The sequence below is a fragment of the Pan troglodytes genome, chromosome 17 (assembly GCF_028858775.2).
Source record: "Pan troglodytes isolate AG18354 chromosome 17, NHGRI_mPanTro3-v2.0_pri, whole genome shotgun sequence".
NCBI lineage: Eukaryota > Metazoa > Chordata > Mammalia > Primates > Hominidae > Pan > Pan troglodytes.
This window is the reverse complement of record NC_072415.2, coordinates 81,836,636-82,413,351: the sequence shown is the minus strand read 5'-3', so window position 1 is coordinate 82,413,351 and position 576,716 is coordinate 81,836,636. Positions and strand designations below refer to the sequence as shown.

General features: G+C 35.2%; 1 protein-coding gene across 1 annotated transcript; it reads left to right on the top strand.

The window, feature by feature from the left end:
* The first annotated feature begins 163,091 nt into the window (after positions 1–163,091).
* On the top strand, positions 163,092–430,219 carry LOC134808641 (uncharacterized). The gene is made up of 5 exons (XM_063795891.1): positions 163,092–163,166; positions 163,678–163,909; positions 164,050–164,373; positions 421,204–421,327; positions 427,551–430,219. The coding sequence occupies exons 1-4, from the start codon at positions 163,092–163,094 to the stop codon at positions 421,269–421,271; spliced, it is 699 nt and encodes a 232-aa protein (XP_063651961.1). The 3' UTR covers positions 421,272–421,327; positions 427,551–430,219.
* The last annotated feature ends 146,497 nt before the right edge of the window (positions 430,220–576,716 follow it).

Below are 576,716 nucleotides of genomic sequence, written 5' to 3'. Positions count from 1 at the left end.
TATGAAAACCTAGATTTTATACAATTCTGGATTTCAGATATAAATGAGAAGTCAGAAGAAGTAAAATTATGGAAATGACAGATATAGATATAGTCTCATTCACTTAACATCTTCAGTGATTTCTTTGAATAAAATGATTCTAGATTCTGGGGAATAAAAACAAATGGAAGACAGTCTTTCTTTAATTTCAAGATATATCTACTAGAAAGAAAAACAAAAGCAAAAACCTTTACCATATATGAAACCATGCACAACACTTGGGGGCTATGCATTGTAATTGCATGTTAAGGAACATGACAATAACTTTGTCACTAACCACAGAGTTTAATCTATCTGCGGGTTAGTTTATGAGTGTCAAACTTTGTAAGTTAGCACTGACATAATGCTTGATATGTTCCAGACACTCCTCTGAATTCTTTGGATGCAGTAACTAACTTATTCTTTCCAGTAGCCTGATGAGGTATTATTCCACTATCCACATTTCACAGAAGAGAAACTTAAGCCACAGGCAGGACCTTGTCCAAGCCCATGGAGTTAGTATCAGAGCTGGAGTCCACACCCAGACAGCCTAGCTCTAGAATTTATGTTCTGGACCACTTCAAAATAATGACTCTGAACTTATTCTTCACATATACCAAAATAAAATCAGAAGAGCAAAACAATTGTAATGTTACAGATTTGTAAGGGCTTTCTTAATGTTCATTTTTTTTAGGCACTTCCATTTTTAGGGATTATTATTATTATTATTAATGTAGGAAGAATGCATTGCAAGATGTCCAGCTGGGCTAAGCATGCTGGGCTTCCCTGTGAGTGCACCTTCCCTTGAGAGGAGCTGTCATTCTGCATCTGGGCTGTGTTTCTGCATCTGGGCTGTGTTTCTCAGGGGCTTCTGACTTGTGTGGAGAATCACACACTGGGGAGCAATGTTAGAGGACAGAGAGCAAACAAGATGTGGGCAGGATAGAAAGGAAAGGAGTAATGTGTTTGTTCCTATGGGATAAGCCCTCCTACTGTCACAGAAGTTGCTACTGTACAAAATGCTCAGTGGTTTGAATTTCCTGAAAAATACAGGGAAGACATGGTTATAAATACAGGGAAGACATGGTTATAAATTCAGGATTTTGTTTAGGGGAAACAGTCCAAAAGGATTTCAAAACATGAAGTCAGAGAAATGCAAGGACTCCACAAAATTTGCAAGAAACTTGTAACAATCCATGCCGTGAGAGACTTGATTTGACCCTGAAAAAATACATATCACATATGGATAAGGAATATATTAGTCTATTTTCATACTGCTATGAAGAAATACCTGAGACTGGGTAATTTATAAAGAAAAGAGATTTAACCAACTCACCATTCCACATGGCTAAAGAGGCCTCACAGTCATGGTGGAAGGTGAAGGAGGAGCAAAGGCATGTCCTACATGATGGCAGGCAAGGGTGCCTGTGCAGGGGAACTGCTCTTTATAAAACTATCAGTCCTTGTGAGACTTATTCACTATCATGGGAACATCACAGGAAAATCTGCCCTCATGATTCAATTAACTCCCACCAGGTCCCTCACACGACATATGGGGAATACGGAAAGTACAATTCAAGATGAAATTTGGGTAGGGACACAGTCAAACTGTATCCTTCTGCCCCTGACCCCTGACAAATTTCATGTCCTCACATTTCAAAACCAATTATGACTCCCCAACAGTCCCCCAAAGTATTAACTCATTTCAGCATTAACTCAAAAGTCCACAGTCCAAAGTCTCATCTGAGACAAGGCAAGTCCCTTCAGCTTATGAACCTGTAAAATCACAAGCAACTTAGCTCCTTTCTAGATACAGTGGAGGTACAGGAATTGTGTAAATACACCCCTTCCAAATGGAAGAAATTGGCCAAAACAAAGGGGCTACAGACCCCATGAAAGTATGAAATCCAATAGGGACTCATTAAACCTTAAAGTTCCAAAATGATCTCCTTTGACTCTATGTCTCACATTCAGGGCATGCTGATGCAAGAAGTGGTCTCCCATGGCCTTGGGCAGCTATGCCTCTGTGGCCTTGCAGGGTACAGCTTCTCTCCCAGCTGCTTTCACAGGCTGGCATTGACTGCGTGCAGCTTTTCCAGGTGCACAGTGCAAGGTGTCAGTGGATCTACCATTCTGGGGACCGAAGGGCAGTGGCCCTCTTCTCACAGCTCCACTAGGCATTGCCCCAGTTGGGACTCTGTGTGGGGGCTTGCACTCCACATTTCCCTTCTGCACTGCCCTAACAGAGGTTCTCTATGAGGGCCCCACCCTTGCAGCAAACTTGTACTTGGACATCCAGGCATTTCTATACATCCTCTAACATCTAGACAGAGGTTCCCAAAGTCCAATTCTTGATTTCTGTGCACCTGCAAGCTCAACACCACATGAAACCTGCTAAGGCTAGAGGCTTGCACCCTCTGAAGAAATGGGCTTAGCAGTACCTTAACCCCTTCCCATGCCTGGAGCAGGTGAGATGCAGTCCCAAGGCTGCACACAGCTGGGAGCCCTGGACCTGGCCCAGGAAACCATTTTTCTCTCCTTGACCTCTGGGCCTGTGATGGGAGGGGCTGCCATGAAAGTCTCTGACATGTCCTGGAGACATGTTCACCATTGTCTTAATGGAAAACATTTGGCTCCTTATTTCTTATGCAAATTTCTGCAGAAGGCTTGAATTTCTCCACAGAAAATGGGTTTTTGTTTTCTATCACATTCTCATGCTGCAAGTTTTCCAAACTTGTATGCTCTGCCTTCTCTTGAATGCTTTGCTGCTTAGAAATTTCATCCCTCCATATACCCTAAATCATGTCTCTCAAGTTCAAAGTTTCACAGATCTCTAGGGCAGGGGAAAAATGCCACCAGTCTCTTTGCATAACAAGAGTGACCTTTACTCTAGTTCTCAACAAGTTTCTCATCTCCATCTGAGACCACCTTAGCCTGGATCTTATTGTCCATTTCACTATGAGCATTTTGGTCAAAGCCATTCAACAAGTCTCTAGGGAAGTTTCAAACTTTCTCATATTTTCTTGTCTTCTTCTGAGCCCTCCAAACTGTTCCAACCTCTGCCTGTTACCCAGTTCCAAAGTCACTTCCACATTTCCGGGTATCTTCATAGCGGTACCCCACTCTATCAGTACCATTTTCCTCTATTAGTCCATTTTCATACTACTATGAAGAAATACCTGAGACTGGGTAATTTATAAACAAAAAATGTTTAATGAACTCACAGTTCCACATGACTGGAGAGGCCTCACAATTGTGGTGTAAGGCAAAGGAGGAGCAAAGGCACATCTTACACGGCAGCAGGCAAGTGTGCATGTGCAGGGGAAGTGCCCTTTATAAAACCATCACATCTTGTGAGACTTATTCACTATCATGAGAACAGCATGAGAAAGACCCACTCCCATGATTCAATTACCTCCCACTGGGTCCTTCCTAAAACACATGGGGATTATGGGAGCTACAAATTCAAGGTGAGATTTGGGTGGGGACACAGCCAAACCACATCAAGGAAACAGCAACAAACTGATTTAAAATTTTGGCCAAGTCAAATAAGAATTTAATGTCTTGGCTGAATCGAGAATACCATGTTCCTGAAAAATAGTACACAATTAGTTATATTACATTATGTTGCTGTTCAGGCACTATTTTAAATATTATTTTAATATTATTTTAAATATGATTATTTTAAATGCCATTTAAAATAAGGACTTTTGCTATGAAGTGCAATAATTAGACATCTACTATCCTTTAAAAATTTTGTCATGAAATTAAAGAAATATTTAATATCTTCTTGAATTTTTTGATAAAATAATAGAAATTGCAACATTCACTTTTGATTGCTTCAAGACAGGTTTTACAAAGTAAAATTTCAAAGATGCATCACATTTTTTTCTTTTTGTCTGAGACAGAGTCTCGCTGTGTTGCCGAGGCTGGAGTATAGTGGCACAATCTTGGCTCACTGCAACCTCCGTCTCTCGGGTTCAAGTGATTCTCATGTCTCAGCCTTCCAAGTAGCTGGAATTACAGGCACACACCCACGCCCGCCTAATTTTTGTATTAATATTTTGAGTAGATATGGAGTTTCACCATGTTGGCTATACTGGTCTTGAACTTCTGACCTCAAGTGATCCACCCACCCCAGACTCCCAAAGTTCTGGGATTACAGGAGTGAGCTACTGTGCCCCGCCTCAAATATTTTATTGCATTATTTTTCAAGATAAGATAAATAAGAAGTACCCAAGGAAGTTAAAATGTTTCCAGAGGTTATCTTACATAGGACATGAAAGAGAGCAGGAAAGAGGGCAATTCGATTCAGGAGTGTGAGAAAGTGCATAATTGTGTTCTACATATGCACACAGTGCTGGGGTTAGGTTTTGAATGTATGTGAACTGATTTACATCTCTAAAAAAAATCACAACTTACTTAAGGTCTTCCTAAAATACCATTTACATTTGCTGGACTTGCCTGCTGCATTTTAAACCACCACTGAATGCCCAGTTCATCGTCTCCTGTGGGTGCCAAAAGGACAAGAAAGCCACACTTCTTTCAGCTCACTTCAACACCATTTTCTTGGCATCTCTTGATTACTCATTGTGTGGCAGTCAGACCTGCTGTGAGAGTGATTCCAGCATTAAAAGCTGTTGTCACCACATTTTATTAATGTTCCCCAAGATTTTCAGTGATCCTACACTTTTCTGAAATTGTAAAAATCAGCTACCTAAACCAACATACTTCTCTGGGAAAAACTATCAAGACATTTATTAGCTCTACAAATTAAAAAAAAAAATACCTTGTCCCTCACAACCTATAATTTCTTAGTTTAGGGCTGAAGTTAATATTTTTGTGGAAGGATATTCATTGTGAAATACTTTTCTCATAGGTTAAACTATTATGAGATATTTTAATTTCGTTAAGAGTAGTAAATCAATCCATATTTTATTAACATCTTAAGTTCACATTACGCATGCTCTATTGGTATAATTGTTAAAATCAAAAGACTTGGCATTAGATACAAAATGCTTAAGTATTTAGAAAATTTCTTCTTTAATTTTTTGATAGGCTGTGGGTTTACATATTTAAAATAACATATCGCTATATCTGTCTATCTATCTATGAATCTATCATCTATCTATCTCTGTCTTCTATCTACCTAATTTGCCCATTTTCCCCTGGTCCTGAGATGCTATGCTGAATGTTGATTAATACATATCATCATCCCTAAATCCTAGTCATCCTAGTTGGAACATTTTTTTCAACATTGATGGGTGTGTGTGTGTGTGTGTGTGTGTGTGTGTGTGTGTGTGTTTTAATTTTGACAAGTATCATAAGCTCCCACAATCTCAATTTCCCAGAGAGAAATTTCAAATGTAAAGAAATGTTGAAAGAAAAATACCAGCTAGATAAATTTGGCAAAGACTGCCATATTTGTCCTCTCTCTCCTCTTTTTCTCTGTCTCCCACCACACCTCTCACCTTCCACTTTCTCCTTCTCTCTCTCTCTCTCTTTCATACACACACACACACACACACAAACACACACAAGCACATACACACATGGTATATAATTTGAAATTACACCTGCTTTACATCCAAATACAATGGCATTCACCTTGGGAATAATGAGGACAATTATCATCTTTTAACAATGTATTTGCCTGAAGCAATAGTTAATATTATACACAGAGCTGCAAAATGCAGGGTCCCTTTTTACCATCCCTTCTATGTTTATTAGTTAGCAGTTTTCTAAAAAAAAAAAAAAAAAAAAAAAAAAAAAAGGTCTTCCCTTTTTTCCTATTTAATCACTATTTTTGTGCAGCACTATTTATGGTCTTAGATGTTTTATTACATAAAGCAAAACAATCAATACCAATGCATTGACCAATCTTAAAAAACATTAAATAATTTTAATGTCATATAGTACACATACATATTCACCCAACTGTTACAAGAGTCTATGTTATTCTTTACATTTTTTAAATCCAGAGCACCATTCAATCCAGTTCAAACTTTGCAATGGGTTGTTATGTCTGCTAAGAGGCTCTCGTTCATGACATTGGGTTTTTGAAGACCCATGAAGAGTGAGTTTCCTCATAGACTAGTTTTTACTCTGAATTTGTCTGTTTGATTCCACACGTTGTTTTATTCGATTCTCTATTGCTGCATTTCCTACAAACAGGAAAAATGTCTGGAAGCTTGATTGCATTTCTGTTAAAGTGTTGGGGATTTTAGAGGTGATTTTGTGTATAATCTATTGCATCCTATTGGGGGCTATACCATCTGATGTCCCACTATTAATGATGTTTTGTTTGATCAATTTGCTAAGGCGGTATTGGCCAGATCTCTCCATGGAATCTTAAGAAGAGTGTTTCATATCTATGTTTTCAGTTGTTCTTATCTTCTTTGCTTCAACAGCTCTCTGATGCATTTACACAGATACGTTTTTTTTTTGTATGTCTTTTACTTGGCTTTCTTCTTGTTCTTATTAGGACCTTGGGTTTGACACAAGCTATTCTTCTCATCTAGATCAGAGGTCTTCTCTTTTATAATGTGTCCTTTATTGTGAGCACTTCTGTGATTTCTGGTATAACTAGATATCTCATTTTCTACTATTCCTTTCCTGAACTTTTGATCAGACATTTCTCTAAGAATTTCTGCCTCCTTTTCATGGGGACTGGTACGTATGAAAATGTGCAGCATAGCCACCACGCTGCACATTTTCTGTTTCCTGCCTACATCTCAACTCTTATCTTGTATCATCTTTTCCTAGTTTCTGAGATTCTGACCTGATACTCATTTATTCTCATGCGCTGTGTTGTCATTACCAAAAAAACTTGTCTAAAGTTGTTCTTTCAGATTGTAATGTTTCTCTCTCCTTCTCTCCCCACCTTTTATTTCTGAGCATAGGACATATATATAACCAATATAACACTCTTCATAATTTGAAGAGTAATTAAAAGTGCTTACTCACGATCCGTGCTGTAACTTCAGATAGGGAACATCGAGCATCCTACAGGATACCTCTAAACTCCCAGAACAACCAGCAAGCTAAATGTTATACTAAATATATCCTTTTTCTATTTTATTTTTTATCATAAATGTAATTAATGCTATACATATAGTATGTATGTATACATATTTGGATTATATAACTGAAATTTTTCGGTTGTATGTATTTTTCTGCAACCTGTCTTTTCACTGAATATTTCATTTTTAACATTGTGTGATTTTATTGGTGCAAGTAATTTTCATTGTTGTGTACTGCTCTACTTTATAAATCTATTATTATACATTTATGTATTCTCTTGTCAATGAAATTGTGATTTCCTGACATTTTCTTCTTTTTTCTTTTTAAACACACATAGCTCCAAGGGCAGATGAACTTGTTTCTGTAAGGCATATTTCTGTGTATCAAATTATTGGTTTATGGAGTGCGGAGATATTCCACTTTGTTTCAAAATACAAACGTTTAAATATTTATATCATTTATATTCACTAGAGCAGGCTGTGATGATTTCTGTTTTTCCATATTCTTAGGAATATATGGTAATGCCTGAAATTAAGTTTTGAAAGTCTAGTGATTTTAAAATCATATTTTATATGTTTGATATACATTTTCCTGATTGCTAATAATATTAACATTTCATATTTTTATCTGCCACTTATGTATTTTTTCTTGTGAAATACCTATTCATGTTTTTCCCCTTTATTCAAATGAGTCATTTGTCATTCTTTTTTAGTTATCTGTCTGAATATTGATACTTTATCCGCAATATTACAAGTATTTTCTCTCTGTTTGTAATTGTTTTTCCATTTTACCTATCATGTCTTATGATGAACCAAGGTTTTACATTTCCAAGTAGTCTAATTTATACATCTTTTCCTTATGGGTTGCATTTTTATGTATTTTAAAAAGGATTCCTCCATATTCTGAGGTTATACATATATTTCTAAAATTATTTAGTTTTTCCTTATATATTGATGTCTTTAATCTTTCTGTAATTTATTTTTGGGCATGATATAAAGCAGAGATCCAATTTATCTACTTCTTTGTAATTTGTGATTATGCAATTATGCCACTACCATTTATTAAACAGTCCATCTTCTCACCCACTACTCTGTACTGCATCCTACATTCTACATGACCTTCCCATATATGTCTGGGTGCTCTGTTCTGTGCTATTGATATATTTGACTACACACAAACACACACACGCAATTTAATTATTCTAAAGACTTAATTAATATTGGTGTACTAAAAGTCTGATACTTAGGAGGCTAAATTCCAACTGACTAGGATTTTTTCTTTTTCAGAATTTTCATAACTATTCTTAGACTTTTGTTTTCACAAATAAATTTTAGAAGAAAATCTCATAAACTTCTCTGGTAAAAAAAAAAGACCTATTGGACTATGAATGGGATTTTGTTGACTCTATAGTTCATTTGTGGTGAACTGACGTACGTACATGATTTAATTATCTAACCATGATTGTTATATTTAATTTATTTTAATAAAGACTTATAATGAAGCTCGTAAAGGCCATATCCAACTTTTCTTAGATTAAGTCCTTCGTTCCTTAAATATATGTTTTTTATTTTATTCCTTGATAAAACTGGATAACATTTTCTACCTGCTCAATACTATTGGGTAGAAATGCAATTACTTTGTATATTGATATGACCACTATTAAACATATACAGCTCTATTTTGTCTGAAGATTATTTGTGTTGTTTTTACTTTGACAATCATATCTGAACATTTTATACATAATAGATATCTATATGATATGTATATACATATTATATACATAATAGATATAGTATCTTCACAGACACAATCATTAGCTATGTGTGCATGTATATATATAAACATATATGTGTGTGTATATATACTAGTTATGTGTATACATAGCTAGTGTGTATATAGCTAGTATATACACACATACACATATATATACACATATTTGTGTTATTTACACATACAGTGATTGTACCTGTGAAGATACTATATATTTATAATACACGCTAGTTATGTGTATATATAGCTAGTGATTGTGTGTATATATGTACATACACACACATAGCTAGTGTGTATATACATGCATAATATAGAAATATATATACTCTCTTGTATCTTGTATCTATATACTATCTTGACAGATACAATATATCTTTCAGTATACAGATACAGTGATTATATATGGACATAAACATAGCTGGTGTATATATGCTGTATCTTGACAGATACAATCACTAGCTGTGTGTATAAAGATATGCGTTTACAGCTGGAGACTCGATGTGTCAAGGTGTATGATACGAATCCTCACAGTCATTAGCTGGCAGAGAAATATTGTTAAGAAGCAGGCTTTTGATCAACTAACACTATTGGAAAATAACTTGAATTCATAAAATATAAAGAATATCGCCTTTCAAGAAGTAAGTAACAAAATGAGAAACTGAGAACAGAAAACAGACAAGGAACATTTTTTAAAATTTACTTTAGGCCTATTTACTGACAGGTAAAACGTGATTCACCCTGAGCCTGAAACACGACAATCGCTTCTGCTTCAGCTATTAATCTCCTACTGCATGACCTCTGTACATATACTCCACGACCAAAGCACTGAATAGTAAGTTGTTCTAAAAACACAAAACAAATAAAAAGAAAGCTAGGTTAAAAACTTTTTATTTTATATGATTTTTAAATAGTTTATTTACAAATCCATCAGTCCTTACAGAAAATGGAGAAGGAAACTTAGGTGGCCTCTTTGAGGCTCATTATGGAAAGTGCATGCTGTTTACGTAATAATTACGATTAACCCACATATGTCTTAACAAACAACCTAAGAACAGAATGACAAAAAGTAAAGGATATGATGTAGATTTATAAGTGAAATCAGAAAGAGTCATGATGTTTACTTTAGATAAAGAGAAGACAACCAGTACATATAATGAAGCAAATAATTTTAAACTACTATAAAGGCAATTATAAAAGACATTGCTTTTAAAAGCACCATTAACTTTTCTCCTTTAAATTGAGTCCTGGTTAGTAAGTACTATTCCTGTGAAAAAGAATGTAAGAATTCACAAAATTCAGTAAATAAATCTAATTTACCACATTTTAATTTTTTAAATAATTTTCTCAACTGTGGAAAATCGACCTAACTGACTTTGACATGTGGAAAATGTGCTTTGATGTATAAAAATTAAAGTATAATAGAAAAGAATCCTCTTGCCTACTCCTACTTATCCTGTCTCATAAAGAAATTATAAAGCAATGAATTTAAAATGGGTCAGATGAAAACCATTTAAACTGTAATACATATAATCAATTCAAGTAAGTTAGTGCTACAGGCTTATTGAGACAAATTCTTTATCAAGATATAATGCACTAATAAGAATAGAATGTGCCGTTACTGTGGATAATGCCTTGAAGACAATGTAATTTTACTTTATAACATTATAATCATCAACCCTTTTCCTGATGCCTACTGGGCACACACCACTGCTGTTAAAAAAAAAAAGTGGCAGGAAAAGGGGAGTCTAACTATGGATAGAACTTCCAAGAATTTACAATCTAGGGACATGTAAATCATTTCTTTAAAATTATAAATGTATTCTCATATGAATTAGGCTTCTAAAATATCTCAGTCTTCTTGAGATTTTTCCTTTGCAATATAAGACAATAGTTTTGGAGAGGAGTTTCTGGTCTGATTATGTGGCTTTTTCCCCCAAGCACAGCTAATAAAAATGCAAAATTCTGACACATTGTCTGTTATATTCCTTAATGTCATGAAATAAAATTGTATTGAGGATCTTAGGTAAAGCCATATGCAGAAAAGCATTATTCAACAGTTTTCTAAAGCTGGTGAGAATTTTGAACAATTCATGACAAGTTTAAGAAATCAAGCTCTATAAAACACGAAGGATGACGTTATGTAACAATGCAGTGTTATATGATCTGAGAGTGCTTATTCTTTATAGAAGTGTAAATTAATTCTTGGTAATTTGAAAACATGGTCTGTTTTGGACGTGTAAGATATATGATGCTTTCTAGCAGGGAACATAATACCTGTGTGAATTAGTTAGATATCTTTTCTGTGATAAGAAAAATAATCTACCCCTGGGAATACTTCCAGTTGTTCAGAGTGAAACATACTAGGAGTGGCATTTTCCTCTTTGCGTCAATTCAACAGGTTAAATTTTGTCTCAACCTATGAAATGTGATATATTAGTTCAAAATATTTACTGAGCACTATAATGAGACCAGCACTTTTCAGATCTTAGGGTGTATTGGTAAATAAAATGAGTAAAGATTCTTGCTTTTAGAAGTAATATTCTAGCATTGAGAAACCGATCAATTAAAATATGCCTAAAACAAATATATTTTACAGTTTGCTGGCCTGTGATATGTACTATGGAATAAAGAACAAGCAGAGTGGGGTAAGGAGGATCAGGAACACCAAAGGAGAGAAGGAGGAGGTCATTGTAGTATCTAGGATGCTTAGAATGAGCTCATGCAGAAAGTATCATTTGACCAAAAAATAAATAAACAAATAAAAAGGAAGGGGAGGATATCTAGGGAGAGGTTGTTCCAGGCAGAGAAGTAAGCCGGTACAGCCCATCTGAAAAAGAGAACAGTCTGTGATTGAGGAATGACCAGAATACTGGTGAAGGTGAGGTCAATGTGAGCCAGTGATCATGAGAAGGAGGAGGTGAGGTGAGAGGTGTTTGAGAGGCCGGATCCTGTTGGGCTTCACGGGCCATAGTGAGGACCTTGGTTCTACTGTGAATTAAAGGGGAGGCACAGAAGACTTTGGAGCAGAGGAGTGACCTAATCTGAGTTACACTTTAGAAGGTGATATGGTTTGGCTGTGTCCCCACTCAAATGTCATCTTGAATTGTAGTTCTCAAAATCTCCACTCGTTGTAGGAGGGACCCTGTGGGAAGTAACTGAATCATGGGGGCAGTTACCCCATGCTGCTGATTGGCAGCTAGTGAGGGACTTCTCGCGAGATTTGAAGGTTTTATAAGAGGCTTTTCCCCGTTTTACTCGGCACTTCTTGTTGTCATTACGTGAAGAAGGACGTGATTGCTTCCCCTTCCACCATGATTGTAAGTTTCCTGAGGCCTCCTCAGTCATGGTGAACTGTGAGTCACTTAAACCTGTTTTATTTATAAATTACCGAGTCTCGGTGTGTGTTTATTAGCAGCTTGAGAACGGACTAATACAGGAAGCTCACTTGGTTCTCTGTGAGAAATAGCAAGCAGAGTAGTAGTGAGAAGGTGATGTTGTAACCTGGGCTATTTAGGATGGTGACTCATGTCAGAGAGGTGCAGATCAGATGGTGAGGAGTGCTTCAGTTTTGTATGTATTTTGAAGATTGTTCTGAATATTTTTTATGTTTTACTTTGATTGGTTGGGGGTATCATAAGAGAAAAAAGAATTAAGGGTGTCTGTAATGTTTTAGGTGAACAATTTTAATTACTTAATTATTTTGATTTCCTCATCTGAATTGTAGAAGCCTGTGGTGAAAAATTCAAGGAAGAACGGGCATCAGTTGGGGTTGTGTGGAATTTGAGATATCTCTTTGGAAATGTCAAGCAGTGGGTTGGATATATGAGTTTGCAGAGGCTTAGACACTTAGGCAGGATGTACAATTTTGAGAGACATCAGCACAGAGATGATTCATAAAGTCATGGAACTGGATGAGACATAGAATAATACATAGAAGATAAAGGACATAAGACTAAACAGTGGGGCACTGCAATATTAGGAAGTCAAGTATAAAAGAAGAACCCATTAAATAAACTGAGGGAGAGTGACTCAAGTGAAGTAGAAATAAAACCAAGAAATGTTGTGTCCTGGAAGCCCAGTGAAGAGAGTTTCTTGAAGGAGAAGAAGTGCCAATTTCAACTGTGCCAATTTCTGTCTTTAGGCCAAATAAATAAGGACTGAGAACTGGCCATTGGTTTTAGCAACATTAAGATCATTGATGATCTTGTTAAAAGCAGGATTTTTTTTTCATGGAGAGATGGGTTTAAGGGACTGGATGGGGTAATTAGAAACATATAATATTAAAAACTTTTTCAAAAATATTTGCAGCAAGGGGAACAGGGAATGGAGTGGTAGATGGCAAGGAAGTGGGATAAAGAAAAGGTTCTAGGGTTTTTGTTTCTTTATAAAGGAGAAAATAAAGTTGATCATTTATATTAATGGAGACAATCCAATAGAGAGGCAATATTTGATGCCGTAAAAGAGAGAACTGAGAATTGCTCGGAGCTATGTATCTGAGAAAAGATTCAAATTTAGTAAGCAGTAGAAGAGTGGTCTTTAGAAAATAACAGACGTATCTCATCAACTGTTGGAGGTGTGTACAAAATATGGAGTCAGGTGTTGGTAGGTAGGTGCAATGGTATGGAATGGAAGCTACGGAGTTTCTCTTTTAACTGCTTTGATTTTCTCAGTTAAGAACAACGCAGCATTTTCAGCTGAATGAAGTGGGTGGGAAGATGTTGAGATTCAAGAAGAGGTGAGGTTATTTAAACAGCAATGAAGAAGGAGAATGAATACACTTGAAACCTTTAGTGTAACTTTCAGATAGCATTATAAGACCATGTAAGTCCATAATCATGATTTTTTTTTAAGGTGAGATGAATCAGACTGATTCTGTGTCTTCCTCCAGCCACCTTCAGTGGCAGTGATATAGGTGTGGTCTGAATAGACTTAGATTTTTGCCCATGTCAAGAAAGATGGGGGCAAGGAAAGGAGTATAAAAGTTGACCTGAAATTTAAGCTAGATTTCTCACCGTCAAGGGGATAAGAAACAATGAAAGAATGGGATAATTAATTAATTACATGTTTTGTTGGGTAAAAGGATTGTTAGAAGCAAGATACAATCAGAAGTTAGCTGAAAATATAGGTGGTTGGCAAGCATTTAGAGATGCTTTGCAGTTTATATTATAGATAACAGCAAATTTTTTCAACACAGTCCTAGAAGTGCGAGGGGAAAGGCAAGATTTACAGAGGAGAGGAGTGCAATGAGTGAGAGGGTCAGAGTACAGGAAATCCCATCTACACATAGATTGAAATCACCAAGACTTAAGGCAGAGGTAATTTTTGATAAAATTATATTAGCCTGGAGCTAAAATGTCCATAAATATAGAAATATGACCCAAGCATTAACAGTTGACAACAGTAATGTAACTAGTTGGTGACATAATAATATTATCATTATTTTAAACTAAGGAGAATGAATATTCTGAAAGTTGTCATGAGAAGCTAGGAATCCCCTAACTCACCTCCTTGCCCAGAGAGACATAAGATGATTCAGAAGAAAATCAGCCACCCTGAGAAGGCTTCAGGGGAAGCAGCATCATTAGAGCACATCTAGGTTAAGGAGGCATTCAGGGAGTGGAATTAGGATATAGGGGTGTTGCTGACAATGGTCCCCAAATTTCAGAGCACACAGATATTTTAGAGGTTGGAGAGAAATATAAAAAAAAATAGAGAATAAATTTATGAAGCGACGTGAAGAGGCTTACAACTCAGATAATTAAAGACCTGGAGGTCTTAGGTGCCTTCATGACTGCCCTCAACTGGCATAAAAAGTCATTATGAATTCAAGACAGCGGTGATGTGGCTATAGGTCTTAGAGGGCAGGAATTGGTGAGTGTCTGGGCCTTGTTGATGATTATGATGATGGTGGTAAATTGTTTGTTTCATAATGATGAAGGTAGATTGTCCCATGTGATGGTGGAGATGGGGATTCCATGATAATAAAAGCAGTTGGTCCCATTATGGCAGAGGTAGTTGGTCCCATGATGATGAAGGTAGTTAGTCTTATGATGATGAAGATAGATGGTTCCAGGATGATGGAGGTAGTTGGTTCTATGATGGTGGAGGTATTTGGTCCTATGATGATGGAGGTAGATGGTCTCATGATGATGGAGGGAGATGGTCCAAAGACGATGGAAGTAGTTGATCCCATGATGTTGAAGGTAGTCTCATGATGATCGAGGTAGATGGTCCCAGGGTGAAGGAGGCAGTTGGTCCTATGATATTGAAGGTAGATGGTTTCATGATAATTGAGGTAGATGGTTCCGTGATAATAGAGGTGGATGGTCCCATGATAACAGAGATGGGTGTTCCTATGATAATGCAGGTGGATAGTCCCATGACAATGGATGTATGTGGTTGCCAGAAGGCATAGCCTTAGTCCCAGTGTAGATTCACTCTCTGACCTCTTTATGGAAGGAACATTATCTTTCTGAGTAAGTGTTGTTCAAATTGATTCTTATGGATAAACTTGAGGGAATTTTAGACAGTTGACTAACACCACGTATTTAAGTCCCCTGTTCATCATAGTTGATAGGAATAAATGCTTCACTGGTGTTATCTGAAGTAATATTAGTGTGAAGTGATTCCTCAAGGGACTTTCAATTTCAAAGTTTAGGTGGGAAAAATGGAATAATATAGAAATTATCAGAATTTTTGTGTAACTAAAATTTTATTTCTGAGATTTAAATGATAATTCTGTTAAGTCACAGAGGATGTTTTAATGAAACATTTTATTAGATTCTAATCAGTTTTCAAACTTTCTCAGTTTTTAGTCAATTTATGTTGTAAGCTGTTAAAATAAACATTTATTAATTTTACAGGATATTGAAATTTTCATATAATTTCAGAGATACCAGAGATGTATGTGTGAAGCATATATTTGAAAATCAGAAATACCTCATTTAATATATACTGTGCAAAAATCCATTTTGTAATAATTAATTCAGCTCAATTCAGATAAAATATTTTAAATTAATTTAGTATTAACAATGTTCTGTAAAAGAAGGATATGAATAATACATGTGGATTCTTGTGTAATAAGAAAAATTGATAAAAGTGTAACTTTTTGTATGCCCAGTCACCATATCTTATTCTTACATTTGGTTGGGGCAGAAACTTATTTCTAAAAATGAATGCTGAAAAAGTTCCTAAATTGCATTTCTTAGTACTTAAAATTAGGTCAAAATAGTGTGACCCAAAACTTGAATCAGATGTATATCCTACTCTGGAAAAGAATGTGGAAAAAATAATAATGCAAAAGAGACATACAAACACACACACACACCGAGAGAGAGAGAGGAAGAGAGAGATAGAGAGAGAGAAAGAGAGAGATGTAGGTGGTTGACTGCATTTGAAAAATAAACACAAGAGATCTCAAACTCAATACTAATATCAAGTAGCAGTTGTCCAAGTTTCAAAGTTGGAATCTAATATCCAACCAGTAATGCCAGGAGTGATATCCCAGGACCAGCACCAGAACTGGCCATGGTTACAGGGTACACATCACACGTGTAGCAGTGGTGATGGTATTCTAACAAGTCCTTTAAGTGGTATGATTTTTACAGTGATTATAATCACTGAATCACATTTGTGTTTGTCAATTTCCTTAACCAGATTTTTCTGCCTTGCCCAGAATTCAGGTACTAGACATCCTGGTATAATACACAGTGGAGAAATAGCTGTTTAACACATGACATAAAGTGTGCATTGAAAAACAGGGCTTTGGCGGATGTGCAGAGAGCTCTCCTGGCCTCTCCAGACATACTCTCCATCTTTCCTCACACTGCTTTTTGCCTGAAAGGCTGATCTCTAAGAACTATGTCTACAGGTTCTCTCAAGCTTTTGGTTACGTTACACCCAAAGTAGGCACTGATGGAAGACTGGACCACAGAAAAGTGAGGTGTGTTCCCTGGGTCCATCCCTGCCAGGCTACAGAATTGCAATGATGGTATTTCCCTACCAAGGGCCACAGTTTCTGTAAAGGGGGCCTCTTCTTCATAGCCAGTTCCTTCCGTGGCCCTGTGGGTGATGTCGTAGTTTCCAGTGGCTGCTGTAATAAAGCCCGCAAACTGGGTGGCTTAAATCAACAGATAATATAAGGAACTTAAACAATTCATCAAGCAAAAAGGAAATAACCCCATTAAAAAGTGGGCATAAGACATGAACAAACACTTCTTGAAAGAAGACATACAAGCAGCCAACAGATATGAAAGTGCTCAACATCACTAATGATCAGAGAACTGTCAATCAAAACTACAATAAGATACCGTCTCACACCTCAATCAGAATGGCTATGAATAAAAAGTCAGAAAACAACAGATGTTGGCATGGCTGTGGAGAAAATGGAATACTTGTACACTATTGGTGGGAATGTAAATTAGTTTAGCCTCTGTGGAAAGCAGTTTGGAGATTTCTCAAAGAGCTTAAAACAGAGCTACTAGTTACCCCAGCAATCCCATTGCTGTGTATATGTTCAAAAGAAAACAAGTTATTCTACCGAAAAGACACATGCACTTGGATGTTCATCATAGCATTATTCACAATAGCGAAGACATGGAATCAACCTAGATGTCCATCAAATATGGATTGGATAAAGAAAATTTGGTACATATACCCCATGGAATACTATGAGTCCATAAAAAAGAATAAAATCATGTCCTTTGCAGCAACATAGATGCATCTGGAGGCCATTATTCTAAGCAATTAACCCAGGAACACAAAACCAAATACTGCATGTTCTCACTTATAACTGGGCGCTAAACATTGGGTACTCATGGACATAAAGATGTCAACAATAGACACTGATAACTACTAGGGAGGAAGGGAGGGAGGGAGGGTAAATGTTGAAAAACTAACTATTGGATACTGTATGTCCAGTACATGAGTGACAGGATCAATCATCCCAAACCTCAACATCACAGGATATATTCATGTAACGAACTTGAACGTGTATCCCTGATTCTAAAATAAAAGTGGAAATTATTTTAAACACAGGATATTTATTCTCCCAGAGTTCTGTGGAAATTACGAAAATCAGTTCACAGCGAAGTATTTTCCTTCTGAAGAGCTGAGTCTTTTATATGTTTTTGTTTAACTTCTCCTGTTGCTGGGAATCCTTGGTGTGTCTTGCCTTGTAGAGTCATCACTGCAGTCTCTGCCTCTGTCATCACATGGTGTGATGACTCTGTGCCTGTCTCTGTGACTCTTCTGCTCTTCACATAAGGACACTAGTCACATTGGATTAAGGGCCTACCTACTCAGGGTATGACCTCACGTTAACTAATTTCTTGTGCAATGTGTGGAATTGCAATGACCCTTAGGAAATCTGAAAGCACCAAGTAAAAGCACATCCTGAGATTTTTTAAAGGACACTAATTTGGTGAGGGGGTGGGGAGGTGCTATCTAGCCCAGGACAGGTGGTAATGGCTTCCCTGCTCTTGTTAGTCCCAACATGGGATGTTTAGTTATCTCCTATTGGTTTCACTCAATCATTCTCACAGCTTTAAAAATATTTCCTTAATCAACTTTTCTCATTTTCCCTATTTGAATGTTCTGTTTCCTGGTGGGACCCTGACTGATACAGGGGTCCAGTGATAAGAGCTGAAATAATTCAGGACTTAGGGTGGGGATTCTGTATGTAAGAGTATAGATGTTATATTTAGGCAGAACTGGACAGAGAAAGAAAAAGAAGGAAAGAAAGAAAGAGAGAGAAAGAAAGAAAGAAAGAAAGAAAGAGAGAGAGAGAAAGAGAGAAAAGAAGGAAAGAGACTTTCAAAATCTTAAATCTGTAGCTTATGCAATAGGCCAAAACCAATGGCTTTTCTACAACCATGGAGACAATTTCTCATCACTTCCAGCCCCATGGCTAAGATACTTAAGAAACAAACTCAACTATTGATCTTGCAGGTGGCTGAGATACAATATCAGTTTCATTCACAGCCTTGTGAGGTCTCATAAAAAGTTAGTGCATGGATGATGAACGAGTCAGAGCCTGAAGACTGAAAATAGTGAAATATAGAAAGATGAGAAGACACAGAGAAATGAAACTCAGCACTTTACTTGGCCTTCTATGCCAACCCAAGCATCAGAGGCATTTTAAAGGAGTTACATCAATGATAGGAGAATATAGTCATAGGAAGATCTTAATTTATTGGTGCAAGTACATTTACTGGAGATTCTAGATTCAAGGTACTAAATTAAACTATTGGGAGAGTTCTAATTATTCCCATAAAACCCCAAATTCTTGCTATTATGAAAAAACCCAAGGACTAGAGCACGGGAATCCTGGAACAGATTTATTATGTGCAATAAAAACTTCACCTCCTAACTATGTTTCCTGAGATGGCCTAGAAGTCGATCCTATTACCATAGTTTTTACAAACACATTGGTACAGAATTGTAGGTTCTTAGGAAAGCAGCACTATGTGAAATTTTATGATCTGGTGATGCTGGTACACATGCTGCCCATTCTAATGGGCTACCTGAATTCTCTGGGTATGGATGGGTTTTACTTTTGGCCACCAGAAACAAGGCACATGCATTTTTATACTAAGCAATACTGCTTCAGTAGTAAACAGAATGTTTGACTCCCAAGCATCTTAGGTAATGGTTAATGATTTATTTACTGGGATAGTAATTGTTGGGTAGCCCACTAAAGTTCTATCATGCTTATATAATTTACCCCAAACTCTAGGTTTAGGAAATAGATTATATCCACCAAAATAAAGATCCTGTGTTCTGATTATTTTAGTTATGAGGCATTTATTTATTTATTTATTTATTTATTTATAAAAAGCAGCCCTCCCTGAATGAACAGTAGAGCTTATTAACCCTCAGACTGAGTCTGGCAATGACATTGCTGAGAATATTAAGGGAAGACCTAATAAGTAACATCCAGTTTTTGCCAGAATTCTGATTGAATTGGATAACAGACATGGAGAATACAGGTTGGGCAAAAGAAAATATCACTTTTACTGCTGATAAAAGTGTGGATTGTGTCTGTGGACAATTGTGCTTTCCAATGTTGACCTTTGGAATTAGAGACTTCTTTCAAAACACAGAAAATGCTCAACCATTTATGCATGTATCTCAATGGAAACAGTCTTCATGTGCAAATTTATGACACGGAGGAGCAGAGAGGAAATGTATGCTTTCTATTCCTTGTTGGTAGTTCAATCACTGAAAGAACTAAGGAGCTGAACCTAGCATCCTGAATTTATTCTTCCTGATTTATTAATTAGATAATTTTTTCTTCTTTCCAGGGAAAAAATGGATGAGGGGTGGCAAGAGAGATCAGTAAAGCTATTTTCTTGGAGCGCTATTTTCATAGAAAAGTCCAGAATGGATAAAAAGCTTTTGCCTGATTCCAAAAGACACTGCATCATTTAAAAAGGAGCAGTAGCTAATGTATTGTGCCCTGTTGCTTATCATATTCTTTTCATCAGCCAAGACCACAGATCGGACTCTTGGGGACAAGTCCTAGTTTTTTTTAAGTTTAAAACTTGCCTTAAGTTCCTTAAGCTGCAAAACTGAGGAAACAGCAAACCTCTTCTGACATATACAGTGATGAGACTCAATCTGGTAGCTAGAACTGTAATGGCATGGTGTGACCTTGGTCCCTAATTCTGTTCCAAACTCCATTTATATTGATTAGGCGAACCCAGCTTTTTCCTCACCACAGTCAGGCAGGTGTAGAGCCTTGCAGATAAAGCTAAAGGATGCAGAGGAAGCTTTGCTATCATATTTGTTTCTCCACTAAAAGACTGAGACAGAACATGCCTGCCTCATAGTATAGACTGGGAACTGGGACCTAAGCCTTGTGGTTAAAGTGTTACCATGCTAAGGCTCAGTCATGCCCACTCTTCAATCTGCTTCCTTGTCACTCTGCTGCAGGGGTCAGAAAACTACAGCCCATAGGTCAACTCTGGCCTCCCCTTGCTTTTGCAAATAAAATTTCATTGAGCCACCTACTTGTTTACATATCATCCATGATATGTATCTTGCTTTTATGACACAGTAGCAGAATTGGATAGTTGCAATGGAGACTGTCAAAAATTACCATTTATAATATTTACTATCTGTCCCTTTACAGAAAAAGATTGCCAATCACTGCTCTACTAGGATGCATTGTCTTAATTAAACATTCAGCTATATCCAGTTTCCATGGTGCTCTGCAGGAGGGTAGTTTTGTTTATGTAAAGTCAGCTTGAACAAAACTTGCCTTAGACTTAAGTTTATCCCTACTTTTCAGTCTATACTTGGTTTCAAAGTATGTCACCTGTGCCTCACACTCCACTGTCAGCAACCAATACTCCTTCAACCCACAAATGTTGTGCAAGTTGTCACTGGCATTGTTTTTGAGATGCTGGAAGAAGCCAGGACAATAAATAGGAAATGAAAACTCATGCATAATGTTGTAATCCATCCCCTACATCAGCAGCAGCTGGTGAAATGAGGACAAGACAAGAGAATGGATCTCAGAATACCGAATGCAGCACCATGGACACTGCTGCTTTGATCCATTTGCAATAGACAGCGTTAGCCAGGGTGCAGAAACCACCTTTAAAGAGAGCTTTTTTGTCTTCCAGTGGTAACCTGGCCAGGATAATATGGTCTGCCTCTGCCTCTGCCTCTGGTGCATTCGGTGACAGATGGTAGATGTAGAATTACAATAGACTAAGGGAGGAGAGCACACATTGTGAGAAGTACATCTGTAGGCTGGTGATGCGTCTCCTGGGGGCACCCAAGTACAAGACAGTTAACAAGAACACGCTATCTCCATCTTTTATGTTTCCAGGTATTTCCTTCTTGCCAGGTGAAGAGTTTTACTAGTTCAGACAACCTGCAGGTGAGTGGTGAGCGCCAGGTTAGGAGAATTTAAAATAAATTTATAGCAGTCTAAAATGACTGCTTGGGCAATCTAGTGCCCAACGCTCCAAGTGTCAGGGGCATGGTGTACATGGGATTGCATGCTTGGTCACCAGCCTTCATCGCCTGAGTGGTCAAATTTTCAAGCATCTGGATATTATGCCTAGACATCCCAAATGTAAACAGTGTCCCCTTTCAGTGCTTGATTGAAAGCAGAGGGAAATGACAGCTATTGTACAGACGTTGCTTCTGCCTCATGAGTGAGCCTGTGAGGTCCAGGGGCAGGCTGGCTGGTGAATTCTTGGTGCCTCTACACACATTAATCATTTTATTATCCTAATCTCATAGGGGGCTACAGTTTTAGAATCATCTAATTCTTTTTTTCCACGTGGCCTCCACATCCTGGAATTGTCCTGGCTACAGAGTTACTGTCACCCTATGTCTTTTATTAACTAGATGGGGTATAGCTTCTCCTGCAAGCACTCTCACCAGTTGAAAATATTACATCATATAGTACTCATTACAATGGGGTAAGAATATTTCTAAAGGAGTTATAACATAAATAAAGCAGTTATTACCTTAATGGTATATGTTCCCCAACTGAAAGTTGGTGAAGGAAATGGCAGTATGAGATGGAGAAGGAAGTAGTAGATTAATAAAGAATAGATGTAGCCTAATGACCATTTGTAAAGATTCATTTATTCATTTGTTTATATATTTTAATTTACTTAAAACCATCCTTTTTCTTTCTCCCCTCTTTATGCCCATTGAATATGGAGCATATAAGTAATAAGTTAATGTTGCCATTAGTGTCATAGGTCGCTGAAAATTAAGTCTTAAATGATGACAGAGCTAGCGAATGAAAGACTACTACCCAGAAATCTTAGACTTGGAACTAATAAACTAATAGATAACTGATCACACTTAGAAGATTTTGGTTAGAAAAAGAAGGTACATATGTTTTCAGGTTTTTTAAGCATAAATGCATTACTTAATGCAAGATAGTTTTTAAATTTTAAAATAAAAATATAGTCAATGGGCATACTTAAATGCTAGAAAGCCATGCAGTGTGATGTAATATATGATTATCATCTAGACATGCTTGATTTATTTAAAGTCTGTCTATATAGGAGGTTTTAGGAGCAATAGACACTAAGAGATCTTAATATTCTTGTTCTTTCAGGATGCTGAAGGTTGGAGTGTTGCCATGTAAGCCAAGATTGGCCAATTTTGTTTTCTTAACTAATACTTGAAATTGGAACATAACTTAGGACAAAAGTACACAATATGCATTTAGAATTGATTCTTTTAGTTATAAGGAAGAAAACATGACATTCATTATCCAGTAGAAAACTGTGTTAGTGTAGGTACTCTGAGAAGAAGATTGTAACATGGAATTAAGCATGCAAGGATTTTATTAGAGCAAACATTCCAGAGGGAAAATGGGAATGGAGAATTCAGAAATGGGAGGTTCACTGGATGAATTGCAACCTCCATTGCCAGGACCACAGCTAATATTCCTTCTTTCCCTCTTTCTCATCATCCTCTTTCCTTGACGGGTCCTGGTGGCTTATGTAGCATTGAGACTCATACCTTCATCATCCTAGAGTGGTCTGAAATGTGATAATCAGAACTGCCTCTGTCTATGGCTACTATAGCTGTCCATTCTATCATGATAGGGCAAAGGATTAGTAAAAAGCACCCTAGTCAATCACTCCAAGGTTCACACATATTCCTTTGTTGTGTAGAGGTAACTTTACCTTTTCCTGCTGATCAAGGTCAATAAGCCAGGCCAGTATTGTGACTCCTTTTCTTTTTGATGGCATATTTAATTTAACCAACTGGACTGCATAAAAGATAGACATATCCTGAAATGTGATAGTAGACCACCACACAACCAACCAAGTAGTATCCTTGATTGCAGCTGCTGTGCCAGGTGTGGAATATTTGCTAGAGCAGATTAACCCAGCCCTAGTGTATGATATGTTTCCTTTAATCTGGAAACTGAATTATTTTTCAACATTGTGAGAAAAGAGAATCAGTAACAGTTGACATTCACTTGTAATGAATGGAGCACAGCATATATTTATAATCCTGCTGCAAGGCTAATTAACTGTCCTGCCTTCGTCATTATGAGGTCTCTATGAGTTTGATATTACCACCCTAAAATGATTATAAACTTAATGAAATAATTGACACAACTTTATTATATTATAGTTCTGTAGATCAGAAATACAACTCGAGTTTTACTGAGCTAAAATCAAGGGGCTGGCAGGACTGCTGTCCTTTCTGGAGGCTCTAGAGAAGGATCTGTTTCCTTGTTCATTTGGCTCATTGGTAGAATTCAGTTATATGTGGTTAAAGGCCTGAAATCCCCATGGCATGGCGGGATGTTGGCTGACAGTCATTCACAGCTTCTAAATGTCAGCCACATTCCTGGTTTGTGACCCTGTCATCCATTTTCAAAACCAGTGAAGCTGAGTTCTGTCCTTCTGTCCCTCACATTTTGAATTTCATTTTTCTCCTTTACATTTCATTTTTTAACTCATTTCTCCAATTTTTTTAACGGACTCATGTAATTGAGCCCACTGGATATTCCAGGATAATCTCACCATCTTAATGTCCACACCTTAATTACATAGTCAAATTGTCTTTTGCCAGATAAAGTAACTTATTCATGGGTATTGGAGATTACAGTGTGGAGATCATTGGGGGGCTGTTATTCTGCTTGCCACAGTCAACTTGCTAGCCCTCAAATATTGATGTCAGCCCTTTATACAAAAACATTTACCTTATCCCAAATTCTCAAAAGATCTCCACCCATTACAACATCAATTCAAATTCCAAAATTTTATCCAAAAGTTATCAATTCAAAAAGTTCAAAATCTCATCAGTTGAATCGCCTAAATTAAGTATGTATCTGTGGACCCATGAGACTAAAAAAACAAGTTATCTGCTCCCAAATACTATAGTGAGGTTGGCATAGGATAAGAGTTACAGACATTCTAGTTCAAATGCGGGGGAAAATGAAAGGAGTAAAGAACCTACCTCTTACAACACAGTCTCAGAATTCAACCAGGGAAACGCATCGTGGTTTTGAAGTGTGGTGCTAATCCTCAGTGTTTCACGGCTGTGCCCTAGAGGTTCACAGCTCTGCCCCCTGTCCTTCCAGGGTCAGCACAGTAAAGGAAAAGAAGCTGGGGACCAAGCACTGGCACTCCCGTGTTTCTGCCTGGCAATGACATGTGACGTCCATCAGCCAGAAGTGTGACCTTGTGTGGTGGACAGAATAATGCTCCCACCTCCAGTCATGTCAATGCTTTAACCCCAGGACTCTATAAATAAGTTACATCCTATGGCAAAGGGGAGTTTTCAGATTGTAATTAAGGTTATAAACTGGACCTTAAAATAGGAAAATTATTCTGGATTATGCAGGTGGGTCCAACTTAATCATATGAGTCCTTAAAAGCAGGAAACTGTTTCTATGGTGGTGGTGGGAGAACAGGAAGTTAGAATTAGTGTGAGAAAGATTCAATGCACATTTCACAGCTCTGAGGTGTAGGTTTCCTCCTGCAGAGAAAGGAGAGAAGCCTCTAGCCTCTACGGATGTTCCCCAACTAACTGCCAGCAAGAAAATGGAGGCCATAATCCTGTAATTCAAAGGAATTGGATTCTGCCAACCACCAGAATGAACCTGGCTGCAGATTCTTCCCAGAGCCTTCTGTGACTAGCCCAGCTTTGTGAAACCCAGAGCAGAGGAATCTGTCCAGCCAATCTGGACTTCTGGCATCCATAACTGTAAGGAAATACGTTAGTATGGTTTAAAGCCACTAAATTTGTGGTAGCTTCTTATGGCCACAATAGGAAACAAATGCATCATCAATTTTGCAGGGCTCAGAAATGCAGTTGACCAAGTGTTGTGCAAAGACGAGTTACCGAAAATATTGGTGAGGATTGGCAATACCCTCATAGGTAGCTGAGGAATCTTAGCAGTAATCATAATGGCATAAGGACTGCCCTTTTATTAGTCATCAAAAAGTAAGAACTTCGTCTTGGGGAGAAAACAAGCAACTGAAGGAAATCTGAAATAATCATTTTAAAAGATACAAAATGGAGACTATCAGCTCTAAATTAAAAGTAGTGATGTTTTATGCATCTTTATCATCACAGTATTCAGTAATATATGTTCAGTCAGTTCAAGGATATTTGTGGTAAAGTCATGATTAAAAGTGTTAATAGCTTTTATGAAATAATCCAGTAGGAAAGGTATTAAAAGAGGGATAGATGCTCATCTGTGTTTATTTTTTCCCTTAGGGAATATGGTTACATCAGAGAACAAATCAAATCCTTAAACACAGAGAAAAACAACAACAAACATTCACTAGGAAATGATGAAAATTAATAGACACACGCATTTGTTAGAGAAACTGTCTGCTTATGCCAGGTTTGTTTCTTTAAATATTTGATAATTTAGACTCTGAGTGTTAGAAAAAAATATAGAATTTAAATACTTTCTGAATACTATCACTGTCTCTTAAAAAGTAAACAGAATATATTAAAAATTCAGAAAAGAATGATATCATTTCAAATTTGAGAAATAAATTATAGATTTTTTAATCTGTAATTGTTACCTGTCTTTTTGGTTTCCGCTTTTGGGTTTTTCTTTTTTGAGACAGTGAGATAACATTAAAAAACATTAATGTGATTATTATATGTTTAGAAATGTGATAAGTTTGAAACCCCCTTGTATTTATTACTGATCTGTCAAAATTGAGATGTTTATTCAGGATGATCATCTCTTTGTGTCTGTAACTTTAAAAAAGATTGTATACAAAATGTTATTGCAATATGTGAGATTTACAGCCACAACTGTAAATGTGGTAGCACCATGTAGAACCTCATAATTTACAAATCACTTTCCTATCAATATTATATGATTCTCATAAGCCCATGAGCCAGGCAGAAATGATTATGTTTATGAGAATATTGGGGCTCAGAAAAGTTTGTTATTTTGCCTCATGTTAGAAAGGATTCTTGTCTGTTTTTCTGTTTTGTTACTACATGATTATTTTTAATATATCATGATTCCTTAATAGATTTACCATAAATATTATTTTTTAAACTTTCCATAATTTAAATACAATTTGAGTCTCAAAATTCAGATTAAGAAAGCAATATTTTAATTTTCTTCTTCCAAATAATGAGGTCTTATTTTATCGTTTTTTACTTCTTCTTTAAATATACCAATCATGAGTTTGTTTCTGGTCTGTCTGCTATTAAGTTATAACCTTCTATGAAAAACTGATCATTAGAACCCTTAGTTTCATAAATTTTGTAAAGAAAAATGATTTTCTGGCACACTCCTCCTTCAAGAAAGAAGTTGGAAGACCAAAGTTTAACTCTACCAACATATACACACTTGATAAACAAAGATTTTCAGTGGACAATACTTTTGTTTGTAGTTTCAATTTCCATGAGTGATGTAAATGTGTCTTTTAACTTATCTTCCCTAATATTTACTATCCAAATGTGTCTATGTGTTAAACCCATAATCTCAGGCACAAGTTGTTCTTTTTTGTACACATCAATTTAGTTTTTATCCAGGCATCTGAGTTAAAAGATTGTGCTGTTTATCTCTTAAAATCATAACTCAGAAAAATGTATAAAAACCCCACAGCACAGAGATAAAAAATAACTTCATGAAATAACTACCAGAGCTCATTATGTTAAAGCTTAGTACAGGGCATCATTCCAATTGTTCTATATTTTATTTACATGTTCTTAAAAGTGTTTAATTTCTACCAAAAAATACTACACAGTAGAAAAGTTTGTTACAATACTTTTGGAAATTTTTAAAGGTGGGATTGTGAAACATTTTATTTACTGCTTTGTATGAATATTGGCATTTAAGCCTGATTTTAGTGTCCATATTTGATAATGCTGTCTGCTCAAATTGGATTTCAAAGGGCATATTTTGAATTCAGAAGACCAGGTGTAATACACAAATACAACGCAGAACAAGTGGAATCACGTATGCAGAATCTCCTCACTCTGCCCAGCATAAAGTAAATTCCTTTTCCACCTCCCTTTCCTTCCTCATTCTGCCATTTATTACCATGAACTGGGCACATTTCGTACGTATTTAAACACTACATTAACCTCGTATGAGATATGCTACGCATGTATGTTTTGCAAATAAGGAAGTTAAGATTTTTGAGGAGTTAAGAAACATGTCCGTGGCTAAGTGAGCAGTAGAAGAAGCGATGTTTAGCTTCACCAGAGGGGCCCTAACACACAGCGCTCAATCATCGCATTATAATGTCCCTTGTGGCATAGGTGTCTGCTACCTTGAGGATGGAAGTAATAAAGAAGTAAAGGTAGATCACAAAAAAAAGGAAACGGTTAAACTGAGGGGAGGGAGGCTGAATATATGGAGCAGAGGGGAGTTTTAGGGCAGTGGAAGTATTTTGTATGATACCGTAATGTTGGATACATGTCATTTTACATTTGTCAAAATTCATAGAACTAGAGCACTCAACCTGAGCCGTAATGTAAATATGGACTCTGAGTGATAACGTTGTGACAAAATTGGTTCATCAACTGTAACCACTGTACCCCTGTGCTGGGGGTGGGGAGGAGGCTGTGCATGTGTGGGAGGGAGGGAGAGAAGAGGTAATTGGGCGATGAACTCTGTATTTTCTGTTTAACTTTGCTGTGGATATAAAACTGTTCCGAAGATACAGTGTGTAAAGCATGCAAGCAAACAGTGCAAGCCTCCTGGTGCACCAAAGTTATTTCTGATGCAGCTCTCCTGCCATCGTTCGCAGCCTGAGAAACACCAATACTGTCTCAGGAGTTCTCAGACAAGCCATGCACTGTGTTGATGATGTCCAAACTACCGACTTCTTTCTCATAGCAAGAAATCAATAATAATTTCTAAGATTTTTTTCTGATATTTCAGTTATTTTATTAATACAGGTATATATTGACTGCGTTTTCTTTGGACCAAAATACAAATTGAATTTTATACATGTACATTATAGGTCTAGGTAAATAACTTTTCTACTTTCTATTAAAATGTGTCAGAAAGCCTATTTAAAAATTAAAGTCTATAAAAAGCATATCTAGTCATTAAAGATTAAAAATATGACAGATTTGAACACAAAAGTTTGAAACTCTGAAAATTTTTGAGAACATCAAACAATCTAAAGTTGTATCAATGTGTTGTATAATTAGCAGCTACTTTTGTTCTGAGTTATGATTCAAAGATTTTTGCCAAACCAAACATCTGTAAATAAATGTGAGATTAAAATAAATACATCAAAGCTTTCAATTTATCCAAGTGATTTAAAAAAATTCTACTATTTTAAATTGTTAAAATATTTTTATTTGTACAAATTTATGAGATTCATGTGAAATTTTGTTACTTGTAGGCCAAGTGTAGTGATGAAGTCAGGGTAATTAAAGTGTTCGACTCCTGAGTACAGTACATTTTTTTTAAACTATAGTCACTATACTCTGCTATCAAACATTGTATTTATTCCATCTATCTTACTGTATGTTTGTACCCTTTAGCCTGCTTCCCTCCATCCTTCCCCCTACCCCTCCATTCACACTTCCCAGTCTCTGAAACCTATTTTTTCACTCTTTCCCTCCATGTGCTCAATTCTTTTAGCTCCCTTAGGTAAATGAGAACATACGATATTTGTCTTTTTGTCTTTGGCTTACTTCACTTAATATAATGACTTCCAGTTCCATCCATGTTGCTGCAAATAATATGATATCATCCATTTTATGGCTGAATAGTATTCCATTGTGTATATATCCCACATTTTTTTTTATCCACTCATCTGTTGATGGGTGCTTAGGTTGACTCCATATCTTTGTTATTGTGAATAATGCTGCAATATACATAAAAGTGTAGGTATCTTTTTTATATAATGATTTCTTTTCCTTTGGGTAGATATCCAGTAGTGGGATTGCTGGATCAAATATAATTCTATTTTTAGTTTTTTGGAGAAGTCTCCATTCTGTTTTTCATAGTAGCTATACTAGTTTACATTCCCACCAACGGTGAATAAACATTCCCTTTTCTCCACATCCTGGCCAACATCTGTTATTTATCATAGCCATTCTGACTGGGGTAAGATGAGATCTCATTGTGGTTTTGATATTATACATGTTTCTGCAATTTCTGTGTATCCTACTCATAAATTTTATGCATCACTTGTTCTTAGATATATTTTTAAAAATATAACTAACATAGCTGCAACTTATAACTTACAAAGTTTCATTTTAAGAAATAGGGCTTTGGACTGCCCTTACTAAAAGTCTTTAATAATTGAAACTTACTCTTGAAAGTGAGGGAGTCACTTTTGATTGGTTATCTTAATTTCATAATTTATTTCTCCTCTAAGAGCTAAATTATTCGTTTACCAATTTGTTTTCAGATTTTTAACTTTGACTATTATTTTAGATTCAGGAGGGGATGTATTCAGCTTAGGTTTACTTGAGCCTTGTGTATTTTGAATGCCAACTGTATTTTTAAAATTATAATCATGACTTTAATATTAAAATAAATGTGGTTCTCTTTTTCAAAGGACAATCTTTCCTCAGCAACTTTTATCAGAAAAACCCAGCCACCTTATCATATCCTGTCCAATTTAAAGTTTATTTATATAAAGTTAGTAAAATATAACTTTGTAATTCCAAGGAGAGTTTAAACCCTTATAGTTAATAATTCAAGTTATTGAAAATTAAATAAAACTTCTCCCCAATTTTTTTTGCGAGTGAAGTAGAAACCAAAAAGGATAACATAGTTTTAATTCCATCAAAGTTAGGGATACATCATAACAAATAAATAGAAATGTAGTTTCTGAAGAATTGTGTCTTTAAAAAAGGTAGTTATATTTTCAAATAAGGTTGCTTTTAGCCACATGTAGCTATGCTAATTTAAATTTAAAAGAATTAACACGAAATAAAATAAAGTAGATTACTTTCTTTGCCTCACTGTCTCCATTTCACTTGCTCATTAGCTACATGTGAATAGTGGTTGCATAATGTACAATGCAGATATAAAACATCGCATCACCCTTGAAATTGCTATTGTGTAACAATAATCTGAAATATGATTCATTTGAATTTTTATGACAATAGTTATCAGAAGGCATTCAGACTGTACTTTTTAAAATCATACTATATATTGCCATAATGTCAGTAACATTTTCTTGATGATTGTATGTGAAAACGCAAGAGAAAAACTCAATTAGAGCCGTCTGAAAGCGCTCAGTGCGCATTTTCAAAAGAAACACATAAAAGCCATATATGAAAATGAAAATTTTGTTTATTCCAGTGAGTAACAACAGCGCAATGTGTAAATTCATCAGTTATTTGGGTAACTAGTACTGCCCTTCGCAGTGCATGAATCCCTCCAATGCCTTCAACCTGAGGTTTCAATCATTTACGTACCTTTGGGTGTTGCAGTAGTTTTCTCAGACCCTCTATTTGCTCTTATAAGGTAATCATTTACCTTAGTAGCTTTCAACACACATTGCACATTTGAATCATCTTTAAAATTCATCTCCTATACAGGGGTCACCCAAGAAATTCTTACTTAGTGCATTTGTGTGGAATTAGGTAGTTTAGATTTCAAAATATTTCAGTTCAGTTACTATGTTCCCATCTAGGTTGGGAAATACTGACTTAAATGATCTTTTAAAAATTTTATCATCAGATAGAATTATCATACATTTACCTGTAACTTGTTTCACTCTCTTGACATTATATTGGATAGTAGACGCTTGCTTTTACATAATTTACATAACTAAGTATAAATTGACATTATATATTATAAAATATCTAAAATATTATAATAGATTAATTATACCAAATAAAATATATAATATAAAATAAAATAAAATAGCTAGATAAAAAGCTGTCAGAGGTTTTTATTAACAGTCTCACTCTGTTGCCCAGGCTGGAGTGTAGTGGCACAATCTTGGCTCACTGCAACCTCGCCCTCCTGGATTCAAACGATTCTCCTGCCTCAGCCTCCCGAGTAGCTGGGATCCCCCGGCCTCAGCCTCCCAAAGTGCTGGGATTACAGGTGTGAACCAGTGCACCCAGCTTATTAACTGTATTTTTAAATCCTCTTCCAAAAGGATTAAGTCAAAATCTGAGCTCAAGGTCACTTAAGTTTTCAGTGTTAGAATCCTAAATGCAGAATGGGTGAAGATCTAGCTACTCTACTTCTTGGGCAAAATACCATTCAGTTAATTGGTAATCACAAATTAGAATGGATCTTCTAATAACTAAATTTTATCTGGTTAGATTACTTATTAAATTTAGGTACTAGCATTTGGGAGTACTGAAGACTCCTCATCCCAGCATACAGGCAATGTGAGAAATTAAAAAGCCAAGAATTTGGAGTGGGGGTTCTACATTACATGGAGGCAGCCTCTAAGGTGCTCTCCAAAAGTCTCTGCCCTGGTGTTTATACCCTTGTGTAATTCCTTCCCCCGGAATATTCCTGGCCAATTGTTTCTGACCAACAGAATATGGCAGAAGTGAAGGGATGTCACTTCTAAGAATAGGTATTACAAAGAATACAGTTTCTGATGTTAGGTTATACAAAGACTGTGGCTTCTATACTGGGCTCCTCTGTCTCCTCTCTTGCTCTTTGATATGCTTACTCCTCGGAAGACAGTCTTTTTTAGTGTAAAGACAGCCCTGTGCAGAAGCCTATGTTGTAAGGGATGAGATCTGCCAATAACCTAGTGAAAGAACTTAGGTGAGCATCCTCTCCCCACCAGTCAAGACTCCAGGTGAAATTGCAGCCCCCGCCAACAACTTGTCTGCACACTTGTGAGGGACCTTTATACAAAGGCAAAGCTGCCATTGGATTCCTGAGGCTCAAAAACTGTGAGATTACAGTATTTGTTGTTTTAAACTATACTAACTCTGGGGGTAATTTTTTCATGTGGCAAATAAGATCTAGTCTTTCAAATAAGTTACCATTGAATATTAAAGATTGCATACTGGAAATGATCTACTTTTAAAACTTTGCCAAGGATATGTTTTTAAATATTGTGCCCTGGCAAAGAGCAAATTTGGAATCCGCAAAATAAGTATTGGCAGCATTTACACAGATTGAACAAGATGGTATAATATGCTCTTTTTTTTTTTTTTGGCTGTTCATGGGGGAAATATTTTGGCAAAAGGTTTGTATGTGAAATTCAAATTAGAGATATATAAGAAATTTCTTATTCAGATAACTACTTTTAAGAAATGGTTGTGTATCTCTCCATCTAATATATTTATTGCATATATTTATCTAATTAGATGTACATCCAATTATTCTTTTCTCTATGTGTACATTGTGGGGATAGAGTTAACACAGCAGATCTGTTTTACTCAGTTATTGCTAATCTCTGTGGCCACAAAAATAATCATGCTCAAACACTTGAAAATTAAATTACAGGAATGTTCACATGGTTACTGATTAGGGATGTTATTCTGTAGGTCCAATGCAGTGGATCAAGGTGTGCCAGGCTGTCAACATTGTTAAAGTAAACATGAAACTTCATGATGTGCATCTGGTGCCTGGTTTAGGATCTGCACCATGGTTGGTCATGTAAATTGATCCATTTGAGAACATATATCCCAAGACTTAAGTTGCTTCCCTTGGTGGAGATGTCTTGCATGTGTCTTCACTGTTCCTGACTGGAGAGAAAAGCAAGTTTCTCTGCCTTTACAGAGATCAGGAGACCTTCAAATCCTGTTAATAACCATTCTATCATTTTCTATGTATATTTTCCCTGCTGTTTCCACACTGTGTGCTTCTTTGTAATAAAATCTTATCCATGAGTTTGTGTTAAATCATGTAAGTTCTTCCAGCTGATCACCAAATTATTGGATGGTAATGGGACTCTTGAAATATAACAAATATCCTATTACAAATAATTTGCTGTGACTGATGAGAACCCTTAAGCTTGAAATTAGCTAACTAAATTTTAAGATATTGTATGTATCTTTAATAACATTGCATTTTCCTTGTCTCTAAGAAAGTTTGTGTAACATTTTGTTTAAATGGTAATTATATACATTTTAGGATATTTTTTAATGAAAAAGAAAAAAATAACAAATGGTAAGGTTATGGAGAACTTAGAATTCTTGCGCATTGCTGGTAGCAATATAAAATAGGGTAGTACCTATGAGGAACAGTACGGCAATTCTTCAAAAACAACAACATAGAATTACCATATGATCTAGCAATTTTACTTCTAGGTATATACCTAAAATAACTGAAAGTAGGGTCTTAAACATATATTTGTATGTCCATATTCATGACAGCTCTCTTCACACACCCAAAAGGTGTAAGCAATTCAAGTGTCCATTGACAGATGATCTGATAAATTGTGCTATATATGTACAATGGATTATTATTCGGATTGAAAAAGGAAGGATATTTCGATACATGCTACAACATGGAATGACTTTGAGGACATTATGCTAAATGAAATAAGCCAGTCACAAAAGGGAAAATATTGTATGATTCCACTTATATAAGTGGCCTAGACTAGTCAAATTTATGCAGACCGACAGTAGAATAGGGAGAGAGAAATAGGAAGTTACTGTTTAGTGGGTACAGAACTCTAGTAGGGAAAAATGAAAAAGTTCTGGGGATGGATGGTGCTGATGGTTGCACAACAGTTTGAATGAATGTAATGCTACTGAATTCCACACTCAAAAATGGTTAAAATGTTTATTTTATTTTACACATATTTTACTAGAATAAAATTTTAAAGGAAATTTTTTCTATCTTTAAAATATATGAATGGAATCATGATAATATGCCTATTATATACCTTATTAGAGATAGAATTTATAACTTATAAATACTATACTAATGGGCCAGGGAATAAAAAAATTAGGTTTTAAGGTTGTCACCTTACTGTCATTCTTTGATTTTTTAAAATTGATGCAATGCATTCCAAATTAATATTGCAGAGACTCACATTCTTGTTGCTACAGGCACCCAACTGAAGGAGAAGGAGTAGCTTCCAGCTGTCTAAATTCCTGGTGTAGTAAGAAGCCAACATCAGAATGCAGGAGTGTATGATTGGAAAAATGCAAAATTACTGCATTTTAGAGAGAGGCACAAATGTGGAAAATAGGTATTCAGGGATTGAAACTTACATTTACTATCAAAGATGAATATAGAGTCCTTCTCTAATTACTTAAATCTGTTACTTAAACCTCAAAACAAAACATGAATATCAGGGCAATCAGTTCTCAACATTCTTGAGTCTCAAGAGTAAGAGCTGAATGAATATTCAAGGTTTTAATTTTTGTAGTATTGACAAAAAAAATACTTGCTATTCACCTTGAATACATATGGTCAGGCTTCATAAAGTGTGTAATTGTAATGACTAATTGGATTATCTTAATTCTTCTTAATATTTTTTTGATACTCGTTTTTTAAATTAAACAATAGAATACCTAGATATATGTTGCCCTCTGTGGTGTTCATCACTTCCATTCATCCACATCCAAATGCTTTTAACGTTATATCAACATGTCCTCAAATTGCTTTTTAATGAATCATTTCTCTCTGTTTTACAAATGCTTTTAATTGAGACCATTATAATTCCTTATCTGGAATATAGAAAGACAGCTAAAAAAATTGTGTTGTGTCTCCAGTTCACATCCACCTTCTTCATTGCAACTAAAGTTGTCATTTTAGGAAGAGAGATCATAGCAAGTCTTATTAAAACTCTCAATAGCTCTTCGTAATTATTGGGCAAAACCAAACTACTTTAACTGTTGAAAATATGCTTACTTTATGATCTCACTTATTGACACTTCCTTAATTTTACCCTAGGCTCTGGCTACACCGAGCTACTTGAGCTTCTCTGAGATTATCATGCTTTTTATGTCATTATGATTTTGACTTGTTATTTCCTTGCCCTTTTTTTCTTGTCTGCTTAACAATTTTCTATCAAATATCTGCTCCTGTGTTAGTACTGTGACATCTTCTCCCACTACTACTTCTTCCCCATCTCCCACAAGCACAGTATGTTCAGGCTTACACTAAATTTTTGTCATTTCTCTTAATATCCATCTCAATATAACTTAATTATGTAAAAATGTATTGTCTTCATCATTAGCTATGATGCACTGTGCAATGAGTCTATGAGTCTTTGTCTCCCATTGTCTAGCATTATATCTAAATTATGGAAGGTAATAAGTATTCTTTAATGCATTACTTCATGCCCAGTTTAATTATAGAGTTGACTCATTCATAATGGAACTGAATTATCATGATTGCTCAGTTGAATATAGCCCAGTCATTAGTCAGCAGACCTAATTTACAGAGAGTTTTGGAGAAGTCCCAAGATACAGCTTCAGAGTGTATAATCATCACCATGCTCCTCAATTCCTGTTCTTCCCAGCTTACTGAAAACAAGCTGGAGCTTATCTGTTGATTGATTCATTTAAGAAATATTTGCTAATTAATTACTAGATATTAAGTACATTTTGAAGATATAGAGTTAACAACAGAGGTGGTCAATGACCTCATGGAGCTTATATTCCAGTAGCAAATACACAAACATATAATGTAAAGTGCTGTAAACCAAATATGTGGAGTAATAAAGTTTGTGGGAGTGGAGAAACAGGTATATTTAAACAAAGTCATAATAAATGCATCTCTTAGGAGGTGACATTTGAGTAAACTTGAATGAAGAGGAGAAAAGTGTGTGACAATATTTGGAAAAAGTATCCCTGGCATACGAAAGAGCTAGTGACAAAAATTTAATAAGGTGGCTTAATATTCTTGTTCAAGTGAGGGAAACAAGATAAAGCAAGGGAAGAAAGCCAAGAGAAAACAGTCTTAGCTGGAAACTTTGTCTAACTCCATGAAAAAAGTCAATAACAGAAATTTCTCCATAGCATTACTCCCATCTTGAAGCAATAGCCTGGCTTTGGTACCTCTCTGTGTCAGACAGTCCTTAATTAAGAATGAGCTCCCAAATTGGACACAGTTAGCATCTGAAAGAGGCCACCCCAGTTTAGCTGTAAAGGGGAGGGGAAGCTATGAGTTGTTATCAGTCAATTGGGGGTTGGGTGAGCCTGTCCTAAAGGTGGAGACCAGCTTGGCTTCTTCAATTGAAAGCAAAAAGGATAATTTGGCTAGAGCAGTGATTCTCAAACTTTGCTGATTATTTCAATTATTTGGAAAACTTTTAAAACTCTTAATTGCCCTGACTACACCACAGATCAATTAAACTAGACTAACTGAGGGCATTACCATGGACTCAGTAGTTGTAAAGTTTTCTGTGTAATTCCAATGTGCAACCGAGTATAAGAACCACTGGGCTGGAGTAGTGTGATAGAACAAGAAAGCGGAACACTGTGCATACTGGGAGGTTGGGTGTTCTACCTCATTGGAATATTTGATTATTTTAACCACAAAAATTATAAAATATGATTAAGATTTTTAAATTATTTATTTCACTGTTATGTAAATTCATTAGAAATACCAGGGAAAACAGTTAAAAAGCCACTGCAGCAATAGAGGTAAGAAATGATAGTGGTCTGGATTGGTTGGTGGTAATTGAATTGGTGAGATGTGGACAAATTCATGATGTGCTTTGAATTTAAGTCAATAAGCTGAGGATTGGGTGTTCATTATGAGGGAAAAAGGGAGTCATGGATTTACTCTTGTTGGTGCTATCTATTGAGATGGGAAAAATAGGAACTGTGGAGAGAAATGATGCCAGTGATAGAGTTCAGATTTGTAAATGTTAATTTGAAAACACTTATTAGAATTCTAAGATGATATACCCAGTAGGCAATCAAATACAAGATTCTGAAACACAGAGGAGAAGTAGAATTTACAAATAAAGACACGGTAATCCTAGTATTTAAATGATATCCATAGATGGAGATGATATCACCTACGGCGTGAGCAATTATTTCTAAAGGGAGTAGGAATCAAAAAGTAAATTCAGAGGCATCCCAGATTTTGGAGTTTCTGAAAGTGAATGGAGTCAATCTGGAAATTGAAAATGACACTCCCGTGGTTTCTGTAGAAAACTAGCAAAGTGTGGGACCCTAGAAACTAGGAGAAAAGAATAATTAATCATGACAAATGATGCTGACAATCAAAGACAGAGATTAAAGATAGAGAAATGAATTTGACAAAAAAAGACATTACTTGTGACTTTGATAAGAGCAGTTTCAGTGGAAAGTAGAAATAAAAGCCTGTTTTGAGTGAAATGAGAAAATGTGAAAAGGAATAAATGGTAGTGGGGAACCAGTGAGTTTGGAACACCCTGGAGGTATTTCACAATGAAATGTAGCAGAGAAATGTGACAATGACTGAGAACTACGGTATCTGTGGTCTTTTTGTTTATTTAAAATGTGAGATATTAGAATATTCTTTAGGAACGATGAATTTTTAAAAGAAAATATTGATGATAGATGAGAAATAAGCTATTTATGATCAAAAGCAAAGTCCAGACTTCAGGTCTAAACAAGACGTGTACACGTATTTTTCTGTGCTCCACCCCACTAAATACAACTGTAAATTCTGAAATGATGAAAGAAGTAACTAATTATCAGAGTGAAGATAATGTGAACTTAAAAGACAAGATGCTGTTTAGAAAATGGGATACTTGAAATTAAAATGTTGAGGTACCTGGTTATTGGTAATAACTAAAGTTTCACATGACGAAGGAGGTGTTCGAGAGTAGAAAAGATGGTTGAAAGTAGATTAAAAAAAAAAACTAGAAGGCCAGAATTTTTATCTTTAATGTATATGGATTCTAAATGATTATAAGTGTAGTTCTAGAAAATAAAAAGCTAAACATAATTAGGGCCAAGATGATTTAGTGGCATAATTATTATTATGTTCTAGAAGAGTCACCTTCATTTCTGTTCTGAATAATGAGTGAAATCGAGAGATCATACTTATTAGAGTAACGTAATTAATACCGCATGTGAGGTTTCCAGTTTTAAAGAATGTAGATTTTATGTGAAATTCCAAAACTGATCTAATTATGAGTCTTATTTGGAAAAAATTTTAAAATCCAAATTTCTATTCAACACAGAAAAACAAATGTTTAATCAAGAAATTCAGAGCTTTAATCATGACTTTACAATTCATCACAGCTGAAAAATGGATGGATGTCCCATTCATTTCCACTACTTGCCTATCTCTTATTGCAGAATATAAATGTATGTAACACATTGTCATATCAAGGGCTCAAGCAGAAATTAGATCTGCACAACTGGAACACATACTTCTAAAGTGATAATGAACTACAACTTTAGAATAGTCACATTTTCCACCAGTGCTGACCATATCTTCACATTTCTCTAGCCTCCGTTTTGTTCTTCGGGTTCATCTGCTGCTCTCTACTTCTCTGCCCTGTATAAAAAGTGTCCCAAATTGCCTGCCATCCCTTGTACTTCATATTTTTTTTGTCTTCACACACTGTTCTCTATTACTCTCCTTATCTATTTTGCAAACTCGTCCTTCAAGATACAGCAGCACATGAAGCTTTCTCAAAAATTAGTTAACCAATGTCTCCTTTGCTTTTCCTATACCATTTTATCACACCAAAGTGTTATTTTTTTAAATTAGCACTTGTTTGTTTTTCTTGTTAGACTCTGACATCTTTAAGACAAAGATCATGGCTCACTTGCCTTGTGTCCTAGGAACTAGCATGGTACTTGACAAGTAGCCCTATTCATGAATGGGAAAACGAGTGAATAAATGAATGATACTATTTATTATCAGAATTTTTTTGATACTAAAGCATATCATTCAAATGTTTGAAGTTCAGTTAGGAGGCATTTGGAATTTATAATGACCAAAATTAAGGACAGCAGAAAAAGACACGAGTAGTATAACACAAGAGTAGGTGGAAAAGTTAAAAATAAGACCACAGGTGTCATTGCTGAGGAATAATTTTACTTTTTAAAAGTAGGCTCTCTAAGAAATATCTTTAAAGTAATGGAAAGAGAGTCTATAATTCAACTGTTTTTTTTTAAACTAGTGACCTTTTTATGGTCACTAGATGGAGAAATGTGAATAGAATCTACAAGATATCATTCATGTAGCATAAGCAGTTTACATATCTGGTATCATAAAAAATTACAGTAGGATAATATTGGTGTTCAGAAGAGACAGAGTTTGTGATTTTTAAGAGTTCAAGCTTGAAAACTCATATTTGATCTATCCCACCCCCCAAAAAGGGCATAATAAGTTAAAAAAAACTCCAAATCCTTTATTTCAAATTTACACTCACCCCTTTTATTTTCCTAGCAACATTGGCCCCTTGCTTATTTTTTTTCCAGGTTGCCAATACTTGTATCAATAACACATCTGTTCAATGACACATCTGTAATGGGCTTCCTTTTTTGTCTCACTTGTGCATTCCCTTTTCAGTGGTTTTGGATATTACCTTCCAAGGAAATTACTTGAACTTACCCTTTTCTCAGAGTCTACTTCTGGGAAAGGCTAAACCAAAAGAACTAGCACTGCTGAAGGTAGTGATATTGAAACTGAGTTTTGTATATAAGAATGAGATGAAAACATGGCTATCAAAGAAGAATAAACAGATTGCAAAGTAGAATGAGGGTCATATGCAGGATTCTATGATTAATTTTTCACTGAAAGCAAGGTTGAAGTTGCATAACATAAAGCTGTAGATATAAATATGAAATAGCATACAAAAAAGTCTTGTATACCTTTATAAGGATGGTAGGTTTTAAATCATGTGCAGTAGAAAATTATGTAAAGAAGACTTAGTGAACCAGAATACTTGTATTTTTGTTGTGTGGGCAGATGATGGAGAAAAACTATGAGACTTTTGAAATAATGCACCCACAAGATGATGTGAAATTGATTTCAGCTGTGCCAAGGATGGCAAAGAGGTACAGAGAAATTGAAGAAAACTTTGGAATTTATAATCAATAGAACTAAAAGAATAGATATGTCAGAATGGAGACTCAAGTTGTTCTGCTTGATTCGATGGCAGTAACATTTGGTAACATTTAATTGGTAACGTTTAGTAAAGTAGTGGTTATAGGTGGAGAAATAAACTGAAAAGTAAAGTGGAGTTTAAACAGTAATGGCAATAAATTTGGTGTTTGTGAGATTGAATTTGAGCTGCTTGTCTATTATCCTGTGGAAGTTTGGAGAAATATGTTTCTGTAGCTCAATGAGGAGGCCATAACTGTGATATTTTTAAGTATTGATAAGGACTCTTGGTGAAACACAGTAGTTTGTATCTTAGTGCATACATTTAGGAAAGGGCTGAAAGGAGTTTACAGACTCAAGAGTATGCAACAAGGAAGTGAGAGATCATTGATTCTACATCTAGAAGTAGTAGATATAAGTTCCAAAATCTCACCAATTTTCAACTATGATGGTGTTTAAAACTATATTCTGTGGTACCTTGATGTTCAATAGTGGTACTTCTATGGCCAACACCCCTGCTTCAAAAAGAGTAACTCTGCTCTTGTCTGACTCTTCTGATTTACTATGGAAATTCAATTAAAATTATTCCAGAGGGAAGGGGAGCTCTCATGTTAATAAAATAAAATAAATTGAAACCTAACTGTACCAATTAGGGAAGCATAGATAATAGATAAGCATGGATTGAAGTCTCAAAAATAGTGTTGTTTAAAGGACAATTTGAGAAGAATGGTTTCAGGTAGTGATAATGAAGTCATTTGTATGAACATTTCTGTGATAATAGAACTATTTGACAATTAGTTATGTATAAACACATAAAAGATCACCTGTATTCATATGTATAAAAATACAAAGAGAGAAAGAGTATGCTAAAAGCTAAAATACAACCATAAGATTTTAATTAGACCAAATGCATTAATCAACAATACTAAATTTGATTGTGCTTCAATAAAATAATAACAATTTTTTTAAATGTTTATAGTACTAGTCTTGATAAGGATAGTAGTGAAGAGAATAAATTTGTTTCTTAGTAAGTGATTTTGTTATGATTCTTGATTGTGATTAAATAATTTCTAGTTCCAAAGAAAGATATGAGGACTTCACTATTCACAGAAAACAGACTGCTCATTCAAATTGGATGTTACAGCACTTTATTGCAACTGCTGATTATCTTTCATCTCATTAAAAGCTGTTGAAAAATAATTTATTATTTAGTTGCTAAGAGATTATAAAAAATTCATTTTTGCTAATGGCACAATCAGATTATATTTTATTGCTCAATTTTTATTGGTCTTGATAAGAGGGCTGTAGATTAATTGTATATTTCACCATCTCAGAAACATCAAAAATTATGTGTGCTGAACTAGGACTTACTTAGACCAAATAGATTTTGCTTTATTTTAATTAAATTATTTATAAGGCTAAAGTAGATATAGCAAATTTATTATTTATATTTCTTCTTGTATATTGTATTCTACTAGGCAATTCATATAGAAAATCAAATTAAATTATTCCTAATATGCACAAAATTAGAGTAAAATATTTTTACATTTACAGTATTCAACAAACCAGATATAACTTGCAAAAAACTGACCTGTTGATTGCCCTAATATAATATAAGCAGAATCTTCGAAGGGCTGAAGCTGAAGAAAATGGAGAAAAGGAAATAGAAACAGAGCATCTGCTTGTGTTTTCTAAGATTTGTTTTCCTGGAATCCTGTACTTATTTTCCTCACCAGTACTATAATGCACTCAAGGAAGACACTGGTATGAAACTGTTAGAGCAAACTCATGGGCACACTAAACTCCTTTTAATTCCCCTTGGTATAAAAGAGACCAAGCTGAAATGTATACAGACATATTTACTCAATAGAAGTAATGAAGAAAGCTAATTGTAACTAGTTCATGTCCATATATTTTGCTGGACTTTCAGTCTTCCTATGTCTCAGAAATCTTTTGGGTAGCCAGAATCACTTGTGCTAGGGAGAAAAATTACCTCAACAAATTCCCATTTCCTAATCACTGGTATTACTCCTGTGGATACATGTCAAGGGTACATTTCATTCCTCCAAAAGATGTTAAAGTCCTAATTCCAAATATCTATGAATGTTGCATTTTATGGAAATGTGGTCTTTGCAGACGATCAAGTTAAGATGGGGTCATTAGGTAGACTCTAATACAATGTGACAGGTGTTCTTTATAAAAAGGGGAAAACTTTGGCACATAGATATGTCTTCTGGCCTCCAGTCTTTATTTCAATTTACATTTATTAGAATGTAAATTTATTTGAGCTTGTGAGATGAAGCATGTATGTTGTTTATACCGCCAAGTTTGTAGTACTTCTTTTGGCAACCCTAACAAACTAAAACAATACCCTACTGTTACATGACAAAGAGAATTAATCAAAGATACTCTTGCAGATAACAGTTAAATTTGCTAATGAGCAGACCTTCAAATAGGGAGATTTATCCTGAATTATTCAGGAAGGCCCAACCTAATCACATGAGTTATTAAAAATGTAAGTGAGTGGCAGAAGAGTAGTTCACAGAGATGTGATGTGAGAAATATTTGGTATCTGGCAAGGCTACAGAGTCTCCCCTGAGAGCGACCTGAAAAAAAAAAAATACATTCCTTCCCACGCCTTTATCTTAACCAGGTGAGACCAGCACTGGCCTCTTGACCTACAGAAATTAAAGATAATAAATTTGTTTAAAGCCACTAAGTTTGTGGTAATTAGTTACAGAGGACGTAGAAAGCTGATGTATCTCTAACCCACTGTGGTAGAGTACTCAAAGGAAGGTTTAGGGAGATCAATGTCATATAAAATGACCCTTCCTGCCTTCATGGGCTTTACTCGTTCTCTGGCATATGATCTTTATATGGGATTTCTACTTTGTAATAAGAATTGATGTGAAATTTGCATAAGATTTATTCAAGATTTGTAAAAGGAAGTGTGATTTTGTTCTACACAGCTGTGTAGCCCAGAATATAATTTTCTAAAAGTAAGTAGGACTATTGTGTTCAATATTGAATGATTTAACATGATTACTTTAAAGCAAAAGAGAAATGAATTTGGTAAACAACAATAACAACACAAATTTTAAAGTAAAAATATGCTTAAGAAACTTATTTCATGTATGCATGTGTTAATGTTTCTATGTAGAAATGTTTATAGCAGCATATCTAATATCTTAAAAAGTCTTATTTCAACTATTACAGATGAAAAACTTATTCCTCTGATGCTTAGAATTTTGATAAAACTCAAACATGACGTGTACTCTTATTCTTAAGGGTTACCATTTTCCTTTTATGAATTCATTCCATATTTCTCTTTATCTCTCAGCAGTAATGACAATTTGTTCATTTTTGATAGTTCTAATCTTTATTCTCAACCACAAACAAGGTAGCTGAGGGGTGATAGTTCAGAGAACTACTCATTAATCAACACTCTCCTACTTCCTTTTTTCCATTTACATAATCTGAAAATAAATTACAGTTGACCCTTGAACAATAACGGTTTGAACTGCATAGGTCCACTTATACCCAGGTTTTCCTCCACCTCTGTCACCTCTGAGACAGCAAGGCCAACCCCTCTTCTTCCTCCTCCTCAGCCTACTCAACGTGAAGATGAGGAAGATGATGACCTTAATGATGATCCTCTTTCACTTAATAAAATGTAAAGGTATTTTATCTTCCTTATAATTTTCTTGATAACATTTTCTTTTCTCTAGCTTACTTCATTGTAAAAATACAGTATATAGGATCTGATCACAGTGGCTCACACCCACAATCTCAGGACTTTGGGAGGCCAAAGTAGGCAGATGGCTTGAGCTCAGGAGTTTGAGTTTAACCTGGGCAACATGGCATGGCCTCATCTCTATAAAAAATAAAAATAAAAAACAGGCAGGCCTCTGTGGTCCCAGCCACTAGGGAGGCTGAGGTGGGAGGATCACCTGAGCCTGGGGAGCTCGAGGCCGCAGTCAGCCGTGATTGTGCCACTGAACTCCAGCCTTGGCAACACAGAGAGACACCATCTCAAAAAAACAAAAGAATATAGTATATAATGCATATAATATACAAAATATGAGTTAATTGACTGCTAATATTATTGATAAGGCTTCCGGCCATAGTCTGTCGGTAGTTACTTTTTTGGGGAGTTAAAAGTTATATGTGAATTTCCAACTGCACAGGGGTTGGCACCCCTAACCCCTACATTGTTAAAGGGTCAACTGTATTCCATAATTAAGTCATTTAACATTTATCTTTCACCACTGTCTTGTTATATCACTTGCTTCTGGCTTTCATAGTCATTCAGTATAGTATTTCAAATATTATTTTTGGTGTAATTTTTTTTTTTACCAGGATATACAACATATCCAAACATACATTTATTTCCTACCTCTTCTTCTACCTTAACATAATTTATTTCTTATTTTTCATTATATTTAGAATATTTTAAAAAATTAGATCCATTTAATGGCCTACATTTTGCAATGGTATTTTATGAAACAATAGGTAATATTATGTCTTTGTTATATCCTTAAGAGTAAGTGAAGAAAATGCTTCACAGCATGGGGAATAATCAGAAATATTTAACCTGCTTGAAAAAGAAGTTAAAAGTTAGCATAACTTTTAGACATTACCTAAGACCTAATGATGTTACGAGAAAAGTAGCTTAAGTGGTAGAATATTGTTAGAAAATAACCCCATGTAGCTGTCGGGGCTTTCAATCTGTGCTCCCACATGTAAAGAGGTAGAACGTATTGCTTCTCCTTTTAACAATAAGAAAAACCTACAGAAATGGAAAAATTAATAACTTTTTTTTTTTTCTGAGATGGAGTCTTGCTGTGTCACCAGGCTGGAGTGCAGTGGCGTGATCTCAACTCACTGCAACCTCCGACTCCCTGGTTCAAGCAATTCTCCTGCCTCAGCCTCCCAAATAGCCGGGATCACAGGCACGTGCCACCACGACCAGCTAATTTTTGTATTTTTAGTAGAGACGGGGTTTCACCACGTTGGCCAGGATGGTCTCAGCCTACTGACCTCGTGATCTGCCCTCCTCGGCCTCCCACAGTGCTGGGATTACAGCCGTGAGCCACTGCACCCAGCCAATCAGTGATTTTTATTGAACCCATTAGAATGGTCTATTGCCGTCCCAAAATCTGGAGATGCATGAACATCCAGCAAGATTTGCTTACACAACCAACTGACGCATTGATTTCGGCCTTAGGAGACCAAAGGGTAGACCCACCAACAGTGTGCTGGACTCCTGATCCACACAAAGCATAGGATCACAAATTTGGTTTGTTTTGAGCCACTAAGATTGTGATGGCAGTAGACTATGGATACAGAAATACACAGAGTAGATATTATTCTTCATACCATTTTATAAACAAACTATATGATGAAATTGGTTTATACAATCTCTATAGAAGAAAAATATATTAAATGTATTCTAATTGAGCTGGTGGCATTTCTTATCCGTCATTATTGCTCCGTTTTATGTAACATTGTTTATAGTTGAAAAAATAAATCATTTATCTATTGATCTTATTATGTTCACACATAATGATTATGATTGTATCAATGTAGGGCTTTGAAATAAGACTAAAATAAAATGCTTTAATGCTAGATCTTTGAAAGAAAACATTCTGTAAAATATTAATAGGTAAAAAAAAATCTTAAAAATCAAATGATTGGACTTCCATAAGAGTAGTCAATACTCTGATTGGGGCATTGATTTGCACAGTATTGCTATCTCAATAGCATTCAGTAGATGTGAGCACTTTAAATAGAAGTTTCCTTGGGCATCATCACCACTTTGTTCAACACTTCTACAGAAAAATAAAAGAATAGCAGTCATTCTTCCCAAGATGCACACACATGAGAATAGAGAGAGTTGTTATGAGAAAGGCAAAATGAGTCTTGCTGATAGTAGTCTGTTTGGCAGAAGGCAGAGCCTTTTGCCCAAGAAAAACAAATACCTAAATATGACTACCCCTGGAAAAAGGGGCAATCCAGTTTTTACAGAACTGCTGAGTAGATTGCCAAGAACAAGTCATCCCCACTCAAAATTATGTAGTATATTAGATTCTTTAGAGCAAGGCGCAAAACGGCACCTTGGACTGCTTTATGAACATTAAATAAGCCATGTACTCTTTTTCACTATGAAGACACAGCCATGAAAATCAGGCTTTATGAAAGACTCATCATCTCTCCAAGAAGACTAGCGACAACATAAAAAACTTTGGATAGATGTCAGTTACTTTGGATAAATTCAGTCATTGAAGAATTACAATGACGATAAAGCCTGTTTAGAGGAAAGGTGGGAGCTCATTGGTAATCTACATAACCTCTCATAATTAAACAGATAAAAATTTGAGGAAAGAGTATTTTGTCGTAGAAACAAGCGAGAATAAGAATATCTGAGGGATAAACTGGCACTATAGGATCATTGTGTTCAGTGTCCTAACATTCAAGAATCGTCTACATTACATTGTTTAAGGAAAACAAATTATCAGAAATGGTGTGAATATGTGGCCTCGAGAAAGGTAGGAAAATTAGTCAAGTCTCTACTTCCATCATTAACCCAATGACCTACTGCACTGAATATACAAGATCACACAATTGAATGGAATCACAAGGTCCCACAATGTGAACCATGTAAGGCTTTAAGGTAAAGGATGCTGCAAGCTGGAGGTAGAATGACTGAGCAAGCTTAGGGAACACAGAGGCTTCCAGGTGAAGTCCCTCGGGATCCGTTCTCAGCCACAGAGGACACACTTGTTCTTCAGATTATGAACCATCAAGACCTGTGTGAGGGATTGTGGTTTCAGACAAGTCTGAGCAACAGTTTCACATGGGTTTCTTTAATATCTCACTGGTCACTTAGCCAAGCTAGTCAAACCAGGTATAATTTATCAGTCTCTATGTTTCTAAGCAGTGCACACAGGCCAGCCCCAGGTGTCCCAAGGGAGTTTTGAACTTTCAACAGCACATTAAAAGTAACTGGTTAGATTATTATTATCCTTTATCTTGCCTTTGGGAGAATAGTAGACTTAGACATCCCTGGAAAGAAACACATATCTGTCTTGTTCAAGTGTAAGAAAACCTTACCTTACACTCTGACAAGGGGACACCTCTAGGTCGACTCACCCTGAGGCTAGGACATTCAGTCTCTGCCATAACTCTCCTTCCAACTCCTAATTTTCATCTAAGCCCCAGATATATTTTTGATAAAATGTTGGTTATGCACACTCTTGTACATTGCCTATGCATTTTATTATTGTTAACATGTACACACATATTGTTCATTGTATAAAGGCATTTCAAATTTGATTTTCTCAACTATGATATCTGTCACTCAAAATTACTTCTCTTATCTTTTGTAGCTTCGATATGCGGTAAAATAAGAATTGTCTTAGTCAGCTTGGGCTGCCATAACGAAAAATGACACGAACTGGGTGGCTTAAATAAGAGAAATGGATTTTCTTACCGTTGTAGAGGCTGGAAGTCTGAGAGCAGTGTGAGAAAGGCACCAGCTTGGCTAGGTTCTGGTGAGGACCCTCTTCCTGGTCTGCACACAGCTGCCTTTTTCTGTGTCCTCCCAGGGTTTTTCTTTGGTGTCTGAGCAGAAAGGGGGCAGGAGGAAGCTTTGGAGTGTCTGTTTTTCTAAGGCCACTCTTCCTGTAGGATCAGGACCCTGCCTCTAGGACCTCATTTATCCTTAATTACTTCCCTAAAGACCCTCTCTCCAACTCTAATCACATTGGAGGTGAAGCCTTTAACAGATGAATTTAGCGGGAAGACACATTCAGTCCATAGCAAGTATCACGTATTCGAGAGTCACTAATTAATGCAGTATTAAATAATTCCACATAATACATAAGCAAAAACGAAGGGAGGAAGAAGAAAGGAAGAAGGGAGAGGAATCCCAAGTATTTCATATATTAATAGTAATTGTTTTATTTTAATGCCACTTATTTTATTCTATATTGCCTAAATGAATGCATTTTACCCATTTTCACCACTTTGCTTTCATATCAAGGCCTGATTTTTAGTTCTAAGAGCAGCCAGCCCCTGGCAGAACACTACTTGGTTTTTCTGGGTAGGTGTCCTTGTCCTCTGGCTCTTCTCTAGGTTTTCTGTTTGAGACATATGGCTTCTCCAGGTAGAGTTCTTCGTCATTAACCCCTCAAGTTCTCTCTAATTAAAACTCACCATGATTCAGTAACCTGACGTTTCAAAATAGTCTTATGGTTTTTCCAATGAAGCTGACATAATTTTTATTTTAGGACATCTGCTTTTCCCAAAATAGTATACTGATTATAAATGATGGTAAAATCATCACATGATGTATTATTTACATTATGTAATTTTACATGCTATTTTTACAATATGACATTGTGTTATATTTAAAAATGTAAGAAATACACTTTTACGGTGTTTATTTGCTAGGTAACTGAATCATATTTAAACTGTAACACTGAAATAAAATGTTTATAGACATCTCAAGGACTTAACACTTATTGAGAAATTAATGGATTTTATATGAAATGCTTATTTTTTCAGAGAAAAACAAGTTCGGTTGAAAAGGTATGAGTGCCTGTCACATCTGTGCACTAAGAAGGGAGAGATTTGGGAGACTCTGACTCAACTTCTAGGGATAACAGCAGCATCTGAGTTCGATTTGACAAATAACAATTCACAAGTCACGCAGTTTTATTCCAATTCCCTTGAGGCTGAGCTGTTACTGGGAGATCATGAATAACAAAACTACTGGCTTTGTGGGCAAGTGAAAGATTTAGTTCTATATAGAGAAGAACTTTCAACTGGACCAAAATAATCAATGTGCATTCCAACGTATTCCACAGAATGTGGGACTGATTAAATGACATACAACTTCAGGCAATCATTGATTCTGAGAATGAGGGGCAGGACTTAACCCAAAGTGGGGAGAAATCAATAATCTCAAAATAGGACGAGGGAAAACGCAAAAGCTTAAATCCAAGTTTGCTGTTGAGTACTTTCTTTCTTAAACAACAAAATGGATTAACATTGTCTTCTTCTATACATTATATTTTATCATTTTAAATTTTATAGAAACTCGTGAGCATGCTATATAAAAGCTGAATCTAGATTTTTTTTTTTTTCTGAGACAGTTTCCAGTTTCTCTCTTGTTGCCCAAGCTGGAGTGCAGTGGCATGATCTCAGCTCACCACAACCTCCACCTCCCGGGTTCAAGCGATTCTCCTGCCTCAGCCTCCCAAGTAGCTGGGATTACAGACATGTGCCACCACACCTAGCTAATTTTGTATTTTTAGTAGAGACGGGGTTTCTCCATGTTGGTCAGGCTGGTCTCGAACTCCCGACCTCAGGTGATCCACCTGCCTCAGCCTCCCTAAGTGCTGGGATTACAGGCATGAGCCACCATGCCCAGCCTAGAAGTTTTTAATATTCATAGAAATGGATGATAAATAGGCATCCAATATTTTTTCTTGAGGGAGACAGAAAATAATTTTCTCAGCATTATTTTTCCGTTCATTTTGTATGATTAGATGATGATCCAATAGCGATGCTACGCACTACTGGAAGTGTGCACCATTGCCCAGTAAATGAACCAGGACCAGTTTCTATCAAGGACAAGATGAGCAGAAGTGCAATTTATTAGAAAACCATGGAAAATATGCTAGCATTCCCAACCACTTTCCTTCTGGATATTAGATACAAGAGCAGTAGAAGGTATTAATACTTTGCGGTTCATGATAAGGATAAACTAAGTAAGCCCATCAGGCATTTTTAACTTCCCTATGATGGTTAGAGCTGCACGTCTGCAATTCCTTTCAGACGCTCTAACAGGAGTGATTGCCCTTAGAATATCACCATTATTAAAAGCAGCAGTGGTAACAGGATTCCCCTCTTAGAAGGATTAAATTGATAAAGCAACCACAAAAAAAACACTTAAAATAACTTTAGATAGCTGAGTAACAAAAGGGTTGGATACCATTATCTTATTTTTCTAAAGATTAGAACGCAGTCTGTTTAAATTAAATTATTTATTTTGACATAATTGTAGCCTTATACATAGTTATAAGAAATATTAACAAGCGATCCCATGTGCCCTTTACCTAGGTTTTTTTTTTTATAGAAACACCTTGAAAATTACAGCACAGTATTATAATTGGGGTGTTGACATTGATATAGTCAAAACAGAACATTTCATCACGACAAGGTTCCCTTTTCTGCCCTTTTATAACTACACTCACTCTCCCCCATTGTCCTGCTCTTTAACCTCTGGCAATCACTGATATGTTTCCCATTTCTATAATTTTATCCTTTCAAGAATGTATTATAAAGGGAATCATCTCCTGTGTAAATTTCAGGATTGGCTTTTTTCAGCCAGGATATTTCTCTGCAGATTCATCTAGGTTGTTGCATCTATCTGTGGTTTATTCCCTTTTATTGCTGAAGAGTAATCCATGATATGGACACAACACAATTTGTTTAACCACTCACCTGTTGAGGGAATTATGAGTTGTTTCCTATTTGGGGCTATTATGAATAAAGTTGCTATGAACATTCACAGGCAAGTTGCAATGTGAGCACAAGCTTTGTTTTCTCTGCAATAAATGCATAAGAGTACAATTGCTGTTTGGTGTGATAATTGCATATTCAGTTTTGTAAGAAACTACCAAACTGTTTTGTATAGTGGCTGTACTTACATTCCCACTGGCAATATACCAATGTTTTCATTTCTCTAGTTTCTCGTCAACATTTGGTAGTGTCTCTATTTTTGGTGGGGGGTCAGATATATGGTTTACAAATATTTTCCCCTAGTTTGTAGCTTCTCTTTTTATCCTTTCAACAGGATCTTTCCCAAAGCAAAGGTTTTATTAAAATTTGTTTAAATTCCAGTTTATCGATTTTTTCTTCATAGATCGTGTTTTTGGTGTCATGTCTAGGAAGACTTTGCCATACCCTATATCCTGAAGAATTTCTCCTATTTCTTTTTCTAAAAGAATAGTAGTTTTGCATATTCTAAGTGTATGATCCATTTGGCTTAACCTTTGTATGAGATGTGAGATTTATGTCAAGGTTTGTTACCTTTGGTGTCCGTTACTCTGGCACCACTATTCTTCCTCCAGTGAATCGCCTTATTTGTTGAAAACCAGTCAGACATATTTGTGTGAGTACACAGTCTGTCTTATGGTTCTCTGCTTCACTGATCTATATATCTATCTCTTTACCAATGCAGTACTATTTTCATTACTGTAGTTACACAAAGGCCTTAATTTCTAATGAGTGATTTCTCCCACTTCTCTTTTATTTCTCAGGGTTGATTTTAGCTAGGGTCTGTGCCTGTCCACATACATTTTAGAATAAGCTTCTCTACGTTTTTTTTTTTAAAACCCTACTGGGTTTTTTGATAGGAATTGAATTATACCTATATGTCAATTTGAGGAGAATTGACATTTCTTAGTGTGTTGAATCTTGAAGTCCGTGAACACAGTATGTCTCCATTTATTTAGGTGTTCTTGAATTTCCTTTGGCAGTTTGTAATCTTCAGCATATACATCTTGTAACACATTTTGTTAAATATATTTCTATGTATAGTTTTTTTTCTGAGTGACTGCAAATGGTATTGAATTTTTATTTTCACTTTCTACAAGTTCATTGTTAGCATATGAGAACGTGTTTCATGTTTATATGTTGATCTTGTATTCTACCATTTGTTGAACTCACTTAGCAGTTCTAAGACCTTTTTTTTTTTTTTTCTTTTTGTATATTCAGTACTTCCTATGTAGACAACCAGGTCACCTGCATTAGGGATGGTTTTATTATTTATTTTGCAATATGTGTGTCTTGTATCATCTCTTTTGCAAGCCTTATTGGAGCTTTTCCTATTTGTACTTCAATCAGCTTTTTGAATCTGTGGGTTTATGTCTTTTGACAAATTTGGGAACTTTTCGCTTACTATTTCTTAGAACACCCTTTCACTTCACTCTTTCTGCTTCTGTGATTCTGGAAATGCGGAGTTGGATCTTTTGTTATTGCTGCAACAAGTTCCTGAGGCTCTACTCGTTTTTTATTTTTATTTTTTTCAGTCTATTTTTATCTTTATTCAGGTTGGGTAAATTATTTTAATCTCTTTTTAAGTTTACTCTCTTATCCATTGTCATCTCATTCTACCATTGAGCCTATTCAGAGAACTGGGTTTTAAAGATTTTTATCATAGCATTTTTCAGTTCTATCAATTCTATAATTTTTATTTGGTTCTTTTTCACCATTTCAATTTTTATTTTTTGCTGACATTTTCTCTTTTTTCATCTGTTTTCAGATAATTTGTCACTGTTAAAACATTTTATGATGGTTGCTTTAATGTCATTGTCTGATAATTCCAACTTCTGATTCATCTCAGTGTGGGCAACTGTTGATTGTGGGTTTTTTGTTTTGTTTTGTTTTTTGTTTTTTGTTTTAACAGAGTCTCACTCCATCACCCAGGCTGGAGTGCAATGGTGTGATCTTGGCTAACTGCAGCCTCCACCTGCCAGGTTCAAGCAAATCTCTTGCCTCAGCCTCCCGAGTACAGGTGTGCATCACCACACCCAGCTAATTTTTAAATTTTTAGTAGAGACGGGGTTTCACCGCATTGGCCAGGCTAGTCTCAACCTCCTGACCTCAAGTGATCCTCCTGCCTCGGCCTCCCAAAGTGCTGGGATTACAGGCATGAGCCACCACACCCAACCTGATTGTGTTTTTTCATTCAACCTGTGACATTCTCCTTATGATGGGTGATTTTTTTTTTTTTTGTAACCAGAATTTTTAGCTATGTTTGTCAGGAGGCTCTTAGCTATGTTTGTCAGGAGGCTCTTAGCTATGTTTGTCAGGAGGCTCTTGGTTCCGTTGACATTGTTATTTTAGCACAGCGCCATCCGGTGGAGGTTTAGCACACAGGCCCTGGCCCATTGCTGTGGGTCTAATGACGACTGAATTATCAGAGACTTTGAGGGGCAATTTTGGACAGCTTGATTTATCTCCTATCGTGTTGCTGGGCTTCTCACTGAACCCTCCTGGTGTTGCTTGAGGAGATAAAAGGAGCTTCCTCCTTTTAAGCTGCCTGTTGTCTTAAGCTGGGGAAAGAGAGTCTATTGCCCAGGAAACTAAGAGTGCTTCTTGGGAAGGTGCTTGTGGAGGTGACATCCTCCTTGCTGATGAATTGTCTCTAGGAAGGAAAGAGAGTCTCAAGTCCAGTAGCCTGGTGTGAAAGGAGCTTTTTCTGTCTTCTTATTGTCAGTGGGGCATCTGGTCAGCCCAGTACTACCAGGCTGCCCCGGTTTTGTTGATGGTACTCCTGAGGAGAAATAAGCCTACCTGAGCCATCATCCATTACTTGTTTGGAGGGGAGGGAGAGGTCAAAAAATGCTGGCTCTGAAAAGGAATGAGATCATGTTTTTTTGCAGGGACACAGGTGAAGCTGGAAGCCATTAACCTAAGCAAACTAATGCAGGAACAGAAAACAAATCACTGCATGTTGTCACTTACAAGAGGGAGCTGAACAATGAGGACACATGGACACAGAGAGGGGAACAACACACATTGGGGCCTATTAGGGGAGCGTGGGGGTGGGAAGAGAGCATTAAGAAAACAGCTAATGCATGCTGGAGCTAATGCAACCTAGGAGATGGGTTGAGAGGTGCAGCAAACCACCATGGCACATGTTTACCTATGCAACAAACCTGCACATCTTGCACATGTACCCAAGAACTTAGAAAAATAAAATAAAATAATAATAATAATAAAGGCCAGGCACGGTGGCTCGAACCTGTAATCCCAAAACTTTGGGAGGCAGAGGCAGTCAGATCATCTGAGGTCAGGAGTTCAAGACCAGACTGACCAACATCATGAAACCCCGTCTCTACTAAGAATACAAAAGTTAGCTGGGCGTGTTGCACCTGCCTGTAATCCCAGCTACTCAAGAGGCTGAGGCCACAGAATCGCTTGAACCCGGGAGGAGAAGGCTGCAATGAGCTGAGTCGTGACATTGCACTCCAGCCTCAGTGACAGAGGGAAACGCCATCTCAAAAAAAAAGAAAAAGAAAAGAAAAAAAGAAAATTCTGGCTCTCAGTCATCTTTCTCTGTTGGGCAGTGGCTCTAAGATGCCTTGTTTCTATGACATTCCTCCAGTCCTGATGTCCCTTCTTAGCGTGCTTTCCTCTTTTGACATTTCAGAGTTATGCTTTGGTTGTCCCTTCCATCATTTACTGGGTTTATGTTGACACTTAGCAGGTAGTATCGGGGGAAAGGAGTCCACGTGATTTTTTTCTGGACTGGGAGTCCAGTGTAATTTTATAAGGTACTTACATTAGATCTTGCTGTAACATAATCTCACATTGTACAATTAACTGTCAGTCTTATGTCCTAAAAAGGGATTTGTTTCTCTTTGAAATACCACATGGAAATCATCATGAGCCTAAATTATGGTCATGTACTAGACACTTTGGAGTAAATGCTATAGAAGTTTTTAGAGTATATGCAAATGTTCATTTTGCACTTGTGAAAATTATGTTTTATTAATACAAGTTTTTATATAACTGTCCTTTAGATTTTACCATGCTTGATGATTCATCATTGTGACATATCACAGCACAGCTGTTTGCCAGGAGTGACATTATAGTGAAGATTTATATAAAATATCTAAAAGTTATGCAGCTCTAATGCTTCCACTCCACGGGTAGTGCCATCAATATCCACATTTAGGATAATAGCTCTGAAAAAAAAAAGTAGTTTCACAAAGAAAAGCTATAGTAATGAAACTGTTTCTCTAACATTCCAGCAAAAGAAACATGGCTGTAAAATTTGTGTCTAAAAATATCCGGCATCTTCAAGGAGTCAACATTTGAAAGCGGAGATTGAGTGGTCAATTTAAAGTAGGTCTTGTTTGGAAGGACACAGTGTCTACATTTATCGGTAATTTTGTAAATAAACTTTTGTATTTTAAAGTTCTTTTAGACTTCCAGAAAAACTGAAAGATGGTGTTAGTAATTTTATAAATCATTAGGTTGTTGCAGTTTATTGTGATAAAAATTATCATTTGGTTTGAATTGTGTTTACAATTTGGTTGATGATTAGAAATTATTAAGTTCATGCACAAATAATCCTGCATTTAACTATTATTGTAGAAAGGAGTCAACATGGATTTTGCTTTTCATTACCTCCAAGTAAAATTTTGATCAGATTTTTTAAAAAGAAGGATTATATATATGGTACTGTTATTTGATTGTGTGTTAGAAGCCTACATAATATACAAGGAAGACTCAGATCTTAATACACTTCTAGCTTTTTTTTTTTTTTTTTTTTTTAGATGGAGTGTTGCTCTGTTGCCCAGGCTGGAGTGCAGTGGCGTGATCTCCGCTCACTGCAAGCTCCACCTCCCAGGTTCACTCGATTCTACTGCATCAGCCTCCTGAGTAGCTGGAGCTACAGGCGCCCACCACCATGCCCAGCTAATTTTTTGTTTGTATTTTTACTAGAGATGGGGTTTCACCGTGTTAGCCAGGATGGTCTTGATCTCCTGACCTCATGATCCACCTGCCTTGGCCTCCCAAAGCACTTCTAGCTTTTAAGTCTTTTCCCTTAATGCCTCCATAATGAATAATATATAACATTTATCAGAAAGAATTTTAGTCCAGAAATTTCACAAAAGGTCTAAAGAAACCCCACCTTTTAAAATTTCTTACATCAAAATAATGATTGAAGAAACAATTGAGATAGTAAGACTAAGCCATATATTATTTAGACAAGGAAAGAAAAAAATAGTTATGATTTATTTACATTGTTTATTTACTCTTATGATTGCCGTTATTTAACCTTTATTCTAAAGTGGATTTAAAATTAACTCTTATTATATTGCTTTGGTGTAGAATAATTTTGCAGTTATAATTAATGATATGTCTGTTTAGTTTTCATTAGTAATCTCTGTCTTCATTTTGCTGTCAATTTATTGCCTATGTCAGCATGTCTGTTTTTGTATGAGAGTAGAGAAATATGTAATAGCAACACTCCTATGAGAACCATTTCATTCTCTAAACCAATCTCCAGTTTAAAAAGAATAGCATGTATTATATCTGTTAAAGTTTACAAAGGATAGTCACGTTATCTAACTTAATTTCTCAATCTCTCTACATTTACTTATGAGAAAGCTAAAAGGTAGTGACATAGAATGATTTTTTTAAGATTACCCAGATAAAAAATGAATTTAAGACAAACTTTACAGTGTCAGAATCCAAATTCTAACAAAATTAATAGTAATACAATGAAAGGGAAGATATTTTATACTATCACAGCAGTTTAGAGGCTTTGAATATTAAGGCCATCACTTGCAAAATTACTCCTGCAGATATTATTGGAGAAAAGTTTAAGTGAGGAAGAAGGAAAAAGTGTGTAATGGAAAGAGCCCAAGATTTTGGTTTCATCTTCTATTTCTGTGACCCTCATCAAAACAAGGCACCTACTTTATCCTCAGCTTTCATATAAGTAAAAATGATATAACAATTCTGTAATGGACTGAATGTGTTTCCCTCAAATTCATATGTTGAAATCCTAAACCCCAAGCTGATGATATTAAGATGTAGGGCCTTTAGGCAGTGATTAGTGACCTTATGAAAGAGACCCCAGAGAGATCTCTTGCCCCTTGTACCAAGTGAGGATGAAGCAGGAAGCCAGCCCTCTATGAAGAGAGTCCTCCCCAGTATTAAATCTGCCCATCCTTTGATCTTGGGCTTCCCAGGTTCCAAAATTATGAGAAATCATTCCTGTCATCAATAAGCCACTCAGTCTATGGTATTCTGTTATAGCAGCCTGAACAGACTTAATACAAAAATTCTTAATCTTCCAAACTCCATAATGCCATTGGAAAAATCACCCAGAAAAAGGTAAAAGGTATGCATAAACATTAGGTTATGGATTATTATAATAAAGGTAATATACAGTGTGAGGTCTACAATTATTTTATATGTGATTGACACCAATTTAACCAAATTTATACAACCAGTTCACTCTAGTTTTATTTTTTATTTATTTATTTATATATATATATATATATATTTTTTTTTTTTTTTTTGAGACGGAGTCTCGCTCTGTCGCCCAGGCTGGAGTGCAGTGGTGTGATCTCGGCTCACTGCAAGCTCTGCCTCCTGGGTTCACACCATTCTCCTGCCTCAGCCTCCCGAGTAGCTGGGACTACAGGTGCCCACCACCACGCCTGGCTTATTTTTTGTATTTTTAGTAGAGATGGGGTTTCACCATGTTAGCCAGGATGGTCTTGATCTCCTGACCTCGTGATCCGCCCACCTCGGCCTCCCAAAGTGCTGGGATTACAGGCGTGAGCCACCGCGCCCAGCCTAACTCTAGTTTTAGAGTCATGAGTTTTCTCCAAGATAGAATTAATGAATCTAATAACTAACATTGTTAGTCCAGCTTTTGATGTCAAATATGCAACTCTGAAATGCTTTTAGTTGAATTATTAGTTTTTGTTTCATTTCACTAAATGTGATTACCTTAATTGAGAAAACTAGACACAGTACAAAATATTTCAATAAAAGCTGTGAAACAAATTTTCAATATGTGTTATAAAAACAGTTAATACAAATGTGACACTGTATTAGTCTACTCTTGCATTGCTATAAAGAACTACCTGAGATTGGGTAATTTATAAAGAACAGAGACTGGATCGACTCACAGTTCCACAGCTGTACAGGGAGCATGACTGCTGAGGCCTCAGGAAACTTACAATCATGGCAGAAGGCATAGAGGAAGAAGGCACATCTTACATGTCTGGAGTAGGAGAAAGCGGGAAAGAAGGGGGAATTGCTACTTACTTTTAAACAACCAGATTTCATGGGAATGCACTCACTGTCATGAGAACAGCAAGGGGGAAGTGCACCCCATCAACCAATCACCTCCCACCTGGCCCCTCCTCCAACAATGAGGATTACAATTCTACATAAGATTTGGGAGGGGACACAGAGCCAAACAATATCAGAAATCTGTTACTGCAATGGCACACGACATAAAGGCAATCACGAATTGTGACATTTTTCAAGTTTTTAAAGAAAAATGCTTTCTAATTTATGGAAGTAATATTTTCTTAAATTCCCATAGTATTATGAGCTGTTAAAAATTATGTAAAATGGGCCAGGTGCGGTGGCTCACATCTGTAATCCCAGCACTTTGGAAGGCTGAGGCATGCTGATCACCTGAGGTCAGGAGTTTGAGACCAGCCTGGCCAACATGGTGAAACTCCTTCTCTACTAAAAATACAAAAGTTACCTGGGCATGGTGGCATGCGCCTGTAATCCCAGGTACTTGGGAGGCCGAGGCAGGAGAATCCCTTGAACCCAGGAGGTGGAGCTTGCAGTAAGCAGAGATCTCGCCACTGTACTCCAGCCTGGACAACAAGAGTGAGACTCCACCTCAAAAAAAAAAATGTAAAATGATAGATTTTCACACGAGTTGTTTTACTTTTATGATATTGAATCAGAGTGTTCAAAGGTTATGTTCTTTAGAAAGAATGAAGCTTAATTTATTTCTGAAGTTATCACATTTAAAATTTAATTAAAGCAATTTGAAGCTTCTCGATAAAATGTCTCCCAAGATGAGCTTTAAAATTTTATAATACCACTTTTTCTTCCATCTCTTTCCCTTCCTCTGTTAAATTGTCTCTTCAAACTGTCAACTAAAGCCCAATATCAGCTTTTATAATACCTTTAGTTTCTTTTAGTAGATACAAGCAAATATGAACACACACACGAATGTATATATAATTACCAATATATCTATATATGTGATCCACTTTTACAAAACTATTGCTATGTATATACATTTTTTGTGACTCATGCTATTTCTTAAATTATATGAGTGTGGTTTTTTTATGTATTTGAAATCTAATTAATTATTTTCCTTGCATTTTTTACATCTTATTTTTATTTTTTATTATAATCTTTATTTTAGGTTAAAAAGTACATGTGTAGGTCGGTTATATAGGTAAACCGCATGTCATAGTGGTATAGTGTACCGATTATTTTGTCACACAGGTAATAAGCATGGTACCCAATAGGTATTTTTACTTCTCCCTCTTCCCACCCTCCACCTTCAAGTATGTCCCAGGGTCTGTTGTTTCCCTCTTTGTGTCCATATGTTATCATTGTTCGGCTCCCACTTACAAGTGAGAACATGCGGTAGTTGGTTTTCTGTTCCTGCATTAATTTGCTTAGAATAATGGTCTCCAGCTCCATCCATGCTGCTGTGAAGGACATGATCTCATTCTTTTTTATGGCTATGTAGTGTTCCATAGAGTATACGTACCGCATTTTCCTTATCCTGTCTACCACTGATGGGCATTTAGGGTTGATTCCATGTCTTTGCTATTGTGAATAGTGTTGTGATGAACATGTGTGCATGTGTCTTTATGGTAGAGCAATTTACATTCCTTTGCATATGTACCCAATCCTGGGATTCCTAGGTCGAATGGTAATTCTCTTTCAGGTTCTTTGAGGAGCATCCACACTGCTTTCTCCAGTTGCTAAACTAATTTACACAGCTGGAGGCATTGCGTTACAGGACTTCACACTATATTACAATGCTGCAATAACTAAAACATCATGTTATTGGTACAAAACACCAGATACATTGACAAATGAAACAGTGTAGGGAGCGTATATTAATACCACAGATGTACATACAGTGGAGAAAGGACCCATTATTCAATAATGGGTGCTGGGATAACTGGCTTGCCACATGCAGAAGAATGAAACCAGACTTCTTCCTTGCACCATACACAGAAATCACTCAAGATGAGTTAAAGAGTTAAATGTAAAATGTAAAACCTAAAACTGTAAAAACCCTGGAAGCTAACCTAGGAAATACCATTCTGGACATAGGACCTGGCAAAGATTTCATGACGAAGATGCCAAAACATCTTGTTGACGAATATGCAACAAAAACGAAAATTGACAAATGGGACCTAATTAAACTAAAGAGCTTCTGTACAGCGAAAGAAACAATCAACAGAGTAATCAGAAAACCTACAGAATGGGAGAAAATATTTACAGACTATGCATTCAACAAAGGTCTAATATCCAGAACCTATCAGGTTCTTAAACAAATTTACAAACAGAAACCAAACAACCCCATTAAAAAGTAGGCAAAGGACATGGTCATAGACTTTTCAAAAGAAGACTTATAAAAATAGTAGTTTTAGGATAATTTTTTAATGTTAAAAATGAACATAAAGTACATAAAATTCCCATGTATTCCCTGCCCCCTCTCCCCCATATAGTTTTTCCTATGCATTAGTGTGCACATTTGTTACAGTTAATAATCCATACTGACACATTATTATTAACTCAAGTATATATTTTACATTATGGTTCAGTCTTTGTGTTGTACCAATCTATGGGTTTTGATAAGTGCATAATGTCATGTATCTACCATTAGAGTATCATGCAGAACAGTTTTGCTGACCTAAAAATTGCATGTGCTTCAATTCATTTTGCCTTCTTCCCCCATTGAACCATCAGCCACTGATCTTTGTACTGTCTTTATGTGTTTTTCAAGATGTCATAGACATGCAGATGGCCCTCCTTATCAGTGGGTTCTGCATTCTCCAATTCAACCAACCACGAAGCAAAAATACTTTTTAAAAAATAATATAGTAACAAACAATGAATATGACTATTTGCATAGTGTTTGCACTTTATTAGGTATTATAAGTAATCTAAACATTATTTAAATACATGGAAGGATATGGTTAGGCTATATGCAAATACTACACCATTTTATATAAGGGACTTGAGCATCCTTTGACTTTGGTATTCACACAGTGAGGGTAAAGGGAGCTCATCCAGGAACCAATACCCCTGTGGATACCAAGGGACCACTGTAGTTAGAATCATACCATATATAACCTTGTCACATAGGATTCTTTCCCATCTGAAAAGGACACTAACACACCATGCATTTACTATTCCTCAGTGTTTTTTGTAGTTTGATAACAGATGTATCACAGTTAGTTTATCCATCCACCTATTGAAGGACATATTGGTGCCTCCCAATTTTTGTCAATTATGAATAAAGTTGCTGCAAACATTGATGAGCAAGTTTTTGTGACCATAACTTTTCAACTTCTTTGGGTAAATAACTAGCAGTGGGGTTGCTGGATTGTATAGCAAGACCATGTTTAATTTTTTTTAAAAAGCTGCCAACCGTCCTCCAAAGTGATTATACTATTTTGCATTTCTGTCAGCAATCAATGGAAGTTCTGTTGCCCCACATCTTCCCCAGCAGTTGGTGATGGCAGCATTTCTGATTTGAGCAGTTCTAATAAATATGTGGTCATATCTTATTGTTGTGTTAAGTTGCAATTCCCTAAAGAGAAAGCATCTTTTTTATATACAGTTTACCCTTAAACAACATGGGTTTCAATTATACGTGCCCACCTATTCACAGATATTCCTTCCACCTCCATCACCCAGAGGCAGCTTGACCACCTGCTCCTTTTCCTCCTCCTCCTAAGTCCACTCAGTATGAAGACAATGAAGATAAAGACCTTTATAATGATTCACTTACACTTACACATCATAAAAAGTAAATATATTTTCTCTTCCTTATGATTTTCTTAATACTGTTTTCTTTTTTCTAGCTTACTTTATTTTAAGAATACAGTACGTAATGCACATAACATACAAAATACATGTTAATCAACCATTTATTTCTTGGTAAGCCTTCCGGTTAACAGTCGGGTATTAGGAGTTAAGTTTTTGGAGAATCAAAAGTTATACCTGAATTTTCAGTTGTGCAGGGTGTCAGGCTCCCTAACCCCTGTGTTGCTCAAGAGTTGACTGTACTTACTTGTCATCTGTTTATCTTCTTCATGAGGTGTCTGTCCCCATCTTTAGTCTACTTTTAATCATTTATTTTCTTATTCTTTTTTTAATAGTTCTTGGTATATTTTGCCAGTCCTCCATCAAATATGTGTTTTAAAAATACATTTTCCCACTCTGTACCTTGTTTTTTCATTTTCTTTTACAGGGAAGAAAAGAGATATTACTTTCTTTCACTGAAAAAAATCCAACTTATTTTCCTGCAAGAATCATGTTTTTGGTGTTGCAACGAAAAACTAAAAATTGACAAATCCAAAATAACCTAGGTTTTTTCCTATTTTATTTTCTAGAAGTTTTATAGTTTTGTATTTTATATTTAGTTCTATAATCCATTTTGCATTTGTCTTAATCTGATATCATTAATTTTTTCTTTTATTTGTTTAATCTTCTTAAAAGTTATTTCCATTTTTTCTTGATTTAAGATTAAGTATTTAAAGCTGACTTTTTCTCTAAATTTTGTATTGCTTCATCACAAAAATTATGATCTAGGAATTTCACACCATTTATTTAATCATGTGCAAATTTATTTGCATTTCATCTTCATGCCAGTGTTGTCTAAGAAGGAAGTTTTTGCCAGTTTAAATAACACAGGGGATTTTTATTCCTTGATGTTACTTTTATTGATCGTATTGCCATCAAAAAGCATTGTCTTTACTCTTCTTAATTTTCTAAGTTTTCCTGTATGACTTAATATAATGGTAATTACATAATGGTAACTTTTTTTACTCAACGTAATGATACTCTATGTCCAGGGTAACATGAATAATATTTATCAATTATATATCCTCTACATTTTGTAAGGTTTTATGTCTTATAAGATATTTTTTAAAAACTTATTTGATTTTGTTCAGAGCGAATTACATTCTTCAACTATAGAATGGGCTTCCATCTATTTGTCCTCATACAGCATGTAGCTATAGCTATGCTCTTCAGTTAGAGACATGCATGACTTTCAGCTTAACTGAGGAAGGCAAACTTTAACACAGTAAAGTCTCTTTCTGTTAATGGATTTCTTTTGCAATTGCTTAATATGGCTTTGTGCTGGCTCTTTTCATTTTCAACATTCTAAATAATTTAGTTTACATGTTTTAAAAATATATATTACATATCTGGCTGGCTTTTGATTTTTGATACAATAGAAAATCAGCTTTTATTTTTTAATCAGGTGAGATTGGTTTATTTTTGATACTGTTGTGTAACATGTATGGATTGACTTTTTATATGTTTTATGTAGTTCCCTGCATTTAATATATTTTCCTTTAATAGTCTTCCCTTAGTTTTCAAAATTTATTTATTGCCTGCAGTCTTGTATTTAAAATAGATTGTATTTTTGTTCAAAAGTTTATTAAATATTTCTAGCATTTTTAATCTTTGTGGAATATCTGTAAATACCCTATTATGAATAATAACATTATGAAGATCTATGATTCCTCTTTTTACCCTCCTTTTCTAAATCATCAGATTTTCATCAATAAAAGCCGAATTGCCAGCTTTAAACTACATTTATGACTCCCTGATATAATAAATGGGGCAATCAATAGCTTATTCTGCATCATATGTTTATTTCCCTCTTTCACTTCCAACTTTTAAAATTTATATTATTTTATATTTTAGGAGTATATTCCATTTTTATTGTTCTATATCCCAAATGTCAATATTTGTTTTAGGATGTCCTTGTAGAAGTAAATAAATTCGTTGCTCACCATCACTCCTTTAGCCATGGCTTTCTCAATTGTATCTTATTGGATGCTATTTATCTTCCAGAAATTAGAAAAAGATAATCTCACCACAATAATGTCTTAAGTGATTGCAAGTTTAAAATGTTAATACCTTGTATGATTAAAAAGAAGCCTGTCAGATTATACAGTTTGCAAGCTTGACTCTATTTTTTTTCTCTGATTATTTTCAGGGTATTATTTCACTATCGTTTATGTTGAATATGGCAAAAAATAAATTTGAGCCTGCATTCTTCTCCCTTATCAGGGATTCAGTTCTCAGCCTGTTTTCCAAAATATCCATTCTTAATCATTAAGCTCTAATAATTCTATTTTGCTCATGTATAAATGTAGACTACTCTGGGATAATTTGTGATTTTTAAAATATAGATTCAAGTAAGTATTTTTTATTTTAAAAAGTTTGCTTAAATTACAATTTAATTCGTGTCTATAAATTTATTGGTGTGACTTTTATAAACTGATTCTATGTATGTCGTGTCTTTGTCATTGCGTCTCTATATATTTGGTTTTCTTTTATTCTGATTGAATTAATTTACACTTTTTCATTTCTATCTTTAATGTATCTTCATGCCTTTTTTTATTCTCCGCGTCTACTCTCATTTAAAGTTGTGTTTTCATATTTGTGTTTTGCTTTTCCTTCTTTTTCTTTCTGAAATTCTGCCAGTGCAACCATCATTTTTTCATATTGCCATCTTTTCCTGTATGTTTTCCTTTTGTGGTAACTTTTTCTTATTATCGTAGATTTTCTCAATGGCCTACCAGTTTTTTAATTTATTCATTATGGGATTACTCATGGTTCTTAAGGTGAGTGTGCCAGTTATTAAATTAATGTTACTATATTTTACATTATAAGGTAGGGAACGTAGCCAATGACATTTCTGCTTTTCCAGACGTCTCTGTGTTAACTTCTACCAATAGGGAAAACTACAAGAAAACTATGTGGCTGAAAGAGAAAGAAAGGGATTTGCTTTTTCATTTGCTTCCCTGGGGCTTCCTGTTCACTTTCAGTTCCTTGAAGGCAATATCCTAGCAAAATTTCCCTCTGCAGCCACAGCGGGGCCCCATAGCAGCAGCTGAATTCAATTTCATTACTTTTAGAGGTTTGCAGAACCAGCTCCATGACCCACCCTCCACATACACATAGCCCACCGTCAACACCAACACCACCCAGTCAATCACTGCTTTTCCAACGTCTGACCTTCAGACCTATGGGGCTCCTCATCAAAACATCCCAGTTTTGACGTTTTCAGAATTTTCCTTTTGCTCCCTCAGCCTGAGGAAATAATAAAAGAAAATGAAAATATTAAAATTATGCTATTTACAATACCAAAAAACAGTGGTATTCTGCTTAGTACGTAGAAAGCTATATATGAGAGCATTTTCCCAGCATAATTATACGAAAAAAATCTGATAACTGCCAAAATAATTACTTTTTCTTGAGTTCATCAGAAACCTCAGTCATAAGGCAAACAAGTGCGCTGAATTTTAAAATGCAACAAACCCCCCTTCAAGGGAACACTGGTGATGCTTCATTTTAAGAAGAACACAAGAAGTAGAGGTGACTCCCATAAAAGTGTCTATGAAGACAGCTAAATTTTTAATTAATTTTTACCAGGTATATTGGTGATCATGAGGAATTGGAATCTCTGGGAGATACAGTTATAAAGTTTGCAATGAACTGCAAGCTCTTTTTCCAAGAGCATGTACTCGGTGTTCTTCAGAAACTCTGAGTGGGAGCGGTGCAGACTTGAAATTGTCCACCTTGGTGGTGCATAGGCATGAAATTCCACCCCGCTCCTGGGTCTTTCAGATGAAGCAAAGCCTCAAGCTTCTTTGGCGTTGGGGAGGGAGGAATTATGTCATAGCTCAGGGTCCAGGCAAATATCTCAGGCTTCCTGGGGGGTCAAGCGGAAGGAAGCATTTTTTGACTGTGAGGGAAGGCCAGAAGTCACCTGGACTCACCACATGTCTCTTACCGTGTTAAAAAGCAACAGTAATCTACTTTTACAGAGTGGTCAGAAACGCTTCTGCTACCATTTCTAGCAATCATACCCTGCCACTGTAGGAAGAGTAAAAGCAAACGCTTCTTAAGCCACCTGAACTGCAATAAAGTTGCTCAGGCCTAAGATTCTACCCTGATAAATAACAAAGTTCTGAAATACATGTATATATACATACATCTATTCAGAGACTGCCATCCCCTACCATAGCCAGACATGACGTAGTATCAGTGGTGTAAAATGGTGTATCCGTTGTGTATCAGTGGTGTAAAATGAACAAGTTGAGAACATTTCTGGAGATAAATAATAATTCCTTTTTATTTTATAAAAGAAAATATGATACCTACTGAAAACATACAACAATTAAAATTTTCAATATATATACATTTGCAATACATATCAATGATATAATTTTAGCACTTTTAATTAATTAGAAGTTTATTGGGTGAAAAACTAGTTTTCAAAATCCTAAGTACACTTAGTGACCTGCTACACGTAATAAGGTTATGTCCCTGAGTTCAGTTCCCCTCATTGCTTTTTACTGCTATAACTGTCCGCTTCAAATGTGTCCATTGCAAAGTAGCTAGGACTAATAATGGTGCTGCTTTCTGATGTAGTGGGATGTGTTTTGCGTGTCTGAAAGATCAATGTGACCCTGGAATAGAGGTTGTCATGATCTACCTTTCCCAAGTTTCATATCATTTGGGAAGAAATGGAAGAGAGTTTTGCTTTCTGGATGCAGGTAATAAGACCAAATAGAATCAAATGGAATTCTAGGACAGAAGTCAACTATGGAACAAACTTGACAGCTGTTATCATGACATAAAGTTTTATAAGAACTGACATTATGATTCTACAGGTTATTCATTCTACATGATTTACTCCAAAATTTAGTTTTTCAAAAAACTGGATTCTTTTCGGTCTTAATTTTATCAAATCATGTATCTATGAAAATAATTTATGTATATAAAATTCTATATTTCATTTATACAGGGATTTATAAATTGCAGCATTTTCAGAGATATCATACAATGTCATTGTACATCCATGACAGTGCTGTGAGGCTATTCTTACTCACAGTGTGAAATGCATTAGAGCTATTAAATGATTTGTTATCAGTTCACATAATTTGTAAATGGTGAAGGTAGAATGAGTGGCCACTCTTCTGTCTCCTAACAAGTTACCCAAAGAAAATGCAGCACTCCCTGATACAGTGTCGAATGCTTCTGGAGTTTGAACAAGCATGCAATTGAGGAAGATTGGACAGCCATGCAATTGGAGAAGATTTATATCAATTATGTCAATACCAGTAAGCCTCCCTGCCTTTCTGTCTTACTAAATCTGATTTACCAAAATAATTACTTTGCCTTCTGGTGGACTTTGGCTTTAATTACTTAAGACTAAATATTTGCATTTGTATTAATGAAGACATATATGTATAGGCCTTTGCCAGAAATTTGGCTCTCAAGACCAATCAGTTTAGGCCAACAGGCCAAGAACTTTTCATGCACTATTACCTACTCATATATTGTTTGTATTCTTTATTTTATTGGACATTATTGACATCCTCAGTAATTCACTATCAAACATGAAAAAAATTCTAAACATTAGCAAATATTTTAGTCCCTATTCTTTATAGAATCAAATATAAATTAATTATATACCAATAAGTATGTTCTCATTGAGGGTCGGAAAGTCTCTCATTTATAAAAAAAAAAAAAAAAGAACGTTATGCTTGTAATTTGTGACTTTTTTTTTTTTTAGGTTAAAAATATTTTACTGGCCAGACGTGGTGACTCACGCCTGTAAATCCCAGCACTTTGGGAGGCCGAGGCAGGCGGATCACTTGAGGTCAGGAGTTCGAGACCAGTCTGGCCAACATGGTGAAACCCCATCTCTACTAAAAATACAAAACTTAGCTGGGTGTGTTGGTGTGTGCCTGTAATCCCAGCTACTTGGGCAGCTAAGGCAGGAGAATCACTTGAACTCAGGAAATGAAGGTTTCAGTGAGCCAAGGTCATGCAACTGCACTCCAACCTGGGCAACACAGCGAGACCCTGTCTCAAAAAAATAAAATAAAATAAATAAATAAATAAAAATATTTTACTATAATATTTGCAGTTATATTCTGAATAGGTTCAGTATATCAAGATGTCACATTCTTTCAGGGAAAAATGAAAAAAATGTTGTTAGTTTCTGATATTGTTTGGCTCTGTGTTTCCACCCAATTCCCACTTTGAATTGTACTCCCATAATTCCTTACATGTGTGGGAGGGACCAGGTGGGAGATAATTAAATCTTGGGGGGCAGTTTCCCACATACTGTTCTCATGGTAGTGAATACATCTTATGAAATCTGATGCTTTTAAAAACAGAAGTTTCTCGCACAAACTCTTTTTTTTTTCCTGCCATCCACGTAAGATATGACTTGTACCACTTTGCCTTCCGCCATGAGTCTGAGGCCTCCCCAGACACATGGAACTGTGAGTCCAATTGATATGGTTTGGCTCAGTATCCCCACCCAAATCTCATCTTGAATTGTACTCTCATAATTCCCACATGTTGTGGGAGAAACCCAGCAGGAGAAAATTGAATCATGGGGTAGTTTCCCTCATACTGTTTTCACGGTAGTAAATAAGTCTCACGAGATCTGATGGTTTTATCAGGGATTTCTGCTTTTGCATCTTCCTCATTCCCTCTTGGTCTGCTGCCACCCATGTAAGCTGGGACTTGATTCTCCTTGGCCTCCACCATGATTGTGAGGCTTCCCCAGCCACGTGGAACTGTGAGTCAAATTAAACCTCTTTATTTTGTAAATTGCCCAGTCTCAGGTACGTCTTTATCAGCAACCAGCTTGAAGATGAACTAATACATCAATTAAACCTCTTTCCTTTGTAAATTGCCTAGTCTCAGGTATGTCTTTATGAACAGTATGAAAAGGGACGAATACAGTAAATTGGTACTAGTAGAGCGGGGTGTTGCTGAAAAGATACCAGAAAATGTGGAAGCACCTTTGGTACTGGCTAACAGGCAGAGGTTGCAACAGTTTGGAGGACTCAGAAGAAGACAGTTTGGAACTTCCTAGAGACCTGTCGAGTGGCTTTGACCAAAAGCCTGATAGAGATATGAACAACAAGGTCCAGGTTGAGGTGGTCTCATACGGAGATGAGGAACTTACTGAGAATTGAAGCAAAGGTGACTCTTTTCATGTTTTAGCAAAGAGACTGGCAGCATTTTTCCCCTGTCCTGGAGATGTGTGGAACTCTGAACTTGAGAGAGATCATTTAGAGTATCTGGCGGAAGAAATTTCTAAGCAGCAAAGCATTCAAGATGTGACTTGGGTGCTGTTAAAGGCATTCAGTTTTATAAGAGAAGCAGAGCATAAAAGTTCAGAAAATTTGCAGCCTGGCAGTGTGATAGAAAAGAAAAACTCATTTTCTAGGGAGAAATTCAAGCCCTCTGCAGAAATTTGTATAAGTAACAAGGAGCCAAATGTTAATCCCCAAGACAGTGGGGAAAATGTCTCCATGGCATCAGAAGTCTTCCCCAAAGCCCTTCTCATCAAAGGTCCCGAGCCCTAGAAAAAAACTGTTTCCTGAGTCAGGCCCAGGGTCCCCCTTCTGTGTGCAGCCTAGGGACTTGATGCCCTGTGTCTCAGCCCCTTCAGCTGTGGATGAAAACCATGGCTTCAGAGGGTGCAAGCCCCAAGCCTTGGCAGCTTCTATTTGGTGTTCAGCCTGTAGGTACACAGAAGTCAATAACTAGGGTTTGAGAACTTCTGCCTAGATTTCAGATGTATGGAAATGCCTGGATGCCCAGTCAGAAGTTTGCTGCAGCAGTGGGGTGGTCATGGAGAACCTCTTTGCTGGGGCAGTGCAGAAGGGAAATGTGGGGTTGGAGTTCCCACACAGAGTCCCTACTGGGAAATCACCTACTGGAGCTGTGAGAAGAGGGCCACTGTCCTCCAGCCCCCAGAACACTAGATCCACTGACAGCTTGCACCATGCACCTGGGAAAGCCACTGACACTCAGTGTCAGCTCATGAAAGCAGCCGGGAGGGAGGCTGTACCCTGCAAGGCCACAGGGGCGGAGCTTCGCAAGACCATGGGAGCCCACCTCTTGCATCAGCGTGATCTGGATGTGAGACATGGAGTAAAAGGAGATCATTCTGGATCTTTAAGATTTGAGTGCCCCGCTGGATTTTGGACTTTCATGTGGCCTGTAGCCCCTGTGTTTCAGCCAATTTCTCCCATTTGGAATGGCTACATTTATCCAATGCCTGTACCCACATTGTGTCTAGGAAGTAACTAACTTGGTTTTGATTTTACAGGCTCGTAGGTGGAAAGGACTTACCTTGTCTCAGATGAGACTTTGGACTATGGACTTTTGAGTTAATGCTGAAATGAGTTAAGACTTTGAAGGACTGTTGGGAAGGCATGATTGTGTTTTGAAATATGAGGACATGAGATTTGGGAGGGGTCAAGTTGGAATGATATGGTTTGGCTCTGTGGCCCCGCCTAATTCTCATCTTAAATTGTACTCCCATAATTCCCACATGTTGTGGGAGGGACTTGGTGGGAGATAATTAAATCATGCGGTAGTTTCCCCCATACTGTTTTCATGGTAGTGAAACAGTTACAGTGTAACAGAGTTACACTGAAAATCTAAGGACATTAGCATTGACTGTTCCAATGCACTAGGGGATGGATTAGCATCGCTGTTGATGTGTACAATTATGAAATTGTCTCAGTGAGAATGAGATCTGGAGACGTAATTTAAGAAATAATTTTAAGTCTCACGATATCTGATGGTTTAAGGGGAAACCCATTTTGCTTGGGTCTCATTCTCCCTCTTGCTGCCACCATGTGAGATGTGCCTTTTACCATCCACCATGATCGTGAGGCCTCCTCAGCCACGTGGAACTGTGAGTCCAATAAACCTCTTTGTTATGTAAATTGCCCAGACTTGGATATGCCTTTATCAGCAATGCGAAAACGAGCTAATATAGTTTCATATTTTAGCAACATTCTATACCTACAACTAAGTCTTTCTGTGAAAGTCAAATATTCCTATAGAGAAGGTGGCTAAATCAATGCTATTTAGAAATCCTAAACAAATCACTGTCAGGGGAAATTACTTTTTAGGCTAAGTGATTTTCAAATAATGAGTTCTTTATAATGAAAACTAATAAGCATTTTACCGCAGAGTATGATTGCTTCTAAATTGCTGAATGGATAATAAGCATTTTCATTTGTTTTTTAAAAATATATCTGTAAGTTCATATTTCTTTGAAAACATGTGTGGAAGTCCCAATTCCCTTCAACATAACCCCAAATGACATCACAGGTACTGATGACACTGTTCTTCTTTGGCTAGATCACTTCATGCCCTTGCAGACTGATAACAATCACCATAGGGAATAGAATTCTGTTGTTCAAACTGAAAAGCAAAATGTAGAAAGTAAAAATAAATAAGGAAAACAGCCCCAGCAGTAATGATTAAGTTTGGCAATGGAAATGTGCTGTCCTCAGACTCTAAATACATGTTATATAAGTATATTACACTGCCAAAAGATTGCTACAAGGCACATGGAGTTACACTGAAAATCTAAGGACATTAGCATTGACTGTTCCAATGCACTAGGGGATGGATTAGCATCGCTGTTGATGTGTACAATTATGAAATTGTCTCAGAGAGAATGAGATCTGGAGACGTAATTTAAGAAATAATTTTAACTGTTTTCAATGAGTAGTTTATCATTATTATTGTTACTGTTACGAAAATATTCAGTTGTTACTGACAGTTTTTTTTTCTCTTAGAAATAGGTGTATATTGATATAGATGGCTATGTCCTAACTGTGCTGGTAAGTATCAGGGCCACATTTTGCCAGAATGCAAATCTTGCTTGGTTTTTGGTTCCCTGACTATGAAAAGGAAGTAGATTGGATCTACAGCTATAAGTGCAGATGGAACATATTAACTACTAGAAATGTCTACTTCTGTATTCCATGTATTTCTGAGACTTTTTATTCATCTCAAGACATATTTGTGCTGCCACTTGATTTGTTTTTACCCTAGTGTTGCTGAATTCTTGAATTTCTAGTCTTTGAATACGCATAGAAAAAACTACTGCTCTGGTGGGCTCAGATCATTTGTTCTCTTACAAATGGAGCATGGCTATGCAGAAAGTACAGTCCATGGATTCTACGTATTGAAGCATCCAGTGGGAAAGATAGAGTGTTTTACTTCTCTTTGTGGGTACACATCTTGCTCTTTTCACCTCCAAATATCTTGATAAAATAATATATTAGAACATACTGTAGAACTGCTGATTTCCTAATCTGCAATATATAAATTTAACATTTTTTAAAAAAACAGTTAATTTATGACTTATTTATAGTTATCCAAGATTGATGTTCAGTGATTCTTTTTTCAGATTTTTAATGCTTTGAAGTCAGTTATTTCAAGACTATTCTAGAATAATTAGAATGGAAATGAATTTGATGGTTCTGTGTCAATTTCAAGTTTAATATTCAATATATTCCAAGATGATTCCTTGTGCATTTTTGAAATCTGATAAAAACGTTTCTATTCTTAGTCCTTTGGCACCACTTTTTTTCAGTACATTTTTAGTTTGTTTTTAAGTTGATGGTTAGCATGAGTAACAGAGGAACAGCATTCCTCCTTAGAGCCTGGGTCACCTTAGGAAAAATCATGGGTAAGTTTGGAAGTCGTAAATCATCACCCTTACTTTCACATTACAAAAGCATATCTCTTTACTATGTAAATTTTCACTTTTTGACACCAAGACCAGTCCAATGGTTATATACATATAAATATATAAACACATAACTGTGTTTTACTTAATCCAGAAATTTCCATAAGCAAACATGTTCCACAGAAATATTTTTTGAGGGAAAGGAAACATTTCAAGTTATCTAAAAATAATTTACCCCCTGCATTTTTCTAGACAGAAATTAATGATAGTAATGCCTATTACCATCTGCTTTATAGATCCTTCAGTGATCTAATTTTAAAGAAAAATAAATACACTTACCACTGAAAAAATCATATTTTTAACACACATTTTTCTTTCTATCCATTAGGAAGTTAAAAATTTCTAAGATAAAATAAGAAGCTCATTTTTCTTAACCAGGTCATTAAGAAAATATGAAGAAAAACAAGACAAGACGCAAATATTGTTTCATTATATGAACCTATCACAATAATTTGTTTTAGCATTTTTTACATATACTTATTAATATTCAACTATGGTTAAGACATGAATCGTGTACTTCGATGAATCAAAGATGACTGATTGATTTCCTTACTTAGATGAATCCTAGTTATTTTGAAACTTGTTTAGATAAAAATAATTTTCCAGTGAGACGATTTTATAAGTATCGCACAAGTTGGTTGAACCTCAGTTAACTACTCTTTTGACTTTAATTTTAGAAAATGGACAGTAGTTGATGCCAAAAATGATTCTGTTCATGATTATCTGGTATGAACCTCAACAAATTAAAATTGATGAGATTTATAGAATGTAACTAAGTCGAGATTCTAGAGGGGGAATCAAACTCCTCTTGATTGCATATGATTCTGTATGTCCTTAATTAACGTGATTAGCAACACTGGTTTGAATAGAATCTCCCCGTACCTCCTCTTTGAGCTCTTCCAGCCACATCATCCACACTGTGCTCTGTGTATCCAATCACCTGTCAGACTGTATCCACTCTTCCCTCTCTGTGCACCTTCACTTTCTGCACATAATAAACCCTCTTTCTGGAATGTGCGTTTTCTGTTTTCATCTCTTCACTGTAAAACTACTATCTCCATTAAGTCTTTGCTTATTTATTTTAATTTAGTTCTGTTTAATCCAGTATTCCATGTCTTGCACAAAATCTTGCACAAAACTGATTGGCTTTTCCCAATCAGTTGGGATTTCTCTCTCCATAGACTTCCTGTATCAGTTGATTCATTTTGATTTATATTTATAATATAATGGACCGTGTTTTAGTTGTTTGTACACACAAAAGAAATGTGTTTAGTCCATCTTTATATTTTCTATAATGGTTACTGTATCTTGCTGACTTTTTAGCAATATGTCCTTAGTTTCTAAGTACATTCCACACATAGCTTTCATTTATAGATATTTAAATTGCTGATTGGAGCATATGTTGCCTCAGATAAATTATTGTTTGTTAAATGGATATAATAAAAGTCCCAACAGTCAGTGACAATCCTACCTTTTGTTGTCATGCTTACAGGATGTTACTGTCAACTTCAAAGAATATCTGGAACGCCTTATTTACATTTCCCACATTCTATCAGTTGACTGAAAGATTTTTGTATTTCACCAGGTCTCATGATATGTTTTACAAACTCCTTTTCTAAAAGCCATCTGTCTTACAATTTAGTATTTCTAAATTCTTGCAATGGTCACCTAAGGATCACTATAATTATATATAAAAATTTAGAAATGCAATTTTAGAAATAAACTAAATATAAAATATAACTAAGGATCGCTATAATTATATAGTTATATAACTAAGGATCACTATATATAATCTAAGGATCACTATAATTATATATGAGAATTTAGAAATATAATTTTAGAAATATAACTAAATATAATTTTAGAAATATAACTAAATATAAAAATTTAGAAATATAACTTTAATGCCGTGTATATTTAGAAGTATAGTTATGCTTCTAAATTCTCACAGTGGTAATCTAAGGATCACTCTATATATGTATAGTTGATATATACACTATCAATATCTATATTATATACACACCATGTACATACACTATACATACTGTATAACTATATACTCTATAATTATGTAATTATAGTCTATAATTTTGTTCATCTGCTAGTACTTTTCATCTTCCTTGTTATGATTCCATAACAACAAAAACCATGAGACTTCCCAAACTCACTACGCTCTTCCAAGCTTCATCATCTAGAAACATGTTATTCTCTGCCTCTGGATATTCCCTCCCCCACTTAGTCATCTGGCAATTTTCCATTATTTTTGTTTGTTTGTTTAGTGTTATCTCAAATGTTACCCCTGTGTAGAGATTTACTCAACTCTCTCATTAGGACAAGAGTGTTTTCCTCTGCTTAACTACACATTGTAGGATATTATTACTGTATTTTTCAATTGTTGGGTTGCAGTTGTTGAAATTGTTTGCCCTTCTATAAGCTCCCCTTTTGCATCACATCTTCAAATTTTGGAAAATACATATATATATGTACATATATATAAAATATTTGAATAAATTTATAAATAGATCATTGTATTACACAGAATGCTGGATTACATATTTTTTTCTTTCTGAAGAAAGTATTTAAATTTTTATGATATTAAATTTCAGAATTTATTGATTATATTTTAAAAAATATCCTTTCATTTGAGATCATAGAGAAAATACAAAAGTCATTCAACTCCCAAAATAGTGTCTAACCCAAGTTATTCATGAACATTTTAACTTTATCTCATAATCAAAAAGAGGAGAATTTGCTTCCAGTCTCCCGTTGAAATGGCAGTGCTCTGTGGAAGTCACAGATTATGGTTTTTCATGTCATGTGTACATCTAGCTGCAAAGAAGCCTACAAAATGTAGTCTCTAACTTTATTGAGATTTTATTACAAATATTAAGAAAAGGAAAAATGGACATTGGAGAAAATTAGCAATAACTGCCACAGGGAGTAAATATTAGCATTTTCACTTTTTGTTTTTAGAGTGGTTGCATACTTAATCTCTGATAATTCTCATTCTGAAAAAGGATCAGCTTAAATTTGGTGTATATTTTATCAATTCTTTATTCATAAGACTAAAACATCCTAACATTCCAAACACTTACCTAATATAACTCTAAAATGCTTTAAATTATTACGTTAACTTTAACATTGATTTTTAATTCCAACTTAATTTCTTTGATTTTTTTTCTTTCTTTGGAAATTTCTATACTCCTAGCTAATGCTTTGATTTTACTCACCATCTTGTATGATGGGTTGTATAGAAGGCTACAATTCCTGAAGGGAAAAAGACTAATTGTGCATTATTGATATTAGTTGTATAAATAATAAAATCCAAGCTTATCAGATGGGTCAAAAGTTTGGGGAAAAAAGCTAATTAAATATACAAATAACGTATCCTCCAATTTACCGTTGTTAGATATACTCAGTTGGTCTAAACCCCTGCTCATCTCTTCTTGACACATAGTTACAGCGATGATATTTCAGCATCTGCTGTAACAAATGATGCCATAAATCTGGAGTCAAGTTGCCTGCATTCAAATCCTGACACTGTTAAAAGCTTTGTGACATTCAGAAACTTACTCAACTTCTTTCTCGTGTTTATGTGTGTGTGTGTATGTTTTGACCTGTCAAATGGAACTAAAACCAATAATTCTATGGTCCCATTCATATGAAACGTCCAGCATAGGCAAATCTATAAAGACAGGAAGTAGATTTGTGGTTGCTTAGGGATGGATGCCTTGGTGAGCTGGGGTTAGGGGTGGGAAGAGGGGTTGATACATATAAGTTACATAGTTTTTTTTGTTGTTGTTGTTGCAGGTGGAAATCCTATTCTAGCATTAATTTTGATGATAATACACCTACCTGTGAATTTACTAAAAACATTGCATTGAACACTTCAAATGGTTGAATTGTATGGTATGTGCACTATTTCTCAATATATAGCTGTTAAAAAATAAATATGTTTGCTTCTCATCTTATTATGCCTCTTATATCCGTTTCATTGCAGGAGCAACATTTATTCTTGATGAACAGTCTCACTGCTCCTCCTGGACGTGATCTGTTGACTCCCGCAGCTGTCCCCATTGGTGCTTTCTGTCTTACATTTATTGCGGATACTCACTTTGTAAATCTTCGCGTCCAATTTCTAAGATGTTATTTCTGTTCTGTTTTGTTCCAACTCAACTATATTTTCATTTCTTGGTAACGTGCCAATCATATAGTTACTTGATTAAGGTACCGGATCAATTTGTTCAATATCTCAGTCCTCATGTACAGCTTACTGAAGAGTGTGAGGGACAGAATTGGAGTTCCCTTGTAACGTGAGGGTGGTCGGGGAATAGGAGGTCCATAGATTCTAATACATACATATCAAGTGTTATCTCTACCCATTAAACTAGGAATTTCATGCGCATTTACTTTTATTGATATTCTTAGGCACTATTGAAAGAGCTTATATAATGTTTTTAAGGTATTGTAAAGTATAAAGAATATATTGTCAAATCATATTTGTTATTTTCCAAATCTTCAACTTTAGGTTTTAAGCTAAAAATAAATTATAAAATTGGTTAGGAGAAAAAAAATTCTAATTTGTTTGTTCCAACATTGGAAAGTTACTAAAAATTATTAAATAGTTCCTTACCTGGCTGCATAAAATAAGATTTTCTTGCTAGTTCAGGAAATGATCATGAATGTATAATACTTTAATTGGTTTGAACCCATACATATCATTGCGTAGTTATTTTCTCTTTGGCTAAATTTACTCAATCTTATTCATTCATTTAGTTATTCATTTATTCAATTAGTCAGTTCATAAATGACTATTAAGTTTTGAATATGTGCAAAGCACTCTGATACGTGTGAATAGATCAAGGCCGCTGTGCTTGAGCTTGAGGGATGAATAATTAGTGAAAGCAATGTGGTAAATTCTATAGATAGAATTTTGCATTAAGTAAAAGAAAGAAGGACCTGTCATTTTCTCAGGCATCCAGTAAGATTCCACAGTGCAATTTCCAAAAATGCAAGTTAGTTCAGTGTGGTGGTTGATTCTGATGTCAACTCGACTGGATTAAGGGATACACAGATAACTGGTAAAATATCATTTATTCTCAATTATGGCAATAGTTATTCTAAATGTTTCAGCAGGCAGTGAGCCTGTTCATCATTTGATGAAAGGGAAACTTTGCTGGTTTGGCATTTGATTAGAATGATTAAACTGCCCTGGGCGTGTCTGTGAAAATATTTCTGGAGGTGATCTCAGTGGGGAAGCTAGTAGTCTGAGTGGAGAAGAACTGCTCTCAATGTGGGCTGGTGCCATGTGATTGGATGGGAACCTGGATGGAACAAAAAAAAAAAAAAAAGAAGGAAGAGTGAATTCTTTTTTACTGATACACTGATAAATAACAGTTGTACATATTTATGGAGTACACGTAATATTTTAATACAAGCATACAATGTGTAATGATCAAATCAGGGTAATTGGGGTATCCATCACCTCAAGCATTTATCATTTCTTTGAATTTGGAACATTCTAATTCCATTCCTCTACTTATTTTGAAATATATAATAAATCATTGATGACTGTAGTCACTCTGTTGTGCTACTAACTGTATTTTCATGCCTGTTAACAATCGCTCTATATTGTCTCCACCTCCTCACTACCCTTCCCAGGCTCTTGTAACCATCACTCTAAGCTCTGTCTCCATGAGATAAAGTTATTTAGCTCCCACAAGTGAACGAAAACATGTGACATTTGTCTTTCTGTGCCTGGCTTATTTCACTTAACGTAATGTCCTCCAGTTCCTCAATGTTGTTGCAAATGACAGATTTTCTTAATTTTTATGGCTGAATATTATTCCTTTGTGTATATATACCACATTCTCTTTATCCATTCATCTGTTGATGGACGCTTAAGTTGATCCCATATCTTGGCTATTGTGAATAGTGCTGAAATAAACAGAGGAGGGCACTTTTTTTTGATATACCAATTTTCTTTGTTTTGGGTATATGCCCAGCAGTGGGATTGCTGGATTATATACTAGTTCTAATTTTAGTTTTTTGAGGAACTTCCATACTGTCCTTCATCGTGGCTGTACTACTGTGGTGGTACACCAACTATTTTGTGTTTACGTTCCCACCAACAGTGTCTGAAGTCTCCTCTTCCTCCACATTCTCACCAGCATCCATTATTGCCTGTCTTTTTGATAAAAGACATTTTAAACTGGGGCGAGATGACAAAAGTTTCTTGAGTAAAACCTCAGAAGCACCAGGCACCCAAAGCAAAAATGGACAAATGGGATCCCATCAAGCTGAAAAGCTTCTGTACAGCAAATAATCAACAAAGTGAAGAGACAACCCACAGCATGGGAGAAGATATTTGCAAACTACTCACTTGACAAGGGAATAATAGCCAAAATATATAAAGAACATAATCACCTTTATAGCAAGAAAACATAATAATTTAATTAAAAATGGCAAAAGATATGAATAGACTTTTCTAAAAAGAAGACATACAAATGGCCAACAGGTATATAAAAAATGCTAAACATCTCTAATCATCGAAGAAATCAAAACCACAGTGAGATATCACCTCACTCCAGGAAAGTGAACTCTTGTTCTCTTTCTTCTGGAGCCAGAACACCCTTCTTCTCCTAGCCCTTGGATATCAGAACCACAGGTTCTCCAGATTTTGGATTCCAGGGCTCTCTCCAGGGACCAACTGCTCCCAACCCAGCTCCACTCTCTCAAGCCCTCAGCCTTTAATTCCATCTGCTCCCTTAGTTCTGAAGCCTTTGGAGTTGGACTCAGCCACACTCCTGGCTTCTTTGTCTCCAGTTTGTAGACGACCTAATGTGGGACTTCTCAGCTTCCATCATGCTACGGGGCAGTTCCCCTAATAAATCCCCTCCTATATATGTCTCTATGTATATATCCTGTCAACTCTCTTTCTCTGGAGAACCCTGACTACACCATTCAGTGTAATCCCATCTATATTGAGTGCATACCGTTTCTGTCAGACCATGTTAGGTCTTAAAGACAACACAGGCTCACTCCCTTCCGGGAGCTCACAGATTAATAGGGAAACAAATCTTTGGCCTTCCCTGCGGTACCATAACTGTGGGAATGTTAACAAGGCCTAAGCGGAATACGAAGAAGAAATAAATAAATTGATAGTTGTCTTCTTGATGACAGAAATGTTTTATTGGACTTTGAGGATTGAGTGGTTTTCTAAAGTGTCATGGCAATTTTGTAGCATAATCCAGTCAAAGGGAATAACATGCATGAAGGCATATCCACAAAGAGGAATTGACAAACCTTCTATTTAACATGATAGCCATAGAAAGTGAACAAGAAGATTCACAAAGGAGGGGACTAGGGAATTGCACAAGGGATATGTATTAGTCCTTTCTCACGCTGTTAATAAAGATGTACCCGAGACTGGGTAATTTAAAAGGAAATAGGTTTAATGGACTCACAGTTCCACATGGCTGGGGAGGCCTCACAGTCATGGTGGAAGGTGAACGAGGAGCAGAGTCACATCTTACGTGGCGGCAGGCAAGAGAGCTTGTGTAGGGGAACTCCCCTTTATAAAACCATCAGATCTCATGAGACTTACTCACTATCATAAGAACAGCACATGAAAGACCCACCCCCATGATTCAGTTACCTCCCACCAGGTCCCTGCCACAACAAGATGAGACTTGGGCAGGGACACAGCCAAACCATATCAGGATAGAAAAAAAGATATATTTAAAATGTAATTAGTGTATTTGACCAAATCTAGGAAAGACTTGAGAATCATTAAAATGTTTTAGAAAATTTATACCATGTAATGTGATTCAGTTTAATTGCTAATATTATAAAAATGAGAGAATGAATTGAATTTGTAATTTTTCAGATAAAATATTTTGAGATTATGTATTACTATAGTTACATGAGGGCATGGAGAAGAAAATGCAGAGTTTGAAAAATTGCTTTTAAAAAATAGAATGGGTACAATGTGATGACTAGTTGAACTTTGCGAATGAGATATTTATGTTACTTGTTTACCTTGGTAAACTGAGTTAGTGATTACTTTTATCAGAACTGTACTAAATGGTGAGTAGTGTGTGAAATTTTGCATTTACAGAACTGTATAAAATAGATTCTCATTCAATTCTAATGGAAAAAGAAACATGAACTAACTTTCTGAAAAAACTAAAACTGTAAAAGCATAGAGCCTTTGAAATGCAGACGGAACCTGGAGAAGGAGAGAAACCTGGGCAGACTTCCTGGAGAACACTCACATTCATTTTATAGAGTAATAGGAAACCTCAAGATGAATATGAGAGAAGAGTGGATAGGATGGTCATCCTAGCAACAAACACACCAACTGTTGTGAGGTGTCTGGACTACAACTAGAAGATGTACAAACTGCAGGCAGAAAATGGCTAGAGTTGATTCCGGGGAAGTATGTAGGGGTCCAAAGGGATTCATATAACATGTTGAGTAGTTTGCCATTTATCCTGTACAAGACAGTGACGAGTTAGAGGTGTGTGTGTGTGTGTGTTTGTGTGTGTTTGTGTGTGTTTAAGGAAAATGGCATGGTTAGCTTCGTGTTTTAGATTACTTGGCTGGTTCTATTAAGAACTGATTTTCAGGACTACAAGAATGAAAACATGCACTTCAAGGGAAAAGATTTTCAGAAATGTTATATAACAGGCCCTGAAACAAGATTCCTGTTTTCTTGGAGGTTTAGCTGACGGGGCAGTGCCATTAAGTGAGAGAGACAACATATAATGATTCATTATCATATATTGAACCAGCTTATGGTTCAATCTACTTAGATTATAGATTTAAAGATTGCAGGTGGGTCTGGCTCTTTGCTGAGTGGTTGCTGCAGAAGAAAAGCATTTAAATATTTTGCTAATTTTCTTCCTTTTTTCTAGATCAAAGGCTGAATTCTGAAGGAAATGAGATTAGGAAGAAACATAAATTTTTAAAAACAGAGAAATACAGAAGTGAAAGGTGTCTATGAAGGTTCAAAGATCTGGCATGTGTATCAGGCATTGCTTGAGAAAATAACCTGGCAAGAAATGGTGCCAGAAAGCTAAATGAAAGAAACAAACAAATAACATTTTGGTGTATAAGGTTGAGCAGTTTGAAATGACAGTAGGCTATGTATGACCCTAAAAGAGAAGCAGAAGTCTTGATCACATATTAATTGATTAATTGACAACATTTTACTATGTGCTTACTTTACACCCACTATTTGGCAGGGAATGTTTTCAGAACCAGAAAGTCCTCGATGAGCAAAGACCAAATGTTCTTAGATTCAGTATTCTAAGTGTGTGTGCCACATCAGTGATGAAATCTTTCAGGATGATGACAGATATTTTTCAAAGGTCTTCAATCCATATGTTTGAGTGATATGATAATTGAGATGAATATAATAGAGATGAGAAAGAGTGGTAGTATACATAGACTGCATGAGACTCAAAGGAACACAAGTTTTCAAAGTCACTGGATGCGTATTGATTTGGTGGTTTCAGCTGGTGTGCCGTCCTAGTCCTGAATTGTCTGGTGTGGAAGCAGGCTATGGAGTCAACGGGGTGTCTCCTCCCTCCTCCAGAGACGATGACTGCTATGTGTCTGCTATGCATCTAGTCACTCAGATATTCAATTACAGATTACTTTAAATTCCGTGTACTGGAAAGACTTGAAATTCATGAAAGGATTCCTAAACATTTTAATTTTTCGTTGATTTTCTGAATTTTTTTAATAAGGAAAGCTCAAAAATACTTTTTGACTACTAAAAAATGTCCCCAGACATGATGATCCGACCTTTGTTTTTAATTATTTGTGATTTGAAATTGATTGTAGCAATGCTATAGCATAATAGCTGAAACTGTACCCTGACAGCTTCTTCTATGCCACAAGCAGATTTAATATCTTCTTCCTTGGGTTTCTAATAAGATATCATCACTTTTGAGTCTCAGGATACTCTGCATTTAGCATACTCTGCTTTTAACAGAGTAATTTGTGTTTCCCTTTTCTCCATGATCACTCTTCCAGCTCACTCATCACATAGGATAACTCTAAACTTCTTGATGGCAAGGACTGTATTTGCCTTGATGGCAAGGCTGAGATCTTTGAATCTCTGCCTACAGTAACTCAAAGAAACATCTGTTATATAGATCTTTATTTTAAATTAAAAAAAGAAAAAGAAAAGAAACTCACATTTCGGCAATATCGTATGTTTTTTCTAATCATTCTTAAAATTAGGTGGTATACTATTTAATAATTTCATTAAACTCTTGATTTGATAACAGGTTACCAGAGTAATTCCTTTAGAAAATCAGATGCCAGTAGAGTTTTTGGAAGATTATTTAACAGAAATATCTTAAAGCTATCTTCTTCAAAATTGTCACCTGCTATTACAAACTTCCTGTTGAGGTATCTGTATCAAACCATGCTTGCTAGCTCCTAGAGTACTATCTAAAATTATAAATTTAAACTATACATGTATTATGTATTATGCATTCAAACATCCATGTCTTTGAAATCTAAATCTGCCACTGAGACATGTTTCCAGCTTTTTAAAAGAAATTAAGCAAATCTGAATTTTTTTTTCACCTGTGTAACACAGCTGCCCTTCACATGTAAAGTAAGTATATAACACCAGTAATCTGTCTTAGGAAGGACCATTATTTCCTTTTATATTCAAGAAACAATAATGCCAGCTCATAGTCTGTATATCTGAGAGGAGTTCAATCCTCTCCCACATCTACATGAACATCTCATTGACTTCTCCATTTGGCTGAAGGTCTCAACTTCTCTGTCATTCTTGTGGTTCTTTTGTCCCTAATTCTTTATGCTATTCTCACTGCTTCTTTTCTACTTTAAAGAAGCCAACATTTGCTTCTGAACCCCCAAAATACTTTACAAAAGGGTGTGTTGATTTAACAGGCTTTGCTGTAGCGTGAGGTTGATGTAAGATAATTTTATCAAGTGAAAGGGTAGTAAATATAAGTACCAGATAGCAGCTATGCACTTCCTGAGAGCTCCTTAGGGATGAGCCCCCGCTCAGTAACTCAGCCCACCATGTTTCTGAGGACCTCTGCTCCTTCACACTGAAATCCATGTCTGTATTTTGATAACCAAATAGAGCATGTAGAGTTGTTTGGGGGCATCTGTTTCTCCAAACAAGAAGATATCATCATCTAAAATTGAATTTTGGTATGCACTTTTAGCAACACAAAAACTTAGAGAAATCTTTGAAATTCCAGTTTTGCTTTGAGGATGTCAACGATGCAGAATGAAATTCTTAAGCAGAAGTGATGAACTGAGAGGTCTTTGCAAGTGGGGAGCATTTCCTAAGCAGGCTCTGAGCTCTAAAACAGTGGCAGAAAGGCCTAGGCCACTCCATGCCTCCTCAACAAGGGTGGTACAAATCTCTCCTCTGCACACATGGTTATTAACATTGCTTGTTTCTGTATGTGTCTGAGATTATGCCACAAACAGAAAAATGACAGCAATGGGCCAAAGCATGTACTTTTTCACTTATAATAAATTAAGTGATTATTTTGAAATGCTAATGAATTTTAAATGTCTTCTTTAATGTTGTATTTCCCTTGGTACAAATAAACATTGCTCATCAAAAAATAGTCAGTCATATAAGGTGTGAATTTAGAAATAAGATCTTATTTTGTCCATTTGTCTGTCAGTTTTTCTGTTATTTATCTAGCTCTTATCACCATGGTAACTGTGCATCTCTGGAGTGCATATCCAATCTAAAGCTTCTATTCAAGCCTCTTCCTCATTGCTTTACTTCTGCTGATTTACATAGAGTTGGGTATTTTTAATGTATGCTTCTTACATCTCCTGTCTGGATCCACAGAAGAAGAGTTTAAAAAATCTAAGCTGCACCAAAGCAGCCGGTTAGCTCAGTGTTAGAGCGTGGTGCTAATAAAAAATCTAAGCTGCAATGTGAATATAAACTTAGAGATTAATAAAGCTAGACAAATATAAGTGTGTGTGAGCAGGATATTGACTTACTTTTTAAATGGTGCCAGAGCTTGAAAATCATATGTTTAGGAACTTGTCATTTCCTAAACACGCACTGTTTCTTAAAATGAAAGGGCACTTCATGTTTTATCCAAAGTCTTCTCAAAGGATAGACAGAAAAACTTGTTTAATTTCTCAGAAAATGAATCAATAGTTTTCTTTTAAACATCAAGGCTCTTGTTATAGAGGAATTTAATATCAGCACTTACAGATGTGAAGAGGTATCCTCTATGGCCTTAGAAAAGAGGGTGATGGGATTGCAGTTTGAGATAGAAAGTATAAATTTAGAAAAATGTAATTTCAAAGTAATATGCAACATCACCTTAATGGAATAAACAACAACAACAACAACAACATAAGCAAATAAATCTGCTTGAGTTTGCCAGGAAGGTGTGACAGTTGCCTCATAGATTCTAATTAACATCTAAATATGAATATATCAGTCAGTGATGGTGCTTGCAATCTATGAAAATATCTAAAAAGTTGAGTGAGAGAAGCAAAATACTAACAATGCCCATCCACAGAGGTTCAGGATAAAATATCTGCCCTTCTGTGTTTGTGAGTTTTAATCTTTTATGTAAGAAGAATGAATAAACACATTATCTCTTTTAATCTTGATGACATTAAACATCTATTTTTCACAACTAACTTTTATTGTTCTTAATCTTTCCTCCCTGAAATGAGGCCACATGATTTCCATACATGATTTTTATAGCTTGTAGATGAGGAATGAATTCAGCAGCATAACCGGTTCACTTCTCACTGCAAATTCATGTACCGATTCTCTGGTTTTATGAAGCATTTCCCTGCGAAGTTGTAGTTTTACCTGCGTCATGGATAAGGATCACTCCCAGGCAAAGAATTTTTAGCAGAGGAATGTTAAACCTGAATATAGGCAAATTTGGCAAGAAAGTTAAAGGCTGAGGGGACCAAATAGCCTTTCTAAGTTTTCCCTTCTGATTTTTATATAATTATTTGTAAAGTTCTGCAGGCTTGTAGAAATGTAAAGCTAAAGAAAGGGGCTAAAACGTTTATACTGATTTGATTTAAAAGTGGAATGCATTTGCTTAAAGTCTTTGAGCTCAGGTGGGTGAAAAGCTCCCCCATGCACAGATGTGACTTGGTTCCCTCACTTCCACCCTGGCAAGATCACCTCTTTCTTTTCTTTTTTTTTTTTTTTTTTTGAGACGGAGTCTCGCTCTGTCGCCCAGGCTGGAGTGCAGTGGCACATTCTAGGCTCACTGCAAGCTCCGCCTCCCGGGTTCACGCCATTCTCCTGCCTCAGCCTCCTGAGTAGCTGGGACTACAGGCGCCCGCTACCACGCCCGGCTAATTTTTCGTATTTTTAGTAGAGACAGTGTTTCACCATGTTAGCCAGGGTGGTCTCGATCTCCTGACCTCGTGATCCACCCGCCTCGGCCTCCCAAAGTGCTGGGATTACAGGTGTGAGCCACCGCGCCTGGCCAAGATCACTTCTTTTTTATTTCTTATTCAGAGCAACCCAGTGACATATGTATTTGTTTATTGTTAATATTGTGTTCCCTTTCTGCCTTCGACTCTTGTGTTTATGTGAGAATTACCTAGCCAGATAGGAAACAGACCCTCCCTCAGGAGATAACTTATCTCCCCTGTAGCTAAGAGAATTTCTACTAGGATAAGCTACAAATGATATATGGGAGATTCCTTAGTTTTATCTTCATCTGGTAAGTGATATATCTATATCTATATCTATATCTATATCTATCTATATATATACACACACACATATATACACATATACATACATATATTCATATATATACATGTGTGTATATATATATGTATACACACACATATATATCGGGGCATCATTGCATTATTTCATGTGATTTTTAGCAAGTAATCTTTCTCATATCTGCATGAAGCAAGGTACTCCCCCTGAAGTTAGGTTCCTACCATCCCAAAGAGATTGGGAGATAGGGCAATCCTATCCTTTATTCCTTGATTACATTTCAAAGGGATGGTTCCCAAGTCCTTGAGAAAAATATTTCGGTTTGTGAAACAGTCAAGAAGCTTTTAAAAGTATTTACATCTCAGAGGGGCAGATAAAAAATTTAGAATTACAAGTTTTTGGAAATAAATGCTCTAAGAAAAGAAAACAGAAAGAAAAGGCCTGTAGGGGTTCACCTGGATTCTGTAAGGGCTGGTGAGCGGGAGATCAGAGGCGCAGAGGCAGGAAAATGTGTCTATGTTTAATGAAGCTGAGGGAAAATTTAGGGCCACGTTGGACAAGAGAAAAATGTGAATAGTCTTTCTTTAAAAGTCATTGCGAAAATCCTGCTTCCCTCAACCTTCGCAGACCCCAGAGAGACTTTTTCAGTCGACAGTCTCTAGAAATATGTGGGCAGTTCCTGATATTTATGGAGGTGTGCTTTGTGTATTAAAGACATGCCTGTTTGTCCAGATGAACTGCTTTTTTGCCTCAATCAGAAAAAGGATCTTGGAGTTTTCATGGTCATAGCTAAAATACACCCCCAGATTCACCATCAACTTTGTGCCTACCACCTGGACTGAAGCTTAGTGTGCCCTGATCAAGAAGGTGAAATCTTTAACTTCTAGGTATTTACACTTTACTGGGGAAGACAAATGAAGAAACAGGTAATTACCATATAAGGATTAACTAGTCTATAATGCAGTAAATTACTAGTTTATTATTAGTAGGTGCGATGGAAGAACATGGGAGGGCCACTTAACCCAAATTTGGTATCAAGAACAATTTACTAGAGGTATTAATATTTGAGAGACAAGTTTATATGAATGATAGCAGGAACAACGGAAAATACACCAGGACAAAGGAACAGCAAGTCCCACTACATGAAATAATTATGATTAAATAGTGAAACTCAAATATGAAATGGAAACAGTAGGAGAAGACCTTTAAAATCATGCTAAGAAATTTGTATTAAATGCAACAGTGATCCATGGATGAGTTTTAAGAAAAGAAATGATACAAATGATCTGATTTACACTGTAGAATTATCACTCTGGCAGTAGAAAGGGAAAATAAATCTGAGGGGGCCAATTCTAGACACATGGATAACCATTTAATGACTTTTGCAGTAAATCAGGCAAGAGGTAAAAGGTAATTTGTTATGCAAATTTTGGATTTCTGGTCAATCAAGTGCTTAAAATTCAGGACTGCCAAGGGTGACTACAATTTCGAATCCATTGCTCTTCTATCAGCTAAATATCCACGGGGACCTCTCTTTTCCCTTCCCTTCACTATTCTTCCTCTATTCTGAACAATGCAGTCATAAAGGCATTTGGAGGCAAAAAGTACATTCCGCTGTTGTTGGACTGAGTGTTTCATCATGCCAATTAAGCCCTGTTGGTTGGTTGTTATTTTTGTACAAGCCTTGCGTATCGTTAACTGATTTACTGCTTACTATTTCTATAGAACATGGAGGGAAGGGTGTGGAAATCATCAATAATAACTGAGGATGTGTCTATTACTCTTCACACTTCTGCAAGTGTTTGCTTCCTGTATATTAAACCTCTTTTTTAGGGGTGCATAAACCTTTAGGATTTTTTCTGACCTTCCCTCCAATTTTGTTTCTCTTTTAGGGATTCCAGTTACATGCATATCGGGATACTCAAGCCTGACGCTATGTTCCTTAGCACCTTTTGAGGATTTTATTATCTCTTTTCATGGTAGAATTTTTAAATCTTTTTCTGAGTTTTGTTTTGTTTTTTTACAATTTTTTTCTTGTTTTGAGTTCACAAATGTTTTCTGTTATAACATCTAATCAGCTGTTAATTCTGCCCAGTGCAGTTTTCATTTATGTCCTGTGTTTTATCATTTTTTTAATCTCTAGTATTTTGATTGGGCATTTTTGTTTGTTTGTTTGTTTTTTATCTTTCATGTCTCTACATGCTCAACTTTTCTTTTCACTTCTTAGCCTAAGGAATAGGGTATGAACACTATTATAATGCCTTTATTATTCTATCATTCATATCATAGTTCAGTGATTGATTTTTCCCTCTATGTATAAATCATGTTTTTGTTGTTGGTTTTTGTTTGTTTGTTTGTTTCTTCGCATGCCTAGTAATTTTCATTAGATTACAACTATGGTGAATTTTTTCCTTGCTTGGTTGTTGGGTACTGTTAAATAAATAATCTTGAACTTTGTTCTGGAATTCAACTTACTTAAAAACAGTTTGATTTTTTTTGAGGCTTGCTTTTAAGCTTTGTTTTGTAGGATTTTATCAACCTCCAACCTAGGACTGATATGGTTTGGCTGTGTCCCCACCCACGTCTCATCTTGAATTCCCACGTGTTTGTGGGAGGGACCCGGTGGGTGCTAATTGAGTCATGGGGGAAAGTCTTTCCCATGCCACTTTTGTGATAGTGAATAAGTCTCATGAGATCTGATGGTTTTAAAAAGAGAAGTTCTCTTGCACAAGCTCTCTCCCCTTTTGCCTGCAGCCATCCATGTAAGCTATGACTTGCTCCTCTTTGCCTTCCACCATGATTATGAGGCTTCACAAGCCACATGGAGTTATGAAACCTCTTTCTTTTGTAAATTGCCCTGTCTAGGGTATGTATTTATCAGCAGCATGAAAATGGACTAATACAGAAAGGAAATTGCCTTTCCACTGCCTCTTTGTTCTATCAGGGCCCCTGACCAAATGGACAGGGTCCAGCAACATCAATGTTGGATTTTCCCCACTCGGTTCACCAACTCACAGCAGTTTTCTCTGGAAACACCCTCACAGACACCCCCAGAAACAATGCTTCACCAGTTCTCTAGGCATTACTTAACCTGGTCAGTTTGACACCTAAAACTAACCACCAGTGGTGTACTCTATAAATCTCTAGACCTCTCTGTTTCATTGGGAAACTCCCTTCTCCCTGGTACCCTACCCTAAGAAGTCCAGGCACCTTATCTGCTCTGTGCTCCCAACTCCATCTCTTCCATTTAGGAAGGTGGCCAGGCTTCCTCTACATTATCCTCCTGGTGAACAGGAAACCTCCTGCAGTAACCTGAAAAATTGTAGGACTTGTCTCATTTGTTGATCTTCTTTCAAGGATCGCTGTCTTGCATTGACTGATTTCCAACTATGTTGTTTATGTAGTTCCTTCAGGTAAGAGAGTAATTCTGGTCCATATTATTTCATGCTGGTCAGAAGCAGAATTCTTCACATCCACACTGAAATGATTGATTTTGTGTTTAACGCCCAGCTATGACTTTGTTTTACTTTGCCTCTATCATGATTTTTTCTTTCCTGTCATTCCCTGTAATCTTCTCTTACTGTATTATATATTTTATTCAGCATTATGCTTTTATTCAAAACAGGCTCTGTTTCTTTAAGTGTTAACTAAGAATTATTGTATAAGTTATATTCCAGAGATATTTATTGCATTCAATTCATATAAATAAAAAAGTTCTTCTTCTTTATATCTCCTGTAAAGAAAATAAATATGTTAATGTAGACTAAAATTTGCTTCATAAATATTAGGATGTGATAATTATTAGATCATAATTATAAGTAGGAACTTCTCTCCAAACCAAATTAGGAGAACCATTTAGATAGTGACACATGACTATTTAAGTTCTATCAAAACATTTATTGAGTTCTTACTTTTGTCAGACGTTGTTTAAAATCTTTATTATGTATTGGCTTATTTATTTCTAACTAAAAACACCTGAGGGAGGTAGGTAGTTGTATGAGTCATGGTTCTCCAAAGTAGCAAACCAATAGGGTGAGTATATGTGTGTATGTGATCTATTATAAAGAATTGATCCATGCAATTATGGAGCCAGGTATATCCCAAAATATAGGGGTGAGCCAGCCAGTTGGAGACCCAAAAGACCTGGTGGTTTATTTCCAGTCCTAATCTGAAGGCCTGTGATCCAAGAAAGCCAGTGGTATAGTTTCTTTCAGTAGCCTGGCAGGCTTTAGACTAGGAAGAGCTGATGGCTCAGTCTGCATCTGAAAGCAGGAACTTCAACTGATGTCCTAATTTGAAGGCAATCAGGAGGAATTCTCTCTTACTTGGAGAAGGGTCACCACTTTTGTTTCATTCAGGCTTTCGATTGATTGGGTGAGGCCAACCCACATTAGGGAGAGAACTAGCTTTATTCCTTCTATTTATTTAAATGATCATCTCGTCTTTAAAAAATAACCTCACAGAAACACCCAGCTAATGTTTGGGCAGATATCTGGGCTCCCAGTGACCTAGTCAAGGTGACAAATAAAATTAACTATTAGAGTGGCATCATCCCTATTTTATTCCTATTTTTTAGCTGAAGAAACTGAGTCATAGGAAGGAAAATTAATTGACTCAAGGTCACTTAGAACATTAGCAGTTGAGTCAGAAATTCAACCCAGTAGATCTGTCCCCAGTGTACAGATGCTCATAGACTTGGAATGGGGTTACATCCTTCTTGTATGACAGATTTATCTGGACATAACCCAACTGTAAGTAATGGCCATCAATACATAGCTCTTCCACAATGTTGTGAAGTAGAAATATATTCTTTTGGCAATTTTGAGATACACCATATGTTATTATTAACTGTAGTCAGCATGTTGTGCAATAGATCAATAGAACATATTCCTCCTGTCTAACTGAAACTTTGTACATTTTGGTTAACATCTCTCCTATTTTCATCCACCTATTCTGCTCTAGCTTCTGATAACCACCATTCCATTACTTTTATGAATGTGACTTTTTTAGATTCCACATATAAGTGAGATCACATGGTATTAGTCTTTCTGTGCCCGGCTCCTTTCACTCAGCATAATGTCCTCTAGATTCATGTATGTTGTCCCAAGTGAGAGGCTTTTCTTTTTTGAGAAAAAATAGTATTCCAGTGTGCATTATACCGCATTTTGTTTATCCATTTATCAGTTGATAAACATTTAGGTTGTTTCTATAACTTGGCTTTTGTGACTACTGCTGCAATGAACATGGAAATACAGATATGTCTTTGACATCCTAATTTTTTGTGTGTGTGTGTGATGGAGTCTCACTCTGTTGCCCAGGCTGGAGTGCGGTGGTGTCAGCTCAGCTCACTGCAACCTCTGCCTCCCGGGTTCAAGTGATTCTCCTGCCTCAGCCTCCCAAGTAGCTAGGACTACAGGCGCACACCACCGTGCCCGGCTAATTTTTGTATTTTTGGTAGAGACAGGGTTTCACCATATGGGCCAGGTTGTTCTTGAACTCCTGACCTTGTGATCCGCCTGCCTCAGCCTCCCACAGTGTTGGGATTAGAGGTGTGAGCCACTGTACTCAGCCCTGAGTTTAAGTCTTTTGCATAAATACCCAGAACTGGGATTGGTGGATGATATGGCAATTCAATGTTTAGTGTTTTTGTGGAACCTCCATACTGTTTTCCATAAAATAGCTGTAGTAATGTTCATTCTCACTAAGTGTGTGAGGATTCCTTTTTCTCCACATCCTCCATGACACCTGTTATCTCTGATCATTTTTATTGTAACTATTCTAGCAGCTTGAGGTGATATCATGGTTTTAATTTGTATTTTCCTAATGATTAGTGATGCTGAGCATAGTTTTATATATCTGGTGGCTATTTATTTGTATGTCTTGTTTTGTTTATTCAGGTGATTTGCCCAGTTTCTTTTTTTCGTTTTCGTTTTCTTTTTTTTCTGAGGAAAATGTCAGAGTTCTAAAGTTGGTTTTTTTTTTTTCTGTTTTTTAAGACAAGGTCTCCCTCTGTCACCCAGGCTGGAGTGCAGTAGTGCAATCATAGCTCACTGCAGTCTCAAACTCCTGGGCTCAAGCGATCCTTCTGCCTCAGCCTACAAAGCAATTGGGACTACAGATGTATGCCACAATTGCTGGTTCATGTGTACAGTTTCTAACTACTGATATAAACAGTTAAGTTTCCTTTATTTTCTTTTTTATACTTTAAGTTCTGGGGTACCTGTGCAGAATGTGCAGGTTTGTTACATAGGTATACACATCCTATGGGGGTTTGCTGCACTCATCAACCCGTCATCTACATTAGGTTTTTCTCCTAATGCTATCCCTCCCCTAGCACCCCACCCCACAACAGGCCCCAGTGTGTGATGTCCCTCTCCCTGTGTCCATGTGCTGTCATTGTTCAACTCCAGCTTATGAGTGAGAACATACAGTGTTTGGTTTTCTGTTCTTGTGTTAGTTTGCTGAGAATGATGTTTTCCAGCTTCATCCATGTCCCTGCAAAGGACATGAACTCATCATTTTTTATGGCTGCATGGTATTCCATGGTGTTTATGTGCCACATTTTCTTTATCCAGTATGTCACTGATGAGCATTTGGGTTGGTTCCAAGTCTTTGCTATTGTGAACAGTGCCACAATAAACATACGTGTGCATCTGTCTATTTACAGTAGAATGATTTATAATCCTTTGGGTATATACCCAATAATGGGATTGCTGGGTCAAACTGTATTTCTGGTTCTAGATCCTTGGGGAATCACCACACTGTCTTCCACAATGATTGAACTAATTTACACTCCCACCAACAGTGTAAAAGTGTTCCTATTTCTCCACATCCTCTCCAGCATCTGTTGTTTCCTGACTTTTTAATGATCGTCATTCTAATTGGCATGAGATGGTATCTCATTGTGCTTTTAATTTGCATTTCTCTAATGACCAGTGATGATGAGGTTTTTTCCATATATTTGTTGGCTGCATAAATGTCTTCTTTTGAGAAGTGTCTGTTCGTATACTTTGCCAACATTTTGGTCAGGTTGTTTGTTTTTTTCTTGTAAATTTGTTTAAATACTTTGTGTGTTCTGGATATTACCCTTTTGTCAGATGGATAGATTGTAAAATTTTTCTGCCATTCTGTGGGTTGCCTGTTCACTCTGATGATGGTTTCTTTTGCTGTGCAGAAGCTCTTTAGTTTAATTCGATGCCATTTGTCAATTCTGGCTTTTGTTGTCATTGCTTTTGGTGTTTTAGTCATGAAGTCTCTGCCCATGCCTATGCTGTGAATGGTATTGCCTAGGTTTTCGTCTAGGATTTTTATGGTTTTTGGTCTTAGGTTTAAGTCTTTAATCCATCTTGAGCTAGTTTTTTTTCAATATTTTTTTTTCATTATACTTTAAGTTCTAGGGTACATGTGCACAACCTGCAGGTTTGCTACATATGTATACATGTGCCATGTTGGTGTGCTGCACCCATTAACTCGTCATTTACATTAGGTATATCTCCTAATGCTATCCCTCCCCACTCCCCCCACCCCACAACAGTCCTCAGTGTGTGATGTTCCCCTTCCTGTGTCTAAGTGTTCTCATTATTCAATTCCCACTTATAAGTGAGAACATGCGGTGTTTGCTTTTTTGTCCTTGTGATAGTTTGCTGAGAATGATGGTTTCCAGCTTCATCCATGTCCCTACAAAAGACATGAACTCATCAATTTTTATGGCTGCATAGTATTCCATGGTGTATATGTGCCACATTTTCTTAATCAAATCTATCATTGTTGGTCATTTGGGTTGGTTCCAAGTCTTTGCTATTGTGAATAGTGCCACAATAAACATACGTGTGCATGTGTCTTTATAACAGCATGATTTATAATCCTTTGGGTATATACCCAGTAATGGGATGGCTGGGTTAAATGATATTTCTAGTTCTAGATCCCTGAGGAATTGCCACACTGACTTCCACAATGGTTGAACTAGTTTACAGTCCCACCAACAGTGTAAAGGTGTTCCTATTTCTCCACATCCTCTCCAGCACCTGTTGTTTCCTGACTTTTTAATGATATAGGCATGGGCAAGGACTCCATGTCTAAAACACCAAAAGCAATGGCAACAAAAGCCAAAATTGACAAATGGGATCTAATTAAACTAAACAGCTTCTGCACAGCAAAAGAAACTACCATCAGAGTGAACAGGCAACCTACAGAAAGGGAGAAAATTTTTGCAATTTACTTATCTGACAAAGGGATAATATCCAGAATCTACAAAGAACTCAGACAAATTTACAAGAAAAAAACAAACAACCGCATCAACAAGTGGGCAAAGTATATGAACAGACACTTCTCAAAAGAACACATTTATGCAGCCAACAGACACATGAAAAAATGCTCATCATCACTGGCCATCAGAGAAATGCAAATCAAAACCACAATGAGATACCGTCTCACACCAGTTAGAATTAGTATTTTTATAAGGTATGAGGAAGGGATCCAGTTTCAGCTTTCTCCATATGGCTAGCCAGTTTTCCCAACACCATTTATTAAATAGGGAATCCTTTCCCCATTGCTTGTTTTTGTCAGATTTATCAAAGATCAGATGGTTGTAGATGTGTGGCGCTGTTTCTGAGGCCTCTGTTCTGTTCCATTGGTCTATATATCTGTTTTAGTACCAGTACCATGCTGTTTTTACTACTGTAGCCTTGCAGTTTAGTTTGAAGTCAGGTAGCATGATGCCTACAGCTTTGTTCTTTTTGCTTAGGATTGTTTCGGCTATGCAGGTTCTTTTTTAGTTCCATACGAAATTTAAAGTAGTTTTTTCAATTCTGTGAAGAGAGTCAATGGTAGCTTGATGGGGATAGCATTGAATCTATAAATTACTTCGAGCAGTATGACCATTTTCACAATATTGTTTCTTCCCATCCATGAGCATGGAATGTTTTTCCCTTTGTCTGTGTCCTCTTTTATCTCCTTGAGCAGTGGTTTGTAGTTCTTCTTTAAGAGGTCCTTCACATCCCTTGTAAGTCGTATTCCTAGGTATTTTATTTTCTTTGTAGCAATTGTGAATGGGAGTTCACTCATGATTTGTCTCTGTTTGTCTGTTATTGGTGTATAGGAATGCTTGTGATTTTTGCACATTGATTTTCTGTCCTGAGACTGCTTAAATTGCTTATCAGCTTAAGGATATTTTGGGCTAACACAATGGGGTTTTCTAAATATACAATTATGTCATCTGCAAACAGAGACAATTTGACTTCCTCTTTTCTTAATTGAATACCCTTTATTTCTTTCTCTTGCCTGATTGCCCTGGCCAGAACTTCCAATACTATGTTTAATAAGAGTAGTGAGGGAGGGCATCCTTGTCTTGTGCCAGTTTTTAAAAGGAATGCCTCCAGATTTTGCCCATTCAGTATGATATTGGCTGTGTGTTTGTCATAAATAGCTCTTATTGTTTTGAGATACGTTCCATCAATAGCTAGTTTACTGAGAGTTTTTAGCAGGAAGGGCTGTTGAATTTTGTTGAAGGCCTTTTCTGCATCTATTGAGATAATCTTGTGGTTTTTGTCATTGGTTCTGTTTATGTGATGGATTACATTTATTGATTTTTGTATGTTGATCCAGCCTTGCATCCCCGGGATGTAGCCGACTTGATCATGGTGGATAACCTTTCTGATGTGCTGCTGGATTCAGTTTGCCAGTATTTTATTGAGGATTTTTGCATCGTTGTTCATCAGGGATGTTGGCCTGAAATTTTCTTTTTTTGTCATGTCTCTGCCAGGTTTTGGTGTAAGAAAGATGCTGGCCTCATAAAATGAGTTAGAGAGGATTCTGACTTTTTCTATTGTTTGGGATAGTTTCAGAAGGAATAGTACCAGCTCCTCTTTGTACCTCTGGTAGAATTCGGCTGTGAATCTATGTGGTCCTGGACTTTTTTTGGTTGGTAGGCTATTAATTGCTGCCTCAATTTCTGAATTTGTTATTGGTCTATTCAGGGATTCGACTTCTTCCTGGTTCAGTTTTGGGAGAGTGTATGTGTCCACGAATTTAATCATTTCTTCTAGATTTTCTAGTTTATTTGCATAGAGGTGTTTATAGTTTTCTCGGATGGTAGTTTGTATTTCTGTGGGATCAGTGGATCAGTGGTCTTATATTTAAGTCTTTGATCTGTTTGACTCATATATTTGAAATGAGATATGGATTTATTCTTCTCCTTATAAATAGCCAATTTTCCCTACAGCATTTATTGAAGATGCAGTGCTTTCCCTACTGTATGCTTATGGCACCTTTGCTTTTGCTGAATATCACTCGATCAAATGCATGAGTTTATTTCTGGGCTCTCTATCTTATTCTGTTGGTCAATGTGTCTGATTTTATGCCAGCACCATCAAGTTTTGATTACTATGACTTTGTAATATATTTTGAAATCAGATAGTGTGATGCCTATAGCTTTGTTCCTTTTGCACAAGATTGTTTTGTCCATTTGAGGTCTTTTATGGTTCTATAATAATTTCTTAATAATACTGAGCCTTTTAATCTATGAGCATGATTTTTTTTATTGAGTTCTTCTTTTCTTTAGGCATTTTTGAGTCTGTGTACTGGCCATGCACATATTTTCTTAAACTAATCTCTAAATATTTAATAATTAACTTGCTATTCAAATATAAATTTTAAAATCTTGCACTTCAATTTTTCATTGCTTGTGTTTGTGTATATTTGCCTCGTTTCCCAAGGCCTTGCTAAATTCACTTGTTACTTTTATACTTCTTCATTTTCATTTATTCATTAAGATGTTCTATGTATATAATCAAGTAATTTGCAAATAAAACACTTATAGTTTCTTCTTTTTATGTGTGCACTTTATGTTCTTTCTCCAACCTGTTGCACTAGCTAGGACCTCCATCACAATATTGAATAGCAGTAATGAGAGTGAACCTCACTTTCCCGTCACTGCTTAGAAAAATGTGTTCATTCTTTGACCAATAAATGAGATGTTAGACGTAGGTTCATTTGAATAATTTAATTATTAACTTAATGACAATCCTTCTATTCTTTTTTAGTAAGAGACTTTTATTTTTTGTTTTTGTTTTCATCAAAATGGTAGTTGAAACTTCTCAATGCCTTATGTATTGAGATGATCAGGCACTGTTGTCCTTTACCAAGTTAAGATGCTAAATTGCTTTATTTGATTTTCAAATATTTTTAGTTTTTCATTTGATTATAATGGAATTAAATTAAAAATTAGTAAGAAAAAGATATCAAAAATATCCCTCAAGTACTTGAACCTTAAGCAGCATATGTTTACATTTCATCCATCAAATAAGAAACAAAAGATATTAGAAAATATTTTAACCTTACAATAAAACACAACATTTCAAAATATGTAGGATGCAGCTAAAGCAGTGTTTAGAGATAAATTTATAGCTTTAAGTGCTTAATTTAAAAATCATGAAAGCTGTAAATCAATTATCTAAATTTAAATCAATGAGAGTACTAGAAACAAGGAAAAATCATTGAAATAAAAATCTAGCTCTTTGAAGCTGTAGGCATTCATATTTCATCTTTTATATTTAAAATTTATTTTGTATTTTAACCTAAAAAATTCTGAGGAGAACTTCAGTTCCTATGTATATTATTTTCAAATAGACAATCTGGTTAAAAGTTATGTATTTCAAAATCTGCCTATTTCTATGGTGCAGATTTTCTGATTGTGATTAAGTATGTATTGGTATATATGCAACATTATTACAATGTGAGCTGTTATGACTTCTATGAATCAGGATCTTGTTATGAAAACAGAAATCATTTTTAGGATTGCAGGTGGATTTTTTAGAAGAAATAGGTTACAAAAAGTTAGTAGAGTCAGAAAAGCAAAAAGGAACCATTTGTGACTCTCAGGGATCTGATTCCATTTTAGCTCCTTAGCTAAGGAAGGAACTTTCTTTCAGATGTCAGTAAGTCCGTCTTTATGAACCTACCTTTGCTGCAAATGCAATAGACACACACATATACACACACACATGAACTGACACTATTGGTTCTCAGTGAACGCCAGGGCTCCTGATGCCTGATGTTATTAATTAATGCTGCAGGAACTATGGAGTCAGCACGTCTCCTGATAGGACCACCACCTTCATGATGAAACACAAGCTCAGCTGCAACTGGAGAAGATGCTAAAGCCGTCTGTGGAATTAGAGTGGCCTCGACCTTCTTCTCACCTCAAATTTCATGTGCAGATCTTCAGTGAGAGCTTAACCATCACTCAGTTGTCAAGGAAACCTGGAAATGTAATTTGTAAGTGTCTTAGTCAGTTTTCATGCTGCTGACAAAGACATACCTGAAACTGGGAAGAAAAAGAGGTTTAATTGGCTTATAGTTCCACATGTCTGGGGAGGCCTCAGAATCATGGCAGAATGCAAAAGTCACTTCTTACATGGTGGCAGCAAGATAAAAATGAGGAAGAAGCAAAAGTGGAAACCCCTGATAAACCCATCAGATCTCATGAGACTTACTCACTATCACAAGAATAGCATGGGAAAGACCGGCCCGCATGATTCAATTACCTCTCCCTGGGTCCCTCCCACAGCACGTGGGAATTCTGGGAGATACAATTCAAGTTGAGATTTGGGGGTGTGGCGGGGGTGGGCTACAGCCATACTATGCATACAGCCATACTATACATACAGCCATACTATATGAGTAAGTGTATATGAGTAAGTGTGCAGACCCAGGAAGTTTATAGAAGTGTATACATGAGCTGAATATCAAGGGACAGTAATGGACCATGTGCTGTCTGCATACTTTGCACAAAATGCCTATCTGGGCAACTTAATTATGCTGCTTTTACTACTTTGTTTTGCTGATATTTTCAGCAAATCTTAAGGTTACATAACAGCAATCAATTATCTCTAATAGCACTTCCAAATTTGATGGGCAACAGTATTAGTGCTTTGTAATGTATTTTTGATTTGACTTCAATATAACATTTGGAAAAGTCGCTGGAAAAAATTAATTATTATTTGAATACTAAGCATATGTAAAATATGTAACATAAGATTTGACTCTAATCTCATCAACAATCTAGTTTCTACCAATAAAAATCATATATTATTTTCCTCTTTCAAGTGCCCCACTGATGCCTATTACTATGAGGATAAAATCCAAAGTTCCTATCATGGCATGCAAGAAACCACAATGCCTGAGTCAGCAGAAATCTCTAATCCCATATGGTACCCTAACCATCTCATTTACCATGCCCTCTTTCAGCTCCCACATGGTAAACCAATTTGTAGGGGCTTTTTCCTCCAGAGTTCTGCTCAATACTCATATGATTTTTTCCTGATTTTTGGCGTTTCTGGGTCCTACTCATATATTAAGGGTTGGTCATATACACTCTTTCAGAGAGGTCTTCCAACCAATCTCATTTAAATGAAAGCCCAATTCCACCTCCAGAGTTTCTCTAGTTTATCATTCAGCCTTTTTTTTTCTTGTAGCACTCATCATTATCTGATTTACATTACACATTTTTGCCTACATTTTTGCTGTCTCTTTCCTTACTGTAATGTAAGTACCACAATGGAATGTTTCATTTCTCTTGATAATTGCAGTTTCAAGTACATACAAAACATTCTTGTTGCAGGAAATCCATACATAGGTATGAACAATGATTTAAAGAGTCAATGAATATTTTATCCTCACCATACCTACACATACCCAAATGTAGATGTGATAGAAACAGCAAGCTGAATACTCACAATCCATTTTCTCCTCCTTCCTTTCTTGAAATAATTGGTTACCGTGGTAATGATTTTAGCAAAATAAGACTTAATTTCCCAGTTATCTTTGCAGTTCTGGTTATGTTCCACAATTCAGACCAGTGAGGTGTGAGTGGAAACCTGTATCTGTTTTCTCAATTTCTTATCATGTGCAGTGAAAATGGGAACGTTTCATTTCCTTACGAAGTGGTACCTATTCCTCTTTGTTTCTTCCTTTGATATCCTCCTATCTGATCTATAAATGGCAGGTTGGATGATATGATATAAATAGCAATATGTCTAAGGTCAGTCACCTTCGCAATAGCTGAGTGACAACTTAAATCTATGTTTTCCTGCTCCAATTTTATAACAAGCATAAACATATACATCAAGATTCATCCTCACTACTGGAAACGTTCTCTGTCAATTGCATTGAATAACAAGAATCTGAAGAACAGAGTAGCATATCCTGCAGACTAGATCACAGAACCCATTCAAAGCCCCTTCCCCTTGCCTTCACTTATCATAGAAATTATAAAACTAAATCAAACAGCTTTTTAGACTCCTTTTCCAAACAGAAGTGGTTATGTGAAACGTACCTGGCTGAACCGCTTTAAGGGGAGGTTTCTGGGGTTGGCTACCTTTCCTGTCAAAGATACAAAGACTCACAGCAAAAGGTATTAAGCATTTTCAAAAAATTTTTTCTGTTTGAAGTGGGTGAATAACTTCTAAAGGTGTAGCATTCATTATGTGACTAGGACGATGCCCTAGATTGAATGTGTGCATCCTCCCACAATTCCTATGTGAAGACATAAAACCCCAAAGATGATAGCATTCGAAGGTACAATCTTTGGAAAGTGATTAGTGCTCTTATAATAGAGATCTTCAAGAGTTCCCTTGTTCGTCCACCACATGAGGACATGGTAAGAAACCAGCTGTCTCTAAGCCAGACTTCCCAGCCTCCAGAACTGTGAGAAATAAATTCCTGTTGTTTATAAGCCAGTCAGTCTATGGCATTCTCTTACAGTAGCTTAAACAGACTAAGACAGAGGACGAGGGCCACAAGCTCAGGAGGAAAGGGCAAAAAGAGAGATTCCAGGTCCCTGGTAGCATTGTTACTTTGCTGAGCCCTGACCTGCAAACCTACAAAACTTTTTGTTAGTTTTATAGAAGAAAATGGGTCCTTTAATTGTTTCAGCCATTCTTGGTTGAGTTTTCTGTTATTCACAGCTGAACTAAATCTTAACTGAACCAGAGTTCATACTGAATATGACGTAAAACAGAGGTCAGCTACCTCTGGCCTGAGCACTCTATCGAGCTCATTGTCTGTACTGTTAAAGAAAGTTTTCCTGGAATACAGAACACATTTACATGAAATCTTGGGCATTTTGAAAATTTCTGAGATCTCTTAAATGATTATGAAAGAAAAGTGTGAAGTACTCGACAATATGAGCACTTTTAGTCACATAACCTTGAACTTCTCATTATATCACCAATAGAACTGGGTAACCCTGCATGTCTAGGTTTCTTAGTGTCTTGATCTGTGTTAACAAAAATGCACTAAAGCACTAAAATAGCTTTTTCAGTTATCTAGGAAAAGTCAGATCATCTTGGTGAGCAGGAGGTATATGGCGGTTTATGCATTTCTCCTGTTAATACTTGTAAAACAGTTTGAGAGTGCTGAGTGCTTCCAAAGCCTAATGCTGGGCTTTTCATTTTCAGCCATTTATGCCAATCCAGGTACATGTTTGGAAAGTGAAAAGAAGTAAATAAGTAAATTATAGTACATAAATATATAGGAAATTGGAAATGAGACTCTAAATTCATACAAACACTAAAAACTGATCAATAGATGATATGCAGCATTTGTTCTGAAGCTGGAATTCAATTGCTAAAGCAGTATCTACATGTATTACATGTGTCTGCTAGACAGTCTCCAAAGATGGCCATTTTCCCCTTCTTCCCTCCCCACATGTGGAGTTTGTGTATTCCCCTTAACCTTAGTCTGCCCTTTGACTTGCCTCTACTAATGCAAAGCATTAGAAATTATAATCTTGTAGTTCTAGGCTTACCCTTTAAGAAGCCTGTCTGCTTTCTTCTGAGGAGACGTCTTCTACAATGTAAGAAATCCAAATCCCTAGAGACCCCCATATTGTAAGGAAGACCACGTTCACCCTGTGGAAAGATCACAAATGGAGAAGAATTAAGAAATGCAAAGATCGTGTGTGAAGAAGAATTGAGAAATGCAAAGATCATATGTGGAGAATAACTGAGAAATCTAAGATGTGAGACAGCCAGAATCAAGTTCCTGGAAATATGACCCCAGTCGAAACCTCCATTTAGCTTCCAGGCATTTGAACCATCCAGCTGAGGTCTGAAGTCATATAGCTGAGAGAGTGACCTTCTTTGCCCTGTTCGAAGTCCTCACCCAAACAAAGACTCATGAGAAAATCAACGGATGTTCTTTTTTTTTTATATTTTGAGTTTTAGGGTACATGTGCACAACGTGCAGGTTAGTTACATATGTATACATGTGCCATGTTGGTGTGCTGCACCCATTAACTCCTCATTTACATTAGGTATATCTCCTATTGCTATCCCTCCCCCCTCTCCCACCCCATAACAGGCACTGTGTGTGATGTTCCCCTTCCTGTGTCCATGTGTTCTCATTGTTCAGTTCCCACCTATGAGTGAGAACATGCGATGTTTGGTTTTTTGTCCTTGCGATAGTTTGCTGAGAATGATGGCTTCCAGCTTCATCCATGTCCCTCCAAAGGACATGAACTCATTATTTTTTATGGCTGCATAGTATTCCATGGTGTATATGTGCCACATTTTCTTAATCCAGTCTATCATTGATGGACATTTGGGTTGGTTCCAAGTCTTTGCTATTGTGAATAGTGCCACAATAAACATTTGTGTGCATGTGTCTTTATAGCAGCATGATTTATAATCCTTTGGGTATATACCCAGTAATGGGATGGCTGGGTCTAATGGTATCTCTAGTTCTAGATCCCTGAGGAATCGCGACACTGACTTCCACAATGGTTGAACTAGTTTACAGTCCCACCAACAGTGTAAAAGTGTTCCTATTTCTCCACATCCTCTCCAGCACCTGTTGTTTCCTGACTTTTTAATGATCACCATTCTAACTGGTGTGAGATGGTATCTTATTGTGGTTTTGATTTGCATTTCTATGACGGCCAGTGATGATGAACATTTTTTCATGTGTCCTTTGGCTGCACAAATGTCTTCTTTTGAGAAGTGTCTGTTCATATCCTTCACCCAGTTTTTGATGGGGTTGTTTGCTTTTTTCCTGTAAATGTGTTGGAGTTCATTGTAGATTCTGGATATTAGCCCTTTGTCAGATGAGTACATTGCAAAAGTTTTCTCCCATTCTATAGGTTTCCTGTTCACTCTGACGGTAGTTTCTTTTGCTGTGCAGAAGCTCTTTAGTTTAATTAGCTCTTTTATGTCTCTAAGTTTGGGGTAGTTTGCTAATGCAACGATAGATAACTAAAACATCTAGTTGTTATTTGTGTGTTAATATATCTTTTTTAAAGTAAAAACGCAGTCCAAGTGGTTACTTAAGCTTTTAAATTTCACAAGTCGGTATCTAGTTAAAGCTTTTCTGATAGCCTCCCATAGTGTATCCAAGCCATAGTGCATTATTTTTCAATTCAAATATTTAAATACAAGTCAAAGTCACAAATCACCTTTGCAAAACATGTCCAATAAGTTCTCATGATGCTACATCAGATGGCATAATCTTAAGGGCAACACATTGCATTCATTCCAAACACACTTCTAGATAATTTACTACAAGCTTGCTCTGGGCAAAAAAAAAAGAAAAAGAAAAAAGAAACTATAATCCATACTTTTACATACCCCACAGTTTGTAGGGGAAGTTACCTTATTTAAATATAATGCATTAAGAGCCATAATAGTAATAGTTAGAAAGTAAGTATATTGGAAATTTTCAATGCACTTTTCCCAGGAATGCTTTTTCAAAAGTTCAGCTTAACAGATCTGGTTAAATGTATGCTGAGATACAAACCAAATAGCCAGAGTAGACACCTGACCCAAGCCAAATTGATTGGATTATCAATCTTCTGGAGTTTTTATGAGGACTCAGGGACTTTGTAGGTCTAGTATGAGCTCATAAATTAGAAGGTTGTCAGTATCTGTGCAGAAGGTGTTTGGCCATGTGCTCAGAGACCTGGAGAAAATTGGTGTTCAGAAAGAGGGAATACAGGAAAAAAATGGTGAAGAAAAATTTATAGACAAAATACCATATGGTTCCTGAGAGAGGAGAGAGAGAGAGAGAACAAGAAAGCGAAAGATATCTGCTGCCATCCCTTGTTTAGGTCCCTCTTGACACTAATGATAAACCCAGTTGTGAGTTATTCAGTTAGTGTCCTTCTAGTTCATTTCCCCTTTTTACTTTAACCAGCTTGAAGAAGTTCTCTTTTTGCATCCAAAATTTTATGCAGAAAATAGACACACGGGTAACAGAGAAAAAGTCTGTTTCTCTTGAATAGCAAGAATTAGGACAAACTTGAAAAAATCATGGAAGGTGACTTAGGCGGTCTAAGAAGATGGAGAAATAACTGGAGGACGAGAGAAAAGTAGGATTAGAGGCAAGAAGGTGAGCAAAACCATGGGTAGTTTGAGAAATGCAACGGCTTCTGCATGACTGCCTGCGTCTCTAGGGGCAGAGGGCCCAGAGGTAAGGCTGAAAGAATGGCTATGATAAATTCGAAATGAATTATAAACAGCATGCTAATGAAGTCAACAAATTCTTTTTGGATTTGACTAGCCATAGAAGACATGGAAGGTGATTGTATGACAATGCAACTTCTATTTTCTTGTGAATATAAATGAAAGGCAACTTATGAGGTTTTATAACTTGAATTGGCCGATTTAACAAAAGCACATGCTTTATGGTATGATTGTGGTTATACATGGCTTCTTGGCTTTTGCATTCTGGGAACAGACTGGCCAGTTAAGATAGAAATATTATGCATTTTTCATGCAATATGTACACACCAGTAATTTGCATTTTCTGCTCAAAGAGGGTAGTTGAGGGTTTTATTTTTTAAGTCAGTAAATGAAATAAAGACCAATTGCATCTCTAATAAAATAACTTATGTGTATCAATATGCTAACCTTCTTAAGAAATGGCTACCACTCCTAACTGGAGTTATATTTTTTATGTCTGTGATTATTTTTCCTTTTAGTATAGGAGAAAGAGATAAAAAGCATATACTTTCAAGGACACACACACATACACTCACACACATCCTGCATAAATAACCGTGTGATTTCACTAAAGCACCTATTACCTGATATGGTAAAAGTTATTTATCATGTACTAAAACAAGGTCCTGCATTGCATTTGCATATGATTCAGTACCTATGAGTGATAACCTCCATTGTAAACAGCAAACTGGCCTAAAAGCACCATTTGTCAAATTCATCATACTTTACATTATCTCCTTTTCTTCTTCAAGTTACTAACTTTGCAGAAGGAATAACAACAATTTTTTATAAATCTCAACATTAACCTCAATATAAATGTCCTCATTAGGTGAAGAAGCAAAAAGCACTGCGGAGTACTTGAGTCAAATTATGATCTCGTAATGTTGGCAATATTATTTATATTATTGGCAAAGGCTCTAATCTTTTGCTGACTTTAGTGTAAAGTATACTTTATAAAGTCAGCAAAAGAACAGCAAAAGTAGACAACTTAAAGATTCAGAGTCCACTTAGCCTAACACTACAGTGTTTGATTAAGAGCTGTTATACATAGCGATAAATGTATGCCCTGGACACCACAAAACTGTATTTGGTTCACAGCAACTCTTTAAAAGAGAAACACAGTCTAACTTAATTACCTTACTCTGTTATACTTTATGTCATTTTCTCCCTTGATTTTCCTATTGTTTACTTCACCCAGACTTGAAAACGTAATGGTTTTTTTGTTTGTTTTTTTGTAGCAGACTTTTCCTATAGTACCTTACACTTTTCCTTTTCAACAAAAATGTGAAATGGTTGAGGCTTCACTTGATTATCTTCACTTTTAAGTTGTTAGGTTTATTTAAGTAATATGTATTTAAAATTTATGCAAATGACTATTTTCATTTACATTTAGGCATTCAAACATTTTGTTTCTTCTCATTTTGCCATGTTAACAGGCCCATATTTCTCATAGAGAAATTATAGTCTTTATACACTTATATACCACAATTCTTATGAGGCAGATTGTTTTGCTACACTTTTAATAATTTTAGAGTATTTAAATGATATTTACTATGCCGTATGACTCTAAATTATAGGAAAAATAGTGTTAATACCAAAATTCAAAATAGCATGCATTTATAAAGCTATGTGAACAGATATTTTTATGATGTTGTATTTCATGATTACTCCAATCTTTTTTTTTTTTTTTTTACCAAATTGATGAATTCAAGAGATTATCAATCCCTATCAGATCTCTGGCTGATTAGAGAAAATTAGAAACTGTCTACAAAAAGATTTAGATAATATTAATGTAAAACTACTGCACATAAAAACAGGAATAATGAATCAAATTCACAATATGCCTCAAACTCTGAAGGGCACTTGATAAGAACCTATCCACATATTTTCTTTCAAGACCTCTCATGGGGCACACTAAATACCTAGAAAAGCAAATCTAACACAATACTTAGGACTTATTAAAATTCTCATTGAAATTCACTGATTTTCCACAAAAGAATATATACTATAAGAAAAGACAGTATGATGTAGTTAGACATTATTTGTAAAATAATGAAAAAAATAAACAGCTTCTAATTTTAGCATTGATGGCTAAGAAGTTCTGGATATTTTAATTTCAGTGAAAAGGAAATATGTTAATACTAGAGATATTTGAAACTAGTTATGTAAGATTATTGCTTTGCTTTATATAACAATAATACTGTGGCTGACACTGAAAAATGTTATAATAATAAAAGAGGTTATTATAATATCACATTAATAAATGATAGTAATGTGTTGGACACTGCACAAAATAAAACCATAAGCATTCTTTCTGCTGAAGAAATTTTTATTCTAAGAAAATAATAGCTACATTTTTATTTGCTTTGTAGGCTTAACCTCATTTCTTTGCCACAACAACTCATTTTACATATGAAGAATCCAAAGTGCAGATAAGTGGTTGCCTTGCACTACACATCAAGTAAGCGGCCAATAGGAGAGGCAAGCTCAGGGCAGTCTGGGTTGATCATAATTAGACACAGAAAATGGTTCTGCAGACAATCAAAGAAGAAAAGACAAAAGAGTGTGAGACTAATAAGAATTTTATTTGATATTCAGTTTCTTTATCAATTATATTGGGAGATTTTAAGTTTCTTAATCAAATATTCTCTTTGTGAAGAAATGAAGGCAAGAACTCATTAGATGACAAACTTACTGTATTACATATTTATATAATACAGGATATATACATAATATATGTTATATATAGTATATATGTGTTTGCATATATACACACACACACACGCACACACACACATTGCCTGTATGTGTGTGTATATATATATATATATGTGTGTGTATGTGTGTGTGTGTGTAATACAGGAACTTCCATGAAAACATAGGCTGGAACATAAATACATAGAGATTTACATCAGATAGGGCATTGAGATCTAAGAATAATTTTTTAAAAATTGTATAGTTGTATTGAATATTATAGATGTCTAATCGACCAGAAAATTGACATTCTATTTAATATATGTGAGGAAGTCACTGACTTGTCCTGGGAAATATCTCTTGGTCCCAGGAGAGGAACCCACTCATGTCCGAATGTGACACCAATACTGGTAGTGCTGCCTTGAGGACAGAAAGAATCCAAGCGCTTCAGTCTCTGAGTCAAGCATCTCTAAAAGTCTCTCCCACTGAATCTATGCTTCCAGCAATTCTTTTTTCTGTAGCTATGAAATGACAGTATTTGTAAATCACACTGAAATCGGTGACCAGCTCAGTAGAACCAGCTGCCCATAGCTGGCTCAGCTGCCCCAAGGCTGACAAGACCGTCCCCTCAGCACATTCTATTTGTGTCACAACCATGGGTCCCGAGGTACTGTTGTGCCATTGCCCCATTTGGAAGCTCTTCTCTGGACTACATAACACAGGGATAAAAAACTAACTTATTGTGCAACAGTTTTAGTGATGGTTTCTCTTATTTGTAGCCATAACACTTCTGCTGACAGAAAAACCCCATAGGATTTTGTATCAGTTTAGTACGCTTTTATCTGTAAGTAACTGAAAATCTGGCATGAGTTGCTTGAACAAACAAGGGTTTGTTTATTTTCTCATATATAGAGAAATTAGGGGTAAGGCGATCTAAATCGGACAGCGCCTCACCTGCACCACCAGGGTCCCAGGCTTCTTCTCAGTCCTTTTTTTGTCCCACTTGGGCTTATCGCTTCATGGTTTAAGAATCTTGGCTTCTGCCAGTTCAGACACCGTGCCCATGTTTGTAACGAAAAGGAGGAGATAAATCAAAACAATTTTTCTTCTGGAGGCTTTTGGCTTTTTCTTTTCATTTTGGAATAAAACCATCCCCATAAGATTCCCATTCTATTTATTTATTTTTATTTATTTATTTATTTATCTTGAGATGGAGTCTCGCTCTGTGGCCCAGGCTAGAATGCGGTGGCACAATCTGGACTCACTGCAAGCTCTGCCTCCAAGGTTCATGCCATTCTCCTGCCTCAGCCTCTCGAGTATCTGGGACTACAGGCGCCCGCCACCACACCTGGCTAATTTTTTGTATTTTTAGTAGAGACGGTGTTTCACCGTCTTAGCCAGGATGGTCTCGATCTCCTGACCTGGGATTACGGCATGAGCCACCGCCCCCGGCCTCTATTTCTTTCAGTGGAAGTTAGTCACACGCTCATCCCTTAGAGCTGTCAATGGGAGCAAGTTATCATACTGAGTTCAGCCTAATCATGCTAGATTAGACACTCCTCCTGGAACCAAAGAATCTCCTTTTGCTACCTGAACAAATTTGGCTTTTCTTACAGGGGGAGCAGATTTCCTCACAAGAGACAATGATCTGTGCGTGCCGTGGGGCTGTTGTGAGACTTCAGTGCATAAAGCCCGTAGCATGTGCTTATTATATGATAGCCATTCAATATGTGTTAGCTGTTCTGATTATCATTGCTACCATTAACATTATTAATAAGCTCTAACCCCTACATTCCTCTCGGTCTTATAAAGACCAGAATATTATCTTTCATTTTAAAAAGTAGAGATGATACTCACTTTTCCAAGTACACTCACTTGTCCCACATTTTTACCTGGACATTAAAATAGTATATTTTGACTATTTGAGTTCCACAGAAACTTATGGAAACGTAATTCTCCATTTCCTGCAGCTGCTCCCTATCTGGGGCTAACTATGTTGAAAAATCATACTGCCCGCTCTGTCTCTAGAGTGTTATTCTGTAAGTGCCACACAACGAAACTCCAGAAAGCCCCTCTCTTCATGCCAGTTTCTTTATATTCATGTCAGTCTTCAGCATGCCATTACTCACATTTAGACAGGGCAACTTAACTGTAGCTTGCTTGAACTTATTAAAAAGCCCCATTATCAGTCGTATATTAGCAAAGACGGCAAACACTTTCTTGATTAGCCTGACATATTCCATTATTTGACATGCATTGTTTCACATCGAGGTGTCTGCACTGTTAAACGTGAATATGTACATAAAAGGTACTATTATTAATGAATACTGTAGTGTAGTTTAGTTAATTGAATTTTTAGTGGTTACCCTGTCTGCCATAATAGAGACATTTGATGCAGAGGCAGGACTGACATGAAAATCTCACGACCACTAAATAGAATGCGAGTCAGCTCAGGCTTCTCTGCTGGACAGCCTTCCATAGCCAAAGTGCAAATTCACAGGACTCAGTGCAAATTCACAGGATTTGGTCCTGCGCATAGGAGGGATCATGACACTTAAGTTGTCTTTTTTAAAAAATAATAAATTTTGGAAAAAAACAGTCACAGGTTTTCCTCTGAAATGCTTTTTTTTTTTCACTTCATGTTGGTTGATAACTCTCCAATTCATTCCATTTTACTTTGAATAATGGTATTCAAAGATCCTTACGATTCTAAAATGAAACACATCTGAGGCTGCCTGCCATGGGGATGAAACATGAAAAGGCATCTGAAACTTTTGAAATGGAAAATGGGGGGAAAAAACAGTGCAGATCAAAATGTTTTTCATGTTCAAAATTTTCCAAAGACACAGACTTCCTGAAACTAGTTTTCATAAGTTAGTTTTTGGTTTCAATTTGTCAGTATCAGGTAATAGAATCAAACATTGCAATGTTTATTGCAGCTTCCAAAAAAATGCACTTTTCTAAATACTTTTACAGACTAAAATTACCATCAGGACTGTGTTATCATATATTCCATTTAAAATGCATTTTTTTATTCAGTGACTGAAAGTTAGATATCATTGCTTTGCTTTTGAGCACTTATGAACATAAAAATGACTTCTAATGCAAACAGTCCATTAAGTTTAGATATTGACTCACTAATATTATATTGTTGGGATGGTTAATTTTATGTGTCAACTTGGCTGGGACATGGTGTCAGGATATGTGGCCAGACAATATTTTGAATGTCTCTGGGAGGGTGTTTTTTGATGTGATTAACGTTTACATAGGTGGATTTAGAGTAGCTTGCTCTCCATAATGTGTGTGGGCCCCATCCAATCAGTTGAAGGCCCGAATAAAACAAAAGCCTGCCATTCCCTGAGCAAGAGAGAACTCTGCTAGCAGGCTGCTTTCAAACTTGAATTACATCATCTGCTCTGTCTTGGATGACCTTTGGACTTGAACTACATATTTCAGATTTGCCAGACTCCTTAATTGCATTCACCATTTCCTTAAAAAATAAATCTCTATTGATATGTACACAGCCTGTTGGCTCTGATTCTCTGGAAAACACTGATTAACACAATTATACATGTCGCTTCAGTCTGTATGAGAAAAACAAGTGATAATGTTTAGAAACTGACATTATTTCCCATATAAAATCAGAACTTATTCAACCTTATCAGTATTCCTAAGATACTTAAACTAATATAAATTTCTTTATTTGTACATATTGAATTGCTGTGTTTCATGGATCTATAGACCAGGCAAATATCTGGAGTGAATATATTCTGATAAACTTTCCTCGTAGGTCTCTTGGTAATCTATATCAACATACTGTAATTTAAAATATTTATAATTTTTAAGAGGAATTTATATCTAATAATTAACCCAGAGAAATATTTAAAATTAAGGCAAAAATATGCATTACACACTTTTCATTATAATTTATTTATTAAGATAAGATATGGTGATTTAATTTACTGATTGTACGTTCTAGAATTGGGATATCTACACAATTAATAATTGCTGTTCACTTTGCTAAAGATGAACATGTATAAATAAAGTGATAAAATTATTGTAAAACAAAATGATGCATATTTCTGAGGAAAACATCACACAGAGTAACACGCATAGTTGTGACAATTTTAAGAGTGTTGTTTTTCAAAACACGGTAGTTTCTTCAGTCTAGAATGTAAGTCAAATGTCTTTTGGGGGAAAAACACTGTGTATATTTAGGAGAATTAACCATTCATTGGTTTGGAATTTTAAATCATGCAGATATAAATTAACTGCCAGTCATTTTTGCAAAATCTTGGACTACTGGAATAATCCTAATGCAGCATCTTGTTTAATAATATAAAAGTCTTCTTATTTGGAAATAAAATTCAATTCAACTAAATCAAAAATATTTCTGTAGAGTACCTCGTATCAAGTAAATGTCAAGCTAGGTCCTGGGGATGCTGAAATAATCCCAGACAATCTTTAATGAGTTTACATTATTGTGGGGATAACAGGTATTCAACAATTAATATACCTAACACCTACATTCTAATTTGGGCAAGTATATGAATGGAAAATTTAGAGAGCTATGAGAATATGTAAATTGGGGTCAGAGTGGGGGAAATTCAGGGAATTGTTGATCTACTGGGCATTGAAATCTCATGAAGCATGAAGTGAAAGAGGAGCTGGAATGTAGAATAGGGGAGGTCCTGAAAGAGTCAGAGTCTCCTGAGTGCAAGAAAAGAGGAAAATGAGAAGAAGCTCAAAAGTTCATCACCGGCAAATCATCTAGCTCTGTACCAGTTTTATAACTTGGGCGAATGGTTCAAGTTCTCTAAATCTTACTCTTCTGATTGTTCAGTAAGAATAAAGATAAATTGATCTTGTTCTGATGCCCCCAATGCAATCTGAACAGTGAGTTTATCACGCATTAAGGATTTTCATTGTATTTATTTATTTTTTAATCATGGTAAAAACACTAAACATGAGATCTGCCCTCTTAACACTGTGCTGTATCCATACAGTGGAATGCTGCTGCTTAGCAATACATAAGCACGGGTATTAGATACACATGCAACCTAGATGAGTCTCCTAGATTAACAGCACACTGTTGTGTTGTACCCCTGTTAAGTATACAAAACAGTATCATTAACTGTAGACACGATATTATACAGAAGATCTCCAGAAATCATGTATCTTGCAGAACTGAAACTTCCTACCTGCTGAATAGCAAGCGGCTAATGCAGAAATCTCCTCACCTTCTTGGAACCACCATTCTACACTCCAAATGAATGAATAAAGCAAATATGGCATTTATTTACTAACCAAATGAATGGATAAAGAAAATATGGCATTTATATGCAATAGAATATCATTCAACTTTAAACAATAAGGAAATCCTGACACATGTAACAACCTGCAGTAACTCTGAGGACAATATGCTAAGTAAAATAAACTAGCCACAGAACAAACACTGCATGATTCCACTTATAAAAAGTACTTCATTTTACTTTTTAAAAGTAACATAGAGTAAAATTGACCCCTTATGTGTCCAGTTTTGTCAATATTAAAACAAGTATAGATTCTTGCAACTATCCCCAGAATGAGGATTCGGAACAGCTCTAGTACTCCTTTGAATTTGTTGTCACAATCCTAGCCTCTTGGCAACCTCTCGTTTGTTTTCCGTTCCTATAGTTTTGTTTTTTGAGAATGTCGTCCACATGGAAGCATGAAATATGCAACCTTTTATAATTGGATTCATTCACTCATCATAATCTCTATGAGATGCATCCGTGCTGCATGGATCCATGAACCGTTCTCATGGATTGCTAAGTAGTATTCCACTCTATGAATGGGATACCTGTATTCCACTAGATGGATGCAGCACATGTTGAAGGGCGTTTGGGTTGTTTTCAGATTTGGTGAATATGAATGGAGCTGTTGTAAACAAGTTTTTGTGTGAATATGTTTTAAATTTATTTGGAAATATGCCTGGGAGTTGTATCGCTGACTTACATGGTAATACAGTATATGTCTGTTATCAGAACCTGCACAACAACGGTTTTCCACAGTGACTGCAATACTCTTCATTCTGACAAATACTACCTGAAAATTCCTTTTGTGCTACATTTTTGTTGGCATTTCAAATTTGTTGTTATTTTGGGCGTTTAGTGGGCTTGGAGTGGTATCCCATCATGATTTTAATTTGCATTTTCTTATTTGTCATCTATATCCTCTTTGTTGAAAGGTCTGTTTGTCTTTTGGCCATATTTTAATACTGCTTTTTTCACACCACTGATTTTTGAGTGCATATTTTCATACAAATACTCTTTAGGATACGTGATGTGCAAACACTTTCTCTCAATCTGCAGCTCATGTTTTCAGTTTCATAATAATGTCTTTTATAGACCAAAGGTTTTTAATTTTGATGAAGTCCCATTAATATTTTTTCCTTTTTTAGATCACACATTTGGTGTCACATTTAAAAACATTTTGGCTAATTTAAGGCCACAGTGTTTTTTTATATGCTTTCTTTTTCTAAAAGTTATATGATTTTCCTTTTAGATTATTAGTCCATTTTGAGGTATTTTTTGTATAAGTTATGACATTAAGCTTGAAGTTATCATTATTATTTTTTGTAGATAAAGGTCCAATTTTTTTCTAACCCATAGGCTGAAAAGTCAATCTATTCTCCACTGAAATGTCTTTGTAAATTTGCCAAAAAGCTATGTGCTATATTTGTGTGAGTCTATTTTTGGACCCTATTCTGTTCTATTGAATAGAATCTATTCAATTCTGCCTTCACCAATATCACACTGTCTTGATTACAATAGCTTCATAGTATGTCTTGATATTGGGTGATGTGACTCCTCAAATTAATTCTTATTTTAAAATTATTTTGGGTATCCTAATTTCTTTGCCTGCCCATTACAATTTAGAAATTGCTTCTGTACAGTTAAAAAAAATCTGCTGGAATTATGTTTGGAATTGAATTAAATGTATCACCTTGAAAAGTATCTGTATAGTTTCTATGTTGAATCTTTCAATTCGTGAACACTTCAGTTCTCTCCAATTACATGTACATTTTTTGATTTCTTTCCTGAGTGTTTTGTACTTTTTTTGGAATACAGATCCTGTACATGTTTCATTGGATATATGGAAAATTATTCCTTCTTTTTGGAGTAACTGTAAGTGATATTGCCTTTAAAAATCATGTTTTAATGGCTTATTTCTAATATATGAATGTAGAATTGATTTTTGTGCACTGACCTTGTATTCTGTAACCTTGCTAAATTCACATTAGTTCTAGCAGAATTTTTATACATTTCTTGGGATTTTTTTACATAAAAATAGTCATGTCTGCTGTGAATAGGGACAGTTTTAATTCTTTCTTTATAATGAATACATCTTTTATTTTTTATGGCTTACTGCACTACCTCAGAATTCTGTACTGACTTGAATAGGAGTGATGAGAGTGAATAATCTTATCTTCGTCTTATACTTTGGGAAAAGCAATTCAGTCATTGTTATTAAATTAGATTAGCTATAGTTTTTTTGGGGTGATTCCCTTTATTAGATTGAGGAATTTCTCTTTTATTCTTATCTGCTGGGAAATTTTATAACTAATAGATGTTGAATATTTTAAATGTCATTTTTGGATCAATTAATAAGATCATGTGGACTTTATTGGTAGGATGGATTAAATTTATTAATTTTTTAGTATTAAATAAATCTGCATTTCTGAGGGGAAACTTCATTGATTGTAATATAATATTTTCTTAAATATTGATGGATTTGATTTGCTATTATTTCATTGAGCTTTTTCTGTGTTGATGAAGGATATTAAGCCATGGTTTTTCTTTTTTCTTTTTTTCTTCTGATTTTAGAATCAGAATGTGATAAGTAATTATATATGTCAATTTGAGAGGGCTAAAGGATGCTCAGAGAGCTGGTAAACATGATTTCTGGGTATGTCTGTGAGGGTGTTTCTGGAAAAATTTAGTATTTGAATTGGGAGACCAAGTAAAGAAGTTTGACTTTCACCAATGTGGAAGAGCATAATACAATCCACAGAGGGCCAAATAAAAAAAAAGATGCAGAAAAGGCAAATCCTCTCTGTCTTCTTGAGCTGGCACATCCTTCTTTTCCTACACTTAAGTGTCAGAACTCCTGGGTCCCAGGCTTTCCATCTTTGACTGAAATACACTGCTGGCTTCCTGGTTCTCCCCCTTGTAGTGGGCATAGCATGGAGCATCTCAGCCTTCACAGCATATAAGACAACTCCTATAATAAATCCCTTCTATGTATCTTTATATATCCTCCTGATTCTGTTTTTCTAGAGAAGTCTGCCTAATAGACAGAATAATTCCGACTTCGTTAAATGAGTTGGGAAGTATTCAGTTTCCAACTGCTTGGAAGAGGTTATGTAAAATTCATTGGGATTTGCGAGTGAAATCTTGCAGGCCTGGAGATTCAGTTTTTGGAAGACTTTATCTGATGAATTCAATACTATTACTAGTTCTAAGACTATTCAACTTATATATTTCATCTTAGACAAGTTTTGGTAATTTGTAGATTTTGATAAATTGACCCACTTTGTGGCCATATAAATGTTCAAATTTTTGTGCCTAGAATTATTCATAATATTTCTTTATTCACCTTTGAGTGTTGGTAAAATCTAGAGTGAGATTTCCTTTTGCATTTCTGATATTTGTAAATGTTGTCTTCTCTCTGTTTTTCTAAAAAGGCTCTTGCTAAAAGTTTGTCAAAGTATTAAAATATATTTTCTAACAACCAACTTTTGTATTTATTTACTTTTATCATATATTTGTTATCAATGTTATTGATTTCAGCTTCTACCTTCATTGCTTTCTTACATATGCTGTTTGTATTTAATTTGCTCTTCAAATTCTATTATCTGAAGAGGGAAGCTTGCAACACTGATGTGAGATCTTTCCTATTGTCTAATATAAGCATATGGTTCTATACATTTCCCTATAGGCGCTATTTTAGCTGCGTAAACATTTTCGATGTGCTGTGTTTTTAATTTAACCAATTGAAACTACCTTAAAGTTCCTCTTGTGATTTCTCCTTTGACTCATGAGTTATTTTAAAGTCTGTTGTTTCATTTACACATTTGGAGATCATTCTTGATCTCTTAATGTAACAAATTTCCAATTTATGTCCTTTGTCACCTGCTGCTTTGGGCCTCACTGAAACCTGGCTTTCTTTCACAAAACTTGGCATTTAGGCTGTCAAAGTATTCCTAGATGTGTTATATCTTATCCCCAAAGCACGAAGAAATATTTCTTTTTCTTGTGGTGGGAGAAGTAAAGCGCAGTAGTTTTTATTTTACTTTGGAACTACATTCCAGCAAATGCCTGATCACCAGAGCCCCCCAAATTTTATGGATGTGTTCAGCCTTTGAATCTTTGTACAGTTTAATTTCCACCATGTAGAACACACGTCTCTCACCAACAGCTCTAGCATGCCAGCTGTGTCTTGTTTTCCTAATTCGCTCCACATATTAGAATCAACTTACTGCCTCACTGTTTTGTTGTTGTTGCTCTGTCTTCATCTGGAAAGTGGGTCAGAAGGCGTTTTCATAGATAGGGAATGGACAAAAAACTACACAAGAGACTTTCTTTCTTAGCTATGGTGACAGGATATCATGTGGGCACAACTGTAAATGTGTATGATTGTCCATTCCATAGCTATAAAAACTATTTATTTATTTATTTATTTATTTTTGTGGGTGGTGAGAAGGGGTCTCAATCTGTCATCCAAGTGGGAGTGCAGTGGCCCGATCTCGGCTCACTAAAACCTCCGCCTCCTAGGCTCAAGCAATCCTCCCACTTCAGCCTCCCGAGTAGCTGGAACCATAAGGTACATGCCACCATGCCCAGCTAATTTTTTTCTGTACAGATGAGGTTTTGCCATGTTGCCCAGGCTGGTCTTGAATTCCTGAGCTCAAGTGATCTGCCTGCCTTGGCCTCCCAAAATATTGGGATACAGGCATGAGCCACCACACCCAGCCTATGCAAACTATTTCTAACTCACTTTTCAGAATGAAGTAAACAGAATATATTTATTATCTCAATGACTACATATTCTGTACCTGAGGTCATATTATTTCTGCTGTAGCCAAGGTGTCAGATCTGAATGTCAGCAGCAACTGGTGTGTGAGTTTGCTTGAATTTGACCTCGGATCTGTCTGTATTTATACCAGTGTTCAAATGGCTTTTACAGAAACCAGAATGGTGACTTTTTAGAGAAGTGTGGACCATTTTTGTAGTCTGAAAACATTCAGGGGCCATCTGCCCAGATAATTGGGGGCATCTGCCCAGATATCTCCATCTCCTATGTCTTCATCCCAGATTTTTACAACCAGAGCCCTAGATTTGCTATAAAAATTGCTTTGGCAAGGATTTCACTGTTCTTTGTGTTCAGTCACTAGGATTATTAAATACTGGAATTTACGCTTGGCTTTCTTTGCGGTGCCCTCGCAGGAGATGAGCACTCTTTGCAACAAAACATCCCTCTGGTTTTCAAAACTGCTTTTCTATTTCTGTAATTTACCTTCAGCCTTTCTTCATCTTTACGAAGAACATCAGTGATGATTAGTAAAGACACCAAATCCCATTATCTTATACCTACTATTTCCTTCTTCAATTTAAAAATCCTGCTAGTGCATTCATTTCTACAGAAAGGTTCTCCCAATTCACCATTGGTAAGGTTTTAACAACGGGACCACCCCTTCATTCCAGGGTAAGGTTTTAACAATGGGACCACCCCTTCATTCCAGGGTAAGGTTTTAACAATGGGGCCACTCCTTCATTCCAGGGTAAGGTTTTAACAATGGGACCACCCCTTCATTCCAGGGTAAGGTTTTAACAATGGGACCACTCCTTCATTCCAGGGTAAGGTTTTAACAATGGGGCCACTCCTTCATTCCAGGGTAAGGTTTTAACAATGGGACCACCCCTTCATTCCAGGGTAAGGTTTTAACAATGGGACCACCCCTTCATTCCAGGGTAAGGTTTTAACAATGGGACCACCCCTTCATTCCAGGGTAAGCTTTTAACAATGAGACCACCCCTTCATTCCAGGGTAAGGTTTTAACAATGGGACCACTCCTTCATTCCAGGGTAAGGTTTTAACAATGGGGCCACTCCTTCATTCCAGGGTAAGGTTTTAACAATGGGGCCACTCCTTCATTCCAGGGTAAGGTTTTAACAATGGGACCACCCCTTCATTCCAGGGTAAGGTTTTAACAATGGGGCCACTCCTTCATTCCAGGGTAAGGTTTTAACAATGAGACCACCCCTTCATTCCAGCGTAGTTATGTGTCCCATCTACTTGCAGTGATGGAGCTCCTCATTACAAACTGGCCACTCATGATCTAGCTCCAAAGCCTCTTCTTCTATCCTGTTTCTCAGACCCTGTCAGGTACCAACGGCTGCAGTGTGAGCTCTCCTCTCCTTTGAAGAAAAGGAGGAAGTCTGTTATGCAGACCCCACCATCCTCAGCCAATCTGACAGGCATCTCTGGAGACAAGCAAAATGGCTGAGCTTTTCCACATTTGTCTCTCACAGACATCAGATGTGGGCAGCCCAAGAAACGTGTTGCTTTGGGCTGGTAGCACTCTGTAGTTGATGCCAGGCACGAATAAACTGAAAGCTAGTGGGTACTGTGTCTGTTTACCACACTCCTCACAGCTGGGCAGCAAGTCTTTCTTTGCAGGGGAGCTAGGTGGTACATTTTGTGTCTCTTATGATTGTGATGGTTTGTGTTAATTCCTAAGGCATTATTTATGATTCTTATCTATCATAATTTTCCTTCTTTCCTTTGCATTTTTTGTATTAGTTGATCTTTTGCTTTGTTAGTTTTCTCCACTATTTTTTTTATCTACAATTTCAGATTTGTGAAAGCTATACTTTTTCTTTTAGTGGTTATTCATGAAATATTGCCATATATATTTGACATTGTTTAACTTTAATGAATATCTCATTTCCTCCCCAGAATAACATAAATCCCTGAAACACTAATTCCTATCATATTTTGCAAGTATACATGTTATTTTTTTCTAACAGTTTATATATGTCCTTTTTCATTTTATATATGTCCTTTTTCATCACAAAAAGTAGAGCAACAGTATTGTCTATTATTATTATGGTAAACGTGTATTTATATTTACTATGTGATGCATCATATTTTTCAGCATTCTTGCATCTCAGGCATTTGTTCTGGTGATATGTTCATTCATGGCAAAGTATATCTTACTTAAATTCCTTTGGTGAAAATAGTACAATGTTAAATTCTTCCAGTTTTTGATCTTTGGGATTGTCTTTATTTCATCTTCCATTTTTAAAAGACAATTTCTCTGGATGAGCAATTCTAAATCAACAGTTGCTTATCTCCAAGACGTGGAAAATATTATTACTCTGTGTTTTGGATCTTACTGTTGCCACCAAGAAGTGTACTAGAAACCACTTTTTAGACGATATTTTTCTCTTATTACTTTTAAGGCCTTCTTTATATCTTTGGCCATTCCAGACTTTTAATACAAGCTTTCTTGCATATGACTTTTTTAAAGTCTATTCTACTTGAAATCCATTATACTTCCTCACTGATAGTCTTGTTTTTCATTGGTTCTAAAAAATTTTTAGTCATTATGTCTTCAAACAGTGCCTCTCTTCCAATCTATATTATTGATTAGCACTCTATGTTAAGCCTCTGAATTCTAACCATTTTATCCATAATCTTACTTTAATGCTTTACTCATTCTGCAATATTCTGAGAGTTTCTTCAAATCAAATTATCAGTCTCCTAATCATTATTTTCATTTTTTAAATTACTATTTTTTGTGTTCATATAAACCTGATACTTTTCAAAATCTCATTTCTCTTCTTTTGTGATTTTCAATTTTTTATTAATATTTTTAATTAAAAAATTGATCTTTTTAAATTTTATTTTACTGAGATAATACTTTACATATTTATAGGGTACATGTGAGTATTTGTTACATGCATAAAATGTGTATAAAATAAGTTTTTAAGCTCTCACATGTGAGTGAGAACATGAAGTATTTGTATTTCAGTCCCTGGGCTATTTCACCTAACGTAATGACCTCCAGTTCTATCCATGTTGCTCGCAGTGGCATAATGACATTTCTATAGCCAAATAGTATTCCGTTGTGTGTGTATACCACATTGTCTTTATTCATTTGTTTGTTGATGAACACTTAGGTTGATTTCACATCTTTGTTATCATGAATAGTGCTGAAATAAACATGCAAGTACAGGTGCCACTTTGATATACTGACTTCTTTTATTTTGGATAAATACCTAGTAGTGGGATTGCTAGATTATATGGCAGATCTATTTTTAGTTTTTTGAGAAATCTTCACACTGCTTTCCATAGTGATTATACTTATTTACATTCCCACCAACAGTGTATATGAGTTCCCTTTTCTCCATATCCTCAACAGCATCTATTATTTTGTCTCTTTATTAAAAGCCAAACTTACTGGGGTAAAATAATATTTCTTTGTGGTTTTGATTTGCATTTCCCTGATAATTAGTGATGTTGAACATTTTCTTATACATCTGTTGGCCATTTTTATGTCTTCTTTAAGAAATGTCTGTTCATGTCCTTTCCCCACTTTTTAATAGGATTATTTATTTATTTTTTAGTGTAGTTACTTGTGTGTTCTGGATATTAGTCCCTTGTCATATGAATAGTTTGCAAATATTTTCTCACATTCAACAGGTTGTCTCTTCACTTTCTTGATTGTTTCCTTTGTTATATGGAAGCTTTTTAGTTTACTATAGTCCCATTTGTCTATTTTTGTTACAGTTGTCTATGCTTTTGAGATCTTACCCATAAAATCTTCACCGATACCAATGCCTTGAAGTGTTTTCTGTAAGTTTTCTTCTAGTAGTTTTATAGTTTTGGATACTACAGGTAAGTCTTTCATCCATTTGGAGTTGACTTTTGTACGTGATGTGAGACTGATTCAGTTTTATTTTTCTGCATATAAATATCCAATTTTCCCAGTACAATTTATTAAAGAGGGGGTTCTTTCCCCAGTGTATGTTCTTGGTACTCAAACCAAGAAGTCAATTCCATTTAAAATAGCTACAAAAACAAAATACCTAGGAATACATCTAAAAAATAATGTGAAAGATCTCTACCAAGAAAACTTCAAAATACTGAGGAAAGACACTGAAGAGGACACACAGAAATGGAAAGACATCCTGTACTTATGGAACGGGTCAGTTTATATCATTAAAATCACCATACTGCCCAAAGAAATATACAGATTCAGTGCAATTCCTATCAAAATACCTATGCTATTCTTCATAGAAATGGAAAAAAAATTCTAAAATTTGTATGGAACCAACAAGAGCAAAAATAGCCAAAATAATCTTGAGCAAAAAAACAAAGTTGCAGGTGTCACACTAGCAGATTTCAAATTATATTTCAAGGCTATACTAACCAAAACAACATGGTATTGGTATAAAAATAGAAACATAGACCAATGGGACAGAAGAGAGAACACAGAAATAAATCCTCATATTTACAGCCAACTGATTTTCTGTATGTTAATTTTTAAATATTGGATATATAATTATTTATTAAAAATGTATAACAAATTCCATTTCTGTACTTCTTGGTATGTTCTATAGTGAGAATATATTGTTTGTTCTTTCCACTGACTTCTATACATTACAGACTTTTTTCTTTTGTGTTTCATGATTATAAATTAGAAATTTGTATTTACCGTCTTGTAATTTGTAGAAATCCTGCAGGAAGAAATACAGGAGGCTTGTATTTAGCATGGATTTATGATTGCCCATACCCTAAGCAAGAAGATGCCACCCACTTGGGTACACTCATACTTCATAATGAGTAGAAACCTCTGTTTCATTCATCATCAAACCTACAAATGCACTTTCACCATCAAACATCTTTTCCCTCCTGTTACAATAGGAGATTTTTTCTCAAGATCATGTCCTTCCAGTCTGAACTGGTCTCAAACAGAATACTTCAAGTGCTCTAGGAATTCATAGATTGTTACTATATATATATTCTGTAACAGCAAAGTTTTTCTCTCTTTTGAACATTTCTATCTGCAACAACCCATTAGGTCATAATCTTTTTATAGTCTCCTAGTTTTCAAAAATCTATCTCAATAATAAAATTGCTTGGAGACCACATTGCTCCAATCATGTCTGGTTTTTGTCATTGCTGACCAAAATGTTTCATGCCAAAGTTATTAACAATTTCTATTGTTATTCCATTTTCAAATGCAACACATACTTATTTTTTTTTCTGTGGAATGAGTCTTATATTTACTTAGGCCCTCAACAATACTTCACAAGGCCTACCACTCTATTTTACAAAACTCTCATTTTATTTGTTTGTTTGATTACTTTGGAGGCCACAGTTTCTTGGATATTGTTTCAATGCTCGGAACTTTCTCTACTTTAATTTTCTCTAAAGACTATAAATGCTAACAATTCTAAGGGCTCCATTACAGACATCTCCTCTTTTTCTTCTGACTTTGTCTTATGTGATCACATCCATTCTTACATTTAAAACATGTTGTCCATGTTCTAGAAAGTTCTCCAGGACCAATTTCTTCTCTGAGATTCCGACTAGCATTTTCCACTGTCTTTTCAAAATTTACCTTCTATATTTGATAAGCATTGCCAATATAACTTACTTTAAGTACATCTCCTTATACCTCTTTTCCCCCATTGTGCTCCAACTCAATAAAAGGCACTACGTCTTCTTTTCAATTTTTTTTCAAATTCATTAAATAAACAAAAACCTAGGAGGTGATTCTTAATTTTTTTTCTCTAAACATTATATTCAAATCTATTGCTAAATCTTGTCGTTTTCCTTATAAATATTTATAACAATTTCCACTTTGTTTCATCGCTACACCACTGCTGTATGTCAAGATACCTACATGAATCACATAGTTTATTATTAGGATAAGCTCTGGCTTTGTTTTAGCTCTTGTTACATTACAACCATAGTCCATATTGCAAGACTTTAAAAATGTAAACTTAATCATATTACTTCACGCTTTAAAACCCTTCAAGGATTTCCAATTCCCATTAGATTTAAATGAGAATGTTCAGCATAGCTGAGGCCCTGGATGATCTTATCTTTTAGACATCCAAGTTCATTTCATGCTATTATTGCTATTCATCTTTTGCATTTATCACGTCCTCAGAGAGGTCTTCTTCTATGTTGTCTAAAGTAGCCTGCCTTCCCTTATTTGCATTAGTATAACTTAACCTCAACACTATTGTTAGCTTGGACTGGGTAATTCTTTCATGTGAGGGACTTTGCTGTGTGTTTTAAGATGTTTAACTGCATCCCTGGGCCCTATCCACTAGATGTAAGCAGCGTACGACCACCTCCCATCCCCAGTGTGACAGCCAGACTCTCCAGACATTACCAATATCTTTGGGAAGCTAAATCACTTTTGCTTTAGAAGCACTGATCTAGATTTTAGCAGCATGTGGATTTTCTTCATCAAAATTGACATATGTATTTGGTAGTTTACTTTTTAAAATTATAAATGAATAAAGGGAGATACGATTATTCCCTGAGAATTAAACTGGAAGATTAAAAATATTACCAAGCAGATATGTTGCAAAGCTGACTAAAAGAGACACATTCTACTCCTAGCAAGCAAAAATGATGATAGCATTATTAATTAAATTAACATATTTATAAGAAAGCTGTACCAATAAGACTAAGAGGTGGTTAGCTAAGAAAAAAATTAGTGCTGAAGCTTTTTTTTCCAGAATTGAAGGTGCTCTTTTCAAAAGACTTAATGTAAAATTAAAACAATTATTTTCTGTTTACAGCAAGAATTATATTTCAAACTAATAAAGATTAATTTCACCTATCACTTCTAAATTTAAAATGTGACTGAACAATGAAGATCCGCTTCACTTGCTAGTACTATACACTAATTTGTGTTAAATACTTTCAATGTACCCAAATAAATATAATTATCCACAGAAAAGCAAATATGTCCAACCCTTCAACCCCAAATAAAGCATATATGCTTCTACTATGGATAATTTTTTAGATTACTGAATAATTAGAACTAGTATTATCAAGAAGCCTGAAAGAATATTGCAACCTGGCATCCTGGAACATGGCAGAGTAAACAAACAGACAAAAAAAAGTCAAGTCAATGGTATCTGAAAAAACATCACCTGAACATATCTATATAGAGTGGATAACACTAACATATCAACTTTTTAGTACACCTTTGATTAATATTTCAACTCTGCTTAATTTAATTTTCCCTTTTTTTGCAACTAATTAACTCAATCACCTTCTACATGGATGACATCTGTAGGAAGTTGTCAAGTGTCAAGAGCCGAGGTTAACACACAAGGAATGTTTTCCTTGCCAAATATAAGGAGACCTTAGTTTGGTTTTTCTGTTACAGATGAAATACTGTTCTTTCATGTATTTTAGTAGAAATGTTGTTTATTGTGTGAAGAGGAAGGACTTGTGGATAATTTCCTGTATTTGCTGCAATAGAAACATACAAAGTCTCAAATAGCCACATTTATGTATTAACCATAAGATTTTCTGCTACATGTAGAGTATTATTTTAGCTAAATATTTCTTACCATTTTTTTCTTTCTTTTTTTTTAAATGGCTGAGTTAGAAATCCAAATTTCATAGAGAAAATTTTTATGAATCACATTTGGACTTTGATTATTCCTGTGATTATATGTCCAACCACTCAACCTTAAAATAAATAACATGGTAAGTTGTAAATTTGCTTTAGATTTAATATAAAACCTCATTGTTGCGATAAGTTTGTGACACTAATTTACCTTGAAATATGGGAAGGGAAGGGTTGGCAGTGGGTCTGTAAAATACCAGTTCAGATATGCCTGTGCTCTTTTATAACCTGTGAATCTGAAAGAATCAACCCTTCAAGATGAATACTGAGTGACCACTCAGAGCCCAGTGGCCATTATAGAGCCAAGTGACCATTTGCTGACTAGAGGGTCACGCATGTACTCTGAGGTCCCTGAAAACCCATACCTTTTAATCTTTGGAACTTTCATAGCTCTCCTGAACCAACCAATCATAGCTCACCTGCCTCAGCCCATCAGAGATCAGCTGTATTGACCAATCAGAACTCATCTGTGTAAACCAATCAGATCTAAGCAAGTTTCCATCCTCCATTTGCATAAACAGACCTGACTGGGAACCCGGAAGGAAATGTTTGCTGTAAAATTTGTCTTCATTTTGTTCTCCAGACGGCATCTTTGTTTTACACCAGAGCCTGCATCTCCCTGGTTTGCAAACTGCTCACTGGAGTAATGTCTTTCTTCCACACTGGAGTAAAGTCTTTCCTCCAAATTCCTTTTAAGAGAACTTGCGTTCACAGACCCTAACCAGATCTCCTGGAAACATGCCGTTGGAATTCACTGGCCGGAATATAACTGTGAGGAGTTTATGTGCTGGTCTGTACTCATTTAAAAATGCTTTAGGAAAGTCATTCCTGTTCAATCTAGATTGATTATTATAAATAAATTTGAAATTTCTGGATTTATGAGGTACAATTGTCAGAAGAAAGAACATATTATATGGAATTTATAGCAATATGGCTGTCAAGTTACAAAAAAAGGACCCCAAAACTAAGTGGCTTCCTAGTATCCATGTCTGCATTATGTGATTTATCTTCTCACTCAGAAAAAGAGACTTCAGAAAGCTACAGCCAGTGAACTCAGCGTTTATTGCTTCACTGTCTTAACCTTCATGAGTAAATTTTGTTATCTAATAAGACTAGTTTTATGTGAGTCTGACAGCGAAGCCCTTTGTGGTAGTACAAAAAAAAAATTTTATGTTAATCTAAAAGCATCACCTAAGAAAGAATACAGACACGCACACAACACACACAAACACACACAAACATACACACATGTAAATAAGTAAGTGTGTATATCACCATAGAATTTGATCTCTATTAGCAAGGAGCTTTCATTTTTTAATCTGCTATAATTTTATGATGTGAATAGTCAATAATATGGCCTTTTATTTTTCATCAATACTCTTTTTAGAAATTGAGAAAAGTAATTATCTTGTTATTTTTCATTTTTATTTATTCCTTTTTAGTATGTCCTCGTGTTCCTGATTGTTTCTAGCTTTGAGTCCATTGTTAAGTACGTGGTTTCATAGTAACAATTTCAACCCATATTTAGCCTAGTACAAGGCTTACATTTTCCTATGATGTGTTATTAAATAGTTGGTTAGCATTACAGATGCAACAATCATAGCATATCCACAGGAAATATGAAAAGGCTGTTTTGCAAAGGAGAATAACGATGACATTTTCCAGCTGTGCTAGTACTTTCCGGTATGTTATTGTTTTATTTTACTTTTTAATATTCCCAAATTAGACATTGTCATTTGAACAAATAGCACTTAATGTTTGGTAATAATAAAGAAAAAAGAGTTTTTCAAAGTATCTGGAAAGAAAATGTAAGTGCTTCTTTTGATGTATTTAAATATTTCTTTATATTTAAGGGTATGTATTAGATTTAAAAATTGTTTTCTTCTCTATCAGCCTTCTTTAGTTCTTTTTGATAAATAAAAATAGTAAAGCAGGTTTCAGTCAAAGTATGTACAATTTACTATAAAATACTAAAATAAAATTTCTTTTTCAGAGAAAATGAAAATACATTTGATTACAATTAGATATAGAGTACAATAATACAATGTAAATGTGTACTGATTATTATTATGTGAACAGAGAAATACTTTTATACATATTACCAAACTTTGACTTCCCATGTAAGAAAAAGTAGTTAAGCCAATAAGAATTAGGTTTTAACATGATGACTGGCTCTTAGGCAGGAATAAGCCTGTGATAGAAAGGTTCTTTTGGTGTAACAACTTCAGGAGCAATGGAACTGTCAAGAAGTAATTGGTTTTTTGAACACAGGAGTTTGATGGTGGTCCTAGGAGTGGGAGAAAGCTGAGTTTGTTTTTAGAGAAGCCCTATGTGTTGCACAAAGTGGGTTAAGCTTTTATTGTTCTGATGATGTTTGAGTTGAAATCAGCTTTATTCCACTTCCCCTTAACCCCTGGCTTTTTTTTTCAACTATTGCAGAAAATGCATGCCAAGCACAGACAAGTAATAGCAGAAGATAAGTCATTAACACCATAATCCATCACTCTCTACATTCAGTCTCAAAGAGCACCAGGATCATATGAGTATCCTATTTTGTAGCCAGGAGTAAAACTCTAGATAAATGAGTAACCCATTTCCACATGCTTCTATTTTATCCATGCCCTCTCACTCAATAAAAATACGTCTTTTCTAGTTTGTTTGAAATATAGAGGTAAACTTGAAAAGAGTCAGGTAAACTAGCTTCAGGTATCTCAAGTTTATTCAAAAGCCATCATACCACAATATGAATACATTTATATGAATATTTTTGTACATTAATTACAGTAATTTCAGTGGACTTAAGGTTGTAAGATCATAATAGAACTTGTGCAATTGATTATCTGAGGTCAAGAGTTATCCCATATCATATAATTACTAATACCTGGTTTTATGCCAAAAATAAATTTTTGACATAACCTCTTGAAAGCATACTTTTTCTGTGAAAAATTATAGAAGGATAGCTCGATATCAGGCACTATAGTCTAGAAACATCTTGAGATGACAAGAGCTTAAGATATACTAATTAGACAAAAAATATACTAGACAACTAAACCAAGATTATTTCATAACTTCTAACAATCACTGTCTCAATAATGTTAATTTTTAAATGCTCATACCTTATTTTTCTACACCCAGTAGTTTAGTGTCTTTATTTACATGCTCCATTATGAGTTATAGCACTTATTTATTCATTTTCTTCCTCCCATTTATATGTGGTGTTCATTTTTTCCATTTTGTTCTTTTTTTAATTCAGAAGATTTGATTATTGTTATCTTTATTAACCTAGAGAGTTTTATAAAGATTCTTATTGCTAGCATTAACAGAGGATAAAAGGGGAAAAAGGGCTCATTACACATTCAAAAATATTTTACCTAAGGCTGAGAAAGAGAAAGAAAGAAAGTAACACATATGTAGTAAATTTTTATTTTAGGGATGGAAAGAAATGAAACTAGATTCATGTACATTCAGAGAAAAAAAAAACAATCTTCTGTAGTTCGCTGTCAAGGATACCACAGAGACTCAATACCAAATAAAAATCTAGTTAATTGGGTCTTCCAGAAATAAAATAGAAGAGAACAGAGAAAGAGCATCAATAATTGTGGGGATCATTAGTGAATGTGAAATATACAACACCATTTTCATAATCTCTTTTTTATTTGTAATTTAAGCTTTTAAATATTGCATAGGTAGTTATTCCATAGTCTATCTCTAACAAAGCCCATTTGTATTGTCCTTGATATGTTCTATAATTAAAATATATTGTTTGTTTTTTCTACTGACTCTCACCCAATGTAAGCTTGTTTCATACTTGATTTATAATAAATTAGAAATTTGTATTGATTTTCTCTTAATTTGTGAAAATCTTGGATAAATAAGTAGAAGACGTTTCTATCCAGCAACGATTTGTGACTTCTGGTACCCCAAGCTAGTGGACAGGACCATCTTAGGTTTAATCACATTCCCCTGAGCTATATTAACTTCTATGCACTCAGTTTTAATATAATTTTAAAAATTCTGGATTCCCCATGCATCTAATGGAATACATATTAATTTTCCATAATAAAAATACTTGGGTTTGGAAGCCAAGACCCGTGGAACCCAAGGAACCAAGGTGTGGGGTGTGGGAGCTCACTCACCATCACTTCCACGCCTTGTGCTTCCTGTCCATCTAACTCTGGACTCTACAGGGTTAAGAATTGTGGTTCCCCATGAGGGACCACATGAGGGTACTTCCTCGTCAGTGGACAGGCAAGTGGTCTACTCAAGGACAGCTCTGGTTGCCTCCTGGACACTCGGACTCCAAGGGCGTGAGGCATGCAGTTGGAACTCTAAGTAGCTGGTTCACTTAGTTCAGTTTCTCCCTAACCAATTTTAACTCAATTAACATGTGCAGAAAGCCCAAGTTTGGGCCACTCTACCTGGGAAGTCACCAAGAGCTAATAGCAAGGGTGAAAGGAGTTAAAAATATGTCATGGAGGAGGGAGATGTTGAATATGGTTTGCAACACTGAGGGAAACTGAATTTTGTCCCAATAGTCTCTCTCTTCTTTATTTTACGCTATGAAGAGACCCATAGGAACTATGAAGAGGGACCCACAGGAACTATGAAGGGTGTGTTCTTTTGCAAGTGGGTGGGGCATCAGGTCTGGTGGGGAGGGGTGGATGGGAGCAGCTGTAGAGATCCAGCACTCAGATCTCTTCAGAACAATCTATGGCGAACAGTGTGGGTGCCCACCTTCTGCTGAGGCACCTTTGGGATTTGGCACAGCCTTTATGCCAAGGCCATGACAGAACGTGGCGAAGTCACTGGAGCTGGGCCGGGCTGCCCATGGGAGTCACTCTTACAGCAATCTTTGGTTTGGGATTTCTTGTTGGCCTGCCTGGGCCCAGGTTTTGTCAAAGCTGCCCTGATCCTGAGTCTTTGTTTTCTGCTCTCTCCTTCCTTTGCTTTCTCCTCCCACAGGCATCACAAGAGCACCTTGGCATAGAGACTTTCCCCGCCTGTGGCCACCCCCATTTTTCTTCACCCTGAGGAGCCCTCTTACATCTAATTCCAATTCAGGCTCAGCTTCTGCTTTGTGGAAGATCTGAGCTGACCCAGTTAGGAACAAAGACCAAGAGGCAGGAAATTTTAGGACATTAATAGGAGATAATTGAATAAAAAACCATGAATCATTCCAGAAAGGAAAGAAGGTAGATGTTATGGTTTGGCTGAGTCTCCACCCAAATCTCACCCTGAATTGTAATAATCCCTACATGTAAAGGGTGGGGCCAGGTGGAGATAATTGAATCATGGGGGCGGTTTCCCCCATACTGTTCTCATGGTAGTGAATAAGTCTAGTGAGATTTGATGGTTTTATAAATGGGAGTTCCCCTGCACAAGCTCTCTTGCCTGCCGCCATGTAAGATGTGATTTTGCTCCTCATTTGCCTTCCACCATAATTGTGAGGCCTTCCCAGTCATGTGGAACTGTGAGTCCATTAAACCTCTTTCCTTTATAAATTACCCAGTCCTGCGTAATGTCTTTATTAGCAGTGTGAGAACAAACTAATACAATAAAGAAAGGAGAATATTAATGACTAAAAATTATTTCAGGAGACAAATCAATAGACTGGAAGTTGAAGTAAGGTCAAAGTACTTTATGTAGTAGACATGGAAAATGTAAGTGTATAGATAATTTTATAAATGAGAATTTTTATTTCAAATTTTATATATGCGAATTTTTATTTCAATTTAATGATCTGCATGGTCCAGAAGCCACACAAGTAACAAAATACCTAGTGTCCTCATACCTTTTACTACTTTGTAGTGATAAGTAATATGTTTGTTTTGGTTAAAAAAAAAGATGCTGATCATATGTACACTTTTATCAAACTGCTTAGAGTCTAGAGCTAGATGGCAATGTAGAAGTGTATAATTTAAAAGTGCAGCACACTAGAATCTCAAATGTACTTAGAGTTTAGCAGGAACCCTTCCCAAAGATTCAATGTGGGCCTTAAAGAGTAATTATAAGTTCACTCACTAAACATGAGGTGTAGGTGAGATTCCTAGAGATAATCGGTGGATGATATTTTGAACTTACAAATGGATTCTGGGGGTAAACCATTTTTGGAGTTACTATTTTAGTTTTGTGACAAGGCCACAAACACATTTGAGTACAAAAAAAAGAGTAATATACTTTATGAACACAAAACTTTGTAAGATTTCTGTGTTCTACTCTTTGTTTTAAGACTTTTGTATACATGATATCTCTTAAGCATACTTCTTTTTCAACAGTTGTTGTTTGTTCTTGCTGAAGGGCATTGATGAAAAGTGCTATTTATGTACAAAGGAAAGAGCCAGCATCCTATGAAATATATTTTTCATGAACTACAAAAGGTATACCAGAGAAAGTAGTTTAACCATTTAAAAACAGAGTAGTCCTTTCTGCCATTGAATTCTAAGAGAAACCACTATACTAGGGAAGTTCTGTGTACAACGTGGAGAAATAGTATAACTGTAGTGTTGTTAATTCATCTTCACATTCTCTGTTCTGCAAATGTTCATCTACTCAAATAATCTAAGTAAAGTTGGGGCTCATTGTATTTTTTTCCATGATAATGCCTCAATACATTTCCAAAGATTTTTTTAAATTATAAATTTGAATTCTAGCTGTAATAAAACATTCATCTCCACTAACTGAAAATATTGCAAATGATCTTGCTCTTACACTCTTCTTTTGAGGAATATAATGGAGTTTGCATGTACTTATGTCATGTGCTCCAGTTCTATTAGAGAATCACTTGAAACAAAAGTAAAGCAAACTATATGAAAGAGTAACTGTTATTATTATTTTTTTTAATTTAAGTTTCGGGGTACTTGTGCAGAATGTACAGGTTTGTTACATAGGTAAATGTATGCCATGGAATTTTGCTGCACCTATCAACCCATCACCTAGGTATTAAGCCCAGCGTGCATGAGCTATTTTTCCTAATGCTCTCCCTCCCCCACTCCACCCCCCTACAGGCCCCAGTGTATGTTGTTCCCATTCCCGTGTCCATGTGTTCTCATTGAGTAACTATTATTTTTAACATGAAGAGCAAATTGATGCACAATATAAGATTTCACTGAACCAAAATGTGATAACATTTTAATTGATATTTTGATTTAAATTTCTATTTTTATTCTATCTTTGCACATTTATGTTTATCCAGGTTCTAGTTTTAGTTACAATTTATATTTTACCTACTACTAATAGGCCTGCAATATATACGAATATATACCTGTAATTCTGTATGCAGGTTTGAGTGTTAAAATAAAAAGCAAATTAACAATTATACAAAAATAATAAATGACATTTATTTCTAAATATGATTAATTTATTTGCTTCCTTGATGCCAATATTAAAAAGGAGTTAACTTATCCTGCATAGCTTTTATTGAAAGACATTCCATGTCCTGAAAAGAAGCAAAATTTTACTTTTGGCAATGAGCTCTGGAAAGGATTCATCACACATCCTTATAAAAAGGATACTATGATACAACCCATTACAAATCCTGGTAAACAAAACAAAAGCCAGGATTTTTTACTATTGGCAACCTGATTAAAAACTGTATGTTGAAAGTCAAAAAACCTGGAACAACCAATGCAATATTGAAGAAGATGAATGAAGTTGGAGGACTTGAACTACCTAATTTTAAGACTTGGTATAAAGGTTACAGTAATCACACAAGACGATATTGTCAAAATGATAGCACATAGATTGATGGAACAGAACATGCAGCCCATAAATACACCTTCACAAATGTAATCAACTGATTTTTGACAAAGGCACATAGGCAAGGCAATAGAGGGTAGTCCTTTCAAAAAATGGTGCTGGAACAATTGGATGCTCATATGCAAAACAATTTACCTGGACACAGAACTCACACATTATACAAAAAAAGTAACTCAAAATAGAACTATATCTAAGTGTAGTATGCATTTAGAAATGATAAAACTTCTAGAAGAAAACAGAAGAAAATCTATGTGAACTTGACGTGGGCTGTGTTTCTCATTTCTTCTGCAAGTATCATTGTAGCACACCCTCATCATTCTGAGTTCTCTGGACACATCTCTTTTTTTAAAATCTGAAATATTCCCACCAAATAGTCAGCCAACATGAAACAAATAGGAGCAAATGAAGAAAAAATGATACCACAAAATGGAGCATCCACCAAACCCAAATTGCAGGTTTTTGTATTTCTATGAATGTTTTGCTCTTGTGTTTATGTTCTAATAATAACTGAGCTATAGCATTTTCTCAATTCTCAGTTTAAATTGAAGTATAGAAACTTTGCTTCATGTCTTGAGATACTGGATTTTTACCTTGAACACATCAAAAGCCAACCTGAGTGTTTCCTCCCTAGTAGATAACCCCTTTTTCTGCTTGAGTAACTGAATGCTATGAGCTGAATTGTGTCCTTCTGTTCTCCCGTCCCCACCCAAAATTCATATGTTGAAGCCCTAATTCACAATGTGATGGGGCCTTTGGGACTTAATTAGGGATAGATGAGGTTACCTGGGTAAGGGCTTCCAAATAGGATTTATGTCTTGGTAAGAAGAGGAAGAGGCTCTCTCTGCTTCCATGTATTGCTTCAAGGAGGCTGTTTGAAAGCCAGGAAGAAAATCTTCACTAGAAACAAAATCTGTCAGCACCTTGATCTTGAACTTCTCAGCCTTCAAAGATATAAGAAATAAATCAATTTTGTTTAACCCACCCAGTCTATGGCATTTTGCCATGACAACTTGAGCTGATAAAGACACTAAGGAGCTATGTTTTTATTCTACAGTTTTCATACTTTAACCAGAATATGTTTAAGTGTTGAGTACTTAACTACTCTTGTTTCTTTTTTGATATGTGGCATTCCTATTAAATCTATATAGACATATTCTTTATTTCCATTCCAGACACTTTTATTTGCTTTATATGTAAATCTTTTTCTTCTTCATTTTTTGTCTGTTACATAAAAAACAGGACCTGTGCCCTGATTCACTTTTCTTTGTCTTCCATTAACTATTATCTTTTCCACAATGTCATTAATTGTTTTGTCTTTTCTCTACCTTCACTGAGATTATATTGAAAATTTGCTCTACTTCAGTAATTAAAACTTAGCTATGTCTATTTGGCAGTTATCATTTCTATTAATTTTTATTTGTAAAATGTTTTTTGGACGTTTGTTAATTTCATTAGCTCTAAAATTATCTTTTTATTATATTTATTACAATACAGCTATGAGATAATATTTATTTAATTCTTGATATTATTTATTTTCACAACATTAAACACTTGAAAATTTAATTTATTTTAGGTTCATATTCATCCTGAATGGATTCTTCATCGTATTTTCCTACCTCCCTTATCTTTTTCACTTGTCTGTTTTCTTCTTTTTTTTATTTCTTACTTATTTTTACTTTTTATTTTGCCATGTTTACCATGACATATTTGCATACATTTTATATTTTTCCTATATATTTCTACATTTTTATTAATGAAGTGAATAACTCTGTCAGACTCCTCTATTAATTCACATATATGGTCAAATAATATTTATTGACTCTCCTGAAGACTTACCTAAAAATTATTTCTATCTTTCCTTCTGAACTACAATTTGGTAATCTCTTTTTCTGTGTCTTGAAAGTATGCAATATCAGTGAGAGAGATAACTCAGTTGGACACAGTTATAATCTTGTTTATTTCTTTTGAAATTATATGTAAAAACAAAAATTAATACTTCTGCTATTGGAATAAGTCTGTACAATTTAAAATAAATTGCATTTCATTCAATAATTTAATGTGGATTCCTGATACTTATGCTTTCATTAGGGATAGATAATGAATATAAATTTATTAATATCCCATATTTAATTCATATCATCCTAGTAGGCATGTCTAAATCCTTTAGGCAAGGTAGGACATAAGGTCAAAGTATATTTCTGTCTGAAATTCCAAATTTAGAAACACTAATGAGCATTTTTGGGATATTAGCTCATCAAAAGTGTTTCCAGGGAGTCAAAGAGAGACAAAAAATGTTGCCTTGTCTCTCCTTGAAGGATATTTCTGGATTTTTTTTGTTTTGCCAAAAGCTTTAATGGTTTACTGCACATATTTTATCCCTTTATTTTATATATTTAATGTTGGGTTTTATCATGACTTATTGTTTGTTGTCTTGTTTTTCTTGCTGTCGGGTATTAGAAATAGAGTATTTTATTAATAGGTTTTAATCAGTATTTTGAGAGAAATGCTACTGATGATTTTTGTTTTATAATCCGGGGATAAGGAAATAATCCTCTTAGTTGTCAAACATAAAAAGAACAGATTGAAAAAGGAAGCTCACCTAAGATTTCTCTAAGATATTAAATATAGTTTAAGGTTGAAGGAAAACATTTGTCATTAAATCATTCGTTGTTCATTAAAATGATCATATACAGAATAAAGTTCTGAGGTATCATTGCATACATTAGGATTAGAAATATTTACCTACCCCAAATTATGATCATATTTTCTTATGTTTTCTCCCCCAATTTTTTTGTTTTACATTTCACATTTATATCAAAGCCTATTGATTGTCCTAGACATTTAAAATGTAAGTTTCTGTTAACCATGTGAAAAGATAAATTTTTTTTTTTGCATGTGGATATTCACTTAACCCATTACCCAGTATTGTTTATTAAAAATGCCATCTTTTCCCCACCGGGCTATCATGCAATCTTTGGCAAAAATCAGATGTCTATTTCTGGACTCCCTATTGGGTTCCTTTGGTCCTCCTGGCTGTCTTCAAACTATTACCTTATATTCATGAATACCATGGCTTTATCACAAGTGTTAAAATATTGTAAGTTTTCTAGATTTTATTTCAAGATTACCTTTTATTTTCATTTCATACATCCTGTTAGTATTAGAATGAGATTGTTAACTTCCAAAAACCATCGTGAGATTTGGGTTCGAATTACATCGTCTATAAATCAAATTGGAAAAACTTTTACTTAAACTACATAGCTGTAAGAATGAAACAATGGTAAAGCAACACATGGGTGAACCCTGTAAACTCATCATGGAATAAAATCAGCCAGATATGAAAGAGTACATTCTCTCCACTTCAGTGAAGCTCAGTAATAAACAAAAGTTCATCTTCTGTTTCAGATTTCAGTAGTGTGATTATTTTGGAAGGAGGTAAGGATGTTAAATGGATGAGTTTATTTAATTTGGTGGCACACCTATGTTTAGGGATTTTCTGTGTGCATACTAACTTTTCAAATCTTTGCACTGGCCAGGCACGGTGGCTCACGCCTGTAACCCCACACTTTGGGAGGCCAAGGTGGGCGAATCATGAGGTCAGGAGTTTGAGACCATTCTGGCCAAGATGGTGAAACCCTGTCTCTACTAAAAATACAAAAAATTAGCTGGACATGGTGACAGGCAACTGTAATCCCAGTTACTAGGGAGGCCGAGGCAGGATAATCTCTTGAACCTGGGAGGCAGAGGTTGCAGTGAGCTGAGATCACACCACTGCACTCCAGCCCAGACGACAGTGAGACTCCGTCTCAAAAAAAGAAAAAAAAAAAAAAGAAAAAACACTTTACGTTAAAAGTATTTGTTTTTAGAATATGAAAGTTTAAAAAATTTTCTTATTAATGGAAAACCTCATAATTCAAGGAAATCTTCCAGGTAACCAAATTGTACATGACATTAAAGATTTCAACAGCAAAAAAATTGTGGCATAGATTAATTGGTGATGGACACGACTTAATAGGAAATAAAAGAAACAAAGTAATTATTGAAAAAGGTAAAATGTAAAATGAAAATAGCATAAATACTGGTTAATGTAAAGACTAAGATTATAAGTATGGAACAATAATTAAGTACATCTATAACATTTAATAAAAAGCAGTCTTTAAAATAATTTGAAGATTAAAACATTAAGCATGCACATTTCCTCATTTTTATTACAAATAAAATCAATGTTATTTATAAAGTTTTTTTATAATATCCATAATTTGAAAACATATATTGATCAACTAAAAAGGAGAATATAAAAGTAAAACAAATAAAACGTATATTTTTAAAATAACTAGCGCCTGGGTCATGGAATAAGAGGTGACACACACAGCCTCAGACAGCCTTGATGCCAAACAATTGCTACTGATTATTTTCTCCAAAGCCCCTGGGTAAAGGCTCTTCACAAACAATGGCTAAGCTCTGAGTCAAGTCAAATAAAGAGAAGCCTGTGAGTAGGATTTTCTAGGAAGCTGCCCTCAGGTCATATTATGACAATTAACTGGGAATGGGGCTTTGAAGGACTCCAACCCTGTTCTGTCCCCTTCAGGTGGCTGCAAGGCTGATGATTTCACTGTGATTATGGAGGCTGATGGTTTTCAATGCTACCACTAAGTTGGGGAGTCTGTGATGGAGACAGGGCAAACCAAACTGCCAGCAAAGCTCTCTCTCTCAGTAAGACTCAGTCGTCTTTTCTTTAATAAATGATCCCCAGATTTTTGTGAGCTTTTGGTTAATATTTTGCAATACTTTGGTTAGTTTTAAAAATTCTGGAAGCATTGATCTTGGCAATATTTGCCAGTGACTTTGCTTTTATGTAGAGAAGTATTTTTGCAGATAGTACCTCTCTAGTCCTGTGGACAACACAAATAGTATTTATCTTAAGACTTATTTGTTTGTGAAGATTTAATGAAATGTGTAATTTAATGAATGTGTAAATTTATTTTTGAAAATAATCATAATTTTAAATATTAATAAACACTGGATGACATAGAAAATGCTATTGTTAACACATTGCGAGGTTTTTTTGTGTAAAAATTTAGAGGAATAACCTTAGGTTTTCTTTTAGTAGAGTTTTAAAATAGATTTAACAAAGAAAATCATTAAAAAAATGACATGTATTCTGAGGTACTGAAAATTATCTAAGGCTGTGGGACAGATATGACTAATACAATGGGAAGGAATAAAATATTAAGATACTTCTCTGTTCCTGGCAATCATCTTGTTTTGGAGCCTCTTGGACATCCCAGAACTATAGAGAAAATGATTTTTGCATGTTTCAAACACGCTTGAGTAATGTAGATTCCAAACCTAGAAATGAGATCAAACTCCCAGGGGTTTGAGTTCCATTTACAGTTGGCAAAAATGTACATTTAAAAAAAAAAAGGTACTGTGAGAAAAGCAAATTCATACTACCTGAGCTGTTGAAAAATGTGATAACTGCTCTTTTGAAAAGTCTTGAGCCTACATAAACCACCTGCTATGCAGCTTGGCATCACCATGAGAAACAGGGATAAAAGAACACAGAGGATCGGAGGAAAGCTGAAAGCTTAACACTCTCTGCAAATTGGAATCCAGATGAGAAGGAAGGAAGATGGTATCCCAGATAAGACATTTTGCTTCTATAAGGGATAATCCCCAGCTCCAATTTACCATATGATTTATTTAAAAGATCAAAATTATCCTTTCTGCCCTGTTTATTAGCAAATTTAAGTAAGAGAGACAATTTCCAAGTCAAATAACAGACATACAAAAGTATATTTTAAAACCTTGAAAAGTGAAAAAATGAATTTATTCTTCCACTTTCAGGAATGACCACTTATTCTGGAGCAAGTCCAGGAGGTAATACTAAAGATACAAGAACGGCCATATCATAATAGCCTGGAACTCACAAGACTATCTTCAGACGGCGTAGCATTTCCTTGTTGTTAATCAGCTAAAAGCACTGACTCACACTATCCTGAGCTATATCAATTAAAGCAATGAAATACATATGTTATAATCTCTCTGCAAGTACCCTTAGACAAAGCATATATTTATACTAACCCCAGATTATAAATTCCTTGATTGACAAAGCTTTGCTTAAGAATGTCAGAATTGGCCAGGCATTGTGGCTCACGCCTGTAATCCCAGCACTTTGGGAGGCAAAGGTGGGCGGATCATGAGGTCAGGAGATCAAGACCATCCTGGGCAACATGGTGAAACCCCCATCTCTACTAAAAATTAAAAAAAAATTAGCTGAGCATGGTGGCGCATGCCTGTAATCCCAGCTAATCGGGAGGCTGAGGCAGGAGAATCGCTCAAACCAGGGAGTAGGAGGTTGCAGTGAGCTGAGATCACGCCACTGCACTCCAGCCTGGTGATAAAGCGAGACTCGGTCTCAAAAGAAAAACAAAACAAAACAAAAAAAACAACGTAAGAATTATAACCATTAGAATTCCTGTAATACTTTGAGATGATTCTTAAATAAATTTAAATTTTAAGAAATTTAAAAGTAATTGATGAATTGCTTCTAACTGAAAAAACAAACCAAAGCTCACGTATAAAACTAGGTACAAACTGCTTGTTCTTAAAACTTCTACTCCAATATTGCCAAATTAATATTTGACATAAATTTCTACAGTTTTTTTTTCTTTCTTTTTATTTGTCTTCTGTTCTCTTCAAACTGGTAGCCTCGTCTGTAGTCCTCACCCACAGGTGACGCTTTTGTTTTGTTTTGTTTTGTTTCCCAAAGCCTCTCTTTGAGAAAGACAGGCGTCGCATAGAAACAGAGTAGCTTGGAAGATTTGTTTGCCTGTTTTCCATCAGAATACAGAGTTTCCTAGATCTGGGAATGAAAAGAAAATGGGCAATAGGCTTGTCTCTAGAGCTTTGTACACTCGTGTTCAACATTTTGAAATGTCTCCAAGAGGAGAAAATGACACCATTGAAGAATGACTTTATCTAGGAAAATGAGACTGAAAGCACAGAGCATCATATGGGGGAAAAAAAGGCGTTTCCCCAAGCTTACTGTAAAGGCAATCAGTAAGATCTGAACAAAGCATCATTTCCACACCAAGACTCGTATATTAATGTTCATAGTAGCTTTGTTTGTAATAATTCTAAACTTTAAACAATCCAAATGCCCACCATTAAATGAATGAATAAACAAAGTAGTATATTCGGTACAGTAGGCAGCTAGTCAGGCATGAGCAGGGCAGGAGAGGGCCACACCTCACCACAGCAGGAATGTCAGCTGACCATCAGGCGATGGTCAGCCAGTTGTTACACTGTCTCTCTAGAATAATAATTGTTTGCAGCCCGTGCCAGGGAAAGGCAGTTTCCCAAGAGATTAGAAACACCTGAAGCTGGTGATCAGCAGCTTCCTGATAAGATCTCTGTATTTGGGTGAGTGGGCTCCAGCAAGTGTATTAAGAGGCAAAATGGCAGAGATCAACTGGTGTATGACCTCCCAGGGACATTCTGCGGGTAAAGGGAAGAAGACCTCAAGTGAGCTCCACTAAACACTCTGTGCATGCTCACCTCCTAAGTGCTAGCAGGCCACTGTGCATGTGAGCAGCTGGCCCCATGGGAAGAATCAGGGAAGAAGGGAGGCAAGACACCAGAAGTATACCAACTCATAAAACCCCAAGTCAAAAGGTCAAGCCATGCATTTAATTTTCAACTTGACCACTTGGCCCTCTTCCAAGTGTATGTGCTTTCTTTACATTCTAAAGCTTTTTTTTTTTTTAGACAGAGATTTGCTCTGTTGCCTAGGCTGAAGTGCAGTGGTGCGACCTCAACTCACTGCAACTTCTGCTTCCCAGGTTCAAGCGATTCTCCTGCCTCAGCCTTCCAAGTAGCTGAGATTTCAGGTGTGAGCCACCATGTCCAGCTAATGTTGTTTTTTTGTTTGTTTGTTTGTTTGTTTGTTTGTTTTAGTAGAAACAGGGTTTCATCACGTTGTCCAGGCTGGTCTCAAAGTCCTGACTTCAAATGATCCACCCGCCTCACCCTCCCAAAGTGCTGGGATTACAGGTGTGAGGAGCCACCGCGCCTTGCTAAAGTTTTTAACTAAACGCTCTCTCCAGCTCTAAAACTTGCTGCGGTCTGTCTCTTTTTCTGCCATATGCCCCTCAGTCGAATTCTTTCTTTTGAGGAGGTAAGAATTGAAGTTGTTGCAGACCCCTACAGATTCGCCACCACCAACATATTCATACAATGAAATACAAATCAGCAATAAAAAAAGAATTAACTATTCATACACAGCATGGATGAATTTCATAATAATAATAAATTCCTCTATCAAACGTGAAAATTGCTGTCATCATTCTTGTAGTTCTGTTTCTTATGATGAACAGGTGTCTTTCTTCTCCTGCAAATTTAACATTACTCACTTAATGTTTTCCTGATGTGAAATGATCACTTGACCACTAAATGCTGTTAGGTTATTTTCAGTTTAGCTAAGATACGTGATCTAGAATCAGCTGCCTCACTGTGATCATGAACACAGGTGCAAACACAAGGACTAGATTAATGTATCAGGACTAAGGTATTTGGTGGTCATTTCCATGATTCAGAATATGCTTAAAGAGTTTTATATTATATAAAGCATAAAATTAAAAAAATTCTCAGAACTCTTAGAAGAACAATAGTATGTCATTAGAATGCAATTTTAGAATCAGTGTTAAATTGGGACAAATATGTATATAGTCAGAAATGTATGCGTTTAAATCTAAACTCCACAAGAAAGGAACTGCATGAACTTGACCAAGGTATTTAAATTCTTTGAGAACTGTTTTCTTTATCTGTTAATGAATACGATATTATCTATCTCATAGGACATTTGTGTGAATTAAGCTAAATAACCTATAGCCACACTTCAGTGTGTGATACCCAGTAAATGCTCAATAACCCATATGTTCCTTTGTTTTCTATTAAATAAAAAATTAGGAAGGAGCTTATTAGGGAAAAGTTAGGCAAAATTATTAGGAAAATATTAGATGGATATGTGTTTTCAATTTAGTGCAAAGTTATGCATTTAGTATTATTTACAGCCATTTCTAGGTTCAAACTTACTAACCTGCATATTAGCCCTAAGAACTATAATTTCTTTTTATAATTATGTATTTATTTAAAGTATTATAGTTTGGCAGGATGTATACTATGTTTCATGTAATATTATGGCTCCTTTCAGTGGTTCCTTATTTTTCCATTTTATATCTAAGAAATGATTGGCAATTAAGTTAAACTTCAAAAAAAGAAGTTAGTTTTTGCAGGATAAAATTTAGTCCTCTTATTATAAGCAAACTTACCTATTATTATGGGACATTAGTGATATTCTTTGACACATATCATATATATATATATATTCTAATTTTATTTTACACAATATATGGTTCTTATCCAGAAAGCATGGATATTTTAATTAAATGGATTTTTTTTGCAATTCTCATGAATAAAACTGAGTGAAGGGCTTTGTAAAACACATAAAAATGTGTTCCTCTGAAGACTGTTGAAAATAAGACAGCGTATATAATAGAGAAAAGTAGCTAGTTTCCAGAAAACTAAGTTATTTCTGTCTTTGTTCTGTTGAGTTTTGTCTCTGAAAGGAGGATTAGACTTTAAAATGAATATTGAACACCAGAGGGAAAAACAGTTAAGGTGAAGTCAGCTTCTTATTTTTTTGTTGGAGTCAAGGAGGAAATAGTGAATGAATGTCGATATAGGCAGGTTTGTAGTGGTGTAATTGTTTTTAGAAGTCTAATGTTGGCTTTATTACAATATTTATTTATGGGAAGTAATAAAAGTATTCATTTGAAAACTGCCTTTATGAGTAAATGTTACATTTAATGATTGTATTTAAATGAGTGTGTTGAAGTAAAACAGTTCTTGTGACGAATACATTCAGGGTGTTAAGACAAAATAAGGTTCCATTATTTAGGATCTAAGTGAGAAGGAATAGAGTCCCTAAGAAAAGTCTCCATGGAGTTTCTTCATGAAGTCCTTTGGGCAATGACATCTTAGTAACCTGGTTACAGGAATGCTTAAAGCAATCCCTAATGCTATAATAATGACAGTGGGTTTTCTTTCCAGAGATGACATGGACATCACTCTTAGCTTTAGGACACAATTTATCTTTCCCTTCCAGTAGTAGGTTGTTACCAGATTTGAAATAAAATAAACAGTCGATTAGTACAGTTAGTCCTGGATTTTCTCAATAACTATACGCACTTGGAAAATTTATTCACCCTCTCCAGGCTTCTTTTTTTCTCCTTACCTGTGTAAAATGGAATAATCTCTAAAAAGATTTGTAGGTCTAAGATTCTAAGTTACAAAAATGTTCACGATGCTATTCTAAATCACAAGTGCAACATCAGTACAGGTCCTTCGAGAAGCATACACCAAGATGGAATTAAACTTGCAAGAAATATATTGGGGTATTGCCCTAGGAAATGAAACAAGGAGGGAAGTAGAGTAGGCTACATTAGCTGTCAGACCACGATGCTGGTCAGACTTCTATGCAGGAAAGTGGGATTGTAGGTTGTAGGATACTTCTAGTAAAATATTGGCAAGGCTATGGAGAGTCCTTGAGCCAAAGTTCCATGTTCGAGGAATCTTGTATTTTACAGGAAAGGGTTTGCCTTCCTTACCTGGTCTGCTCAATCACTGGTTAGAGAACAGTTCATGCAAAGCATGACCTTGATGTGAAGGCAGCGATGGATTTGAGCACAGTAGCTAGGCCATTAATTATGCTCCTTGTATAAGAAAATATGAGAGGAACATTTTCAAATTTGACACAATTGCTATGGGTAGAATGTATGGTTTTTACAAATAAAGTTATAGCCCAAATATACTAATGAGCTAATAAACACAGTATAGGTGTGAACCCAAAATTTTCAGAGACAGGTCTCAATCAATTTAGAAAATTTATTTGCCAAAGTTAAGGATGGCTTTGTGCTATAGCCTCAGGAGGTCCAGATGACATGTGTCCAAGGTGGTCAGGATACAGCTTTTGCTTTTACACACAATGCATCAATCAATACATGTAAGATTTGCATTGGTTTTATCTGGAAGGTCAGGACAACTCAAAAGTGAGGGCTTCTGGGTCATAGGTAGATTTAAATTTTTCTGATTGGCGATTGATTATTATCAATAGAATGGAATGTCTGGGTTATGATAAGGGGTTGTGGAGACCAAGGTTTTATCGTGCAGATGAAGCCTCCAAGTAACAGGCTTCAGGGAGAATGAATTGTAGATGTTTATCAGACTTGAGACCTTTGTTGATGTTAATGCTGGTCGACTTTTCCTGAATTCCCAAAGGGAAGCGGTTATAGTGAAGCATGTCCAATATCTGCTTCCCTCATGGCCTGAATTCGTTTCTTCTTTTTCTTTTTTTAAATTTTATTTTAGGTTTAGGGGTACATGTGAAGGTTTGTTACTTAGATAAACATGTGTCACAGAAGTTTGTTGTACATATTATTTCATCACCCAGGTAGTAAGCCCAGTATCCAACAGTTATATTTTTCAAATTAACTTTGGAATTTTCTTGGGCAAGAGAAGGAGTCCATTCAGATGGCTGGTGGGGCGGTTAGAATTTTACTTTTGGTTTATGTAGGTATTGATTTATATTTATTGTAAATTAGAGTCTTTGGTCAATGAGTGAGAGGTTATTAGTTTAAATAATTTTGGATACTAAAAGGCTCCTCTTTGCACTAATGCTTATGCAAGATGTTATGGGAGACAGACAAGGTTTAACCTGGTAAAAACCGTAGGTAAAGTCATATGCTAATTGCATCTAAAGAATTCTAAACTCTTTTGATTCACACAGTAAACATTGAGTGGAGAGACAGAAAGTTTATAATACAAGTTTTCAGATGATAAATTCCTCGTTAGATGTTTTATGTTGTATTTAAAATATAATGGCTTTGATAGACAAGGTTTCACCTCAATTTTCCTCTTTGGTTTCATTGCCTGATTGGGAAGGAGTACTTAGACACTCGTCTTTTAAACTGTCATAGTTACTATTAGCAAGTATGTGATGTTTCATTGCTCAAAATAACTTGTTTGAATGATTTGGGTAAAAATAACTTTGATTATAAGGATTAAATTTTTATCAAGCAAAATCATAACTGGAACAAGGCAATGCCTTTTATATTAATTTTGACAGGTTTTCTAAATGCCATTTCATTTCAGTGAAATGTAATGAAGTGCAAGTATTTCATTTACTACAACGACTGATTCCCAAATCTTACAAGACATTTTGTATTATTTTACTCATTAAGTAGCTATTAAAATATGTGATTAGACATTGACCAGGCACCAGTTGAAAGTGGTATCTTTATTAGAACAGACCTGTCTTTTAAACAGCTAGTTCTGAGGTCTATTAATATGAAGGTTCTTAACCATATTCTTCTCTAAAACTATTGTCCTTTCGGATACTCTAACCATAAGTCTTCTAACATATAATTAATTTTATTTTTAAATATATTAGGCTTTTGTAACTTTGCTAAAAGATTTGTCTGATATGCATTGTATAGTGGGATTATACAATATGAATGATGTACCTTTTCTATCTTTTTTGGACAGGGTGGCTATTATTGACAACTATACAAAAATATTTCATGGATTTAAAAATTTTATATATTAGGTTACAACTTCAATTTATCTTTTCCATGATGTCTAGCAATATTTTTGTTAACATTGAATTATTAGTATAATATTTGTTAGTTTTTTAAAGGCATTTTTGTAAATACTATAACCAACTTTTTCTAAAGACTTTTCTATAATGTCTGTTTTTCCTCATTTTTCACATATTCTTCCACACACTCAAAGTGATCACCATCTCTTTAACAAAACTGCTTTCACTAGGCTGATTTTAGACATATATATGTGTGTGTACATATATATATGTATATACGTGCATACATATATACATACATATATACGTATGCACACATATATACCTACATATATATGTACACACATATATATGTCTAAAATCAGCCTAGTGAAAGCAGTTTTGTATGTATGTATTCATATACATACATACATATATACATACGTATATATGTACACACATATGTCTACGTGTTTATATATATGTCTACGTGTGTGTATATATATATAAAACATGTCATTTTTAGTGCACTTCTTAATTAATAGTAGAATAGTAAGCTCTGAGGTTAACTACATTCTCTTTCCATTTTTATTAAATAAAATAAACTTGGGGAAATGCTGGAAGAATGAAAGCACAGACACCCCTATATCCTTCATCTAAATTTCACAATTGTTAATTCTTTACTTTGACACCACTTCTTTATCTTTATTTATTTGATTTCACTTTAATTATTTAATGGATCTAGTTATCTTTTTCTTTTGGTGCTGAACAATGTGCAGCAGCATCAGGCTTTATTCAGTCAGTGCAAGTTGGAACACCTTGCTGACTGCTTTGGGATATTTTCCTGCGTCATCCTAAGCAGGGACACCAGGCACGAGGGCTGCATTCAGTGAATAAATGCAGGTGCACACTTCTGTGTCTCCTGCCACAGCCAATCTGCCAGACTCCAAATACATGTTTCCATCCCACTCAATTCAGCATGTCCAAGACATTACTCATACTACGTTCCACAAGCCAGTCCTGCCCAGCATTATCTCTGTCTGTTATGTCATGTTTGTCCTCCCCGTCACTTAAGCTTTCTCTCTGTTGATTTCCATATGCAATTTATCTTGAGTGTTGTTGATTTCAGTTTATAAAAACATTTATAACTTTCATCTTTTCTGGAAGGCAGAGTTTGTCTCAAGGATGAAATCATACTTCATTTTGGGGATGCAAAACAAATATGAAGATGAGAGGGAAGGAGGTGAGTTAGGGAGTGCTGGGAAGCCATGTGAGCCTGATATTGCTGTGATAAGCTTGGCTCCTAAACAAGCCCACAGAAGGACAGGTCACTTGACAGAGATTTACCTGCTAGTGGTTGCTGCACAGGCTTGAAATAGTACCTGTGAGTAGCACATGAAAGAGAGAAAACAGGGAATTGGTGACTTCAGCTGCCTTCTGTTCCTACTTTCCCTTGACCAAATTTTTCTCCATGTGGATTTAAATCCCCTGTAATTCCAAAATGCATCATGGGTCACTTTTTGAAGCAGTGTGGGAAATCAGACTTCCTGGACAACTTTTAGTCCAAGTTGGGAAGTCGCAGAGACTGGATGTGTCACCTGTTGGCCTGAATGACTGCCCATCGAGGAAGCCGTAGCACTATGGGGCAGATGACTGATACCTATTATTTTCTGCATGGCCATAGTGATGCCTTTTTCAAAATGCAGGTCTGATTATGTCAAAAACTTTCTTGTAATTACTATTGCTCTGGACTAAGGATCAAAATATTATTGTGGCTGGTGTTGGCTTACTGGTTCTAGGGACTCTTCAGTGTTTTCTCACACCATAGCCAAACCTACCCTCTTTATGCTCACTGGCCCTTCTTTAGCAACGGTGTGCACTATACTCTGTATTCCTGAAGCAGATAACATACTACTTGCTTCGTTACCTCCTGCTTTTTGTCCAACAGTCAGCACCCTCATCATCACTTTCTCAGAGAAATTTCCTCCCAGTCTTTCTAATCTTCAGTCCAAATAGTCTCATTGTATGGCCTTATAGCACAGCATAACTTTCTGTGATATTATTCTCAGAGTTTCCATCTTATATTTATTTGTAAAATTGTTTAATTGGCTGCTTTACAATGATGAAATTATAAATTTCATAATTATATGAATTATAAGTTTTATAACTAAAGATGCCAAATCTATTTGTTTAACTGTTCTGTAATTCAACATGGTTTCACCATTGCCCAGAACAGCACCAGAATCCAATATATATTTTTGAATTAATAATGAAAATTATCACTTTAGAGGTTAAAAACTGAGATGATGTATTGAGTCTGCCTGAGAATTAAAAAGAAAACTCTGAGCAAATATATTTCTCAACACAATTTATTTAAATCACTAAATAAATAAACAAAATATGTTTTATTTATTTTTTTCCAAATTTTGCATATGCATGAATGACAATAATAACAGAATATAAATGTGTCAGCTATTAAGGTACCAAAGTAATTCCAGTAGCTCCAGCTATTGCTTTAGAGTAGGATAAGTAATATCTTATTTTGATTTCCTTGACCTTAGAGTGAGTGTTTCCAGCTAAGAATTTTAATTGAAGCTGGTAGTTGGTCAAACAATATAAACAAAATACAAGTGTTCTTTTCCTTTAACTTTAGAAAAAGAAAATTTCAGACCAAGAGGTAATATTCAATGAAACTATTGTAAAGAATTGGTTGCTGCCATTGATTTTTCCTAGCAAAATACCATTGTACAAGTAGGTATAATTTAAAGCAATTTTGCTGTATTGTATTCTCCATAAGAACTTTTTCTCTGTCTAAATAGAAATTGGGTTTCAACAAGAAAATAATCTTTGAACAAATCATATTTGGAAACATATTCAAAAGAATAAAATTGATAATATTTTGGACTTAATATAGTTTGTCTGGCTTTTGAGTATGGCTTTATATGCCTTTTTGTATTTATAGCTATATTTTCTCAACCAAAATTGGCATTTAACTCACTTGAAATAACAATGGCTTGAAAAATAAACCTTTTTAAAGTGTGTGTTTCCTTCAGACAACTCTAAACATTTAGAAAAATTCATGACTACCTTCTGAAATAAATGCAATAAAGAAAAAACGTGTTAGCTGTATTTTATATGGTTAAACATTATGTGTTTGGAATTTATAAGAAGGCTTAGCTTGACTCAGAATCATATCCTGACTAGTTAGGATAGCTAGTCATCTTGACATCTTCCATTCATTCTCTTACAAGTTGAAATTTAAACCATGAATATATGAGCATTTAAAAGATTCTATACCATAGGAACTGTTTTTATATAACTCAATGTTTATTATTAAACTTTAAAAACAATTTTAAAATTTAGTTATTTTGCAGAAATAACTTGTGGAGTAAGGCATTAACAGTATGGATAGTATTTGCATTGCAAATAAATGCAAGTACCTTTAATACTTTTAAAATTTAAAATCAGGGTTATAGAAGATATTCTTTCTTGTCCTTATACATTTTATTTTAATCAGAAGCACAGAAATGTACTGCATTTGTCCTCCTATTATTTCTTAAAAATGTTGATTTTGAAAATGATGGAAAATCAGAATTAAAATACAATTTACTTTTTTCTGCATATGAATATGACGCACATAAGATATAAACACACACATATAGTACTGTTAGAAAAGAATGCATGGAGCCGTTCTGCTCACCTGATTATTCATACCATGGAATTCACAGTCATCATTACTGTTAGTAGGACCCAAATGTTAGCAAACTGATGTTGAATACCACCTTGAGCTGTTCTTTGAGGATGTTTTAAAAAGAAAGCAAGATGATTTGGGCATGGTTAATGGGAACAAAAAAAGTTGGAAAGAATGAATAAGACCTAGTATTTGATAGCACAATAGGGTGACTATAGTCCATAATAATTTGATTGTACCTGTAAAAATAACTAAGAGAGTGTAATTGAATTGTTTGAAACACAAAGGGTAAAGGCGTGAGGGGATGAGTACCCCATTCCCCATGATGGGATTATTACACATTCCATGCCTGTATCAGAACATTTCATGTACTTCATAAATATCTGCACCTACTATGTGCCCATAAAAATTAAAAATTTAAATGTTTTAAAAGTGCAGGGTTTCCTCCTGAAGAATCTGATGAAAACACAGAATTGTTATTTTCAGATTCCACATAGATCCTTATTTCCTTGTCTTTCCCAGTAGTCACAGTTTGTTAAGTGTGTATTCTAATTTTGTGCCATTCTGATCTGGACTTTTTGTGAGTTTTTGATTTCAACTCCTTAAAGGTTGATGCTTATTTAAACAATAATATTTGTTTACTTTAAGTGTACTGAGGGTTTACTGGATGGCCAATGGGTTCTACCACACACTGCCTCTTGTTAACCTGGAAAGGACTGAGTTTCCCTTTGGCTCTGCAGACATCTGTTTAATCTTACTATTCTTTGTCATGTGAATTTTTCCGGTCTTGAATTTTGTTTTATTTATTTATTCTCTCCCCGCCCCCCAACCTGTGACATTAGAGGCAAAAATATATATCAAAGTCTAAGCAGAAAACAGTAACCCATTGGAAAATGCCAAGATACCGTAGCTGTGCTATGGCATTTTCCATTGGCCAAGATGCAGTGTTTCAGGAACGTCTTCCTGTGGATTACATAAGCAAATTGGATAATAAATTGATTATACTTATCCTTTTAATTTCCATTTGTGGAAATTATTTTTTGAAGTCTTTTGGTCAGCGATTCCCAAATACTCGAATTTCCTTATTTTATTGCATACATCTTTCAGTTGCTATGATATAGCAATGCAATAAATTGATGGGGTGAGGTGAGCTTCTTTTGAATTCATGGGCCCGGCCATCTAGTATGTATTGGTTTAGAGAAAGAAAACAGAAAGAATAATCCTAAAGTAAACTAATTGATAAACATAAATAAGAATAAACTAAGATTTTTTTTAAGAGAGAGTAGGATAATAAGAGAAATCAAAACAGTGAAATGAAAACATAATAAAATAAAAGATTAAAATGTCTTTTATATTTGGGCATCATTTGTTTTTCTAGTGTAAATTACTGATAGCAAATCAGGATTTAGAGAATATAGCTACCTCCAGTTAATTTTGGTATGTTTCTTAATGATTAGAGAGAAACGATGCTTAAAGAAAATGACCAGGTACTCTTCTTTCAATGCTATTGCATAATTCTGAGTTTTACTTTTTCTACGTTCCTTTCATGAATTTCTTTTATTTTGTATATATATGTATATAAATATATAAATATGTATCATGTGCTTCTAGGAAAAGCCCAGAAAATGTAACACCTCATCTTGCCCACATTTTTAAACTTTTCCTTCATAATGTATGCTGTGTTTTGACATACGGCAGTACTGGATTGCACAGAGTTAACACTGTTGCTGTTAGGTTATTCTGTCTTTACCATTATACACATTAACATTCTTTAACCAAAGATTACATACATATCTACTTGTATCTATTTCTAATTAATATTGGGCTTATCTATCTTTATTTTTAAAAAGTCTTTATGGGATATGTTATTGTATTAGTCTGTTCTCATGCTGCCAATAAAGACATACCTGAGACTGGGTAATTTACAAAGGAAAGAAGTTTAATGGACTGACAGGTCGGCATGGCTGAGGAGGCCTCACAATCATGGTGGAAGGCAAAGAAGAAGCAAAGGCACATCTTACATGGTGGCAGGCAAGAGAGTTTGTGTAGGGAATTCCCCTTCATAAAACCATCACTATCATAAGAACAGCACAGGAAAGACCTGCTCCCCTGATTCAGTGACTTCCCACTGAGTCCCTTCCACGACATGTGCAGATTATGGGAACTACAATTCAAGTTGAGATTTGGGTGGGGACACAGCCAAACCATATCAGTTATGTTCAATATTTTGAAAGAGATAATATTTTCTAGTAGAATTTTATAATAAAAAATGACGAGTTGTCTAATCACTCTGTATAGAATAAAAAATAGAGAACAATATTAAAATTATAAAATAGCAAGGTCAAATAGAGCTATTCTGTAAGCACAACTAATTATTAAAAATATATTGATAAATGATACTAATATATTGAAACTTGAAAAATATATTTATATATGGAATATTTTGAAAAGTGTCTTCAGATAGATAATAAAATATAAGTTAAAATGTTTATTGCAATCATCTAGGAAAAATATGAATCAGACCTAAATTAGGGCACCTTTAGTAATAATAGAAATACAGACACCAGAATCATTGTTGGGGAGAGGGAAGCATTGTGTACGCATGCACTGCTCAGATTCTCGGACACTTGTACATTTCTAACACTCAAAAATTTCTCGATTCTTAAACCAGAAGCAAAATGTGAGAGATGAGGAAAAAGGGACAGTGTTGTACTCATAAGGAAGGTATTGACTCTGCTGCTTCTGAAGGCAATTTTGAGGGCAATTGCAGCCAAACAAGTCAGTAACACTGGTATTCAGGACAAGCCACACCAGATATCATGTCCTCTCTACAGCGTCACAATTCATTAAGTGGCTCACAGGTCAGTGTCATCAATAAAACTCACCATCTGCATTTCCATCCTAACTGGATTTTTTTTGTGCTAACTGGGTGTCAAACGCATTTGCCTGAGTGCTGCTGAAGGAATGTATTCATCCAGCAGCCATTTATCTATCACCGGCTAGGTGTCAGTCACCGATTCAGGTGTTGGGGGAACAGCAGGAAACAAAATGAACAAAAACCCCAGCCTTTATCTTATTATGGGTGAAAGGAAACAAACAATAATAAAAAAGAAAATTAGTGGCCTATATTGTACCCTGGATAGTGATAATCATATATCTATCTTGCAAAATAGAACAGGAAAATACAATACTTTTAATCTGGGAAAGTCTTATGATACGCAAATAAATTGACGTTTTAAACAATATGAAAGTGGAAGAAATTAAAAATTCCCATGTTGAAAATTTTAAGCAATTTTTTGTTCAGATTAGCCCTTAATTTTGATAAGAACAGAGCAGTGGATGGGTCCCTGGCCAGCTAGAAATAGCGGAGCCACTACGTCAGGTTAAAAGTGTGTTACTGACAAACCAGATGAGGGATCAAGGAAAATGGTGCAGATCACTACCACTACTAGTAAAACCACTATATACATGATTTTAGTACTAAGAAAAATTTTTATCAATTAAATTACAATTGGAACTATACACACTAATATATCAATCATTTTGTGTGACTTGGTTTTGCATTTTTTATGTATAGTAAGAAAAATTATTTACATGTATATAAACAGGAGTCATGATATAATAAAGTGTTCTCTCATTACTCTTTGGCAAGCTTTTATTTTAGTTATGGATAGCCTGAATTTAAATATACAGAGAAATGTTAAAAATATAAGTCAGTTTTATATGTTTAAATCTATTTCCAAACCTCTCAGAAGAAAAGAATTGAATTTTGGTGTTATCTTAAGTATTATTTGAACTTAGATCTGCAGTGTTGATAGACTGGAGCTAACCTACCCTCCTACCACTGTTTCCTGTTGCTCTCTCACTTTGTATGTCTAGCATTCTATTTGATTTTCCTGTAGCTTATGGTTGTTTTCTGAAGAAAGATTCTCACAATTCCCAGTTCTGTCATTTCTGTTTTTGCAATGTTCTCACTTAAAAATGATCTTATCAAAACCGCAGAAGTTTAACAAAAAATTCATTTTCAAGTACAACATAGAAAACCTGAGAATTCCCTCCCGATGCAGATTGCTGAGCTATTACACCTCAATATTTGAGTTAATAGTGACCACACTGAAAGACTAGGCAATGGTAAGACTTACGAGGTATCTTGATGGAGCAAAATAATTTTAGCTTTATTATAATTTTCTATAATCTGAAGTTTTTCTGCACTAAAATCTTTTATTATAAGTAATAAAGAGAGATGATCCAGCGAATATTTTAATGTACTGATTCTGCATAATTGTATCCACATTTCCAATGAGATGATATTTCCTTGCAAGACAGCATTCAGTTTTACATGCATTGACTATCACTTCAAGTACTTTGCTACAGAATAGTCTAATTGTATAAATTAGTATGGTGACATTATTGCTTAAAATATTTTAGCATTTTTAAATTATTCAATTAAAATTTAAAGGGATTACTTGGAGTAATCCTTTTTTCTGTCTAATGTAAATTTTGGCAATGATGTTAATAATATTAGTAGCATCTACCAGTTATTAAACATTTCCTAGTTTTCAGCTTGGAGTCACTATATTATTCCCTAGGGAGATTACTGTCCAGCAACCCTTTTATCCTCATTTTTGAAATTAAAAAAAAAAAGTTATACAAAGAAAAGTTACATTTACAGACATTCAGATAGTGATCTAGAAAATATAAACCTGACAGCGTGAACTTTCAGTCTGACTTCAAAGTCTGTGTCCCAACAATGGCCTCTCCAAATTCCTCCACTAGCTTTCACACTTTCTCCATTTATATATATCCAACTTGGAAGTTACAGACTATTAGATCAAAGATAGCAAATGACATACTCTTGCTTGACTCTTCTTTTTCCTTGTTCCAAGCTTTTCTTTAGGGCCATGTTGGATTGCTTTCCAGCTCTGAGTTTTTATTAGAGGGGCAATTTGTACTTTCCTGTGGACTCAGCATTTTTCACAGATACAATTCAACCCACAGAAGCGAGTAATAAAATGAGGAAAAAAAATTCCATCTTGAGTCTTTTCCTTTGTTATAGATAAATAGGTAATGCTGTCCCACAGTTATGAAAAAGATTTCTTGAACTCAGTTTCGAAATGTTTTCTTTTCTTTTGAAAGCAACTGATAAGCAACAATACATATTTCCACTCGAGGGAATGACGGGTGATGCACACTGTAATCTTTCCCTTCTTTGAGAACAGCACTTTTTGGGAGGGGAAGAGTATTTTCCCCTGACAATCTTACAAATTATGATTGTTTCTTTTTATGTCAGTACTCAAAAGAAACCCTGGAAATGATAGCTTTACAGATTTAGAAAATAATGAATAGAGCCTCCAAGAGAGGAATCCCAAGGGTAATGTTAGCTCACTTTAATGATGACATTTGACAGCAGTTTTTGTTTAGTGTGAGGTTCCCCTGGCAACTCTTTTATTGGAAAACTGGAAATGGTACAAAAGCACAGAAATATGCATTTTTATTTAAGGCATATGGGTAATTTTTAAATTATTTTCTTGCTCCTTTTCAATGTAGCCTAGTCATTTAAGGGAATTAATCATTAACATTAATTTGTGCAAAGCATAGCTGTATTTTCAAGGAATTTAGTGATTCAGGAAGTGATCTGGCTTTCAAAAATTTATTTTAATGTACATGGTTCTTCCTTATGATTTGAAATATGTTAAAAATAGAGTGTTGTACTGCCCTCATTTCCAATTCCATGTGTGATATTACAGGTTTTTAAAAATGGACTGAATATGGGTTCTAAATAATAACTGCGGAATGCATACGTATTAGAGAGAACCTAGCATTTTCTTTGAACACTGGATGACTGTGATGAATTAGTTTTCATAATTTAAAAAAAGGTGAAAATGATTAATGAGCAATAGGAGCAAGTGTTGCCTCATAAAAGCTAAGTCAATGTTTTAATGAAAATATTGTCTATATTTAATTAGACTATGAACCATAGTATAATAGAACATTTCCCAATTACATTCCATTCAAATTTCTTGCTGGTCTGTCATCAATCTGCATGTAAAATATGCTTACTGATGCCTAAGAAAGGCTGACTTCTTATAGCATGTAGATGACTCTCTAGAATGTGTATATATTATTAAACATAACAGTTGAGTTATATGCTTAGGAAGGTTCAGTTGCGTTTATTCAAAACCTGATTCTGTTGGCTGACTTTGTTGCTATTTTGAAGTTGAGCTGAATATTTCATAAGTTTATTAACTATGAATGCAAGAAGAGATAATTGTTTCCATGAAAATTAAGTAGAATGTATCAGAAAAATCAGTTAATATGAATCTCTCAAAAAGACATCTTTTGAATTAGGTATTGAAGAGACAAGTGTAAACTTTTTGCTGAAAAATATAGGACGATTCATCCAGATAGTGTTTTTTTGGCTTCTGATATTTTAAGTTTTAAACAAATGTATGGAGATACCAATGACATTACACACACACACAAACACACACAAACATACACACACACACACCCCAGTGAAAGCATCATTGTAATTAAGCAAATGGAAATATTCATCACGCAAATTTGTTTTCTTCTGTTCTTGTATATAGTCCATCCTTTTCCCTTTCTTCAATTCACTTTTGGAAATAAACATATGCCACTACAGATTAATTTCCATCTTAACAGTTTTCTTTAAATGGAATCATACAACTTATATATTTTTGTTTTGCATCTTTTATGGAGCATATTATTTTGAGATTCTTTCACGTTTTGTGTAACAGTAATTTAATTCAATCATTTTTATTGCTCCATAGTATTCTATTGTCTAGGTGTATCATAATCTGTTTATCCACTCGCTTTTTGTTTGTTATTTATTGTTTACAGGTTATTACAAATAAAGATGCATTGAACATTTCTGCACAGGTCTTTGTGTGCCATGTCCTGTCACTATTCTTAGACTCATGTTCCTGGAGTGGCTCTTTCATGACAGTCACGTGTTTAGTTTTATTTATTATTTATTTATGTATTTATTTATTGTAAAAGAAATTGTCCACGTGTTTTCTGTAGTTCATGACATTTTACATTCTCACCAGCAGGGTATGGCTTTCAGTTCTTCCATATCCTCACTAATATTTGGTATGGTCTGTTTTTTTAATTATAGATATTCTAATGCAGATTTACTGACATCTCATTGTGGTTTTTATTTTCCTTCCTGTAATTACTAATGAAGTCAAGACATATGCTATCTTTATATATTTGGAAAAATATCTATTCAAATCTCTTTCCTGTTTGATAATTGGGTTGTTTGCTTGCTTATGATGGAATTTTACACATTATGGGTTCAACTTTGTCACATATAAGTATTGCAAATATTTCTGCCAGTCTCTGGCAGGATTTTTTATTTTATTTTGAAGAGCCAAAGTTTTTAGTTTTGATGAAGTCTAATTTGCTACATCTTTTCTGTTAAGAACCATGCTTTTGGTGTTATACTTACAACATATTTGTCTAACCCAAGGCCACAGGTTTTTTTTTTTAAATCATTGTTCTAAATTTTAAATTTAGGTTTATGATCTTCTTTGAGTTTATGTAGGTATGATGTATGGATCAAAATTCATGTTATGCACATAAATGTCCAGTTTTTATGCAACATGCACTTAATGTCGTATTATTTCTCTAACATATTGCTTTGCAGTTTGTCTAAAACTCATTGTTTACATACGTATAAATACGTGCGGAAACTGTATTCAGTTTTGTTTATCTATGAACTAACTTTATTTCAATACCACAAGCTCTTGATGAGTGTTGTTTGATTGCATCTTGAAATAAGATCATTTTAACTATCCTTTTTTTTTTTGAATTTTACAGTTGTTTTGGTTATTAGTTATTTTAGGTCATTTCCATACAAATATTAGGATTATTTTGTAAATTTCTACCAAAAACAGATATCTACCCATCTATCTATCTATAGATATATTTGAGTAGAACTGACATTTTATCAATATTGAGTCTTTCATTATATAATCCTAAATTAGATACATCTTTTCCTTTATTCAGTTATACTTTAGTTTCTCTCAGTAAAGTTTTATAGTTTTCCATGTATATATCTTGACATCTCATGTTTGAATTACCTTTAGCATTAAGATTTGAGAAGGTACAATTCTCAAATCCAGAAAATTCCTATGTCTAGATAAGGATCCTGGGTTGGGAAGGAGTAACACATAGATAGTTTTAAGAATATCTGAGTTGATACATTCTAAAACATTGAAACCACAGATTTCCCAGAATCTGTCGGGCCTATACAAAAGCTCATCCCTCCTTAAATGCTCATGACCTCCCATCTCTATGCCAGCCCTGCTTGAAGACAATCAAACTGTCTCTGCCTTGAAAGACCATCTGTGTCCCACTCAGGACCTACCGAGAACTTTCTTCATGGCCAACAGACCAATAAAGCGTTGGGAAGAAATTAATTATATACTGAGGAAGCTTCAGGACCTAGCCAACAGGTACCAGTAAGAGCCAGGAGATGATATCAAAATGAATTATGTGGATGGTGAATGAAGGTGGCAGAAAATGATGTTGGACAATGGAGAGATGATCTGTATGGGGGAGTCCACCAGAAGATCTCACAATGATCCACTCTGTCAAAGACACCAAGCAAATAAGAGCCCAAGATCAAGAAGTGACACAAATGTGTTGATGGCTTTGAAACAACAAACGAGCTCCAGAGAGTGGGAGAAAAACCTTACGGAGTTCATGGGGCCTGTTGTATTCATGAATTTATTAGTAGTAGTTCAGGAGTCTGGTGCATGTAAAAACCTTCTGTCTAAATAAAGGACAAGTAACTTCATCTGATTATTAAGAAAGAACAATTCTTGATAAGCCAATTTAAGTTATGGGACAACATATTCTACACTTGCCAATATTTTTTGACCCATTTATGAGGTTACAGACAAAGTTACCGCTTTTGTGAGAGGACAAAAAAGGAAAAATGTCTGCAACAAGTTCAAGTTGCAGTAGAAAATCAGCTCAGCCATGTAGACCATATAACCAGATAGATCTTACGGTACACTAAAGATACATCTGGTTGGAAAAGATTCCAGGTGGAGTTGATGGCAAGTCTAATTAGGAGAATTTCCAAGTAAACAGGGTTCTGGATTAAGTTTACTGCATTAAAACAAACAAGCAAGCAAACAAACAAACAACAGCTTTTGGACTATTACTATTGCATGTGACTGAGAAACCTTGATGACAGCAAAAAAAAAAAAAAAAAAAAAAAGTGGCACAGGTGCTTTCGGATAACACACCACCTGGAGATGACCAAGATGTTATAGGAAAAGCATAGCATTTTTGAGCTGCAGTGGAGGCATCAGCTTGGAGATAAACACCCGCAACAAAAAATGTCCTGCACCAGGAGGTTGCGGGTACACTGAAACTATGACCTTTATGCCAACTCTTTGGACCAGCTAAAAAAATATTGGCATGTGACCCTAGTGAATTTCCATATCAAACAGAAGATTTGTCCAGCTGAGACCTGCTCAAAACCTGCCTCATAAATGCATGAGATATAATAAGTCAGCTATTTTGAGCTGGTTAATTTTGTGATGGTTTGTTATCAATAAATATCTAGAACAGAATATGATACCCAGAAGTGGAATACAGCAACGATAAAAATAACACAACATCATTGACATTGGGATCAAGAGGCAAACAGAAGCTGAAAGACGCTCAACAGGGCTCATGGTGGAATCTGGATGGACTTAATGGGACTGTTGGGGACGAAATAAAGGAGACTGTGCAAATGTTATTGAAGGCTGGAGAAAAATGGAACCTATTTTATACTGTTGGGAAGTTTGGCCAATGACCACCATCAGCGGTAGGGTAAATAGAAAAGGTGTCTTATGATTTGGCTGGGAATATTTCCAAGAAAGAGGCAGACAGTGTCAAATGGTTTCTTTTAGCTGTCTGTCATAAAATATGAGGGCACAGAGATCAGCCTGAGAAAGAATTGTACAGGTTTTATGGAGAATTTAGAGGAAATATAAAGAAGTGAAGACATGCTAGGTTTGAAAATAAAACTGTTTCTCATCCTCATTTTCTTTCTGAAAAAAAAAAAACAAAACCTTTCTCAAAGTCATAAATGGCCTCAGATACAGATCCCAAGGATCTATTTCTAAGACCCTTTGTTGATACCTCAGAAAGACCTAATAGGGCTTCTAAGAGTCTTAAGCCCATGCATGCCTCATAAAATTTTAAAAATAGACCAAACGGATTCTAGTAATCCTAAAGGTATTTTCTCACTGTTCCTATTCTCTCACCTAAAAGCAGTTTAGGTTTTAAAGGTATTCACTACCTTTAGTTAAATAGAAACAAATGTATCAATGAAGCACACAGTTTCAGCATTAATAACAGGTTGGTCTGAAAAGGGCAGATGGAGTTCAAAAGAAACAGCCATTTGTACCCCAAAATTTCCATAGGAAGGAAGCCAACTGAAGAGCCTGATCAATTAAGAACACTGTTGTTTTGTTTGTCTTATTGAAAAGGAAGGATGACAGCAGCAAGAACCAAATGCAGCAATGAATTATTCCCAAGGACAGGGCTGAGCCCTAATGCAGGAACTACTGACCCCCATAGGTAACTGGTGGCTATATCCCTTGTGATTTTTCCCTTTTTGATAGAGGATATTTGTTACAATGATCCTATACCCATCTGTGCATTGGATTTTGGACATGTGTGGGGAATATAACTTGTCAATTCACAGGTTTCCAAATAGACAGAAACTAGACTATGCTTGTGGAGTTGTTTGTGAAGGACTACATGGATCTTATTTACACACCACAGTCCCAGACTTGAAATCTATATTCTGGGCTGAGACTTTTGAGGGATGTGGAGAAGATGAGGGTAGTTTGCTGGTAGGGGAAATGTAAATCATCTATGGCCAGACTGTGGTATATTAAATATGGCCACACACTCTTTGTTATTCTTCCCATTGAACGGTCAACCTTCATTTTCCTCCCCCTTGAATCTGAGATGGACTTAGCCTGTTGCTTGACCAATAGAATGTGGCAGAATTGACATTCTGGAACTTCTGAAGTTAGATCATAAGGAGGTTGAAGTTTCCACCTGGGTTTCTTAGAACACTCCTTCTGTGATACTGGGACCCACCATACCGGAGAAGCCACAGATTTGCATCCTGTGTGAGAGCATCCTCACACCCCATCTTTCCAGACATTTCTGCCAAAGTGTCCAACACATGAGTGAAGCCAGCGTGGACCTCCATAGCAGCCCTCCATCCAGCCCACCGATTCACCTAAGTTGTTATTTGGAGTACGTGGGCTGTATGTTTTCTCTCTAACCTTTCTGTTGTAAATTTCTCCAAGAAAGGAAACCAAATAGAATCTTGGAGAAGATGTTCCCAGTTGGGATGTCTTACTAACGGAAGTTGATCCAAAATGCACAGGGGATGGACTGTGCTGGGTGCTGTGTCTCACCAACCAGATTTTTACTTCTCTTGGAAATATGAGTGTTGAGAAGTCACGCGTGAGCCGTTTTCTGGGAATTTCCCTGAGATAAAAAGTACCGCCTCCTTCAAGTTTCAGACGCCTGCTCAGTGGTCACATATCTAATGATGGTGGACGCAGGAGTGTGAAGGTCAGCTCCATTTTCTCCGTCTGCCTTTGTCATACAAATATGAAAGCTGCCCTTGAGGCTAAGTATCATTTTCATGAAATGGTTTGTTAGTAGGCACTTAGTGATTGCTGTTTAACTCTAATTTGTTTTTAAAATGTTTAATAATAACTATTGGATAAACCATATTGAACCTATATACACACATCTTAGTTTGCTCATTGTGGTTTATTTTAGATCATTTAAAGAAAATAAATTGAAAGTGTCCCTGAAACTTTTATTTAAGTCAGTGTCTAAAACACACTGGTATATTTTTACTTATACAGAGTACATGTTTATAATAATTTCTCATTTATCTAAAACACTTCAGTTTTGTGATTTTCTTCTCTCTCCCAAAATAATTTTGAATCACCTTCTACTTTAATTAGGAGCATTGTTTCTCATTAACTTCTATTTAAGACATTATTATTTAAGAACACAATCACTTTTTCTCTTCAGAGATCATGAATGAGCTACAATACGAATATTTTAACTTTCTCATAGTCATCTAGGAATTAAGTGCAGGATAAATAAAAAAAATGTGGATTACCAAAATACTTCAGAGGCCTTCCTGCTTCTCCTCTTGCCTCTCTACCTTCTGCCGTCAGTCCAGTAGACTGAGGCTCAAAACGTATAACAGATCAGACTCCTCCTCTGTGTAAAATCCTCTGGTGGCTCTCTGTTCCAATTCAGGAGCAGTCAAAGTTGTAACCATGCTTTGCTAGGCTCCTTGCAACTGCAGCCAAGTCACCTCTGTCCTCAACCCCTGCTTCTCCTTTCCGCCAACTGTTCTGCATCTTCACTGACTTCACATCGTTCCTGGGCCAGGACCAACCTTGCCGTAGGGCTTTGTTCCAGGTGTTTCCCTGCCTACAGTGCCGGCCTCCCAGCTATTCGTTGCATAAATTCCCTCACCACCTTCAAGTATTTTGTTCAAATATCTCCTCAGTGACTGCTTTCCTGATGGTATTTCCTGCCTACCTAACACCCACAATCACAATCTTTCTTTCCTTTGCCTACTTTCTCACACATGGATCACACTCTAGCGTCATGCATCGTTTGTGCATGTATTCTGGATGTTGATTATTGTCCCCTTGTCCTGCCATAATGTACGAGCGCCATGGTCAGTGGTCTCCGTCTTATTTATTGACATCGCTAGCACCTAGTAGCTATTCAACCAGTATCTATTTACTGAACGGCTCAACATTGGTATATATAATACTAACATTTTGCACATGTTCAGAATTCCCCAGATTGTAAGCAGTGGGGGTACAGGGGAAAGGTCTCTTGTTGTTAAAAGTCGTAGATTAAGACACACATAACACACGTAATTATCAAGAAAGAGTCTGTCATTATTCCCCATGCAGACACAGGTAAAGAAACAGATTTAAAAGGGCTAAAAGGCTTTTCAGATCCATATAGCTAATCATGGTGTGTCTGGAATTGGTGGGTTCTTGGTCTCACTGACTTCAGGAATTAAGCTGGGGACCCTTGTGGTGAGTGTTACAGTTCTTAAATGCGGCGTGTCAGGAGTTTGTTCCTTCTGAGGTTCGGATGTGTTCACAGTTTCTTCCTTCTGGTGGGTTCCTGGTCTCACTGGCTTCAGGAGTGAAGCTGCAGCCCTTCACCGTGAGTGTTACAACTCACAGAGGAAGTGTGGACCTAGAGTGAACAGCAGCAAGATGTACTGCAAACAGTCAAAGCACAAAGCTTCCACCAACTGGAAGCACACCCCAGCGAGTTGCCGCTGCTGGCTGAGACAGCCCACTTTTATTCCCTTATCTGGCCCCACCCACATCCTGCTGATTGGTCCATTTTACAGAGAGCCGATTGGTCTGTTTTACAGAGAGCTGATTGGCCCTTTTTGACAGTGTGCTGATTGATGCGTTTCCAATCCCTGAGCTAGACACAAAAGTTCTCCACCTCCCCACTAGATTAGCTAGATACAGAGTGCTGATTGGTGTATGTACAAACCCTGAGCTAGACAGAGAGTGCTGATTGGTGCATTTACAAACCTTGAGCTAGATATAGAGTGCCGATTGGTGTATTCATAATTCCTTAGCTAGACAGAAAGGTTCTCCACTTCCCCACTAGATTAGCTAGATACAGAGTGCTGATTGGTGTATTTACAAACCGTTAGCTAGACATAAAGGTTCTCCAAGTCCCCACTAGACTCAGGAGCCCAGCTGGCTTCACCCAGTGGATCCGGCACCGAGGCCGCAGGTGGAGCTGCTTGCCGGTCCCGCGCCCTGCGCCTGCACTCCTCAGCCCTTGGGCGGTTGATGGGACCCGGCGCCGCGGAGAAGGGGGCGGCGCTCGTCGGGTAGGCTCCGGCGCGCAGGAGCCCACGGCGAGGCGGGGGAGGGACTCAGGTACGGCGGGCTGCAGGTCCCGAGCCCTGCGCCCGCCGGAAGGCAGCTAAGGCCCGGCGAGAAATCGATTGCAGCGCCGGTGGGCCGGCACTGCTGGGGGACACGACGCACCCTCCGCAGCTGCTGGCCTGCGTGCTAAGCCCCTCACTGCCTGGGGCCGGCGGGCTGGCGGTCCGCTCAGAGTGCGGGGCCCGGCAAGCCCACGCCCATCCGGAACTCTAGCTGGCCCGCAAGCGCCGCGCGCAGCCCGTGTTCCCGCCCGCGCCTCTCCCTCCACACCTCCCGGCAAGCTGAGGGAGCTGGCTCCGGCCTCAACCAGCCCAGAGAGGGGCCCCCACAGCGCAGTGGCGGGCTGAAGGGCTCCCTGAGCATGGCCAGAGCGGATGCCGAGGCCGAGGAGGCGCCAAGAGCGAGCGAGGGCTGCGAGGACTGCCAGCAAGCTGTCACCTCTCAATGGGGAAAAGGTAAGAAGTTAAATATATTTTTAAATATAAATATCTAATTATTGCCATAAGTCTTTGGTGTTAAATTAATTAGAAAATAATCCAAATATTAAAAAATATGATGGGCAATACGTAATTTTACCAATGACAGAGATTGCTTCACATGTTTGGTGGCAATAAAATACTAATGTTGATGCTTTTCAATATTAATAACCACTTGAGAAAAGCAAGAAAATCTTCTAATTGATGCATATTGTATATGCATCAATTTAATATTGTGGGTCACATAATTTGCAAAGCACTCTTTCAGGTCTCTCAATGAGAGGCATACTTTTTTACTTTTACATTCTTTTCCTGGAAAAATGCTAACATTGCTCTAATGCACATATGCACTAATAATTCATTATGAAATACTGAAAGCACTGACTAACTAATATCATGTTTGGAGCTGAAGGAGCCAGGAGCAAAAGAATGCAAATTAAAACCATTTTTTCATCCTTATTCTGTATCAACAGGAGAAGACAAGTTAAGGCACTGCCATTTGCAGACAAAGGTTACTGTACTTTTTGTGGGCAAAATTCAGTTGTGATTTTTAACAACATGATTAAATGATATAGATTCAGCAAGAAATCATATTCTGGGTAATTATTTGAAATTTAAATACTAAATTTATTAAAAATTGTAGTTGTAATTTATAATAACAGTGCAACCCAGGTCAGTTGAAGTTTTTGGTTCAAAGCTTCAATATTTTGCTGAAGCTAGATTTTGTTGTATCCATCGTTGTTTGGGAAAATATAACTAATTGGAAATAATCCTCAACTAGTTATTGTTCAAAAGAAACAAGTTGATGAAATAAAAGATGAAATGTAGGACAGTTATTTAATTTCTAGTTATTTTTATTTCGTGCTAGGAAATGTTACCATTCTGATTTCTTCCAATGAAATCCTTTTTTAATTTTGAATGATAGGTCACTGCAAAAGGAAACATAGTTGATTTGTGCAGCATTTTTCTTTACATGAAATGATCTAACTTAGGACTTTGTGAACTGTGGAATACAGAAATGCATATCCTAACTGGAATATTTTATGATAAAATAGAATCCATAGAATTAACAATTGAAAGTGTTTCTGATAAGAACATACTATCTTGGTATTCCATGTTGCTAATTAACACAGATTTTCATGCCTTGGAAAATCAAACAAGCAGGAGGTGGGACTGATAGAATATTGTGAGAAGTATGATGATTTCTTCTAAAATGAAAAGATTGCCCATTTCCACTAGCTGGCCACAGGAGCTCTAGGGACAGCACGGTGAGGGGTCTACTCCGGAGCAGTGCGAGCTGTATCCGCTCCTGTACAAACCCTGATTGCATCCCCAGAGTTCACGCAATACAGCAGACTAGGGAGGATGTAGGCCTTTGCTAACAAAAATGTTAGCAGTAACACACCACAGTCCTGTACAAGCACAGCTCTGCTCCTGCAGGCGGTGTGATCCTGAGCAATGTGGCTTCTGGCCTGTCTGCTAAGGGAAGTAGCTGGACAAGGTATCACAACCTAAGCAAAGGCACTGATTAGGTGCAACAAGTCTTCATTGGTTGGGTGAATTCTGCACTAAGTATATAAAATGTGATAGTTTTATTTTATATTCTGCATTTTTCATGCTTGTAAATACTGAAAATGACATTTTTGCTGCAATTTTGGCTTTGCGTTAATAAATTGATCACAGTCATTTAAAGGAGGTTATTTATATCTCTTTTGTTGAAGGAAATTTACTCAACTCATCTAGAGTGTTTTAAAATCTTTATCACATTAAATTAAGGCAGGATATAAGCTGTCTTAAAATATAATCCTATTTTATCTGTTGATATCTCTGTGTAGGCAAGAGAACAGACCTGCTTTCATTGACTCTGGATAGCAGTAAAAGCTAAAATTTCCAAGAGCGTGACTAATTGAGACTCTAAGTACTATTCACATACTTGGCTCATACTCAAAATCTGTCCAGAATCAAAGGGCATTTAAAGATAGCTGAGAGAAACACTTCTTGCTAGGTTATTTTCATCAAATTTCTTCAAGCAGTGGTTGAAAATAAAATTGTGATCAATATGACAGCGAGCCCACTGAAGCCTATTAGTTTCTAAGGTAAAGCATCTGGGTAAACATTTTAGTTGTGTCGTTGAAGGAAGAAAATAATTTTGTATTACTTCCTTCCCCTTGTCCACTCCCCAGTTCAGAGGCATAAAATTTTGTGCAATTTTACTCTTTTAGTTGACTCACAGGTGGCTGCGTCTGAGAAACAGACCGAAATAAATACATCCATAAAGATCAGAAAAACACTTTGATCAGTCTTAAAGCACCAGTTCATATGATTATCTCACCAATTAGCAATTGCACTGAGCATTAAGCAAAAGAAAGCAGGATGAATTCCCTATGAGAATGGTGTTTTCCCAGGAGAAGGACCAGGATACTGTGACAAAAGCTGCAGAACCTTAAGGTGCTTGAGCTCCTGAAAACAACTCCAGAACCAAACTTATTGGCAGTAACGGAGGATTTTATTGTTGTGGTGCAAAGAAATGTACACAGATGTGATGGGGTTAAAATAAAGTACTCCGGCATATTGGCTATTTAAGTTAAAGGCACCTGGAAAACAGCAGGTGCAAAATGATCACTTTTATCTTGTGCTGTTTTTAAGAGAAAGAGGATGAAATTCCCACACGAAAGATGCCCTCCAGTACTACATAAATCCAACATCATTATTTTCAAAGATGAGAAATTGAAACTGAGAGAATACTATATAGACTTTGTTTGAATAACTCTTATTTGTAAAGCCTCCCTGCATAATTTAGTTGCTTCTTTGCAACTTGCTACTCCTTGTCCAATTCACTATATGAGTAACTGACTCTAACTACTTCTGTGGGTCGTTTCTTTATGAGGGCTCTCATGCCACATAAAACTTATGCTTTTCTCCTATTAATCTATTTTTTGTCGTTTAATCTTCAGACCCAGCTGGGACCCTAAGAGGGTAAAAGTGGAGTTTTTCTGCCCCTACCCATGCCAGGAAATGCATTGTCCCAATGTTTTGGAGTTTGACCATATTTGACCCATTTTTGACCATGACTATTATTGACCACAAAATACCAAAATGTATACCACACAGTTACATAATCTATTTCTAAATGCCACCCCTAACACCACACTAGTTCTGCCTACATCTGGGCATTTTACGTATGTGTATGTTTCTGTATTTGTGTGTGTGTGTGTGTGTTGAGCCATGTCTTTGGAGCAAAATAAGTCCACTTGCGCCTTTAAACTTTATATTTTGTCTGGGGTTAGAAAGTTTGTGTCAGTTAATCTTCCTGACTGCTAACTTTTGATATTAAAGACTCTGCTGAATAATCTAGCTTTTTTTTTTTTTAACCTGTATTTCAGACAGTAGATGGTTGGAAAGAATCCATAGTGAAATAGGTGATAAAATAGAAATAATGTTTTTGAATTAGTCTGTATAAATTTTAGAAGGATTGCCATGGGCCTCTTTGAAGCATAATGAAGTACAGGCTGGAGTGTTGTGATCTTTTTTCATCTTGAGTCTCCTAAGGGAGAAGATGTCAAAGACCCTTGCGATTGATTTCACCCAAACTGATTTCATGTAAACCTTAGAAATCTTTGGTCTATTTCCTCCAAGAAGTATCTGAAGCCATGAGTTGGTAGAAAGCAAAAGTGGGGACAATTTTCAGTAACATTCATCTCAGTAGATCCTGGCTTGAAAGTTGCCTAGTTTACACAAAACTTTGAACAAGTCAGAGTACCTTAAAACTGGGAGAAAAAGGTGAACTCTCTCACATTCTGCTTTATAATCATTTTATATTTCTTCATTTAGTCAGTAATTTATTTGTTATATGAATTTTTAAAAATGGCAAGAATAAGCCCCTCTGTAGAATCCTGTGACATGATGAGTGAGGGATTATTCGGCTTCTGTAGCCTCTTGCACTTGATTATAGGCTGAAAGTGACCACATAGAGGGTGTGCTGGAGGTTAGTTTGTCAATAACATTTCTTAATAGTGGTAATAAATCAATTACCTTGGCATAGTAATATTTAAAATAAAGATTTAACTGTAAAGATACTTAGCAATATTTCATGTGAAAGAGAATTTAAACAGGTGCTATTGCTTATGACGTAGCAAGGTGTACTGGATACATGTACAAGAATCTTGAGGATTGGGCTAATTATTCCTGATATGATGAGGAAACACATATCATATGTAAAATGATGTGCCTACTGTGTATGTCTATTAAATTTTAAGGAGTTCTTTATAGAGTGCTAACTTATTCCAAAGCTTATAGACTTACCTTTTCAATTTCTGCATTGCCTCTCAAGAGAAATAGCTGGATTCCAAATTATTTTTAAAAAAAGGGATTCAAGATTTCTTTTTAACAAGTATAAATATTTATAAATTATATATTTTATTATTTATATATAAATATGTATTTATATATTATCTTTATATATAAAAATTATATATAAATATTTATAACATATATATTATAAATTATAAAAATTTAACAAGTATAAATATTTTCTGAAAAAGGAGGAAAAATAACTTCAGTTTTGGCTGTTTGTATAAACACAATTATTAAAATTTTGTTTGCTTTAAGCCTAGCCATGTTCAGTCTTCTTGGAAGAAATAGAGTTTAGAATTATAGAGAATAAGGCATTTTCTTGTGCCCTCCTAGGTTTTTAGCATTCCTGAAATAATTCTTCATTGTTAAAAATAATTCATGGAGTTTTTGTAGCCTTAAAAGTATAAGTAAAGACTTTGATAATATTTGAAAAAGGTTCATAAAAACTTTAATAAAAAATTATCTGACAGTTATTTCTAAATTTGTTGGCTCTCAGCTGGTTGAAAAGCACATGACAATGAAAATGAAGACACTTGCTCTCAAGGATCAGGAATGTACTGTATCTGTAGGATAATCATTGATCTCAGAGCCTCTAAAAACAGTTCTAAAATGAGAGAAGCCTTCTTACATTTACTATATTCTTGGAAAATGGTTCTGCCACTTCTGTTTTCTCCTAACTAATGTGAAATTACATTACTTTATTTATTTTTCATACCAGTTTCTATGTTTTTTTGTTCAAACATCTTTCTTATTTCTTTCTTCCTATGACTCTTTTTTCTTTTTCTTAAACCAAAGCAAGCATAAAGAGAGGGATAAAGAAGCCAGGTGATTGAGGGGCAGGTAAAAGGGTTGTTTAATACAATGTATGAAAAAGTATACAAATTAAATATGATAACATTTTCTTTCCCTTTATCTTATTGAATATTATAGTTTTGCTGTCAAGACCTCTGCAAATCATTACAAGCTGATGTCAGTATGCTTAGAGTGGTCAGAAGAAAATTGAGTTTTAGTATCTGTAGTGGGTATGCATAAAGTACAGTATTTGTGCATTTGTGTGTTTGATGTAGGTCAGCTATTACCTGAATCTTTTAGCATGTTATCTTAATCTGACCATCTGGTTTCCAAACTTATCTATGACTGTAAGTGGTGACAGTGAACTGGAGAGTACAAGATTTCTACCAAATATTCTGAAAGCTGAACTTCATTGATTAGGACGTGTCAAGACAGATTTTATACTCAGGGATTCTATGGTATTTTAATTGTTTGTTCAAATGTACTTTACTTTTGAATGCTGCAAATTCAGCATGTTTAACAGTGCCCAATTAAGAGAAAGCCTAAGAAAGCCCTAAGGAAAATCAAAAAATTACATAGAAAAAAATATTTTTAACAAGTTTCAAAGTTGATCGTATTTTAAGTTTTGATGGAATCTTTACAAAGGACAAAATTTAGTAATAAATATGTCAGTAAAATCTATTTAACAAATTATTAGAGAAAATTTTGAAACATGAGTTCAGAGGGAACATTTGATATCTGTCATCATTCTGCAAAACCAAACTGCAAAACTAAAACTGGTTCAATTAGGAACAGGCTGTCAGTGGTACGAGAATGTGAAAAATGTGTGTGTATTTTATAAAATTTGAGAAAAAAAATGTATTCTGTTTATGTAAGGAAAAAAGGCCTCAGAGTCTCTTCTTCCATGAAGATAAACATAGCTTAAGGTCAATCAAATTCTTGAAAATTTAAAGGTTATTTAACATCTCTTCCCTGTCTGCTTTGTACAGTAGATTCCAGATAGAGCAGTAATACATGAGAGGGTAGGAGGTGGTTGTTTTAACAGGGGAAAAAAACTCCAAAAACAAAAACCAAGTTTTCCTCTGTTTGATATTATATTAAAAGCATATCTTACCGTGATTGAGAAAAATGTAGACAGAGACGTTTGGGGGGTTAACTCTTATGACTTAAAGCATTTATATAAATGCAGAATATAACAGTCTAAATTTTGGCCCGAATACCAGTTTATTGGCTCTGTAAATTTGTATTTGTTCAATTTTTTTAAATACTTGATTACAACTTTAATTTGCTTCTTCTGGTTTATACATAATAAGACTTCTGACTTCGTACTAAATGACATTTTCTTCTACCTTACCATGTTTCTACTGTATGTATGTATACATACACGCACATATATCTCACACACACACACACACACATATATACACGCACACATATTTCAAACCAATGTTAAAGTATGCTTTCAAGACTCACACATTCAATATTCCCCAATAAACCTTGGATGTATTCTCAAGATTTCTCCCTACCTGAAAACAGAAACTATATTCAATTTGTACACTGAATCTCAAATGTACTGTCTGTCAAAATGTGTGGCTTTTTAAATTGTTGTTCAAGTATTTCAAAGTCCAGCCATTCTTTTTTAAATAAGGTTATATTTATAGAAACATTCCAAAGATAGTTCACAGAGTTTCTAGAGACCCTACATCCAGATTTCACTAATGTTAACGTTTTGCATAACCGGGGTGTACTTATCAAAATTAAGAAATCAACATTACTGTAATATTACAATGAAACTAAGGGCTTTGTTCTGATTTCACAAGTTTTTAACTGATGTCATTTCTCTTCCCGCATCCAATCCTGGAATTCACATTGCATCTATTTGCCTTCTTCTATATGCCTACGTGTCTTCTTAGTCTTCTCTAATTTGTGGCAGTTTCTCAGTTTTTCCTTGTCTTCCATGACATTGGCAGTCTTGACAACTTGGGGTCTGTGAGTTTTGTAAGATATTTCTCAATATGAGTGTATCTAGTGTTGTCTCATGATTACCCTGGAGTTAGGGGTTTTGGTGATAAATACCTTAGAGATGAAGTACTCTTCTTACCATGTCAGATCAGGAGGTGCATGATATCACCAAGACTTTTACAGCCAATGTTCACCTTAATCATCTGGCTAAGTGCTGTCGGGTTTCTGTACAGTAAAGTCACTCTTTGCCAGCATTTTGAATAGTATATGCCTGTGTGGATGTTTGTTCGTATATGTGTGTTTCATTTTTGCATTTTTTGTTTTTGGTATTTACCCTGCTTGGTTTCCTTTAGGCTGCTTGGATATGTGTTTTGGGGTCTGTTATAATTTAAAAAATTCTCAACTATTATTTCTTCAAATATGTTTTCTGTCTCATTCCCTCTCCTCACTCTTCCTTCTGTGATGTTTTGCACAGGTTACACAGCACTTTTACCCTACACTTCTTAAATTCCTCTAATTTCTCTACCCACCTTCTTTCCTTTCAGTTTCAGTTGGGGTGATTTCTACCGACTTACTTTCAAATTCACTGAGTCTTTTATGTTGTCAAACTTACTAAATAATCCCTCAAAGGAACACTTCATTTCCATTACTCTATACTTTCTAGCATTTCCATTTGATGCTTTCTTAAAGTTTCTTTATCTCTGCTGAAATCACCTATCTAATCAGTGATGATGTCTTGCTTGTCCATTAGAATTTCTAATGTTTAATTATAAATATTTAAAATTTCCTACCTGATAGTTTCAACATCTGTGTCACATCTGAGTCTGATTCTGATCATTGCGTTGTCTCTTTAGATTGTTTTTGCCTTTTGGTAGGCCCTTTTTTTTTTTTTTTTTTTTTTTTTTGGTAGTTATTGAAAGCCAGAAAAGTAGCGCAGGAGAGCAGGTAGTGAAGTGAATATATTTTCTTATTGGGTATCACTTTAGTGTAGGGGTTTGTGTTAATGTAGTCAGAAGTTGTGCTGGGAATGAAGTTATCATTAGATTGGCCACAGGCATTGAATGTCATGTTTTTCCAATGATGCATTGTTTTTAAGTGGTACTGTCTGTCCTGGTTTTTCCGCAGAGTTTCTTTCTTTCAATTTCTTCTCCCCACTTGGCTCTTCCTCCCACCCCTGTCAGCCTGTGCACTACTGTCTAGAGAGAATGTGTCTCTTCAAAATCTTCTGACTGTGGTGATGTGGGCTGGGGACAGAGGTCATCCTCTGATTTTCTAATTAAGGCTCAGTCTTAGGCAGCCATTGCATACCTGGGTCTCGGGGGTGTGTGTGTGTGTGTGTGTGTGTGTGTGTGTGTCTGTCTACCTGGGTTCTCAAGTGTGTGTATTGGTTCTCAGGTGTGTCAGCTTCCCAAATGCTCGTCTTTGTACTCCAGCTTCAGTGTTGGGCCTAGCACGTATTCCTGCCCATCTTCTGGGTGTGAAGTTTTGATCTTCCTATCCCCTTCCAGCAGCCCCAGTGAGTTTCTGCTCATGCCTAAAGGCAGCAGTTTTTAATGTTACAAATTTTCTCTTTTTTGTGAATGGAAAAGAGCACATCGATCTTGGGAGAAGTTTCAGCAGGGGCTGCTTTTCTCCCCCTCTCACCCTGCCCAACACTCAGAGAAGTTTTCCACAGTGTCCTCCCCTCAAGCACTTTTGTCGAGAACCTTCTTAGTGAGCTGCTGTTTGTACTCATGGTGGAAAGGGCTGCATGATCACGAGAACACTTCGGTACCCACGAATCCCAGGAGGTTCACACTCTCACACTACCCCATATTCGGCTTACAGCAATTTGTCCATTTGCTCTGCTATAACAAAATACCTGAGGCTAAACAATTTTTAAAGATCAGAAATTTATTTCTCAAGGTTCTGAAGGCTGGGAAGTCCCAGGCCAAGGCATGGCATGCCTGTGGTCTGGTGAGAACCTGCTCCATCAATGCTGTCTTCTTCCGGTGGAAGGGAGAGGGGCCAATGGAACAAGTGCTTTAACCTCACATGGCAGAAGATGCGAAGGACAAAAGGGACAAAAGGTGCTAAAGTGAGTTCCCTTCAGTGCTTGTATATGGTACAGACCCTTTCATAAAGCAGAGGCTAATGACTTAATCACGTCCCCGAAGACTCCACCTGTTAATACCACTACAGCAAATATTAAGTTTCAACACATGACTTTGGGGAGCATTCAGACCATAGCATATAGTGTACTAGTTTACCTCAGCAGGAAAAAAACAAAAGGACAAAAAACAAAACAAAACTCACAAACCGGGTCATTATAGCAGCAGACATTTATTTTCTTACAGTTCTGCAGGCCAAAAGTCTGACAGCAAGGTGTCTTTGGAATTGTTTTTATCTGAGGATCTCCAGGAAATGTGTGTTCCATACTCTTCTCTGAGATTCTGGTGGTTTGCTGGAAATCTTTGGAAGTCTTTAGCTTGTGACAGCATACCCCTCAATCTTCACCTGGTGTTCTCCTGTGTGTGCGCTCAAATTAGTTTTATTTTTATAAGAACACAATTCATACAGATTAGGGGTCCACCTTACTCCATTATGACCTCATCTTAAATAATCATATATATGGCCAGGCGCGGTGGCTCACGCCTGTAATCTCAACACTTTGGGAGGCCGAGGTGGGCAGATCACGAGGTCAGGAGATTGAGACCATCCTGCCTAACACAGTGAAACCCCGTCTCTACTAAAAAATACAAAAAATTAGCCGGGTGTGGTGGCGGGCGCCTGTAGTCCCAGCTACTCAGGAGACTGAGGCAGGAGAATGGCGTGAACCCGGGAGGCGAAGCTTGCAGTGAGCCGAGATCACGCCACTGCACTCCAGCCTGGGTGACAGAGCAAGACTCCATCTCAAAAAAAAAAAAAAAAATTACTCTTTTTCCAAATAAGTTTATATTCTGAGTTGCTGGGACTTGTGGCTTCAATATATGGATTTCTTGGGTACAAAATTCAATCTATAACATACAAGGTCTGTCAAGATTTGTCCCAAGTAACCAAATTTATACTTACTTTTCTCTGTAACTACCTATCTTTCTCCAAAAATTACCCTAGTAATTTGTCTTGAGACATTAGCACTCCAATAGGCTCAGAGAAGTTATAAGATTATAGTTTGGCCAGCATTTTTCTTGCCATAAGTGTGAATACAATGCTCTTTCTAGCTCTGCATCTCTGACATGAAATGAGAACTAAATCATGTTATTTCCATTTCTAAAAATGGACTTTGAGATCTAAGAATGTTTATAAAAATTTTATTTTACTCTTGATAATTTCTTATTTGTACTAAGTTATTCATGCCGTGAGTTAACATTATGTACCTAATTTTAATGCTTACAATTTATGATGTTTGAAGAAGGAAACTTTACATAGCGTTATCTTGAAAATTTCCTGGATCAATTAACATTTAATAGATGCTCAATAAATATGCAATGGATAATATAAATGCTATCGGACATAGAAACAAACAACCACCATAAAAAATCAGATATATTCTGCGTGAATATGCATATACCTAGATTATATATTGCCATGATTATTTTTGAGGTATGGTTGACTTTTTTTTGTCTGCACTGATATCGATTAACATAACAAAATAGCAAAATAGAGAAGATAGGCTAGTTTGTAGAAATTTTGTAGTTGTCATAACCAGCAAAGCCCCGGAATGTTTATTCCTTTGTAAAGGAAACATTTTAAACCTTTGGGATAAGTCTGCCTCATTTTGTAAACACAGGACCTGTGGACTCTCTAAACAGATGATTGGCTGATATTTTATATAAAAATGTGTGTGTGTATGTATACCTGATTTTTAGTGCTCTCATTACTGTAATGCGACAAAGATTTCAGAGAAGCACCTGACACAGTTCAAAATATTTCCAAAGATTTACTTCTCTGGGCAGGCATCATGATTTACTACTGCTGTCGGCTGGAGAAAGCTTCTGTGCCCACCAACACAATGCAATTTGATATCATGCCCAGAAATGCCAGCACTGGCAAATGTCTCTCTTCAAGCACTAGAACATTATTGTGTAAGTTCCCCATAGAGCTATTTTCTAAATGGTCTGAGAAAGTATAGTGGGAATGGCTGAAAAGAGTAAATGTTTCTCTTACTCTTGTGGTTGGCAAGAAGAAAGACTGGCTTATTAAAAGATGGGTCTAAGAGAGTCAAAAGGAAATCATCTTCCGTCGCCATTTGCATTTTTCTAGATACTCTCAGCAGGATTTACTTTGCACGTGTGTCTGTTTGAACTATGTAAGCCCCTCATTTCTTCATTATCAACACACTTGGACATCTTGCAAGAGCAGGAATTATTATTTTTTAAAGATTAAATGCATTTGTTTTATAAGCTTTGTGCATGGAAAGCTTGATATCTTATGTAAAGGAGATCTTAGGTGTTTTTGATCACTGTCAATTAGAATACTCCTTTAATGCTGAAGTCAAAGAGCTTGTAAAATGACTTAAAATATGTATACTTAAATGTGGATTATATAATATATATAAATATATGAGATGAGAAAAAATTGAATACAGGTGTTCTTTGCCATTACGAATGGCTCCGCTTTGCCATGCTCGTATTCTATATCATGTATTATGGTTGCTGTTTCATGAAGAGATGTGCAAAGGGTTAGGTAGAAGCCACAGCCAAATATCAGGAGGAAATGAGCTCATTGAATTAAAGGCCTTGCAATGTTCAAATTGCCTTCATCCCCGCTTTTCTGCATCTCTCCTTAAGATAGCCCAGAAAAAAGGTACATTCATATAATAAAATCCAGGCTAGTCCAGTTCAATTTTAAATTTAAATATTACCTTTCATCGAAGTGTTTTCTGCTTTCCATCACAGGAAGAATAATTAGGAAAACCAGAGTACACTATTGTCAAATTTGAAAATATTTACAGAATTAATGGACATTCTGTCATGTTTAGTTCTACACACTTGGACAGATGTGGTTAAAATAAAATGCCCAAGCTTAGATTCTTACAGCAAAACAAGACCTGAATTGTCTTCCAGTTCATATTCCTCAATGTGCAAATGGGGAAAACGAAGTCCAGATAAATAAAGTGTGTTCCTTATGACATACTTGGCATTAGAGGCAACTTTGGGAATACTGTGTGATCTCTAGTATAAAGGCATTTGACTCGAGTCTCCGCTCTTCACAATCTTCTGGACCATGTTTTAGATCCATTCTCTTTTCAGCTTCATCTATTCTACGTTTTCTAGTCTCTTTCACATTACCCTCCCCCTTTTCCTTATTCAGGGCCAAGTTTTAGATTGGCACAGCTGGAAGTTTAGTTAAATTCAGAGGAGGTGGAAAACACAAGTAAATGCATTTGAGAATAATTCATGCCAGTCTTCTCACAGTTGGAAAAAACAGGTATAAATATGAAAATGAGAAGGGCTCATTTTCTGTAGCGTTGTGTCGGATTTTAGTTGGAGGTATTAGTCCACACTCACGGTGTTTAAACTAGATTTGGATTATATCTAGTCTATATATATACAATTACCTAGATGCATTTTTCTGTTTGTATGTATATGTATTTGTATATTTATATTTATGGTTGTTAACAAAGGCAGCGTAGGGCAGCTAGAAACAATAAAACCCTAGAAGTAATGGGTATAATTACCATCCAAATCTTGGTTTATAAGTATCATTCCCTACAAAAAGAACCAGATCTATTTGAAGAAATGGCTTATCCTTAGGCTTGGGTTGGAAAAACGCAAAATACGTCTAGAACACCTGGTACTAGAAAGTAAAGCAGTTATGAGAAATTGATGATAAATAAAAATCTCTCACTCCTAATAATCTAAGTAAAATGATTTAGATAGGCATCCTCCATGTCCCTTGAATTCAGATTTCTGTCAATAAAGATGATCCTTCGGTATTAAAAATCAGGCCTTACAGAATCAAGGTAAATAGCACATATTAAAAATGTATGTATTTTCCACATTATCTCACAGCTCCAGGATTCCTAGTTAAATCAAAATCCAACTTTGAGTATTCTAGAGGTTATATCAGCAAATGTATACTAAAATGTGGCATTTTGTTATCAATATATTTAATTAGCAACACGGGGAGATTACAGGTGTTAACTGAACTCTACAGAGGTCCACAAGTGCTGACTGAATGAAAAATACTCTAGATGGTTATTATTAGAGAAAAACAAAGTCCACAAAAATTAACACATATATATCCAGAGTTTCTCCATCTCTGTGCCAACAATCTTCTAGCCAGAAGTATTATTTCTTTTTTTGATAAGGTTTTAATTTTTAACCACTTTTAAATATGTAGAAAAGTTGCAGAAATAGCACACGTAGCTACTTTATAACTTGCATGTAACTTGCTGATGAGTTACCCCTTTTCTCTCAATACATTAGTGTGTATAAGAACAAGGACATTCTGTTTCTATTCAGAGGTCAACTTTAACTTCAGTAAAGGAATATTACTGCCCTATTACCATTTAATACACAGAACCAAACTTATTTCACCAGTTTACTCAAAAATATCATTTTTAGGTCCAAGATACATTGCAGGGTTATGGTGATAATTCATGACTTATGCACTTAAGCCATAAAACCACAAACATAATAATGCAGTCCTCTCAGTGCATGGTATTGGGAGGCATACAATATGGATTTATCCCAGGGAGTTAGAAAAATGTCATTTAAGATGGTGTCTGATATTTTTTCACTGTAAAGAATATATTAACAATAATGTTGAAAGTATTACATAATAATGATGTGCCTGTAGTATGTATTTTGTGTGGAGATATTTTTAAAATATGAAATTGTTCTGAATCTAATCAAACTCTCAATCATCACTTTTAGCATCATTGATGATTCTTGTCTCAATCTGTGATTACAAGGGTTATTGTTAAATGGTGATTTTCTGATTTATCTCCCTATCTTCATATTTCATTAGGCAATTAGTGGAAGCCACATGGTGCTTTCTGGAATTTCCCTAGTGGGGCCCATGAATTCATTGGGTGCACTTTGTATTTTTCACATTATGTAGGGTGAATTTTTGCTAATTATTCTGTCAGTGCAAAACTAGGTTGTCCTTATCTGTAGCCTAAAATAATTGTTATTCACAGACAGTTTTCTTGTATCCTTTTAACTTCTGTTTTCCAATCCAAATGCCAAAGCTGCATGTCTTACATCAGCATCTAAATTCTAAGCACCAAATTATATTCTAGTTATCTACTGTTGTATTACAAACTACTTTGAATGTTAGTGACTTAAAACAAACAAAGCTGATTCTATTTCACTAATATGTAGCCCAGGAATGTGGCCAGGGACCAGGTGAGCAATTCTTCTGCCCCATGTTTTGTCACCACAAAGTGGTGCATACTTGATGGTATGCAGCTTGAGGCTCCAAGATGGCTTCGTTCACAAGCCTAGTGCCTGTTTAGAAATGTCAGTTGGCTGGGCTCAGATGGGCCACTCTCCCTTCCCACATGGTTGGTCACCAAAGTTCCTGGGCTGCTTCTGTGACAGCTCAGGGTTCTGAGAGTGAGTATTCTAAAGAAGAGAAACAGGAAGTTGCTAATATGTTAGCAACGTGGCCGAGAAAGTGGAATCGTGGCACTTCTGCTATGCCTCTTCCACGTGTATCAGTTAATTAATTTTTGAAGATGAGGAAATGTAATTGGAAACATAATGCTGCAACTGAATATATGTATAAAAATAAACCTCAAACATAACTTCATATAATATAAAAAATTACTGTGGATAATAGACCTATACAGAAATCCCAAACTATTACATTTCTAGGAAGCATAGAAAAATATGTATTTATGATTTGGGGGTAGGAAAAGACTTCTTTACATGCCATGAAAAAATATCATAAAAAACGATAACTTGGAATTGATCCAAATTTATAATCTTTATTCTTCAATATACATAAATAGGAAAATTAACAGCCAAACTAGAGATTCTAAGTAAATTTCACCAAACATATCTTAAAGATAATGCATCTAGGATATATGAATAACTGCTACAAATTAACAACAAAAATGTAAACAATCTGCCACCAAAAAACAAAAATATTTAAAGAGACACATCACAAATGAGAATGTATATATTAAAAGAAGGTTAAACCCCATTCGTTATGAGGGAAATAAAGATTAAAATCATTGTGAGATACCACTTCATATCAACTAGAATAGCAAGAATTAAAAACACTTTCAAGAAGAGCAAATTAAGTCCAATGTAAGCAGAAAACAAGAATTAGAGCAGAGATCAGTAAAACTGAAAATAGGACATCAGTAGAGAAAATCAGCATAACTAAAAGCTAATTTTCCTAAAAATATATAAAATTTATAAACATCTAGCCATGCTAGCTAAGACAAGAGAGAAGATACAAATTCCTAATATCAGAAATGAAAGAAGGGTCTCTCTATGCATCCCATGGACATGAAGAGGATAATAAATAAATATTGGGAACAACTTTACACTCACAATTTTTTTTAAGTTTCTTTTTTTTTAATTATTATACTTTAAGTTTTGGGATACATGTGCACAATGTGCAGGTTAGTTACATATGTATACATGTGCCATGCTGGTGTGCTGCACCCATTAACTCGTCATTTAGCATTAGGTATATCTCCTAATGCTATCCCTCCCCCCTATCCCCACCCCACAACAGTCCCTAGAGTGTGATGTTCCCCTTCCTGTGTCCATGTGTTCTCATTGTTCAATTCCCATCTATGAGTGAGAACATGGGGTGTTTGGTTTTTTGTCCTTGGCGATAGTTTACGGAGAATGATGATTTCCAATTTCATCCATGTCCCTACAAAGGACATGAACTCATCATTTTTTATGGCTGCACAGTATTCCATGGTGTATATGTGCCACATTTTCTTAATCCAGTCTGTCATTGTTGGACATTTGGGTTGGTTCCAAGTCTTTGCTATTGTCAATAGTGCCACAATAAACATACGTGTGCATGTGTCTTTATAGCAGCATGATTTATAATCCTTTGGGTATATACCCAGTAATGGGATGGCTGGGTCAAATGGTATTTCTAGTTCTAGATCCCTGAGGAATCGCAACACTGACTTCCACAATGGTTGAACTAGTTTACAGTCCTACCAACAGTGTAAAAGTGTTCCTATTTCTCCACATCCTCTCCAGCACCTGTTGTTTCCTCATTTTTAATGATTGCCATGCTAACTGGTGTGAAATGGTATCTCATTGTAGTTTTGATTTGCATTTCTCTGATGGCCAGTGATGATGAGCATTTTTTCATGTGTCTTTTGGCTGCATAAATGTCTTCTTTTGAGAAGTGTCTGTTCATATCCTTTGCCCACTTTTTGATGGGGTTGTTTAATGAAATAAAAGAGGATACAAACAAATGGAAGAACATTCCATGCTCATGGGTAGGAAGAATCAATATCGTGAAAATGGCCATACTGCCCAAGGTAATTTATAGATTCAGTGCCATCCCCATCAAGCTACCAATGACTTTCTTCACAGAATTGGAAAAAAACTACTTTAAAGTTCATATGGAACCAAAAAAGAGCCCGCATTGCCAAGTCAATCCTAAGAACAAAGCTGGAGGCATCACGCTACCTGACTTCAAACTATACGACAAGGCTACAGTAACCAAAACAGCATGGTACTGGTACCAAAACAGAGATATAGATCAATGGAACAGAACAGAGCCCTCAGAAATAATGCCATATATCTACAGCTATCTGATCTTTGACAAACCTGAGAAAAACAAGCAATGGGGAAAGGATTCCCTATTTAATAAATGGTGCTGGGAAAACTGGCTAGCCATATGTAGAAAGCTGAAACTGGATCCCTTCCTTACACCTTATACAAAAATTAATTCAAGGTGGATTAAAGACTTAAATGTTAGACCTAAAACCATAAAAACCCTAGAAGAAAACCTAGGCATTACCATTCAGGACATAGGCATGGGCAAGGACTTCATGTCTAAAACACCAAAAGCAATGGCAACAAAAGCCAAAATTGACAAATGGGATCTAATTAAACTAAAGAGCTTCTGCACAGCCAAAGAAACTACCATCAGAGTGAACAGGCAACCTACAATTGGGAGAAAATTTTTGCAACCTACTCATCTGACAAAGGGCTAATATCCAGAATCTACAATGAACTCAAACAAATTTACGAGAAAAAAACATACACTCACAAATTTTATAACCTAGATGAAATGGACTCATTCCTTTAAAGACACAATCTACCTAAACTCATATAAGAAGAAAAAGATACTATGAAGAGACCAATTTATAAAAGAATTTGAATCAATTGTTAGTCACCTTCCAAAACATAAAACACAATGCCCAGATCAGTTCATCAGTGAATTTTCCCAAATGTTTAAAGAAGAAATTATACCTTTTTTTTTTTTTACAATCTTTTATAGAAGACAGAAACAGAGGAAATACTTTCTAACTCATTTTACGAGGCCAGCATTACCCCAATACCAAAATCAAAGTCATTACAAGAAAATAAAATTACAGATCAATATATATCATAAATATAAATGTAAAACTATCAATAAGATATTAGCAAGTTGAATCCAACAATATATTAAAATAACTATACACCACAGCCAATGGGACTTATCCCAGGTATTCAAAGCTTTTTCAACATTCAAAAGTCAATTAGCTTAAGCCTTTACATCAACAGTTTGAAGAACAACCATAAGATCATGTCATTACATGCAGAAAAACATTTGACAAAATTCAACACTCATTTACATACACAAGCATACAAAGTTTAAGCAAACTTGGAATGGCGGGAAATAATCCCTAGATAATGCAGTAAGAAGAGACAAGGAAATTAATGATATACAGATAGGAAAGGAAGAAATAAAACTGTCTTTGTTCTCAGATAAAAATATTCCCTACATAGAAAATCCAAAAGAATTGGCCAAAGAGAAACTCCTGGAACTATTAAACAATTATAGAAATGTTGTAGCAGTTATACAAAGATTAATATGTGAAAGTCAATCACTTTCCTATACACCAAAAATGAAGAAGTAAAATTTAAAACTAAAAAGGCATTAACATTGATATTCCACCTAATAAAATGAAACCCCTTTGTGTAGATCTAACAAAATATATACAAGATGTATCTGAGGGAAATTACAAAATCTGATTGAATGGAGCAAATAAATAAATAAAATACTCAATTTTCATAGACAGACTCAATAAGGTCAAGAGGTCAGTTTTTCCCAACTGTATCTATACATTAAACACAATCCCAATTAAACACCAGTAGGTTATTATTATTATTATTATTATTTTGTATATCAACAAACTGATTCTAATGTTTGTATGGAAAGATAAAAGACCCAGAATGGGCCAGGCGCGGTGGCTCACTCCTGTAATCCCAGCACTTTGGGAGGCCGAGGCAGGCGGATCACGAGGTCAGGAGAGCGAGACCATCCTGGCTAACATGGTGAAACCCCGTCTCTACCAAAAATAGAAACAATTAGCCGGGCGTGGTGGTGGGCGCCTGTAGTCTCAGCTACTCGGGAGGCTGAGGCAGGATAATGTTGTGAACCTGGGAGGTGGAGCTTGCAGTGAGCCGAGATCGTGCCACTGTACTCCAGCCTGGGCGACAGAGCGAGACTCCGTCTCAAAAAAAAAAAAAGAAAAAAGACCCAGAATAGCCAATTCAATATTGAAGAAGAAAAGAAGAAAAACAAAGTCAGAGGCCTGAAACAACGTGACCTGAAGACCTACCAGAAAGCTTAAATAATCAAGACAGTATGGTGTTGGCAAAACAACAGACAAATAGATCAATGAAACAGAATAGGGAGCCCAGACATAGACCTGCATAAATATAGTCAACTGACTGACAAATAAGCAAAGGAAATACGTAGAGCAAAAGAAGACTTTTTGCCAAATGGTGCTGGAACAACTGAATATCCACAAGGAAAAAAATGAATCTGGACACAGAACTTACACCTTTCACAAAAATTAACTCAAAATAAATCATAAACAGAAATACAGTATGCAGAACTCTAAAACTTGTGAAGATAACATAAGAAAACCTGGGTATTTTATGTATGATTTTGGCTTTTTAGATACAACACAAAGTGTATGGTCTATGAAAGAAACAATTGATAAGTGGGACTTTATTAAAATTAAAAACTTCTGCCCTGTGAAAGTGAATTAGAAGATGAGCCACAGATTGAGAGAATATCATTGCAAAAGACACATCTAAGAAAGCACTGTCATCCAAAACATACAAAGATCACTTAAAACTAAACAAGAAGAAGACAAGCAACACAGTTAAATGGCAAAAGACCTGGATAGACACCTCACCAATGAAGATATATAGATAGTAAGTAAGCATATGAAAATATGTTCAACATCATATGTCATTAAGGAATTGCAAATTAAAATGACAGTGGGATATGATTACTCACCTATTAGAATGGCCAAAATCCAAAACACTGACACCACCATATGCTGGCAAGGATATGGAGCAACAGGACTCTCATTGATTGTCAGACTACAAAATAGCACAACCACCTTGGAGGACACAACTAAACATACCCTTATGATATGACCAGAATTCACACTCTTTTCTATATTCCTAAATAAACTGAAAACGTATGTCCAGGCAAAAATCTATATATGGATATTTATATCAGCTTTATTCATAACTGCCTAAATGTGGTAACAATCAAGATGTCCTTGAAAAAGTGAATGGAAAACCAAACTGCGGTACATTCATGCAATCAAATATTAGTGATAGAAAGAAATTAGCTACCAGCTACAAAAACACATAGAAGAACGTCAAGCGCATGTTCCTGGGTAAAATAAGCCAATCTGAAAATCTACTGAATGATTTTAGTTATATGATATTCTGGAAAAGATAAAACTATGGAGACAGTAGAAGGATCAGTGGTTGCAAGGAATTAATGGGGAGGGAGAGATGAACAGGTGAAGCACAAAGGATTTTAGGGCAGTGAAACTATTCTGTTTGTAACTACAGTGGTTGATACATGTCATTATACCTTTGCCAAAACGCATAGAATGTAGATCACGAAGAGCAAACTCTAACGTACATTAAGGACTTTGGGTGATAATGATGTGTCAATGTTGTTTCATGAGTTGCCACAAATGTGCCATCAAGGTTCAGGATATGGATAGTGGGGCAGATTGTGTGTGTTTTGGGGGACGGGTGTGTATGGGAAATTGCTATTATTTCCACTTAGTTTTGCTGTGAACCTAAACATACTTTAAAAAAGTGTTTGTTAATTTAAACACAGTGTGTATGTAGTATACACACACACATACACATATATGGGGACTGACAACATCAAATGTTGGTGAAGATGTGGAGCTATGTATAAATTGTTTCTGGGAGTATAAAATCATGCATCCACTTTTGAAACCCATCTGTCATTTTGTTATAAAATTAAACATGTGTCTTCCTTATGACCTAGCAGTTCGGCCATTGTGTATATGAGCAACAAAAACAAATGTCCACAAAACATCTGTATAGTTATGCAGCTTCATGTCATACTTGTGCAAACATTTCTTTCATAGCAGCTTTGTGTTCTTTTTTGTATAACCCTCAATTTAAGAAGGAATAACTTGCTGTAGAGTCATTCAATTAAATATCACTCAACACCCCAAAACATGAAAAATATATATGAATCATTGTAACATTATCATAGTGCAGAAGGTAGGCACAAAAGAAAATGTGCCACGTTATCCCATTTATATGAAATTGAAGAACAAATAGAACTTGGCTATGGTCATAGCAATCACAAGATTGATCATCTACAAGAAATGCAAGACTGAGTGAAAGGAGGCCAAAGGGAATTTTTGGTGTCCTTGCATTGGCTATTTCTTTTGCCTGGAATGCTCTTCTCCTGGATTTCTACATTTCTTATTCCTTCAGTTCATTCCAGTGTTTGCCTCAACAAATCCTTCTTAAAAAGGAGAACTCGAACAAACTACTTTAGTGCTGTTTTTTTCATCTCTGTGGCATGCCTTGCCTTCTTTCATAAAACAAAATGTGCTCTTTTTTTATTTTTTATTTTTTTTTGCTTATTGTGTATTCTCCTGAAATCGTTAAGTCCCTTGAATCCAGGGTGCTGATTTCTTTCCAGTGCATCCTTGGGACAGTGTTGGCACATAACTGACACAGGAGGTCATCTCCATAATCTCATTACTGATTCTGATTCAGGGCTACTTTTCTTGCAGAGTCAGTGATCTCTCCCCTGTCCCCGCTTACTCTGTTGTTTATTCCATACTTTATCTAGGCTTTGGTGGCTTTATCCCAACACTCTTATGGCTTCAGATGTCTCTCCTGTCAAAATTTTCCATGTCCTCCTATCTTTGAATTCCCATAAATGACCCTGAGCTCCTGGCTTTCCTGGGACTAGCTCCACGTCTAACTCTTTTAGTTGATTCACAAAATATTTCTGAACTATATGTATGCTAGTGGGGGAGCTAAAAATAAACACAAAATACCTAAGTTAGTAGAATTTTTAACCAGAAAATGTTAATATGTGAGACTGAAATAGTACTTATTCATTCATAATTTAGTATCTTAAACACTATGGAGACTTTTTGATTTACATGTTTCAATTAATATATTACTAATATATGTTAAAACATATTATCTTAAATGATTCTAAACTAAAAATGAGAAATTAATTTGCTGTTTTAACAAAGTCTAGTAATGCATTTGTCATAAATATTATTTCCTTTCCATCTGTATGGACATGGAAACCTTCTTCCACACACACACATTCGATTTTATATTTGTTTGGAAAGAAGTACTGCTACTTTTATGTAAGTTTTGCCACAGATTCAAACTGGTTTAGATGAGATTTACTTAAAAACCAATAGGCAGTATCTATATTACCATTTCCTACTCTTTTTTTCCTTTCCTTTTTTTCAGTTCCATCCCTTTGAGTCGTTGCTCATCAATCATACTGGGAAGCTGACTTTTATTCTGCACACTTCACCACTAACTGCATTACAGATCTGAAAAACTTACTCAAAGTTTAGAATGTGATAAACGTAATCAAATTGCTCTAGTCAAATTCTAACAGTGGTGAATAGATGACACTAATTACCTTTTGTTATTATGCTACAAATGTGGTTTACTCCATCTTTATTCATGAAGAAATATCATACAGCCCACTGAGAGGACTGCAGCAGGATGTAATATTGGTTTATTTGTTTCCTTAGTTTTACTTCTTTCTTTACCAGCATCCAAGAGATGAAATTTTAAGCTGCAATATATTTATATGCGGTAGTTTTTTACCCACTTTGGAAGATAATTGTTACCCACTGCAAAGCCTTACAATTCTGCATAAACAAGTGCTTTCAAAACTCCAGTAAAATGATATCAACTTTTTTTTGTGGGGGTTGCTGGCTTACTTTTGTTTCAGAGTAAGTGACATATTGTTTTTAAATGAGTTAACACAGAAAGAAATGGAGCATGTGCTGAAAAATGCATCGAGATGAGAGAAATTGAACCACTCTTTTCGGAAAAAAAAATGTGGAACTGTGCTACCTTTAAAGTTTTTTCTACATTTTTACATGTGGAAATTTCTCAGTAATTCACCTTGAAACTAGTTTATAGGAAATAATTATTCAAACTTGCTTACATGTTGTCTGGTGGAAATAATTTACATACCTATTTCCAGTGGTCATAGTAGAGCCAAGTTTCAAAAACCTGTCACCAGATGATTACATACGCATTCTATACATCAAATGCTGTACTAGGCACAGTTATCTGTGAATGCTTCTGTTTCCATTTGTCAGATAACCAGAAACTGCTTTTATTTTTTTTTTAATGCTTGCAAGGTTCAGCCAACCTAAATATTTTCTCGTGAGTCCATAAGGCTTACTTAGGATACTAAAGGTTAGGTTATTAAAATAATAAGCAGAAGTATGCCTATAACATCTTAAGTACAGTAGAATATTAATTGATTTTAGAACCATTAAATTCTTAACATACCAATGGAAAATATATCTGAAGTTCAACAAAGAAGATTTAAATGAAATGAAGAGTTTGGAAGTTAGTATACACATTGAATTTAAATAAATTATAGTGTTTTAGGATCCTCCCAGAAATAATCAGTATAGGAATACAAGATGTAAACCATGATTATAACTTATAAAATGACCTGCAGCACAGGAAAAGCATACACCTAACATGCTCAGGAAAATTCACTTTTATGCCTGATGTCCTGGTTTAAATATTGATAACACTTCCTTTCAGTTTTAAAAATGTTCTGGTTAGGATGCTAAGTTGGGCTGACACACTACTTATGGACAGTTATAACGGAATTACATTCCATTCTCAGAGCAAGTGAAGTCTTAGAAAGGATTTAAACAGATAATTCCTTGATATAATTCATATTGCTGTGTGGAGAATAGATTGGAGAGAGCAGGGGACAGAATGAGTACAAGAGTGGCTATGGCACAGCTGGCAAGGAGGAAGGTGGTAAGGAATGAAATTTGAACAACAGAAACAATCCAGATCTTATAATTCTTTAAAGCCACTGTAGGCCGGGTGCGGTGGCTCACGCCTGTAATCCCAGCACTTTCGGAGGCTGAGGAGGGCAGATTATGAGGTCAAGAGATTGAGACCATCCTAGCCAACATGGTGAAACCCCATCTCTACTAAAAATACAAAAATTAGCTGGGCCTGGTGGTGGGCACCTGTAGTCCCAGCTACTCGGGAGGCTGAGGCAGGAGAATCGCTTGAACCCAGGAGGCGGAGGTTGCAGTGAGCCGAGATTGCGCCACGGCACTCCAGTCTGGGCAACAGTGTGAGACTCTGTCTGAAAAAAAAAAAAAAAGTCATGATAAGACGTTTTGGTTTTTTCTCCCTCTTAACCTTGAGATGAAAATTTTGTAAGGCATTAAGTAGTTTAATTCAAATATGAGATTTATATTTCTTCAAATAATTTATTATTTTGCATATTATAGTGGTATGGGGTGGATGGAGGAAGAGCAGTTGGAACCAATTGTGATGCTGCAACCAAGAACAATGAGGGCATAGACTGAGAGGTGACCATGGAAACACATGGAGGGTTTGGCAAGAGTGTTGGAGGCGGAGAAGGTGGATATATTAATGGATTCAGTGCAGCATGTGAAGGACTCATGGATTTACTGCATCCCTCAAAAGGGATGACGCCTGGGTTGCCTGACTGAGCAGTAAGATGGGTGTTATTTATGGAATGGGCTAGGCATGTGTAGGATTTAGAAAGAAAACATCTAGTTCTGTTTGTAAATATTAAGTTTGGGATGTCTTGAAGTACCAAATCCCAATAGCCAATTGGATGTACGAGCCTGGTGATCAGAGAATTCTAATATAAGGATATAAGTGTTGGCATTATTAGAATATGATATTCAAAGTCATGTTGCTATTTACCCTAGCTTATAAGTAACAAATTTTTGAGAAAAAAATACACTGTGGTACACTCTCTGACGGCAAATGGATTTGGTAACCCCAGGACTTTTGCTTTGTGAAGGTGGATTACTCAAAGGGTCTCGATTTCCTGGCCCATTTGCTCCTCCCTCAGAATTGTTTTAGTGGATGCTGCTCCATTATCTGCCAGCAACTCTGTTGCTGAGGTAGGACTGAGGCCAGCCTCCCAGTGACAGGAAAATTCTTTCTCAAAACCAAAATAATTTTTATTTTATTGTCAAAATCCAATTACTTAATCAATGTATGTTTCACAGACTGTTAAATACAAATAACTTCATTGGTATGTATTGTGTATCCTTTTGATCTACAGATTTAGGTCTTCTGTAATCAGACAGACTTTCCTATATTTAAAAATATATTTCCGTTAAACGCACTGTACTCTCTCCTTTAAGAAAATCAGAATTCCACATGCTGGCTCTTTACCATTAATAGTCACACACCCAGCTCCTGTATCTAATCAACTTAACCTCTTGTTCTTCTCCTTTGCATCGTGGAATTTTTTTTTTTCTCAATTCAAATTTGCGTGTCGCTCTCCTGGTTTTTACCAGTGTATTTTTTTCTTTTCATCTTTATTACTTTCAGTCTAATTTTTGGCATTTCTTTGTAATTATGTATGTGAGCACTTATATTTTAAAAATCCATTCCAATTTCCTTTCTCCCATGGAATCACTTTCTTCTTAAAATCTGTGCCTCCATTATTTTCCTTGACAAAAGGATGGATATTTTGACTATTTTCAATTTGATGGAATAAGTATTATTCAAAAAGTATTCATTTATTTATTTATTTTTAGAGACGGAGTTTAGCTCTGTTTCCCAAGCTGGAATGCAGTGGCACAATCTCGGCTCACTGCAACTTCTGCTTCCCAGGTTCAAAAGATTCTCCTGCCTCAGCCTCTTTATTTATTTCTTTTATGGGCTATTTTAAATGACATTTTAAAAGCATTTTATGTCCAATTTTCCCACGATTAACATATTTTTAAAACATTTAATATTCATCCACACTTTGCTTCACAATATTTTGATAGACTTTCCTTAGTTATTTTATCTATATTCTTGTGCATCATATCAGACTTTTTTGGTAGATAGATTATATTATCTAATGTGTTGTTGATATGATTCAGGCAGATGGGGGCATCAAAAAACTTAGTCACTGTGTATCTTTCCTAAATATTTTCAAAACCATGAAGAACTACAATGGTCTGACTTGTAGATATCTCTCACACATTTAAGAAGTGCTCCCTCTGTTTAGATGTTTCCTGTAACTAGGATTAAATTTAAATTTTTCCAAACAGACAAGGGAAAAACAGGTGTCATTATAGTATGTACATGGTAACTTTAACTTATCCACTTACAGAAAAGAGTCTATTACTTAAATATATAACGTTTTCTCTTAGCATTCTTTGAGCCTTCTGTCCAACTTGTATTTCCAAATTAAGAAGGTTTATTTTTACCAAATATTACTATTTTCTAACAAATTTCTCAACTCTCTCAAGAAGAAATGTTATGTGTTAATATTTTTAATGCTTTTGTTTTTAAATTTTATCTGTTTTTTCTAATCTTTCCCAATTTTGTAGTATGATATTGAAGCCATTTATTTTTATTAATACTTATTTTGGTGTATACCTATTAGCTGGGTTTATTTTGGCAAGTTTTATGCAAGCTACAATTTGTAGTTTTGCATTTTTTGCAGTCATTTTTCATGGAAGACTTTTTCTAATATTTTCAGGTATTCATAGCTTAAAAGTCATACCTAGCTAGAAAATTTTAAATAAAGCTAATTTTTATAATGAAAAATAGTTTAATATATTGAGAACATAAATATTTTATCACAAAAAGTAATTGAGGTAAAAGATAGACTTATTCTACAGATGTATAAAATATGAAAGAAACAGACATTTTCTACAATACAAATACATTGTATTATATAGAATTTTTCTATAATGCACACACAAATATTATATAAAACAACAGATAATGGACTGATGTTCTGGTACAAAATAAAAAAATCAGCCCAAGTGTTTCAGATTCAAGTTATATGTGGTTAGAAATGTAAAACTGCTTATTAACATAGTATAGAAAGGTTCCAACTTAGCATGCTGTTATAGTAATGTGATAAGTGCCCAAATATGTTAACATTATATGTAGAATCTTTATAAAATACCCAGATATAGAGAAAGAATAACCATATATCATTATAAACACCGAGCTAAATTCTTAATGTTTTAGGAAAACAAATATTTATTAAAATGTTGTAAGAATTGATAACTACAACAATAAGAAAACTTAAATCAAGCCAAACAAAAACACAAATACATTTAAAAAAATTTTTCCTTCCAGTATAGTTGGAGTTTGGTAACAATGTATTAAGACATTGAGTTAAATCTAAGTGTTGCAGCCTCCTTACTCCTTAGTTGAGTGAAGTCTGAGTTCTTGTCCCACAACCAAGAAGAACAAGGCATGCAGACACCAGAGAGTGAGTAAGGCAAAGTAGGATTTACTAAGTGACAGAAAAGCTCTCAGCAGTGAGAGGGGACCCAAACAGGGTTGCCAAACATGGGGCTGAATTCTGGGTCTTTTATGTGGCAGAAACAAGGAAGTCTTCTGTGGGTTCTGCCTTAATTGGAGGGTAAAATTCCCCCCAGTGGTGTTGTAACTGTGCATGCCTGGGGTTGTCCATAGTGACTCCATCTTGGTTACTCATGAGTGCCTAAGCAAAAACCATGGGGGGTAGCTAAAACCACAATGCTAATGGCATTATAATGAGTTCAGGGTAATTTTAGGACACTCTTCTTCCTTGTCTGCACCTGTGTGGGTGGCTGGAAATTCCCTTTGAAGCAGAGATCTTGGTATAAAAGGAAGTTCTTAGCCATATTTCCTCCTGCTAGCTACAAAACAAGTTATATCTGGTTAGAAATGTAAAACTGCTTATTAACGTTGTATAGAAATGGGTTCCAACTTAGCATTATGGGGCATGCTACATAACGGGCAATGCAGGTGCGGTCTTGCAAGTGTTGTCTCTTCCCAGACCCTCCCTCTCCATCGGCCTAACCAGCCTCTACCTGCCTCCTGTCTCATAAGCCTTGGCAATTCGTGACAGAAAATGACCAATGACAAAAGTTACTGCAAGCTTGAGTAGCAAAATTTGAAATTTCTGAGTTTCCTGAGATTATTTTTCAAAGACAGAACATTCTTGCTGTTGTGAGTGCACTCTTGAGTGTGCTGTTCCTCTAGGAAGCTTACTAAAATCTACAAACTACCTAGAAACATTCTACAATGAAATGTTGGAGGTCCTGAAATCTACACAGAGTTATTTTTTTTAGGACAGCTCCATAGGAGGCTGTCCTTAGCAGCAACAGTGACTGAAATCTTGGGCTAGCTTGCATCTGTCCATCAGGGTCCTACAACCCACAGAAGTAAGTTGTACCTATACTCAGAGCAAGTGTTCAGGTGCAGCAGTGAATTCTTACTAGGTAGTTCTTCAACAGATTCTTGTCTAGATTCCTAAAAACATCCAAGAGAGTTGAGAATTCATTGTTCTTATGCATTGGCTGCCTTTTGCCTTTGCCAGTTTGCTGCAAAGAAGAGACGAGTGTTCCTTACTATTTTCACTGTGTCCTGGTTGTCTGGACAGCTTGTAGATGACTGAGTTTCAGAAAATCTGTGTCTTGAAAAATATCACCCTAAAATGATTATGGAACAGCATTAAAAAAAAACTGTGCCTCACAAAATAAATTTCTCATAAAAATCTGTTTTATGACTTAATCCTAATATGCAGCAAAATGTTATAGAGATTATAGAATAATTTCTAAGAAATTTTTGGCTGCAATTTTCATTAATAATGTATTCTCAGGAGTGTTGTAGATGGAACAAAATCAAATATTTAAAAGGTGAAGAAGTATAATACCATCCACCATGTTTAAAAGTTAATATTTATTTAATATTGTTAAGAAAAATGTGAATTATGTAGAAGAGTTATTTTATATGAACAGTGAGATTTTATATGCATCCTTGACTTTGTCAGGAGAGTATCTTTTAACCCAGTTCTGTAGGTGGAAGAACACAAGATGCTTTTAGCTCACAGAGAGAAGGGGACTGGCATGTACCATGTATTAATCCTGTAACTCCCAAGACAGTCTACCTGCACTTCCTCTTGCCTTTATTCACAAAAGCACTCTGTTAGCGTGTAGACAGAAAAATGGAGAAAGTGGTAACATTACGCATTCCTGTTGTAATCAGCAGTGAAATTGTTCTGTCTTATTTTCTGTAATAAATTTACAAGAGTACCAACAAGTACAGCAAGATGATAAAAAAAGATACATTTCTGATGCTTCTTTCCCTTTTGAGAAAGGAACAGGTTGGCAATTTAAAAAATAGCCAACATTTTTCTGAGACATAATAGAATTAATGGTCAAATATCTGCTCCAGGGCTGCCCCACCTCTTGTTATTGTTGAATAAGAATACATCTGTGAGTGAACATGACTCTAGAGCTTAGAGTCAGCTAAAATCCCCTGGGAAAGATGGGATTAAAAGAAATGAGGACACTGTAGGCTTTCTCCCTCTGTATGGCATGAACTTTTATGTAATTTAGAATTCTGATATGTAGTACAGTGAGAGTGTACCATAGGATGAGCTAGGGCTATCTTCCTGACCACGAGGTGATGAACAGGTATCTCTCTGGTATGTTCAAGATCAAGACTAATATATTCTGTCTCTCCCAATATTACTGTCTTTGCCATTCTCTCTCCTTCATCATGGATTGGAAAGTAATATATTTGACAGAAGGTGGCTGGGGACACCACTCTGTCTGGAAAGGGCCAGTTCTGGGCCATCTTTTGCTTTAGTGGTAAGGTGAAAGCCAAGTAACAGTTATTATGTGATTTCAAAGCATCCAAAGGTGATACGAGCTGTAGCATTCATAAGAGAATAACTGACTAAATATTTCAAATCAACAATGGAAAGGAAAATAAACAGTATATTTGTTATGCCAGCAACATAAAATTAAACAGCTCTGCTGCATGTTAATTTTTACATATTATGTGAACTCACTTTTCGAGAGCGTGTCATGACATTTATGTCTTTCTAGAGCATGACGTGACATTTAAGTCCCGAAAGAAATTTAAAAATTGTAATATTAACAAAAATTACATGGTAACACAAAATAGGGTCTAAGGAATTAAATTTTATAAAAGGATATCTTTATTTCTATAAAAAACATATTTTTCCCTTTAGCTCCTTCCCTTTTGGAAAAAACAACCATTTTCCCCATGAATTCTAGATTTTACTCAAGTTTTAAAATTACATTTTAACTCATAGATATTTTAATGTAACTGAGAAATGTCTACATTTATCTTGCCTTTTTTTTACAAATATAATTAATTGTCAATAATTGATTTAGTTGGTAAAAGAGCAATTTTCAAGGTGATTTCTGGAAATGAGCTGGTAGGTTAGGATTGGGAAGCTTAGGAATAAAATGTAACATATTGTATGTGTGTGCGTGATATGGGTTGGATGTTTGTCCCCTCCAAATCTCATGGCGAAATGTGATCCCCAGTGTTGAAAGGGATCTGGAGGGAGGCGTTTGGCTCATGAAGGGTCTGGTGCCCTCCCCACGGTGATGAGTTAGTTCTTGCTCTGAGTTCACTTGAGAGTTGGTTGTTAAATATAGCTTGGTACCTCCTTCCCTCTCTCACTTGTTCCCTCTCTCGCCACGTGACACACCAGCTCCCCTTCCCTTCTACCATAACTAAAAGCTTCCTGAGGCCCCACCAGAAGCTGAGTAGATGCTGGTACCATGCTTGTACAACTTGGAGAACCTTGAGCCAAATAAAATTATTTTATTTATAAATCACCCAGCCTCTGGCTATTCCTTTATAGCAATGCAAAATAGACTAACCCAGTGGTTTGCATGAGTGTGTGTGTGTGTGTGTGTGTGTGTGTGTGTGTTTCATTTCTTTTATTCTTTGCTCCCGTGACCCACTTTTAGGCTTCTTCACTTAAGCACAGCACAAGGATATTGCTATCTTCTTCCTCTTCCTTTTTGGGCATGTCAATATGAACAGAAACATTTATTGACCTACTACAGTGTACTGTGTTTGAAGTTTTTAAGGTTTTATTTCTTGTAATTTTTACAACTTTGTGATGAGTTTCTTATAATTTCCAAGCTTATGTTGCAGAAGTTAACATTATAGTTTACTGATCTGTGTGAGAAAGGTAATTTAAGCAAGATTCTCCTAATCTAATCCTTGAGGAGCTAGAAAAGAATGCATATTCTGTTTAGCATTATATGAGAAATTTAAATTTCAGTACCAGTTCAGAATTATATTACTTCATAAACATATAAGTCATGTTAGACTTTCAAAATCTATTTTCACAGATTTATGTATATATCTACTAATTGACACTTAAAAAAGACAAAAATAAATTCTATCTGATTTAAATCATTTTCTTGAGCCGTTGAGATATGCTGCATGACAATACATATCAATATTCATGGTATGACACAATACATATCAAATTCATGGTATGACATGTACTTTACTAAAAAAAAATGAAAAAGATTCTGGTATTTCCTAAGAAAAATTAATGTATTGAAAACATTTTAGCACTAGTAGTCATTCACTGTATTTTTAAATAAACTAGTTTTAAATGTATTTATAGTAACTTTTTTGTAAAAGATAAAAATTTTAGTATTTACTTTTAGAATAATTTACCCTTTAAAGTATGACATAAAAACTTAATTTATATCATCTATTCAAGTAATGTTGAGGTATACCATAAACACTAAAAATAGGTTAACAGAGGAAAGTGTAAGTTAATATTTTTATAATGAGGCTGTTCTTCCTCTCCAAGATAAGGAGTAACCTGGGATCCACCAGCACCCCCAGGTAGAACTAGAAAAGCCACACAACAGATCAGACTCATCTCTATAAAAACATCATATAGCTGCTGAGGCCACAAGCATGATAGGCCTTTGTTGAGGGTGAAGTAGAGCCAATTGTCCCATAGAACTGATGTTTATAGTGTCTTTTGAATAAGCATAGAAATTAACCCTTCTAGTTTTAAAAGTTACATTTGTCTTATCTGAGTTACTTTCTCAGGTAAGTTACCAACCAGAAGCCCTCCCAGATAATAGCAAGGAAACTCACCAGATCACTGCCTTTGGACAATGAGATGTCAGAACCCTCACCCATCATGGCTGCCAAAGTGATCATCTGCTTCCTGTTTACCAACTCCTTCTCCTAACCCCTTCCTAATTTCTGTTTTCCTGCATGTAGTTATTTTCTGCTACATAAAGCCCTAATTTTAGTCCATCGGGGAGATGGATTTCAGGATAATCTCCCATCTACTTGGCTACAGCACCTGATTAAAGTCTTCTTCCTTGGCAATAATGGTTGTCTCAGTGATTGGCTTTCTGTGTGGGAAGCAGAAAGGCCTAGAGCAAACCCCTGATGTTTTGGTAACAAGGGATGGACCTCAGAGAAGTGCACTAACTTCTCCCCGTGCTTTGGGTCAGGAATCACTGACCTTAGGAGTCTGAGGCTGACTGCACTGGCTTTGCAGAGAGCCACTGTTTGGGTGACAGCCACTTTGTAGCATGTTTGGCAAAGATGCGGTGGGACTTAGCCCAAAGGCTGTAGTTCTCATGGAAACTCTGAAGAATTCTGAGGTCCCTGCTTGAGACTCCTCATGTGCACGTGCAGATCTGTGGGCACGTGTGTGTCTATATGCTAAAGCCTCTAAAACTCAGTATCTGAAATGCAGAGTTTACAAAGGTTTTGAAAGAAGCACAGGTGTATGGAACCTTACCAGTCTTGCCATAGAGCCTCAAGTTATTGCCCAGTAGACTGGATTAAATAAAGGTGGTGATGAATTAAATGTGACCATTGAGGGAGAGGGAGGTATCAGTAAACATACCTGGATATTTACTTGAAAAAATTGTGCGTGAAAACTGGAAGCATCATTTGGGGTGTATCATCAGGATTTCAGAGTTGGACCTCACAAATCAGGTAAGCGTATAAAACACCTGAATGTTCATATCAGTGAGGTGGTGGAAGTATGACTCATGAAAGTTAGAGGAAGAGGCTTCAAATGAATTAGTATTCTATTAGCATATTCATAGAATTTAATTGTGGGAATGTATTCCTAGGAGATTACCTAGGGAAAAAGATGGGACAGTAATGAACCCCTAAAGAATCTGATATTTTTATGTAAAGAACAAAAGGATACCCTGACCTATAATTTCCTGAACAGATGATAGAGTGGTGAGAGGCAATTTTTAATTGTTTACAGCTCTAGAGAAGCTTTGTGGCTGTGGAGGTGAGTTAAGGTGACTTTAATGTATCGAATTTATTTCAATTTACTTAATTTTTCAAACTTCATTTTTTATATTAATTACATGCAGATGTAGTATGGTTGGAAGCAATTAAATGACTGGGAAAAGCAAATTAGAAATTTGGAAATAAGTGCAAAACTACATAGGTGTGAGAAAGTATAAACTTACAACTCTGATCAATTTGACAATGAATATTTTCTAAGTTTTAAATTAAAGGGGGTTTATCAACTCTTCAGCTTTACAGTGTAAGGGAACAAAATCTCTGTAATTGTAAAAATCTGGAATTGATTTTTTCAGGCTGTTGCATGTTCCATATCCTCCTTTGTATTACTAAACTCTTCTGTTACTGGGAACAGCAAAGTACCAGTTTAAAAAAATCAACCAACCAACAGCAATAGCAGCAACAATAAAACCATTCCTTCCCAATAAGGCATATGGAAATAATTTATTAATGCTTAAGAATTTGGGGAAAATTTATTGACTCAGGGAGAAGCTGACTCAAAGGTCTTGTTCCCATGCACAGAGTGGTGGAGGGGCAGCTGCCATGCTCAAGTCATGAAGGTTTGAGCCCCACCCCAAGGCTGAGAGTGGAAAGCCAAGGGCCATTGTGTTCATGGTCCTGTGTGGATTCATACAGCTGTAGCTGACTTCCAATGGACTTCTCATTATGAGAAAGTTAATAAACTAAAGTCGTCTTAGTTAAGCAACTAATTTTCTGAATTCTGCATTAATCCACAACTGCTTTACTTCCTGCCTCTGTGATCTTGAGCAAATTGTCTAACCACTGGGTGATTCAGAGACTCATCTGAAGATAGGATATGCTCCATGTAGTTTCTACAGTGATAAACAGGGATAATGTGCTTGAAATCCCTAGCACTGTGCCAGCCAAAAGTGAGGTTTCAGATATTGAAATGAGTTATTAAAATTTGAGGAGGGGGTGACAATCATAAAGAGTTTACCATATTACACTTTTAAAAAGATGCTGTACAAAGATACTATAAATTTACAGACCAGAGTGGGGAAAGTTATTTGCAACCAACATGACAAACTATGGGTTAGAATTCAAAATGCATAGAGCACCTACTAATCAAAAATCAAATTTCAAATATAATAGATAAATGAGCCAAAAATATAAATAGGTTGATTCTATTTTCTTGAAAATTATCTTGGGCAAATTTTAATGTCAAACATTAAAATTACTTACAGTAAAAGTAAAAATTACTAGTTGGCAAGAAAAATAAATGTTTTTTCAAATATTAAAAATGTCCATGAATCTGGACTTTGGTGAGTAATGCTCACTCCACGTAAAGCTATCTATGTCCTGGAACCTATGAATATGTTATTTACAGGATAAACGGGACTTTGCAGTTGATGAAATGAATAATTTTGAGGTAGTGTGATTATCCTGGATTATTTGTGTGGGTCTGTTGTTATCATAAGTTTCCTTATGCAAAGAAGGCAGAAGAAGCAGAGTTGGAAAGAGAAGATATTAGGATGAAAACGGAGGTGAGAACAGAGAGTTACGCTATGCATCTGGTTTTGAAGTTGTAGGACGAGACCATGAGCCAAAGAATGTGGGCAACCTCTAGATGCTAGAAAAAGGCAAGGGAATGAATTTTTCCCTAGAGCTTCCAGAGGGAATCAGCCCTGCCAACACCCTGACATTAGTCCAATAAAACTGATTTCACATTTCTGACCTCCAGAATTATAAGATAACAAATTCATTTTGTTCTAGCCACTAAAGTTGTGCTAATTTGTTACAGCAGAAATATGAAATGCAGCCTCCATCTTGAATATCTGTAGCACATGCTTCATTGTCTACAGCTGTATAGTATCATCTGCAAGAAGTAGCTTGTGGTCTCATCCATCCAGTTTTTTTTTAAGTCTTATGAACCCAAATGCAGTTTAAAGTCCTTAAGATAGACAATGTATTCCATATTTCTTGGTATAAAATAAGGATGGTGATTAGATATATTTCATATATATACTTTTATTTTCCCCTGTAAACATGTTCTTCAGCAGCATTTACCTCCAAGAATCTTTTTCTCAGACAATGAGTGGGCGTCCCCTGGAACCCATATAAAATTCAGTGATTAGCTTAAAATTTCACAAATAATTTTCTTGAATTTTAATAAATAATAGTAGTAAAGTTTGAAACATAGGCTTTGTTCTGGAAAAGAAAAGGGACTCTCAAACTCCATCAACTGCTAATTAACATATCCAGCTTGGCACAAGAGGGTAGAAGAAGTTGTGCGGGAGGATGAAAGGGAGGACACTGAGGTCCCTGAACAGAGATAGCACTTGTCACTACACACACGACAAGAGGTCCCCATGGGCACAGATTCTATAGACTAGAAGGTCAGGGACTTGTTGGAGGATGCTGACTAGCCTGCCGTGGGGGACAGGGTGGCAAGGCGACTGTTCTCAATGCCTAGCTCTAGTGCCTACACATGACCCCCAACATCCAGACAGGACATTTCAGAATACAGACCGCACAAGCACCAGCCCTCGCAGCAGAGCTGTGATGCAGCCCCTTGAGAAGAGCAGGGACTTGGAGGACACATGGCTGCCATGCTTTTCTCCTAGGACCATCAGCAGGGGGTCCTGATGACATTTTCAGAGGAGCAGGGGGAGGGAGAAAATCTGAAAAATATCTGATAAAAAAAAACACAACTAGAAAAGTGATATGCAATGTAAATTCCTGCTGGACATCTTTGGTTGTCTTATGATATAGAAAAAATATGTTCCAAAATGAGTCCACTATTTTAAAATTGTCTCATCTTCTCCACACCATCCCTGCAACGGGCATTTCCCTCTTGTCTAACATTTCCTAAGTGTCATTTTTATCCACTCTGTCACCCAACAATGAGATAATAATTATCGTACACCACTTGCTCAGTCTATCAGATCATCTCAACATCCCTTCTCGACTGTCTCTTTTCCACCTTCCCAGAAGCCAAGACCCTGCCTTGAGCTCTCGCCATCTCTTGAGTAAATTATTCCAAGTGAACCTTGTTAAGGCAGTATTTTATATGTGATCATAAAATCCTCTGTTTATGATACAGGTAGATTGTAAAGTAGCTCTGAACCAAAGTTGAGCTACATTCGGTCACTCGAGTATATTCATCATCTCTCTGAATGACAACTTTAGAAATCTTCCTATCTCTATCAAGTTCACCGTCCCTATGTCGAAGAACACAGTGAAAAGTATAAAGAGAAAAGGTGAGAAATAATGGCAAAATGTGAACGTACTTTTCAGTGAGTAATGAAGACTAAAAAATATTTAATTGCCTGAATTCAAATTTATTTTGATAAAAAATAACCATATGTTGGAGAGTTATATATCATATAACTACATTTGTTGTGCGAATATACTTGGCTCCACCTAATAGACTTTTTCCATAGAATGAAATACAAGGTACAAGTGTGATAAGCATATCCTTTTTATGGACAAAGAAGTTAATAGAATAAACCTCAACAGAAATAAAATTAAGTTTTCAAAGAAGATGGCTTTTATTATAAACAAATATATACTTTTATTATAAATACAGTCCTACTTTTAAAAGTACCTATCTGTCTACTTCATAAACACTTTCCTACCTCAGACACAAATATTTTAAAATTCCTCAAACTATAAATGTAACAATGTATCTTTAATTCTGCTTTATTAAAGAAAAAAGCTCTTCTTATTTCTTACGTAAACAGAGAAGATAGATTTTTGATGATTTTGAATCTGGAACACAGCTCCTTATATGTGGCTCTTTTATAATGACATCTGGCTTCAAGCAGGTAGAAAAAAACCACTCTGGAGTAAAGTATATTTTAATTAATTGCAAACAGTTCTCAAGGCCATCTTCAAACACTTGCACTTCATTGCAAGATAGAGAAAAGATAATTAATAAAAGACTTCATTGCAAGACAGAGAAAAGATAATAAAAGAGTCTCTCTAGAAAATAAATTAGTCACAAATAATTCTTTGTTAAAATTTTTGGCACTGATGACATCCAATGTGACAGGAGTTGGCTGCCTCCACCTGCTGTTAGTCTCTGCTCCCAGGACACTGTTCTGAGATTGTCGTGTTCCTTCCATCCAAGCAAGAATGCAATAATCAACAACTCCATCGAGTAAATGGAAGTGTGAATAGCACTGGATATGCATGAGTAACTGGGCAAAACAACTCTTTGCACCTGCTCCTTTTTTGTATTTCATAATTGACATCAAAGGCTTATAAAGGCAGTGCTTTTTCCCAGTGATTGCTACATTGGTTTTCACTTGCTCCTTCTATTTCATTAGAAGTGGAAAAATGTGTTCACATTTAATGACTAGCTACCTGACTCATTAGCATAGTCACCTGTGATGGTAAAATCCTGTTGGGTTTATTAATAAATTATTGCTTATCAGGAGGGATAACATTTACCGTCACACTAAGTATAATTTGCCTTGAGCTGCAAGAACAATATAAAGGATAATGGTTTAGTGTGTCCTAAGTTGGTTGTGAATCTATTTTCTATAGAAAAGAGTTGATGCTTCTAAAAATGGTCTTAAGGCCCTTTTCTCACTGATACTACATTCAATCCACACACACACACACACACACACACACACGCACAGCTCTCTCAACATGTGTCAAATGTAATAGCACTGAAGAAAAAGCAGAAAATTGAACAAACCCATATGAACAAATTCAGTACAGAAAGAGTTTGAAGGATTTCAAATAATGTAAAAGCCTACAGAATCCCTACCATAAAGATCCCCAATGTACATAAATTAATTGTAAGAAGGGAAAAAACATGGCATCTAGAGATGTGTATTTTAAGAAAATGCTTCAATGAAAAAGTAATCTTCTTTGGCAATTTTTACTACTTAAGGCATTGAATTTGATTGATATTGTAGAAATTCACGAGAAAATTAGGTGTTCTAAAAAGAGCCGTGTTTCAATTTTCAATGTCTATTTTGAACTAATTGCCTGGCCAGGTAATGAAGGTAGAATAGCAGCGGGGGCACCGGCGTGATGATGTTAAGCTGTAAGATCATCAATGGAAACATGTATCACTGCATCTAACAGTATATTGCCACTGTAGTATGTTTCCTGAGACTTCATCCTGTCTGCTCATGAGAAATGTAAGTTGAATAAAAAAGTGAGGAAAGTAATGCAATACTTGGTCTGCTATAACCAGTATGGTTTAAAACTTACCATAGTCGGGGTATTCACAGGAGAGCTGAAGGACAGTAAGACGGAGCTAAATGCTTGAATACATACTTTTAACTCTGGAACTGGAGTATGAATGAATCATGTCTTGTTTAAAAGGTGTGATTATGGGACTTGGAGGTTAAGGAAACCTGGAATGTTCAACGTGTAAGAGGTAGTCAAATAACAGAGGCCCTTTATTGATGAGCTGTTCACATTGTCCTTGTCACTCAAGACTATTTATGGATTGATTAGAATTTTCTTCGATTAATAAAAATCTCAACCTTTTTCATTGAAAATGTACATATTATTCCTTTTCCTTTGATGTTTTTCTTCACCTATTCTTAGTGGTTGGGTAAAATATCACCTAATTGGAGAAGTGTCCCTGGCCGTCCTTCCCAATAGAACATTCTGCAATGATTCTCCATCACTGCTGGCTTTCCTTTGCTCTGCATTTGCTTTTTCCCGTTTTTCTTGATGGTCTACAATGTACATGCCACGAAGGCACAGACCTTATTTTCCATAGTCAGCACTCAGTGCTCGGCATTCAGCAGAGTGACTGGCACTTGACTTGTGTTCAATAAATTATTGATTTAAAAAAGCAAAGTAAATACTCTTTAATAAAGAATGGATAGCAACATATTAGCTTCCTAATAAATGCACGAAAAGACATGAATTTTAAGGAAAATGGATCAAAGATATATAGAAAATATAAGTAGATCGAGATCTGTTAAAAATAAAAATAACTCTTTCAAACAGCTTCTCCTCTAAAATTCGCCATAATCAGATGGTTTTATGAGTAAATTCTTGCAAATTAAATGAAATCGATAACTCCCATGGTGTTTGCGTAGTTCAACAGCACACAGGAAAAAGATAGCTTCTCAATATATTTATAAAGCAGTGCTGTGCTGGCAAGGAGAGCACATAGAGAATATTTTACTTATAAATATTGATACAAAGTTGTAAATAAAACATTAACACAGAGAATCAAGTAAAACATCACATGAATAATACACCCAAACAAATAGGACTTATTCTTTTAAGATAAAGAATGATAGAAATGGTTTAGAACTACAAAATTAACTAAATATATCTTATAATGTCAACTGGTCAAAATAAGAAATATATAAAAATTTTTACTGGTGCCTAAAAGGTCTTTCTGACAAAGTAATCCACTAACATGTGAATTGAGGAATACTTTCTTAGCAAGCTGGGAGTGCAGGCCAAAGTGCAGAAGGCTTAATGTTGAGCCGTGAGAAGCATGCAGATACAGGAGCAGGAGGAAGATGGAGGTTTCCTGGTCTTTGTAAAACCTTTAATGGTGTTATGAAATTTCTCACCAATTCAAGTAGACATATGAATGACAAAACATAAATATAACACATACAGGAGTACCTTGGAAATGTTATGGGTTTGAACACAATGAAGCGAATATTGCAGTAAAGAGAGTCACAGGAAGTTGTTGGTTTCTCGGTGCATATAAAAGTCATGTTTACACTACCCTGTAGTCTATTGTGTGCAATAGAATTTGGTTTGAAAACCAATGTATGTACCTTAATTAAAAATACATTACAGTGGCCTGGTGTGGTGGCTCACGCCTGTAATCTCAGCACTTTGGGAGGCTGAGGTGGGCAGATCATCCGATGTCAGGAGTTCAAGATCAGCCTGGCTAACATGATGAAACAATGTCTCTACTGAAAATACAAAAATTAGCCGGGCATGGTGGTGCATGCTTATGGTCCCAACTACTCAGGAGGTTGAGGCAGGAGAATTGCTTGAACCCAGGAGGTGGAGGTTGTAGTGAGCCGAGATCATGCCCCTGTGCTCTAGCCTGGGCAGCAGAGCAAGACTCTGTCAAAACAAACAAACAAACAAACAAAAAAAAACAAACAAACTTTACTGTGAGTTACTTTTTTTTGGTTTTTCTGTTCATACAAAAGTATTGTTTACACTATACTTCTGTCTTTGAAGTGTGCAATGACATTATTTCTAAAAGCAATTTGCATGCCTTAATTAAAAATTGTTTATAGCTAAGTAATGCTGATAATCATCTGAGCCTCCAGAGAGTCGTAATCCTTTTGCTAGCTGAGGGTCTTGCCTCAATGTTGGTGGTTGCTGACCAATCAGGGTGGTAGTTGCTGAAAGCTCGGGTGGCTGTGGCAACATCTTATCATAAGATAACTATGAAGTTTGCTGCATTGTTTGGCTCTTCCTTTCACGAAAGATTCCTCTGTAGCATGTGATGCTGTTTAATAGCATTTTACCCACAAAAGACTTCTTTCAAAATTGTAGTCAATCCTCTGAAACCCTGCTACTGCTTTATCAACTAAGTTTATGTAATAATCATTTTTTGGTTATAATTTCAACAATGTTTACAGTGTCTTCACCAGGGGTAGATTTATTCTCAAGTAATCACTTTCTTTGCTTATCCATACGAAGCGACATTTCATCTATTAAATCTTTATCATAAGACTCAGTAGTTCCATCACATCTTTAGTCTCAACTTCTAATTCCAGTTTTCTTGCTACTTCCACCACACCTGAAGTTACTTCCTCCACTGAAATATTAGACCTCTCAAAGTCATACACGAGGGTTGGAATCAGCTTCTTCCAAACTCCTGTTTATGTTGATATGGCATCTAGAATGGTAAACTCTTTTTTTTAAGGATATATTTTTCCTTTTTAAAAAAAGTTCTACTTTAGTTTAGATTCATGGTGTAGATTTTCATTTTTTTAAAAAATCCAACTTTTAGTCTAGATTTAATGGGTAGATGTGCAGGTTTGTTACATGGGTGTATTGTGTGATGCGAAGTTTAGGGTAAAATTGATCCCATCACCCAGGTAATGGGCATATTACTCAATCAGTAGTTTTTCAAACCTTGGCTCCCTTCCTCTCCCGCACCTCAATAAATTCCTAGTGTTTATTGTCACCATCTTTATGTCCATGTGTACCCAATATTTAGCTCCCATTTATAAGTGAGAACACACAGTATTTGGTTTTCTGTTTATGCATTAATTTGCTTGGGATATGGGTCTGTCACTGCATCCATGTTGCTGTGAAGGACATGATGTCATTCTTTTTTATGGCTGCATAGTGTTCCATAGTGTATATGACCAATCGTAGGTTGAGTTCATGTCTTTGCTATTGTGAATAGTACTGCAGTGAACATATGTATGCATGTGTCTTTTTGGTATAATGATTTGTTTTTCCTTGGGTATATACTCAGCAATGGGATTGCTGGGCAGAATCGTAGCAGTTGAGAAACCTCCAAACTGCTTTCCACAGTGGCTGAACTAATTTACATTCCCATCAACAGTGTATAATCATTCCCTTTTCTCTGCAGCCTTGCCAACATCTGCTATGTTTTGACTTTTTAATAAAAGCCATTCTAACTAGTATGAGATGGTATCTCACCATGGTTTTGATTTGCATTTCTCTGATGATCAGTGATGTTGAGCATTGTTTTCATATGTTTCTTGGCCACTTGTCTGGGTTTTATAGAAGGTTTTCAATTTGTTTTGCCAAGACCCATCAGAGGGATCACTATCAATCGCAGCTATAGCCTTACAAAATGTATTTCATAAATAGTAAGACTTGGAAGATGAAATTTCTCATTGATCCGTGGGCTACAGGATGGTGGTTGTTTTTGCAGGCATTAAGGCAACAGTAATCTTCTTGTATATTTCCATTAGGGCTCTTGGATGACATGATGCATTGTCAATGAGTAGTAATATTTTGTAAATAATCTTTTTTTTTCTCTAAATAGTAGGTCTTAACAATGGCCTTAAAAATATTCAGAAAACCATGCTATAAACAGATGTGGTATCATCCAGCCTTTGTTGTTCCATTTATAGAGCATAGGCAGAGAAGATTTGGGAAATTCTTAAAGGCCTTATGATTTTTAGAATGGTAAATGAGTATTGGCTTCCATTTAAAGTCACCATCTGCATTAGCCCCTAACAAGAGTCAGCCTGGCCTTTGAAGCGTTGAAGCCAGCCATTCACTTCTCCGTTCTATCTATGAAAGTCCTAGTGGTGTCTTTTCCAAGAGAAAGCTGTTTTGTCCACATTGAAAACCTGTTGTTTTATGGAGCCACGCTCATCAATGCTCTTAGCTAGATTTTCTGGATAACTTGCTGCTGCTTCTATATCAACGCTTGTAGCTTCATTTTGCACTTACCCATCCTTTCCTTAAACTGCATGAACCAACCTCTGCTAGCTGCAAACTTTTCTTCTGCAGTTTGCTGACCTTTCTCAGCCTTCATAGACTTCAAAAGAGCCTTGCTCTGGATTAGGCATTGGTTTGAAGGAATGTTATGTCTGGTTTGATTTTTCTAACCAAGCCATTAAAACTTTCAATATCACCAATAAGATGGTTTTTTCTTTGTGTGTTAACTGAAGTAGCACTTTTCATTTTCTTCATGAAGTTTTCCTTTGCATTCACAACTTGGTTAGCTGTTTGGTGCAAGAGGTCTAGCTTACAGCCTATTTTGGCTTTCAAAATGCCTTCCTCCCAAATCATTTCTAGCATTTGATTTAAAGTGAGAGTCCTGCTTCCTTTCATTCGAATACGTAGAGGCCATTGTAGAGTTACTAATTGGCTTAACTAGAATATTGTTGTGTCTTAAGGAATAGGGAGGCTTGAGGTGAGGTAGACAGACCAGAAAATGGTCGGTCTGTGGAGCAGTCAGAACACAAAACAGTTATCATTGAAGTTTGCCATGTTATGTGGGCATGGTTCATTAGGTCCCAAAATAATTACAATAGTAACATCAGTGATCATTGATCACAGATCAGCATAACAGATAAAATAATAGTAAAAATATTAAAATCTTGTGATAATTAGAAAAATGTGATACCGAGATGTGGAGAGAGCACCTGCTGTTGGAAAAATGCTGCCCATAGACATGCTGTATCCAGGGTTGCCATAAACCTTCAATTAGTAAAAAATGCACTTGTCTGCAAAGTGCAATAAAATGAAGCAGAACACAATGAGGCATGGCTGTATTTTAAAATGATGGCAAATCAATAAAATATAAACATGGAAACATGCAGTAATTAGTATTTTTACAAAATATAATGCTCTAAATCTATAACCTTCTCATGTATAATAAACATAGGTTAATAATAAAAATCCCATTCACAATAATAACTACAGTGTAAATAAAAATAAAGTTAGCAAAACAAATGGGCAACATACATAATCATAGGAAAATGTGCACAGGGTGAAAAAAATGCGTAAATAATAATATTTTCATTTCAATGATGAAATATTTTAAGCATTTTTCCTAAATTTAAATAAATTACAATGAAAATTATATAATTAAAAATAGTTGAAAACATCATAAATTTTGAAGACTAATCATTGCCAGGCAATTAGGAAAGATAAAACGTACTATAAGACATATTGCTCTACCAGTATTGAAACATTAAAAAGAAAGCCAATTATAATCCTGAAGGACAAAATCTCAAATGCCATAGTCCCAAATGTTGAAATCCTGAGAGATGAAAATCCCCAAAATATAATTCTGGAAAAAATTATTTAAAAAATTATTCAAAAACATTTACATTTTTAAAGATTTATTTAACAAACATATAAAGACATGGCAGAACACTTCATAATCCCATTTACACAATAAAACAGGCAATAATAACCATACGTATCTCTGCAAGCATAAACACTTAGGTATATTAATGAGTCACACTGGTATAACAGTTATGAGCAGATAACTGTTATTTTGAACTCTATTCATAAAGAAATAGGTCAAAAAGAAAAATGTGTAAATGCATATCACTGTGGTTGATAATTGTGTGCACCCAGCTTTATAACTTTGTCATATCTGAAGTACCATGGTGGACAACCTGTTTTTTGACAAGATTGATCAAAAACTGCAGTGGGTCACCACTGCATATGCAATCATCCAAAGAGTTGAGATCTCAAAAAGTTTATCTGTCACAAATGCGGATGTACAAAGACATTTCTTTATTTATTGAGTAAGTTTCAATGCCTTAATACATACATATACAATGCTCACACACAAAGTCCACATTATGCAAAAAAAATGCATAAAACAAATTAGAACTCTCTAAAAGTCTTTACACAATTTGTGCATCCAGTATAGAAATAAGGCAAAGATGAAATGCATAGCATAGTGAGTTATAAAATATAATATAGCCAATTTAAAATAGTGGGACAAAAAAAAACTAAGAAAAGAAAAATAAAAAAGACAAAAACTAAAAAAAGGCTAAAAAGAAAATTCAACATGTGAAAAAGTATATTATAGGAATAGATTATAAGCAATTGCGTGAAGGTTGTCCATAACAGCTGGCCGACTTTCACGATCATTAATGATTTTTGAAGCCTTGCATCATGATGAATAGCTGCTATTTTTCTTTTGAGGCATGGCTCTCCATGGAGAATATGTTCACATGCATTTTCTATGTGACGCTACTCTTTATGGAATTCCAGGATACACTGACATGGGCATTCCCTATTAAATTTCACCATATTATTTGCCATGCTTCTATGTTGTTTTTGGTGAATAGAAATCCTTCTGCATGCTCTTATCTACAGGCCACAAATTTGGTAGAAACAATATTGGTGCTCAAACAGCAACATCATTGCATAAGTGTCTTCTTAACCTACCTTGCACATAATTATTTTCTAATTAGCCAGTAGCTTCACTGGTTTCTTCGGGCAAATGTAGCTTTAATTCATTAAAAAACTTGGAATTTCATCAACTGAAAGAAATGCCAATGCAGACAACTAATTCATTTTAAAACTGAAATTTTCATTGTGTCGGTGTTGAGTGTCCAGTCCACTCATCTGAGTTTTCCACTAAATGCAAATAAAGATAAGTAATAGTTTCTCCTAACATGATGCAACTATCCTATGTACAACCAAAAATGCACTAACCAAAAAGGACAATTGTATGCTGTTTATCAATGCAATGCAAACATATGGTTTGTACTAAACTTATTTTAAAATTGAAAAAGTTAATCACACACAAGTTACATGTTCTTCTTTATGTTAATGAACTACCTGGTCAAATGCTCAGAAAATTATCTAGTATTTATTGGATATACAATTTCAGGGATTTGTTTCATTTTGATTTTTGTGTTCTAATTACACTAATTGAACATTTTTACCCCAATAGTTTGTTTTTAATAAGACATCATTTTTTCCCCTTTTGTTTAAAAAAGGTGACTAATTTTCATTAAGAGATATAATCGACTCAAATTCTTCTTTCTCGGTTTTGATTTTGAGTCACTTGAGTGTAGTATTTTTAAAATATATATATTTGAAGATTTGGCATAGATGTCCATTAATCAGATGTTGATTGTCTTGTATTTTTCTAAACATGAATATATAATATTCAATATAATCTATATAAATATATACATTTTCACCCTGGAAGGAGTGCTCTTTTTATAGTTTTAGCATTGAATTCTGTATGGGTAGTATTATGATATTCAGCAGCAAAAGTATAAATATAAAATTATATGAGCAAGATAATTTTGAATTTCAGCTTTTATGACTTTCCTAAATGTCAAAGAGAATTTGGGTTTAATATTAAAAATATCAATTAAGTGTGTTTTGTGTCAGCTACTTGGCATAAGAGATCTCATAAACTCTTCACAAAAACAATTTGGAGTAAGCATTAGCATTCTTATTCTGTGCACTTCATAGTATAGAGCTGTTAAGGCATCTGAGCAGTGTAATAAACCATGGACTCTAGATTCATTTGACTCTATTCACAAGGATTGCTAATGCTGCATAATGCCGCTAATATGCAGAAGTGGATGTCATGGCTTATCACTTCACGTTAGGAGATATGTAAGAAAAAAATATAGGTGTAGTCTCTTAACCTCTCAAATAAAAGCTGAATTGACACTTAAGAATTTATAATGGAGTAATTTAAAGCATTTTTTGGGGTGATTTAAGTGTCTTCTCAGTCTCTTACAACCTTGGTATTTGAACTAAAAGGCAAGATGCTAAGGAGTACTAAATATAATCAACACCATACTCTAAAAATGCCTGAATTAAATATAATCAACACCATACTCTAAAAATGCCTGAATTTGTGGAACAGAATGATATGGATTGGGATGTATCTCAACTCCTTAATATTTTTCAATCTTGTGAAACTTACTAATCAAAATTCCCTTAAAAACAAGACGCAAGAATAAAATCACCAGAACTCCTACCACTCCAGATATTCTCATGTGGTAGATGACATGGTTGTTCCTAATTCTTTGCTGTCTCATCATTTAATTTTGGCGTATACCAGGAAAGCAGAGCTTGTATATGCAGTTTTCTCTAACCAATGTATTATTAAGAGACATAACATAAACAAAGTAGTAGATTTAAATATGTTTATGTTACTTTGCTTTCCCTCTTGCACTTCTACTATCTGCTATGAGAAGAACAAGCCCTGGAGAGTCACTGTGTCAAGTACCACGAAGACACAGAGGGAGCAGAACTGGCCCCAACCCACAGTTGGTAAGCAGGCAGAGCTGAGCTCAGACATGATTAGGCAAACTCCAGACAATGGAGACCTGTGAGTAAAACACAAAAGTATTGTCATAAACCACTAAGACTCCAAGGTTGCCACACAGCAATAACTAATACATGGACTCTTGACCTTTTGTTGAATATCCACAATACAAATCCACAATAAAATAGGCAAGTTTATAACAAATCATTATGTACAATTTTCATTATTCCTATATGTGAATATGTATATATATACACACACACATATATATACATATATATACACATATATATGGATAGTGCTTTAAGTTATTCTTTCCTTAAATATCTTTATTGTCTAGTTTATCATCTGTTCTTTTTTTCTAGAAGATTTAATGTAAATGTTCAGGTAGTATTCCTGTGAGTGTTAGGGGGTCATTTCTGCAGGTTTTTCACAAACTAGAGCAATTTGAGATAAACACTATTGCAACACATGTTTTTGTAATTCTACATTAAGAATGCAATTTGCATATTATATGATAAGGCAAATGTGTTTTATACAATGTAAAAGGAAATCAGCAGAGCTTGTAACTAAGAGCCTCTCTACAACATGACCTGAACAAAGTAGGTGAATTTGCTACTGGTTGATAATATTAACTCGTCACTCCACCTTTTAGTGTGTCAGATTTTCCTGTTGCAAAACTGGTTAACATGAGGACTTAGGTAACTCTCAGACTTCACCTGATGAGTGTACAGTCTTTTCTGCAGTTATGATTTTCCAGTAACTCTGAATTGATTTCTGTCATTGGTATAAAAACATGCCAGAAATGTGCACCACTCTAGACAACTTTACAACTGAAAGTTATGTTGGAATATTTGTAAGTCTGCAGTGTCTGTGTCGGGTTTTCAGTTGATGAGTGATCAGCACACATGTGGGAGGAAACTAAGCTGAGTAAACATCACCCAAAGGATTACAGGGGAAAGTACTCTAAGCTCACACCGGTTTGGCAGAGCACGTGTTCCCAAAATCGAAAATGAAATTCTCATAATTCACAAATCTCTTAATTCTGGGGCATCAGTTGCAATTCTGTGTCAGAGAGATACATAGTATGGCAAATTTCTACATTAAGAAGCAGCAAATGTGGGCTTCAAAAGTGAAATTATTACAATTGCATTTGTGTCACAAGGCAGTTCTAGCTGCTGCTGTATCCACACAAGTATTTACTTTCCTGAGCCCTGGCTGTGCAGCTGCTGCATCAGGGCTGTGTTCCTCATTTCTTCCCCAGGTATCATTGCAGCACACCCTCATCCATCAGGGCTCTCTGGACATGCCTCTTTTTAAAAATCTGAAATAGTCTTACTAAATAGTCAGGCAACATGAAACAAGCAGGAGAAAATGAAGAAAAAAGGATGCCACAGAAACAGAGCACCCATCAAACCCAAGTTCCTTTGGCTAGATTTTAGCTCAAATACTGCAATTTAGGAAACAGTGATGTCTTTGTGTATGCTATATTATTGCTGATATATTTTAGCTGCTTTAATTATCAGGCCTTTCATTATCATTAAGAAGGGTGAAACTGTTGATGAAATTTATATATTATGGGTCCACTCACTAGCATTTCCTGAACAGGATATATGAGTATGAATAATATCAAGAAGTAAATATTTCACAAAATATGTCTTTCCAAAAGTATCTCTACTTTATATTATACAGAAAATATCCCAATATATCATATTTAATTAACTAAATGAATCTCATTTTATGGAAGAAAATTTTACCTTTGTGTTGACTGTAATTTGATACTAATGTACTGCAACAGTATACCTCTCTATAAAGAAAATCTTATTTTAACTTTTTACACATAATTTCTTTGAAAAGTACATTAATTGAAACACATGCCAGATTTTGAGTTTTCAAAATGTGTTGAATGAATTCCTAACAGTTGGTGAATGCTTAACATTTCATTCTCCAAAATATTTATGCCAATTTAGATTCCTACTATTTGCCCATTCTTTTAATTCTGATTATTAGTTATTTTTTCCACATATACTTTTTACTTTCTTCATACACAAAATGTCTCGTTAATTTTTACATTTATTTAGCAGTCTTTCCTTTCTAATAAAATTCAAAATTTTGCTTTTTTCTTTTACTTTTAGTTGACATGTAACACCTGTACATATTTATGAGATAGTATTATTTTGATACATGTGTAAAATTATAAAATGTTTAATTTTCAAATCAGAGAAATTAGTACATGCATCACTTCAAACATTGATCATTTCATTGTGTTTGGAACATTCAAAATCCTCTCTTCTAGCTATTTGAAAACATATAATAAAGTATGTTAACTATCAACACCCTACAGTGCTATGCAACACGAGAACTCATTCTTTCCATCTAGCTTTAACTTCGCATCCATTAACCAACTGCTCCCCATCCTCCCCTTCCTGCTATGCTTCCCAGCTTCTAATAACCCACAATTGTACTCCCTACTTCTATGTGCTAATTTTTTTTTTTTAGCTCCCATGTATGAGCGAGAACATGCCGTATTTGTGTTCTTATGCCTGACTTATTTTACTTAATGTCCTCTGGGCTCATCCAAGTTGCTGTGAGTGACATAGCACAATGTGGATTTCATTCTTTTATGGCTAATTATAGTCCATTGTGTATACGTACTACATTTTCTATATCCATTCATCTGTTGATATACACACAGGTTGATTTAATATCATGGCTTTTGTGAATAATGATGTAGTAAATGGGGGGTGTAGATGGCTCCTCAATGTCCTGATTTCCTTTTCTTTGGATAAACAGTAGCAGGATTGCTAGATCATATAGTAGTTCTACTTTCTTTATTTTTGAAACGGAGTCTTGCTCTGTCGCCCGGGCTGGAGTGCAGTGGCGCAATCTCTGCTCACTGCAAGCTCCGCCTCCCGGGTTCACGCCATTCTCCTGCCTCAGCCTCCGGAGTAGCTGGGACTACAGGCATCCGCCATGATGCCCAGCTAATTTTTCTGTTTTTAGTAGAGATGGGGTTTCACCATGTTAGCCAGGAAGGTCTCGATCTCCTGACCTCGTGATCTGCTCGCCTCGGCCTCCCAAAGTGCTGTTTTCAGTTTTTTGAGAAATCTTTATACTGTTTTTCATAATGGCTGTACTAATTTACATTCCCACCAACGGTGTATAAGAGTTTCCTTTTCTTCACATCCTCACCAGTGTTGGTTATTTTTTTTGTGTTATTGATAATAGCCATTCTAACTGGGGGAAGATGCTGTCTCATTATGGTTCTGATTTGCATTTCCTGGATGATTAGTGATGCTCAGCTTTTAAAATATACTTTTTTGGCCGTTCGTATGTGTTTTTTGGAGTAATCCGTTCAGATGCTTTGCCTACTTTTTAGTTGGAACATTTCTTATTTGTGAATGATCATGTCTTCTGCTCATGTTCACATTTTTCTGGGGAGATTTTTATCTTTTCTGATTAACGTTTAAGAGATCTTAAAAAATATATTCAAGACGAAGTTTATCAGTGCTTCTAATCTTCCTTTTATTATTTCTAATGATGTATTTTATTTTTAGTATTCTAATGGGTATTTTTGAGCCACAGAAATGTGTGCATTTAAAGATTTCATGCAGTGAAATCTTACATGTTGTGTGGGGCTATTATTTGTTTTGTTTTGCGTTTGGTGTAATTTTTGCAAAGTCCAACTGTATGGAGACTATATTATCATTCTCATTTTACTATTGACTTCTATGTTTATATGGCAGATTGTATCTGTTTATAAAATATTCCATATGCCTTGATACTTAGCAACACAAGATTTCTTATTCTTTTCATTCTTCGGGGTTCAAATTACCTGTCATTTCTCCTCTATCTCAATATTCTTATGTCAATGATAAAGACACTAATTGGCTTCTCCTGGAATATACGCCCACACATATGACAAGCTATAGTTGCCAAGGGGGTTGATTTCAATGATTCAGCAATATGGGGACTTGGGGCCATCCCTGTACCAAGAAAGGAAAGTTCTTTTATTTGCACAAATAACATATAGTACAGTGAACCAGCAAAGAATGGTGGCCTAGTAAACAAAAGTGACAACAAAAAATAACTTTAAAAATACCTGGCAGAATAAAAGTTCATGTTAACTACATCTAGCCACATTTCTCATTCCTGTTGCTGCTACCATAGTTCAGTCCTTTATGATTTTGTACTTGAATTGCTTGGGCAACTTTCATAATGATATTAGTGCCTTTTGACCTTTCTCATCTGATTTATTTTAACACACTCGGGCCAGTATGACATTCCTAAGAACACAAATCTAATAATGTTGTTTACATGGCTGAAATTATTTAAGGTACTTCCATTGTTTTTAGGAAAACGTGAATTTCATTACTTGAAATAGAAGGCTGATTTTTAATTCAGTTTAATTTATCTCTTCTCTCTCCTGTATTATATCTCAATATCAAACTATACCAAAATTCCTAGAATTATCAGAGTAGGACCAGATGCCTCCCACTAACTAGTACATGAACATGACCCTCCATAGAAAACTACTTTAAATACAATTTATTTTTACTGCTACATTGTCCTAAATTAATCATAGTAATGGCATTTATCACAATCTACAATGTCGGCTTGTTTATATTCCTCTACAGAATTTAAGTTACTTGAGGGCAATGACTATATTACTCATCTTTGTGATGAGTGTCAAGTGGCTATTGTAGAGTAAGGATTCAAAACACGCTAGTTCAGGGAGCACATGTGTGAACTCCACGTGAAGATGCCTATGATTGTGGAGAACACATGTTCATGGTATCGAGTCTCCATGAGGGCACCTCCTTGAAGTCCCACTTCAGTCTCTCCTGCCCATTTTTTCCTCACCACTGAAAAGAACCAGTTGCCTGATACATGAAATTAGAAGAAGAAAATGAACAGGCTAGCATATTCTTTTATCAACACTCCTTTCCCTCTCAGTTCATGATCCAGATGCCTATCTAGAATGCACACTCCCACCTTCTCTCCACCATAGAGCAGGAATTTATCTGCCTCTTCAAAGGAGATATCAGCTAATCTCCCAGGCGGGTTTAAAGGGAATAACCTTGGAATCAAACATCCTGTTCTCGAATTTTACTAAATAGGCTGTTTTTTTTTTCCCACTCCTCTGATTCATTTGCTTGTTTTTCAATCCTTTATGAACTCAATATGGAAAAACAGGCATTATTTTGTTAGAACCCTGAACCCAAACATTTATGTCCAAATTTTCTCTGATTTTGACAAGATCTTATAAAAATTCAAAAATAACTTTCAGATATAAGGTAATCTTGCATGGGACACATTTGCTGGAATCTTTTTATTCCATACCTTTCTTAGTCTTTTATTTTATACATTCTTGAAAGCATTTCTGTTTGTGGATCTAGATTTTGGCAGTCTTACTACCCGCATTCTTTTTCTCTATACCTTATATTCCAATTCAACTGGAGAGTGACCTGGCTAAAAAAGACAGTCATCTCGCTGTTTAGAAGGGCACTTGTACTCTAGTCAAGTCATATATAAGAAAAAAGAATGATGACTTATATACAAGGAGTCACTATTTGGTGTTTTGCTGGGCAAATGTTAACTGATTGGTATGAGGATGAATAATGAGTTTCTTACTAGAGAGGGATGAGATTGATGTCTATAAGAATTATAAACAGCCAAACATATTAATGATTCAAGCTCATATTCAACTTTCTGTTTTGAAGGGTACCATTTCCATAACTTATTGTTGTGTGTTTACTTAAACCTAAAAATATATTTACATTTTTCAGATAAATTTTCTGTTAGAGTCCAAGTTCAATATGGAAGAAAAAAATTGACAAGAGTCCAAGTGATCAAATCCCTCAATTATGGAACAGTTCTTTAGTCAGACAATTGATGAAAATAAACAGGAAAACTTGCTTTTAGGAGACATTTGGTGAAAGTGCCATAATCGGTGTTGAGAGGGGCTCAGAGTAAAAGTAGATGTGGGAGTTGAAACTTAGGAACTAACAGCAAAGCTCTCATCTTATTGTACATCGGGAAGGCACTCATACAGACCTTAAGTGGGATGATAAATAAAATCACCAGCATATTTTTTTAAAAAACGTCCGAAGATGGAATGTGTCATTCAGAAACATTACTGACCAGAATCAGCAGAAGCAAAGAAAAACAGCTGTGGGAGGATGAATGCTTACAATGTCTGCTTAAGCACTGTGGTACTCAGATGTCTAAGGTGGCCTGCATGACCACACATCCTTGTGTGACACCCTTGTGTAACACCTCTTCCCTTCGAATGTGGCAAAAAAATATATACAAAGACCAACCAAATGGGAAAAACAATGGCCGTTTATCCTGTGCTTGCATAGCAAGAGAGTCAGCCAACATTACTTGCATGTTGGCAGGGATTCAAAGGCAGGCAGAGAAGTGCGAGAGCTTTATAGTGAAAAAGAGGACAGCTTCAAGCTTGCCCTGATTGGAGGCAACTGGCATGAAGAAGCTGCAGGCCAGCTACCTGGAAGTGGGACATCCTATGTGATTGGTTACGGGTGTATATTTGTCTTTCTCTGGTTGATCCTAAGTTAGGAAATGGGACAAAAATTGGAGAAACTGAGTTTTTAAAGTTCTGGTCATTTTGAACCAATTGTTAAAAAAGTTATTGTTTAGCTTTCTGAATTGTCACTAAAGACAGCAAACTGGCTTCCCACAAGTCTCATTTATAACAGGCTGGCTTCCTGTTTTGTTTTGTTTTCCGTTGACAAATAAAATTGTATATATTTGTGGTGTCCAACATGTTTTGACACATGTATACATTGTGAAATGGCTAAGACAGCTCATTAACTTATGCATTACCTCAAAGACATTTCTTCCCCCTGCGGTGAGAAAGGGGGCTGTTTTCCTGGTTGCTGCATATTGTGAGTCAGATTCTCTACTTTTGTATATGAACTAGTCATTGTTTGTATATTCAGTCCTTCAATTGGCTTTACTTAGAGACTTTCTTCTTACAAACAGAATAAAGCAAAGTTGGTGGAAGGTAGCAGATGTGATTAGGTTACCTAAGATTGTGATTTCCATCTTGTTCACTGACTCTTTCTCTTGCTGGATTTGATGAACCACATTGTCAAGTTGGAGAGATCCACATAGCAAGAAATTGTGGGTGGGCTCTGGCCTGGAGCCAGTGGGGAGATAAGGTCCTCAGTCCATCAGTCCTTCAGAAATGAGTCTTACCAAAACTGGTGGAAGAGATCTTTTAGTTGAGCCTTCATAAGAGACCCTTACCCTGGAGGATAATCTGATCATAGCCTTTTGAGAGACTCACAAGCAGACAACCTCATTAAGCTATGCCTAGATTCTAGAAAAACTATAAAATAGATGCGTACTGTTTTAAGCTGCTAATTTTAGGGTAATTGGTTACATAGTAACAGGTAACCAATGTGATACATAGAAGCATCACACTTTTGGAGTTTGAGATTCAGGTGCCAACTCAAAATTGCCCCTATTATGAAGTATTAAAGGTAAGTGCATGTGTGTGTGTGTGTGTGTGTCTGTATGTATGTGTCTGGAGTAATAATGGACTTTTTATATCTCAGCCTGATAACAATAAACATTAAATTAAAAAAAAACTAGTTCCTTTTCTTCTCACCATATCCTCATGTGGTGACTTTCCAATTCAAAGGTATGTCAGTCCATGAAGAGAAAATGTGCAAATCATAACAGCAATGAGTCTTTCTAGTCATCCTAGTCAGATATTTCTTAGAGTAAATCAATAAAGAAGTTCTTGCTTTTGACTTCTTTTCAATTGTTTTACCAAAAGATGTGAATGAATTAATTGTTTTTAAAGACTCCCTGCTTATGCAACAGTTTTGCTTTTGTCTTTGTTCGTAACAAGCTGTCACTCTCTTACCAACCCTAGTGGGCATATTTTTTAATTAACTTATATTTGTCCTCTGGCCTCAGTAATCTGTAGGATCTGACAAAGGTAAGTCTCTAAGGGCTTCAAAGCAAAGGGCCATGATATAGAAACTGTGGTTTATTCAAGCTGATCTGAACGCTGGTGACCCCGTGTGTTTTTCTCCACTCTGTTCCTTAATAGCTGATAAGTGTCCAGAACTTTACGGTGAGAGAGGAGGAACAAATAGGAAAACATGCTAAATATTACCTGCTAAATTTTACAGCTCAAATCTTGAGAAACCACATAATTTTTCTGAGATTTTCAAGACATAGACTGTGTTTGTCCTATCAGGCAGAAATCATATTTTAAAAGAGAATATAGCATAAAAGCCTAACAAATGCAAAAGTAATTTCACTCTGAGAAGATTTAAGGATACAATGCAGTTTCCTTTCGACTACGATGAGTTCGGGAATTAGAGTGAGAACCTGAAGAAGGTTGTGTGCTGATGAAAGTTGTTTATAGAATTCTAAACAGATGCCCTTAATTGACAAAGCATTGTGATGGGCATTGTTCAGGAGTTAATTCCATCTGACAGTGGAGCTGGCATGTTTATGTTAATGTTTGCATGAGTAACAATATGATCCTGAGATGTGATCTTAGAAAGAGAAATACATAATCAGGAACCAGCATCTAAAAGAGAAGTATCAGTTAATGAAGAAGAATGATCCCCAAGAGATGGGATACCAACAAGGTGAGCCTTGCGCTGGCCACAGATTACAGTGTGAAGAAAGTGTCCGGCCTCCTTGTGCGGCAGGGAGGGGAACCCAGGCACAGCCTGGCATTTTCCCTGATTTTAGCAGATGGAATGGGGAGTTCAGGGAGGCCAAGGTGAGTTCACAGGGCAAAGTATAGAGTGCTTTCAGTAAATCAGCTGTGTCTGTGTTGGGTTTTCAGTTGAGTACCGATCAGCACACTTTTGGGAGGAAACTATCTGACCTGGGTAAAGCATCACCCAAAGGATTGGAGGGAAAAGTACTCTAGGCTCACACCAGGTTTGGCAGAGCATGTGTTCGCAAAATCCAAAATGAAATTCTCATAATTCACAAACCTCTTAATTCACTGGCAGCAGTTGCAATTCTATGTTAATCTGCATCCACACAAGAGATAGACACCACTAAAAGATTTAAACAGGGGACGTGTAACACATAAAATTATTATTTATTCTGGTAAAAGAGTGACTATAAGGCATATGAAGATTCTACATGATACCATATGGGCTGAGGGAGAGAACACACAAAAAAGAGAATTTTGGAAGTGGGTTCATTTCCTGAGAATGGAGTTCAGGCCTCTTTGCAGAAATTATAGTTGCAGCCCATTGGCTGCTAGAGAAATGTGCAGGTTTGGTAAGGCCAGAGCCAGCCTGAATTCCCTAGGCAAGAAGCAAGTAACCTCCAGAGCACAGGAAGGGTGCAGGTGACTTGCCATGGGTGGCTGGTGAAAGGGGCTCAAATAATCTACACTCTGGCAGTCAGGCTCAAAAGCCTACCAAGGGAGATGACAGAATTGCCCGTAACTTAACTTATGTTTCAGGAATGAGAGAGGTGGCATCAGTACAAAATATACATATGTGTATGGACACAGATAAAGATAAACATATAGAACACACATAGGATAATAAACTTTTATTTAAAAAAAGTTATGCTAGTAAATCTGACAACTTAAAGCAACATTCTCACCCAGGAGTGACTTTCCTCCCCACCCTCTCTTCGCCACTACTGTCCAAAATGGCAATAGTGCTGGCCAAGGTTGAGAAGCTTTGATAATAGATGAAGTTGATAAATTTCTTGAATAATACAAGCTGCCAAAATTACTCAAAAAAATCTGAATTCTTACAATTTATGATATGTGAATTATATCTCAACATAGTTGGCAAAAAAACATCCTATGAAATCTTTAAACCTGTACCTGAACTAAGCAAGTCTAGGAACTTTTTCAGTTACAAGATCAACACACAAATTCAATGCATTTCACTGTATTCACAACAAACATACAATGAAATTAAAGACAAAATCATATATAATAGCACAAAATATAAAATACAGATGAATCTGGAGAAAGATGCACAGGCCTAAATACTGAAATATACATGGTATTGATGAGGAGCACTGAACAAAGTCTTAAATAAAAGAAAGATGTAATGGGTTTATTTATTGCAAGACTCTATTTTGTTAGGATATAAATTCTCTCCAGAATGAAGTATAGGTTTATTGTAACCTCAATAAACACTTTGCAGGATTGTTTTGGGATAAATTGACAAAGTGATTCTACATATTACATGGGAATGCAAAGGTTCTAGCAGCCAAATCAGCTTTGAAAATGAACAAAGTTTAAGGCATTGCAGTACCTGATTCAAGGTTTATTAAGTCAGCCACACATCAAGACAGTGTGGTGGTGGTGTTGAAATATTCTAATATTTTAGTGTTGTCACTCTACCTTGTAGTCTGGTAGTTAAGATTCTGTACTTTCTCCCTCATAGCCTGTATTCAATTCCCAGTCAAACTTACTAGTGGGTCAAAATAGAAAATATAGAATTGGACTCACTTACACATGTTTGATTGATTTTTAATAGAAGTGCGAAGGCAGTTTAGTCAATAAAAATAAACTTTCAACATGTGATGGAACAATTGTGTGTCCACATGCAGAAAAAAATGAAGTGTAATTCATACCTGCACACTATATACAAAATAAGCTAAACCTAGATCACAGACCTTAATGTAAATTTACACATTTCAGTTAGATGGATGAATAAGTTCAAGAGATCCATTATACAATATGGTGACTATAGTTAATAATATATGCTATTCTTAAAAATGCTAAGATAGTGGATGTAAAGTGTGCTCACCACAAAAATGATAACTATGTGAGGTGATGCATATGTTAATTAGCTAGACTTAACATTTCACAATGTATATATATCTTAAAGCATCATGTTGTGCAAAGTAAATACATACAATTTTATTGATTTAAATACATAAATAAATACGATCATAAAACTTGTAGAAAAAGAAAAGAATAAATTTCCAGTGATCTTGGATTAAGCAAACATTTCTTAAATATGACAACAAAAGTATGATCAGCTAAAAAAAGAGAACTTTTACTGCATTTAAATTAAGAACTTCTGCTCTTCGGAAGATGCTGCTAAGAAAATGAATAGGGTTTTAAACAGTTTTATTAAGACATAATTTACACACCATAAAATTCACCAAATTAAATAGTACAATTCATTGGTTCTTATTATATTCACAGAGTTGTACAACCATGATCACAGTAAGATGTTGTTAGAGAATTATAAAAGACTGACGTTCAGAATACATGAAAATCTTTCAAAAGTTAAGAATAAGAAAACAAATAAGAAAACAGTAAAAAGTGGGCAGAAGTTTAAATAGACTCTATGAGAGAAGACATATTGGTGTCAAAAAGTACATGGGCTTGGTTAAGATTTCTTAAGTGGATAATGAGAGGCATTGACTATGTAATAAAAAACTGTGCTTAATAAAAATTAAAACCTTTTTATTTTCAAAGGATACTTTTAAACAATGAAAAGTCCATCCACAAACAGAAATGTATTTCTGACAAAGTATATGAATCTAAACTACATAAAGAACACTCACAAATCAATAACTTGAATACAAACAACGGAGTTAAAGATGGCAAAGTATTTAACAGACTTCTTAAACAAAAAGATATGTATATGGTGAATAAGTTTATCAGTTAATACCCATCTCATTACTCATTAGGAACATATAAGTTAAAATCACTTGGAAAACAGGCAGTTGGTTAATAACTACATGCATATATAGTAAATGTGTGTGTGTGTGTGTGTGTGTGTGTGTGTGTGTATATCTCCTTATGCCCCAGTCATTCCAGTCCTGGGTGTTTACCCAGGAGAAATTAATGCATACGTCCTTGTGAAACATGTATGTGACTATTCAAAGCAGCTTTATTTGCAATAGTCAAAAACTTAATGCAACCCAAATGTCCATCAGTAGGGGAATGGGTAAACAATTATTTGTATATGAAAATATTGAAATACTTCTCAATAATAAAAAGTAACAAACTATGGATAAATACAACAGCAAGTATGAAGCTCAAAGTAATGATACTGAGCATTGATGCCATACCCAAAAAGTAGATATTCTGTATGATTAAATTATGTAAGATACTAGAAAATGCAAAGTTATCCATAATACCAGGAAGCAGATAGTGATTTCCTAGTGTTAAAATAAATACTTTTTGTTTGTCTGTTTTGAGATGGAGTCTTGCTCTGTCGCCCAGGCTGGAGTGCAGTGGCGCGATATCAGCTTACTGCAAGCTCCGCCTCCAGGGTTCAACCGTTCTCCTGCCTCAGCCTCCTGAGTAGTAGCTGGAACTATAGGAACCCACCACCATGCCTGGCTAATTTTTTTTGTATTTTTTTAGTAGAGACGTTTTTCACCGTGTTAGCCAGGATGGTCTGGATATCCTGACCTCGTGATCCCCCTGCCTCGGCCTCCCAAAGTGCTGGGATAACAGGCACGAGCCACCGCGCCTGGCCAAAGAAATACTTTTAACAAATTAAATTTAGCAGAGCTTACCTGAGCAAAGAATGATAAATTGGGTAATTGGGTATCCCTTAGAACCAAGAGAGGTTCAGCTATCTCCACCCAGCAATGTGGACAGGCCATATTTACAGACAGAAGAAAAAAGCGATACCTAGAAACAACTTGGCAGCTCTGCATTTGCCTTATATGGACATGGTCTGATCAGTTGGCAGCATGTGATTGGCTGAGACTCAGATTTTGTTACAAGAATATACTCTTAAATTGGACTGCAGTTTGCTATTTAGGAGCTCAAAGTACAGAGGCAGCATTAGGCCAAATTTAACTTAACACGAAGGAAGGCCGGTCTGGGAGAATGACAAAAAATGATTACAAGGAGGCAAATGAAACTCTTGGGAGTGATCAACATGTTCATCACCTTGGTTTCGATGAGTGTTCCACAGCAGTATTCATGTGTCAACACTTACCAAACTGTACAGTGGAACATATGCCAATTGTATCTCAATAAAGCTTTTTATGTAAAGACCAATAGGAAGCCAGAGTTGTTATTTATAATAAAGAAACTTAAGGAATTTTAAGTTTGATACAATACTATGGATGTATTTTACATAGTATTGTTTCCATTTATATGATATTCAAAAACAGGCAATACTTACATATGGTGAAACAAATCCCAACAATGTTTACCAGTAATGGAATGATCGAGAGGCTGTTGATCAGAAAACGTATGGAACTGTATTTTGGGAAGCTTGAAATATTTTCATCATTTGACTTGTGGTGCCATGGTATATAAATAAGTAAAATGTATTGAATTTTACAATTAAGATCTGTGCCTTATACTGTAAGTAATGTATCTCAATGAAAAAGAAAAAAATCATTACCTTTATTTCCTTGTTCTTTATTACAACTTGATCTCATATCTTTTTGACCAAAGACTTACTGTATAAGAATACATATTTTAATATAGTGCTGATATTAGATATTTTCAAATGTTAAACGTTTTGCATATTTCACAGAACTTGAAAATATATTGAATATTTTCAAAATAGTATAATGTTAATTACACCTGGCTAAAGAAAGGTAAATTAAGAGAGTAAATATTTTTCTCAATATAGTTCTTGGTCTAATATTTTGAAAATTCTAATTCCTCTTAAGTTTTTTGGAGCATATATTTTATTTTATTTCCGAAATCTTCAAGTACAGTATATAATTTATATATGACTAGATTATTCTTGGGTAATACCTAGTTGATTTGGAAATTCTGCAGAACATTTGGTGAAGCTGATTATGGACATAAACTTTCAGTGAAATAAAGAACATATCAAAAAATAGTATCTATAGTAAAATGTGATATATTAAGCAGCGTGCACAGAAAGCAAAACCAAAACTTTTTCTTTATTTCAGTGAGGCTTTGTTCAGCACCATACTTTGTACATTTTCCCGCTTTTATTTAGGGTCAGAGAGTTCACGTGCATTGTTACTTTTATTTTTTAGCATTTGACTTCTATTTTTTTCTTACTCTTTCTCTTCTTTTTGCTGCATTTGGCCAGATTTCCTATTGAAGAGTTTAAATAGAGTTGCAGAGGAATAGCAGGAAAAATGGCTGAGATCTCATCACTTGTCAGATAAATCCCAGGGTGCCTCTGCTATATAACCAAGATATTGATTGATTTCTTTACTCCTAGAAGTCTGTGACATTACTGCACCACTTAACGCTCCAAAATGAAAAGTCTTTGCCTTGAAGGTGAATTGCTGTTTTAGGTACATTTAGTAGTACCTATGAGTGAATATTTCTTTGAAATTTGAAATATCATGCAACAAATAGCAACCCAAAGGGAAATATTGTATAACAAGCTTATGTGTAAAATATAATGTGTATATATCAATTATTTAATACTCTAAATAATCAATTTACCTTTTTCTTATTTCTCCTTCTTCATTCGATATATTTTTATGACATCAGATTAGCTATTGCTTGCACTAAACAAAAGGGAACAGCATTATATTCCATTCAATATTACTATTCTCTTTGAAATTAATTTATTCCTGGCATATTTTAATAAACTAGATCTACTAAATGTTCCTAATTTACTGTGATTTACTTCTATAATGACTGGGCGTGGTGGCTCACGCCTGTAATCCCAGCACTTTGGGAGGCCGAGGCGGGTGGATCAATTGAGGTCAGGAGTTTGAGGCCAGCCTGGTAACATGGTGAAACCCCATCTCTACTAAAAATACAAAATTAGCTGGTCGTAGTGGTGGGCACCTTTAATCCCAGCTACTCAGGAGGCTGAGTTGGGAGAATAGCTTGAACCCAGGAGGCAGAGTTTGCGGTGACCCAAGGTCGCGCCACTGCACTCCAGCCTGGGTGACAGCCAGCCTCTGTTTCAAAATAAATACATAAATAAAAGTAATATTTCATACTCTTCACGGTTTCAAAATAAATAAATATATGTAGTTTAAAAGAAAATTGAAAGAAATTATCTAACCTTGTAATAAGTTTGTACTTAAACACACAGTGAAAGCAATTTATTCAACGGACTTTAAACAGAACATGTTTGATGTAATTCCCTGTGGAATTCTAAGTCTCTCTCTCTCTCTCTCTCTCTCTCTATATATATGTATGTATATACGTACACACACACGCACACACACACACACACAAATTGATGCTTTATCAAAATGTAATTTATCAAAATTATCAAAGTGTAATTGATACATGATTTATCAAAATATAATTGGTACATGAAAAACTGCACATACTTAATGCATGCAATTTGATGAGTTTGAATACATGCATACATACCTTACCATTGCCGCAATCAAGATAATAAACAGAACCATCACCTCTGAAGGTTTTCTGGTTTCCCTTTATTTGTTTGTTGTTTGTTTTCAGTAAGAACACTTAAAATGATAGCTACCTTCTTAATTTTTTAATTTTTTTAAGCACACAAAAATCTTATTTTTAACAATAGGCCTTATGTTGTATAGAAGATCTCTGGAACTTACTTATGTAATGTAACTGTAACTTCATACTCATTGAAGAAAAAATCCCTGTATTCTTTATCAACATCCTCTGGTGACCATCATTCTATTGTCTGCTTCTGCAGAGCGGAGTATTTTGGAATCCGCATATAGCAGGAACCATGCAGTTTGTGTCCTTCTGGGGCTCATTCATTTAACTTAGCAAAATGTTTTTCAGGCTTATTAATGTTGTCAAAATGGTAGGATTTCATTCTTTTTAAAGGCGAAATACTATTTCATTATATGTATATACAACACTGGTTTTTAATACACTCATGTGTTTATGGATATTTAGTGGCTCCCTATCTTGGCTTTTGTAAATAATGCCACAATAAACAGTGGCAGTGTAGATACTCTTCAAGATTCTGATTCCAGTTCTTTTAAGTATATACCATAAAGTGGGATTGCTGGATCATATGTTAATTCCATTTCTACAGTACTGAGGAACATTTGGTAGTGTTTTCCATAGTAGCTGCACTACTTTACATTCCCACCAACAGTATACAAAGTTAAATATCTCCACAACCTTAACAGCACTTCTTATATTTCTTTTAAAATAATTGGCATCATAAAAGAATCTAAGGTGTGAGGTGACAGACATCTCATCATCATTTTGATTTGCATTTCCCTGAGGGTTCACAATGTTGAGCATCTTTTGATATACCTGCTGGAATTCCTAACATATATAAGGAACTCCTAAACTTAATTTAAACAAAATGACCCGATTTAAAAATGGGCAAAGAACTCAGATACAAATATTAAACTTTCAAATATACTCAATAGGTTTATTGTTACTCTGAAATCATTATTATATATATTTTAAAAAGTAAATAACTACAGTGATAATAGTAACATCAAGATTTTCTGTATAAAAATAAAAGATATATGAAATCAAGGAAGCTGAAACAAAAAACCTGTAATCTTAAATTATAAATTTTGAATTGAATTTTTGAACTCATAGAATATCAGTTTTCTAATCCTGTTCACTAAATGCATTTAAAAGCAAATATAAGCAATAGCAATGGGCATCACTAGTGATCAGATTATTAATTCCAGTTTATATTCTACGTAATAAAAGCCAAGGCTCTTTGGAGTAATGTCTGTTTCCAGTTCTCCTATCGGATATTTAGAAAAAGCACTTGGAACATATTTTTATTTACTATGAAATATGTTTTTATTTAAAAATCTTTGAATTTCAGTTTCAAATTTTTTTACAGATCATCTAGAACAACACTTAATGATAAGTGAGTGCTCTCACCAAAATCAATTACATGGTAATATCTTCTGCTGAAATATTTCTGGTATTTGAAAACATACTTTCTCATGAGGAGGCATATAATCCTGGAACATCTTACAGAGCAAAATATTAAGAAAGGGAACATAGATTAATAGGTCATCTTAAAAGCACACAAGAGCCCACCTAAAGGGTTTCCCACCGTCCTATGATGGCAAATTTGAACCTCAGAAAAATGAAGGGAAATGGGTTCACTCAGATATATGTTTATCTAAAGATTATAATGACTTCATGGTGATCAAGTCATGGTATATTAACCTCATTACTTATTTTGAAAGTCATTAAGTTGCCAGCTCATTACTTGATAATTGATAAATAAAATATTAAAGAATCTATCATGTCTTTATGTATATATTGTCTTCTCAATAGCTAGGTATTTGGTTAGGGAAAGATTTCTAGATAGACTATTTCCAAAAAATTTTAAAGGATTAAGAATATTGAAAATTCACCATTTTCCCAATGAATAATGAAACATAAATCTGTATGATGATCCTCAAAGATTAGGTACAAAACATTTAGATATAATTATATGGGGAATTTTCTATTGAGGGAATCAGACTGACATGATCTGAATCCAATAATCATCATAGCATTGGAATCAAATAACAATAGTAAGACATTATTGCACACCTAACTGATGGAATGGAAAATAGTCCACACCAGCTTGAGCTATTCTGTACTGAATTAAACCATTCTGAATCTAAATCAGCCACTAGGATTATGAAAGATAGAAGACTTAAAAGTATAGATAAAGAACTAAATGGATGACCTGAGATAGCAATCAGCCAGGTAAAAATGTGAGACAATGTAATGGAAAAATGTCCCCAACTTATCTAGCAAATCAACTGTGTGTGTCTGTGTGTTTGTGTGTGTGTGTTTGCAGAAAAAAAATAATTTTGAATGAAAGAGGTTTAAGAATTGACTATTCTTTGTATAACCTGCTTGAATCCTAATTTTAATTGAAAAACACATTTTGAGACAATCAACAACAATATAACTATTGTATTCAACCAGCACATTTGAATATGTACCATTTTACTTTATTAAGTAATTTTATTGAATTCTTATTTGGAAATCATTAATGTGTGATTAAACTATGAACACTATTAATTTCAGCAATTCTTTATTAAGTACTTTATTGTAAGGCATACAATTACACAAAATGCACATATACTATTTTTTTCTCAGCACTCTATTACATAAAATATTGAGAACATTACAATTTTTTAGTAAGCTGGGAATTGAAGATATGACTTAGGTAAGTGCATTTTTTATATGTTTATACACTGCCATTCAATGAAGCTACTGAAATGATGCTGTATATTCATATTCATGGATATAAAATATCTATGAGTAAGATAACACTGTAAAAATAAGCATTGTATATTTTTGTAAATATTAACTAATATGTGGATCCACACATATTGTATATGTCTAAAATATTTGTTCCTTCACTCATATTTAGTCACTTATTTAATAAATTTTATAGAGCATTACAATATATTATACAAGCAGTTTAAGATATAGGGAAATCAAAACACAAACATTTTTAAACATTCTTAACAGAAAATACTTTTTAAGTTAGGTTTTCTCTTTTTTTTTAAGCAAAAAAATGTGGAGCAATGTTTCAGGATTCTGTGATACTATTTTTTGGAAAGATTCTTTGAAGAAGTATCATTTAAGCTGTGATGAAGCCAGTTAGAGAAAAAAAGGATGAAAAAATTTCTTAGAGAGGGAATGATATGTAAAAAACCTTGACTTGGTTTGGGGTAATGTGAAAGAATACAAGGAACAAAGACTTGGATGCAAGTTGTCTCTTCAGGCGGCACTTCAAGTCCTAGAAACAAGAGTATAGAGAAATAAGATAGTGGGGCAGAAAAGCCAATCAAAGAGTGTATTACTACCCTGATATCCACCGTGGGCAACTGGAATTCAATCCCATTCGAAAGTCTCTGAGGAACTATGGAAAAATTGTCTCAAAATTGTTCCTCTAGAAAAAGGAGGTGAGTATGTATTCATCATTTTCTGCCTTCCTTGGTTGAGGGGTACCTCCAGCTACCTTTACTGCCGTGAACTTTCATGTTGCAAATGTGCAGCTGAGCAACATTCTGCATCTTCAACAAAATTATAACAGTTAAAAAGCTACAATGCATGCTTGAAGAGAGGACAGAAGTGGAGGGCCTTATCAAGCATAGTTGTGCCAGAATCAGTGGGGTTAAAGGAACGTGGTGTTTGCTGCTGTAAACTCTCCTCTGTACCTCCCACCCTGCACTGTTCGTGTCCGTTTATGCTTTCTAAGTCTACTCTCTCCCTAGCTCTTTGAATCAGTGCTAGTCTCAACAACTGAAAGAAAAAAGGGGGAGAATGGTTGTTGGGACAAACTATAGTCTGCATTGTTGCAATTGGCCCAGAAATTATAACCAATGACCAACATCTAACTCCTTCCTCCACCACCGGCTGACCTGCTGCTGTTCTGGGATGCTTTCCTGTGTGAGTGAACTAGACCTTTCTCCCAAAGATGGCTGAGATTTGTTTATGTAATCGTTGGTCAGCAAATATTGTGATCATCACCAAGCATGGAGACACCAAGACATGTTCTAATATACTCCTCATACCAGATCCTCTCCCTTGCCTCATTTTGAAGCAGAAGCCCTAGTTCCTCATAATGTTCAATACTGATTTCTATACCACCGTGGTACCTTTTTCCTTTGCCTGTTAGTCTGCCAATATGAGTTCCTAGAATCGTCTATGTGGGAATCATAAATTTAGGTACAGCCAAACACTCATTGTGTCCCTTTTTTAGAAGCATTCATACCCAGAGTATACAACTCACCAAAGTCTAGGGTGAAGGGATGAAAACACATTTGCAATAAGTTGATAGGAGCAGTGGTGAAAGGGGTCAATACTTTCCTCCATCTTTGTTTTCTGTTCTGTATAGTTTAGCTAAAATATTAATAAAAATCTTGGGATTATAGCAGCATACTTACCCTTTGGTTCAGCACATACACCACATGCTGGAGGATAGCATGCCAGGACTTCATGATGCTTTCACTCTGGCACATTCAGTACATTGATGTTATATGTACCATGTTTGATGCATTCCAATGCTGTAGTCTCAGCACACAGCCATGTGCCAATTGTGGAATATGTTAACCTAAAATAAGTTTATTTTTCAGTGGAACTATTTGCAGGATCCAAAATATTGGCTACCATTTACTGTAAGTTCCCCCTCTCCATGTGGAAAAAAAAAAGTGTGCTGTGATCAGTCCAGCATTAAGTGGTAAGATGGTCTCCCTCAGGGATGGTGCCCTTTCAGGTCTCAGGGTGATCACTACTGCTATTGGGATATAGCATTCACATTGGTTAGATGGCTCTTCCTGAAAGGACGTCTGTGCTGCTACTCCCTTGAATAACATTCACTGTAGCTACCATGGCCATGTCATGCATGGGCCCTTGACACAGCATTGGAAGCCAAAGAAAGCTCTGAATGACATCCACCATGGACTCACCTAGAAAATCTGGTAACTGAGTGCCTCCTAGGAGACTGGGCATTGATGTGACCTTTCCATTCCCTGTACACTCCCATATGTTTATCCACACACCTCTTTCTCTGACATCAGTGTCCCTCGTTTTTCAAATCTTACTCTTTCAAAGTCACAACAAAATAGTTCTTCATAGGTCACAATCCCAGTTATATTCTTATCTCAGATCATGTCTCTTGATAACAGTGTCGGTAATCATGTTCACAGCTTGGAACATTTCTCAGGAAGAGTTATTTCCCTTTTATTATTTAGAGCCACTCATGAGTTAAGCCGTAGTGCAGAATCGGTTCATGATTTTGCTAACACAAAAAAATGACATCCATGCATCTGTGAATCATACCTGATACAAACTCTCCTCTCTCAGTACACTGTAGGAACTACCATAATGCCACAGATGCCAGCAGGGTTAGAAATATCAATACAAAACTGATAGATGTCATTCTGTATGCTTCCTTTTCATGTAGCTTTCTTGTAACTTCTGGAATTGCCCAGGTTTCACATCAAATATACCTTTCCCCTCATACAGTGTTTAAGTTCCATCTCCTCAAAGCATCTGAGTTGTTGTCTATAACCACATTCAGCAAATGATGGATGAGTGTAGACACTTGGTGACCCATTGTTAGCTGCACAGTTATTACTAATGCCAAGAAGCATGACAGCAACTGTTTTTCATCACAAGTAGTTCTATGCCACAGAAGATATGGTCTTGCTCAGAAACACTGAGGATCTTCACTGTGACTTTCTTACTGGGTCTTGCCTGAGAGCCCCTACAGTATCCAACTGTATTGTGCATTAGTTATAGAATGACAAGGTAATCAAGTTTTTTAAAAAAGAATATATTATTACAGAAAGCATGAGAATTAAAATAACTCAGCAAGGTCACCAATGAGTACAGCTAGGATAACTGTTTCAGCTTGTCCAAGATATTCCTGGTTTTAGGACTGAAAGTTCTATGTCATGGAAACCCTGAGTCCCAGGCAAACAGAGGTGTTTGGATATCCTAGGTAAAACTGTCCATTCCAAGAAAACGAAAATTGATTAAGAACTCTCTTTTTGAGACAGTCATACTGTGTCACCCAGGCTGGAGTGCAGTGGTATGATCTCGGCTCATTGCAACCTCCACCTTCTTGGTTCAAGTGATTCTGTTGTCTCAGTCTCTGGAGTAGCTGTGACTACAAGCACGTATCACCATGCTGGGCTAATTTTTGTCAAGTGTGAGCCACCGTACCCGGCCAATTGAGAACTTCTGATGGGAAAGAAGGCATTTTTCCAGATCAGTAACTACATATCAATTGTCAAATACCAAAACGTAGAGATACTTGACATGACATGCTGTCTGCAATAAGAGCTACCACTTAGTTAAATACGTGGTAGTCCTGTCTTATTTTACAATAACCATCTGGGTTTCGTAGCAGTTATGCAGGCGACTTGAGCAGGGCTAGTAGGAGGATTAGCAAGCTTGCAATCTCTAAGTAATCAATGTTCCACTAATCTCTGCATTTCCACTGGATGTAATACTGATTCTACTGTAGTGTCTTCTCCCTGGAAATTGGGAAAAATTGCATGGGGGAAGGTTGAATTTTGCTCTTCTTACCAAAATGTCATCTACTTTTTGTGAATCAATTGGAGTGTTTAGTCAGCGTCTAGGCATATCTGCCCTAATTATGCTTGAGAATGTGGCAAATAAACATAAATTAGGTCTGAAGACTCATTGAACTTACTTGAAGATGTACTTAGGCCAATAACTTCTTGATCCCTTGGCCTTGAGAAACGTTTACTACAACTGGGGAGCATCACTGATGTTTAAAGTCACCAAGTAACAGTATCAGATCCAATATCAATCCAAATACTCTTTTGATTGCTGGGTATTTCCCTACGCCCATCTAATTTAATAAATGCTGTCTTGAAAAGTAAAAATGATACTATTTCAATATAAGATGAACATTTGAAACAGTGGTAGGAGCTATAAAAATAGCATAAATCAGAATGAAGAAAGCTCAAATATTATATGACCTGAGAAAATAAGGACATAAAAATGAGCTGAAAATGCACATAAAAAACATAAGGTATTTTTAAAGAATCAGTATTTTATGTGAACCTAAAATGAACAAACCATAAATACTGCAGTAAGAGAAAATGAGGTTGAAAGGAGAAAGGTCAAATAAAATGTTTTGAAGTAAAGAAAAATATGTAAAGGACTCAAAAGAAAAAATATATATATATGTAAGATATGATGATCAATGTACAACAAGAAAACAAAAAATATAAAAAGTAGTAAATGATTAAATTTTCTAAAACTAAGGAAGACATAAATGTATTTTTGAAAAGACATACCATAAAACTCTAAAAAAAAACCCCATAAATGGCCAATGTTAAGACAAAAAAGAAAAATATAGTTGATATTGAAGTGCAAAAAATGTGACCATTGAAGACAAAACAAAGTCGCTTCATTTATTTGTTTGTTTATTTATTTTTGAGACGGAGTCTCACTCTGTTGCCCAGGCTGGAGTGCAGTGGCACGATCTTGGCTCACTGCAACCTCCACCTCCCAGGTTCAAGCGATTCTTCTGCCTCAACCTCCTGAGTAGTTGGGACTATGGGCATGCACCACCAAGCCCAGCTAATTTTTTAGTATTTTTGTTGGAGACAAGGTGTTACCATGTTGGCCAGGCTGGTCTTGATATCCTGACCTCAGGTAACGTGCCCGCCTTGGCTTCCCAAAGTGCTTAGATTATAGGCGTGAGTCACCACACCCAGCCCAAAGTCACTTTAAAGAAAAGAACACAAGAGTATATTCCATTGTTTTGTTTTGTTTTTGACGGCTGTTTTTTAGGTCTTTAGATGATTGAGTAATTTAATATTATGAACAAAAAGAAAATATTAATTTGAACTAATTACAAATAAATGACTCCAAAAATTAACAAAATAAACATATTATTTCCTAACGTTTAAAAAATTTTTGAGAAAGGGGCAAAAATCCTGCAAATATACACACACCAAAGAACTGGTAAGGGGGAAATAACCCCCCCCCCCAAAAAAAAAGCAGAGGGGATCATTAGATACTTCGTTGAACAAGGGTATGCAAATTCATGTGAATACATAGGTGAAATAACACTGTGGTATGAATATATTACATTTCAAAATGAATCCCAATAGAATGAGAAAGCTTTAAAAAATAATTTCCATAAAGCAAATTTCATAATAGTCTGCAAATCAAAGCAAACCAAATAAAAGCATCACATCCACATAGTTTACAGGAAGTTTTATGAATTATGTAAAGATCCGTGTAATTTCCAGGAAGTTTTATGAATTATGTAAAGATACACATAATTTTACGAGAAGCATTTATGAATTAGGTTTTAATTCTACTTGTACTCTTTCATAACATAGTGGGTACAAAGAAATGTTTCCAAATACTTGTTTGAAGCTAGCATGCCATTGACGTGAAAAATCAGAAAAGATTGTATAGAAGACACAATTTTACTAATGAATATTTGTAAATATATATATAATAAACATTTTTTGACTTTGTAACTCACGATTACTGCATTTATACTGATTAAGCTTTCAATACTTTTAGTTGTATTTATGTTTTTCCTAATATTTAAACTGTTTTGTCTGATTATAAAGTTTATTTGATATAAATATTTATATCTGAAAATTTTCTCGAGAAGTATTTTAGCTGTGTCTTACATGTTCAGATGAATTAGTTTTTCATTGTTATTAATATTTTCTAGAAATTCCACAAGATATCATATATTTCCTTTTGATCAGATTTCATAAAATCTGTAGGCATATCAAACAAATTTACAAATGTTCATTAATAATGCCCAGCTCAATAAATTATGGTACATTAGTCAGGTAGAATCCTCCAGTGGCATGTAGAAATTATGATGTCTTTTATATACAGTCTGGGACTAATCTTCGAAGCTATATTTCAAAGTAAAAAATAAAAACAATAACAAAAAACAACCACAAAATCCAAGATGTTGAATGGAACATTATATCATCTCTTTGTAGAAAAGCAAGGGAACATGAATTTATGTAAATATTTAATTGCATTATGTAATGGACAAAGTACAAAATATTTTACTAAGCAACAAAAGAATTAGGGGGCAGGGAACAAGTATGCTATCTTGACTTCTTTATCGATTTATTAGTATTTATATAAAAGTATTACATTTATGGTAAAATAAAAACAATCTATAAAACTAAGATACAGCTGAATGAATGATAGCACTTATTTTTTAAATAATGGTGACAAAGAAAAATACAAATTTAACTATAGACAAAGTATTTTTTAAAATTTAAGGTCATAACAAATAGCAAATGAATAGGCAAAATAAAATACCACATCTAGAAGAATTATGACCACTGAAACGATGAAACAGAACATACACATCTCCCAGACATGTTCCTCATGTGCCTTCTAACATGACCCCCACCTCCAACCTTCACTTCCATCATCATGTTACTTTGGCATTTAGTATTCTATATACAGTGTCTGTTATTGTGCTTAGTGTTTCTCCTTAAATGTTATGTTTGAGAATTTCATTTGTGTTGATGTATGTATTCATACTTGATAGAATGTCATTGCTATATTTTAGTCTATTGCAAGAGTATAAAACACTGTCCATCCTGGCATTGGTGAACATCAGGATTGTTTCTGCATATGAATAATGCTGGTGTCAACATCCTAGTACATGTCTTCTCATGCATGTATATTTCTGTTGAATGTGTTCCCAGGAATTCATTCTAGTTCAACAGATAGGTGCTTTGTAAGATAATGTGAAACCATTTTGAAACTCATGTACCAATATATGCTCACACCAATAGAATATAAAAGATTGTGTGGCACCTCATTTTTACTAATGTGGCATTATCAGTCTTCTTAATGTTAGCTATTCTGGTTGGATCTATAGTTGTCTTTCATGTTTTTTGAAAATTTGCATTTCTCTGATGACTAATAATTTTTTTATTCTCATCACAGGCTTATTCACTATACTCATATAAAAATAAATATATATGAATATAAATATATATATAATATGCATTCTTATATTACGTGCTCTTCAAACCCTTCATCCATGTTCTATTTTTTGTCTATATTATTCAGATTGATTTATTGGAATTATGTATACAATCTGGATACAATCCTTTTGACAGTCATATGGATACAATCATTTTGACAACAGGGAATATCTTTTCCTATTGTAAGCCGTGTAATTTCAATCCTTTTATTGTGTCTTTAGATGAAGACAGGTTTGGCATTTTAAAGTAGTCCATTTTCCTTCTCCTGCCTAATTGCCCTGGCCAGAACTTCCAACACTGTGTTCAATAGGAGTGGTGAGAGAAGGCATCCCTGTCTTGTGCCAGTTTTCAAAGGGAATGCTTCCAGTTTTTGCCCATTCAGTATGATATTGACTGTGGGTTTGTCATAGATAGCTCTTATTATTTTGAGATACGTCCCATCAATACCTAATTTATTGAGAGTTTTTAGCATGAAGGGTTGTTGAATTTTGTCAGACGCCTTTTCTGCATCTATTGAGATAATCATGTGGTTTTTGTCTTTGGTTCTGTTTATATGCTGGATTACATTTATTGATTTGTGTATATTGAACTAGCCTTGCATCCCAGGGATGAAGCCCACTTGATCATGGTGAATAAGCTTTTTGATGTGCTGCTGGATTTGGTTTGCCAGTATTTTATTGAGGATTTTTGCATCAATGTTCATCAAGGATATTGGTCTAAAATTCTCTTTTTTGGTTGTGTCTCTGCCCGGCTTTGGTATCAGGATGATGCTGGCCTCATAAAATGAGTTAGGGAGGATCCCCTCTTTTTCTATTGATTGGAATAGTTTCAGAAGGAATGGTACCAGTTCCTCCTTGTGCCTCTGGTAGAATTCCGCTGTGAATCCATCTGGTCCTGGACTCTTTTTGGTTGGTAAGCTATTGATTATTGCCACAATTTCAGAGCCTGTTATTGGTCTATTCAGTATTCAGTTAGGAAAAGAGGAAGTCAAATTGTCCCTGTTTGCAGATGACATGACTGTATATCTAGAAAACCCCATTGTCTCAGCCCAAAATCTCCTTAAGCTGATAAGCAACTTCAGCAAAGTCTCAGGATACTTTAATGTACAAAAATCACAAGCATTCTTATACACCAATAACAGACAAACAGAGAGCCAAATCATGAGTGAACTCCCATTCACAGTTGCTTCAAAGAGAATAAAATACATAGGAATCCAACTTACAAGGGACGTGAAGGACCTCTCCAAGGAGAACTACAAACCACTGCTCAGTGAAATAAAAGAGGATACAAACAAATGGAAGAACATTCCATGCTCATGGGTAGGAAGAATCAATATCGTGAAAATGGCCATACTGCCCGAGGTAATTTATAGATTCAATGCCATCCCCATCAAGCTACCAATGACTTTCTTCACAGAATTGGAAAAAACTACTTTAAACTTCTTATGGCACCAAAAAAGAGCCCGCATCACCAAGTCAATCCTAAGCCAAAAGAACAAAGCTGGAGGCGTCACGCTACCTGACTTCAAACTACACTACAAGGCTACAGTAACCAAAACAGAATGGTATTGGTACCAAAACAGAGATATAGATCAATGGAACAGAACAGAGCCCTCAGAAATAATGCCGCATATCTACAACTATCTGATCTTTGACAAACCTGAGAAAAACAAGCAATGGGGAAAGGATTCCCTATTTAATAAATGGTGCTGGGAAAACTGGCTAGCCATATGGAGAAAGCTGAAACTGAATTCCTTTCTTACACCTTATACAAAAATTAATTCAAGATGGATTAAAGACTTAAACGTTAGACCTAAAACCATAAAAACCCAAGAAGAAAACCTAGGCATTACCATTCAGGACATAGGCATGGGCAAGGACTTCATGTCTAAAACACCAAAAGCAATGGCAACAAAAGCCAAAATTGACAAATGGGATCTAATTAAACTAAAGAGCTTCTGCACAGCAAAAGAAACTACCATCAGAGTGAACAGGCAACCTACAAAATGGGAGAAAATTTTTGCAACCTACTCATCTGACAAAGGGCTAATATCCAGAATCTACAGTGAACTCAAACAAATTTACAAGAAAAAAACAACCCCATCAAAAAGTGGTGAAGGACATGAACAGACACTTCTCAAAAGAAGACATTTATGCAGCCAAAAAACACATGAAAACATGCTACCATCACTGGCTATCAGAGAAATGCAAATCAAAACCACAATGAGATACCATCTCACACCAGTTAGAATAGCAATCATTAAAAAGTCAGGAAACAACAGGTGCTGGAGAGGATGTGGAGAAATAGGAACACTTTTACACTGTTGGTGGGACTGTAAACTAGTTCAACCATTGTGGAAGTCAGTGTGGCGATTCCTCAGGGATCTAGAACTAGAAATACCATTTGACCCAGCCATCCCATTACTGGGTATATACCCAAAGGACTATAAATCATGCTGCTATAAAGACACATGCACACGTATGTTTATTGCGGCATTATGCACAATAGCAAAGACTTGGAACCAACCGAAATGTCCAACAATGATAGACTGGATTAAGAAAATGTGGCACATATACACCATGGAATACTATGCAGCCATAAAAAATGATGAGTTCATGTCTTTTGTAGGGACATGGATGAAACTGGAAATCATCATTCTCAGTAAACTATCGCAAGAACAAAAAACCAAACACCGCATATTCTCACTCATAGGTGGGAATTGAACAATGAGAATACATGAACACAGGAAGGGGAACATCACACTCTGGGGACTGTTGTGGGGTGGGGGGAGGGGGGAGGGATAGCTTTAGGAGATATACCTAATGCTAAATGATGAGTTAATGGGTGCAGCACACCAGCATGGCACATGTATACATATGTAACTAACCTGCACATTGTGCACATGTACCCTAAAACTTAAAGTATAATAATAATAAAATAAAATAAAAAAATAAAGTAGTCTATTCTATAAATCTCATTCTTTAAGCTCTATCCTTCTTGTTCCTCTTTAAGACATGTTCGCCTACCTTAATATCATAAAATATTCTTCTTATTTATCTTCTTGAATCTTTGATGTGAAGCATTTGACTTTAGATCTACATTTTATCTGAAATTCCTATGAGGTAGGAGTCTGGCTGCATTCAGGAACTCCTGGCACCAACGTGTTTGCCTCTAAATATTATTTACCACAAAGAACAAAGCAGCCTCTTGAAAATCAGGGGAAGAAATACGTAAATCTAAAACATATTGTCAGGCCTGCAACAAGGACATGTCAAACACCATAGGTGCCAGAATAAGGAAATAGGAGATAATTTGAAGCACCTCTTGTTGGTGTAAAATAAGGCATTTTGAACAAAAAATTAAAATATTAACTGCAATTTATCAGAAAACACAAAATATATGAGAAACCGTCCGTTTATAATGGTATTAAGATAATTAATTTTTACTTTCGTAGTGGGCTCAGATTTACTATTTTGGAAACTGGTAAATAAAAAGATATTAATAGAATCAAAGGTTTATTCAACCCTTTACTTACACTCTTTATTTTGGGGTTATTAGATAGTGGGTAGGGAAAGCTGGCTTTGTAGAAAAAGTCCAGTTATAAGTGAAGAAATAACAACATGATAGAACTATAATTATAAAATCACTCAATTATAACAAGTGAAATAGTCCATCTAGTCAAGGTCCTAAGTGATTGCTAAATCCATCAGACCAATATACATCAAGCTCACAGTTCCCACATCCATTGACTAATCATACCATCGGTAAGACCGGGACAAGAGACATCTCATGATTTCTGATATGTTGCAGTTTAATATGCTATATTGAAAGGAAAGCAATTCTGAAATCTAACTATCAGTTTATAGCAAATGTAGAAGATAGTGAAATATGTCATTTGTCTTGAATTGGCACTGTGAGAATGCAATAAACCAAACAAAAAATGTGAGAGATTCCATGGGGCATATGACCTAATTTTTCAAGAATACGAAAACCATAAAAAGGGAGAGAAGATTTACGGATTTTTAGGATATATATTGATCAAAGTAGTGGGGATCTTGTTTGAATCCCGATTTAACTAAATCGACTGTACAGAAATCACTTTGAGACAATAAAGAACATTTGAGTAAAAATTGCTTGTTATGTCGATGAATTGCTATTAGCTTTCAGGTGTTCAAATGTTACTTTCATTTTGTTGATAAAATGTCCTTATGTGTTATGAATACATAATGTATGGTTCATGTAGAGAATACTGTTATGTCTCAAACTTGTTTCATAATCTTCAGTAAAAAGCAAAACAAACAAAATAAAAAAAAAAACAGAAAACAAAAGCAAACAAATGAAACGGGGAATCAGCAAATTTTTCACATATTTGAAAGTGGGTGATGAGTTTATAAGTGGATGATGAGTTCATAGCAGTTAATTAAATGATCACTCTATTTTGTGTACCTTTGAAAATATCCGTAGTAAAACTTTTTAAAACATCGGTAAATGGGTGGCTTCTGTACCCTAAATTGTTCTTCTACACCTGACATATTCTCTTCTATTAATTCTTGATAATAAAACCATCTCAAAGAGTTAGAACCCTTTGACACCTAACATGCTGAGAGCTGGGATTTTTAGTGTTGCACTGGAATGCAGGTGGGTGACTGACGTTACTAAGTACTAAATAATGTCTGCTCCCCATTATATTAGTAAATAAATATAAGGCCAGGCATGGTGGATCATGCCTGTAATCCCAGCACTTTGGGAGGCTGAGGAGAGTGGATCACCTGAGGTCAGGATTTCGAGACCAGTCTGGCCAACATAGTGAAACCCGTCCCTACTAAAAATATAAAAATTAGCTGGGCCTAGTGGCACACACCTGTAAGTAATCCCAGCTACTTGGGAGGCTGATGTGTGAGAATTGCTTGAACTCCGGAGGTGGAGTTTGCAGTGAGCCGAGATGATGCCGCTGCACTCCAGCCTGGGCAACAGAGCAAGGCCCTGCCTCAAAAAAATTAAAAAAAGAAAAAAAGAAATATGATCACAAATTTTCTTCCTTCATTGAACCTTCTAACTCTTTGCCTATGTATGTGTTAGGCACTGTGCTAGGCAGCAGGGATAACAGGCTGTATGCTCAAGAACCTGGCTCTCACATGGATCCTTGCATAGGACTGAGGAATGGCATTAATCAGAATGAGTTAAGTGACTTAAGTGAAAATGCCTAACTTTATGTAGATGTGATCTGATAATAGATTCCATCAATCTAGATTAAGGTGAGATTTGAATCTAGAACACAACTTTTTAAAAAAATTCAGAAATACTATATGTTTCCTTATAATCTGATATGATAGATATGAAAGCTTTATTTCTGATACATTTTTTGATAATTCAAATACTAAACATATAAAGTTTATAAAGTCTTATGAAACTCTGTAGCCTTCAATGTATGTCATTTCCTATATTTTAAGTTACTAAATCTATTATTTCAACATATACATAGACTTAGAGATATATTATGAATAGAACTTGAGGTAAAGTTTTGTTTATGATATAACATAATTAAACATAGCATTTATCTTAGAAAACTTACTGCAACATTAAAAATACATTTGGAGTTATAGTGAGCCCAACTCAACTTCTGCCACCAGCTAGGAGTTAAAGCCTCTGAGTAGCACCTATCCAACTATCATCAGAGAATTCTAAAGCAAATGTCAATGTGAATCATAACCCGGAAAAGAGAATCTGCTTAAGAAACTGTGATATTAGCTGATGTAGTTAATTTTAAAGATCATATCTCTTTGTGACCATTGGGATGAAGTGCCTTAATAACATGGTAGAAAAGAGAAATGAAGATTTTTGTTTTAAATCTACTCTGGGGAAATATATGGATTGATCTCTTTGAGGAAATAAAGAAAAATAGTACAGCAACTGAGATCAGAAAATTCTTCCACTAAAAAGATATCTGCCATGAGCCCTAACATCATGGGCATGTCAGAGTAGGAAGCTCCGATAATTTGTTCGTCCATTAAAGCGACCATTAAGTTGACGAAAATGGACAGAGTCAACTTTTGGGAATTCTGGAATCAAAGCAAACACTGACACCCATGAGAGGAATGCTTAATGAAATTAGCTGCTAAACTTTGGTTAGAGAGTTCATTTTTGCTTACAGCCTATTATCCCTCATGTCCCAGCTCAGCAGGGCCTGTGGAAATTGCAGCCCCAGTTCCTAGTGCAGTTTTCTGGTGCCAGGAGAGCAATACATACCTCGTTCTCAAAACAAGAAAAAGTTTGTTTTGACCTGTCTTGTAGTTCCCTAAAGGATGATTGTCCAAATAATCTCCAAATAAGTCTAAAAATAAACAGATGCATAATTCTAACAAAAAAATTAAAGCTAACCAAATTCAACAAGTTACAGAATACAAGATCGACACATAAATAATTATGTTGTTTGAAATACTAGCAGGGAACAATCTGAAAACAAATTAAGAAAACAGTACTGCATTTACAATAGCATTAGAAGGAACAAAATACCTGGGAATAAATTTAACCAAGGAGGTTAAGGACTGGCACACTGAAAGCTAAAAAAATCCTGAAATAAATTAAAGAAGACCTAATTGGATGACTTAATAGTGTTAAAAATGGCAATAGTACCCTAATGATTTACAGATTTAATGCAATCTCTATCGAATTTCTAATGTCTTTTTATTTTTAGAAATGGAAATAGTAATTGCCAAATTTATATGGAACTTCAATGGGCACTGAACCACAAAAATATTATTGAAAAAGAAGAACAAGTTGGAGGAAACACACTTCCTGATTTTGAAACTCATTGCAAAGATAAATTAATCAGATCTGTGTTGTACTGGCACAAGGATAGATTTACAGATCAATAGTATAGAATTGACAGTCCAAAAATAAATCCATACATCTATGACCAATTTATTTTTACAAGGTCCCAAGTGAATTCAGCGAGAAAATAACTGTCTTCAACAGACGTTTGCACACAGGCACCTGAATATCCACATGCAAATGAATGATATTGGACCCCTACCTCTCACAATACACAAAAAATTAACTCAAAATGGATCAACTGCCTACATAAAAGAGCTAAAGCTATAAAACTCTTGGATGAAAACGTTGAAGTATATTTTTGAAATCTTGGATTTGATGATGAATTTTTGGATATTACACCAAAAGCATGAGAAACAAATAAATGAATATGTTGAATTCATCAAAATTTAAAATGTGTATACATCAAATGGCATTATTAAGAAAGAGAATAGATAACATAGAATAATAGAAAACATTTGCAAATCACGTATTTGAAAAGGATCTAGTACCAAAATATATAAATAACTCTTATAACTCATCAACAAAAAGACAAACTTTTCAATAAAAAATGGAAAAAGACTTGAATAAATGTTTCTCTGAGAGATATACAAATGGCAAATAAGCACATGAAAGTATATGCAACATCAGCAGTCATCGGGAAAATTCAAATAAAAGCCAGAATGGGAAACCATTTTATACTCACTAGGACTGTTACAACTTTTTAACAAAGAAAAAAACAATTGTTGGTGAGGATGTGCAGAAATTAGCTCCTCACACATTGCTGGTGGGAATGTCTGATGGTTCAGCCACAGTGGAAAAGGTTTCGATAGCTCCACAAAAGTTAAGCATGCAATTTCCACATGACTCAGCAATTTTGCTCCTAGTTATGTAACTCAAAGAATTTAAAGCAGGGAGTCAAACAAATACTTGTATAGGAATGCTCATAACAGCACCATTCACAATAGTGAAAAGGTAAAAACAGTCCAGACATCCACTAACAGATCAATGGATTAACAAATTGTGTTATAAACATACAAGAGAAAGTTATTCAGTTATAAAATGGAGTGAATTACTCATACATGCTATGATGTGTATGAACCTCAAAAACATAATGCTAAATGAACAAGAACACACATCCAAAAGGTCACATATTGTGTGATTTTATTTATTCAAAATATTCATAATAGATAAATCCATGAGAGAAAGCACACAAATGGTTTCCAGGGACTGAGAGGAGGGAGAAGTGGGGAGAGACAGCTTAATGAAAATATAATTTTATTTTGGGACTATTAAAATAGTTTGGAGCTTGATAGATTTGTTTGTCAAACACATGTCAAATGTACTACATGCCACTGAATTGTAGGCTTTAAAATAAATATTTTTATGTTAAGTGAATCTCATCTGAATACAAATTCTCTTTAAAAAGGTATCTACCATATATATCCACCTCCTGATGTAGCCACGTTGGAAGCCCACAGTGCGGTGGGAAAATTCAGTGGGATTGAGTGTACAAGAAAACTCCCTTTTATAGCTTCTGAAAGGTATGGGGACCAAGATTCATGTCCATTTCCAAAACTTTAGTCAACATGTGTCCCTAGAAATCACACGAGAAATTGAAACTTCATTGTAAAAAGTGAAAAACTTAATGATGTCTTTAAGCAGCTTGTGGAGGCTGTTTATTCCCAGTGTATGTCATTCGGGTGCTGTGCTAGCTGCAATAAAATCACTAGCATACTATAAAAAGTAATATGTATCTACACAGTATTGCTTCGAGAGAGAGAGAAAAAGAGAGCGAGACACAGAGAGAGGAGTGTGTGTGTGTGTGTGTGTAATCACTCACTGAGTAAAACAAGTTCTTCCATTGCTTTAAAGAAATATTTAGTTTATTGTACAAATGCTCAGAATATTGCTCACTTTGTTTCTATGTGGACCAACTTCTCTTGTTCCTTTATGATTATCAATAGCATAATTGCGTAATGCTGTCATGAGAGAGAAAAAAAAGTAAGAAAAGAGAAAAGAAGGGAAACATAGTGACATTTTAAAACTTAAAAATAAGAAAATAAGTGATAGAGAAAAAATGGAGTGAGACAAATGACACCTAAACATTTCATTGGAACTTACTAGATAATCTGCTTTAGGAGAAAAGAATGTTCTAGTAAATAAGTATTTATTTGCTAGATATTTTTCAGTGCACAAATAAATCTTATTACATTGAGCTAAAATAAACATAGTATATTTACCACCTATAAAAATATAAAAGAATATTCATGGTTTGTTGATAAATACAAACTGTATGTTGGACCAAATTAAATTCATGATTTAATAGTATTGTTTCCTACATATTTTCTCTCCTTTTATTTTTACCACCAATTGTGTGATAGTAATTGCATATACGTCACACTGTTTCTTAAACATCACTACTAAACATAGGATTATTTAATATACTAAGTGTATTTTTATATAGGTCATGAGGCAAGCATCTATATTCTTTGCTTTTTCCAAATGTGCATTTTCAATATTATATATTGAATACTTCAGATTTCAATAAATTGACTACATACAAAATGATGCTCATTTGTGACGTCTTCATTGATATTCTTAGATCATTTTTTCTCCTTAACTATGTATACATATGTATATATATAGTCCTGAAGTTGGGAATAGACGATAAGAGAAGACTTTGATGCTTCAAAACGACCATTTTAAAAAATTTTTGCTCAGCTCATGAGGTACTCACTTACTGAGCTTTTCCACCTTTCCAATTTGCTTTAAATGCTGAACGAGCATAGAATGGTCAGTGTTGAATTCTTCGGCAACTTCTCATGTCGTTGTAAGAGGATCAGCTTTGATGATTTCTCTCAGTTGGTCATTGTCAACTTCTGATGGCCAGCCACTATGCTCCTTATCTTCAAGGCTCTTGTCTCCTCTGCAAAACTTCCAGAACAGCCACTGCACTGTACATTCATTAGCAGTTTCTGGGCCACATGTGTTGTTGATATTGCGACTTGTCTCTGCTGCTTTACGACCCATTTTGAACTCTAATAAGAAAATTGTTCAAATTTGGGTTTTGTCTATCATTGTTTCCATAGCCTAAAGTAAATATAAAATAAACAGCAAGTAATAAGTAATTAGCAAAAATATAAAGCGAGAAATGATATCTAACATAACCACATTTGCTTAAGAAGGTATTCCAGTATCAAACAGCAAATTTCAACAACGGAAAAAACGCGAATTACTTTTGCACCAACCTAATAATATGAAATACATAGCATATCTAACAGTACAATACTCAAATATTAAGCTACCATAAAGTAAACTGATAAAACTATTAAATGTAGATATAGATAGATTATATATATTTTCATTTGTGGCAAAATATACATGACCTCAACTTTGCATTTTAATTAGTTTTAAATGTACAGTTCAGTGGCATGAAGTATATTCACTTTGCTGTGCAACCATCATCGCTGTCCACCACTAGAACATTCTTTATCATACAAAACTGAAACTCTGTACCCATTCAACAACTCTCAATTCCACCATATTCCCAGTAACTGGCATCTGGCATTTTACTGTCTGTCTCTATGAATTTGACTCGTCTCATTTCCTCATTTAAGTGGAATCATGCAGCATTTTCCTTTTCTTACTGGCTTATTTCACTTAGCATATTGTCTTCAAGGTGCATCCATGTAGGAAGTGTCAGAATTCTCTCCCTTTTTAGAGCTAAATAATATTCTTGTATTCATAATATTCATTTACATATATTTATAGTATATCCATGCATTTGCTGATGAACATTTGGTTTGCTCCTACCTTTTGGCTATTGTGGATAATGCTGCTATGAACATGGGTGTAAAAAATTTCTGTTCAAGTTCCTGCTTTCAATTCTTTTGGGAAGATATATATTGCTATAATATGTTTTTATTCACCTCTGATCAAAATTTAATAATCCCTAAAATATACAACTAAGCTTCAGAAAATTTATATTGAGTGCATGTACTTTATTTGTGAATAACTCTGGTTACTTGGCAATTCTTCCAAAATGATGACATGTTTTTATAGATTTTCTTAATCTTTTAAATGCATTAGCTCAGACTCATTCCAAGAACATTCTATCAATACTGGCTCCTCCTGCAGTAAGACAATGACATATTCTTCTATAAATATTTTACATTTAAAAATAGCTTTAAACTGCAATCAGGATATTCACATAGGCATGATATGTTATGAGTTCATTTTCCAATTATTTGGAAATCTTACTCTCTCCTTAAAATCTGCAAATATTGAAAGCAGCTTTATAAATATTAGTGTTTTTTTAAGATTTTAGCTGCATAAAATCAAATCTTCCTGATTCGTATTTTTCTATAATTTTGTTATATTATTTTCTCAATGGCTATGTTTATATTTTCCTTTAATAGCAAATTACTTGATATACTTTTCTTAAGTGTAATTGAAATAAGCTTTAAATGTAAAAATTTACTGATACTAATGATCATTTATTCGATTTATTTGTAGGCTTAATACTTCAAACTTGTCAATTGTTATTTTACCAGTTTCTTTAATGTTACCAGTAAATATTAACTGCTTGTGATTTCTCCTCAGACCTGGTATCTTAAAAATAATGTTGCCAAATTGAAACTTAAACTTGAAATAAAAAACAAGTGTGGCTGGTTTATTATTATTATTATTATACTTTAAGTTCTAGGGTACATGTGCACAACGTGCAGATTTGTTACACAGGTGTACATGTGCCATGTTGGTTTGCTGCACTCCTCAACTTGTCATTTACATTAGATATTTCTCCTGATGCTGTCCCTCTGCCAGCCCCCCACCGCCCGGCAGGCCCCGGTGTGTGATGTTCCCCGCCCTGTGTCCATGTGTTCTCCTTGTTCAATTCCCATCTATGAGTGAGAACATGCGGTGTTTGGTTTTCTGTCCTTCTGATAGTTTGCTGAGAATGATGGTTTCCACCTTCATCCATGTCCCTACAAAGGACATGAACTCATCCCTTTTTATGGCTGCATAGAATTTCATGGTGTATATGTGCCACGTTTTCTTAATCCAATCTGTCATTGATGGACATTTGGGTTGGTTTCAAGTCTTTGCTATTGTGAATAGTGCTGCAATAAACATATGTGTGCATGTGTCTTTATAGTAGAATGATTTATAATCCTTTGGGTATATACCCAGCAATGGGATGGCTGGGTCAAATTGTATTTCTAGTTCTAGATCCTTGAGGAATCACCACATTGTCTTCCACAATGGTTGAACTACATTACACTCCCACCAACAGTGTAAAAGCATTCCTATTTCTCCATATCCTCTCCAGCATCTGTTGTTTCCTGACTTTTTAATGATCACCATTCTAACTGGCATAAGATGGTATCTCATTGTGGTTTTGATTTGCATTTCTCTGATGACCAGTGATGATGAGCATTTTTTTTCATGTTTCTGTTGGCTGCCTGAATGTCTTCCTATTCACAATTGCTCCGATGAGAATAAAATACCTAGGAATCCAACTTACGAGGGATGTGAAGGACCTCTTCAAGGAGAGCTACAAACCACTGTTCAACGAAATAATAGTGTGGCTAGTTTTTTTTAAATCTACAAGCACAAATATTTTCAATCAAAGGCATTCTGATACAAATTATATTTTTTCCTCCCATTTTTTCGTTTTAGTGTAATAAAGGAAATTTGACAGCTTTTTCTTGACATGCTGGGACATTTCAGTTTGGAGATGGGGGAAAATTATTAAATAGTGATGCTCAAATTACATCTAATGTATTACAATACATTTTGAATTTGCTGCTTAAATAGGCTGACATGTGGCAAATGAAATTTAATGTTGACAAATGTAGAGTAATGCAAATTAGCCTCAGATATAATAAGTTACAGATAAAAAATTATAGGTAATTGATGTGATGCATGAAGACCTTGAAAAAGACCTTGAAGTGTTTACAAACTTTCAGGAACCTTCTCACCTGAAAACAAACTCTGTGCTGAAGTCGAAATACCTCAAGCTCTATATGAAGTATTGTTTAATTGGGTAACATGGTTCCAAATTGAAAAAAGTTATATTATTTTTGTGGCTAACTCATACATCTTCTACAGAGAAAGTAACTTTATCTCACTGTAATGCTTTTTAAAATATTTAAACATAAAGCAATTTCCCTTATTAACTCTATTAACATCTGAAGTGCAATTGTAAGGGAAAGACCTAAAACTTGTTCGATGTCCTAGCATATAACTCCAATGCATATCTCTATTAGAGAGAGAGAAACTAGCAGATTACACAGTTTTTCATGCTCCACAATCCCTGGGAAGCCATCTAAGACACCTTACCCTTTTAGCCAGGTCGGAAACTTGTGTGTTTTCAGTTCAGTTCACTGTCCTTGGCATGAACGTTAATTAGAATCAGTTACAAGTCTTTTTTTGGCTATAAAATACTTCAAGAAAAAAATTCACCTCTCTTACTCATCATAAAAGAATGAAGCAGATATTGGAAAATCAAATGTTTTCTGTTTTTTCCATGTTATTTAATGCTCACAGACAAAGCCAAAGGTAGATTATTTTCCTTCTTTCAATTGTCTCTAGCTTTTAAGCTCAAAACCTTGGTCTGAAAACGTATTTACAAAATGTGTGCATCATGTTATACATAAATTAGCATTTCCTAATTGGTGATTGTTAAAAACTTAAAATTATTAATATATTTTTAATGGGGAAGTACACATATTTACGTGATCATATACTAAATGTATTTAATTATTTTTACGCATATGCAATTAAAATGGTACACATAACCTTACAGGAGTTCACTTCTTTGCCACACTATTGAATGTCTACAGAAGAGAAGGGGCTAAACAGTGGAGATGAACACTGTCCTGGTTACCTGAGCCACCCATTTACATATGAAATTGTAAATGACTAATGACTTTCAAAATAAATGTAGTTGAGTGATGAGGATACAGTATACTTAATATTCCAAAAACAATTACAATTTTATGTTTCAACATATACCTTTATTCTTGGAATTAAAAGAAGGGGAGCTGTTTATAATTCTTTATGAGTCATACATGTGTAAATATGTATGGGTGTTGAGAAACTATTATAACTGAAAAATAAATATTAAAACAAATATGCATATAAATATCTTTGTAACTATAAATGTTATTAAATTCAGTTATGAGTTGCTCAGTATAACATTATAATTGAAAATTTAATTCTCTTTTATGCACATATTTACAGATGTGAATGGTGATGAATATTACATATTCATTAAATATCCCTGAGAAAGCCAATTCCACATTGTATTCAGAAAGCTTAGTTCAAAGAATATGCTTTTTCTCTTTTTAAACATTCATTTCGTTGAATGGTGTGTCCATTTACAGTAGAATAATATTCTTCCCAACAGAGCTGAACAGAGTAGTGCTAATCTTTATTCATAAGGCCAATAAATTTGTTCAAAGAACACATCTGCTAAAGGGTAAAATGACTATGAGTAAGATGAATGGTGACTTTGTTTAGCTTTCTAGTGACAGCTATTATAAAAGGTTTAGGTTATTTATTTTTGGCTCACTGATAGAGCTCATGGTGTAGCAGGTGAAACACTAGAAAAAATGCTTTCAGAGTTGGCTTTATAATAATTATGTCCCCAAGAGGAAAAAAGTTATACACACACGCACACAAACACACACACAAACACACACACACAATTTCAATTATGCCAGGGAAACATTTAAAAATTTTTGTAAATCCACATGTGATACTGTGATTTCTTTTGGGAAAGTAAACCAACCATTCATAGTTTATATTGCTTTGTTTTATTAGTAGTATACCTAATAATTTTATTACCTTAGTTTTATGATACCTTATTCTGAAATGCATTATTCCATCTATTCAGCAAGAATAGCAAAATTCTCTTTTACTTCTAACAAGACAATTGAGACCTGAAAAGTTATGTAGCATTAAATAAAAAAAACATATTTATAAGTGGATTATGGGAAGGTAGAGTTGTCTTTAGAGAAAAATAATTATTTACTCTTTGTAATACAGTTGGCCCTTCATTTCCACAGATTCCACATCAAAGATTCAACTAATTATGGATAGAAAATGTAGTTAGGCTTATGATGGTCATGTCTATACTGAACATGTAGATACTATTTTTCCTTGCTATTATTCCCTAAATAATACAGTGTACCAACTATTTGCATGGCATTTACATTTTATTACATATTATAGGTAATCTAGAGATGATTTAAAGTATACAGGAGGTTGTACACAGGTTATAGGCAAATACCATGCCGTTTTATAAAAGGACTTGAGTATCATCAGATTATCTGCAGAGGGTCTTAGAAATAAATTCCCATGGATACTGAGAGACAATTGTACTTTGCATAATCATTTATTTTTGGTTTTGGAGTTAACCGTCTGTAATTATTGTAGCTTATATCATAGAAAGACATATATCATTGTAAGTCTTTGTCCAAATATGTCAACACATGCCTCCATCTCCTCCTTTAACTTTTTAAAATCTATTTTTAGTTAGAAAATCTGTTTTTCTTATTTTCTTTGGCTTTAGAAATTGGTAGTCTTCAATTAGCTATTAATTTGTGCCTTATATTCTTAATGATAGACTTATGAAGAATTAAATATAAAATCTAATTTTTCCTTATGTTTTAAATGTAAACACAAAAACGTATTTGAAAGTCAAACTTAATTGTTATATATTTCCTTTGTAACAGTAAATACTAAAATATTCAGTATTTTGGTCACAACATTCAAATTGTGAAAATCATATAAACCAGTTAGTCAGTAGATAGTTTCTTGTCTGCTTTCAGTGAAACTCTTTGGATTACTCTTTCTCCGCAAGCTTAATGTGAATACTTTTTGTCTCTTTAGCTCACATTCACACTGTCAGTTTAAAGGAATACCATCTTTTCTGTATGCCAGCTTAAAACAAGAATACATCATCCTGAATCACAGTGAAGAAATATTCCTCTAGATTCTTTTTAAATCTAATTTAGGCTTTAATTAGTTGTAGATGAAAAATCCAATCTAATCGTTAAGCGCAATAAATTATTTCAACTTTAGCTAAAATATTAAATTGTTGAATATCCCGTTACATCTTGATCAAGAAAAGTATGAGAAGGTTGAAACAATGATTAAATTATATTATTCCTTTTTATGTACTTTTGTAGAAATACTTAGTAGTTTTCAAATGAATATTGTTACATTAGAGAAGGAGAATAAGACAAAAAGAAGGAAGGGAAATACGGAGGGAAGGGAGTGGAAGAAACAGAAATGAAGGAGAAAATAAGGAATGAGGCAATTGACTATGATATCTGTTCAAGAAAGTGGAAAGTTGGAGATGGATTGTGCAACAATGAACAATCTTGGAGCCATCTTGTGTGATTTATAAAGCCTAAAATCTATAATTACTTTAAAAAGTATTTCATGAGTGTGATATACCAAACAATTCATAGGTGATTTGTATACTGACACCGTAAAGTTAATGGCTGAGCAATTTTTCCATTGAAATAAATGAGCCACACGCACATGCACACTTGCACGCACTTTCTCTCACACACACGCAGACACGCACTCACACACGTGTGTGCAGACACACACACAGATGTTATCTAATTTAGGTAATAAACCTCTTTAGAACTTCCCATCCTAAAATGATAATGAGAGGAAAGAGAGAAAGAGAAACTTACACTCTTGCACTTGTAGGAAAGACTTGTCTTATTCAAAAATGCTAACTTCACAGGACACCTTTCCTTTCTTTCTGGACGCTCAAAAGAAGATAATTACTGGAATTTTTATATGTGTCTGTATCCTCTCATCTGCAAATATTTGATAATTATTCACTTAACAACTATTTATTAAGTATCTATCCAGCCACAGTGTATATAGCAGCCAATAAAACAAACAAAGCATCTCTTTTCTTTCTTTTTTTAAAAATTCTAATGACAAGATAGACAATAAACAAATAATTTTAAAACAATCAGATATTGCCAAGTGATATGAGGATAATCAAGTATGAAGGTGATAAATTTCTAATTAGGCTTAAAATTTTAACTGGTTGATCAAGAAGAAGTCATTGAATAGGTAATATTTGGACAAAGGAAAACAAATGTGAGGCACGAAGTCATGGAGAGTACTGACCAGGAAGATTGCAGGAAGAGAAGACAAATGCAAAGATCTTGGAGTAGAAAAATATCTGTTGCAGGTGTAACCAGGATGCATGGAGTGGCCACGACAGTGTGGTAGGACAGTGGAAGGTAGCGACGTAAGGAATTAAGGGCATATCATGGAGGAACACAGGGATAATTGCATGGAGTTGGAGTTTCGCTCTGAGTGAAAATGGGAGGATTTGCAGACATGATTTGATTAGGATGTGGTGTGTGAAAGAATGATGTAAGTCGGATATGATCTAACCTGTAGCTTGAACAATGGCCAGAGGGAACACTCAGAAATGAGATGAGGCATGTGACATTTGTGTCGCCCACTGAACATTCAAGTGAAAAGGTTGAATGCAGAATTGGATACTTTAGTCTAGAGTTCAGGAGAGAAGTTCAAGCTAAAGATAAAATTTGAATGTGTCTGTCATATTGAATTTTCAAAGAAAAATTATGCAATATCCATAAAAACTAGTTAAGTTGGTGTCTTATTTGCAAATGTTGAATTTTTGCTTGATACATCCTAGAATTTTCCATTGAATTTAATGTAACTGCTTCTAAAACCTATAATTTTTAAAATACTTCATTTAAATAATGAAGTGGACTTATTTGTTGCTTGAAGACAACTTTTTATTAGCGCTAGTGAATATTTGCTCTCATATAGTATGTGCCTTGTGAGAGGTGAAGACATAAAATAAAACTTACGAAGTTTGAAACCTCTATCCTTGTCCACTCAAAAAATACACTTGGACTAGTATGACAGTAAGGAAAACATAGTAACTGTTGTTTAACATGATGCCTATGTTAAATCTTCATAATTGCACTTTGATTTTTAGTTGGAATTTAAAATGTTAATGTTTTATGATGAAAGGTTTCAACAATTTTCAGAAATGCCTAGAGAACTCATAGGTAATATTTTTAACAGTAGAAACTTCACTTTCTTAATAAAATAGATATAAAATATGTTTATTTTTTAATGATTATAATTGTTAATGGCTTTTGAGGGATCATTGTGTTCCAAATATGAATCTAATTGCCTTTTAATCTTATCTTATCGATTGTTTGGTAGCCCTATAATGTAAATTCTCTTTTAGTAATGCAAAAACAAATGAGAATTAACAAGTTTAAATAATTAACAAATAGCCCAAACAGGAGTAATTGTTCAAGATAGGATTTAAACCAAGGAAGAAAGAACTCAGAGCACATGCTCTAAGTGAGTTTTACTATGATCTACTGTATGTAAAATGGGATCCATTTATGACTTATGTGGGGAAGAAAGATCTTGTCCACAAAAGAAGAGCAATGAAGAGGAAGTCTTGTTCACTACAAGGATCAGGATTAGCCTGAAAGTGGAGGAACTCAGATTGGTCAGGGGAAAAAAATGGAATAATGACTAGAAAAGTGATGTATAGGAGAGGGAAAAAGTTCCATTATCAGTGCTTACAAGCAGACGACCTAAGGGTGAGCAAGTCTGAAAAGTACATTTCACAAGTTTGAATTTTAGAAGAATGTAAAAAATTTAAATAAATCTGGGATGATACGTTCCATGGTTTCAGGTTTCAGGTTAAAAAATATGAGGGTTTTTTTTTACTGCTGGCTTGGAAATCCATGTATAGAAGTTGAAATAAAGTTAAAATCCTTTATCTGTATTATTCAGAACTTAATGTTATTTAATGCCTAGGAAGAATAGTAAGATATTCTGCTTCCATTTTTATCAGTTTACATTTGCTCAAATCTTATGCAACAGTTACGAAAAACTATATTTAAAGCTTTATAAAACATCTTGCTTCACATTATAAAATTTCATTTTTGTTCAGTGATATCTAACTTGATAACACTGTCAAATTAAACTTCTAAATATAAAAGCAGTATCCCAAAGTCCCTACGATAGAATTTCAGAGAATATTGAGCACAAAATAAATACTATTTATTTCATCTAGTTATCAACTTCAATTACCAGTTTCAGGTTCTTGTTTGTGTCATTTTAATTTATTCTAGTTCAAGAAAAATTATAGGAAGGTATCATTTTATATAAAAATGCATCCTCTTTACTAAATGAAATTTGAATCTGTTTTCTAGTATCAGTGGCCCATTTTATTGAAATCCTGCGATAAGCATGCAGTTATTACCTACTGTGTACAAGAAATGATTTTAGCCTCTGTGTAGCATACTATGATGAATGATACATATAAGTTCAAATGTAAATTAATAATCAAATGTTTTATTTATATTAGCTAATAGTAAATCCTGTTTGATTTATTCCATAGTATAGATCCATAAATTCCACTTAGTTTGTGTAAATTATTGGCGTGGAAAAGCATCAATAATACAAGAAGAGATATGTGAACAGAAGAGGCACAGCAAAAATTTGCAGTCATAATTTGGGGCCTCAACCATGTACTTTAACTCAATAAGCTCTTCCTGATCTTCACTGGCCTTAACGTTCAAGCAGTGAGAACAAGTTCAAGATTGGTTCGTATCCATGCAGAGCCCCATAGGGGTTACCTGCAAATTTAAGTAATTAGATACATAATATTTTGCCAAAATTATAACGAAATGCTTTCATAATAAGGAAGTAAAAGCTTTCTCTTCTTAAAAAGAATGCTCCCCTGTAGCTTCTTGATTCTTGTTACTTCTATATGGCTGATATTTTTGAAAGAGCCTAAAGCCATGTCCCACTTCTCATTCCTTGGAAGACCAGAATAAAATTCAGGAGCAATAGAGCTCAAAGGAAAAGGTGTAGGCAAAGTCTGACTTAGGCCTTACTGAAAACATGAGGTATGTTTTGCATGCTTTTTCTCAAGTTGGAGGGAAAAGATACAAATATATTTTGCGGCCAATAAGAAAACTCCCCCAACTGTTTTGTTGTTGTTGTTGTTGTTGTTAATTTAGCCAAAAAATTAAATAAGAAATTAAGCCTAAAGAAGAGAAAATGATGATTAAAGCCAAAGTTGATGACAAAAATTTGAAAGTCAAATTTCTCAATTTATCCTCATTTTCTATGTGCATTGAGACTCGGCAATAGTGATTTATAATTTGCCAAATATTTACAAATATAACAAGTTCCTTGTCATGTCAATGTTTAGAAATAATAATGCCCTATCCAGGAAAATTTTTAATCCTATGCTTTTAAAATATTCTCTACTGAGTTGAGCATAATAAATGTAGATTTAAATTATCTTTTACTCCCATACGATATATACAATTAGTACTGTTTAATAATTAAACATTTAAATTATATTATGTTTTAAAATAAATATAAAAAACAAAGCTATAAAACATATGTACTGATTTTTAAAATGTATAGTGTTTAAAGATATATGTGAATACAGATTAAATATGTATTACATAAGGAGGAATAAAGAATGAGTGCATTTTCTTATTTGATAATCTGCAAATTTATTTAGAATCAACTTCTGAGAAAGATAATAGTATCTAAGTACTTTACTTTGTATCATCCACTAAGAAATATATCTGATAACAAAACAAAACACCAGACAAAGCAAAGATGAGAAAAATGTTCTCTCTGTATAGTTACAAAACAGTCCATTTGAACCCAAGATAGCCTAGATCCTGGATTTAGAAGACTACGATTTGAAAGGAATTCAAGGAATTACAGAAAAATATGTTCAGATAAGTAAAATGCTATCTTAATCAGAGAAGAGTCAATAAACCTCAGCAGAGAAATTGGGAAGGAAGGAAGAAAGAAAGGAAGGAAAGAAGGAGGAAGGAAGGAAAAAAGGAAGTCCAGGGCCAAATGGACAGTATGGCTTATGGCCATGGTGGAATAATTGGGTCATATATTGCCTCCCATAAACAATTCAAACACTGGACAAATATATGTGTCAACTGCTTAAGACACTGGATAGTTATCAGTGTAGCACCATAGTCCCTGAAGGAAGGCAAACAAATAAGGTGATATCTTGGGTTGCCTTGCATCTGTGCCTTGGAGTGGCTGTCTCGGTCATAGTTCAGGGAGGGTTATTGCAAAAGGAGTGCTGCCTTTTTCCAGAGTAAAGAGACAGAGATCAGAGTTCAAGAAGCTGCTGTGGCTAGAATTTGGAAAGAAATCCACATAGGGCCACTTGGATTCTGTTTGTGTAAATATGAAGCCATGCAGGCATAATGTGAACATTTTATAAAGCAAGTGAATAATAACCAGGTTGCTCGAAGTTGAACAGATTCCAGAGATCACATAGGACTGGGATACTAGGGAGTTCCAACCAGCCAGAGTGAACTGGCTTTTCATGGCTGTGGGCCCAATTCCCATTGGAGTAGCTGTGCCAACCTTGCCATAGGTGACAAAGTGTCACCTCTTGGCCCTTGCAACCCCGGAATCAATCAACCCCACAGAATTTAAAGAACCTACTTTGATGGCAGCAGTTAGCAATACGAGTTCTTATTTACACTTGAGTCACCTTAGAATTCCTCAGGGATACTGGGCCTCTTGCCAGGAGTATACCTCTCTCAGCCTTCATGGGGGAAATGTCATATGAACAGCCTGAGGGATGAATTTAGGGTGTGGATGAATAAATCTTACACAGTAAGTCTAGTCTAGCAATCCAATCTTCATGAGTCTCTGGATTTTCCTCTGCAACATACCAAGACTGGCATTTGAGCATTTTTAGGATTCAAGTTTCAGGCAACTGAACAAACTAGCCATGATAACCACTCTCAGAATCTTTAACTAAACCAATGTACCCAGAACCCCTGCCTAGTAAGCTTGTATCTCAATAATTTCTTCCTATTTCATTTCTTTAACCACAGGCCAACAATTTTAGGATCCATTTTCATAAATGTTCCCCAGATTTCTATCAATAATATTGACAGACATTTCATTTAGTGTTTTTCACACATGCTAAGAGGTCACACATACCTCACCCTCTGGGTTATGTGTGAAATTTAATGGAGTTTTAGGAAGCAATGAGTAATGGTAAAGATGGGGCCTTAAGAGAATCAGATTTTCCTGGAAGGGCAACTAGAGTAGTGGTGGTGATTGCAATTTCTTCATTCAAGAGTGGATGATTTCTGGCCGGGCGCAGTGGCTCACGCCTGTAATCCCAGCACTTTGGGAGGCCGAGACGGGCGGATCACGAGGTCAGCAGATCGAGACCATCCTGGCTAACACGGTGAAAACCCGTCTCTACTAAAAATACAAAAAAGTTAGCCGGGCCTAGTGGCGGGCGCCTATGGTCCCAGCTATTCAGGAGGCTGAGGCAGGAGAATGGCGTGAGCCCGCGGGGCGGAGCTTGCAGTGAACCGAGATCCCACCACTGCACTCCAGCCTGGGCGACAGAGCTAGACTCCATCTCAAAAAAAAAAAAAAAAAAAAAAAGAAGTGGATGATTTCCTCAATCCTGGAAAAGACAGGGTTCTTCTATTCATAAAGGAGACTTGATAGCATTTAGGGATTCCAGATTCCCAGATTTAGTGGACTCTGCCTTTGTATCTCTGTCTTCATATTAAAGGTCTTATTCCTTCCCAGCCAATGTTCTAATTTTAACATAACAGATTGTGAATTAAGTTTGTGTTTAATTCAACCACTGAGAATATTGGATTTGGCATTTCATTTTTACAAATTTTGACCATAAGGCTGGAGGAGACAGGGTTTCCTTTTAATTACAGAATTTTCTGGTCTCTTACTTGGACATTGAATTGATGACAAAGATCTGAGATGAAAATTTTTTAACCTCTCACAAGAAATAACGACTAATAAATTATCTAATATTTCTTATTTTCATTAAAGTATTCTGTGACAACTACATTGTCACCTAAAATGTTTTACTTTTAATAATTTGATGTCATTATATCTATAGTTGATAAAATTAAGTGACTATTTCGCGACTGTATGATGTGCTCCTAGTGTGCCCTTTATCAATGGAAAAAGTGCTCTTTAATGGCCTTTAATCTACTCAGATCATTTAACAAATTCCAGACATCTAAGAACCAATTCAAAAATCATTTTGTTGTTTTTGAGACAGGGTCTGGCTCTGTTGTCCAGGCTGGTGTGCAGTGGCACAATCTTGGTTCACTGCAACCTCCACCTCCTAGGCTCAAGCCATCCTCCCGCCTCAGCCTCCCAAGTAACATGAACTACAGACATGTGCCACCATGCTCACCTCATTTTTAACTATTTTTTTCTACAGAAAAGAGTTTTGCCATGTTGCCCAGGCTGGTCTCAAACTCCTGAGCTCAAGCAGTCCACCTGCCTTGACCTCTCGAAGTGCTGGGATTACAGGCGTGGGTCACACTGTGCCACCTAAATATCAGTTTTTAAGGTTTCCTTCCACAAAACCCTTCCTAGTACCGATTTGGTCTGGATTTTAGAGGCAGAACTGCTTTAAAGAAAATGAATATAGGATATTCCTAAAAGAAATCAGTTTTATGGATTTCTGGGAGCTCTTTTTGTTAAGAATTGAACTTTCTCTGCATCTTTGCTACTCTTGTAATTCACGTCAGGGCTGAATCATCAACTTTTACTACTCTTCAGCTTGGAGACATGCTAGACTAGTCATATGACAACAGGTGGATCACTGGCTGTAAATGGAGCCCCTAAATGATTACTCTCTTTCAGGCTTTCAAAGCATTTGTCTACTGTATGGATTGCCCTCAACAGCCATAGATACTATACTTCAAATGCCTGAGTATCGCACTAGTTGTGACAGGTCTTGGGAAAGGTGGCTTCTTCACGCTAAGAAAATTGCTGGAGAGGGGCTCAGCTGAGAGCTCCAGCTGCCTGCACCATCTGCACATGGAATGAGTGCTCTGGCCTGTAAGAGACAAGGGGAGCTGGGCGGATCAGCAACCTTTGTCAAAAAGTGGGACAAGAAGGAACACCTTGCAAGAAGACTTATGATGCCCCCAAATGTCATGGCAATTACAGAACAGTATCTATAACAAAAAATTAAATACCATCAAATCAAATCTAATACGACAGGAAAATGATGATTGTACCATAATAGGGGTGGGAATGAGCGTTGATTAGAAAAGAAGATTTATTTTAATATCCAGGAAATAGACTACCACTATATTAAGAGAATAAAGACGACAATACAGGGGTTTTTAAAAGTAGATGCCAAGAAAGCTTTGGCTGAGATTTATCATAGAAAACTAGGAATGGAAGGAAATATCTTCCTTCCAGTAAGAGTTATCTATGGAAAACCTACTGCTAACATTATAAAGGGCTCATGCCTGTAATCCCAGCACTTTGGGAGGCTGAGGGGGGGGGGTGGATCACCTGAGGTTAGGAGTTCAAGACCAGCCTGGCCAACATGGTGAAACCCCGCCTCAAATAAAAATACAAAAAAAATTAGCTGGGCGTGGTGGCAGGCGCCTGTAATCCCAGCTGCTTCAGGAGGCTGAGGCAGGAGAATCGCTTGAACCCTGGAGGTGGAGCTTGCAGTGAGCCGAGATCGCGCCATTGCACTCCAGCCTGGGCGACAAGAGCAAAACTCTGTCTCAAAAAAAAATAATAATAAATAAATAAAAAATAAAAATACAAAGGGTGAAATATTAAACAATTTTTTCCTAAGATCAGAAGCAAATAAAGGATGCCTGCTCTTACCATTCTGTTCAACAAAGGATTATTAGTACAAGACAGCACAGAAGATAAGAAAAAACTTCAACGGTCTCAAGACTGGAAAAAAAATACAATTGTATTTGATAATAGATGACATAGACGTTTACACACAAAATTCTAAGGCATGTAGAAACAATTACTCAATAAAATAAATCATTTAATCAGAGTTGTAGTATATAAAGTAATATAGACAAATACATCTCAATTCTACATATAATCTAAAAGAAATTTAAAATGAAGTTGAACAATTGCATTCAGGCCGGGCAGTGGCTCACGCCTGTAATCCCTGTGATTTGGGAGCCCAAGGCCGGAGGATCATTTGAGACAAGGACTTTGAGACCAGCATGTACAACACAGAGAGACTCCGTCTCTGCAAAAACATTTAAAAGTTAGTCTAGCATGGTGGCACCCACCCGTAGGTAGTCAGGAGGCTGAGGCAAGAGATATGCTTGAGTCCAAGAGCTCGAGGTTGCAATAAGCTGTGATGGCACCACTGCACTCCAGCCTGCGTGAAAAAACTAGACCCTGTCTCAAAAAATTCACTTAAAAGCATATCAGAAGTGTTAAACTAGGAGTTGATTGAACAAAGGCTACTCAGTAACTGTGTATTGAAATTTTTTTAATTGCTGACACAAATAATAGAAGACTAAAATAAGTGATAATTTAGAAATAAATAAAATATGTTTTATATAATTAAACAACTATTCCTGATATTTAAATATGAATTACACTGGATTTTTATGCAAATATTTTTATAAAAGGAAATAGAAAGAACACATAATTAAATAAGGATTTTTTTTGCATGAGCACTATGTACTTTTTTCAGCCAGTAAAATAAATTTAGATGTTTTTCATCCTTCCTCCTTTACTTTCTTCTATTCTATAATTCCTCATCTTTCATCATTCTCTTAATATAAATAATTAACTGTTATATATTAGTTGAGTGATATCTAAATATATAATAGTTAATGATTATACAACTATTAAGTATTATATATAAATATTACATATTTATATAATATATGAAATAAATATATATTTTTTATATTTTTATTTTTCATAAGATAATATAATAGGGTTGCTACTGATCTGTATCTTATTATTTAAGGTCAAAAATATGTATTGGCCGTTCTTTTGTATGGGCATATATTTCAAAATCTCCTCTTATGGAAAACAGAAGAGGGAAACATTAATACATATTTTGAGAATAAAAGGTCATAAAGGAAAATATGAAAGACACAAATAGGCTTATGAGGCTGATGCTGAAAATAAACTGATTTTAGTAAAAAAAGGATAGGAGGCAAATGAAATGCAACAGTAGAATAAACATTTTCTTAGGGGCATTGAATGGAAAAGCAGCCTCTTGATAGAGTTAAGTAGCTTGATCAATTGCAGATGTACTCGCTAACCCAGATGATAGCCAATTTGTCATCAGAAACAATGGAGCTGGAAGATCATAGTATGACATGCATGTAGAAGATGAAATATATAAATGAATACAAAATCTAGTAGATGCTATTTTGCCAAGGTAGAGGTCACAAAACATATGTGTAAAATTGACTTATGAATTTAAAATATCTTTATAATGGTGCAACTTGGTATATACAACCTTATCCAAATTATTAAACCCAAATCTCCAATACTGAAACAAATTAACATTCTGTATCTTCCAATGAGACTCACTTTGCATGCACACATTACTTCAGTTATATGTCTAATAAAATTTGTCCGAATTTAATCATAAGGAAATATCGCACAAATCTAAATTGAAAGTAATTCTACAAAATAGCTGCTTTGTATTCTTTAACTACATTAATATCAAAAACCAAGGAAATTATTAGGAAATGTTTCAGGTTATATGACTAACAATATCTCTTAATTTAATGCAATCAATAAGTTAATCCATGCTGGGTAAGGAATATAAATAATTTTAAAGAATTTTATTTGGACAATTAATGAAATTTAAATACAGGTTGTAAATTTCAAGGTGTATTAGTCCCTTTTCATACTGCTATAAAGAACTGCCCAAGATAAAGGAAAAGGGTTTGACTCTTTTCAGGATGGCTGGGGAGGCCTCAGGAAACTTACAATCATGGTAGAAGACCAAAGGGAAGCAAGGCACCTTCTTCACAAGGTGGCAGGAATGAGAAGTGCCAAGCAAAGGGGAGGAGAGCCCCATATAAAATCATCAGATTTCAGGAGAACTCCCTACCTATCATAAGAACAGCAGGAGGGTAACCGCCCCCATGATTCAGTTACCTCCACCTGGTCTCTCCCTTGACATATGGGGATTATGGGGATTTTAAGAATTGTAATTCAAGATGAGATTTGGGTGGGGACACAGAGCCTAACCATATCACAAAGTTTGTGAGTATTTGTCCTAAGGTTAAATGATCTGATTTTATTATATGTTTTCTGTTTACATAATAACATTGTCCTCATTCTCAGGAAATACACTGAAATCATCAATAAGGGGAAAAATAGATGATATACAGTGTTTAAAATGTTTTTGATATAACCTAGTAGGGATGTCTACTTGTCAGCAAGATATAAAGAGCTTTGCTTAGACAATAGTTCTGAACCAAAAATGTAGCTTAGAAGATTATATAGGTTGTGTATGAATAGAGAATTTATTGAGAATAAATATAATAGATGGGCTAGGATGAAATTTTGAATAATGACAGAATTAAACAATCAGTGTAAAGGAGAACAGCTAGCAGAGAAAAGAGGAAATACTAAAAGGTATGATTTGGTGAAAGGTAAATAAAGATGACTCAGAAATAAGAATAGGGTCAAGAGTGTTAAAATTTTCTAACAGCTTAGGAAAAAGGAAAATAAGTGAAAGAATTTATTGCATTTAGAAACATGAAGGAAGCAGTGATGTGAACAAGAGCTGTTTGTTTGATTGAAAAGTGCAGAAGTCAGAATGAAGGAGAGGCTAGAAAATTAGCAGCTACAAAGTCTGTGTGTTGATGATTCTTTGAGAATTTGGCCAGTGGGAAGGAGTGAAAGAAAGCAGAGAAGAATATGTTTTGGATTAAGTGAAATAGATGTGACCTCGGGGAGAAAAAATGTTTAAATTGTATGCATAGGAGCTACTTACAGCTGGAAATTGAAGGTAACAAAAATGTGGAGACAAATGTAGATAACTCTACAAAGAGGAAGAGAGAATTCTCTGTATGAAAAAAATTAGAGCTGGAGGGAAATATTAAAATGTTAAATGTAGATGTCGAAAAGCCAATAGAAAGCATGAATTTGAAGATCCAGAAATGCTGGAAAAGATTTGTATTCTAAAAATCCCTCAAAGGATCACAAAGATTCACTCTTTAATTTAGAAAATACATAAAGAAGGAAAACAAGAAAGAAGCCTATTGTCGAGGTGATAGATATGAACTGACTTATTTAAGGCATTAAGAAATAGCTGAAGGAAACTTTTATAAAAACTTTTCAGGGAAAATCTGACAGCATAAAATAAATTTAATGTGTATGCATGTATATGTGTATGTGTTTGCATATATGCATTGTGTAAATGTATTTATAGAAATAATTATGTATGTATGTATTAATGTACAAATAAATGGGTGTGTGTATGCATATAATAGCTATATGGTTGCATAGTAGCTTGTGCATATGTCCATAACTTTTGCAGACTCCGGCTTCAATAGAGCAGGATTAATGTTTTTGGCATTCTTGAATACTACATACAATACCGTGTGTTTGGGGCATATTTCTGCAGTAAATACTTGGAAAGAATGACACTAGTGTGATTTACTATAGTTCTCAACCAGACCTATTTCTCACTGCTAGTTTCTTTTAAAGAACTTTTATGAAAGATGACGTTAATCATCATAGAAAAGTTATTTTGGGCAACATCTTTAAATTAAACTAGTCTGTTCCCATGTAATTTAACAAATCAATCAGTTTACAAGGGAATCCAGTTAGACCCAGGAGTAAGGGCATTTTGTAGTATTAACATGGTCAAACACAGGACAGCAAGCACAGTTCCTTCTGCCAACACTACTTCCTGCACCCGCACTGTGTGATGAACAATAGACGCTGAAGTCTCTGCTGCTTTCTGTTTGGTTTGGTTTTGCCTGTGTGATACTGGAATGTCTATAAAGAGACATGCGCTGTTTGAACTTAGCTATTTGAAATATGTTCTGAAAAATAAGTAGGCTCTCTTGGAAAGCCAGTCTAATTTTACAAAAAGATCAGCGTGGGACTAGAATATATGTTCCCAAATATATGATGACATATATTTTTATTTTACTGTTAATACTAAGCTTCCCAAATATAGTGTTGTAGCCACGTAAAAATGGCAGAGAAGTAAGTTTTCTGTCTTACAACGGTGAATGTGTGGGGAGTATGCATAATTTCAAACATTAGTGATTTTATTTAACCTATGTTTACAGAAAATAAGTTACACCACCAGTCCACATACATAACATTATTTTCAGTAATAAAATAATTATTTATTATGTACTGTTTTAGGAGGTTATAGTCAATCATGTAAATGCATTACTAAAAAGTACAGGATAATTAGGGTATAGCACAGATGCATGATAATAAAATATTCGACAGTTCCTTGCTAAATAATTGTGTTCTTCAGAAGCTTTATTAAGATGCTATAAGATACCAAGAACTAGATTATTTTAATTGGGCCATCTTTGTATTACTAATCTCTATCACGGAAATTCATGTCTTTGCTAGTATAATATATGATGCATAATAAAGATTATTCCATTTTCTCTATACAATTCTACTCTGTGTATTTCATTACCGTTTTCTCAAAAAATTCCATATTTAAATTTCACAATTGTTTTTACTATGCGTATGGTTACTTGAGTAATGAAAGAAAATATTTGGTAATTTTTTGTTGGTATTTTTACTGCGGTGATTGTTTATGCTGAGACCTTATTGAATAGTTTTGGGTGAACATACAGATATAAGAAAGAATAGCTTAGTCCAGTTTCTTTGAATATCACAATCACTATACTGATATTGACGCACTCCACCTAGGCTCACTCAGATTTTACTTGTACTCATGTGTGTGTATACATGTACTTACTTCCAAACATTTTTCACTATTTTCATCATTTAAAAGTGGCTTCTAGTATATTCACAATATTGTGCAACCATCAATGCTATGTAATACTAGTTCTATACAATTTTAGTGCATGTGTAGGTTGCTGTATCCACCCCTGCAGCCAAGACACTACACCCTCCCTCATCCTCTGCTCCTTCTGTTCCTAACCCCGTCCACCACTGATCATTGCATTGTTGTTTTGTTTGCTTGTTTGTTTTTAAATTCTTAGAATGTGTAATCTGAATGACTACTACTATTATGAAAAATCACTTATTCTCTTTGTGATTCTTAGTTATTCACCTATCTGAGAATTCTAAGATATGTCTAGGAAGGGCATTTTCATTTTAATTTATTTTTCATTTTTACTTAAACCTTTATTGAGATTTATTATTTAGAGTAGTTAGCCTTTTAATCCATCAATTTTTTTTTTTTTTTTTGAGGCAGAGTCTCACTCTGTCATCCAGGCTGGAGTGCAGTGGTGCGATCTCAGCTCACTGCAAGCTCCACCTACTGGGTTCACGCCATTCTCCTGCCTCAGCCTCCCAAGTAGCTGGGACTACAGGTGCCCGCCACCACGCCCGGCTAATTTTTTTTTGTATTTTTAGTAGAGACGGGGTTTCACCACGTTAGCCAGGATGGTCTCGATCTCCTGACCTCATGATCTGCCCGCCTCGGCCTCCCAAAGTACTGGGATTACAGGCGTGAGCCACCTATCAAAATTTTTTAAATGATGAATTTGTATGGTTATTTTAGCCTAATAGAATGGTAAGAAGTAATTCAATATCCTCCTGAAATACTGCAACGTTCTTTTATTTCTGGTCACAGTTGCAAAATACTAATTATGTAAGTGACTGTTCTTATTAGGTCCAGTTATTCAGATCTCTCTACTTTAGTTCTTCTGTAATTGACTCTTCATCACCACTGAAACTGCAAATCACCCATCAAGGCTGCAGCAACCAAATGAAAAATTTGCAAATAGAACTAAAGGCCACACCCTGTGGAAAAAACTTAAAAGTCAGGTTTGCATCACACTATGAACGATTACCATGATGTCATTAAGTTTTTATAATAAACTTTATGTTTAGAGTAGTTTTAGGTTCATAGAAAAATTGAGCAGAAAGTACAGAGAGTTTCCATGTAAGGCCTGCCCCAACGCAGGCATGGCCTCCCCCATTATCAACATTCCACACCACAGTGGTCCACCTGTTATAATCCATATACCTATATTGACACACCATCACGCTAAGTCTACAGTTCACATTCGGGTTCACTCTTGGTCTTGTAAAGTCTAGGAATTTTCGCAAATGTATAGTTACATGTATTCACCATTATCATGCAGATTAATTGCACTGCCATAAATATTCTCTATGTTCTTCCTATTCATCTACCTCCAACACCTGGCAGCCACTGATCTTTTTGACTTTCTCCTTCATTTTGCTCCAAACTATTATGCTATTGGAATAATATATTATGTAGCCTTTTCAGGTTAGCTTTTTTACTTAGTACTGTATATTTAATTTTGCTCCAAGTTTTTTTTTTTTTTTCGTGGCTTGGTAAACCATTTCTTTTTAGTGTTGGCTAATATACCATTGACTGGATGTACTACAGCTTATCCATTCACCTACTGAAAGACACTTTGGTTGTTTCCGAGTTTTGACAGTTATAAATAAAGCTGTTATAAACATTCGTATACAGGTTTCTTGTGGACATAAGTTTTCAACTCATTTGGGTAAATGCCAAGGACTGTAATTGCTGAATCATAGTTGACTAGATTTTACTGTCACTGAGCATAGAAACAGTCATTAACTTTAGATTTTGACTCATTGGGAGGGTTGAGGAAAATAATCTAGGTGATTTTGGATAATTTAGTTTCTTTTTTGTGCAACAAATAGAATAAGTCAAAAAATAAATGAGGAATTGCTACTGTTGAGGTAGAAGACCTGTATCATGTTGGCTTTTTTACTTTTATAGCTTTGAAAAATTACATTTCCAGTAAAATCATACTTGTTATGTATACAGTTTTATCTAATTTCTGTAGTGTGTGCGCTCAACCCCTAGCTCTATTTTCCTATTACCACTAAGCCTTCTGTTATTTTATTGACAAACATATTTAAATATCAAAAGAAATTAAAAATTATTATAATTATCATGAAAAATATTAACCTGTTTATATCCAATGTGTTTTTAATTGTACAATACATACATAGACTGAAATTTTAAATGACAACACAAAAAATTGGCCCTATTCGTTTTCTTTGTACTTAAATTTTGTACTTAAATCATGTGCTGTATTTGAGTCCTAGAGTATCTGAAACGATTTCATCCATTTAGAATTTTAAAAATGCTGCATAATATTAAAGACACAATAAATACAATCAAAGGCTAGAAACAGGCCATCAATAATAAAGGAAATTTGGCTATTAGGGCAGCAAAAATTTTGAAATAATGTCAATATTTAGTGTTAGACAGCATATGGAGCAAGAAGAATACTCTCATCTTGCTAATAGGATTTTTTTTTTCAAAACTTTTTAAACAATTACAAAAGCCAGTTGGCACTCTGTGGGAAAGCTGATTGTGTGCGTAAACTAAAACCCAGAAATTCTGAGGCTTATGTCTTTGAGTTGACATTAAATTTGCCTTCAAGTCTAAGATATTTCCTGTCTTGTCCTTTACAGAGAAAGTTTGATAAACCTTTGATGTCTTCAACATGCACACAAAGAAAATATACAAGGTTGTTTATTCCCCAAATTCCAGTTAATAGAGAATATTTGATTAAAAATTTATATGTATTATGAATAAATTGGTAAAAATATATTGTGATTATTTTTCACAAGAATAAAATGAGAAGGTGCAGAAATTTCTGTATAGTATTATTTCCTTCATATCAAATATCTAAAATTTGTAAACCAGTACTCAATATGACATGTAGATAGATACACTCAAATTATAAAACCATGCATGATGATGATAAACACCAAATTTAGGACTTTTTTTTCTTTCACTTCTGTTGCATTTGGGAATAACATATCACAACGAATTGTGTAATTAAATTAAATCACAGAGATAAAATTACAGCCCATCTTTATCTTCAGGATTTCATTTTATTACACAATTCCACATTTTGATTTACCTCTTTACTGGTTTTAGATACTGAGTAGCTTATAGAAGGGTATATGCATGTGAGATTCCCTGACATTTTACATGGGGAATCTTTGTTTATTGCCTTTACGACTGAAGCATAACTTGGATCAGCATTAAAATTTTAGGCCATACTTTTTCTAGAAACTGAAAAAATTACATGGGTGAGCCATGGGTGTCTATAGGCCAAACACAGAGACAAAGTAAATAAATTACCGGATTGGCCACAGCCAGGCATTTGCATTATTTGAGAATGCTGTGATGAGACATTTGCCTAATTTGGATATAGTCCAATGGGATATCCCAAGTTGTACCGGACATCAGCTGGTTGGCTGTCTGTGATGGACTGAGACTGGTTTTTTGTTTGTTTGTTTGTTTGTGTGGTTGGCTTTGTTTTAAGCCAGTTATAGAAAATGTTTCCGTGTTGTGTTCCAGTTGTTGATATAAGAGCACTGGGGGCAGAAACAACCCCAGGCGAATGGCCTGCTACTTATTTTGCTTGAATACTTTTGTTTCACTAAACACATGAGGGTTTTTAAACTATATGAGCGTAAATATCTGCACATTCTAATTCGTGAAAAGTAAGTAACATACATTCACAGGAGACAAAGTTAGCCTAGTCAGAATTTTAATTTGAAGTGGAAATTATTCTAGTATGGGTTGAGTTTATCTTTAGAGATGTCCCACCTGACTTAGTATTTAATAATGTCTATAAGAAGTTTATGTTCTTATTCCTCAGGTACTCTAAATAATAAAATTTATGTTTCCTACTTGTTCTGTTTTATGCATTCTACGAATTATATTATTATTGCCGTTATTTGCCCCAAATTCTGAAGAACAAAATGAAACATCATTCTCAAAAATAAGTTTGAAACAGCGTGGTTAGACAGGTGGTTTCCTCAAAGGTCCATTATCACCATTTTTTCTTTAATGCCGTAATCACACTTTTAGTGAGTCAGATGGCTGTACAGCTGCCTCCCATGCAACCAGCTGTGGCCCTCCAATGACCTTCAGGGAAATTTCAATATATGCAAAAGTGGCCTCTGTCCAGCTGCCTGGCTATGTCCTTTGAGAAGGGTGTGCCCTGAACTTAGCTTTAGTTCTCTCTCCTGGTAGCTGGGCCAACAGGGTGCGGGAGATGTGCACCAGCTCAGCTTCTGAGGTGTTATTTGTACGCTTGGATGGTCCAGTGCATCAACATTGAAGGAGACAGGATTCCTGACTGCATGTAGTGACATATTACCTGGAATGTTAAATGTGAACTAAGACTAGCCAACTGAGCGCAATACCTAAAACTTCAGAAAAAAAAAATACATAGCTGGCAAGATTTCACTCTCAATAATCTATTTTACCTTGAAATTGATATGTAGTTTCAGATGAAGCCATGCTGTCTTTCCATAGAAGATTTAAAAGGGGATTTCACCTTTGGGTGCACTCTGCAACGTATACTAGCACTCAATTTAGGTTAAATAATTTATCACAGACAATAAATGCAATGCACATTTTGAATCATTCAATTGTAGTTTGTGAAAATGCCATTGTCATGCACATATGTGTTTTTTAACCTTTTATTATAACCCCAACGTAACATGCTTCAGAATATATACTAATGATGATGTACTGTTGTGAAGTCTCTTGTTTAAGCTCATTGAGGTTTTGACTTATTTTCACATCAGATTTAGTTTAATATCTACTTAATTAAACATCGGAAGAACCATTCTTTTTATTATTGACATATTTCTTTCACATTTAAATTGTGTTCTTACCATTTTCAAGAAACGTTTCACTTTAATTTCAATGACATTAAGGCATGTATTTCAAGATACTGTTTTATAATCCTTGACATCTTTTCAGCAACTTTCGCTCTCAGCTTTTACTTTCATCGCCTAGAGTCTTAAGTAAATTGAATAAAACTATGTAAAAGTTTATGTTTTTCACAAAACTTATGTCTTCCCTTAGTTTTATTTGCTTGTTAATTTTATAGCAGCTGGAATGAAAGAAATGTCTTTATAGGCCTAGGGTCTCAAGTTTATGGAGAAATAATGATTATCATTTTTGAAAATGTTGACTGAAATTTTGATAGAAACATTTGTTTTCCTTGACAAGGGCCAATTTTTAAATGCTTAAATTCATTTTCCATGCATTTTATAACTCTAAATTAAAATGTTTAAATATGTATGGCCGAATTATATAAAACTGTATTGTAACCACTGGAAATGATACACAGGAAAGTATCTACATATCAGTATGTATACAGGTAAGTATTAGGTAAGATACCTAATTATATACAGGTAAATATCTATGTAGCAGTTATAAATCTGTGTGTATTTTAGTAAATCAAAGTTAAAAATGATAAGAAGTGTTTGAAGTTCCTACTTGGTGAGAAAATGTAGTATAGAAGTGGCATCAGAGTTGACACATACAGACCTGGCCTACAGTCTTCCAGTAATGACTATTTAACTTTTCTGAATCATCTTTTTATTAAGATATACAATTATTATACCAACTATCTTAAAAAATCATTTTATATAGCTTCTGTCTTTAAGGTCTCAAAATATACCTGTACTGTATAAGTGGAAGTGCCCATATGAATTATTAAATATGATGATGTTTTTTCTTAGCCCTTCTGAAGATCAAGTACATCAATAAAACAGTGTCTGTGGCAGGGGTCCTCAGTGTTTGCATTGGACAGAGATCCTCACAGGCCACTGTTCAATGACAATCCCGTTCTGCTCTTCTGCTCTAATTAACTGCTCCCTTCTATCTTCTGTTTTTCCCACATGATTTCTGCTGCTCCACAAGCATCCTTCCCTTGAAGGCTGCTGCTGCTCTGCTGCCCAGAGTGCAGCTCTCTCATAATCGGGAGAGCTTCAGCCCCATTGCACCCATTGTCTCCTCTTTCATACAACTGGAAATTGTCAGGGCTGTGCACAGTAGCTCGTCAGTGGGTAACACTCAGTGCCATACTTTCTGCTTCTCCAGGTTGTTTTTGCCAACAGAAACTGAGAGTTTCATACTAGCATACCCAGATCCTTGTACACCAACTGGCACAAATGTAGCCTGCTGTGTACTGAGTGGTTAGAATGCTAAAACACAGAGCGCGGGCAATGGAGTTGATGCTGTGCAGCCCCCTCCCACAGAGGCCTTCAACACACACACTCCCCATGCCAGACAGACAAGGAGTCCTGTCTATCTTTCTTTCTGCTCCTCTTCTTGCTATGTGTCTTGTAACCCATGGGTGCTTGTTAGAGTTTGCACATTTTTTTTCTTCTTTTCTGCTAGACAAAAACTTGGGCATTGTTATTTATGAGTCTGGACAATACCAAAACTGCTACCAGAAATGGCTTGCTTCAGCCCAGGCCACAATGCCACTGCCCTGAATAACAGGGCCCCAGATGACATGCACAAGTTGGGTTCAGTTATGCTTCCATAACACTGGGCTGAGTCTTTCTCTGCTGTCTGTTATCTCCTTGGCCTAAAAACAAAATAGATTATTTTCTGGTGATATCAATTTTTATTCGTCTGTTGAAACTTTTAATTGACAAATTAAACATTATAAAATAATTTCCTGGATAATGTCTTGTGCTTAGAAACACATCTTGTGTGATGTTATAAACATATTCTTGTGGGTTTGTGTATGTATGTTAGTGTGTGTGTGCATGTGTAGAGAATCTAGATACTGAGATTTTAATAATTGTTTCTACAAAAACTTAAATAGTCCTCTGAGTAATAATCTATCTTTGTATTTTTTTGAGTCAGGGCTTTGTTGCCGAGGCTGGAGTGCAGTGGTGCAATCAGGGCTCACTGCAGCCCTGATCTCTTGGTTTCATGCAATCCTCTACCTCAGCCTCCTGAGTAGCTAGACCTACAGGCACATGCCACCATGCCAAATGAGGCTTTTTCAGTTTTTCATTTTTGTAGAGATAGGGTCTCAAAATGTTGCCCATGCTGGTCTTGAACACCTGACCTGAAGCAATTCTCCTGACTTGGCCTCCCAAAGTGCCAGGATTACAGGTCTGAACCACTGCAATGGCCTATCTTCATATCTAATTTGCCCTGAAATTTTGAGAATTTGCTATTTAATATTCTTTAGGGAAAAATGAAATGTTAAACAATTTGCAGAGTAAAGATAGTCTATTTGTTGTACTTCCCTTTAGTGACACATATTAACCTATAAATTCACTTATCATTTAATTGAGCCTTTTACCTGAGGCATTTAACTCATTAAATTGTTTTATACTTACTCTCATCATAAAATATGTCACCTACTATTTAATAGGATCTCTTGTTCTAAATTTAAATTTTTCTCAGATTTTTCCAAAGTTTCCATTTTTATTTAGATGTTTATGACATTCTCTTCACATTCATCTTACAGCAGTTATTTTCTACCAGTCATGATGTAGGCTATGTTGGTAAATATTGAGTGTCAACTTGATTGGCTTGAAGGATGCAAAGTATTGTTCCTGGGTGTATCTGTGAGGATGTTGCCAAAGGACATTAATATTTGAGTCACTGAACTGGGAGAAGCAGACCCAGCTTCAGTCTAGGTGGGCACCATCTAATGAGCTGCCAGCCTGGCTAGAATAAAGGAGGCAGGAGAAGATGGGAAGAGCAGACTTCCTGAATCTTCTGGCCCTCATATTTCTCCTGTGCTGAATGCTTCCTGCACTGGAACATCAGACTCCCAAGTTCTTCAGCTTTTGGACTCTTGGACGTACAGCAATGGTTTGCCAGGGTCTCTTGGGCCTTGAGCCACAGACTAAAGGCTGCACTCTCAGCTTTCCTACTTTTGAGGTTTTGGGACTCAGATTGGCTTCCTTGCTCCTCAGCTTTCAGACAGCCTACTGTGGTACTTCACCTTGTGATTGTGTGAGTCAATGCTCCTTAATAAACTCCCTTTCATATACACATCTATCCTATTAGTTGTGTCCCTCTAGAGAACCCTGACTAAAACATAGGCCAAACTATTTTTCAGCTTGTTTTCTAATATAAGAAATACCAGGGGAGCAATCCTCACATACAAGGCTACAAGGTTGAGAATTTTCTTACAACAAAATCCAGATAATTTTTTGAAAATTTGGAAGTCAAGTTGAGAGGCCTAGAAAAGAAAACTGAAAGAGAGCAGGCAGGGGGTGAAACCTGGTAAGTAATAGACCAATTTAAAAACAGTCTTATATGGCTTGACTGTATATCCACCCAAATCTCAACTTGAATTGTATCTTCCAGAATTCCCACGTGTTGTAGGAGGGACCCAGGGGAGGTAATTGAATCATGGGAGACGGTCTTTCCCATGCTATTCTCGCAATAGTGAATAATTCTCATGAGATCTGATGGGTTTATCAGGGGTTTCCGCTTTTGCTTCTTCCTCATTTTCTCTTGCCACCACCATGTAAGAAGTGCCTTTCACTTCCTTTCATGATTCTGAGGCCCACATAGCCCATACTTGCTATAAAGCAGCAACACAATCAAGTCTACAAAACAATCAGCTAACAACATGATGACAGGATCAAAATCCTGCATATCAACACTAATCCTAAATGTAAAGGACCTAAACACCCCACTTCAAAGACATAAAGTGACAAGCTGGAAAAAAGACAAGATCCAATCATCTGCTGCCTTCAAGAGACCCATCCCTCATGGCTTAATGACATCCGTAGGCTCAAAGTAAAGGAATGAAGAAAGATCTACCATGCAAACGGAAAACAAAGAGCAGACATCACTATCCTTATGTCAGATAAAACAGACTTTAAACTAGTAAAACTTTACAAAAGGACAAAGAAGGTCATTACATAATGGTAGAGGGTACAATACAACAAGAAGACTTAACTATTCTAACTGCCCAACACTGGGGCACCGAGATTCATAAAACAAGTTTTTCCAGGATGACAAAAGCTCTAAGACAAACACACAATAATAGTGGGGGACTTCAACACCCCACTGACAGTGTTAGATCATTAAGGCAGAAAACTAATAAATTATGCACTTAAACTGGAATTTGGAGAGACCTTGATGAGATCGGAGACTATTATTCTAAGTGAAGTAGCTCAGAAATGGAAAACCAAATGTCTTACGTTCTCACGCATAAGTAGGAGCTAAGCTATGAGAATGCAAAGGCATAAGAAGACACAGTAGACTTTGGGGACTCGTAGGAATGGGTGGGAAGGGGCTGAGAGATAAAAGACTACAAATAGGGTGCAGTGTATACTGCCTGGGTGGTGGGTGCACCAAAATCTCACAAATCACCACTAAATAACTTACTCATGTAACCAAACACCGCCTGTTCCTCAATAACCTATAAAAATAAAAATAAATATATTAATTAGTTAATAAACTTGACATTTGACCAATTAGACTTACTAGACATCTACAGAGTACTCCTCCCAGCACTAGAGAGTATACATTCTTCTCATCTGCACACAGAACATATTATAAAATTGACCACATGCTCAGACATAAAGCAAGTCTCAATAAATTAAAAAAATGTGAAATACCATGCACACTTTTGGACCACTGTGCAACAAAAATAGAATTCCATATTAAGAAAACCTCTCAAAACTACAGAAATGCATACAAATTAAACAAGGTGCTCCTGAATACTTCCCGGGTGAACATTAAAGTTAAGGCAGAAATAAAACATGTTGTAAACTAATGAAAGTAGGGACACAACTTACCAACATCTCTAGGATGCACCTAAAGCAACGTTAAGAAGAAAGCTTATAGCACCAAATGCCTTCATCGAGATCTTAGAAAGATCTCAAATTAACTATCTTAGCACCTAAAGGAACTAGAAAAAAAATGAACAAACTGAAAGCAAGGAAAATAAAATAAATAACTAAAATTAGAAAAGAACTGAATGAAGTTGAGATGCAAAAAGTCATACAAAAGATAAATGAAACCAATAATTGGTTATTTGAAAAAATAAAAAGATGGATTGACCACTAGCTAGACTAACATAGAATATAAAAGAGAAGATCCAAATAAGTACAATTAGAAATGACAGATATGACATTACAACTGATCCTACAGAAATACAAAAGATCTTCAGAGAATACTATGGGGAACTCTATGCATGCACATGCAGAAATCTAGAGAAAATGGATAGATTCGTGGAAGCAAACAATCTCCCAAGATTGAATCAGGAAGTTTGAAACCCTGAATAGACAAATATTGAGCTCTGAAATTGAATAAGTAATAAAAAACTTACCAACTAAAAATTCGTGAACCAGATGGATTCACAGCCAAATACTACAGATGTGCAAAGAAGAACTGATAGTCATCCTATGGAAACTATTCCAAAAAGTTGAGGAACTAGGGATCCTCTCTAACTCATTCTATAAAGCTGGTATCAGCCTGATACAAAAATCTGGCAGAAACACAACAAAAAAGGAAAACTTCAGGCAAATATCCCTGATATATATAGATGCAAAAATCCTCAAAAAAAGTGAATCCAGCAGCACAACAAAAAGTTAAACCACCATGATCAAGTAGGCTATATTCCTGGGATACAAGACTATTTTAACATACACTAATCAATAAATGTGATTCACCACATAGATAACATTAAAAGCAAACGTTATGTAATCACCTCAATAAACACAGAACACTTTCAATAAAATCCACCATCCATTCATGATAAAAACCCTCAACAGGCTGGACACCAAGGGAACATATCTCAAAAGTATAAGACCCCTCTGTGACAAACCCACAGGCAACATCATATGGAATGGTCAATGGCTGAAAGCATTCTCCTTGAGAACTGAGACAAGACAAGGATGCCCACTCTCACCACTCCTATTCGACACAGTACTGGATTCCTAGCCAGAGCAATCAGGCAAGTGGAAGCAATAAAAGGCATCCAAATAAGAACAGAAGAAGTCAAATGATCTCTTTTTGTTGGTGATATAATTTTATACCTCAAAAATATTAAAGACTCTGGCAAAAGGCTACTAGAACTGATAACTGATTTTTAGCTCACTAAAATTTTTGTTTGATTTTGTTTCAGCATACAAAATCAATGTACAAAAACCAGTAGCAGTTTTATACGCCAATAACATCAAGGCTGAGAGTCAAATAAAGAACACAATCTCATTTACAAAAACCAGAAAGAAAATGAAATATTTAGGAATCCATCTAACCAAAGAGGTGAAAGATCTCTATGTGGAGTTCTACAAAACATTGCTGAACAGAAATCAGAGATGACATGAATACATTTAAAAAATTCCATGCTCATGAATCGAAAAACTCAATGTCTCTAAAATAGCCCTACTGCCCACAGCAATTTACAGATTCAACGCTATTCCTATCAAACTACCAAAGTAATTCTTAACAAAATTAGAAAAAAAAGCTGTTCTATAATTCATGTAAAAACAAAAAAGTGCAAATAGCCAAAGCAATCCTATGATGTTACTTCACCCCTGTGGATTCTTTCCCACAATCTATAACTTCAGTATAATCATTGAAGAAAACACCAGACAATCTCAAAGTGAAGAACATTCTACAAATACCTGACTAGATTTCCTTATAACTCCCAAGGTCAGGAAAAACAAAGATTGAGAAAGTGTTACAGATTAGAGGATCCTAAGGATATGTAATAGCTAAATGCAGGTGTCTGGGATCGTGTCCTGGAGAAAAAGATATTAGGAAAATACCGAGTTAAACATGCATAATTCTGGAGTTTTGCTAATTGTTAACAAAGACAGTATAAATACTGGTATTTTAATTTTGACGAATATACCATGGTTATTTAAGACAGTAACAACAGGGAAACTGGGTGAAATGTATGCAGTAATTTATAGAATTTTTTGCAATTTTTATCTAAATCAAACTTACTTTAGAATAAAAAGGTTTATGTAAAAAAGAAAGGTAGAGTGGCTATATTAATATTAGACATATATTTCAGAGTTACAAATATTACTAGAGATAAACAGGGTCATTTCATGATAATAAAGGGTCTATTCATTAGGACATCAATACATTTGATACATCTATTGGCTGACAGACAAAAATAAGGGAAGAAAGAATTAAATATTAGGAATGAGGAAAGTCTATTACCACAGAACATGCATTTTAAAAAGATAAATAACATATTATGAATAATTTATGGCAATAAATTTGATAGCTTAAAGTGGACAAATTCTTTGAAATACAACTTACCAAAACACTCTACTAAGAACAAAATTAGAATTTGAGTAACCATATATATATATTAAATCCAGTTTCTTTTCTTTTCTTTTTTTTTGAGACGGAGTCTGGCTCTGTTGCCCAGGCTGGAGTACAGTGGCGCGAGCTGGGCTCACTGCAAGCTCCGCCTCCCAGGTTCATGCCATTCTTCTGCCTCAGCCTCCCGAGTAGCTCGGACTACAGGCACCCACCACCACGCCTGGCTAATTTTTCGTATTTTTTGGTAGAGACGGGGTTTCACCGTGTTAGCCAGGATGGTCTCCATCTGCCGACCTCGTGATCCACCCACCCTTGGCCTCCCAAAGTACTGGGATTACAGGTGTGAGCCACTGTACCTGGCCCTATTAAATCTAAAATTTTAGTTGTATACCTTTACACACAAAAAACTCCAGGACCACATGGGCTTATTGGAGAATTTTACCAATACATTGAATATTTTGTAGTTTTGCTATATTAATGTTTTCTGTTTGTTTGTGTTTTGAGACAGGGTTTAGTTCTGTCACCCCAGCTGGAAGGCAGTGGTGCAATTAAAACTCATTGCAGCCTTGACCTCCTGGGCTAGAGCAGTCCTCCCACTTTATCCTGCTGCCACACAAGGGAAATTTTTTAAACAATTTTTTTGTAGAGATAGGGTCTTGCTATGTTGTTCAGGTTGGCCTTGAACCCCTGGCCTCAAGTGATACTCCGGCCTCAGCCTCCGAAAGCGTAGAACTACAAGTGTAAGCCATCACACCCAGCCAATATTAATGTCAATATATAGTGAGTATTTAAGAAAGAAACAACACCAATTCTACATACAGCCCAAAAAAGAGGTACTGAATATTTCTTAACTTTTATGAATCCAGCGTTAGCCTGATTAAACACATACACACACACACACCCTTGACAAATAAAATAAAAAACACAATACTATGTAATAGGTTATAAAAAACAACTTATGTGTATAAATAAATGCAAGGATGCAAAATACAATTTCAGCAAATCTAATCCCATAATATGTAAAAATAATAATACACTGTGACCAACAGAGAATTTTTTCCTGCCCATGAATTCATCCCAGTGTAATCCATCCCAGTGTAATCCATCCCAGTGTAATGCATCCCAGTGTAATGCATCCCAGTGTAATCCATCCCAGTGTAATCCGTCCCAGTGTAATCCGTCCCAGTGTAATCCGTCCCAGTGTAATCCGTCCCAGTGTAATCCATCCCAGTGTAATTCATCCTATTAAAAAACAAAAAACAAAAAGTCAAACAATCACCTTAATAGGTGCAGACAAAGCATTTTAGAAAATTTGACATTCATATATGATTAAAATTTCTCAGTAATCTAGACATAGGAGGCTACTTCTAACCTGATATAGGGCACCTAAGAAAATGCAAAGACAGTGAATGTTAAGTGTTCTCACCACAAAAAGGATACCTATGACAGCGAATGCATTTGTTAACTAGCTAGATTTAATCATTCCACAATCTACACATACTTGCTGTACATGATAAAACATACAATTTTATGTTAGTTAAAAAATATTAAAAAAATAAAATCCCACAACTAAGATCACACTTAATCATAAGAGACTGAACACTTTCCCCTTAAGAATGTAGGGGAAGGGTTTGGCTACTGTCATAGCTTATTCAACATCGTAGACAAGTCAAAGTGTATGGTGGGGATCAGTGACTGTGGTATAAACAAGGCTATAGTTATATAACACCTAAAAAGTCACAAATCCAAAATAAGGAGAAATGGCTGCATTTGTGAAGTAGGATGGAGAAACAGCAAGGCAAATTACAAGAAAAAGTGAACTTCATAAAAAATCAGGAGTACCCCTCACACATGTACGTATTGTAAGAATGTTGTATTTCATATATATTTTTAAAAGTGTTTTTTCCCGTATTTCTGAATCTAGAACTCCTCAAATATTAACAGATTTTTCCTTGTCGTTTATTTTATGTCCATTATAATGAATACCTATCACTAATATAGGCATTATTAATTTTAAAATAGGATGGTAAAATAATATTATCATTAATTAAACAATTTAAAAATACAGAGCAGCAAAATATTGATAGAGGTTTTCTCTGGCATGAGAGACTTGAGGCTATTTTATTTTTCTTTTGCTTATTGACTCTTTTAGATTTTCTGCAATTAGCACATATAAAATTATATCCACTCGATAGATATACAGAGGATACACACATTTACACACGCATACACACTAAGTTAAGGTGTCAGGCACAGTAAGAGACTTGAAACCTTTAGGATTATTCGGGCACAGTAAGAGGTTTAAAATTTAGTAAACTTTAGAAAACAAGAATATCCTAGCTTATAATTTAATGTAAAGATAATTAAGGAACACAAATAAAGTACTCTTAGTTTCCAAATGAACCCCACAGGAAATGGTACATTTCACAGGAAAGGATCTGGAAAGGCTTTATGAAGGTGATAGTATTTGATAAAAATCCTGACGACTACAAAATTTTGATGCACATAAATGGGATAAAGAGCATCTTAAGCTGTTGAAAGATCATTTAGAAAAGCACAACTGGGTGAAACATGAAATGCATTAAAGGAACAGTCTGCAGCCAAGTAATGTTCCTGTAGAGAAATACTGTATCATAATGTGTGATTCGAAAAATTGGTGGCCAATTTGTGGATGACCTTAACTGCCAGGAAGAGGAAATTACACTTACTTTGGTAGGCAATGGAGTTTAAATGCATTAGAACAAGTAAAAAGGAATCTGTCACTCACCTACCTATGATATATCAGTATGTTCCTTCAGGTTACCCCTAGAAATAGAGCCTGAGACAGGGCTTGCAGGCAAGTAGTTTATTTGAGAGAAGATTCCTCGAGGAAAGAGTGAGGGAACAAGGACGAAGGAAAACCCGTGCATTCTCCAGTTTGCTACTGCATGCAACTGGGTTTCACTCTACTGTGACTTCTGAAGCCCATGCAGAATCCTTCTGAGGACTGTCTGCATGATTAACGTGAGAATGAGGAAATTACCAGTCGACTCTCTGATACCCCCATTTGGTGGCATTAACATACCCATAGGTTCCTGCTGCACTTACTCATATGCAGTTCCTGCCTCATAAGGTGTCCTAAGGCAGAAGATTGGGCTGCATTTTGTGCTTGGAATAAGGTGTCCTCTGCTTGAGTTTGAGAACCCAAGGAATTTTTGATCACAGATGTGAGTGAAAACAGAAGTGACCTGAGATATAGGACTCTATGTTTATGGTTTTAGATACCTTATCTCATTTGATCCCCACAATAGAAATAGATATTATCTCAACTTAGGTTAAGTATCTTTGACGAAAACTAAACTAAACAAACTGAAAACTAAAGTAAAGGTAATATGAAGCTGTGCAAGCTAGTGAATAGCTGGACTCTTGTTTTACTCTAAAGGAAAGTTTATATATGAGCAAGGTAATTGTATGATCAAAACTGCAATTAAGAATGACTAATCAGTATGTCAAGAGAGAAAAATGCTTAAAAGGGAAACAACTGACAAGAGGGGAATTCAAGAAAGATATTTTTTATGCAAGCAAAAGGGACTGTATTAAATTAGGAGCCTAAGAATCAAATTTAAACTAATTATTATTTAGCTGTGTAGCGATGGCTAAATTATATCATTTATTTGTTCATCAATTTTATCATAGGTATACACAGAGATTGCACTTGTGTTCTAATACCTGGCCAGTGCTGATGCTTCATGATTATGTGGCTGTAATTATAACATTGAAAGTGGAAAGTAGAAAGAAGCAAGTATGAATGAAATTAGGGAGGTAGAATATACCGAATGCATTAATTGGATAAGTGTAGAAACAAAAGTGCCAAACTATAAAAATACAACTTGATTTTTAATAAGTAATATATCTTTTGCTATCTCTCTGTGGGGGATTACAAACTTACAGTTCATGAGCATTGTCACATTTAAGCCACATAATCTGTCTCTGATGAGGTTCTATTTTTAACCTATAGTCCACCTAAGGTTTTTAAAAATTGAGTTTACTGGCCATATTTACATAACTAGTAAGTGGGAAAGTATATTTTACCATCTGCTATCGTATCAGAGTCAATACTCACTGTTTTATATTGCTTCTAGCTCGATGCCTTTAAAAATTGGATTTGGTACAGGGAATAGAAACTTCGGTTTTCAATATATGTGAGCCCTAATGATAGAGGATGTCAACTTGATTTTGACATGTTTATTTCTTAGTGCTACAGAGTAGGGAGAATAAAATTATGTTTTGTAATATAAGTTTTGTAAAAACAAAATCAGAGGACTAAAATCTGGTGTTATAAATTAGTACATTGGTAACAACTCATAGGGTTAGTGACTGGTTAATGAGGGCTTCTAAGTGTTGTCATTTTCTGTTTTGTGATCTGAGATTTGCTTAAAAAGGTATTCTCAGTTTGAACAGATACAATAAGCTATGCATTTATGATTTCTGCAATTGTACATCCATATATCATAATATAAAAAGTTTTAAGAAGCATTACTTGTTAAAATGAATTATCTGAGGGTTTCCACTTCCAGGAATACAGATAGAAAAAAAAAATTGTTCTACTCCTCTTACTAAATACAACAAAAACCCTGGACATTATATGCAAACAAATAAGAGAAAATTTAAAATCTGAGAATAGGAGGGCAGACAAGTAGAGACCTTACGGCAAAAGGAAGACATTGGTGTGGTTTCCCTAGATTTTTTTCCCTCATAATGTCCAGAATTGGAGCTGAAGAAGCTCTTGGAAACTAAATGAATCACTTCTAAGCAATCTATGGGTCAAATAGAAAGTAAAGCAAAATTTTAAAAAATACATTGAACTGAATACAAATGCTACATGTCAACATTTGTGAAATACAGCTAATGCAAAGCTGTGAGAAAAATTCATAGCACTAAATGCAAATATGAAAAATGAGGAACTATCCCTTAATAACATAAGCTCCCACATAGAGAAACTAGAAATTTACCCTCTGGTTGAAGAACTCAGTGTCTTTCCTGAGGCCCTGAATACTACTTATTTTTTAAAAATATTCGCATCTTGGATTTTTGAGATACCAAATCTTCTGATTTCATTTAGCCCTGGATTTTTTGTTTAAATTTTCTTTATGAGTTTAACATTTTTCAACCACTCCTTACATGTCAATATAACACAGAGCTTTGTCATTACTTTCCTTTCTGTATATTACAGACTACCTTAGTGAGAACGTTATTACAGACTACCTTAGTGAGAACTTTTGACACTTCTTGGTTTATCTCGTGCTTATTGATGACTCCTCAAAATCTCCCTTTAACCTAAGACTGACTGCTGAGATCCAGATGTATTCTCAGTTGTTACTTAGAAACATCACTGCAGTGTTTCATGGACATCTCAAACTCAGCTTTCAAAAAACTAAAGCACCATTAAAATAGTTTGCTAAGGTTGTTGAGGCATAGTACCAAAAGCCAGTTGGCTTAAACAACAGAAATGGGATATTTCACAATAAATAGTCTCTGCAGACGAGAATTCCAAAATCACAGTGTTGGCAGGTGTGGTTCATTCTGGGGCATGTGAGGGAGAATTTGTTCCAGGCCTCTCTCTTTGGGTTGAAGATGGCTGTCTGCTCTACATCTCTTCCCAGGCTCTTCCCTCTGTGTGTGCCTCTGTGTCCAAATTTCCCCTTTTCATAAAGTTATCAGTCGTGTGGATTAGTGCCCACCTTAATGACCTAATTTTAACTTGATTATCTCTGCAAAGGCCCTGTCTCCAAATAAGGTCACTTTCTGAGCACTGAGGATTAGAACTCCAATATCTGAACTTCAAAGAGAAACAATTCAACCCATAACAATCATGTTCCTGGAAAATAGGAAAGTGGGTTAGCAACTCCAGTGTGCACAGCAAGCGCCAGGATGGAAGGCGATGTGCTGCAGTTGAAGGACTTTGCTGTCCTTTCTCTGTGTTTTGGTGGTGTTCTATTAATACCTCTATCCCAGTGCTTAATATTTTAGTTTATTTTCTGTTTGCTTGTTTCGTTATATTTTTGATAATTTGAGATTAACAAAAACATCAACTGTTGCCAGCTTTTTATATGCAGCTATGATTTGTTTTAATGTACATCACTGATGCTTACAAGAGTAGATACAAATCCATATTTTCTGAATACATAAAGTGATAGATAAAGGATCTAATGGCCTGCCCATCTCACCCTGTGTTTCTCACTGTAAATACACTAAATTCTCACCATTATCAAAAAATGCTATTTTCTTGCATATCTTTTTACACACTATGTTCTTGGCTTAAAATATCCTTCTATAGCTATAAGAAAATTGTTTATCTCATTCTTTTTAAAAAATACTCCAGTAGTTATTAAATTTTTAGTAGACATTAAATGCTCAATATCTGTTGAAGAGTGACTGGTCTTTCTAGCACAAAGCTTGTCAAATTTATAAATCAGTGATCATTTTCAAGAAAAATAAATATGACTTTAATCTTATGCTCTGCATTTGGTTGACAATTTCAATTCACACATTTTTAAATAAATGCACTTCCATTTTATCCAATTCTTAAGATAATCACAACTAAATATACTTTAGAAGTTGAAATAATTATTCCTAATTTGATCTTAATGTATTAATATTTTATTTTAGTCTGTGGGTATGAGAATACCATGTCTTACATATTTACAGGCATATCATTGTGCTTTTCCTAATACTGGATTAATTCTTAATGTACTTTTTTCAGTTTTGCATATTTATGTTCATTGAAATTTTTTTATTCATAGACATGTCTAAATAAAAGAGCAAGAAGGTAAAATACTAATGGCAGAACACAGAGTAACATATTCTCACCTCTCCTGATCTTTCTATGATTCATATATTTCATGGGACTATCAGACAGCTACATTTGCGTAGTTTAGTCCTCATGTGCAGTTTTGTTAATGGTCTAAGTCATTTCCAGTGGCAATTTCCTGGTGAGTGTTTACCTCCAGTAAAATGCTACTTCCAATGAAATAAGTCTACTGTGAAAGCTACAGGAAGAAATCAATATGAAGCAAGATCACTAAGTTAATGTTACATCTCTTTGAGATGTTATTTTTATTCCATCTTCTTTTTGACTTACAGTTATAATTACAGTACTTACAATATTTTATATATTTCCCATATCAGAGTTATGGGATAATTTATTTGCCTAATAGAATATTAATTTCTCATCACAAATGTAATTTCTTATGATGGTCTTTACTATAAAATTATCTTTGATGTTACCAGGAGCACATCCCATCCATTAGAATCTCATAATCAGCCTGGTAACAAAGGCATGGCACTATGTCTAGCAGTGTCTGTTTTTAGGATGACAAACTATTGGCAGAGTGTTGGCAAATAAATTTACTTTTTGCACCTTAAAATATGTCTAAAAATACCATAGTAAAAGTGTATATTAACATCTTTTATCTGTCCAATCAATGGAAAGAAAACAGAAGGAACCTGTACAGTATTAATGAGACTTTTACAAATACAAAGTCAGCTGCTTGACCAGCAAGCAGCCTGACTTGAGCTGGTTGCATCGTGATGGATCAATGATGAGATTTTAAGAGTTCCATGGACTCTCAGGCATAGTAAAAGAAAACTGGACTCCTTACTCTTTCCTTATAAACTGTAATCTACATTATCTACATTAGTTCAAATTTTATGAAACATTTAAACCCATGTGCCCTAAATTCATCTAAATGAAAGATATTTCCCACATATACTCAGGCTTTTTTGCCACTCTGTTCACTACCAACAAACACAAGCTTTATGTAAGCCATCTATAGTTTCAACAACATTTCCTTCGTGTCCTTCTTCTGGAACAGAGCCTCCAAGTTCCTTCCAGTTCAATTTGTCCTCTATGTCACAACCAGAATCATTATCTTAAAACATAAAGACAACTTGTTATTCTCCCTTTCTACCCCCAGAGGGCACTTCCTTATCCAGCGATTGAAGTACAAACACATGTAAGACTCTTCACGATATGGTCCCAAATTGCTATTCTAAAAACACGCAGTGAACTGTCTGGAATCTAAAGAAAAATGGTTTAGACAGTATTCCCAGTTCTTTCATTTACAAAATTGGGAAACTAAGTCTTTGTGACCCCATATTCTCATCTGCATTGTGGGGAAATAGAACACTACCTGTTTCACAGGAATGTTGTGAAGAATAAATGTGAAAATTGCCTTACTGTTACCAAGTATCTCAGGCTCAAAATGCATTTTAAAACTACTTCTTTTTCCTTTTTTGTTTACAGCTTTGAAAAAATACATTTAAAACTCTTTGTTTCTACAATTCCCAAAAGCCACTTCCTTGAACAGTGTTTGCTTATCTAATTATTTGCTTGCTTAGAAATTCCAGGATCCAAAATTTTGAAACAAACCAGGCAGAGAGACCCAGCTATAGAATCCTCTTGCTTAGTGGGAGTTAGGGACATCCTACCACTACCAGGATGAAGTCAGGATGATGCAAATCAGCCCTCCCTGGATTGTCAATTACTCAAGATAACCATTGGAAGGAGGCAAGCAGACCTGGAGCCTCCTGCACCACCCCCACATGTTTCCTGCACCTTCTTCTTCTTAAACCCCTTCACTCAGTCCAGAAGGCAGACGTGGCTCCTTTGAGGCAGAGTCTGGCCATCTCCCAATTGCTAGCATTCAATCAATAAAGTTGCTTTCCTATCACCACACTTTGCTTCTCCTGTCTTCAGCCCCTGAGCAGCAAGCAGCCTGACTTAAGCTGGTTGCATCATGATGGATCAAATGATGAGATTTTAAGAGTCCCATTAACTCTCATGCATAGTAAAAGAAAACTGGACTCCTTGCTCTTTCCTTATAAACTGTAAACCTCTCCCATATGTACCTTGTTACATGCTATTTCATCTGCCTTAAGTAACTTCTAGATTTTTCAAGTGTTACTGTTTAAATCATAACCAATTTCTTTAAGGCTAAAGTGCAGATGTTTCACGAAGCCTTTCTTCAGTTCATGGGAAGAAGGTACTTTTATTATTCTATCCTCCCCACATTACTAGTACTTCTGTTACTGTACATATTATCTTTTAAATTTGTTGGCAAACTTTGGTTTTCTTTTATTTATTCATTAGTCTAAAAAACTCATTAAAGGCTCAGATGGTATTTTATTTTCATTTGTCTTCCCTGAATGATCTGTCCGAGAGCCACACGACAATGGGGTATTAAAAGCACATTCTAAATTCCGTATTGTTTCTAGACAGTCTTGAAGAAAGTATATGAGAAGCAACGCCATTCTTCCCAGTTACCTACCACAAGTACAAGTGACAGAGATAATCCTTTTGGTTTACCTTTTTATCTTTGGCTTTCTGTTTAAATATCCAGTGATCATTACAATTTGTGCCTAAATCAGTTACCAAAAGGTGAGTTGTTTTCCTCATAATTTAGGAACAACAACAACAATAGACCCGTGAAAGCAATTCAAGAATTATGGATTGTCTTTGTGGTTACATCCAGCATTAACATTTTTTATGATGAGTTAATAATTGACACATTATTTTAAGAGAATTTTTAAGAATAAACCAATACATGAGACAATATAAAGCCCCATGCTTTTCACACAATTTGAAAATGTGTCTTGGTCTAAGATCAAATGATCTCAACCTATATATGCTAAACAATTGTGAGCAACATAGATCTTCCAAAAGCTTGGTAATAATGCATCCTCTTCTCTCCTTATTACTTTACAAAAAAAAAAAAAAGAGAAGATGCTCAAATACAAACATAAATCAATATTTTATGGAGTGGTTCAGTAGTTTACTGATCTTGGTATATTCATTATATATTCATTGTATTGCCATAGTGTTTCTCAGAAAATATTATTTTAATCTTCCTGCTAAATACAAATACAAATATAGCTCTCCTGATTATCCTGAAAGTATATATTATATTGCTGGTAATTAGTATTATATTGTACTTCACCATAGAGAAAATTTTATTCTGTTAAATATTAGCAGATAATTAATTAATTAATTTATTTATATTAATATTGACATTTACATTAATATTATATTTATATTAATAATAACATTGTTAAGGTAGGGCCTGTGTCTCATTAATTGTAGTTTGTTTCAAAATTCATATGCTTTTGTGTGCATTTATCTTACTGTATCAAATAATACAGATATCTGCAATGATTTACATAAAATAAAAATATAGTAGTAATAGTAAGGTCGGTTAGATAATCTTATATAAAGTGGACTATTCTTTCAGAAGTTATTCAAATATTTATTATTGAGCATCTTATTAAGACCAGCACTTTCCTAAGGTGTGTAAGAAAAAAATGCATACAATATAAAGATCTTCAAATTTGTATGTTTTACTTAGTGTCAAGATACAATCAGCAAATTAGAAAGTGAATTATTATGATTTAAAATAAGTGGAAATACTTTTCCCAATAAAACATATAATATTTTATGTAGATATTATCATTGCCATAGCATTGGAAAAGGTTTCTAGGAAGTACATATTAAGGGAAAAAATAAATGACAAAAATGACAAGAAGCTAGAGTCTAAATGTATACGAATGTTTTTATATTTTTAGGGAATTACAAACGATTTGTGTGTTCTTTTATTTAGTATCCAGATGCTCTGAGAGATGTATTCTTTTTCTTACAAAACTGTCTGCAAGTTTTGCTTGACACTCCCTATACTTTCTCTTAGGAAAAAAGGAAGAGCCTCATATCCTTACATAGAATAACAAATTAGGATGGCTTAGCCCACTGGAATTGCTACAATATAACAAACAAATCTGAACATAAGATTTTCACTCCCACAAGAAGAACTGAAGGCAACCAGTAAAGGTATTTCCATATGGCTTGTTACAGGATGTTTCCTTCCAGTACATTAATTATTTTACTAGAGAAAACATATTGACAACTAACTCTACCAAGCATACTGCACCAGCCTGATGGAAATATTTTGGTATATGGGAATGAGTGCAAATTATTACATATTACAAATCCCAATCCTGAACCTGGTTGTAGAACTCTTAAAAGGATATAAAATAATTCTGATATTTTTACTTTACCATGTGGAAAGAGAACATAGTTGTGTCTCCAAAAATGTATTGCTTGTGTTTCTGTTACAAACCAAATTGCTGAATATGTGCTTGCAAATAATTTAATCTCTCAGACATTTTAACAATTATTTATTTTCTAGTATTAGGAAATATATTAACTTTCCTTAGCTACAGTATTAATTTCCTAGGGCTGCCTTAGATAAAACACCATAAACTTGCGGCTTAAAACAACTGAAGTTTATTATCTTCTAATTCTGGAGCCTGGAATCTGAAATCAGGTTTTCAGAAGGGCAGTAATCCCTATAGGGTTTCTAGGGGAGAATCTGTTTCTGTCCTTTTTGGCTTCTGGGGCTGCTGATTTCCTTGGCTTGTGGCCACATCACTCCAGTTTCCGTCCCTATCTATACCTCACCTTCTCCTCTGCAGTTCAAATCTCATTCATTCTCACTTGTCCTTAAATTTAGAGCCTATCTGGATCACCAAGGATATGGGTCTCCTCTCAAAATTCCTAATTTAATCACATATTTTGCCAAATAGAGTAATATTTACAGGTTCTTGGGATTAGGATGTAAACACATATTTTGGGGGCCACCATCTGTATATGTTACTTCTTACTCAACAAATACAACATAGCATGTGAATATGCACAATTTTTGTAAAAATGTTCTAAAGTAGCTTTAAGGAAAGATGATGACAAATGAAATATAAACAAGGAAGCAAACCAAAACTTTTTATGGGGTTTTACTGAACTAGAATAATATTCTCAAAATTGTATAAAGCAGAAAATGTGTGGCTCTTTTGTCCTTGTCTCTACAGCAGTGGAGTTTCCTTTTGTTGCAATATTGATTTACCTAAACAGAAAAGATGGAAGCAATCTCTCCTATTTTGCCCTCCTCTTTCTTCTAGATGACAGGTATAAATCCTTTGGCTGATTTTTTTTCCTTTTAATCAGAAATACATCTCAAATTAAAAAATTATCAAGGTTGGTATCATCATGGTGGCATTAATATGTATTCCAGTCTGCCCCAAGGGTCTACTAGGGCACAGTTAATGTGTTCATACCTCATTGCAGTACGAGTGAGTTTTGGAATTTAAATATTAATCTTCCTCTAAGCACATACATTAAGATGTCTATAGAAATGGATTTGCCTATTCTGACAGTCTATCTGTAGAATCTGAAGCTTGCTAGCTATTCTTGAATTGCTTTAATAATTTTCTATTTGCAAACACCCATAGGATATGGCTGCACTTGTCAGAAGTCTCAAAACATACATTTTTCTCTTTGGAAATAAACAAGATGGCATTGTCAGGGTATATAGTGAGAAGGCTATAATTATAGATAGATCTCTTTTCCGAAATTAGAAATTTTCTGAGATCCTTCTCAGCTGTTTCAAGTTATTATAGATTATTTAATGCAGTGACTCCCTAAGAGGGTAGTAGTTAAAGTAATGCAAACATTGAGAATGAGTTTAAACTGAGTATTCAAAAAGACAATACATGTTTTCTGCTGTTTACAAGTAAGCTTGGAAACACAGTGTAAGAGTTTGAATCACTTTCTAACTGCTAAACACTTTCCCAGTGTAACTTATGTGCATTTGAATATCAATATAGAAGGGCTTATTTTAACGCATTATCTATGTTACACATATTGTGCCTAAAAGATTTATTTCTTATTTGAATATCTCTTTTGAAAAGATTTTTAAAATATCTTCCACCTTGTAATCCCAGCACGTTGGGAGGCCGAGGCAGGCGGATCACAAGGTCAGGAGTTCAAGACCAGCCTGGCCGGTATGATGAAACCCTGTCTCTACTAAAAATACAAAAAAAAAAAAAAATTAGCCTGGCATACTGGCAGGCGCCTGTACTCCCAGCTACTCAGGAGGCTGAGGCAGAAGAATTGCTTGAACCCGGGAGGCAGAGGTTGCAGTGAGCCAAGATTGAGCCACTGCACTCCAGTTTGGGCAAGACAGCAAGCGAGACTCCGTCTCAAAAAACAAAAAAACAAAAAAACTTCCACTTAATCAGACTTGATAATTGATTATGAATTGTTCAGTCATTACTCACAAAACTGGTGTATTTGCCATGATGCAACACCTAGTTACTCTCAGACTAGATTGATAAATATATATACATACATATATATATATATATACATACACACAAATTTATTGTCAATATCATCATCACACTCATCAAAAGACACAGGGTCTAGTTTTTGGTAGTACAATAGGGAGATTATGGTTATCAACAATTTGTTGTATATTTCAAAATAACTAGATGAGTCAAATTGGAATGTCCCTAATGTAAAGAAATAATAAATATTTAAAGTGATGGATATCCCAGTCACTTACTTTGATCATTATACATTGTATGCTTGTATCAAAGTATCACATGTACCCCATAAATACGTACAACTGTTATGTATCCATAAAATAAAAAAAATATTAAAAATGTTATAGGATCTAATGAAACACTGAAGAAAATGCTGGACACATAAGATAGGTCAAGAGAAAAGGAACCATTCCATTATTTTTCAGTACCTTGATTCATTTTGAGATATGAAGAAAGCCAATACACCTTTTTATAGAAACGTATTTACCTCTAAAATATGAACATTTTAGCAGTAAAGAAGCAATGCAATAAAGACAGATTTTTTGAGTTTCCAAGCATTTTGTATTATATCACAATATCACAATATTCTCTCAACCTCCAACTGATTCTGCTATTAAATTAGGTGTTTTTACAAATAGGAAAACTAAAAGTATTGCATTCCAGAAATATACCAACTGTTTACTTTTGTGTCCTTTTAAGTCCCATGAATAAAACCCTTTCCCAGTGCATGGTCCTGAATATATTTCTCAACAGTATGTTACAATATACATGTGTTACTTTTGATATTGAGGATTTGAATCTCCTTGGAATTGATGACAATGAAGGGATGAGAGGTAATTCTAGTTTTATTAAATATAGATTGTCTAGTATAGCAGCATTAGTAATAAAATGGTTAAATCTTTTCTCACTGATATGTTATCCTAATACTATCACTTCAATTACAATGAGGATCTCTTTCAGCTCGACATTCGATTCATTGCTTGTTGACAGTTGGGCCAACGCTGTGCTGCTTGGTTAGTGTAGCTTTATTATTCCTTGATTCTTAGTATTTTTAGATCAACATTTCATCACCTGTTGCTTCTCCTCAGTTTTGTCTTCTTTTTAGCTTTTCTTTGCTACTTATCCTTCCAGAAGAATTTTAAACAAACTTCAAAAGATCCACGGAAATCCGTATAAGGTTGTGGCTGACATGACATTCATTTACACACAGATTTGAAAAGAAGGCCCTTATGTAGTTAGAGTCTGTATGTATTAAATTGGCATTGATATGTAGATTTTAATAAATTTTAATAAAGTGACATTCTTTTTCTAAATTTTATGCATATTTTATTAAATGTGTACTTCCTAGGTTTTGTTTGTTTCTATTAAAATTGGTATTTTGATTTCATTACAGTGATTGTCTTCTGTGTATATTATATGCAGGAACTTGCTGAATCTATTAATACTATTCAGTTTGTTGGCAGGAGAAAACTAGGGGGAAAACACCTAGTATAAGGAAGTATAATTAATTTTATACTTAAAATTAAAGGAAGTATAATTAAAATTGTAAACATTTGTACAGAAAGTGTGGAAATAGAAAATAAGTAAGCAAATTAAAAATTTAACAACAAAAATGAGTATGGTAAAACAGCTATAAAATATATAAACCCTAGCCAGAGTCTCCAAGAAATGAAAGAAAAAGAAAGAAGAGACAGATTACTAAAGTTAGAAAAAAACAGAGTATACATCTCTACCAATTCTCCAGAAATTAAAATGATGAGAGAAATTATGTGCAAATGTATGTCAAAAAATAATATAGATTATGCAATTTGTCAAAACTGACTCAAAAAGAAATAGAAAACCTGAGTAGAAAAGTATTGAGTGAGATAAGTTGAATAAAAGAAAAAAGTGATAAATTGAACTTCATTGAAATTATTCTATACCCTCCTTAAAAATCTACTCTAGGAATGTTACATTTGTCCACAAAAATATTTGTATAAAAAGGATCACAAGCAGCCTGACCAACATGGTGAAACCCCATCTCTACTAAAAATACAAAAATTAGCTGGGTGTGGTGGCAGACGCTTGTAATCCCAGCTACTCGGAAGTCTGAGGCAGGAGATTCACTTGAACCTGGAAGGTGGAGGTTGCATTGAACCGAGATCGCACCATTGCACTACAGCCTGGGTGACAGAGTGAGACTCCATCAAAAAAAAAAAAAAGGATCATAGGATCATAGCAGCTTTATATCTAATATGCCCAAACTAGAATAAGCCCAAATTCCATCTACAAGTGAATGGATAAAAAAAAAAGATGGTATAGCCAGATAACAGAATTCTATTCAGCTGTAAGTGGGAACAAACTATTGATACATTATGTGGATGAACCTCAAAGTCTTTACTCTAAATTAAGTAACAGAAGGCCAACACAAAAGACTACATCTTATACAATTCAATTTAAATGGAATCTCAAGAGAAGCCAAATTCAGAGATACAGAAAGCCAGTCATCAACTGTCTAATCATGAAGCTGAAAGCAGAAATTACCCATAAATGGAAATGAAAGCAGCTTTGGCAGTGATGGAAATGTTTTAAAACAAAACAGTGATGGTTGCACAACTCTACATTTGCTAAAAATCTTTGAATTTTATACTTACAATGGGTTAATGTTATTTCACATAAAATATCACTCAACAAAGCTGTTTTCGAAAAGTAACAACAATGACAGACTGGATTAAGAAAATGTGGCACATATATACCATGGAATACTATGCAGCCATAAAAAATAATGAGTTCACGTCCTTTGTAGGGACATGGATGAAACTGGAAATCATCATTCTCAGTAAACTATCGCAAGAACAAAAAACCAAACACTGCATATTCTCACTCATAGGTGGGAATTGAACAATGAGTACACATGGACACAGGAAGGGGAACATCACATTCTGGGGACTGTTGTGCGGTGGGGGGAGGGGGGAGGGATAGCATTAGGAGATATACCTAATGCTAAATGACTAGTTAATGGGTGCAGCACACCAGCATGGCACATGTATACATATGTAACTAACCTGCACATTGTGCACATGTACCCTAAAACTTAAAGTATAATAATAATAAAAGAAAAAAAAATAAACTTAGGTAGTTACTTGAGAAAAAAAGGATGAATGAATTTGGTTTTCAGATAATAATGCAAACATGATCAGATATTATTGCATGAAATAACAATACTAATAAATGTTAAGATAACTACAACAACAACAAAAAAGGTAACAAACCCAACCCTGCTGCCATTTTCTCCAAGGCCCATCTCCCATCCATTGTAAAGAAAATATATTAGTTTTAAACCTAAGTTTGAACATTAAAATGTTGGTGTTACTCATTTGGAATCAGGAAATATTTTTCATTTATTAGTAAATATAATAATTTTTCAAGTAAAAATATTTCAATTGCAGACAAGTGATTCTTTGATTTAAATCCAGTTATTTTATTTAGTCACATATCTTATATTCTCTGTGATACTATGAGTTTTTCTTTGGAAAGGGAAAATATTAAAGGCCCAATGTGTCTTAGAGCTTTAATTACTGTATGGGTCATTTTTATCCATTCTTTTTCTTTTCAGATAAAAATCCCTTCAGAAATGTGTGTGTTTCAATTTCGCTAGTAACTTCAAATGTCATCAATATGTAATATTCTTCAGGAAATATCATATGCTATTTTGGGCAGTACTGTCAATCAAATCTGAAAACTTTAGAAATGTTTTTACTTATTTTGGTTTTAATCTCCTGATGGTTCACTTTTTCATTTATTAAGCAAGTAAGGAAAATTTATTTTTATTTTACACTAATCTTAAATTTTATTATGGCTTATAAGAGAAATGAATTTGTCTTAACCTAGAAAATTATACTGATAAATATTATACTAGAATCATAAGATACTACTTTATGGCATTTAGAATTGTAATAAAATTGTGCTTCTTGAATTTTCATTGTACTGTAGAGAGGCTTTTTGAATTAAAAATTATTTTACTGTATCATGCAATCTTTCAAATTAAAAATTCTGATAGATATATAAATTTCTAAGTATATAATATTTTCTTAAACTTTTAAGTAAAACCACCAGTAGGCAAAAAATGAAAATAAAAGTTGTATGTACACTTTTTAAATGAGTTTCTTAATAAAATTACTTGATATACTTAGGATAAAAATAACTGTAAAAAAACTTCATGGACATAAACAGAATCAAATATAAAGTGGTCAGGAATGGGCAAGCGATAAGGTGTTCTTATTTGGTATAATTTTTTTTGCAATTTTATAGAAGATTATTTCTCTCTGCTGTTAAGAGTTATATTCATTTTTAAAGTGCATTTTAAACTACCTTAAAATGTGCATTTTAATTCTTTCATCAGTGGTTTACATGAACAGTTCTGGCTTAAAATGAGCATAGCAGATAGAAGTAAATGTAGTGGTAGAAATTATGGCAGATTTAGCATTAGATGATATTTAAAACGTTGACTTTTCCCTGTAGTATGTCATGATTTGGGGAAAGTTATTTAAACAATTTTCCTCTTTGAACTATAACAGGCAATGTAGATTGATGGCATTTGTTATGAGGTTGTTGTGGGAATTTTATGATATGTGTTTACTTGTGTTTTTTAAGTATTATTTCAAATAAAGATCATTTTATTACTTAGTTTATATCCTAATTGAGTGTGTCTGTCTCTTCACTATATACAACTGTCTTATCCACTTGTGACATTTTTTGAAAATTATAAATGACCTTTTTGACAAGTGAGGAAACAAGTGCTACAGTTTGGCTGTGTCCCCACCTAAATCTCATGTTGACTTGTAAGCCCCAGTGTTGCGGGAGGGACCTGGTGGGAGGTGATTGGATCATAGGGGAAGACTTCCCCCTTGCTGTTCTCATGATGCTGAGTGAGTTTTCACAAGATATGGTTGTTTAAAAGTCTTAGCACTTCCTCTTTCCCTCTCTCTCCTGCTCCGCCATGGTAAGACATGCTTCCTTCCCCTTCACCTTCCACCATGATTGTAAGTTTCATGAGGCCTCCCAGCCATACTTCCTGTACATCTTGCAGAACTGTGAGTCAATTAAGTCTCTTTTCTTCATAAATTACCCAGGTTCAGGTAGTTCAGTGTGAGAATGGACTAAAACAGCAAGATTGTGTGAAACTTTGGGTCCATATAGTATCCTACGTGCTTCCTCATTCTCTCAAAGAGGCAGGTTGGAAATAACAAATGGTACTCGAAATCGGAACAGCAGAATTAGCAGCTCTGTACTTACTAGCTACATGCTGTTAGGAGAAGCCCTTTACCCTCACTTCATCAGGGTAAAGTGCAGAGCTTGGACAAAGTGACCTCCAAGATATCGGCAAGCTTATCATGTTACCTTCGTATCATCTTCTCTCAGTTCTGTAAGGAGTGATAGGAAGTGTCAGTGAAGAGGTTTCCTTTAAAATGAAGTTATGGCAGTACTATGAGCCATCTGAAGTATTCTCCACAGGTCCCACATCAGGCCAAAGTTCATTCTACAGTGTAAGTGCGCTTTTTTAAAACATTTCAAATATCCTTTGTCCCCTGAAAAGTTAGTACTCTGGTGCTTTCAAAATTAATCAGAAGAATCTTGGAGTCTGGGAAATGATTATTTTTGTCTGTTTTAATTAGAAAGAGGATGATTCTCAAAGTAATTTGTGTAAAATCATATTTTTGTTGTTTTTGACTAGGGGAGAAAAAAAGAACAAAGGTTTAAAAAAAAGATAATTTCCTTAGATCCTTAAACCTCAAAATAAAAGGGAGTCCTCATAATCATTTCAGCATGAGAATCAGCAGGCTGCTGCCCCAGTTACTGATGTCAAGGAAAATGCTGCACAAAGAGACCTAGATTTCTGCTGCTTCTTTCTCTTGATTTTCTGAATTTCCTTATTCCACCCTTTTTGGTGCTCCCTTTTGTGGTGCTTTCCTTTTAAAGTCCAGGCTGGAGAGGGTAGAAAGTGGGGAAGGCCTCCAAATTTAATTTTTTCCTTTACCTGATTCAATGATTAATGATGAATTTCTCCAATGGTGCTAAAGCTTTCGATTCTCTCAGGTCAGACTGCCAGCCTAGTCCACCCTAGCTTCCTTTTGGCAGCTGCCTCTTTTATGGTCTTTTTTGGAGTGCTGACCTAGGAGAGTAGTCAAGAAGGACACACCGCAGTGTAATACAACCAGGTGTTGAATCTGGGATATTGTTCCGGTGAGTCAATTATTAATCTCCCTTTGGAGGATCTGTTTCTTGGCTCTCAGGCCAGTGTTCAGTCATCCTCAGCACAGCATTTAGTAAGTGGAAAAGCCAAATGGTCATGAAAGTATGAGATTTCCCAATTACTGCATAAAAGGAAAATCTCAGTATGTTTCCATATCCGTGAAGCTTATTTCTAATACTTGAAATTTTTTTTTTTTTTTGAGATGGAGTCTCTCTCTGTTGCCCAGGCTGGACTATAGTTGTGCGATCTTGGCTCACTGCAACCTCCGCCTCCTGGGTTCAAACGATTCTCTTGCCTCAGCCTCCCAAGTAGCTGGGACTATAGGCAAGTGCCATCACATTTGGCTAATTTTTCTATTTTTTAGTAGAGACAGGGTTTCACCATGTTGGCCAGGCTGGTCTTGAACTCCAGACTTCAGGTGATCCTCTCACCTTGGCCTCCCAATGTGTTGGGATTACAGATATGAGCCACCGTGCCCAGCCTAATACTTGAGATTCTTAATGTTACGTTTAATTTTAAACAATTTCTGGTACTTCTTCATATCATGTGGTATCTTAAATATTATGGTACCTATGGATCTTAAAGCATACTGATAAAAGTTCTGCCTTTAAAATTCACAATTTAATTTTCCTGACACCTCTGCTTTAATATCTACATCACGAGATGGATTGTGAGTTTGAATTTGTAAAAATTATCAGTCTGGATTTGTATTAAAGGAAGAATTAGATAATTTTTTTTCTTATGGCCCATAGCTTATTTCACATATCACTGCCCCTACTTTTTTCTTTATATTTTAATTTACAGGATCATCTTCATAGTCACTCAAGAGCAAAGCTAAAAAGTATGAATTCCAAACCCTGCTTTGCCATAGAATCACTACTTTATCTTGAGCAACTGATTCAACTTGCTGTGCCTGTATTTCTTTCTATGTAAAAATAGAAGAGGTTGGCCAGGCGCGGTTCCTCACACCGGTAATCCTAGCACTTGGGGAGGCCGAAGCAGGCAGATCACCTGAGGTCAGGAGTTTGAGACCAGCCTGGCCAAAATGGTGAAACCCTGTCAATACTGAAAATACACAAAATAGCTGGGCCTGGTGGTGTGGGCCTGTAATCCCAGCTACTCACGAGGCTGAGGCAGGAGAATCACTTGAATCCAGGAGGCAGAGATTGCAGTGAGCCAAGATTGTGCCACTGCACTCCAACCTGGGCAACAGAGCGAGACTCTGTCTCTAAATAAATAAATAAGGTAATATGGATGACTACTGCAGATGGCTGCCCTGAGGATTAAATTAGATAATAACATACAACCTCAGTACAATGCAGTATATGAAATGACGTTATGATGAGGTTTCTGAATGACCAGGGAGGTCCATGCAAGCAGCTGCCCGGAAGACCAGCGGGTTCAGCTGAGCTCCTCCAATTCTGTTTCTGTCCCAGGACTACTCGCCATATTCTAGAGACCACGTTCAGCTCAGCTTGGGGAGGACTCAGTGTACAGTGGCTGCTCTGGAATGACAGCTACCGTAGGTTCCCACCCAATAGAATCACTCATTTCCAGAATTTACCTACACACTTCCCTTAGAAGATAAGAACTTAGGCTGTCACTTTTGATACAACAGGGGGAGAAAATAATGGCTTGAGGTTTGTAGTGGGGACAGATTTACAAGTGGAGGACAAGGACAATTACATGTGATGTCGCATCTACATTTAATTGATAGCATTGTTTTACTGTATATGCTTAAAGGAATTAGAAGGCCAAATATTTTAAGTTTTACATCATGACTAGGTATTATTAGTGTCAGCATTATCATCACCGTCACCTTCATTCTTTTCTGTCAGTATTTCCTGTAGCACACCAAAATGCATCACTCCATTTTCTGAGTATAATAATACATATTTTGTTTTATGTTATAAACTCCCCTTATTTTATATAGTTACAAAATTATTCATTTTGTTCATTAAAAGGTAAAATTTTAAAGGTCAGTGTCCGTGCTGTATCTTTAAAACCGTAGCATCATTATGTGGCTTGTGACACACAGTTAATACTCAAAAGTGTTTAGCAGAAAACAATAAATGTATCTGTTTTTAATCATTTTTAGAAATGTTGGTATAAAGTCACATAATAAGTTAATAAAATATGTAAAATGTATTAAATATAAAATAAAATTAAGTCTAATTGTCTTTAGCTGTTAAATGCATCAACATACTTAAGATTAAATGTTTGAAAATAATGTACACATGAGACTACGTGGGGGAGATGACCAGTGGGTGAGACAAGAGTGAGAGGACAAAGGAATGTGAAGTGATTAAAAGACATTTCATGCACATAAGGCTTAAAGCTAACCTACCTTAGTTCAGAAACTAGGTTTTATCCTTTGCTCCTCTTGCTCATGGATCTAAACCCTTTCAAAGATCGATGCTTGATTCCTCAAGCATAACCAGAAAAACGACAATTATGGACATAGGCAAGTAAAAGTAGCTCATTACACCAATAAGTAATAACTACTTTTTGTTGTTCTAAACAATGAAATGATTCTGTTAAAATTTGTTTCTCTAATAAAATCGTTTTATTTGCAGGGGTCAAATCCAAGAATTTTTTAGTAAGTATACTGAACACTGTGACCTTCAAAATACCTTCGCTAAATTAATATCTATTAGCAAAATCTCCTGTATTTTCAGAGCTGTCTCCAGTGAGAAGTTGGTCATTTAGAGAGAAAAAAATGATTTGAACTGAATGGAGCAACACAGAGGTATTTCTGCCTCCATTTTGAGGCTTTCCAGATAGCACAGACCACGGGCACTTCATTTAATTTACAGAATCCCTGACGAAAGTATTTCTACAAAAATAGTCTTAATGAAAATCTAAGGAAACTTTGAAGGGCTCAGTTTTCATCAGTGGAAGACAGAATAAATGTATTTTATAATTTTTTTATTGGGAACTGAAGGAAAAGAGAGGATCCACAATTAGAGAAAGTATTTGGGCAAGCAGATAATTCTAAACACCCAATGTTTTTCAAGGATTCAAAAAATAAACATTTTAAAAGAGAATTCTTGGTTTATTTTCCCCAGCCCAGGGGATATGTTTTGTTATTCTTCATTATTTCTTCCCCCTTAAGCCATTGTCACATTCCATTCTCAATGCCTTGGGGTATAGCTGGATATTACAGATTTATCAATGTTACTAGTTGATTTCATAAGTGAAACGTTCTGCAGTAAAGCAGAAGAATGCCTATACATTCATTGAGTATATTTTAGACAGAGTAACAGTTTCAAATTTAATAACCTAAAAATAGGTCATGACTCACAAAAATGCTGGGAGGAAAAGTAAACTATATTCACAAATTTTATAAAGCAACTTTTGTTGTTATTGTTACTATTTTGACTGTCTTTCTCACCACTTATATTTTCATATCTGATAATAAGTCCCAAATCTACTTATGTCTTGCCTCCCTTCCCTTATATGGGCAACTTCTGAGCATATGGGTGATCCCTATAAATGATCTACAGGGGCTTTCTTATGCTGGAAAAGCACAAAAACTTAAAATAAGCGTGAAAAATTATGCTTTCAAGTGCGGTGGGCTGTAAACATTTTTCCTGAGTTCTCTCTAAAGAACTTTGAAAAAGATTATACCTTGCTTGCTTATATATTTTAAAGATTATATTATATTTATAGATTATATTCAGTCTATAATTTTGCATCACAATTTTAATTGTCACAAAAGATTGTAATTTCTGCCATGAATCTTCACATTTAAAAATCAGATTGCCACACAATTCTCCTAAATATTTCCAAAGGTCTATAAATACCATAGTGCCTTAATAGTCACCATCATCCATGTAAGAAATACTTGAGGAAGTTCTGGGTCAGTATCAGAAATTTCGAGGTGATGGCAGAGCATCTTGGAGATAGTGGGAATATGTCTCTCCACCTAAATAATGGCACCAACAGAATCCTCCTCATATAACTATTTTGGAACTCTGAAATCTATTGAAGGATTTCAATTTCCATTGAAAGGCTTAGGCTGCACATTTTAGTTAATTTGGGTCCATTTTAGCTATGGCAGAGAGTTGTGCATGTGTTCCTGGAGTAGCTTGAGCATAGATGGGGGAGCTCAGTAAGGAACTGAGGTAGGTTAGCTAGTCCTGTCTCTCAGTTTGAAGCAACCATATCAAAGATTCCAAGAAAAAGAATGTATAAAGCAAATGAAAATATCAATACAGATATAGAAAATCTAAAAGAAATTTAAAAGAACACTACAGCTGTAAAATACAATAACTGAAATGAAAAAATCACTAGAAGGATTAAAGGCAGATTTGAATAGGCAGAAACAGGACCCAGAGAGCTTGAAGAAAGGGTAGTTAAAATTATGAAGTCTGAGGAACAGAAAGAAAAAGAGTAAAGAAAAGAGTACAGAGTCAAGGGACATGTGAGACAACATCAAGTTAACTGATACTTGCATTGTGGGGGTCCCAGAAAAAATCTTACAGAGAGAAAGTAGCAGAGAAATTACTTGAAGAAATTATGGCCCAAAATTTTCTCATTTGATGAAAAAGATTGATATGGACATCTAAGAAGCTCAGCTAACTCTGATTGAGAAAGTCAGAGACCTACATTAAAACTCAGAATTTCAAAAGACACAAATGAAGAGAGAATTTTGAAAGCCAGAAGAGAAAAGTTGCTCGTCACATAAATCTCAGCAAATTACTCATCAGAAATTCTGGATGCCAAAAGGCAGTAGGCTAATGTATTTGAAGTGCTGAAAGAAAAGAAAATCAACTCAGAATTATGTATCTGGTAAAATTTTTGTTCAAAAGGTAGGAGTAATTAACATGTTCTCAGATTTTACAAAGCTCAGGGAAGTCATTACCATTAGAACTGCCCTGCAGGAAATGCTAACAAAAGTCAGTCCTGCAGATAGAAATGAAAGACACTAGAAAACAAGTCAAAGCTGTTGAAGAAAGAATGATCTCAGTGATGATAAATAAATAGGTTATTATAAGAGCTAGTATTTTTGTTTAAATGATTTGTAGTTCTACGTTTCTGTTTTCTACATGGTTTAAGAGCCTAATACATTAAAAAATTAATCTAAAAGCTGTTATTATTCTAACTTTGGTTTTTCTCTACATTTTATTTCCACATTCATACTCATTCATTAAAAACATTATTTTATGTGTTTGGACACATGATATATAAACTTATAATTTTGTAACACAAATAAGTGAAAGGGATGGTGGTAGAGATGTATAGGAGCACAGTTTTTCTATGTTATCGAAGTTAAGCTCCTATAAATTCAAATTAAAGTGTTATATAACTTTAGATTGTTAAGTATAATCCCCATGGTAACTGCAAAGAGAATTATTATTAAATACATAGAAAAGAAAATGAGAAGAGAATTTAAACATTTCACTAGAAAAAAATCAGCTAAATATAAAAGAAGGTAGTGGTTAAATAAGTGAGGAAAATAAATCTGTAAGAAATATAGAAAATAACTATCAAAATGACAGTTGAAGGTCCATTCTTAATAGAAATTACATTAAGTGTAAATGGATTAAACTATCCAATAAAATACAAGGCTTGGCATAATGGATAAAAATAAAACATGATTCAGTATATGCTGTTTATGAGTCTCACTTTAATCCAATGACACAAAAAGGTTGAAAGTGAACAGATGGAAAAAGATATTCCATGTAAATAGTAACAACGACAACAACAACAGAAAGTATAGCTGGCTATACTAACACCAAACAAAATAGGATTTAAATTTAAAAAATAAGAGACAAAGAACATCATATGCAATAAAAAGTTCAATATAGGAAGATGTGATAATTATAAACATTTAGATAAATAATAATCAAAATATATTAAGCAAAAATTAACAGAATTAAAGGTAAAGATATTTCTACAATAATAGTTGGATACTTTAATGCCTCACTCCCAATAATATATAGAACTGTCAGAGGTAAAATTAATAAGGAAATAGAGTACTTGAACAACACAGGAAAACATCTATATCTAACCGTCATATACAGACTAACAGACATATACATAGCATTCTACCCAACAACAGCATATACATATTCTTCTTAAGTGTGCATGAGACATTCTCTAGGTCACAGCATATGTTAGTTCTCAAATTTAGGTTTCAGTACATTAAGGAAGATTAATATAATACAAAGGATCTTCTCTGACTATAATGAATGAATTTATTAAAAAATTAGAAAATTAGAAAATACACAAATGCATGGAAATTAAACAACACACTCTTAACCCATGGATCAAAGAAAAATCTTTGGATTTTTCCTTGGAACAAGAGGAAATAGAAATAGAAAATACTTAGAAACAAATGAAAACAAAAATGCATCATACCAAACTTATGTTGATTTCACTGATTCAGTGAAATCAGTTTTTTTAATTTAAAGCTATAAATGTTCATATAAAGCAAATAAACCACCAGCAACAACAGGAAAGATTTCAAATCAATAACTTCACAACATAAGGAACCAAAAGAAAAAAAAACAAACTGAAGCCAAATCTAACAGAAAAAAGGAAATAATCAAGATTAGAGAAGAGCAAAACAAAATAGAGAACATAAAAACAACAGAAGAAATCAATGAAGCCAAAGCTGATTTTTTGAAAAAATCAAAAATGTTGACTAACCTTAAGATATATATTATTATTAATAAAGGAATAATGCTCAAATTACTAAAATAAGAAATTAAAGTAGACATCCTTATCAATTCTACAGAAATAAACTGATTGTAAGAGAATACTGTGAACAGTTGCACACCAACAAGTGGATGATCTAGATGAAAAGAATGAATTCCTAGAAACATATAACTTACCGAGATTGAATCATGGAAACAGAAAATCTGAATGGTCCTACAGTTAATAAGGAGATTACATCAGTATTCCAAGATCTCCTGGTGCACGCGCGTGCGCGCACGCGCGCGCACACACACACACACACACACACACACACACTTCTTCTGCAAAGGACACAGTCTTGATTGCCCCAAGGGAGATATAATGTATGCCTACCTAAAAATGTTAACATTTTATTTATTTCTTTAAATGAAGTATAGTATTAGATTTTACATCTCCAAATAAAATACAAAGAAAATCTCTGGGTTTTATAACTTCACTGATGAGTTCTACCAAATATTTCAAGAATAAATAACACTAATTCTCAAAATTTTTCAAACAAATGAAGTGTAGATGAACAGAGGAAAATATAAAAGCTATATGGTATATACATACAATGGAGAATTATTCACCCTTAAAAAGGAAGGAGATTTTGATATATGTTACAACATAAATGGACCTTGAGGACATTATGCGAAATGAAATAAGCCGGTCACACAAAAAAAATGCTCTATGATTTTGTTTATATAAGATACCTAGAGTTATTAAAATCATAGAATGTAGAATGCGGCTTAGTAGGTGCTGGAAGGAGGCGGAAATGGGTGGTTATTATTTAATGCATGTACAATTTCAGTTTTGCAAGATGAAAAGAATTCTTGTGAATGATAGTGGGTGATAGTTGTATAACAATATGAATGTACTTAGTATCATTGAGCTATACTTAAAAATGATTTAAGATTGTTATTTGTATTTTGCTACAATAAAAATTTTGTAAAAAAATAATTACATGTAGAAAGCAAGACACACACACACACATACACACACACACACATTTCTTCTGCAAAGGAAACAGTCTTGATTGTCCCATATAATCTTGGATTTCTGATCATCTAAAATGTTCCCATTTTATTTATTCCTGTAAGGGAAGCAAACTAGTGGATTTTACATCTCAAAATAAAATGCAAAAGCCAAATACACTTTGTATATTCAGATTGTGCTCCTTAAGATAAGCTCTCACAGAAAATGATGAGGAATGAACATAAGCACCTGCAAGAAAATACGGAATACCATAATTATGCTGAAAATTTTAGGAGAACACAGTATAAAAAGCACCATTCTTCATAATTCTTCAAAATGTACTGCAGTAAAATGTCAATGTGATTGTCAGAAAGGGTTTTACTCTTTCCCTTATTAGTGTAAATAAATATCTTCAAAAAATTTATAAATAGGATGAACATATTTTTATTGTCTTAAGTAGAATACAGTAAATTTTAAAGGAATATGCAGTTGTTATTTATATAGCTAACAAAGCTCAATTATATTTTACTTAAATTTGTAACTAAATATAGTTTATAATTCCAGATTGTTTTTTAAATTTTAACTTAGCTCCAATATTCACAATAAAGAGCATATTTCCACGTATTTTTACTATTTAACTTTAGGTGGAACTCATTTTAAGATGTGAAATTATTAAACTTCAGGGAAAGTTATTAAACTCAGGGGAAGCTTCAGGTTTTTTATTATTTTTACTTACCAAAATCCATCTTTCAAAATTTTATTAGCATGTAAATAGACTGATTCTTTTTGTAATATTTAACCAAAATTGTTAAGATTTTCTAAAGGTTTCACAATTCTGCTAAGTCTGTCTTTATAGGGAAACTAGTCAAAAGACAGTTTACCCAACTGACTGTGAAGAGAATTATCAATGGCCCTGTTCTTTCCTCTAACCCTAATTTTGTCATAAGTCATGAATTACTTGAAGTGAGAGAATGTGACGTATTACTTGAACACATCCTTAGAATTGTATGAAATGCACACTTAATTGTAAAATTTTTCAGTAATGATGTAACCAGTAACATCAACATTGAGTTATTTTCTTTTATTGTATTGTAATATCAATAGTGTGGTTCCAGGAATAGATTTATTCAATTATAAGAATTGATAATTTACCTGTGGATAGAATTCTAGGATGGAAAAGAATCTCCTGGAGAATTTTAAAAATACTGTTCTATTGGCTTTTTGCTTCCATTATATTATGGAGAAATCTGATGTCTCTCTCATTACTTTCTATGTAGTCTTGGATTGTTATTCCTTTCATTGTCTGGCAACATTATAAAAACTACAGCAAATATTGTCTTTGACAAACCTTTTGTTCATATAGTTACATGTAGTATGACATAATAGATTAATAAAGAACAAAAAATCGTTTATTAAAAATATTAAGTTTATTTTTAATTATATATTCAAAATGAACAAAAATAAAACATTTATTAATAACACTAAGTTCAAGTAATAATTGACATTATACATAAAGCAAGTATTTCTATTAATTTGCTAATTATACTGTAGAAATTAATGGCCCAAATTTAATCACTGGGGTGGGCAGACCACAACGAAATTTTTACTGAGAAATCTATTGTTTGAACTTTTATTTGCTTTATTATCTTAAGGCTTAATCAACAGAGGGGTTTATCTTGAAAAAGATCTAATATTATATTTAGTAGTTGTAATTTTGGAAAAAAGGCTTTTGTTTTTCATATAATATTACTACTTACAGGAAATTTTGTGTGGCTATTACATCAAGATGGATTTCAAAGGAATTACCCGACTCCTTGTAATTACCAGAGTGATTGTTCTTAGCAATGGTGGTGTGGTGAGAGACTTCAGTTGGGAAAAAAAATCAGATGTTAAAGGAGTTTAGAATATTAATTTTGACTGTGAGTGAAAGTGCATTTTTATTTGAATGCTTATTAATTTTATTGTCTTCTTAATTTACATGGCCCCTAAATCTGTTTTTTCACACTAGATATTTTGCCCTGGGAAAAAATGTTGCATTATTTTGTTAATTTTTTATACCATCAAATGTCATTTTAAACTTTAAGAAACATTAGCATAAACAAATTTATAAGCTGGGATATTATTACTTCTATTCAAATAGCAAATTAACAGAAAGCAAGTGAGGGTGATTTATCTCCTCATTCTTGTGAAAAATATTTGCTTAACAGTTTAAGCATATTTGCATTTGTACAAGGACATAGTTTGATTCGAAAATAGTAATTTTTCATACTTTACAGATGTTTGTTTTCAATTGGTATCTGGGGCATTTCTGAATGAAGCTTTTTTGAATGACACCAAAAAAGAATTTATCAGGATATTTTAAAAATTAGATAAAGGGTTTTTTTCAATTAGTTTTTTTTTTTTTTTTTTTTTTTGAGACAGAGTCTCGCTCTGTCACCCAAGCTGGACTGCAGTGGCGCGATCTCGGCTCACTGCAAGTTCTGCTTCCCGAGTTCACACCATTCTCCTGCCTCAGCCTCCTGGGTAGCTGGCACTACAGGCGCCTGCCACCACGCCTGGCTAATTTTTTGTGTTTTTAGTAGAGACGGGGTTTCATCGTGTTAGCCAGGATGGTCTCGATCTCCTGACCTGGTGATCCACCCACCTTGGCCTCCCAAAGTCTGGGATTACAGGTGTGATCAATTAGATTTTACTAAACGGAATAGGTAATTTAATTAAACTGTACAGACCATTTTCTCCTGACAGGTTTGATACAAGACAGTGCCTAATAAAGTGACTGTCACATAAGAGGCAGCCCATCAATATGTGTTTATTCCTTATTCTTTTCTTTGCTCATAAGACACATAAAAGCTATTTTTCTGCTTATTTCTTATTCTTTTCTTTCCTCATAAGACACACACTAACGCTATTTATCCTGTTGCAGTATAATTGTTACGGTGTTTTGTAAGTTCTATCTACCTCAAACAATAAATACAGCTAGTTGAGATTAATATTTGCCTACAGAATGGCAGCCGACAGGAAAATAATACCCACGATATTGAAAAGAGTACAATCTTAAATGGCATATGCAACTATCATGACGTTTTGCCTCACTCCAAAATATAACTGTATCTAACTATATTTTAAGGTATATTTTCAAAAATAAAATATAATGAGAAATATACAAACAGAAAGAGAATGAATTGCAAGATTTGCCAGGAGGCTTCCCCAGGCTATTTTAAATTGCATAACACCTCATCATCAACTGACTCAGTCCCAGACAGCAGGCAGACAGTAGGGCACATTCTTGAAGCTGTAATAAATAACAGGTTCAAAATGCTGATATCAAAATTTGTGTCATGCTTAAAAAATCAAGGAATAGAAATGTAGTATGCAAGTCATCCCCCCTTTTCTTTTACAGATTGGAAATTGGATTTGCTTCATAATCTTTCACAAAACACATTTTGTGCAAATGAATATATTCTGATACTCTGCTTAGCACAGTTAGCTGTACTGTTACAAGACAGTTTGATCTCTTCCTAAGAATGTTGACTTTCCTCAAAACATTCTAATCAAATTTAAAGCTTCTTATAGAACATATGGGGGACTGGGTTTATCAGCAATTTTAGCTTTTCTTCTATTATCCTGAATGTATTTGTCTTGAAAATAATTTGGAAATAAATTCCTGAGATTATTAAATACAACAGACACCATAAGAGTCAAAGAAAGTGCTCTGTCTCTTTAACCCTGTAATGACTTGCAAATTTTATTGACGGGTAAGAGGTAGTTCTTCAACATAAGCTAGACATTCGTCCCAAAACGTATATCAAAGTTACATACTCATTAATACTTGGAAAGGAATTCCCTGTGGCTCTAAAATTCTCAATTATTTTAAGAAAAATGTTAGGCAATATGAAAACGCCCATTTGGTAAGGTGTAGCCCATGGATTTCATAAGTCATATAACTCAAATGGCATCTGTAGTTTGTCACATGCATCTGTGAAATGGGCTGAATGGGGACGCTACCATGGAAATGAACAATTACTGTGTTGGACCCATCCCGCTCCGAAGGTGTTTTATCATATATTGCGTTGAGTATCACAAACTACATCAATGAAAGGCACTAGGAAAGAACGACCCAAAGTGGTTTCTCAAGTCTTTAATATTCAGAGGAAGAGGAAACCTTTACTTTTCAGGCGTTCATTAAACCTCTAATTCAGCACATTGACATTGGAGCAGAGAGTTCAAATACACCTCGGCAAGCTCGGCATCTGGCGTGTCTGTGCATGTCATTTCCCACTGTCAGAGCCATGGTGACAGGGCCAAATCCATCCCTTTGTATCTGAGGTGTAAGTGTTTGATCAGGCATCCTTTGCTTTTCCCTTTCACAGAGGAGAAAGCTGGGACAGTTAATTGAGGTGAAGTGACATCTAGTCACTTGAGTTTCGCAGATGTGGCAGCATGCCTTCTGTAGGGCAGAGTAGAAATTGAGCTAAAGCAGGGGTGCTCAGGTTGAATGACAGGGAAGGGAGTCAATTAAGGAGAAGTAGAAATTCCATACTTTTAAGATGTGCATAAAGCAAAAAAAAAGTATCCTAGTCATAATCTGGAGCCAGAATTCATTCAGTAAAATATTTTACAGAAATGCTTTTAAAACAGAAGATTAGAGGAGCATGAACCAAAAGTACATTTTCAAGGAAAATTGCTATAATTAAGGTGTGCAAGAAAAAAGAGAAGAGTTAAATGAAGGTACTTCTTTATATTTGCCTTAAATAAAAATATATTTTATAACTCACGGGCGCATGAGGTTTCTAGCATTCCATGACATATTATAGGCTAAATTATAATACTAAGTCAAGTGCTTTAAATATAACTTACTTTCAGCTATGTTCTTTTCAAATGATCTTAAGTATTTTATGTGTATATTTTCCTGACTACATCTGTTTATTTCCACAGTAATTTAGTTGTGTATAGTTTTCATTGTCATTCTGTTCCCTGACTATTAAAAACAGAGCAGGGCTTTCCCAGCACTTCAAAAACATAAAGGTCCTTATCCAGTGGAGGGACAGAGGCCTGCAGTTAAGATCTATGAAACAGGAGAATCCGGGAGATGGCCATGCCGTAACAAAATGAGATGTAGCTCAGCATCCTAGAAGAAAGTCCATTTTGTAGGCAAAGGAAAAGCAAGAGGAGGTGATAGCCAAATTGACCTGTAACAGGGAAAAGTGCAAACATCACTGGAAAGGCCCATGAAATGAGAGTCACCAGCCAAAGTGTCTAGTTATATCCTCTTTGAAGATGTTACAGGAAAAGAGTGTTTCTGCTGTAATGTGTAGACTCTATGTTTTACTCAGTTTTTGTCCTTTCAGTATTCTAGCATGGACACTATTTGCCAAAGGATTGTGTCAGTGAATGTGCTGAGTCTTTAGAGCAGATGGAGATAGGTGCATTTGCATGAAGAGTCCAGAAAGTGATTTCCTGTAGCAAGAAACACGTGTTAAACTTCTTTTAAATCAGTGTGTCCGAATTAAAGAGAACCGCTGGTTTCGATCAGAGTAGAAGCTGAGTGTAACATTAGTGGACAGTTCTCACACCACTGTTTCTGCAAGAGAACTTGTCAGAGTTCTGACAAGAGAAAATGGAAAAAAAAAAAATCAAACTGTTTCAAAAAATTGTAAAAGGTGTTGAGAGCACAGAGAAATACTGAATTGTTGCCTATGTCACAGAATGTGTAACAGGAGGAGAAGAAAGATCACTTCATCCACCTGAGGATTCTCTTGAAATGTGTTTGGCATATGAAATGGAGAGCCAGAACGTGGTTCATTCAATTAACGATCTCGCAGGAGCTAAAGCCACCCTGACTCAAGCAAGTAGCCAGACATGTCTCAATATGGAGCAGGAAAAATCAACGTTAAACAAATAGTACACACCAGAATTTCACAATGAGGTTAAAATGAAAGAGAGAGAGAGACAGAGAGAGAGGCCACATTATATATATAGCTAGAAGGGTTATGTTCACATATTTGGAGGAGGTTAAGAGAGCGGAATATTTCTGAATCATGTATGAGATTGTAAAGAGGAATTTATTTAATTCAGTGGTGGAATTCTTTGGGAAAAAGAAGGAACCTTATAAGGATTTCCCAGAACAATGTTAACAAGGAACAAAGCCAAAATAATCTGATATTGGAGATTATTTGGCCTCCTGTGTTGTGTATTGTGAGATTATAAATTGGAAGTTTAAATACTTGAACAGCATTATATTTTGCATTTTTCACTTACGATGTATATTAGGAAATGCCTAAACTGGGGACTCAGACCCAGGATACCCATCACTCAGATACACACTAGGCAAGAGCCAATTTCTAAAAAATTGATGACACTATAGGGCCAATTTATTGGAAGGAAAGCTGATATTTTAAAATCAAACCTAAGGCACAGAGTCTAAATCAGGTGACAAAAAGCAACTTGTTTTCTTAGGATCAAAATTTGGTCCAGGGCTCTTTGAATCTGTCCTGGTTATGATCAGGAATAGTACTCACATAGGATACAGAGTTGAGAGACTCAAAGTGCCCTTAATTTTAAGGAGAGGAGCACAACTATTGGACTGTGGGCAGAGGTCCGCATAACTAGAGCATTACACCTGCAGTCCTAGTTACCTCTTTCGGTGGTAATAAAATTTTAATATAAAATATAAAGGGTAGAATATTAAAGAAATTTTACTCACACATGAAGTCATAGTTTACTTATATATTTTTGTTTGCCTTTTAGCTATTTTTAATTATTTTATTGTTACGTGTATGCAGAGAATCCCAAGTGGAATTTTAAAAAAATGTTTGGATGAAAGCAGCACATGTGTTTAATTACCAGGCAAATCAGGTATAGAAAAAGAAAAGCAGCTAGTTGTCTCCACCATTCTCCCTCTCTTCCCCGTAGCACTTCAGTTAGCCACTGTTCCATCATCATAGATTAGATTTACTTTTCTGAACTGGAACCACACAGTGTGTATACTCATGTTTGGCTGCTTTCTTCAGAGTTTTACTAATGAGATACTTCCATGTTTTTTTATGTGGCAAAAAAATCAATTTTTGATAAAATGAGTAAGCTCCGTAAGTACTGTCCTAAATCAGGAATACCCACTTATTTTCTGCACTGTGTTTGGAAGTGGATCAGCAAAATGTCTCCTCTCTGTTGTACACAGCATCAGCCAGTTTAGCTTGAAGGCCGAGGGCTGGAAACAAAAGTACCTTAAAATGGCTTGCAGCTTTGAATGTAAAACTTAAAACTATAGAAGTTGAAAAAATAGAAGGAATTATTTAATTCTAGGACTAGGCAAATTCTAGGACTAGACCTGGCATCCAAAGCATGAACTGGAAAGGAAAACTAGATAAATTGAAACTCATCAAATTAAAAATGTTGCTCTGGTAAAAGGATGAAGAGAATTTATAGACCAGAAGAAAATATTTGCAAACCGCATATTGGACAAAGCTGTATTATCTATAATGTATAAAGAACCATTAAAACACAAGCATAGAAAAATCCAATTAGGGAGTGAGCAAAAGAAAGGAAGAGATTTCACTTAATAGCATGTACAAGTGACAAATACACAAATGAAGAGAAGTTCAACATTGTATGTCCTTAGGGGAATGCAAAATAAGACACAGTGAGATATCACATTTTCTAGAACAGTTAAATTTTTAAAAAACTGTCTGTATCAAATGCTGGAACTGTAGAGAAACTGGATAACATTCATTGCTACTGGGACGGTAAAGTGCAGTCAGTCTGGAAATGTGTCTGGGAGTTCCTTACAAGATTAAACATTCACTTTACATCATTAGACAATTTAACTTTTGTGTATTTATCTCAGAGAAATGAACTTATTTAACACGAAATCCTATACCCAAATATCTTAGAATCTTTATTAGTAATAACTGAAAAACTGGAAACAACTCAGACATCCTTCAAATAAAGAATGCTTCAACGAACTGAAATATCCATACCATACAACACCACGCTGAAGAAAAAAAAGATCATATGACTAATAGACACAACTATTTCACGGATCCCAAGTGCATTGTACTAAGCGAACAAAAGCCAACTTCAAAACAAATGTTATCATATTTATGACATAATGCCATTTGATGTGATTAATGCACTTATTTAAATTTCTTGAAAAGATAAAATTAGAGAGATGGAGATTATATCAGTGGTTGCCAAGGAGGGAGGAGAGAAGTGCCTGTGCCTATAACGTGAGTGAGTGCAGGTTAAACTGTTCAAATCTGAATAAGATTGGCGAATCAATCGATGCCATTTTCCTGGTTGTGACATTGTCCTATATTTTGTAAGACATTGCAACTGGGGAAATCTGAAGAGTGCAGGGGATCTCCCTGTATTGTTTTCTGCAACTGCAGATGAATTTACAATTATCCTCAAATTAAGAGACGTAAAAACTAGAATGATGACGACACACTGAACATAACACACCAAGGCAAGTGACTGTGAAAGGACTCATGCCACTAACAAAACGGCCTATGAATAAGGAAAGCAAAATAATCCAAACCAGTCAGTAGGAAATACCAAGTTCCTAAGCTGACTGTGATGACAATTCCGATGGAATTCAGAAATCCTCACAAATTAAGCCCTAAGTTTGAAAAAAAAACAAAAAAAAACAAAAACTGTTTTTGACTTCAGGGATCTTAATTAAATATTTGTGCCTTTATTTTCATTTGATGTATCCCTCATACCCTTGTTATATCTGTGTATTTTTTCTTACATTTTAGAAATTGAAATAGAGGTTTTCAATGATGTAGGACAAAGAATGTTAAAAATAACAGCAATCTGATTTATATTCTGTTTGGCTTTGTGTCTTGTTTTTGCTTTTTTAAAAATTATCCTTTGCCATAACTTCGCCATAGTTAAAAATAAAAACTTGTGTCATGAGTATTGATAACCTTATACAACATACATCATTATTATGATAATTGCCCTTAATAGCTATTCTTGGATTACAATTTAAAATTGTACGAATAATGTTTGTATTTTTGCAAGTATGTGAGGAAAAATTATTGTTGGTGGTCTTTTTATTTTAGCAAGTATATTATAATTGCCCTACATGTAACTTAAAATGTGCTAGGTTGGCATGTGTGAAGACTCATTGGGATAATAGGAATAACTTAAGCAATCCCTGTACATTCCACATAATTTTAGTTCGTTTTTCAAAATGTGTGATCTTGTTTTATCCCTCCGCTTCAGTATGTGTGTCTCTTCCAGTGCCTTTACTGCATTTGTTTGAATGTTCTATTATTATCTCTCTTTGCGTCTGTTCTAACAACTGTGGTACAATTTACAGCATTCCTAATAGAAGCTTCATTCTATATAAAGTCTATGTAATGCTATAATATTTACCGCATAATGCCATTTGATACACTTGAGGTTGTCATTGTGATGTATTAATGCAGAAAGTAAACTTGGTATTATAAAATTACTGGAGACTTTCAGAATCTGACTGATATATAGAATCCCATTTTTAATTTAAAGATCAACTGCTTACATGGCTGTAAAGAACAAGAACACAGGTTCTTAATTTGTTAAAAGAAGTAACCACAACTCCATAGCAGATATGATAGATGTGCTATATTGCAATAACTTCCTATAATTTGAGGATTTTGCTAGCAGATGCTTAAACTTATCTGTTTATTTTTGCCTCTCGTTTATGTTAGTTATTATGCTAAATTGATTCAAGCACTCTATAGATATATATGTATATATGCATATAGGAAATGCATCACTACAATTTTTCTAAGCATAAAATACAGTGATATATTTACAGATGTTGTTAGTTTTTATGAAATATTTTAAACTCTTTCTGATCCTCCAGAGGCCGAGATGTTACTAGATTTCTATTATTACATTAGTGTTCAAGAAAAGAAAAAAAAAAACATTTCCATGTAATGCAAGTAGACTTAGTAAATTGGCAACTTTTATTTTAAGATTTGATCACTCAAAATTCCAATAAAATCGTAAATTAAACGTTAAAAATTTGGAAAACACAAAATGTTAAGTTAATGACTGGATTAGTTAATCTTCTATTTTAAAATAAATGTACTATAAAATATCCAAATTTAAGTAATAGTTATTAAAATAGATTAATAACACAACAGAGTTCATGGTCATTATAATTTTCTTGATAGTATTAAACAGTGCATATTAAAATAACTTTGATACAAGATTGAGGAATTCTTACACAAATAATTTTTATATTATTACCTTACAGTGTCAGTGAATCGGTCAATACCAAGCTTATAGTTGAAATAAATGAATTTATAACAAAAATACAATTTGTTATTATAGTGATAACAATAAATCCCTTATACTTTAGAGCAATAATACTGTAGCTCATGCCTTTTGAATATTTTTTATACTGTTTTCCACAAGTTAGAAATTTATGCTGAACTCACGTTATAATAAAAGTGCAGTAAAACCACTAGATGCTCCTATGGACAAAATCCTCCGCACTTTGACACAAGTGAATACACTTTTCCTTCTTCATATGAAATAATGCATTTTTGGTAGCTTTTGTAGGGAAATTGTCATAACAATTTGCAGCCACATTTCATCTAAATTTTTGTATCCAAATGTTCATAGCGATATCAATTCTCATAGCAAGGTACAAGAAGGATCATATTCTAAGAATGACAACTATTCAATGTTCTGTCTCATAATTTCTTAGAATACAATAATTATATTTAATATAATTTGGGATTACACCCTCCAATCCTATCATTTACACATCCTGAAACAAATCTCAAACTTATTCAGATCAATATTTTCCAGAGTAAAACACACTAAAGCCTTTGAACATTCAAACTGAGTCTCCTTGCCACTTTACTAGGAAGGCAAGTCCATCCAATACAAAGAGAAATAAACTTTCAAAAAAGGCCTAGAAAATCAAAATATTTTACCCATCACATTATTTTATTGATATTATTGCAAAAACCCATCTTCTTCTAATGGAGATAACTCTCTTTGAAAACAAAACAAAGCAAAACAAAAAACTGAATATACTCTCCATTTAATTTAAGTGAAATTGAAAGTGTAATCACATAATTTAGGATGTGGTATGCTATGCCACAGGCACTCTAGTTATGAATTCAAGTGTTGGTTAATGAGATTTTTTAGGCCATCTCTGCCTCATATGACACTGTGCATTATTCTCACTGAACACATGCTAGCAAATTATGAGGAGAACAAAAGTGGAGGCTGCAGGTGCCTGGCTCTGTGAGGAATCACAGCTGGTTCAGCCGTTGGGGAAAATCTGGATGACATAAACCACCATTTATTTAGGCTGAGGGTTGCAGCTACATGATTTTTGATGATGTAAACTAAGTGTATCCACCTGCTGAATGTGGATGTATTCTCATGGTTATTTTACTTGAAGTATTTTAGGATAAAGAGAAGGAACAGATTTGTTGTACTCTGCCTTTAGGAAATGAAACCTGCAATAATTACCATGGAATTTTTTTTTTTTTTTACTGTCCCAAACATACACCTAAAGTACCATTGGAGACTCCATTTTCAATGTACTTGGCAAAAATGGCAAAGCATGTCAGACACTGTCAGTGAGGATGATGAGAGAAAATCATAAGTAGACTTACCTGGCTGGATCCTAAAACAACATAAGCTTGATAATCAGCTTCACATAAAATTAATAATCTTATCAATCTTAACCTCAGGGTGATATTTTCAAATAAATTTTAGTAAACTCTTTATTCATAAAAATTCATAGTTTTCTTACTATGAGCCATTTTCACTTCTACCTTCTCCAAGTGAAAGAGGGAATAAAACACAACATTCGTACTCTCACTAAAGTTATACTCCAAAGGGCAGAAAGATAACATATAATAAATACAATAACTATGTTATTAGAAGATAACGAGAGAAAAAGCGTGAGAAATACAATTATAAATAATGTGACTAAGGAAGGTCTTGATGAGGGAGTGATATGTGAATAAACATCTTAAAGAGGGAGGGGAAACAGGGCAAGAGAGAAAAACACAAGCCCATATGTCTCAAGGCAGGTCATGAAACTCTGCCTCGGAAGCAGCGAGGAGACCCAGGCACCTGGAGTGCAGGGAGTCCCAGGAGGATGGAAATGAACAAGGAAAGTGAGGAAGGAGGTTGATTATCTAGGGACTCTTCAGATTTGATAACGGCTTGGCTTTTATTCTCAGTGAGATGGAACACTGTCAGAAAGTATTTGAGCAGAGGAATGTGTTGAGCTGACTTATTACTTCCTAAGATTAATGCCTCAGCTGAAGTCAAAGGTGGAATTAGGGTGACAAGATAAGAGGGTATTTAAATTATCTGGGCAGAAGTGGTAACAATGATTTTGTACAAGGTGGAAGCAACAGATGTATATAAGTTGTCACAGAATCAGGTCCTGGGAATATTTTGAGTTAGAACCAGCAAAAATTATTGATGAATGATTGGAGGGGTAGAGAAAGAAGAACTCGAGTGCTGTTCTGAGTGTGTGTGTGTGTGTGTGTGTGTGTGTGTGTGTGTGTGTGTTTGGCTACTGTAAAAATGGGGATGTCATTTCCTGAAGTGGAAAAATGATCTGAGGATCAGATTTGGAAGTCAGTGTAGGAAATATCAGGACCACAGTACTTGACATGTTCAATATGAGATGCTTGTTACATATCCAAGTGGAGATGTTGACTAGACAGTTGAATACTTGAGTCTGTAGTGCGGGAATGGTTCTAAACCTAAGGTGTATATATGCACAATTAAAGTAAGAAGACTGAATGAAACTATCCAAAGGAGTGAATATAAATAGAAAAGGGAGTGTTCTAAGGTTCCTGTGGTTTTCCAGCTCTATTTATTTATTTATTTATTTATTTATTTACCGTTTTGAGATGGAGTTTCACTCTTGTTGCCCAGGCTGAGTGCAATGGCCTGTGTGATCTTGGCTCACTGCAACCTCCACCTCTGGGGTTCAAGGGATTCTCCTGCCTTAACCTCCCGGATAGCTGGGATTACAGGCGCCTGCCACCACACCCAGCTCATTTTTTGTATTTTTAGTAGAAACGAGGTTTCACCATGTTGGCCAGGCTGGTCTTGAACTCCTGACCTCAGGTGATCTGCCCGCCTTGGCCTGGCAAAGTACTGGGATTACAGGCATGCGCCCCTGCACCCGGCCTCCAGCTCTTATTAGAGATAATGGGTTATGAGCATGTGGGACTACTCGGTACTTTCAGTGCTATTGTACCCATTGCTGCTACTAAGAAAACTAGTGCATCAAAAAGAACAGCGTGGGTTATAGTTTCCTGTAAAGTTCTTACATATCCTACATTTTTTCCATTATCCTCATGATTGCATATCAACTTCCCGGCCTACTGATGGCATAAAATAAATTGGTAGTGTTCTAAGAGAATCTTGGTATTTTACCTGTGTTTACCCAGATCTGTCGTCTCCATGATAACTTACCAAAATTCTTAAAAGATGTAAATGCTTATACCACTGACATATTCAAATAGAAAAAAATGATATTTTTATGAATTCTACAACAGTGAGGATTTTCTAAGTAAAAAAGAGATGGGGAATGGCAAAATATATCATTGATAGTTAAATAAATACATATTAAATAATAATTACATTTCTTAAGTAAAAAGGAAGAATATAATATTGTATTCATAAAAATTTTAATTGCTTGAAACTTATGGGATCATTTTCATGTAAATTTATCAAGTATTATTAGTTATTGACTTTGAATTGTTTATTTTTGGGTAGTTACATAGTTGATTAATGTTTTTATTTTTGTACTAAAAAACTCAAGGTGAACACATATTATTTTAAGAATAAGAGTACTCTCTATGTAATTTTTTAAAAGAACACGTTCCTTAAAATACACACTCAGGAATTCAACATCGAGCTTGTCTATTTGCCAGACATCCTTCATTCAGAACTCGAGATGGAAATAACAAGCCATATTTTCTTCCATATAGAGATTTACATTCTAATTAAGGGAACATGTAACGCTCTGCAATATTTGAGGAAAGAATTGCAATAGCAGCACTGGAGAACTCAATGGAAGCCAAGGCCAGGGGTGTGTAGCCCATCTCAGTTTGTGCAACTCTTCCCCTACCTCCCTGGATGCTCCCACTACCCTCACCCTCCCTTGCTCCCCCAAGTGAGATTGTTGTCACATCTCAAGCCTCAGGCTTGGACAGTTGCTTCTCTTTCTCAAATGGCTTTCTTCTGGTCCTTCTTCATTCTGGTATTCTCACCATCAGATCCCAGCCCAGAGTAAATACTGCTTCATTCAACCAATTAAGCTCATTTAAACACCACTACATTCCCCAGAGAATTCCCTGCTCATTCTATGCTTCATTAAAAAAATGTTCGTAAGTTACTAAACGTGATATGAAAATTGAGAACTACGTTGTCCTTTAAAAAAAAAAGAGAGAACAAATATCTGTGAGGTAATAGTGCCATTTTTCTTCTATTTTTAAGCTATGCTGTTTTAAACATTAAATGTGGCTTGCTGAATAGACTATTTCATATTTTCAAAAGTGAAAGAATATACATGTTACAAACATAACAAGTGAAACTTAAATTTTAAAATATTTGTAAATAATGATTAAGATTTTATTTCAAAGTAAAAATAACTAAAAGTTAGATATGAAACATTTCATTTAGTAATATTTCTAAATTATTTCTCCAGATTGCATGTTCACTATTCTCAGGGCAAGTGCATTCGTACTGTCTTTGTTAATTTTTTTCTTCTATGATATGACTTACTCTGCCCCTTAAACCTGGAATATCCGGCTATCATCTTGCTAGAATTCTGCTCAGCCGTTACCTCAACAGTGATCGAAGTTCACCTCAGAACTCACAGAGCACCCTGTTTATACATCTGTCTTTGCATCTGCCATATTATACTGTAATTTAATACCTTCATACATCCACAAGGACAGTGTGTGTGTGTGTCTGTGTGTGTCTGAGTGTGTATATGTTTATTTATAAACAGCTCATTCCTTATGTTAAACATTAAAAATTAAAAATGATTTTCAATTTAAAATAATCTATTTAAATTAATATTAATTTAGTTACAATTCCCTACAGAAATTTGCTCCAATATATGTCATATTTCCCTCCTATGAGTTATTTATTGTTATACAACTTACACATCTGTGTACGTAAAAAAAGCCTATGAACACAGTTTTATAATTTTTGATAAACAAATAACAGAATAAAATATCACAAACAAAACGCTTTCATAATTTATTTCGTAATACCAGTGTAGTTACTTTTGCTGGTGCTGCTCATTCTTCATGTGGATTTAAGTTAACCTCTAGTGTCCTTTCATTTCAGGCTGAAGGATTCCCTTTAGCATTTCTTGTGAGGCTGATAAGCCTTATGAGATCATGGAAATTGCAACATTGTACTGCAATACCGTTTTTCTCTACTTGAGAGTGATTGTTTTTTGTGCATTTTCTTTGTCTGCTGCAGTACTCTCTTGAGAATAAACATCGTAATATAATTTTTGTATGATAAAGTCACTTTGGGTTGGAAAAAATAAAATTAAAACTCAACATCCTCCACTCCTGCTTCCAACAATTAAAGTGCTGCGTAGAGAATGAATAGTTGAGAAATGTACTGTGATTCTAATTCTTTAGAGCAATTTTGCAGTGATGAGTTTGTTTACTCATGCTCTCAATTATTTTTTTACAAATTTATTCACTGTGTTTGGTTGTGACATTTTCCTTGAAATTCTTCTTGTTGCATGACTGATAATATAGAAATAAAGACACAATAAGTGAAATAAAAAATCTGCTAGAGAGCCTAAATAAAAGATTACTGATGTCAGAAGGGAAAAAAATGAAATTGAAAAGAGTGCTATAAAAATTATCCAGTAAGTTGCAGAGAGAGGAAAAAGCATACTATATAATATTAAAGTAAATAAAGATTCAAGCCAAGAAAATATTTTCCTAATTACTTTATGAAAAATTTATTGTTTTACCTTTCACATTTATATTTACACTCCAAAAATAATGAATTAGTAAGGTATGAGGTATGAGTCAGATTAATTTATTGAAATGTATAACCAGTTGAACTGGCACCATTTTTTGTTTGTGTGTTTGTTTTTTATAGATAATTTTTTGTTTTGTTCCTAACCCTTCACCATGAAAACCTTTAAATACTTGCAAAAATGAAGAAAATATACACTGAACCCCACATATTATTTCCAAACTTCAGCAACTGTCAATTTAGGGCCAATCACATTTAGAATGTAGCCTCATTGAAATTTCAATTCTCAACCACATTATTTTTTTTAATGCCCTTACCCTCATGGAATCAACTACATTATTTTCAAGTAAATCTTGGATATCATATCAGAGAATCAGATATTTATTTATTCAGTTAATTAATTAGTTTCCGTCTTACTTTATTATATTGTGGTAAGAATATTTAACTGGAGGTCTACTCCTTTAACTATGTTTAAGTTCATAATACTTTGTGAACGATAAGTGCAATGTTATACTGCAGATTTCTAGAAACTTTATACCCACTGAATCTGTCTTACTCTCCAGACCCTGGCAACTACATGCTACTCTTTGTTTCTATGAGTTTATATTAGACACCTCATAGGAGAAGAATTTGTCCTTCTGTGACTGGCTTATTTCATGTAGCATGATGTTCTCAAATTCTATTCATGTTGTTGCATATTGCAAGTTTATTTCTTCTTAAGACTGAATAATATTGCAGTGCATGTACTGTGTATATCACGTTTTCCTTATCCATTTCATCTTTCAAGACACACTTAATATGTTTCCATATCTTGGATATTGAGAATAATTCTGTAATGGATATGGGAGTGTAGATATCTCTTGGAGATCCTGATTTCAGTTATTTTGGGTAAAAATCCGGAAGTGGAATTGCTAGATCATATAGAAGTTCTATTTTGAGTTTCCTGAGGAGGACAAGAAGATATTTTCCTAATTACTCTCTGAAATATTTATTGTTTTACCTTTCACATTTAGATTTATGCTCCACCTACAATGAGTTTCTAAGGTGTGAACTGTGAGACAGATTTATTTATTTACCCAAATGTATAACCAATTGAACTGGTTTTCCTTTATACTCCCATTAACACGGCAAAAAGGTTACTTTTCCACACCCTTGCCAATGTTTGTCTTATTTTGTTTTGTTTTGTCTGATAATAACCATCCTGACATTGAGGTCTCCATATGTATTTCCCTAATGATGAGTAATGTTGACATCTTTCATATGCCTGTTGACCATTTGAGTTATTTGGGTTTTTGGGTTTTTTTTGTTTTTTTTTTTTAATACTATTTAGTTGCAGGAGTATCATATATTTTAGATAATAGCTTTAGTGAGATATTAATCCATTTTTGGACATATGGTTTCTACAGATATTTTTTCACATTCTGTAGATTGACTTTTCATTTTGTTGATTGTTTCCTTTGTTGTGAAGACACTTTTTAGTATGATATATTTCTACTTTTCTATTTTTGCGTTTGTTCCTTGCACTTTTGGTATTATATCCATAAATCATTTCCCAAACAAATTTTATGGTGATTTTTCTCCCATGAGAAAAGGAGAGTTTTACAGTTTCAGGTCTTATGTTTAAGTCTCTAATCCATTTTCAGTTGATTTTTTTTATGATGTAAGATGAGGGTCCAGTTTCATTCTTTTGAAAGTGGATGTCCAGTTTTCCTCAGACTATTTGTTGAATAAATTATACTTTTCCTATTTTATGTTGTTGACATCCTTATTAAAGATCAGCTGACCACACATGCATTGGCTTATTTCAGGAATTTCTATTCTATGCCATTGCTCTATATGTTTGTTTTATGCCAGTTATGTAAAGCTGTATTTACTGTAGCTTTATGATATATTTATAAGTCAGAAAGTGTGATGACTTCAGGTTTGTTCTTCTCAGGATTGATTTGGATATTTGAGATCTTTTATAGTTCCATGAGAATTTTAGAACTTTTTTTCTATTTCTGTAAAAATGTCTGGGATTTTGATAAGGATTGCATTGAATCTGTAGATCACTTTGGATTTTATGAACATTTTAACAACATTAAGTCATCCAAGCTACCATCACATGATGTCTTTCTACTATTTGTGTCTTCTTTAAATTCTTTCATCAGTCTTCTTTTGTTTTATTATACAAGTCTTTTACCTTTTGGCTAAGTTTGTTCATAAGTTTTATTATTTTTGATGCTATTGTAAATGAGATATTTTAAATTTATTTTTTGATTATTCATTCTAAGTGCATAAAAGTGCAACTAATTTTTCATGTTGATTTTGTATCCTGAAACTTTATTAAATTTGTTTATTAGTTCTCACACTTATTTTGTGCAGTCCATAGGGTTTTCTATGCATAAAGTCACATTGGCTGCAAACAGATTATTTTACTTTTTTATTTCCTATTTGAATGGCTTTTATTTTTTTAATCGTCTAATTGTTCTGGTTAGGATTTCCAGTACTATGTTGAATAAAAGTTTGATATGATTTGGATCTGCGTCCCCACCCAAGTCTCATGCTTAGTTGTAATCCCTAATGTTGGGGGTGGGGCCTGGTGGGAAGTTATTGGATCATGGGGGTAGATTTCCCTCCTGGTGGTATTCTTTTGATAGTAGTGAGTGAGTTATCATTAGATCCAGTCATTTAGAAGTGTGTAGCACCAACCTCCTCCACTCATCCTGCTCCAGCCATGTAAAGTGCTGCTCCCCCTTTGCCTTCCACCATGATTGTAAGTTTCCTGAGGCCTCACCAGTAGCTGAGCAGATGCCAGTGCCATACTTCCTATAGAGCCTGCAGAATCATGAATCAATTAATCTCTTTTCTTTATAAATTACCCAGTCTTAAACATTTCTTTATAGCAGTGTGAGAACAGACTAATACAAAGTTCCAAGAGTGGGCATCTTTTCTTTATCTTGATCTTTTAGGTTAAGCCTTCAGTTTTTCACCATTGAGGATGTTGGCTTTGGGCTTTTCATGTACGCTTTATATTATTTTAAGAAAATGCGCTCTATTCCTAGTTTATTGAGAGGTTTTATCCTGAAAGATAGTTAAATTTTGTCAAATGCTTTTTTTCTGCATCAGCTGAGATGACGATGAGATTTGTGTTTATTCTGTTAAGGTGGTATATCACATCAATAGATTTGCATATGCTGAACCATCCTTGCATCACAGGGATAAACTATACTTTGTCATAGTGTTTATTTCTTTAATGAGCTGTTGAATTTATTTAGCTAGATTTTGTTTAAGGTTTTTGCATTTGTCAGGCATAATTTTATTTTCTTTTAGTGTCTTTTTTCTGGCTTTTGTATCACTGCAATAGGAGATTCATAAAATAAGTATAGAAGTGCTCCCACTTGAGTTATTTTTAAGGTTTTAAGAAGGATTGGTATTAATTCTATTTTAAATGCTGACCGGTTTTACCAGTGAAGTCTACTGGATTTAGGATTTTCTTTGCCAGGAGGTTTTTGATTACTCATTCATATCTCCCTACTAATTAAAAGTCTGTCCAAGCTTTATATTTGTTATTCTGTATTATTTGGTTGTATGTTTCTAGGTGATCCAACTTTTTGGCATATGATTTTCACAATAGTCTCTTGGTATTTTTTTTTTTCATCTCTTCAGTATGAGCTGTAAGGTCTTCTTTTTCATTTCTGATTCTATTTGAATCCCCTCTTTAAATCTAGATAAGGGTTTGTTTTGTCATTTTATTTTTCTTAGAAACCAACTCACTTTTATTAATTTTTGACTGTTTTTCTGTTCTCTATTTCATTTATTTCTGCTATAATCTTTAGTATTTCCTTCATTCTGTCAACATTGGGCTTTGATTGATCTCCTTTTTCTAGTTCTTTGAGCTGCTAGGTCATGTGAAATCTCTTTTTGATATAGGAATTTATGGCTATAAACTTCCCTCTTAGTAATGCTTTTTCTGCATCCAACACATTTTGGTATATTGTGCTTATGTTTTCATTTGTCTTAATAAATTTTCTAATTAACCTTCTGATACCTTTCTTGACTCAATGGTTGTTCTGGGGTGTATTATTTAGTTTTCACATATTTGTGAATGTTTTTGGTTTCCTATCTGTAATTGATTTCTAGTGAACACCACTTGTGAAAAAGACTACATATGCCCCACTATCCTATTGTGCCATTTCATTATAAGATACATTTTCATACTCTATTCTGTTTAATTGAGATATTATTCACTGTGTCATATCACACTATACAATAGTCTATAGTTTTCTATTATCTTATTGTTTAAGAGAAAAAAATTCTGTGTCATTTCCCTTTTTCAAGATTGTTTTAGTTTTATACTCTTTCGTACTCTTCAACTCTTATATGTCTATGTGTTTTATGACCAAGTTGTTACATTCCTTCCCTAAAAACAGTTATGGGGTTTGATTGAGGAGGATGCTCACACATAATATAAATATTATTTTATTTCTCTAACATTGTAAATTATTGTAATATGTACGATAGTGTTTTATATTTTAATTTATTTTACTCTTATTTTATTTGTTTTTATTTATTGCTGTTAATATTTTTAAATGATTCACAATTTAATTTTCTCTTTTTTGTAAATATATACTTTATTTTTATATTGAGTTGCATTTAGAGGTATTGTAAATAAAGCTATCAATTCTAATGATATCTATATTTTTCTTACAAAATTATGTTATCTAATACAAATGATAATTTTGTTTTTTGAAATTTTATATGGTTATTTATTTTTTCTTACTATAATTGTCAGAACATCTTCTATAATATGTCTAGAAGCAGGAATCAGAAACTTTCCTTCTTCCCTACTGATGTAAAGTAAAATTTCTGTCATATGTTTAGTGTCGGTAAGATCTGTATTGATGTTACTGTTTTTATTTCTGATATTTATGTTTTGGGTATCATTTTCATTTCAGATTTGACATACATTTCCATTTGATGGTTACTTATTATTTTAGAATATTTGATGTGTTGCTTATTTCTTGTTTTCTTTCTGTATTTACATATTTAGTTATTGAGTTGTTTAATTAGTTGCATCTTTCATTTACTAGGATTGTGTATTTTTCCAGTGTAGAAAGGCACTATACGATTATGGTTAAGCATAAAGTCTTCAAATAGACATCTGATTTTGGAGCCGCACTCTATCCTATCTTAGTTATGCCATCTTGAAAAAGTTATCTCCCATGTCTCAATGTCTCAAACTGTGAAAGAAGAGAAAAAAAAAATTAAAAAACCCTCTTACCGAGTTGTACTACATAAATTTACTTATGTAATGTGCTCATATCTGTGTCTAGAACATAATAAGCACACGATAGGCATAAGCTACTCTGTTGTTGTTGTTTTCATATCTCCAACATGCATGCAAGATTTTTTTTTAGCAAAATAAGTCCCCCTCCTTCACTTAGTTTGCAACATCACTTCACTCACACTTTCAGGCAGCATGTACTGAATGTGATGCATCAAACTGAAGCTGCAGGCATCAATCCTAATTGTTGTAAATTATTTCCATATTTTTGGCCCCTCTGACAGTTTAGGACAGAGAAGGTGAAACCATGACTCAGACATAACGCAACTTCTGAAAAGAAGGCAAGTGTACTCCCCCACTAGAAATGTCTTGGGATTATGTTATAAATTGTTTCCATTTCAACCATCTTACCATCAAATACAAACTCAGAATAAAATGAACACACATGGAGAGGTAATGAGACAAATGAAAAAGAAGAAGAAATAACGTTTCCTTTTCGATATTTTGAGGCCCAATGCACCTATGAGTCAAATCTTCCCTCCCCTAAAAATTTGTTAACCTAAATCAATAAATGATCCTTCTACTTAGTAGTTTTAGATAGGTCTTTGTCATTTGTATTCAAAAGAGTCATAACTCTAACAACCATTGCTGTCATTGACAATTTTGTCAAGCCCATGGTGTATCAGAGAAGGATTCCTCTAAGTCAGTGAGAAGGTAAAGGGAAAACAGGTTGAGCATTAAAAACACATAATGACACTGTCATGGTTGTCACAACTTTTGAACTACTGAATTTTTCCTCATAGCACCTCTAAACTACTAATTCCAAGGGAAAATGAAGAGAAAAATTGACTATTCCTCCAAATGGTGTTGATTTGAATTCTTCCAGTCTTAGTGAATATAAATTCATTTTTAATAACTTCAATACTGTGTCACTTTGTGTATGAAAATGAGATAGATTATACACCCAAAAGGTTGTCATCAGGATTAAATGATGCATTAAATGCTTATTAAAAAGCCTTGTAAAAAAGTAAAAACAAAATAAAACTTAATGCCTACTGTTAATATTACTGCTACTATTACTAGTGATTTTTACTATTTTTAATATTGAAAAAGGTTTTTTGTACTATAGATTTGAATTTGACTGCCAAAAATTTATTTTTTTCCAAAAAATAAAAAGAAATCGTTATTGTAAATCCAGAGGAAGTACCTTGAAAAGCATAATGTATTCCAAGGTCTACTACTAACTTCGGAATAACCTCATACGGCAATGTATTTATTTCTAGGCTTCAGTTTCCTCATCTGAGAAAGTATTTCAGTTAGATAGCTGTATGTACGCTGTATCCCAGGTATAATGTACTTTTTGTTTTGTTTTGATTTTTTAGGAACAGAATTTTTATCATCATTCAATGACCTAAAAATATCATTGAATGGTGATTTAATTGAAAAAAAAAGGAGAGAACTGGAAATATTTCAGAACTACCTTAATTGAATAGAGTTTGTACTATGGATTTTGTTTTGTTTCTTATTTTTCACTTTTATTTTAGGTTCGGGGTACCTGTTTAGGTTTGTAATAATGGGTAAATTATTTTATTTTAGGTTCAGGTACCTCTGCATGTTGGTTATATTGGTAAACTGCATGTCATGGCAGTTTGGTGTGCTGATTATTTTATCACCCAGGTAATCAGCTCAGTAAGCAATAGGTAGTTTTTCAATCCTGATCTTCCTCTCACCCTCCACCCTCAAGTAGGTCTTGGCATCGATTGCTCACTTCTTTGTTTCCATAGTATTGTGAATTTGGGACTTAGTCTAGACAGAAATACAATTCCAGTTTAAATCTCATCCTACATTTCCAAGAGTTATTGAGATTAACTCAGGAAGAAGCATCATTTTCAGAAGTATTCTCTCCCTTTGCTGAACTTCAGGATGTTAGTGTGTAGTGGTCTAGTTGAGTAATTATTGAGATGTTATTCCATGGCTTGAAGATGAGTTTGGGGCCTTCCATTAATTTGAGTTATTCCCCATTCCGACTGCCTAATCGGAGTTTTGTTGCAGCTGCTGTTCCTATTTGTTATTACACCCAGCAGTTAATTATAAATGATGTTAAAACATTCAGGCATTCTGATTGCTAATTTGGCTAAATATTACCTGTCTTATAAATCTAAGTAATAGATGTCGTGTGGACTCAAATGGGTTCTAAAACAGATGGTTACACGAAAACATACATGGATGTGCTATAGGGGAAGCACAAAAGAGAAAATGAGCAAGCAGTGTGCTAAAATGCTTACCTTCCTCATTAACACTAGCAAATAAATCAGATTTTTAAAAAGATTTGCTCTTTTAGTAGGCCATCAATTGCATAGATCTAAATTAGTATCATTCACTTCTTGTAAAACCTGCACAAGTTATAGTTAAAAATATCATACCACAGAAAGATAATAATTAAGTCATTTATAAAATTCACCCTTAATTAAAATAGAATATAGGTCCCAAAGCACATATCATCTGCCAAATATATTGTAGTGAAATTTGGATTCATTTGAGAGAGAATTCTGAATGTGGATAAGTATCTCTCCGTATCTCAGGCAACATGCACTGTCTGAAGAGAGTGACAGAAAGGTTTCTGAAGAACCCAACTGGTTATGAATCTTTACTTCATCTGAGAAGAAAACTAAACAGACAGGGAGGCCAAAGGAAAAAATAGTAAATATCTCTAAGATTTCATTTACACAACATATAGCACCCAGGAAGAAACTGTTGAAAAACAGTCTGAGAGAACACACATCATAATTATCATTAATTTATGTTTTCTAGATTTCTGAGTAAATTAATACAAACAAACTAGAAAACAATCTCCATGCTGGGGCCTCTAGAAAGAAGGAAGAAGAAAAAAAGGAAAAAAATCAACTGTGTGATTGGCTTTGTACTTAGTGAGCTAAATTTAGGGAAGCATAATAACCAGATGTGGCAATAAACCAGACTCAACAGACTTCACTATGACCACTGGCTTGGAGCAAGCTGACACTTGTTATCTATATGGTCATGGAATGGTTTTAAAAAGTCCTTTCTAAAATGGAATTATTGGGGGCTGGGGGGAAGACACAATGTAATGAGCTTCTTTATCTGAACCTACTTGATATAATTCATTCTTGTTTAGTAAATCCTTAACTTTCTTTGCCTCAAGAAAATGTTAGCCCTTATCAATTGAGTTACTGTCATCTTTAACTGCTTTATTAGGTCCCCCTTGACTTCTGATTATTTGTATGCTATAACTTCTCATTTCATCCTCTACGTGTTGTAAGGGTTTTTGGTTGTTGTTATTCTTGCCAATATCTTTTCTCTGTGTGAATTACTTTAAGAAAATTATTTGACTCTATCTTCTACTTCATTACTCTCTCAATCAGTTTTTAATCTGCTGTTTAATTCTTACATTCAATTTTAAATTTGGTGACAACTTACTACCATGAAATCATATGATGAAATAGTAATAGTTGAAAAAATGAATGTTATGCAGCATATTTTATATATATATCATATGAACTCTTTTTGCTAATGTAAAATATTCATAATGTGTGTGTATTCAAACTCAAACATGATCACACACATATGTGAATGTGTGTAAGATTTTTAACTGGAAAGCTAAAAGTGCTTTCCAGATAAATTGTCTTACTATAATCTCAATTGTGCAGAAACAACTTAATTCCCAATTAATAGTATCTATTGAGTGCCTACTCTCTATTAGTATACAACAATTAGTAAAGTAGAAAAAATAAAGCTTAGGTTTTAAGTTTGGGGGTGAAAACTACCATTAAATATAAACTGACAAAAATGTACGGTGTTTATAAATACTGTGCTGAAAAATAAAGTATTGTAATGGAAACAGGAGGTATGAAGTGTGCTTTTAAATTGAATGTTAATTAAATATTTTGAGCATTCAAAATAAGTTTTTGAAATACTATGTCAGTATAGAGAATTTATCTCATCACGCTTTATTCTCTTGGTGCTTAAAACCTTCCTAAACTATAGTTTTATCACTTCAGCATTGCTTTAAATTTATTTTAGCAGCAATTTAATAGTATTGATTGTTGTCTTAGTTATGGAGTTTGGAGCAACATTATATATATATTACATATAACATATTGTCATTATATATAATGTATATAATATTTTAGTCTCGCTCTTTCGCCCAGGCTGGAATGCAGTGGTGCAATCACAGCTCACTGCAACATCTGCCTCCTGGGTTCAAGCGATTCTCATGCCTCAGCCTACTGAGTAGCTGGAATTACAGGCATGCAGCACCATACCAGGCTAATTTTTGTATTTTCAGTAGAGATGGGGATTCACCATGTTGGCCAGGCTGGTGTGAAACTTCTGACCAAAAGTCATCTGCCGACTTGAGCTGTCCGAAGTGCTGGGATTAAAAGCGTGAGCCACTGCGCCCAGCCAGACAGCAGATGTTATATTTTTAAATGTTTTTATTACATTTTTTAATGTATTTAATTTCTTAAGTAAAGCATTTGTGAAAAGTCAGAGGCCTTCCCCAACTTACGTTTTCCCTCTCTTTTCTTAAAAGAAAAATAAAGGGATTCAGGTATGCACGTCACAGACCAGTTTGACTCTAGATATAAATCGGGTTTTGGGAGCCCAGAGATCGATTATGATTGTAGGCAATTAAAGAAATTCCATCCTCTTGCCAGGAGGTGGCATATGTATGTCCTTGGGCCTCACTTCTGGCCAAGAAGACAAGAGTGTGCCCACTTGGTGGGATTCTGTAAAAAAACAAAAAACAAAAAAAAAAAACAAAACAAAACAAAAAAAAGGGCTTTTGCATTCTCCAACGTCAGGACACCAAACTTTTAATTTTTCCTAAAAACCTCACCATGCCTACTACATTTTCTGTAGTTTAGACTTAGGGATTAACTGGAAACATGCAGCGATATCATATCTGAATGAGGACTAGGACATACAATATGCAAGGCAGAGAGCAGGAGAAAAATGCAGGAGTCACAAGGAAAGGGCACCGTGTAGCAATACACTTGGTCTGTTTTGTCCCCCTGGACATTGTTCCATGTGAGATCATCTACTTTCCTTATGCAGTACAACAGTGTGAGAAAGGTGTTCTGTTGCATGGAGCGGATAGCTTTCTAATTGATGTAATTTGTTTGTTTTTCATCAAGAAACATTGCATTTATTCTGTGCCATGGCTTTTATGAAAAAAACCCAGTGAAAAATATTTGCTCTTTTTCATGCTAATGGTAAACAATTGAGCAAAATGTTTCTCACCACAAAAAATGCTTGAGACAATGAATATGGTAGTTTAATTACCCCACTTATCATAACATCACATTATAACCCATAAACATATACAGGTATAATTTGTCAATTCAAAATAAAACATTTAAAACTATTAGTGATTTATCTTAGAGATATTTATATCTCTATTTCTGATTAACTTTATAATTAATTAAAAGAAAATAAGAGTAAAGGTAAGATATATTCCCTTTGTTACCAAAACTTACCTGCAAAAATCCTGTTTAGTTGAAAGGCATTAAAAAAAAAAACAAAATTTTGTTGTTTTTGTTGTCTTTTGCTGTCTTTTGCTTTTTAATATGGCTGCTGCAGAGCAATCAAAAGAATTTTCTGGCTCTGCCTTCTTTTTGGGAGCAGGGTTCAGATGCTAAGGGTCATTTGCTGGTCAAAGGAAAAGTTACTTTAGTTATGGGCTTCAGAAGTTGCAGACTATCGTTGAAAGCTTTCCAGTAGGATATAAATGGCCTCAGAGCATGCAATTTACCAGTGATTCCACAGTACAAAAGAGAAAAAGGTACTTCAAATGTTATGTGTGCTGTGGTATATTCGATGGGAAATGTTTCAGACATTAAACTAGTTTTATTCTTCTTGTAATATAACATTTCTGATTTTAAAGAGATAAAGTATCAACATTTGTAACAAATATTGCATTTCTGTCATTATAAAAGCCACTCATTCTTTTGCAAAAAATTTAATTATATTTAGCAATTCTATGCCTGCTGTGTCTTATTGTTTATGTAAAGTAAAAAGTCAATAATATAGAAATACAAAAGCACAGTGAAGAAAAGTAGTACTACAATTCTTTCTCTTCATCAGGAAATGAAAAGCAATTTGAACTATGATATATAATATAACTTATTTTATCAATTCAGGGTAAATTTGCAATGTTTCATTAATTATACTATAGATTTTCTTTAAGAAAATTAAACTTGTCTGAAAATCCTTCTCTTGTGCATTGTAGTAGACTATTCTCAGATATTTTATTTTGCCTTGATTTTTCACTTACGGAATTCATTTTTCTCTCTATTCTATATTGAAGGGATAAAAATATACGAATGAGCTCAGATCATGCTTCAATAAGAAAGTGACATTTTTGTGAGCAAAAACTCGAACAGGTAGTTTGGGACTATGTGGAAGAAGAACATTCAAAGTATTAAGGACGTCCCATATAACACTTCATACATAATCCTGTAGTGGCAGCTGAAGGATTGTGTCCAAGTAATGGGAAGGGCTGGTATTGCTGGTGCAAAGAAATGGGAGAGTGATCTGTCTTCTTCTCATTATTGGGATTTGATTACTGTTCTTTGCAACTCTCTACATCTTAAAAAGAAGTGAAAAATCTTCATTCATAATTTATGTAAATATCCCAAACTATTATCCTATGAGATGATATCATACTGTATCGGTAATGCTAGTAAGATCCTGCCCATGCAAGGCTTGACCAACATGAAGTGCATTCAAGCTTTTGGAGAGTATTTACATGGCATTTATATTATAATAATTCTTATTATAAATAAGTTTGTGCTTTGATAAATGTGTTTTATTAAAATTTGTGGAGTTGCTTTGGGCTGTAAAGATTTATCAATCTATTTTGGTTTGGGTATTCTCGGTATTCATTTCAAGGAGCTTCTTAAAAAGAAGAAATATAATTTGGTATTAGTTGTAAATATTTTCCAGTTTTTAATTATTATTTTACTTTTGTTTGTGGTTTTTCATGTACAAGAAATATTTTTTCAAATTTCTGGTAGATAGAACAACAACACTTCAGCATTTTGTGACAAAAAGCCTACAAACATTGAAAAAAAAACCTCTAACAAAACTCTGCTACACTTTTATACAGTTCTCTCCTGTTTCAATTTTTCACCAAAATGTTTGAATCTTTTGTATATGTCCTGCTGTAGAGTGTAGGTGTGGATCCATGTTTATTTTTACCAAGGTGTTTACCCGGTTGTACCATCACTGGCAATAGAAGAGCACATCTTTGCCACAATGATTTGGCATGGCATCTTAATCACCTATTGAAGAGAAGGTTTGTTTCTATTTTTGGACTCCGTTCTGTACCATGTGTCTTTTGAGTCTGTTGGTGTGTTAAGTATATTCCATCCTACTATCTGATAAAATACCTCATACTCTGGGTTCTCATAATCTCTCATTTTAAATGAGAGGTTTAAATGTATTTCTGAGCCAGCTGAAACTTTTTCTCAAATATTTCTTTTTTTTATTATTATACTTTAAATTCTAGGGTACATGTGCACAAGGTGAAGGTTTGTTACATATGTCTACATGTGCCATGTTGGTGTGCTGCACCCATTAACTCCTTTTTTACATTAGGTATATCTCCTAATGCTATCCCTACCCCCTCCCCTGACCCCACAACAGGCCTGTGAGAGCAGAGACTGCTTGTTTTGGTTACACACTGCATTTTACAGCACCTATTTGTTGCCAGAGTAAATATATATATAGCAAAAGTTATTCATCTGTAAATTATAATTCAGCCTTTTACTGAATTTTCTATTAATAAAGATTACCAATTGCTTGACTATTTCATCTGTTGGTACCCAATAGTAAATAAATTTCATTCCACTTTTACAGTGTGACTTTCTACTTTTAATTACTCTACTCTTCAATTTTAGTTTGTTTTAATTATTTTATATATGTCCTGGGTTTTGGTGGCCTCTTACTGCTTTATCACACTTTCAATTTCTACTTTTACTTCTTTAAATGTGTCAGTCATATTCTAATATCTGATCCTTGGAACTTTATTTACTTTGGCTAAGCTTAGTGCCTCACTTATGAAACATATTATAACTATTCATCATAAACATAGTGAGATAAAATTTAAGTTGTAGTTCTATATCATTAACAGATAGTTATTTCAGAAAGAAAACAAAATTTTTATGTCACTATTGTAGAGCTCATTCACGGTGTTTGTTTTTTCTTATTTCATCTCTCCTTTTGCTCGTTTGGAATAATAAAAAAGTAGTTTGTATTTGATAACAAAGATCCTTAATAAAGGAAGAAAAAATATAAATTTCTTAGCTAACAATAATTTAATAAGATGTATCTGATCAATCTAGATTGCTTATATAAATAAACCTAGAATTTATAAACTGATGGGGCAGAGCTGGCTGGAGAATGGAAGTTAGTTGCCTGTCTTTTGTTTTTGTTTTTTGTTTCAAATTGCTTGTCTGATTAAGTATAAAAACTAAATCCCAAATCTAAATGACTTCCTATAAGCTGGCACATATTTCACATACAGTTAGTGCTCATCTGTTATTCCAAATTTGTCACATTGCATGAGATGGTAGTGCTGAGATAACATTAGGGAACTAAGCCTGATGGACACAAGGATCCTCTGAGGAAACCTAGAGGATGCTGTGTCTGTGTCTGGTTATTGTGTATACCCTTTGCAAAGTGTGGTGCTATATAAGATCAGTGATACATATGAATTTGTTTGGACAAGTCAACCCTTTATGATAATGCACTTCTTAACCTTTAGTAAAATTTTTTAAAAGGCCATAAACGTTCACAGTTGTTTTTCAAAACATATGTTCAGGCCAGGCACGGTGGCTCATGCTTGTAATCCTAGCACTTTGGGAGGCCGAGGTGAGTGGATCACCTGAGGTCGAGAGTTCAAGACCAGCCTGACCAACGTGGAGAAACCCCTCTCTACTAAAAAAATACAAAATTAGCTGGGCGAGGTGGTGCATGCCTGTAATCCCAGCTACTCAGGAGGCTGATGCAACAGAATTGCTTGAACTCGGGACGCAGAGGTTGCGGTGAGCCAAGATTGTGCCATTATACTCCAGTCTGGGCAACTAGAGTGAAACTCCGTCTAAAAACAAAAACAAAACCAAAACATATTTTCTGCATCTTATCTTCCTGTAAAACTATATAGAAGCATGCAAATAAAAGAAAAAAGTATATTTAACTTTATATGTTCTTATTTTGTAACAAATAATAGTTATCCACAAATGAATTAGTATCTTCAAGGTGATTTGCCATATTTCATTCATCATTATTGTTATAGCAACTGGCAAATTGATTTACACTGTATATACGATCAATATTTCCACAATAAATGAACACCTCAAAATTGTGCACTTAAATGATTTCGTTCCTGATTATATTAGTGAAGTTTATCTATGTATGTGATCAAAATATCATTCATATGGTTATGGTATCCAACATTTATGGGAAATCACTCACCAGTCCTAAAAGAGTGATGACAATCTAGGATTATAAATATCTCAAGTGAATTAATACATACTGATATTTCACCAAAAGAACTCTTATCTGATAAAATTTCCTCATTTTGTGATTATCTCTTTCTCTTCTAAATTATTCTAAAATAATTTATTTAGACCACATGATTTAAGGTTAAAAAAAATAGTAAGCCACTTTAGTCTTTTCACTTGACTTTGTGGCTACTCATATACCTGCAAAACATGTTGCTCTGATTGTTGAAGACTTTTTTTGATTGTTTTTGAAACAGCTTTAGCTTTAACGTTGCCTCCCTTACAAGAAATACTCAAAAGAATTCTAAAAATGGAAATGAAATGTCAATACTGACCATGATGAAAACACACAAAAGTATGCAACTCATAGATCTAATAAACAATTAGACAAATGAGACTGCAAAGCAACTAGATAACAATTAACATTATGACAGGAAAAATACCTCACCTGTCAATATTAACCTTGAACATAAATTGCTCCTTTTAAAAGATATAGATTGACAGAATGGATTTTAAAAGATCTTGATGCAGGAGAGAGGTGGAGAAAGGTGGCTGGGTAGAGGACTCCACCAATCATCTCTCCTGCAAGGACACCAACTTAACAACTCTGTACACAAAAAAGGACTTTAATGAGAACCAAAAATCAAGTGAGCACTCACAGTGCCTAGTTTTAACTTCATGTCACTGAAAGAGACATGGAAGAGATAGAAGAAACAGCCTTGAATTGCTGACACCACCGCCCCCGCCCCCAACAGCAGCGGCATGGTGCAGATAATGTTTATGTGTGTTGGGGGAAGGACAGTGATAGGGTTTGTCTCTGTGTCACCATCCAAATCTCATCTTGTAGCTCCCATAATTCCCACGTGTTGTGGGAGGGCCCCAGTGGGAGATAATTGAATCTCGGGGCTGGGTCTTTCCCATGCTGTTCTAGTGATAGTAAATAAGTCTCACAATATCTGATGGTTTCTATAAAGAGGAATTTCCCTGCACAAGCTCTCTTTGCCTGCCGCCATCCGTGTAAAACACAACTTGCTTCTCCCTGCCCTCCGCCATGATTGTGAGGCCTCCTCAACTACATGGAACTGTGAGTCCATTAAAATCTTTTTTTCTTCCCATTCTCAGGTATGTCTTTATCAATCGTGTGAAAATGGACTAACACAGTAAATTAGTAACAGTACAGTGAGGTTCTGGTGAAAAGATACCAAAAATGTGGAAGTAACTTCAGAACTGGGTAACAGGCAGAGGTTGGAACAGTTTGGAGGGCTCAGAAGAAGACAGGAAAATGTGGGAAAGTTTGGAACTTGTTGAATGGCTTTGATCAAATTGCTGGTAATGATATGGACAATGAAATCCAGGCTGAGGTGGTCTCAGATGGAGATGAGGAACTTGTTGGGAACTGGAGTAAAGGTGACTCTTGTTATGTTTCAGCAAAGAAACTGGTGGCATTTTGCCCCTGCCCTAGAAATTTGTCGAATTTTGAACTTGAGAGAGATGATTTAAGGTATCTGGCAAAAGAAATTTCTAAGCAGCAGAGCATTCAAGATGTGACTTGGGTGCTGTTAAAGGCATTCAATTTTATAAGGAAAGTAGAGCATAAAAGTTCAGAAAATTTGCAGCCTGACAATGCGATAGAAGAGAAAATCCCATTTTCTGAAGAGAAATTCAAGTCAGCTGCAGAAATTTGTGTATATAAGGAGCAGCCGAATGTTAATCCCCAAGACAATGGGGAAAATGTCTCCAGAGCATGTCAGAGATATTCATGGCAGCCCCTCCCTTCACAGGCCCAGAGACCTAAGAGGAAAAGATGGTTTAATGGTCCAGGCCCAGGGTCTCTCTGTTCTCTGCAGCCTAGGGACTTGGTACCCTGCATTCCAGTCACTCCATACATGGGTAAAAAGGACCAAAGTAAAGCTTGGGCTGTTGCTTTAGAGAGTGGAAGCCCCAGGCCTTTGCAGCTTTCGCATGGTGTTGAAACTGCCAGTGCACCAAAGTCAAAAACTGAGGCTTGGGAACCTCCGCCTAGATTTCAGAGGATGTATGGAAACACCTGGATGTCCAGGCAGAAGTTTGCTGCAAGGGCAGGGCCCTCATGGAAAACTTCCACTTGGGCATTGTGAAAGGGAAATGTGGGGTCAGAGCCTCCACACAGAGTCCCTACTGGGGCACTGCCTAGTGGAGCTGTGAGAAGAGGGCTATCATCTTCCAGACCCCAGAATGGTAGATACACCAACAGGTTGCACCATGTGCCTGGAAAAACCACAGACACTCAACACCAGCCTGTGAGAACAGCTGGGAGGGGAGCTGTACCCTGAAAAACCACAGGGGCAGTTCTGCCCAAGACCATGGGAACCTACCTCTTGCATCAGAATGACCTGGATGTGAGATATGGAATCAAAGGAGATCATGTTGGAGCTATAAAATTTGACTGCCCCACAGGATTTTGGACTTGCATGGAGTCTGTAACCCATTAGTTTTGGCCAATTTCTCCCATTTGCAACAGCTGTATTTACCCAATGCCTATACCCCATTGTATCTAGGAAGTAGCTAACTTGCTTGTGATTTTACAGGCCCATAAGCAGAAGGCACTTGCCTTGTCTTGGATGAGACTTTGGACTGTGGACTTTTGAGTTAATGCTGAAATGAGTTAAGATGTTGGGTGACTGTTAGGAAGGCAAGATTCATTTAGAAATGTGACGACATGAGATTTGGGAGGGACCAGAAGCAGAATGATATGGTTTGACACTGTCCCCACCCAAATCTCATCTTGTAGCTTCCATAATTTCCACATGTTATGGGAAGGGCCCAGTGGGAGATAATTGAATCATGGAGGGAAGTCTTTCCCCTGCTGTTCTTATAATAGTGAATAAGTCTCAGGAGATCTGATGGTTTTAAAAAGAGGAGTTCCCCTGCACAAGCTCTCTCTTTTTGCCTGCTGCCATCCACGTAATGTGACTTACTTCTCTTTGCCTTCTCACATGATTGTGAGGCCTCCTCAGCCACGTGAAATTGTGTCCATTAAAACCACTTTTTCTTCTCAGTCTCAAGTATGTCTTTATCAGCAGGGTGGAAACGGACTAATCCAGAGAGTGCAGCAATCTTGAGGCATTGAGCTTAGTATTGTCCTGTTATAGCAGAAAGAAAAACTGGACTAAACTCAGCCCACATAGGGAGCATTTAAACAAGCCCCAGTAAGAGGGGAATTGTTGATCCCAGCAGTAAGAACTTGAGTTCCCACAAGCCTCACCACTGTAGAATAAAGTCCACTGGGGATCAAAATAAACTTGAAGGGCAGTCTAGGCTACAAGAACTGCAACTACTAGCTGAGTCCTACTGCTGAGCTGGGCCCATAGCCAGTTACTAGGGAAGGTGGGGACCATGCAGGGGGAGGAGGGGGAGTTGTGACCTAATGAAACACCAGCTGGGGCAGCTAAGGGAATACTGGTATCACCCCTCCCCAAACCTCAGGCTGCATAGCTCACAACTTCAAAAGACCCCTTCCATCTGCTTGAGGAGAGGAGATGAAGGAGTGGGGAAAACTTTGTCTTGCATCTGGGATGCCAGTTAAACCACAGCAGGACGGGCCACTGGTCGGAGTTGTGAGGGTCCCTCTCCATTCCCTAGATCCTGGATGACACTACTAGGCACATACTAGGCACACCCTTGGCCAGAAGGGAATATGCTGCTTTGAAGAGAAAGACCCAATCTTTGCAGAATGTATCACCTGCTAACTGAAGAGCCCTTGGGCCCTGAATAACTAACAGCAATACCCAGCTACTATGTTGAGGGATTTGGGTAAGATTCTGAGACTAACTGCCTTTAGGTGAGACTCAGCATATTTGCATCTATGGTAGCTACAGGATGAGATTCCCTCTGCTTGAGAAATGCAGATGGAAAAGTAAAGGGAGCTTTTTGTTGCACTTTACATACCAGCTTGGCCACAAGTGGGTAGAACATAAAATGGGCCCTTGGGGTCCCTGATTCCAGGATACGGCTCTTGGATGGCATTTCTGGACCTGCCCTGGGCCAGAGGAAACCCCACTTCCCTGAAGAATGAATCCCTGGCCTGGCAGCATTCACCACAAGCTGACTGAAGAGACCTTGGTCCTTAAGACACCATCAGCAATAGTCTGGCAGTACTCCTTGTGGACATGTTGTGGTGGTGGCCACAGGGTGAGGCTCCTCTGCCTTTGGAAAGAGGAGAGAAGAGTGGGCAGCACTGTGTCTTGTGGTTTGAGTGTCAGCTCAGCCACCATACAATAGAATACCAGATAGACTCTTAAGATTCTTGACTCTTGTCTCTGGTGCCTAGTTGGTACCTCTGGACCCACCCAGAGCCAGAGGAACTCACTGGTTTGAAGGGAAGGACACAGTTCTGGATAGCTTTGCCATCTGTTGATTATAGATTCCCAGGGCCTTGAGTGAACATAGACAGTAGCCAGGGAGTGGTTACACCAGGCGTTGTGTGAAACCCAGTGCAGTGCTAGCTGTGGGTCTGACTCAGCACAGTCCTGGTGGTGGTGGCCAAATGGGATGCTTGTGCCACTCAACCCTCAGCTTCTGGTGGCTCAGAAAAGAGAAAGAGACTACATTTACCTGGGGAAAAAGAAGGGAAGAGAACAAGTCTCTGCCTTTTAATCCAGAGAATTCTCCTGGATCTTGTTCATGATCATCAAAGCGGTACCTCTTTGGGTCTGCAAGAATCAAAACATTACTGGGCTTAAGGTGCTCCCTAAAGAATATACAGCTTAGATCACAAAACCCAAGTTTTTTCAAATATCTGGAAAGCCTTCTCAAGAAGGAAAGATACGAACAAGCCCAAATGGTGAAGACTAAAATGAATACCTTACTCTTCAATGCCCAGACATGGATGAAAATCTACAAGTGTCAAGAAAATCAAGGAAAATGTGGTCCTCACCAAATGAACTGCGTAAGGCATCGGGACCAATCCTGGAGAAACAGCAATATGTTTTCTTTCAGACAGAGAACTTGAAATAGATGTTTTGAGGAAATTCAAAGAAATACATGACAACACAGAGAAATAATTCAGAATTCTATCAGATAAATTTAACCTGGAGATTACAATAATTAAAAAGAATCAAGCAGAAGTTCTGGAGCTGGGCTGGGTGTAGTGGCTCACACATGCGATCCCAAGACTTTGGGAGTCCAAGGCAAGAAAATTACTTGAGGTCAGGAGTTCAACACCAGCCTGACCAACATGGTGAAACCCTGTCTTCACTAAACCTACAAAAATTAGCTGGATATGATGGGGCATGCCTATAATCCCAGCTACTTGGGAGGCTGAGGCAGGAGAATCTCTTGAACCTGGGAGGTGGAGGTTGCAATGAGCCAAGATTTCACCACTACACTCCAGACTGGGCAACAGTGCAAGACTCTGTCTCAAAAAATAAACTAAAAAAAATAAAATATACATTAAAAAAATAAATATTTTTTAAAGAAGTTCTGGAGCTGAAAACGCGATTGGCACACTCAAGAATGCATCAGAGTCTTTAAATAGCAGAACTGATTAAGCAGAAGAGAGAACTGATGAGCCTAAAATTAGTCTATTTGAAAATACACAGAGGAGACAAAAGAAAAGAGAATAAAAAACAATAAGGCACACCTACAGGATCTAGAAAATACCCTCGAAAGGGCAAATCTAAGAGCTATTTAAAAAAGAGGCAGAGAAAAAAATAGAAGTAGGAAGTTTATTCAAAGAAATAACAGAGCTTTTCAAACCTAGAGAAGTTAGGTTTGAGAAGATAAAGATATCAATATCCAAGTACAAGAAGGTTATAGAATAAAGAGCAGATTTATCACAAAGATTACCTCAGGTATTTAATAATCAAATTCCCAAAGATCAAAGGTAAAGAAATTATCCTAAAAGTAGCAAGATAAAATAAACAAATAACATACAAAGGAGCTCCAATACGTCTGGCTACAGACTGTTCAGTAGAAAGCTTACAAGCCAGAAAGAGTGGCATGACATATTTAAAATGCTGAAGGAGTAAAACTTTTACCACAGAATATTTATCTGCCAAAAATGTCTCTCTAACGTGAAGGAAAAATAAAGACTTTTCCAGTAAACAAAAGCTGAGGGATTTCATCAATACCAGACCTGTCCTGCAATAAATGCTAAAGGGAATACTTCAACTAGAAAGAAAAGAATGTTAATGAGCAATAAGTAATCATCTGAGAGTACAAAGCTCATTGTTAATAGTAAATATACAGGAAAACAAGAATGTTATAACACTTTATAGTGTGTACTCTTATGCTAAGTAGAAAGATTGAAAGGTTAAACAATATTTTACACGTTTTCAAGATATACACAGTACAATAAGATATAAATAGAAACAACAAAATGTTAAAGAGCAGGGGATGAAGTTAAGGTGTAGGTTGTTTATTAGTGTTCATTTTGCTTGCTTGTTTGTTTATGCAAAGTGTTATGGTATTATATAAGCTTAAAATAATGATTTATAAGAGTATTTGCAGGCCTCATGGCAACCTCAAATCAAAAAATATACAATGAATACAGGCAAAATGAAAAGCAAAAAACTAAATTATATCACCAGAGAAAATCAGCTTCACTAATATAAAAACAGGAAGGAAGGAAGGAAGGAAGGAAGAGAGGACCAGAAAATCAGTAGAAAACAAATAACAAAATGGCAGGAGTAAGTACTTAATTATCAATACTAATATTTAATGTAGATGGGCTGAACACTCCAATCAACAGATACAGAGTGGCTGAATGGATTGAAAAAGACTCATTGATCTGTTGCCTACAAGAAACACATTTCACCTATAAAGACAAACATAGACTGAAATTAAAGTGATGGAAAAAGATATCTCATGCCAATGAGAAACAAATAAAGAGCAGGAGTCACTATGCTTATACCAGACAAAGTAGATTTCAAGATAAAAACTACAAAAAGAGACAAAGAAGGTCATTATATAATGATAAAGAGGTCAATTCAGCAAAAGAATATGTTTCTAAATATATACACACTCAACACTGGAGTACCTAGATATATAAAGCAAATATTATTAGAGCTAAAGAGAGAGAGACCCCCCAGTATAATAGCTGGACGTCAACATCCTACTATCAGCATTGGACACATTTTCCAGACAGAAAATCAACAAAGAAACATCAGACTTAATCTGCACTACAGACTAAATGATTCTAATGTATATTTATAGAAGATTTCTCCCAATGACTGCAGAATACACATTCCTTTCTTCAGCACATGGATCATTTTCAAGGATAGACTATATGTTAGGTCACAAAAACAGTCTTAGTACATTCAAAAAACTGAAATAATATCAAGCATCTTAACAGGAGAAATTCTGAAAATTACACAAACAGATGGAAATTAAAAACATGCTCCTGAATAATCAGTAAGTCAATGAAAACATTAATAAATAATTTGAAAAGTTTATTGAAACAAATTATAATGCAAACACAACATACAAAAACCTGTGGGACACAGTAAAATCAGTACTAAGAGGAAAGTTTATATCTATAAATACCTACATCAAAAAGAAGAGAAACTTCAAATAAATGACCTAATGATACATCTTAAACAACTAGAAAAGCAAAAGAAAGTTGAATCCAAAATAAGTAAAAGTAAAGAAATAATGAAGATCAAAGCAGAAATAAATGAAATTGAAATGAAAAAATATAAATAATCGATGCAGCAAAGTTAGTTTTTTGAAAAGTTAAAAAAAATTGACAAACTTTAGCCAGACTGAGAAAAAAAGAGAGATCTAAGTAAATAAAATCAGAAATGAAAAAGAAGACATTACAACTGATACTGCATAAAGTTAAAGGATCATTAGTGGCTACTATGAGCAACTATATGGTAAATCTGGAAGAAATGGACAAATCCTCAGTTACATAGAAGCTACGAGGATTGAACCATAAAGAAATCCAACACCTGAACAGACTAATAACCAGTAACAAGACTGAAGCCATAATAAAACGACCTAAAAATAAAAGGCCTGGGACTCGATGGCTACACTGCTAAATTCTACCAAACATTTAAAGAATGGATACCAAGCCTACTCAAGCTGTTCCAAAAAACAGAGCAGAGGAAATGCTTCCAAACTGATTCTACAAGGCCATTATTACAATGATATCAATACCAGGCAGAGACATCAAATAAATTAAACTACAGGCCAATATATCTGATGAGTATTGATGCAAAAATCCTCAACAAAATACTAGCAAATTGAATTCAGCAATAGATTTTTTAAAAATCATTCCTTATGACTACATGGGATTTATTACTGGGATGCAAGGATGGTTCTACATAAGCAAATCAATCAATGTGAAGCATAGAGCAACAGAATGAGGAACAAAACTATAATCATTTCAATTGATGGTGAAGAAGCATTTGATCAAATTCAACATCCCTTCATGATAAAAAGTATAGCACATCAGAGAACTGGGGATAGAAGGAACACATCTCAACAAAATAAAAGCCATGTATGACAGACCCACAGCTAGTATCATATTGAATTTAAAAAACTGAAAGCCTTTCCTTTCAGATCTGTATCACAACAAGCACACCTACTTTCAGCACTGCTATTCACCATAGTACTGGAAGTTCCTAGCTAGAGCAGTCAGACCAGAGAAAGAAATAAACCACATCCAAATGGAAAAAGAAGTCAAATTATCCTTGTATGCTGATAATATAATCTTATATCTGGAAAAAAAACTAAAGACTTCACCAAAAAACTATTTGAACTGATAAACAATAAAGTTCCAGAATACAAAATCAACCTAAAGAAATCAGTAGCATTTCTATATGCCAACAGTGAAAAATCTGAAAATGAAATTAAAAAAAAATGTATAAAAGCCACATACAAAATTAAATACTGGGAATTAACCAAAGAAACCAAAGATCTCTATAATGAAAACTATAATATATTGATGAAAAAAATTGAAAAGTACACCAAAAAATGAAAAGATGTTTTATATTTATGGATTGGAAGAATCAATATTGCTAAAATGTCCATACTACCCAAAGCAATCTATAGATTCAATGCAATCTCTAACAAAATACCAAGTCTTTTTCTTCACAGAAATAAAAAAAAAAGTATTGTAAAATGTATATAAAACCACATAAGACCCAGATAGGCAAAGCTGTCCTGAGCAAAAAATAACAAAACTGTAGGAATAAAATTATCTGGCTTCAAATTATACTACAGAGCTATAGTAACCAAAACAGCATGGTACTGGCATAAAATCAGACACACAGATCAATAGAACAGAATAAAGAACCCAGAAAAAAAATTCACAAACAAGAGTGAACTAATTTTCAACAAAGGTGCCAAGAACCTACATAAGGCAATAGAGAGTTCCTTCAATAAATGGTGCTGGGAAAACTGGATATCGATATGTAGAAGAATGAATCTAGACCCCTATCTCTCACCATATACAGAAATCAAATCAAAATGGATAAAAGAGTTAAATCTAAGACCTTAAGCTATGAAACTACTACAAGAAAACTTTGAGGAAAATCTCCAGGACATTGGTCTGGGCAAAAATTTTTAGAGTGTGCCCTATAAGCATAGGCAACCAAAGTAAAAATGGACAAATGGGATCACATCAACGTGAAAAACTGCACAACTAAGAAAACAATCCATAAAGTTGAAGAGACAACCCACAGAATGGAAGAAAATATTTTCAAAGTACTCATCTGACAAGGGATTAATAACTAGAATATACAAGGTCCTCAACTCTACAGGAAAAATCTAATAATCCAATTAAAAATGTGCAAAAGATTTGAATTGACGTTTCTGAAAAGAAGATGTACAAATGACAAATGGACATATGAAAAGGTGCTCAACATAATTGATCAACAGAGAAATGCAAATCAAAACTACAATGAAATATCATCTTGCCTCAGTTAAAATATCTAAAAGGCAGGCACTAGCCAATGCTGGTGAGAATGTGAAGAAGATGCAACCCTCATACAATATTGATGGGAATGTAAATTACTACAGCCACTATGGAGAATAGTTTGGAGGTTCCTCAGAACACTAAAAATTGAGCTATTACATAATCCACCAATTCCACTTCTGGGAATATACCCCAAAGAAAAGAGATTAGCATATTAAAGAGATATCTGCACTCCCATGTGTACTGCAGCACTGTTCACAACACCCAAGATTTGGAAGCAACCTAAGTGTTTGTCAACATATGAATGAGTAATGTTAATGTGATACAAATATGAAACGGAAACTATTCAGCCACATAAAGAATGAGATTCTGTCATATACAACGACATGGATGGAACTGGAGATTATTTTGTTAAGTGAAATAAGCCAGGCACAGAAAGACAAACATCACATGTTCTCACTTCTTTGTGGGTCTAAAAATCAAACCAATTAAACATTGAACATGGAGAGTAGCAGGATGGTATTAGAGGCTGAGAAGTTAGTGTGGGACTGGAGGAAGGTGGGTTTATTTAATAGGTACAAAACATAAAGATTTAGTAAGACCTACAATTTGATAGTACATTAGGGTGACTGTAGTCAACAATAATCTATTTGTTCACTTAAATATCTAAAAGAGTAAAATTAGATTGTTTGTAACAGGAAGAATAAATGTTTGAGGGGACAAATACCTCATTTTTCATGATGTGATTATCATGCATTTCCTGCCTGTGTCAAAACATCTCATGTACCCCAGAAATATATACAACTACTATGTACCCCAAAATTCAAATTAAACAAAACCTTGATCCAATCATATGCTGCTTAGAAGTAACCTACACAACTAATAAAGACACTTATATATTGAAGGTAAAAGGATGGAAAAAAATATTCCATGCAAATGGAAACCAAAACAAGCAGACATATTTATACTTATGTCAGACAAAACAGACTTTATATCAACATCACTAAATAAAAGACAAAGAAGGTAATTATATAATAATAATCAATTTAACAAGAAGGTACTAAAATCATATATAATATCTTTATGATATGGGACTTAGTAGATATTAAATGCCTACATCAAGAATACAGAAAGATTGCCAAAGATTTTCTAGGACACACAAATATTTAGAAATGGCAATATGTCTTACTTTATCATAAAATGTAGATATTTTAACACATTATTCATACATTTATATTAAATACTTTTAATCATATTTATATTATACAACAATTTATATGGAACTTGTAAATTAAATATTTATTTCAAACATTCTACTGTTTAGTATAAATTCATGCATTTTTTCTCTAGCAATTAGCTAAGATACTTCTTAGCTTACAGTCACAGTTATAAGTCAGTCCTTTTCTTCATATTAGTAAAATCAAAAACAAAAACAAGAAAACCCTCTTTTTTCCAGTATTTTATTCTCAGACTATTACAGTGAAAAATTATTGCTTAAAAAATGCATTTTTTTCCTTTTAGACAGCTGATGTGTGATCTTGTGTTGGGAGCAATATCTTCTATATCTACTTAGTCTCATATCATGATTAATAAATGGAGGGCATCTATCCTATTCTCATTTAATCAGGAGAAAGAAGCTAGGATTCTCAGTTCTAAGTATCTAAATTTAGACTTTAAAATCATGAAATATTGTCAACACTCCAGGAGACGGCATTAGTCTTTGAGTTTTAAGTCTAATCCTAGAATCTTAAGATTTCCTCTTTTCAGTAATAGTAAATTAGCAGCTTCAGGCGAGAAGACTATTTTCATCTTTCTTCTATTTGCTATATAAAAGTAAATTACAAAAAAGGATAGGAGTGTTGTGCTTTTTAGTTTACATAGATTGATTTGAGATCACTATTAAGACATGGATGATGTATACTATGAAGATTATGGATACAAATTCCAACTTTGAATCTTAGCTTCAACTCTTAGGGCTGACGTAAGACAGGATGTTTTAATTGCTCTAGTTTACTTATTGGCAAACGGTGGTTAAAAAAAAATTAAAAAATAAAAACTTTCCTCAAGGCATTATAGTACTGATTAAATGAAAGAGTTAGTGGCAAGTACATACCATTACTTTTCAAGCTTTAAAAGCCGCATGGGGCCGGGCGCGGTGGCTCACGCCTGTAATCCCAGCACTTTGGAAGGCCGAGGCGGGTGGATCATGAGGTCAGGAGATCGAGACCATCCTGGCTAACATGGTGATACCCCGTCTCTACTAAAAATACAAAAAAAAAACAAAAAAATTAGCCGGGCGTGGTGGTGGACGCCTGTGGTCCCAGCTACTTGGGAGTCTGAGGCAGGAGAATGGCGTGAACCCATGAGGCAGAACTTGCAGTGAGCCGAGATCGTGCCACTGCACTCCAGCCTGGGCGACAGAGCCAGACTCCATTTCTCAAAAAAAAAAAAAAAAAAAAAGCCGCTTGCATGGGCACTGGGGGTGTGCTGCCAGTCTGGGAAGGCAGTGGCCATAGTGGTTGTGGGACAACCCCCTGGCTCCGAGGCAGCACACACTTGTGTTAACGGTGGCTATGACAGGCTGCACAAGCTGTTTCTTAAGGCCCTCATGTGGCACATGTGGGCAGGTGCCAGCTGTGATGGTGGCAGCAAGTTGATTGGGCCTGTCTGTCTTCAGGCCCCCAAGAGGAGTGCACATATACCAGTCGGAGTCGACATAGACAAATGGGACTATATTAAACTAAAAATAATCTCCCCAGAAGAGAAAACAATCAACAGAGCAAAGAAAAATCTGTTAATATTTGCAAACTATTCAACCGAGAAAAAGCTAATATCCAGAATATACAAGGAAATAAAACAGCTAAACAGTAAACAAAACAGAACCAAAACACACAAAATACCCAATAGAAAACAAAAAACAAATACTCTCATTAAAAAGTGGGCAAAGGGTATGAATAGACAGTACTCAAAAGAAGACATGCAAATAGCCAGCAGATATATGGAAAAGTGCTAAACATCACTAATTGTCAGACAAGTGCAAATCATCAGGTATCATCTTGACCCCATAAGAATAACTATTCTTACAAAGACAAAAAAATAACAGATATTGGTGAAGGTGAGAAAAGGGAACTCATATACTGCTGGTGGGAGTGTAAATTAGTATGGCCACTATGAAAAACAGAATAAAGATTTTGAAGAGAAAATAAAACTAAAACTGAAAATAGAAAAATATATTGAGTATCTCACTATTGGGTATTTATCCAAAGGAAAGGAAATTAATATATCAAAAGAATACCTGCACCCCCATGTTTATTGCAGCACTATTTGCAATAGCAAAGATGTAGAATCAACTTCAGTGTCCATCAGTGGATGAATGGATTTAAAAAAATGTGTTTATATAGAAAATGGAATACTACTCAGCCATAAAAATGAAATCCTGACATGTACAGCAACATAGATGGGACTGGAGATCATTGTGTTAAGTGTAATAAACCAGGCACAGAAAGACAAATACCACATTTTCTCACTCATGTGGGAAGTAAAAAGTTGATCTCATTGAGGTAGAAAGTACAATAGTCACCAGAGACTAGGAAATGTGTGAGTTGGGGGAAGAGGGGACTAAAAGAGAGAATATCCATCACCTTGAGTATTTAGAATGCTATTAGCATAATATATATTATAATTTTATATTATTTATAATCTCTATACTATAAATACTCGAGGGGATGGGTACCCTAAATACCCTGACATGACCATGACACATTCTATGCATGTAACTGAGGCAGGACAAGTAAGATTAGGAGGCCACTGACTTGTCCCTCTGTATGAAGCCCAGTGGGCTCTACCCCCTCGTGCATCAGCACGTAATGTTTTTGCACAGTAAACCATCCTACAGGACACCACCAGACCACCAGATGCTTACAAGTTCCTGATACCCAATATTGGCGTGGAAAAAAGAATAAAAGTCCCTTACTCCTCATGTAACTTCCTCAATCTCCAACCAATCAGCACCAAAAGCCCACAAAGCTATTAGCTACAAATTCCTGCCTTGGGGTTGGCTAGGAGTTTTTCCAGGGTCCTGCCTGTGCAGCTAGGCTCAAGGTTTAGCTCATAGTAAACTTTCCCTCATTTTAATAGTAAAAAAAATCATCCCTAGGTGGAGATTTTATACCCTAATGATACATGTGATGTGTGTTAGGGCACATAGACCCTGAGCCCACATGCCAATTGCAGGTCTGCCTTTACATACTTGACCTCATCAGTATTCTATGAATATGCATGTACAGTTCCCATAAAGGGAATTTCCCTCAAGGCACTAGGGGCTCTCTCTCTGTCTCTCTCTCTGTCTCTCTCTCTCTCTCTCTCTCTCTCTCAGAGCATGCATTTGTTTTGCCGTAAATTTCTTTGCTTACTCTTACTTTGGACTCACTTTCAAATTCTTTTGTTTGGCGAAGTCAAACCGGCCCACCCACCAACAACAGAACAAAATATTACATGTATCACATACAAATGTACAAATATTATGTATCAATAAAAATTATATGAAGTGTTAGTTTGGATAAAAAACAATTATTAATTTTATGCTCTTTACCATAAGCCAATTTATATATTAAGACATAGATACGCTAAAAGCAGCAAGGTGACCAATACATGTCATACATACACTAATCTAAGGAACACTGCACTGTCTGCATTAATGTCAGACAAGTTAGATCAAAGTGTCCTTATTTTTGTTATATATTTCCAGAAACATTGACAAGCATTCCATAACAATAAAGAAGTCAATTTATCAGGGGAAAAAAGCAACCCCAAATGTATTCATGACTAACCACAGATCTTCAATACATATGAAACAAAAATAGATAAAAGAAAAAGAAGAAATAGACACTTCCACAATTATAACTGTTAACTTCAGCCTTCTTCCTTCAATTAATGTTAGAAAAGCCAGACAGAAAATCAGTAATACTGTCAACCACCTCGATCTGCAGATACTTCAAAATCATTGAGATATATAACTCTTCTTGTTCTCATCATCTTTCCAATTTATTTAATAGCAATGTAATTCACCTACTTGATCAGATGAAAACCTTAGGACTTTATCGTTTCTGTATTCATATGCTTTACAACCAATCATCAAGTACTGCTTAACCTTTTAAAACAACATCTCAAATCTGGCAACATCTCAAGTCTTCTGCTACCACTAACCTGGTATCTGTCATATAGACAAGAACAATAATCTCCTGGTTGGTATTCCTGCTTCCTTATGCCATACTACTCAGGAAAGAGCAGAAAAAGTGATCTTCATAGTACAGATAGCAGATAGTTTTACATGCTTTTTATATCCCAGTGCTCCCTGAGGTTCGTTCATGTGTTCTAGACTCTATCTCTAAACCTTCATATCCTACTACTCTCCCACTTGCCTTATCTCTTCCAACTATACCTTGCAGTTTTCTTAAACAATCTACATTATTTTTCTTTAGTAGGGCATTCACAGCTAATATTTCCTCCAATTTGAATATTCTGTCCACCAACTTTTACAAAACTCTTGACTCACCCACCTCTAGGCACTCTTCATCACATATCTTAACATTTTTTTTCCTAAGGCACCTTTATTTCTTCTAAAATTATAGTGTTTTCTATTGCTCATGAGTTCAATCTCCTTCATTATAAGATACATGACTCCACCCAGAGCAATGCTAATTTTCAAAAATATCAGTAGACTCACACTTGTACGTAGAAGAAACCTCAAAAGTGTTATTAAAATAGTTGACTGAAAAAATATATTCAAGTGGGTATTTTCCAAAGTGTCCCATTTGTTATATAGTTTCAGAAATAAAAAAAGATATAATTAATTATAAAAATGCAAAGACCAGTTTTACTTTTAAAACTTCTGATTTAAATGCATTTTGTTTTTCTAAAACTACGAGCTTTATAACTGATAATATAAATGATATGCTTCCTTTTATTAAAAATTAGAGCTATGCAACTCATTATTTTCATTTTATTACCTTGACTGCCATGGAGTTCAAGTTACATATTTTCATTTGCAATAATTATCCTTAGCCTGAGTTTTGAAAATTATTGCAGTGTTCATATCTTATTTCCATACATATTTTTAATTTAAAAAGCTTCTCATAGTTTCTTTGTAAGTATGGCAGGCACCTAACAATATTTCTGGCATATAGACAGAATAGCATATATATTATTATATGTTTAATACTAAAAGATCACAAGATGTAGGTATGACTAACAAAGCATTTCTAAGGAAAGGTTTTGAGAAACCTAAAGTTCACACAATGACAGAAACCTTTTGCAGCAGAGTCATTCCTGTTACTATGCATGGATACTGCATGGATACAAATATTATCACAACTGCATTATTATCATTGATAGTTTTCAAGATCAGTGTAATAAAAAGGATAGAATGCAAAACTCCTTTCTAAAACATTCTCTAAACTCCAGAGTTTCACTTGGTTGTCATTGCCTGAAGCAGAAGAGCAATTTAGATTTCTAAAAGTGCAGTATGGCTGTTTGAAATATTCAGTCAGATTTTATTTTCATTCTTTCAAAAGAAATAACAAGTACATTATTTTCGACAAAAGAACACCTTACACATCCCTTAACCCAATCTGATCACAAAGAAACATACATACAATCACAGATGAATGCAAACTAATTCAAATATAAAGTTGCTATGACTTTGCACAAATGCGTCTAGCTACACTATGATCTAAGTTTTTAATCTAACAAAGACAAGAACAATCCTATTTCTTCTGCTTGTGCTGCTTCTCAAGTGAATCTGTAAGAGGCCTTGACATTTCTGACCAATAATTTTATAATCAAGATTTCATTATTTGAGCATGAAATCTTGTTCTGTGTTTTTCTGTGTTTTCTACGTTTTTTTTTTTTTTTTTTTAAGATCGTGTTTCGCTCTGTTGCCCAGGCTGAAGTGCAGTGGCGTGATCTTGGCTCACTGCAACCTCCGCCTCTCAGATTCATCAATTCTCTGCCTCAGCCTCCCGAGTAGTTGGGATTTGGGATTACAGGCGCCTGCCACCATGCCTGGCTAATATTTTGGATTTTTTTTTTTTTTTTTTTTTTAGCAGATACGGGGTTTCACCATGTTGATCAGGCTGGTCTTGAACTCCTGACCTTGTGATCCACCCACCTTGGCCTCCCAAAGTGCCAGGATTACAGGCATGAGTCACCGCTCCTGGCCATTTTCTAGCTTTTAAAAGATTTACAAGACCGATTTCAAAATAAGTACATAAGCTTTATATTGCCATATAATAATTTATCACTTATGTATTGACTTGACATGACACATGACTATTTCAGAGGTTCTGTGGGTCAGAAATCAGGGCATGACTTCTTAGCTGAGTGCTGTGTTCAAAGTCTTACACAGCTGGAATCCAGCTGCAGGCCAGCCTGAGTGCTTTCTGCAGAGGCAGGCTCTCTTCCAAGCTCAGAGGGTTGATGGAAAAATTCAGTTCCTTGCAGTTAGAGAATTGAGAATCTCTTTCTTGCTTTAATCCAGACTGGGTACTGTTTACAGGTCCTGCAGGAGACCAGCACTTCCTTTCCATATAGCCCTCTCAAGTATGATAATCATGGTAGTTACATACCATTAGCTTTTTGGTATAACAATCTAATCAAACAAGGGATCACCTATCACTTTTGTGACAAAAGTCAGTCTAATTATGACAATTACTATCACATCATCTTTACCATATTCTAGTGGTTGGAGATGCAAAGGAGTGACTTATGGGGGGCCACTGTAATGTGTGTACACTATAATTGGTTGGATATGCATGTGCTGAAATTAAAAAAAATCCACATTTTGCTTCTTCCTTGTTTTACTGAAACAGAGAAGAATGATGAAGAATATCTGGGATAGGAGTGTCAAAATATTTTGCTGGACAATTAAATTTTATTCTCAATTTTAGATTTGAAATAATCATTTTAGCAACATTTCTCCTGATGTTTTCTGTCTCCTTTCTACATTTATTTATTATTTACAAATTGTAGTTTTACAAACTGCCATTTTGCGTATGTGCATTTATTTGTACAGAAATTGTATTATTGTGCGTGAACCATTAAGTATAAGAAAATAATCTGGAAACGTGAAGGAAAATGGTGAGTAGGATATATAGAGCCTTATCACTTAGTTTACATATTGGTGGAGAATATGGATACTAGACACATTCAAATAAAGGTATGCTCTACTATTAGGTAGTGAGAAGTTTGTCCATCAAGCAAGATAAAGCACTACAGATTGAAAGGACAAAGTATTTTACAGAAGGTGGTAAGAAAAAATCTCCTCAAACAGATAATATGGAAATGAAGACAAGAGTTATCTACCTGAACTACAACCTACTGAAACAGTGTCCTTGAATCAGAGCGTATCAATTGCAAATATCCTGAGGCAGAAGATATTTTACCATATTTCAAGGAGTACCAACCTGGTTTTCATGGACAGAGTTAAATAAGTGAAGTAGCAATGATGCCCGAGTGATAGGTACCAGCTAAATGATGTGGGATTTATTGGCTATGGTTAGGTAATTTAAATATTTTGAAAGTGAATAGAAGCCTTTGGAAATTTTTGAGTAAAGGAGTAAATGGGCATGCTTTGTGTGATTAAAATGTTATTTGTGTTTTTGTATGACCACTTTAATCTTCAGAAGCAAACTGGTAACATATAACTCACATAGGAAGCTATTTCAGTAAACAAGAAAATCACCCATTGTACTTTAAAACAGAGATGTTTCCACTCAAAGGAAAATAGAGTGAAATTTCAATACACTTTGAAGATAAATTTGGCAGGAATTGCTCGTATATTGAATGCTGAGTGTGACAGCTAAAGAAAAATGTCTTCGAGAATTTTTGGACTAAGGAACTAGATGAATAATAATATTTGCCAGTATGAGGAAGACCGTGGGATGTGCAGGTTGGGGAATAAAATTTGTTTAGAAATCTGAGAGCATATGTTAGCTGAAGATGCCTGTACACATTAAACCGACGAGATGTTAAATATGCAATGGATCATGCAATGAATCCAGAGCCCAGAGGAGGAGGAGAAGTTGGGGAAACACATTAGGAAAACAGCAGTATGTGAATATCTTTAAATAAAGAGGAACGTGCTACGACTGAGCCCGGTGCATTTCAACATTGAAAGATTTGGAACGCGAACCAGCAGAGAAGCCTAGAAATGGCATCCAGTGAGGCAGGGTGAGAATTGCAGAACTTTGGTGTTTACGATGCCAAGAAATGAAAATGTTTTGAGAAGGAAATAATCATTTACTTCAGCCATTTTTTATGTGATATGAACTGAATCCCGAGGAATTTTAGATTTTGTGGGTGTGTTTTTTATTTTTGTCATATTTGGGAAATACTCCTGACAATAACAAATTAATAGACAACGATACCACGTCTGTTCCACAGAGCAAATAATGCACTGTAGTGTGTTACACATATCATTCAATAGACCTGCAGGCATTCCGTTTAGTTAAAATCATATTAATAAGTATATGGGCTGATAACCTAACTTCATTTTATGGCTAAACATGATTATTTCTCAGTTTTATATAAATGAACTTTCCAGAAATCCAAAAAGTTTAAAAATGAAAAAAGAAATCTAAAGAAACCTTTTGTTTTTATCTGTAGTCTTAGTACTGACTCTCCAGTTATTAAAAAAAAAAAGCCCCCTTCAACATCATTTAACAAAATAAAAATGTAAAGTCTGGATTTTGTTTCATGAGCTTCACTAACCTGGGATGTGAGGAAATGCACTTCATTGATGAAAACTAAAAAGAACAGACTTGTTCCTTGAAACTGTATTCTTAGAGGCTTAATTTATACCAAGGTCCAATATGCTTTAAAAAGCAGAGGTGCTTCATCGGGTTCAATGGCTAAGAAGCAAAATAGAACAGCTACTACTTTCCTTGGGTAGCCTTGAAACGTTTGATTATTTACTTAATGTCACACGAATGATCAGTTCAAAAATTTATGTTATGTTATTGAATTATCCAATACTCTACTTTCTATTAACTATAAGTGATTTAGATGAATGTTTATTAGATGATTTTATTCAATAAAATTCTTTTTATGTAGGTACCTATTTACCAGTGGAGAATGATCAGTTATTGTATTCTTGTTATGAAGTTACACTCAGAATGATTTATTCTGATTAACTTTCTGATTTTAAAGCAAATGAATATAAACCAAATTTAAAATATAACTGATCATTACAGAAATGTAAATAAAAACTACTATGAGACACCATCTCATACCAGTCAGAATAACTACTATTTAAAATACTAAAAACAAACAAACAAACAAACAGATGCTGACAATGTTTCAGAGAAAAAGAAAGAAATGCTTATACACTGTTGGTGGGAGTGTAAAGTAGTTTCGCCAGCGTAGTGTTTCCTCAAAGACCTAAAGACAGAAACACCATTCGACCCAGCAATCCCATTATTGGGTCTCTACCCAAAGGAATATAAATCATTCTATTATAAAGATACATGCACATGCATATTCATTGCAGCACAATTTACAATAGCAAAAACATGGAATCAGCTTTAATGCCCAATGGTGGACTGGATAAAGAAAATGGCCACATGCGGTGGCTCACGCCTGTGATCCTAGCACTTTGGGAGGCCGAGGTGAGAGGATCATAAGATCAGGAGTTCAATACCAGCCTGGCCAATGTGGTGAAATCCCATCTCTACTAAAAATACAAAAATTAGCTGGGCAAGGTGGCGCAAACCTGTAATCTCAGCTACTTGGGAGGCTGAGGCAAAAGAATCACTTGAACCTGGGAGGAGGAGGTTGCACTGAGCCGAGATTGCGCCACTGCCCTCCAGCCTGGACAACAGAGTGAGACTGCGTCTCAAAAAAAAAAAAAAAGTAGTATTTATACACCACAGAATACTACACAGCCACAAAAAGGAATGAGATCATGTCCTTTCCAAGAACATGGATGCAGCTGGCCATTATCCTCAGGATACTAAGGGGCCATTATCCTTAGGGCACTAATGCAGGAACAGAAAACCAAAAAACACATGTTCTGAATAAGTGGGAGCTAAATGATGAAAGCACATGGACACAAAGAGGAGAACAACAGATTCTGGGGCCTGCCGGAGTGTAGAGGGTGGGAGGAGGAAGAACAGCAGAAAAATATAACTGTTAGATACTAGACTTAGTACCTGCGTGATGAAATAATGTGTACCTCAAACCCCTGTGTCACAAATTTACCATATAACAAACCTGCCCATGTACCCCTGAACCTAAAAGTTCAAAAAAAAAACACATAAATTTAAACCTAAAAATAAAAAGAATATGAAAGCACAAATTGTACACTTAAAACTGAGTTCAGTATTTACATATGAAAATTAATGTAAGAACTGGTCACTTGAACCATCTTCAGTAATTAAGACACACAGCTTCCAGGAATGCTGCGCTTGGTAAAGAGACAATTGGAAACAGAACAAGAACAGTGCTGTCTATGAACACGAATAGGGTGCAGATTGCGTGTGATCAGTCATGCTGTTGCCTTCATTGCAATCTGTTGGCACCAGAAGTATGCAGCTCATGCTATCATTGCAAAAACATCTTTCAGATCGCGATGTAAATCTGCTTTTGTATGAATAGATTCTAGTCTTTCCTTCAAATGAAACATGTAGATGGAAGAGAAGGCGTAAAGAAGGAAAAATGTAAACTAACAAAAAAGTAAGTGGAAATGGGACCCCAGAGAAGTTATGAGAAGGAGCATAGTGAAAATATTAGGCAGTACTCTTAGACCCAGCACTTAAGCAAAGCAGACAGTTGTTTTGTATAACTTCACATTGTTTAAACACGGTGTTATGGTTAGGCTTTGTGTCCCCACCCAAATCTCGTCTTGAATTGTAATCCCTATAATGCCCATGTGTCAAGGGAGAAATCAGGTGGAGGTAATTGAATCATGGGGGTGGTTTCCCCCATGCTGTTCTCATGATAGTGAGTTCTCAGGAGATTTGATGGTTTTATAAGGAGCCCTTTCCGCTTCACTCAGCACTTGTTCTGCCATTTTGTGAAGAAGGTGCTTTGCTTCCCCTTCGCCTTCTGGCATGATTGTTTTTTGAGGCTTCCCCAGCCATGCATAACTGTGAGTCAATTAAACCTCTTTCTTTTAAAAATTGCCTAGTCACGGGCAGTTCTTATAGCAGTGTGAGAAGGAACTAATACACAGGGAATAATTTGAAGACCCCTGGCAGTTGACTGTTTTTATTCTGAAAAAGAAGAACAAAAAGGAAATAGGCTAGATTAAAATAATCCTGCAGTACCTAGAAGTGAAGGACAACACGTACATCTTAATACAAAAAAGAATTGAAAGCCAATCCAGAATAAAATTACTCCCTCAGTATTTCTCTCAGTTGGCTGGATTAAATTATAGTTATCTTTTTTGTATGTTATACAATCTTCTCAAGTAGGGTTACAATCACAATTGAGACATGAACTCTGTGTGTGTGTGTGTGCGCACGTGAGTATGTGAGAGTGTGTGAGTGCAAAGGTGTGTGTTTCAAAAACTCCATATATCCGTATACAAACTACCACTGCACCATATTTTGAGTCCAGTCACTTCCTGGGAGAGATAGTTGTTTGTAAGTGGGAAGGAAGAAAAAAAGAGAAAAGCAAGAAAGAAAATGATAAAACAAATGACCACAGGGATGCAAAAACTGAAAGGCAGAGGATGAATGAGAGAAAGAAAATAGAGGAAATAGAAGGAATAGGTGAAGGAACAAGAGAAGGCACTTGGCAAAAGAAACTATGTAGAGGGTGTGAAGGAGAGCAAGGGAGGAGAGCAAAACGTTGCATTCTTGACAAATTTCTCGATGTCCATGGAGGAGGAAGCAAAGCAGGAAGAACTGACTCACTGTGGCATGAAAAGGCAACTGCAGCAACTCAGCACCAGCACCCCTGTGACCGTCAAAAGGTTTTCGGTAATGGTAAGAAAACACTGATATAGAGTCACATTAATAGGCAATAAACTGGTGGTGAAAATGAAGCATTGCTTTGGTATGCGTTTGCCTATTTTGCTACTGAAAGGGTGATTCAAGAACTGACTAGCAGCATGGAGATCTCCTAGGAGTTTATTTAAAAATAGGTAATTGAATGCCCCACACTGGACCCACTGAATCCACATCTGTGTTTTAATAACATCCCCAGGTGATTTGTATGCACATTGAAGTTTGAGAAATATTGCACCATACTCTGTGCATCCCTGGGGCAACATTAACATTGCTTTACATTCAAATAAATGAAGAACCAGCCACTGGGGGGCTGTAAAAGCAACCTAATATCTAAGTCAAATGACATTCTTGGGAAGGTGGTAATTTTTGAGAATGCCTTAAAAAATGAGGGCCAGTCTTACTGTATACACTCATGGGGTTACATTGCCTGGGAAAATTATTAATGCTTGTTTTGGAAGTGGTAGTGAGAATCTACCATCAACAGTACTGATTTCCATTGCGCATATACGTATATGTGTGTATATATATACACACACACGTAATCTGAATCTGGGTTTTATTAGCAAGTTACATTTTTAATAGGAATCCCTTCATTTACCAAGAGAGTATTTTCCAAGAGAGTTAAATTAAACTGATGTTAGAACATCTGTCTGAAACTTAAAAAATAGTATATTCCATTGATCTTGTGAGAGGAGAAACACATTACCTTGTTTACCTTGTTCCCGTTTGTATAATGATCTTACATGTGAAAGAGGCTGTTTAGAATATCTTATTATTATGATTAAATTTATATATCAGGAGTTAAGACCTATTATCAAATCACAGAATGGTCACTTTATACCTACATTAAGTAAAATGAATAAGTTCCAATCTGCACCTCACTAAGCAATTGAAATAATAATAAAAATGTAGTTCTGGAATTCATGGTGGTTATCTATATGAAAATCAGAATAATTGAATTGTTTGATTATTCTCCTTCATTTTCCTATGTGGACACTTATTTTAATTCCAATTAATGACAGTTTCTAATTTATGCACTTTTTTAACTAGAAAATTAGGTAAGACAGTTATATGTGAAGGATCATGAAGAATATTTCTGCTTTTTAAAAATACTACACAATAGTTAATAATAAATACCAGTGGGTTTTTTAAAAGCATTTATACTTCTGTGACCTGAAAAAAGGTAATGAAAATCATATTTTTAGATGTCTATCTGGATCCAAAAGTATTAATTATCACTTAGCAATCAGGGAAGTGAGAATTGCTATGTTGGTGGAAAAGGGAAATTTTATTCTGAAAGAACAATTCTCACCTGCGGACTGGAGACTGAACATTTAATGTCATGTAATGAGAAATGAAATTAGACATGGCAGATTATCAGCTGACAAAGGTTTTTACACTATTACTAATCTATTTTCCTAATTCTTTTCATTTATTTTGTGGTTGAGAGAGTAGTAGCTTTTAATAAGCATGATTTTTAAAAATTAGTCTGCCTTATGTTATATGTAGGTTTTACCTAAAAATAATTCATCTCTATTTCTATTGCTACTTGATTTCTAGATGCTACTATACTTTTACATAATTTCCATAACTTTATTAATCAGAGTCAAAGATAAATAAAATTGTTTCATGAATCATTCACTCTGTCTCAAAGTTATATAATTTTGGGGACAGATTTTTTTTTTTCTTTTTTTTGAGAGGGAGTCTTGCTCTGTCGCCCAGGCTGGAGTGCAGTGGTGCAATTTCGGCTCACTGCAACCTCTGCCTCCCAGGTTCAAGCGATTCTCCCTGCCTCAGCCTCTCAAGTACCTGAGACTACAGGCGCCCACCACCATGCCCAACTAATTTTTGTATTTTTTAGTAGAGACAGGGTTTTGCCCTGTTGGTCAGGCTGGTCTTGAACTCCTGACCTCAGGTGATCTGCCCACCTCAGGCTCCCAAAGTGCTGGGATTACAGGCGTGAGCCACTGTGCCCGGCCAGATTTTTTTTTTAAAGCCCTCTGACAGGAAATAAACAATATTCAGTACTTGTAAATTTAGACATTTAGAAAGTACCAATAGAAGTAAATGTCATACATATGATTGTATGTATATGAGCATATGTAAACATGTATAAACAAAATGCATATTAAGAGATTCCAGAATATATGTCATATGTCTAAATGATATGTATGTATTACTTGCTTTCAAAGAAAGATTCCCCAGGATTAGATGTCTGGAAGTTGTACTGGGTCAGGGGTTTTTACTGGAATGTGGCTGATTTATTTATTTATACTGTAGCCATTAAAACCATGTTTCAACAATCTACTCAGAAAAGCAGATTAGATAAGAGAACTTGTCAAGAATACTGTTGGATAGCCGAAAGGAGACAGGGATATGCATTTGAGGTGCTTTTCTTTAAAAACTTCACATCATTTGCTTTCTGAACTAAAGCTCTGCTCCTGTGTTCTCTCATTTTGTTTTTGACTGGATCTTCTTTCTTAACTTTAATCTCCTCTTGATTCCCATGTAGTTCAGTATCTTAGTTCTACTTGAAATGTATTTCAGAAATTAATATTGAAACTGGCTCATAGAAAAGCTTTTCTCACTTACCCTAGCTGCAAGGACATGGCAAACTTGATCTCATTTTGTTCTCATTGAAATTAAAACTTAAGAAATTGTATATTGCATAGGTATATTTATAATTTAAAATATTTTTATAATCTCACTAATATATACATATATTTTATATACAAAATTTGAAAACACAGAAAAACAAAATGCGATCATTGTCCTATTTTAGTATGTAATATTGCATATTTTGTCTTGTGAAAACAGAGCACTCAAATGAGAACAGAGACAGTTTGCTGTAACAACCCTGACTTGCATTTGGCAGAGACTCAAAGGCATGCAGAAAAATTCGAAAGGTTCATAGTGACAAAACAAAAAGATCTAGGTATGTTTTGACTGGAAGTCTTTGACGTGACAAAGTTAACTAGAAGAGGGGCTTATGTGATTTTTTTGGGAAGAATCCGACATTTTCTGTTTAGTCCTGAGTTGGAAATTTGGGGGGAAATACAAGGAAGCCGATGATCATTGATCAAATCCATTTGTATATTGTTTGTCAATCCTCTCGTTGGTCAGTTTCTCACTTGGAAGAGATTTATCAATTCGAAGCAGGCTAGAGAGCCAGATCTTCTCAGAGATTGTTCAGTTATTTCTATAATTAGTTTACGATGATTTCTACTTACCTTTTGTTTTTGCATCATCATGTACCAAAGGATGATAAAGAAGCGTTTAGTACTCAAAATACAATTCAGTGGGCCATTATTAGGACCACTATGACAAAAACAAGAATCATTAAAAATCCAAGTAAGATCCTTTAGAACCAGGAACCCCAGTTGTCCAACAGAAAAATTCCAAACACCATTAGGATGAACCTGAGAAAGCCAAGTAGCTTTTTCCTTAAGGGAATGCATAGCCTTGTCTGCTTACCTCCTTCAGTGATCCAAGTACAGTAAGAAATATTAGCCGTGGCACACATGTCATCAAGACTAGCCAACAAGAAACCTAGAGCAAATGCGTTATGCATCACTCTTCATGCTGTTGAGATTGAGCTATATTCCATCTAGGGCAGAGGTGTTTCCATTAATAATGTAATAATTTCTCTGCAGTCTTTTCTACTAGTGTGAGTTCCACCATTGGAAACGCTACTTGTTCACATAAAAAATGAATCAGTTCACATAAAAAAATGAATCAGTAATTTCCCCAGGTAGAGTGCCTGAATAATCAAGGTGACCTCATTTTAGACCTCACATTTGTGTCAGAATTTATAGTTTTGGTGTTCAGAGAAGTGTGGTCTCTTTGTATAGACACATCTCACAATATTGTTCTTAAAGCACCCATGTTAGCATGAGGCAAACACCAGATGTTTTGCCACAAACAAAAGAGTATCCAGTAGGGGCATGTGGGAGATCAAACTGAGGCCTTACATTAGCCAAGTTATATATTTGCGTCTCTATTAGTCTATTCCAGGTGGCAAATGTTTAGTGTAGTACCCTAAAATGGATGTTGAATTCAAATTTAGAACTACCCAGGGTATGGACTTTAGATTGTGATTATTGGTTCTTTTTTTTTTAGAGGGCAAAAGGATACTAGAAAGTCACAAGTTGATTGGTTAAAGGTAATTTGTACATTTCACGAAAGTGGAAATGCCATCTGCTATAGTTTGCTGTGGTTCCATTGTATGAGACTGGATGGTTTCTCATGGGAGTTTGGTAATGGGCTAAGACTGAGGGCAGGACTAATGATTGGGATAATCTGAAAATGACATTAGAGTGAGTATCTTCTGACCTAACAATTACAGTGATGAAGATGAAAAAAACAAAGGGTTATTGTGTATGGAAAACAATCAGAGGTCTATTTGAGAAAAATGTTTATAAGCAAGTGGATAAAAAGTAAAACCATAATTAGACAGGGGCCTTGTTCCAATGTCTTGGGAATCTATCTGAGATCATCTGCTTCTTCCAAAGGTTTTGCATCACTGTCTGCTTCCAAAGACCTACTGCTTCTAAAGGATCTCCGTGAAGCGACAGTTTGAAGTCCCCAATTGGAATCATCTGCCAGTTGCGTGGTGCTCTAAATTTGTTCTTTAGTTATGAAACATGAACTAGGTAGGATTTGATTCCTTAGAGTTCCACTATTGTATTTGTTACTAACAGTGCCTGATAAGATCCACTTCAACAACGTTCAAAGGACGTTTTTCTCTGGTGCATCCTTCAATAGATAAAATTTCCTGCTTAATAATCATAAATAAGTTGTTTAGGAAAATGTTGTGCAAAGGTAGCCTTACCCTGTTGGTCATAGTACATAAGTACCTTGTAATACTTTTTCATATATGTATTATATATTATATATTATATATACATACATCTGCTTTTGTATATATGCATGTGTATGTATATGATTAAGATATATTATGTGATTATATAATATATGGCATATTATACTATTATAAAAATATATAATTATATATAATTTAATATGTTTCACAATATATTTGATTACATTATACACACACACACATAAAATAAGGAATAGTCTCATGAAATAATTACAAAGTTTGGCAAATTCCAAGATCTGGAGAGTGAGACAGCAAGCTGGAGGCCCAGGAGAGCAAATGGTTTAGTTTCAGTCTAAGTCCAAATGTCTGAGATCCAAGAGAGTTGATGGTGGTGCTCCAGTCCAAAGGCCAGTAGGCTTGAGACTCAGAAGAAGCCAATGTTTCAGATTAAGTCTAAAGTCAGAAGAAAGCTGATATCTCAATTTGAAGGCAATCAGCCAGGAAGAATTCTCATTTTCAGCAGAAGGTCAGCATTTTTTTTCTATTATTTCTTTCAACTGATTGAATGAGGTTCACCCACATAAGAGAGAACAATGTGCTTTATTCAGTCTACACATTTACTATGTATGTATTTATTTATTTATTCATTGAGACAGAGTTCTGCTGTGTCACCCAGGCTGGAGTGCAGTAGTGTGATCTTGGCTCATAGCAGTCTCTGCCTCCCGGGTTCAAGTGATTCTTGTGCCTCAGCCTCCTGAGTAGCTGGGACTACAGGTGCACACCACCACTCCCAGCTAATTTTTGGATTTTTAGTGGAGATGGAGTTTTGCCATGTTGACCAGGCTGTTCTCAAACTCCTGGCCTTGTGATTCGCCCACCTCAGCCTCCCACAGTGCTGGGATTACAGGCGTGAGCCACCGCTCCTGGCCAAGTCTACCAATTTAAACATTAATATCAACCAAAGCACCCTCATCCACACATCCATAATAATGTTTGATCAAATATTTGGGCATCCCATGGCCCAGTCAAGTCAATACATAAAATTATTCATCACAATTCCCTCAGATGTGCGCCTCAAGATGAAAACACAAAATCATCCAGCCTTTCAACTACTGTGAAAAGTATAGATTTTTACTAAAGAAACCCTCCACCTGATTCTTAAAATAGGTATATGATGACTAAGTCATATTAAAAATCTCTTTGAGGGGATGAAAGTCAGATAAAATCCACAAGAAAGTGTTCAAAATACTCTTGAGGCTGTGGAATCTGTTCATGTATATCTTTACAGTTTTTCTTCAGCTGCTGACAAATGACTCATGATTTGAAAATAATGTCAACTGTCATTTCAAAGTTCCCCTACCAATGCTGACTTAAGATAACAACGAATTTGTCTGTACCATGGTGAGTAGTTTTATGAAGAAATTTAGTGAATATCCATTTGAAATCACAAATTCCATATGTCCACATCTGGATTTGCCTGGGCCTCAAACTTTATAATGGCCACCTCTCTAAAAAGTAGGCATGAGTAAGTTGCAAAAATTTTCTCCATTTTCACTCTGATGGTAGTTTCTTTTGCTGTGCAGAAGCTCTTTAGTTTAATTAGATCCCATTTGGAAGCTGAAGGAAATATAGAAAAGCATTATGCCAACGAAATCCTTTCCCCATTGCTTGTTTTTGTCAGGTTTGTCAAAGATCAGATGGTTGTAGATGTATGGTATGTTACTTTAACAAAGGAGGATAGGCTTTTATTATAACAATGATAAAAATCACAACATTTTATGATTATCTGTATAAATTATGTAATTTCTTCCTCAAAAATGATTTCTGTTATTTCTTAGAAATTCAGAAAATTTAACATGTGGAATGACAGACCATCCCTCTATTAGGGCTTGTGTTCATATTACAATGGTAAAGTGTCTAAAGATCAGTAAATATTATAATGTTAAGCATGTATAAACTGTGGGATATTCGATTTTAAGTGTTTCATACAGGAAATGGCAAACATCCTTATGGATTCCTGAATAAATCTTCCAAACAGCTAAAAAGTAAATGAGTAAATATTCCATTGAAATTATGTATAAAGGGACCCACCAAGTCACGTGCCTTTGACAAAAGCTCAAAGGCAAGCGTGGTGTGAAAAGCTTCATCATGGAAAACAAAAGAGAAGCCATCAAGTGTTCTCTGACAGGCTTGCTGGCTTAGGAAAGCAGGAGGTGGCTAATGAGAAAAACCTTATGTGGTTGGTTTCTGGAGCATAGTTGAGTTTCTCTAGTTGGTACTAATGTGGAAATGGACAAAAATTAGAAAAACTGCCATCCATTTACCAAATCCTGACCTTTGTGAGCTGACTGCTGTAGAAGTTGCATGTCAGAAATCTATTTCATATATGATCTGGTATTGTCCATTTGAATAAAGTTTTTCAGTTTTTCAGTTTATATATGACTATATACTATATTCATAATGTACTTTACCAAAAATACAGAAAAATTTGTATACAATGTTACAAACATTTTCCCCAACAGCATACAATTTTCTATTTTATTTTAAGTTCTGGGATACATGTGCAGGATGTGCAGGTTTGTTACATAGGTAGATGTGTGCCATGGTGGTTTGCTGCACCTATCGACCCATCACCTAGGTATTAAACTCTGCATGCATTAGCTATTTATCTTGAGGCTCTCCCTCCCCCACTTCACCCAATAAGCCCGGGTGTGTGTTGTTCCTCTCCCTGTGTCCATGTTTTCATTTACCCAGGACAATCCTAAGCAAAAAGGACACAGCTGGAGGCATCACGCTACCCAACTTAAAACTATACTACAAGACTATAGTAAACAAAACAGCATGGTACTGGTACCAAAACAGACACATAAACCAATGGAACAGAATGGAGATCTCAGAAATAAGACCAAACATCTACAACCATCTGATCTTTGACAAATCTGACCAAAAAAAAAAAAAAAAAAAAGCAATGGGGAAAGGATTCCCTATTTAATAAATGGTGCTGGGAAAACTGGCTAGCCATATGCAGAAAACTGAAACTAGACCCCTTCCTTACACCTTATACAAAAGATTTTCTTTAATAATCCCCTATGCTATTATAAGCTCTCTTCCCTAAAATCTGCGTGAGATTCCTTGGATGAACATACTGTAATGTATAGAACTGATTTCCTACTTGGACTATCTATAACTTTTGCTATGTAAAGTTTGCCCATATACTCTCTCATAAACTGTGCATAAATTAATACCCATTTCCCTATGCTTTCCTAATACATGGCATCATCATTTTAAGGAACTGTGCCTTAAACACATATAACACTGTCATTTTCAAAATACACAAATGCTAACCACTAACGACTATGTTGCAAGATTACAGCTCAGATTCAGAATCATTGATTAAAGACAGAGGATACAAAAAAATTTTGAATATAAAAACTAGCCCAATTTCTTACTTCCTTAATATATTCAAACATAGTTCTAAAAACTAAATTAAGAAGGATCAGAAAGGATATTTTTTAACAGTTATATTGTAGTTTAGATACAGTGTATTTGGAAGAAAAGGAAATTTCCAGAAAAATATTTTGGTGAAATATTTTCTATATTAAGATGTTGACAACAATCACCATCTAAAACTGATTTTTCCTCTGTGTTTCCATTAGTTGCCGGGTAAACGTCTAGTCACTAATCTTAGGTAACCACGAACTATATATATTTTTTAACTTCAGTGGATAATGCATTGGCTTATTCATCTTTACCTGCTCAGGAGCAGCTCAAAGTTGGCCATAGGTCAGTGGCCAATGGGTGTATGGGTGTTACCTGAACGACTGAATCAACATATAACTGAGAAAAAAAGAAAATAATATTTTGAGGACCCCAGTATATATTTTTGACTTTTGACACACTTCCCAAAAACTATATGTGTGTGTGTATATATACCCACACATATGTGTGTGTGTGGGTATATATATTATATAATTCTTAAAACTTCCTGGTCATTGATTCTTTCCAGCAATAAAATTGATTCCTTTAGTTTGATCTTTTAAATATGTCTACTACTCTCTCAAAGAAGACAATAACCAAATTTGAGTTGTTGTTTTTTTTTTCTAAGGCGGAGAGTGGTTAAAAAAGGGAAGAACAAGCAAAAAGCATGGATGCATCATTAACTGAGTCAATTTTTGCTTAACAGGAAATTTACTATATGCTTTTGAAAGTGCTATAAACACTGATCAACTTTTCATTTCCCTCACGATGAGTTATTAAGTTGTGAACTAAATTGCCTTTTATATGTTTCGTACCCATGAATTTAGTTTGACAAAGCCATGAGATGGCAAAATGGGTTTTTCTTTCCAAGTCTTTTGTATAACTTTGTATCAGTATTTAGACATTCTTACTTGAAATAGCATGCAACTTTCTGAATTTTCCAATATATTCATTCATAATGTATGAAATGGATAATGAAGAATAATTAAAGTATAACAGCTTTCTCTTCCTATTTCACCTGACCTTAGCTCTGTTCCTCAACATGGCAGACAGGAAGTCATTAGTGCTATGAGTATCACATAACCTCTGACTCCATCCCCTGCAAGGTACACTGATTGACTTTCATTAAGTAGTCATGAATGTAATTTGATGAAGGTAATAAACTACTATGGACTTAACAGTTAGCAGCAGCTCTATTGTTTAGTTTCAACATTGTGGAAAAGCCTTGAACTTATATGACTGAATATATAAATACATTTAAAGGTACAAACACATCTGCCTTCGATTCAAATCAATGGGAATAAAAACCATTTGTTTTATTTTTCATACTTTGTTTTCTTCACTTTTTGAAAGAGGATATAGTTAAATTGTGAAATGCATTTTAAATAAATTACATAATTGTAAGTAGTAATTTTCATAATTCTAGGCGATCTTCTGACATCTCACTCTATCAATCTATCCATCTCTCTTAATATCTACCTATGCTAAGGGAAGTTTAATATTGTTTTTACAGGACAAACAGTAGAATTTTTGTTAATGTCCCATTAAGAAGCATCATTAATTAAAATAAACCCCTTTTAAATATCTGGCATTTCAGCAGCTTTCATGTGTAGTATTGAAAAGCAAAACTTGGTTTTGGTCAAAACTAACCTTTCATTTCTAAAATAGTGTTGTTTAATCAAGAGCACATGATTCAAGGCAGAAAGTGGAAAGGACTTCTTATAGAAACATGTTATGCTGTTTTTGTTCAACCTTTCCAATGAAGCATCAATTTTTTGAAATCTTCAAACTCTTGGTATGAAGGAATTGTGGAAAAAGGGTGGATGTAGTTTTACCAGTTATGACATGAGATGCTGAAGAATATAAGATGACCAGTAAAAACTGGACATTCACAGACATTACCATTACTTCACTAATTGATAGTGTTACTAGTTTCTGACATGCTAATTTGTAATGACAAGGATGGCTTTTGAAATGATTTAGTATTTGGTGTAAAAGCATTGAGCTGAATGGTTAATGCATTGAGCAGGCACAGGATAGCTAAACCTCAGTGCTATTTAACAACACATTGCTGGAGCAATGTTTCTATGTGGCACGATCAATGCACTGTAGCTTTTTCAGGTAATGCCGAACCTCACTGACAAGCTGACGATCAGGAGGCCAGGTCATAGCCTTGAGAGTCACCCTCCAACCAATCCAATGAAAAACGTGCAACCCTGGAGCATGCCTGAGAATGGACTTTAGAAAGTTTGTCTGAATCAATAAACACTCTTACACAATACCTCTTAGTGCCTCTTCTAGGCTTCCTTGTTTCCCAGTGCACTGAAAGCAAAGTAAGAGTTTATGAGACAGGAAAGCTGTCTCCATATAAATAATACACCAAAACTTTTATGATCCATCTTATGCCACAACTTACAAATGCACTTAAAGAGGGCAATGCTTCATCTTGATGGCAGGATAGTTTGACTTTGTATCTATCTTTTTATTGATTTTCTTCTATGATATCCAAAAAGAATGAGGCTATAAGGTTCATAAGCATTTGATAACATAAAACTATTCTTGCTTCTGTATATTCAATAAGAAATGATGAAAATGTCCCTCTAAACTAGAAATCCACTTTTAAAAAAATCTCAAATATTTATAGTCCCCAAATCACTCCATTTTATTACTCTAAGCAGTCAATTGCTGAACTCAGAAGATTGTAGTTAACATGAACAAGTGTGAAAGCAAAATAAAATATGATCAACTTTACTCAAAAATGACTTTTTCTATTCTTCAATATAGTTGTTCCTCAGGGCTTGTCATTCAGCTTTTTTTCAGAATTTCAGTTGGCATTATTTGTTATCATCGGGTGTGTTATGTAACTGGAAACCCAGGAACAGTAAAGCATCATTCTCTAAGAATTCGCCATCACCTTAGTGTTAGGCCTTCCCCATGTCTGCACTAAGACCATCTCCTTAGCTATGCTTTTCTATTTATTTCATTGTCTAATGAAAGCAAATATTTCCCCTTATTTTTATTTATAGTTTTGTGTCTCACTGTTTTCACCTGTTCATAGTTTCTTTACTTACACTTTTATGACATTTTTATATCGAAATTCAGGAAGCTGCATGAACATTGAAAAACGAATATGAGGAAAGTAGGAAAATATGTCACTTTTCTTACCATGGAAGCAGATTCACTTGGGAATATATTTTTAAGGGATTAGGGTGCTGATAGAAGGAGGTGAAGTTGGCTTGTGTAGGATATAACAATCTTAGACTTATAATTTGTAAAAAGTTTACTTTTGGAAAATACAATTTCTAGATTTTTGGATGACTACTTAAAAATGTAATGAAAATATAAATATTCCAGAGATGATACTGTGGTTTAGAGACTTGTTTCTCATAGCGTCTGCAAACCACTTGCAGGAGAATCACCTTGGATGCCCACTGAACGGCTATATTAATATATCTTGGGACCTAGGTTCTGAAGCTTTATGCTAAACAAGCAAGCTTGAGAAAGATTTTTAAAAAACAAGAACAGAATACAAAAATTAGCTAGGTGTGGTGGCGGGCACCTGTAATCTCAGCTACTGGAGAGGCTGAAACAGGAGAATCACTTGAACCCTGGAGGTGGAGGTTGCAGTGAGCCAAAATGGCGCCACTGCACTCCAGCCTGGGCAACAAGAGTGAAACTCTGTCTCAAAAAAAGAAAAAAAAGAAAAAGAACAGTAACAACAAAGGTCCTATTCACTATTCATGAACACATGAATAAAAACTACCCTGAAAGACAGAATATTAAAAATTTTTACTTAGATATTCAAACATTTGACCACATTCACAATATATAAAAGGAATTTATCCCCTATGCAGTTAGAGTGGCCAGTAACTTCAATTATTTTATATTTTTAACGAAATTTAATTTGGATACTGGCTATCAGCACTCAAATGAAAATCCTTTTTCCATAAAGATTATTGTGCAATGGGAAGTTGTTTTTAGTAGAATAGTTAAAATATTTGTGTATGCTCAAAATCTTAGGGAAAATAGATTTGTACAACTATTTTTGTTTCCTCACTAAATACTGGGCTATTCATCTTCTACCTGAAAATGAAATGGTTATTTCTACATATAAGTTTCAAGAATTTGGAAAATGACAGTGGGATCTGTTTTAAGAATACTGGAATTAAACAGCACCTGAGTACAGGGGGAAAAAAAAGCTAGAAAGAGTTATTCACTGATTTAAATAATAAAAGTCAATTTTAATTTTTTTCAAAATGCACAGACAAAAGAACTGAAAAAAGATCATTTTTACTCCTAAACTTACATAGCTCAGTGTTATATACTATAACCTAATATCTGAAAGAAATTTTCTCCAGGGGCATAGTGTTGTACATATAGGAGACCTTGAAGTGTGTTATAAACACATAGCAATTCAGAGACTATACTAAAGAATAAATAATAACAGAATTGTTCTATAGACTCTGCTTACTAAAGAATCCCTATATTATCACATGTAATGCTGTTAAGTACAATGATAAATATTATTAGTAGATATATATTTGACCAGTTTTTTAACCTGCCAGAGCTCTAGGGACATTTACTGTGGATGATATATCATAGTCATGAATTAATTAGTGTTCTCAATGCCAAGAAAAAAAAAGAGATAGTGTCAACAAATGCAGTGTATAAAATGGTAACCATATGATAAATGGGGCATTCAATGTTTTTTTATTAAATTAAATACATCCATGACAGAAGCCAACACTGCAATATTGACTGAATAATTTAATCTTGTCATTTTATGGAGTAGGCTTCAAAATAATAAATTGTTCAGGCTGAGTAAGCTATTGAATACTTTCAGACACAAGAGAGTTGTGGGTTTAAAACAGACTCCTGCTACCTCATTCCTCAGAGCTGACAGATATTAGAGCATTCATAATAAACCTGCCATTAGGTGTACTCATCTTTTCTTTTTTTATTTCACTGACAGAAAAATATCCATTTTTGGTTGAAATATTATCTTTCAAGAGGCCTAATTTATGAGGACCAAAATAACTCATCTCAAAAGGTCTACTTACACTTTATTTATTGGAAAATATTACAGCTTTCATGACATTTCTTCAATTCTGTTAACTAACATAATGATAATGAGTAAATGATAACCCAGGGTAGACTAGAAAAAGGCTGAGAGAAGTGAGTGCAGTTACATGATTATAAAGTCCAAGATAAGAGTAGGGTTTAAAACATAGATTTATCTAGTTAAGCTGGAGATTCAATATCATCCATTAGTAATTCTATATGAGCCTAAACTTTCCCATTATTTTCTTAATAAAGGAAACACACTCTTAATTAGGGGCAGAAATAAGACATAAACATAAGCATCAGGGGGTAAATGAAAACAAACATACATCTCTACAATTTCCAACGTTTAATGTACGTCCATATGACCCCTGGAGCATCACAAATACATACAAGCTTAGTTGCAACCAGGTGGACAAAATTTCAGAGGGCCAAAATGATACATTTTCTAGTTATTCCCTTATTCTAACTATGACTCTATAGTTAAAGAAGGGGAAAATAAGCTAATAAAGGAATTATTTGGTGAGATTATCTTTGCAGAAGATAGAAAACTATGCCTATAAAATGTTTATATATTTTCAAGTATACTTAGAAAACAATTCTTCAGAGCTTATTATTAGCAATTCAATGATATGATTTGGATCTGTGTCCCCACCCAAATCTCATGTTAAATTATAATCCCCAGTGTTGGAGGTGTGGCCTGATAGGAGGTGATTGGATCATGGGGGTGGCTCCTTCGTGAATGGGTTAGCACCATCCCTTTGGTGCTGTTCCTGTGATAGTATTCTCAGGCGAGCTGGTTGTTTATAAGTGTGTGGCACCTCCCCCATCTTTCTCTTCTTCTGTTCTGGCCATGAAAGACAAATCTGCTTCCCATTTGCCTTCTGCCATGGTTGTAAGTTTCCTGAGGTCTCTCCAGAGGCTGAACAAATGGCCAAGATAATGCTTCCCGAACAGCCTGCAGAATCTTAAGCTAATTAAACCTCATTTCTTTATAAATTACCCTGTCTAAGGTATTTCTTTATAACAGTGCAAGAACAGACTAATATATCCAGCATGATAGCCGAAAAGCAAACTAAGATGTCAAAGGCATACTAAGAAACCAGCACTTCCTCCTTCCCCCCACCTTCTCTTCCATCCTTCTTTTCTTTTTCTTTTTTTTTTTTTTTTGCCCAAATATTTGTTTATGCCTACTATATGTCATGTACTATTCTGGGTCTTGGTAAATAGGTTGTTTATGAAGACATGTAAGACTCTTAACTTCAGGTAATATGTATTCTAATGAAAGCAGAAAGATAATAATTAAACAAATGAATGACAGAGATACATTTACGTTTGTAATAATTGCAGTGAAGATACAAATAGGATGATGTAAAAAAATTAAAAGAGGTAGATAATAGGAATTTCTTTGAGATGACATCATCAGGAAAGGCATTTCTTAGAATGGATCATTTAAGCAGAGAGCAGGGAGTTGGTATTTCAGATAAAGCAAGATGCAAATCCAAAAGGGGCAAATAATGAATATTTACTATGTTATCTAATGATAAGGTGAACAAATGAATCATGATAGATATTGAGCAAGTAGTTTAATATCAAATAAATTTAAAATATGAAGATTTAAGGGAGGTAAATGTGAGATGGCAAGAGATGGAATTACTGAGACAGAAACCACATTGTGGGAGTGGGGAGGCTTGTGTAACAACCTTAGAGAGTCAAGATTTTCTGTTTTAGAGGATGTGGAGATATGGTATATTTTTAAAGTAGGGAAATTAGCTGTTTCTATTACATTTTAGTGACTGTGGAAAGATAAGAACACTTTAGAGAACATTGTAGCAATTCAAATAAGGTGAGACATAAACCTGATTCCATTGAATTAGCAAAGATGGAAAGAATTACATTTACATGAAAAGGAATATTGACTTTTTCATAGATGAGATATGGGTACAACAAGAGGGGAAAACAGAATTTATGGAATAGATCATGGATGATGGTACACTAGTATATAAGAATAAGAGCATGCTTTGGAGAGAAGGTAAAATTAGTGTGGTCTTGGAGACATTGTGTTTACAATATCCATGAGACATGGAAGATGAAATACATACAGGTGGTCATTAGGAGACCAAGAGTATGTAAAATTAGACTGTGGAAGCCAAGGTAGTCTAGAGGTAGTGGAAATCAACAGTGCTGAATGCCTGAGAGATCACATCGAAGAATAAATTTGAAAATGTTTCAGTTCTAATTCTTACTCATTTTGTTGAACAATTCTATACTATGTTTAAACAACTTAAGGAAAATCAGAATCACTGATTAGCAAAAGGCAGTTAAAAATATAAATAAATAAATAAATTCATATATTTGGAAATGTCTAACCATCATTCAGCTTAGAAATAAGCCAGATGGGCCAGGCACGGTGGCTCACGCCTGTAATCCCAGCATTTTGGGAGGCCGAGGCGGGCACATCACAAGGTCAGGAGATCGAGACCATTCTGGCTAACACGGTGAAACCCTGTCCCTACTAAAAATACAAAAAATTAGCTGGGCATGGTGGCGGGCGCTCGTAGTCCCAGCTACTCAGGAGGCTGAGGCAGGAGAATGGTGTGAACCCGGGAGGCGGAGCTTGCAGTGAGCCGAGATCGCGCCACTGCACTCCAGCCTGAGTGACAGAGCGAGACTACGTCTCAAAAAAAATAAAGAAAAAAAAAGAAGCCAGATGATTATTCCCCAAATGATATACCTATGACGTTGCCTATCATGATTTTTTTAAATTCAAAAAAATGTTGTTTTTTTTTATTATACTTTAAGTTCTAGGGTACATGTGCACAGCGTGCAGATTTGTTACATATGTATACATGTGCCGTGTTGGTTTGCTGCACCCATTAACTCGTCATTTACATTAGGTATTTCTCCTAATGCTATCCCTCCCCCATCCTCCCACCGCATGTTCTTACTCATAGGTGGGAATTGAACAACGGAAAAATTGTTTAATTTTAAGTCTTGAATTTGGCATTTCAAACTTCTTTCCTTAGTTCAAAAAGAAATTAAGTTTTGAGGATACTTCATTTTCTGACATAGAAAAATTGTATATGACCTTTTTAATTTTTCAAAAAGAATACCTAAATATAGAATCATCACACTGAATATAAAAAAGCTTCTTTAAAAATTAAGTACTTTTTTTTGCTTGATATTTAAAAAATTTGCACCCAGTAAAATTCACTGTTAACATTTCTGAGTTCTCTGGCTATTAACGAAAAAACAGAGTGATGTGTCTACCACCCCAGCACCATACTGAGCACTTCCAACACTCTAAAAATGTTCCTTTGATAGTCAACTCCTTACTTTATCCCCAATAACTGGCACTATTGTGATCTGTTATATGTCCTATGGTTTTGCCTTTTCTAGAAGGTTGTGTAAATGAAACTATGACACTATGTCACATTTTGGGTGTGGCTTCTTTCATTTGGCAACATGCATATAAGATTCTTCCCCCATATCTGAGTCAGTAGCTCACATTTTTCATTATTAGTTAGTCGTTCATTGCATGGATGCACTGCAGTTTTCTAATCCATTTACTTCTTAAGAGATGTGTGGGTTATGTCAATGTTTACTGATTATAAATAAATTTATAGGCCGAGGCGGGCAGATCACTTGAGATCAGGAGTGCCAAACTAGCCTGGGCAACATGGCGAAACCCTTTCTCTACTAAAATACGAAAGTTAGCTGGGCATGGTGGTGGGCACCTGTAATCTCACGTACTCGGGAGGCAGAGGCAGGAAAATCACTTGACCCGGGAGGCAAAGGTTGCAGTGAGCCATGTGCCACTGCACTCCAGCCTGGGCAATAGAGTAAGACTCCGTCCAAAAAAAAAAAAAAAAAAGTTGTAATAAATATTTTGTGGGAAAATGTTTTCAGAAAATTTAGGTAAATGGGTAAATATCTGCAAATGAGGTTTCTGGGTCATGGATAAGTGTATTTTGACTTTCTGAGAAGTGCAAAATTGCATTCTAACATTTCTGTAGCATTTGACTGACATTTCTACCAGACATGTATGTGCTCCAGTTACTCTTTAATAATGTCAGCCTTTTGTATTGTCAGCTTAGATTTTAGTCTTTTTAATAGGTGTCTGCTGATATCTCATTGTGACTTTAATTTTCATCTACCTAATGTTTAATAATGTTGTGCATTATTTGATGTGCTTATATGATACCCGTGTATCTTTTTTAGTGAAGTATCTGTTTAATATTTGTGCCTTTCTAATTTTTTTTTTTTTGCTTTTCTTTTTTAACCCACTAAGATTAGGGTACTTCATATATTCTGAATATAAGTTGTTTATCAGATAATCTATTTGCAATAGTTTCTCTTACTGTGTGCTTGTCTTTTCATTTTGTCAATAGGGTCTTTCACAAAGCAGAATTACTTTTGATAAAGTTAAAAAAATATACACACATATATGTGTGTATATATGTGTGTGTATATATGTGTGTGTATATACATATATATGTACATTTGATGTTATACCTAAAATATCACCCAAATCAAGGGCACAAAGATGTTTTTCTATGTTTGTGTTCTGGAAGTTTTATACTTATACTCTATCAATCAATCAAGTTTTCAGTTAAATTTCCTATAAGGTCAGAAATATGCCTCTAGGTTATTTTAATTTATCATCATTATTATATTTCTTGCATATATACTTCCAAATTTTACAGAAGTATTTGCTGAAAAGGCAATCTTTTCTGCCCATAACCGTGTATATATTCAGTGTCTATACTGATAGAGGTCTCCTAATTGTTTTTCTCTCCTATAATATTGATCTATTATAAATTCCTAATATAAGGGACTGTGAAGCATCCACTTGTTTTTTTAGAAATGTTTTGGATATTCTGATTCCTTTGCTTTTGCATACAAAGTTTGTAATCAGCTTTCTTATTTCTAAAAAATGAAATATTTGCTTAGGATTTTTAATAGGATAATGTTGAATAGAAAAATCAATCTTGGAAGAATTGACATTTTTCAAGTATTTATTTTATTTTATATTATTTTAATCTTACAAATAGAGTCTCACTTATTTAATTCCACTTTTGTCTATTTTTTATTTTAAGACATTTTAGATATTTCCCTCTGCTTTACTGTACATTGTTCATTAATTTGACTCTACATTCAAATATTATAATACTACTTTACATATAGAATAAGAGCTTTATAAGAATATATTTCCAATCCCCCTTGCCATTCTTTGTGATGTTATTTTCATACTTTTTACTATTACATTGTTGTTGTTTTCTTTATACAGTAAGAAACATTTTAAAGCAATTAAAATAAAAAAATACTATTTTTTTCTATTTTTCAATACTCATTGGTTTGTTCTGATCTACCTTTCTGACTGGTACAATGTCTCTTCTGTCTGGAGAAATTTCTTATAAAGTCTGTATTTTAGGAACAGAATCTCTCCTTTTTGTGTTTGTCTGAAAAAGACACTATTTCTCCTTCAATGTAAATGGTAATTATACTGCATAAATAATTCTACATTAGCAAATTTGTTTTTGTTTTTTTAATCCCCATTCTTATGGTTTTCTGCCAGTGTCCTTACATGAGAGTTTTTGTTGGTCTTTTCCCTGTAGATTAAATATTTTGCTCTACAGGGGCATGGAGTAGCTGGGCCAAATGAGGTGTTAGCAGTGCCTGCTATTTTCCTCTCCCTGTGCAGCACCATGAGAGAGAAAAAAAAAAAAATCAGGATTCTTCCCCATCTTTCCTGTGAGCTCCTGGCTTGATTTGTGTGAAAGAAAACTCCCCAAAATACATGGATTCCCTGTATTTTCAACCACTAGAACCATCATATATTTAAAAACCTCACATCCAGCCTTTAGGAATTCTTAGCTCCGTCTTTCCACTGACTTATATGGCATGTGGCAGCTGAGCTGGCTTCATGGGTGTGTGATATGTGCAGTCACCAGAGTCTCATGTTTAAAATGGCCCACACTTAATCAAATCATCTGCAGTTTCTGTCTTGAAATTCTTAATAATTTGTAAACAAGGGCCCTGCATTTTCATTCTGCATTGCACAATTTAATTAGCTCAATCTGTCTGGCATCAAATAGTTGGGATTTTGGGGGGGGATCCACATAAGTGCCTGTATCTCCCCAGATTTCAGCTTACTTGGTTGGCATGCATTCTCAATCTTCTAATGGCTTAAGAAAATCACTAATATGCATATTGCCCAACTTCTTTTTATGTAATTTTTGTATGAGTGGGAGCAGCACTCTTTCTAGCTTTCTACATTCCTGAGCTGAAACTGAAAGTCCAAACATTTTTAATCAAGATACTTTGAATATTACTTTGACTGAAGTAGTTTTGATTCCTTTTATTCCTCAGATATCTGTTAAAAACACACTTGACACAATTATTTTCATAAAATAAGATATATTTTATTATAGGACCTAAACACTAACTCATAGAATGAAGTCGCTTTCAGCGGAAATAAAATAATCTTCATCAGTCCTTTTGTTTTGACATTCAAAAACATGTCTTGTTGCTCAAGGCACTCTTTGTTGGCTTCTAAAAGGTAGATTCTGCCTTAGTCAGCTCTGGCTGCTGTAGCAAAATACCATAGATCGAGTGGCATAAACAACAGATATTTATTACGCACATTTCTGGAGTCTGGGGAGTCCAAGATCAAGGTGCCAGCAGTTTCTGCACTCAGGGAAGGCCCTCTTCCTGGCTTGCAGATGGTCTCCTTGGCACCATGTGCTCACATTACCTCTTCTGTGTGTTCTCAGAAAGAAAAGGGTCTCTCTTTCTACTTCTTTAAGGATACTAATTCCATTATGAGGGATGGAGGACCCCCCCATCATGACCTCACGTAACCTAATTACCAAGCCCTTATCTCCTATACCATCACACTGACTATGAAGGCTTCAACTCACAAATTTGATGGGGCCACAAACGTTCAATTCATAATAGAAGCATTCTTAAATACGTTTCTACACATTTAAGTGGAGGATCTAGAGGACCCAGTGCACTGACTGAATGAGTAAATCCACTATAGTGAGAAGCCTCAGGACACAGGCTGTGCAAACACTAATGAGCAAACTGATATAGAATCGTACTCCTCAAGAGAACCAAGGACTCAAATGCATAACCAACTAATAATATTTTATATATAAATTATTTATGTTGAGCAATTAATGCATACAAATTGGTGTCTGTAAATGACATTACAAATAATGTTCTGCACCAGTGTCTTTTTTATTAGCAACTTGATACATGTGTAAGTATATACAGTGCTATAATTCTCTGTGTGTTACTTTCAGCAGTTCAGAATTTGTTTAGAAGTTACAAGTTAGAAGTTGAGCGTGTTCTCATGCATCATGACTGGAAGCTGCCTGATTCCGGTAATTTTCATCTTTCCTGTTTCTCCTAATAGAATTGTTTCATTTGGTTAAAATTACTATTCAGGTTGTTGTTAATACACCAAAGAGTGTTACTTAAATCAGCAGATCAAATTATATGGGAATGGGCTGGAAAATAACCAAAATACATCACAGCTATAAAGCCTATGTAAGTGCTTATAATCTCAAGTTAACATCGTACATCTCTTATCAACTGCTCTTCCAAATTACTTTCCAGTGTATCCATTAAGAAAAACATTAAGTGGAATAAAAAGGTGGAACCAAAGCTGCTCTTTAATCTGTTCATATGGATTATAAGCTGATCCACTCAATATAGAAAATTTTTAGATGTTGTATTAAATATGACACACACTCAGAGAAATGCACAAATCTTAATGACTTCTCACAAACTATACACTTTTCTGTCATCGGCACTCATATCAACACACAGAGAATTATTAGCAACCTAAATCTCTCTTTCCATTTCCCACACCTCAAAGGTAACCAATATCTTAACTTCTAGCAGCAAAGATTAGTTTTACAAATTCTAAACCTCATATAAACAATATCCTACACTATGTACTCCACTGAGATACGTAATAAGCGTAACATATTTTATTGTAAATTTTCTTATTTTATATTAGAATACACATCTTATTTCTTAAAACTTATACTGACATGACCAAACTCATAAAATGTGATTGCAAAGTTTATCCTTAAAAATACTGGAAGAAATGGGTAGCAAAAACTGGAAACATTCTAACTCACCACCAACAGTAGAATGGAAAAACAAATGGTGGCTTTTTTTAGTAGAAGAAAATGCAAACATAGCTGTAAAAATCAACAAACTTGTTACATGCATCAACATAAATGAATCCTGAAAAAATAATATTGACAGAGAAACTTGACAAGAGAAAGTGTAGATATGGGAAAATTCTCCTTATAAGCAGCTCCCAAAAAATTTTATTTATATGTAGCTCACAAATTGGTAGCTTTAATCTATGTTGATGTAAGTCATATAATAGTAATCTTCACGGTGGCAATCCCAGGAGAGAGCATGTTGGGTATTTAAAAGGGTCTATTTCTTCATTGGCTTGGGATTTTATGGGTATACTTATTATGAAAAATACACTAATACAAATATTTATAATTTACACAACTTGTTGTATATGTTATATTTCAATACAAGAGATTTGTTGAAAAAATTAACGACAAAAGAGCAAAAATGAAAGGAACATCAATAAGGGATAGAAGTCAGAATGCGAAAGTGAGCTAAATGAAAGTGAAGACATTTTTTGACATAATAATGAGTCTACATAGTACTGAAGTGAAGAACCACACATATAAAACCAAAAAATCAAAGAGAGTCATCTAGGAATAAACTAGCATTTAAAATTACTAATTAAGGTCCTATCTTGTTTCACAAAAATCAGCTACTAAAAGATAGGTGCTGATGCAGACTCTAGGTCAGTTTACTAAGTATTAAATATAAAGTAAAAATACACTTTAGAAATGGACACAAATTTAAAGTATTACATAAGTAGGGATTATATGTTCTGATGTGCTTGAGCTAGCACAAGGCATGCTGTTTCCTGGTGTAACCATTAGCACTAATTCCTTTCATTCTCAGCAATGCCCTGGTGTGCACAGAAATTTGTGTAGTCACCTTTACTGATGACAGGTCAAAGTTAAACCACTTTCAGATATTTCCAAATTGACTTTTACTTCTATAGGGTGTTAAGGGTGCCCATGCAACGTTGCTCTATCTCCAAGCATTTTTAGGAAAAAAAAAAAACACTGTATGTGTGAACTTACATGTGTGAATAACATTCTAATTTTAGCCGAACCACCTTTGAACTCATTTTTACTTTTCTGTGTGGCTACAACTCTGAGTTAGCTCATGAAATGATCTCATCACTTCTTCCTTCCTAGGTGTGTGTCTGCCTGCATATTGCTCTTCCTGTCTCCATGGAAAGCACATGTCTCACTCACGAACAAAGAAAAGTTGAATTCTCATGACAGGGGTTAGCCACCTTTTCTCTCTTCTTGGTGTTTTATGTTTACTGGCTTTTTTAGCAGATATTGTAAACATAGGTGTAAAGAAATAACAAAGATGTCAATTTGCCAGTCTTGTTTTCCAGGTAAAAATCCTCTTTAATTGGAGCTAATATATTTAGCGAATAGAGATGAGCAAAAGGTTTAAATGTCTTGCTCTTAGAAAAAAAGGCAATGTCATCAGTAGCAAGAGGAAGTGATAAATAAAATAGCTCAAGCTTCAAAAGCAAAATGTTAGACTTGAAGCACTAGACTCTAAAGCACAGTCTCAAATGTGGCTAATGAACTGCTCAGTCCTTGCAACAGGCTGCCTGGCTTCTATTTCCAGATTATTACTTAAGAACAGTGTGTTCTTGAAAAAATTACAGATCATCTCTGTTCCTCAGTTTCCTCATTAGTAAAATTGGAATGAAAATGATGGAATCACCCTCATGTAGGATTTATGTGAGTTAATATTTGCAATGCACTTGAAACAGATTCTGGTCGAATATGCATGCAAAATAAACACTAGTAATCCTAGGACCACATCTGTGATTGATTTAAGAAAAGTGAGGATAATGAGTCATACATTAGAAAATATTAAGTAATTTTGACACCATAGATTTTTTGAGATAACCCAAAATGTTAATACAACATAGATCATGTCTCTTTCTCAGGTAAATTCTGAATCACTGGGAAATGTATCAACAAGGGCATTATAATATCACTTTGATTAAGTGAGAAAGTTGACATTGAAGGTTGTAGCTTACTAAAGTATGGGCAAACAGTTTTCTAATATTAAACTCAAGATTTAGGCAGACAATTCACACTATCACCTATAGTAATAGATAGGAATATTTCTGCTAAGCACTACAAAGACTGCTCTTAAAAAGTACACGGTATCTGTACAATTTCATTCCTAAAAGCCAGAGAAGAAAGGCCAAGCATCCTTATTTTTGGTCCCCAATTACTCTATTAGGATAATATAAGGGGACTTTTTTAAAGTTTATGAAAAACTGGACTTGTAAGATAAAAATGAAAATATAAACTTTACTTCTCAAGATAAGCTCCAACAAGGTCAAGACCCTTTTATAGGCAGTGATATCAGCCCTTTAGCTCATTACTAAAGAACAGGGGATTCTGGTAAATTAACCATATCAATGCAGTATTTTTTACATTATTAACTGATGAAAAATGGGTGCCCTTTACAGACTTTTTTAAGATTAGGAAACAAAAAGAAGTCAGAGGGATGACAAATCAGAACTGTAAAGCAGATGCTTAATGATTTCCCATCAAAACTCTTAACAAAATATCCCTTGTTTGGCCCGAGGAAAGAGCAGGAGTATTGTCATGGTGAAGAAGGACTCTGTGGTAATGCTTTCCAGGTATTTTTCTGCTAAAGCTTTGGCTGACTTTCTCAAAATAGTCTCACAATAAGCAGATGTTACCATTCTGTGGCCATCCAGAAAGTTAACAAACAAAATGCCTTGAGAATCTCTTTGCTCCTGACCGGTTCTCTTTTTCTGTGAATGGACCACTTTTGCCTCTTGGTAGCCATTGCTTTGGTTGTGCTTTGTTTTCAGGATAGTACTGGTAAAGTCACATTTCATCTGTTACAGTTCTTCGAAGAAATGATTCAGGATCTTTATCACGTTTGTTTGGTTTTCCAGTGAAAGTTCTGCTTTTCACTGCAGCTGATCTGGTTGCAACACTTGCTACCCTCATCAAGTGGAAACTTTGCTCAGCTTTAATTTTTCAGTCAGAATTTTGTATGCTAAACCAATTGAGATGTGTATGGCGTTGGCTATGTTTTCTACTATTAGTCATTGGCCTTCTTGTATTACAGCACTAGCAAAATTGATTTTTCCTCACAAATTGATGTGGATGGCCTGTGGCTTCGGGCTTCATATTCAACAGTGTCTCCTCTTTCTTAAAATGAGTTGTCAATGATTAAACTGCTGATTTCTTTGGATACATTGACCTCATAAACCTCTCATAAGCATCTATTATTTCACCATTTTTCCACCCAAGCTTTACTTTACCATAAGTTTGATGTCTGTTCTTGTTTCAATTTCAGCAGAAGTCACATTGTTCTGATAGGGGCTCTTTTCAGAATGATGTCCTATCCTATTCAGTGTCTAAAACTAGATCCTATACAGATATGTTATGACAAGTGAGTAAAAGTTTATTTTGATGCAAAAACATTTTTAAAATGCAGACAGATTTTTTTTCATAACAAGCTTTTTTCATGGACTTTTTGAAGTCCCCTCGCCTAATCTGCTTCCTGTAGGAGGCGTAACTGGTATGTTATGTGAGATGTGAGAGTGGAGAAAGTGACCAGGAAGAGGGGATTCTAAGAAATCAACAGAAAGTCTAATTTCTAGCAGGGATCCTCCCACAAGAAATAGAAAAAGAAGAGTGAGGATATTGTACTCTAATACAGTAGTAAATATTAATGTATTAATGTTATTGACTATTGGAAAGACATTGAGCAGGATGGGCAAACAATGTGAACAAAAGGAAAGATGTAGCCATTAAAAGAGACCCATATTGAATGGATTTAAAAATGTGGCGTATATAAAGAGTATGTGTGGGTATGTGTGTGTGTATACACACAAACACACAGGCAATGGAATATTATTTAGCCTTATAAAAAACAAGGAAATAATGTTTTGCAAAACCAGGGATGAACCGAGAGAACACATTATGCTAATTACAATAAGCCAGACACAGAAAGACAAATACTGCATTATCTCACTTATATGTGGTATCTAAAAAATTCTAACTCAAAGAAACAGAGTATATAACTTTAGTTTCTATAGGCAGGAGGAGGATTAAGTAAATGGATAGATGATGGTTAAAGAGTACCAACTTTCAGTTTGCAAGATAAATAATTTCTGGAGATCTAAGGAATAGCCTCATGACCATAGTTAGGAATATAGTCTTGTATATTTGAACTTTGCAAGGCCAGGTGTGGTGGCTCAAGCCTGTAATCCCAGAACTTTGGGAGGCTAAGGCAGCCAGATTACTTGAGGCCAGGAGTTCGAGGCCAGCCTGGCCAAGATAATGAAATTCCATCTCTACTACAAAATACAAAAATTAGCTGAGCATAGTGGTGCACACCTGTAATCCCAGCTTCTTGGGAGGCTGACACATGAGAATCACTTGAACTGGGGAGGCGGAGGTTGCAGTGAGCTGAGATTATGCCACTGCACTCCAGCCTGGGCAACCAAGGGAGACCCTGTCTCAAAAACAACAACAACAACAGCAACAACAACAAATAACAATGACAGCCCTTGAACCTATGAAGGGAGATGGAAATCTTTGCTGCATACCTTGGGTAATTCTGCTATTCAATATGTATTTGTACACTGTGCATTTTTTCCTTAAATTGCAGATGGGAACTAAGTAGCTAAATTATTCTTTTTTCTTCACATGTTGTTTCAGAGTAAAGTTTCTTGGTGACTCTCAAACATTGCACTTTCTGCTATGTTGAGAAGTGACATAAGTTATGCAACTGTTTGAACATTTATTTATGTGTATTTTATGTGCCGGATTTATACACTCAATAAAAAACCTAGTTCCATGAATAAATAGGGAGAATCACACAAAAGAGAAACACTGATCAGCTAAGCTCTTCTTCATAAAGCAGTTTCTTGAAATCCATCATATTCTTGTCATCTACAACCTCCCACTGTTTTTACATTTTTGTCAATAATTGATAATGAAAATACTCTCATTAACCTACATTTGACATGGCATAAATCCCAGTAACTGTCTCTCTTTTTAACTGAAACACAGTCTTTATTCTTTTATTTACTCCTACTTTCATTTGGTTGATTTATATTTCTGGCATGCTTCCCTTCAGTAGCAATTCTAAGACAAACTTTGCTTACTTGTCACAGCATTTAGTGCAAGGGAAGTTGGTAGATAACAAATGGACAGTTGATGATACATCGATATATATCAAGATTAGGAAGAGAGGCACCAGGTCATAGCAAGAGATTAGTAATACTCAAATTAAAAACATTGTGGAACTCTGTGTCCTGGGTGTCTACACATTCTAGAGAAGTAATGAGGACAGAGATGTGGATTTGGCTTCTAAAAGTTTGCATATATTTTTAAATGGTTTTGAGAATAACTTATCTGCCTGCACTAGTCAGCTTACATGTTTTCACTGAATGTAATATCATTTCGTTATGAATTAGTTTAAATGGAAAGAGCCAGGTTTGTTTAATGAGCATTTTGAATTAATCGACAATTTGCACCAACTTTTCTTATTAATGCATATCATAGCCCAGTATGTGTTTTCCCCATTGGCATAATTGTGGATAAAATCAAAGTAGATGTTAGTAACTCTTCATTCAGCTACTCTCAACCTCCAAATTTCTCTTCTATCCAGGAGGAGAGAGTTCTAAATCATTATTTTATTAATAGACAAAATAGCATCTTTAGTTCAAGAAATTTCTATGGAGAAATAGAGAGATGCCAATTTTAAATAAGCACAAATAATTAGTAGAAATACTTAGGGGAAAAGGTGAAACTGTAAGAATGTTTACTGAAAATTACATAAAATTATAAACCTGGGAAGAATGTATGGAATAATGTCACTAACAGTAAGAAAAAATAATTTAAAAAAAGAAGTGCAACTAGAGCATCTAGGACTCTTTTAAGCTTGGAATGAAATTGTAAATAAGGTGAGAGAAGTCAGGGAGAAGGAATTAGGGAGCATGTCAAAATGAAGAGGAAACCTTGGTGAGAGCAGGCTGGGTATGGATGTAAACAGTCCATTTTGAAAATGATGTCAATGGTACCTGTTCAACTTCTTTACACACACAGAGCTTACCAGTTACTGACAATAAATTATGTAATATCTCAACACTCAGCGATGAGAAAGATGAGAGTGACTGTGATCAAGGTTATACATTATGACATAGCAACCAAAACTAATTATAGTATTGCACTTCGTGTTCTCAAAATATAGATGCTCAGAAAAACAAAATTTTCCCACCATTGTCTGTGTGTTGCTTCATAGGACATTCAGTCTCACCAGGTTGGTGGGGAGCTCGGTCACCACCCACACTTGACTCTCATCTCTGGTTCCAGGTTTCTACTTAGATGTATGCATTCCTCAATAAACAGGAAGTCAAAAAAATGAAGTCCAAGACAATATTTCTGCTCATGTCTCAAAGGACAAAAGTAGTGATAGGTCCACAGCTAACTTCAAATTACAGATATTATAGTTTCTAACTAGGCAGTGAAGTGTCTTCATAAAATCTAGGTACAGTACAATCCAAAAAGGATGCTGGGGTATCATTTAGCAGTGAGGGTCACAGTTTCCACTACTGTGATGACACTGGGATTCATTGTAATGGTACTATGTATCCATTGTAATCCAATCCAATGTGAATTATATTTACATATACTGATGTGCGAATGTAATTACTACAGAAATGGGACTAATTAAAAAGTCAAGTTTATAGAATTGCTGAAAATGTTAAACAAGAATAAATATTCTTAAAGCTCAGCAAATTGGACTATTTCGAATCAATAATTTTACTATTATTTATGAATATCTTACTAATATATTTTATTAATTAAATAAAGTTTATTGATACATTATAATAAAATATTAAATTATTTTAATAATATTGTATATTTTAATACTAGCTATAGTTTCACTAGTTATCAAAGTAATAAAATATTTTGTTAAGAAAGTAAGACTTTTGCTTGATAGGATAAACTATTTTCAAGCATCGAGTTCACTAGTGCAAGCCCATGATGGATTTGTGAAGTATCCTCATTCGTGACAACCGAAGCGTTATCCCCCCACACCACCTCCCCACGCAACCCAGATGTTCTGCTGTGTGCAGGCTGAGTGTTGGCTGGGTCTGTGTATTACAGTGGATCCCAGAAGTCTTATAAGTCTGCTTTAAATCAGGTCCTAAATCTTTATTTTCCTGTAGTGCTTGAAAAATACAGAAATATGCTTTAAATAAATAGTTTTATAAGTGATCTGCAATGTTTTCTTTTTATAAAACAAAAACTGCTCTTTAGTATACAAGTACAGAACATAATGATTTAATATTTATGAAATGCTAAATAAAATGAGAAAATGTAAACTATTCAACATAATATCAGCAACATAGTGTCTTGTGCCTCTGTTAAAATTATTAATTGGGGCTGGGCAGGGTGGCTCATGCTTGTTTTCCCAACACTTTGGGAGGTCAAGGCGGCAGATCACTTGAGGTCAGGAGTTCGAGACCAGCCTGACCAACATGCTGAAACTCCGTCTCTACTAAAAATACAAAAATTAGTTGGGCCCGGTGGAGCGTGCCTGTAAGCCCAGCTACTCGGGAGGCTGAGGCATGAGAATTGCTTGAACCCAGGAGGAGGAGGTTGCAGTGAGCCGAGATCTCACCACTGCACTCCAGCCTCGGCAACAGAGCAAGGCTCGGTCTCAAAATAACAATAATAATAGTAATAATTAATGGGGAAGTCATTAGACTGAGGTGGCTCCAGTGCCCTGGCTTTCTACCTAAACAAACTGAAACCCAACTCAGTGTAACTAGTGAAATAAAACTTAACCAATCAGAAACTGCCAACTAAATTCTAGCTCTGGACTTTCCACTAGAATGACCCAAGTGAGGCAACTGCACCACTTTAATTAATCAAGTATTTGCTTTGTTTGATGCTCACTCTATACACGCCCTCCACTTGCACCTCGTTAGTGGAGCCATGAATCAACTGTTCTGCAGCTGCCCAGTTAATACATCACTGTTTGCTCAAATAAACTGTTCAAAAATTTTAACGTGCCTCAGTTTGTCTTTTAACACCTCTTGTGATCTCAAGGCAGACATATATTTGTAGTTCATACCTCTGTAGAAGGCACCCCTAGGCTGTATATCACATAAAGATTGATTCTCAAAGGAATTGTGGAGAGGAAGCTCAGCACTTGGCTTGATGGGTTGGGAGAAGAAAAAGAAAGAGTGCAGGAAGGATCAGGAGATTCACCCACTCAATGGGGTACAGTCATGCTTCCAAAGTTCAAAGTAACATTTAACATAATTGAAAAGTTACATAAAATGCTCTTCAGAACTAATGTAGAAATGAATGAGTAGAATTGCTGAAGCTAGAAAAGCGGTGCATTATCAGTGATGCAAAAGCTCATCCACATTCCAAACAGTCTGAGGTATACTGAGTCTGAGAAGATTTTAATGTAGCTCACCTATTCGCTGAAAAAGTCAGCACTCTGTTGTAAGGAATAAATGAGCATATCTTGTGCATGCAGGAGTATGAAAGGCAAAGCAGTGAAAGGAATGGAGTATCAGGCTGGACAGCTTATAATTAGAGAGTGGAGAATATTTTGGATAAACATCATTTCCTCATTAACTAGTACAGTAGCTACATAGATGCTCACAAATAGAGTTTTCAGGAATATGAACATGACTTAAAGACAGAACAATAAATTGAAATCACCCTACGTATTATTCCTTTCTTTGTAATGAAAAAGTTGGTAAAATTGAGAAGTGTAAGTAAACATGTAAAAAATGTAGGCAGATTCATGTTCCTAGGTCAGAATATAATACATTTTTTTGGTTCCTCATATAATCCCCCAAATAAGGAGTTCAACCCTGAAATAAATAATCGTAAGACAAATGGAGAGGGGAAATGTTAGGTAGCAGAAAGAGAATTATTTTGGCCTTTCATTTTTTAAATTGTGTTTAGTAATATAAATCCACATATTAAATATTGAATTAAGACTCCTCAATACGAATGATTAGACTTCTAAACACTTTTCAGATTAATATGCAAAATGTACATTTTAATTGTATACCTAGTATATCATCGGACATATTAAGATAAATTAGAATTTGGGCATTTCTTTCATATTTTAAACATCGCAAATACTAAAATGTATATGTAATTCTGGAAAATAGCACATACTTATTACCTATACTTAATATTTCCAAAAAGATGTACCTCTCCTTAATAAACTTGATGTTACCTAAACAAATGTCATCTGAATTAATAAAATTTATGAGGAATTGTTGAATTTACATGGTTTCATGGATACTATAGTTTAATTACGAATATATTAATAGTTTTGTATGGCAGAAGTATACACACATATACACGTATGGTAAACATTTTAAATATGGCATTAAAGGATATCGAATGAACAATGAGGAAATCATATGAAAGCTTTTAGACAATTTATACAGTTATACTTTGAAGGTTACCTCATAACTAGAGATCCAAGAGAAAAGAAAACCAATTATGAACTTGGTAATTACAAAGCCAGCCCCAGGATAATGTCATGGAAACTAGTATTGGGAGATGCTCTTCCATGGGTCCTTCCACCCCCCTATGTCTTGCTGCATATACCAGTAACACAAGTCCCTTTCTTAAAGCTGTGATTTCAGTGAGCAAGCTTGAGGAATTAGTTGACTTCTCCCCTCAAAGAGTGGGTTTGCTTATCTTATGGTTTGCAAATGAGGGCAAAGTTTCCTCTCCTGAAATGCAACCCATTGCATATGCTGGATGCCGTCTTAGTCCACCTGTATTGACCAGGTAATATGGGGCTCAGGAAACTGATGCCACCTCTCTGATATTTCAGCAACTGCTTTTGCCTTAAGTAACAAAGTCTGTAAACTAGAAGTGTTGTGTCTTTTCTTAGCATCTGTAAAATCATTGCAGGCTAATGTGTTAGCTTGCAGTAAGATAATATATTGAACCCTTCATAATTCTCAACAAGTAGAAAGAGATTTAAAACAATATCTATCAGTGCAATACATTTTTCAGAAATAATTAATTACATGTGGACTGAGAGGAAGAGGGAGCCTGTAGTGTTTAAGAATGGACAAATGAGAACCACGGAAGCACTTACCAGGATAATCAAGCCTAGAGGAATACCTGAATATTTGCCTCAGAATTCACAGGTTCATCAAATATTTTCAATCATTTCCTGTAATGAAAACTCTGTGGGTTATTATAAATAAGCAGGAAAGGGCTCACACGTGTGAAAACTGTAAAATTCTGCTATGAGAAGTACATGGTGACGGCCCTTTTATGTCCTAGGTAACCTTCCTCAACGACTCTAATCATTGATGATACATCTATTATTCTCCTTCTCATGTATGGAGATATTTTAAAATATAAGTTGAACTAGTATTTACTTTTTTCTCTATGGCCTGAGCAGTGATTATTTTATCTGTATTTTCCCCCTCTGGCCATAGTGTCATTTCTCAATATAGAAAAAATGAATTGTCTGCATTAAATTTAATTGACTAAATTTAGATGATACAAAAATCCCTCTGTAATTGTTAGGTACTGAACTCCCATTCTGGATTTCAGAAACTATCTCCATTTTTTCTCTTGGGTGTAGCAAGAAAACGAACTGTTAACTGATTTTCACAATCTCTACCTGAAAAGAGAGATTTTGAAGTAATTTATATGCCTTAGAGAGTAGTTAGTGTTCACTGTGCTGTAAGTTTGAGTCATGATTAAAGCCGGCAGGGAATTGATGTCTCTAATGACCAGTTAATTATGGGCATCAAACAGTCCTTAAAGGAGATTTGGATTATGTGATATCATTAGGCTGAAACGTAATTCTCCTACTTTATTTTTATTAAATTGGCCTAGTATATTTTCTTTCCTCTTGTATGTGTGTTTTTAATGAACCACAGCATATAGTTCAGGACACTGAACAAAGCTGAAAAATGCAATGTAATCTAAAATGCTGTGGAAAGTGCAGCTACTAAAAATGTGCTTGTATATTTCTGTCAATTATGCTGGATTTACTTTAAAATGATTGATTGATGCTTCTAAAATTAGTAATGTTATAGGATAGATGATGACCTCAATACTATTAGCATCTCCTAGCACAAAGTTTGTCTACAAATGTGTAGAATTTCCATGTATGGTACTCACTTTACATATTTTGCAATCAGTCTCCTATCTGGTTGGTAGAACAATAATCACTTTGTGTGCATGATGAAGTTTCTTCTCGATAGGAGTAAGTAGGTGAGTGTAACTTTATAAAACTGTGGCAACTAATGTCATCACAATCACATCTGTTTGTACCTTAAAAACCTTAAATGTACGAACAATAAGGAAGATTCTAAATATGTGCTTAATGGAACTTCCGAAAGGAGAAACCGTGTATAGACTCAATACACACCAAAAATGCTTGCATGTAGTAAGAAGAAAAAAACCTGTTTTATTAATATTATTTCTCAATAATTTGGGGTTTGGTATTTTTCTGGTTTATTTACATGACTCGTAGCTCAGAAAAAGAGAAAGGAAGGGAGAGAGAGCACACACATGTATACACACACACACACACACTTATATTTGTGGTGAACATCTGGGAGGGAAAAAAAAAGATGAAGGAACTGGAGACATTGGGAAATGTTTTCAGACCGCTATGCTATTCTGGACCCTGTGAAGGAGAAAGGGTAAGAAGAAATGTTGGGTTTGAAGGTCTAGAACTGCAGCAGCACAGTTCTAATGGGGTTTTGACTAAACCAATGCAATGTGTTCACGCCACAGTTGCCTATCAGAAGGCAGGAGGGAGCCATGCATTGCAGGAGAGAGCCTGCCTTGGATCTCTGCTACATTGAGTCATTGGCTGAGCACAGCCTGCAGAAAGCAAAGCTTTGTTGTTAACATGGTGATGAGCATGAATCTGATGCTCACGAATGAATCTGTTGTTAACATGGTGATGAGCAGAGAATCTGGTGCTGTCTCTAAATTGTGCTGTGTGGCAGCAAATCTGAGTCGTGTGTTGTCATGGTCATTACTGTTCCCCGTTACTCCCTTGCACCACAGAGATCTATTTCTCTACACAGGTTCAGGGAGCAATTTCTACCTTCGGTGGGAGGGAGTTGGACTTGGAAGAGAGAGGTTAGTGGGAGATATTACAGCCCCATTATCAAAGTTGATTTGGGGGCCCTAACTTGTATTGATCCCTTACTTGCTCTACTATTTATTGTTAATTTCTCCAACCTTCAGCTGTCAACTGAAAGACCTTAACTCTTGACAATGTATCTCTGCTTGGGGTTGCTACATGTATTCTTTCACAGCTATGGTAGGATAAGAGTGTTCTAGGAGCACCCAAGGTGATCATCTCAGCTCCACATGTGTTTCTGCCCCGGGGTATTGTGGGAGGTAGCCCCACCTCCTCTCGTGGATCAGGTCAATAACCCTTCCCAATACGGTGACTCACGTTCTCATGTCATGGCTCCTATACAGCAGTCTTTCTTGTCTTCTCACATTATCCTATTTATTTAATTATTAGTGAAATATGGTTTTGTTGAACTCATTTTACTTTTTATGTCAGTAACCTCCATTTTTATATTATCCTGTAATCTTAATAACATATTTCTGTCAATTTATTGAGTCCATGTAGTTCAAAAGCATAAAGTATTTATGGAATATTTCTTCTTTCATTTGCTTCTAGATGGTAAAATAAAATATATAGTTGTCTCTATCATTCTGATGGCCAAATTACAACTATCTATTCAGTAATCCATTTAAAAATGTATATCGGCTAGATGTGGTGGCTCAGGTCTGTAATCCCAACAATTTGGGAGGCTGAGGCGGGCGGATCATGAGTTCAAGAGATCGAGACCATCCTGGCCAACATGGCAAAACCCCTTCTCTACTAAAAATACAAAAATTAGCTGGCAGTGGTGGTGCGCACCTGTAGCCCCAGCTACTCGGAGGCTGAAGCAGGAGAATCACTTGAACCCAGGAGATGGAGGTTGCAGTGAGCCAAGATCGTGCCAGCACACTCCAGCCTGGTGACAGAGGGAAACTCAAAAAAAAAAAAAAAAGATATAAAAAAACAGTAAGTAGATATTTGGAAATATTTGGGTATTTGCAGCCAGCGTGGTGTCAGACAAGATTGAGAATGAAAATGTCAGATTAGCAAGGCTTTTGTGGAATCATATGCCCATTTTTATCTTTTCATGATTTTATGTAAGTATATTTTTATTTTCCACTTATTTTTATTGTTTTTACATATTTGAATTGTAGAAAGTCAAAGAAAAAATATATTTTTTTGTTTTAGTCAGACTTTAGCACACAAAACCTTTATACTGAAACAATTTTTCTTAATAAATATAATTAAGGTTTTTAAAAAGAGAAAAAAATAATGCATCCTTCCAGCCCTTAAACTAAATCTTCGCCACAGTTAAGCTTACCAGATTTAATTTTTACAAAGTACAGTAAAAACAATTTGGAAGACTTTGGGGGCCACTTTCTTTTATTTTCTAAATTAATTTCCTCCTAAGCAGAGCAGTGCAAATAGAAAAGTAAAATGTACAATAAAAATAAAACTGATATTTAAAAATATCCTCATAAAACTATAAAGTTGCTCTCTAGAGTCCTTTTTAGGCTTACAAAGTATGGTTTTAAGGCAGGAACTTTCTTTTCATCAAAATTTTAATTTAAAAAGTTCAGCCAACCACCAACAGACAGATAAACAAGTAAGCCCAAAGGGAAAGCCTGCATAATTACAAGTGCTCAGAGCCTGAGCTGTTTCTAAACACTGGCACTCAGCTCCCTAGAGTATTTTTCACACCTGCTTACCCAAATAAATGCCCATTATAGGTTACTTTCTCTGTGCCTCTTTCACACTAAATCATCAGCCCTTTTGTGTACAAATGTCTTCTTCCTGATAAAATGTTCCTCTTATACCTAACTTTCAATCAGCACAGGCAAGAGTGACTCAAGATAGTTAGTAATTTTATGAGCCTTTTTCCCAAGATTCTCATTGCTCTAATAGCAATTATGTTTGTTTTAAATATGATCAAGTTTAAAATTTCATTTATTTTCCCTTTTCCCTCTGTTCTCTCTTTTCTCTTTTCCTTCTGTAATTGCAAACTCCACCTCATCTATATTGCACAAACATAACTCAAGATTATGGTTATTCAAATTAAGAAACATTAAAATAAAACTACTACCATCCCTCAGTGCTTCATTCTGAAGCAACATGGCAGCCTTTGAAGTTTTGTATAAAAGTCACTGACCCCCTCCAACATGCGTCAATTTATTGGTTTTCCAAGTAACGCAGTTGTGGTCGTGATATTTAATAAGATTTCTTAACAATCGTGCACTGAGAAAAAGCTGCTAATAGTTAAAACAGATATTTTCATCATTATGTTTATAATCCCATTTTGATTCTGTAACAGAGAGTTATTTTTGTCTTTACTGTAGCTCCACTATTGAAATAGGTAAGAAAGCAATTTCCGTCATGGATTACTGACATATATAATCAATTATCATGGCACTACACACCAGAAAAAAATATAATAAAATGACCTACAAATTATAAATTTCAAGAAGGTCTCTGGTGGATATAACAAATGAACATTATGCAATCTATTATCAAGCCAGTGTATTTGAAATTTTATTTTAAAGCCTTTAATTACCATTTAATAAAGCTGTATTTTGAGAACCAATTTCCTAGGGCTAAGAAAATTGTTCAGACTAGGTTTGTTATCCTAAATCAAAATATCACAGAGAGAAAAAGCAAGAGGAGAGGTTAATCGAAAGAAGGCATAGAGGATACAAGATGTATTAACATAAAACTGATACAGGAAAATAATTTCATCTATAGTTTTATAAGTTTTCTCCATTAGACATTGGACTTGGGAAGGCCAGTGTGATAGCTTGAGTTCTTGAACTTAGTGAGGAAAGCCTGATACTGAGATACCTGATTTGTGTCACATTGGATAATCCAATCTTATATTTAATTTAAAAACATATATCTTTTTTGTTTTTTTCCACATCACAACAGTAATTCATACCTAATATTGTTATATCTTTTTCCATATATGTAAATTTATAAATTAAAATGTTGCTAATATTACTAAAATTCTTAAAGATTTCAGCTTGATGAGATTGATACTTATTATCATTTTGGAAATATATAATATATCTCTATCAGTTTAATTAACTGTATCTTCTTCCATGCACAATTAATATGGAGAGGAAAACAGGCATAGTGAGGCATAGTGACTACTGATGTTGAATATCTTTCCATGTATTTATTTGCCATCTGTATATCCCCTTCGGTGAAATATCTCATCATGTCTTTTGCTTGCTTTCTAATTGATTTTTTTCTTACTGTTGAGTTTTGAGTGTTCTTTATGTTTTCTAGATACTAGTACTGATATGGTTTGGATGTTTGTCCCCTTCAAACCTCATATTGAAATGTGATTCCTAACATTAGAGGGTGTGGCCTTGTGGGAGGTGATTGTGTATACTGGGGGCAGAACCCCCATGAGTGGCAAAGCAGCATCCCCTTAGTGAAGAGTGATTTCCTGCTCAGTTAGTTCACGTGAGATCTGATTGTTTAAAACAATCTGGGATGTCCCCCTTCTCTCTCTCACTCCTTCTCTTGCTGTGTGAGGTGCCTGCTCCCCCGTGTGATGGGCCTGCTTCCCCTTTGCCTTCCGCCATGATTGGGAGCTTCCCAGGCTCTCATCAGAAGCAGATGCCAGCACCATGCTTCCTGTAGAACCTAAGCCAATTACACCTCCTTTCCCTATAAATTACTCAGCCTCAGGAATCATTTTATAACAGTGCAAAAGCAGACTATAAGCATTTTGTCGGATATGTGATTTCAGGTATTTTCTCCCAGTTTTTAGTTTGTGTAATACTTTCATCCTCTTTAGAGTGTCTTTACTGAACAAAGTGTTTTTTGCCCTCAGTACTTTGCTTATCCTTAGATTCCAAGACCTTCTCATTTTTTTATAAAGGTTTTGAAGTTTTATATTTACATCCATGACCCACTTGTGTTCATTATTGTATAAGGTGTGAGACTTTGTTGAAGTTTATTATTCTGTCTATGGCTCTCCAATTGCTCCAGTACCAATTGTTGAAAAGGCTATCTTTTCTCCACTGAAATGCTTTTGCAACTTTGTCAAAAATCAATTGGGCATATTTTTCTCGTTCTATTCCTGAGTTCTCTATTATGCTGCATTCATCTATGTGTTGATCCTCTCTGGAAATACCCTTGATTACTCTAGCTATATAATATCTTGCAATAAGGTAGATTGATCCTTCCCACTTAATTCTTTTTCTTCTCTCCAAAATTGTTTTAGTTGTAGTAGTTTCTTTACCAAATTTTATAAATTTGAGAATAATCTTATATATTGCTATTAAAACCTTACTGGGAAATTTTGGTTTTCTAAATACACTTCTTATTTAAGAATAGCCTTAGGTTTGTTTTAAAAAAAAAAATGGGAAGATAGAACAAAGAGTCTCCAGACACACCACATCCAGTTTCCTTTATTATTAACATCTTGCAGTACTGTGCTACATTTGTCACAATTTATATTGTTACCTAAGGTCCAGGCTTTATTCAGATTTTCTTCCTGTTTTTTAACTAATGTGTCTTTTTTTTTTCTGTTCCTGAGTCTCATTGGAGATTCCACATTACATGTCATTGTCATGTCTCCCTAAACCCCTCCTGCTTGTATAGTTTCACGAGTTTTGCTTGTTTTTTGATGAACAGTTTTTGGGGAAACTAGTGAAATATTCTATACAATGTCCGTCTATTGGAATTTGCATGGTCATATTTTCAGGATGAGATTGTCTTTATGGACTTTTGAAAGACACACCACAGGGCTAAAATGCCATTTTTGTCACTTCACATCAACAGTGCCGATTAGGGATGTGAATTATTGCTGCTGGTGGTGCCTGCGCACCTGGCTGAGGTAGAGCTGTCTACTTTCTCCATGCTCACTAGCTCTTTCTTCACCCTTTTCCATGCTGTGCTCTTTCAAAGAAGCCACTATGTGCAGCTTGAACTGGCACTTGTGCTTCACCCTCTCGAGGCTGGAGTATCTGCATACACTATTTGGAATTCTTCTGCACAGGAGATTTTTCTCTCCTTCATTTATTTATGTATTCAATTATTTGTTTCTGACAGTTAAACTCATGGATATTTGTATCATACTTTGAGCTATAATCTACAACCACTTTATCTGTTTTGTTTATTAAATTGGTCTCGCTTTGGCCATTGGGATCCTTTTCAGCTGGGCCCTGGGTCCTGTTTGCATCTTTCCATCATGGTTTCTGCTTGCTTTATTTGTTTTTTTCTTTTTTCTGTTAGAGCACTTCCTTACATCCTGCCATTACAAGATGCTCCAGGTTTACTAGATGTATTTGCTACCATATTCCTATCATCAGCCATTTCTCTAAAAGTCCGGAGCATTTTCCCTTTGGTTGAATAATGGTATCAGAAATTGATCAGTGTTTTTAATTTTAAAAACATCACAATCTTTTTATTCAAAAATGAACCACATTAATTATTACTCAATGGGAGTCAGCAGGGATGAGATTTAATCCCTCAAGAAGGGATATTTTAGTAGAAACAGCGTAGTAGAAAAATGTGTTGTATTTATTGAAATTAAGGGCCTTTTTTTATTCTTAGACATTAAGCTATTGATTTTAGACTTACAGGAGTGAGTCACACTTTATATTGTTCATAAAATATGTTAAGCTTTCTATATCTCCTCAATAAATTTGATTTTTGCAATTTACACAATGGAGAAAACCATGCTGCCAGTCGTGCAGTGGATGTGACATACAGATGGACTTTATTATTGACTTCAGGTTTTTGTAATTCCACCAGTACATGTAAAAATAGCTTTCTCCCTATAGTATAACAACATCAAGTTCAAAAGGCCATAGCACCATATTTATACATTTATAGTAGTACAGATTAATTCCTGTTTAATGGTAATTAAGAACATCTTTTTCCCCAAAATAGTTTTTCTCACACTAATAATCCATTGTTATTTAAAACACACAATTTCAATATGATTTAATTGAATCAGATAATTAAGGTTTGGGTTATAAAAAGTCAGTTTCTAGACTTCCCTTCTTCATAGAATTTAGTCTTAAAATCACAGAATTTAATTTTTGTACAAAATTCATATATGATTTCATAGCATTATCAAAATTCTACTTTAATCATAGCTTATTTACTAAGTTACTAGATGTAATACAGTAAAATATGTTTGATAGAAAAATTCAAAATAAGATGGAAATTTCTCAGCAAACATTAATTTAGTGTCATTGAGTAAGTTATCATCTAGAAAAAAATATATATAATGCATGTTTATATCTCAGTAAATTATATCTTCGAAAATAATATGTTCTTAAGCTTATAAACAAGTAAAACAAAGTATGATTAACTTCATCTTAAAGGTTGGAACATTGTTTAAGCATAGTTTATTTTAGTTAATTTTAACATTTAGTAAGCAACTACAGTGTAGCAGAAACTGTACAAGACTCTGGACATAAGGAGACAAATATGGTAACTACCTCATGGAATTTGTAATTTGTTAGAAGGCAAGATAATGCTGTTTTATATCAGGTGCAAAGGTGAATCTTAACAAAAATTAATATGGAACATATTCTGTTAAATTAATCTTAATTAAGCAACTTCATTTTACAAAAATATTAACTACATATTTTTACTGTCAAAACAGGGACTATGCAATTTTTTAAGTAATCACCCAAATTTTCTAGTTAATGCTCTCCATTTAACACACTGTCAATAAAATTTAAGGCTCTGTTTGTACAAGATGAAAAACTTGCTTTTCTTCTAATCCACTCAAGTGCCATTATCTTCATATTCTAATTTAGGAATTACTATATTTCATGGTGTTTAACCCCATGGTTATGCATATCAGGCAGATCAGCATTTTATTCTCAATATCAGAATTTACAAGCTTTAAATTGTAACTCCGATTAACATATTTAATCCTAGATTTGGTTTTCACATCTGTAAAATGAGAAGACAGTGCCTACCCACATGATGCTATGAAGGTTAATGCTGATATTTTAGTGTCATAATCAGTCACTGTGATATTGAAAGATAATCAGGCCAGATAATTTTTTTCTAAATCTCATAATTATTTTGGAATTCAACACCAGGTTCTAACAGAACTATTTATTGCAAGTAGTGAACAAAAAAGCCTATTTTTCTTTTTTCCTTCTCATATATTAATTGAATGAATGACAGAAAAACACTATGGAATAGTCAAATGAAGTCAGATGATTTTCCAGTGTTCGATACTCACATTTGGACCAAAGAGTTTAAATGACAATGAAACAGGATATGTTCCCTTGACCCCTTCACAGGACTCACAAAGGGGTTAACTTGTTTACTCAGCCAATAGCTCTCAACCCCTTACAGGAGGAGGATCATGAAGGTGAGTGGGTGCAGAAACTGGGACAAGTGATTCTGGGAATCTGGTAGGAGCATAACTCTGTGCAGGCCTGGGACTGCCTTGAAAGGTTGCCTGTGACCCCTGGGGCCCCAGAGGGCATGTGTTACAGTGTGCTCTTTTAGCTTTGTCATGCATAGGCAGTTTAACAGCTCAGTGGAAGGTCAGGGTGACAGCCTTTTGTACCCACCCTCTTGATACCCAAGTTCTTGTTTGGCATCCAGGAAGAATCAGGTCATGTGAATGATTTGAAGGGTGCTGAATGTGGAAGATTTTATTGAGTGGTGGAAGTGGCTCCCAGCGAGATGGGGAGCTGGAAAGGGGATGGAGTGGGAAGGTGTTCTTCCCCTGGAGTTCTGCCTTCCCTGGCCAGTCTCTTCTCCAAGGTCGTACCGTACCTCTGAAGTCAAGCTTCTTCTCTCTGGCATCCAGTTGCTTCTTTTCTTCTCTGCTTTTTTGCTGCTCTTCCACTGGGGCCTGGGGTTTTTATGGGTATAGGATGGGGAGTGGGGTGGGCCACGATGGTTTTGGAAAGGCAACATTCATGCAGGAAAACACAAATGGAAGTTCTCACTTCAGGCCGTGGGTCCAGGCTTGAAGGTATGGCCCTCACCAGGGACTGCCCTCTTCTACCCAGTATTTACCTGCTTCCTGTCCATATCAACATGTCTGATGAAATGTTATCACAAAACCTGAACTATATTTCAGAGAGTCTAGCTCTGTTTCACAAACATTTCTTTCTGATGAAACCACAATAATGTTTTAATTATTTTTAGAATATCTGTATTGTCTCCTTGAAAATCATATACCAAGCTTCCCAGCTTTTGCTTTGTAATTAAATTTGAGTTCTGAAAAATCATTTTATCAGATTTAGAATTCACATTTATTTTATCAGTGTAATAAACACATAATAGTGAGTTCATTGTGTTTTTTGTCACTGTGTCAACAAATTCTTAACAATTTTCTAACACCTAAATTTGCCAGACAGCCCTTCTTGTGTTTCAGATGAATGTAAAGTGAACTTGCAGCTACCTAAAAGCACAGGGATATGGTTCTATATATAAAACTATATACACTTGTGTATTGATATACAAGAAAGCAGCTGCTGTATAGATTCCTCTGCTTTTATTGTTTGAAGTCATATTCACAATTCAAGCCAAATAGTTTCTTTTCAAAGTTAATGCACTCAAGTGGATGCCAGAAAAAAGAATGCTGTGAAAGCTATCATAAATCTTATAATAGTCTATAAGATTTTTGGCAATGTGTGCATCCAAATAAAGGGCTTTTGTTTTATGTTAAAGGCATTGTTTATAGGTTGATAAATGGCATGTGTACTAAAATCCACTTTTGTGTCACTGTTATGCAAAATTAGCTTTCAGCAAAGTACATGGCTGTATTTTTACAAAGTTTAAAATAGAAAATTTATGTTTATAGGCTTCATTTCCCCTTAGGATTAGGGGTAGAAATCTTTCCCTACCCTAATAATCAAAAGGAAAGCCCAGCACCAGACAAGTAAGGGAGATTCAATAAATATATAGTAAGTAGATAACTGATTTATTGATTGCATGACTGATGGAATTAATTAATTAAGTAAGTAAAGGTAATTAGCCTTTTACCTAAAGACTGTAATCCAAACATGATCTTGCTTCCAACTTCCAAACACTATTTCTATAATTAGAGCACTGAACATCAATGTCATTATATGAGGGATTTATTTTCTAGTTAAAAAGAATCAAGGGTTAATACCGTATAACAAGCTCTGAAGGCTAATTTAATTATTGGGTCATAAATGGATTTAGTTCCCACCTCATTATAGGCCCTACCCTTGTTTCTATTTTCTGACTAAATCTCACCTATCACTGAATATATGCTTAGACAGTTCAGGATCCTAACCATTTTCCCCAGTCCTTAGGAAGTTGCCTGTTTCCGAGTTTACTTATGTCATCTGCTAAAGCTACACATGAGAGTAAAAATTGCTGCCCCTGAAATTATTTATCAGTTTTCTCAGTCACAGCTTTTTCTGGTTACAAACACTAATTTGATCTATTTAATTTTTGCTAGATTTCCTTAGATTTAAATTGGTCCTCAAGAAATCCATGCTATCTTGAGGAATATTTTAGTTTTATGACAATAAGTTTAAAGTGAAGCTAGTCAACACATAAGTTTTTTTTTTCTCTAGCAAAGTTTAATTGCGGTAATGTAAAACAACATAGGAGGAAAGTTCGGTTTAACACCCATTATAGATAACCAAGGAACGATTTGTAGTTCTTAGCAATTGTTTGCTTTAATTTCATATTTGTTTGCTTCCTCTACTGTTAATGTGACCCCATGCTTACTTTTTCATCAGCTGTGTCTAGTCTACTGAATAATCAACCAGAAAAATTCTTAATTTTTATTATTATTACTATCTTTTAAGAATTTATACCACTCCCTGAAAATGAGAGTGCATTAAAAAAGCAGATGTTGAAACAGGTTTCCATTTTGCTGATTTTCAGACATTCCCAGAACTGGTCTCACCACATCTCCTCAGAGATACCAGCAAACCTGGATAGTTCTCATTACCCAGAGGTCTGGATGGTAGCCTTAGGATCTCTCTTTAACCTCAGAAAAAGAGAGAGAGAGCTATTACTCACCTAAAGCAAGGTGAGGAGGGCATCTGTTTAGAAGACATAATTTGGCTTGTGGTGTGGGGAACCAATGAGAATGAGAAGACAATATGCACAGGTGAGCTGCCTAGTGTTAAGCATCAGACCCTGAACCCTACAGGGTACAGAGCACACATGCAAGAGTGTGGCATAAGACATCATAACATGAAACAGATCATTGGGATCAGTCAAAGGAGCATGCTTCATTATGGGATGCCAGGGCTCAAGCAGATTAAGGAGGGGTTTTGGGGTCAGATGTAGGATGGATGACAAGTGATATCCAAGCCTGTGTGGACTGATAATAGTTTCTAAAGTCGGGGAGACATAGCCCTGTATGTAAATTCTCATCAGAGGAACGTGAAGCCTATGGTACACTGATGTTAGCCAAAACCACATCAAACCTCCCACACAGTCCAAGTATCATCTAGATCAAAGGAAACTCCTGCTTTACAGGGGTGAAACAAGGACATGTACATCTAGTAGTATTAAAATAAGTTGTATGTCTACTCTTTCATAAGATATCTGCCTTTCAACAAAAGATTACAAGTATATGAAAATAAAATAAAAAATAAAAACTATAAAGAGACAAAGCAGTTCTCAGAACCATGCAGATAAGACACAGATGTTGATAATATCCAATAGGAAATTTAAATAATTATCACTTATGTGTTAAAAGTTTTAGTGGAAAGCAGAGACATTATGTATGATAATTTCTGCAAAGATATGTAAACTAAAAGAAAGAATCAAATGTAAATGAAAGCACATACAAAAACAAAGATGAAGAAAATCTTCAATTAAGTAATCAGGAGACTAGATACAGTTGAGGAAAGAATCTGTTAACTGGAAGATCAGTCAAGAGAAATTACCCAAACTGAATTATAAAGAGATACATATATATATATACAGTTTCTAAGACCTTTGGGACAATAACAGATTGGTACACAATACTGGAATCTCAGAAGGAAAAAGATAAAATAGGCCAGAAGAAGTACAAAGAAAAATGACAGAGCAGAAATATCCAAAATAATAACAGATAACAAACTCACAAATCTAAAAATCTGATATACTACAAAAATTCTCAAAGTACTCCATATTTCTTAAACACACACACAAACACACACACAAACACATACACATCCAGCCATGTGCAATTCAATCTGTTCAAAACTAAAAACAAAGAGAAAATCAACACCAAAGACAAAGAAAACAACCACAGAAAAGAGACATTATCTACATCTAGATGAGGGTAAGTATTAAAGACTTCTCATCAAAAACATATAAGCAAGAAGATACACATACAAGAAGAATAAGACCAATTTAAAATGTAAAAAGAAAAATTTGTCAAACCAAAATCTATTTCAAATGATTATATTCCTAAAAAATGAATGAGAAGTTGATTTTCTCAAGTATAAGGCAACTCATTGCTAGCTGACGTTTCCTAAAATCTATGTTAAATGATTTTTTCCACATGGAAGAAATATCATAACAATCAAATTTGAATCTACACCAAGAAATAAAGATTGGGGAAAAGTGAGAAAATGAAGATGAAATAAAATATTTTTCCTTTATTTTTGTTACTAGCTGTAAGTTAGGTGACTAAAGAATGGTAGTGACCATGTATTTTGAGTTTATAACATACGTAAAAATAAAATACAATAGTACTTCCTGATCCATGGTTTTACTTTCCACAGTTTCAGTTACCTGCAGTCAACTATGATTCAAAACTTTTAAATGGAAAGTTTCAGAAATAAACAATAAGTCTTAAATAACACTTATATGTTTCGGATATGTCCTGACTCAAAATCTCATTTTGAATTGTAATCCAAATTATAATCCCCACTTGTTGGGGAAGAACTTTGTGGGAAGCAATTAGATCATGGAGGCAGTTCCCCCATGCTGTTCTCGTGATAGTGAGTGAGTTCTCATGAGATCTGATGGTTTTATAAGGGATTTTTCCCTGCTTTGCTCTGCACTTCTCCTTCCTTCCACCATGTGAAGAAGGATGTGTTTCCTTCCCCTTCTGCCATGATTTTAAGTTTCCTGAGGTCTCCCCAGCCATGAGGAGCTATGAGCCAATTCCTTTATGAATTACCCAGTCTCCAGTATTTCTTTGTAGCACCATGAGAACAAATACAAACACATTACTCTGAGTACTGTTATAAAATTTCATGCCATCCCAATCCACCCAGCCCAGTACTTGAATTATCCCTTGATCTAGCTGTATACACTATCTACCTACTAATAATATTTAAAAATCAGTGTATATAGGGCTTGGCACCATCCAAGGTTTCAGGCATCCACTGGAGATCTTGGAAAGTATCTGACAAGGATAAGGGGGGATTATTGTATATGAAAACAAAAGAATAAACCATCCAATTTAGATCTTAGGAACAAACTCTTCAAAGGTTCCTCTATGTCAAATGAAATAATAATACTTGAAGATAACACAAGTTTAATTCAAACGATATTGTGAATCCTAGGCTAACCAGTAAAAAGGCTTAAGTATGAATGATTCAAAAATGTAGACATAATAGAATTTTTAAAAGTCAAGAATTTTGAAGCATTTGATATTTTACCATATTTGTAAACTAATAAGTTAGCCAGCCAGTTTTAGGGATGCTGATAGAAGACATGAGGCTCATTGGTGAGAGACAAAGGACACTTTATAACTCATGTAGTTTATGACACACAGCAAGAGCAGTAGCCATGAGAACAGGCACATCCTTCAAGCCCTGATTCCCACAGAGCATTGTGTCAAATATTATTTAATAAGTGCTCACATAGCAGGTTGTGTTAAGGAGAGGGACCTTGAGTATGAAAACCCCCAGTCTGCTGAAGAGGACTACCACAAAACCTGCCCAAACTTTGTTTTGAATGAAGACGATTTTTTATCATAAGAAATGTAAATTTAAAATAACAGAAATCATGCAAGTTAAGTTTTCAAGGCATAATGGAATTTACCTAAAAATCCATAGCAGTAAGATAACTTAAAAAGTCCCAAATATGTGGAGATTAAATGATATACTTTTAAATAACCCATAGATCAAAGAGAAAACTTAAAGCAATGTTATCAGAACATTTTGCCTGAATGAAAATAAATTATAACATTGAAGAATTACATTTCTGGTTATTTTCCCAAAAAGATAAAAGCAGCTCATGCACTAGTCAAACGTGGATGCAAACCAAAGTCCACCAATATATGAGCATACACTATACATCCACACGTTGAATAACATTCAACGAAAAAAAGAATGATGTATTTATACAGGTTACAAAATAAGTGAACATAATTAGGGTTTCAGAAAGAAACCAGGCAAATAGATTCCATATGCCATCAAGCACTTTTAATGAAATTCTAGGAAATGTAAAATAATGTACTCTCTCAGACAGGAAGCAGATTGGGGATTGGAGTTCCAGGCAGAAATAGAATATTTTTGATGGTGATAGATATGTTCATTGTTTTGATTTTGTAATGGTATTGCAGGTGTATAAACATGTCAAAACATTTTCAAATTGTACCCTTTAATTACATGCAATTAGTTGTATGTCAATTATACCCCCCAAAAGTGTTAAAATAAGTAAATGAATAAAGAAACAAACACATAAAAACCTTTATTTGCATCACATTTCAACATATCTGAAATCAGGGCAAGTTTACAATGGATGACATGATTTGTGTGCCAGTTATTAAGTCGTCTCCTGGCTCCAAATCTACCCTTCTGTACTCAGGTTTACGATGCTCGACTTCAGATTTTTTAAACCACATTGTTGCTTTGCTGCTGAGGTCATATTAGGATTTACGGACAGAGTGTCACAGAGGAACCCTTTAAATTTCACTAGGGTTTTGGAGCAAATCTAATGCCTCTCTTTCAAAGATCAATACCTTCTTTAGATATACATTGATAGGCACCAGTGGCTCAGCTTACCATCATGAACTGTGTTTATTTGGCCCATGTATTATATTTGGTAAACACATAAAGGGTATTATTATTAACTGAAATAGTATGTAATTGGCTTAAGAATGCCTGGAGGAATGAGTCAGTTACATGGCCAGGTGACCAGACTCCTACCTTTAGACTCTTGATGCACTGTCTTCTCTCGTTAAATCCACATCCTTAGCCTCATGGGGGTATTCCTCACAGGCAGTTGATCTAGGAAGAAAACAAAACAAGAAAAGTGCTTGGGTCTGGTTCAGAGATGATTGAGCAAAATATATTTCATTAATCAAAAAAAAAGAAAAAGGAAAGGAATGACTGGATCTCTATACTGCAATTCAGTGAATGTAAATTCTCCAGGATGAAGGTAATTTAGGTAGCGTATTTGGTTGTCCAGTTTTTTCTAAACACAGAAATGGCCAGAAGTAATGATCGACATTGATTCTCGTGAGACTGTCAATGGTGAGGCTCAGTGTTCTGGAATCTGAAAATAATTAGCATTGCTTGATTGGTGATTGAGAGATCAGAGACAGAGTTAAGTGGATAGCCCTCCCAGCAGAGGGCATGATGCGGTTTGTATCCAATATGAATGTCATCAAAGGGCGTCCATCACAGAGGAGACTCAGTCAAAGGAAAAGATGCATATTCTGTAGATACATGAACCTCTATTATCAGCCACCTCATTATTTGCTCAAAGAGGCTATATACAAACTGGCCATGATTATGGGAATGAAGACTGTTCATGGCATCAACAGCAAACACTTTCCATCCCCAAGTACTATCTGGGTCTTGCTGGTACTGCTGAGTGACTAATTTGCCACCAGGTGAGATCAACAGTGTGCTCTCAACAAAACATCATATGGTGGGGTAGGGGATCAGGGGTGAGCCAGCAAACACAGGTAGCTAATGATCACGCTAGGCCACATTCACCATGGGGGAGGCAGAGATTTGTCTTCACTGAAATAGACAGATGTTACGGATATGGGGTTGCTTCCCCTTCCCATAACACTTTCTGCCAGCAGCTGTCACCCACTTTTGTATGGAATGTCTTATTTACAGTCATGGTATTACTTAGAACATTTCTTCTGATGAAAAACCTTATTTTGCACGAAACAAAATATGCCTTATCCTCAGAGGTGTTAAGTCTCAGCCCTTTGTGAGCCCCTTTTTTGAGATTTCTAAATTTTAATAATTCTAATTTCTTCCCATTGTTTTGCAGCCATTTTTGAAATGATAAATATCTTCAATAATAATTTAAAGTTATATTTGTATATTTGTGTAATAACTATGATATAGATTATCAAATAATTTGAATAAATTATTTTATAATTAGTTGTTCAAATAATTGCTGTTGTTTTTGTCTCTTCAGAGGACTCTGACTAATACATCATGTTTTAATTGGTGGCATTATTTTGCTCTTGCTTTGCACACAAAATTATGTCTCTTATTGATGGCAGCTTTATTTGATGATATTTAACATTTAGCATAATAGTATTAATTCAATTTTACACAGTCAATTGCTGATACAAGGAATAAGTATTTTTTTAAATGACATGGGAGCAAAAATATAGTTAGAATGAATAAGATCGAATATTTGATAACAGTGTGACTATAGTCACCAGTAATTTATTAAATATTTTTAAATAACTAAGAAAGAAAAATTGGAATGTTCCTATTCATAATTATTTTGGCAAGAATGCGATTATAGCTACTCCAATAGCTAGACATGAAAGGAAAAAAGGGATACATTGTAATTTTAAATTGTGACATAATTTTTTTAATATGTAAATGACAACTAACTCAGGATAATAATCTGGCCAAAGCTATTTACTATACTATATCTCCATTTCAAGCTCAAATAGAGTCATCTAGTATGTCTGATACAATGGCCGGTTTTATTTACAATGGAAAGAATATGAATTAGAAATTTGACAGCGCATTGATAGTCAAAAATTACACTTTTTAGAAATGAGGTAATAAAATAATATTTTTACATTTAATCATAAATCACAAGCTTCCAGTAGTTTTATTAGTAATCACAATTCTGTTTGGTATAATTAGTTTAGCAATAAGGCAAACACACAGCTGAATTATGAGAGGAAATTGCTTAGGAAGAGCACTTTATATGCACTGAAGAATCTTATTTATTAAATGATAGAGCAAACAACATATAACTGCTCTCCGTGATGCAGATTTTCCACAATGTTAGTATGTGTTAATCCCAGTATTAAACTTAGACACACTTTTAGAAGCAGGTACACAGTCCATTTCTGCTGTGTGATGTGTGTGTGTGTGTGTGTTTTATATATATATAATATATATATTATATATATTATATATATTATATATATAATATATATATTATATATAATATATATATTATACATATAATATATATTATATATATAATATAGTATATATATATATAATACATGTATTTTTTATGTATATATGTGTGTGCATATATATTTTTTAATTTAGTGGAGTAAAAATATACCCTTATAATAGATAACACAAGTACAACATTTGTTTTTCTTAATGGAGTATGACATTGCAAATCACCATGTCTTAAGAAAGGTAAATTTTTGTTAATATTTCTATGCATTTTTAAAATTTACCTTAAATTGTCTGTTAATAAATATATTATTCATTCAGAGTTAAAATAGCAGTCATGAATTTCATAAAGCAATTGGCTTTTTTCTTCTCAGAGTAGCAGTCTCTGACACAAATAATTTAAAATTCCATTTAGCTTATACTTTATTCAACAGTATGCCTTGCCTTGCATAGCCAAACAATTCAAGCACTATAAGAAAAGGTATGATATTACACCAATTATCCCCAAACCGTAATTACTGAAACTGACACAAAATGGTTGATTTGTGGACAGCTAAGTTTCTCTAATGGAGCTGGTTAATGGAAGTGAATTCTGTTCAGGAATGTAGTTTAATGCCATGCCACTTATATTATGCTAAATTACTGTCAAACCTAAAACAGGAAACAGCTTCTATTGAGTCTTAATTAATCAAAACTGTGTTGCAAACTTTTTGGTTTGTGACTCCATACAAATTGGAGAAAATAAAATGTAAAGTAATCTACTGCAATGTAAGGACATCTGTGTATTTTGGCAAGTAAGTTGATGGATTGCAGCACTCAGGAAATTAAAATATGTAAATCTGAAAACATCTTCATCTTACAAAGTACGTTAAATATTCTTAAATAAAACATAAAAACTTGTTTTGAGGCGTTTTGTTTAGCTTCTTTTCTGGAAGTTTCTTCAGTCTAATGTATTACAGTATAGTTGATTTACAATTTTGAATATTTTCTTTTAAATAGATATTTATTTCTACATTTAACAAAAATAGTATCTATCCATTAAAGACCATGTGAAAATAAATATTTAAATTTGAAAAAAAATCCAGACATTTATTTTTTTCTCTTTTAAATTGGAATTAAACCACAGTACTGTTTTGAAGTATACTTTATACCTGATATACCATGCATATTATTATTTCATAAGCATTTTAAATTGATACAAGCTATGTTATCTTGCAGATGTGCTGTAATTTGTGTACCCAGATTAATTTCATTAGACATTTAGTTTCCATTGCTCAAAATTAGTGATAATACACTGGAAAATTTTAAATACTATATTAATTTATATTGAACCTTTATAGAGCAATAGTAAATATTCAAGCGTCCTTTTTTCTGTTTGTTTGCATTTTTTCCTCAGCATGAGGAAATAGTTGGGGTACATTCCCAAGTTTCACATATCTAACAATGTACATATCACATGTATGTTACAACATAAATTACTATTGATATTTTGTACCCCAACTTCTTCATTTTAATCTCTGTATACTCTCAATATATTTTAATATTGTCAAAATAGAAATATCTGATGCCATTTTTTATTTTCTTCCACTAAAATTATAACTTATTTTACATTATTATGAATTAGAAAAATTATTTATTCATAACTATATGAATAGTTATTGGAAATTTTCTTAAATCTTGAATGTAAAGACATCACTGCATTCTTTTTCAATATTGTCTAGGCCCATGGTTTTGTTTTTGTTGTTGTTGTTTCATATCATCCCTCAGATTCTTGCCTGTTCAGTTCAAGTATTTTCTTTAGGGACACCATTTTTCTTACAGCAGATTTTATGCTTACGTCTTTTATGTCATATTCCTTCATTTTTTAAGGCCTGTGATTTGAATACTTGTGATTATTTCAAGGCTGTCTTCCACATTGCAATTTAATTATTTGGAGATTTGTTTGTTTTTACAATGATTATTGTAAAATGATTGAAACTGTGTAATCTTAACCTAGTGAATAAGTAGAACTTTCCTATGACAATAAAAGGTCACATTCTGCATACCGAATTACCACTCTTTACATTCACAAAAATAAAGCAGATCACTAATAGCACAGATTTGCTTGGCTTCATGTATTAGTTTTCTATTGAGGCCATAAAAATTAACATAAATTTAGTGTCTTAAATTAGCACACACTCATAATCTCACAGTTCTACAGATCAGAAGTCTGAAACTAGTTACACTGGGCTCAAAACAAGGTGTTGTCAGGCTGTCTCTCTTCCTGGAAGTTCTAGAAGATAATCTGTTTATTCTACAGCTTCTGGAAACTTCCTTCATCCCTTGGTCATGGCCCCCTTTTCTCCATCTTGAAGACCAGAAATGGCAGGTCAAGACTTTTTCATGGGATCTCACTCTGACTATTCTTCCAATGTCACATCTCTTCTTAATTCCAGTCAGGATAGGTTCTTTGCTTTTTTAAACAACAAATTATTTATTATACTTTAAGTTCTGGGATACATGTGCAGAACGTGCAGGTTTGTTACATAGGTATACACAGGCCGTGTTGGTTTGCTGCACCCATCAACTTGTCATCTACATTAGCCATTTCTCCTAATGCTATCTGTCCCCTAGCCCCTCACCACCCGACAGGCCCCAGTATGTGATGTTCCCCTCTCTCCGTCCATGTGTTCTCATTGTTCCACTCCCACTTGTAAGTGAGAACATGTGGTATTTGGTTTTCGTTTCCTATGTTTGTATGCTGAGAATGATGGTTTCTGGCTTCATCCATGTCCCTGCAAAGGACATGAACTCATTCTTTTTTATGGCTGCATAGTATTCATGATTCTCATACTAATACATGAGGTCAAACAAATATGTGCCACATTTTCTTTATCCAGTCTATCATTGATGGGCATTTGGGTTGGTTCCAAGTCTTTGCTGTTGTGAATAGTGCGGCAATAAACATACATGTGCATGTGTCTTTATAGTAGAATGATTTATCATCCTTTGGATATCTACCCAGTAATGGGATTGCTGAGTCAAATGGTATTTCTGGTTCTAGATCCTTGAGGAATTGCCACACTGTCTTCTACAATGGTTGAACTAATTTACACTGTTACCAACAGTGTAAAAGCGTTCCTATTTCTCCACATCCTCTCCAGCATCTGTTGTTTCCTGACTTTTTAATGATTGCCATTCTAACTGGCGTGAGATGGTATCTCATTGCGGTTTTGATTTGCATTTCTCTAATGACCAGTTATGATGAGGCTTTTTTTCATATGTTTCTTGGCCACATAAATGTCTTCTTTTGAGAAGTGTCTGTTTATATCCTTAGCCCACTTTTTAATGGGGATTTTTTTTTCTAGTAAATTTGTTTAAGTTCTTTGTGGATTCTGGATATTAGCTCTTTGTCAGATGAAGAGATTGCAAAAATTTTCTCAAAGACTTAAACATAAGACCTAAAACCATAAAAAACACTGGAAGAAAACCTAGGCAATACCATTCAGGATATAGGCATGGGCAAAGACTTCATGACTAAAACACCAAAAGCAATGGCAACAAAAGGCAAAATTGACAAATGGGATCGAATTAAACTAAAGAGCTTCCGCACAGCAAAAGAAACTATCATCAGAGTTAACAGCTTCTTTGCTTTTAAGGACTCATCCAATTAGATTGGTCTCACCCAGATAATCCATAATAATCTCATATCAAGACCTTCAACTTAATCATAGATGCAAATTTTCTTCTGCAATGTAAGAAATCATATTCACAGCATACATAGGGATGTGAGCATCTTTATGCAACCATTATTCTGTCTACCTATATTCTATTTAAATAGTTGAACAAACATAGGGTCTGTATTACTTTTTTTCATTCACTACAAAATTTATGAGATACATCCCCATTGTGTTTTAGAAGATTGTTCATTTTCATTGCTATAAGATGTTCAAATGTGTAATAAAAAACTACTGACTTTATGTAGTACTAAGCCTGGAGGAGTTTATATGGAGGATCTTCGTAGCTGGCAATAAAGAGAAAATTGGTAATTCTCCATATGAATTGCATCATATGAAATGGTAGACTTGTAAGTTTAATACAGACACTAATAGAAAAAACACAAAAAGAATCCTCCTGGGCCCAACTTTTTCCTGAGGTCCAGGAGGCTGTGTACATGCACTGTACTATACCTCTCGGGACCATGCACCATGAAAAACAGGGCAGACTTGAATTCATTATACAATTTACACAGCTTCATCAGAAAAATCTAGAATGCTTACTGGATTGAGGTGCTTACACACAGCTTCTTTTAAAACACCAGCTGAGCCATAAGCTACCCTGAGCCAGGTGTACCATCTGGAAAGCTAGATTTAACATAAAATCACACTAATTCCTGGTTTTTTGGAAAACAGTGTATGTTTCCAAACTACTACCTTGGAGAAAAGACCAGAGAAGGACCTCTGAAGTCACTGTTCTTGGCTCAATGAAGGTTAAAACCATAACCTTTCTGAACTGTGGAAGCCGTCTCTGAGCTGCACGTACATTCAATGTAAAAGGGTGAAAATCTCCCTAGCTAAGGGGGACTAATCATAAAACTTGAACCATACATGGCTTATGTTGATTCATTAGCAATGTCTAAGAAGCCAGAATGCAAGATAAAATAAAGGCAAACATCTGAGCATAAATAGCAGAGAATACAAACTTCAAGAAAAACATTCCACAGCCAAGTTACTAAACAGTCAAATGACCAAACAAACAAAAACAGTCCTAGAAATGAGGAAAAGTGAACCAAGAGATGTAACAAGGGAAAGTCAAGAGTTGAAGTAAGCCTCACAGACCATCAGCACCCAACACGGGGCCCTTGCCAAGTGGCTGAACTTTGTTTGCATCAGACTGTGGAGCGATGCACATGCCAGAGTGTTGTGGAAAACAATAGGCCACTCAGCTGGCAGTCACTGGAGGATAATAGCTGTGTGTGATGCCAATGAAACCAGGCAACTCAGAAGCTTATGGGGAAATCAGAGAAAATACATTCAAAGTGAGCACAGCTAAAAACCCCAGTCGTCTGTCCTGGTTGTGATGCAGGCTGTGCACCTGCCCCGTGTGTGCCATATGGGGAGAAAACAGAGTCAGATCTCCAGAATCTGCGATTCCCCAGTTCCTGCCTGAATAATGCATAAAGTCACGAACCCCCTGAACTGTGGGGTGGTGTCCGGGCCATGCCTAGATCCAACGTTAAAGGTGGAAACCTTACTGACTCATGGGACTTAAGCCCAATCAGTGGCTGATCACTAAATGGTTCGAATCCAGGGGTGTAATTGGAGCAGGGGCATCTGGGGATGCACTGGACTCGTGCAGCCAAATCCGTAAAACAAACAAGCAGCAGCAACTTTAAATTCAAAGATAAAAATAAAAAAGAAATGCCATGTAAATAGCAGCCATGAGAGATAACAAAAATTATCCTGTTTTATGTTACCAGAGTGCTTGTGATTCTTCTCTGGGTGATAAAACCAATCTTTGCAAAAAAAAAAAAAAATTGTTGAAATTTAAACAAACAGAGAGTCACCTCTAAAACTATACAATAATGCTTCAAAAATAAAATGCAGTTAATAAACTCTTTTAAGCACTACTGTGGCAGTCAACTTGTTAATTATGGCAAGTACAGAGATGGAAATGAGATGATGCTGATACTGGCATTGTAATAAGCCTGGGGATGCAGTGGCCCCTGGACAGTGGCTCTACCAGTAGTGCACTAAACAGGCTTTAAGAAAAAAGCTGTAGCTGGAGGAGTGACCCTTTCCACCATGTCTCCGCAGAGCTACATGCTCTGACTTTTATCTCATAATGTTTTTCTGGTTTTATACATTTGCTTCTCAGTTTCCATTATTGGGCTGATTTTCTTCACCCTGTTCTGTCTGTCATCCCATGGGAATGCTTTTCAATTCCGTTTATTCAGCAAATCTGTTTACAGTACATTTAAACACTCTCTCGTGTTGGACTCTTGGAAAAAAAATCATCCTGTTTTATGTTACCACAGTGCTTGTGGTTCTTCTCTGAGTTATAAAACCAATCTTTGCAAAAAATGTGTTGAAATTTAAACGCAAAGTGGGTCACCTCTAAAACTATAGAATACTGCTTCAAAAATAAAATGCAGTTAATAAACTCATTTAAGCACTACTCTGGCAGTCAACTTGTTAAATATGGCAAACATAGAGATGGAAATCAGATGATGCCAATACTGGCATTGTAATAAGCCCAGGGATGCAGTGGCCCCTGGACAGTTTGATAAGCACTTTCTGCTGTAGGATCTGATGCCATGGGAGGATTGGACAAAGAGACACATTAAGAAACAGTAAAATAAATGCTAGGATTATACATCAGCTGATATTTTTGTGTTTCCTAAAAAATCTCTTGTCTGATTCCTCCTAATCAAAGAGTCTTTTATATTTATATCCTCCTTTAGAAATAGGAAGGGATTAGGCATCACTTCACTTATTATAGACAATAACCAAAATCAAGTAAACAGCATTAGTTGCTCTCTGAAGGTCTCTGGTTCTACAAACAGCATGTTATTTTTGAAGTTATATTAGCTCAATGTAGTTTAATGTTTTAAGTTCTTAAAACATTTATTTTAAAACATGATCATTATAATCAGAATTGGTAAAAAATGACTTTCTAACACAGTAACATGGATTTTCACTGCTGTTCTGAGAAGTTATGATGGGAAAAATACAGAACATTATTCAAATAAAAGGGAAATGTCATTTTTAGCCAATAACGAGAAGAGGGTTGACATTCTTTTCTGTGCTGATGAAGTGATCTTGCAATTATGTTCCAAGGGCTCAAACAGTAGGTGATCCTTTACCCTGAAATTGTACTCTTTTAAAATTATTTTACATATGATAAAAGATATTACTTATATATTCTCTATTAATAGGATCCAGATAAATATTATCTAGATTAATAATATTAATCTCTATTAATATTATTAATATATAAACAATATCATCAATATTAACTAATTTATAATATCTGGTTTAGTATCATCTATATATTATCTCTTAATATTATTCGTTATAATTATTATATCCATTAATACAGTATCAGATAATAGATGTTTTAAATAATGTGATAAAATAATAGATTTAAATGAACATTTGAGCAAAGATATTAATGATAGAATTATTAATAAAAATTGGTTCTCTATAGAATATGGCAATTTCTAAATATGTGGGGTCAAATCGATGTAAAAGAATACCAGACATCAAGTTAAAAATATTTTTAAAGATTGTTTCATTCCAAATAGGGCATAAATATTTAAGTATATTCTATATTGCATCCATTAATACTGTTTATTTGTGAAGATACTTTTCCTGTTAATGAAAAAGTTTTAATATTGACAAAATTTTTTCTTCTTCCTACAATTTTAAATTTGTGCTTTTCTCATTGAAACACATTTATTTTTAAGTTGCACTCACTTGTATATAGTATTTACCTTTTTTGTCCTGTACATAGCTTAAATTTACAATAATTGTCTTGAGACTACACTTTATCGATTACACTCTGTTAGATCCCTCATAGGTGATACAATGGTTTGTCCACAAGCCTATGTCAACATTATCTGCACTAAAACCAGGACTGATGGGTGGCCGAGAACAGTCTGAGGCAGCCAGAATGACACCTGGGGAATGACATTCATTCTCATTTTCTTGTTAAGTCAAAACTGTTATTAAATATCCTGTGTTTCCTTTACATAAAACTGAACATGTGTGTCCATCTCAGAGATATAAATATATTTCAGAGGTGGAAAATACTATATTATCTATTTGGCATTTTCCCCTATAATTATATGTATGTCTATAATGTTATCTTTCCGTCTCACTATTTTACACTCTATGTTTAATCTATACTTCTGTAACTCTATTAGTTAGTTTTTTCCTCAAAAAACCATTGCAATTGTAGTATGAGCTAGGAAGCAAGTCCTTTCACACACACAAAGAAACAAGTCCTTTCATATACATCGTCTACAGAATGAAACAAGTCCTTTCATATACATCGTCTACAGAATGAAACAAGTCCTTTCATATACATCGTACACAGAATGAAACAAGTCCTTTCATATACATCGTACACAGAATGAAACAAGTCCTTTCATATACATCGTACACAGAATGAAACAAGTCCTTTCATATACATCGTACACAGAATGAAACAAGTCCTTTCATATACATCGTACACAGAATGAAACAAGTCCTTTCATATACATCGTACACAGAATGCCATCCATGATGCCTATGTGTTATTTTTTTCTACTTCTCCTTCCTCTTCTTGTTCTCCTTTTTTTCTTCCCCTCTTCCTTCCCCTCTTCCTTCCTCTTTTCCTTTTCTTTTCCTAATTTAAGAGGGTTTATGAATTTTATATTTCTGCCATAGTATTGGTGTTGAAGACAATCCATTTTGCTGCAAAATTTCATGATAAAATAAAGGGCGAATAGTAGAGATAAGATTGAGGCAATCACTCAAATACATGCATCTTGACTAACAGAATAACAATCAATAAAATTCTAGTGAAACTAGTGCCACAGATTTTTAAAACACAATTTTAAATGCTTAATAATAAATAAACCTAGGGTAAAATATATTACCTTAAATCAAAGTAACTATCTTGATGAAAATACGTATTAGGTAGACATGAGTTTATCAAGCTACGGAAATTAAATTTGCAGATAGAAAAAATTTTTGACTTTGCATAAACTGTAGAAGACCAAAGATAGCTTTGTCTCATGTCATGTCTTGGTCTCTTTTAGCAAAGGTTTGGAATTACATCAGATTTAGCACTTCCAAATTAGAGTATTTGGCTAAACTGAGGACTGGGTTTTCTATACATTACTAAATTCTTCACAGCTTTCTACATTCAGCTGTAATCGTGTACTTGGAATTTGGCTGCTATTTGGTTCTACTTAACATGTTGGGAAAACTTACATACTTAAATATGTTTTAAAATATGTGTCTGAAAAGCCTATGCATTTATCATAATATTTAACTTGGCATATTTTAAAATGACAAAGGCAATTTATACCTCAAAGTAAAAATAGAAATTGTGCTTTTCCAGCTTTTAGTTTACTTTCCTTCAAGACTCATTTTTCAATTGTAGAAAAACAAGATTATATTACAAGAAGGAACTTGACATAAATTTATTCAGAGTGTATATTAATCAATTTTGTAAGCTTAAATTGTTCTTTGTGCTTGGGATAGCAAACTGAAAGGAAGGAATAGAAGATGGAGGGAGGGAAGGAATGAAGGAGGGAGAAAAGAATGGAAGGAAAGAAGCAGAGAATGAAGGAATAAAGTAAAGAAGGAGGGAGGAAAAGAAGGAAGAAAAAAGGAAAGAAGGGAGACAAGGAGGGAAGAAAAGAAATAAGGAAGGAAACGAACTTTCAAAAGTTGTAGTTAAAACACTTAATACGATAAATACTCTTCTAACAAATTTGTAAATGCATTAGTTATAATGTACTTAAAAATAAACGTAAGTACATTTGTACAAATGTAAGAGTATTAGCTATAGACACAATGTTGTACAGCATGTCTCTATTGCTTATCCATCTCGCATAAATGAAACTTAGGCACTTTCATGTTTATAGCATGGAAATGAATTCTGACAACAACCTGAAGGAGCTTAGAAGTAGATTTATCCCCTGAATCCCAGGAAAGATTCTTAGCCCTGCCCACACCTTGATTTTGTGAACCAACAATATTGTGCTAGACTTTTGACAGAGAATGGTAAGGTAATAAAGGGGTGTTGTTTCAATCCACAAAATTAGTGACAATTTATTATGGTACCAATAGATATCTAATACACTAACATATTCAAAGCTAAAGGTGTGATCGGAAATGCCTCATCAGTAACTTTGGCAGTCATTTTACTCTGCAATATTTGCATTAGGGATATTTGCTAAGGTCTGGAACCTCTAATATAGAAGAATTCGATTACTCCTGGTATAGTGTGTGTCTTAGGTTTTAATATTTAGACTATGGGGATTTTTCTTCTTTAGAACCCTTTAGATTGGGGGAGTGTCTGAATTATTGCTACCCAATTATGCTCTGTCTCAAGTGATGAACTATAACACCCATAGACTAAATTAGAATGTACTAACCATAGTATTCCATGGTGTATATGTGCCACATTTTCAAAAAATGATGAGTTCATATCCTTTTTAGGGACATGGATGAAATTGGAAACCATCATTCTCAGTAAACTATCGCAAGAACAAAAAACCAAACACCGCATATTCTCACTCATAGGTGGGAATTGAACAATGAGATCACATGGACACAGGAAGGGGAATATCACACTCTGGGGACTGTGGTGGGGAGGGGGGAGGGGGGAGGGATAGCATTGGGAGATATACCTAATGCTAGATGACGAGTTAGTGGGTGCAGCGCACCAGCATGGCACATGTATACATATGTAACTAACCTGCACAATGTGCACATGTACCCTAAAACTTAAAGTATAATTAAAAAAAAAAAAAAGAATGTACTAACCAAATATTAGGCCAGATAAATTTTAAAACAATCTGTAATCACAAAGACATGAGGTAGCTGGTCCTAGTGAGGGCAAGAACTTTTTGAGGAGAAATATTTGAAGCTAAAAAAAAGTGATAAAGGAGATATGTATTAATCAGAACATACCATGATATGAGAGAGAGAAAGACGGAGGGGCCATAATCATAATTTGACGTGGTTTAGACACCCTATTGTATATGTACCATTAAGTTTCTGGAGATGTTATTTCTTAAATACTGTATTTCACTTCTCTTAAGTATCATCTGAACTACTGCCATCATCTCTCAACCATTTTTCCTGGTTTTACTCTTGTTTTTCTCAAGTCCTCCTCTCTATATGTATTATGCATAATGTAATAAGTGTAAAATGTAAAATGAATCCGACAGCCACACTGCTTCAAACACACCAATGCATTTTCTATTAAACCTGAATAAAATGCAAAGTGTAACCATGACCTACAAAATCTTGGCAGCTTCTCCTTTTCTCTTCACGTCCTGTGTGCCTACCATGCCAGGCTTCTATCTCTCTCTGAAGCAGACAATGCTCATTTTCTTCTGGTGACCTTTCTCCTTGCTTTTCTCACCATCCAGAATATTCTTTCTCCAGATTGCCACATTGCTGCGTTTTAATATTCCTTTTCACACCTAAAATACTATCTACTCAGAAAAGATTTTTCTTTTCAGATTCTCTAAATTTACCATCATGCCAATCCAAGTCCCAAGTTTTAGTTCTTTTTGGGCTTATGTAGCAAAATGTCATAAAAATGAGTGGCTTACAAACACCAGAAATTTACATCTCACAGGTCTGGAGGCTGGGAAGTCGAAAATCAAGGAGCCAGCTGACTCAGAGTCTCGGAAGGTTTGCATCCTGGTTTTCACATGGTGTCTTCTCTTTGTGTCCTCATGTGGTGCACATGAGTTGTCCAGGGCACAAATCTCATTCTTGAGGGCTTCCCACTCATGAGCTTATTACTTCCCCAGACTCCACTTCCTAATACCATTATCTTGAAGGTTAGGATTTTAAAACATAAATTTTGGAGGGACACAAACATATAGACCATGGTAGCCTCAGTCCCATTACCCTATGTCACTTTTGCCATAGCACTTATGGCTCCAAAATCACTTGACATAATTAACTAGTTTATTATCTGTATCTTTTCTCCCTAAGCCATATGGCTGTATAATAATAGTGACTTTTTTAAAATTTAGCACTGATATTCCCAAGTGTTGATATCTAATATGTACAGGGTAAAAATATGCAAATTAATAATCAAAGATCTCTGATTTAATTACATTTGTGAAAATTACAAATTTTATAGCAATGCTTATCTAAACCACATGATTAATGAAATCTCTTAAAAAGATCCCATGTAGAACAATTTACAATCTCATGCTTTTAAGAACAAAAAGGGAGTTAATAAATTATCCATTAGCAACTGATTTCTTGCATAAGTTTTCAGTATTTTTGGATTCTAATGTGTCCAAAAGGGTCCCATGATATCAAGAATGCATGCAAGATGCAAACAAAGCTATTATTTCAAAACTTTGCTTTTTTTTTATTTTGTTACCCAGATGTCATAATGAACTGCAAGCAAATTCCACCAAGAGCTGATTTAGGCAAAATCTCCAGAAAAACATAAAGCTGCAATAATGAATAAAAAAGACCAGAGGATGCAAAATTCCACAGGAATGTCAGGTAAATCTTTGACCTAAATATATTCATTTCACAATTAGCAAAACAGGACTGATAAATTATTCATGAGTCAGGCTGATATCTTAGCTTCGTATTTAATTTCTCAGGTTAGGTTCACCTATTAGCAGAAAAGTAGATCTGTTATTTCCATGAATAAAATATTGATATCTAAGTGGCATCAAGACTATTGATTAGTATACAATAGAACAGTTATTAGTGATTATTTATAATATACACACATATAATACATCATAGATAGAAATTCAGAGATGGAAAATTTTAGATACTTATAAAGGGACTTTATTTTCCCTACATTAGCTAACACTACAAAATAAATACCTTCAACTATTATACATTTGCATATTCTTTGTTTTGAACAGTAGTGTATATATCACAATTATTTTCCACCCCAAGGACTTGAAGAAAATTTTGAGTTTTTCTCTATATAGTAAAGACTCAAAAAATGTCATGTAAATTGTCCCTCAGAAGATGTTTTGTGGTATATGGACCATGTCAGCGAAAGATACACATAGATAGGCTAACTACAGACTTGGAAAAGAGGAGAGAGTATAGTTGTATGAAAGGCGATCCCTGTTTCTCAGGCTATTCAGAAGTAAGTATAACCCCAAAATATAAAATTTGATAGAATGTTTTAAATTTATTTTTTGTCCCTCTGTTTAGCCTATTACTTTCTTTTCTCTACATAAAGTTTTCTCCAAAATATCATGGAAGCCTAGGATCCACATGTAAGATTTCTATTCTGTAACATATAATTCAAGTCTTTATTATTTGCCAAATTATCTAGAAACCAAAAAATTCTTAAATGACACCTTCATTCATAGAGTTGCTTAGGCCAAAATTCTCATATTGACTGTTACCGTCACATTGATATAATAGACTGTATTCACTACTTACAAAACATATTCCAAACATTCCCAGTTTAGTTCCTTTGCCACACTTTCAATGGAAACCACCACTCCCTCTTCACCCTGACCTTCTGGATTGAGCTAAAATGTCAACCTTTTCAAAAGGAGCCATTTTTTAAATCATATTATCCTAGTTTATTTACTATTTTATTTATATTTTATTTTATTTCCTTCATAACATTCATCACTATTTAAAATTATCACTCTACCATTGCCTTAAATGTTATTACCTGGCTTCCCAGCTAGAATGTAAGCTACAGAGGCCAGAAACTTGTCTTCTAGAACAGTGATTGATGTGGTATTAATGCTAGTAGTTAGTTGTTGACTGATTTGTTGTCTAAGCATAAGAAAAGATTAAAAGGAATGTGTGAATATTACTTTCTTACATTGAAACTTTACTGACAATATTGTACTTCCTATAGATAAAATTATGAGATATATGGTGTGTTTTTTTTAAACTTCAACTTCCTTTTAGGTGTGACTTTGTCATGAATTTTCTGAGACTGGATTATTAACTTATTTTACCAAAACAATCTTTGTAAGTGTTTTTATGCCAGATTATTAGGAATTGTGATTTTTCCTCTTGTAAAGGCCGTACCCATGAATGATTTAAACATTGCCTGAATTATGTTCAAAAGTAACTGTCACTGCATTATCTAGGGGATTGTATCACTAAGGGTCTGCACAAGAAAACAGAGCCTATTTTAGTATAAAGAACAGAGAGAGATTTAATATAGGGAATTCTCGTTAAGGTGTTAGATATGCTGGGGATGAAAAGAGAGGTAGTGTTCCTCAGGAGGAAAGGAGGAGGAGCAAGCTATTTGTTACAAATGGAGAAACTCCCATGAGTCATAAGCTGAGCCTGTGTTTCCCGGTGAGGGTTGGGGCATCTCCCCACTGGGGCTGGAAGAATCAATACAGTGTGAACAGTACCTGGTTCCCTGGACTGTGGGGGATGCTGGGAAGCCCTAGGTGTTATGTTGGTCTGAGGACTGAGAACAAGGCTCTGTGCTGTGAGCGCTGACAGGCCTTGATGGAGAGATGCCTCCAGAAGGCAGAAGTTCCTCTGATCTGTAATCACCTGCTAGTGCCTCCTATTGGAAGGAACTAGCCAGATTACAGCTGACAAAGATGACTAGAAGAGATATTTGCAAAGACTCATTATTTTAAAAATGCACAGGGTGCAGAAGGGCAGATTTTGGTCCTAAGGCAAATGACCACCACAGAGGCCATCAAACATATTACAGTATTTGGGAAATGAAGCCATTTCTAGTAGTAGCAAATACAATCTCCGTGTGACACAAATATCTAAGTAAGTCCTCTTTCGAAAGTTGGGCGAATGTGTCTTCTTCTCTATGTGAAGTAAAGGGATCAGGTTTCACACTGGCCAACTGAGAGCTGGTACGGACTTCTCCAACGTATCCAGATATTATTATAATAAATGACAGCATCAAAAAAGTACATTGTTTAGTGTGAAGAGAATCTATCCACAAGTAAATAAATGCAAACATGAAGCAGATGTGGAAAACATAAAACAAAGTCCAAAATTTTGTGAAAGTTCTATAAAATAAAAAGATAATTTTAGACTGTTATTTTCTGGATATTATAGATAACCTGCAATCTATTATTCATGCTACTAAAGATTTAGAATCTCTATTGAATATAAAACAGGCATCATTTTATATTAACAGAATTCACAAGAAAGGAAAATTTAAAAATGAACACAAAACACGAATTGAAAATCAGAACGCCGGTGTAAATTGACAGAAGGAGGTTAGCTTAGTGGCCTTGGTTTTCAAGTGGTTTATATTTTCACAGCCTTCTAGGTGCAGAAAAGGTTTTGGTCATTCAAAAATGGAAAGTTGGAACTTAGATTCATGCAAAATTCAAAAATCATTTGATGGCTATGTCTTCAGTGGAAGGAAGTATTAAAACTTTCTGTTTACTGATACATGGAGGTAACAAAAAGACTGCGTTTAAGATTTATACAAATATGACGTGTTCACTGAGAATTTGTAATGCAATCTTATACTCAAAATATTTTAAGGCTTAAATTTGCATTATCTATATGTTCCAGAATGCACCAGAATTTACAGGTAAATTACCTATATGTTCCAGAATGGAAAATGAATCATCAATACCACTTGAGCACTTATCATAGCTACCATATTATAGCTCTGGAGGGCACATGCTCAGCCAGGCTGCACGAGGTTGCTGGGGATAAAGCCTGGCTGAGACAAACCCATGACTCAAATTACCAGATGCATGAATAAACAACTTATCAAAAGAGGGAGAGTGAAGGTACAAGACCTGTAGTAAAATAATTGAGTTACAGGCTATTTAATGTAAGTTTTAAATGATTAAATTAAAAAGAAAAATCTAAAGAGAAGAAAAATGTCAAGAGATTAAAAAGACAGGAAAGATTTAACAAAGAATAAAATGAATTCTGGTAAGGGCTAATGGTTAAGGAATGAACTCTGCACTTAGAAGAATAATCTTCTCAATAAATGATACTGGGAAAAATAATATATGTAGGCAAAAAAATGTATTTCAAACCTTTTTGTACATCTTCTATGTTACTTAAAATATATCACTTAAGATTTATACAACTTATACAAAAAAAAGATATTTTGTGGCCTCAGAATACATTTTTTAAAAAGCTATAGACATGAAGAGAAAAAAATACGATCCATTAATAAATAAGTGGGAAAATATTTGCAGAATATTTCATAAATGCCAACAAGCACTAGAAAAGAAAGATGCTCAAACTTAGTATATGTAAATAAAAACAATTCAGTACCTTTATACAACTACTAGAATGGATAGAATAAAAAAGATTGACCTTAAAAGACTGGTGTAGATGTGGAGCAAAAGGAAATCTCTTACTTTGATAGAATGTAAAATGATACGATCAATTTTTTTTAAAAAAAGCTTGATGGTTTCTTATAAAGCTAAACATGCACTTACTGTATAGGTTTCACTATTTGGTAACTGCATAAGATAGATGAAAACATGTTTACCAAAAAACTTGTACAAATTCCCATAAAAATTTTATTTGCAATGTTTCCAACTTTGGTAAATGTAACATATAAAGTGGAATACTTAGCAATAAAAATGATGTGATGAATAGCACACAACAACATGTATGCATTTTGACAGCACTATGTTAGGCAAAAGAATGAGATACCAAGGAATACCTAAAATATCATTCCATTTACATACACTTTCGAAAATACAAACATAATATTACAGAAAATAGGTTAATTGCTTCCAAGGGTCAAGGTCAGGGAAGGGATCAGAACATTCAGAGCCATGTGGGAGCTTTGGAGATGACAAAACTATTAAGTATGATTTTGATGTTTTATTCGACTGAATATATTTGAAAAAAATCTCATGAAACTGTCAAGATAAATTTAGTTAATTGCTGTGTGAATTTTAGTATGTGTAAATTACACTTCAATCAATTTTATTATATATAGTTAATACTCAAATGAAGTTAATTTTAAAAATTAATTCCATTTGTATTGTCAACTGGATTTATATTAGTAAATTGTTCAGAATATTAGCTAACATTTCTGAGTACATTTTAAAATACCTCAAGTTATTCCTTAATTTGGGATTGAGTTAACCAGTTTCAAAATATGTTTTTAAAAATAAAATTAAACAAGTAAACAGCACATCTTTGAACATGAAACCTCTGCTCAATGTTTCATTCTGAATATGGTATATATTGGTAAAGTAGAAACTGGATGATTTAGTCAAACTTGAGGTTTGCCTTCTCACTGCAACACATAAAGTTCCTAAACAGATTCATATTTAAAGCAACAAAATAATTGGCCAATTGTTCTATATCTACCTCAGCTAATCTTAGAGAAGTTTACCAATAGAAAATACCTTGAGTCATCATTTTCTAATGGCACAATCTCTATATTCAATGAATCATATTTTTGTCTTAAGATTTACAAGTTGATATTTTTCTTTGCAGTTAAAGTTTAAAATGTGTCTTCCACATTAATAAAGATTAATGTTATAATCTACCAAGGGCTAAGAGATACTGTAGTCTGATATTGGAAGGTAGGTCTAGGAAAAAGGATGGAGGTAAGAGATAAATATAGGCTTTTAAGGTCTTTAACTCCAGAATGGGAGGCTACTTGAATTTAAGACTCATTTCAGTAAATATCTTCAAGAATATTTCATTACCTAACTTTGAGATTGAATTAAAGTAAATGACATCCATATACTCTACTACACCTTCCAAATAAGCCATAAGCTTAAAATGGTTTATACCAGGATAAGGAATAAAATTTATTTCACAATCTTGATCATTTCTTTCACCACATCAAACAATGAGCCTGTTTTAAAGTTCACAGCAGAAATCCTTCTGATAAAATATTCAGTGAGAACTGCAGATACTACATTTTTTTTTAGATTCAACTAAATAAGCCCCTGTCCTGGATACATTTTTCTAGAATTTTGTCTAATTTTGAGGTAAGTATTCCAATAGAAGCCTAGAAAAATAATAAGATGAATTAAATCTAAATGTTACCAAAGCTATGCAATTTTATTTATAGCTTTTTTGTTTTCTAATATGAAATATATTTTATGCATTGTATTTAAATGGCATTATTTTAACAACATATATTTTATTAAAATCTTGAAATTCTGTTTCAGAAATGGTTAAAATATGATAATTTTAAGTAGATTTCTGTATTAACAACCAGTAAAACTAGTTATGTATAATACTATTAGGTTGGTGTAAAAGTAATTGCAGTTTGCCAAAACTAATAACTAATTAGAATTATTATTGTAATAATTGTTATTTCAATAAGTGATAATTTCAAGCACTCTGTAAGCATAATTTTTACATAAATTACACTATTTAGCCTTATAACAACCTTATGACCTGGGAAATGTTTTAGTCACTCACATTTTACTAACAAGAAAACTTGTAGACATGGTTAAAGAATTGGCTGAAAATTATTTAAGTGTAAGAACTGAGATTTGAATCGATGAATTCTAACTAAAAAAGGAAGTTCTTTGACAATATGTTTGCTGTGTTTCTGAAAAAATAATCATGACTAGCACTTTATGGCCAAGTGTCCATAAATTTAAGACGTTGTAAATGTCTTAAAAATAATCTTATGAAGCAATCAGAAACGATAATTTTTCAGAAGTCCTTATATTATAAAAACAGACATTCTAACAAATACACTGATTATTTTAAAGCTCTTTAATGATTTATCTGCCATCATTAGTAAGATAATTATTTTTGGCAGTGATTTTTTATTTGTTTTTAACAGTCAAAGAAAGCCATGCAGACCAATGTCGGTTAACGGTAAGGAAATTTGAATTCCTATTCTTGATGAAACAAATAATGTTATCAAAAAAAAATTATTTTTACTTTACATTGAAATAACATACAAGTAATTGTGTCAGTGGTGATGTTCAATCCACATGGTTTCCTCTTTTAATGAGAGGTAAAACAAATGATGCTGATGATTTTCCCAGAGAGATTATGAAGGTACATGAAAAAATACAATAAGAATCATTGTTAAAGTCATTGCATAGATTAACCCAGAGATGTTGAAGTCTGTTTCTCATATTATTATTTTTATCATCTACATATTTATTTTATTTTTCTAGTTTTATTGAGGTAAAATTGACAACTTAAAAGTACATATACTTACAGTGTATATAATATTTTAATTTATATACATTGTGAAATGATTCCCACAGTAAATCTAATTAATAGATCCATCACCTCACACAGTTATCTTTGTGTGTGTATCTCTGTGGTGAGAACATTTAAGAGCTACTCTCCTAGAAAATTTCAAGTATGTAATACGCTATTAACTAGTGTCACTTTTCTGTACATAAGATCCCCAGAACTTACTCATCAAACTTAGTACTCTTTAAACAAACCCCTTACAAAATACAGGAGGTGTAATCCTCCACGGCACATATCTTTGAATAAAAAGTAAAACATAATGTAAAACATTGAAATGCTATGGACAGCAAATGTTGGGGTAGACATTGACTGAAAAAAATGAGAAAATAGTAAGAAAAAATTCTTTGACAACTGGATTTGATATTTTGCATCCAGAAAGTAGGTAAGTTTTTTTTCCTTTAGCTAATGTTTATTTGCTTTCTTTTTCTTTATTTTTAAGATTTTATACAAGTTCATAGAGTAAATGGGAGCAAAGTTAGCAAGAGGTAGATTGATTAAGAGTAATTATGAAGGGATGAAATACCCTCTGACTCTGAAGACACTAATGTATTAATCTGTGGAAGAAGAAAGAACATACCAGGTAAAACAGATTTTTGGACTGAGGAAATGTGTGTATATGTTATCTTTTATTATGAGTGGGAAAAAGAAAGAAAGAAAAAGAGTGGGAAGAACCCTTTTGCAGGGAACCAGAGGCTTCATATTGTTTTATTTTTAATATTTCAAGTTTCTGATACCACTTTAAATTAAAATGATTTATGGAGTACAGTTGGATATAGGTATTTACAGTTTCTGTGAGACTTTTAAATTTGCTGCAGCTCCCAAAATGCTAGAATTAGAGGTGTGAGCCACTGCCCCCAGCCAACGCCTAACTTTTTTTAAACATGCCTACGACATATAAGCAAAGTATGTTCAATGTTTTGAAAATGACTCATTTCCAAAAACGGAATTCAATTTCCAAGCTTAACTGCATACTTTATCTTTCATTATTATAAAACATGGTCATTTTTCTAAATATAACTTTCTTCATACCTAACTCTGTTTTTCTAAAGCATAGTTCAATGTTTATGGAGTCTCTCAATTACAAAGTTAACTTTTAAGTCAATTTAAATTTAAATAGAGATTTAGACTGTATCATTCATTTTATTTTATGTTAAGAAAGTTGTTTATAGGCCTGCAATTTATAACTGCTGATAAACATAACAGTGATAGATAGATAGATAAATAGATCTAGGTTAGTGTAAAAAAATCTGATTTTTATTGACAAGTTTGCTTGAATTAAGAAAATATTAAGTCATTGAAATACTAAAGGATTGTAATCTTGAAAAAAAACTATAGAAAATATATCATACAAACACCCATGTACTCACATATATACACATTTGCGAACATCAAATTGAAGATTAAAACTGTCTTATAAATTATGAAAAGTTTTTAACAAGTTCATGTGTTATCTGGCAAAAGTGAATTTTGAGAGAAATAATTTATATGTATTTTAAAGGCCACTTGTCTGAGGGCAGAAGACAAAACATGTGAAAACATTTTTTTCGTGTATTGAGCACTTTACTATTCAATGAATAGTTTACGAAAATAGGCTCAGTTATTAAAGGAATGGCATTCCTATAATCTAAGGAACACCTATTACATGAAGATTGCAGGACTAAATTCTGATGATAAACATAGTAATTGTTCGAATATTTGTTCCAACAAATGGGTTTTAAGAAATGGCTTACATGGTACTGGTACCAAAACAGAGATATAGACCAATGGAAAAGAACAGAGCCCTCAGAAATAATGCCACGTATCTACAACTATCTGATCTTTGACAAACCTGACAAAAACAAGCAATGGGGAAAGGATTCCCTATTTAATAAATGGTGCTGGGAAAACTGGCTAGCCATATGTAGAAAGCTGAAACTGGATCCCTTCTTTACAACTTATACAAAAATTAATTCAAGATGAATTAAAGACTTAAATGTTAGACCTAAAATCATAAAAACCCTAGAAGAAAACCTAGGCAATACCATTCAGGACATAGGCATGGGCAAGGACTTCATGTCTAAAACACCAAAAACAATGGCAACAAAAGCCAAAATTGACAAATGGGATCTAATTAAACTAAAGAGCTTCTACATAGCAAAAGAAACTACCATCAGAGTGAACAGGCAACCTACAGAATGGGAGAAAATTTTTGCAACCTACTCATCTGACAAAGGGCTAATATCCAGAATCTACAATGAACTCAAACAAATTTACAAGAAAAAAAACAAACAACCCCATCAAAAAGTGGGCGAAGGATATGAACAGACACTTCTCAAAAGAAGACATTTATGCAGCCAATGGACACATGAAAAAATGCTCATCATCACTGGCCATCAGAGAAATGCAAATCAAAACCACTATGAGATATCATCTCACACCAGTTAGAATGGCAACCATTAAAAAGTCAGGAAACAACAGGTGCTGGAGAGGATGTGGAGAAATAGGAACACTTTTATACTGTTGGTGGGACTGTAAACTAGTTCAACCATTGTGGAAGTCGGTGTGGCAATTCCTCAGGGATCTAGAACTAGAAATATCATTTGACCCAGCCATCCCATTACTGGGTTTATACCCAAAGGATTATAAATCATGCTGCTATAAAGACACATGCACATGTGTGTTTATAGTGGCACTATTCACAATAGAAAAGACTTGGAACCAACCTAAATGTCCAACAATGATAGACTGGATTAAGAAAATGTGGCACATATACACCATGGAATACTATGCAGCCATAAAAAATGATGAGTTCATGTCCTTTGTAGGGACATGGATGAAATGAAACCATCATTCTCAGCAAACTATCACAAGGACAAAAAACCAAACACCGCATGTTCTCACTCATAGGTGGGAATTGAACAATGAGAACACATGGACACAGGATGGGGAACATCACACACCGAGGACTGTTGTGGGGTGGGGGCAGGGGGGAGGGATAGCATTAGGATATACCTAATGCTAAATGACGAGTTAATGGGTGCAGCACACCAACATGGCACATGTATACATATGTAACAAACCTGCACGTTGTGTACATGTACCCTAAAACTTAAAGTATAATAATAATAAAATTTTAAAAAAAAGAAATGGCTTACATCCTGTAATTTCAAAAGACTTTTAAAAATAGGATAAAGAAATCTGTTTTAACAACACTTATATGATTTACAGATGTAGTGTTTTGTTTATCAATAGGCATATTATCAAACTAATGTAAACTTTTCAGCCTTTCTATTGTAAGAAGTAGTCACTGTGTTAAGTAAGGTAGTGATTTCCAGTCTTATTCTTTTAAGTCAGATTTTTTTATCAATAGCTTAATAGAAATTCCTTCAACCCTTAGATCCTAAGTGAGAGTTGGCATTTAACTAATCTAATCAGTACAAAACCTTCGGGTCTATGGAATTAGATCATTACATTTATTGGAAAATAGGACATAGAATGAGAAGAAGGAACACACTCATAGTTCAAAACCATTGTATCTGTGGGGATGGAAATTTTACAAATGAGTTACACTTTACCAGATACTACTTATGGTTAAATAAATAATATTCGTATAGTAAGTGGTGTCTGGCAAGTATGTCTGACATGCTATTCATACAATATAAAATTAATAGTTTTTTTTTTCTGTAAAGCAAACTAGACTTTTTAAAACAGGATAAAATTTTAGGAGCATAATTTCTAAGTACACAAGACAGCTTTTAACACATATTTTGAATTGTGAGTTACTGTTAATTTTATGACACACTAAAGGTAATGGTGGACAAAATTTGTGAGATTTTTCTAAATAATTAAACAGTCAGGTATGTCAATGACATTTTCAAAAAATATGAGGCCTGGTCTGTGCCATAGAAGTAAGTTCCAAGTTAGTTCTATATTCAAACATTTGAACTTACTTGAAGTTACTTTATGATATTTTTATGTAGAAATGTTGAGCTCTCTTAAAGTAACTCTCCTATTTTTCTCACGGCTTTTAGAAAAAAATAAATTTAGAGCAGACTCACTGCTTTGGGAACATTAGTTGCTAATGCAGAATGCTATGCATTTTTAAGTCTTGATAATTAGATTATTTTTATTAATGGATCTTTATATGCTTTACTTAATTATAAGGTCTTCATATGAAATAGATTAAAATGCAGTGTGTTGCTGATATGGTACACTACAATTTATTAGTTTCATGTAACTTAATCATGACTAGAAGATATTCATCTGTGTTAGCTAGCTAGTGGCCTATCTTCTGGTAGAGGGGAGTAATGAGAAGTAGCACAATCACCGATGCCATCGGCCGCTTACGGGAATTGGTCCTCGGTTCCTTCTCACTGCTCTCACTGCACACTCCTTGTGTTTTCTGGCAAATGTGGAGCACCCTCCTGTTCTAGATTCAGGCCACATTCCACAGAATTAATCTAGATTTCAACTTTCCTTTAATCTTCAATGGATTTTTGCTTCACTGTGCTGAACAATTTTTGAGACCAATGCAATTCAGTACCTAAGGTGATAATTCAGTTTTCTGCTTACCTTAATGAAATGCTTCTGAGTAGAGGTATCCATTTATTTCTAATACTATCCTCTTAGGTTCAGAGCAATGTAAATAAACGTTATTACTAGTACAATATGTGCATATGATATGTGTATATTTTATTGAGGTTATTTATAGGGCAATATGTAACTTGATATTACACATTCATATATGACCATGTTTTCTTTATAGGTGACAGGAGGTAGTGGATAATACTGACTCTAGTATTTATTAGTTTCATGTAGTAAGAGACTGTAAAATAATGTATTTATTTATTTGTTTACTTATTTTTGATACATATAAACTTTTACTTTATTTCAGTATAGTTTTAAACATGCAGTCTATGTTTTAGACTTTTAAAGACATAAAATTTCTACACACTACTTGCAAGTGGTAAAAATTAAGTGAAATGCTTGCATTAATAAATGAAAATACAGTAAAAAATTGTTGGTGCAAGTTTCTGCTCTCTGGTGTAATCTTACTTGAGATTTATTATTTCTTTGCATCTGTCCTTCTCTTAATTATTTTTATAGTATTTTCCTATTCAACAATGATTCAACCCTCTTGGTATTTGTCATGAGTCCTTTTGGCACTGCTGCATGATTTTTTAAAGTCAGTGCACCCTCTGCCATATTTAACAGTACCACAACTTCTGCCTCTTTGGGGCCAAAAATTCACACTACCATTTCTGTCTTCATGGTAGAGGTACATCTGATTTTGGGGGGCATATTCTGGAGTCCATTTCTATTTCTTCAGTCTCTTGAAAAGCAGTATTTGATTTATTTGTACCAGTATTGGTTGACTGCCAATCCTTTAAACATATTAATTTTTTCAACGTAAACAGAAAAAATATAACAGGGTGAAGATAATGATGGTAATGATTATCTTTAAAAATGATCATGCAGAAAAGGCTGGGCTAGGCTGGAAGAGATGAGATGTGGGTTTAAGCCTAGCTTTTCCATTTTTGCTAACCTTTTGTTTTAATTTTCTAATTTATTGAAAAATAGATTTGATAAACTCTAATGTGATTTAGAGCTAAAATAAATATCAGTCTATTAAATTCCTAAAAGTGTAGATTAATAAAATGCTTTAATAGGAAAAAAACAGACAAAACATAGCAAGAAAATAGTATACTCCTTTAGGGTATGTTCAACACATGGGTCATTATTCTGAAAGTGTAACATTCCAACCCGGTATCTGTGACTTGTTTATTACTGCCTAGAGAAATGTCTCTCCCAAAGGTGGAGTTCAATTGTATCTTATTATAGTCAGTGATTTCCTCACTCACCTCCAGACTGGTAATTACCATTGTTCTCTACATAGCATCCATATAAAGAAAATATTTCCTATCACTATTTCTGAATATACTGCTCTTTAACTGTCCCGTTGGGAAGGGAGAGATTGGTAAGGTTTTAGTTTTTCTTTATAAGAATAAACCTAAATCACAATCTGAAATAGCCTTCCCTGGAAGTTTTATAATATTAAAGGATTTTAGGTATTTATGTACATTAGTTTCAGACCAAATAATTTAATTTGTATTTACCCACCACTATTTAATTTATAATTAAAATATTCTACTGAGTGTAAGGAATGAATATTTAAATTGCAGAAATATCATATGGATAGCAATTATTTTACTTTAATCTTTTAACTGAATAAATATTAATTGTTACAGTTTCTTTGGTAAAATTCTATTTTGTATTAAAAGGTCAAAAGATATTTATTAGTAACAGTTTTTTTATTTGAGACTGGGCTTTAGAAAAGAAAATAATCTACATTCACTGAATCTGAAGCTTAAAGCCTAGAAGGAGAATCAAACTGGCAATAATAGTTTTATTACAAATTGATAACTACACTTAATAGAGAGAAACAAGGACTGTAACAGGAACATTATTAGAAATTAATTACAGATTTCAAAATACATAATGACTACTGTGAATCTTGAAAAGAGGTCTGGAAATGAAACAGGTAGAAAAGAGCATAGAGCATACTGAATTCAGATTAAAATGGGGTCATTTTCCATACCTGCCCCAAACCTAGGAGTGGAAAAATACTGAACCAAGAAAACCTATGCCAAAAGAAAAGGAGAGAAAAGGAGAAGAGAGTAGGGGAGAGGGGAGGAGAAGAGAGCGGAGGGAAGAGAAGGGGAAAGGAAAGAAGAATGGAAAGGGAAGGGAAGGGAAGGGTAAAGAAAAGGGGCAAGAAAAGGAGGAAAAAAGAGGAAAGGAAAGGAAAAGAGAGAGAGAAAAAGAAAGAAAGAAAAAACGAAAGAAAAAAGAATGAACAAAAGCAAGCAAGAAAGAAAAGAAAAGAAAGGAAGGGAAGGAGGAAGAAAAGAAAAAGGAAGAAAAGAAAGAGAAAGAGTAAAAGGAGTGTCTGTAGTATGCTAAAACCAAGAGGAATCCCTGGAAACTGGGGAAAAAGACAAGGTTAGCTTGAAGAAGAAAACAACAACTCAATTATTTTGGAATTCTGGAGTTTATTGAAGACTTACAACTTCCAAGGTCAAGCTTGGACAATAAATTGTGGTTAATTTCCATCATCTTCAGCTCTCAGCAAAGTTGCAGCTATCAGCCCATGAGCACCAGACCCATGTCAGGATGCTGTCCACATGTTCCTGGAGCGACCTGAATACAGCTGTGAGAGAAAGAGTGAGCGAGAAAGGCCCTGTACTCCAAACACCAGGGATCTGTGTCCTGATTGCTAATGCCTGTTTTGATTACAGAGGTACACAGAATGAGACAGGGACCATTTTTATTGCACCTCCCTGATTGCAACGAACTTTCTCCTCCATCTCCAGTGATCTCTGGGATATTTAAAGGGCCAGCACCTATTTTTCCCTCCCATCCTTTTAAATTTTTTTCCATTTTGAGAGCTAGACATTAAATACTAGGATATTTAAAATAAATTGCATATATAGGGAAAATTAGAAAATTATCATAAATGTCAAGGGGAAGGTGGAGGCTTAGAAAAATCCTAGGAAAAACTTAATATGCACGTTAGTCTGATCATTGGCACAGAGACAAGAACAATCCAGAATAAATAAATAAAGCAATAACAAGAATAGTAACAATGGAAACCCTAAGGAAGGGGTAGAATATTATTTCTAGATTTACCACATTGTAGATTCCAGTGTCCCATTTTCAACAACAACAACGACAACAAAATCACAGGGCATAAAAATAAACAGAAAATTGTGGCCCATTCAAAGAAAAATTAAATCAATGGAAACTCACCCTAAAAAAGACCTGAAGACATATCCACTCAACAAAGATATTAAAATAACTCTTTAAAGTGCTCAAAGAACTAAGGGAAACATGAAGAAAATTAAGATAACAATGTATAGGCCGGGCGCCGTGGCTCACGCCTGTAATCCCAGCACTTGCGAGGCCAAGCAAGGCGGGCGGATCACGAGGTTAGGAGATCGAGACCATCTTGGCTAACATGGTGAAACCCCGTCTCTACTAAAAATACAAAAAATTAGCTGGGCATGGTGGCGGGCGCCTATAGTCCCAGCTACTCTGGAGGCTGAGGCAGGAGAATGGCGTGAACCCGGGAGGCGGAGCTTGCAGTGAGCCGAGCTCACGCCGCTGCACTCCAGCCTGGGCGACAGAGAGACTCCGTCTCAAAAATAAAAAATAAAAAATAAAAAAATGTATAAACAAAATTGAAATAAGAATAAAAGAGACCACAAAGAAATCCTAGAGCTGAAAAGAAATGAAAAAAATTTTTAAATCCTAGAGAAATTCAATAACAGATTTGAGCAGGTAGAAGAATCAGCAAACTTGAAAATAAGATAATGGAAATTATTGAATATGAAGATCAGAAATAAAAAGATCGAAGAAAAGTAAACAAAGATTAGGAGGCCTATAGGACACAATCAAGTGGACCAACATATACATTGTGAAAGTCACGGTAGAAGAAAGAGGAGGCAGAGAGAAATAGAAGAAATAATGGCTGGAGACTTCCCAAATTTGATGCAAAATATGAATATACACATCCAGTAAACTCAATGAACTCTAAGTAAGATGAACACAAAGACCCACACTGAGACATAATCAAAGTTTTGAGAAAAAAAATCCAAAAAGAGAATCTTGAAAGTATCAAGAGAAAAGCTATTTACCACATACAAATGATTCTCAATAGGATTATCAGCAGATTTCTGGTTTCTTATCAGAAAGTTTGGTGGCCAAAAAGCAATGGCTGATATATTCAGAGTGCTAAAGAAAAAGTCAACCAAGAATCCCATATCCAGCAAAACTGTTCTTTAAAAGTGGACAAGAAACTGAGATGCTTACAGATAAACAAAATCTAAGGTAATTCGTTATCATGAGACCTGCCTCACACACAAAAAAATGCTCAAGGAAATCTTACAGGGTGAAATAAAAGAACACACGCAGTAACTCAAAGCCATATAAGGAAGTAAAGCTCTCAATAAAAGTAAATACTTGGGCAACTATAAAACGAGTGTTATTGTAATGACACTTTACAACTGTACTTTTATTTCCTACATGATTTAAGAGACTAATACATGTACAAATAAAACAATAAATATTCTAAAAGTTATTATTCCTCTAACTGATTTATAACTCTGCATTTTGTTTCCTACATAATTTAAAAGACTAAGGCATTTCAGAATATCACTAGTTTATTCTTAGGGGTATGTAATTATAAAGATGTAATTTTGTGAAATTGACAACTAAATGGGATGGGGATAGAACTATTAAAGAAGAAGGGTTTTTGTATCCTATTGAAATTAAATCATTAATTTGAATTAATAACTCAAATTACAGTGTTATAAGATTAGGATACTAAGTGGAATTCCAATGGTAACCACAAAGAAAATAGCTATAAAATGTGTACAAAATAAAATGAGACAGATTTAAACTGTTCACTGCAAAACTCAACAAAATACAAAAGAAGTCAGTAATGCAGAACGTGAGTGACAAAAAAAAAGCTGTAAGGCGTAATGAAAACAAATAACAAAATGACAGGTAAATCTCTCATTGCCAGTAATTACCATAAATGTAAAATCTCCAATCAAAATACAGATATTAGCATGATGGATTTTTAAAAACCCCACTATCTGCTGTCTACAAGAGACTCACTTTGGATCTGAAAAACCAAACAGATTAAAAGTGAAAGGATGAGAAACCATAGTCCAAGGAAATAGTGGCCAATGAGAGCAGGAGTATCTATAATAATATCAGACAAAATATGAAAACTTTAAATCAAAAAGTATATGAAACAAAAACATTGTATATTAATAAAAGTTTTAATACAGCAAGAAGATATGACAATTAGAAATATTTACACACTTTATTCAAAAACATCAGAATATATGAAGTAAAGACTGACAGAAATGAAGGGAGAAATCAACAGTTGTACAATAGTGCTTGGATACTTCAATACTTCATTCTCAAGAATAAATGGAAAAACTAGACAGAAGGTAAGTAGAAAAATAGAGGACTTTACACAATAAAACAGGTAGATCTAATGGACACATACTGACCACTCTACCTAACAAGAACACAAGATCCATTCTTCCTAAGTGCACATGGGACATTTTTCAGGATAGATTCAGGAAAGAGTATATAAAATCTTAATAGTTTTAAAACTGTAACCATTATACAGAAGATGTTCTCCAAGCAGAAGAACGTGCATTTAAAAATTAATAACAAATAAAAGTGAAAAGTACCCAAAGATGAGAAAATTTGAAAAATAAACTCTTAAGCAATGAATAAAAGAAAAAAACTTAAGGGACATTAGGAAATATTTAGGGACAAATTAAAACCAAAACACAACATACCAAGACTTATGTGACATAGAGAAAAAAGAGGTAAGAAGGAAATGTGTAACTATAAATGCTTACTTTAAAAACAAGAAAGATGTAAAATGAAAAATCTAATTTTATAACTTAAGGAACTAAAAAAGAAGAACAAACTAAACTCAAAGCTAGCAGATGGAATAAAATAATAAAGAATAGAGCAAAGATAAATAAAACAGGAAACAAAAAAGGGGGAAATCAATGAGACTAAATGATAGCTTTTTGAAAAGATCAATAATATTGACAAAACTTTAGCTAGATGGACTAAGAAAAATGAGAGAAGATTCAAATTACGGAAATCAGAAGTAAAAGTACGGACATGCCTTCTGATGCTACAGAAATGAAAAGCATTAGAAGAGATTACAATATACTATTCTGAATATCAACTGTACTGAATGTCAACAAGTAGGATAGCCTAGATGAAATGGACAAGTTTTTAGAAACACAAAATCTACAAAGACTAAATCATAAAGAAATAAAAAATATCTGATTAGATCTATAACTAGTTAAGAGATTGTAATAAGAATCTCTGAACAGAGAAAAACCCTTGGCCAGAGAGCTTCATTGGTAAATTTTAACATTTAAAGAACAAACAGTCATCTTTCTAAGACTTTTCCCAAAAGTTGAAGAGGAGGGAACATTTACTAACTGATTCTCTGAAGCCAGCATTAACCAGGTACCAAAGCTAGGCAAAGACATTAAAAAAGAATACAACTACACACCAATATTCCTTAAACATATTAATGCAGAAATCCTCAACAAAATATTAGCACACAACATTTAGCACATTGATATATTAAAAGAATTATAGACCATACACAAGTGGGGTTTATATCTGGAATGCCAGCATGGTTGAACATATGAAAATCAACATTATATTTTATACTCACAAAATGGGGATGAGGAATACACAGTTGTCTCATCTAATATCACATGCACAAAAAGAATTATTTAATGATAAAATCACTAAAGAAACTAGGAATCAAAAACTTCCAAAACATAATAAAAACCATATATGAAAAGCCCACCCTCAATGGTGAAAGCCTGAAAGTTTTTGCTCTAAGATTAGGAACAAGGCAAGTTTCTCACTTATAAGTGACAAAAGGTATATTTGGTTTTCTGGTTTTTGAGTTAATTCACTTAGAATAATGGCCCCCAGCAGTGGAATCCACATTTCTGCAAAGGACAGGATTTTGTTATTTTTTTACAGCTGCATGGTGTTCCATAGTGTATATGAAACACATTTTAAAAATCCAGTTCATCATTAATGAGCACGGGGGTTGATTTTTTATCTTTGCTATTGTGAACAGTGTGGTGATGACATAAAAATGCATGTGTCTTTTGGTAGAATGATTTGTTTTCTTATAGATATATACTCAGTAATGAGATGGCTGGGTCAAATGGTAGTTCTGAGTTCCTTGGGAAATCTCCACACTGCTTTTCACAGTGGCTGCAATAATTTACATTCCAACCAACAGTGTATAAGCATCCTCTTTTCTCTGAAGCCTCACCAGCACCTGTTGTTTTTTGGCGTCTTAGTAATAGCCATTCTGACTAGTCTAGTATGAGTTGGTATCTCACTGTGGTTCTGATTTGTATTTCTCCAATGACTAGTGATGTTGAGGATTTTTTCATATGCTTGTTGGCTGTGCATATCTCTTCTTTTGAGATACATCTGGTCATGATTTTTACCTACTTTTTAATGAGGTTGTTTTTTGATTGTTCAATTGTTTGAGACCCTTACAGATTCTGGATATGACATTTTTGGTGCATGTGTGGTTTGCAATATATTCTCCCATTTTGTAGGTTGTCTTTTTACTCTGATGACAGTATCTTTTGGTGTGCAGAAGCTCTTTAGTTTAATTAGGTTCCACTTGTCAACTTTTATTTTTGTTGCAATTGCTTTTGATGACTTAGTAATAAATTATTTTCTAACATCAGTGCCCAGAAGGATGTTTTCTAGGTTTTCTTCTAGGATTTCTAGAGCTTGAAATCTTACATTTAAATATTTAATCCATCTGAAGTTATTTTTTGTATATGATGAAAGGTAGGGTTCCAATTTCAATCTTCTGCATTGGCTAGCCAGCTATCCCAACACCATTTATTGAAAAGGGTGTCCATTTCCTATTGCTGCTTTTCATCAATGTTTTCAAAGATCAGATGGCTGTAGGTGTGCAGCTTTTTTTTTCCTGGGTTCTCTATTATGTTTCATTGGTCTGTATGTCTGGTTTTGTACCTGTAACATGCTATTTTGATTACAGTTGCCTTGTAACAGACCTTTGAAGTCAGGTAATGTAATGTCTTTGGCTTTGTTCTTTTTGCTTAGGATTGTTTTGGCTATTTGAATTTTTTGGTTCCATATGAATTTTAGAATAGTGTTTTCTAATTCTGTGAAAAAAAATTGGTAGTTTGAGAGGAATAGCAAAGAATCTGTAGATTACTTTAGGCAGTATGGCCATTGTGACAATATTAATTCTTCCAATCTATGAACGTGGGATATTTTTTTATTTCTTTGTGTCATCTATGATTTCTTTTAGCAGTATTTTATAGTTTTCATTGTGGAGATTTCACCTACTTGGTTAGATGTTTTTCTATGTAATTTTTTTCTGGCTATTGTAGATGTGATCACATTCTTAAATTGTCTCTGTGATTGAACATTATGGCTATATAGAAATGCAATTGAATTTTGGACATTGAATTTGTATCTTGGAAATTTACTGAATACATTTATCAGTTCCAGGAGTCTTTTGGTGAAGTATTTAGGACTTTCTATGTATAGAATCATTATCAGCAAAGAGAGATATTTTGATTTCTTCTTTCCTATTTGAATGCCTTTTATTTCTTTCTCTTGCCTGATTGCTCTGGTTAGCAATTTTAGTACTGTGTAAATGGGGTGGAGTGGTAAAAGTGGGCATTCTTTCTAGTATCAGTTCTCAAGGGAAATCTTTCCAGTTTTTATACATTCAGTATGATGTTGGCTGTGGGTTTGTCATAGATGGCTCTTATTATTTTGAGGTAAGTTCCTTTGATGCCTAGTTTCTTGAGGGTTTTTATCATGAAAGGATGCTGAATTTTATTAAAAATTTTTCCATGTATATTGAGATAATCATGTGGTTTTTATTTTTAATTATTTTTATGTGGTGAATCCCATTTACTCATTTGAGCATGTTGACCCTAACTTGCATCCCAGGAATTAAGCCGATTTGATCATGGTGAATTAACTTTTTGATGTGCTGCTGGATTTGGTTTACCAGTATTTCATTGAGGATTTTCGCACATATATTCATTATGAATATTGGCCTGTAGTTTTCTTTTTTTATTGTGTCTTTCCCAGGTTTTGGAATAGAGGTGATGCTGGCTTTATAAAATGATTTAGAAAGAAATCCCTCCTCCACAATTTTTAGAATAGTTCTAGTAGCATTGGTATCAACCCTTCTTTGCTTTTCTGTAGAATATGGCTGTGAGTCCATCTGATCTAGGATTTTTTGGGAGGAAGGTAGAAGTTTTAATAATGACTCAGTTTCAGAACCTGATACTGGTCACTTCGGGGATTCAGTTTCTTCCCGATTCAATTGTGGGAGATTGTGTGTTTCCAGGAATTTATTAATTGTCCCTAGATTTCTAGGTCGTTTGCAAAGATGTGTTCATAATAGTCTCTTAACATTTTTTAAAATTTCTTTGTAATTATTTATAATGTCACCTTTTCCATTTCTGATTGTGTTTATTTGAATCTTCTCTCTTTATTCTTTGTTAATCTAGATGGAAGTCTTTTGATCTTGTTTATCTTTTCAAATAACCAACTTTTGTGTTCATTGATTCTGTGTATGGATTTTGGGGTCTCAAGTTTGTTCAGTTCTGCCTAGCTATTTTTTTTTCTGCTAGCATTTGGGGTTAGTTTGTTCTTGTTTTTCTGTTTTCTCTAGGTGTAATGTTAGGTAATCAATTTGAAAGCTTTCTGACTTTTTGAAGTAGATTTTCAGTGCTGTAAACTTTCCTCTTAATACTGATGTTGCTGCATCTCAGAGATTTGGGTATGTTGTGTCTCTGTTTTAATTTATTTTAAAGAATTTTTTGATTAATACCTTATTTTCATTGTTTACCAAAAAGTAATTTAGAGGCAAGTTGTTTAATTTCCATGTAATTGTATGGTTTTCAGACATCTTCTTTGTGTTGATTTCTCTTCTAATTCCAATGTGGCATGAGATTATGGGTGATATTATTTTGATTCTTAAAAACATATTGAGATTTGCTTTATGGCTAGGCATGTGGTCAATTTTCAAGTATGTTTCATGTGCAGATGAGAAGAAAGTATCAGCTCTTCCTTATACATCTGGTAGAATTTGGCTGTGAATCTATCTGGCCCTGGCCTTTCTCTGGCTGGTAGACTTTTTATTACAGATTCAATTTGGGAATTCATTATTGGTCTATTTAGGGATTCAGATCAATCATATTTATTTTTTCAAAGAGCAGTCTCTTGAATTTGCTGATCTTTTGTATTTTTTGTATGTGTCTCAAATTCCTTCAATTCAGCTCTGGTTTTAGTTATATCTTCTCTTCTGTCAGCTTTGTGTTGGTTTGATCTTGTCCCTAGTTCCTCTGAGTGGGACGTTAGGTTATTAATTTGAGATCTTTCTAACTTTTTGATGTGGACATTCAGCACTATAAACTTCCTTCCCTCTTAACATTGCCTATCTATGTATCAAGATTCTGGTATCTTGTATATTTTTTCTCTTTAGTTTCAAGTAGTTATTTATTTCTTCTTTAATTTTATTGTTTACTCAAAAGTCACTTATGAGCAAGTTGTTTAATTTCCATCTAATTGTATGGTTTGGAGCAATTTTCATAATATTGATTTCTATTTTTATTGTGCTGTGGACTGAGAATGTATTTGGTATGATTTCTGGCTTTTTTTTGGGTTTACTGAGTATTGTTTTATGGCTGATTGTGTGGTCAATTTTAGAGTATGTGACATGTGCAAATGAGAAGAATATATATTCTGTTGTTTTTGGGTAGAGAGTTCTGTAGATGTCTGTTAGGCCCATTTGGTCAAATGTTGAGTAAATCTCCTGAATATCTTTTTATTTTCTGCCTCAATGATCTGTCTAATAGTGTTTGTTTTTTAAATCAATATTGGTTTAAAGATTGTTTTTTACTGAAATTAGATTAGCAACTTCTGCTTTTTTTTTCTTCTTTTCTGTTTGCCTGGTATATTTTTCTTCATCCCTTTACTTTGAGTTTTTGGGTATCATTGCATGTGAGATAGATCTCTTGAAAACACCATATTGTTGTGTCTTGCTTCTTTATCCAACTTGGCACTCTGTGCCTTTTAACTGGAGCATTACATTCAATAATGTAATATACACAGATTTGATTCTGTAATCATGTTGTTACCTGGTTATTATGCAGAATTGTTTGTGTGGTTGCTTTATAGTGTCAATGGTTTATGTACTTAGGTTTTTGAGGTGGTTGGTAACATATTTTCCTTTCCATATTTAGCTCTCTCTCAAGGACCTACTTTAAGGCTGGTCCAGTGGTAACCAAATCCCTTAGCATTTGTTTCTCTAAAAGGTACTTTATTTCTCCTTCACTTATGAAGCTTAGTTTGGCTGGATATAAAATTCTTGATTGAAATTTCTATTCTTTAAGATTGCTGAATATAGGTCCCCAATTTTTTCTGGACTATAGAATTTGTGCTGAAATATCTGCTGTTACCTTGAAGAAGTTTTCTGTTTTGGTGACCTGCCCTTTCTCTCTAGAAATATTTTTTTCTTTCATTTCAACCTTGAGGAATCTCCTGACTGTGTGTCTTGGAGATGGATGTCTTCTATAGTATTTCACATGGAATCTCTACATTTCCCGAATTTTAATGTTGACCTCTCTAGCAAGGTGGAAAATTTTTTGTGGACGATATTCTCAATTTTTTTTTCAAGTGCTTACATTATCTTCCTCTCAGAGACACCAGTGAATCATAGATTTGGTTTCTTTACGTAATGCCAAAATGGAGGTTTTGTTCATTCTTCTTTATTTTTTTAATTTTTTTCAGACTAAGTTATTTTGGAGAAGTGGTCTTCAAGCTCTGATCTTAGCTCAGTAGATTCTGCTGTTAATATTTGCAATTGTATTCTGAAATTCTTGAAGTTTTTCAGCTATATCAGATCTGTTGGTTTCTTTCTTAATATGGCAATTCTATCTTTTATCTCTTGTGTCATTTTATTGTGTATCTTAGATTCCTTGGATTGGATTTCAACTTTCTCCTGGATGTCAACTATCTTCATCCCTATCCATAGTCAGAATTATATTTTTGTCATTACAGACATTTCAGCCTGGTTAAGAATCATTGATGGGAAACTATTGCCATCATTTGGAGGCACACTCTGAACTTTTGAGTTGCCAGAGTTTTTGCACTGGTTCTTTCGCATGTCTGTGAGATCATATTCCTTCAATGTTTGAGTTGCTCTCCTTTGAATTTTCGTTGTTGTTGTTTTTGTTGTTTTCTTTTATCTTCTTTCTTGCCCTTGGTGTTTGGATTGTGGTTTAATGTGGGTTCAGTTGACTGGGTTCATTTCTGGACGGTTTAAGGGGGCCAAGTCTCAGATCAGCACTCTTATTCTGTTTTCTCTAACTCTGGGGACCTAGTACCAGACACCTGGTTTTGTTCTCTGGCAATTTGAGGTTAGGAAACTGCTGTGCTGTGGGGCAGGATGTCGGTGAGTGTGGGGCTGCTGGCTCCTGTGCGTGCATTCATAATGGTAGCAGTAGACCACAAGGATGGGTGGAGATGCCAGCATCTGTGTGCTCAATCACTGTGGCAGCAGTGGGGCACCCTGACCTTTTGTTTTAGGTGCCTTTCAGGATTTTTTTTGACTATTTTTCTTTAGTGTTGACCATGGAAAATCTGATGACTCTATGACTTTGGTGATGTTTGTTTTGTGTAGTATCTCTCTGGTGTTCTCTGGGTTTCTTGTGTCTGGATGTCAACATCTGCAGCAAGATTAAGGAAATTTTTTTGAATTTTTCCTTCGAATAAGTTTTCCAGGTTGTTTACTTTTTCTTCATTTCTCTAAAAAATGCCAATAATTCATAGGTTTGGGTGCCTCACATAATCCCACAGTTCTTGAAGACTGTTCATTTAAATTGTTTTTTATTTATTTTTGTCTGGGTTAGTTTGAAAGACTTGTCTTCAAGCTCTGAAATTTATTCTTATGCTTGGTTCAGTCTATTGATAAAGTTTTTGATTGTATTTTGAAATTTCTTAGTATAGTTCTTCAATTCCGGAAGTTATGATTGATTTCTTTTTTAAGATATTTATCTCTTCCTTCATTTCCTGGATTGCTTTTCTGTGTTGATTTTCAAACTTGCCTTGGATTTCATTGAACTTCCTTTGAATCCATACTTTAAATTCTTACCTGTAATTTCTGAGTTTCGATTTTTGTTAGGGACCATTTCTGGAGAGTTAGTGTGGTCTTTCGGTGGCATCACTATATTGAGTTTTTTATGGTCTCAAAATTATTGTGCTGATTCTTTCTCATTGTAGATGTTGTCACTTCTAATTTTTTAAAGTTATTTTCATGTGGGTAGGATTTTTCTTACTCAATATTGTTATATTTTTTATTTCTCTTTCTCTTTCTCCTCCCCCCTCCATATGACTATAGAGAATGCTGAGTAGGGTCTTTTGATATTGCTTTGAATCCTTATGCACTTCTGTTTACAGGTTTAATATTAGGCTTTGCAATTCAACCTACAAGCTAGTACGTGGCACTTATAGATAAGCACCAACTATGGCCAATGTGGCTGGGTATATACTTAATCCTTGTTTACTGGGAGAAGCTCTCTGTTTCCTCATGCAATGGGGAATCTAATCTGTGGAGTGCATGGTGGTCTTAGATCCATGCCCACTCTTTGGGGAGTGAGGGTAACAATGGGCGGGGCTAAGCCAGGCAGGTCCATCTACAGGTCACCTGTTCTCAAGCACAAGCATGATTACTGAGGAAGGATCCAGTGGGCAGCCGCCAATTGCCCAGTGATGTGCCTAGGCATGGAGCTGGGAAACCTCTGTCCCAAGTTCTCTGCATGGAGATGGGGGTGCAGCCTTAACTTTTCATCAAGGAGAGTGGGTGTTCCAGATGCCTGGAGATTTGTCTGATTGTGGAGCAGAGAGTGGCCCCCTGCATCGGGATCTCTGCACCAGAATGGTAGGCTGGGTCAGGCTGCTGATCCAGGTGAGGGAGTACTCCAAATCCCTGGAGATCTGCCTGGGTGTGGAGCAGAGTGGGCCTTGCTTCACCATTGTCTCTGCTTAAGAATGGTATGGTGGGTCAGGCTGCTGATCTAGGTGAGGGAATGCTTCAGATTCCTGGAAATCTGCCTAGGTGTAGAGCAGTGAGGACCTTTCCACACCAAGGTCTCTGCACAGGACAGATACGGTGCTGAACCAGGCAAGCAGGTGCTGTGAAAAACCTAGCAACTTGAAAAAACAAGAAGTAAAATTATCTTTGTTTAGAGATGATAGGATCTTGCAGGTAGAAAACTCTAAACCCTAAACCCTACAGATCCCCCTTCACACACAAAACTGCTAGAGCTAATAAATGAATCAGTATTAATGCAGAATACAAAGGCAATGCAAAAAATAAAGTTGCATTTCTATATGCTAGCAATGATAAATCTTAAAAGTAAGTAGCAAAACAATTTCATTTACAGGCAAAACAATAAAATACTTAGCAGCTAACAGCCAAGGAGGTAAAAGACTGTAAAGTGAAAACTACAAATCATTGCTAAAAAAAGTAAAGACATCAATAGAAAGATCTTATGATCACAGATTGAAAGACTTAATATCAATATTTCAATAGTACCTAAAGCAATCTACAAATTGAATATATTCCCAATACTAATTCTGTTGTTTTTGCAGAATTGAAAAACCCATCTTAAATTTCATATGTAATCTCATGGGATCACAAATAACCAAAAAAATCCTGAAAAGCATAATACAAAAACCTGGTGGACTCACATTTCCTAACTTTAAAATCTGTTGGAAGGCTACAGTAATCAAAACAGTGTGGTATTGGCATATATATTCCATAGAGACCTACTAAATATATTACAGAATCCGAAAATAAACCTTCACAGGTATGGCTAAATGATTTTTTTACAAAGGTGCTAAGACTATTCAGTAGGGAAAGGGCAGTCTTTTCAATAATGGTTCTGTGAAAGCTGGATATCCATATGCAAAATAATTAAGTTAGATCCTTACCTAACACATACACAAAAATTAGCTCAAAATGCATCAAAGGTCTAAATTTAACAACTAAAACTATAAAACTCTTTAAAAAAAAGACAAAATCTTTATGACATTAGATTTAGCATGATATCTTGAATATATGAAACCAACATAGGCACAGGCAACAAAAGACAAAATAAAGAAAAAAAATGAAAAAATTTAAAAATGCATCAAAAGATCATATCAACAGAATAAAATAGCAACCTACAAAATGGAAGAAAATATTTGCAAATCATATCTTAGATAAGGATTGATATGCAGATTATATCGAGAACTCCAAAACCTCAACAACAAAACAACAAAACTGATTCAAAAATGAGCAAATTACTTGAATGGATATTTTTTCAAAGAAAATGAACAAATAGCCGAAAACTACAGAAAAGGATACTCAGTATCTCTAATCATTATAGAAATGCAAATCAAAATTACAATGAAATGCCACCTCTCACCCATTAGGATGCCTAATATTAAAAAAAACTGAAAATAATTTTTTGCAAGGAAATGGAAAAATTGAAACTCCTAGGCACTGTTGATGGGAATGTAAAATGGTACAGTCTCTATGAAAGTCAGTTTGGTGACTCCTCAAATTATTAAAGATACAATTACCATATGATCCAGCAATTCTACTTCTGGGAACATACCCAGAAGAATTGAAATAAGGGTCTCAAAGAAATATTTGTATACCCATGATCATAGAGTAGTATTACTTAAAATAGAAAATATGTGGAAGCCACGCAAATGACCAATAATGGATAAGCGAAATGTATATATACTTAGACTATTATTAAGCCCTACAATAAAAAGAAATTCTGACATATGCTACAAAATGGATGAATATTGAGTACATTATGTTAAGTGAAATAAGCTCATTACTAAATGACAAATACTGTATCATTCCACCGATATAGCTACTTAGAGTAGTCGATATCATAGAGACCAAAAGTAGAATGATGTTTTCCCCCTGCTTGGTATAGGGGAGAATGAGAAATTATTGTTTAATGGGTATGGAGTTTCAGTTTTACAAGATGAAAATAATTATGGAGATCAGGTTAAAATAAGGGTTGCACAGTATCATTAAAGTATATAACATCATTGAATTTCACACTTAAAGATGGTTACGATGGTAAATTTTGTTTTATGTGTGTTGTATTACAATAAAATATTAAAAACACAATATAGTAACAGAAAATAATTTCTTTAATGAATCTTCAGTGTACTTCACATAGCCAAGGAAAGAATCAGTGAAATGAAATGTAGACCTTTAGAAACCAAACTGAAACAGGAAGGAGAAAAAATAGAAAAAAAATACAAACCAAAAAAACAGAAGGAAACATCCATAAGTTGTGGAAAAACATCAAAAAAGTATAACATAGGCTTAAATGAATTACAGAAGCAAAATAAAATATTATTTTATATAAGATCTTACATATCTTACATATTATATAAGAAATATTAGGTTGGTGCAGAATTAACTGTGGTTTTGGACCATGAATTTTAAATCATTTAACTAGGCTCAAACACATTTTATTAATCAAAATAGAAACCATTACAATCAATACATTTTGGCCAATGAGAAATAAGTTTGTTTATTTATGTAGCATAAAAATCCATGCTTCAGGATTTGATGAACTCTTGGAAAGCATTTTCTGCCTCCTACTGGTTGTGGAAGTGCTTTCCCTGCAAAAAGTTGTTGAGATGCTTGAAGAAGTGATAGTCAGTTGGTGAGAGGTCAGGTGAATATGGCGAATAAGGCAAAATTTCATAGCCCATTTCATTCAACTTTTGAAGCGTTGGTTGTGGGACTATTTCTTCCTTATCAGGTTATATAAATATTCCTGTGTGTGTGTGTTTGTGTATACAAAAACAAAAATATAATACTTTGGTGTACTTCTCTCTCTTATCAACTAATCTTGCAAAAATATATTAATAATTCTTAACCATACATCATATTTAATTTAAGGAAGTGTCAAGGAGTAAGCATCATCCAAAGCGTTGCATTCTCTTCTGCGGAAAGGATTGGCATGTTTTTCGTTGTTCATAAAATAGCTGTATTATATTAGGTGGAAATTTGACTTTGTTATTATCTTTATTTGATGATTAGTTATGGTTTAAGTAGATGTGTATGGATGTCAAATTGACAACAGGTAGATTGTGATGATGAGTTTTATATATCAATTTAGTTAGGCTATTATATTAATTAGGGATCTCCACAGACAGAATCAATAGAATATGAATAGAGATGGGGATGGATGGATGGATAGAGAGAAAGAGAGAGAGAGAGAGAGAGAGATAAATTTATTAGGAGGGTTGTTTACAATATTATGGAGGCTACATGCAAGCTGGAGATGCTGGGGTACTGGTAGTGTGGCCTCAGTTAGTTAGGTGGCCTAAGAACCAGGGAAGCCAGTGATGAAAATCCTGGAGTCTAAAGGGCAGGGATCCTGTAGTTGTTGTCCAAAGAGAGCAGAGGAAGATTGTATCCCAGCTCTGAAAGATGGATCCCCACACTTGCCTATTCTCTGATTTTGCTCTCTGGGCCCCTGCCCTATAGAATGGTACCTGCCCACAATAACCAGAGGTCTCTCAACTACACCCATCACTCACATGCTAATCTCTGGAAATGACCTCACAGACACACCCAACAATAATACATTACCAATTTCTAGGCATTTTTTTAATCCAGGTAAGTTGACACCTAAAATAAACTATCATAGCTCTGGTATCCAGTTATTCCATTAAACAGTAATCTAGTTACTGTGAAGGTATTTTACAGATTTGGTTAACATCTGTAATCAATTGACTTTAAATAAATGAGATTATCTTGACAATCTGGACAGGCCTCATCTAATCAACTGAAAGACTTTAAGAACAAAACAGATTTCCCTGAGGATGAAAATATTCTATCAAGACTGCAGTTTCCAGCCTGCTGGCCTGCCCTACAAATTATGGACTTGCCACAGTTGCACCCGCCAATCCTGGAGCTAAATTTCACGCACGTGCACACACACACACACACACACACACGCAGATTGAGAGAGAGAGAAAGAGAACTTTAAGTCTTCCTATATCCTCATTCTAAGGCATTCTTTTGTGTTGTTTTGTTTTGTTTTGTTTTGTTTTTGAGACAGCATCTCACCCTGTCTCCCAGGCTGGAGTACATTGGCGCAATCTCAGCTCACTGCAACCTCCACCTCCTGGGTTCAAGTTATTCTTCTGCCTCAGCCTCCTGAGTAGCTGGGGCAGCAGGTATGAGCCACCATGCCCAGCTAATTTTTGTATTTTTAGTAGAGACGGGTTTTCGCCATGTTGGCCAGGCTGATCTCAAACTCCTGACCTCAAGTGATCCACCCATCCTGGCCTCACAAAGTGCGAGGATTACAAGTGTGAGCCACTGTGCTGGGCCGAAGTCGTTCTTTTTTCTTTATGCTCTTACGCATCACATTTGTATATTGTTCATCCAGTCTAAAAATCGTAGTCACTTATTTTATGTTAATACTAATATATTTGTAATTAAGATTCCAAAATACTGTTTGCCCACATATTCTTATTAGTTTCTTTTTACTTTTACTGCCAAATTTTATATTTAATATTCACCTATATGTTTTATTATTGTTTTCATCAATATCCTGGAGATCACAAGTAAAGACATCCTTTATTTCTTTTGTTAATAGTTGTATAATTATATTTTAATTAAAACTACTATCTTTTCCTCCTATTTTATAATGTCGTAAAGGTAGGTTTTTAAATTGAAACTCTGTCTTTAAAATATTTGCAAAAGGTAACATATGCATAAGTTTTAAAAAGTTTATAATAAAAAATATATTTTCTCTATCCCCGATCTAGCTCAAAATCACTACTTACATATAACTGTGAGTAGATTCCATATGATAATACCACATCTGTTCTTTTGGAAGAATGTTGCTTCAGTTTATGCACAAAATTAATATAGCATTCTCTGCAATTTTTTTAGAATTTGGTTTTAGATTCTGAAGAGTGCATCAAAAATGATTTTATTGGTGTGTAATTTGAATGACATTCTTAAATTTGTATTCTACACAATTTAGATAAAAATAATTTAGTGAATTTTAAATTATCAGACTAAATGTTGTAGACATACTGAAGAAATGGGGTTGTGCCCCCACTCAAATATTGGATCAAATGCCAGGAAGGATGCAGATACACAAGGACCAAGGTCATATAAAAACTGTTTTTATTCATATAATGAGAGTTCTGAGGACAGCAGCAGTAGGCCTCATACGCCTGCCTGAAACTGGCTACAGAGAGAAGGTGAATAAAAAGAGGACTGCTTTGAAATTTTTATTGCGGTTGGGGTGTAGGACTGGGCTGAGACTCTCCTTTTGTGGAAACGGGCTTGTATGGTTTAAATCTCCCACTGAAGACAAAGGAGAGAGCACAGGGCCATCTTACCAGCTTGCCCAGTTGTAGGGAACAAAAGGAAGGGATGACAGTGAGGGGGGAGGGGCCTTAAAATTTTTCAACATAGTCAGTTGAAAATTTGAGAAAAAATGAAATCAGACTTTTTATTACACCAAGATATAACAAAAAAGTTACCATTAAGAAAATCAGGAAGAAAAGTTGTTATTATTTTATATAGTCTTCTTTCTTACCTTTCTTTCTTGTTCTCTTCCTCATACAGCCATTAGTTTCAGTCATGGCTCTCCACTCTCTTGCAAATAAAAAATGATGTTCTGAACAATGAATCATTTTTTGTTGCTTTGAGTTTCTTGCCAGCTTACAGGGGGATTTTCAGGTTTACTTAGTGCAGCCTTTCATCATAAGCCTTCAGGTGAGTGTGTGGAGACTCAGATTGAAGAATGAATCTATGGGTGAATGACAGTTACTATAGCTTTTTCACTAAAGCTCATAAGCTTGGAAGGCATTATTTGCCACTATTTGGCAAGAGACTCAAAGCGTTGTTTTTTATTTCGCTAAACCTAGTGCCCTATGGGTAATGCCTTAGTTGGATAAAAGGAAATGCTTTGAGCTATGCAACTGCAAAACAATTCATCAATCATCTTTTAATAGATTTCCTATGGTATTTTAAAATGTATGCATTTTGATAAATGCATATTGAGAGAATGCAAAACATTTACAACAGAAGGAAACTGCATTCTTTTAACCTTTGCATGAAGGCATCTCAGATTATGTTAAAGTCTTCAGTTGTATGCCTATTGAGAGTCAAATTCATTAAATATGTTGGTGGGCATGTATTCAGATGGGTTAAGGGAGACAGAATTGTAAGAATTATGTATAGAATGGAATATCTAAATGGATTTTTATGAATAACTCCCTATCCCAAATGGAAGGCCCAGAATGGATCGATATGTAGGCTTTACAGTGGTAATGCCTTCAAGGAGACTAACAGTCTTATTATTTCCTTACACATTCTTAGAGGGCAGAGATGGGTGTTTTATTTATTTATTGACTTGTGGTTTTTTAAAAGATGGAGAGCAGAGGCATAATTGAATTGAATTTGCTTGGTTGTTCATGTTGTTTGCATCTACAGTCTCATTTTATCTGGTATTTCAGCATGGGGAAACAGCAACAGGATGTTTTTGTTAGTTATGAGATGAGTAATTGTTTTGCGTGCTGATCAGAGGGGAAAGTGGAGATTTGGGAGAAGTGGGACAAACTGTATGCCTTGGAGACATTTTCAAGTCTTAGGACATTGATTACTACCATTTTTTTTTAATTTCTGAAGGAACATGTGAACTTTGAGCCCCATTTTTTCTAATTGCAATGCAATTAATATAAATAACCTCGCTTTATCATTTTGTTCATTTATGTGAGCTCTTTTGTCAATTATCCAAAAGAAAAAGAGAAAATTAAACTTTTACAAATACATATTTATAAAATGTATTCACTCCTCCTCATCCTTTTTGCTAGTTTCACCACATGAAAACAATTATTGTGAACACAAACCTTAATAAGAACACAGAAAAATAAAAACCTGTGATTTAGAAGATTCGACAAAGCTACACAAATTATCAATTCCTCATGCTTCTGGTTGTCTTATGCTGGCAGCCACGCAGTGCCTGTAAACCTAAAAGGGCAAGTTGAGCAAGGCGCTCTGTCTTTCCATGAGTCTTGTGTTCCCATCTTGGTTGCAGTAGACATCCACTGCTATGCTTCCAAAATCAACTCAAACACTAGAGGCTTAAGAGTCAAAGAGCTTGCTGGAACCTAGGTAAAGATAGATACACTGGGTCTTACAGAATGATTGGACATGATTTATTAAAAAGAAAAATAAAGACAAAAATCACTTGATTTTGAAATTTAATTTGATATACTATATTTCTTTTTTATAAAGAACCTGAGCACATGTGATTATCTTAAGTTCTAGTAGGAAAATAATTTAATTGCTTGTATTTAAGCTATATACTCTTTTATTTTCACAAATATGTGTTTCAGAGCTATTGTGTACATAAGATATATTAATATTTTGAGGAAACCAAAGGAAAATTCTTATAATATTAAAATAAAAACAATATTTGGTGATATTTTGAATGAAAACTTTTATGCTACAGGCTGTGTCCTTTTATGTTATTGATGATATATATTAAAATAATAGATTTTTGTATTGTGATATTGGAAATAATTTTAGACTTCTTTACATTACTTTCCAATAAACTGATAGGCAACGTTTTATTCTAAAAAGGGGGAAATAAAACCACAATTTACTTTTCTTGTCTTATTAAATTTCAGAAAATTAATAGCAAAGGTGTTAGATACAACTGCTTATTGTCATCCAAAGCCCCATGGAAAAGCAATATTACTTTTCAAATTTGGAAAATGCAGGTACAGCTTTTATTTTCTAATCCAGCCAAAATGTCTTCACTTTGCTTTTTCTGCTTCTAAAATGATTTATTATGGTGTCTTCACAGATAAAGGCATGATTCTGTCTTTAAGCCTTCCCTTTTGGATAGACAACTATTAATATAAACCCTTAAATACTCATTTCTGTATGAAATATGTCCGTGTGCATGTGCGTGTGTGTGTGTGTGTGTGTGTGTGTGTAGAGAGAGAGACCGAGAGACAGACAGTGAGACAGAGAGAAAGACAGAGGTAGAGGTTATGACAAAGAAATATAAAAGGCATAGCGAAATAAGATTAGCATTCTTCCTAATTATGAAAGTATTCAGAAATTCCTTACTCATTTCTTAATAATTGTATTAAGCAGTCAAACATGTAGAGTAGATATATTTCTAGTAAATTTTAGTGGTTAGGAAATCATCAGGCCAAAATTGCCACATAGACTTGTAGCAACTCTCCTCCCAAATCAGTTAAAAGGAAGCATTAATTCATACGCAGTTACTTAAAGTTACAATTCAAAAAAAGTAAAGGAATATTCTATTTTTTCTACATGTGCAAACAAAAAACACCGGATGTAAAGATGAAACTCAAGAATAACTTGTCTTTTATTCCTAAGAGGACAATTAAATGGTCAGATGTGTACTAATAGGTTAAAACTCACAGGGATTGAACATGAGATTTGTGGAAAGAACATTGTACAAAGAAAATTAATAGAAACTCGAGGGGAAAAGAAAAAAGTAACAAAATCCACAGGAATTCAAATACTTATGGAATACTGAGTGCATTTATTGAACATTAGAAACATTCTCATTTGGGGTTATATAATAAGAAACACTGCCACTCCAATATGCATGGCTATTTCCATTTCATCACATTTTCTTTGATTTCCCTTTCTTTGTAAAATATTCTCCTTGAGGACATGGAAATATGAATCCCCTGAAAGTTATGTCTAAATAGTATCTATTTTCATTTTCTGTAAGCATGTACTCTCTGATAATTTGTATAAGTAAAAATTCACATGTTTGCATTTATTTTTTATTTAATTTTTATATTTAAGTTCTACTAACTATCTTTTGGATTGTATTAAACATGGTTCTACTAATAAACACAACTAATAGAATATAGATGTGTACATAGATAGATAAGGGGAGATTTCTTATGGGAATTGGCTTACATGGTTATGGAGAGAGAGAAATCCCACTATATGCTGTCCGCAAGCTGGAAAACTGGGAAAGCTGGTGTTTTAATTCACTCCAAGTTTGAAGGCCTGAAAACCAGGGTTGTTGATGGTGTGACTTCAGTCTAAAGCTGAAGATCTGAAAAGGGTTGGAGGCAGGGACCATTTAGGGGTTCCTGGTATTAATCCCAGAGTCTGAGGGCCCAAGAACCAGAAACGTCCATTTCCGAGAGCAGGAGAAGATGGATGCCCCAGCTCAGGGAATGACAGCAAATTCACCTTTAGTCCACCTTTGGCTTTATTCAGGCACTCAAGGAATTGAATGATGCATGCCCATATTGGTGAGGGTGTATCTTCTTTACTCAGGCACTGATTCTAAAGCTAATCTCTTCTGAAAACACCCTCACAGACATATGCAGAAGCAATGTTTTATTAGTTATCTGGGCATTTCTTAGCCCAATCAAGTCAACAGGTAAAATTAAACATCATAAAGGCTACTGCTAATGTTATTTGCATAACATTTGCATATGTGGGAAGAGTAAAGACAAAGAAAATACCCTTTACAATATTCTATATTATAAAAAAGAAAACTTTTTAAAATTTATATTCACTTTGAGCTATTAATGTAAAAATCATTTCAAGAATTATAAAATAAAAAGTCTGATTTGAATACATAATTGTCATTCCTTAGGGAACTAGTTGAAGTCCATTTATTATATTGCAAGTTCTTTTTTAGTAGTTTAACAAATATGTTAGAAAAAACAGCTTGTGATATTTGCCAAATATCTGCCAAGTAAAGCAAGTTCCAGTTAAAATTTAAAGATTCCTGATAGATAGTTTTCATAAAGAGAATACATTTTCATGGCAAACATTTATATTGGTCAACTCTGATGCTACTTGCACAATCATTTCCAGTGGATTAACATCCACTCTCATGCATATTGGATACTGTTATTTTTAACAGTGAGATTTTTGTACCATATTCTCAATACATTTGTGACACACTCACTGAACTTCCACAGACTGGTGTGTTCCATATATCATATGGAACCATTTTTATAGTACACTTTCTTTACTGTTAGAGTCTTTAGTTAAAGCCAAACTAGATGTACATTATGCTTATTTACTAAAAGAGAAAAGCAATTACATGTTTTAAAAATGCATTAAGATAATGCTAACAGTCTAATTAATCTACTAAACAGATAGATCCAAAAGCTGGAAGTCTACCTTTAAACTTTCTCCAACTTGCTATGTATTGTGTTTCTCTGCATATAAAATCCTGGATTTAAATATATGCCCTCAACACTGGTCAGCATATATTATGTCCTTGTTGTTAATATTACAGTTTTAATGTTCAGAACCTAATCAATTTGTATGTTCCTTGACATAGGGAATTAAGTGTTCGATCTCTGTTGAAGGATAGAGTATAGGAGAGGTGTGTCAAACCACATATAATTTTAAAGGCTTTGAAGCAAACTTCCTAGCTTGTACAAATACTTAAAATGCTACCAGAATAAATCCTCCCACCTATCCAATCGTTATTATCCACTTATTCAATAGTGGTGTTTAACAGTCCACTGCGGTCAAAGTGTTCTGCCTGAGGACTGAGGGAATGAAATGATGAAAAATTCAAAAGCTGCTCTCCTAGTGCTGCAATCCAGGTGAGAGGACAGAAAAATGTACAAAAGTAATTATACAGTAGATTATGGTATGTGACACAGAGGAGGTAGAAAGTGATAAGAGAATTCAGAGACATGAACGGTCGCCTCGAACTTGGGCATTCTTAGAGAAAGCTATATTTGAGACCGTGTTAGAGTTTGTTTAGAGTATTCATCAACTGTGTTGTGCAGGCGTGTCGTCCTAGACGATCAGAAGGTCTTGGCAAGGACAGCAAGGCTTCTTTCTATTCCATCTGTGCCTTGCTTCTCTTTGATTTTCTTTTCTGTCAGAGTGAATATGCCTGTGAGTCCCTTCTCTATTTGCATCCCACTTGCTTATTTTTCCTCATTTACTTGCATACTTTACATTAATACTGTATCTGTTTTTTGTGCATGTAAGAGAAAATATCTAATGATGTGAGTTTGATATTATTGATAAGAAAGTTGCCTAAGCGCTAATTTAAAAATACACTTTGTCACATATCTATGTTTAACTACTAGGTTCAAAGGAAGCCTAACTGTGAGTTTGATATTTAATCCATCATGCTATAGTTTATTTTAAGATAAACTTGGCCCCCAAAGTACACAATTCAAGATATATCTTATACATATTATATTTCTCTATGTATAAGATGGTAATGTTAAGAACATTTATATATTTCACCTTAGAAATCGAAAGAACATATTCACAAAAATTAGAAAGTCAAGCCATTCATAATCTCCCTCTGGTTTTATTTACTCTAGGAAGTATCTATTCAGATAAGTCACTATCACAAAGCATTCACAGTAGGACAAATCTTCTTTGGCTCTTATCTGCAAATAGATTTTTAATGGAACACCCAATTTTTCCATGTGTTGGGGGAGTTAGATATGATACTCAAAATAGCTTACCCTTCCTCTTCAGGGATACATAATCTGTGGCATTCAGAATAATGACAAACTCCCAGGGGCAGGAGGAAATATTAAAGCCTTCACTACTTCTTCATAGTCTTCTGAAGCTGGGTCACTGACAGGGGCAGACTTGGAGGGTTTAGGGTTTTGTAACATATTTAAAGAACTATTTACTGAAGGCTACTGTAATTCATGCCCATCAAGTCCCCAGGAGTCTGCCATCAGTCCTACCAGTTACCATGGGTAAAAACAGACTATAAAGCATCCCACAGGCAAGTGTTTTTTTTTTTGTTATTGTTATAAAGTTATAAAAATTATCCACCAATTCTTGGCACAAAATAACTTCCTATGAGTAGTGTTCTATGACATCCTTTCATTAATACATGTGCATTAATACAATGTTATGAATGTGCAGCATTTATAATGCCATTACAATATTTACAGGCCTTGGGAACATTATAATAATGCTTCAGACATGTACTTAGACTTTTTTCCCAAGAAGTCACACCACAGCTAAGGATATCTTTTAGTCATTTAAGTATTCTATTTAAGAACATGAAGTTTACCTATTTGTTAAGATTTTAATGACAGAAAATTTGTTAACTTCTTCAACATGTGTTATCTCATGTAAACCAAACACCCATCATTTAATTTCTGCAAAAATGTTTGGTTTATTTTATAAAGTAGACAATGGAAGTTTAATGATAAAATGTTGTTGACTAGCTCAGTAATGGTAAGTTGCAGTACTGAAATACAAATCCACTTCTAGTCACCAGAAAATATTATCCAAACCAAAAAAGAGCCCACATTGCCAAGTCAATCCTAAGCCAAAAGAACAAAGCTGGAGGCATCACACTACCTGACTTCAAACTATGCTACAAGGCGACAGTAACCAAAACAGCATGGTACTGGTACCAAAACAGAGATATAGACCAATGGAAAAGAACAGAGCCCTCAGAAATAATGCTGCATATCTGCAACCATCTGATCTTTGACAAACCTGACAAAAGCAAGAAATGGGGAAACGATTCCCTATTTAATAAATGGTGCTGCGAAAACTGGTTAGCCATATGTAGAAAGCTGAAACTGGATCCCTTCCTTACACCTTATACAAAAATTAATTCGAGATGCATTAAAGACTTAAATGTTAGACCTAAAACCATAAAAACCCTAGAAGAAAACCTAGGCAATACCATTCAGGACATAGGGATGGGCAAGGACTTCATGTCTAAAACACCAAAAGCAATGGCAACAAAAGCCAAAATTGACAAATGGGATCTAATTAAACTAAAGACCTTCCGCACAGCAAAAGAAACTACCATCAGAGTGAACAGGCAACCTACAGAATGGGAGAAAATTTTTGCAACCTACTCATCTGACAAAGGGCTAATATCCAGAATCTACAATGAACTCAAACAAATTTACAAGAGAAAAACAAACCACCCCATCAAAATGTGGGCGAAGGATATGAACAGACACTTCTCAAAACAAGACATTTATGCAGCCAAAAGACACATGAAAAAATGCTTATCATCACTGGCCATCAGAGAAATGAAAATCAAAACCACAATGAGATACCATCTCACACCAGTTAGAATGACAATCATTCAAAAGTCAGGAAACAACAGGTGCTGGAGAGGATGTGGAGAAATAGGAACACTTTTACACATTGGTGGGACTGTAAACTAGTTCAACCATTGTGGAAGTCAGTGTGGCGATTCCTCAGGGATCTAGAACTAGAAATACCTTTGACCCAGCCATCCCATTACTGGGTATATAACCAAAGGATTATAAATCACGCTGGTATAAAGACACCTGCACACGTATATTTATTGCAGCACTATTCACAATAGCAAAGACTTGGAACCAAGCCAAATGTCCAACAATGATAGACTGGATTAAGAAAATGTGGTACACTGTGGAATACTATGCAGCCATAAAAAATGATGAGATCATGTCCTTTGTAGGGACATAGATGAAGCTGGAGACCGTCATTCTCAGCAAACTATCACAAGGACAAAAAACCAAACACCGCATGTTCTCACTCAGAGGTGGGAAATGAACAATGAGAACACTTGGACACAGGAAGGGGAACATCACACACCGGGGCCTGTTGCGGGGTGGGGGGAGGGGGGAGGGATAGTATTAGGAGATATACCTAATGTTAAATGACGAATTAATGGGTGCAGCACACCAACACGGCACATGTATACATATGTAACTAACCTGCACATTGTGCACATGTATCCTAGAATTTAAAGTATAATAAAAAAAAGAAAATATTATCCATCAATCTAATCAAGGATCCATAATTAAATTTTTCTAGATCACATACATCTTAAATTTTGCTGATGAATAAACAAGTATTTTATAATTAAATTTTTCATAAAGATTAATATCATGTAAGGTTCAGTGACCATATATATATATATATATAAATTCATTTCCACATGTGTCTTCAGAAAGTCATTTGATAATTTTGTGAATATTGCATCATGGGTCAGCAAACAGCAACAGAGAAAAATCAGGACTTATCACGAAATGACAATTACATTATTAAACATTATAATCACTAATTTGTTTACAGTTGAGATGTTTGAAGACAGTCGGTGTATTTTTATCTTTTTATCTGTAGTGTTGAGCACAGTAATGGTAAATATCTAGAATGCTCTAATGTTCAAGACAACATAAATGAGCAAGTTTAAAAAATAATCTAAAACAATAATCAATGACTTTTGATTAATCAGCTCATCATATATCCTGGAATGTTCATTATCAATGTAATTGCAATCTTATGAGTGAGAATGAAAATTGCTATAAATTTTGTTAAGGCATTTTAGTGGTCATAACAATTTAAATACACTATCTTTTTCTCAGAAGCTCCATTTCTTACAATCTATTTTTAAATGTTTGCATATGCACATAAGAAATATGTAGGTAGGAATTTGAAATTATGCAAGTAAGAGTAAGCAACAAAGTATGAGGTTTCAAATGTAACTTTGACTATTAAGTCTTCCTTGTTTGAGCATTATTTCAGCATTTTACTGCATCTCATTATGTAATCTAAATTCTCAGATGTGAAAAAATAAAGACCTCTTATCAATTGCAAGTCAACTGAGTTGCTGTTTTTGGTCTTTATTTAAAATAAAATATTATTTGATGGTGCTATATTAGAAATATTGCTTGTTCTATTTAAGTTCTGTTCTACTTTCTACTTCCATAAATAATAAGTCAACTATAATATACCTAATGCTACATGTTCCTTTCTCTTTCTCCCTGCCTTTTACATACACAAACACACATCACACAAACTTATTCTATTCTCATACTAGTGTAAAATAATACATGACACAATTTTAAAAAAAGAAGAGAGTGTTTTTATAAGTGCTCTCACATCTAGCTATAGATTAACACATATTTTAATATAGGTGTAAAAGATTTGTCTGAAATGTTATTTTCTTTCATACACATAGTCCAACTTTAATCATCAAATAAGCAGTGTCATAAGCACAGCGCAAATCATTTACTCCTGTGAGCTACCCATTTTTTAATTTATCTGATACCATTTTGCTCTTCAGTAATACTCAATTTGCTAGACTTAACATGACTTATATAATCCCTTTCAATCCATTCCCTTTCTTACCTACCTGTTATATGTCCATGATTGTACGACAGTTTTATTTTGTTGATTACGGAAAGAGCTCAGACAGAGAGACACAGAGCAAAGCTAAATGGAAAGGATAGATATATCTTGAGAAGATACTTTTAACAGAATAAGGGGACTGACCAACTGGGAGCCTCATTATGTAGCTTACTGAAGTATTTAGAGAAAGTTATCTCAACCTCAGCGCTATTAACTTTTGGGGTCTCACGATTGTTCATATTAGATGTTTAGCATCACCCCTGGATGCCACCCACTGACTGCAATGCTCCAATTGTGAAAACCAAAAATGTCTCCAGAGGCCAGGCACAGTGGCTCATGCCTGTAATCCCAGCACTTTGGGAGGCCGAGGTGGTAGGATCACTTGAGGTCAGGAGTTCCAGACTGGCCTGGACAACATGGTGAAACTCTTTCTCTACTAAAATACAAAAAATTAGCCAGGTGTGGTGGTGCATGCTTGTAATCCCAGCTACTCGGGAGGCTGAGGCAGGAGAATCACTTGAACCTGGGAGGCAGAGGTTGCAGTGAGCCAAGATCAGGCCACTGCACTCCAGCCTGGGCAAGCAAGACTCTGTCTCAAAAAAAAAAAAAAAAAAAAGTCTCCAGACATTGCTAAATGTTCCCTGGGTGTAAAATTGTGCCCAGTTGAGAGCCACTAGTCTTTTGAGATTTTTTAATTATACATCGCACTACTTGGGATTTGAAATATGGAGTTTAAAATATATTTGGTATCTGGTTTTCTTTCTTTCTTACCTATTTTTACCTTTTTAGTTTCATTACTATTTTAAAATTACAAAATCAAGCAATTATTTCTGTTAATGGAAAATAATAGATTTCATCCTTTAGATTTGAAGTAGTTAAATTATTTAATTTATCTAATTTATTTATTAATAATTTATATAGTCTGATTTTGCATGCTACCCTGCATCTGCTTTGGAATTGCAATTTCAAATATATACCTTATTTTTACAAGGTTTTTTTTAATTTGGCTAGACAATTTAATTTGAAATGGAGACATTAAGACATAAATTATGAAAACTTTATTAAAGTGAAGAGCCAGTTAGTTATTTAAATGAATAAATATAGCTCATTTGGCATCAGTTATATTGCCTTATTTGTGACATCAGACAGGCCTATTTAGAATTTCATATTCCAAAGCAGAGAAGAATACAAGAGTTCTAATTCAAGGCATCAATCACTGAAAATGAACATAACCTAATGTCAGTGCTGAATCAGGCCATCAATTTATTGCTTTGTAAAAGCAATCAGCAAGCTATCAAGCAATAAAGTGTATGAGATAAGTGCTTCTTTTGAGACAGCACTACCATTGACAATGATATACTGATGGGGAATAGCAACTATTTTCCAGCACGTTATGCCTATTACTTGTTAAAAGCTCTGTACTGTGCAACAGATGTGAAATATGTTTCTTATTATTATGGACCAATCTGGTTTGTTTAATAGCTTTGTATGCTACTTAGATTTGCTGTCTTATTAATTAGGTTATATTTGAACTCTTTTGCCTTCTGAGTCTTTATGTAGAGAAGTGCAGCTGTGAACTCCTTTTCACTTAATTTCCCAAAGACAGAGCGGTAACTCACTAGCATATTTTATGATGTCTTATTACCAAAAGTCCAAGGTATCTGGGGCAAATTGTGATACTATTAAAATAGTGTCACTTCTGACTAGAAGACCACATACTTTACATTATGTTAACAAGATGTGATTGGTTGTTCATAAATAACTAATAGGTGATTGGTGCTTTTCTCCAGGTCTGTTTGGTTGTCACAAAAGGGAAGATACAGAAGAAATATAGTGGAAAGCATGTAGTCTATTCACCTAATCTGCACACATATAAGATGGATTTTATTTGATGTTACAATGAACACCCTAACCCTTATCTGCGATTTTTAGGAGGTCTATGACTAACAAATAATAATCTTTTCATACCTTTTTTTTTTAACGGAGAAGTAGAATCCTCAGGTTGGCACCAGTAGAACATTTAAAAAAAGAAAAGGTTTCTATTTTCTAATAGAAACAACAGTGTCTTTTTAAAAAGTCAGTATTCCTTTCTTTCTAAGGATGCATAATTAATAATATTAAAAGCTGATGGATTCACTACAATTAATTGTAACAAGCTTAAATCATCAATATATTTGGTGATTTAGACAAATATATTGTACATTGCACATTTAAATTTAACTTTTAAGGTTTTCTTTAAAGTCCATAGAATAATCCTTTAAAGGTTAACACTTATTTGTAGAGCAAAACTTAGCCATATGTTCTTATGTGTTCTGTAAGAGTTATTTATTAGCAGAGCTATCCCAAGTACACAGACAATATGTTTTGACTTAACACATTTCACGTTCATCATTTATAATAACAAATGTAGTCATAACTGCTATTAGTGTAATTATTGCTACTATCATTATTATTTTGATATATTTCTCAGCTTTTTCAAAATTTTTGAAAGCTAAAAGTTTTGTAATTCCAAGAAGAACAAATAGATTCTATCAGCATGACTTCCTGTTAAGTATAATAGCACAGTAGAAGAAATATACTTAGAAAAAAATGGTTAAGGGAAGCTACTGCTCTTAAATGAATGGCATACACAGTTATATATGAATTAAATTTTAATCTATAGGGCAATTCAGAGGATATATTCTTGCCCTCTTATAGCAAAACATCTTCTTTATGAGCAATATTTTTGAAACAAATAAGCAAAAATCTGATTCACCTAGTCAAAATAATCTAGATTATGATGACATAATACAACTTTAAAATTTCAGTGTTTTAAAACAGACCTGCATGCCATTAAAGTGTCAACATAGATGAAAAAAACCTGAATAAATCTAATAGGAATTCTTAATAAAAACTCAGCAAACTAGGATTAGAAGCATTTTCCTCAATCGATAAAGGACATTTTCAAAATTTCTATAGGTGAATTATACCAAGGACTGGGTGCTTTTCACCTAAGATAAAAAAAAATATGCATGCCCACACTTATTTCTTTTGAATACTGTCTTAACAAAAGCACAATAATAATAATGTTAAAAATATCTAGATCTGGAAAAAGAAAGTTTTTTATGCACGATCTGTTTATATAAAAAGTATGATGGCTTCTACAATAAGGCTACTATAAGAAGAAAATCTAGCAAGATTGTTGTCAATATATGACAATAATTGTATTTATGTATATTAGCAACAAGCAACCAACAATTGAAATACAAAATTACCATGCAGCAGCATATTAAAAATATGAATATAAACATACATCTCACTAATTATTTGGGAGCCATATAATTATTTAGAGAAGTTAAAGAACAACTAATAAGTGGACTGATATACCTCAATTCTTCCCACAATGATCTATAGTTTCAATGCAATAAAAAATCCAGCAGGCTCTTTTTTTTAAAAAAAAGATATATTGATTATCTGTTTCAAAATCTAAATGGAAACACAGAAACCTAAATTAATTAAAAGAAGTTTGAAAAACAAGAAAATAATTAGAGATGGCACTACTTGATTCCAATACTTATAATTCTACAGTAATCAAGACAGTAAGATGTGGGTGTTGAAACAGATGAATAGATCAAAGAACAGAATAAAGAAACAGACTACCACAGGGGAAGGGGCCAAGATAGTGAGCTAGAGCCAGGTCACGTGTGCCGTGTCACTGTGAGGAAATAGAGTGGTAAGTAAACACTGACTCTGCAAGCCTGTCACTTAAAAACTGTGTCAGGCTCCATTAAGGGAGCGGGAAGACACAGAAAACAGCCCATTTGGGCTGGGCATGGAGCCAGGGAAGCTTCTCAGCTGAGAAGGGGTGAGTAAGAGACCCTGGGGGACCCACACCTCCTAAAGGGATCTGTGCAATCCTGGAAATAAGAGAATCCCCCGAAGCCCACAGGCCTCTAGACTGATACCAAAAGCCACCTGAAGTTATTACAGAAGCAACATTCAAGTCCTCAGACACCCCTAAAGGCCATGGACCCCAGAGCAGTCTGATGCTGTCTACCATAACCCCCACAGAGGCTGCCGATGCGGTGCCTGGGATTACTAAGATTGTCCTACACTCCTGCACCAGACAAAGCTCAGAGCCAGATTCCAGCAGAGCAGCCCTGCTTCAGCCTGAATTCAACCAGTGGACACAGCTCTCTCTTCCTTCAGGAAGCACCTAGACAGTGGAGCTGGTGACTCTACCCCACTCCCACTGCTCATAGCCAGGCAGGCAACGCCTGCTTGGGTATCCAGCACAACACCCCATTTCTGCCTGAACTCTGTGGGCATGTAGAGCCCCGAACCCCTGGGAGATACCCAGATTGGAGACTGGGCAATTATACCCATGCTGCTGCACCTAGATAGGCAGGATTCACCAGCTTGAGCAGTACTCAAGCAGTGGGAGAAGCTCTCACTCGCAGAACACTGAGAGGGGTAGACACATGGGTTCAAGGACCTGCAGGGAAGTGGAGTGTGTCTCCATCAGCAGGACTGGTCTGGGAAGAAAACAGAGTAAGGCCTGTCTGCCAACTGATATGGAAGGGAAGTGCTGAGAAGGGAAGGGCGTGGTCCCGTTAAATGATACAAAAGGGGGAAAGGGGTGGGGTCCCTGGCTAGAGCTCCACCCCCCGGGCCTGTGCCCATGGACCTATGTGAGGACAAGCATTTTTGTTTTCCTGCCCACACGTTGCATTTCCCAAGACCACCCTAGCCTGCCATGCCCCCTTCCTGTGCTTATAAAAACTCTGAGACCCTAGCAGGCACACACACAGGCAGCTGAACGTTGAGAGGAGCACATCAGTGGAGAAATACATGGGTGGCTGGACGTCAAGAGGAACGCATGGACAGGCACCAGCATACTGGCAGGCCACCCACCAGCAGAACGACACGAGTTTGGTTGGGGCAGCTGAAGGAGAGCCAAGGTTGCAGAGTGGCTTGGCTCCAGGGGAAAACCATCTCCAGGGGAAAACCTTATGGTTCCCCCATCTGCTGAGAGCTACTTCCACTCAATACAACCTTGCAGTCATTCTCCAAGCCTATATGTGATCCAATTTTTCCAGTACACCAGGGCAAGAACCCCGGGATACAAAAAGCCCTTTGTCCTTGCGATAAGGCAGGGTTCTAGTTGAGCTGACTAACACAAGCCGCCTATAGACGGCTAAACTAAAAGAGCACCGTGTAACACACACCCACTGGGGCTTCAGCTGCAAACATGAACCCCTAGACATTGCCGTGGGGTCGGGGAGCCCCACAGCCTTCCTGTCTGTATGCTCTCCTAGAGGTGTGAGCAGCGGGGCACTGAATGAGTGAACCACGTTCTTATTGCATGCCCTTTGAAGGGGACAAGGGAACCTTTCTTGTTTCACAACCACGACCGTACTTGAGAAAGCCCCATGGCCCAGAACACCTAACAGTGGAAATGTGAGCATGGAACCAGAGATTGGAGAGGGCTCCTCCAAGCCAAGGATAAACCAGCTGAGGGGGTTATATCTCTCCTTGCCCACCGTAGCAATGCCACCAAGACAACAAAACACAAAAGAGCCATGTGGCTAAGTAGGAACTTATCTACCAGCCACACCTTCTCAAGTACCACCTTCTGGAACACAGCCCAAATTATGACACCAAAATTTAAGGACTTCGTAATACAATCAAAACCATTCAAGCTAAGAGCTTGAAGACTGGCTCTTTGAATCAACACAGTCAGACAAAAGAGAAAAAAGAATTTTTAAAAGTGAGCAAAACCTCCGTGAAATATGAGATTATGTGAAGAAACCAAATCTAGGACTCATTGGCATTCCTGAAAGAGAAGGAGAGAGTAAGCAACTTGGAAAGTATATTTGAGAATATAGTTCATGAAAATTTCCTTAAACTTGCTAGAAAGAAAATCATTCAAATTTAAGAAATACATACACCCCCTGCAGAATGCTATACAAGATGACCAGCCCTAAGGCACATAGTCAACAGGTTAACCAACATCAATGCAAAAGACAAAATCTTGAAGGCAGCTACAGAGAAAGAATACGTAACCTACAAGGGAAGCTGTATTAGTCTGTTTTCACTCTGCTGTAAATATACTACCTGAGACTGGGTAATTTATAAAGAAAAGAGGATTAATTGACTTACAGTTCCACGTGGCTGTGGAGGCCTCTGGAGACTTGCAATCATGGCAGAAGGGGAAGCAGGCACCTTCTTCACAAGGTGGTAGGAGACAGAACTGCAAGCAGGGGAAAGGCCAGATGCTTATAAAACCGTCAGATCTCATGAGAACTCACTCACTATCACAAAAAGAGCATGGGGAAAACTGTCCCCACAATCCAAGCATCTCGCTCCTTCCCTCAACACATGGGGTTGTAGGTCTCATAATTCCCACATGCTGTGGGAGGAACCCAATGGGAGCCAATGGAATCATGGGGGCAGGTGTTTCCCATGCTGTTCTTGTGATAGTGAATATGTTTCATGAGATGTGATGGTTTCATAAAGGGGAGTTCCCCTGCGTGCTCTATCTTGCCTGCCACCATGTAAGACGTGACTTTGCTCCTCCTTTGCCTTCTGACATAATTGTGAGGCCTCCTCAGCCATGTGGAACTATTAGTCCATTAAACCTCTTTTTCTTTATAAATTGGCCAGTCTCAGGTATGTCATTATTAGCAGTGTGAGAAGAGAGTAATAAGCCCTTCAAACTAAGATTCATAAGCAAAGGAGATATAAAATCCTATTTAGACATACAAATACTAAGGGAATTTGTTACTGCCAGATTAGATTTACAAGGTCCTTAAGGGGGTGCTAAACATGAAAAAAAAAAAAAATCAAAGCCTGCTACCACAAAAATGAACTCAAGCACATAACCCACAGACAAGATAAAGCAATTACATAGTTGAGTCTACAAAACAAATAGCCAACAACACCATGACAGATCAAAAGAAGGGCATTACGTAATGATGGAGGGTTCAATTCAACAAGAAGAAAAATATATATATTCACTAAACACTAGAGCACCTAGATTCATAAAACCTTTTTAACCTACAAAAAGACTGAGCCACACAATAATTATGGGGGACTTCAACACCTTACTGACAGCCTTAGACAGATTGGCAAGGTAGAAAATGAACAAAAAAATTATGGACTTAAACTCAACATTTGACCAATTGGACCTAAGAGACATCAACAGAATACTCCACCCAACAGCCAGAGAATATGCATTCTTCTCCTCTGCACATGGAGCACATAATAATTCTAAGACTGACTACAGACTCAGCAACAAAGCACATCTCAATAAATTTTTAAAATTGAAACAATATCAGGCACATTCTCGGATCACAGTACAATAAAAATAGAAATCAATACCAACAAAATCTCTTGAAACTACACAAAAACATGAACACTAAACAACTTGCTTCTAAACAACTCTTGGGTGAACAATAAAGTAAAGGCAGAAATCAAAAATTTATTTGAAATAAAAAAATAGAGACACAATTTACCAAAATATGTGGGATGCAGCAAAAGCTGTGTTAAGAGGAAAGTTTACAGTGTTAAACACTTTCAATGATTTAGAAAGATTTCAAATTAACAAACTAACATCACACCTATAGGAACTAGAAAATGAAAAAGAACAATCCAACCCCCAAACTGGTAGAAAAAAAAATGAATACGTAAAATCAGAGAACTGAATGAAATTTATACCCAAAAGTTCATACAAAAGATCAATAAAACCAAGAATTGGTTATTCAAAAGAATAAGTAAGATTGATAGACCGTTAGATTAACAAAGAGAAAAAATATCCAAATAAGCAGAATCAGAAATAAAAAAGATGACATTAAAAACAATCCCACAGAAATACAGAGCTCCTGGGAGACTATTACAAACATCACTACATACAAAAATTAGAAAATCTACAGGATATGGATAAATTCCTGGAAACAAACAATCCTCCAAGATTGAACCAGGGAGAAAGTAAAAATCTAAGCAAAGAATTTTTATCATGAATAGACTTTGCATTTTATCAAAGGCTTTTTCTGTGTCTATTGAGATAATCAAGTGGTTTTGGTTTTTGATTCTGTTTATGTGGTGAATCACATATATTTAGTTTTGTATGTTGAACCAACCTTGCATCTCAGAAATAAAGCCTTCTTGATCGTGGTGAATTAACTTATTGATGTACTGCTGGATTTTGTTGAGAAGTTTTGCACCTATATTCACCAGGAATATTCGCCTGAAGTTTTGGTTTTTTGTTGTCTCTGCCGAATTTTGAATGGATCAGTAACAAGTTCTGAAATTGAATCAGTAATGGAAAACCCACCAACTAAAAAGAGCTTTAAATTAGATGGATTCATAGCTGAATTTTACCAAATGTACGAAGAAGAACTGATAGCACCCCTACTGAAACTATTCCATAAAATCAACCAGAAGAGGCTGCTACCCACCTTGTTTGACAAAGCCAGCATCATCCTGATACCAAAATTTGGCAGAGACAACACAAAGAAACAAAAACTTCAGGGGAATATTCCTGATGAATATAGATGCAAAAATTCTCAACAAAATACAGCGAACCAAATCCAGCAGTACATAAATAAATTAATTCACCATGCTCAAGAAGGCTTTATTCTTGTTATGGAAGTTTGGTTCTACATACAAAAATAAACACATGTGATTCACCATATAAACAGAATAAAAAGCCAGAATGACATGAGCATCTCAATGGACACAGAAAAAACCTTCAATAAAATGCAAAGTCTATTCAAGGTAAAAATCATCTACAGACTAGGCATCAAAGGAAAATACCTAAACATTATAAAATCCATCTATGCCAAAGTCACAGCCAACATCACACTGAATGGGCAATAGCTGGAAGCATTTTTCTTGAGAACTGGAACAAGACAAGGATACCTACTCTCACCTCTCCTATTTAAGAACATATTGAATGTCCTAGTCAGAGCAATCAGAAAAGAGAATAAAAAGCATCCAAATACGAACAGAAGAACACAACTATCTGTCTTTGCTGATGATATAATTCCATTTATAGAAAACCTTAAATACTCTGTCAAAAAGCTCCTGGAATTTATAAACAAATTCAGTCAAGTTTCAGAACACAAAATCGATGTACAAAAATCAGTAGCATTTCTATACACCAACAACATTCTAGCTGAGAAACAAATCAAGAACACAATCCTAGTTGCAGTAGCCACAAAAAAATGGAACACCTAGGACTATGGCTAAACAAGATGGGAAAAGTTATCTACAAGAGGAATCACAAAACACTGCTGAAATAAATTACAGATGACATACATAAATGGAAAAATAGTCTATACTCATGGATTCGTAGAATCAATACTGGAAAATGTCCATACTGCCCAAAGCAATTTACAGAGTCAACACTATCCCTATGAAAATACCATGTCATTTTTCACAGAATTAGAAAAATCTATTCTAAAAATCATATGGAACTAAAAAAGAGCCCAAATAGCCAAAGCAAACTTAAGCAGAAAGAAAACATCATTGTTCTTTGAAAATGTGGAGACTTCACATTATCTGACTTTGAACTATGCTGCAGTAACCAAAGCAGCATGGTACTCATACAAAAACAGATAGACCAATGGAAAATAAATAATGCAGAAATAAACCTATACACACATATCCATGTGATCTTTGGCAAAGTCAACAAAATTAAGCAATGGAGAAAGGACCCACTATTCAACGACTGGTACTGGGTTAGCTGGCTAGCCATATGCAGAGGAATGAAACTGGACCCCTACCTCTCACATTATGTACATGTTAACTCACTATGAATTAAATATTTAAATATAATACCTCAAACTATAAGAATCCTAGAAGAAAACCAAGGAAAAGCTTTTTGATATTGGCCTTGGCAAGGAATTTATCACTAAGTCCCCAAAACAATTGCAATGAAAACAAAAACTGACAAGTGAGACCTAACTAAACTAAAGAGCTGGGGCACATCAAACGAAACTATCAACAGAGCAAACAGAAAACCCACAGAATGGAAGAATATATTTGAAAACTAAGTATCTGATAAAGGTCTAATATCCAGAATCTACAAGGAACTTAAATAAATCAATACACAATAAATAAACCAATTTAAAAAGCAAAAAGGACATGAATGGACATGTCTCAAAAGAAGACAATCGGTCAACAAACATGTAACAATGCTCAACATCACTAATATCATGGAAATGCAAATCAGAACCACAATGAGATTCCATCTCATACCAGTCAGAATGGCTATTATTATTATTATTATTATTATTATTATTTGAGACAGAGTCTCGCTGTGTTGCCCAGGCTGGAGTGCAGTGGCGGGATCTCAGCTCACTGCAAGCTCCGCCTCCCAGGTTCATGCACAATGGCTATGATTAAAAAGTCAAATAATAACAGGTGTTGGGAAGACCATGAAGAAATGGAAACACTTACACACTGTTGGTGGGAATGAAACTAGTTTGACCGCTGTGTAAGCAGTTTGTAGATTTCTCGAAGAACTTAAAACAGAACTGCCATTCAACCCAGCAATCCCACTACTGGGAATATATTCATAAGAAAACAAATTGTTCTATCAAAAAGACACATGTGCTGGCATGTTCATCACAGCGCTATTCACAATAGCAAAGACACGGAAGCCACCTAGGTGCCCGTCAACAGTGGATTGGATAAAGAAAATGTGGTATATGTACACCATGGAATACTATGCAGCCATTTAAAACAAGGAAATCATGACCTTTGCAGTAATGTGGATGCAGCTGGAGGTCATTACCTTAAGTGAATTAATGCAAAAACAGAAAATCAAATACTGAATGTTCTCACTCATAAGTGGGAGCTAAACACTGTATACACACATATATAAATATAAAGATGGGAACAATAAACATTAGGGAGTACTGTACAGAAGGGAGAGGGCCATGAGCTGAAAACCACTTATTGGGTACTATGCTTACAGCCAGGATGAAGGGATCATTTGTAGCCCAAACCTCATGTAATGCAATAAACCGATGTCACACATCTGCATGTGTATCCTTTAAAATAAATGTTGAAATTGTATTTCAAAAATAGACTAACACTTAAATGGATAATTCATTTAAAAAATAAATGCAGTGGATCGCTTCTTGGCCTTTTGGCTAAGATCAAGTGTAAAAATAAATGCAGTGGAGAAAATTTATCTTTTTAACCAATTCTTCTGGGATAATTGAGTATCCATGTTCATATAAAAGGACCTTCATTTTATATCTCGGCTCATATACAAAAATTCACTTGAAATAGACTACAGATTTAGAGTCAAATATTTTTGATAGAACAGTAAATACAAATTGATACATTGGATGTTTTCAAAATGAGAAACTTCTGCTTCTTGAAATACACTATGAGCATAAAAAGATATAAAGAACATGTACCTTGAATATATATATGTGTGAAAATCAATAACAAAATAAAAATCAAATTAAATATGAACCAAAAATTTGAACGGTTGCTTCAACAAAGAAAACAAATGAACAAATGGATGATAGGTAAGCATGAGTTGATAATTAAAATCATTAGTCATAAGAGAAATAGAAGTTATAACCACAATATAGTAGTACTTCAAACATATTGAAATGGCTAAAAGTAAAAATAAAAATTTTATCAAGTTTTGAGAAAGAAGTAGAGGGACTGAAATCACTTTTTCGTGGAGAATTAAATTATATGCCTCTTTGGAAAGCAATTTGGCAATTGCTTAAAAATTAAGCACATGTATTACCTGTGATCTGGCCATTTCAACTCTCCTTATTTACCAAAGGAAAAGATAACATATGTCTCTAAAAAACCTTAAACTTAAATGTTTGCTACTAATTTATTTGTAACAGCCAAATAAACTGGAAACATCCATATGTTGGTCAGTAGGTGGATTACTAATCACTCTGTACCACATCCACACAATAGAAGACTACTCAGAAATTGTAAGAACACATAGTTAAAAACAGTGAAATATTAACGAATTCTAAAGTAATTATACTGTATGAAGAGACAAGTTCCTCCCACTCTCAAAAAGAGTTTACACTGAATAATTCTTTTTAATACAAATCTAGAATCTTGTATCTATCTATCTACCTATGTGTGTGTGTGTGTGTGTGTATATATATATATATATAGATGATATATATATATAGGTGATATATATAGATAGATAGATGATATATATAGATATAGATATCTGATATATGTATCAGACCTGGGTTTTCTGGGGCCATAGTGGAAGTGGTGGATGAGTGCAAGCACTTTATACCCTTGAATTATAAAAGAGCCAAAAAATTGGAGGGCTGATGTACACCTTTATTATCTTGGTGATGCATTATGGATTTATACGTGTGTCAAAACTTATCAAACTGTACCCTTTAAATATGTGCAGTTTGTTGTATATCAATTATACCTCAATAAATGTTTTAAAAAGCATATGAAGTTTGTAACATCTATTAGATCTCATGGCCTTTCCACCGATTTTATGGCATAATGATTTTATCAATTTACTCTCTTTACATGTAGATGTTGTTTCTCTTAGCTGTTTAGTATTAGCTAATGACATGCAATTTGCTTTGATTTGTGAAAGTTAAAGAAAAATATATGCCAATTTCAATAGGAAGTTTAATTGAGTGTTTGTTCTTCCCTTTTCTCTCCAATTGTGGAAAAATATGTTAAGAATATTCAACAATAAATCATTTCATGGCGACACCTCTGATACGATGTGCTACAATGACTCTGCAGCCTAGCAGTGTTAGGATTGCAGCTAGGTCCCTTTGGATACCTTTCGCAAGCTTCCATATCAATCTCTCAGTCTCTGCAGCTTTCTTCCACTTGCAACTTTCTTTACAATACTGTCTTTTCAAGCTGGTTCACCCACAGGAGCAAAAAAGCTGAACTGCCTGAAAGTTTATATCCTCCAGGGGGTTGCCAATCGCCAGTGAATAACTATTGCGGGATTCTAAATCGCCAACCCATTTCCCTAGATGGAAGAAAAATTATATTCGTGGCTTATGCTTCAAGATCCTGGTGGGATAGAGCAAAAGCTGCGGTGAATAAGAATAGAAACCAGGTGGAGGAGGATGCAGTGGCTCTGTGTTAACCTTGTCATTTGATAGGCACAGTGGACTTTGAAGTTATAGCAATATTCTTTGTAGTTATAAGGCCTATTGACATCAATTACGTTATTCCTACACACCTGCGATACACTGAAAGAAAAAAGTCTGGCTAATTACCATTTTGTAACAAAGCATGAAAAATCTGAAAACCTTACAGATACTCTCATCTCCTTCAATTAAGGGCTGACCACACTGAGGATCAGATTTGAGACCATTGCAAATGTTGAAGAATTAATCTGGATTCATATCCTCAGTAATTCCCCATCTAAAGATGATGGACCTAATAGAAAAAAGGTAGAACGCTGAGTTGTGATTAAATGCACTTTAAAAATCTTATTCTCCCAAAGTCCCTTGAAAACGTCTGTGCTTGAACAAATGATTCATTTCTGCTTTCTCAAGTATAGCTTTCTTTATGATTTTTCAGAGGCCTCATCTGATGCAACACAGTGCTTACCCTCCTCGGAATCGATCTCTACTTCTACTTTATATAGGTAAATAAATGTGCTAGGGAGATGCAGTCTGATTGCCAGAAACCATCAGAGTTCTCCGATTATGACGTAAATGATTTAAAAACTTTTTTTACGCTTTGATATAATATTACATATTCACCGTTATTTTACAAAACCAAGTCAAGAGGAATATCATGAACTCAGAAGTTACCCAAAATACAGCTTCTCACAGTGATAATAAATTAGTAGTATTCTTTCCATTTTTTTTTGTATTTTTTTAAATTTTTTTAGGAAAGTTGCTTTTTTCTCCTAGTCTAACTTTTCTATTTACTCTGTTGTCATGTGAATGCCCATGGGATTCTAGTGCCTAAGAGAGTTTTTACATTAAACATTTAAGTATCTTGTCATCTACTTTTTGATCTTATAATATTAAAAAAATCCCTTCTGACGTTGTTTACTCTCCTGCCTATACTCATTGTTTAGTCACTATCATTCTCTTTTGATCTACTGTTTATAATAGGTTCACCAATAATGTATCTTTTGAGCAATAAAAAACAGAGTAAAACTAAATAACATTTACAGGTTTGAGGAGAATCACTTTCACCTAGTGAATTATAACCAACAAATCATAATTTTAATGATGAGATAAAAGCAATATTTATATGTACAGCATGGAAAACTATACAATACACATAAAATTCCTGAAAACAAAAGGCTATATATTGATTCCTCCTCAATTCTTACACTCCACCACATACAACTTTAAAGCATTTGGGCATGATATGAGATATGAAAAGACAGTTTTTGAGAAATTTAAATTTCTGGATTTACTGAGAAAGCTTTGACAAATAAGTAATAACCAAAATGCCGCATTCAATGAGATTCTGTTACCTGTTCTGGGACATGTTTAAATTACAAGAACTCAGTGGCTGCTGTGTGGGCTGCAACTCACTTACTTGTGAGAGTCACTGGATGTCTCTTGCACATCTCGGCCGGGTGCAGTGGCTCATGCCTGTAATCCCAGCACTTTGGGAGGTGACGTGGGAGGATTGCCTAAGCTCAGGAGTTCCAGACAAGCCTAGGCAACACGCCAAAACCCCGTCTATAACAAAAATACAAAAAATTAGCTGGGTGTGCTGGCACACGCCTGTGGTCCCAGCTACTCAGAAGGCTGATGCACAAGAATTACTTGAATCGGGGAGTCGAATGTTGCAGTGAGCTGAGATGGTGCCACTGCACTCCAGCCTGACCTACAGAGCAAGAATCTGTCTCCAAAGGAAAAAAAAAAATCTTCTGTACATCTCAAGGTGGTCCCTTCCCCCGACCCCCTCTAAGTGAATGTAATTTAGAGAAGGGATTCTAGCTGTAGTATTCTTTGAATTTGAGAATTTCCATAGTGCTATGAATTTAAACTTTAGAAATAGAGTAGATTCATTCTAAATCCAAATGATTAACTTAATCTCTTCAGCAGTACTTAGTGTAGTACTCCACCACTGAGGGAAGAACTTCTTGAGTAGTCTTCTACCCAATGCACCAGGATTGTTTACTGTTTCCAGTCTAGCGAACATGAGCAGATACTAATTTATATGTGAGTGTTGGGTTTCCATCCCCTGAATCCTTAAAGAAAGTTTTGTTTCTTTTTTCTTCACCTTGGATCAGGTGACCTCAATTTATGTGTGAGTATTGGGTTTCAATCTCCTGAACCCTTTAAGAGAGTTTTGTTTCTTTTTCTTCACCTTGGATCATGTGACCTCAACAGTACACTGGTGGATATATTAGATATATATTAGATCCATGTGGTGCTTACACAAACCAAAAGATAGCTGATGTAATATTTCCAGTACGAGACCAAATCAATGTTTAGGGAAAATAATTATCATGGATAGTAGATGTACCATGTAAAAAGAGGTAATTAGTTACTTGTGATGGTTAATATTAGGTGTCAACTTGATTGGATTGAAGGATACCTAGATAGCCGGTGAAGAATTGTTTCTGGGTGTGTCTGTGAGGGCGTTGCCAGAGGATATTGACATTTGAGTCAGTGGACAGGGAGAGGAAGTCCAGCCCTCAATGTGGGTGGGCACCATTGGCTGCCAGCTTGGCTAGAACAAAGCAGGTAGAAGATGGTGGTACAAGCTGGCTTGCTGAGTCTTCTGGATTTCATCTTCCTCCCATGCTGAATGCTTCCTTCTGCTCCTCCTGCCCTTAAACATCGGATTCCAGATCTTCAGCCTTTGGACACTTGGATTTACATCAGTGGATTGCTGTAGGCTCTTGTGCCTTCGGCCACAGACGGAGGGCAGCAGTGTTGGCTTCCCTCCTTTTCAGGCTTCTTTCTATGTCCTGTGATAGGTAATAGCTTGCAGATGACCAAACAAGGGACTTTGCCTTGTGATCGTGTGAGCCAATCCTCCTTAATAAAATTCATATATAGGTATGTCCTATTAGTTCTGTCCCTCTGGAGAACCTTGACTAATACGTTACTGTAAAACTAAAACAAACTGAAGCATGCACTCCAACAATACCGTCTCACAGTTTGCATGGACATTTTCTGTTTCCATAATTTTGACTTTCCAGAGTGACATATAAATACAATTATTTAGTGTCTAGACTTTTGAATTTGCTACTTTACCAGCAAAAGTAAAATTGTTTATCATTTTGTTGTCTGAATATTCAGTTTAATCGCATTTTATTGCTGAGTCATATTTTATTGTGTCATAAACTGCAGATTGCTTATCCATTCACCTTCAAAAGGTCTTTGTTGTTTCTAATTTCTGGTGATGAATGATGCTGCTATAAAATTCACTAGAAGGCAGGGCACAGTGGCTCACGCCTGTAATCCCAGCATTTTAGGAGGACAAGGTGGGTGGATCACTTGAGGTCAGGAGTTGGAGACCAGCCTGGCCAATATGGTAAACCCCATCTCTGCTAAAGTACAAAAACTAGCCGGGTGTGGTGGTGGGTGCCTGTAACCCCAGCCACTGGGGAGGCTGAGGCAGGAGAATTGCTTGAACCCAGAAGGTGGAGGTTGCAGTGAGCTGAGATCGCGCCATTGCACTCCAGCCTGGGTGATAGAGTGAGACTACATCTCAAAAAACAAAAACAAAAAATCCACTGAATATTTTGGTGTGAACATATGCTTTTATTTCTATGATTAATAATTATTTAAAATTTCTATAATTATATCCAATTAATACATAACTACTATCTAGGAGTAGAACGGCTGGATCACAGGGCACATGTATGATTATGTTATAAACTGCCAAATTTCTTTCTGAAGTTACTGTAAAGTTATTATTCTTCACGAGGATGTATGAACTTCCAGTTTCTTGGGTTCCCACCAAAACTTGATAATGTCAATAGTCTCTTTCTTTTTAAAAAGCCATTTGTATAGATGTATAGTTGTATCTCATTGTAAACTTTGTAATTTTTGTTTGTATTAACCTATATGTTAATCTGGAATACTTTATGATGAGACAAACTAGGTTATTATTTATTTATCTATTTATTTATTTATTTATTTATTGATAGAGATGGGGTCTGTCTCAAATGCCTGGATTCAAGCAGTCCACTCACCTCGGCCTCTCAAAGTGCTAGAATTACAAGTGTGAACCATCACACACAGTCTACAGGTTATTTTTTAATTTCAAATATTTAATGAGTCATACTAGAATTCAGTAGAAAGTAGAATTGCATTATCTGAATCTGTGGGATGCAGTGAATATGGAAATAGGAGTAAATTTTTTTTGATTATTTAATAACATGGCCAAATATTAGTAAGCTAAACATCTAACATAATTTTGGAAAAAAGAAAATAGCAACATTAAACCATAAATTAAATTGATAAACTAAGGTAAAACATGTATTTATATATGAAAATATGTAAAAAAAATGGTCAACAGAATAAAAGCTTGTAAACGGATAAAATAGGCAAGATAAAATTTTGATAAGACAGAAATGTTTACATAAATAGAAAATATTAGGTAGGAAAGAGGGGCGATTATAAGTAAAACAGGTCAAATATATGGAAAGAATGCTATAAAAATGGGTGAATAATTTTAAAATAAGATGAAATGCTTAAAATGTTATAAACTATAACCTACTAAAACTGGCTCAGGATGAAATAGAAAATTGTTTTCAAGCCTTTAAAATATTTCCACAAAGAAGATAAAAAATTCAGATGATTTCAGAAGTGACTTTTAGCAAAAAGACTTGAGAAAGTAACTCCAATTTTTAATAAATTATTTCAGAGGATAAAAAAAGAAAAAAATCTGAAACTAATTTTATATGTCTTGTATAATAATAGAAAAGCCAGAAGAAAGCAGTACAAGAAACTATAAATATTATACTATCTCATTAATGACCAGAGATCCAACCATTTCAAGAGAAAATGTTAACAAAGAGGAGACAGCAATGTATAAAAATCACCACATAGAATAAGGTTGGTATAACAAGATCATCTAGTGAGGCAAATTTCCGCTTTTCCTGGATGATCCAAAAACTTTCTAGTGGTTTCTGGTTTTTTCTTATTTAAAACATACATTGTATGTTTAATTTTTAACACAGCACTGAGGAATATTTTGAATTGAAGCACGTAACCTTTTGTCAGGTCTCTGGTTAGAATACTCCAATGTAGTGCCAAATCCAGTTTCTGAAATTTCTTGAAGCCCTCACCAAGTACTTCGTTTCTCTCTGATGTGGTTTGGTTCTGTGTCCCCACTCAAATCTCATCTCCAATTGTAATCTCCATGTGTCGAGAGAGGGGAGTGATTGGATTATGGGGCAGTTTCCCCCATGCTGTTCTCATGATAGTTAGTGAATTCTCACGAGATCTGACAGTTTTATAGGTGATAGTTTTTCCTGCATGCTCACACTCTTTCACCAGCTGCCATGTAAGACATGCCTGATTCCCCTCCCACCATGATTGTAAGTTTCCTGAGGCCTCCCCAGCCAGGCAGAACTGTGAGTCAATTAAACCTCTTTCCTTTATAAATTACCAGTTTCAGGTAGTATATTCATAGCAGTGTGAAAAAGAATGCACACATTCTCCTTCACTTCTCTGTCCCCAGGCTGGCAGCTTCTTGATTTCACCTAGTACTTGATTGTATCTGCCACATGGATTTGTTACTTCTTGTTCCCTTTGCCTAGAAAGCCTCAACTCTCTGCCTGGTTGTTCTTATCTCTTTAGGTGAGAATTTTGTTCATATATCTGCTTTGTACTGAGTCTATTCCTTACCGCTCTTTTTAAAATGTTTATTGCCTCACCCCTTATTTGTGTGCAGGACACATTCTTTATTTTAATTATTTACTTATTTTATTATTCTATTTGAACACAGCAGTTTTTGTGTGTTTTGTCTTTTCACCATTTCGTGTCTTCTCAGTGCCCAAACAGCACGTGGCTCTTGATTCCTGGGACATCTGATTACCATTGTGGGCAAGTTTATCCCTCTGGCCTTAAATGCTTCTAGGGTGGACGTCTTCACACCACTCCTATATCTTTCAATCAGACTACATTTTTCTTGTCATAATTACCATCTCTTTTAACTTATAAGTAGCCTATCTGTTGAGTGATATTTCTGAATTTTTTTTCTTTGAAGTGTATGCCATCCCGATACTTGTAAATTGAAAATGAAAAATCTATTATTTCCATTCAGTCATATGTGAAAGGTACTAAACCACACTAAGTCAAAGGACAACTCTTCTGTAAAACTGTATATAGCACTACAGAAGGTGATGAGGTAATACTTTTAGGGCTGTGCCCTCAATTTCTTTATCATTTACTTCAAGCAGCACAATTCCCCTTCAGCGACTAACACCTATCAATATCAATTGTGTTTCCAATTTTGTCTTGTACGTTGGTCAGTGATGAGCAACTGGCAGAAACAGATGCTGCCAATTCAGCATCTATAGTTATAAACGTCTCTGGGTTTCTTTTCTTTTTTTCCTTTTGTTCTTCTCTTTGATGTCTGAGTATCCTGGCATTAAATTGCCTGCTCTCATTTATTGACAGTGTTCAATAATTTTCAATTATTTTAAAACAATTTTCCTTCTGAGGTTATGGTATCAGTGAAATTTAGAAGTATGAATTTAATAACCACATGATGCTGTTGGAACTGTGAAATAATCTGACAAAAAAGCTTAGGAACAAGTACAATGTTTTAACTAAATATAGTAACTGTATACGTACGACACCTAGTTTGTTTAATCTCTATGTTCTATGCCTTAACTGATAACCCTGATAGGTTTGCATGTCTTGAATTGGTTTCTGTCTTAATTCAGATTTCAAAAAAAATCCATCTTTGAATATATGTGACTGAGCCCTTTAAAAAATAGTCTACTTTTATCAAATGCTTAAAGTTGAATTTAATGTTTTATGAATGCTGTAAAAATGGACTCTTCACATCAAGAGTTCAAAGTTTCTAGAGCTGACAAGTTATCCTATTTACTAGTTTTCCGAGGGCCATCGGGTTAGCCCAAGGCAGTCCCAATTTTGTGCCTTTTGACATAGTGAAATGATTAAATAATACTTCCATTTCATTATCTACAATGTTCTTGTTTGGAAGTTACAAGCTTACTCAGGCTAACATTTGTTAATTCATCCAGCCTCGTCTCCATTCATTTTTTCATTCCCTTAGTAAATTTTGTTGAAACTGGTGAAAAGCATCCATTCTCTCTTTTAGGATGAGGAGAAGAGACTCCAAATGATATAGGCAAGGTTGTCAGTGAAAACTTACTGACATGAAACCTCAGAGAGGAAAACTATAGTATGATGTGCAGAATGTCAGAATGTAGGGATGTGGTGGAAAGAGAAGTGGAGGTATTGCAAAATGAGGAAAAGCCTCCACTGAAAGGTTTATAATTAAGTTTCAATGACAAAAAGAAAAGAGGCAGGAGACAGGGGAATGATAATTTCTGCTAGAGGAAAAAGCAAGAGCAAGTGCCCTAAGACTAAAACAACTGGGGCATCGTACTGGGAAGAAGAGAAGTTCAGTGTGGATGGAGCATGGTAAATGAGTTTAGAGGAAGGCACAATATTAGTTTAGAAATGTTCAGGTTAGCCAGAGTACATTTTGCTTTGTACCAGGATAATGTGAATATATAGCTCTTTAGTAAAAAACCAAAACAAAACAAACATACAGACAAACAAAAAAGTAGAACTGTTTAGGCAGGACGTGGTGGCTCATGTTTGTAGTCTCATCACTTTGGGAGGCCGAAGAGAACAGATCACTTGAGGAGGCCAGGTGTTCCAGACCAGCCTGGCCAACATGGTGAGACCCCCTCTCTGCTAAAACTACAAAAATTAGCTGGGCATGGTGGTGCACACCTATAGTCCCAGCTACTCGGGAGCCTGACGAGGGAGGATCACTTGAGTCTAGGAGGTTGAGGCTGCAGCAAGGAAATCTTATGCCTCTGCACTCTAGCCTGGGCATCAGAGCGAGATTCTGTCTCAAAATAATAGTTGTAATATAACAATAATAATCATAATAGAACTGTTTATTTTAGATACCACTTTTTCATAGTAGCCAACAATGTAAAACAATTAAATCATTAAAAATGAGGTCTTGGGAGGCAAAAACTGATAACAAAGAATCAGGGACGATGGACTTTTTCTTTTAGAGATTGTGAGACAACCCTGGAAAGAAGATGCTGTTATGGCAGGACAAGCACTCAGGACGATGTGTATCCTTTAATATAGCTAATAAGGTTCTTTTATTTTCACCACAATACTTTCTAAGATAGTTAAATATATTTGTTCATAGGTTTAGTCATGTAATAAATACTTATGGAGATACAGAGCCCATCCTTTGCCACATATATGGAGGTAAACAAGACAGGCATGGTTCCTGCCCTCCTGCAGAAAAGGCTGCTGGATACATCATGACAAAGACTGAGAATTTGAAATGAGTACAGTGTTTTCTGGATATAAATAGCCTGTTCTAAGATACGGGAGAGGTGAGAGAAAGTGTTCCTGAGAAACTCAGAGGGAATCATGTAAATAGTTGCTGAATTTTGTAAGTGAATTACTACTATTTGTTAACCAATTGATTTAATATTGAGTCATTTGGAATGTCAGGCTGCATTAAGTGTGAAGGGGAAAAAAAATCTGGCACCCAGCTAAACGTGGCCATCTTACAATAGAAGTTCTCTTGCATCAATTTTAAAAATAAAGTCCTTGTCAATTATTTCAGTATAAAGTAATTTTGAAGTTGGCTTGTACCAAAAACAAGTGCTAAAAAACCTAGAGGAATTAGAGATTTGGAAACTGCTCTAATGTATAAAGCCATTAGGGTATAATGATTAAATAAATAATGAATAATGAAATAATGAAAACCCCAAGGAACTATGAAGCTTTTAATTAAATTCTAAATTTTCTTAACTTAAACTAAACACTTTCTTTGGCATTTTGAAACAGCTTTGTTATATGTTGATGATTTTATAATAGATTGTGTACTTCACTACAAACAGTTATAATCATCCAATCACTTGTTAATGCATAGTTTTGTAAAGCCTTAGCTTTTGAGCCGTTATATGCTATTTCCATTTTGACAAACATAACAATGGTTCAAGAGATTGTATTTACTTTAGGAGTGGAGAAGAAAATTAATCTAAAGAATTGTTTCTTAACAGTTTTGGTGGCTGATTAAGTAATAGACATTGTTTGGCATTAATGAGTAGTATGCTTGAAACAAGGGGATTTCATCAGTTTTATTTATTTAACGTTTTTCTTTCTTTTCAGTTTTACACAAAAAGTTTCCTCTGAAGGGTTATGGCCAGGCACAGTGGCTCATACCTGCAGTCTCAGCGCTGGGGGAGGATGAGGAGGGAGGATCACTTGAGCCAGGAGTTCAAGACCAGCTTGGGCAACACAGTGAGATCTCACTGGCTACAAAAAAAATTTAAAAATTATCTGGGCATGGTGGGGTGCACCTGTAGTCTTAGCTACAGGTGAGGCTAAGGTGGGAGACTCTCTTGAGCCTGGAGATCGAGGTCGTAGTGAGTTGTGATCAAGTCATTGCACTCCAGCCTGGGTAACAAAGCAAAAAAGAAAAAAAAAAAAGCAGCAACTCAGGATACTTGTAGAATGTGAAATAAAATAAGAGAAGTGAAGTTACTTAATATTAAGTAAAAGTAAAACATTTATGTTACTTTTATGTTGAGTAAAAGTGCAATGACTTTTATGTTGAGTGATAAGGTTGTAATTAATGAAATTTATGCATAATAGATTATTCTTTTCCTTGGGCTTCAAGAATGAGGGCACAATATATAAGGAGCTGATGTATGCATATTTCAGCCACTTTTCTATCATCTCCCCTACCCTTCTGTCCTTTCTCCCTTGAACAGGCATTGAAGTAAATGCATACACTAAGTCATATCTCTAATACGGTTAGATGAGAAAGATAAATAGGACATTGCACCTGTACAAACAGATCTTGTAAGTAAACAGACATAGCAGATAAAGAAAGAAAGATATAGGCCGGGCACAGTGGCTCACGCCTGTAATCCCAGCACTTTGGGAGGCTGTGTCAGGCAGGATAACCTGAGGTCAGGAGTTCGAGACCAGCCTGGCCAACATGTTGAGACCCTGTCTCTAATAAAAGTACAAAAATTAGGCGGGCATGATGGTGTGCACCTGTAATCCCAACTACTCAGGAGGCTGAGACACAAGAATCTCTTGAACCTGGGAGGAGGATGTTGCAGTGAGCTGAGATCGTGCCACTGCACTCTAGTTTGGGTGACACAGGGTGAGTCTTGGTCCCAAAAAATGTAAAATAAAATAAAAAATAAAGATATAATGTAGCCTTTGCTCTCCTCATGATAGAGCTGGAGAACTGTGGAATGGAGACTTCGAATTGACACTCTTGCATGCTGCTCACATAGTAAAGCTTTGGGGATTTTTTTAGCTTGAACTTTTATTTGTTTGACTGAAAGATTCATGAAAGGGTAAAGAAAGATTATTCTTTTATAAGCTCTGTTCCTAAAAAATATCCCCATTTTTAGTGGCCGATGTTTACTTTTTGAGCGACTCTTGTGTTTTTCAGTTGGTCAGGTTTCACAGGGACAATTAAATATCAAAAGTGGGAATAATTTTTATCATTCATTCTTCGAAGCAGAATCAAAATGAGTTCTGAGTAAATTTAGCACTACTTACGCCTTTATTACTATTACCAAAGTCTACCTTCAGACCAATGATAAAATTCAGTTCTATGTTGTGTGTCAATATCCTATTCACTTCTAATCTCCAAAACCGTGCATATGGCCATGAACAGAGTAGTTGTTCAATATTTGCCTTTTTAAAAAAGCAAACAAAAACAACTGTATTATCAACAGGGCAACAAACTACTTAGGACAAAATCAATATCTGGATTTTTAAAATGCTAAGTTTGATATGATCATGCTGCTGCACTCCAGCCTGGACAACAGAGTGAGACCCTGTCTCAAAAAAAAAAATGCTAGATTTGAAAATTAGGAAAAACATTTTTCTTACTATCCGTCTATTTTGTATTTATCTATTTGTTATCTACCTGTCTTTCTTCCTTTTCAACTACTCATAAAATTGAATTTAATCAACTGAAGTCTCCATGATAAGAAGTCCTATCTATATTTTATTAATCATTAAGAAAACTGATGGAAGATTCAAATGTTTTTCAATTTTAATAATGGTGGCCAAATAATACTATATCTCGATAATTTTTGCCATTGCTAGTTCCCTTCTTTAGTTCTGTCGATTCAGTGTACCATGTAGCTTTATTTAGTATTTCAATACCCCTTTTCCTTTCACTTTGTGCTGTTATTGTCAAATATACTACATTATTCTATAAACTGAATGTTTGTGTCGTTTCAAAATACATATGTTGAAACCTAAACCCCAGTGCGAGGGAATTTGGAGATGAAACCTTTGGTGGATTGATTAGGTCATGAGGGCTCTGCCCTCGTAAATGAAATTAATACATTTATAAAACAGAGATCCATAGGAGCTTTTTGACCTCTTTCACCATATGCGCACATAGCAAGAAGATTAGTCTATGTACTGGGGGTCAGGCACTCACCAGGCACCAAATCGGCCAGTTATTTGATTGTGGACTTTACGGCCTCCATACCTGTAAGAAATAAATCTTTGTTGTTTATAAGCTACTCAATCTATGATTTTTTAGCATGGTATAGATCAGATTAAAACACATTTCTATGTTACAGGCCCAATAGTATAATTTTATATATTATTTTATGCATTTGCTTTTAAAATAAGTTAAGAGAATGAAGGAGAAGATATGTGCATTTTATGCTTTTATCATCACGTAATTACTTTTACTGGGGTTCATTGTCCTGGTTTGTTTTCCATGTGTATGTGAATTATTGTTTAGTTTCCTGGCTTTCAGCCTGAAGTTTTCTTTAAGGCAGGTCTGCTGCAATAATTTTTCCTACTTTTGTTTATCTTGGAATGTCTTTATTTTGTCTTCATTTTTGAAAGATAGTTTTGCTGGATGTCATTGCCTTTTGTCCACCTTTATTTCTGATATAAAATTATCTATTATTCTTACTGGGGTTCCCATTTACATGGCCTGTTATTTATCTTTTGGCTGCCTTCACATTTTCTCCTTGTCTCTGGCTGTAAACATTTCTACTATGATATATCTGGACGTGGATCTCTTTATCCTACTTGGAGGTGGTTAAGCTACTTAGATATGTAGTTTACCATGTTTCATCAGATGTGGGGGGTCGCTGAGCTCTGTGAGAGGAAGCAGAGTTGCTGGCAGGCATGATAAGTAGGACAAATCCTACTGTCTGTAAGAAGAGCACCAGTGAGCAGGAGATTGGTAACTAGGGGCAATGACTGAATGCCGTGTTCAACCACGATGCAAAACCACATGGCTGAAGAGGCCAGAAGGGAACAGCAGCACCCCAGTGAAAGTCCAGAAACCAGAACATGCTGCACACAGTGGAAACCAACAAGAGTCCGGGAGACAACAAGCAGCTTTGTGCCTCTGGTCCCTGGTAACCTCATTGTTTGGTTAGTGTCATACCATAACCCACATCCTGATGCCATCACAGAGCAGAGGAAGAAGAGGACAACATAATACAGAAGACTGAGCATTTTACACTGGAACAATGGAGGTGCGCAAAATCAGATACGTATAGATAGATATTTCATTTAAATGAAGCATAATTGACAATATGATATGTCCATCATCAAAAACGATCATTTTAAAGAGAAATACAATGGACAATTTAAGACCTATCTCAGTTTAGGGTGTAGGAGGTTATGGGCAAGGATAACTTAGTCACTAAAATATAGGCATGCTATATTTTCTTTATTTTCTTTGCATATCTGAATAGTAATGTGAAACTATTTACTTTGTCACAAATGTACAAGTGCTAGCTGAAATACTCTACAAAGCTTTACTAAGTGATAGGAAATACAATAAGGAGATAAATCAAGAGAAACTTAAAGTTTTTGTACTAAAAGACTCAATATTTAAGGAAACAAATTCTTCTAAAACCAATTTAGAAAAATCTTTCAATCCTGACCAAAATTTCAACACAATGCCTTTTGTTTTAGCCTGAAAAGATATTTGTTAATAATAGATTTTTTAAAAACACAGAGGACAAAGAAAGAACATCTTTAAATAAATAATTTTATTTGAAGATTCAGACATGTGTAGGACAGATTCAGGGAACATTTCTACTTGTATGTTAGACATCTCTGTGAGTGCAAAAATGCAGCTCATTTACATAGTAAAATTAGATGTCTAATACCTATTTTGAGCTCTGTTTGTGACCTATACTTTTTTACAAAAATTTTGCATGATCATCATTAGTCCTTAGTCACTAAGTCAATAAGAATACCCCATATTATACCGACAATATTATTTCAATCATACCATAGACTGCTTTTCTTTTTTAAAAATTTTATATATTTTTATATTATCATATACCTGTTATAAAATGTTGCAATATGGACATATTTGGTTATATTTCAAGAAGGAAACAGAAAAGAACATATTTGCCTATATTCACTAGTTTTGTATAATAAAATTATTTAATAAAAGTACCTAATTTTTAATAAATATATATATGTAGACATATATATATATTCATGTATGTATCTATGTATATTTCTCTATATAGGTACCCATTACCACATCTGTATACAGGGAAAGTTGTAGCTATAGACAGAAGATTTTATGTAAGAGTAAAGAAGATAAATAAAGAAAATTTTTTTGTATGTGGGGCTAGAATAAGAGATTTTTTCTCTCTCAAGTTTACAAATTTTCTTCTCACTTGGAAACAAACATTTCATATTGATTTAGTAAATTTGTTCACACAAAGTGATTTCGACATTGTTTTAATTTTATTAGTATTTAGAGTATTTTTATAGCTCATTTCAAATATTATACTACTGTAGGAATGACTAATAGGTGAAATAATATTTGTGACTTAAGATTTTCAGGAGAAACCGCATTTGATCTAAAAGTTTGCTCAACAAAACTATGTGGAAAATGATGTATATTGTCTCTACTCCTTCAAATATTTACAATTATTTGTGTTGCTCTTCAAAGATCCTAGAATATATGATAAGTGCATGAAAACTGGTACAAAACAAGGTGTTAGTACAAAACTGAAATAAACTCAAAATGAGAAAAAAAAGAAATTTCATTGTCCCAGAACAGGAAACAACACACGGTCCCACTATAATTTACATAATATAAAAGTGAATTCACTTAGCAAAAGACAGGTTGAAGTAAATATGAAAAGGCATGTGAAGAAAACTGTACTAAAATCGCAGTCAAAAATAATTAGTCTAAAGATAAAAGTATATAATAGCTTATCTGTGCGAAAGTGAGAGATATTGTCGTTAATCTGTATCCTCATGAAACAGATTGACTTTTAAATACCCTTATAAATTTTTGCATGTTAAATTTTAATGCTGGTTTTACACAATCAGGTTTCAGTTCATTTTTCGAAGCCTTTTACATTTTGTAGACTTAGAGCTATATTTGCATTTGTAAGGAGGGGGAAAATTAGAAATAGAAAACAAACAAAAATAACTGCGTCCCCTAATCTAAATTAAGTATTCAAGCATTCAGCTGACAGGTAAGTAGTTTTCATCGTCTTGGAAAGCATCCCCAACTTCTCTATTTTTTAAGAAAGAGTGAGTGTTTTTCTCAGGACCTAAACCGTCAATGGTACTGCAGCTTTTGACCTGACTTGTTTATTCTCCCCCATGTGCCTTTTAAAAATTTCTTTTCTCATAATTTCTTTCACACATTCTATTGTTCTGGAATAATCCATATTAATTCTTCTTTGGTAATACTTCTAAATTTTCCCAATATCTGATTGTTTTTAATTCTCCAAACATAGTGCTTAACTATTTGGCTATTCATTTATCCTGAATCAATTGGACACATTTTACCTTTTGACTATAAACTTCAAATCAGTGAATACACTGCTCCTTCTCATTTTGTGTGTTTCTAGATGTACCTCTATATTTTTAAATGCTCTTCAGGACATCTGCTAATATTTATCTTGTTATCAGTTGTACGTCTTGGTACTAAGCTCCTAAGTGTCCACATCACAGCAATCAGTACTTATGAACTGTCTTATAACCATCATTGACATTGTCCTTTATCCTTTACATATCTGAAATTCCTAGATCCTTCATCACATGCTTTTTCCTCTCCCTTCCATTGATCTATCAATAATTACTTAGAGCCAATTTTTTTCTACTAGATCCCTATTTTCCATTTTTTCCCCACACTTCTGTCATCCTAGTGAAAAGTTTCTAAACTGCTGGTGAAATCACTGCACCGGCATATTCCTATCTGCATCGTGCACTGCTTCAAATTATCTTTCCCAATTTAGTTGCAGTAAACATAGAATAAGTAGCACTCTCCGTCCTCCATATGTGTTTTTATAAAGTAGACTGAAGATTTTAAGGTCCAATGCCGTCTAGATGCTTAACTCTAACCTCAAGAGAAGGTACCCATCGTCAGATTATAGTTGCAACAAAGAGAAGAAAAAAAAATTCAGCTATACGGAGCATGTGGGGGATTCTCGTGACTGTGTCTGGAATTTACTGACTAGGAACTCTTCTCATAAATGGTGCATCCTCCATTTAATTTTAACAATTTACAGGCAAACCATATTCTATGTTTCAATAATGGCAGAGCATTGAGGACCATTCTACATCTATGTTGTCTTCTCATTATTTAAATAATACACAAGACTGAAATTCGAGGTGAGGTCTAAATTCCTTTCAATGACTTTGCTAACAGCCCAGCACACAGACACTCGGTTACCGTTTTACAGTTTGTATAGGCCTCCACCCCACACACTTTTATGCTTGTAAATATTCTAGGTACTCTTGCTTTTCCACGTGTTTTTAAGTACTCTGTTTTTAAGTAGCATTAAAAAAAAATTCACCCACCTTCACCTTCAGTGTAATACTAGTCACCCATAAATAATTTATTTAAATCCCATTATATAATTAGTACATATCTACTACTCACACTAATAATGACTTGGAGTTATTACGGAGAAATGTTAACATTTTAAAATACCTGAAGTTTCTGAAGGAAAAGAGAAGGAAATAGGAGTTCTTCCCATTATGCTGCATCTCTTTCACCTTTAAAATCTTTATCAATAATTTAGAGCATAGCATTTGTCCTTTCCTCTTGTACTAATGCATTACATTGTACCCTAGTGCCCTCAAATGTCAATGTGCCTCTCTAAGATATAAAATTAGCAACAGGGGCTTAGACAATTTAAAATTTGAAAGTCTTAAAAAGTATAATTAAACATAGGTATGGAAGGTTAAGCCATCACTTTTGGAGAAAAGTTTACTTCAGCCCTTAATTGAAGACATTTGTAGTACTTATACAAAAACCATATTCTGGGCTAAAAAGGCAAGAGAAACATGAAATCCCAGTGTATTTTTTCTTCCTTAATTGCTCAATAGCCAGTTTTTCAAATTGATTCCATCGTAACAATGCAATTTAACATTTTTTAAATTTTAATTGATTTTAATATTGCAAGTGTCTTAGCTGGTTCATTGCTCCCAATGGCATTACAGAGATATATCTCAATAAAGGATGTTGCTATATTAAATCAGTATATCAATACACCTTGCATTAAGAAGCAAGAGCCTTAAAGAATGTATGAATCAGAGCGGAAAGAAAAATGGTTGCTGAACTTCATCTTTCCTAAAACAAGCACATTAATGGAAAAACATCGTAAAAAGTATTGTTCGTGTGCTGAGGGATACATAAAACAAAAATGCATAGCAGAGTAAATATTTCCCTTCCATATATTGATATAAAGCACTAAAATGTTTTCTCCGGGGCAGGAAATTCAAATGCTTACATCAAAATAATGCATAAAGTATGTGAATAAAAAAAGTGAAGACCCTGTTTATGACAATCACTTCATCAATAAATGAAGAAAGTAACTGTAGTCCCTGTTTTTCTCACAGGGATATAGACAGCTCCAATTTATGACTTGCTTAGGCTCAAAATTGCTATGTAAGGAAATCTGTAGACCTTTGATTGCACTTTCACTTACAAGTTAGAAGTACTCGCTTATGAACAGAATCTCCAAAGACAGACAATGTATTCCTGATCAAGTGAAAGCGTAATACGAATTACACTACCCTATGTTTTAATCAGGGTTTACTGAAGAAAAATGCTTAGAAAAAGAAAAAAAAAAGGAAGGAAGGAAGGAGAAGGGAAGGGAAGGGAAAGGAAGGAAAAGGAAGGGAAGGAAGGGAAGAAGGGAGGGAGGGAGGGAGGAGTAAAGGAAGGAAGGAAGGAAGGAAGGGAGGGAGGGAAGCAGGGAAGGAAAAACACTTTCTATGCAAAACTGCATCTGCAATTGCCCTTCTACCTATTGTGACTCTGATAATGGTAACAAGATTAAATATCTGCAGTCTATTTTCAGATACTAGAATACCTCCAGCATGTTTTTTCCCTCATAATGCCCACTTGTACTGGTATAATTTTATTTATGAGAAAATGCTTGAATTAAGTAAGTAACACGCTCAACTGCAAAGGGTGGAACTGTGTTTGTCTCAAGTCATTAACAGGCTTATTATTAACTGGCTAAGCTGTTGTAAATAGGGGACTAGTCTCTCTCCACTGATTGATGGAATTGACAGAAAATAAGGCTCAAGTGGAACTGAGAAAATCTTTCCTTGGAAAAGATGTATTCCTATGGTTGTCATTCAGTGATGACTTACATGACCATACTAGGTGGAACAGAAATTGGTGCTGTGAGCACAATTTTGCCAAAGCATTCACGTAAGTGGTCCCAGAAAGTGTGAGACCGTGAGGGTGAGAGAAAGGCTAAATTTCTGCTGCTAAAACTAAGCAACAACAACAACAACAAAAAAAAAACAGACAAAAAAAATCCACAAAAAACAAGGAGAAATGGCTGTGTTTTGGAGGGATGGGAACAGCCATGAGAGATATTGAATATTGGTTATAATAGTGCTTCCAAAAGTTGTATGAGAGAGGGAACACAAAGTTATAAACCAAGCAAACATGGACAGTTCTTATTAAGAATATGTAATAGGTGATTGTTTCAAAATGAATGTATTTTAAATCTAGGATGAACCTTCTCCAGATAAAGTATTGATACATTTAATGCTTTATATCAATATATGGAAGATAAACACTTGTTACTGTAGTATCAGGGAAAAAGTATTAGGTTTATGCCTCAAAATATGTCTCTCATATTTTTATTGATATCTAAAAGTTGTTAATTTAAATTGTTACAAAACATGTAAATAAGGAAATGCCATGTTTTAATTAATGAAATTGGTGTTAATTTCAGATCCATAGATAAGGGCATGTTTCAGCAAGGGAGAAGAAAGACCATGAGACCAGTAAAAGGAGGAGGAGTTGTTAGGGGTGGAACAAAGCATGTGGGCTATTCACTTAAACATCTGGGTTGTGTTTGTATAATCTGTGTGTGTGTTTTTAATGGCAAAAACTGTTGTGAAAATTGTGTAATATATGACATAATTCCCATAGAACCCTAATAGGTTGCCTTATTACAATCATTTTGTAAATAAAGTTGCTAGCTAGTTAATGGCAGAACTATAATTTAGAACTAGTACTTAGAAATTTTGTAGCTCATGATCTTGCAACTGTATCATAAAACTGCAGGGAACATTTCTTTATTAATAGCTCAGACATCATTACAGTAATTATTATCATAGAGTAATTATTTTAAAAATACCAAAATAAAACCAGGAATTGGTAGAGAGCCAATACTTAAGAAAAAGAGTCAGTCTTCAAAGCTAAAGGTGGAAAATACAATCATTTGGCTCATCAGTAAGAAAGAAAGCAGAAACCAGGGTATGTAATGATCAGTCCAAAAGATTAGGTGAGATTCAAGGTCAGGACTGGCTGGAAAAAATGAAGGGAAAGAAAAAAAAATGGCGTGAGGAAAGACACATTTCAACCCACTTCTAGTGGAAGGTATCTTGATGTTGGATTCTACTGGTTTATTTGTATTTACTTATCTACTGTGTGCAAATTTTTAAAATATATGGGTGTATGCACATTTATGTTTATAAAAGTTTCCCTCTAAGCTTGAAAATTATTCTAAGTTTTTATTTGTACTCCTGAAAAGTCTTACAAACAACCCTGGTCTGCTGTCATATCTCTAGAGTCTGATTTGGGGTAGAAAAATGCCCTGATTATAAAGCATGCTATCTATTTTCTTTTTAAGTTTTTATTTATATATTTATTTTGAGACAGAGTTTTGCTCTGTCACCCAGGCTGGAGTGCAGTGGTGCGACCTCGAATCACTGCAACCTCTACCACTGGGGTTCAAGCAATTCTCCTGCCACAGACTGCAGAGTGGCTAAGATTACAGACTCGTGCTGCCACGCCCAGCTAATTTTTGTATTTTTAGTAGAGACAGGGTTTCACTGTACCAGCCAAGCTGATCTCAAACTCCTGACCTCAGGTGATCCACCAGCCTCAACCTCCAAAAGTGCGGGGGTTACAGGCATGAACCACCGCGCCCAGCCAAAAGCCTGCTATTTAAACCTCCACGACTTTCTTATTTGGCTACATTCTTTGTGTTTTTTCACATATTTTATATCATTCTTTCCATATCATATATAAAAATGTAAATTAACTGTTTGCATTTATTAAAATATGCCTTATGTTTTATAGTCTCTGTGACTTAGCTCAAACTACTCAATCAGTAATGTCTGTCTTGCTGTTTACTTTTCACCCAAGCTCTATGAATTTGAACAGTATCCTCTTATATAAAAACTATTTCTAGTTAGATATATTTCTTATTTACTCTTTCTAACACGCTCTACTAGATATCAATTTATATGTACAGTTGTCTGTATCCATTCAGATTTTAAGCACTTAAAATGTAGGTTCTGAGTTGTTTGATTCCATGGAACAAATGTCTCAATAATTGAGTTATCTTTGCAACATTTTTGAAGACTTGGAATTAAAAATTCAATGAATAGAAACTGATTTTGCAAGTAATTATGATAGAGCACCTGCAGGAAATGGGTAATATATACATTTACTTCATAAAGGGTAGACATCAAAATTCAGCAATCTAATGGGAATATTTATGGATCAGAAGTTTCTTTATTTTAAACAATTCAATTAATTGTCACTAATAACCTAATATCTAATTTTATGTGTATCCCATGTAAGCTAACACAAACAATATTATCCTTTTAATTTCTGGAAAAAGTATGTAAGAATGTAAGATTTAAACATGTCTGCTAAGTTCTGTAATTTCATACTTGGGCTAAGACAGCCAGATGTCAGTGTTACTGCTGTATATGTTACAATTTTAGTCTTGCTTTCTACTACTTTCCAGCTGAGTTGTTACTCTACTACTATTGCTTGGAGTGGATTTTGCAGAAGTGGGAGTGAGAAGGTATTTTTCTTCTTTTCGTCTTCCCTTCTTCCATGCATTCCTCCTCCTCCAACTTTCTCTCCTTCCCATCTTCGTTCCTTGCATTTTCATTTCTGGGGAATAGATTACATACATGGCACTTCTTACATGAGTGAGCTATGCCTATGCCCTTAAAAATTAAATATTATTAACCAGAAATTATACTATATTTTACTTATCATTTTCAAAAATCATGCACTGGAAATTTAATTTTACACGGTCTTCCATCATCTCTTTCAGCCCTATATTTAATTTACAAAAAATAATAAAACTTTTATTGAAGAGTTTATAGGGTTATTTATCTTAAAAGACCCTAGAACAATTGTTCATCATTTCGACTACGTAATCTGATTAATTAAAGAGTATGCATGTGTTTGCTACACATTGATTTTAATTTTAGATGATTTACAGAAATCCAAGGTAACTTCTTGTTATTTTCATTCAAGTGGAAAAATTATTCATAAAATATGATATATATTTTATTTGTAATATATTGAAAGTCTTCACTAAATCACACACTATAAAACTTTATTGACATAAACATATTTTTCAGATCATTTTGCCAGCGATTTCCATCCGGTGTACAAGTTAAAGAGAACTTTATTTATGGACTTTGTCTTACATAGAATAATGTGTTTGGGAGGAAGGCTTTCCTAAGCATCCTGGAGTTGGGGTGGTAATTATGATTGCTCATATCTGCTTCCTGAATGGACTGTGTTGGGGATAAAAGAAGCTAACCAAAAATATGTTATTATTAGATGTTTATGGCATCAAGTCTGTTTTATAGTTTAGGTACTTTAATGATAAATTACTGTAAAACGGATTTGATGATATGAACAGCTAATAACAAACAAATAGCTCTTAAATGATTTTTGCCAGATTGAGGAATAAGTAACCTACGACTCCCAAGTAAAAGTAAGAGAAAAAAATGTTTTTCTTGTATTTTCTCTTTATCATATTGGAAAAAATTTCACAGTCAAGAAACAAAACAACAAAACAAAAAAACAAACAGCAAGCCCCACGATCCAAAACAGTTTTACTCTTTCAGAACTGCGTTCTCATAACGACCAAGGAGTGCTACTCCACAACGCTCCATTACAATTTGAGCAGCAGCAACCGTTCAAGAGCGTGCCTCTCTACACTGATACACAGATGGAAAGGGGAAAGCCATCGTATTCTTCTTTGTGTATCCTTTCACAATCACCAGTGCTGTCCCCTTGTGGGTTTGTGATACCCTTCACCCTCCTTCTTCGTAACGAGTGTAAATAGGCTAACATTTCGTGCCCCAGTCAAATCAATCAAGAAAACAAACCAAAGTCACTGACTGAAAATAGAATGGGACATTAGTATTGGGTCAGATTTTCTCTATTTTTAGGACAGCCATAAAAGAAATGTTCCTGGCAGAATCAAAACATATGAGATCAGTGGATGCTTTCTTTAAAAAAAGAGAGGCAGTACACACCTTCATGCCTTCATGCAGAGCTACCGGCTGTCATTGAAAACTAATTGTCATTAAATTCTCCCTTTGAAACATTAAAATGGAGTACAAGCATGTTGAAGATTATCAGGAAATTGAAAGCATGACATGTTTGAAACCTGTGATTAATATCACATTTATTGCAAAACTCAGTTAACAGGGCTCTTTGGAAGAAGTTTTATATCATATCAGGTTATTGATGAATAGCAAATTGAAATTTTCATTATGCTGAGATTATATTTAGAGTTAGGGAAAATAATTCGCTATTCATTATTTAACCTCTCCGATGGTAAGTCAAGAACAGTAATTCTGAAAAGGTACAAATTTTATAAACTTACATAGATAAGTGTGGGATATTTTTTACCAAATTTAGTGTAGAAGAGGTTATTTTTATCCCAAGTCTGTCGTGTAAAATGGGCAATATATTTTAGGAGAAAAACTTTGTACTGAATGATTACAAATTGACATAAAGAATATAGGATACAAAACTGAATTCAAAATTTATTTCTAAACTTGTCTAAGCACTAAAGACTTTTTTGTTTCTGTGACTCAGAAATAAAAATATGCAATGTGAGCATAATATTAATAAAAACTTTGCAATATTATTGTGAAAATCAAACAAGGTAACACAAACACAAAAACTTTCATCAGTAAAGCTCAACGTAAACCTTACCAATACCTTCAGTCTGTTTTAGTGACTACAAATGTATAGAATTGGTTTTACTAGGACTTACTTATAGGATTGCATACACTTATAGACTTTAGACTATAATTTTGATTTGCAGGTCAGTTGTGGCTTTGTTAGTTGGTGTTTATAATTTTTTATATTTCTTCAAGATACTGAAATGCATTGTAGTCAAAGCAGCTTTAAATGGACTAAAAACAAAGACATTTGAGGAAAGTGTTTCTCCTTTCTAATGTAATTCATGTTGCCACATGAGTAAGATAATATAGTTCAATATTCTGGCAAAGAAGGAGAGCTAGTTTCAATTGATTATGTAAGCAGACAGGAAACACGTAGACACCACCAATACTAGAGGGTAGCTGTCCAGAGAAAAAACAAATGTCCAAAGTACATATAGAATGTATATGGAAATGAGACGATCCAATTTTAAATAACATGTGTGTCCAAACAAATAACCAAAAATTTTAGAAAATATTTTTATTGAATGATTATTTTAAAATTCAGTCTATCAAAATTCATGGAATGCAGGTAGTGCAGTGCTCTTAGAGAAATTTAAGACTTGCAAGACTTATCTTCAGATGAAAGAGATCCTTAAAATCAATTATCTGAGACTTTATCGTAGGATTATAGAGAACAGCCAACTGAATCTAGTTAGATGAAGCCAAGAAATAATAAAGATAACAAAAAGCATTAAACAGAAAAATACACCACTTGATGGGTGATGGGTTTAAACATACTCCAAACCTCAGCATCATGCAGTATACCTTTGTAACAAACCTGCAATTGTGCCCCCAGAATCTAAAATAAAAGTTGAAAAATTACAGAAATTAATAACACCCAACAATGGTTCTTTGAGAATATTAAAACTGAAAAATATATATGTAAAATGATGAAGAGAAAAAGAAAAAAAGTACCATTATCAGTAATGAAATTACTTTTTAATATTGATTTGTAAGCACTCATAAAATGATGACAAAATATGAATAACTTCATATCGTTGAATTTGACAATTTTAGTGAGGTGAACAAATTCTTTGAAAGATATAACTTGACAAATTAGACTCAAGAACATATTGCAAATATAAACAGCTTTCTTTTATTAGAGTAACTACGTTTATAAATAAAACCTTCCTCTTCCCTTCCCAAGAAAACCTCCAGCACGAGATGGTTTTATTGATGAATCCTATTTAACATGTAATAAAGATATAATAACAATCTTACAGAAATTTTAGGGAAAATAAGAGCAAATTCTTTTCAACTTACTTTATAAACTAAGATATTAATACCAAAACAGCAAAAAAAAAAAAAAAAAAACCACTAAGAAATGACAAAAGCCACTAAGAAATGACAGACAATAGGCCTCTTGAACATAGATACAAATGTCTTTCAAAAACAGACTACATAAAAATAAAAAAGAAATTCAGGACTTAAATTCAATACTTGGCCAGGTGGAACTAATAGATATATGCGGAATACTCCACTCAGCAACCACAGAATATACATTCTTCCCATCTGGACACAGAACATACCCTAAGATAGACCACAAGCTCAGCCATAAAGCAAGTCTTGATAAATTTTTAAAAAATCAAAATCATTCCACTCATAGACTCAGACCACAGTGGAATAAAAATAGAATTCAATATTAATATCTCTGAGAACCACATGATTACATGAAAATTAAACAACTTTCTCATGAATGACTTTGCAAAGGAAGCAAAGAAATTAAGGTAGAAATCAAAACATTCCTTGAAATGAATGAACACAGAGACACAACATACCAAAATATCTGAGAGGTAGCAAAATCAGTGTTAATAGGAAAGCTTATTGTGCTAAACACCTTACAACAGAAAGATCTCAAACTAACAATCTAACATCACACCTGGTTGAACTAGAGATACAGGAACAAACTAACCCTAAAGTTAACAGAAGAACAGAAACAACTAAAATCAGAGCTGTACTCAATAAAATCATGACCCAAAAATCCATACAAAGAAGCAATGAAACCACAAGTTTGTTAATTGAAAGGATAAACAAGCAGATTGATAGAGTGCTAGCTAGATCAGTGGTCCCCTACCTTTTTGGCACAAAGGATCGGTTTTGTGAAAGAAAATTTTTCCAAGGATTGGAGAGAAAGTGGGTAGGGTTTGGGATGAAACTGTTCCACATCAGATCATCAGGCATTAGTTAGATTCTCATAAGGATTGCGCAACCTAGATCCCTCAGTTGCGCAGTTCACAGTAGGGTTCGCGATCCTATGAGAATCTAATGCTGCTGCTGATCTGACAGGAGGAAGAGCTCAGGTGGTTGATGCTCACTTGCCCCCACACTCACCCCCAGCTGTGCAGCCTGATTCTTACCTGGTTGGGGACCTCTGAGCTAGATTATCAAAGAAAACAAGAGAGAGGATCAAAATATGGACATTCGGAAATGACAAAGGTGAAATTGTAACTGATAACGCAGAAATACAAAATATCCTCAAAGACTATTACGAATACCACTATGCACATAAATTAAAAATTAAGAAAATGTGGATAGATTCCTGGAAATACAGTCTCCCGAGATTGAATCAGGAAAAAATTAAAACCCTGAACAGATCAATATCAAGTTCTAAAATGGAATCAGTTAAAAAAAAAAAAACCTACCAACCATATAAAGCACTGTACCAGATGGATTTACAGTCAAATTCTACCAAATGGGCAAAGAAGAGCTGGTACCAATTCTATTGAAACTATTTCAAAAAACAGCAAGAGGGTCTCCTCCTTAACTAATTCTGTAAAGCCAGCATCACCCTAATACCAAAATGTGGCCAAGACACAATGAAAAGAAAACTAAAGGCCAATATTCCTAATGAACATAGATGAAAAATTCTCAACAAAGTACTAGCAAACTGAATCCAGCAGCAAGTCAAAAAGTTAATTCACCACAATTAAATTGGCTTTATTTCTGCGATGCAGGGTTGGTTCAACGTACAGAAGTTAATAAATGCCACTTACCACATAAACAGACTTAAAAACAAATATTAAATCATCATCTCAATAGACACAGGAAAAGTCTTCAATAAAATCCAGCATTCCTTCATGAAGAAAACCCTCAAGAAACTGGGCATCAATGGAACATACTCCAAAATAATGAAAGCCACCTATGGCAAATACACAACCAACAGCAAACTGTGTGTGCAAAAGCTGGAAGCATTACCATTGACAACTGGAAAAAGACAAGGATGCCTACTGTCACCACTCTGTTTCAACATAATACTGGAGGTCTTAGAGCAATCTGGAAAGAGAAAGAAACAAAAGTCATCTGAATAGGGAAAGAAGATGTCAAATTATTTCTCTTAACATATGATATGCTTCTATACATAAAAAACCCTAAGGACTCTGCCAGAAGGCTCCTGGAACCAATAAACGACGCTAGTTAAGTTTCAAGAAACAATATCAAAGTACAAAAATCAGTAGCATTTCTGTACACCAGTAATCTTCATGCTGAGAACCAAATCAAGAATAGAATCTCATTTACAATAGTGACAAAATTAAAATAAAATAAATTACCTAGGTACATAGCTAACCAAGCAGTAAAACATCTTCACAAGAAGAACTACAAAACACTGATGAAAGAAATTATAAGTGACACAAACAAATAGAAACATATTCCATGCTTATTTATTGGAAGAAATAATATTGTTAAAATGGCCATACTGCCATTGAATCTACAGATTCAATGCTATTCAAACTATCAATATCATTTTTCACATTTTAGAATAGAAAAAACGCTATTCTAAAATTCATGTAGAGCCAAAAATGAGCCCAAACAGCCAAAGCAATCCTAAGCAAAAACCACAAAGCTGGAGGCATCACATTACCCACCTTCTACTATATGGCTACAGTAACCAAAAGAGCATGGTACTGTTACAAGCACAAATACATAGAACAATGGAACAGAATAGAGAATTCAGAAATAAAGCCACATACCTACACCCATCTGGTCTTTGACAGTCAACAACAAAAAAAGCAATGGAGAAATTATTCCCTGTTGAATAAATGATGCTGGGATAGCTGGCTAGCCGTATGCAGAATAATAAAACTCAGTACCTACTTTTCACCATATATAAAAACTAACACAAGGTTGATTAAAGATTTAAACTCAAAACATCAAACAGAATCCTAAAAGAAAACATAAGATACACTCTTCTGGACATTGGCTTTGGAAAATAGTTTATGACTAAGTCCTCAAAATCAATTGCAACAAAAATAGAAGTTTGCAAGTGGGACCTAATTAAACTTCTGCACAGGAGAAGAAACTGTCAACAGAGTAAACAGGCAATGTAAAATGGGAGAATATATTCACAAGCTATGCATCTGACAAGTGTCTCATATCCAGAATTTGCAAAGAACTTAATTCAATAAGCAAAAAACAACCCCATTAAAAGGTCTGCAAAAGACATCAATAAACACCTCACAAATGAAGGCATACAAGTGGCCAAGAAACATAAGAGAAAGTGGCCAACATCACTAATAATCAGAAAAATGCAAATCAAGACCACAAAGAGATATCATGCATGCCAGTCAGAATAACTATTATTAAAAAGTCAAAAAAAAAAAAAAAAAAAAAACAAATGCTGGTGAGGCTGTGAAGAAAAGGAAACCCTTATACACTGTTAGTGGGAATATAAATTAGTTCAGCCTCTGTAGAAAGCAATTTGGAGATTTCTCTAAGAACTATCATTTGACCCAGCAATCCCATTACTGTATATATATCCAAAAGAAGATAAATTATTCAACCAAAAAAACACGTGCACTCATTTGTTCATCACAACACTGTTCATGATAGCAAAGACACAGAATCAACTGATGTGGCTATGAATGGTGGATTAGATAAAGAAAATATGGTACATATACCCCATGGAATACAATGTAGCCGTAAAAAATTGCCAGAATAACTGAGAATATTAAGTAATTTTACAATAAACGCACAGAAAGTATTTAGCAAATTTTGACAGCTATAAATGATTGTTGACTATCAGCAACTATAGTTAACATCATTAATTGTTAAAGACTGAATGCTTTCCTGTTCTCTCCAATTGGACTGACGACAGAAAAGGTTTCCTGCACTCACGTTTTTCTTCAATATTGTATTAAAAACCCTAGCCAGTGCTGTACAGCAGAAAAATGAAATAATTGGCATAAAAACTTAAATGGAAGGAAAAAACTGTCTCTATGTGCACACAACATGTATGTAGAAAATCCCAAATGATCACCAACTAATGCATAGAATTTTTAACTAAATTTAACATAATTTAAATACATACATTTATTATATACTAGCTGCAAACATAGAAAATTCAAATAAAAGTACAATAACATTAAACCAGATAATATTTCATGTAAATTAAATACAGATTTGTAAAATACACTGAAAAGCACACAACATAAATTTATAAATGTAAAACCTTAAAGAACCACAGGACATATTTTGTTAGATTTGAAGACTAAATATTTTTGGGTGCCTATTGTTCCCCAATTTTTTAAAAATTAGTCCCAATCAATCAAAATGCAAAAAATGCTTATCATTTTTGTAGAAAATGATAAGCTAATTCTAAAATATGTATGGAATTGCAAAGATCCTAGATTAGCCAAAATAATTTTGAAAAGGATGATAAAATTTGAAGAACATATACTACCTGCTTTTAAGTCTTTACATACAGCTTCACTGATTACCACAATATGGTATTGGAGTAAGCAGACAAAGAGAAACACAGATGTGGTCAGTAGATTCTTGACAATGGTACTAAAGTAATTCAATAGAGTAAAATATAGTCATTTTTTGGCAAATGATATTAGAACAACTGGATGGCCATATAGAGCAAAATAAACTTGTACTACTGTCTTACACTCCACAGAAACACTATACTTATAAAGAGTTGTATATTTAGAGAATAGCCTGAGTAAATACTTACTCTGAGTAAAAGTACACAGCAATACAAAGGAACAAGCACAGCAATATGTATTAATTACGAAAACATATGCTGCGTGACAGAACCCATAAAAACCAACAATATAGTGTATGATTGCATTTATATGACATTCTAGAACAACCAGTACAAATCTACAGTGAACAAAATCAGATCAGTGGTTCCCTGGGGCAAGGAATTTCAAGAATTGAATAGAGAGGATTCAAGGGGATTTCCTGAGCAGTGTAAAAGTTCTCTATATTAATGAATATGCATCTGAGTATATATTTTTATCAAAACTCATCAAATGCTATATTTTATATTTGTGTAATTCTGTATATAAATTGTAACTCAATAATTTTTTTAATTTGAAAAGAATGTAAATATAGACAGGAAAGGTATCTAATAGGTTTCTTTGAGAGCATATACATACAAAAGTGGAATGCAAAGTATTGACTCAAAAAAAGACTAGATAAACATGCTTTCAGAAGCATAATATCCATATAAATGGTTTATGGTAATTTATAATATGAAGTTTGTGAAAGCTCCTTGATATGGTTTGGCTCTGTGTCCCCACCCAAATCTCATCTTGTAGCTCCCATATTTCCCAGGTGTTGTGGAAGGGACCCAGTGGGAGATGATTGACTCATGGGGGTGAGTCTCTCCCATGCTGTTCTCATGATAGTGAATGGGTCTCATGAGATCTGATGGTGTTAAAAGTGGGAGTTTCTCTGCACAAGCTCTCTTTTTGCCTGCTGCCATCCATGTAAGATGTGACTTGCTCCTACTTGCCTTCTGCCATGATCATGAGGCTTCCCCAGCTATGTGGAACTGTGAATGCATTTAAATCTCTGTCTTTTGTAAATTACCCAGTCCCAGGTATGTCTTTATCAGCAGCATGAAAACAGATTAATACACTCCTACAATATGGTAGATCAAATTCTGGTTTATAAGGCCATTTTATGTTCTCTGCATTATATTAAAAATATTTATTTCTGGAAAACAAGAATTTATGGCCATTTTAAAATAATTGATTAGGTAATTTCTGAAATCATTACAGATGTCCTAAATCTGTTTCCTGGTTGGCTAATATTATTAATTTATTATTTATGATATTAATTTATCTTTAACTCTTAATGGTATGTAAGGTTTTTAATACTTAGTTTTAGATGAGATATCTGCTCTAATTCATATATTTATTTTTCTATAAGCTTTTCATTTCTCTGATTGCTTTCAAGACTGTTTTTAATTATAAAATTTGTTGTTTTCTGAACTTTGGAAATGTGTGACTTGGTATCTGTTTTTCAGATGACCATTATTTCTTCACATTTATTAACATACATCTTGGCCATTACTTCTTCACATGTATTTCTGCCAAATTTTAGTTCTTCAACTTCTAGATTTTCAATTACGTGTAAATTGTAACCTTTGATCTTGTGTGCTGTTTTCTGTGTGCATGTGATTCATTTTTCTCTTTAACTTTTATGTGTGTGCAAATAAAACACTTTGAATTGGCCTCTTTTCAAGTTAAATAATTATTTTCTAAACTATTAAAAATATGTTGATTAACATGTTGTCAATGTTTTCCATATCCTTTACTATGGTTTTCATTTCTAGCATTCTTATTTGATTATATCTGATAATTTCCACATTTCTGATAAAGTTAGCTATCTGGTTATTCACTATGCCCACTTTTTTGACTACAGCCTTCAATATATTATTCATAGTTATTTTACATTATGTCTTCGGTAATCCCAATGGCTTAGTCATGTTTCAGTCTGGTACTATTGATTGCTTTCACTCTTGAAAAGAAGATTTTTCAATTACTTTTTTCTTGTTTCAGCTTCTAAAATTATTCTTCTTATTGATTTCTAGTTTTATTACATTGTGGTTAGAGAAGATGCTAGATGTTATATCAGTTTTTTTTTTCTTTTAACATTTTCAGACTTGTTTTGTGACTGATATAATTTGGCTCTGTGTCCCTGCTTAAATTTCACCTTCAGTTGCAATGATTCCCACATGTTAAGGGTGGAGCCAGGTGGAAATAATTGAACCATGGGTACAGTTGCCTCCATACTGTTCTCCTGGTAGTGAATAAGTCTCAGAAGATCTAATGGTTTTATAAACGAAAGTTTCCCTGCACAAGCTCTCTTGCCTTCTACCATATAAGACAAGACTTTGCTCCTCATTCACCTTTAGCCACTATTGTGAGGTCTTCTCAGCCATGTGAAAACGTGAGTGAATTAAACCTTTTTTTCTTTTCAAATTACCCAGTCTTTGATACATTTTTATTAGCAGCATGAGAACTGACTATACAGTAAATAGGTACCAGGCGTTGGGTGCTGCTGCTAAGAAGGGTGCTGAGAAAGTGGAAGCGACTTTGGAACTGAATAACAGGCAGAAGTTGGAACAGTTTGGAGGACTCTGAATAAGACAGGAAAATGTGGTAAAGTTTAAAACTTCCTAGAGACTTGGAGGGCTCAGAAGACACAAAGATGTGGGAAAGTTTGGAACTTCCCAGAGACTTGTTGAATGGCTTTGACCAAAATGCTATGGTATTATAGACAATAAAATCCAGGCTGAGGTAGTTTCAGATGGAGATGAGGAACTTGTGGGGAACAGGAGCAAAGGTGACTCTTGTTATGCTTTAGCAAAGAGACTGGCAGCATTTTGTCCCTGACCTAGAGATCTATGGAATTTTGAACTTGGGAAAGATGATTTAGGGTATCTGGCAGAAGAAATTTCTAAGTGGGAAAGGGTTCAAGAGGAAGAAGAGCATAAAATTTTGGAAAATTGGCAGCCTGATGATGTGAAAGAAAAGAAAAACCCATTTTCTAAGTAGAAATTCAAGCATGGCTCAAAAATTTGCATAAGTAACAAGGAGCTGAATATTAATCAACAAGACAATGGGGAAAATGTCTCCAGGGCATGTCAGAGAACTTCCTGTCAGCCCCTCCCATCACAGGCCCAGAGGCCATGGAGGAAAAAATTGTTTTGTGTGCCAGGCCCAGGGTCCCCTTTCTGTGTGCAGCCTAGGGACTTGGTGCCCTTTGTTCCAGTTACTCCAGCCATGTCTAAAAGTTTCCAGGGTACAGCTTGAGTCATGGTTTTGGAGGGTGCCAGCCCCAAGCCTGGTGGCTGACATGTGGTTTTGGGCCTGTCAGTGCAGAGAAGCCAAAAATTCAGGGTTTGGAACCTCTACCTAAATTTCAGAGAATGTATCAAAACACCTGGATGTCCAAGCAAAAGTTGGCTGCAGTGGCAGAGCACTCTTAGAGAACCTGTGCTAGGATTGTGTGGAAGGAAAATGTGTGAACCCCCACAAAGTGTCCCCACCAGGGCACTGCCTAATGAAGCTGTGAGAAGAGGGCCATCATCCTCCAGATTCCAGAATGGTAGATCCACTGACAGCTTGCACTGTGCACCTGGAAATGCCACAGACACTCAAAGCCAGCCTGTGAAAGCAGCCAGGAGTGGGGGTATACACTGCAAAGCCACAGAGATGGAGCTGCCCAAGGCCATGGGAGCCCACCTTTTGCGTCCTTGTGACCTGGATGTAAGACATGGAGTCAAAGACAATCATTTTATCACTTTATGGCTTAATGACTGTCCTACTGGGTTTTGGACTTGCATGGGGCCTGTAGCTCCTTCATTTTTGCCAATTTCTCCCATTTGGAATGGGTATGTTTACCCAATGCCTATAGCCCCCAATATATCTAGAAAGTAACTAACTGGCTTTTAATTTCACAGGCTCATAGGTGGAAGGGACTTGCCTTGTCTCAAAAGAGACATTGGACTGTGGACTTCTAAGTTAATGCTGAAATAAGACTTTAGGAGACTGTTTGGAAGGCATGATTGGTTTTAAAATGTGAGGACATTAGATTTGTGAGGGGCCAGGATGGGAATTATATAGTTTGGCTGTGTCCCCACACATATCTCACCTTCAATTGTAATAATCCTGAAGTGTCAAGGGCAGGGCCAGATGGAGATAATTGAATCATGGGGGTGGTTCCCCCCTACTGTTCTCATGGTAGTGAATAAGTTTCATGAGATCTGATGGTTTTATAAATGGGAGTTCCCTTATACAAACTCTCTTGCCTGTCACCATCATGTTAGACATGACTTTACTCCTCATTTACCTTTAGCCATGATTGTGAGGCTTCCCCAGCCATGTGGAACTGTGAGCTAATTAAACTACTTTCCTTTATAAATTACCCAGTCTAAGGTATGTCTTTATTAGCCATGTGAAAACAGACTAATACAATGACCTAACAAATGATATATCTTTGGGAATTATTTATGTGCTGAAAACAAGAATGTGTATTCTGTAGCCACTGGATGAAATCTGTATATTTATATGAGATCTATTTGTCTATAGCAAAGATAAAGTCCAATGTTTCTTTGTTGATATTCTGTGAGTAAGATCTGGCCAATGCTAAAAGTGAGTGTTTATGTCTCCAATTATTATTATACTGGAGTCTACCTCTCTCTTTAGCTCTAATAATGTTTCCTTTATATATCTGGGTGCTCCAGTGTTGGGTGCATATATATTTCAAATTGTTATATTCCTTTATTGTATTGACCCCTTTATTGTTAGTCACCTTCTTTGTCACTTCTCAGAATTTTTGCATTGAAATCTATTTTTTCTAATAAAAGTAGAGTGACTCCTGCTCTTTTTTTGGTTTCCATTGGCATGGAATATCTCCCTTTATTTTCACTATTTGTGTGTCTTTATAGCTGAGGTGTGTCTCATGTAGGCAACAGATCAATGGGCTGTTTTTTCTTTATCCATTCAGCCACTCTATGCCTTTTGATTGGAGAGTTTAGTCCATTTACATACAATGTTACTGTTGCTAAGTAATGATTTACTTCTGTCATTTTGTTATTTATTTTCGGTTGTTTCATGGTCTTTTCTTCTCTCTTTCTTTTACTGGAGGTGGTTTTCTCTGGTGATATTGTTTTGTTTCTTTTTGCTTTTTGTGTATTCATTCACTCAAACCATTTTTGGTTTGAGGTGAACACGAGATTTGGAAATACTCTCTTATAACAAATTGTTCAAGCTGATAACAACTGAACACTGCATAAACCAACAAATAAGCAGAAAGAAAACTAATAAAAATATCTATATCTTAACTATGTCCCCTGCTTTTTAACATTTTTTTGTTTCTATTTATATCTGATCATACTATATATGTCTTGCAAACTTGTTGTAGCTACTATTTTTTGTTTAATGGTTTAGTCTTTCTACTTAGCATACAAGTAGTTTATACACCACAGTTACAGAGTTATAATATTATGTGATTTTCTGTGTGTTTATTACCAGTGAACTTTGTACTTTTAAGTGATTAGGTATTGCTCATCAACATCCTTTTTCTCTGATTGAATTATTTTCTTTAACATTTCTCCAAGTCTGGTGTTAATGAAATCTCTCAGCTTTTGTCTTGGAAAACAAAACAAACTTGTTTAAGGGATATTTTTGCTGGATATACTATTCTAAGGTATTTTTTTTTCCTTCAGCACTTTTATTATGTTGTGCCACTCTCTCCTGGCCTGTAAGATTTCCACTAACAAGTCTGCTGCCAGACATATTGGAGCACGATTGTATGTTGTTTCTTTTTTCTTGTTGCCTTTAGGATCCGTTCTTTATCTTTGATCTTTGAGAGTTTGATTTTTAAATGCTTTCTGGTAATCTTCTTTGGGTTAAATCTGCTTGGTATTGTATAACCTTCTTGTACTTTGATGTTGATATCTTTCTCTAGGTTTGGGAAGTTCTGTTGTCCCCTTGAATAAACTTTCTATCCCTATCTCTTTCTCTGCCTCCTCTTTATGGCCAATAACTCTTAGATTTGCCCTTTTGAGGCTATTTTCTAGATCCTGCAGGTGTGCTTCATTTTAAAAATTCCTTTTCTTTTGTCTCCTCTGACTGTGTATTTTCAAATAGGAATAAACCCTATTTGATTATTGTATATTAATGTTTTATACGTTGCTGAATTTGATTTGCTTGCATTTTATGGAAGATGATATGTATTAAAATTAATTATATAATGCATTAATATTTTATTAAATTTAAGAAATAAAGCTAATGCCAATTAGCAAATTGAATTACTTTGAGCTAAATAACAATAATCAGCACATCCATCAAAATTGTGCTTTAATGCAACTCTACCTGTATATGTATCTATATATTTATTTACATATATAAATTTAAGTATAGAAATTTATCCTTAGTGAGAAAACATTTTATACATTTTTAGACTATACAAACTAGCTGATTTTTTAAAAAAATAAAAATATATAACATTCCATTATTTCTCAGCTCTAAATTCCAGAAAGAGTGTAAACAAAAAAAAAAAACGAAAATATTTTGAAAGTAAAATTATTATAAATATGATCTTTAATTTTCCTCAGTTTTATTCCTTACAGAGTGATATGGTTAGGCTTTGTGTCCCCACTCAAATCTCATCTTGAATTGTAATCCACAGGGGTTGAGTGAGAGACCTGTAGAAAAGTGACTGGATTATGGGGGCCATGTACTCCATGGTGTTCTCGTCATAGTAAGTAAATTTTCACAAGATATGATGGTTTTATAAATGGTAGTTTTTTTCTGTGCTCACACACACTCTCTCTTGTCTGCTGCCATGTAAGACATGCCTGCTTCCCCTTCTGCCATGATTGTAAGTTTCCTGAGGCCTCCCCTGCCATGTGGAACTGTGAGGCAATTAAACCTCTTTCCTTTATAAATTACACAGTCTCAGGTATTTCTTTATGATGGTGTGAGAATGGACTAATATACAGAGCGAACAAAATTTGTCTCTCTTTCATAGAGACAATTAAAATTTGTCTTTCCTAGACACCCTGTGGCTTTTTAGTGTACTATTTTGAGACTTTGTGTATGAAATATAAAGGAATTCTTGATAATAAGACTTTATGTATTATCATGTGCTAATGGTTGATAATCACTTGCTGCATATGAATATATCAGACCACAAACTAGAATTTAGTGTTATTTCATCAATAACACAGCATTATTTTTCTTTTAAGGTATTCCTTGTGTTTGTTAACTGTTCATTATTTTTAACGTATTTCCCTTGGCTTTAATTGTCATATCATACAGGAAAACATTATTCATTTTCCCGCCAAATAGGAAACCCAAGCTGAAAGAGGTAATGATTTGCCTTACATTATGCAATTAAAAGTTATGTGAGCTATAATTTGAACCAAAAATGTTCAAGTCAATCTTTTGAAACATTTCTAGAAAATTCCACATTTTAGTAATTCTGAAATATATTCATTTACCTCACAGAAAATCTCTGACATTATAAAGCAATGATATATCATCTCTGTTTTAAGCATGATTCAAACTAACTTATGTTAAAATATAGAGTCTCTCTCTCTCTCTCTATATATATATATATATGAAATACAATTTTAAGTACAAAATTTTTCTATTGTTTTTAATTCATAAATTAGCTTTTCTTCTGATTTTAATTCTGCTAGTTGTTATTAATCAAATTAAGTCACAAAAATTTAATTGAATATTTGTGTCACTCAAGAAAAATAAAACCTGATCAAAAAAGTTTATATTAGCACTTATATAAATTTATTTCCGCCACAACCTAGAGATTATATTTTACTATAATATGAGATGTAATATTTAATGTAATATTTTATCTATATTTTTTGACAAATATTTTATCTATTTTGGTTTACAACACCAATTTTTCAAGTTAATGTATTCCAGGTACCCGTGTAGCAATCAGGAGACTATTAGATCTACATAGTTTTTCTAGCCAAAAATTGATAACATAAGAAACATTAGGAATGGAAGTTATATTAGCTTATCTACTCAGTGCTGTTCCTAATAAAGGAATGTTCCTTTTAGGGTGTTGTTAAGTGTTCAATTTACTCATTAAATGATTCAGAGTTCAAAAATCTACAGCCATTCCCTGAAGAGCTCAGTCTGCTGCCTAAAAAATTTCACAGTAATAAAAATTATCTCCAGTACTTAATCTATTTTTACAATTGAATTAATTAATTAGTTATATTTAATTTTCTACTTGCGTACCTTTTTGGCATTTCTTTCATTTTTATTGGGTTTATTAAAGCACCTTCCTTTTAATGATTAACTAATTTGCTATCACTCCTCAGTCATTTATATTACTTTCAGAAAATTTTCCCAATTTATACTGCCAAAGTGAGTCATGTTGTATACAGTTGTTTAATATTCCTTCAGTTATTCAAAATATTTTTAAAATCCTGCCTCTACAAAGTAATCCGGAAGTGTTTTGAGAAAAATTTAATTATATCCTTTTAATTTCACATCATTATTTCAATAAATTTTGGAAGTTCATTCTATACTTCTAACATGAGTCCTAGCTGGCTTATTCCCTGCTGATTTAATCTTCCATGGTACTCCTCTTTAACTGATCAACTCACATAGCTCCTCCATAAGGATTTACTGAATAAATACTGTTTTATAAATATTGTTTTATAATATGAGGACACAGTACTCAGGATGATGGGGGAGAATCACAAATAGCTTAAATTCACGTGAGGGAGCATAAAATAAATCACTAAATTTATCAACAATTTTCTTTTAGGAAGTGAGAGTTCATATGATAACTTTTCTGTCCAATCTGCAAATTCTCTCTTTCCCTTGCTCTATTTCTAGCACTTGTCTTTGGAAACAACCATGTAGGAGCGCTGGAAGTGTTTCTCTGGGTTCATCCACGCAGCATTCACATCCATTTTCCTTTCAGATCTCACCAGTTTCTCTTTCTCAGGGGTATTAGGTTTTTGCTGTCAATTACATGGGCATTGTGTGTGATGTTTTCGTATTGGCTATCATTATTTATTCAAAACATATACAGTATCTATGAGAAATCTATGTTCTAATCTATCGAATCACAAACAAAACAAAACAACAACAAAAACAACAAACCTCAAAAGGTAAAAAGAATTGTCATCATCCTAATAAAGGAAACCACGAATGGAAAGCACAAGCAGTTCTATGTGATGACCACACCCGAGAGTCCACACAGAGCTGATTCTCTCCTGCTTCCATTTTAAAAACATGTTAAAATACGTCATATCTTTATGTAATGTTTATAGCAACATTCTAAAATGTTGCTTTTCTAACCTCATATACAACAAAAATAACTTTATAAGATGAAGAGTTTGAAGATTGATCTCCTAGAACTCTAGATTTCTCCAAAGAACATTTGGGAATATTTATCACTTTCGACAATTGTATTCTTACATAACAGCGCAAGATGCTTCTCATAGAACAACAGGATTCCTCAAAGATCTTTTTCATTTCAACAATTTAGAAATAATAACCAGGTTTCCATAGCAGCTCTTGGCAATAAAAGCCTCATGATTTTCTAAAAAGACCATAGTCTTATGGAATCATAGAACATTACAAGCCAAAGGAATCTTACCAATCACTAATTTCAGCATTTCTGGTAGCATACATGACAATCTCCTCCAAGGGAATGAATGGAAAATACAATACCTTACACTCTTCATTCTATATATTTGTTACTTACTAATGGTCTATTTGGAAGAAAACATTCTAGTGCATTTAAAACACGTTTGAAATGTACTGATGTAAAGTGACCACTCAATTTATATATTAGGGAATTAAATAGCACTTGTCCATAATAACAAAAAGCTTTTTTTTTAAATCAGAAACCAAAATTACAAAATGGAACCTTATTACCTACATTTTCTTTTATGATACTAAGTTTTAGGAATCTCTAGAAGGTACCCTCTATTCTAAATTTATTATTTAGGCCAAAAGTTTCTTGTCTAAAGACTTTTTATATGAAGGATTAAAATCCATTCAGATTTTTGCTGTTGTTGCTTAGCACACAAGTAATCAACTGGAAATTAAAATTATCAAATGAATTAATATATCTGTGAGGGGCTGAAAGACATCTGAGAAGCAGATTTTGAAGAAATAGTATATAAAATTTAACTCTATTTTTGGGTGAACTTGAGTGAACTTGGGATCAGATTAATTTCAATGCTTGGACAGTTCTAATGTAGTCCCTCCCCTAAATAAATGGGGAGGGGCTGGGAGCAGTCACTCACACCTGCAATCCCAGCACTTTGGTAGGCTGAGGTGGGTGGATTACTTGAGGCCAGGAGTTCGAGACCAGCCTGACCAACATGGCAAAACACGTTCTCTACTAAAAATACAAAAATTAGGTGTGATGGAACATGCCTGTAATCCTAGCCACTTGGGAGGCTGTGGGAGGAGAATCTCTTGAACCTGGGAGGTGGAGGTTGCGGTGAGCCAAGACTGTGCCACTGCACTCCAGTCTAGGCAACAGAGTGAGAATCTGCCTCAAAAATAAAATTAAAATTAAAAAAATAAAAATAAATGGGGAGAGACTCCATCCTAGATATTCATTCTTTAAACAAGTATTTATTAAGATGACCTCACTTTATAACAGTGATTACTCTCGAGGCACTGAGTACCCTCAGTGGTAAATCAGAATACAAAATCCACAAAATTACTGCTATTATGAAACATACATTCTAGTGCAGATTTAGACAATTTACAAAGTAATTAAAATGGGGGTTGTTTTAAGTATATTATCTTGCTTTGGCACATATTTCAGAAACAACAAGAACAACAAAACCAAAAAGAGGAAGAAGAAGTCTGAGTGGCTGACAAAACAAAATTATATTTCCTTGGTTACATGTAGTTACGAGCTAACTGCAGGTACTAATATAAGGGAGTGTTTCTTTAATTGGAGGAAAGGGTTCTCATGGCAGAAAAAATTTTAATAGTGAAGGCAGATCATTGTTCTTATTGTTTCTACTTAAATGTAATGTATGTCACCTTCTCTTAAACTCCACTGGACTAGTGAGGCCACAGGACCAAATGGGAGGCAGAGATGCATTCTCCAATCACGGGAGACTGTCAAGCACCTAGGAATAAACAGGGATATATATCTTCACACCAGGAATACTGAAAGTCTGCAAATAGTACTTCAAACTAGTGGTAGCAAGTTTCTGGGTTAAGAGCTCCACAGAAAAATGAAATGGAGATGGGGCTGAGGCATGCCAGGAGTTAGGGGTTGTGGTATTAAAAATTAAGTAGATGAGTCAAAGGGGACCCAAGATAGCAGTTTTGGAGTGAAGTCTTGAGGGAGGTGAGCGAGTGGAGCAGAAGCATACTCTGCAGGACGAGCCCGTGTGGAGCACAGTGTGGGTGAAGCTGACTGAGAAAGGGTGGGAAGAACAGGAAACAAAGTCAGGGGTCCGAGAAGAACTGTCTGAGGTGGATCAAGTGGGATTTTGAAGATCAGTTTAAGGGATTTGACTTTTACTCGTAGTGAGATGAAAAGATATGGTGGGGTTTTGATCATAGAAGTGCCACAGTGACTTAATTTTTTATAAGACCACTCTGGATCCTTTGTGAGTAAACTAAAATTATGAAGAATCAAATAAGAGAACAGTTGGGAGGTTATTTTTTACCAGCTAGTAGACATGACAGTAAAATGTGCCAGAAAGGTATCAATGAGAAGAGTCAAATGCTGGTTTTATTTGAAGGCAATGCACGCTGATTGATGATATATGTCACAGGCAGGAATTCTTTTCTGCCTGTATTTACCAAGTGTGCTTATAGAAGTAGGATATTAAGGAAGGCATAGTGTCAAGCTTCCAAAAGAATGGACATGAAAGTGACTACATCAATAGGAAATTATATATAAAATTTGGGAGTTCAGAGGAAAGGTCTAAACTTTTAGGAAACTGAAATATATATATTTTAATATATATATACACATATACAAATGTATGTAATTTGTACATATATTTTATTTCATATTTTGTCCCTTCTTAGTAGTTTAAGGATGTGGCCATAGTGATCATATTTTTCAAAAAAGATCCAATGATAAATATCTTCTTCAAAGAAGATATGTAACTCAAGTTGAAATCTACTAAAAAAAAAAAAGAAATTTATTCGTAGAGAGAACACTATGTATTAGTCTTTTATCACACTGCTGATGAAGACATACCTTAGACTAAGCAATTTATAAAGGAAAGAGGGTTAATTAACTCACAGTTCACGGCTGGGGAGGCCTCAGGAAACGTACACTCATGGCAGAAGGGAAAGCAAACACGTCCTTCTTGATAACATGGCAGGAGCGAGAAGTATGAAAACCAAGCAAAGGGGGAAGCCCATTATAAAACCATCACAGGAATCACATGAAGGAAATGGCCCCCATGATTCAATTACCTCCCACTGGGTCCCACCCACAACATATAGGAATTATGGGAACTATAATTCAAAATGTGATTTGTGTGGGGACACAGCCAAACCACATCATTCTACCCCTGGTCCCTCTCAGATATCATGTCCTCACATTTCAAACACAATCATGCCTTTCCAACAGTCCTTTAAAGTCTCAACTCATTTCAGCATTAACTCAAAAGTCCAAGTCCAAGGTTTCATCTGAGACAAGGCAAGTCCCTTCTGCCTATGAGCCTGCAAAATCAAAAGCAAGTTAGTTACTTCCTAGATACAATGGGGAACAGGCACTGGGCAAATACACCCACTGCAAATGAGAGAAATTGGCCAAAACAAAGAGGCTACAGGCCCCATGCAAGTCTGAAATCCAATAGGTATTCATTAAACCTTGAAGTTCCAAAATGATCTCCTTTGCATCCATGTCTCACATCCGGGTCACACTGATGTAAGAGGTGGGGTTCCACAGCCTTGGGCAGCTCCCCCTGTGGCTTTGCAGGGTATAGCACCCTTTCTGGTTGCTTTCATGAAATGGCATTGAGTGCCTGCGGCTTTTCCAGGCACATGGTGTAAGCTGTCAGTGGAGCTACCATTCTGGGGTCTGAAGGATGGTGACCCTCTTCTTACAGCTCCACTATAAAGTGCCCTTGTGAAGACTCTGTGTGGGGGCTCCAACCCCACATTTCCCTTCCATACTACCCTAACAGAGGTTTTCCATGAGTGCCCCATCCCTGCAGCAAACTTCTGCCTGGACATCCAGGTATTTCCATACATCCTCTGCAACCTAGGCAGAGGTTCCTAAACCTCAATTCTTGTCTTCCTTGCACCCACAGGGCCAACACCATATGGGAGCTGCCGAGGCTTGGGCTTACACCCTGTGAAGCAATGGCCCAAGCCTGGATATTGACCCCTTTTACCATGGCTGAGGCTGAAGTAGCTGGGACACAGGGCACCATGTCCTGAGGCTGCACAGAGTTGGGGGGCCCTGGGCCCAGGTCATGAAAACATTTTTCCTTCTAGGCCTCCAGGCCTGTGTTGGGAGGGGTTGCTGTGAAGGTCTCTGACATGCCCTAGAGACATATTTCTTATTGTCTTGGTGGCTAACATTTGGCTCCTCATTCATTATGAAAATTTCTGCAGTGGGCTTGAATTTCTCCTCAGAAAATGGGTTTTTCTCTTCTGTCCCATCATCAGGTTGCAAATTTTCCAAACTTTTATGCTCTGCTTCCTCTTGAATGCTTTGCCACTTAGAAATTTCTTCCACCAGGTACCCAGATCAACTCTGTCAAGTTCAAAGTTCCAGGGATCTCTAGGGTAGGGATAAAATACTGCCAGTCTCTTTGCATAGTGAGAGTAACCTATACTCCAGTTCCCAACAAGTTCCTCATCTCCATCTGAGACCACCTCAGCCTGGGCTTTATTATCCATATCACTATCAGCATTTTGGTCAAAGCCATTTGACAAGTCTCCAGGAAGTTCCAAACCTCCCTACATCTTCCTGTTTTCTGAGCCCTCCAAGTCTAGGAAGTTCCAAACTTTCCCACATTTTCCCATCCTATTCTGAGCCCCCCAAACTGTTCCAACCTCTCATGTTACCCAGTTCTAATGTTGCTTTCACATTTTCAAGTATCTTTATATCAGTACCCCACTCTCTGTGGTACCACTATGCAGTATTAGTCAATTCTCAAACTACTAATAAAGACATGCCTGAGACTGGGTAATTTATAAAGGAAAGAGGTTTAGTTGACTCATAGTTCAGCATGGATGGGGAGGCCTCAGGAACCTTACACTCATGGCAGAAGTGAGAGCAAACACGCCCTTCTTTGCATGGTGGCAGGAGAGAGAATGAGAACCAATTGAAGGGGGAAGCCCTTCTTAAAATCATCAGATCTCACGAGAACTCACTCACTATCATGGGAATAGCATGGGGGAAACCACTCCCAAGATTCAATTACCCCCCACCAGGCTCCTCCCACAGCACATGGGGATTATGGGAACTATAATTTACAAAGTAATTTGGAGGTCGGGCATGGTGGCTTACGCCTGTAATCCCAGCACTTTGGGAGACTGAGGAGGGTGGATCATGAGGTCACATGTTCGAGACCAGCCTGGTCAACATGGTGAAACCCTGTCTCTACTAAGAATACAAAAATTAGCTGGGCATGATGGCATGTGCCTGTAATCTCACCTACTCGGGAGGCTGAGGCAGAATTGCTTGAACCCAGGAGGCAGAGGTTGTAGTGAGCCAAGATTGTACCACTGCATTCCAGCCTGGGTGACAGAGTAAGACTCCATCTTGAAAAAGTAAAAATAAAAAATGAAATAAAATGTAATTTAGGTGAGGACCAGCCAAACTGTATCATTGCACCCCTAGGCCCACCAAACCCTCATGTCCTCACATTTTAAAACACAATCATAACTTTTCAACAGTCCTTTAAAGTCTCAACTCATTTCAGCATTAACTCAAAAGTCCAAGTCCAAGGTTGGACAAGCCAAGTCCCTTCCGCCTATGAGCCCACAAAATCAAAAGCAAGTTAGTTACTTCCTAGATACAGTAGGGGAACAGGCATTGGACAAATACCCCCAATTGGAAAAATTTGCCAAAACAAGAGACTACAGTCCATATTCAAGTCTAAAATCCAAAAGGGCCATTTGGAACCTTAAAGTTTCAAAATGATCTCCTTTGACTCCATGTCACACATCCAGGTCACACTGATGCAAGAGGTGGGCTCCCATGGCCTTGGGCACTGGGAAATTTATAAATGAAAGAGATTTAATTGACTAATAGTTCAGCATCCCTGGGGAGGCCGCAGGAAATTTATAATCATGGTGAAAGCGGATGTGAACATGTCCTTCTTCACATGGCAGCAGTAGAGAGAAGAATGAGAACTGAGAAAATGGGGATGCCCCTTATAAAGCCATCAGATCTCATGAGAACTTACTCACTATCTCGAGAATAGCATGGGGGAACCACTCTCATGATTAATTATCTTCCACCAGTCCCTCCAATGACACGTAGGGCTTATGGGAACTACAATTCAAGATGAGTTGGGTGAGGACACAGCCAAGCCATATCACACTAATATTCACTAACAACTGTGTTCGTTATCTTCTTTCTGGGAAAAGGTCAATCCATGTATTTCACTGATGATTATTAAGTGGAGCTGGAGATCTGATTTCTGGATGCAAGGAGAAAGGCATGTGCAGTCTCCAAGCCTGGCCTCTAAACTGCTCATTGCACAGTCCTCTTTTCTCACCCCATTTCCCCTCTCTGATGCAGAAGAGCTAATAGGAAAATCTGGGGACTTAAATGGACAAAGAAACCGCAGGATGGAAAGAATCCCATTTGTCATCCTTCATTGGACATCAATATAAGATAAACAGCAATCTTTGCTGTGTTCAGCTGCCAAGATTTCGGGGTGGAGGTGGTTGTTTCTTACAGCCTCTGGTGGTACACACTCGGAATAAATAACATTTTATATGAAGAAGCAAGTGATAACAAGTATTGGTGAGAATGAGGAGGAAAGGGAACCCCTACACTGTTATAGAAATGTACCTTGCAATAGCCATTGCGGAAAACAGTATAAAAATTCCTCAAAAAATTAAAAAACAGAACTCCAATGATCCAGCAATCCTACTACTGGGTATATATTCAAAAGATATTAAATCAATGTGTTGAAGAGAAAACGTCACTTTCATATTCATTGCATTATTATTCAAAATTTCTGAGATATGAAAACAACCTGAATATCTCTAGGCAGATAAATGGATACAGAAAATGTGGTGTATATATTTACACCCACATATACACACACAAACACTGAATACTATTCAGACAAAAAAGAAAACAATTCTGCCATTTACAAAATCATGGATGAAACCGAAGGACATTTTGCTAAGTTAAACAAGCCAGAAATAGAAAGAAAAATACTGCATGATGCCACTTATATGTGGAATCTAAAACAAACAAAAAATAGGTTTAATACATAGAGACAGAGAATGAAACAATAGTTAACAGGGGCAGGGAGGGAAGGGAATTAGGAATATGTGGAGATGTAAGTCACAAGGTAAAAGTTGCAGTGATGTGGGTTGGATAAGTCTGAAGATTTAATCTATAAATAAAGACTACCGTTTAAAGTATTGTACACCTGAGATTTGCTAAGAGAAGATTTTAGGTGCTCTTACCACACACATTCACTTTCACACCCCCACCTACACACACACAGTTACTATGTGAGCTGATGGATTTTTCTTTTGCATGATCTAAAATTTCACTATGTATATGTGTATCAAAACTTCATGTACACATTAAATATATGTAATTCAAAAATAATAAAGGCATGCCTGCATAATGTTCATGGTGGTGCAAACTGGTGCTAACAATGTGGCAATATTGCTGAAAACCTTGTGAAAGTCTCCTTGCCCTTTGATCAGTTATATATTTTTAGAAATTTTTGGTAAAGGATAAAATCAGATATGTATGTAAGGTTTTAGCTCAAAGTCAGTCATCTCAGATTGTTATAAATATTCTTACAGCACAAAAAGTATAATAATGTCCAATAAAAAACTGGCTGAGTAAAAAAAATAAAGCCTTTAAGATTGCATCTTACTCTGAAATATTTTTTTGAAAACATATGCAAATACTCCATAAATAATCACTGTAATGGTTTTGTTCATATTAATTTGCTTTGGTTAAACATATTAGTGCAGTTATTGGTTTTTCAGCTATGAATAATGAAATCCTTAGAAAAACTGTATCTTAAGTATAAAATAGAGCAAGGTAGACAAAAACCAATATAGCAGATTTTCCAGGAACAAATTTATACAAATATACAAAATAATAAATATAGGACTATGGCTCTATATTTTGTATAATATAATATAACATTAATTATAACTATTAACAGTCATTCTATTTGTGATGTATTTTTTAGTACTTTCTTTGCAATATGCAATTTTCCTTAAGAACAACTTTCTGGATTCTTATGTTATTTAACATTGGAAGAGTTCTTTGACAGTGCGAGTATGTGGGCCTCTCTCCTGTCATTTTCAGTAGTAAAGTGAAATGATTTTCAGTTTCCAGTGAATTCACTGCTCTCTTAATTGCCCCCTGAGGAGCAAACTGTCAGCAAGAATTTCTACCGAATCTTGCATAATGATTAAAAATGGAGAAACCAAGGCAGCTACAGAAAAGGTCACTGTATAATCTCCTCTTATTGAAACAAATAGATTTAATGGAAGTACTCCATCTTTTCGGTAGATATTGGTGACTTTTCTCAGTCTTGAAGAAAAGATCCCTTCCGATTTTATTACACTGAATTAAATGTTATGTTTATGAGTTTCTTCTTTTCAACACTAATGAGGCGAGAGTCTTTAACTTTCATTGTTTCCATCATGAAAATTAACTTTTAAATAAGGCTTAATTGTACTTTTCTTTATCAAAGACTAGAGAAATATTCATTTACAAAGAAAAAGATATTTTTGTTCTCTTTTAGATTCAGAGCTTAGGCATAAAGCCTGCTCAGCCTCTGAAAATAGCTGCCCACCTTCCACTGTTTTGAGTGTGATTCAATACACACTCTTTTCGTTTAATATTCAGAAAATGTTTTCTATTGCAGAAAATGTAATTAACATTAAATTGTAGACAGCTTATTATAGGAAAAGATGCCAAGTATACCTTACTCAAAACTCATATTTACAGATGAGAATTAGATTGAGTAATTATAGCGTCTCCTAAATAATAATGATGATCATGATAATGACATTATCAACAGCCAATTTACTTTCTGGATCCTAACAATCATCTGGCCAATATGATAAACACATTTTGCATGTATTCAACTAATTTAATCCCCATAGGTTTTTTGCATATCAGTTTCTTACTCCCATGTTAGAGGGAGGAAACTGATTTTTATCAAGGTTAAGTAATTTTTCTAGATCCCACAGTAGGCTAGCTAAAGTCTAAAATCATGGTCCAGGTATTTGAGGAAATTCAATAAAATTTAGAGGCTGAAAAATATAGAACTAACTTAAATTTTTTTATAACAAAAGCTACTCATCTTGAAAAAATATTTGCCTATGAACATATATATTTGTGCTTTGGGCACTGTAAACTTTAAGCTACTATTTAAAAACATTTCTGAGCGGCAAATAATGTCTACAGAAAATAGTGTTTGCAATAATGGTGTCATTTTACAGTATTTTACAAACTAGCAGTCCTTTCAATTTGAGGTTTAGTATGCTTAAATCTAAAAATTAAAATGGAATTCTGTAAAATAATTCTATATAAATTAGCTTACTTTAATTCACTAAGATTTTACTGATTGTTTTGTTTTATAAGGAAAATAAACTCATATATGAAGTTCTGGCTAATAATTCCTCATGAGATTTGCTTAAAGAAATTGTTCAAAAGACTGTGCTTAAAGTTTGGTTTACTTAGATATGGTGAAAATAATTTAAAATCAAAACACTTCATTTGTAATAATAGTTATAAGAGTCCCAGTGTTAAGAGAAGCAATCTATTTAAAACTTGTATATATTTTTCATGTGTTAAACAAGCTTAGACCATCATAGTATAAAATTAATTCATATGTTTTAACTTGCTTAGAAACTTACCATTTTAATAAAATTGAGTTTTATTCTCTTGCCTTAAGACAATACATGATCTTTCAGATAATTGTGAGCAGTTAAAAATATGTAAGCTCAAGTATATATCTTCAATGCATAATATATATTATGGATTATAAATATTATATATATATAATTCTGTAATGTTTATTTTAAATATTTTAAGATTAGCGTATATTCATGTAACTAGTTTCTAAACCTATATCCATAGTAATTTTCTAGTTTTTTAATGTCCCATAAATTATTTAGCCAGTTTCTCCTTGTTTGGATATTTAGAGAGCATCATTTGATGCTATTGGGGAAAAGTCTAAGACATTTTTCTACACTAAGCAAAATAAATTTTAGGAAAAGCTTAATGGTAAAGCAAATGTGTTGTTGAGATACTATCTTATATCTAAGATTAGTTGAATGACTAAAATTGTATCATCCCTTTTTACATCCATATGTTTGAAAAGGCCAAGAGGAAACTTCCTAATGTATGAAATTGTACTTGTAAATGTTCTCTCTCTTTGGCTGCTTTCCTTTCCCTGATTAACACTCTGTTACAGGTGGAACGGACTATCTCTTACAAAAAAGCCTGAGGCTTGAAATTCCTGGTTCTTGGAATGTCAGATTGAGTTTATTCCTCAAACATACGGTTTCTTATTTCGATGAAAATATATACTTACGTTAGTCACATGAAATTCTTACGATGATTTTTAATTATCTCTTTATTTTGACAGGCCAGAATAACAAATTCAGATTGATTTATACCAGTTTATTCTACAGAATCTTATCTCTAAGTTAACCTTCTCTACTTCCTAAATTTTAACTGTTCATTTCCTTAATATTTATATAAAGCCATGCTTCCATTTTGCTACATTGTGTAAATAAACATAAAATATTTTTTGGTCAGGCGCGGTGGCTCACACCTGTAATCCCAGCACTTTGGGAGGCCGAGGCGGGCGAATCACAAGGTCAGGAGTTCAAGACCAGCCTGGCCAACATGATGAAACCCCGTCTCTACTAAAAGTTCAAAAAATTAGCTGGGTGTGGTGGCGGGTGCCTGTAATCCCAGCTACTAGGGAAGCTGAGGCAGGAGAATGGCTTGAACCTGGGAGGCTGAGGTTGCAGTGAGCTGAGATTGTGCCACTGCACTCTAGCCCAGCCAACAGTGCGAGACTCCATCTCAAAAAAAAAATTCATATATTCCCAATAAAATGTCTTACATAGTCAATAAATATGTGTATAAAAATAGATATTTTAAAAACTATCATAAAATTTCTAATTTATTTATATTTTAAAATAATAGGATACAAATTCTCCATGAGACTTCCTTATTTACTCAATATAGTAGATATTTGCCTTTATGTGTTGTCTAGCGTATACAGTACTCATATTTCACAAAGGTATCAAGTTTCATCTGAGGGAAGTTGTTTCTTTCTGGTTCTGTGTTGTATTTGGTGACTATTAATCCCATTTGCTATCCTTCCTCTATGGAATCACAAAAGTGCCGGATCCTTCCCTTCCTCAATTTCCAGGAAAATAAATGATAGATGGGAGGCAGGGGGCAGGCGGGTCATAGTAATGCCCAACACATGTTGTCTCCCATGTCTGAATTTTGATTAAGTGGCTAAGGATAAGGTAACTCATCCCTGAGTCTTAGCAGTGGCTTTGATGGCAACATTCAATGCAGCTGTCAGATAATTGCTATTTGCAACATGAATCACGAATTTGAAAGAGATCATACATTCTTAGCCCTTGGTTGTAATTTATGACCACTAGTTTATAGAAATAGTGCAGATAATTATACTGTTAATTCATCATAGTACTATAATATTACTTAAGACTTACCTTAAGCTATTTTCCCTGAAAACTATTTTGCATGCACTATCTCACTACCTATATTGCCCAATGTTTGAAATAGTATTTAACTCTCTAAGGGCACACACACACTTGGATTCATAGCTCTAAATCTAGAGTTCCAGCTCTCAACCACTCACTGTCCTATCTATTGTCAACCTATTTAGTATCTTATCTATTATTTTCAACTCATGCAACATCTCTTGAGGACTTCATTTCTATGAGACAGGGCACTATACACTGGATTTACACAGTTGAATTTGATATTATCCCTGCCTTAATTGCAGTTTATTAAGAAGAGACCAACATTTAAGCAATGAAGTGAAATTGAATATGGTACTCACCATGATATATGTCAGCGATAGGGAGAGGATTAATTAAAGATAATGGTCAGTTCATGGTTCAGGGTCAGAATAGGATTTACAGCAAAGAGACCTGGTAACACTTTAAAGATAATGAGGTATTTTGTGGCAGCCAGAATACAGGAGAGATTTTAAGAAGAGGTAATACCTTGACTAGATTTTTATAGCAATGAAACAAACTGCCATACCTTAGAAATGGAATTATTTAGATTTTCCTCAATAGAGAGAGGGGAAACATCTATGTGGGAAGCAGCATGTGAAAGTTTAAAACGTGGGCAAAGACCAGATCATGGAAGGTATCAAATGTCATGATAACAATTTACATTATTTTGCTACATTTAATAATAATATGCAGATGTTTTTGAAAATAGATAATAAAAGGCTCAATTAGAAATTTTGGAAGATTATTTATATTTTAATTATATACTGAAAAGATTATAAAATTATGATTAATCTTTGCAATGGTAGCCAATACTATATATAGTGCATTATGACTTACAAATTCTAAGAGATTGAATGTAGATCCATTCCAAGGAACTAAGAGCTTTTAAATTATGTATAATATTGCTTTTTATTCAAACCGTTGTTGTCTTTCTGAGATGTAGAATTAGCTCTGGGTAAAATCATTTGTAGAGATTTGTCTTGACAATGTTTTCATCTTCTGGGTTCTCTGAAGTGCCCTCTCCCTCATCATACCTTATTTTCTCAAAATTCCTTTTGTAGTTCAATGATACTTATCAGCATTATACACATATAATTTTCTTGGGACATGGGTTACTCCCCAGTGACAGCAATCACAATTTTTTTAAAAAAAACTTAGGTTAACAGTAGAGGCTATGTTTATTGGGGTTTTCTTTGTTTTTGTTTGTTTGTTTTGAGACAGAGTCTTAGTCGGTCTCTCAGGCTGGAATGCAGTGGCGCAATCTCAGCTCACTGCAACCTCCACCTCCCAGACTCAAGCAATTCTCCTGCCTCAGCCTCTAGAGTAGCTGGGATTACGGGTGCTTGCCACCATGCCTGGCTGATTTTTTGTGTATTTAGTAGAGACGGGGTTTCACCATCTTGGCCAGTCTGGTCTTGAACTCCTGACCTCAAACCATCTGCCCTCCTCAGTCTCCCAAATTGCTGAGATTATAGGCAGGAGCCACCATGCCTGACTAAAGCTATGTTAATATAGTATCTCCATCTGAGTTTATTATTCTGATAACCAAAAAAGTGGCCTTCATTGTTGAAATTTCAGTTGCAGCATGTGATTTGGTAAGTTGCGTCCTTATTAATAAGAATTTTTCAGCAGCCATTAAGAGTGTAGACATATCCAGAATATCGTGTTGATTCGTTTACGGCTCCACAGTTTTCTGAGATTTATTATGCGTCATACTTCACTGTCCTTAAAAAAATTTCTTCCAATTTCTCAGTATTAGTCATGGTATTTTCTTGATGTAAAAAGTGTCAGAAAAACAGGGACTGAAAGAATAAATAAAATAAAACAGTTCTTCGGAAACAGGCAAGCAGCATAACACTTCCCATTACTGGTCCTTTTGTTCTTCAGGATCTATTTATTATCTCCCTCCCTCCGCATTTAAAGTAGGATGAGAACTAATTATCTTAAAAAATAGAAAATAAAATGAAAAACATGAGGTCCAAGATAAAAATGGTAACTGCAGTGTGAATTCATCTTTCCTCCTTGAAGTTTATTTAAATTGGCACTAAAATGAGTGATTTACTGCAAATCACCTCCTCATTCTTTATCCCGTATAGACATGTTCTGTACCTTTTAGAAGCATTGTGAAAATAATATTTATGTTGGGAAAGTAATCTGCTTTGACATTACAGAACCAAAGCATTTTTGATGAACATCAAGGGTATGTCTTTCTATAGGAATTTTGTTACAATAGGTATCGTTAGAAAATCACTAGGACATTGTCTAATAAGTTCAAGGTAAAACCATTTATTATATTTACCAGTTTACATAGATCTAGTTAGATGTATGATTCATAACTTGATTACAATAGGAGTAAAACATATCACTAAAGAACTATATAACTTTCGTACAGCATAACCATATTTTGATATTATTAGATCTTTTAAAGATTTGTTCCCTCTCGTTTTTTATATTCATTTATGCTGCTCAGATCAAACCAAGTAGGACGTTTGCTGCTCAGTTACTAAGGAAGAAGAAATTTTAACAACTTGCTAAGTGTAGAGTTCCATTAAGTGACCCTAGGACTCCTTAGAATTGAAGAGGCTCCAAAAAAAGAGTATAGCATCTTGCTTTGATAAGCAACCTGGAATTTTTAAAATGAGACTTTTTCTTATCAATTGTTGCAGGTTTTATTTAATTGACAGTGTTGAAATATTTGTATTTTGAAGAGTTGTATACAGTCCTATATCATGTACATTTACTAAAAATCAGTCCTTCAAGATGTTATACAGTCTTAAGCCATAAACTAACTGCTCTGTTCCAAACTGGCTATAAAAAAATAAATAAATAAAATAAAATAAGACCCATTTATCCTCCTTTACATTTGAGGTTTTAATTTCAGAAATATTTCATTCAGATTACTTACTGGGGAAAAAAAATCCAATTTGTATCTCTACTAGGACAAAATGTGATTTTACTTTTCACATGTTTGCATGTTAGTGAGATCTCACCAACAATGCTGATAATGCGAGACAGTGCATATCCCAAAAGCTAGGATAGCTTAGTGCATCAGAATCTCACATTTTCCTAGTGTAGTTTTTCCCAGAAAGTGATCATTATTGCCTCCTGTTCTGTTAAGGGACCATGAAGTCCTTCAAGAACATAGCTAGGTCTAATTGAAAGTTATATCATTGACACTAATAATAAATGGTATGTAAAGGTGTGTTGAATAATACAGTATTTTTTTTGATGAAAGCCTCAGAAGTAATTTTTCTAATGAATGCTTAAACTAATCAGTATGATTATTTGTGTAAGTTACGAATTTACCTTTTAAAATATTTCATTTATCCATTGAAAAAATATATATTTTATTTATCCATTGAAAAAATATATTTTTAAACAATTGCTTATATAATTTACACATTATTAATTTGATAGAGAGAAACATACTCCTTAAGTCACCTTTTATTCATACTCATTTATTATCCAAAATATAATAAATATTTATAAGTAACATTTCTCTGATAGGAAATATTGATAAATATTTTTGAGACATTCTTTTATTCTGTAGATCATTTAATTATATTTAACATGGAAAATACCTTTAGTTCCAAGACACATACCTGACATATAAGCAGTTTTAATCTGATGTTTTTTAGCTACATTTATTAGAATTGAGAATTGGAATAGTCTAAGATTTCCTATCTCTATGACGGCTATTCTCTACCCTGACTTCTCTCAAAATTCACCTGGTCTTAGATTTAATTCAGCTTTTCATATCCCCATCATTTTATTGTCAAAGTAGGCTGACAGATTCATTTTATCTAGATATATGCAGACTCGGTGCAAGGCACAGACTGAAAGGATCTGGATTGATGCACACAGCTGTCAGGCACCTTCTATGCGCTGCTGAACAACCCATTCCAAGCAGGGTTCAATGTCATGATTCATTGAGAGTTTGGCCCACCCAGGAGTGGGGGCAAAGCAAAAAATGACAATATTTTTAACAATATTTCAAGAAGACAATTGTTGAAATGAAATACTAAGATCAGTTCCTTTGAATTCATCCCAGTGGATTGGTGACAGGTAGAATGCTGCTCTAATGAATTAGGGGAGAGTGATGGTTGCTTGAACTATATTGATGCGGTGGAGACACAGAGAAGAAGAGAAATTGGAGAGCTATTGAGAAAAATCAATAGGACTCGACCAATTGATTACGCAGGTTAAGCGAGAAAAGAGTCAATGATGACTTTTAGATTTTTTATAAATTTTCATCCATAATTATCCATAAAAGTGTCTGCCAAAACAAAATGATATACTCAGTAGAACCTGAAATATAGCCCTTGTGCTTCAATAAAATTCTGTTCACTGTAATGCAACTTACAATAATGTGAAATGTTGGAAACAGGAGTACTACTGCTTTGTCGAGGAGTCAGTCTTCTGAAAGAGTTCAAATAGTTCCCTAAAGAATAAATAAGGAGTGAGTGATGTTGGGGCTATTCTGGTACAAGTGAGTCAGGTAATAAAGGCAGGGCCATTTGCTTTCATGGACTATCCACCCACATTCATATCTAGTGCTCACGGGAGTGTCTTCAACTCTGAATGTACACGACACTGTTTCAGTCTCAAAATTCTGATACAGTGTTCTAGTCTCAAAATTCTGTCTCTGAACACTTTTGCAGTCTTAAAGAATATTGACAGCCTCCAAACCATTGGTTTTTAAAATATTATATCTCTTTATGTTTCCCATACTTGAAATTAAAACTAAAGACACACACACACACACATTATTATGTATATCAGTCAGAGCGGTGACATCTTCTCTCACCATGTAGCCTCAAAGAAACTCCACTGTGCCTGTGGAAAAAAGAGAGTAGAAAAATTCACATAGCAAGCAGGTTAGTATGAAAGTAGTACAATCCTTTAAAAGAGGGCATGGATCATCAGGCATCCCCACACAACACTTTTTGAGAACCACTGCTGTAGTATTAAATAAATGAATGGTATTTGTTGACCATCTATTGTATACGACAGAATATGCTAGAACCTACTCATATATTGTTATCATTAGATTTTCAATAGCTTAGAGAATATTATTTTCATATAACATATTGGCAATTGATGCCTAATGAGACAAACGTTATTTGTCTAATGTAATGTTAGATAGGAAAATAATTTCAAAGCCAGATCAATCGGCATCCAGAATCCATCTTTCCCCTATACATTATAATTTTACCAAGTAACAGTTAGTCAAATGGTGTTTGCTTAGAAATAATTATGAAAATTGCATTGGGAAAAAACGTTGCCAGCACATGATCTCTAAGGTTTCCTCCATATGTTTTTTCTGCTTCTTATACAAGTGTCCAGTACTTTTTGGGATCCAAAAATCAAGTAATTAACTAGGCATCTGGAACTGACATACTTAGTTTTGTCTAATTAATGGTGGTTTATATATGAGAGTTTCTTCATAAATTTATTTCAAATTTAACTTACTTTGGTGATAAAAACTCAGTTTTATAGAATCACATGTTACAACCCCCAAGCTGAAAATCCAGGAATGTGTGTTTGTATATGTGTATATTTTTAAAACTTAATTGACAAAAATATAGTTTAAAATTTATTCTGAAATACTGGTAATGCTAATGTAAGACATGCCATGAGCAGATAAAAAATGATTTCTTGAAACAAAATTTCATAAAGTTGGGTCTTAAGTCGATTGGCCTAATTTTAGTGCTAAAATTTTAATTTCTGGATTTCAATTTATAAAGACAGCCAAAAATTATTCTTCTTCTATCATAAACTGTTAAAACAATGTAAGATTTACCGGCGATGCTAACACACATTCCTTCTGTAAACATATATTTACTGACCTTACGAGGGTTCTCTTAGAGGGACAGAACTTACAGGATATATATATATAGAGAGAGAGAGAGAGTTTATTAAGTATTAACTTATACGATCACAAGGTCCCACAGTAGGCTGTCCTCATGCAGAGGAGCAAGAAGAGCAAGTCCCAGTCCCAAAACTGAAGACCTGAGTCCAATGTTTGAGAGCTGGAAGCCTCCAGCACAGGAGAAAGATGTAGGCTGGGAGGCTAGGCCAATCTTGCGTTTTCACGTTTTTCTGCCTGCTTTACATTTGCTAGAAGCTGATTAGATTGTGCCCACCAGATTAAAGGTGGATCTGCCATCCCCAGCCTACTGACTCAAATGTTAATCTCTTTTGGCAACGGCCAGACACACCCAGATTCAATACTTTGTATCCTTCAATCCAATCAAGTTGACAGTATTAACCATCACATTGTCTGTTAAATCATATATATTCTGAAGATTTAATGGTGATCAAAATCAACATAAACCTTGACCTCACAAAGCACACCCTAGTTGAAGACACACGCATTAAACTAATAATCACAAAATAGGTACGTATTTATTATAGCAGCAGTGTGCTGCTACTAGAAAATACTCTAGGTTGAGAATCATATACTTTTACTTTAGAGATAATTTAATGTGATGATATACACCAGATTGTATATAAAATTTGAGAAGATTATGCTATCAATTTTGAATTTGTATTTATGAGGAAGATGATAGTAAATTATAGCCAGGTATTTGGTCGTTTTCATCTGTATTCAACAATTTTTGTCTGCTTTTCTGCTGATTTTTGCTCTATTATTTATGGGTTTTTGTTTTTTGTTTTTCCCCATTTCCATGTGTGACTTCCTTGAAACAGGGCTCATACTTTGAGGATTAGAACTAGTTACTTTGTGATCTTGGATTAAAGTGTTGACCTGATGTAAAGACTCGTGGTGGATTAAATTGAATGGATGAAAAAGCAAAGGTTTGCGGTAAGAGAAACCTAGTACATTGTATTTTTGCACCTTTTAATAGTAATAGTTCTGAATCTCAGTTTTCTATAAAATTATCAATGGATTTATTGGGTTTGTATATATTCAGAAAGAACAAATTGGGATTTGGAGACATAAATTACATTTATATCATGTAATAGTGATGTGATCGTGAAGTTTCTGAATTAGTTGAAAAATTATTATGGTGCATGATAATGAATGGTCACCTACTAAACAGATCTTTTTTATTAATATCTATGTATTTCTCTGTGTAAGACTGTATCAAGTTCAGATTTCTTACAAAGAATTTACCATTTTTTCTAGGACATATTAATGATAATACTAATGATAATGTATTTAATCCTGAATGATCTTCATGTTACGTACTGAGTGCTTTCTTCACATGTGTGCAGGGGCTTTATTTTAAGAAATGCTATCGGGAAAAGTTATGTGAATCTAGGAAGAATGTTATGGAAAAGAGAAAGATATCTTTTTTGGAGTCATTTCTCCTGGGGTTTATCATGTAGGACAAAATGAGCATTTCTGTGGACAAGTGGACTGCACTCCCTCTGGAAGCCCGCTGAGATGCTGTATAGAATATACTCCAGGCAGGGCGTGGTGGTTCACGCCTGTAATCCCAGCACTTTAGGAGGCCGAGGAGGGCGGATCACGAGGTCAGGAGATCGAGACCATCCTGGCTAACACGGTGAAACCCAGTCTCTACTAAAAATACAAAAAACTAGCCGGGCGTGGTAGCGGGCGCCTGTAGTCCCAGCTACTCAGGAGGCTGAGGCAGGAGAATGGCATGAACCCGGGGGGCAGAGCTTGCAGTGAGCGGAGATCGCACCACTGCACTCCAGCCTGGGCGACAGAGCGAGACTCCGTCTCAAAAAAAAAAAAAAAAAAAAATCAGCTAGGTGTGTTGGCGCGAGCCTGTAACCACAGCTACTCGGGCGGCAGAGGCACGAGGATTGCTTGAACCCAGGAGGCAGAGGTTGCAGTGAGCGGAGATCATGGCACTGCACTCCAGCCTGGGGGACAGAGTGAGACTCAATCTCTAAATAAATAAATAAATAAATAAGAATATACTCCAGATGGGAAAGAATAGGTACTCATCCACGGATTCTCGTGACGCTGTTCAATTCCCTCACCATTTCACATTGGCCCACGATGAAATGGATGAGCAAATTCCAACAGGCCCAATACCAGCTGCAGGCAGAGGACTCCAGGCAGAAAGTGAGCTGTGTGTGTGGGCTGCTGCAGCTAAGGTGAGGTGCTGTCCTTCATGCCTACCCACAGACGGTTGCCGTGGCAACACTGGAGTCACTTTGTTGGCCAAGAGAATGTGAAGATTTGGCATTTAGTAGAGATAGGGTTATTTCAGCATCCAGGCTAAATTAAAATTGAATCCAGTTTCTCTGACCCTTTCTCTTGCATCTTGCTTCTATCTCAGGGAAAAGAGCTTCTATTTTGGAGAGCAGTAAACTAAACTTCCACTCTTTCCTGTTCAGCCTTCCAAATTCCCCCTTGCTTCACGCTTCTGGCAGGATTAGGCTTAGGAAGATTATTCACGTCTCCATCTCGGGTGGGAACACTGGGTTCTTGATGAGGACCAGACCTGAGAATGGAAGATGAAACACTGGTAATCGCTTTTGGCATAGATGTTCAAGGAATTCGTGTTAACACTCTCATATTGACTGCCAAATACTTCATACTAAGGCTTATGGAGAAGACAGCAAAAATCTGATTTTTGCTGCTAGAAAAATGAGTTTCATCTTCACCGAACTGATCAGGGCAGTGAAACTATGTTTTAACAAGATGAGAAATTATGTGTGCCTACATTGTCCGATTAATAACTAAGATCTATCTCACCTCTTATGTTGACTGTATATGAAAAACTTAACATTTCTGTTTACTTGCCATAATTATTAGCTGAAGATTTTAGTGTCAAAAATTTAGCTTTATGCTTATTGAATTTATTTTACATGTGAAGTGTGTATATATACATATGTGTGTATACATATATTTATTTATTTATTTCCATTTCTTAATTGTCACCTTGGTTCAGAGCCTTCATATATGATGCCTCTTCTGCTCAGAATTCTTTCTCCAATGAAACTCCTGTCACACCCAGTAATTACTATTCTTCACTGATGTTTCAACTCAGGGAAGATTTCTAAAAAACCCTGCCTGTTCCCCCAGTAGAAATGGATATTTCCCTGTATTTCTCTTTATTATATTTAAGTATGAGTTTTTACATTTTTTAGTAATATCTGTTTTCCCTAGTAGCATAAATTTCATGAGTGCACTGGGTATTCAGTTCTGAACATAGTGCCTTAAATTTCTTGGTAAATATTTGTTGAATCCAATAGTTAACATACAATATATTAAAATAGAATAATACAAATTCTAAGTACTTAATTTTAATTTATTTAATAAAATTAAAATGATACATATCTATAAGAAGACATATAGACAAGTCATGTTCTATATATTATTATTTTCCTTTATTATATGGTACATACATTAACTTAGGTGCTTTAATTTTACATGTTGTGATATCATGCCATGCACTGCTACAGTCTAGTTGGCTTTAAACCTGGATTGATGAAATAAGATAATATCTGATAAGGTGATAGAATTATTATGCTTTTAATATCTGTATTACAGGTTTTAAAAGTATAAGAGAGAAATGTCGTCTTAAAATGAATACTTAGCTCTCTGAAACAGAGGATGGGTGACAGTAATGTAGATTGTGGAGACCCACGATTAAATCTGAACTTATCTCTGGTGACTATTAATTATAAACGTGACATTTTTGAGGTCAATACAGATGGTTGACAGTTGAACCATAATTGACAAACTGCTTAGGTTGAGATGACAATATTTAAATTAAAATCTATACTTGAAATACCATATGACAAAGCATCTTTTATAAGTGGGGTACCAGGTCTTTTAAGATGACTCTAATAATTCACTGACAGTACTGGATTAAAGACCACCAGCTATTAGTTTTGGAGATGCTATTAATAATCTGTGGCCCCAAAGGAAAGTAAGAAACATTTCTGGGTTTTAATTTCATGCATATGAAAAGAAAACAAATTGATAGTTTTTAACATGTAGGCTGATTATGAGGCTTAAGTTAGTAAATTTCTATAAAGTCCTTACAATCTTAGTTCTGACTTCTTAGTAAGTACCTTATAATATACTACATAATATGTAAAATATGTATCTTTTTTCAGAAGCAAACTATTACAGAGGTATTTATAAATGAGGCTGAACCCATCAGAAGAGAGAAATGGTATATTTACCAGAGTTTACCAGACCCTCTGAACAACTTGCATTTAGCTTATCACAAGGGAAAATGGCCTGGGAAGTTAATTCTACTGGGCCAAGTTGTAAAACCTGACCTGGGAAAATGGCCAATTTTTCTAGCTTTATTTGCAAATGTGTCAGAAAACTATGACAAACAGAATAGTTTAGTGTTGAGTAATAAAACTCTTAAAAATATTGGCATATGCATTCTACAACTTACAGGCACAGGTTGTGTCCTACTGATAATGGTCCAAGAGTTTTGACTTTTATTTTGGAGTTAAGCCACATTGTTCTTCCAGCACCTACACAGATTTGAAACCATGAGTGCCTTGAAACTTTGAAATGCTTAATTAACACAAACCAGAGCCAGTTATTCTAAACTAGGGTTTAAAGGAGAGTTTTAATTATATATTCCACTGAAGGAAAATGTGACACAACTTGAGAATATTGTTCACACACTGCCCAAAGAGAGGTGGAATGCTGCCATAACCTAGTCTTCATCAAGGCACCCAGGAATAATCTGTGAGAAGCATGCAATGAAGTGTGGATTCAAACTGATGAATTGCATATACCTAAAACCCATAGGTAAATCCTCGACAGTGAGTGAAATATTTTGGATGAAAAAAATGGGTAAAGTCTTCCCATAAAAAAAAAAAATAGTTCATTGGAAAAGGGCCCTGAACGTCCTCAGAGAAAAGCAGCCTCTCAAAGATGTGAAGGACAGTCTCATTCTCTCTGGTCTCTGAGGCTCATGCCATGATAAGTGATGGAATGAGAAAGGGTTCACTACTTTCTGTTGTCCTTATTCCCCTTCCTGGATCACTTTCACTTTAATCATTAAGTAAATTTTCAGAAGTAAATTAGCTGTAGTTCGAGAAAGTTTCAAATGGATATAGAAGAATAGAATACTAATGTGATTAGATTTAAATTAAAAGAATCCATAAAAATGGATCCAAGAAGAAGAGGAATGAAATTACTTTTACTTTAAATAGCATCGTTATCACATAAAACATGTATCTTACAAATTCATGGGATAGCCCATAAATGGGACTACAGCAACAATGGTAGGAGAGTCCATCCTTCTTCAAAAGCAACCCAGCAGGAATTTTCTGTTCAAAATATTTTTCCTATCATACTGAAGTAACTGAGATAAGCTCCAATGTTATGAGAAACTAAATTTCCTACATATCATTTGACATGATGAAAGTGGTTTTGCCACTTGCCTTTTTTAACTTAAATTTTTTGAAATAAGATTGATTTATTTATATTTTATTTGAATAAATATCTATTTGAAACTGTCTCATGTGGGAAGCAGTTTACAAGCTATGTCAAGTTTTAGAAAAAAAATGTGCTTCAGTGATTAAGGGACAGCACGTTTTAAAACTGTTTCAATTGTAAAACAGCAGTAGTGTAAAACAACAAAGAAACAGGATCACTGTTTTTTGTTACAAAACCACATAAGCCGTTGTAGCCAAAAGTACAAATCAATAGTTCAGAAATTGGCATTAAGATTATATGGGAAAGAGTTCAACTTCCCTTAAACTGAAAAGGAATTATAGCAATCGTAGTCAAACTATGTCTGGGAAAGATAGACAGAATTAGGAAAGAGAAAGACACCTGGAATGTATTTGTTTTTACCAGAAGGAGTTGTCAAAGGGTTGTCACTTCAGGAAAGGGTGACAATGGCAAGAGCACTGGTATTTCTCACTTATCCACAATTAGAGGTGAGAAAGCAGAGGCATTGAACAATTATTATTTCTTAACATCAGGCAGACTTGACAAAGTCAAGATTCAAAAGCAATGCTAACTCCACATTCTACATGCTTTTAAGAAATAACACATTCAAAAAACTGGTTCTCCACAGACACACCTCATCCATATGAACCAGAGGACAAAAGGAAAGAATAGACATCATGTTGGGAAGCTTTATGTTGGGTGATTTAAAAAAAAAAAGTTCCAGAATTGAGCTGCTGCAGCCTCTATTTCATCTGATGTGATTTTTGAATTAATCAGCTGAGAGTGAGGGTGAACTGGAAACTGGATTAATAGTTGATATATTTAGCACAGTTATAAAACTTGTCTTCTGCAGCACGCTTTTGAAATCTTATAGACATGGAAAGAGCAGGCAGTTGGACTTCGTGTAGACATGATCAAAGCAGCATGATGTTAGGGGAACACAGGGAATTTGAGAGAATCTGATTAAATGTTGTATTAAAGAAATGAAATTGTATAGGCACATGGAATAAAAAGAAGTGGCTAATATAGAAAGAAAGCATCCATTAGACAAGAAGGGCTGGTTTTAGTGAGTTTATAGAATAGTCATCATTAGATTACATATAGTGAGACACTGTGAGTATAAAAGCATAGATAGAGAATATATATTTGAGAATGTTTCCAAATGTTACAAGACCTGCAAGTTGCAAATTTCTGGGCAAGGTAATATGTGAATTTGTTTCAGTTCAAATACAGGTCACAGGAGATGAGGATGCCAAGAAATTGAGAGGTCAAGCCTTTACAATAGTCATGGGCATGAATGTTAAATCTCATGGAATGAAAAAATAACTGAGTAGAAAGAAAAATGTAGACATTGATGTTAACAGTGTTTCTCAGTGAGTGATGGGGAGAGACCTCAAGTTTGAAAAATGACCTTAAATTAGATAAGTAGATACTAGATTTAAATAAAGTGTCAAAGAGGTATAGACAGTTGAGTTTTGGAGTTCATTAACTTTTCCTGGATCCACAGATAAGTAATGTTTACAAAATATTAGTGATACTTAGAGTAGAACCTACAAGACTTGGTAATTTTATGTGAGGTATTAGGAAAGAAAGGGTCAAAGATGACTCAGAGATTAGAAGAATGGGGATGGTGTCCATATAATTGTGCTCTGTTGCATTTTTTTTTTTCAGTTAGGCATTGGGAAGAGATTTACCTGTATAGTAATAGAAAATATGTTGCTAAAATGAGGTTGAACATTTCTTCTCTGTATCAGGAATTACCTGGCTGAGGTGCTGTCTTTGGCATTACAGAACTGAATAAGAATTTCTAGATGAGTGGGATGTGCCTGCCCAGTGTTTTTTCCATTTTCTTGATAACAGAATGCCACCTTTGCTTGTGTTAACAATGTGTCCAGCCATACTCAAAGCAATACACAAAAATCTCATGCCCTCTACCAGTGACTTGTCTACTGATGAACATGTGACCAAGCTCTGATCAATAAAATATAAGAGGTTATCTCCTGGAGGCTTCTGAGAAAGTCCTCCCTGAGGGGCGGGAGATGAGTGAAATAGTCACGTGAGGAAAAAGTTCTTCTTCCTCATTCCTACCGACACCTCACCCTCTGGCTGCGGACGTTGGATCTGGTGTCTAGAGCTGAGCAGCCCTCCTGTGAATGTCAGAAACAAGTGTGGGCATAGAAGCCAAAAGCTGGGATGTGGAGGTTAGTGGAATGCAAAGATTTTAAAGATCTGGGTCCTCGTTTACATGACTGAGACACTGAACCAACCCTGGGGCAGCCTGCCTCATAACTTTTCATTAAATCAGTCAGGATTAAACAAAACAAACCAAAAGAATTACCAGTCTGGAGCACCACATTCAGAACAAGAGCTGCTCAGCAACGTATAATTACCTTATCTTCAAACTGAAAAAAATTAAAAATAAAGCTACTGACTAATTACTAGTAATCCATCTCTCAAACACCACAAAACTTTGATGTGAACTGTCTCTCAAAGAGTCCTTTCTGAATTCTCCACACAACTTGAGTCATAAACGTTTCCGTTGTCAAAGCATTGGCTGGATGGCTTTATTCAAGGCTATTGCAATAGCAAAGAGGGGCCATGCCTATCAGTTGTACAAAAACAAAGAGCTAGAGGATTTTTAAGAGCTGGGTGTGGGGAACTTAGCCCATCTGTGCTTACCAGTTGGACTACCACAAAGGAGCAGTCATCTTCAGGGTGGGAGGTAGTTTTAGACCTTGGAGCAAGGGCCCCAGGAAGTTAGGCTCCTCCCCTCCCATGGAGACAAGACCAGGGAGGCGCTGTCTTCCTTGATGATTGCATTTCAGAGGGATGGCTCCCAGGTCCTTAAAAAATAAAGTTGGGTTTTAAAACCTGAAAGAGGCTTTTTAAAAACTACCATTTCAAAGAGGTACAGAAAATAAAAGTTTTCTAAAGTAAATATTCTAAGAAAATTGAGGAGAGGGACAATTGTGGTTAGGCCATCTGGATTCTTGAAGTGTTGGTGGTAGGGAGGCCAGGAGCCTGGTGGCAGGAAGAAGATCCTGTAAGTTATAGTCAAGCAGTGGGGAATGCAAGGCAGTGCGGGTCATGCCTTATTACCTTTTAAGGAACAATTTTTCTTTTTTAAATATTTGCTTGTAGGTTGGTGCAAAAGTTAGTTCAATTGTTGGCATTTCTTTCAATGGCAAAAACCGCAATTACTTTTGCACCAACCTAATATTTAAGCTAGTATGAAATGTATTCTTTATTCAACAATTTATTTTTAATTTAGTCAAATAAAATAAATCACACATCTTTCATGTGTGTTCACTTAGGCACTGTTCTAAGTTCAAGAAATATTACAGTGAGACAAAATTCATCATTTTCTAAAAATCCTTATATTGAGGGTGAGAAAGATGTAAAAAATTAAAGAAATAAATAACATGTCAGGTGAACTATCTAGGAAGAAAAACAATTTACAGTCAAAAAATAAAGAGTGTCGGCACCTTAGAATGGTTCTCTGATGATATGATATTTGTTCATTATGATTCAGGGCATCCCTAGTAAAACCTAGCAGCAGTGGAGAATGTTTGCCGTGGGTCTAACATAACTTTAAGAATTCTTCATATAAAACTCATTTAATCTTGCTAGCAATACTATGAAGGCATTTTTTCCACTCAAAGATGAGAGAACTGAGTTACAGAGAAATTAAATAATCTACTCAAGTTCACTCAACTAGTAAGCAATAGGACTGAGAATTGAACCCAAGCACTCTGACACCAGATCAAAGATTTTAATCACTATACCATACAACTCTCAACTGAGGGAGTTCATATTTTATATTTGCCTCAGGTGATTCCAGTCCTAACAAAAGTTTGGGAAATAATACCTTCCTTTATGTAAATCACTACATTAACTACATTAAGTCATACTTGGAGTGCGGTGATGGTGTACAATAATCAAGAAGTGGACAAGGCCCTTTCTCAAGAAATGGGAAAGCTTGTTAGTAGAAGATACATAAATATCACAGTCTAATTCCCATTGTGTGCACCACAGCACTTAATAATTTGTGCAAATAAGCTTTAGTGAGTCTTCCCCAGTAGACTGCTAGCTCATCAATTGCCCAGGTTTGATGCTTTCCATTGTTTTTTTAATCTCAAAATCTGGCCCCTTGCTTGACAAGGTGAAGAGGAAGTCAGTATTTTAATGCATGAATGGGAATGTTCTTCTTGCTGTCCTCCTTCTCATCTTATCAATGATGAAAAGAAGGGACAATGCGTGTTCCAGAACAAGTGTGCTAACACAGGCTCTAATGTTAGTGTAAGGAAGTGTCATTCCACATGGTATAGATTATATAAAAAATTAATGCATTTTAAACGTTGGGTTGTGTTGCCAAAATATTGACATAAAATAAAATGTCAGTAACAGGGTTACTGGGAGGGAAGAAAAATCTTTTTGTTTGAGATTTTCAGGGAAAGACTATGCCTCTCTGTGATTTAAAAAAGAAAAGATCTTGAGGGGATAAACTCTTCTCCCACTGAAGTCTCAAATAGCTGAGAATTTAGTGCTTTTTCTATCCTCAGGCTTCTCAAAACCTGTATCTACTAGAAACGTGTATAAAAAAAGAAATAGACAGAACCCTAATTTGTATCAGTGTTAAGTGCTTTGATATATTACCTCTGAAGCAAATTTCCTTTTTAAGGTAGAAAAGTCAGAGGAAAATCAAATAGGCACCTTAAATAAAAGGTTAGTAAGGAAAAATAAAATAAAAGACAGTAAGTTAGAGTTGACCAAAACTGCTGCAGGGCTTCCCATTCGTATTCCAGTGGCTTCCTTAAAGGAGCCTTTGTTAACAGATGACTGACATGGATTTGCATTTCATTTCCTTGGAGGCACAGAAAAATCCTAAACCATCAGTTATTTTAGAGTGTAGTGATTGATCAATTAATAATTGAATTCACAATGACATAACATAATCTCAGTTCATTGGAATACTTGATGAACAGTCAAAATATTTTTCCAGTGGATTTTTAGACGTTATTGCCAATTACCCACAGTAGCACAGGGACTGAGGAGCTTTCGCAGGGATATTTCAGTGAGCAATTGGCTGTTTGGGTATGACAGCTGGAAGAACAAATAATCCTCTCTTAACCAAAATAAAATTTATTTTTTACAAAAGGAGATATTCCATATTAACAAGAGATTTGATGAGTTAACAAAGTAAAGACATTCATAAATAAAATGCTGGAGATTTTAGACCTGCTTCATGCATACAATTGTGGGACCTTTAAACTCCTATGTAGTATATTTTTTGAGGTGACCTATGTTGAGAGACCATAATGTGAATCATTCTTAAAAGATGTCTTATTTCGTCTACTACACAATGAACAGATCTCTGTTTTTGCCATTGAGTTTCTTTTTTTTTGCATTTGGTTCAGTTGTATTGACGTCTTTTTCTCACTTTCATTTTCCCCTTTACCTTCTTTGTTTTCTTTACCTTTGCTCTTCTCATTTCTTTGCTTGCTTAAAGTTTAAATATCTCAGGGTTGAGTAGTATCCTTTACTCTCCTTATGACGTTCAAGAATTTTTTAAATCGTCTATTTTATCAATAACAATGTCAAACTAAAATCTCTCCTTTGGCTAAGGAGTTGCCACAGCACAGGGATGCATCAACATCTGGTGGCTGTTCTTCAACCCTCCATCATCGTCACCGTGGTCATGCCATTTTAAAATTCCATTCCGCTTTCCAGTACTGGGATGAGTGTAAACTGATGCTTTAATCCGCTGCACCATCTGAGATTCAATATATACTAACTCAATTTTGTTTCATTGTTCAGATCTGTGCAGAGAAAAAAAAATTCATAGGCTTTTATTGAGCTTACTTCCTAATAGAGGAGAGTAGCAAAAAATCAGAAACACAAAAATAAATGGAGATGTAATTTGCTGTTAATTATTATTATTATTTTTTTTTATTATTATTTTTTGAGACGGAGTCTCGCTCTGTCGCCCAGGCTGGAGTGCAGTGGCGCGATCTCGGCTCACTGCAAGCTCCGCCTCCCGGGTTCACGCCATTCTCCTGCCTCAGCCTGGCGAGTAGCTGAGACTACAGGCGCCCGCTACCACGCCCGGCTAATTTTTTGTATTTTTAGTAGAGATGGGGTTTCACCGTGTTAGCCAAGATGGTCTCGATCTCCTGACCTCGTGATCCGCCTGCCTCGGCCTTGTTAATGATAATTTTTAAAAAGGCCTATGAAAGAAATTAATGGAATACGATACCTACTCTTGGAGTTAACAAAACCTCTTTGGGAAGAAATGATATGTAACTCAAGCCTTATCTCCTAATATGTTGAATGTTTATGTCTGGAGTGGTGTCTGGCGAGGTCTCCTCTCTGCTTTCAAGCTGGCTTTTTGTTTCGGCATCCTCTGTAGAGGAGGAGTGCTGTGTCTTCAAATGGTCCAAGGATCTGAAGGGCAAGAGAGAGCTCCCTTCAACCTCAAGCCCTTTTATGAAGGTGCTAATTCTATTCATGAGGGTGGAGCCCTCATGACTCAATCACCTCCCAAGGCCATGCCTCTTAATACTGTTGTATTGGGAATTAATTTCAAAATAAATGTTGGAGAGTACATCATGATTCAAACCCTGGCATTTCACAAAAGAGTGTGCTCTATTTTGTTCAGGTGAAGCATCACACAACAGCTACATAATGCTAGACTTGCTCAAGAAAGCTAAAGTTACCAAAAACTACCCAGGAATTAGTAGTATCTTGTCATTGAAATCTTAGATATAAATAGATACCTATAGATTAGATATAGATATTGGTATAGATGTCTAGATATAGATATGTACTGACACCTGTAGACTGGAGTTAGTGTCCTCATGATTAAAATAATCTCATATTCATGGAATCATGTTCTTTGAGAAAAAGAGGCTCTACATCTGTATTGACAATCAATGCATATGCAGAATAAAACAAAAGATTTTTCCTTTATTACTGTGTAAAGACTTACATAATCTCAGGTTAGGTTAGTTTTACATTTCTGGAGTTCCTTTTTCAAACCAATATTTAATCCGATAAAATAATATGCACTTACAAAAACAGAATTGACAGATTAAACTTAATTGCCTAGTGATTTAGTATGCTGGACATGTTGAAACCTGCAATTAGAGCTTGACATTGATCTAATATTTGTGGATGTTTTTGGAAATGCTAACTTTTCAGGAAAATTAACAATTCTCTCATTGAATGAACTCACATATAAAGAAGTAATAATTTTGTGTAAGTCCAATTCTAGGTTAAACTTATTCAGAGTATACTTAAGCAAATAAGTTATAATTTGATTAAACTACAAGTCAAATTCCCATGATCAAAGAATAAAAAGTAATCTGAAAACAAAATTTAGAACGATATATTTGAAAATTATATTTATATAAAAGTGATGAACTGCAAATGTTAAATTGAAGGGTAAGGTAAACTTAGTCTTAACATTTCAGACTAAGGTTTCAAAAAATTGTGAAATTTCCAATTTTTCTCTCACTAACAGCTGTTTCTTTTAATATCCAAATACTATAGTACCAACTATGTCTGCCTGACTACAAGAAATCTTTGTTCCTTATTGAATCATTTCTGATCCTGAGAATTTCTGAAAATGCCAGGGAGTATTTTGAAAATTTATCTTAATTGTCACCTGTCACTTTTAATTTAGAAGAGTTTTTCATTGTTTTCTGCATACTATTTCTGTCCTACAAAAAATCCTCCAAGATATTTTAGTTCCACTCGTAGATACACTTATTTTCCAAGTGTGCTTGGAAGCTGTTTTCTTTGATTCTCAAAAGCACAGTCATAAGGCTGAACTAATCAAAAAAATTTGATTGATAATATGAAAATAATAGAAAATCAGTGAAGAGATTCATTTATAAAAAACATGTTATTTTGCTTTGTTGAGGGAACAAACAAATCATATTGGCTTAAACAAATGGAAACTTGACAAAAATATAAAATGACTCGTTTTGGACGTTGTACCACAGGCTATGCAAGACTGTGATTCCCAATAGAAGACAAACCAAGTAATATAAATAACATGATTTCCGTAGATTATCATTTAGAGGCAGTGACCAAAAATCAGACTGAGAGCAGACACCCAAACAGAGTCTCACAATAACCTTGAATCAAGGAGACAAAAGTTGAAGTTGGAACATGTCAAATTGGCTAGCATTTGTAGGTTAGAATGCCGGGCAGAAGGGAGCTGCAGAGAGAAAAAGAGAGAAGGATGTGCAGAGGGATGCCTTCATTGTTTGGATAAATGTTTATATGCACATGAGTCCATTTGTAGGAAAATCAACAACAACAACAACAAACAAAATGAATAAATCGTCCAACAAATATAATCCCCTGGCTGAAATATGAACTTTAGCAAACATTTATAGAAGAAAGGGTATGAATTCTACACAAAATATTCCACAAAATAGAATAGAAGGAACTAATTCTCAATTCATATTATGAGGGCACCACTACTCTGACGCCAAAACCAGACCAAAACATTATTAAAACAAATACATACAAACATATAGATTGACTTTATTCATGAACATACATGCAAAGACCTGTGACAACATATCAACACACACAATTCAGGAATATATAAAAAGGATAATACATACTTGGAATGGAAGAAAGGTTTCACATTAAAAGGTGAAACGGATAATTGTTTATCATAACAGTCCAGTAAAAGAAAAGAAATATTCATGATCCTGTCAATTATGTGCAAGATGTATTAAATATTTGAAAATTAGCAAAATCAATCTAGGATAAAAACTCTTAGCAACTAGGAGGAAGAATTTTTGCTAATAATGCATACCTATAAAAATTCTACTGTCAGTGTCAATGAACAGTTCAACCTAGAACTATACTTCAATTATTTTTTTCTTTTCCTCTTTTCTCCCTAGTCTCAAGATATAAACTTGAATGTTACTACAGAAACCCCCTTCTTTTTTTTCTCTGTAGTGTTGGAATACAGCTTTGAAATATATTTTCTTTGAAAATTACAACCTTCCTTTTCTCACCATACACTCCCTTACAACATACACATTTACCTAACTATATGCTTGTATCGAATTATGTGCTTCTTAAAAGTTCTGGGGGCATAGAGACCTAGCTGCATTATCCTCCTGCTTAGGTGGAGTTATGAAGAGTTAGTCCACCACTACAAGGACAAAATTGAGATGACACCAACAGACCTCTGGATGGGCGATTACCTAAGATAGCCATCAGAACAAGACACACAGACCTGCACCCTCCTGCACCACCCATGTTTCGCACCCCAAGTTTTCTTTCTTAAACCCCTTCATTAAGCCCCAAAAGCTGGAATGATCTTTTAAAGACGTGAGCCTGGCCAATCCTCAACTACTAGCATTTGATTAATAAAACTGCTTTCCTTTCACCACATGTTGCTTCTCATATGGTCAGCTTCTGAGCAGTAAGTGGCCGGACTTGAGCTAGGTAGAAATTTGGTGCCCCATTTGAGGAACCATGTGGTTCAAGCAGCTCAGCCTATACACATGGTTTCCAATGAATGGAACCATTGGCTGCAGCCATGTACCAGGGCTTACCCATTCACGCTACCAGGTGGGATGGCAGCCACTTGCAAATGCCAGTTGCTGGTGGCCTGGTGACCCCCTTGCTGGGAACTCAGGGAATTCCCAGCAGCTGTTGAGAGTGCTTTTGGCTCCGAGATCGTCCCTTCTCTCCCCTTCATGGCATCACCCACTCCAATATTCTGTCAGTGTAAAAAAAGAAACATCTGAGAAGTTGGCAGGCTCCCAGAACTAGGTAAATCAACTAAAGTGCACCCAGAAATCTTGTCTCTGCCATCTGGGCTCTCTAGCCATCTAGACCTAGTATATGTCATCTGTGGTGCCATGTGGACTTAATGCAGGTCACTCTGTGGTGCTATCTGAGTTTGAGGTTAAGATCTCAGGACTTCGCTTCAGTCTCCCCTCTTTCAGAATCAGTTTGGAGTGCTTCATCTGCATCAGATTCATCTGTATTTATGTGTCTGTTTAGTGTTACCCCCACCCTCCAAGGGTGCTTTGGCATAGTCTCCATCTCACCAGCCAAGACCAGGTCCATCTGATTGTCAGAAGGCAGCAAGAGAGGCTGTCTCTCTCCTAGTTAGGGGAGAAACAGTTTCCAAACTCCTGGCCCTCATGTTGTCATCCTCTTTGGGACTCCAGAGTATTCCTTGTATCTATGGCAAGTGTTCTAGGGGAGAAAGCATGTGAACTCTTTTCTAAACTATCTGAAATTCCAGCTAGTTATATAATATGGCTCATTTTTGTGCACCATTTAAACTGATGATCGAATAACAGAAAGACAAATCCAGAGCTCAAATGCTTCGTCTGCAACAATAGAGTTAAGTACAGTCTTCTAAAGCTCAGTATTTCTGACTTTTATTTTCTGCCTGATTTGAATCTGCTGTTATTAAGCTACCAGTGTTGAGATAAAATTCATTGTTTCAAGGTTACTTGGAGATTTTGGTTTTTTTATACAGCTCAGTCAGTTCATGCTAAAATAAAAACATTAAAATCTTATTTAAACTTTATAAAGTAAACAGAAGTAAAAGAAGTTTTAAAATCAAAACTGCCAGTTAAAATGCTTTACCCAAAATTTTGCTTTATGGCCCTCATTGGATCACCTATTAAGCAATGTTTAGCCATTTAGACAGGTCACCATTTTGTCAGAAATAACTTGGATCCAGCTATCTTTTATTGTTCGGTGAGTTTGTGATGCTGTCTCATGGGTAGAGTTTTGAGGAAAAAACTGTTGGATCTTTGTTTGTATGTGTGCATACATGTATAGATACATTTATGTGTCTGTACATGTATTATCTTCTTTATTGTGTCCAGCATCCTACCAAGTTGGCTTATAAATAGATGAGAACTCTTAAATAAGTCCAAATGTTATTCAAGGTCACATGAACTTAATAATGTTCAATAAATAAACTGGCTTTAAAATCCTTGATGAGATAAAAATAAAAATATCTCCAGAATTGTCAGCATACATTTTGTCTGGATAAATAAGTTTTACATTTGCCTGTGCTAAATGTTTTCAGGTTGACTCTATAAACCCAGCCAAAACCAATAATCTTCAGCGTTTTTTTGATAAATAAGTCTAATTTCAAATTACTAGTTCAATGAAAAGAGACAAAATGCTCATATGTTTTAAGTTTCTCAGGTGAACATTTAATGCTCACAGACTTTAAAAATGGTTAGCAGAAAAATAATTTAATGACTAAAAATAACTTTAATGACTAGATTTGTGTAATATCTCATTTTTCAAAAGTAATCTAAATAAGCTTAAATTTTTTAAAAAATTGAATACACGTAAATGAAATAAATGCTTGTAAATGGACTTCTTTGTAATTTAAAACTAAAATTCTTTTGGATGCTCATTGGGTGTCTGGGTTATTTACAACTTTAAAAAAGTTATAATGTGGGAATATATTTCTAAAACTTCTCAGATTGTTGCATCTATAAAATATTGAAATCTAATAAACAGTTTAGGAATTCTTGCTTCCTAAGTTTTCACTAAAATTAAGGTTACTAAAAATAAACATTCTAGTTAATGTATAATTCTATAAATGATGTTCTTATTGAGAAAAAAATATTTTTATGTAACTTGAGGGTTATTTATAAGTTATTTATGAAAAAGGTAAAAGAAATCAGTAAGTAGGGGAGACAGATGTGAATAAAGTTATGAATATGATTATGTATTTTTGGTAAGGAGGGTTATAAAGAAAAAAGTATAATTTTATATAGGAAAGTGTATTATGTGGTGAATTTTGTCCTCAAGAAAAATAATTATTTAGGAATAAGGGAAGTATAGGACAAGTTAGAAAGTCCAATTGTGTCATAAATAATCTGTATAAGCTGGAATAACTTTCATGAAGAGGAGTTTATAAAAGGAGTTTTGAACATGATTAAGTTAGTTATAATGAAAAGGGAATTATTTAGTCTTCTAAAGTTTAGTCCCCTATGTTCAAATAATGTTTTCTTAAGGTATTGATTTACTCTTAATACAATCATAAGAGGTTTTGATTTTAATTCTATAAACTATTTCTTTTAAAAAGTTATCAGACTCATATGTTAGAAATTCAACTTTTATTGTGCCTTGCTGTTTTCAACTTTGTCTGCCTTTAAAAGGGCCTGAGATAAAACTCTCGCCTTCAGCTTTTTAGCTAGCTTCTCTAAATTTTTGCCTCTGGTTCTGACCATTATTTTGACCTGATGCTGAAATATTTTTATCTTATAGGTCAAAAATGTATAACTTAATTCTATGCTCTTGGCTTTTCTTAATAGGTCTAAATTTTCAAAGTAATCAGAAAACTTGTCATGCTGTTACCAAGAGTCCTGTGTTCCACTGCTCAAGGTACCCATTTTCCTTTCTCTTGTTTCGTCTATAATATAAGGTTCACTCATAACCTTAAACGTACTCTTCCTGTGTCCAATTAAATTCAACCACTTTTTAAATCACGTTTGACTTCCTGGTTATCTAAATGGATTTTCCATAAGGAGAGGCAGTCACACTGCAAAATGATTTTTTTTCTTTTTTTGTTTTCTTGGTAACTGGTTATGAAACAAAATTTATACTTTATCAGGATAGTTCCTATACAGTCTTTATTAGAGTTTTAATTGCTTTAAAAAACTGAGATTTAAGAGGCTTAAGGTTTTTACAGAGATGTAATTTTCTGTGTTGCCTTTAAGGATTTTTAATTATCACTTCGGTTAAATGAGTAGCTACTATTTTACAATGACCCATGGTTCTGTTTTGATCAAATGTTGTAAGCCTTTTAACATCTTTGACAAACGTGCTCAAAATTAAATCCTAAATTAAGTCTCTGATCTATTGCTGGGGTTTATCAAAGTTATAAAAATTCATCACCATGCTCTTACAGAATCTTTTTACAGTTTCTAGTCAGGCCATGTACTCCAGTATCACGCCCTCAAGCCCCTTGAAAAGGTCCTTATCATGTGCTATTAACTAATACTTGTGTTATTAAATTATAGGGCTTTGACTTCTGGGTACATGTATCTCATCTAAGGAGGGCGCTGACTCCTGCTGGTATCTGACCCAAACTCAGGCTAACGAAAGTCTTGTCGTTAGACACAGGCAAAGGCAATAATCAAAGTAAACTGCTTTCATGCAATGCAGGGACAGGTCTGTATTCAAAAACATTAAGATTCATTTAATACTTTTGCCTCTATCTAAATTAACATAATTTATTCTATGCCTTAATACTAAATAATGTAAATATTTAGCCACGTATAAGCTTCCTTTTCTGTTATTCTCAAAACTAGGCAGGGCTTATGACATCTTTATTGAAAACATTGCGAATTCTTTCTATTTTGTTTTACCTACAGAATTTGAAACTATTCAATTTCTTCAGGCCCAGGAACCATCACATGAGATTGTAAGGGGCAGTTTTGAAGGATATAATTAGTTCATGTCCTCCAAATCAAGGGCAGGCACACAGATGCCTGAACAGCTGAACAAAATGCTTCTATTTTGTAAAACTAATTGCTACAAGCCAAGATTACAGTAGCTCAATTCATAAAATTTATAAATAAGTCAATTTTGTATCCTTGCCTTTTGGCTTTTAATTTTTGGCTCTAATGTTGTTTAAAATGGGTTTTAAAGGTTAATGCATACTTGCCCTCCTCCATTCCCATCTGTCCTAGAACATGTCATTGAGTATGAGTCTTCTGGCTGTAAGTCCCTTGGCCATAGGGGACCCACCTAGGGCCATGATAGAACCAGGTCAGGCCGCACACCACACCACTCTGGCATCGGCATGAGACAAAAATAAAAACTTAGCCATCAGTACCACTACTAGCATACTTTGACAAAAAAGGAGACATATAAACTAAAAAATAAAATCCTAAAGACCCCAAAAGACTGAATTGACTACTGGACCCTGCTCTTGCCCAAAGGGAATCCCAAAGAAACCAGACGAACTAGTTGTGGCCATAATGGGACGTGAGGAGTCAGAGATGTCTCACTATAACTTCCTCCTTTTAAAATTTAGGCACAACTAATCAGCACTAACATAAAAATAAAAATCCCAATACTGACAAAACAGACTCTTTACCACAATAAAAGTCCTACTGACCTGTATGAAAATCATAATGATATTACAGATCATGGTTCATAGGCAAGAGAGACAATGACTTCTCACAAAAAGCTTTTTCCTAAAAGCACAATTTATGGGGAAATCATTTATTTACTTGATTGCCCGTCTATCTAAACTACTTATTCTCTCTACCAACTTGCCTATTCTGGGCATTTAATATAAATGGAATCATACATTATACAGCCTTTTATGTCTGGCTGTTTCCCCTAGCATAATGTTCTCAAGCATATATTGGACCATGTTGAAGCATATATTGGACTTTTATATTTTTATGGCTAAGTAACAGTCCATTGTATAAGTGAAATACTTCATTATATATCAGATATTATGTATCCATTTGCTAGTTGGTAGACATTTTGGTTGTTTTTAATTTTTATGCTTCTTATAAATAATGCTTCTATGAGCATTCGTGCTCAAATTTTGTGTGGATGTTTGTTTTTAATTATCTTGAGTGTATTGATAGGAGTAAAATTGCTGAGTCATATAATAAACTGTAAAACTGTTTTGCACAGCATTTGCATCATGTTAAATTACCACTGGCAATTTTTAACGGTTCCAATTTTCCAAGGAATTGCCAACACTTGTTTTTGTCTGACTTTTTGATTATAGCCACAGCATTGAATATTAAGTGATATCTCTTCCGGTTTTTATGTGTATTTTCTAATGCAATGATGTGGAATATCTTTTCATATGCTTCTTAGCCAATTGTATAGCTTCTTTGTTGAAATTTCTATTGAAATAAGTTGCTATATTTTAATTACTTATTTATTTTTAATTTTGTATTCAAATTTTATTTTAGGTTCAGAAAGTACATGTGCAGGTTTGTTACATGGGTAAATTGTGTGTCACCGAGGGTTGGTACACAAATGATCTTGTCACACAGATAGTGAGCTTAGTTCTTGATAGGCAGTGTTTCACTTCACTCCTCTCACTGTCCACCCTCTTGTATTGTGCCTGTTGTTTCTACCTTTATGTCCTTGTATACTCAATGTTTCGCTCACACTTAAAAGTGAGAACATGAGGTATTTGGTTTTCTGTTTCTGAACTAGTTCACTTATGATAATGGCTCCCTGCTGTATCCATCCATGTTTCTTCAAAGGACATGATTTCATTCTACGCGATAACTGCATGGTATTTTATGATGTATTTGTACCATATTTTTTTCATCCAGTCCTTCATTGAAGGTTACCAGGACTTTGGTTGATTCTATGTTTTTACTACTGTGAATGGTGCTGCAACAAACATGTGAGTGCCTTTGTCTTTTTGGTATAAAGATCTATACTCCTTTGGGTATATACCCAGTATTTGGATTGCTAAGTTGAATGATAGTTCTAAGTTATTTGAGAAATCTCCAAAATGCTTTCCACAGTGGCTAATTTATATTCCCACCGACAGTGTATAAGTGTTCCCTTTTCTTCCTAACCTTGCCATTGTCTGGTTTTTGTTTTTTTTTTTGACTTTTTAATCATATCCAGTCTGATTGGTGTCACCTGCTCCCTCTGGGTGGTTTTTATTTGCATTGCTCTAATGATTAGTGATGATGAACATTTTTTCATATATTTGTTGGCCACATGTAGGTCTTCTTCTGAGAAGTTTCTGTTCATGCCTTTTGCACATTGTTTAATTTGGTTATTTGTTTTTTGCTTGTTGAATTTTTTAACTTACATATAGATTCTAGATATTAGACCTTTGTCTGATGCATTTGTGAATATTTTCCCCCATTCTGTAGGCTATCCACTTTGTTTGTAGCTTCTTATGTTGTGCAGAAGCTCTTTAGTTTAATGAGGTCCCACTTGTCAATATTTGGTTTTGTTGTAATTGCTTTTGGGGACATAGTCATAAATTCTTTGACAAGGCTTATGTCTAAAATATTACTTCCTAGGTTTTCTTTTAGGACTTTTATAATTGGAGGTCTACACTTGTGTATCAGGTTGAGTGATGAGGTTATACCTTTAAACCAGTCCCACAGACTCTCACAGAATAAGTGTTCCCTGTGGCTCTGAACCACATTGTGGACTGGAGATAGACTACAGTGTGCATGTGAAGTAGGACTCATGAGCTTGAAACAGGGGTGGATGGGGAAACAGGTTGTGTTCCTGCCTATGTAGGATAGGAAACAAGTGCAGCTTCCCAGTCCTGCTGCAGAGACCTCAGTGCACTTCACCAGGAGCCTCTCTCAGCCACCCTCATCAGGGCTAGTACCGGTACTCAGCACTGAAATATCTATGCGCAAGCTGAGGGCTCCAGCATGGCCCAGCTGTGTCCCCTGTGAAAGTGGCCTCAAGGAATAGGAAGCTCAGAGCACCAGCCACCCCATTGTCCAATCCTTCACCTGAAACAAGAGACCACCTCACAGTAAACAAAGATTGGGTCCATACACATCTGATTGTGCGGCAGCTGGCATTTACCTACAAATACAATTTAATGGACTTTAGGTTAGACCACCCAGCTCAATACAAAACCTGCCGACAGAAGTCCACAGGACTACAGAAGGAAAGCCAAAAGACCCTATCCGACACAGCCCTCTCCAGATGAGAAGAAACCAGCAAAGAATTCTGCCATCATAAGAATCTGAATGTTGTGACACTACCAAAGTTTCACTCTAGCAGTGCAGCCATGGTTCTTAGCCAAAATGGAGGCAGAGAGATAACAGATGGAGAATGCAAAGCATGGATTTCAGGGAAACTCAACAAGATCCAAGACAAGGTTGAAAAATCAACACAAAGAAAGTTCTAAAGCAATCAAAGAAATAAAGGAAGAGGTAAACATCTTAAAAAGAAATCAAACAGAGCTACTGGGACTAAAAAACACACTTAAGAATTTTTAAAATACAATCAAAAGCTTTCTCAATAGACTAGATCTGACAGAGGAAAGAATTCAGAGCTTAAAGATTGGTCTTTCAGACTAAGCCTGTCAGACAAAAAAAGGAAAGAGAATTTTTTTTTTTAAATGAACAAAGTCTCTGAAAAATATGGGATTAAGTAAAGTAACCAAATCTTTGAATTATTGGCATTCTTGAGAAAAAAAGGAGAAAAAGTAAACAACCTGGAAAACATTTGAAGGAATAATTTAGGAAGATTTTCCTAATCTTGCTAGAGAGGTAGACACATTTAAATTATTGCTGAGTTGTAAGTGTTCTTTCTACTTTATAGATAGCAGGCACTTACGTACTATTTTTAAATATTTTACCCCACTGTTTTTGTTGTTGTTGTTTATTTTTGACACACAAAAATTTCAGCTGTGATGACATTCATTTTACATTTTCCCTGCCTTGGTTGCTTGAACTTTTGCTGTCATGTCTAATAATGTGGCTAATCAAAGATCACAAGGATTTTTACAAAGATTTTCTTCTAAGAGTCCATATAGCTTATAGCACTTATGTTTAGTTCTTTAGTCCATTTTGAGTCAATATTTACTATATAGTCTATTATGGGGTTCTAAATGTATTCTATTGGATATGGCTGTCCAGTTGTCCCACCACAATATGTTAAAAATTATTTCTGTCTTATTGTTTGGTTTTGACACAGCTAGAAAAATCTATTGACTATGGAAGTTGTGTGTCTGTTTCTGGACAGTCAACTTTATTTAATTAATCTATATGTCTATCCCCATGCCAGTTTCACTCTGTTATGATTACTGTAGCTTTGCAGTTACGTTTTATAAAATACTGCCATCAACCATATTAAGTCTTCCAATCCATGACCACAGGATGTCTTTTCATTCATTTAGGTCTGTAGTTTATTTCAGCATTTTTATTCCTGTTTCCTTTTTTTTGTTACTAATGTATAAATCTTGAACTTCTCTAATTAAATATACTACTAGGTATTTGATTATTTTTATGATATTGTAGAAGCAAATGCTTTCTTGCTTCTATGACTGGATTGTTTATTGCTATTGCACAGAAATACAACCAATTTCTGATTACTGGTACTGTATCTTTCAAACTTACTAAACTGGTTTATTAGCTCTAAAGATGTTTTATGGATTCTAAAGAATCTAGATCTTTAGAATGTTTACTTGGTATCCTTTAATAATTTCCATCACTTTTTAAAAATACCTTTTAAGGGTAGTTTTAGATTCATAGCAAAACTTAGAGGAAGGTGCATAAATTTCCTATATACTCTCTACCATTTTATATATGCGCAGCCCACCCCATCATCAGCATTATCCACCAGTATGTTAAAATTGATGAACTTGGCCAGGCACGGTGGCTCACACCTGTAATCCCAGCACTTTGGGAGGCCAAGGTGGGCTGATCATCTGAGGTCAGGAGTTTGAGACCAGCCTGGCCAACATACCGAAACCCCGTCTCTACTAAAAATACAAAAATTAGCCGGTTGTGGTGGTAGGCACCTGTAATCTCAGCTACTCAGGAGGCTGAGGCAGGGAGAATTACTTGAACCTGGGAGGCAGAGGTTGCAGTGAGCCAAGATCGCACCATAACACTCCAGCCTGGGTGACAGAGCAAGATTCTGTCTCAAAAAAAAAAAAAAAGATAAACTTACATCAACACATTATTATCACCAAAATCCATAGTTTATATTGGGGTTTACACTTGGTACTGTATATTTTATGGGTTTGGGCAAAGGTATTACCATTCTAGTATTATTCAGAGTATTTACATAGCCCTAAAAATTTTCTGAGCTTACTTTATTGATACTGGTATTTGAGGCATTGTTCTATGCTTTCCATTAGTTCTTTATACATGGTTTTCTTGAGCTCTTTGAACATATTTAAACCGCTAGTTTAAAATTTTTGTCTTTTAAGTCTAATGTTAAGGTTTGCTCTTGGACAATTTCTGTTGATTTTTCCCCTTGGCTATAGGCCATATAATTTTTGTTTCTTTGCATTTCTTAATTTTTGTTGAAAACTTCACATTAAAATAACATTATATGACAATGCTGCAAATTTCCATGCTCATGCAAAGCAGGTTTACTAATTACCAATCTCAAGAGACAATTCTTACTGTTTGGAGAATAGCAAAGGTCATTATTATGCCAACCAGCAGGAACAAGAATCCATGCACTTATGCCCACTGTATTCTGGACTACTGTTTAGGTCCACCTTGCACTGCTTACCTATCTGTCTGAGTCCTGTGAGACAGAACACACACATAAAATGAAGCATGTTATGCAAAGCAAGTTTGATACTTACAGATAGGCAGCCAGGGACAGAAGAGGTCTCAGATCCATCATTGGCAGGTCCCTCGAGGCTTAGGCAAGCTGCCCAGGGTAGATGGAGTCTTGACTGCGCATGGCCCATTTTGCTCCATATCTGAGAGACTCCGACAAGGCATCCCATCCTGGGTTACGTATGTCAGGAGCCATGTGTCCCATTGGGCAAAGCTGTGGAGGACATTTGGCTTCTAGAGGAGAGAAGAACAAAGCAGTTCTTCACTCAAGATGTCACATTCCTCAGCAAAGAGAGGAATAAGCCCTGGGCTTTTTCAGGCAGTTCTTCCCTATCTCAAGATGTTATATTCTCAGCACATTCTGTTTATACTTTACAAGCAAGAAAGGAGAACTTGGCCTGTCTAAGGTCACCCAGATAACTGTCCTGTAGCCTCTGCTTCTTTATTGTTGTTTCTGCTTGTCACAGTAGGTGCTGCTTGTTTGTTTAGTGGCTATTTATAACTAATTCTATATAATCTATATTCATTGTCATGTGTGTCCACTAAAGTCTCTGCTCAGTTAACTTCCTGGTCAGATAATAATTGAACAAAGTTTTCCTTAAATCCTTGGAATCAATAAGTCTTTCAGTGTTTGCTGAGGGGCTCTCTGTGTGTCTAGGGACACACCTTTGACACTGAGGCAGACAGGTTACAGCTCTGCTTCAGGCTTCATTTCAAAACCAGCTGGATGAGAATGTTTAGCGCCTTCTCAGATTCTTCTTGAGGGTGACTCCCATGGAGCAAAGTATCTCTATTTAATATTTTAAGGGTCTTTATGTGTACTTCATTGGAAACCCTTCCTCTGAAACTCTTTGATTAAGCTATTGTTTGCTCCAACATTTATTCATTGCTTCAGGCTGCAACCACATTAAACGTGTCTGTACATGTTTTTGGCAAATACTCCCTAGGAAGAGAATTTTGGCACTGGAAGATCTCTGAGTCAGGTCAAGTAAAGGCAAGCATTCAAGTGGGTCGTCTAGCAAACCACCAAACAGATTAAATGGTAACAATTTTTAAAGAAATGAATCTTTGAAAGAGCAGCAGCTCCATTTTGCACTCTAGGTACCAGAAATGTGGGATGTTATTTTTCAAAACTGCAGCTGAACTGGGGATGGAAAGATTGGGCTAAGACAAATTAAAATGTGACAAAGTTCACTGTCCTTAATAAGACCCAGCTCTTTTCTTGAATAAGTGCTTCTAGGTTAGTCAATACATAACTGCATAGCTTTAATTAATTTCCAGAGTTCTGAAAAGTTGATTCTGACAATCTTTGTCATTTTCTGTTTTATCTTTGAAGGGATAATTTTCAGAGTTTCTTACTCTGCCACATTCACTGACATCACCCAGTTTGCGTTTTCAAAGGTATTGAAGTAATATTTTTAGTACATCCTCTAATATTTTATTTTCACCGTAAATTTTCAGTAAGAATGTATTCTTGTGTCTTTCTGCCATTGGTATTCTACACAGTGGTGTACAGTTAGCAAGTTACCATCCAATTTTGCTTATTAGCAAACGATTTTGGAGAGGAGAAATGTCATTGTCCATTTATTAAAGAGTTCATAGGTACATTAGAAAGACATGCAAATGTGGATCATGTATCAATAGGCCTAACCATATTTTCCACGAAATAAACTCTGGAAGACAATAGTAACTTTTTTATGTAAAGGAAAATCTGGAATTCTGTGAAAAAGAGCCAAATTAATGTGGTGTGTTGGGTTAAAAATTAAGGCATAATTACTCTATTACTTTCCTTGTTACATTTATGTGTAATAATTGATGTATTTCTCAGCATTTGGACCACAGGGTAAACAATGGTATCTGGAATTTTGAAGAAAACTGGAGTACTTCACCAGAGAATATGCCTCCATGATATAAATATTTCTGAGGAATGTGTAGTTAAAAAGCAGTAGATACCAAGGGATCCATCTGAGCTACCCTTTCTCACATAGGGCAGGCCATAAAAATTCCTATGGCAAGGAAGCAAGAAAACTGTCTGCTTCCCATCTGTGTGCCCGATTCACAAAAACAGAAAGTTCTCCTGCCCGCTTTCCCGACTTTTGGCCTACAGATAGAGATGACAATCCTGCTTCCTTTTCATCTCAAAGGTGGCCCAGTGGGGCCAGGGGAACCTGGAAGCAGATTTTACATCCTTCCCACGGTGTCCCGTGTCTGGGAACCTAAGACTGCCAACTCCTTTGTCTCCTCACCATGGTGAGATTTATTGTTCTTTGCTAAAATACTATTTAAGCACAGCTCTTAAGCCACTGAGTTGAGAGAGTTACTTTTTTCCCCCATGATGGGCATAGCACATATTACTAAACCTGCATATTTTTCTCTTGATAGTCTGTCCTTCATTTCAGAAGAGGGTCTCCAATACAAGCTTAAGAGGGTTGAGAAAGATTATATGTTTTCTCCCCTGCAATCTATTAGACAAATTCTAACTATAAAATGTTTTGTACTAATACTAATGGAAGTGAAGAGATTCCATAATTTCAAAGCATGTTATATTTATCGTGTTAAGAGAAAAGCAACTCTTCCCTTTAAATTTGTGCTTGTTTCTTTTTTTATAATTATGGTTGTATTTAAAAATTTATATTTGTTACGCATCTTATAATAAACAATGTGTTTTGATTATTTAAAAAGTATATCTATATATCTTTATAGCCTCAAATGATTGTTTTTAAAAAAACACAGTAAGTAGCTCACATATATTATTTCCTCTGGTCAGCATTCCCCTTTGGAAATACTTTAGAAGTTATACCAATAAATTATTAATGTATGTCAAGAAATAGATAAGTTCTATTTGCAAACATGTGCTCTGCACAGAGTGGCATATTAGCTCACAATCAATAAACAAAGGAAACCTGAGTAAGTATCCTTAACATCTATAGATGGAGGATATTGACAGATATAGGGGACAAATTGCATAGGAAAATCTTGTGGAAATGGTGTCAGAAAAGAAAGTTCTCAGATTCCTTATTGAGTCATTTTGCAGATAGTTTACTTACTGGTGTGGCTTGATTCCAAACCATAATAAAATAGAATAGGATAAACAACTTTTTAAAAATCTCTCCTAGAGATTTACAGAGAACATGTTGTTCTTCTATAGAAAAGCTACGGTACTTATTTGAAGTTCAGATCAACATTTAAATCTTTAATTTGACTAAGATGAATGGAACATCTTTCTTTGCAGATGTTCCTGATACTTAAAAAGTATAAAATTAAATTAGACTTCAACACGATTAAATTTTGTTCATTTTGTATTTCAGTACTAAGTATTTGTTCACCAAAATAATGCAGCCTTTTAAAAATCTCCTTGAGTGTTTTCACCTTCAACCTGTCCTTATATCTTCCTCAAGAGCTCCCTATAATTCAGCCTGTTTTTTTTTGTTGTTTTTTTTAAATTTTTTTATTATACTTTAAGTTCTAGGGTACATGTGCACAACGTGCAGATTAGTTACATATGTATACATGTGCCATGTTGGTGTGCTGCACCCATTAACTCGTCATTTACATTAGGTATATCTCCAAATGCTATCCCTCCCCCCTCCCCCCACCCCACAACAGGCCCCCATGTGTGATGTTCCCCTTCCTGTGTCCATGTGTTCTCATTGTTCAATTCCTACCTATGAGTGAGAACATGCGGCATTTAGTTTTTTGTCCTTGTGATAGTTTGCTGAGAATGATGGTTTCCAGCTTCATCCTTGTCCCTACAAAGGACATGAACTCATCACTAATTCAGCCTGTTTTATAAAGATGCAACATTCTGCCCTGGGCCATTCACTGCTTAAATCTTGTTGTTACTCCGTCCTAAAATCAAATCCATTCTCCCATTAACATGTTGTTCTTATCTGCTTCATAAACTACTTTATTTCTCCTATCAGACATTGTTCTTCTACTTATTTGAACTTCTATGCCTGCACATTATTTCCTAAGAGTCGGTAGAAATCTCCAGGTTCACACTGACGGACACAATACTGTATCCGTCCCCTCAAACATCAACTCCTCCCTTGCACTCCCACCTTTGCTGGGTTGTGAAATCTTTTACTTATCAAGGCAATAGAGTCACTCATAAGACATTTGATAATGTTAATGACCTTGATTTCTTTTTTATTATTCAACTGTCATTTTAGATTCAGGGAGTTCATGTGCAGGTTTGTTAACAAAGGTATATTGTGTGCTGTTGAGGTCTGGAGTACAATCAAGTCTGTTATTCGGGTAATAAGCATAGCACCTTATAGGTACTTTATCAACACCTTACCCACCTCTCCCAGGCCCCTCCACTAGTCTCCAGTGTCTATTGTTCTCATGTTTATGTCCATATGTACTCAGTTTAGCTCCCAGTTATACATGAGAACATGCAATATTTGGTTTTCTGTTTCTACCTCTTGTGGAATCCATGTTGCTGCAAAGAACACGATTTCATTTTTTATGGCTGCATAGTATTCCATGGTATATATGTACCTGATTTTCATTATCTAATCCACTGTTGATGGGCACATGGGTTGATTCATGTCTTTGCTATTGTAATAGTGCTGTAATGAACATATGAGTACATGTCTATTTGGTAGAACAATTTATTTCCTTTTAGGTATATACCCAGTAATGGCATTGCCAGGTTGAATGGTGCTTCCATTTTTAGTTCTTTGAGAAATTTCCAAATTGCTTTCCACAGTGGCTGAACTAATTTATATTCCCACCAACAGTGTATAAGCAACCCTTTTCTCTGCAGCCCAACCAACATCTGTTATCTTTTGAGGTTTTAAAAATAGCCATTCTGACTGATGTGACATGGCATCTCATTGTGGCTTATATGTACATTTCTCTGATAATTAATAATGTTGAGCATTTTTTATGTGTTTGTTGGCCATTTGTATGTCTTCTTTTAAGAAGTATCTCCATTTCTTTTTTTCTTTTTTTTTTTTTGAGACAGAGTCTTGCTCTGTCACCCAGGCTGTAGTGCAGTGGCGTGATCTTGGCTCACTGCAAGCTCTGCCTCCTGGGTTCACGCCATTCTCCTGCCTCAGCCTCCTGAGTAGCTGGGACTACAGGCACCCGCCACCACGCCCAGCTAATTTTTGTATTTTTAGTAGAGACTGGGTTTCACCGTGTTAGCCAGGATGTCTGGATCTCCTGACCTTGTGATCTGCCTGCTTCGGCCTCCCAAAGTGCTGGGATTACAGGCGTGAGCCACCGCGCCCAGCCAGGAGTAGCTCCATTTCTAACATAACTCTGTTATGTGAGGCCTTCTTTATTGGCCTCAGATGAGGTGATTCCATGCATTACCAAATGAACCCACAATCTGGAATTTTAATACCCGGCCACTTATACAAAGGTTAGTTCAGCCTACCAATGCATTAAAGTTTTCAGGACTCGAAGCAAACTCTCCTTAGACCCATCCTCCCATCATAACAAATCTATTTCTCTTTTCTCTTTCATGCCCAAACCTCTTTAAAGTTTTATCTGTACTTACCAACTTCTGCTTGTACAAGTTTTTATCTGAGTCCAATATAATTCTCCCCCAGTCACACCCAAGACACTATTATAAGAGTCACAATCGACATTCTCATATGTACACCCAATTAATATAGCGAATCAAAATGTATTTACTTAGCAGTTAGTCAGTTATAGATTCAATGGTGAACAAATGAGAAATGCACTCCTTATTACAACTTTTTAACAATGGAAGCAAATGTTAAGAATAACACGTGTATACGAGATTTAATTTTTTTTTTTAATATAGAAACAAGGTCTCACTCTGTCATCCAGGCTGTGGTGCAGCAGCACAATCATAGCCCGCTACAGCCTCGAACTCCTGAGCTCAGCTGATCCTTCTACCTCTGATTCGCAAGTAGCTGGGACTACAGACACGTGCTACCACACCTACCTAAATTATGTAGGGTACTTTAAAATGAATTAACTGAGGATAATGGTATGGGGATATCCTAGCTTACTTCTCCATCTTAGTCTCTGGGCTCACAAAGATTATACTTGCATTAGCTACATTTGATCTTTCTGCAATATATATACATAGATAAAAATATAGCATTGTCCTCCATAAATTACACAATTTTTATTTGTCAATTAAAAATAAAAAATAAACAACAGTGGGTTTTTTTATTATTTTTATTTTTTTTGACGGGGTTTCACTCTTGTCACCCAGGCTGGAATGCAGTGGCGTGATCTCAGCTCACTGCAACCTCCACTTCCTGGGTTCAAGCAATTCTCCTGTCTCAGCCTCCTGACAAGCTGTAATTACAGATGCCTGCCAGCTAATTTTTGTATTTTTAGTAGAGATGGGGTTTCACAATGTTGGCCAGGCTGGTCTTGAACTCCTGACCTCAGGTGATCTGCCTGCCTCGGCCTCCTGAAGTGCTGGGATTACAGGTGTGAGCCACCACACCTGGCCACAATGTTTTAAAAGAAGCTTATTTTTCCTGTCTAACTGAAATTTTATAGCCTTTTATCAACATCTCCCTTTTCCCCATCAAACCCCTTCCTTCAGCCTCTGGTAACTCTCATTGTACTCTCCACTCCTCTCCAAACCTCATGTAGGAATGTAATCCCAGTGCAGGAGGCGGGGCCTGGTGTGAGGTGTCTGGATCATGGTGGTGGATCCCTCATGAATGGCTTAGCGCCATCCTCTTGATGATGAATGAGTTCTTCCTCTGAGTTCCCAGGAGATCTGGTTTTTTAAATGTGTGTGACACCTTCCCCTCTTTCTCACTGCTGCTCTCACCAGGTGATACATCAGCTTCCACGTTGCCTTCCACCACTTTGTAAGCTTCCTGAAGAACTCACCAGAAAGAATGTTGCCGCCATGCTTCCTACACAGCCTGTAGGACCATGAACCAATTAAACCTCTTTTCTTTATAAATTACCCAGTTTGGATTATTTCTTTGTTACAGTGCAAACAAACTAACACATCAACTTTTTGAGATTCCTCATAGAAATGATATCATGAAGCATTTGTCATTCTGATCTGACTTGTTTCACTCAGCATAATGTCCTCCAGTTCATGTTGTCACATTGCACAGAATGGTGACTATACTAAATGGTAACGCAGTGTAATATATTTAAATTGCTAAAAGACTAGATTTTACATTTTTTAACCAAAAAAATAATAAATATGGGAGGGAATGGATTTGTTAATTAGTCTGATTTAATCATTTCACACTGTAAACACATATCACAATATCATACTGTATCCCATAGATATGTACAATTATTATTTGTCAGCCAAAAATAAAATTAGAAAAAGAAGGCATACCAAAGGCCAAACACATATATGAGGAGATGTTCAACATGGCTAGTCATTGGAATAATGCCACTGGAACCAGAGTGGGATGTCACCTCATGCCTGTTATAATGGTTGTTATCAAAAAGATAAAAGATAAAAAGTATTGACAAGAATTGGGGCTGGGCGCCTGTAATCCCATGATTTTGGGAGGCCAACATGGCAGGATCGCTTGAGGCCAGGAGTTTGACACCAGCTTGGTCAACATACTGATACCCTATCTCTCTCTCCCTCTGTGAATATATATATCCACACTCACGTGTACACACATACATGTGTATATATACGTATATACTTATATACACATATATATGCATATATGCATATATGTATATACAAGATATATGTATATGTATGTACAGATATATATACACATATATCTGTATATATGTATGCATATGTATGTATATATACATATAAGATATATGTATATATGACATGTATATATGCATATATGTGTGTATATATACATTATATACATTTTATCTTTTTGATACGTTATCTTTTTGATAACAACCATTATAACAGGCACGAGGTGACATCCCACTCTGGTTCCAGTGGCATTATTCCAATGAATAGCCGTGTTAACATCTCTTCATATATCTGTTTGGCCTTTTGTATGACTTCTTTTTTTAAAATAATACATATATATATACATATATATATATAAAGTATTGACAAGAATTTGAAAGGCAGAATGCCTTTGTACACTACTGGTGGGAATGTAGATTTGTATAACCGTTTTTAGTATGGTTACAAAAAAATAAAGAAAAATGAAAACTAGAATTACTATATGTTCCAGCAATACCACTTGTTGGTATATACCCAAAGTCATTGAAATAAGCATGTTGAAGAGCTGTCTGCATTCTTATGTTCATTGCAACATTGTTCACGATAGCCAAGATATGGAAATAATCTAAGTGTCCATCCATAGAGGAATAGATTTCTTTAAAAGTGTATATATACATAATTAAATACTATTCAACCTTTAAAAAATACAAAATTCTGTACTCTCTGACAACAAGAATAAATCTAGAGGACATTATGCTAAGTGAAATAATCCAGGCCCAGAAGGATAAATATCATTTGTTGTTATTAATATGTGAAATCTAAAAAAGTAGTCCCAGCTACTCGGGAGGCTGAGGCAGGAGAATGGCGTGAACCGGTGAGGCGCTTGCAGTGAGCCGAAGAGGCAGAGCTTGCAGTGAGCCGAGATAGCGCCACTGCACTCCAGCCTGGGCGACAGAGCAAGACTCCGTCTAAAAAAAAAAAAAAAAAAGTGAACTTAACATAAGCAGAGAGTAGCATGGTGGTTACCAGAGGTTGGGTAGCTGGAGGGTATGTGGAAAATGGAGAAATATTGGTCAAAAGGTACAAAGTTTCAGTTAGACAAAGGGAAGAAGTCATAGTACACAACAAGGTGGCTATACATAATAATCATGTATTGCATATTTCAAAACTGCTAAGAGTAGGTTTTAAATGTTCTCACAATGAAATAATAAGTTTTTTAGTTGATTAACTTGTTAATCTGATTTACTCATTCCATAATGTATACCATACTTGTATAGAAGCATTATCTTGTACCACAAAAATATATACAATTATTATTCATTAATTAGAAAATTTTTTAAACAAACAAAAAATACAAAAACAATTATTGTTTATTAATAATAGTTTAAAATAACTTTTAACTTCCCAATAATGTGAATCTCTTCCTACTCATGTCAAATTTATCTCTACTTTCAGAATATAGCATTCAAATGGTGCATGATATAATCCAAATTTACTTAACATAGGAAAAATCAAGAAAATATGTCTGATATGTTTTGGCTCTTTATCCCCACCAAAATCTCACATTGAGTTGTAATTCCTGATGTTGGAGGAGGGACCTGGTGGGAGGTGATTGGATCATGGCTGTGTATTTCCCCCTTGCTGTTCTCGAGATAGTGAGTGAGTTCTCATGAGAGCTGGTTGTTTAAAAATGTGTGACACTTCTTTATCCACTCTCTCTCTCTCCTGGAACCATGTGAATACATGCCTGCTTCCCCTTCATCTTCTGCCATGATTGTAAGTTTCCTGAGGTCTCCCAGCCATGCCTCCTGCACAGCTGTTGAACTGTGAGTCAATTAAACCTCTTTTCTTTATAAATTACTCACTCTCAGGTAGTTCTTCATGGCAGTGTGAAAATGGACTAATACAATGTCCCTTTCTGAAGAGAAGAAAAACAAATAAACATGAAAACCAGAAAGAAGTACAGAAGACAAAAGTTCTCATTTATTTTCTACATTCAACATATGGAGATTTCAGTCCACAGATTGGTTTGAGAACATTGCCCCAAATCCTAATATTTAAATTTAGAAACATGTGTGATCTAATCAATTTTCCTTGTAGTATTATTTACACTCAGGAATATAATATACAATGATTTGGTGGAAATAGAAATGATTTTATGTTTTTTCATTGTTTACTTATTTGTTAATTGCTTTGAATTTGCTTGTTTGCAAACAGTATTATACATACAACAAAGTTTGCTAGAAAAGCATCCTTTTTTGCACTATTTATTTATGTACTGTGATAACTAGACTTATTTTACTTTTGGTTTATTATTAATTCAGATACCAAGCAAAATTTTTAAAACTTTAGGGCTTTATACCCACCCCCCCCAGAAAAAAACAATTTCATCTCTTTCCTGCCATATTTGCTGTTAAATGTTAACCAGTAGGAAAATACACATTCATTTCACACGTTTTCTACAAATCCTTTCTGTTTTTACATGTCTAAAGATTTTTGCTTGATTTTGAATTTCAAAGTTCTCCCAAATTTCTTGTTGACGACTCAGATAAATTGTTTGATGTTACTGTTTCAAAATGATTTCCATGACTGTCTTTAGTTTCTTTGAAAATAGTTGCAACCTCCTAAATATTTGAACACATATGCTTACATTTATTTATAATAAAAATAATAAGCACAAAGGCTGTAGACACTAAATGCCTTCAATAGCATCATAAGTAACATATTTCTCAAATTCATCTAAAAATGAGTTGCTGGCATTTGAAAACTTTATTATGTATTTTTAACCTCCTTTTTCTCATCTACATTGTAATCATGAGAATTTTGATTTTAAGATGTATTACTTTGGAAGAAGTACAAAATGAGAAATGCTACTTTATTTATTGAATAACCATTAATTCAGTGTCAGTAAAGTTATTCTAAAAGTAATTTTTTTCTATCAACAAATATGGTAATGCTTTAAATATAATATTCTTAGGAAGATAATCTATAAACATCAGTAATTCAGACTATCCCTGGAAGACCCAGCATCATCTATCTTCAAGGAACAAGATAGAATACTTCATTTAAAAAATGTGTAGTCAGGCCAGGCACAGGCATGGTAGCTCACGCCTTTAGTCCCAGCACTTTGGGAGGCTGAGGCAGGTGAGCCCAGAGGTTCGCGGCTGCAGTGAGCTATGATTGCACCACTGCACTCTAGCCGGTAACAGACCAAGACCCTGTCTCTAAAAAAACCCTATAATATAATAAAAATCAGAAAAATGTATAGACAAGAAACATTATTTGTCAAGCAAAAGAAGTGACCTTTCAGAGCCTAAAACTTGAAGGATTTAAAAAGTACACCTTCTATAACCAGTAACACAGGCTTATGTAAGCTGAGAGAGGGATTTAGATATCTCACATCTTCCTCTACTCCTGCAAAAATATTTTGAAGTCCAATCTATATGAAAAAGTATTTTGCAAGCACAACCCAGGGAAGTATTACTTCACGGTCACTATCATGATGATTATCATCATTAATAATTATGAGATACTTATCAGGATCCAATAGCCTCCGGAGCACTTTATATTTGTTAATTTACTTAATAATTTCAACAAAATTTGTAGGGGTTACTATATTATTATTTCAATCTTACTGAACACATAGGTGGATAAAATAATTTCCCAAAGTCACATGGTTAGAAAGTAGCAAATTCTGAAACTTGTAGAAGTTGTTGAACTTCTTGTTGAAGTTGTTGAACTTGTAGAAGCAGAGAGTAGAAAGGTGGTTGCCAAGGGTTGGAGGCTGGGGAAAATGGGGACATGTTGGTTAAAGGGCATAAACGTTCAGTTATAAGGTGAGTAAGTTCTAAGGAACTAATATAGGATGGTGACTGTAGTTAGTAATACTGTATTGTTTATTTGAAATTTGCTGAGACAGAATCGTGTCATCACCACACACACATGCACATAATGATGACTATGTGTGGTAATACACGTGGTAATATTTTCTCATTGTATACGTATATCAAATTACCACATTGTACCCCTTGAATATATACTTTTTTTGGTCAACTGTACTTCAATGAAGCTGAAATAAATAAAATATATGCTTGCCGGCTGTTGAGCTCCTCCCTGCATCCAAAGTATGTTGAAATCTTAACCGCGGAACCTGAGAATGTGAAATTATTTGGAAATAGGGTCACTGCAGATGTTTCTAGTTAGGGTGAGGTCATCCTGTAGGAGAGTAGGGCTTTAATCCAACAGGACTGTGTCCTTAAAAAAGAAGAGCTGAAACACAGGAAGACGTGCAGGGAGAACCCATGCGGTGAGAAAGGCAGTGTTTAAAGGAAACTGTCTACAAGCCAAAGTATTCCAAGGATTGCTGGCAACACAAGAAACTATGGGAAAGGTTTGGAAGGATTCTCCTCTAGAGGATTTGGAGGGAGCATGCCCTAGCTGACAAACTGATTTTATACATTTAGCCTCCAGAATTGTGAGAGAATAAATGTCTTTTGTTTCAGGCTAACTGGTTTGTAGGCCTTTATTACAGCAGCCCTAGGAAATTGATACAATGTTTTTAAGTGGCTTGAATTAAAAATTAATAATGAATAATAACAGCCATTTAAAAATAAAGGCTAAAATAGCAGGTTCATTCTCAAATACCAGCCTTTAAAAAATAATTATAATAATGCATACATCCATTTATGCTGCTATAATAAAATGGATGAAGCTGGATAGTTTGTAAATAATAGAAAATTATTTCTCACAGTTGTGGAGGCTGGAAAGTCCAAGGTCTGATGTCTGGTGTGGGCTGCTCCCTGCTTCCAAGATGGTGCCCTGTTGTTGCATCCTGCATAGTGGATAAATGTTGTGTCCTTGCCTAGGAGAAAGGATGGAAGGGGAAAAGGAGATGAACATTGTGTCCTCACATGGTGGAAGAGCAAAGGAGAACAAATTCACTCCTTTAAAACGTTTTATTCGGATTGTAATCCCATCCATGAGTGCCCGGCCCTTGTGACTTCATCACCTCTTAAGGTGTTACATTGGCCCCTTACGTTTTAACTATAAATTTTGGAAAACACATTCAGCCCATAGCATTCCATTCCTGGCCTCAAAAATTCATGTCCTTCTCACATGGAAAATATATTTATTCCACCCCAATAGTCCCATAAATCTTAACTTGCTCCAGCATCTAAACACCTAAGAGTCTCATCTAAAGTAGATCGGAGTGAGACAAAAATTTCTCTCCAGCCATGAGCCTATGAAGTCACACGAGTTATGTGCTTCCAAAATATAATGAGGGAACAGGTGTAGCATAGATATCTTCATTCCGAAATGGGAGAAATAGGCAAGAAGAAAGAAGCAACAGGTCCCTAGCAATTCCAAAACCCAGCAAAGCAAACGGCATTAAATCTTGACGCTTGAGAATAATTTAATTTGACTCCTATCTTCTGGAAACAGTATCCTATCTTCTGGAAACACTGGGGTGGAGATTTTGACACTCAGGCTCCAGGCAATCCTACTCCTATGGCTTTGCCGGGTGTAGCCCACACTGCAGTCTTCACGGTGTGGGGTCCAGTTTCTGTGGCTTTCAGGCTGGAGTTGCACGTCGGTGGCTCTATAGTTCTGGGGTCTTGGGAGTGACTCAGTGCTCATGACTCTGCCAGACATTGCACCACTGAAGACTCACTGTGGTTAACCTGACCCCATTACTATACTAGGTATTGCCCCAGTGGGGGTTCTCTGTGGTATCTCCAACCCTCTGGCCGTTCTCTGCCTGGGCTTCCAGGCACTCTGAAGTATCCTTTATCATGGACGTGGAGGCAGCCATGTCTTCACAGCTCCTGCACTCTGATACCCTGCAGTTAGCACCATCGGGAGCTGCCAAGGTTTACCACTCGTGCCCTCTAGAGCAGTGGCTCAAGCCACACCTGGGCCCACTTGAGCCACAACTGCTGTGGTCAAGGATTAGTGAATTAAAATGCAGGAAGCAGAGACTTGAGGTGGTCATGGGCAGTGAGACCCAAGGTCCAACAAGCACCTTGGGACCCTCCCTTGAAACTCCTCTATGCTCATGGTCCTGGCACCCTGGAACTCTGATGGGAATGGGAGCCTCAAAGATCTCTGAAATGCTTTAGGGGTCATTTTTATTTTGTCTTGATGAATAATATTTGGCTTCTTTATCTCCATACTAAGGTTATTTTCAAATCCAGATGTTAGCTTGGCCACACCCTTGGTATTCTCTTCGAGACACACTTTTATTCTTCACAATGGTAAAGAATTATTCAAATCTTTAAGTATTGCTTCTTTTTTATTATAAATTCCATCTTTAATTTGTTTCTCCTCTCACATTTTATTATAAGCAGTCAAGAGAAACTATGAAACACCCTAAATATTTTGCTTAGAGATTTCTTCCACCAAATATCCTGGTTTATCACTCTTAAATTCTGCCCTCCACAAAGTGCAGTCTCCAACTTAAGACCGTTTGACTTACATGATTTTTTTGACTTTATAATGATAGAAAAGTGATATTCATTCCATAGAAACTGTATTTCAAGTGCCCATAAAGTTTTTCTGTTTTTCACTTTTAGAATATTATTCAATAAATTACATTACCTATTCAATACTTTATTATAAAACAGGATTTGTGTTAGATGATTTTGCCCAACTGTTGGCAAATATAAGTGTACTGATCATGTTTAAAGTTGGCGAGGCTAAGCTATGATGTTTGTTACTTTAGGTGTATTAAATGCATTTTTAACTTAATGATATATTTAACTTTATGATTGCATATTTGAGACATAACCCCATTGTAAGTCAGGGAGTATCTGTACTTGGACATGGAAACAATTCAGCCAAGTTTTTTGGCACTTTGTAATGAGGATGGTCTTTCCTCTAGTTTCCAATATGATATTCCTCATTTTAGTCTGAGGTCACATCAGAATTACCTGTACCGTCCATATTTCTGCCAGCATTCTGATCATGAGCATGTTAGATAATCTCTAGGAAGTCTGAGACTCTCTCTATAGCTCTCCTATTCTGAGCCCTCACCAGAGTCTCCCTTAATGATCCATTATGGCAATCTAGACTCTTTCTCGCATACACTTCAAAATTGTTTCTGGCTCTACCCATTACCACATTCCAAAGCTGCTTACACATTTTTAGGTATCTGTTATGGCAACACCTGACTTCTTGGTACCAATGTTCTGTATTAGTCCATTTGTCCTGCTACAAAAAAATACTTGAGACTGTGGAGTTTATAAGTAATAGAAAATTATTTTTCATAGGAAGTCCAAAACCAAGGTGCTGGCAGGTTCAGTCTGGGAGGGCGGCTTTCTGCTTCCAAGTTGGTGCTATGTTTCAGCAGCCCCTGTGAAAGACACAAGCTATGTCCTCACATGGTGAAAAAAATGGAAGGGCAAGGGGGAGGAATGCTGTGCCCTCACGTGACAGAAGAGCAGAAGACTTTATAAGGGTCCTAATCCCATTAATGCAGGTTCCACCTCGGGACACTTAAAGACAGATCCCAGCTCTTTATACTGTTAGACTGGCCCTAAGGCTTCACACCTGAATTTGGGGAGATGCCCTCAGTCCATAACAGCGTGTAATTTGAATGCATGTATAAAATTCCTTTAATATCTAATGATAGTTTAACTTTGGCACCAAATAATCACCACATAGTTTTTACAATTGCATAACTATAGTGACAGACACCCAAGTAATACCCAGTGTTCCTAATATTTAATCTATGTCATGTATTATAACAAAAGTTTTGTATAGTTTACACTAAAACAATAAAGGATTCCTAAGGAAATTGTTATACAAATGAATGCTATTCGCTAATTTCATTATGCATCATCTAAATTGTGGAGATAATTTTATTGCCCCAAAGCTTGACTACAATATTCTAAAATGTTTTGCTTTTTGAAATTACAGGGTTTAATAAAAGTTGATTAGCAAAATTAATAAACTAATTGACTTAATGTTTTGTATTCCTCAGAATAAATTTAGAACTAACAGCTTATTTTACAATGGAAATAATTTGAAACAACATCCTCTATGTATAGTAAATAGAGAAAAGGAAATGCACAGCTGTATGCAAATGCAACAAAAAATAGACTTCTTTGAATAAGCGGTTCAGTCAAAGTAAGGATAAATATTATACCAGGCCAGGGCAGTACACATGTATATTGTCATATTTATAGATAAAAATGAATACTGATATGATGAAAGATATAACATAAATATAGAATACATTGCATTGTTTTCGTGATTATTATAGCAGGCACCATTATTTACTATTCTATTCCAAGCTTGACTTTGTATCATTTCTGCTGTTATTATTTCCCATCTTTCAGAAATACTGTAACATACCAGTTAAGCCAATCTTGTCACTATTAAAATAACTTCAAAACTAATGGAAATGTAAAGGTTAAAAAGGGAAATAGGTTGCTTGCATGTGATTACCACCTTTCACTTAGCCTATTGAATCCTATGTGTTTTGGAAGGTCTCTAAACAGGTGATCATTTCTCTTTAACACTGTACTTAGAAAAATAAATAATGCATAACATGCTTTAAAAATAAAAATTGCTTAAACAAGAGGAAATAAATTGTTCTTTTCTCATTAATTTAGCAAACTGTGAATGAGTCCCTTACTCTTATTAAGCAATGCGAGTTTAAAAATATACATCTTTATCACTGGCAATTCAATTAGATTCAACTCAATACAAGTCAGTTCAATCAAGTCAGCATTTATTAAGCAAGCAACCACATTTATCTATTTACTGTTAGAGAACAAATTATTCATTGTCCTCTCAATTATTCCGTGCTTTATGTTAAGGGTAAGCTGGACATACAAAAAACACTAGGGGCACAAAATGAAGGGACGTATGTGATAGATTCTGTTTATAAATCTTACAAGATTGTAGTGGAGGAAAAATCATTGACATTGAACCAAGAAAAATCTTGGTAGAAATTTGAATTTTGAACTATAAGAAACTGTATGGATTGAATTGAAATAAGTATCTGTCATCTTGAGACAGATTACAATATATACTTTTAAGTTACCTAACAGTTTAGCCATTAATATGTCTATCTCTAATTCATCTATAGGCAATATAGCCATTTAAATGGGTAGACATGAGATATCACATAGTAAAACTAGGTATTAATTTCCTGATTAAAACTAGATAGATAATAGATAAATAGATAGGACGATAGATAGCTTACAGATAAAGCTCAAAGGAAAAAATCCTTTGACTCTTTAATTTTATTGGAGTTTATTTGAGAAATTAAAAATGAAGCAAAAGCCAAAGAAAACAAAGCAGAAACAAAACAAAACTGATATGCAAATCGAGCAGCTCTTAAAACCAAAACAAGTTCAGGTAACTTCAGCTAACAATGTAATCTGACCTCATTTATAGAAAACAGAAGTGAGGTATTAAGACAACTTAGTTGGTTACAGCTTAATTGGTTAACTGGTTACAGAGACTCCTACATTTAACTAAACCCCAGCCACAGTGATTAAACTCTGGATTTAACTCATGTGTTTAACTTATTTGCCTAGTACACTATGTTATAAAAATGGTTAAACAGGAAAGTAAACTTTTAAAAGCCATTCCTAAATTATTTCTCACCCCTACTGGCTGGTCACTTAGCCAAACTTGCAGACAAAGAAAAGAAGAATTTGTGATTTCCAGGACAACTTATAAGTTTTGTTTCTCTATTTTTTTTTTTTTACTTGCAAGTAGTGGAATCCTAAATCTTAAGAATTTTCTTTTTTTATTTTTTATTTTATTATTATTCTACTTTAAGTTTTAGGGTACATGTGCACAATGTGCAGGTTAGTTACATATGTATACATGTGCCATGCTGGTGTGCTGCACCCATTAACTCCTCATTTAGCATTAGGTATATCTCCTAAAGCTATCCCTCCCCCCTCCCCCCACCCCACAACAGTCCCCAGAGTGTGATGTTCCCCTTCCTGTGTCCATGTGTTCTCATTGTTCAATTCCCATCTATGAGTGAGAACATGTGGTGTTTGGTTTTTTGTTCTTGCGATACTTTACTGAGAATGATGATTTCCAATTTCATCCATGTCCCTACAAAGGACGTGAACTCATCATTTTTTATGGCTGCATAGTATTCCATGGTGTATATGTGCCACATTTTCATAATCCAGTTTATCATTGTTGGACATTTGGGTTGGTTCCAAGTCTTTGCTATTGTGAATAGTGCTGCAGTAAACATACGTGTGCATGTGTCTTTATAGCAGCATGAGTTATAGTCCTTTGGGTATATACCCAGTAATGGGATGGCTGGGTCAAATGGTATTTCTAGTTCTGGATCCCTGAGGAATCACCACTCTGACTTCCACAATGGTTGAACTAGTTTACAGTCCCACCAACAGTGTAAAAGTGTTCCTATTTCTCCATATCCTCTCCAGCACCTGTTGTTTCCTGGCTTTTTAATGATTGCCATTCTAACTGGTGTGAGATGGTATCTCATTGTGGTTTTGATTTGCGTTTCTCTGATGGCCAGTGATGGTGAGCATTTTTTCATGTGTTTTTTGGCTGCATAAATGTCTTCTTTTGAGAAGTGTCTGTTCATGTCCTTCGCCCACTTTTTGCTGGGGTTGTTTGTTTTTTTCTTGTAAATTTGTTTGAGTTCATTGTAGATTCTGGATATTAGCCCTTTGTCAGATGAGTAGGTTGCGAAAATTTTCTCCCATTTTGTAGGTTGCTTGTTCACTCTGATGGTAGTTTCTTTTGCTGTGCAGAAGCTCTTTAGTTTAATTAGATCCCATTTGTCAATTTTGGCTTTTGTTGCCATTGCTTTTTATGTATTAGACATGTAGTCCTTGCCCATGCCTATGTCCTGAATGGTAATGCCTCGGTTTTCTTCTTGGGCTTTTATGGTTTTAGGTCTAATGTTTAAGTCTTTAATCCATCTTGAATTAATTTTTGTATAAGGTGTAAGGAAGCGATCCAGTTTCAGCTTTCTACATATGGCTAGCCAGTTTTCCCAGCACCATTTATTAAATAGGGAATCCTTTCCCCATTGCTTGTTTTTCTCAGGTTTGTCAAAGATCAGATGGTTGTAGATATGCAGCATTATTTCTGAGGGCTCTGTTCTGTTCCATTGATCTATATCTCTGTTTTGGTACCAGTACCATGCTGCTTTGGTTACTGTAGCCTTGTAGTATAGTTTGAAGTCAGGTAGCGTGATGCCTCCAGCTTTGTTCTTTTGGCTTAGGATTGACTTGGCGATGCGGGCTCTTTTTTGGTTCCATATGAACTTTAAAGTAGTTTTTTCCAATTCTGTGAAGAAAGGCATTGCTAGCTTGATGGGGATTGCATTGAATCTATAAATTACCTTGGGCAGTATGGCCATTTTCACGATATTGATTCTTCCTACCCATGAGCATGGAATGTTTTTCCATTTGTTTGTATCCTCTTTTCTTTCATTGAGCAGTGGTTTGTAGTTCTCCTTGAAGAGGTCCTTCACGTCCCTTGTAAGTTGGATTCCTAGGTATCTTATTCTCTTTGAAGCAATTGTGAATGGGAGTTCACTCATGATTTGGCTCTCTGTTTGTCTGTTATTGGTGTATAAGAAGGCTTGTGATTTTTGTACATTGATTTTGTATCCTGAGACTTTGCTGAAGTTGCTTATCAGCTTAAGGAGATTTTGGGCTGAGACAATGGGGTTTTCTAGATATACAATCATGTCATCTGCAAACAGGGACAATTTGACTTCCTCTTTTCCTAATTGAAAACCCTTTATTTCCTTCTCCTGCCTAATTGTCCTGGCCAGAGCTTCCAACACTATGTTGAATAGGAGTGGTGAGAGAGGGCATCGCTGTCTTGTGCCAGTTTTCAAAGGGAATGCTTCCAGTTTTTGCCCATTCAGTATGATATTGGCTGTGGGTTTGTCATAGATAGCTCTTATTATTTTGAGACACATCCCATCAATACCTAATTTATTGAGAGTTTTTAGCATGAAGGGTTGTTGAATTTTGTCAAAGGCCTTTTCTGCATCTATTGAGATAATCATGTGGTTTTTGTCTTTGGTTCTGTTTATATGCTGGATTACATTTATTGATTTGCGTATATTGAACCAGCCTTGCATCCCAGGGATGAAGCCCAGTTGATCATGGTGGATAAGCTTTTTGATGTGCTGCTGGATTTGGTTTGCCAGTATTTTATTGAGGATTTTTGCATCGATGTTCATCAAGGATATTGGTCTAAAATTCTCTTTTTTGGTTGTGTCTCTGCCTGGCTTTGGTATCAGGATGATGCTGGCCTCATAAAATGAGTTAGGGAGGATTCCCTCTTTTTCTATTGATTGGAATAGTTTCAGAAGGAATGGTACCAGTTCCTCCTTGTACCTCTGGTAGAATTCGGCTGTGACTCCATCTGGTCCTGGACTCTTTTTGGTTGGTAAGCTATTGATTATTGCCACAATTTCAGAGCCTGTTATTGGTGCTGGTACCCAGGCAAACAGGGTCTGGAGTGGACCTCTAGCAAACTCCAACAGACCTGCAGCTGAGGGTCCTGTCTGTTAGAAGGAAAACTAACAAACAGAAAGGACATCCACACCAAAAACCCATCTGTACATCACCATCATCAAAGACCAAAAGTAGATAAAACCACAAAGATGGGGAAAAAACAGAGCAGAAAAACTGGAAACTCTAAAAAGCAGAGCGCCTCTCCTCCTCCAAAGGAAGTTTTGTTTCTCTTGACATAGCAGCCAAGATAGTGTGGGGTGGGGGGTGGGAGGGTTCTGGATTGATAGTGTTTTGATTACAGTAACTAAAATCAAGCATTTTGTTGGTTTATGAGGATTAACTTCATCTAATCTCTCATGAAATCTTCCCAACATAATTGTTAAAAATGAGTAAATTAAATCAGATAAAGTGGAGTAAAATCTATAAATAAGTTTTTTAATAATAATGTTTTATAATATGTTTACTTAAAATTATTTCCAAATATCTTTGGTAATTACTTCATTAGAGTTTTGCTAAACCAAATTAAATAATGGATAGTCACTTCATATCTAGCTCATTTCCAAATAAAATATAATGCTAAATTTTAATTACTAACATAGGTTTAAACATATGTATTTTGGATTATTATTACAGAAAAGCAAAAAAAAAGTTTGAGTTTGTTAGTAAATATGTCCTGTTCAACATTTTAAAAGTTCTGTAAAAATCTATGTTTTTAGAAATTACAAAATATGTATTCATAAAATGTTTTGGTACATAATTATAATGGATTATTTCCTGGCTTTTTTATGAGAAATTAGAATTACTAAGAGTTAAACATATAACTAACCTATGTAATTAAAACGGCTAAAAATAAGGGACACAATTCTATACGCAATATGTACAAAAAAGGTTGTATCTTGGTAAGGAAGGTTATATTTGGTTGGTGCAAAAGTACTGTGATTTTTGCCATTAAAAGTAATTGCAAAAACTGCAATTACTTTTGCACCAAGCTAATAATAAGAATATAAGAATGTGTTTTATTCTATTGAAAAAATAATTTTGTCCTATTCCAAGTGCAGTGCCTGTTGAAACATAATTGTGTGAACTCAAGGAATGTTTTGAAACAGCTTTTACAACAATACCCTCCACAACATATTGTAAGGCCCATTCCCAGAATGCCAACTAAGATTACCAATCTCAAATCTGTAAACATTTTTCCCTAGATTATTTTCTATAAATTATATAGTTAGGCTTCTCATATTCATGTCTGTGATCTACTTTGAGTTAATTTTTGTGTATATACTAATGTCGGTGTCTAGAACCTTTTGTGTGTGTGTATGTGTGTGTGTGTGTGCCTACATGTTCTGGTATCATTTGTTAGAAAGACTGTACTTTCTTCATTTAATATCTTTGCTTCTTAGGAAAAAAAAAACCTGTTGGCCATATTTTTATAAGTCTGTTTTTTGGCTCTATAGTCTGCTTTGTTAATCCATTTGCCTGTTTTTTCACCAATACCATCCTGTCCTGATTATTGTAGCTTTATGGTGATTCTTGAAATTGGTCAGCCATCAGCTTTCTGAATATGTTCTTCTTCAGTACATTGCTGGCTACTCTGGATCTTACATATTTCCTTATAAGTTACAGTCTCAGTCCATTGTCCATTGATATTCAGAATGTAACTTGCTGTTTTGTTTTGTTTTGTTTTGTTTTTTTGAGACAGAGTCTTGCTCTAT

Coding starts and splice junctions, on each gene's coding strand:
- LOC134808641 (XM_063795891.1), top strand. CDS start 163,092: ATGTGTTCACAGTTTCTTCCTTCTGGTGGGTTCCTGGTCTCACTGGCT. Junction 163,167..163,677: donor TGAAGCTGCAGCCCTTCACC/GTGAGTGTTACA, acceptor ACAAACCGTTAG/CTAGACATAAAGGTTCTCCA. Junction 163,910..164,049: donor GAGGCGGGGGAGGGACTCAG/GTACGGCGGGCT, acceptor CTGCGTGCTAAG/CCCCTCACTGCCTGGGGCCG.